This window comes from Pristiophorus japonicus, chromosome 5, assembly GCF_044704955.1.
Source record: "Pristiophorus japonicus isolate sPriJap1 chromosome 5, sPriJap1.hap1, whole genome shotgun sequence".
In the NCBI taxonomy this organism is placed as follows: Eukaryota; Metazoa; Chordata; class Chondrichthyes; family Pristiophoridae; genus Pristiophorus; species Pristiophorus japonicus.
The window spans coordinates 125,309,919-125,885,500 of record NC_091981.1 but is presented as its reverse complement, the minus strand read 5'-3'; the positions used below and the strand labels follow the sequence as shown (position 1 = coordinate 125,885,500).

At 47.2% G+C, this 575,582-nt stretch overlaps 1 protein-coding gene across 1 annotated transcript; it reads right to left on the bottom strand.

The window, feature by feature from the left end:
- Positions 1-174,773: 174,773 nt before the first annotated feature.
- cdk6 (cyclin dependent kinase 6) lies at positions 174,774-562,988 on the bottom strand. The gene is made up of 8 exons (XM_070880916.1): positions 562,807-562,988; positions 562,325-562,634; positions 480,166-480,301; positions 407,509-407,676; positions 265,859-265,968; positions 195,656-195,706; positions 176,751-176,886; positions 174,774-176,381 (listed from the first exon to the last, which is right to left on the bottom strand). Exons 2-8 carry the CDS (start codon positions 562,552-562,554, stop codon positions 176,235-176,237), a joined length of 978 nt encoding a protein of 325 aa, XP_070737017.1. The 5' UTR covers positions 562,555-562,634; positions 562,807-562,988; the 3' UTR covers positions 174,774-176,234.
- Positions 562,989-575,582: the final 12,594 nt, after the last annotated feature.

The window sequence follows — 575,582 nt, the reverse complement described above, 5'->3', positions numbered from 1 at the left end:
TGAGGAGGGAGAGGGGACTGGGCACTGAGTGAGGGGGGGAGAGGGGACTGGCCACTGAGTGAGGAGGTAGAGGGGACAGGACACCGGGAGGGGAGAGGGGACTGGGCATCGAGTGAGGAGGAGGGAGAGGGGACTGGGCACCGAGTGAGGGGGAGAGGGGATTGGGCACTGAGTGAGGAGGGGGGGAAGAGGGGACTGAGCACCGAGTGAGGAGGGTGTGGAAAGGGGACCGGGCACCGAGTGAGGGGGGGGAGAGGGGACTGGGCACCGAGTGAGGAGGAGGTGGAGAGGGGACCGGGCACCGAGTGGGGGGGAGGGGAGAGGGGACTGGGCACCGAGTGGGGGAAGAGGGGACTGGGCACTGAGTGAGGAGGGAGAGGGGACTGAGCACCGAGTGAGGGGGGAGAGGAGACTGGGCACCGAGTGAGGGGGGAGAGGAGACTGGGCACCGAGTGAGGGGGGGGGAGAGGAGACTGGGCACTGAGTGAGGAGGGAGTGGAGAGGGAACTGGGCACCGAGTGAGAGAGAGGGGACTGGGCACTGAGTGAGGGGGGGGAGGGGGAGAGGGGACTGGCCACTGAGTGAGGAGGTAGACGGGACAGGACACCGGGAGGGGAGAGGGGACTGGGCATCGAGTGAGGAGGGGGGAAGAGGGGACTGGGCACCGAGTGAGGGAGGGGGAGAGAGGGTCTGGGCACCGAGGGAGGGGGAGAGAGGGGACTGGGCACTGAGTGAGTGGGGAGAAGGGACTGGGCACCCAGTGAGGGGGGAGAGGGGACTGGGCACCGAGTGCGTGGGGAGAGGGGACTGGGCACCGAGTGAGGGGCGGGGGGGTGTGTGGAGAGGGGACTGGGCAACGAGTGAGGGGGGAGAGGGGACTGGGCACCGAGTGAGGAAGGAGAGGGGACTGGGCACCGAGTGAGGAGGGGGGTAGGAGAGAGGACTGGGCACCGAGTGAGGGGGGAGAAGGGACTGGGCACCGAGTGAGTGGGGAGAGGGGGCCGGGCACCGAGTGAGGGGGGGGGAGAGGGGACTGGGCACCGAGTGAGGAGGAGGTGGAGAGGGGACCGGGCACCGAGTGGGGGGGGGAGGGGAGAGGGGACTGGGCACCGAGTGGGGGAAGAGGGGACTGGGCACTGAGTGAGGAGGGAGAGGGGACTGAGCACCGAGTGAGGGGGGAGAGGAGACTGGGCATCGAGTGAGGGGGGGGAGAGGGGACTGGGCACTGAGTGAGGAGGGAGTGGAGAGGGAACTGGGCACCGAGAGAGGGAGAGGGGACTGGGCACCGAGTGAGGAGGGAGAGGGGACTGGGCAGTGAGTGAGGGGGGGGAGGGGGAGAGGGGACTGGACACTGAGTGAGGAGGTAGAGGGGACAGGACACCGGGAGGGGAGAGGGGACTGGGCATCGAGTGAGGAGGGGGGAAGAGGGGACTGGGCACCAAGTGAGGGTGGGAGAGGGGACTGGGCACCAAGTGAGGAGGGAGAGGGAACTGGGCACCGAGTGGGGAGAGAGGGGACTGGGCACTGAGTGAGTGGGGAGAGAGGGGACTGGGCACCGAGTGGGGAGAGAGGGGACTGGGCACTGAGTGAGGGGGGAGAGGGGACTGGGCACCGAGTGAGTGGGGAGAGGGGCCTGGGCACCGAGTGAGGGAGGGGGAGAGAGGGGACTGAGCACCGAGTGAGTGAGGGGGAGAGAGGGTCTGGGCACCGAGTGAGGGAGGGGGAGAGAGGGGACTGGGCACTGAGTGAGTGGGGAGAAGGGACTGGGCACCGAGTGAGGGGGGAGAGGGGACTGGGCACCGAGTGAGGGGGGAGAGGGGACTGGGCAGTGAGTGAGGGGTGGATGCCGAGGGTGGTGAGGGGACTGGGCACTGAGTGAGAGGGAGAGGGGACTGGGCACCGAGTGAGTGGGGAGAGGGGACTGGGCACCGAGTGAGGGGCGGGGGGTGTGTGGAGAGGGGACCGGGCAACGAGTGAGGGGGGAGAGGGGACTGGGCACCGAATGAGGAAGGAGAGGTGACTGGGCACCGAGTGGGGGGGTGGGAGGGGGAGGGGGAGGGGGCGAAGGGGCGACTGGGCACCGAGTGAGGGAGGAGAGGGGACTGGGCACCGAGTGAGGAGGGGGGTGGGGAGAGAGAACTGGGACCGAGTGAGGGAGGGGGAGAGAGGGAACTGGGCACCGAGTGAGTGGGGAGAGGGGACTGGGCACCGAGTGAGGGAGGGGGAGAGAGGGGACTGGGCACTGAGTGAGTGGGGAGAAGGGACTAGGCACCGAGTGAGGGGTGAGAGGGTACTGGTCACCGAGTGAGAGGGGAGAGGGGACTGGGCACTGAGTGAGGGGGGGGAGGGGAGAGGGGACTGGGCACCGAGTGGGGGAAGAGGGGACTGGGCACTGAGTGAGGAGGGAGAGGGGACTGAGCACCGAGTGAGGGGGGAGAGGAGACTGGGCACCGAGTGAGGGGGGGAGAGGGGACTGGGCACTGAGTGAGGAGGGAGTGGAGAGGGAACTGGGCACCGAGTGAGAGAGAGGGAGAGGGGACTGGGCACCGAGTGAGCAGGGAGAGGGGACTGGGCACCGAGTGAGGAGGGAGAGGGGACTGGGCACTGAGTGAGGGGAGGGAGGGGGAGAGGGGACTGGCCACTGAGTGAGGAGGTAGAGGGGACAGGACACCGGGAGGGGAGAGGGGACTGGGCATCGAGTGAGGAGGGGGGAAGAGGGGACTGGGCACCAAGTGAGGGTGGGAGAGGGGACTGGGCACCAAGTGAGGAGGGAGAGGGAACTGGGCACCGAGTGGGGAGAGAGGGGACTGGGCACTGAGTGAGTGGGGAGAGGGGACTGGGCACCGAGTGGGGAGAGAGGGGACTGGGCACCGAGTGAGGGGGGAGAGGGGCCTGGGCACCGAGTGAGGGAGGGGGAGAGAGGGGACTGAGCACCGAGTGAGTGAGGGGGAGAGAGGGTCTGGGCACCGAGGGAGGGGGAGAGAGGGGACTGGGCACTGAGTGAGTGGGGAGAAGGGACTGGGCACCGAGTGAGGGGGGAGACGGGACTGGGCACTGAGTGAGGGGGGAGAGGGGACTGGGCAGTGAGTGAGGGGTGGATGCCGAGGGTGGTGAGGGGACTGGGCACTGAGTGAGAGGGAGAGGGGACTGGGCACCGAGTGAGTGGGGAGAGGGGACTGGGCACCGAGTGAGGGGCGGGGGGTGTGTGGAGAGGGGACTGGGCAACGAGTGAGGGGGGAGAGGGGACTGGGCACCGAGTGAGGAAGGAGAGGGGACTGGGCACCGAGTGGGGGGGTGGGAGGGACTGGGCACCGTGAAGGGGGAGGGGGCGAAGGGGCGACTGGGCACCGAGTGAGGGAGGAGAGGGGACTGGGCACCGTGAGGAGGGGGGTGGGGAGAGAGGACTGGGCACCGAGTGAGGGAGGGGGAGAGAGGGGACTGGGCACTGAGTGAGTGGGGAGAAGGGACTAGGCACCGAGTGAGGGGTGAGAGGGTACTGGTCACCGAGTGAGAGGGGAGAGGGGACTGGGCACTGAGTGAGGGGTGGACGCCGAGAGTGGTGAGGGGACTGGGCACCAAGTGAGAGGGAGAGGGGACTGGGCACTGAGTGAGGGGGGAGAGGCGACTGGGCACCGAGTGAGGAGGGAGCGAGAACTGGGAACCGAGTGAGGAAGGAGAGGGGACTGGGCACTGAGTGAGGGGCGGGGGATGTGTGGAGAGGGGACTGGGCACCGAGTGAGGGGGGAGAAAGGACTGGGCACCGAGTGAGTGGTGGACGCCGAGGGTGGTGAGGGGACTGGGCACCGAGTGAGAGGGAGAGGGGACTGGGCACCGAGTGAGGGGCGGGGGGGTGGTGTGGAGAGGGGACTGGGCACCGAGTGAGGAAGGAGAGGGGACTGGGCACCGAGTGAGGGGGGAGAGGGGACTGGGCACCGAGTGAGGGGGGGGGAAGAGGGGACTGAGCACCGAGTGAGGAGGGGGTGGAAAGCGGACCGGGCACCGAGTGAGGATGGGGGGAGAGGGGGAGAGGGGACTGGGCAATGAGTGAGGAGGGAGTGGAGAGGGAACTGGGCACCGAGTGAGAGAGGGGGAGAGGGGACTGGGCACCGAGTGAGGGAGGAGAGGGGACTGGGCACCGAGTGAGGAGAGGGGGGAGAGAGGACTGGGCACCGAGTGATTGGGGAGTGGGGGGAGAGGGGACTGGGCACCGAGTGATTGGGGAGTGGGGGGAGAGCGGACTGGGCACCCAGTGAGGGGGGGAGAGGGGACAGGGCAACGAGTGAGGGGGGGTAGAGCAGGCTGGGCACCGAGTGAGGGGGGGAAGAGGGGACTGGGCACCGAGAGGGGACTGGGCACCGAGGGGGGCGGGGGAGAGGGGACTGGGCACCGTGTGAGCGAGGGGGTGAGAGGGGGCTGGGCACGGAGTGAGGGGGGGGGGGAGAGGGGACTGGGCACCGAGTGAAGGCCCGGGAATGGGGGGTGGAGAGGGGACTGGGCACCGAGTGAGGGGGGGTGGAGAGAGGGGACTGGGCACCGAGTGAAGGGGGGGAGAGGGGACTGGGTACCGAGTGAGGGGCGGGGGGAGAGGGGACTGGGCACCGAGTGAGGGGGGGAGAGGGGACTGGGCACTGAGTGAGGAGTGGGTGGAGATGGAACTGGGCAAGGAGTGAGAGGGGGGGGGAGAGGGGACTGGGCACCGAGTGAGGAGGGAGAGGGGACTGGGCACCGAGTGAGGAGGAGGTGGAGAGGGGACCGGGCACCGAGTGGGTGGGGGGGAGAGGGGACTGGGCACCGAGTGCGGAGGGACGAGAGGGGACTGGGCACTGAGTGAGGGAGAGTGAGAGGGGACTGTGCACCTAGTGAGGAGGGGGGATAGGGGACTGGGCACCGAGTGAAGGGGGAGAGGGGACTGGGCACCGAGTGAGTGGGGAGAGGGGACTTGGCACCGAGGGGGTGCGGGGGGAGAGGGAACTGGGCACCGAGGGAGGAAGAGGAAACTGGGCACTGAGTGTGGAGGGGGGAGAGGGGACCGGGCACCGAGTGCGGAGGGACGAGAGGGGATTGGGCACTGAGTGAGGGAGGGTGAGAGGGGACTGGGCACCGAGTGACAAGACAGAGGGGACTGGGCACCGAGTGAGGGAGAGGGGACTGGGCACCGAGTGGGGAGAGGGGACTGGGCACCGAGTGAGGGGGGAGAGGCGACTGCGCACCGAGTGAGGGGGGAAGAGGGGACTAGGCACCGAGTGAAGGGGGAGAGGACTGGGCACCGAGTGAGGGGGGGAGGGGATTGGGCACCGAGTGAGGGGGGAGAGGAGAGGGGACTGGGCACCGAGTGAGGAGACAGAGTGGACTGGGCACCGAGTGAGGGGGGTGGGGAGAGGGGACTGGGCACCGAGTGAGCAGACAGAGCGGACTAGGCACCGAGTGAGGGGGTGGGGAGAGGGGACTGGGCATTGAGTGAGGAGGGGGGGGAGCGGGGACTGGGCACCGAGTGAGGAGACAGAGGGGACTGGGCACCGAGTGAGGGGGGTGGGGAGAGGGGACTGGGCACTGATTGACGGGGGGGGAGAGGGGACTGGGCACCGAGTGAGGGGGAGGGAGAGGTGACTGGGCACCGTGTGGGGGGGTAGAGGGGACTGGGCACCGAGTGAGTGGTGGAGTGGACTGGGCACCGAGTGAGCGGGGGGAGACGCGAGAGGGGACTGGGCACCGAGTGAGTGAGGGGGTACACAAGAACATAAGAACATAAGAATTAGGAACAGGAGGAGGCCATATAGCCCCTCGAGCCTGCTCCGCCATTCAAAAAGATCATGGCTGATCTGGCCGTGGACTCAGCTCCACTTACCCGCCCGCTCCCCGTAACCCTTAATTCCCTTATTGGTTAAAAATCTATCTATCTGTGACTTGAATACATTCAATGAGCTAGCCTCAACTGCTTCCTTGGGCAGAGAATTCCACAGATTCACAACCCTCTGGGAGAAGAAATTCCTTCTCAATTCGGTTTTAAATTGGCTTCCCCGTATTTTGAGGCTGTGCCCCCTAGTTCTAGTCTCCCCGACCAATGGAAACAACCTCTCTGCCTCTATCTTGTCTATTCCTTTCATTATTTTAAATGTTTCTATAAGATCACCCCTCATCCTTCTGAACTCCAACGAGTAAAGACCCAGAGGGGGCTTGGCACTGATTATGTGGAGGTAGAGGGGACTGTAACCGAGGGGTGAGAGGGGACTGGGCATCGAGGGGTGAGAGGGGACTTGGCTCCGAGGTGGGGGGGGGGATAGGGGACTTGGCACCGAGGGGGGTGCGGGGGGAGAGGGAACTGGGCACCGAGTGAGGGGGTGGGGAGAGGGGACTGGGCACCGAGTGAGGGGGTGGGGAGAGGGGACTGGGCACCGAGTGAGGGATGGGGGGGGGGAAAGAGAGGACTGGGCACCGAGGGGGGGGGGGGGGAGAGAGGACTGGGCACCGAGTGAGGGGGTGGGGAGAGGGGACTGGGCACCGACTGAGGGGTGGGGGGGGCGGGGGGGAGAGAGGACTGGGCACCGAGGGGGGGGAGAGGGGACTGGGCACCGAGTTTGGGGGGAAGAGGAGACTGGGCACTGAGTGTGGAGGGGGGAGAGGGGACCGGGCACCGAGTGAGGAGGGGAGAGAGGGGACTGGGCACTGATTGAGGGGGGAGAGGGGACTGGGCGCCGAGTGAGGGGGGAGAGGGGACTGGGCGCCGAGGGAGAGGGGACTGGACACCGAGTGAGGAGGGGGGAGGGGGGAGAGGGGACTGGGCACTGACTGAGATGGGGGGTAGAGGGGACTGGGCACTGAGTGAGATGGGGGGTGAGAGGGGACTGGGCACCAAGTGACGAGGGGGGGGGGGAGAGGGAACTTGGCACCGAGGTGGGGGTGGAGAGGGGACGGGGTGGGTGGGGGAGAGGGGACTGGGCACTGAGTGAGGAGGGAGAGGGAACTGTGCACCGAGGGAGGAGGGAGAGTGAACTGGGCACCGAGTGAGGGTGGAGCCGGGAGAGGGGACTTGGCACCGAGGTGGGGGTGGAGAGGGGACTTGGCACTGAGGGGGGCGGAGAGGGGACGGGGTGGGGGGGGAGAGGGGACTGGGCACCGTAGGGAAGCGGGGAGAGGGGACTGGGCACCGAGTGTGGGGGGGGAGAGGGGGAGAGGGGACTGGGCAACGAGTGAAGGGGGAGAGGGGACTGGGCACCGAGTGAGATGGGGGGTAGAGGGGCTGGGCACCGAGTGAGGAGGGGGGAGAGGCGACTGGGCATCGAGTGAAGTGGGAGAGGGTCTGGGCACCGAGTGAGGGGGGGAGAGGGGACTGGGCAACGAATGAAGGGGGAGAGGGGACTGGGCACCGAGTGAGATGGGGGGTAGAGGGGCTGGGCACCGAGTGAGGAGGGGGGAGAGGGGACTGGGCACCGAGTGAAGTGGGAGAGGGTCTGGGCACCGAGTGAGATGGGGGGTAGAGGGGACTGGGCACCGAGTGAGGAGGGGGGAAAGGGGACTGGCACCGACTGAGATGTGGGGGAGAGGGGACTGGGCACTGAGTGAGATGGGGGGAAGAGGGGACTGGGCACCGAGTGAGGAGGGAGAGGGAACTGTGCACCGAGTGAGGAGGGAGAGGGAACTGGCCACCGAGTGAGGGTGGAGCAGGGAGAGGGACTTGGTACCGTAGGTGGGGGTGGAGAGGGGACAAGTCACCAGGTGAGGGAGAGGGGACTGGGCACCGAGTGGAGAGGGGACTGGGCACCGACTGAGATGGTGGGGAGAGGGGACTGGGCACTGAGTGAGATGGCGGGTAGTGGGGACTGGGCACTGAGTGAGATGGGGGGAAGAGGGGACTGGGCACCGAGTGAGGAGGGAGAGGGGACTGGGCACCGAATGAGATGGAGGGTAGAGGGGCTGGGCACCGAGTGAGGAGGAGGGAGAGGGGACTGGGCACCGAGTGAAGGGGGAGAGGGGACTGGGCACCGAGTGAGATGCGGGGTAGGGGGGGACTGGGCACCGAGTGAGGAGGGAGAGGGAACTGGGCACCGAGTGAGGGTGGAGCGGGGAGAGGGGACTTCGCACCGAGGTGGGGGTGGAGAGGGGACTGGGCACCAGTTGAGGAGGAGGGGAGAGAGGACTGGGCACCGAGTGGGGAGGGGGACAGAGGGGACTGGGCACCGAGTGACGGGGGGGGGTGGGGAAAGAGGGGACAGGGCCCCGAGTGAAGGGGGAGAGGGGACTGGGCACCGAGTGAGGAGGGGGGAGAGGGGACTGCGCACCGAGTGAGGGGGGAAGAGGGGACTAGGCACCGAGTGAAGGGGGAGAGGACTGGGCACTGAGTGAGGGGGGGAGGGGATTGGGCACCGAGTGAGGGGGGGGAGGAGAGGGGACTGGGCACCGAGTGAGGAGACAGAGTGGACTGGGCACCGAGTGAGGGGGGTGGGGAGAGGGGACTGGGCACCGAGTGAGCAGACAGAGCGGACTAGGCACCGAGTGAGGGGGTGGGGAGAGGGGACTGGGCATTGAGTGAGGAGGGGGGGGAGCGGGGACTGGGCACCGAGTGAGGAGACAGAGGGGACTGGGCACCGAGTGAGGGGGGTGGGGAGAGGGGACTGGGCACTGAGTGACGGGGGGGAGAGGGGACTGGGCACCGAGTGAGGGGGAGGGAGAGGTGACTGGGCACCGTGTGGGGGGGTAGAGGGGACTGGGCACCGAGTGAGCGGGGGGAGACGCGAGAGGGGACTGGGCACCGAGTGAGTGAGGGGGTACACAAGAACATAAGAACATAAGAACATAAGAATTAGGAACAGGAGGAGGCCATATAGCCCCTCGAGCCTGCTCCGCCATTCAAAAAGATCATGGCTGATCTGGCCGTGGACTCAGCTCCACTTACCCGCCCGCTCCCCGTAACCCTTAATTCCCTTATTGGTTAAAAATCTATCTATCTGTGATTTGAATACATTCAATGAGCTAGCCTCAACTGCTTCCTTGGGCAGAGAATTCCACAGATTCACAACCCTCTGGGAGAAGAAATTCCTTCTCAATTCGGTTTTAAATTGGCTTCCCCGTATTTTGAGGCTGTGCCCCCTAGTTCTAGTCTCCCCGACCAATGGAAACAACCTCTCTGCCTCTATCTTGTCTATTCCTTTCATTATTTTAAATGTTTCTATAAGATCACCCCTCATCCTTCTGAACTCCAACGAGTAAAGACCCAGAGGGGGCTGGGCACTGATTATGTGGAGGTAGAGGGGACTGTAACCGAGGGGTGAGAGGGGACTGGGCATCGAGGGGTGAGAGGGGACTTGGCTCCGAGGTGGGGGGGGGATAGGGGACTTGGCACCGAGGGGGTGCGGGGGGAGAGGGAACTGGGCACCGAGTGAGGGGGTGGGGAGAGGGGACTGGGCACCGAGTGAGGGATGGGGGGGGGGGGAAAGAGAGGACTGGGCACCGAGGGGGGGGGGGGGAGAGAGGACTGGGCACCGAGTGAGGGGGTGGGGAGAGGGGACTGGGCACCGAGTGAGGGGTGGGGGGGAAGAGAGGACTGGGCACCGAGGGGGGGGAGAGGGGACTGGGCACCGAGTTTGGGGGGAAGAGGAGACTGGGCACTGAGTGTGGAGGGGGGAGAGGGGACTGGGCACTGATTGAGGGGGGAGAGGGGACTGGGCGCCGAGTGAGGGGGGAGAGGGGACTGGGCACCGAGGGAGAGGGGACTGGACACCGAGTGAGGAGGGGGGAGAGGGGACTGGGCACTGACTGAGATGGGGGGTAGAGGGGACTGGGCACTGAGTGAGATGGGGGGTGAGAGGGGACTGGGCACCAAGTGACGAGGGGGGGGGGAGAGGGAACTTGGCACCGAGGTGGGGGTGGAGAGGGGACGGGGTGGGTGGGGGAGAGGGGACTGGGCACTGAGTGAGGAGGGAGAGGGAACTGTGCACCGAGGGAGGAGGGAGAGTGAACTGGGCACCGAGTGAGGGTGGAGCGGGGAGAGGGGACTTGGCACCGAGGTGAGGGTGGAGAGGGGACTTGGCACTGAGGGGGGCGAAGAAGGGGCGGGGGGGGAGAGAGGACTGGGCACTGAGTGAGGAGGGAGAGGGAACTGGGCACCGAGTGAGGGTGGAGCCGGGAGAGGGGACTTGGCACCGAGGTGGGGGTGGAGAGGGGACTTGGCACTGAGGGGGGCGGAGAGGGGACGGGGTGGGGGGGGAGAGGGGACTGGGCACCGAGTGTGGGGGGGGAGAGGGGACTGGGCACCGAGTTGGGAGGGGGGGAGAGGGGACTGGGCAACGAGTGAAGGGGGAGAGGGGACTGGGCACCGAGTGAGATGGGGGGTAGAGGGGCTGGGCACCGAGTGAGGAGGGGGGAGAGGCGACTGGGCATCGAGTGAAGTGGGAGAGGGTCTGGGCACCGAGTGAGGGGGGGGAGAGGGGACTGGGCAACGAATGAAGGGGGAGAGGGGACTGGGCACCGAGTGAGATGGGGGGTAGAGGGGCTGGGCACCGAGTGAGGAGGGGGGAGAGGGGACTGGGCACCGAGTGAAGTGGGAGAGGGTCTGGGCACCGAGTGAGATGGGGGGTAGAGGGGACTGGGCACCGAGTGAGGAGGGGGGAAAGGGGACTGGCACCGACTGAGATGTGGGGGAGAGGGGACTGGGCACTGAGTGAGATGGGGGGAAGAGGGGACTGGGCACCGAGTGAGGAGGGAGAGGGAACTGTGCACCGAGTGAGGAGGGAGAGGGAACTGGCCACCGAGTGAGGGTGGAGCAGGGAGAGGGACTTGGTACCGTAGGTGGGGGTGGAGAGGGGACTGGTCACCAGGTGAGGGAGAGGGGACTGGGCACCGAGTGGAGAGGGGACTGGGCACCGACTGAGATGGTGGGGAGAGGGGACTGGGCACTGAGTGAGATGGCGGGTAGTGGGGACTGGGCACTGAGTGAGGAGGGAGAGGGGACTGGGCACCGAATGAGATGGAGGGTAGAGGGGCTGGGCACCGAGTGAGGAGGAGGGAGAGGGGACTGGGCACCGAGTGAAGGGGGAGAGGGGACTGGGCACCGAGTGAGATGCGGGGTAGGGGGGGGACTGGGCACCGAGTGAGGAGGGAGAGGGAACTGGGCACCGAGTGAGGGTGGAGCGGGGAGAGGGGACTTCGCACCGAGGTGGGGGTGGAGAGGGGACTGGGCACCAGTTGAGGAGGAGGGGAGAGAGGACTGGGCACCGAGTGGGGAGGGGGACAGAGGGGACTGGGCACCGAGTGAGGGGGGAGAGGCGACTGCGCACCGAGTAAGGGGGGAAGAGGGGAAGAGGGGACTAGGCACCGAGTGAAGGGGGAGAGGACTGGGCACCGAGTGAGGGGGGGGAGGGGACTGGGCACCGAGTGAGGGGGAGGGAGAGGTGACTGGGCACCGAGTGGGGGGTGGGGAGAGGGGACTGGGCACCGAGTGAGGGGTGGAGTGGACTGGGCACCGAGTGAGTGAGGGGGTACACAAGAACATAAGAACATAAGAATTAGGAACAGGAGGAGGCCATTTAGCCCCTCGAGCCTGCTCCGCCATTCGAAAAGATCATGGCTGATCTGGCCGTGGACTCAGCTCCACTTACCCGCCCGCTCCCCGTAACCCTTAATTCCCTTATTGGTTAAAAATCTATCTATCTGTGATTTGAATACATTCAATGACCTAGCCTCAACTGCTTCCTTGGGCAGAGAATTCCACAGATTCACAACCCTCTGGGAGAAGAAATTCCTTCTCAACTCGGTTTTAAATTGGCTTCCCCGTATTTTGAGGCTGTGCCCCCTAGTTCTAGTCTTCCAGACCAATGGAAACAACCTCTCTGCCTCTATCTTGTCTATTCCTTTCATTACTTTAAATGTTTCTATAAGATCACCCCTCATCCTTCTGAACTCCAACGAGTAAAGACCCAGAGGGGGCTGGGCACGGAGTGAGGGGAGGTAGAGGGGACTGGGCACCGAGGGGTGAGGGGGGACTGGGCACCGAGGGGTGAGAGGGGACTAGGCACCCAGTGAGGGGGTGGGTGCGGGGAGAGGGGACTTGGCACCGAGGTGGGGGGGGGAGAGGGGACTTGGCACCGAGGGGGGGCGGGGGGAGAGGGGACTGGGCACCGAGTGAGGAGGGGGGGGTGGGGACCGGGCACTGAGTGAGGGGGGGAGAGCAGACTGGGCACCGAGTGAGGGGGTGGGGAGAGGAGACTGGGCACCGTGTGAGGGGTGCCGGGGGGGAAGAGAGGACTGGGCACCGAGGGGGGAGAGGTGTCTGGGCACCGAGTTGCGGGGGGGTGAGGAGACTGGGCACTGAGTGAGGAGGGGGGGGAGGGTGCGGGCACCGAGTGCGGAGGGGCGAGAGGGGACTGGGCACTGAGAGAGGTGGGGGCGAGAGGGGACTGGGCACTGAGTGAGGAGGGGGGGGAGAGGGGACTGGGCACCGATTGAGGGGGGGAGAGGGGACTGGGCACTGAGTGAGGAGGGAGAGGGAACTGTGCACCGAGTGAGGAGGGTGAGGGAACTGGGCACCGAGTGAGGGTGGAGCGGGGAGAGGGGACTTGGCACCGAGGTGGGGGTGGAGAGGGGTCTTGGCACTGAGGGGGGCGGAGAGGGAACGGGGTGGGGGAGTTGAGAGGGGACTGGGCACCGAGTGAGAGGGGTGAGAGGGGACTGGGCACCGAGTGAGGGGGGGAGTGGGGACTGGGTACTGAGTGAGATGGGGGGGAGTGAGGACTGGGCACCGAGTGGGGAGAGGGGACTGGGCACCGAGTGAGGGTGGGGAGAGGGGACTGGGCAATGAGTGAAGGGGGAGAGGGGACTGGGCACCGAGTGAGATGGGGGGTAGAGGGGCTGGGCACCGAGTGAGGAGGGGGGAGAGGGGACTGGGCACCGAGTGAAGGAGGAGAGGGGACTGGGCACCGAGTGAGATGGGGGGTAGAGGTGACTGGGCACTGAGTGAGATGGGGGGGGGGCGAGGGGACTGGGCACTGAGTGAGATGGGGGGAAGACGGGACTGGGCACCGAGTGAGGGTGGAGCGGGGAGAGGGGACTTGGCACCGAGGTGGGGGTGGAGAGGGGACTGGACACCAGGTGAGGGAGAGGAGACTGGGCACCGAGTGAGGAGGAGGGGAGAGGGGACTGGGCACCGAGTGAGGGGGGGGAGAGGGGACTGGGCACCGAGTGAGAGGGAGAGGGGACTGGGCACCGAGTGAGGTGGGGGGAGGAGATGGGACTGGGTACCGTGAAGGGGGTGAGAGGGGACTGGGCACCGACTGAGAGGGGGGGGGGAGAGAGGGAACTGGGCACCGGGTGAGGGTGGGGGGGAGAGGGGACTGGGCACCGAGTGAGGGGGGAAAGGGAACTGGGCACTGAGTGAGGGGGGAAAGGGGACTGGGCACCGAGTGAGGGGGGAGAGGGGACTGGGCACCAAGTGAGGGAGAGGAGATGGGACTGGGCACCGAGCGAGGGGTGAGAGTGGACTGGGCACTGAGTGAGTGGTGGTAGAGGCGAGAGGGGGCTGGGCACCGAGTGAGTGAGGGGGTGAGAGGGGACTGGGCACGGAGTGAGGGGGGGATAGAGGGTACTGGGCACCGAGGGGGGGGAGAGGCGACTGGGTACTGGGGGGGGGAGGTGGGGAGGGGACTGGGCACTGTGAAGAGGGGAGGGGGGGGGAAGAGGCGACTGGGCACCGAGTCGGGGGGGGGGAGGGGACTGGGCACCGAGTGAGGGGGGGGGAGAGGGGACTGGGCACCGAGTGAGGGGGGGGGAGAGGGGACTGGGCACCGAGTGAGGGGGGGAGGGAGGAAAGGGGACTGGGCACCGTGAAGGGGGGCGAGAGGGGACTGGGCACCGAGTGGGGGGAGGGAGAGGGGACTGGGCACCGAGTGGAGGCGGGGGGGGGGAAGAGGGGACTGGGCACCGAGTGAGGGGGGAGAGGGGACTGGGCACCGTGAGGAGGGGGGGAGAGGGGACTGGGCACCGAGTGAGGGGGGAGAGGGGACTGGGCACCGAGTGAGGGTGGGGGGGAGAGTGGAGAGGGGACTGGGCACCGAGAGAGGGTGGAGGGGAGAGGGGACTGGGCACCGAGTGAAAGGGAAAGGGGACTGGGCACCGAGTGGGGAGGGACGAGGGGACTGGGCACCGAGTGAGGGGGGGACGAAGGGACTGGGCACCAAGTGAGGAGGGGAGAGTGGGGACTGGGCACCGATTGAGGGGGGAGAGGGGACTGGGCACCGAGTGAGGGGGGGGAACGAGAGGACTGGGCACCGAGTGAGGGGGGAGAGGGAACTTGGCACCGAGTGAGGGGGGGAGAGGGGACTGGGCACCGAGTGAGGGGGGGAACGAGGGGACTGGGCACCGAGTGAGGGGGGAGAGGGAACTTGGCACCGAGTGAGGAGGGGAGAGTGGGGACTGGGCACCGATTGAGGGGGAGAGGGGACTGGGCACCGAGGAGGGGGGGAGAGGGGACTGGGCACCGAGTGAAGGGGGGGGAGAGTGGACTGGGCACCGAGTGAGGGGGGCGAGCGGGGACTGGGCACCGAGTGAGGAGGGGGGCGAGAGGGGACTGGGCACCGATTGAGGGGGGGAGAGGAGACTGGGCACCGTGTGAGGGGTGCCGGGGGGGAAGAGAGGACTGGGCACCGAGGGGGGAGAGGTGTCTGAGCACCGAGTTGCGGGGGGGTGAGGAGACTGGGCACTGAATGAGGAGGGGGGGGGGGAGGGGACCGGGCACCAAGTGAGGAGGAGGGGAGAGGGGACTGGGCACCGAGTGAGGAGGGGGGGGGGAGAGGGGACTGGGCACCGACTGAAGAGGGGGGAAAGGGGACTGGGCACTGAGTGAGGAGGGAGAGGGAACTGTGCACCGAGGGAGGAGGGAGAGTGAACTGGGCACCGAGTGAGGGTGGAGCGGGGAGAGGGGACTTGGCACCGAGGTGAGGGTGGAGAGGGGACTTGGCACTGAGGGGGGCGAAGAAGGGGCGGGGGGGGAGAGGGGACTGGGCACTGAGTGAGGAGGGAGAGGGAACTGGGCACCGAGTGAGGGTGGAGCCGGGAGAGGGGACTTGGCACCGAGGTGGGGGTGGAGAGGGGACTTGGCACTGAGGGGGGCGGAGAGGGGACGGGGTGGGGGGGGAGAGGGGACTGGGCACCGTAGGGAAGCGGGGAGAGGGGACTGGGCACCGAGTGTGGGGGGGGAGAGGGGGAGAGGGGACTGGGCAACGAGTGAAGGGGGAGAGGGGACTGGGCACCGAGTGAGATGGGGGGTAGAGGGGCTGGGCACCGAGTGTGGGGGGGGAGAGGGGACTGGGCACCGAGTTGGGAGGGGGGGAGAGGGGACTGGGCAACGAGTGAAGGGGGAGAGGGGACTGGGCACCGAGTGAGATGGGGGGTAGAGGGGCTGGGCACCGAGTGAGGAGGGGGGAGAGGCGACTGGGCATCGAGTGAAGTGGGAGAGGGTCTGGGCACCGAGTGAGGGGGGGGAGAGGGGACTGGGCAACGAATGAAGGGGGAGAGGGGACTGGGCACCGAGTGAGATGGGGGGTAGAGGGGCTGGGCACCGAGTGAGGAGGGGGGAGAGGGGACTGGGCACCGAGTGAAGTGGGAGAGGGTCTGGGCACCGAGTGAGATGGGGGGTAGAGGGAACTGGGCACCGAGTGAGGAGGGGGGAAAGGGGACTGGCACCGACTGAGATGTGGGGGAGAGGGGACTGGGCACTGAGTGAGATGGGGGGAAGAGGGGACTGGGCACCGAGTGAGGAGGGAGAGGGAACTGTGCACCGAGTGAGGAGGGAGAGGGAACTGGCCACCGAGTGAGGGTGGAGCAGGGAGAGGGACTTGGTACCGTAGGTGGGGGTGGAGAGGGGACTGGTCACCAGGTGAGGGAGAGGGGACTGGGCACCGAGTGGAGAGGGGACTGGGCACCGACTGAGATGGTGGGGAGAGGGGACTGGGCACTGAGTGAGATGGCGGGTAGTGGGGACTGGGCACTGAGTGAGGAGGGAGAGGGGACTGGGCACCGAATGAGATGGAGGGTAGAGGGGCTGGGCACCGAGTGAGGAGGAGGGAGAGGGGACTGGGCACCGAGTGAAGGGGGAGAGGGGACTGGGCACCGAGTGAGATGCGGGGTAGGGGGGGGACTGGGCACCGAGTGAGGAGGGAGAGGGAACTGGGCACCGAGTGAGGGTGGAGCGGGGAGAGGGGACTTCGCACCGAGGTGGGGGTGGAGAGGGGACTGGGCACCAGTTGAGGAGGAGGGGAGAGAGGACTGGGCACCGAGTGGGGAGGGGGACAGAGGGGACTGGGCACCGAGTGAGGGGGGAGAGGCGACTGCGCACCGAGTAAGGGGGGAAGAGGGGAAGAGGGGACTAGGCACCGAGTGAAGGGGGAGAGGACTGGGCACCGAGTGAGGGGGGGGAGGGGACTGGGCACCGAGTGAGGGGGAGGGAGAGGTGACTGGGCACCGAGTGGGGGGTGGGGAGAGGGGACTGGGCACCGAGTGAGGGGTGGAGTGGACTGGGCACCGAGTGAGTGAGGGGGTACACAAGAACATAAGAACATAAGAATTAGGAACAGGAGGAGGCCATTTAGCCCCTCGAGCCTGCTCCGCCATTCGAAAAGATCATGGCTGATCTGGCCGTGGACTCAGCTCCACTTACCCGCCCGCTCCCCGTAACCCTTAATTCCCTTATTGGTTAAAAATCTATCTATCTGTGATTTGAATACATTCAATGACCTAGCCTCAACTGCTTCCTTGGGCAGAGAATTCCACAGATTCACAACCCTCTGGGAGAAGAAATTCCTTCTCAACTCGGTTTTAAATTGGCTTCCCCGTATTTTGAGGCTGTGCCCCCTAGTTCTAGTCTTCCAGACCAATGGAAACAACCTCTCTGCCTCTATCTTGTCTATTCCTTTCATTACTTTAAATGTTTCTATAAGATCACCCCTCATCCTTCTGAACTCCAACGAGTAAAGACCCAGAGGGGGCTGGGCACGGAGTGAGGGGAGGTAGAGGGGACTGGGCACCGAGGGGTGAGGGGGGACTGGGCACCGAGGGGTGAGAGGGGACTAGGCACCCAGTGAGGGGGTGGGTGCGGGGAGAGGGGACTTGGCACCGAGGTGGGGGGGGGAGAGGGGACTTGGCACCGAGGGGGGGCGGGGGGAGAGGGGACTGGGCACCGAGTGAGGAGGGGGGGGTGGGGACCGGGCACTGAGTGAGGGGGGGAGAGCAGACTGGGCACCGAGTGAGGGGGTGGGGAGAGGAGACTGGGCACCGTGTGAGGGGTGCCGGGGGGGAAGAGAGGACTGGGCACCGAGGGGGGAGAGGTGTCTGGGCACCGAGTTGCGGGGGGGTGAGGAGACTGGGCACTGAGTGAGGAGGGGGGGGAGGGTGCGGGCACCGAGTGCGGAGGGGCGAGAGGGGACTGGGCACTGAGAGAGGTGGGGGCGAGAGGGGACTGGGCACCGAGTGAGGAGGGGGGGGAGAGGGGACTGGGCACCGATTGAGGGGGGGAGAGGGGACTGGGCACTGAGTGAGGAGGGAGAGGGAACTGTGCACCGAGTGAGGAGGGTGAGGGAACTGGGCACCGAGTGAGGGTGGAGCGGGGAGAGGGGACTTGGCACCGAGGTGGGGGTGGAGAGGGGTCTTTGCACTGAGGGGGGCGGAGAGGGAACGGGGTGGGGGAGTTGAGAGGGGACTGGGCACCGAGTGAGAGGGGTGAGAGGGGACTGGGCACCGAGTGAGGGGGGAGTGGGGACTGGGTACTGAGTGAGATGGGGGGGAGTGAGGACTGGGCACCGAGTGGGGAGAGGGGACTGGGCACCGAGTGAGGGTGGGGAGAGGGGACTGGGCAATGAGTGAAGGGGGAGAGGGGACTGGGCACCGAGTGAGATGGGGGGTAGAGGGGCTGGGCACCGAGTGAGGAGGGGGGAGAGGGGACTGGGCACCGAGTGAAGGAGGAGAGGGGACTGGGCACCGAGTGAGATGGGGGGTAGAGGTGACTGGGCACTGAGTGAGATGGGGGGGGGGCGAGGGGACTGGGCACTGAGTGAGATGGGGGGAAGACGGGACTGGGCACCGAGTGAGGGTGGAGCGGGGAGAGGGGACTTGGCACCGAGGTGGGGGTGGAGAGGGGACTGGACACCAGGTGAGGGAGAGGAGACTGGGCACCGAGTGAGGAGGAGGGGAGAGGGGACTGGGCACCGAGTGAGGGGGGGGAGAGGGGACTGGGCACCGAGTGAGAGGGAGAGGGGACTGGGCACCGAGTGAGGTGGGGGGAGGAGATGGGACTGGGTACCGTGAAGGGGGTGAGAGGGGACTGGGCACCGACTGAGAGGGGGGGGGGGAGAGGGAACTGGGCACCGGGTGAGGGTGGGGGGGAGAGGGGACTGGGCACCGAGTGAGGGGGGAAAGGGAACTGGGCACCGAGTGAGGGGGGAAAGGGGACTGGGCACCGAGTGAGGGGGGAGAGGGGACTGGGCACCAAGTGAGGGAGAGGAGATGGGACTGGGCACCGAGCGAGGGGTGAGAGTGGACTGGGCACTGAGTGAGTGGTGGTAGAGGCGAGAGGGGGCTGGGCACCGAGTGAGTGAGGGGGTGAGAGGGGACTGGGCACGGAGTGAGGGGGGGATAGAGGGTACTGGGCACCGAGGGGGGGGAGAGGCGACTGGGTACTGGGGGGGGGGAGGTGGGGAGGGGACTGGGCACTGTGAAGAGGGGAGGGGGGGGAAGAGGCGACTGGGCACCGAGTCGGGGGGGGGGAGGGGACTGGGCACCGAGTGAGGGGGGGGGAGAGGGGACTGGGCACCGAGTGAGGGGGGGGGGAGAGGGGACTGGGCACCGAGTGAGGGGGGGAGGGAGGAAAGGGGACTGGGCACCGTGAAGGGGGGCGAGAGGGGACTGGGCACCGAGTGGGGGGAGGGAGAGGGGACTGGGCACCGAGTGGAGGCGGGGGGGGGGGAAGAGGGGACTGGGCACCGAGTGAGGGGGGAGAGGGGACTGGGCACCGTGAGGAGGGGGGGAGAGGGGACTGGGCACCGAGTGAGGGGGGAGAGGGGACTGGGCACCGAGTGAGGGTGGGGGGGAGAGTGGAGAGGGGACTGGGCACCGAGAGAGGGTGGAGGGGAGAGGGGACTGGGCACCGAGTGAAAGGGAAAGGGGACTGGGCACCGAGTGAGGGGGGGACGAAGGGACTGGGCACCAAGTGAGGAGGGGAGAGTGGGGACTGGGCACCGATTGAGGGGGGAGAGGGGACTGGGCACCGAGTGAGGGGGGGGAACGAGAGGACTGGGCACCGAGTGAGGGGGGAGAGGGAACTTGGCACCGAGTGAGGGGGGGAGAGGGGACTGGGCACCGAGTGAGGGGGGGGAACGAGGGGACTGGGCACCGAGTGAGGGGGGAGAGGGAACTTGGCACCGAGTGAGGAGGGGAGAGTGGGGACTGGGCACCGATTGAGGGGGAGAGGGGACTGGGCACCGAGGAGGGGGGGGAGAGGGGACTGGGCACCGAGTGAAGGGGGGGGAGAGTGGACTGGGCACCGAGTGAGGGGGGGCGAGCGGGGACTGGGCACCGAGTGAGGAGGGGGGCGAGAGGGGACTGGGCACCGATTGAGGGGGGGAGAGGAGACTGGGCACCGTGTGAGGGGTGCCGGGGGGGAAGAGAGGACTGGGCACCGAGGGGGGAGAGGTGTCTGAGCACCGAGTTGCGGGGGGGTGAGGAGACTGGGCACTGAATGAGGAGGGGGGGGGGAGGGGACCGGGCACCGAATGCGGAGGGGCGAGAGGGGACTGGGCACTGAGTGAGGGGGGGCGAGAGGGGACTGGGCACCAAGTGAGGAGGAGGGGAGAGGGGACTGGGCACCGAGTGAGGAGGGGGGGGGGAGAGGGGACTGGGCACCGACTGAAGAGGGGGGAAAGGGGACTGGGCACTGAGTGAGGAGGGAGAGGGAACTGTGCACTGAGTGAGGAGGGAGAGGGAACTGGGCACCGAGTGAGGGTGGAGCGGGGAGAGGGGACTTGGCACCAAGGTGTGGGTGGAGAGGGGTCTTGGCACTGAGGGGGGCGGAGAGGGAACGGGGTGGGGGGTTGGAGAGGGGACTGGGCACCGAGTGAGAGGGGGCAGAGGGGACTGGGCACCGAGTGAGGGGGGGAGTAGGGACTGGGCACTGAGTGAGGAGGGGGGGAGTGAGGACTGGGCACCGAGTGAGGGGGGGAGTAGGGACTGGGCACTGAGTGAGGAGGGGGGGAGTGAGAACTGGGCACCGAGTGGGGAGTGGGGGAGAGGGGACTGGGCACCGAGCGAGGGTGGGGGACAGGGGACTGGGCACCGAGTGAGGGTGGAGAGAGGGGACTGGGCAACGAGTGAAGGGGGAGAGGGGACTGGGCACCGAGTGAGATGGGGGGTAGAGGGACTGGGCACCGAGTGAGGAGGGGGGAGAGGGGACTGGGCACCGAGTGAAGGAGGAGAGGGGACTGGGCACCGAGTGAGATGGGGGGTAGAGGTGACTGGGCACTGAGTGAGATGGGGGGGGGGGGCGAGGGGACTGGGCACTGAGTGAGATGGGGGAAGAGGGGACTGGGCACCGAGTGAGGTTGGAGCGGGGAGAGGGGACTTGGCACCGAGGTGGGGGTGGAGAGGGTACTGGGCACTAGGTGAGGGAGAAGAGGGGACTGGGCACCAGGTGAGGGAGAGGAGACTGGGCACTGAGTGAGGAGGGGGGGAGTGAGGACTGGGCACCGAGTGAGGAGGGGGGGAGAGGGGACTGGGCACCGAGTGAGGGGGGGGAGAGGGGACTGGGCACCGAGTGAGAGGGAGAGGGGACTGGGCACCGAGTGATTGGGGAGCGAGGACTGGGCACCGAGTGAGTGGGGAGCGAGGACTGGGCACTGAGTGAGGAGGGGGGAGAACAGACTGGGCACTGAGTGAGGAGGGGGGGGGAGAGGGGACTGGGCACCGAGTGAGGGTGGTGGGGGGAGAGGGAACCGGGCACCTAGTGAGGGGGGGGGAGAAGATGGGACTGGGTACCGTGAAGGGGGTGAGAGGGGACTGGGCACCGAGTGAGGGGGTAGAGGGGACTGGGCACCGAGTGAGGGGGGAGAGGGGACTGGGCACCGAGTGAGGGTGGGGGGGAGAGGGGACTGGGCACTGAGTGGAGGAGGGTGAGAGGGGACTGGGCACCGAGTGAGGGGGGAGAGGGGACTGGGCACCGAGTGAGGAGGGCGACGAGGGGACTGGGCACCGAGTGAGGAGGGAGAGGGGACTGGGCACCAATTGAGGGGGGAGAGGGGACTGGGCACCGAGTGAGGGGGGGAGAGGGCACTGGGCACCGAGTGAGGGGGGAGAGGGAACTTGGCACCGAGTGAGGGGGGGAGAGGTGACTGGGCACCGAGTGAGGGGGGGGGAACGAGGGGTCTGGGCACCGAGTGAGGAGGGGAGAGTGGGGACTGGGTACCGATTGAGGGGGGGAGGGGACTGGGCACCGAGTGAGGGGGGGGAGAGGGGACTGGGCACCGAGTGAGGGGGGGGAGAGGGGACTGGGCACCGAGTGAGGGGGGGGAGAGGGGACTGGGCACCGAGTGAGGGTGGGGGGGAGAGGGGACTGGGCACTGAGTGGAGGAGGGGGAGAGGGGACTGGGCACCGAGTGAGGGGGGAGAGGGGACTGGGCACCGAGTGAGGGGGGGACGAGGGGACTGGGCACCGAGTGAGGAGGGGAGAGTGGGGACTGGGCACCGATTGAGGGGGGAGAGGGGACTGGGCACCGAGTGAGGGGGCGTGAGGGGACTGGGCACCGAGTGGGGGGGGGAACGAGAGGACTGGGCACCGAGTGATGGGGGGACACGAGGGGACTGGGCACCGAGTGAGGAGGGGAGAGTGGGGAGTGGGCACCAATTGAGGGGGGAGAGGGGACTGGGCACCGAGTGGAGGGGGGGGGAGAGGGGACTGGGCACCGAGTGAGGGGGGGGGGAGAGGGGACTGGGCACCGAGTAAGGCGGTGGGGGAGGGGGTACTGGGCACCGAGTGAGAAGGGGGGGGAGGGGACCGGGCACCGAATGCGGAGGGGCGAGCGGGGACTGGGCACCGAGTGAGGAGGGGGGGAGAGGGGACTGGGCACCGAGTGAGGGGGGGGAGAGGGGACTGGACACCGAGTGAGAGGGAGAGGGGACTGGGCACCGAGTGATTGGGGAGCGATGACTGGGCACCGAGTGAGTGGGGAGCGAGGACTGGGCACTGAGTGAGGAGGGGGGAGAGCAGACTGGGCACTGAGTGAGGGGGGGGTTGGGAGAGGGGTCTGGGCATTGAGTGAGGAGGGAGGGGGAGAGGGAACTGGGCACCGAGTGAGGGTGGTGGGGGGAGAGGGAACCGGGCACCTAGTGAGTGGGGGGGGGAGGAGATGGGACTGGATACCGTGAAGGGGGTGAGAGGGGACTGGGCATCGACTGAGGGGGGGGGGGGGGGAAGAGGGAACTGGGCACCGGGTGAGGGTGGGGGGGGAGAGGGGACTGGGCACAGAGTGAGGGGGGAAAGGGAACTGGGCACCGAGTGAGGGGGGAAAGGGGACTGGGCACCGAGTGAGCGGGGAGAGGGGACTGGGCACCAAGTGAGGAGGGGGAGAGAGGGGACTGGGCACCGAGTGAGGGGGGAGAGGGGACTGGGCACCGAGTGAGGGTGGGGGGGAAAGGGGACTGGGCACTGAGTGGAGGAGGGTGAGAGGGGACTGGGCACCGAGTGAGGGGAGAGAGGGGACTGGGCACCGAGTGAGGGGGGCGACGAGGGGACTGGGCACCGAGTGAGGGGGGGGGAACGAGGGGACTGGGCACCGAGTGAGGAGGGGAGAGTGGGGACTGGGCACCGATTGAGGGGGGAGAGGGGACTGGGCACCGAGTGAGGGGGGGAGAGGGGACTGGGCACCGAGTGAGGGGGGAGAGGGGACTGGGCACCGAGTGAGGGGGGGGACGAGGGGTCTGGGCACCGAGTGAGGAGGGGAGAGTGGGGACTGGGTACCGATTGAGGGGGGGAGGGGACTGGGCACCGTGAGGGGGGGGAGAGGGGACTGGGCACCGAGTGAGGGGGGGAGAGGGGACTGGGCACCGAGTGAGGGGGGGGGGAGAGGGGACTGGGCACCGAGTGAGGGGGGGGGAGAGGGGACTGGGCACCGAGTGAGGGGGGGAGAGGGGACTGGGCACCGAGTGAGGGGGGGGACGAGGGGACTGGGCACCGAGTGAGGGGGGGAGAGGGGACTGGGCACAGAGTGAGGGGGGAAAGGGAACTGGGCACCGAGTGAGGGGGGAAAGGGGACTGGGCATCGACTGAGCGGGGAGAGGGGACTGGGCACCAAGTGAGGGGGAGGAGATGGGACTGGGCACCGAACGAGGGGGGAGAGTGGACTGGGCACCGAGTGAAGGGGGAGAGGGGACTGGGCACCGAGTGAGGGGGGAGAGGGGACTGGGCACCGAGTGAGGAGGGGGAGAGAGGGGACTGGGCACCGAGTGAGGGGGGAGAGGGGACTGGGCACCGAGTGAGGGGGGAGAGGGGACTGGGCACCGAGTGAGGGTGGGGGGGAAAGGGGACTGGGCACTGAGTGGAGGAGGGTGAGAGGGGACTGGGCACCGAGTGAGGGGAGAGAGGGGACTGGGCACCGAGTGAGGGGGGCGACGAGGGGACTGGGCACCGAGTGAGGGGGGGGGGAACGAGGGGACTGGGCACCGAGTGAGGAGGGGAGAGTGGGGACTGGGCACCGATTGAGGGGGGAGAGGGGACTGGGCACCGAGTGAGGGGGGGAGAGGGGACTGGGCACCGAGTGAGGGGGGAGAGGGGACTGGGCACCGAGTGAGGGGGGGGACGAGGGGTCTGGGCACCGAGTGAGGAGGGGAGAGTGGGGACTGGGTACCGATTGAGGGGGGGAGGGGACTGGGCACCGAGTGAGGGGGGGGAGAGGGGACTGGGCACCGAGTGAGGGGGGGAGAGGGGACTGGGCACCGAGTGAGGGGGGGGGAGAGGGGACTGGGCACCGAGTGAGGGGGGGGGGAGAGGGGACTGGGCACCGAGTGAGGGGGGGAGAGGGGACTGGGCACCGAGTGAGGGGGGGGACGAGGGGACTGGGCACCGAGTGAGGGGGGGGACGAGGGGACTGGGCACCGAGTGAGGGGGGGACGAGGGGTCTGGGCACCGAGTGAGGAGGGGAGAGTGGGGACTGGGTACCGATTGAGGGGGGGAGGGGACTGGGCACCGAGTGAGGGGGGGAGAGGGGACTGGGCACCGAGTGAGGGGGGGGAGAGGGGACTGGGCACCGAGTGAGGGGGGGGGAGAGGGGACTGGGCACCGAGTGAGGGGGGGAGAGGGGACTGGGCACCGAGTGAGGGGGGGAGAGGGGACTGGGCACTGAGTGGAGGAGGGGGAGAGGGGACTGGGCACCGAGTGAGGGGGGAGAGGGGACTGGGCACCGAGTGAGGGGGGGGACGAGGGGACTGGGCACCGAGTGAGGAGGGGAGAGTGGGGAATGGGCACCGATTGAGGGGGGAGAGGGGACTGGGCACCGAGTGAGGGGGCGTGAGGGGACTGGGCACCGAGTGGGGGGGGGAGAGGGGACTGGGCACCGAGTGAGGGGGGAGAGGGGACTGGGCACCGAGTGAGGGGGGGACGAGGGGACTGGGCACCGAGTGAGGAGGGGAGAGTGGGGACTGGGCACCGATTGAGGGGGGAGAGGGGACTGAGCACCGAGTGAGGGGGGAGAGGGAACTTGGCACCGAGTGAGGGGGGGAGAGGGGACTGGGCACCGAGTGAGGGGGGGGACACGAGGGGACTGGGCACCGAGTGAGGAGGGGAGAGTGGGGACTGGGCACCAATTGAGGGGGGAGAGGGAACTGGGCACCGAGTGGAGGGGGGGGGGAAGAGGGGACTGGGCACCGAGTGAAGGGGGGGGAGAGGGGACTGGGCACCGAGTGAGGTGGGGGGGGGAGGGGACTGGGCACCGAGTGAGGGGGGAGAGGGGACTGGGCACCGAGTGAGGGTGGGGGGGAGAGGGGACTGGGCACTGAGTGGAGGAGGGTGAGAGGGGACTGGGCACCGAGTGAGGGGGGAGAGGGGACTGGGCACCGAGTGAGGGGGGCGACGAGGGGACTGGGCACCGAGTGAGGGGGGGGGGGGAACGAGGGGACTGGGCACCGAGTGAGGAGGGGAGAGTGGGGACTGGGCACCGATTGAGGGGGGAGAGGGGACTGGGCACCGAGTGAGGGGGGAGAGGGAACTTGGCACCGAGTGAGGGGGGGAGAGGGGACTGGGCACCGAGTGAGGGGGGGGGACGAGGGGTCTGGGCACCGAGTGAGGAGGGGAGAGTGGGGACTGGGTACCGATTGAGGGGGGGAGGGGACTGGGCACCGAGTGAGGGGGGGAGAGGGGACTGGGCACCGAGTGAGGGGGGGGGAGAGGGGACTGGGCACCGAGTGAGGGTGGGGGGGAGAGGGGACTGGGCACTGAGTGGAGGAGGGGGAGAGGGGACTGGGCACCGAGTGAGGGGGGGGACGAGGGGACTGGGCACCGAGTGAGGAGGGGAGAGTGGGGACTGGGCACCGATTGAGGGGGGAGAGGGGACTGGGCACCGAGTGAGGGGGCGTGAGGGGACTGGGCACCGAGTGGGGGGGGGAACGAGAGGACTGGGCACCGAGTGAGGGGGGAGAGGGAACTTGGCACCGAGTGAGGGGGGGAGAGGGGACTGGGCACCGAGTGAGGGGGGGACACGAGGGGACTGGGCACCGAGTGAGGAGGGGAGAGTGGGGACTGGGCACCAATTGAGGGGGGAGAGGGGACTGGGCACCGAGTGGAGGGGGGGGAGAGGGGACTGGGCACCGAGTGAGGCGGGGGGGAGAGGGGACTGGGCACCGAGTGAGGGGGGGAGAGGGGACTGGGCACCGAGTATGGGGGGGGGAGAGGGGACTGGGCACCGAGTGAGGGTGGGGGGGAGAGGGGACTGGGCACTGAGTGGAGGAGGGGGAGAGGGGACTGGGCACCGAGTGAGGGGGGAGAGGGGACTGGGCACCGAGTGAGGGGGGGGACGAGGGGACTGGGCACCGAGTGAGGAGGGGGGGGAGGGGACCGGGCACCGAATGCGGAGGGGCGAGCGGGGACTGGGCACCGAGTGAGGAGGGGGGGGAGAGGGGACTGGGCACTGATTGAGGGGGTAGAGGAGACTGTGCACCGTGTGAGGGGTGCCGGGGGGGAAGAGAGGACTGGGCACCGAGGGGGGAGAGGTGTCTGGGCACCGAGTGAGGAGGGGGGGGAGAGGGGACTGGGCACCGACTGAAGAAGGGGGGGAAAGGGGACTGGGCACTGAGTGAGGAGGGAGAGGGAACTGTGCACTGAGTGAGGAGGGTGAGGGAACTGGGCACCGAGTAAGGGTGGAGCGGGGAGAGGGGACTTGGCACCGAGGTGGGGGTGGAGAGGGGTCTTGGCACTGAGGGGGGCGGAGAGGGAACGGGTGGGGGGGGTGCAGAGGGGACTGGGCACCGAGTGAGAGGGGGGAAAGGGGACTGGGCACCGAGTGAGGGGGGGAGTAGGGACTGGGCACTGAGTGAGGAGGGGGGGGAGTGAGGACTGGGCACCGAGTGGGGAGTGGGGGAGAGGGGACTGGGCACCGAGTGAGGGGGGGGACAGGGGACTGGGCACCGAGTGAGGGTGGAGAGAGGGGACTGGGCAACGAGTGAAGGGGGAGAGGGGACTGGGCACCGAGTGAGATGGGGGGTAGAGGGGCTGGGCACCGAGTGAGGAGGGGGGAGAGGGGACTGGGCACCGAGTGAAGGAGGAGAGGGGACTGGGCACCGAGTGAGATGGGGGGTAGAGGTGACTGGGCACTGAGTGAGATGGGGGGGGGCGAGGGGACTGGGCACTGAGTGAGATGGGGGAAGAGGGGACTGGGCACCGAGTGAGGTTGGAGCAGGGAGAGGGGACTCGGCACCGAGGTGGGGGTGGAGAGGGTACTGGGCACCAGGTGAGGGAGAGGAGACTGGGCACTGAGTGAGGAGGGGGGGAGTGAGGACTGGGCACCGAGTGAGGAGGGGGGGAGAGGGGACTGGGCACCGAGTGAGAGGGGGGAGAGGGGACTGGGCACCGAGTGAAGAGGGGGTGAGGGGAGTGGGCACCGAGTGAGGGGGGGAGATGGGACTGGGCACTGAGTGAGAGGGAGAGGGGACTGGGCACCGAGTGAGTGGGGAGCGAGGACTGAGCACTGAGTGAGGAGGGGGCAGAGCGGACTGGGCACTGAGTGTGGGGGGGTGGTGGGAGAGGGGTCTGGGCACTGAGTGAGGAGGGGGGGGAGAGGGGACTGGGCACCGAGTGAGGGTGGTGGGGGGAGAGGGGACTGGGCACCGGGTGAGGGTGGGGGGGAGAGGGAACTGGGCACAGAGTGAGGGGGGGGGAGGAGATGGGACTGGGTACCGAGCGAGGGGGGGAGAGTGGACTGGGCACTGAGTGAGTGGTGGTGGAGGCGAGAGGGGGCTGGGCACCGAGTGAGTGAGGGGGTGAGAGGGGATTGGGCTCGGAGTGATGGGGGGATAGAGGGTACTGGGCACCGAGGGGGGGAGAGGCGACTGGGCACTGAGTGAGGAGGGGGGGAGTGAGGACTGGGCACCGAGTGAGGGGGGGGAGAGGGGACTGGGCACCGAGTCGGGGGGGGGGAGGGGACTGGGCACCAAGTGAGGGGGGGGAGAGGGGACTGGGCACCGAGTGAGGGGGGGGAGGGAGGAGAGGGGACTGGGCACCGTGAAGGATGGCGAGAGGGGACTGGGCACCGAGTGAGTGAAGGGAGAGGGGACTGGGCACCGAGTGGAGGCGGGGGGGAGAGGGGACTGGGCACCGAGTGAGGGGGGAGAGGGGACTGGGCACCGAGTGGAGGATGGGGAGAGGGGACTGGGCACCGAGTGAGGGGGGAGAGGGGACTGGGCACCGAGTGAAAGGGAGAGGGGACTGGGCACCGAGTGAGGGGGGGACGAGGGGACTGGGCACCGAGTGAGGAGGGGAGAGTGGGGACTGGGCACCAATTGAGGGGGGAGAGGGAACTGGGCACCGAGTGGAGGGGGGGGGGAGAGGGGACTGGGCACTGAGTGAAGGGGGGGGAGAGGGGACTGGGCACCGAGTGAGGAGGGGGGGGAGAGGGGACTGGGCACCGAGTGAGGGGGGGGGGAGAGGGGTCTGGGCACCGAGTGAGGGGGGAGAGGGGACTGGGCACCGAGTAAGGCGGTGGGGGAGGGGGGACTGGGCACCGAGTGAGGAGGGGGGAGAGGGGACCGGGCACCGAATGCGGAGGGGCGAGCGGGGACTGTGCACCGAGTGAGGAGGGGGGGAGAGGGGACTGGGCACCGAGTGAGGGGGGGGAGAGGGGACTGGGCACCGAGTGAGAGGGAGAGGGAACTGGGCACCGAGTGATTGGGGAGCGAGGACTGGGCACCGAGTGAGTGGGGAGCGAGGACTGGGCACTAAGTGAGGAGGGGGGAGAGCAGACTGGGTACTGGGGGGGCGGGGAGGTGGGGAGGGGACTGGGCACCGTGAAGAGGGGAGGGGGGGGAAGAGGCGACTGGGCACCGAGTCGGGGGGGGGGAGGGAGGAGAGGGGACTGGGCACCGTGAAGGGGGGCGAGAGGGAACTGGGCACCGAGTGAGGGGAGGGAGAGGGGACTGGGCACCGAGTGGAGGCGGGGGGGGTAGAGGGGACTGGGCACCGAGTGAGGGGGGAGAGGGGACTGGGCACCGAGTGAGGAGGGGGAGAGAGGGGACTGGGCACCGAGTGAGGGGAGAGAGGGGACTGGGCACCGAGTGAGGGTGGGGGGGAGAGGGGACTGGGCACTGAGTGGAGGAGGGTGAGAGGGGACTGGGCACCGAGTGAGGGGGGAGAGGGGACTGGGCACCGAGTGAGGGGGGCGACGAGGGGACTGGGCACCGAGTGAGGGGGGGGGAACGAGGGGACTGGGCACCGAGTGAGGAGGGGAGAGTGGGGACTGGGCACCGATTGAGGGGGGAGAGGGGACTGGGCACCGAGTGAGGGGGGGAGAGGGGACTGGGCACCGAGTGAGGGGGGAGAGGGAACTTGGCACCGAGTGAGGGGGGGAGAGGGGACTGGGCACCGAGTGAGGGGGGGACGAGGGGTCTGGGCACCGAGTGAGGAGGGGAGAGTGGGGACTGGGTACCGATTGAGGGGGGGGAGGGGACTGGGCACCGAGTGAGGGGGGGAGAGGGGACTGGGCACCGAGTGAGGGGGGGGGAGAGGGGACTGGGCACCGAGTGAGGGTGGGGGGGAGAGGGGACTGGGCACTGAGTGGAGGAGGGGAAGAGGGGACTGGGCACCGAGTGAGGGGGGGGACGAGGGGACTGGGCACCGAGTGAGGAGGGGAGAGTGGGGACTGGGCACCGATTGAGGGGGGAGAGGGGACTGGGCACCGAGTGAGGGGGCGTGAGGGGACTGGGCACCGAGTGGGGGGGGGAATGAGAGGACTGGGCACCGAGTGAGGGGGGAGAGGGAACTTGGCACCGAGTGAGGGAGGGAGAGGGGACTGGACACCGAGTGAGGGGGGAGAGGGGACTGGGCACCGAGTGGAGGGGGGGGGGAGAGGGGACTGGGCACCGAGTGAAGGGGGGGAGAGGGGACTGGGCACCGAGTGAGGGGGGGGGAGAGGGGACTGGGCACCGAGTGAGGGTGGGGGGGAGAGGGGACTGGGCACTGAGTGGAGGAGGGGGAGAGGGGACTGGGCACCGAGTGAGGGGGGAGAGGGGACTGGGCACCGAGTTAAGGGTGGGGACGAGGGGACTGGGCACCGAGTGAGGAGGGGGGAGCGGGGACTGGGCACCGAGTGAGGAGGGGGGGGAGAGGGGACTGGGCACCGATTGAGGGGGTAGAGGAGACTGTGCACCGTGTGAGGGATGCCGGGGGGGAAGAGAGGACTGGGCACCGAGGGGGGAGAGGTGTCTGGGCACCGAGTTGCGGGGGGGTGAGGAGACTGGGCACTGAGTGAGGAGGGGGGGGAGGGGACCGGGCACCGAATGCGGAGGGGCGAGAGGTTGACTGGGCACTGAGTGAGGGGGGGCGAGAGGGGACTGGGCACCAAGTGAGGAGGGGGGGAGAGGGGACTGGGCACCGAGTGAGGAGGGGGGGAGAGGGGACTGGGCACCGACTGAAGAAGGGGGGGAAAGTGGACTGGGCACTGAGTGAGGAGGGAGAGGGAACTGTGCACTGAGTGAGGAGGGTGAGGGAACTGGGCACCGAGTAAGGGTGGAGCGGGGAGAGGGGACTTGGCACCGAGGTGGGGGTGGAGAGGGGTCTTGGCACTGAGGGGGGCGGAGAGGGAACGGGTGGGGGGGGTGGAGAGGGGACTGGGCACCGAGTGAGAGGGGGGAGAGGGGACTGGGCACCGAGTGAGGGGGGGAGTGAGGACTGGGCACCGAGTGGGGGAGAGGGGACTGGGCACCGAGTGAGGGGGGGGACAGGGGACTGGGCACCGAGTGAGATGGGGGGTAGAGGTGACTGGGCACTGAGTGAGATGGGGGGGGGCGAGGGGACTGGGCACTGAGTGAGATGGGGGAAGAGGGGACTGGGCACCGAGTGAGGTTGGAGCAGGGAGAGGGGACTCGGCACCGAGGTGGGGGTGGAGAGGGTACTGGGCACCAGGTGAGGGAGAGGAGACTGGGCACTGAGTGAGGAGGGGGGGAGTGAGGACTGGGCACCGAGTGAGGAGGGGGGGAGAGGGGACTGGGCACCGAGTGAGGGGGGGAGAGGGGACTGGGCACCGAGTGAAGAGGGGGGGAGAGGGGACTGGGCACCGAGTGAGGGGGGGAGATGGGACTGGGCACTGAGTGAGAGGGAGAGGGGACTGGGCACCGAGTGAGTGGGGAGCGAGGACTGAGCACTGAGTGAGGAGGGGGGAGAGCGGACTGGGCACTGAGTGAGGGGGGGTGGTGGGAGAGGGGTCTGGGCACTGAGTGAGGAGGGGGGGAGAGGGGACTGGGCACCGAGTGAGGGTGGTGGGCGGAGAGGGTACTGGGCACCAGGTGAGGGAGAGGAGACTGGGCACTGAGTGAGAGGGGGGGGAGTGAGGACTGGGCACCGAGTGAGGAGGGGGGGAGAGGGATCTGGGCACCGAGTGAGAGGGGGGAGAGGGGACTGGGCACCGAGTGAAGAGGGGGGGAGAGGGTACTGGGCACCGAGTGAGGGGGGGAGATGGGACTGGGCACTGAGTGAGAGGGAGAGGGGACTGGGCACCGAGTGAGTGGGGAGCGAGGACTGAGCACTGAGTGAGGAGGGGGGAGAGCGGACTGGGCACTGAGTGAGGGGGGGTGGTGGGAGAGGGGTCTGGGCACTGAGTGAGGGGGGGGGGAGAGGGGTCTGGGCACCGAGTGAGGGGGGAGAGGGGACTGGGCACCGAGTAAGGCGGTGGGGGAGGGGGGACTGGGCACCGAGTGAGGAGGGGGGAGAGGGGACCGGGCACCGAATGCGGAGGGGCGAGCGGGGACTGTGCACCGAGTGAGGAGGGGGGGAGAGGGGACTGGGCACCGAGTGAGGGGGGGGAGAGGGGACTGGGCACCGAGTGAGAGGGAGAGGGAACTGGGCACCGAGTGATTGGGGAGCGAGGACTGGGCACCGAGTGAGTGGGGAGCGAGGACTGGGCACTAAGTGAGGAGGGGGGAGAGCAGACTGGGTACTGGGGGGGCGGGGAGGTGGGGAGGGGACTGGGCACCGTGAAGAGGGGAGGGGGGGAAGAGGCGACTGGGCACCGAGTCGGGGGGGGGGAGGGAGGAGAGGGGACTGGGCACCGTGAAGGGTGGCGAGAGGGAACTGGGCACCGAGTGAGGGGAGGGAGAGGGGACTGGGCACCGAGTGGAGGCGGGGGGGGTAGAGGGGACTGGGCACCGAGTGAGGGGGGAGAGGGGACTGGGCACCGAGTGAGGAGGGGGAGAGAGGGGACTGGGCACCGAGAGAGGGGACTGGGCACCGAGTGAGGGTGGGGGGGAGAGGGGACTGGGCACTGAGTGGAGGAGGGTGAGAGGGGACTGGGCACCGAGTGAGGGGGGAGAGGGGACTGGGCACCGAGTGAGGGGGGCGACGAGGGGACTGGGCACCGAGTGAGGGGGGGGGGAACGAGGGGACTGGGCACCGAGTGAGGAGGGGAGAGTGGGGACTGGGCACCGATTGAGGGGGGAGAGGGGACTGGGCACCGAGTGAGGGGGGGAGAGGGGACTGGGCACCGAGTGAGGGGGGAGAGGGAACTTGGCACCGAGTGAGGGGGGGAGAGGGGACTGGGCACCGAGTGAGGGGGGGGGACGAGGGGTCTGGGCACCGAGTGAGGAGGGGAGAGTGGGGACTGGGTACCGATTGAGGGGGGGGAGGGGACTGGGCACCGAGTGAGGGGGGGAGAGGGGACTGGGCACCGAGTGAGGGGGGGGGAGAGGGGACTGGGCACCGAGTGAGGGTGGGGGGGAGAGGGGACTGGGCACTGAGTGGAGGAGGGGGAGAGGGGACTGGGCACCGAGTGAGGGGGGGGACGAGGGGACTGGGCACCGAGTGAGGAGGGGAGAGTGGGGACTGGGCACCGATTGAGGGGGGAGAGGGGACTGGGCACCGAGTGAGGGGGCGTGAGGGGACTGGGCACCGAGTGGGGGGGGGAATGAGAGGACTGGGCACCGAGTGAGGGGGGAGAGGGAACTTGGCACCGAGTGAGGGAGGGAGAGGGGACTGGACACCGAGTGAGGGGGGGACACGAGGGGACTGGGCACCGAGTGAGGAGGGGAGAGTGGGGACTGGGCACCAATTGAGGGGGGAGAGGGGACTGGGCACCGAGTGGAGGGGGGGAGAGGGGACTGGGCACCGAGTGAAGGGGGGGGAGAGGGGACTGGGCACCGAGTGAGGGGGGTGGAGAGGGGACTGGGCACCGAGTGAGGGTGGGGGGGAGAGGGGACTGGGCACTGAGTGGAGGAGGGGGAGAGGGGACTGGGCACCGAGTGAGGGGGGAGAGGGGACTGGGCACCGAGTTAAGGGTGGGGACGAGGGGACTGGGCACCGAGTGAGGAGGGGGGAGCGGGGACTGGGCACCGAGTGAGGAGGGGGGGGAGAGGGGACTGGGCACCGATTGAGGGGGTAGAGGAGACTGTGCACCGTGTGAGGGATGCCGGGGGGGAAGAGAGGACTGGGCACCGAGGGGGGAGAGGTGTCTGGGCACCGAGTTGCGGGGGGGTGAGGAGACTGGGCACTGAGTGAGGAGGGGGGGGAGGGGACCGGGCACCGAATGCGGAGGGGCGAGAGGTTGACTGGGCACTGAGTGAGGGGGGGCGAGAGGGGACTGGGCACCAAGTGAGGAGGGGGGGAGAGGGGACTGGGCACCGAGTGAGGAGGGGGGGGAGAGGGGACTGGGCACCGACTGAAGAAGGGGGGGAAAGGGGACTGGGCACTGAGTGAGGAGGGAGAGGGAACTGTGCACTGAGTGAGGAGGGTGAGGGAACTGGGCACCGAGTAAGGGTGGAGCGGGGAGAGGGGACTTGGCACCGAGGTGGGGGTGGAGAGGGGTCTTGGCACTGAGGGGGGCGGAGAGGGAACGGGTGGGGGGGGGTGGAGAGGGGACTGGGCACCGAGTGAGAGGGGGGAGAGGGGACTGGGCACCGAGTGAGGGGGGGTGGTGGGAGAGGGGTCTGGGCACTGAGTGAGGAGGGGGGGGGAGAGGGGACTGGGCACCGAGTGAGGGTGGTGGGGGGAGAGGGGACTGGGCACCGGGTGAGGGTGGGGGGGAGAGGGAACTGGGCACAGAGTGAGGGGGGGGGAGGAGATGGGACTGGGTACCGAGCGAGGGGGGAGAGTGGACTGGGCACTGAGTGAGTGGTGGTGGAGGCGAGAGGGGGCTGGGCACCGAGTGAGTGAGGGGGTGAGAGGGGATTGGGCTCGGAGTGATGGGGGGATAGAGGGTACTGGGCACCGAGGGGGGGAGAGGCGACTGGGTACTGGGGGGTCGGGGAGGTGGGGAGGGGACTGGACACCGTGAAGAGGGGAGGGGGGGGAAGAGGCGACTGGGCACCGAGTCGGGGGGGGGGGGAGGGGACTGGGCACCAAGTGACGGGGGGGAGAGGGGACTGGGCACCGAGTGAGGGGGGGGAGGGAGGAGAGGGGACTGGGCACCGTGAAGGGGGGCGAGAGGGGACTGGGCACCGAGTGAGTGAAGGGAGAGGGGACTGGGCACCGAGTGGAGGCGGGGGGGGAGAGGGGACTGGGCACCGAGTGAGGGGGGAGAGGGGACTGGGCACCGAGTGAGGAGGGGGGAGAGGGGACTGAGCACCGAGTGAGGGGGGGAGAGGGGACTGGGCACCGAGTGAGGGTGGGGGGGAGAGGGGACTGGGCACTGAGTGGAGGATGGGGAGAGGGGACTGGGCACCGAGTGAGGGGGGAGAGGGGACTGGGCACCGAGTGAAAGGGAGAGGGGACTGGGCACCGAGTGAGGGGGGGACGAGGGGACTGGGCACCGAGTGAGGGGGGGACACGAGGGGACTGGGCACCGAGTGAGGAGGGGAGAGTGGGGACTGGGCACCAATTGAGGGGGGAGAGGGAACTGGGCACCGAGTGGAGGTGGGGGGGAGAGGGGACTGGGCACCGAGTGAAGGGGGGGAGAGGGGACTGGGCACCGAGTGAGGGGGGGGGGGAGAGGGGTCTGGGCACCGAGTGAGGGGGGGAGAGGGGACTGGGCACCGAGTAAGGCGGTGGGGGAGGGGGGACTGGGCACCGAGTGAGGAGGGGGGAGAGGGGACCGGGCACCGAATGCGGAGGGGCGAGCGGGGACTGGGCACCGAGTGAGGAGGGGGGGAGAGGGGACTGGGCACCGAGTGAGGGGGGGGGAGAGGGGACTGGGCACCGAGTGAGGGGGGGGGGAGAGGGGACTGGGCACCGAGTGATTGGGGAGCGAGGACTGGGCACCGAGTGAGTGGGGAGCGAGGACTGGGCACTAAGTGAGGAGTGGGGAGAGCAGACTGGGTACTGAGGGGGCGGGGAGGTGGGGAGGGGACTGGGCACTGTGAAGAGGGGAGGGGGGGGAAGAGGCGACTGGGCACCGAGTCGGGGGGGGGGAGGGAGGAGAGGGGACTGGGCACCGTGAAGGGGGGCGAGAGGGAACTGGGCACCGAGTGAGGAGGGGGAGAGAGGGGACTGGGCACCGAGTGAGGGGAGAGAGGGGACTGGGCACCGAGTGAGGGGGGGTGACGAGGGGACTGGGCACCGAGTGAGGGGGGAGAGGGGACTGGGCACCGAGTGAGGGGGGGTGACGAGGGGACTGGGCACCGAGTGAGGGGGGGGGAACGAGGGGACTGGGCACCGAGTGAGGAGGGGAGAGTGGGGACTGGGCACCGATTGAGGGGGGAGAGGGGACTGGGCACCGAGTGAGGGGGGAGAGGGAACTTGGCACCGAGTGAGGGGGGGAGAGGGGACTGGGCACCGAGTGAGGGGGGGGGACGAGGGGTCTGGGCACCGAGTGAGGAGGGGAGAGTGGGGACTGGGTACCGATTGAGGGGGGGAGGGGACTGGGCACCGAGTGAGGGGGAGAGGGGACTGGGCACCGAGTGAGGGGGGGGGGAGAGGGGACTGGGCACCGAGTGAGGGTGGGGGGGAGAGGGGACTGGGCACTGAGTGGAGGAGGGGGAGAGGGGACTGGGCACCGAGTGAGGGGGGAGAGGGGACTGGGCACCGAGTGAGGGGGGGGACGAGGGGACTGGGCACCGAGTGAGGAGGGGAGAGTGGGGACTGGGCACCGATTGAGGGGGGAGAGGGGACTGGGCACCGAGTGAGGGGGCGTGAGGGGACTGGGCACCGAGTGGGGGGGGAACGAGAGGACTGGGCACCGAGTGAGGGGGGAGAGGGAACTTGGCACCGAGTGAGGGAGGGAGAGGGGGCTGGACACCGAGTGAGGGGGGGACACGAGGGGACTGGGCACCGAGTGAGGAGGGGAGAGTGGGGACTGGGCACCAATTGAGGGGGGAGAGGGGACTGGGCACCGAGTGGAGGGGGGGGGAGAGGGGACTGGGCACCGAGTGAAGGGGGGGGGAGAGGGGACTGGGCACCGAGTGAGGGGGGGGGAGAGGGGACTGGGCACCGAGTGAGGGGGGGAGAGGGGACTGGGCACCGAGTGAGGGGGGGGGAGAGGGGACTGGGCACCGAGTGAGGGTGGGGGGGAGAGGGGACTGGGCACTGAGTGGAGGAGGGGGAGAGGGGACTGGGCACCGAGTGAGGGGGGAGAGGGGACTGGGCACCGAGTTAAGGGGGGGGACGAGGGGACTGGGCACCGAGTGAGGAGGGGGGGGAGGGGACCGGGCACCGAATGCGGAGGGGCGAGCGGGGACTGGGCACCGAGTGAGGGGGGGCGAGCGGGGACTGGGCACCGAGTGAGGAGGGGGGGGAGAGGGGACTGGGCACCGATTGAGGGGGTAGAGGAGACTGTGCACCGTGTGAGGGGTGCCGGGGGGGAAGAGAGGACTGGGCACCGAGGGGGGAGAGGTGTCTGGGCACCGAGTTGCGGGGGGGGTGAGGAGACTGGGCACTGAGTGAGGAGGGGGGGGAGGGGACCGGGCACCGAATGCGGAGGGGCGAGAGGTTGACTGGGCACTGAGTGAGGGGGGGCGAGAGGGGACTGGGCACCAAGTGAGGAGGGGGGGGAGAGGGGACTGGGCACCGAGTGAGGAGGGGGGGGAAGAGGGGACTGGGCACCGACTGAAGAAGGGGGGGAAAGGGGACTGGGCACTGAGTGAGGAGGGAGAGGGAACTGTGCACTGAGTGAGGAGGGTGAGGGAACTGGGCACCGAGTAAGGGTGGAGCGGGGAGAGGGGACTTGGCACCGAGGTGGGGGTGGAGAGGGGTCTTGGCACTGAGGGGGGCGGAGAGGGAACGGGTGGGGGGGGTGGAGAGGGGACTGGGCACGGAGTGAGAGGGGGGAGAGGGGACTGGGCACCGAGTGAGGGGGGGGAGTAGGGACTGGGCACTGTGTGAGGAGGGGGGGGAGTGAGGACTGGGCACCGAGTGGGGAGTGGGGGAGAGGGGACTGGGCACCGAGTGAGGGGGGGGACAGGGGACTGGGCACCGAGTGAGGGTGGAGAGAGGGGACTGGGCAACGAGTGAAGGGGGAGAGGGGACTGGGCACCGAGTGAGGAGGGGGGGAGAGGGGACTGGGCACCGAGTGAAGGAGGAGAGGGGACTGGGCACCGAGTGAGATGGGGGGTAGAGGTGACTGGGCACTGAGTGAGATGGGGGGGGGCGAGGGGACTGGGCACTGAGTGAGATGGGGGAAGAGGGGACTGGGCACCGAGTGAGGTTGGAGCAGGGAGAGGGGACTCGGCACCGAGGTGGGGGTGGAGAGGGTACTGGGCACCAGGTGAGGGAGAGGAGACTGGGCACTGAGTGAGGAGGGGGGGAGTGAGGACTGGGCACCGAGTGAGGAGGGGGGGAGAGGGGACTGGGCACCGAGTGAGGGGGGGAGAGGGGACTGGGCACCGGGTGAGGGTGGGGGGGAGAGGGGACTGGGCACCGAGTGAGGGGGGGGGAGGAGATGGGACTGGGTACCGAGCGAGGGGGGAGAGTGGACTGGGCACTGAGTGAGTGGTGGTGGAGGCGAGAGGGGGCTGGGCACCGAGTGAGTGAGGGGGTGAGAGGGGATTGGGCTCGGAGTGATGGGGGGATAGAGGGTACTGGGCACCGAGGGGGGGGGAGGCGACTGGGTACTGGGGGGTCGGGGAGGTGGGGAGGGGACTGGACACCGTGAAGAGGGGAGGGGGGGGAAGAGGTGACTGGGCACCGAGTCGGGGGGGGGGAGGGGACTGGGCACCAAGTGAGGGGGGGGAGAGGGGACTGGGCACCGAGTGAGGGGGGGGAGGGAGGAGAGGGGACTGGGCACCGTGAAGGGGGGCGAGAGGGGACTGGGCACCGAGTGAGTGAAGGGAGAGGGGACTGGGCACCGAGTGGAGGCGGGGGAGGAGAGGGGACTGGGCACCGAGTGAGGGGGGAGAGGGGACTGGGCACCGAGTGAGGAGGGGGGAGAGGGGACTGAGCACCGAGTGAGGGGGGGAGAGGGGACTGGGCACCGAGTGAGGGGGGAGAGGGAACTTGGCACCGAGTGAGGGGGGGAGAGGGGACTGGGCACCGAGTGAGGGGGGAGAGGGGACTGGGCACCGAGTGAAAGGGAGAGGGGACTGGGCACCGAGTGAGGGGGGGACGAGGGGACTGGGCACCGAGTGAGGGGGGGACGAGGGGACTGGGCACCGAGTGAGGAGGGGAGAGTGGGGACTGGGCACCGATTGAGGGGGGAGAGGGGACTGGGCACCGAGTGAGGGGGGAGAGGGAACTTGGCACCGAGTGAGGGGGGGAGAGGGGACTGGGCACCGAGTGAGGGGGGGGGACGAGGGGTCTGGGCACCGAGTGAGGAGAGGAGAGTGCGGACTTGGCACCGATTGAGGGGGGAGAGGGGACTGGGCACCGAATGGAGGAGGGGGAGAGGGGACTGGGCACCGAGTGAAGGGGGGGGAGAGGGGACTGGGCACCGAGTGAGGGGGGGGAGAGGGGACTGGGCACCGAGTGAGGGGGGGAGAGGGGACTGGGCACCGAGTGAGGGGGGAGAGGGGATTGGACACCGAGTGAGGAGGGGGGGAGAGGGGACTGGGCACCGAGTGAGGGGGGGAGAGGGGACTGGGCACCGAGTGAAGAGGGGGGGAGAGGGGACTGGGCACCGAGTGAGGGGGGGAGATGGGACTGGGCACTGAGTGAGAGGGAGAGGGGACTGGGCACCGAGTGAGTGGGGAGTGAGGACTGAGCACTGAGTGAGGAGGGGGGAGAGCGGACTGGGCACTGAGTGAGGGGGGGTGGTGGGAGAGGGGTCTGGGCACTGAGTGAGGAGGGGGGGGAGAGGGGACTGGGCACCGAGTGAGGGTGGTGGGGGGAGAGGGGACTGGGCACCGGGTGAGGGTGGGGGGAGGAGATGGGACTGGGTACCGAGCGAGGGGGGAGAGTGGACTGGGCACTGAGTGAGTGGTGGTGGAGGCGAGAGGGGGCTGGGCACCGAGTGAGTGAGGGGGTGAGAGGGGATTGGGCTCGGAGTGATGGGGGTTACAGGGTACTGGGCACCGAGGGGGGGAGAGGCGACTGGGTACTGGGGGGTCGGGGAGGTGGGGAGGGGACTGGACACCGTGAAGAGGGGAGGGGGGGAAGAGGCGACTGGGCACCGAGTCGGGGGGGGGGAGGGGACTGGGCACCAAGTGAGGGGGGGGAGAGGGGACTGGGCACCGAGTGAGGGGGGGGAGGGAGGAGAGGGGACTGGGCACCGTGAAGGGGGGCGAGAGGGGACTGGGCACCGAGTGAGTGAAGGGAGAGGGGACTGGGCACCGAGTGGAGGCGGGGGGGAGAGGGGACTGGGCACCGAGTGAGGAGGGGGGAGAGGGGACTGAGCACCGAGTGAGGGGGGGAGAGGGGACTGGGCACCGAGTGAGGGGGGAGAGGGAACTTGGCACCGAGTGAGGGGGGGAGAGGGGACTGGGCACCGAGTGAGGGGGGAGAGGGGACTGGGCACCGAGTGAAAGGGAGAGGGGACTGGGCACCGAGTGAGGGGGGGACGAGGGGACTGGGCACCGAGTGAGGGGGGGACGAGGGGACTGGGCACCGAGTGAGGAGGGGAGAGTGGGGACTGGGCACCGATTGAGGGGGGAGAGGGGACTGGGTACCGAGTGAGGGGGGAGAGGGAACTTGGCACCGAGTGAGGGGGGGAGAGGGGACTGGGCACCGAGTGAGGGGGGGGTCGAGGGGTCTGGGCACCGAGTGAGGAGGGGAGAGTGCGGACTGGGCACCGATTGAGGGGGGAGAGGGGACTGGGCACCGAATGGAGGAGGGGGAGAGGGGACTGGGCACCGAGTGAAGGGGGGGAGAGGGGACTGGGCACCGAGTGAGGGGGGGGAGAGGGGACTGGGCACCGAGTGAGGGGGGGAGAGGGGACTGGGCACCGAGTGAGGGGGGAGAGGGGATTGGACACCGAGTGAGGAGGGGGGGAGAGGGGACTGTGCACCGAGTGAGGGGTGGGAGAGGTGAGAGTGTCGTACGAGGGAGCGGTTCATGATCTACCGTTATGGATTATCCTGGGCAACGGCCTGTCGTTATTCGGCAGGAGTTGGCATGAGAAAATAAAATGGAAATGGTACGATCTCAAAGCTTTGTCATCACCGAATGATGATTTGTGTGCTCAAGTGCTGAGCAAATTTCTCTCACTGAACCAGGAATTGGCAGCTTCAAGAAAGTCAAGGTGCAGATTCACCTTGGCCCAGATGCAAGGCCCATCTATTTCAAAGCCAGGGCGGTCCCGCACATGATGAGAAACAAGGTCGCTCTCGAATTGGACAGGCTTCAACACGAGGGGGTCATCTCACCGGTCGAATTTAATGAATAGGCCAGCCCCATTGTTCCGGTGTTAAAGAGCGACGGCATGGTCAGGATTTGTGGAGACTACAAGGTCACGATCAACCGAGTTTCGAAACAAGATCAATACCCGCTACCGAAAGATGATGACCTGTTTGCATTCACCAGATTGGATCTGAGGTTGGTCTACATGACGCAGGAACTGGTTGAATCATCAAAGAAACTTATGTGCATCAATACGCACAAAGGACTGTTTATTTACAACAGATGCCCTTTTGGCATTCGTTCGGTGGTACCCAGGGAGGCGCTGCTAAGTTTATGGTCTTGGCCCTCCAAACCAAAACTAGGGTATACGTCGATTATGCAGGCCTGTTCTTGGGTAAAATGTTCCTGTGGTTGTAGACGCGTACTCCAAGTGGATTGAATGTGAAATAATGTCGGCTAGCATGTCCGCTGCCACTACTGAAAGCCTGCAGGCCATGTTTGCCACACACGGCTTACCCGATGTCCTGGTGAGCGACAACGGGCCATGTTTTACCAGTGCTGAGTTCAAAGAATTCATGACCTGTAACAGGATCAAACATGTCACATCTGCCCCGTTTAAACCAGTGTCCAATGGTCAGGCAGAGAGAGCAGTGCAAACCATCAAGCAAGGCTTGAAGAGGGCAACTGAAGGCTCACTGCAGACTCGCCTATCCCGAGTCTTGCTTAGCTACTGCACGAGACCCCACTCACTCACTGGGATCCCACCTGCTGAACTGCTCATGAAGAGGGCACTTAAGACAAGGCTCTCGTTAGTTCACCCTGATCTACATGAACAGGTAGAGAGCAGGCGGCTTCAACAAAGTGCATACCATGATAGCACAAATGTGTCACACGAGATTGAAATCAATGATCCTGTATTTGTTTTAAATTATGGACAAGTGGCTTCCCGGCACTGTCATGACCAAAGAGGGAAACGGGGTGTTTCGGGTCATACTTTCAAATGGACTCATTCACCGGAAACACTTGGACCAAATCAAACTCAGATTCACGGACTATCCTGAGCACCCCACTTTGGAACCTACCTTTTTTGATCCCCCAACATACACACCTGTGACAACCGACACAACGGTTGACCACGAAGCAGAACCCATCAGCCACAGCGGCCCTGCAGGGTCCAACACACCAGGCAGCCCAGCAAGGCTAGCTGCACAGCAGCCCAGCGAAGGCCCAACAAATGATTCAACATCACCAACTTTCACACTGAGACAATCAACCAGGGCAAGAAAGGCCCCAGATCAACTCAGTTACACTATTGACTTTGGGTCGGGGGGCGGGGGGGGGGGGGGGAATGTTATCTATGTGGACTTGTATTTACTCTGTACAACCACCAGAGGGCTCATCCTCTGGAGTCCCATAATCCCTTGGGAGCACAGGTATTTACGGAGGCTTCACAGGTTGGAGAGGTACTCTGGAGACCTGCAATAAAAGACTACGGTCACACTTTACTTTGAGCTCACAGTGTTCAGTCTGACTCTTTCTCCATACACAATAGAGAGCCTATTGAACTCCGTCCCCAGGCCCATGGTATATCAAGACGACATCCTAGTCACAGGTCGTGACACCGCCGAGCACCTGCACAATCTGTAAGGTTCAGCGTCATCTGGACAAAGTGGGACTCATGCTGAAACATTCGAAGTGCATTTTCATGGTACCAGAGGTCGAATTCCTTGGACGAGAGATTGCTACAGACAGAATCAGGCCTACAGACGCGAAAACAAAGGTCATCAAAAATGCACCCAGGCCCCAGAATGTGACAGAGCTGCGTTCGTTCCTGGGTCTTCTCAACTACTTTGGTAACTTCTTACCCAGATTGAGCACAGTATTAGAGCCTTTGCACAAGCTGCTCAGGAAAGGAGACGACTGGGTGTGGGATGAACTTCAAGACAGAGCCTTTGAGAAGGCTAGAAATCTGTTGTGTTCCCACAAGCTAGTGGTACTGTATGACCCATGCAAGCGTCTAGTTTTGACCTGTGATGCGTTGTCCTATGGGGTCGGCAAGCCAATGAGTCAGGCAAACTACAACCAGTTGCATACGCGTCTCGAAGCCTGTCCAAGGCGGAAAGAGCCTACGGCATGGTAGAGAAAGAGGCTTTAGCATGAGTTTATGGTGTAAAAAAAAATGCACCAGTACCTGTTCGTACTTTGATTCGAGCTGGAAACCGATCATGCAACATAAAGGTATCAATACCAACACGTCGTCCCGCATCCAGAGGTAGGTGCTGACATTATCTGCCTATGATTATGTCATTCGTCATAGACCAGGCAATGACAACTGCGCTGATGCATTGAGCTGGTTACATTGGAGGTGCAAACGCCAATGCCCGCAGAGCTACTCGTGGTCATAGATGCCTTTGAGAGTGAAGGGCCGCTTGTCACTGCTCAACAAGTTAAGAACTGGACCAGCCAGGATCCGACCTTCATCATGACAATACCGGGATGCGTACTATGTAACTCCAGTATAAATCTCACCCTGCCTTGCTTGGGCATTACAACACGATTACCCCACGGTAAACTGTCGGACTGGATGGAAAGTATTGTGTTCCTAACACAGATGAGACTGCACACAGGGAGGTTAAAGTAACAGTGATCTCAGTCTTTAATAAGACACTCCAGAGTGAGGAACAGGCTTTAGGAGCCGGCTTATATACAGTGCTCCCAAGGGATGCTGGGATCCCTTGGGACTTCAGAGGTTGCACTCCCTGGTGGCGGAACATGGGAGTGCATGCTTTACAGATACACAACATCACTCCCCCGCCAAAGTCAAAGTGAAAACTATTTACAAGGTGAGGCGGTCGGGAGCCTTTCTTTCCCTGGTGGACTGCCTCGGCACAAATGTCTGTTCTGGTGTGTTGGCTGTGCCCTCGCTGGGCTGGCGTGTTGTTGGCCTTGCAGGGCTGCTGGGTGAGCCTGGCCTTGCTGGCTGTTGGGCATGATGGGTTCGATTTCCTGGTCCGCGGTGGTGGTGTTGATCCTTTGGGTGTGTGTTGTGGGCTCGAAAAAGGTGGTGTCTGCTGTGGGTTGTTCAGGGCAGTCTGTGAACCGCAGCCTCGTTTGGTCCAGGTGTTTCTGCAAATTTGTCCATTGTCTAGCTTGACTACAAACACCCTACTCCCTTTAGCTATCACCGTGCCCGCGATCCACTTGGGACCATGTCCATAGCTTAGCACATAAACAGGGTCATTCAGATCAATTTCCCGTGACACAGTAGCGCGACCATCGTTTACATTTTGTTGCTGCCGCCTGCTCTCTACCTGATCATGCAGGTTGGGGTGAACCAGCGAGAGTCTGGTTTTAAGTGTCCTTTTCATGAGTAGCTCAGCCAGGGGCACCCCTGTGAGCGAGTGGGGTCTCGTGCGGTAGCTGAGCAGTACTCGGGACAGGCGGGTTTGGAGTGAGCCTTCTGTGACTCATTTAAGGCTCTGTTTGATTGTTTGTACTGCCCGCTCTGCCTGCCCATTGGAGGCTGGTTTAAATGGGGTTGAGGTGACATGTTTGATCCCATTGCGGGTCATGAATTCTTTAAATTTGGCACTGGTGGAACATGGCCCGTTGTCACTGACCAATATGTCAGGCAGGCCGTGGGTTGCAAACATGGCCCTCAGGCTTTCAATGGTGGCGGTGGTGGTGCTTCCCGACATTATTTCACATTCAATTAATTTTGAAAAAGCATCCACCACCACCAGGAACATTTTACCGAGAAACGGGTCCGCATTGTCGACATGGATCCTCGACCATGGTCTGAGGGTCAGGACCACAAACTTAGTGGTGCTTCTCTGGGCGTGTTGCTCAACTGAGCACACATGCTGCATTGACGTACACAGGACTCTAAGTCAGAGTCGATACCGGGCCAGTACACGGATCTGGCTATCGCTTTCATCATTACTCTACCAGGATGTGTGCTGTGTCGATCCGAGATGAACGTCTCCCTGCCCTTTTTGGGTAGCACTACGCCCTTTTGCCGCTGGAATGGCTTGATTAGCTCTTGCATTTCAACGGGGATGCCGGCCCAGCTCCCATGCAGTACACAGTTTTTTACTAGGGACAGCAGAGGATCTTGGCTGGTCCAAGTCCTAATCTGGCAGGCCGTGACAAGTGATTTATCATTTTCAATCGCTTCCATGACCATCAACAAGTCTGCAGGCTGCGCTACCATCAACAAGTTTGCAGGCTGCGCCATTTCCACCCCCATGGTGGGCAATGGTAGCTGACTGAGAGCATCCGCACAGTTCTCGGTGCCTGGCCTGTAGCGGATGGTATAGTTATATGCTGATAGCGCGAGTGCCCACCTTTGTATGCGGGCTGAGGCATTCGTATTTATCCCCTTGTTTTCAGCGAACAGGGATATGAGGGGCTTGTGATCGGTTTCCAGCTCAAATTTGAGCCCAAACAGGTACTGAAGCATTTTCTTTACCCCGAACACACACCCTAATGCCTCTTTCTCAATCATGCTGTCGGCCCTCTCGGTCTTAGACAAGCTCCTGTGGGCACAGGTGACAGATTGAAACTTCCCCGAAACATTAGCTTGTTGTAATACACACCCGACTCCGCTTACGACGACGCATCACATACTAGCACAAGTCTTTTACACGGGTTATATAATACAAGCAGCTTATTGGAGCATAAAATGTTTCTGGCTTTCTCAAAAGCAATTACTTGATTTTCTCCCCATACCCAGTTCTCACCTTTACGCAATAACACATGTAGGGGCTCTAAGAGGGTGCTTAACCCCGGTAGGAAGTTACCAAAATAGTTGAGGAGTCCCAGGAACGACCGCAGCACAGTGACGTTCTGTGGCTTGGGCACGTTCCTGATAGCCTCTGTCTTGGCGTCTGTGGGCCGAATACCGTCCGCCGCGATCTTTCTCCCCAAAAAGTCCACTTCTGTTGCCATGAAGATGCATTGCAACCTCTTCAGCCACAGCCTTACACGATCCAGTCGCTGGAGGACCTCCTCCAGGTTTTGTAGGTGCTCGACGGTGTCCTGACCCGTGACTAATCTAGCGTCCTGAAAAGCCACCGTGCGTGGTACCAACTTGAGTAGGCTCTCCATGTTTCTCTGGAAGATCGCTGCAGCCGACCGAATTCCAATCGGTCATCTGTTGTAGATGAACAGTTCCTTATGCGTGTTAATGCAGATGAGGCCCTTCGAAGACTCCTCCAGCTCCTGCGTCATGTAGGCCGAAGTCAAGTCGAGCTTGGTGAATGTTTTGCCTCCTGCCAGCTTTGCAAATAGGTCGTCTGCCTTAGGTAGCGGGTATTGGTCCTGTAGCGAGAAACGATTAATAGTTACTTTATAATCGCCGCAAATCCTGACCGCGCCATCATTTTTGAGTACTGGAACAATCGGGCTGGCCCACTCGCCGAATTCCATTGAGGAGATGATGCCCTCACATTGCAGCCTGTCCAGCTCGATTTGCATTCTCTCCCTCATCATGTGAGGTACTGCTCGCGCCTTGTGGTGAATGAGTCATGCCTCTGGGACCAAGTGGATTCGCACCTTCGCCCCAGAAAAGTTTCCAATGCCTGGCTCAAAAAGGGAAGAAAATTTGTTAAGAACCTGGGTACATGAGGCCTCATCGACATGTGATAGCGCTCGGATGTCATCCACATTCCAGCGGATTTTGCCCAGCCAGCTCCTTCCAAGCAGTGTGGGGCCATCGCCCGAGACAATCCAGTTCATGCACTGTGCCCTCGTAGGTGACCTTGACCATGGCGCTGCCGAGGTCAGTGATGAGCTCTTTGGTGTATGTTCTCAGTTTCGTGTGGATGGGGCTCAGGGCTGGTCTGAGTGCCTTGTTACACCACAGTCTCTCAAACATCTTTTTACTCATGATGGATTGGCTAGCGCCAGTGTCCAGTTCCATGGCTACGGGTAAGCCATTCAATTTTACATTTAGCATTATAGGTGGACATTTCGTCAAAAATGTGTGCACCCCGTGCACTTCAGCATCTGCCTTCTCTCTCTGAGGCTCGAAATTGCTTTGATCCACCATGGACCGATCTTCCTCTGCCACGTCGTAGTTAGCAGGTTTTACAAGCTTGTTGGAGGTGCCCCATTGTTCCACAGCTCTTGCAAACATACCCTTTGAAGCGGCATGAATAGGCTGAATGGAAGCCTCCACAACACCAACAAGGTGTGAGTTGCCTTGCATTCATTCTTTGTTGCGGTCTCTGAGTCATCTGGGTCACCTGAGGCCTGCTGGCATTTGCAGACTCGTGGTTTCTGCCCTGTACATTTCTGCTTGTAAACACAGTTCCAGTTAATTTATGAACATTGCTAGCACTTGTGTGCTGAGAGATTTGTTTGGTGTTATCACTGGTGGACATAAACGCCTGTGGTATCGCAATGGCCTTACTGAGGGTCGGTGTCTCTACAGTCAAAAGTTTTCATAGGATGGTCTCGTGGCCAATGCCCAGTACAAAAAAGTCTCTGAGCATCTGCTCCAGGTAGCCATCAAACTCACATTGTCTTGCAAGTCGCCTTAGCTCGGCGACGTAGCTCGCCACTTCCTGACCTTCAGATCGCTGGCACGTGTAGAATCGTTATCTCGCCATCACCATGCTCTCCCTCGGTTAAGATGCTCCTGAACCAGTGTACACAGCTCCTCATGCGACTTATCTGTGTGTTTCACCGGAGCCAGAAGACCGTGAGGAAGACCGCTCTCCCTCTTGCAGCGCTTCCTTCTCCGTCCAGCTCGTTGGCTACAAAGTACTGGTCTAGCCGTTCGACTTAGGCTTCCCAGTCCTCACCCTCCGAGAACTTTTCTAGGATGCCCACAGTTTGCTGCATCTTTGCGTTGGATTCGTATACTCGTCGCCAGTTATTGTGTTCCTAACACAGATGAGGCTGCACACAGGGAGGTTAAAGTAACAGTGACCTCAGTCTTTATCAAGACACTCCAGAGTGAGGAACAGGCCTTAGGGGCCAGCTTATATACAGTGTTCCCAAGGGATGCTGGGATCTCTTGGGACTTCAGGGGTTGTGCTGCCTGGTGGTGGAACATGGGAGTGCATGCTTTACAGATACACAACAATTATCACTACTATCACTGCTGTAATAAATGCCCTTTGTACTAAAATAAATGTAAATATAAATATAAATGTGAATGGATCTATCAGTAACAGGCCCTTAAATAATTCACAAATTATAAGCCTCATGTTGAAGCAGCCTCCTCACTTCCTCCAGTGTTCAAAATGGCGTCCGTAGTGCCAAGTTCTGTGAGGAAGGCCAGGTAAAAGCAGCTTTTCTCTAGCGATGTCCAGCGATCTTCTCGGTGAGCGATCACCCCGGCGATGTGTGGGCGAAGTGCCGAAAGTTGTGCTGGGCGATGTGTGAGCGATCATCTTAGCGATGTGAGACGAAAGTTGGGCCGGCAATTTTCCAGCGATGTTCCACTTTTGAAGCAAAGTGGGTGATAGCCTGCCTTTTTGGGCGATATATGGGCACTAGCCCAGCGATCTGAAGTGGAACGTCGAGCATGGACTTTAGCACTGAGTTTAGTACTGGGTCTTAAGCTTGGTCTGAAAAGCAAGCATGCAGCAGACAGAAGGAGATGCTATCAGCACTTCTTAAAGGGACACACACATCTTTCAGATAAGTTTGCATTTAAGTCTTCAGGACTTTTTTAATATATTTAATTGAAGTACTGGTTTAGTGCGATACATGTTAGAAGTTTTTTTAAGAGTGCAGAGAGTGCTGCTGAATGCTTGCAAGGCCTCAGATGTAACGGAAGGCCTCTGAGAAGACAGAAAAAGCTGAAAATACTCAACAGGTCAGGCAGCATCCGTGGAGAGAGAAACAGAGTTCACATCTCAGGTCGAGATGCTGCCTGACCTGCTGAGCATTTCCAGCATTTTCTGCTTTTATTTCAGATTTACAGCATCTGCCCGCAGAGGGAAGAGGAAGACACAGAAGAGGAGGATGCAGAAGGAAGGATGCAACTCAGGCAGCCTCTTTCTGGCCAGGATATCCAGGGTGGAATGATCTGCCTGTGGTTCCGTTATGCAACCTCTCTTTGGATCTAGAGCAAAGAAGAGTTTGCCCATAATGACAAATCCCCAAACAAAATCATTATAGTAATTAAATCAGGCTAAAGACCTGATTCTCTTTTCTAATGGGGTCTTGCCATCTCCAGCCATCAAGTTTACTTGAAACAGCTCTGATATCACAGTTAAATTATGAAGGCCAGCCACCACTTCTTCCCGACTTATGACATGTCTTAAAAACACAGACACTTTTTGGGTGCTAGTTTGAAGCTACACTGCTGTAAGTGGCTAACATCTCATTCCTATCTTTGTAAGCATCAATTACAAAGACAAAGAAATCATCCAGAGAGCAGAGAAAGCTGATATGACTTTGATCTCTGAAATTGGTCAGTCATGCATATCATGCAAGAGCCAGAGGAGTTACTGAGATCCTGAGGCAACCGATTATACTCAAACAAACCCTATAATATGGTACAGGCTGTAAAGCTCTTGGTGCATGGGGGCTGCAACTTTGGCAGGACATGGGTGGAACCCACAAGGAAACGGGGAGGCCAAATTAATTGGGCTTCTGCCAGTTTCCAATATAACTTTTAAGGACAGAAAATGTTGGGTCCAGGGGTGGGAACTCCCTAAGTAGGGAGTTCTGATTCCTGGCCCTAGATGAGTAACTGGCGTATCAGTGGCAGCCAGTACGCTGAGAGAGATGAGGTATACTAGCCACTACAGTAGCCTGTGTAGGTCCCACTGGTGGATTCCAGGCTCAGCAAGTGGGCTCGGCCCCTGAAGAGGCTAATTTACAAAACTGCCTTGCTTGTGGGCCAATTGGAGTGATAGTCGAGGTCAGGGGACGAGTTTGGACAAACCCATTGCCCAGCCACTTGCCATCCCAGCTGCCATGCATGTAATGTATGAACCTGTGAGTATGCTCACAGATTTGTAGAGGTGTTGAGTTGCGAGTGGCTTATCCAGTCACATGATGTTCACAAGACTCAATAAAATCCCAGCCAGTTGGGTTCAGGGGATCCACGATAAGGCAAGTAGTTGTGAGCCTCGTGGATGAACTGATAATGCGTTCACTGACCTGGGCCCTAAAGTTACCTGGACGAGCATCAGAGCAATTTTGACCATCTAATCTTTTGGAAAAACCGCTTGTGTGGCACCTTATCGAATGCCTTCTGAAAATCCAAATTTACTACATTCACCGGTTTTCCCTTATCTACCCTGCTAGTTACACCCTCAAAAAACTCTAACAGATTTGTCAAAACCGCTTTCCCTTTCATAATACCGTGTTGACGCTGCCTCGAGCCTGCTCCGCCATTCAATAAGATCATGGCTGATCTGATCATGGACTCAGCTCCACTTCCCCATCATAATGTGATTTTCAAAGTGCCCTGTTAACATGATTTTAATAAAACGATTTTTGCATTTTCCTTACGACTGATGTCAGGCTAACTGATCTATAGTACTGTTTCCTCTCTCCATCCTTTCTTGAACAGTGGGGTTACATTTGCTACTTTCCAATCCACAGGGACCATTCTAGAATCCAGGGAATTCTGAAAGATCACAACCAATGCATCCATTATCTCTGCAGCCACCTCTTTTAAAAGACTAGGATCTCGGCCATCAGGTCCAGGGGATTTGTTGACTTTTCGTTGCATTAATTTCTCCAGTACTTTTACTTTTACCAATATTAATTACTTTCAGTTCCTCAATCTCATTAGATCCTTGGTTCACCACACTTGTTCTTTATATCTGCCACTGTGAAGACAGACACGAAATATTTGTTTAACGGCTCTGCCATTTCCTTTTTCCCCATTATAATTTCTACTGTCTTTGTCTCTAAGGGTCCCACATTTTCTTTTGCTAATCTCTTCCTTTTTACATACTTGTAAAAGCTCACAATCTGTTTTTATATGTTTTGCTAGTTTACTCTCATATTCTATTTTCTGCTTTATCACTTTCTAGGCCATCCTTTGCTGATTTTGCCCCCTCCCCCATCTTTATTTAAGTGAATGCTACCCTTAACTTCTCTAGTTAGCTACAGTTGTACCACTTTTTCAGTGGAGTTTTTCATTCCGCAAGGGAACGTATATTCATTGAGAATTATGAATTATTTCTTTAAATGTTTTCCATTGCTTATCTACCATCATATCTTTTAGAAAGAAGAAAGACTTGCATTTATATAGTGTCTTTCATGATGTCTCAAAGTGCTTTACAATCAATAAAGTACTTTTTGAAGTGTAGGCACTGTTGTAATGTGGGAAACGCGGCAGCCAATTTGCGCACAGCAAGCTCCAACAACAGCAATATCATAATGACCAGATAATCTGCTTAATGATGTTGTTTGAGGGATAAATATTGGCGAGGACACCGGGAATAACTCCCCTGTTCTTCTTAAAAATGGTGCCCTCTGAGAGGGCAGACAGGGCCTCAGGTTAAAGTCTTATCTGAAAAACAGCACCTCCACAGTGCAGCACTCCCTCAGCACTGCACTGGAGTGTCAGCCTAGATTTATGTGCTTTTTCCTAATCTATCTTAGCCAACTCACCTCTCATACCTTCGTAATTGGTTTTGTTCAAAAGGGGCAAAGTGTGTTAAAAAGACAAGCCTGAAGGCTCTGTGCCTCAATGAGAGGAGTATTTGGAATAAGGTGGATGAATTAACTGTGCAGATAGCAGTTAATGTATACAGTGTGATTGGCATCATGGAGACATGGCTCCAGGGTGACCAAGGCTGGGAACTCAACATCCAAGGGTATTCAGCATTTAGGAAGGATAGACAGAAAGGAAAAGGAGGCGGGGTGGCGTTGCTGGTTAAAGAGGAAATCAATGCAATTGTAAGGAAGGACATTAGCCTGGATGATGTGGAATCGGTATGGGTGGAGCTGCGGAATTCCAAAGGGCTAGTGGGAGTTGTGTATAGACCACCAAATAGTAGTAGTGAGGTTGGGGACAGTATCAAACAAGAAATAAGGGATGTGTGCAATAAAGATACAGCAGTAATCATGGGCGACTTTAATCTACATATAGATTGGGCTAACCTAACTGGTAGCAATGCGGTGGAGGAGGATTTCCTGGAGTGTATTCGGGATGGTTTTCTAGACCAATATGTCAAGGAACCAACCAGGGAGCTGGCCATCCTAAACTGGGTGATGTGTAATAAGAAGGGGCTAATTACCAATCTTGTTGTGCGAAGCCCTTTGGGGAAAAGTGACCATAATATGGTAGAATTCCTTATTAAGATGGAGATTGACAAAGTTAATTCAGAAACTAGGGTCCTGAACTTAAGGAAAGGTAACTTCGACGGCATGAGGTGTGAATTGGCTAGGATAGACTGGCAGCGGATACTTAAAGGGTTGACGGTGGATAAGCAATGGCAAACATTTAAAGATTACATGGATGAACTTCAGCAATTGTACATCCCTATCTGGAGTAAAAATAAAACGGGGAAGGTGGCTCAACCATGGCTAACAAGGGAAATTAAGGATAGTGTTAAAAGAAAGGAAGAGGCATATAAATTGGCTAGAAAAAGCAACAAACCTGAGGTCTGGGAGAAATTTAGAATTCAATAGAGGAGGACTAAGGGCTTAATTAAGAAGGGGAAAATAAAGTACGAGATGAAGCTTGCAGGGAACATAAAAACTGACTGCAAAAGCTTCTATAAATATATGAAGAGAAAAAGATTAGTAAAGACAAACGTAGGTCCCTTGCAGTCGGATTCAGGTGAATTCATAATGGGGAACAAAGAAATGGCAGACCAATTGAACCAATACTTCGGTTCTGTCATCACAAAGGAAGATACAAATAACCTTCCGAATGTACTAGGGGACAGTGGGTCTAGTGAGAATGAGGAACTGAAAGATATCCTTAATAGGCGGGAAAATGTGATCTTTATGACAAAAAAAGTGCGCGGGCGGTATTATTGAATCTCGGCGTTAATTCCTTACAGAAAGTAATGCTGGGCGATATTATGGGCGTTGATTTCGCCCATTCTGATGATTCTGCCCAAAAAAAGTGGGCAGGCGGTATTTTTTTTCTCAGCGTTACGCACATGGGGAAAGTAATGCTTGCCGATAAGTTTCCGAAAAATGCCTGTCAGTTTCCATTTTGTGGCTAAATGGGCGATATATGGGGGTTATACGTCATTTCAGCAGTAAAATGGATGTTAAGTGGGCGTTAAGCATGCAAAAAACAAGGAAACTCTAGCCAATGGAGTTAAAATATTCTCCAGATCTCTTTTACTCGTACCCATCCATTGTGAATAATTCTTATTAAATTTATTTCTCCATAGCCTTCAATTGTTTTTTTTAAACTTACATTTTAATCATTTTTTTCTTAAACATACTTTCAATCCCTTTAATAGGTACCAGTGTGTTTAACTCTCTTCTGATTGTTCCATTAATTAAATAGTTCCTTGATGGAGTATGTGCCATGCATTAAAAATAAATCTCACTTCCTAAGCCACATTAACCATTTCATTTCATTTCATCAAGTAACTCAGCATATCTGCGACCCGTTCTTCAGTGCAAACTCACTATGCATTTCTGCATGCCATAAACTACAAATCACGTAGGCACTCTTACACCGGTATCTCAATGCCATCCAATCCAAGCCAACTTGGGCTTTCAGGTGATCTTATCTAAAGATTGTTTAGAGATCTTTGCTCATCTTTCACTGCATGTCCCTCGATGTCTTGGGTAGTGGCTAGGCTATCAATGCAGTTTCCTTAAAAATGTCTGCAAGAGAAAGCTATCAGTTTACTATTCTGTACTACGCTTTCCTGACTTTCACTAAAATGTTAGAAAAATTCACATTTGGTGGTGTGATTTCCCTGTTTCTATCTTGCTTCTTAAGTGAGGCATCCCATTACATTGAAACATAGAAACATAGAAAATAGGTGCAGGAGTGGGCCATTCAGGGTTTCGAGCCTGCACCACTATTCAACATGATCATGGCTGATCATTTTTGCAACTTTAGTATCCCATTCCTGCTTTCTCTCCATACCTCTTGATCCTTTTAGCCGTAAGGGCCACATTTAACTCCGTTTTGAATATATCTAACTAATTGGCCTCAACAATTTTCTGTGGTAGAGAATTCCACAGATTCACAATTCTCTGAGTGAAGAAGTTTCTCCTCATCTCGGTCCTAAATGGCTTACCCCTTATCCTTGCATTGTGATCCCTGGTTCTGGACTTCCCCAACATCGGGAACATTCTTCCTGCCTCTAACCTGTCCAATCCCGTCAGAATTTTATATGTTTCTATGAGATCCCCTCTCATTCTTCTAAACTCCAGTGAATATAAGCCTAGTCGATCCATTCTTTCTTCATATGTCAGTCCTGCCATCCCGGGAATCAGTCTGGTGAACTTTCGCTGTACTCCCAAAATAGCAAGAACGTCCTTCCTCAGATTAAGAGACCAAAACTGTACACAATATTCAAGATGTGGCCTCACCAGGGCCCTGTCCAACTGTAGTAACAACTCCCTGCTCCTATACCCAAATCCTTTCGCTATGAAGGCCAACATGTAATTTGCCTTCTTCACCGCCTGCTGTACCTGCATAGCAAATTTTAATGACTTTGCCACCAAAGTGGATAACCTCACATTTATCTACATTATACTGCATCTGCCATGCATTTGCCCACTCACCTAACCTGTCCAAGTCACTCTGCAGCCTCTTAGCAGCCTCTTCACAGCTCACAGTGCCACCCAGCTTAGTGTCATCTGCAAACTTGGAGTTATTACATTCAATTCCTTTGCCTAAATCATTAATGTATATTGTAAATAGCTGGGGTCCCAGCACTGAACCTTGCGGTACCCCACTAGTCACTGCCTGCCATTCTGAAAAGGACCCGTTTATTCCTACTCTTTGCTTCCTGTCTGCCAACCAGTTCTCTATCCACGTCAATACATTACCCTCAATACTATGTGCCTTAATTTTGCACACTAATCTCTTGTGTGGGACCTTGTCAAAAGCCTTTTGAAAGTCCAAATACACCACATCCACTGGTTCTCCTTTGTCCACTAGTTACATCCTCAAAAAATTCCAGAAGATTTGTCAAGCATGATTTCCCTTTCATAAATCCATGCTGACTTGGACCGATCCTGTCTCTACTTTCCTATTACATCTTTAATAATTGATTCCAACATTTTCCCCAGTACTGATGTCAGGCTAACCGGTCTATAATTCCCAGTTTTCTCTCTCCCTCCTTTTTTTAAAATGTGGAGTTACATTAGCTACTCTCTAATCCATAGGGACTGATCCAGAATCTATAGAATGTTGGAAAATGACCACCAATGCATTCACTATTTCTCGGGCCACTTCCTTCAGTACTCTGGGATGCAGACTATCAGGCCCTGGGGATTTATCGGCCTTCAGTCCCATCAATTTCCCTAACACCATTTCCTGACTAATAAGGATTTCTTTCAGTTCCTCCTTCTCGCTAGACCCTCGGTCTCCTAGTATTTCCGGAAGGTTATTTGTGTCTTCCTTAGTGAGGACAGAACCAAAGTATTATTCAATTGGTTTGTCATTTCTTTGTTCCCCATTATAAATTCAACTGATTCTGACTGCAAGGGACCTACATTTGTCTTCCCTAATCTTTTTCTCTTCACATATCTATAGAAGCTTTTGCAGTCAGTTTTTATGTTCCCTGCAAGCTTACTCTCATTATCTATTTTCCCCCTCCTAATTAAACCCTTAGTCCTCCTCTGCTGAATTCTAAATTTCTCCCAGTCCTCAGGTTTGCTGCTTTTTCTGGCCAATTTATATGCCTCTTCCTTGGATTTAACTTTATTCCTAATTTCCCTTGTTAGCCACGGTTGAGCCACCTTCCCCGTATTATTTTTATGCCAGACAGGAATGTACAATTGTTGAAGTTCATCCATGTGATCTTTAAATATCTGCCATTGCCTATCCACCATCAACCCTTTAAGTATCATTCGCCAGTCTATCCTAGCCAATTCACGTTTCAGACAATCGAAGTTACCTTTCTTTAAGTTCAGGACTCTAGTCTCTGAATTAACTGTGTCACTCTCCATCCTAATAAAGAATTCTACCATATTATGGTCACTCTTCCCCAAGGGGCCTCGCACAACAAGATTGCTAATTAGTCCTTTCTCATTACACATCACCCAGTCTAGAATGGCCAGCCCTCTAGTTGGTTCCTCGACATATTGGTTAGAAAACCATCCCGAATACACTCCAGGAAATCCTCCTCCACCATATTGCTACAAGTTTGGTAGCCCAATCTATATGTAGATTAAAGTTGCCCAAATAACTGCTGTACCTTTATTGCATGCATCCCTAGTTTCCTGTTTGATGCCATCCCCAACCTCACTACTACTGTTTGGTAGTCTGTACACAACTCCCAATAGCATTTTCTGCCCATTGGTGTTCCGCAGCTCTATCCATACAGATTCCACATCATCCAAGCTAATGTCCTTCCTTACTCATGCGTTAATCTCCTCTTTAACCAGCAATGCTACCCCACCTCCTTTTCCTTTCTGTCTATCCTTCCTGAATATTGAATACCCCTGGATGTTGAGTTCCCAGCCTTGGTCGCCCTGGAGCCATGTCTCCGTATTCCCAATTACAGCATATCCGTTAGCAGCTATCTGCGTAGTTAATTCATCCACCTTATTACGAATGTTCCTCGCATTGAGACACAGAGCCTTCAGGCTTGTTTTTTTTAACACTCTTTGTCTTTTTAGAATTATTGTTGTAATGTGGCCCTTTTTGATTTTTGTCTTTGATTTCTCTGCCCTCCACTTTTCCTTATCTCCTTTCTATCTTTTGCTTCTGCCCCCATTTTACTTCCCTCTGTCTTCCTGCATAGATTCCCATCCCCCTGCCATATTAGTTTAAACCCTCCCCAACAGAACTAGCAAACACTCCCCCTTGGTACCGGTCCTGCCCAGGTGCAAACCGTCCGGTTTGTACTGGTCCCACCTCCCCCAGAACCGGTTCCAATGTCCCCCTCTTGCACCATTCCTCAAGTGACGTATTCATCTTAACTATCCTGCTATTTCTACTCTGACTAGCACGTGGCATGGTTAGAAATCCTGAGATTACTACCTTTTGAGGTCCTATTTTTTAAGTTAACTCCTAGCTCCCTAAATTCAGCGTATAGGGCCTCATCCCATTTTTTTTTACCTATGTTGTTGATACCTATATGCACCACGGCAACTGGCTGTTCACCCTCCTCCTCCAGAATGCCCTGCAGCCGTTCCGAGACATCCTTGATCCTTGCACCAGGGAGGCAACATACCATCCTGGAGTCTTGATTGCGGCCGCAGAAGCGTAGAGGTATTAATTGCTATTCATATCTCATGAGCTCTGGAGTAGCCTTATTGTCCAACACAATATTAAAGCTAGAAAACATAGATCAAACATTCTAACTTGGTTCAAGTTATTAACACTTTAAAAAATAATAATTCTTTATAGCCATCTATATTATGCCAAATCCATTTAATAATTTCAAGCTTATCACAAATCACAGCAGCAGTATTTCTGCACTGACACGTTTTGTCAATGTTCAATTTTATTTCCCCACAAACATTTCTCTTTATACACAGCAATTATCCCCTTAAACTTCAGTTAGATTTCCCTTTCTTGAGTGTTTGAATTGTAGCTCTACTTAAGAGCCCAAGGAGTTAATTTGTCAAATCATATTAATGTCCAATATCTGTAAAACTTAATTCAGCAATTCAAAAGTGGATCCTTGCTGAATTTAAAAAACAAATATCAGTGGAAAGCGTTAACTTCTGTCTAGGTTTATAAGAAGGCAGAGCAAAACATTGTCTGACGTCATTACGTCACTTCACGTAATTTCTTTTTTTTTAAACTTTCTCAATAGAAACCTTTTTACCCAGTCTTTTTACCTTCAAAACTTCATTTCTCGATTTTACAGATCAATTTCAAAAACAAGTGATAGTTTACAAAGTGTCTTAACATTAGAGACACAAGTATTCACAATTCAATTGCTCGCAATTCATTTACAAGGTTACTTTCATATCTAATGTCGACTCCCACAAACGGCAATTCTGTCTCTCATCAGAGAAACTGCATTTTAGATTGTTTCCAAACTTTTTAGTATTGTTTCTAAACTGTTTAGTATTATTTCTTTTAAAAAGGTTTTCAACCCCAAGATTTTCCAATACAACCAAAATGTTTAACAAAGAGAATCGCCTCAAATGTCTCAAAATTCTAATTCAAATACTGCCAATCTTTTTATTTAAATCTCTTTTACTGAACTAGAAACTTTCACATAATTTAAAATAACATTTTCCAAACAACCAAATGACAACTTTTATTTTTCCGAGCAACTATCATTATCAACATAGGGTGTCTTCATGTTTTTTTTCAATGTGGAAGTCTCGTGTCTGGATCTAGGGACATTCACACTTTGAAATAACCAGAATTTCACCATGGCCACAATGAAAGTCAGGTTTACAAAGGTTAATTAACCTCAATAATTCCAATCAAATTCAGACCAATAGCTTTTTTTTAATAGCCAATATATTATTAACTAAACATAATACAAAGCAGATAAAATAAAACATAGTAAGTTACATCACTTTCCATAGTCTTCTTTCTAATAGCCAATATATTATTAACTAAACATAATACAAAGCAGATAAAATAAAACATATTTAGTTACATCACTTTCCATAGTCTTCTTTCTTCAGATGCCTTTCCAATTGACTGTAAAAATACTGAATATAACTGGAGAAACATTAGTTTTGTATTTAACAAACATCATACACATTCTACACTAAAGGAAAGAGAGGGTGGAGCTTCCCTTAGCTTGTAGCTTCGAGAAATTCATGCAGGCTTTAAAAAAAAAAGAGATATTACACTGAAAGGGACAGGATCTGTCCCTTCTCCTTTCTTTATCTCATTTATAGACTAAATTTAGTATCTTACAACCCAATGTAATCAATGATTTTTTGACAAGTAAGTGGGCATTTCCGGCTTGCAATAACCAAATTGAAAAGACAGCGCTCTGTTACAATTCGAATTGATTTAAAATGAGAACATTTTTAATTTAAACTATATAAGACAATTGCAATTCTTTTTCTGTAATCCAATTAAAACATTCAAATACATTTTTTTTTTAGCAGAGACCATCTCAACTGTAACTTCAAGGCTGAAGTTTATTTTTGTAAAACATACTAGGTCTGAACTTGGTCCAAGCCAAGGCCCGCACAAGTGCCGCCCAAAGGACTGCTGAGAGACCTGGTGGTACTTTTCCAGGAAGATTCCTCTAAAAGATATGCCAGTACCGCACGGCAGCAAAAAAACAACTTACGTGTGAATCTGGGCGGCAGCGGGCAGGAGCTCCCAATCTCTGCGGCAAATGCGATCCTCGCCAAAGTGCCACCGAGGATTGAGTTTGGCCCAGGGAGGGTGGGGGGGTGGGGTGCAACAGTTACAAATAAAAGTTTACACACTAAAAAAGCCCCACTGGAACACCTTCAGGGGACCCCATCCACATAAATCGCTGAAAAAAAAGATATTCACTAACCTTTTTTTGCAGGTCTTATTACTTACCATTGGGGTTAGACCTGCCTTCATGCAATGATCCTTCCCCCTGCTGCCGCCGACTCCCGCCCGGACCAAAATGGCAGTTCAGCGGGCGGAAGGTCACTTACGCAACTTGCACGCTAGTGGCCGTCAGTGGGCGGTTCCCAGCGGTCCTCCCCTCCTGCCGGCGGGAGGCTCAGTGGAAAATGGCACTGAGGGGAGACCACCTAAAAAACTCGGTGGCAGCCAGTGGTAGTGGGTGGTAACGCCACCAAGTTCGGGCCCACTGTCTTTTGTGCATTTCATAGCTCCATAAATCATAATCAAAATAAATCCACACATGCGTTTCTAACTTAAAATGTAATTCAATTCTAGGTACACAATGTACATTTTAACACTCAATTTATCCACACTTTCATAAAACTTCCCACATCCATGACAGAAGGGTTAAAAAAACTTTCAGCTCTCTGTCCGGAAAAGGTGGGCGGAGCTAAAACAAACATACAGACACACCGTTTTTCTTTTAAAAGACAGGTTGTCAGACAAATGAAAATTCTTTAACTCCCCAAACATTTACAGTCAGGAAAACTTCCACACAAACACACACAATTTAATACAAACTGAAAATTTTTAAACAACATAATTTAAGGTTCCTTTCACTCAATAAAGTTTATCTTTTTCTTTCTCGGCACAAAAGCTGAAGCTTCTGTGTCAGTTTTATTTTCTCTTTATCTTAATTAGTTTTCTGAGCAACTTATTTTCTGGTTCCTTAGTTTTTCTTCCTTTGTTGAGTTCTTAGATCTTCCCAATCTATCTCCTACGCTCTCTCCTGCACTTTATGCTTATCCTGTTTCTCAAGTCTCCACACTTCACGCAGAAGTTGGTTATGTTCGTCAGTTTCTAATCTGCTTCTTTAAGTTTAGGTTTTTTTCATTCACTTGAGATACTATCTCAACCAAGCACTTGCAATTTCCACCAGATCCATCAAATTCCGGGCTGTAATAGAAGGGTCACCCATTCAGGCTCCCAATGAATCATCTAATTGTCTAGTGAGACGGTTATTATGTTTTGTTAGGGTGCCTATCTGACATCTAACTTCATCAAGATTCTATTGTTCATGCATTCTATCATCCTGGTCGAGGATGACAGCACCATCTCTCTCCACGCAGTACATCGCTGCATATGCAATCAAACTTATTAGACACTCCACTATTCGTATCGCTACCAGTGTCTCATCACACTGCTTACCTAACCGCTTTATATTCCTTCCAAAGATCCCCTTTCGACATCTTGCTGTACTTAAGAGACACTATCGGATAATTTAAACTAACACTCTCTCTCATGACATTAACCTCACAAGGATTGATTTGTTTGGCCCGACAAACCCCTTGCCCCTGTTGCCTCATTCACAATAAACCTGGTTTGAGTTGTGGTCAAAATCCCTTCCGTTGTAAGATTTATAAGATGTGGCAGAAGAGACCTGTCCGTGACCACAACAAACCACGCTGAATACAGTTGTATTGTAGTTCAGCACAACAGATTTTATTAAGTAGTATACTTCCAGCACAAAGAAATAATACTTAACAAGGCGATAGAGTGTCTGTTCCTTGAAACCTCAACGGAAGCCCACTGAGTGACTGTGGCACTGTCTCTTGCTGTGTTCATGGCACTTTGGAGCAGGAAGCTGTCCGAAGAGGGGAGGAGGAGAAGGAGAAGAAGCGTAATTTGGTAATTGTAGGGGATTCTATAATTAATACTATAAGATATCCTGGGGGGTCCGTGGTTCCAAATGATTCGAGGTTGACCCATATTGGGGAGAGTGATTTAACTTTATTCAGCACAAGCAGACTTAATACATTACAGTATCAGAGCAGCGGTTTACAGAGAATAATTGAGACTTATATTATCCCGTTATCCTCTGGGTAGAAGCTGCAACTGTGACTAGACTGCACCCTGTGGGGCCGAAATTCAGGGTCTGGATAAGGCCTGTTGCTGCCGTTTTGTGGCGGCCATGCGGCAGAATCAAGTGGCCAACGTGTTGCAGTCCATTGGCCGCCACGACCCAAATTCAGCACGGGAGTTTTTGTGGTGGTGTCCACTTCCGGCCCAAACCCCAGACTTCCACTGCGGTATGGGGTTTGCGGCCGTAATTACGTCATTAAATGTGCACCCCTGCTGCTCCGCCACGCCACCTATTTTCACTATAAAAAACTCTGCTTTTTTTCTGACAGTGCCCCAGCCAGCTTTTTGGGTCGATGCACTTTGCCGGGTTGCTCGAGAGCGCCAGCGGAGAAGAACGGAGGTTTGGTGTGATCAGGTTTTGTTTGTGGAAACTTTCTCTGTAGGGATTTGAGGAAAGATTGGAGATGCTGGGGCTGAAAATCAGGGTCTGTATAAGACCTGATTCCGCCATTTAGCACAGGCCATGCAGCGGAATCGAGTGGTCGCCACGTTGCAGTCCAATGGCCGCCCCGACCCAAATTCAGGTCGCTGATTTTTCGGCCTGTCCCCAATTGCGCCCCGCTGATGATCGCCACAAACGCATCATCAAAACACGCACCGCTCCTCTCCTGCACCTGCAGAATACACCTCCCCAAGTTCACTTGAAAAAATTGTTCCCCCAGCTTTCTGTGCACCTTCTCTTCACTGTGTGCAGCCCAACAGAGCAGCGGCCCTTCAAGGGCTCTATTTTTGCCGGACAACTTCCCGATCGTCCAGAAAAATAGTGTCCAACAGGCAGCCTGGCACCCACTCTTGAGTGGCCCAGTCGAAACCCTCCCTGGTGGCCCAGTGGCGGAAGGTAAAAAATGCCTGATTCTCTCCCCTTTAACAGAGGGGAGAAAGCATGGTGACATCACCACAGCACCGCCTGTAAGTGACAGCGGCGGAGTCCCGGTCCCGCCCCAACTTCAGTCCTCAGCTTGCTTTACTGCAGCACTTTCGCCCCTAAAATGACTGACTTCCGGTCCAACATAAAAAAATACTAAGTGCTGAAAATCAACGGCAAGGCCGCCTCAGCGATCCCGGTGGAAAAAACAAAAAGAAAAAGGTAGGTGCGCCAACTTTCTGGCGGCCCTGAATTTCGGGACCGCTGGGTCTGTTTCTTTGGAACAGAGGAAGCTACAGGGCGACCTGATTGAAGTGTATAAAATTATGAGGGACCTGAAAGAGTTGGATAGGAAGGACCTGTTTCCCTTGGCAGAGGGATCAACAACCAGGGAGCATAGATTTAAAGTAATTGAGGGGAGGTATAGGGAAGATATGTGGGGAAATTTCTTCACCTAGAGGGTGGTGGGGATCTGGAACTTACTGCCTGGAAAGGTGGTAGAGGCAGAAACCCTCACCACATTTAAAAGATACTTGGATTTGCACTTAAAGTACCGTAACCTACAGGGCTACGGACCAAGAGCTGGAAAGTGGGATTAGGCTGGATAGCTCTTGGTCGGCTGGCATGGACACGATGGACCGAAATGGCCTCCTTCCGTGCTGTAAATTTCTATGATTCTATGATTTGCTAAACCTGCAACGGATTGTGGATAACCTTTTGAGAGTTTAGAACAATTTTTCACTCTCACTAATTAGTCGCGGCCTGTGGGCCTCATTCTCTGCTCCACAGAGGCCTGCTTGTGAGGGTCGAGCCTGCAGACAGAATGGGATCAGTATTGGCAGGGCAATGCCTTGTGCACATTGCAAGAGGCAGAGCAGCATGCAGGAAAAGGTGGCGGCATCAGCAACCGGTACAGAAACAGCGGGCAAGGGAGGCAGCAGCCATGGTTGCCAAACATGGAGAAGGGATTGCAGAAGACCGCAGACCTCCACGTAGAGAGGGTGGCCAGGAGGGAGATGGCGTGAGGGGGAGGGTCAGGTACGCTGACCCCCCGCGCCCCCCCGCCCCCCCCCGTCCCCGGACCATATACTAGGCCAGGAGCCTTGCTAGCAGCTGCCTGCAGAGACTGAGGAACATCAGCAGGAACAGGGAGAAGGCAATCAGCCAGCTGGCATCGGAGGAGCCCAGCACAGTCCCGAGGGAAGGAGCCCCTACCATCAAAGGGTGTACCAATGTCAGTTTTCATTGCTGGAGCTTAGTGATGAGCAATGTTCGCGAAGGTTGCAATTTAGAAAGGACATCCTGAGGGAGCTGTGCAATCTCCTGCAAGCAGATCTGCAGCATCAGACAAGGCTGAGGACAGCTCTCACCGTTGAGACCAAGGTCACCATAGCTCCCAACTTTTACGCAACAGGCTCGTTCTAGTCTGCCACTCAGACATATCCAACATTTCCCAATTCTCTGCCCATTGCTCCATCCGGCAGGTGACCGATGCTCTCTATAAGAGAAGAGTCCAATATACCTCCTTCCCGATGACCAGGGAGAAGCAGGTTGAGTGACAGGCCGGATTTGTCCGGATTGCAGGAATCCCCAGGGTGCAGGGTGCCATCAACTGCATACACATTGGCCTGAGGGTGCCACTGAACCATCCCGAACTCTATGAACAGAAAGGGATTGCACTCCCTGAATGTGCAGCAGGTGTGCGACCACCAGTGTAGGATCCTGGCAGTTGATGCCAGGTATCTAGGCAGCAGCCACGATTCGTTCATCCTGCGCCAGACCAGTGTGCCCCGCCGTCTTCACCGGGCCAAACCATGATTGTAGATGGTTGCTTGGGGACAAGGGATATCCCCTGTCCACTTTGCTGCTGACTCCACTGCAGAACCCCAAGACAGCGGCCAAGCATGCCTACAGCGACGCTCATTCTGACATCAAGCACTGCATCGGGATCCTCAAACAGAGGTTCCGTTGCCTGGACTGCTCTGGTGGTGCTTTGCAGTACTCTCCTGAATGGGTCTGCTGCATATTGCATAACCTGGTTCTCATGAGGGTCCAGCCACTGGAGGTAGAGCCAGCAGTACCACCTGAGGAGGAGGAGGAGAACCAGGATCCCTGTGACAGGTCTGGGGCCAGGAATGCTGCGATCCTGAGGGAGAGCATCATCAGTATCTTGGCCCGAGGAGCCTGAGTAACTCACCAGGGGCAGCACAATACCACCACCACCAATCTGAGGGAGCTCAGGTCGGGGCTGTGTGGCCACACCGGAAGGTTCCCCATGGCCCGTGATGGACTCAGCCGTGAAGGCAACACTGGTGTCGGGTGGCGTTGTGCTAAGACTTCATGAGAGCAGCCAGAGTCTCAAAGGCAGCAGTCATGGCAGCAGTTTGACGCTCCGTGGCCTGTTGCCCAGAGTGCATGAGCATTCTGCGCTTCCAGGGCCACGGCCATCCTCTTGAAACCAGCACCGATGCGCTCGTTCCCTCGCGCCTGTGCTGCAATGGCAGCTGCCACATCACCTACATCAGCACAGTTGTATCCGCATGGTCACTCTGGGAGTCCACCATCACCTGCACACTGGAAATAATGATGTTGTGTATGCAATAACTGTTAGACTGAGTACTGTTTAACTCCAAGAGGTATGATCTTAGCTCTGCTTTATTAAGGCCCAAAGTGACTAATATACAAAATGGCTGGCCTTTTATACTTGGGCTGCACACATGTGCGTGCAGCCCAATGGCCTACAACAGTGACGCCATCTAGTGGCTAGTAAATTCAAAAGTACATACATGACAATACCCCATTTGAGATATTAACAGTCTTTTACAAATTGAGACGGTCCAGTGTTTTACACTCCCGGGTTGACCGTCTCAGTTCAACTCCAGCCTTGGGTGAGTGTTCAGAGTCTGTTGTGATTGGTGGCTGGGTGGCTGATCTGGTGGGAGTGGCAATGGCCATGTCTGGGATTGAAAGTCCATTTTCATTGAACATGTCAGTGATTGAAAGTCCCGATTCACTGATGACCACTGAGTCCTCTGATGATTGGGGGTAGGTTGGTTGGTCGTCGATTGTCTCTTCCTCCAACTGTTTCGGTTCGTCTGTGTGCCGCAACTTTGTCTGATCCATATGTTTCCTGCATGTTTGCCCATTTTTGAGCTTGACAATAAATACTCTGTTGCCCTCCTTGGCCATGACAGTACCAGTGATTCACTTGGGACCCTGGCCATAATTCAGAGCATATACAGGATCATCTACAGAAATATTGTGTGACACAGTTGCGCGATCGTGATACCCTTGCTGACTTTGTCTTCTATATTCAACATGATTATTTAAGCCACGGTGCACAAGAGATAGCTTGGTTTTAAGACCTCTCTTCATCATTAGATCAGCAGGCGAGACCCCGGTAAGCGTTTGTGGTCTTGTCCTGTAACTAAGCAGTATGCATGACAGGCGGGTCTGCAGTGACCCTTGGGTTACTTGCTTCATACACTGCTTTATGATTTGGACAGCACGTTCTGCTTGCCCATTGGATGCAGGTTTAGATGGTGCTGAACTTACATGTTTGATACCATTGAGTTTCATGAAATCTTGTAACTCCTGACTGGTGAAGCACGATCCATTGTCGCTAACAACAATGTCAGGCAGACCATGTGTCGCGAACATGACACCGAGATTCTCAATGGTAGCTGTGGATGACATGATTATACACCCTATCTGTTATATATGCAGACTATAGATATACTCTCTATGTAGTCACTATATAGTTGCACAAGATGGAGACTTGTTTACCTGATGTAGTATCAACAAGATTTACACTGTGTATATACATGCTGGCACCACTAGAGGGTGCAACTGGTGGAGACTGGGGTTTCCTGTCCTGCCCTGGTGGCAGGGGCTGTATAAAAGGGGAGCCACCATGCGGCTTCCTCACTCTGAAGTTAGGAATAAAGGATCAAGATCACTACAGTTTGAGTACAACACATTGCCTCGTGGAGTCATTCATAAGTACAGTACAAACATAATAACTGGTGACGAGAATAAGGACTTTCCACGCTATTATGGCTACCTTTGGCACACTAAAAGACTTCGCAGAGGATGATGATTGGGATGCCTTCATGGAAAGGCTCGAGCAATATTTCGTGGCAAGCGATCTGGCAGGGGAGATGGACACATTGGCGGAGAAGCGCAAGGCTATACTGTTGACCAGTTATGGACCAGAGGTCTACCACCTCGTCAGGGACTTGCTGGCATCCACAAAGGCCAAGGATAAGACATACGATGAGCTGACTGAAACAATTTGCGACCAACTTAAACCAAAAGAGAGCATCCTCACGACCAGGCACAGATTCTACACTCACCGCAGACCTGAGGGCCAGGAGATTGCAAAATATGCTGCCAACCTCAGGAGACTTGCAGCACCGTGTGATTTTGGCACGCACCTTAACGAAGCATTGCAAAACATCTTCGTTATAGGAATTAGCCACGAGGGCCTCCTTCACAAACTATTATCTGCCGACACCACAGTCAACCTGCAGAAAGCCATCAGCATCAGTCAGCCGTTCATGACCTCAACTGCAGCACCAAGCAAATTATTCATCCTGTGGACTCAAACCTGACAAGTACTGTACACAGAATGGTGCCTTTCACAGGCAAGACTGTAGAATGTGGCTCTGCCCAGGGCAGAGAGCACAGACCGGGGGGTTCCAGAACTCAGAGTCTGCTGAGGGGTGCTAATCGAGTAGCACCATGCTGGCGTTGCGGAGGAAACCATAGGGCTCACCAGTGTCGGTTTGCTGATTACGTATGCAAAGCCTGTATAATGTCTGTAAGCTTGTAATGTTTGTAGCTCCACACTGTGGATGTGGACGTATTGTGCATTGCAGCTACAGAGTTAATAACAAACAGAACCAGGAATGTTCCGGAAGCTTCTGACAGAGCTGCCTGCCATGTTAGAAGCTGTGTGTGTGCTGTGCTCTGTGAATATATCACATTTGGCAGCGAGATGGGATTTTTCGGATGATTTAAAGCTGAAATTTTGTGGGTGACGGATTCAGCCAGCCGACAGAGAGACTTTGGAAGCTTCTGTCTTTCGAAAAAGCTCCAAAATCCAAGCTAAAATACAGCACACTGTGTGAACAGCTAGAAATTAAAATGGCAGCACCCGCAGGTGTAATGGGACATTTGGGTGAATATAGACTTAACCGGGAACATTTTAAAACGTATGTGGATCGGCTAGAAATGTACTTCAGTGCAAATAACATAATCGAAGTTCCGGACAATGCAGTCCAGAATCAGGTGATATTGGAACGGAAGCGAGCTATCTTCTTATCGGAGGCGGGTCCGGCATTGTATAAAACATTGATAAATCTGCTTGTGCCTGACGAGCCAAAGGTCACAACGCTTAAAGAGATTTTAACAAAGCTGGAGCAGCACTGTAAACCTAAACCATTAGAAATTGCTGAAAGCTATCGTTTCGGAATATGAAATCAAAAGACTGATGATAGTATCAGTGATTATATTGTAGCATTAAAAAAGCTATCTATTCACTGTAATTTTGGAAACTTTCAAAACCGAGCATTGCAGGATCATTTTATTTGTGGGGTGAAAAATGATGCAATCAGAAGAAAGTTATTGATGACCTTTGAGATTGCTTGTCAGATAGCGAGGTCGATGGGCATGGCCGATCAATATTCCCGAGAATTAAATAATAATTATGGTCATCAGTCAACCGAGGTGAATCGCCTGCAGATTCAAAGTAAAAGGCGGTGGGGGCCCAAAGTTTCAGAAACTGGAAATTCTACCAGAGCGTCGAAGTCGTGCTATAGGTGCCTGGGACAACACATTGCTCAAAGTTGTCCATATGTGAAGGCAGAGTGTTTCTTCTGCAGAAAGACTGGGCATCTTGCGAAGGCATGCCAACTGAAGGGTAAACCAGTTTTCAAAGCCACGAGTCCAGCGTTCAAAGCTATGAGTAGAAATCCCAGAGACTACATAGCATGGTAGAACAACAGGACGAGGAGATGTTAGAGTTACACGTCATCAGGAGCACGAGGTTAACGGACAGCGATTCAAAAAGTATCAAAATCCACATAGAGGTTGCGGGATTCAAGATACCAATGGAAATCGACACGGGTGCATCCGTGAGTGTAATACCAGAGTCGCTGAACCTCGACAAATTGCGTGATTTCCCATTGGAGAAATCCAAGATAGAGCTGTGAGGCTACCCGGGAGAGAAAATTCTTGTGGTAGTTTGTATCACTGTACCGGTGAAATACAAGGCTCAATTCCAGAACTTGCCTCGAATAGTAGTGAAAGGAGACAAGCCTGCCTTACTAGGAAGAAATTGGTTGAGATCACTGAAGCTGGATTGGAGTGAGATTTTCCAAGTGGAAGTGAGATTTTCATCAACGGATGAGGTTATCAAGAAGTATCCGAAGGTGTTCTACGAAACGGACATAGAAACATAGAAAATAGGTGCAGAAGTAGGCCATTCGGCCCTTCGAGCGTGCACCACCATTCAATAAGATCATGGCTGATCCTTCACCTCAGTACCCCTTTCCCGCTTTCTCTCCATACCCCTTGACCCCTTTAGCTGTAAGGGCCATATCTAACTCCCTCTTGAATACATCCAATGAACTGGCATCAACAACTCTCTGCGGCAGAGAATTCCACAGGTTAACAACTCTCTGAGTGAAGAAGTTTCTCCTCATCTCAGTCCTAAATGGCCCACCCCTTATCCTAAGACTGTGTCCCCTGGTTCTGGACTTCACCAACATCGGGAACATTCTACCTGCATCTAACCTGTCCAGTCCCGTCAGAATCTTATACGTTTCGATGAGATCTGCTCTCATCCTTCTAAACTCCAGTGAATAAAGGCCCAGTTGATCCAGTCTCTCCTCATAGTCCAGCCATCCCTGGAATCAGTCTGGTGAACCTTCGCTGCACTCCCTCAATGGCAAGAACGTCCTTCCTCAGATTAGGAGACCAAAACTGAACACAGTATTCCAGGTGAGGCCTCACCAAGACCCTGTACAATTGCAGTAAGACCTCCTTGCTCCTATACTCAAATCCCCTAGCTATGAAGGCCAACATGCCATTTGCTTTCTTCACCACCTGCTGTACCTGTATGCCAACTTTCAATGACTGATGAACCATGACACCCAGGTCTCGTTGCACCTCCCCTTTTTCTAATCTGCCGCCATTCAGATAATATTCTGCGTTCGTGTTTTTGCCACCAAAGTGGATAACCTCACATTTATCCACATTATACTGCATCTGCCATGCATTTGCCCACTCACCTAACCTGTCCAAGTCAATCTGCAGCCTCTTAGCATCCTTCTCACAGCTCACACCGCCACCTAGTTTAGTGTCATCTGCAAACTTGGAGATATTACACTCAATTCCTTCATCCAAATCATTGATGTATATTGTAAAGAGCTGGGGTCCCAGCACTGAGCCCTGCGGCACTCCACTAGTCACTGCCTCCCATTCCGAAAAGTATCTGTTTATCCCGACTCTCTGCTTCCTGTCTGCCAACCAATTCTCTATCCACGCCAGTACATTACCCCCAATACCATGTGCTTTGATTTTGCACACCAATCTCTTAGGTGGGACCTTGTCAAAGGCCTTTTGAAAGTCCAAATACACCACATCCACTGGTTCTCCCTTGTCCACTCTACTCGTTACATCCTCAAAAAATACCAGAAGATTTGTCAAGCATGATTTCCCTTTCAGAAATCCATGCTGACTTGGACCGATACTTTCACTGCTTTTCAAATGCGCTGCTATTTCATCCTTAATGATTGATTCCAACATTTTCCCCACTACTGATGTCAGGCTAACCGGTCTATAATTACCAGTTTTCTCTCTCCCTCCTTTTTTAAAAAGTGGTGTTACATTAGTTACCCTCCAGTCCATAGGAACTGATCCAGAGTCGATAGACTGTTGGAAAATGATCACCAATGCATCCACTATTTCAAGGGCCACTTCCTTAAGTACTCTGGGATGAAGACAATCAGGCCCTGGGGATTTATCAGCCTTCAATCCCATCAATTTCCCTAACACAATTTCCTGCCTAATTAGGATATCCTTCAATTCTTCCTTCTCACTAGACCCTCGGTCCCCTAGTGCATCCGGAAGGTTATTTGTTTCTTCCTTCGTGAAGACAGAACCAAAGTATTTGTTCAATTGGTCTGCCATTTCTTTGATCCCCATTATAAATTCACCCGAGTCCGACTGCACCGTACCTACGTTTGTCTTCATTACTCTTTTTCTCTTCACATATCTATCGAAGCTTTTGCTGTCAGTTTTTATGTTCCCGGCAAGCGTCCTCTCGTACTCTATTTTCCCCCTCCTAGTTAAACCCTTTGTCCTCCTCTGCTGAATTCTAAATTTCTCCCAGTCCTCTGGTTTGCTGCTTTTTCTGGCCAATTTATATGCCTCTTCCTTGGATCTAACACTATCCTTAATTTCCCTTGTTAGCCATGGTTGAGCCACCTTCCATGTTTTATTTTTACTCCAGACAGGGATGTACAATATTGAAGTTCATCCATGTGATCTATAAATGTTTGCCATTGCCTATCCACCGTCAACCCTTTAAGTATCACTCGCCAGTCTATTCTAGCCAATTCATGCCTCATGCTGCCGAAGTTAGCTTTCCTTAAGTTCAGGACCCTGGTTTCTGATTTAACTGTGTCACTCTCCATCTTAATAAAAAATTCTACCATATTATGGTCACTCTTCCCCAAGGGGCCTCGCACAACAAGATTGCTAATTAGACCTTTCTCATTACACATCACCAAGTCTCAGATGGCCAGCTCTCTGGTTGGTTCCGCGACATATTGGTCAAGAAAACCATCCCTAATACACTCCAGGAAATCCTCCTCCATCTCATTGCTACCAGTTTGGTTAGCCCAATCTATATGTAAATTAAAGTCGCCCATGATAACTGCTGTACCTTTATTACACACATTCCTTATTTCTTGTTTGATGCTGTCCCCAACCTTACGACTACTGTTTGGTGGCCTGTACACAACTCCCACTAGCATTTTCTGCCCTTTGGTATTCCGTAGCTCCACCCATACCAATTCCACATCATCCAAACGAATGTCCTTCCTTATTATTGCATTAATTTCCTCTTTAACCAGCAACGCCACCCCGCCTCCTTTTCCTTTCTGTCTATCCTTCCTAAATGTTGAATACCCCTGGATGTTGTGTTCCCAGTCTTGGTCACCGTGGAGCCATGTTTCTGTGATGCCAACTACATCATATCCATTGACTGCTATCTGCGCAGTTAATTCGTCCACTTTATTCCGAATACTCCTCGCATTGAGGCATAGAACCTTCAGACTTATCTTTTTAACACACTTTGTCCCTTTAGAATTTTGCTGTAATGTGGCCCTTTTTGTTTTTTGTCTTGGGTTTCTCTGTTCTCCACTTTTACTATTCCCTATCAGTCTGATCCAAGGCTTCAAGGCGAGTGTCAGGGTACAGAAGGACGCTAGATCGGTTTACTACAAGCCATGTTCCTTACCATATGCACTCAAGGAGAAAGTTGAGCAAGAACTCAAAAGACTAGAGACTGAGAACATTATTTCTAAGATAGATCTATGTAATTGGGCTATACCCACTGTTGTTGTACCTAAGTCCGATGGTAAGGTAAGATTGTGTGGTGATTATAAAGTAACCGTAAACCAGGTTCTAGAGGGTAATGTCCCCAATACATCACCGAAGATAGAAGATTTGTTCACAACACTGACAGGTGGTCAGATCTTCTCAAAACTGGATCTTACGAATGCCTACTTACAGCTTGAACTAGATGAGGAGTCCAAGTCATGTTTGACTATAAATACTCCAGGATGATCAGGGCTGGGAACTCAACATCCAGGGGTATTCAACATTCAGAAAGGATAGAATAAAAGGAAAAGGAGGTGGGGTAGCATTGCTGGTTAAGGAGGAGATTAAGGCAATAGTTAGGAAGGACATTAGCTTGGATGATGTGGAATCTATATGGGGAGAGCTGCAGAACACCAAAGGGCAAAAAACGTTAGTGGGAGTTGTGTACAGACCTCCAAACAGTAGTAGTGATGTTGGGGAGGGCATCAAACATGAAATTAGGGGTGCGTGCAATAAAGGTGCAGCAGTTATAATGGGTGACTTTAATATGCACATAGATTGGGCTAACCAAACTGGAAGCAATACGGTGGAGGAGGATTTTCTGGAGTGCATAAGGGATGGTTTTTTAGACCAATATGTCGAGGAACCAACTCGGGGGGAGGCCATCTTAGACTGGGTGTTATGTAATGAGAGAGGATTAATTAACAATCTCGTTGTGCGAGGCCCCTTGGGGAAGAGTGACCATAATATGGTGGAATTCTGCATTGGGATGGAGAATGAAACAGTTAATTCAGAGACCATGGTCCAGAACTTAAAGAAGGCTAACTTTGAAGGTATGAGGCGTGAATTGGCTGGGATGGATTGGCAAATGATACTTAAGGGGTTGACTGTGGATGGGCAATGGCAGACATTTAGAGACCGCATGGATGAACTACAACAATTGTACATTCCTGTCTGGCATAAAAATAAAAAAGGGAAGGTGGCTCAACCGTGGCTATCAAGGGAAATCAGGGATAGTATTAAAGCCAAGGAAGTGGCATACAAATTGGCCAGAAATAGCAGCGAACCTGGGGACTGGGAGAAATTTAGAACTCAGCAGAGGAGGACAAAGGGTTTGATTAGGGCAGGGAAAATGGAGTATGAGAAGAAGCTTGCAGGGAACATTAAGACGGATTGCAAAAGTTTCTATAGATATGTAAAGAGAAAAAGGTTAGTAAAGACAAACGTAGGTCCCCTGCAGTCAGAATCAGGGGAAGTCATAACGGGGAACAAAGAAATGGCGGACCAATTGAACAAGTACTTTGGGTCGGTATTCACGAAGGAGGACACGAACAACCTTCCGGTTATAAAAGGGGTCGGGGGGTCTAGTAAGGAGGAGGAACTGAGGGAAATCCTTATTAGCCGGGAAATTGTGTTGGGGAAATTGATGGGATTGAAGGCCGATAAATCCCCAGGGCCTGATGGACTGCATCCCAGAGTACTTAAGGAAGTGGCCTTGGAAATAGTGGATGCGTTGACAGTCATTTTCCAACATTCCATTGACTCTGGATCAGTTCCTATGGAGTGGAGGGTAGCCAATGTAACCCCACTTTTTAAAAAAGGAGGGAGAGAGAAAACAGGGAATTATAGACCAGTCAGCCTGACATCGGTAGTGGGTAAAATGATGGAATCAATTATTAAGGATGTCATAGCAGTGCATTTGGAAAGAGGTGACATGATAGGTCCAAGTCAGCATGGATTTGTGAAAGGGAAATCATGCTTGACAAATCTTCTGGAATTTTTTGAGGATGTTTCCAGTAGAGTGGATAAGGGAGAACCAGTTGATGTGGTATATTTGAACTTTCAGAAGGCGTTCGACAAGGTCCCACACAAGAGATTGATGTGCAAAGTTAGAGCACATGGGATTGGGGGTAGTGTACTGACATGGATTGAGAACTGGTTGTCAGACAGGAAGCAAAGAGTAGGAGTAAATGGGTACTTTTCAGAATGGCAGGCAGTGACTAGTGGGGTACCGCAAGGTTCTGTGCTGGGGCCCCAGCTGTTTACACTGTACATTAATGATTTAGATGAGGGGATTAAATGTAGTATCTCCAAATTTGCGGATGACACAAAGTTGGGTGGCAGTGTGAGCTGCGAGGAGGATGCTGTGAGGCTGCAGAGCGACTTGGATAGGTTAGGTGAGTGGGCAAATGCATGGCAGATGAAGTATAATGTGGATAAATGTGAGGTTATCCACTTTGGTGGTAAAAACAGAGAGACAGACTATTATCTGAATGGTGACAGATTAGGAAAAGGGGAGGTGCAAAGAGACCTGGGTGTCATGGTACATCAGTCATTGAAGGTTGGCATGCAGGTGCAGCAGGCGGTTAAGAAAGCAAGTGGCATGTTGGCCTTCATAGCAAGGGGATTTGAGTACAGGGGCAGGGAGGTGTTGCTACAGTTGTACAGGGCATTGGTGAGGCCACACCTGGAGTATTGTGTACAGTTTTGGTCTCCTAACCTGAGGAAGGACATTCTTGCTATTGAGGGAGTGCAGCGAAGGTTCACCAGACTGATTCCCGGGATGGCGGGACTGACCTATCAAGAAAGACTGGATCAACTGGGCTTGTATTCACTGGAGTTCAGAAGAATGAGAGGGGACCTCATAGAAACGTTTAAAATTCTGACGGGTTTAGACAGGTTAGATGCAGGAAGAATGTTCCCAATGTTGGGGAAGTCCAGAACCAGAGGTCACAGTCTAAGGATAAGGGGTAAGCCATTTAGGACCGAGATGCGGAGGAACTTCTTCACCCAGAGAGTGGTGAACCTGTGGAATTCTCTACCACAGAAAGTTGTTGAGGCCAATTCACTAAATATATTCAAAAAGGAGTTAGATGAGGTCCTTACTACTAGGGGGATCAAGGGGTATGGCGAGAAAGCAGGAATGGGGTACTGAAGTTGAATGTTCAGCCATGAACTCATTGAATGGCGGTGCAGGCTAGAAGGGCCGAATGGCCTACTCCTGCACCTATTTTCTATGTTTCTATGTTTCTATGTTTCTCATCTAGGCCTGTACCAATTTAATAGGCTACCGTTTGGAGTGTCTTCCGCCCCTGCCATATTCCAAGGGGTTATGATCCAGATTTTGCAAGGGGTCGTATATTACTTGGATGACATACTAATTTCAGCACCAAATAGGCAAATTGATAATAAAGTATTGAATGAAGTCCTCAAATGGCTAGAGAAGCACAGAGTACGAGTGTCTGCTCGCAAGTGTAAGTTATTTAAAAACTCAGTGGAATACTTCGGGTACAGAGTAGACAAAGATGGTTTACATCCAACCATGGGAAAGCAGGATGCAATCAGAAATGCACCCATTCCCAAGAATGTCACTGAACTTCGTTCATTCTTGGGTCTTTTGAACTATTATGGGAAGTTCCTACGAAATTTGGCTACAGTATCACATCCACTAAATGAACTATTGAAAAAACATGTCCATTGGAAGTGGTCAAAAGAAAGCGATACAGCTTTCAAGGAGTGTAAAAGCAACTTGGTAGAGAGCACCATGTTAGTTCACTGTGACATATCTAAGGAGATTAAGCTAGCATGTGATGCCTCTCCATATGGAGTTGGGGCAATTATCTCTCATGTATTAAGTCGTGGGGAGGAGAGACCAATTGCTTTTGCTTCATGCACTCTCAGTGCCAGTGAGAGTAATTATGTGCAAATTGAAAGGAAAGCTTTGGCATTAATTTTTGGGGTCAGGAAGTTTCACAAATACTTGTATGGTCGTAAGGTTACCATCGTTACGAACCATAAGCCCCTAACAGCAATCCTCCATCCAAAATCCCCAGTTCCAACATTAGCTGCAGCCCGAATGCAGAGGTGAGCTTTGATTTTGTCAGCATATACATATGATATTGAGTACAGACAATCAGCTGATCACAGTAATGCTGATGCAATGTCTAGCTTGCCTTCCCAATCACAAGTTACACCCGATAGGGAAGAAGTGTTTTATTTTTCATACATTGATGAACTGCCAGTCACAGCTGAAGAGATTGGTAGAGCAACCAAACGTGACCCAGTGATGTCAAAGGTGTATGAGTATATTGCAAATGGATGGCCAAACCAGGTATTAGACAAGGATATTCATCCATTCTTCATTCGTCTGAATGAATTATCAGTCAATAAAGATTGTATCATGTGGGGTGCAAGAGTGGTTATACCAAATAAATTCAGGTCCAAATTATTAGAACACCTCCATGACCAGCACCTGGGAATGTGCTTGACCAAGAGTTTTGCACGCAGTTACTTATGGTGGCCAGGTCTTGATAAAGATATAGAGTACATCGTGAGTCAGTGTACGACATGTCGATCGGTAAGCAAGCAACCACCATCAGTACCATTACAGCCATGGAAATGGCCTCCCAGGGTGTGGCAAAGGCTACATATTGATTTTGCTGAGTTAGAAGGACAACAATTGTTCATTATGATTGATAGCCATTCGAAGTGGGTTGAGGTGTTTCCAATGTGGAAAATAACAAGAAGTAAAACATTGGACACTTTGCGAAGTTTATTTTCTTCATTTGGACTCCCAGAAGAAATTGTTTCAGATAATGGACCACAATTTCATTCAGAAGAATTTGCGAGCAACCATACCATCCTGCTTCAAATGGTGCAGCAGAGCGCACTGTACAAAATTTAAAACATACCCTCATAAAACAAATGTTAGATCCAAATCCAAAGAAACGACAGTTGTCATTGGATCACAAATTGGCGAATTTTTTGATTATGTATCGTAATACTCCTCATACAACTACTGGTAGAACACCAGCAGGGTTGTTTCTCAAATGACAGTCATGAACCAGATTCTCGTTGTTAAAGCTAAATTTGGCACAGTCCATAGAAGAGACACAATTAAGACAGAAAGAGAATCATGATAGAGGTGGAGTAAAAGAGAGAAGTGTGAAATTAAACCAGAAGGTGAGAGTGCAGAACCATCACCATAAATGGGTAAAGTGGTTACTCGGAAGAGTGGTGAGGATATGTGGTCCTCATACATATTTGGTCAAGATGTTTGATAATGGACAGGTTAGGTTTGTTCATATTGATCATATTTTACCTACAGACATGGAAGGAGTTGAAGGGTGGAATGAATTAATTATTTCTGACTCATCAGATAGTTTTGATACACCAGTAGCATATCCTACATCTAATGTACTGGAAACAAATCCAAGAGAGAATCAGTATGTAAGTCTGAGTCCGAGTCAGGAAACCCAACAGCCTGAAGTTAGAGTGAGTTCAAATGAAAATCAAGGAAATTCCATAGAGGAAAACGTTCCTCAGGATGAGCCTCGAATGAGTGTGAAATCGACACCATGTTTGGAAGGTTCTGTTTGAGAGTGAAGGTATCTTCTTCGAAACAGAAAACAAGTGTTTAAGTTAAATTTGTAAATATAGAAAAAAATAAGTCTATATCCTGTGTTATGTATAAACATGGCTGAGCTGCAAAACACAAATGAGGTTATTAGAGAAGGGGGTGCTAGGATCACAAGGTGAGTCCAGCGTTACATACAGCATATGCACGACAAAAGCACCACCGCTATCAAAATCATCACAGACATCACATTTCATCACTATCAACACATTACAATGCATTGCAATGATTTTCATTAGGCCAACATTATTTCTAGGATAATTTAGAAACCATCTATCATATATTATTGTTCGGATATGAGTGGGTGTGGCATCAATTGACTTTAGATCACGCAAATGTATATTTTACTCACGTGGCATCACTTCAGGGTCTGCAGCTTCTTGCGTAGCCATCCGGGTGTGTCTCCCCACATGTGTGAGTACCCACTCCTCGATGTCAGTGATGTCGCTGAGGACTGGTGGCCCCCCACCCGTTCGCCTCTGCGCGGACCTAATCTTCGATAGCTTCTTCAATAAAAGGTAACAGGACGACACGGCATGAGATCATTGCATGATATCATTGCTAGGTACTGTCACAGAGACTGATACAACACATAACCAACAGATGTAATCATGATTATTATGAAAATTATCATTCTTTACCTAAAGACGTAAACCATGAACGCAGGCTATGAGTACAACCTTCCCGGTAAAAGACCTCATATCTGATTATAGTCACTCATGACTCTTACAAATCAAATTATATAAATATATACCGTATATACTCACGTATCCTACGATCTCACGTATCATGCGACCCCTAAATTTTCGTCCCCAAAACATGATTTTATCATATATCTCATGTATCATGCGAGTCACTTTTTTGAGATACCAGATGCCACTAGGCTAGGCTTTCAAACAAGTTTAACAAGTACCCAACACGTAACAAGTACCCTAACACATAACAATGATCGAATACAGACCTTAACAACCGAATCATGAAACATCGACTGGATTCTGTTGTGAAAGCTGTTCACGAATCGAACACCGATATAGCAATCATTCCAGCTGGCTTGACTAGCTTCGTTCAGCCACTTGACGTATCCATTAATAAGCCATTTAAAGACAATATAAGAAAGAAATGGAATGACTGGATGATGGAAGGAGAGAAATCATTTACGAAGGGAGGGAATATGAAGGCTCCGGATTTGCCTCTACTGTGTTTGTGGGTAAAAGAAGCATGGGCTGAGATAGATGGAGATTTGATTGGTAAAGCCTCTAATAATGCAGCAAACTTCAGAGGGAGTTGTGGGTGGCGATCTCTAGACCACAGCAAAGATACAGTACAAGTGACAATAGAGGCTGCAATCCAGCCCAAGAGATACCTGCCGAGATTCAGCGTGGATACGGTCTGCTTAACAGCCTAACAGCCTAATCTTGGCCAGCACTTCACACCCGCAAATTTTGTATCTCGCGTATCATGCGACCCTCCAAATTTAGGTTACAATTTAGGTCTTCAAAAGTCGCATGATACGCGAGTATATACGGTAAGTACATGGAAATAAATGTAATACTTACTCTTACGGATCCGACAAGGTCGTTCCATCGCTTGCAGCATTGGTTGCCCTCATTGGTCACCGACGAGACCACCTCTGCTATCTCGGCCCATATCTTCTGGTAGGCCTTTGGGGTGGGCTTCCCACACCCTTTGCTTCGGTCTTCACAGTGGAAGACACAAAAACCATGCCAAAAATTGCTGGTCACGGAAATGTGGGAAGGGAGGACATTGAGACAATCTCTATCACTCGGGAGGTAGTGCTGGACAGGCTAATGGGACTCAAGGTAGACAAGTCCCCTGATCCTGATGAAATGCATCCCAGAGTATTAAAAGCGATGGCGGAAGTTATAGCAGATGCATTCGTTATAATCTACCAAAATTCTCTGGGGAGGTACCAGCGGATTGGAAAGCAGCTAATGTAGCGCCTCTGTTTAAAAAAGGGGGCAGACAAAAGGCAGATAACTATAGGCCGGTCAGTTTAATATCTGTAGTGGGGAGAATGCTTGAAGCCATCATTAAGGAAGAAATAGCGGGACATCTAGATAGGAATAGTGCAATCAAGCAGACGCAACATGGATTCATGAAGGGGAAATCATGTTTAATGAGCATGGTGGATAGAGCTGTACCAATGGATGTGGTGTATTTAGATTTCCAAAAGTCATTCGATAAGGTGCCACACAAAAGGTTACTGCAGAAGATAAAGGTATGCGGAGTCAGAGGAAATGTATTAGCATGGATCGAGAATTGGCTGGCTAACAGAAAGCAGAGAGTCGGGATAAATGGGTCCTTTTTGGGTTAGAAATCGGTGGTTAGTGGTGTGCCACAGGGATCGGTGCTGGGACCACAACTGTTTACAATATACATAGATGACCTGGAAGAGGAGACAGAGTGTAGTGTAACAAAATTTGCAGATGACACAAAGATTAGTGGGCAAGCGGGTTGTGTAGAGGACACAGAGAGGCTGCAAAGAGATTTAGATAGGTTAAGCGAATGGGCTAAGGTTTGGCAGATGGAATACAATGTCAGAAAGTGTGAGGTCATCCACCTTGGAAAAAAAAACAGTAAAAGGTAATATTATTTGAATGGGGAGAAATTACAACATGCTGCGGTGCAGAGGGACCTGGGGGTCCTTGTGCATGAATCCCAAAAAGTTAGTTTGCAGGTGCAGCAGGTAATCAGGAAGGCGAATGGAATGTTGGCCTTCATTGCGAGAGGGATGGAGTACAAAAGCAGAGAGGTCCTGCTGCAACTGTACAGGGTATTGGTGAGGCCGCACCTGGAGTACTGCATGCAGTTTTGGTCACCTTACTTAAGGAAGGATATACTAGCCTTAGAGGGGGTACAGAGACGATTCACTAGGCTGATTACGGAGATGAAGGGGTTACCTTATGGTGATAGATTGAGTAGACTGGGTCTTTACTCGTTGGAATTCAGAAGGATGAGGAGTGATCTTATAGAAACATTCAAAATAATGAAAGAGATAGACAAGATAGAGGCAGAGAGGTTGTTTCCACTGGTCGGGGAGACTAGAACTAGGGGGCACAGCCTCAAAATACAGGGGAGCCAATTTAAAATCGAGTTGCGAAGGAATTTCTTCTCCCAGAGGGTTATGAATCTGTGGAATTCTCTGACCAAGGAACCAGTTGAGGTTAGCTCATTGAATGTATTCAAATCACAGATAGATAGATTTTTAACTAATAAGGGAATTAAGAGTTATGGGGAGCGGGCGGGTAAGTGGAGCTGAGTCCACGGCCAGATCAGCCATGATCTTTTTGAATGGCGGAGCAGGCTCGAGGGACTAGATGGCCTACTCCTGTTCCTAATTCTTATGTTCTTATGTTCTCCCTGGGACAAATCACCCCAGCGTAACTCGACCTCCTGCAGGAGGGAGACATTTGCCTCGTCTGAGAACCTCCTCGCTCTTTTGCGCCCTCCAATGTGCACCTCTCCCAGCTCACTGCTCTCGCCAGTGTCAGTCTCCACAATGTGCTGTGTCACCTCCTCCTCTCCCTCCATTATAGGTACCAAATTCAGGTAAATATCTGGATGGTAAAAGCTAAATTTTTTTTCCCAATTTGCTATAAAGCTCCAAACTCTCCCTCCTTCCTCCCAAAGCAGCCATACCATATCCACATACACCTTCATTCCCTCTCAGCTCCCTCTCTCTCTGTCCCCTCTTATACGCATGCCATGATGACCGTTGACCTCTTGACTTGTGGCAATCGAGCGTTGCCATGCCATTGCTAAAGACGACGACACTTTACGGCAGATGGTCGGTGAAATTTAATGCTAACGCCCATTTCAGATTGCTCGCGGTAATGCCCAATTTCAAAAATAGAGACTAGGGTTGTTATGTATTTAACCCTTTGTAACTTGCATTACACCTGACCACCAGAGGGCCCACCTGTTTGAGTCTCAAGGGATCCCAGCATCCCTTGGGAGCACAGTATATAAGCAGGCCACCCATGAGGTACCTGCACTCTGGAACCTTAATAAAGGAGCTAAAGTCACACTTGCTCATTACACACAGTACTCAGTCTCACCATTTATTATAAGTATAACAATTGGCGACGAGGTAATGAACAACCGCGCGAAAATGCAAAGAAAAGTCGGCATCCTGGAGAAGTTTTCAGAAGGGGACGATTGGGAGGCCTTCATTGAGAGACTCGACCAATACTTTGTGGCCAACGGGCTGGAAGGGGACAAGAACACCACCAAATGAAGGGTGATCCTCCTAACTGTCTGTGGGGCCACAACCTATGGCCACATGAAGAATCTCCTGGCTTCGGCAAAACCAACAGTGAAATCCTACGAAGAATTATGTACGCTGGTCCGGGAGCACCTAAATCCTAAGGAAAGCGTTTTGATGGCGAGATATTGGTTTTACACGTGTCAACGATTGGAGGGCCAGGAAGTGGCGAGCTACGTCGCGGAACTAAGGCGCTTTGCAGTACATTGTGAGTTTGAGGGATTCCTAGAACAAATGCTCAGAGACTTTTTTGCACTGGGCATCGGACATGAGACAATCCTTCGCAAACTGTTGACTGTAGAAACTCCGAATCTGAGTAAAGCCATAACTATAGCCCAGGCATTTATGTCCACCAGCGAAAACACCAAGCAGATTTCGCAGAATAAAGAAGTTTCGGCGAGTACCGTGCATAAAGTAATGTCGGTTTTGAGCAGAAATGTACATGGCAGAATGTACATGCCGGCTTCTGTGGCCCGACCACAATTGACCCAGAGTTCGCCATCATCTGTTAATGCGTGGCAATTAACACCCTGTTGACGCTGCGGAGGTGATCATTGGCCCCATCAATGCCGCTTTAAGCACTATGCGTGCAATGGCTGCAGAACAATGGGACATCACCAACGAATGTGCAGGCAAGCTGCAAACCTTGCAAACCCTGTAAGCCACCAGGGTGCAGAGGAAGATCGATCCACAGTGGATCAGACTGAGTTGGAAACTTGTATGGAGGTGGCAGAAATGTACGGGGTGCACACGTTCACGATGAAATGCCCACCAATAATGTTGAAAGTCGAACTGAACGGCATTGCTGTATCTATTGAGCTGGACATGGCGACAAGTCAGTCCATAATGAGCAAAAAGACCTTCGACAGGCTGTGGGGAAAGAAGGCATACAGGCCCAAGCTCAGCTCCATTCACACTAAACTAAGGATTTACACCAAGGAACTAATCCCTGTAATTGGCAGTGCTGAAGTCAAAGTCTCCTATGATGGAGCAGTACACGAACTCCCACTGTGGATTGTGCCAGGGGATGGCCCCACGTTGTTTGGCAGAAGCTGGCTGGGGAAAATCCACTTGAACTGGGACGACATCCAAACGCTTTCGTCCGTTGACGACACTTCATGTATCAGGTTCTAAGCAAGTTCCCATCGTTATTCGAGCCAGGCACTGGAAGCTTCTTGGGGGCGAAAGTGCAGATCCATTTGGTTTCCGGTACGCGACCCATACACCACAAGGTTCGGGCGATACCGTACATGATGCGTGAAAAAGTGGAAATTGAGCTGGACAGGCTGCAACGTGAAGGCATCATCGTGCCGGTGGAATTCAATGACTGGGCCAGTCCGATTGTCCCAGTACTCAAGGAGGACCGTACAGTTAGAATTTGCAGGGACCATAAAGTAACGATTAATCGTTTTTCGCTGCAGGACCAGTACCTGCTACCCAAGGCAGACGACCTATTAGCGACCCTGGCTGGAGGGAAGACATTCAGCAAGCTGGACCTGACCTCGGCCTACATGACGCAGGAGCTCGAGGAGTCTTCGAAAGGCCTCACCTGCATCAACATGCACAAAGGTCTGTTTATTTACAACCGGTGCCCGTTCGGGATTCGGTCGGCCGCGGCGATCTTCCAGCGGAACATGGAGAGCCTGCTAAAGTCGGTTCCTTGCACAGTGGTCTTCCAGGATGACATATTGGTTACAGGTTGGGACTTGAAGAATCTGGAGGAGGTTCTTAGTCGGTTGGATCGCCTGGGGCTCAGGTTGAAACGCTCAAAGTGTGTTTTCCTGGCACAGGACGTCGAATTCTTAGGAAGGAGAATCGCAGCAGACAGCATCAGACCCACCGATGCCAAGATGGAGGCTATCAAGAACGTGCCGTGACCACAGAACGTGACGGAGCTGTGGTCGTTCCTGGGACTCCTTAACTACTTCGGTAATTTCCTACCTGGGTTAAACACCCTGCTAGAACCCCTACATGCGCTATTGTGCAAGGGAGACGACTGGTTATGGGGGAATTCACAAGAAGCTGCCTTTAAGAGAGTCAGAAATGTATTGTGTTCTAACAAACTGCTTGTCCTGTATAATCCATGTAAACGATTAGTGTTAGCTTGCAATGCGTCGTCATACGGGGTCGGGTGTGTGTTACAATAGGCTAATGATTCGGGGATTTTGCAACCGGTTGCGTATGCGTGCAGAAGTTTGTCCAAGGCCGAAAGGGTCTACAGCATGGTTGAAAAAGTGGCTCTGGCATGTGTTTACAGGGTAAAAAAAATGCACCAGTACTTATTTGGCCTCAAGTTCGAGCTTGAAACTGACCACAAGCCGCTCATATCACTGTTCTCTGAAAGCAAAGGTATTAATACCAATGCCTCTGCCTGTATCCAAGATGGGCGCTCACGCTGTCGGCATACAACTATGTAATCCGCCACAGACTGAGCACAGAGAACTGCGCAGATGCACTCAGTCGGCTGCCATTGCCTACCACCGGGGTGGAAATGGCATAGCCAGCGGACTTGCTCATGGTCATGGAGGCATTTGAGAACGAGAAGTCCCCTGATACGACCTGCCAGATCAGGACCCGGACCAGCCAGGATCCTTTACTGTCCTTGGTAAAAAGCTGTGTCCTCATGTGAGCTAGTCCAATGTCCCAGTGGAGATGCAGGAAGCGATTAAGCCGTTCCACAGATGCAAAGATGAGTTGTCCCTGCAGGCGGACTGTCTTTTGTGGGGCAATTGCGTGGACTTGCCCAAGAAAGGCAGAGACACATTTATTTGCGAACTGCACAACACCCACCCAGGCATCATAATGATGAAAGCCATAGCCAGATCCCACATGTGGTGGCCCGGCATCGACTCAGATTTAGAGTCATGCGTGCACCAGTGCAACACTTGCTCTCAGTTGAGCAGTGCACCAAGAGAGGCACCACTAAGTTTGTGGTCGTGGCCCTCCAAAACGTGGTCGAGGATCCATGTAGACTATGGCGAAATGTTTTTGGTTATCGCGGACGCTTACTCAAAATGGATTGAATGTGCAATAATGTCTCTAAGCACATCCACGGCCACCATTGAAAGCCTACGAGCCATATTTGCCACACACGGCTTGCCTGATGTCCACGTCAGCGACAATGGACCATGCTTCACCAGTGCTGAATTCAAGGAATTCATGACCCGCAACAGGATCAAACATGTCATATCTGCCCCGTTCAAGCTCGCATCCAACAGCCAGGCAGAACGGGCAGTTCAGACCATCAAGCAAAGCTTGAACTGTGTTTTGATTGGTCCCTGCAGACCTGGTTGTCCTGAGTGCTGCTCAGCCACCGCACCAGAGCCCACTCACTCACCAGGGATTCCCCCAGCTGAGCTGCTCATGAAAAGGGCACTTAAAAGGAGGCTTTCGCTTGTCCACTCTGATCTCCATGATCACCTGGAGGGCAAGCGGCATCAACAAAGTGTGTACCATGATCGCGCAAATTTGTCACGCGATATTGAGATCAATGATCCTTTGTTTGTGCTCAATTATGGACATGGTCCAAAATGGCTCGCTGGCACAGTCACAGCCAAAGAGGGGAGTAGGGTGTTTACGTCAAACTGACTAATGGACAAACGCATAGAAAACATTTGGACCAAATCAAATTGCGGTTCACCAATAGCTACGAACAACCCGAAGAGGACACCACCAACTTTGACCCTCCAACACACACACAAGTGGCAACTGACATCATAGTTGACCATGAAACCGAACTCACAATCCCCAGCAGCCCAGCAAGGCCAGCTGCCCAACAGCCCAGTGAAGAACTGACCAACCCACCCATACCCAGCATTTGTACCGAGACGATCGACAAGGGAGCGCAAAGCCCCAGATCGTCTCACCTTGTAAATATGTGTACCGTTGACTTCACGGGAGAATGATGTTATATATTTAACCCTTTGTAACTTGCATTACACCTGACCACCAGAGGGCCCACCTGTTTGAGTCCCAAGGGATCCCAGCATCCCTTGGGAGCACAGTATATAAGCAGGCCACCCACGGGGTACCTGCATTCTGTATCCTTAATAAAGGAGCTAAGGTCACACTTGCTCATTACACACAGTACTCAGTCTCACCATTTATTATGAGTCTAACAAGGGGCTTTGAGAATGGGCGACATGCCAGCGATCGGAAAACCCATATTTACCGGAAATACGCCCATTTTTGGGCGATCTGCACAAAAGTGTAAAATCTCGCCCATAGAGTCCTCCTGAACCAATCACTGGCTGACAGCCAAATCCAAAATCCAATCATAAAGATGCCACGTTTGTCGTATCTTGACTTACGCAGGTTTTTGGTCTTATGACACTCTTACATCATCTGTTTTTGAACATCAAGACTTATATCTGGGGTAGTTATAGCAATACAAAAGGAATATGTCTCCATACGGCTCCTGCTGTTGGCTTTTGTTTTTACAATTCACTGCAGATGTTATAACATTCCAGCGTAATGGTAAACTACAGCTAACCTTGGTTCCCAGACTAACTGCAGTCGATTCGACCATGGCAATCTCTTTCTAACCCCAGGTTGAATGGTTACAGCTTATTCATAGACTTTTAAGCATAAAAAAGAGGGTAACATGATATACATAATTCAGGTTATACTTGCATGCTGTTGATGGTTACAAACTTCTACATTTAATCCTTACACACAATTATAGATCTATTACTGATGATTATAAGATATTAATGGTTATAAGATAGTAAAGTAAGTATTCAAAAAAAACCATTAACATGTAATTCATAACAATCTTACAGTCCCTGTCTCTTATCTCAGTCTCTGGAATTCCAATAATTCTCTCAATTTTTCTCACAGACTGACTGTCGCTTTGCTAACAGCAACAACAACAACAACAACTTGTATTTATACAGCTACTTTAATGTAGTGAAATATCCCAAGGCGTTTCGCAGGAGTATTATGAGATAAAACAATCTGACACCGAGCCACATAAGTAGAAATCAGGGCAAGTGACCCAAAGCTTGGTCAAAGAGATATGTTTTAAGGAGTGTATTGAAGGAGGAAAGAGAGGTACAGAGGCGGAGAGGTTTGGGCAGGGCGTTCCAGAGCTTGGGGCCTAGGCAACAGAAGGCACGGCCACCAATGGTTGATCGATTATAATCAGGGATACACAAGAGGGCAGAATTAGAGGAGCGCAGACATCTCAGGGGATTGTGGGGCTGGAGGAGATTACAGAGATAAGGAGGGGTGAGGCCATGGAGGGATTTGAAAATAAGGATGAGGATTTTGAAATCGAGGCGTTGCTTAACCGGAAGCCAATGTAGGTCAGCGAGCACAAGGGTGATGGATGAGCAGGACTTGGTGCGAGGTAAGACACAGGCCGCCGAGTTTTGGATTACCTCTAGTTTACATACGGTAGAATGTGGGAGACCAGCCAAGAGTGCATTGGAATAGTCAAATCTATAGGTAACAAAGGCATGGATGACAGCATCAGCAGTGGATGAACTGAGGCGAAGGCAGAGACAGGCGATGTTACGGAGGTGGAAATAAGTAGAAATAGGAAATATAAGGAATAAATTGAATGAACTGCAGGTGCAAATTCAAATTGGAGAGGATGACTTGGAGCCATTACTGAGACATGGCTGCAAGACGGTCAGGACTGGGAACTAAATATACCAGGTCATAACGTCAAAAGGAAAGATAGGGAAAATGGCAGAGGGGGAGGAGTAGCCTGAGGATGAAATCACTTCAATGATAAGAGAGGATATAACAAGAGGTAAGCAGGCAGTAGAGACCTTATGGGTAGGATTAAGAAAGAGGAAAGGATTTACGACTATAGAGGTAGTTGTGTATAGGCCCTCTGGTAGCAGCTGTGAAGTGCGAAATTGTATTATTACAGAGATTAGACAAGCGTGTAGCAAAGTCAGAGTGGTTTTAATGGGGGGTTTTAACTTTCATATAGATTGGAAATAAGCAGCTAACACCTGTCAGAAAGGTAATGAATTTCTTGAGTGTGTCCAGGATAGTTTTCTACAACAGAGCAACAAAAGAGGAAATAGCAGAGGCTCTGGCCATCATTTTCATTGAAATAGAAACAAAGAAACATAGAAAATAGGTGCAGGAGTAGGCCATTTGGCCCTTTGAGCCTGCACCGCCATTCAATGAGTTCATGGCTGACCATGCAACTTCAGTACCCCATTCCTGCTTTCTCGCCATACCCCTTGATTCCCCCTAGTAGTAAGGACTACATCAAACTCCTTTTTGAATATATTTAGTGAATTGGCCTCAGCAACTTTCTGTGGTAGAGAATTCCACAGGTTCACCACTCTCTGGGTGAAGAAGTTTCTCCTCATCTCGGTCCTAAATGGCTTACCCCTTATCCTTAGACTGTGACCCCTGGTTCTGGACTTCTCCAACATTGGGAACATTCTTCCTGCATCTAACCTGTCTAAACCCATCAGAATTTTAAACGTTTCTATGAGATCCCCTCTCATTCTTCTGAACTCCAGTGAATACAAGCCCAGTTGATCCAGTCTTTCTTGATATGTCAGTCCCGCCATCCCAGGAATCAGTCTGGTGAACCTTCGCTGCACTCCCTCAATAGCAAGAATGTCCTTCCTCAAGTTAGGAGACCAAAACTGTACACAATACTCCAGGTGTGGCCTCACCAAGGCCCTGTACAACTGTAGTAACACCTCCCTGCTCCTGTACTCAAACCTCTCGCTATGAAGGCCAACATGTCATTTGCTTTCTTAACTGCCTGCTGTACCTGCATTTCCAATCCTCTCTGGCTACAGGTGTGGTACCGGAGGACTGGAGGACTGCTGATGTGGTACCTTTTAAAAAGAGAGAAAAGGATAGACTGAGTAAATACAGGCCAGTCAGCCTAAGCTCAGTGGTGGGAAAATTATTGGAACAAATTCTCTGAGGGACAGGATAAATCTTCATTTAGAAAGTCATAGATTAATCAAGGACAGTCAGCATGGATTTGTTATGGAAAGGTCGTGTCTGACTAACTTGATTGAATTTTTTGAGGAGGTAACATGGAGGGTCAATGAGGGTAGTGTGTTTGATGTAGTGTATATGGATTTTAGCAAGACTTTTTGATACGTCCTTACTACACAGTATAAATGCACACGAGGCCCATGCTTGAGAGAAGGTCAGTCTGTGACCTGTCCTTTATTCCTTAGCACTCAAGTCATGAAGGTGGGTGGAGCTTCCCCTTTTATACCTGAAGGTCCAAGTTAGGAGTGTCTCCCACCTAGTGGTCAGTGTTCTCACGGTGTACAACTTAGGTCAGTTTATACATGGGTTACAATGCTGGTTGAATACATGACATCACCTCCCCCCCTCAAAGTCTTATTGGGATCACAGGTTGAGTCTCTCTGGTGGTTTACGCTTCCTTGTAGAGCGCCTGAGTTGGGGCTCCGGTTGTTGGGCGCTGGCCTGAGTGTCTGCTGTTTGCAGTGCCTCAGGCCTGTCCGGACTGCCCACAGTGACTGGGCTCTCCTCCCTTTGGTTCTGGTGTTCGGTCACCTGTGGTGGAGTGAACTCTATATCGTGTTCTTCCTCTGCTTCTTCTATGGGGTTGCTGAACCTCCTTTTTGTTTGATCCACATGTTTGCGGCAGATTTGTCCATTGGTAAGTTTAACTACCAGAATCCTATTTCCCTCTTTGGCAACCACAGTGCCTGCGAGCCATTTGGGCCCTGCAGCGTAGTTGAGGACAAAAACAGGATAATTTACATCAATACATCGCACCCTCGCATTCCTGTCATGGTAGTGATATTGTGACTGGTGCCTGCTCTCGACAATTTCTTTCATGGTGGGGTGTATAAGGGATAATCGGGTTTTGAGCGTCCTTTTCATTAGTAGCTCTGCAGGTGGAACCCCTGTGAGCGAGTGTGGTCAGGATCTATAGGCCAACAGGAGGCGTGATAAGCGGGTTTGTAGGGAACCCCCTTGGAATCTGAGCATCCCCTGTTTGATTATCTGCACTGCTCATTCTGCCTGGCCGTTTGAGGCCGGCTTGAACGGTGCCGTTCGAACATGGTTAATTCCATTGCCTGCCATGAAGTCCTGGAATTCAGTGCTTGTGAAGCACGGGCCATTGTCGCTGACCAAGATGTCCGGTAGACCGTGGGCGGCGAACATTGCCCGTAGACTTTCTACCGTGGCAGAGGATGTGCTTGAATTTAAAATGTCACACTCGATCCAGTTGGAGTAGGCGTCTACGACAACCAAAAACATTTTCCCCATGAAAGGACCTGCGTAGTCCACATGGATGCGTGACCAAGGCTTGGCGGGCCATGGCCAGGGGCTAAGGGGGGCTTCCCTGGGTGCATGGCCTGGCTGGGCACACGTGTTGCACCTGCGAACACAAAGTTCCAGATCTGCGTCTATCCACCTGGCAATTGCCTTCATCGTGACAATGCCCGGGTGCCCATTGTGGAGTTCTCTGATGAACACCTCTCTGCCCATCTGGGGCATGACTACGCGGTTTCCCCACAGTAGGCAATCGGCCTAAATTGAGAGTTCATCCTTGCGCCTGTGAAATGGTTTAAATTTCTCAGGGCATGCCCTGTACGTGGCTGCCCAGTCCCCATTCAGGACACATTTCTTGACGAGAGACAATAGCGGGTCTCTATTTGTCCAGACTTTAATCTGACAGGCTGTCACGGGTGAGCCTTCGCTTCCGAAAGCTTCAACAGCCATGACCATCTCAGCACCATGCTCGGTAGCCCCCTCAGTGGTGGCTAGTGGGAGCCTGCTGAGTGCATCGGCGCAGTTTTCGGTGCCCGGTTTGTGCCGAATTGTGTAGTCATAGGCAGCTAACGTGAGTGCCCACCTCTGTATGCGGGCCGATGCGTTTGCATTTATGGCCTTGTTGTCGGCCAAAAGGGACGTTAGGGGTTTGTGATCTGTCTCCAGCTCAAATTTCCTGCCAAACAGGCACTGGTGCATTTTCTTTACCGCATATACACATGCGAGCACCTCCTTTTCTACCATCCCGTAGCCCCTTTCTGCCTGGGACAGACTCCTGGAGGCATAAGCTACCGGCTGTAACTGACCCTTGGCATTGACATGCTGCAACACACACCCGACACCATAGGACGACGCAGCGCATGTTAACACAAGTTTCTTACATGGATCATATAGCGTTAACAGATTGTTGGAACATAACAAATTGCGTGCTCTATTAAAAGCCCTTTCCTGGTTGTCCCCCCAGACCCATTCGCGACCTTTGCGTAGGAGCACGTGTAGCAGCTCTAGCAGCGTGCTCAATTTGGGAAGAAAGTTACCAAAATAGTTCAGGAGCCCCAGGAACGAACGCAGCTCCGTCGTGTTACGGGGTCTGGGTGCTCTCTGGATCGCTTCCGTCTTGGATGCAGTAGGGCTGATCCCGTCTGCTGCCACCCTCATCCCCAGGAATTCTACCTCTGGAGCTAGGAAGACGCACTTCGCCTTTTTCAGTCGCAGACCTACCCGGTCCAGTCTGCGTAGCACCTCCTCCAGGTTGTGGAGGTGTTCTTCAGTATCGTAACCCATAATGAGGATGTCGTCCTGAAAAACCACCGTCTCTGGAATCGACTTGAGGAGGCTTTCCATATTTCGTTGGAAGATCGCGGTGGCCGAGCGAATCCCGAACGGACATCTGTTGTACTCAAACAACCCCTTGTGTGTCGTGATGGTGGTCAGCTTCTTCGACTCACTCGCCAGCTCCTGGGTCATGTAAGCTGAGGTCAGGTCCAATTTTGTAAAAAGTTTGCCACCGGATAGCGTTGCAAAGAGGTCCTCCGCTCTCGGTAGCGGGTACTGGTCTTGGAGTGACACCCGATTGATGGTGGCCTTGTAATCGCCACATATCCTGACCGACCCATCCGCCTTGAGCACCGGCACAATCGGGCTCGCCCAGTCACTGAATTCGACTGGCGAGATGATGCCTTCCCTCAACAGGCGGTCCAATTCGCCTTCTATCTTTTCCCGCATCACGTACGGCACCGCTCTGGCCTTGTGGTGTACTGGTCTGGCGTCCGGGTTTATGTGAATCACTACCTTGGCCCCCATGAAAGTGCCAATGCCGGGTTGAAATAATGAGTCAAATTTATCCAGGACCTGTGAGCATGATACTCGCTCCACAGAGGAAATTGCATTGACATCGCCACATTTCCAGTTCATGACAGCAAGCCAACTCCTCCCCAGTAGTGCGGGACCGTCCCCTGGGACAATCCGGAGTGGCAACCTGTTCTCCGAATCTTTGTGGGTCACGACTACCGTGGCGCTGTCTAGCACCGGAATGATCTGCTTTGTGTAAGTCCGTAGCTGTGTGTCAATCGGCGATAATTTTGGCCTCCTGGTCTTGGATACCCACAACTTTTCGAACTGTTTGATCCCCATCAGGGACTGGCTGGCACCCGTGTCTAACTCCATTGATACTGGGATGCCATTGAGGAGCACTTTCATCATTATCGGTGGCGTCCTGGTGTATGAACTGTATACGTGCTCCACATGAACTCGCTGAACTTCAGCTTCCAGCGATTTCCCCCAGTGTCCATTTCTGCAATTTCTGCAGGTATTTTGCTCATCTCTGCAAACTCCGGCTGAATGTATGCCTCCACACCTCCAGCATGAGTTGCGGTTTGAAACAAAAGGTCCCTTGCCAGTCGATCGTCCCTGACTGCCCCTGTTATTGTCCTTGAGTGCACCATTAACAGGTGTTGATGGCCCCATTACTGGCCGCATTGTCCCTTGCAATGGCGTGAATCACTGTTCAGCTTGCCATTGTCTCTGTCGAACTCCCCCTCTGGGTTCGACTACATGTTGGGGCATGCCTGACTGCCCTTGTCTGCCTGGAGAACTGTGTGCTGCTTTAACAATGTTGAATCTCTGTCCCAACCATTCCTTAACACAGTACCTCTCGTCTGTTCTGCTAGTGGCCATGCTCACGTGGTTTAAATCCCAGTTTCTTGTCGCCATTGATACGTCCTTACTACACAGTATAAATGCACACGAGGCCCATGCTTGAGAGAAGGTCAGTCTTTGACCTGTCCTTTATTCCTTAGCACTCAAGTCATGAAGGTGGGTGGAGCTTCCCCTTTTATACCTGAAGGTCCAGGTTAGGAGTGTCACCCACCTAGTGGTCAGTGTTCTCACGGTGTACAACATTGGTCGGTTTATACATGGGTCACAATGCTGGTTGAATACATGACACTTTTATTAAGGTCCCACATGGCAGACTGGTCACGAAAGTAAAAGCCCATGGGATCCAGGGCAAAGTGGCAAGTTGGATCCAAAATTAGCTCAGAGGCAGGAAGCAAAGGGTAATAATTGATGGGTGTTTTTGTGACTTGAAGGCTGTTTCCAGTGGGGTTCCACAGGGCTCAGTACTAGGTCCCTTGCTTTTTGTGATTACTAAGTTTGCAGATGATATTAAAATTGGCTTAATAATGAAGAAGAAAGCTGTAGACTGCAGGAAGATATCAATGAACTGGTCAGGTCGGCAGAACAGTGGCAAATGAAATTCAATCCAGTGCAGTGTGAGGTAAAGCATTTGGGGAGGGCTATCAAGGCAATGGAATACACATTAAATGGTAGGACACTGAGAGGTGTAGAGGAACAAAGGGACCTTGGAGTGCATGTTCACAGATCCCTGAAGGTAGCAGGTTAGGTAGATAAGGTGATTAAGAAGGCGTACGGAATACTTGCCTTTATTAGCCGAGGCATAGAATATGAACAGGTAGGTTATGCTTGAACTGCATAAAACACTAGTTAGGCCACAGCTAGAGTGCAGTTCTGATCACCACATTACAGGAAAGATGTGATTGCACTAGAGAGGGTACAAAGGAGATTTACTAGGATGTTGCCTGGACTAGAGAATTTTAGCTATGAGGAAACATTGAATAGGCTGGGATTTGTTTTCTTTGGAACCGAGGAGGCTGAGGGGAGATCTTATTGAGGTGTCAAACATTATAAGGGGTCCAGATAGAGCAGATAGAAAGCACCTAGTCCCTTAGCATAGGGGTCAACAACCAGGTGACATTGATTTAAAGTAATTGGGGGGAGGTTTAGAGAGGATTTGAGGGAAACTTCCTTCACCTAGATGGTGGTTGGGGTCTGGAACTCACTGCCTAAAAAGATGTTAGAGGCAGAAACGCTCACCACATTTAGGGCCCAAGCTTCCACATGATTTGCGCCTGATTTTTAGGAGCAACTGGTGGAGAACGGACTATCTTAGAAATCGCAATTCTCCACATTTTTTTTTCTGCAGTTCTAGTGAGGTAGAACAGTTCTACTTTAGAACAGAATTTTTTCTTCAAAAGGGGGCGTGTCCGGCCACTGACGCCTGATTTCAAAGTTTCCACAGTGAAAACGTACTCCAAACTAAAGTAGAATGGAGCAAGTGAAGATTTTTGTAGAACTGAAAAAACCTGTTCTACACATTAAAAAATCAGGCGCAGGTTACAAATTAGGCGTCCAGAACGAGGTGGGGGGGGAGGGGGGGGGAAGGGAACTCATTAAATTCTACAATCAATCCTTATTTATACTTCTACAAATATTATACAAATAAATCCAACCTGAATAAACATTTATAAGCAAAGAAAAGATTAAATAAACCATCTTCCTACCTGTGTGAAAGTGCTTCAGCCATCGTTCGAAGGAAACCGGCGTTTGTTGCCGCGCAGGGAAGGGAGGGGAAGGAGACAGCGGCTTGTTGCCGCGCAGGGAAGGGAGGGGAAGGAGACAGCGGCTTGTTGCCGCGCAGGGGAGGGAGGGGAAGGAGACAGCGGCTTGTTGCCGCGCAGGGGAGGGAGGGGAAGGAGACAGCGGCTTGTTGCCGTGGAGGGAGGGGAAGGAGACAGCGGCTTGTTGCCGCGCAAGGGAGGGAGGGGAAGGAGACAGCGGCTTGTTGCCACGCAGGGGAGGGAGGGGAAGGAGACAGCGGCTTGTTGCCGCGCAGGGGAGGGAGGGGAAGGAGACAGCGGCTTGTTGCCGCGCAGGGGAGGGAGGGGAAGGAGACAGCGGCTTGTTGCCGCGCAGGGGAGGGAGGGGAAGGAGACAGCGGCTTGTTGCCGCGCAGGGGAGGGAGGGGAAGGAGACAGCGGCTTGTTGCCGCGCAGGGGAGGGAGGGGAAGGAGACAGCGGCTTGTTGCCACGCAGGGGAGGGAGGGGAAGGAGACAGCGGCTTGTTGCCACGCAGGGGAGGGAGGGGAAGGAGACAGCGGCTTGTTGCCATGGAGGGGAGGGAGGGGAAGGAGACAGCGGCTTGTTGCCATGGAGGGAGGGGAGGGAGGAGAAGGAGACAGCGGCTTGTTGCCGCGCAGGGGAGGGAGGGGAAGGAGACAGCGGCTTGTTGCTGCGCAGGGGAGGGAGGGGAAGGAGACAGCGGCTTGTTGCCGCGGAGGGGAGGGAGGGAAAGGAGACAGTGAGAAGGGAAGCCTCAGTGCTGATGTGCTGATGGCAATGTGGTTTTATTAAAAAATGTTCAAAAATTAAACAGCTACAAAGAACTACAAAAATGGCCGAGTGCCAATGTTTTTTTTCACACTGAGCATGCGCGGACGCTCCAACGCGCACGCGCAGCATTGCCGGCAGGAAAAAAAATAATTTAAATAGTACCCGCCCCCTCCCACTTACAAAATCGGCGCGAGTGTAGGCTCCGCCCCCCTGGGCGCCGCGCTAAACAGACAAGGAGCTGCAGAGCGCTCGAGAATAGCGCGTTTTTTTTCTGGCGCCGTTTTAGGCGCGAAAAACGGGCGCCCAGCTCGGAGGGGCGCCCGTTTTTTATCCTGTGGAAACCTGGGCCCATAAAGGGTACTTTGATGTGTACTTGAAATGCTGTAACCTACAGGGCTACGAACCAAGAGCTGGAAAATGAATTAAGCTAGATAGTTCTTTGTTGGCCGGCGTGACATGATGGGCTGAAATGGTCTCCTTCTGTGCTGTAAATTTCTATGATTCTACGATTCTAACAATATGTCCTAGAGATAACAAGGGGGCAAGCCATATTAGATTTAGTAATGTGTAATGTGTTAGATTTAGTTAACAGCCTAACTGTGCGTGAACATTTATCCAATAGCGATCATAACATGATCGAGTTCAATATAACATTTAGAAGGGAGAAACGCGAAACAGCCACTGAGATTCTAGATTTAGGTAAGACCGATTTCAATGGGATGAGTTAGAAACTGCTGTAAGAAATCATGAGTTCGAAGAAATTGTGAATTGTAAAAGAAATATTGGCTTTATAAAAAGGAATATTTTTGCCTAGCTCAGGTAAGGATATATCATAAAAGGAGTTGAACAAAGAGCTAAAGTCGTTACAAGGACATAACGCAGAAACAGGCCTTCATGTATGCATGACTAGGCCTGATGAGAGGTCAAGCGAGGAGCCATATGATAAACAAACTGTCCAAGTGAAGATAACCAGAGGTCCAAACAAGAGATAAGCAGAGGGATGATCTCATGGGGACAGTGGGGTTTGCCATAGGTATCTATTCCCCTGTATCATCATCATAGGCAGTCCCTCAAGACGAGGATGACTTGCTTCCATGCCAAAAAAGGATGAGTTCACAGGTGTTTCAATGAAGGACCTAATATTCCAGGTCCTGAACCACATCCTGAAGGGTGGAAGATGCCTGTGCGTGGATTTTTTTAATCCTGTAATTGGACAATTGAATGGGTAACAAATGATTGACGCGAGGTATCCACAGGCCCCCCCGAAATAAAGTATATAAATGGGCAGCCAAAAGGGAAAAACCAGCAGACAGGGGAGGGCTTCTTTGAGGTGGATTCATGCTAGCTTCAGGCTAACACCTTGGTCAAGCTTAACCCTGGGCGTAGATCCATGCCAGCTCCGGTTTAACACCCCGCCAGCTCGGGAGATGACAAAAGGGGAAGAGAACACTGCCGCAGGCTGCAGGGATCCGAGACCAGCATTCTGCCTCAACCTCTGCCTGTCCGTCTGTCCATCCGTCAGGTCTGGGGCCGGTAAATCGTTCTAATCTGTTACGGGTTGTATGTCCACTATGTCTATCCTGGTTGCATGTTGTATTTGATTAAATTTGAACTGCCGCTCCTTTATAAAATGACTTATGACTCTAAGACCCTTTGGATAATCTGCTGGCGCCATGCTGCTGCTGAAAATGACTTTCCCCTAATAGAGCCAATGAAGTGGGCCCTGGGCATTACCAGGCCCAATTAAATGGCTCAAATCTGGTGACATCATCGATGACGCGTTTTCAATCGGGATCTTTAAAGGGGCCATGGCCACATTGGATTTGAATGTCAATCTAACATCGTGCTGTCAGTGCACTACAGCGTTGAAGTGCTGTAAACACTGACAAGCACTGCACAGAGGTGCAGGGCTGCACCCAGGTTGTCCCATGCATACCGGGAGATCCTTTTCCCTTCGAATGTGCAGAAAAGACCTGCCCAGGACACAAAAACAGCCTGGTTGGAGATAGCAGAGGAGGTCACCAACAGAGATATGGTCAGGAGGACATGGGTGTAGTGCCGCAAACATTTCAATGATCTCATTAGATCAGGAAATATGAGTACAAAGCCACACTCACCTTCATCCTGCTGTGCCTCTCATCACATCCCTACCCCTGCACATCCTTAACTCACACCAACATACCTTGCAAATACAACCATCCCTCTCTATCTACATTATCACATCCCCATCTCACTAGCCATCCTTCACTCTCACCCTCACCCTAGTATAATTATACCAACTAATAACACACAAGGAAGTCACTTGGCTTTAGCACCCCACTCCATCATAACCACCCTCTGAAGATCTAACCCATCCATTCCTTGCTCTCATTCCATCACTCTGTCAAACTTCTCTTCTTTCCCTCCTTGCAGGAAAAGAGAGTGCAAAATAAGAGGGAGAGGGAGAGAACTGGCGGTGGCCCTCCATCATTTCCAAACCTTGCAACAGCAGAGGAGGCTGCTTTAGAAATATCTGGAGTCGCCGAGCAGCGGGTGGGAGATGGAATGAGGGGGACATCTCAGCAACCCAGTGACAGAATTACATCTCATACAGCTACAGGGCATACATCACTCATATGGGCACTGATGTCAGCAGCCACTGAATGGTCATCATGTGCATAATGGTATCTGTACCCATTCTTCCATTCTTCATATGATATATCCAACTCATCTCTTTACTCTCCCACAGGTTTATCAGGGCTCCCCCCTCCCCCCCTCCCCCCCACTGTCCAGGAGGACAAGGAAGACAACTCCTCAGAGGAGCCTCCAGCCTCTGAGGACACACCATCACCAGACATAAACACACCCAGCACCAGTACAGATACGCACACCTCGGTGGGTGCCACACGAGATAGAGTAGTGTTGTCACCTGGTGCCTCACAACTCACAAGTGAACAAGAGCATATGGTAAAGACAGGGACAGCAGTGGAGAGTCCTTGCCGGAGGGTGTAGGACGCGTCTAGCTCTGCTCAGCTGCATGCAGAAGCGGGGGTCACCCAGAAAGAGGACGACCCTGGAGGTACAGGAAGAAGTGCAGGGGGCTCTGACAGGTTTTGTGAGCGCGATGTCTGCAAATGTTCAGAGAATGGAGGAGTCCATCTCCAACATGAGCATCACCATGTTGCAGGCGATAGCATTGTAGGCCCCTCCATGGATTGCATGGCCACCTGCATGGAGCAGCTAATGCGCCACTCACAGGAGCACATGGTCTCTATGGGAGAATAGATGGCTGTCTATAGAAAATAGATGGCTATGCATGGAGAATAGATGGCAGAGGCTCATAGATCTCCTCTCTAGGAGGAATATCAGCGTAGACATGGGTCCTTATGGCCCCACTGCTGTGCAGCAAGGTGTTCTCCAGCTCCTTGGCAGTAGGGAAGTGAGCAGGCTGTCTCTACCACTGCTGACGCCACAAGGCTAGCAGCTCATAGAAGCATGTGGAAGAGAAAGATGACACACAAGTAGATTCACAAGGGTAGCCACTTGGGTGTTTTATCCAAAGTTTATGTAAAATTTCCATTAATGTGCTGTCAAACATAAAAATCTTTGTTTTGGCCTTGGACAGATTTGTGTGCACCTTTGTAAGTGGCTTAGTGAGTTGCAGTGAATAGTGAGACATAACGGTACCTCCAGCAATGTTGGTGAGTGTTAAAGGAATGGTTTGGTCTTTGAAGGGATGCTTTATGGTGTTGTTGTGGCGTGGTGCCAACCTGGCGCATCATGTGGCAGCCATATGGGTGTCCTCTTCAAATGAAGTAAATCTAGCCATGGTGAGGGCATCCCTGGCAACAGCTTTTATACTACATTTGATGCTGTCAAGTAATCAGCTGGAGTAATGGTCACTGTACTCCCACCTCAGGTTTACAGATGTGGTTCTCGAGCTGCGTGTTTTCCATGGCCATCCAGTTAAATTTAAAAGTTAAGGTTAAAAGTACTCTTAAGGGTCTGACAACTAGCGACTAATAATGTAAAGTTGGTTGCACGCCTCTGCCGGTCGGGTTGGGTCCATGCTCACAGACGCGCCTCAGGGGAAGGTGCGTGGTAGCGAAATGACAGTGGGTTCCCAACCCACTCCCAAAAATAACAACTTTCCCACCCGACACACCTCTGATCGCTCCTGCTACCACCCCAAAAAATTCCGGCCTATGCCTCTATTTATGAAGCCTAGGATCCCATATGCTTTTCTAACCGGTTTTTTCAACCTGCCCTGCCACTTTCAAACAATTTGTACACATATACCCCCCCCGTCTCTCTGTTCATGCACCCCCTTTAGAATTGTACCCTTTAGTTTATATTGCCTCGCCTCGTTCTTCCGACCAAAAAGTATCACTTTGCACTTTTCGGCGTTAAATTTCATCTGTCACATGTCCGCCCATTCCATTAGCCTGTCTATGTCCTCTTAAAGTCTATCGCTATCCTCCTCAATCTTCACTATACTTCCAAGTTTTGTGTCATCTACAAATTTTGAAATTGTACCCTGTGTACCGAAGTCCAAGTGATTAATAAAAATCAAGAAAAGCAGTGGTCCTAGTACCGACCCCTGGGGAACACCACTATATACTTTCCTCCAGTCCGAAAAACAACTGTTCACCACTACCCTCTGCTTCCTGTCACTTATCCAATTTCGTATCCATGCTGTCACTGTCCATGTTATTCCATGAGCTTCAACTTTGCTGGCATCCTATTATGTTGCAATTTATTAAACTCCTTTTGGAAGTCCATGCACACCACATCAACCACATTGCCCTCATCAATCCTCTCTGTTACTTCTTCATAAAACTCAATCAAGTTAGTTTATCACGACTTGCCTTTGACAAATTCATGCTGGCTTTCCTTAATTAATCCACATTTGCCCAAGTGTCTGTTAATTTTGTCCTGGATTATCGTTTCTAAAAGCTTTCCTACTACCGAGGTTAAACTGACTGTTCTGTAGTTGCTGGGTTTATCCTTACGCCCTTTTTTGAACAATGGTGTAACATTGTTCACTGACATCACCCCCGTTATAAGGAGGATTAGAAGATTACGGTCAGTACCTCTGCAATTTCCACCCTTACCTCCCTCAGCATCCTAGGATGCAACCCATCCGGTCCTGGTGACTTATCTACTTTAAATATAGCCAGCTTTTTTAGTACCTCCTCTTTATCAATTTTTATCCCATCCAGTATCTCCACTACCTCCTCTTCCACTGTGACTTTGGAAGCATCTTCTTCCTTGTAAAGACAGATGCAAAGTACTCATTTAGTACCTCAGCCATGCCCTCTGCCTCCATGCGTAGGTCTCCTTTTTGGTCCCTAATCGGCCCCACCTTACTACCTATTTATTATTTATATGCCTATTGAAGACTTTTAGGTTTCCTTTTATGTTAGCTGCCAGTCTATTCTCATACTTTCTCCTTGCCCCTCTTATTTCCTTTTTCCCTTCCCCTCTGAACTTTCTATATTCAGCCTGGTTCTTACTTGTATTCTCAACCTGACAGCGGTCATACGCCCACTTTTTCTGCTTCATCTTACTCTCTATCTCTTTCGTCATCCAGGGAGCTCTGGCTTTGGTTGCTCTGCCTTTCCCCTCGTGGGAATGTACCTTGACTGTACCCGAACCATCTTCTCTTTAAAGGCAGCTCACTGCCAGCTCGGCCCGACAATTATGCCCCTGGGTTCGGCCGGGCCACCAAACAAATCCAGCTTTTGCTTGAAGGAATTCATCAAGTCTGCATACACCACACAAAATAGCAGCTTGTTCGAGAGGTCTACTCTACTCTGGGAAAAGAACCACCTCCTGACTCCTAACCTAGATCTAGCCCTATACAACTTAAAGTTAACCCCTGGTCCTGCCTAACCTATTTAATTGAAATAAACTGTCAGCTGGAACACCGTCTATTCCCTTCATTATCATAAACCTCAATCATATCCCCCCTAAGTCTACGCTGCTCTAAGGTAAAGAGTCCCAACTCTTTTAGCCTATCTTGATAACTAAGATGCTATAGACTTGGAATTAGTCTAGTGGCCCTCTTCTGCACCCTTTCCATAGCCTCAATATCACCCACCATGTGAGGAGACCAAAACTGGACACAATATTCCAAGTGCAGCCTGACTAAGGTCTTGTACAAGGACAAAACAGTACGTCTCGTCTTATTCTCAATTGTCCGATGGATACACCCCAACACCCTATTTGCTCTAGCTATTGCTGCACGGCATTGCTTGTGTACCTTTAAGGATGTATGCACTAGAATGCCCAAATCTCTTTCTATCTCCATCATCTTTAACGCCTTTCCCTGAAGGGTATATGCTTGTTGAGCATTTGCCCTGCCCAGATGCATAACACTGCACTTATCTAACTTATACAGAATTTTCCAGTCTTGAACCCAATCTCCCAACACATTAAGATCTGCCTGAAGCAGACAAGCATCTTCTACAGTTCTGACACTCGCACAGATCTTGGTGTTGTGTATGTATACACTCTGTATACTCAATGTACAGTTACATAAGACCACTGAATGTATCTTTACACTATATACGATACACCTGTACCACCAGAGGCTGCAACTGGTAGAGACCTAGAGGTCACTTGCACACCGCAGGTAACCAAGTATAAAAGGGAGTCCACCTTACTGTAACCGCATTCAGGAGCTGCAATAAATGGACTAAGGTCACAACAGTTCAAGTGCAATACCACACCTCGTGGAGTCATTACTAGAGTGCTTACAGACACAACAATTGGCGATGAGAATACGAATTTCCACGCAAAAAATGGCTAACCTTGGCAACTTTCAACAATTTACTGATGGGGAAGATTAGGATGCCTTTGTGGAAAGGCTAGAACACGACTTCATCACGCTCGATCTGGCTGGGAACACACCAACTTCGCTGGCTGATAAACACCGAGCTATCCTGCTCAGCAGTTGTGGGCCCACCATTCATGGCCTTGTCAGAGATTTGCTAGCCCCAGAGAAGACGACAATGAAAACATTTGCGGAGTTCGTAACGTTGATACAGGAACAGCTCAAGCCTAAAGAGAGCATCCTCACAGCCAGATACCGGTTCTATACACACTGGCGGCCCGAAGGCCAAGAAATCACAAAATATGCTGCAGACTTGAGACGATTGGCTGCACCATGTGATTTTGGTGACCACCTCACTGAAGCACTGAGGGACATCTTTGTTATTGGAATCGGCCACGAAGGCCTCCTCCACAGGCTGCTCTCTGCTGACACCATGGTCATCCTGCAGATGGCAATTAATGTGAGCCAAGCGTTCATGGTCTCGGCCTGCGATTCCAGAAGGATGATGAGTGAACCCCAGGACTCTAACACGGCAAGCACAGTGAACCGAATGGCACCTTTCAGAGGCAAGACTGCGACCCCGAGCCTCACAACCCTGAGTCTGCTGCAGGGGCCAACCGGCCAGCCCCATGCTGGCGCTGTGGAGGAAATCACAGAGCCCACCATTGCCGATACAGAGACTATACTTGCAAAGGCTGTAACACAAAAGGCCATCTACAGCAAATGTGTAAAAGAAATTTTACTCACTGAGTCACTGAAGAGTTGGCTGATCACCCAGGCTCCAGCGCTGATGAAGAGGAAGAGAGAGTCCAGGAGGTAGCTCAGTCCCAGGAAGCGGTATATGGAGTGTTTACCTGTTCCACCGAGAGTTCCCCGTTTAAAATAGAAGTCGAAATCAATAGTGTTCCAGTCTCGATGGAGGTCGACACAGGGGCAAGCCAATCGCTGATGAATCAGGCAGCTTTTGAGAAACTCTGGGACAATCCTATCAAACAACCCAAAATGCTACCACTCCAGATGAAGCTGCTCACTTACACAAACAACATCATCCCAGTCATTGGCAGCGTGGACGTCCAGATATCCTACGGCAGGGCGCGATGCACAAGCTATCTTTGTGGATCGTTGCTGGTGATGGTCCAACGCTACCAGGAAGAAGATGAATGAAACAAATCCAAACTGTTGGAGCTGGGAAAGCCTCCAGGTCCCGGCAATCGACGTCCTATGCAGCCCCAAATTTGGATACAGCACAGCACCTGAAAATCCTACTGTCCAACTCGACTGCGCGGTGACGACACAGACCGCACTACCCAACAGCGAGATGATCCAACCCGAACGACCAGACCTCACCTTCTGGGCCGTGGCAGGACTCCGAAGGAAGAAGATCGACGCAGAAGTTAATTCCTGGCTTCAATGGCAGAACCTGGGGAGAAAAGGATCACCGTAGCCTACCTCATGGAGAGAAAGAAGATAGCGCCCGCACCACGAGGTGAAGCGCCTGAAATCAAGATGGCTGCGACCAGACCACAAGGGGCAGCATTGAGGGAGCAACACGTGATGCCGAGCAGCAAACCGGATTGCAATAAAGATTACAAGGCCCTCTTAAAGGGGACCGGCAATCCAGAACAATTAAAGGGACAGTTCCACTTTTTGTAGAGTTATGCCAGTGATACTAATGTGAGAGATGTAATTAACAAATGCAAGTATCTAAATTACCGTTGAACAGCAATGCCGGTAGGATACGTGGAAAAGATGTAATTGATGAATACAAGTATCTAAATGTAATATTGTACAGCAATGCCGGTAATATACAGGGAAAATTTGTAATTGACGGAAAAGATGTAATTGACAAATGTGAATTAGTACCTGAGAGCGATCGGAGCCAATGTATCATGAATGTAAACAATGGAATAATGTGTGATGCCGGGTTCAATATGCACACCGACAAAATCAAGGGCAACCTCCCGTTTGAAGCACCCAGGTCCAGTGGGCTACCCGATCATGTAGTCTGTGCCTCCGGGACCAATGTGATGCCCCGGGGAGTGTGGCCACACACAGAGGGAGCTTACCCACTGCAGGGCCAGCGATCAGCGGACGGCACAGGCACCACTACTGGCACCCTACCCCAGATCGGCCCTACCTCTCTGGCCACCAGGACCAGCACCGGGAGCAAGAGGCCAGCACCCTCCAGCCCTCCCGACGGGACCGGGGATAACCAGGCTCCCACTACCACTGAAGGACAGCAGGGAGACCCTGCAGCCCTCAAAGGAGGACAGGGAGGCCACACATTCCTGTGTCTCTGCCCACTACTAGGCAACGGCAAAGGCCCTGAGACCCAGCCAGGGAAGTGATCCGAGCCCTTCCAGCTGGCAGGGGGCGCAGCGCCGCCATCAGACAACCTGGACACAGTCCGGTTACTCTGGAACTAGCGTCCTCACCCACCTGCACCTGCAGCCCAGGGGCAAGACTGTAATACCATGTATGTACCGAACCTGTCATATGTACTCGTTCCACTTCTGCAAGACCCAAACAGTGATGTAACCAATCCTACTTTTTTTTCCATTCTCTGTACATGTATGTCAAGCCACACACATGGTCTACGTATGGGGGAGGGGGGAAATGGGGGTATGTAGCCAAGGACACACATGGATCACACCCAGAACCCACTCAAACCCCCACTGTAACCTCCAACCATCCACTGCTGACCATTTCCCAATGCCGTGGCAATAAGGACTTGGGGGTCCACAGAGAGAGAGCCATTCCCAAGCACAGACAAAGTGCAAGGGATTTGGGCACTCAAGTCAAGGACCAGAGCACACAGTGCAAAGGCCAGTGGCACAAGACTTAGGGGGGTTGATGTTGTGTATATATATACCCTGTAGACTCAATCTACAGTTACATAAGACCATTGAATGTATCTTTACACTGTATACAATATACCTGTATCACCAGAGGGTGCAACTGGTGGAGACCAAGAGGTCACCTGCACACCGCAGGTAACCAAGTATAAAAGGGAGCTCACCTTACTGTAACCACATTCAGGAGCTGCAATAAATGGACTAAGGTCACAACAGTTCAAGTGCAATACCTTACCTCGTGGAGTCATTACTAGAGTGCTTACAGACACAACACTTGGTATCATCTGCAAATTTGTAAATTATGCCCCGAACCCCTAAATCCAGATCATGAATAAAAACAGTAAAAAGCAACGGTCCCAACACTGATCCCTGCGGGACACCACTGGTGACTGGTCTCCAAACAGATTCAAATCCATCTATAACTGCTTTTTGCCTGCATCCTGCCAGCCAGTTCTGAATCCAACTCAATATATTACCACTAATACCAAGGGCACCGACCTTATAGAGAAGCCTCTCATGCGGTACCTTATCAAAAGCTTTTGGAGATCTAAGTAGGCTTCCCTCATCCATCAACTTTGTAACTTCTTCAAAAATACAATTTGATTGTGAGACATGGGGGCCGAAATTCAGTGTCCCTAGAGAGACCGTTAACGAACGTTTTCGGCGGCTGATCGGAAAAATATGATCGGCCGCCGCATTCCAGTGTATAGGCCTCCCGATGTATATTCAGCTCGGCAGGGGAGGGGGGGTTCCAGCAATGAGCAATTGGTGGGGTGAAGCAGCGGTAAAGGGGTTTTTGGTCGCAGTGACGTTATCAGGGTGTGCACCGCTGCTACTCGGCCATGCCACCCATATTGAGCAGTTAAAAGAAAGTGTTTTTTTTGGCAGTGACCTCGCCAGGTTTTTGTGTTCGTCCATTTTGCCATGGAACGTGACACCGCTGGACGAGGTCAACGGACTATTCCCGTGATCAGGGCGATTTTTAGAGAGAAGTTTTGCTTCTGTTTTTTGCCTGCATCGAACCTATTGAGTGATGGTCAGAGGTTTTGTGAGAGTTCTGAGGACTTTCAGCTCTCAGTCTTTAGTGGAGGCCTGTAGGCCTCATTCTGTGCAGGAGAAGGCGTCAACGTCAGCAACGTCAGGAGAGGCAGCAGGCAAGGGAGGCAGCAACCATGGCTGCCCAACAGAGAGAAGGGCCTGCAGATGTGCGCAGACCTGCAGCTAGAGAGAGTGGCCAGGAGGGAGATGGCATCAGGAGGAGGAGGAGGTATACTGACACCCCCACCAAATAATGGACCAGGAGCCTTGCCAGCAACAGCCTCCAGAGGTGCCCGACAATCAGGAGAACTAGGAAGATGGACATCATCCAGCTTCCAGGGGAGGTGGCCAATGCAGAGGTGGGGGAAGGGGCCCTACCCTCAAAAGATCTAAAGACCTCAGTTCTCCTTCCTCCAGTTCAGTGATGAGCAATGCCTGTGAAGGCTAAGATTTAGGAAAGATGTACTCAAGGAGCTCTGCACTGTCCTGCGTGAAGATCTCTAGCCTCACACAACGCTGAGGACCACCCTCACCGTAGAGACCAAGGTCACCGTTGCGTTGAATTTTTAAGCGACGGGGTCTTTCCAGTCTGCCACTGCAAACATTGGCAACATCTCACAATTCTCCGCACAGCGGCAGGTTACCGACACAATCTACAGGAGAAGGGTGCAGTACATCTCCTTTTCCATGACAAGGGACAGACAGGTGGAGCGGCAAGCCGGATTTGCCCGAATTGCAGGCTTCCCGAAGGTGCAGGGTGTGATCGACTGCACACACGTTGGGTTGAGGGAGCCACAACATCTTTGTGAACCGCAAGGAGTTCCACTCGCTGAATGTGCAGCTCGTGTGTGACCACCAGCGTCATATCCTGGCAGTTGATGCGAGGTATCCAGGAAGCAGCCATGATTCCTTCATTCTGTGCCAGACCGGTGTGCCCGCCTTCTTCACTGGCCCATATCAGGATTATGGTTGGCTGCTTGGGGACAAGGGATAGCCCCTGTCCACTTGACTGCTCACTCCACTGCGGAACCCCAGGACAGCGCCAGAGCATGCATACAATGACGCTCATTCTGGCACCAGGTGCATCATCGAACAGTGCATTTGCATCCTTAAGCAGAGGTTCCGGTGCTTGGCCCGCTCTGGTGGCATCTTACAGTATTCTCCTCAATGGGTCTCCATATTCGTGGTGGTCTGCTGCATGCCATCATGAGGGGACAGCCGCTGGAGGACGAGCCAGCAGTACCACCTGAGGAGGAGGAGGTGCAGGAGGAGGAGGAGGATCCCCATCACCACCGAGCTAGGAGGCATCGACCCATCGCAACCCTGGAAGGGAGGTGCAACTGCATCTCATAGCTGCTCGATTCGCATAATCTCATCCACACGTGACCCTTCAGCTCCCACTTTCAATGGCCCACTCCCAAATGAAATACCTGGCCAGATATAAGTGCCAAAATTAAAGATTTATCAAAATATTCAATTCAGTGCAAAAACATAACATAAACAAAAAGACTATCATCAACTAACACCAATAATCATGTCTTACCCCTGTGCATGTCCTTATTACATCTCTTACGCGTGCCTATCTTAACATTATGCCTAAGTGTCTCCCCTGTGGCTGCATCATGGGTCTAGGAAGGCTGCTGTGGTTGTTGTGTGGGAGCTGCAGATGTCCTTGTCAGCCGCCCTCGAACACCTTTTGGCCTGGAAGGACCAGGTGCAGACTGGCTAGCACCTTCCTGCAAGTGTTCAGCCCGGCTTGGCTTGGGTGGAAGCATGCGTGGAGGCACTGGCAGAGTGCCAGGTCTGGGGCCAGGAATGTCGTGATCCTGAGAGAGCACATCATCAGGATCCTGTCCGAGGATCCTGCGTCACTCACCGGAGACGGCACCTTAACACCACCACCAAGCTGAGGGAGGTCAGGTCAGTGCGATGGCCCAAGACCGGAAGGTACCCCGTGGTCTGTGTTGGACCCAATTGTGAATGCAACATTGAGGTGTCTGATGGCATTGAGCTGAGACAGTATGAGAGCAGCCAGAGTCTCAAATCCACCAGAGATGGCAGCAGTTTGACACTCCATGGCAGCAATAAGATGCTCCGTGGCCTGTTGCCCAGAAAGCATAAGAGCACTCTGAGCTTCGAGGGCCATGGCCATCCTCTCCATTCCAACACCGATGCGATCGTTCACTCGTGCCTGTGCCAAAATGGCAGCTGCCACATCACCTGCAGGTTGCGGCATCACAGCTGGATCCTCACGGTCACTCTGGGAGTCTACCATCGCCCGCACACTGGCAATGATGGGCTCCATGGTGTGCGCAGAGCTGTCGACTATGCGGGAGGCAGATTCCTCCACACTCCTGACCACTTCCAACAGCTTCTCTGGCATCCTTGTCAGTGCCCCCAACATCTGGGAATGCATGGCTTCTACCCTTCTCTCGTAAACCGTTATATCGATGGCATCATTGGAGTCCTCGTTGGCAAAATTCCGGTGTGGACTTGCCCCCTTGGAGAGGTGGCACCTGAGGTTACCTAGCCCCATCACCATGCTGCAGCCCGCTAGTCCCCGGTGCAACACCCAGTGCCGCCCCACCTACCACGTCAACTACTTCAGACCGCGCACTGCCACCAGTATCTGAGCTGGTGCGTGTGAGTGGAAGCAGAGAAGCGCTTGTGCCATCTGTGACCTCCTCCTCCTCTTCCTCATCAGTTGTATCGATGAGCTGGGGAGTGCTGTCAATGGTCTCTTCAGTGCTTGAGGCCTCAATTTCAGAAAACAGGGAACTACAGACCAGTTAGCCTGACATCAGTAGTAGGGAAAACGCTAGAGTCTATTATAAAGGATGTGATAACGGCACAGTTAGATAATATCAATGGGATTAAACAGAGTCAACATGGATTTATGAAAGGAAAATCATGTTTGACAAACCTACTGAAGTATTTTGAGAATGTAACTGATAGAATAGATAAGGGAGAACCAGCGGATGTAGTGTATTTGGATTTTCAGAAAGCCTTTGATAAAGTCCCACATAAGAGGTTAGTGTGCAAAATTAAAGCACATAGGATTGGGGTAATGTATTGGCATGGATTGAAAATTGGTTAACTGACAGGAAACAGAGAGTAGGAATAAACAGGTCTTTTTCGGGGTGGCAGGCAGTGACTAGTGGGGTACCACAGGGATCAGTGCTTGGGCCCCAGTTATTCACAGTATATATAAATGATTTGGATGAGGGAACCAAATGTAATATTTCCATGTTTGCTGACGACACAAAACTAGGTGGAATTGTGAGTTGTGAGGAGGATGCAAACATGCTGCAAGGCAATTTAGATAGGTTGAGTGAGTGGGCAAACAAGCGGCAGATGCAGTGTAATGTGGATAAATGTGAAGTTATCCACTTTGGTAGGAAAAACAAAAGGACAAAGTATTATTTAAATGGTGATGGCTTGGGAAGTGTCAATGTATAGAGGAACTTGGGTGTCCTTGTACATCTGTCATTGAAGGCAAACATGCAGGTGCAGCAAGCAGTTAGGAAGGCAAATAGTATGTTGGCCTTCATTGCAAAAGGATTTGAGTACAGGAGCAAGGATGTCTTACTACAGTTATACAGGGTCTTGGTGAGACCACACCTGGAGTATTGTGTGTAGTTTTGGTCTCCTTACCTAAGAAAGGATATACTTGTCATAGAGGGAGTGCAGTGAAGGTTCACCAGACTGATTCCTGGGATGGCAGGACTGTTGTATGAGGAGAGATTGGGTCGACTAGGTCTGTATTCACTAGAGTTTAGAAAATTGAGAAGGGATCTCATTGAAAAGTATAAAATTCTGACTGGGTTGGATAGACTGGATGCGGGGAGGATGTTTCCCCTGGCTGGGAAGTCTAGAACAAGGGGTCACAGTCTCAGGATACGGGGTAGGAAATTTAGGATCGAGATGAGGAGAAATGTTTTCACGCAGAGAGTGGTGAACCTGTGGAATTCTCTACCACAGAAGGCTGTGGAGGCCAAGTCACTGAATATATTTAAGAGGGAGATAGATAGATTTCTAGAAATAAAAGGCATCAAGGGTTACAGGGAAAAAGCGGGAATATGGTGTTGAGATAGAGGATCAGCCATGATCATATTGAATGGCAGGTGCAGACTCGAAGGGCCGAACGGCCTACTACTGCTCCTATTTTCGATGTTTCTATTGTGAGCCAGTTTAGCCTCAAAAGAAAACATGATTGGGAGTATGACTGTGATGACGCATCAGAAATGAGTGCACAAGTGTTTGTCCCTGACATGCAGCTGAAAGTGTGAGACAAAAGGGAGCCGCCATTGCGAGAACTCACACATAGATGATAGAGGCATGAACAATGAAATGCTGCTTGAGTGACTCAAGAGTGAGTATGGGAAATAAGAGCATGTTGAAGGAGAGTCTTGCAGATGCAAGGTCAGCAGTCGGTGGAAGAGGTACTCACTTTCATAAGTCGGATTATATCATGGAATCTCTTCATGCACTGCACTGGAGTCCTCTGATAGATAGAGGTGCCTGACACCTCCTGTGCAATCCCAGTCCACTCATTATTAATCACCTGCCTGCTTGCTCTCCCCATGGGGCCGAATTTGGTTAACGCCTCCGCCCACCCATGTGTCGCCCAAAGTGCCACCGATGGCCATCGAGATACCGGATGGTACTTTGGGTGGGATATTCATGGCCGAGGTCCCTCGAAGGTCAGCAGGTGGCAAATGAACGAAATACGCCACCAATCTGGGTGGCAGCAGGCGGGAAGCCTCATTCTTGGCAGCAGAGGCGCTTGCTGCTCAAGTGCCGCCGAGGATGGAGTCGGGCCCACGGAGGGTCGAACAGCTGAAAAAAAAAATTAATCAGGAAAAAATTTTTTAAACTATCAGAAGACCTTCAGGGGACTCTTTCAGGTAAGTCACAGTGTAAAACAAATATATAAACTGTTCACTAACCTTTTTTTCAGGATCTTCATACTCACCATGGGGACAGACCAACCTCCAGCCAGCGGTCCACCCCCGTTCTGGCGCCGACTCCAACCCGCATGAATATGGGAACTCAGCGGGCGGGAGGTCCGTTGTATCACCCGGTGGCTCTCCCCTTCCGCCCGCTCCATGTCACATTGAAAGTGGCACTGGGCGGATCTTGCAGAGGAATGTCGGTGGCAGTACGCAATAAGTTGATCAATTTCAGCCCCCATGTCTGGAATCATCAGTCTATGTCTATCCTCCACACTTTGCATCAGGGTGGCGAACTCCAAATCTGTAAAGCGGTTCGCCCTCCTTCCAGCTCTCACACCAGCCATCCTTCAACCCAACTCTTTTCCCCCCTCAGGGCCTAGCTGCAAACCCTGGCCATTAGAAACACTTACCTACATGCCGAATTTCTCCATGGGAATTCCACTCCAATTAAGACAGTTTTGCCCTTGGTGGTTTCGAATCACCTTCCTTACAACAGTTCTAGACCCGGGAATTATAGTAGTGAACAAATTACTCAGTTATAGACAGATCTTTCGGTCTCAACCGTCACAATGCTTTTATTCAAGTTAAAGCACACACCTGCACCTAGTAAAACACATGCATTTGGCTTAAAACAAACACAGTACAACACACAACACTGGCACATCTGAACAGGCTCCTATCGCGAAATACCCACAACTAAAACACTTCTGCTTGGATCAATACTGCATCACTGAATCTGTCCAACAGACTGTGTGTATGCCTATGATCTGTGCAGAACCTCGCCACTAAAGCCCTAAGGCTTGGTTGGGACACACGGCACCCCTTCACACTATGCGGTGGTCTAAAGGAGGTGTGGGCTGAGATAATGCTCACCAGTTACTCCTTTGGCTTACTCGCTGCTTCTCCCGTAGTTCCGTACCAATCTGTGGTTTCGAAGACCCAGTCTCAAGGTCAGCTTCCCAGTCGAAATAGCGAGGCTCTCTTTGCTCATAGATGATGATTTCTTCTCTCCGTCCCAGATGGAGTGCTCGGTCCTTAAGTGCATTGAACGAAGCAAGAAAGTGTAGAAGAGGAGAGAGAGAAAGGGCAGCAAACTGCCTTCTCTTATACCTGAAACAATGCTTGCTGAATCCTCGTGCCAAAAAACAGTCCTTTACCTGAGGCAGTCCAACTAAAAAGCATGAATCACATCTCCGGCCTGTGCCTTTGTTACCGGGCTCTTCCTGGGGTTAAAGACTCCAACGAGTCTGGGCGGCCAATAGCTTCCTTTGTCCTGAGGTTCCCGCGCTCCAGGGTTATCTCATTCCAGGATGATGACTTGAGCACTGACCAGTTTATCTGATCTCTCACTGATGGGTTCACATTATATGACTAAAGGGTCCTCCATCAGCCATCTACCTGCGATGAGATTCCTGCTTTCAGCCATTGACCCATCGCAGACTATCCCCGCCCACCTGATGTGTATTCCTGTGGAACATGCCTGGGCCTGTCCCAGTCATGCTGTCAGCTCTTCTGCAGGAAATGAAATATGAAAAAGCAATGTCCAAAACTTAAAGTCCAAAATCCTGAAGTCTGTGTAGATGTTTATGCCGATGTTGACAACAGTCACACTGCTGAAAACTACACTTTGGATGGGCTTCTTAGCGCTGGAACCCATTTTTCAACTTTTTGAGCTGAATATGGATCAGGCCACCACCGAAAAAATTTTGGCAGTGGTAAAGGTCCCAAAAAATCGGGAGGAGCACTAGCTTTCCAGCGGTGCTGAATTTCGTCCCCATGACCTCTTTTTTATGAAGCCATGTTGGGTGTCCCTAATATGTCCCTCCCTATCCAAGCATTCATATATTGCATCCCTATGATTCCTTCAAGCATCTTACCCATTACCAATGTTAAACTGATGGGCCTATAGTTACCCAGGTCTCTCTTGTCTTGACACCTTTTTAAAAAATGGGGACTACATTAGCCTCTTTCCAATCTGTAGACACCATTCCAGAGTGCAGTGAGCTATTAAAAATATAGGCCAGGGGCTCGTACAGCACATGTCCCATCTCCCTGAGGACTCTCACTCAGGTGGATATTATTGTGTTCCTAACACAGATGAGGCTGCACACAGGGAGGTTAAAGTAACAGTGACCTCAGTCTTATGTTCTTATAGATGGATTTTTAACCAATAAGGGAATTAAGGGTTACGGGGAGCGGGCGGGTAAGTGGAGCTGAGTCCACGGCCAGATCAGTCATAATCTTATTGAATGGCAGAGCAGGCTCGAGGGGCTAGATGGCCTACTCCTGTTCCGAGTTCTTATGTTCTTATGTTCTTTAATAAGACATTCCAGAGTGAGGAACAGGCCTTAGAGGCCGGCTTATATACAATGCTCCCAAGGGATGTTGGAATCCCTTGCGACTTCAGGGGATGAGCTCCCTGGTGGCAGAACATGGGAGTGCATGCTTTACAGATACACAACATCACTCCCCCGCAAAGTCAAAGTGAAAACTATTTACAAGGTGAGGCGGTCGGGAGCCTTTCTTTCCCTGGTGGACCGCCTCGGTATAAATGTCTGTCACGGTGTGTTGGCTGTGCTCTCGCTGGGCTGGCGTGTTTTTGGCCCTGCAGTGCTGCTAGGTGAACCTGGCCTTGCTGCGTTGTTGGGCGTGATGGGTTCGATTTCCTGGTCCGGCATGGTGTCGTTGATCCTTTGGGTGTGTGTTATGGGCTCGAAAAAGGTGGTGTCTGCTGTGGGTTGTTCAGGGCAGTCTGTGAACCGCAGCCTCGTTTGGTCCAGGTGCTTTCTGCAAATTTGTCCATTGTCTAGTTTGACTACAAACACCCGACTCCCTTCTTTAGCTAGCACCATGCCCGCGATCCACTTGGGGCCATGTCAATAGTTTAGCACATACACAGCGTCATTCAGATCAATTTCCCGTGACACAGTGGCGCAAACATCGTTTACATTTTGTTGCTGCCGCCTACTCTCTACCTGATCATGCAGGTTGGGCTGAACCAGCGAGAGTCTGGTTTTAAGTGTCCTTTTCATGAGTAGCTCAGCCGGGGGCACCCCTGTGAGCGAGTGGGGTCTCGTGCAGTAGCTGAGCAGTAGTTGGGACAGGCGGGTTTGGAGTGAGCCTTCTGTGACTCGTTTAAGGCTCTGTTTGATGGTTTGTACTGCCCGCTCTGCCTGCCCATTGGAGGCTGGTTTAAATGGGGTTGAGGTGATATGTTTGATCCCATTGCGGGTCATGAATTCTTTAAATTCGGCACTGGTGAAATGTGGCCCATTGTCACTGACCAGTATGTCAGGCAGGCCGTGGGTGGCAAACATGACCCTCAGGCTTTCAATGGTAGTAGTGGCGGTGCTTCCCGACATTATTTCACATTCAATCCATTTTGAAAAAGCATCCACCACCACCAGGAATATTTTACCGAGAAGCGGGCCCGCATAGTCGACATGGACCCTCGACCATGGTCTGGAGGGCCAGGACCACAAACTTAGTGGTGCCTCTCTGGGCGCGTTGCTCAACTGAGCACACACGCTGCATTGCCATACACAGGACTCGAAGTCAGAGTCGATACCGGGCCACCACACATGGCATCTGACTATCGCTTTCATCATTACTATACCCGGGTGTGTGCTGTGGCGATCCGAGATGAACGTCTCCCTGCCCTTTTTTGGTAGCACTACACAGTTACCCCACAACAGGCAGTCTTCCTGAATGGACAGCTCGTCCTTTCGCTGCTGGAACGGCTTGATTGGTTCTTGCATTTCAACGCGGATGCTGGCCCAGCTCCCATGCAGTACACAGTTTTTTACTCGGGACAGCAGAGGATCTTGGCTGGTCCAAGTCCTAATCTGGCGGGCTGTGTCAGGTGATTTATCATTTTCAAACGCTTCCATGACCATCAACAAGTCTGCGGGCTGCGCCACCATCGGCAAGTTTGCAGGCTGCGCCATTTCCACTCCCGTGGTGGGCAATGGTAGCCGACTGAGAACATCCGCACAGTTCTTTGGTGCCTGGCCTGTGGCGGATGGTATAGTTATACGCTGATAGCGTGAGTACCCACCTTTGTATGCAGGCTGCGACATTAGTATTTATTCCCTTGTTTTCAGTGAACAGGGATGTGAGGGGCTTGTGATCGGTTTCCAGCTCAAATTTGAGACCAAACAGGTACTGATGCATTTTCTTTACCCCGAACACACGCGCTAATGCCTCTTTCTCAATCATGCTGTAGCCCTCTCGGTCTTAGACAAGCTCCTGGAAGCATAGGCGACAGGTTGCAACTTCCCCGAAACGTTAACTTGTTGAAATACACACCCGACTCCGTACGACGACGCGTCACATGCTAGTACAAGTCTTTTACACGGGTTATACAATACAAGCAGCTTGTTGGAGCATAAAATGTTTCTGGCTTTCTCAAAAGCAATTACTTCATTATTTCACCATACCCAGTTCTCACCTTTGCGCAATAACACATGTAGGGGCTCTGAAAGGATGCTTAACCCCGGTACGAAGTTACCAAAATAGTTGACGAGTCCCAGGAACGACCGCAGCTCCGTGATGTTGTGTGGCCTGGGCACGTTCCTGATAGCCTCCGTCTTGGCGTCTGTGGGCCGAATGCCGTCCGCCGCAATCTTTCTCCCCAAAAACTCCACTTCTGTTGCCATGAAGACGCATTTCGACCTCTTCAGCCGAAGCCCTACGTGATTCAATTGCTGAAGGACCTCCTCCAGGTTTTGTAGGTGCTCGGCGGTGTCCTGACCCGTGACCAATATGTCATCCTGAAAGACCACCGCGTGTGGTACCGACTTGAATAGGCTCTCCATGTTTCTCTGGAAGATCGCTGCAGCCGACCGAATTCCAAACGGGCATCTGTTGTAGATGAACAGTCCCTTGTGCGTGTTGATGCAGGTGAGGCCCTTCGAAGACTCCTCCAGCTCCTGCGTCATGTAGGCCGAAGTCAGGTCGAGCTTCGTGAATGTCTTGCCTCCTGCCAGCGTCGCAAATAGGTCGTCTGCCTTAGGTAGCGGGTATTGGTCCTGCAGCGAGAAACGATTAATAGTTACTTTATAATCACCGCAAATCCTGACTGTGCCATCACTTTTGAGTACTGGAACAATCGGGCTGGCCCACTCGCTGAATTCCACTGGGGAAATGATGCCCTCGCATTGCAGCCTATCCAGCTCGATTTCCACTCTTTCCCTCATCATGTGAGGTACCGCTCGCGCCTTGTGGTGAATGGATCGTGCCTCTGGGACCAAGTGGATCCGCACCTTCGCCCCGGAAAAGTTTCCAATGCCTGGCTCAAAAAGGGAAGGAAATTTGTTAAGAACCTGGGTACATGAGGCCTCATCAACATGTGATAATGCTCGGATGTCATCCCAGTTCCAACGGATTTTGCCCAGCCAGCTCCTTCCAAGCAGTGTGGGGCCATCGCCCGGGACAATCCAGAATGGCAGTTCGTGCACCGTGCCCTCGTAGGTGACCTTGACCATGGCGCTGTCCAGGACAGTGACAAGCTCTTTGGTGTACATTCTCAGTTTCATGTGGATGGGGCTCAGGGCTGGTCTGAATGCCTTGTTGCACCACAGTCTTTCAAACATCTTTTTACTTATAATGGATTGGCTAGAGCCAGTGTCCAGTTCCATGGCTACGGGTAAGCCATTCAATTTCATGTTTAGCATTATAGGTGGACATTTCGTCGAAAATGTGTGCACCTTGTGTACTTCAGCATCTGCCTCCTCTCTCTGAGGCTTGAAATTGCTTTGATCCACCATGGACCGATCTTCCTCTGCCACGTGGTGGTTAGCAGGTTTTGCAAGCTTGCAGCTCATTTGCAAGCTCGTTGGAGGTGCCCCATTGTTCCACAGCTCTTGCAAACATACTCTTTGAAGCGGCATGAATAGGCTGAATGGAAGCCTCCATAACGCCAACAAGGTGTGAATTGCCTTTCATTCATCTTTTGTTGGGGACTCTGAGTCATCTGTGGCCTGATTGCAGTTGCAGACTCGTGGTTTCTGCCCTGTACATTTTTGCTCGCAAACACAGTTCCAGTTAGTTTATGAACATTGCTAGCACTTGTGTGCTGAGAGATTTGTTTGGTGTTATCACTGGTGGACATAAACGCCTGTGCTCTCGCAATGGCCTTACTGAGGGTCGGTGTCTCTACAGTCAAAAGTTTTCATAGGATGGTCTCGTGGCCAATGCCCAGTACAAAAAAGTCTCTGAGCATTTGCTCCAGGTAGCCATCAAACTCACATTGTCCTGCAAGTCGGCCTTATCTCGGCGACGTAGCTCACCACTTCCTGACCTTCAGATCGCTGGCACGTGTAGAACCGATACCTCGCCATCAGCACGCTCTCCCTCGGGTTAAGATGCTCCCAAACCAGTGTACACAGCTGCTCGTACGACTTATATGTGGGTTTCACTAGAGCCAGAAGATTCTTCATGAGGCTGTAGGTCGGTGCCCCGCAGACTGTGAGGAGGACCGCTCTCCTTTTTGCAGCGCATCCTTCTCCGTCCAGCTCATTGGCTACAAAGTACTGGTCTAGCCATTCGTCATAGGCTTCCCAGTCCTCACCCTCCGAGAACTTCTCCAGGATGCCCACAGTTTGCTACATCTTTGTGTTGGATTCGTATTGTCGTCGCCAGTTGTTGTGTTCCTAACACAGATGGGGCTGCACACAGGGAGGTTAAAGAAACAGTGACCTCAGTTTTTAATAAGACACTCCAGAGTGAGGAGCAGGCCTTCGGGGCCGGCTTATATACAGTGCTCCCAAGGGATGCTGGGATCCCTTGGGACTTCAGGGGATGAGCTCCCTTGTGGCGGAACATGGGAGTGCATGCTTTACAGATACACAGCCGATATCATCCGGCCTGGCTGCTCTATCTATTTTCAAGTTCTATATCTTTCTAAAACAATATATTTATCTACGTTAATGTTACTAACAAATCTAGTATTATTAAATTCTAATATTCGAGCATCATTTTCAAGGGTGAAGACTGAGGCAAAGTACTTATTTAATATTTCCGCCTAGTGAGTCCTTTGTAACCTGTCCTTAAACACCCTTCAGTGGCCCAATACAGTCTTTGATAGTTCTCTGACTTGTCACATAACTAAAAAAGCTCTTCCCATTACAGCCACAGTTGTCTACAATCCTTTTATCCATTAGCCTTTTTGCTGATCTAATAGCAGCCTTCGTTTTCTTTAGTTGTGCCTTGTGTTCAACCCTGCTAATTTAAGTATTAAATATTTTTAATTCATAGAAACGTTTCTGTTTACACCTTATTTGTCTTTGTACATAGCCAGTCAGCTACCTTGGCTTTTTCTTACCACATTTCCTTCTTTTGATTTTGGGTATATGTTTGTTTTCCACATTTTTAATCTTGTTCTTAAAAACTTTCCATTTATATTCAACATCGGTCACATCACCACGAAGGAGGGTTAGCTAATTTACCCGTTCCAACTCATCTGCCATTTTGGAGAAGTTTGCTCTTCTGAAGTCCGGTACGATTTGCAGGTTCTCCGTACCTTTAGTTCTACTAGCCAATTGGAACTGTATAATGTTGTGATCACTGTTGCCCAGATGTTCCCCCACAAGGTCAGGCTCACTACTAAATACCAGATCCTACATGATTTTCCCTAGTTACTTCATTAACATGTTGAGTCAGGAAACAGTCTTGTATATTTTCAATAAATCTTTCAGCTGCACTTCCCACCACAACAGCAGGTAAACCATTGAGCCACTGAATGGCAGGAAAATTAAAATCACCCACCAAGACAAAGGTGGCATTTTATATTAAACACATTAGTGATCTGTTTGCATAATAACTCATCACATTCAAGTGTCTGACCCAGGGGCCTGTAACAATTACTGATAATTAATCTCTGCCGTGAGCTTGGTCTACTTGAACACACATGGCTTCAGCTGTATCTGGTGAGGCAATATCAAGTTTCTCTCTAGCTGTTAGATTCTCAATGATAAAAATAGCAAACCCATCTCCCCTTTGACCTAACCTATCCTTTCTGAAACCCTTGTAGCCCTTTAGGTGAATTTCTGACCCATCACTTTCATCTAGCCATGTCTCAGAAATACACAATGGGGGAGAAATTGCCTTGCGCCCTGATTTGTGGCGGTAACCTGCTCGGGGCGGTAATTCCTGCACCCGCCACAGCTGCTGAATTGACCTTACTGCCCCTCAGAGGAAGTGAAGTGCAATCTTGCACGTGCCACTTCCTCTTGGGGTGAGTCCTGCGGCGCTAACAGGCCATGATCGGCAGCACTACACAGATGCTCCATGAAGCATTTCAATGCCCCCTCACCTTCGCTTAAAGGAGAGGGCCACTGCGCACGGTCTCCACTGGGCCACCAGGGCAACATGGTACCGGGGCTGCAGCCCAGCACCCATAACGGAGTGCCGGGCTGCATGTTGGTGGCCTGGACCACGCAAGGAGAAACGATTTGGTGCTGACCAGTGAGTCGGCAAAACCGCCAAGATGACGGTGCGATGCGCTCGCGATCTCCCCTTTAACTTCCGCCCCGCAAACAGATGTAAGCCTGGTTTGTGACCCACGAGGCTGGCGCTGACACCTACTCACGGGCCATGGGGCAATATCTGTCGCGGGGTGGAAAAGAGTTTCCGCGCTTGGCGACTAACCGCAGGGAGCGCTGCTGTTGTGGCAGCACCTCCGGTAACTCCCAAGCAATTTCTTGGGAGCCGGTAGCACCCCCCACCCCCCCCCCGGGCGAAAAGTGTTCCATGCCCTTTTAGCACAGCCGGAGGCGCTAATGGGCAGTGCAAAAGGGGGCAATTCTGACCCTAATATGTCTAAATTCTTCCTCCTCTTTGCCCTTTACACTATTATCCCAGTCTATATTAGGATAAATGAAGTCCCCCATTATCACTACTCTATAGTTCTTGCACTTCTCTGTAATTTTCCTACAACTTTGCTCCTCTATATCTTTCTCACTAGTTGGTGGCTGTTGAAGCGGATTTTTGGACATATACTTGATTGTATACGGGACCAAACATTTGTTTTATTTTCCCCTTTAATGAATTTTGTAATGGACAATACTGATGCATTATGCTTTAAACAGTTAGACTTCAAGGTATGCTGGCCTTGAGTTATGGAGATAGGAAAGTGAGATAATGAACACTGGAGAGTTAAGTGCTGGGTATGTTTGTTTATACCGGTGTCAAAAGCCTGCACTTGCTTATACTGCCCTGTCACAATGCAGGATGGGTTATATCAAAAGCTTAGCCTTCGATAGTAAAAGCTTTGTAGTGCTAAAGCATGTGTTGTAAAGTGACGTAATTTGTAAGATAAAAGAACTTCACTGCAGATACCAATTTGAGAAATGGTTCAGAGACAGGGGTCTCTAACACTTCTCCTAAAGCTTTGTCTCCGATTTAATAAACCTCTCTTTATATATTATACAGTCTCGGAAATATTTTTCCACAACAAAATGGCGTCATGGGAACAGGATACTGTCCGATCAGACGTGATCACTTAAGACAGTATCTGGAATCTGGTGTTAGAGACTGAAAAGAGAGGTGTACAGGCATGACGGGATAGTGTATAAGATACGAGTAAACAGATAGTGGGAAGAGGCTGACTAACCAGTTTGAGTTGTCCCTTTAGTAAATAAGGTCGGTGCTGAAGGGAACTGATCGATCCAACCTAGAGCCGAAAACTCCGGTGGTAAGGAAACACGCTAGCTTTGTTGCGAAGACAAAGGGTCTCCACAGAGTAGTCGTGGCCGTGAGTATTACAGAAACAAAGGGAAACGTCCGAGACTGGCGAACATGGAAGGTAAGGAAGGGAATGTAAAACGCGGGCTGCCCGGGTCATTAATTAATTCCTATCATTAATTGTAACTTGCGTAATTACGTAATACCATAAAAAAGCTGATAGTGACTATCTTAAGTGACATATGGATCCAGACATAAGCTTTGTTGAATGAAGAGAGACTTTTGTGAGTGTCTATTTTGAATGAAGAGAATACTCGAGTGATTTTGACTGTGGAATGAATGAAAGCCTGCTTAGGAAGGTGTGGAGTTGCCTGCCTGTTTTAGCTCCACCCACTCTTTCCAAACAGAGTGAAATTTTTTTAACCCTTCGTAGTGTTGTCCTGTATGTAGGAAGTTTAAGAAACTGTGAACCTTATGGTATTACATTTTAAGTTAGAAACGAAGGTGTGGGTATATTTTGATGATAAGTTATGGAGCTAGGGAATGCACAAAGGATAGGTTTGTTGAGTAAAAGATAAAAAAATACATGGTCCCGGTAGTAAAAAAGAAAAGAAGAATTTATTTGACACGCTCACTTACTTGTCGAAAGAAAACATGCAATTGGGTTGAAAGACATAAATTTAGTCCAGGAATGAGATAAAGAATGCCTTTTAAAACGCTCCCATTTTCCTTTGTTTAAAACCTTGACACGAAAGCTTCTAGCTCAGTAAAAAAAAGAGTTTTAAATTTAGAAATACCTTCAGGGATCAGGTCAAACTCCTGGGCGAGTGGTGAGCTATCTGTGAAGGTGTAAAAGGGACTTTTGAAAAAGGCTAAAACAGTAAGTTTTAGCAGTTTAAAAAAGAAAAAGATAAAGCAGGAAAAGATCTCTGCCACGGGAACAGGAGGAGGGCAGAAAAGGGGGACTTGCCATAATTGTGGAAAACCGGGCCATTTTGCAAGGGAATGCAAAGGGAAAGGCAGTGAAAAGTAATGTACGTATTGTGGTAAGAAAGGGCACCTGGAAGTGACATGCTATGGTAAAAATGGCTATCCTAATAAGGCAAGGACCCTGTCAGAACAGGAATACCAGCAGTGGCAGGTGTACAAAGCCACCCGGTGATGTCCGGCGGCCCCTGTACAAAGTAAAAAGGAGGGAAGGATATATGTGTCTGCACTAGTAGGGGGCCGACAGTGTGAAATGCTAGTGGACACGGGAGCCTCAATATCCATTACCAATATGCCCCTTCCCGTCACCGACAAGAAGGCCCTGATTGATTGCGGCAAGGGGAAACTGCACCACTAACTCCCCAACATGGCCGGTAGGGAAACCAGATGGGAGTTATAGACTCACTATCGACTACACTGCCCTTAACAAGGTCACCCCCAAATTACACCCGATAGTGGCCAGCCCCTCCACAATCCTTACCTTGTAGAGTGGGGCCCTGAACAAGAACAGGCGTATAGTAAACTCAAGTCAGAACTAGTCTCCGCACCTGGATTGGGACTGCCTGACATGAGTAAGGATTTCCACATCCACTGTAACAATGAAGGTGGGTTCTATATGGCCGTGGTCACCCAAGATCACGGGGATAAAAGGAGACCTATAGCCTATTACTCTACCACCGAAAGCTCGGTGGTGACTGGGTTATCCAGATGTATAGCCGCACTAGATTGCGCAGCTTAGACGGTAAAAATAAGCGAGCCTGTGGTGATGACTGGAAACATCATTCTCCACACTAAACACATATTGGTAGAAATGTTAAACACAGGAAAACTGAGAACCGTATCTAATATGAGACGGGCAAAGTGGGAAGCAGTCCTCTTACCACCCAACAAAGCGGTAACCATAATTAGGGATGTAGGAAACAACCCCGCAGAAGGTATGATAGGTGAGGGGGAACCCCACTTTTGCGAAGAGGTATGTGAGGATATGGAAGAGGATAGAATAAAAGACGCCCCCCTTCAAACCGCAGAACAAACCTTGTTTGTGGACGGCTCACGAAAATACGTAGAGGGACTACCTCGTACCGGATGGGCTGTAGTTAACCAGGATCTAGAGACAGTTGAATCAGGGCGAATTAATGGGGGGTCGTCAGCTCAAGTGGCAGAACTGGTAGCCCTCACCCGGGCACTGGAATTATCGGAAAATAAGATTGTTAATATCTATACGGACAGTAGATATGCATTTGGGGTAGTACACGATTATATGACAACATGGGGGAGAAGGGGTGTTTGCGATGGATAAAGACATAACTTACTAAATACCAGTTGATATCAGCTGTGAAAAAGATATTGGTTTAATTGGAAAAAAAAAAGAATTTGAAGAGGTAAAAAACACTCTCCATTGATAATGATTTTAAATTATTAAAATTAAGTCAGTGCCGCTGGGGCCCGAGATGAACAGATAAGTATTGAGAAACTACACCAGGACACTTCTGAGGAAGAAATAGGTATGTGGACAAGGATATTCTGACCAAGGCAACCACTTCACCGGAAAAATTGTAAAAACAATATGCCAGCTGATGGGCATAAAACAAAAATTCCACATCCCCTACCACCCGCAGAGTTCTTGAATGGTAGAGCGCATGAACCGTACCCTTAAGAACGCCCTGGCAAAGGCCATGCAAACGTCAGGAAAAACGTGGACAGAAGTATTACTCATTATATTGATGAAGTTAAGAGCCACGACAAACCGGACAACCGGATTAACCCCTTATGAACTAATGACAGGAAGGGCGATGCAATTACCAGAGAACATCATAACAGGGGGGGCTGATGTAGGCCCATTAAAAGACAAAATAAAACGGTATGTTTTGGAACTAAGTACTCAAATAAAAGGAATGCGTAAATTAGTTAGGGACAATCAGAAAGAAAGAGACGCAGAAGCAGAGCTTACAAAACTCCCTGAAGTTCTGTTGGCGGGAAGTCGAGTTATGGTAAGGGTCCTCCCGGAAAAACCGGGGTTTGCCCAAACAATGGATAGGACCGTATGAGGTTATAATCAGCAGGGACACTTGTGCCTGCATCGATGTTAAAGGGAACGGTCAATGGAAGCTTTGAACCCAGCTTAAGGTTTTTGAACCAGCCGTTTAGCACATATATTAGTTGTTGTTGTTTGTCTATTTACAGATTGACAGCGAGAGATTCATCAAGCAAGCCATACGGCCATTTTGCCTTTGACTATTTGTTAATTATAGAGTAATAAGATGAAACTATATATTGCGATCGGTGCGATTATCATAGTTCGTGTTAGGTCCGGCCTGCTAGCTAGACCGAAACGAGAGTTACATGTGAATACCTTTTTGTACATGTCTTATGTTTATGCGCAAAATGAGAACTTTTCCAGTTGCTGGGTATGTTCGCACATCCCCATACATAGCAAAGGAGGCATCCCTTTGAGGTCAATCTCCCTTAACATTTCGGAAGTAGCGGAGTGGGTAATGCGACAAAACGGTACAGGGGAAGTAAATGATACCTGGAACCAGAGTGGGGATAAAGAAACGTGGAGATCGGGGGGTTACCTTTTGGATGCATTTGACGGATGGTACCAGCCGGAATACAATAGGTCGGTACGACCCCCGTTCCTGGTTTTGACCAACACCTCAGGAGTTGAAAGGCCCACCGCTGACATTTGTTTCACTAGAGACCTGACTGGTGAGGAAACAGGTTTTGTAGCAGAATATAGCAATTGTACGCAATACTTTAACCTCACCAGGTGGAACATAATAGCCAGCGAAACAACAAACCAGGGGTTCTTTGAAATAGAGGGTTTGAAGAATCAGACAAGTAGCCAGGACTGGGACCCCAAGATTAGGTGGCGACGGGGGCTGAGAGAGTGAGATTGGGATCGAATCTAACAGCATACAATGGCACTTATTTTGTGTGCGGGCATAAGGCCTACCCCTGGTTGCCTCAGAACTGGAGTGGGTCCTGTTATTTGGGATATGTGGTCCCTTTTGTCAGACGGGTATGTACTTTAGCAGAAGTATAGACACCAGGTCGACTAAGACAAGATCTTACCCCGGTAGAGAGGCTATTTGGGGTCATGATGCTCCCATTCTGGATAGGATGCACCATGGATGAATTATGTAACCTAGAGAGGGTACTGGAACAGATAGTTAACGACACTGCTGAAGCAATAGAGGGCATAACGGCTGAAATGGTAGCCATACGCACAATGGTACTCCAGAACCGAATGGCCCTAGATTATATACTAGCACAAAGTGGGGGCACATGTGCCTTAATTGGAGCTGAATGTTGCACTTACATTCCCGATAATTCATAAAACATAACCAACCTCGCTGATCACATAAGAAGGGAGGTAAAGAAGTTATCCACAGCAGCAGGAGGATCTGGCTGGTTTGACTGGCTGTTAGGGGGATCCTGGGGGTCCTATCTTATGCATGGAGTAATTATTCTGGTTGTAATAATAATTACTTGCTGTCTGATTATCGGGTGTTTTAATATCTGCTGTAAAGTTATGATGGCTCGACTGAGACAAGTAGCCAGTGTAATCGCCGAAGAAGAAGAAGCACACCTGATGGAAATACCTGAAGACACCAAGGATGAAGAAACAGACGGCGATGACACCGACCACTATCTTTGAAGGGTAGCCTAGAGCTACAGGCAAGGTGGACATACGGAACATCAGGGAAGTAACATACCCCAAAGGACGAATATATGCTACTATCATTGTGGTCATCTGGATTTTGTGAACATCTTCCAGGACCAAAAGGGGGAATATTGTTGGAGCGGATTTTTGGACATATACTTGATTGTATATACTTGATTGTATGCGGGACCAAACATTTGTTTTATTTTCCCCTTTAATGAATTTTGTAAGGGACAATACTGATGCATTATGCTTTAAACAATTAGACTTCAAGGTATGCTGGCCTTGAGTTATGGAGATAGGAAAGTGAGATAATGAACACTGGAGAGTTAAGTGCTGGGTATGTTTGTGTGTGTTTGTGTCAAAAGCCTGCACTTGTTTATACTGCCCTGTCACAATGCAGGATGGGTTATATCAAAAGCTTAGCCTTCGATAGCAAAAGCTTTGTAGTGTTAAAGCATGTGTTGTAAAGTGACGTAATTTGTAAGATAAAAGAACTTCACTGCAGATACCAATTTGAGAAATGGTTCAGAGACAGGGGTCTCTAACACTTCTCCTAAAGCTTTGTCTCCGATTTAATAAACCTCTCTTTATATATTATACAGTCTTGGAAATATTTTTCCACAACAGTGGCCTATAGAATACACCTAGTAGTGCAATGGCACCTCTATTGTTTTTTAAATTTAACCAAATAGATTCTGTCGTTGACCCCTCCAGGACATCCTCTCTCTATAGCACGCTAATATTCTCCTTATTCAATACTGCCACCTCATCTCCTTTCTTTCCTTCCATATCTTTCCTGAACATCTTATATCCAGGAATACCAATCCTGCCCTTTTTTGAGGCAGGTCTCCATTATCACCACGACATCATAGTCCCACGTAGCTATTTGCACCTGCAACTCACCAACCTTATTTACCATGCTCTGTGCGTTTACACACATGTAAACCTACCTTCTTGTATTCTCTTTTAATCTGACCCTACTCAATACCATACTATTTCTTACTCTCATGCTATCTTTCTCTCCCAATCCTTTGTACACCTTGTTTCTCCTTTCTAATGCTACATCCTGATGCCCATCCACCTGCCTAAGTAGCTTAAATCCTCCCCAATAGCACTAGCAATGCTGTGAGGACATTGGTCATGGCTCTGTTGAGGTGCACCCCATCTGACCTGTACAGGTCCCACCTCCCCCAGAACCTCCCCTAATGTCCCAGGAATCTAATGCCCTCCCTCCTAGACCATCTCTCCAGCCATGCATTCATCTGCTCTATCCTCCTATTTCTATACTCACTTGCTTGTGACACTGGGAGTAATCCGGAGATGACAACCTTTGAGGTCCTGATTTTTAATCTCTTTCCTAGCTCCCTAAAATTTGTCTGCAGGAACTCATCCCTCTATCTACCTATGTCGTTGATACCGATATGGACCACGACCTCTGGCTGTTCACCCTCCCCCCTCAGAATGTCCTGCAGCTGCTCAGTGACACCAGGGAGGCAACATACCATCCTGGAATCACATCTGCAACCACAGAAATGGCTGTCTGTTCCACTAACTATTGTATCTCCTATCACTATTGCTTTCCTGATCTTTCTCCTTCCCCTTATACAGCTGAATTCATGGTTCCATGAATTTGGCTCTGGCTATACTCCCCAGAGTAACCATTGCGCTCACCTGTACTCCTGCATTGTCTGTCTGGCAGTCACACATTCTCTCTGTCGGCAAACTCTTACATTGAGGAGCGACCATCTCCTGAAATGTGCTATCCATATATCTCTAAGCCTCATGGATGCACCCGAGGCTCGAGCTTCCCCAGCTGATGACACTTCCTGCACATATGGTTGTCCAGGATACGGGAAGCATTCTGGAGTTCCCACATGGCGCAAGGCATGCATTCCACGGGACTGAGGTGGCCCTGCCATGCCTCTGCTGAATAGACTATTAACTAATTTAACAGAAATAACCAATTTATTTTCTTTTGAGCTCCTTCCCTTATGCTGACATCACTTACCTCGCTCCCTGACTCTCCCGCTCCCTCCAAGCTCTGGTCCCATCGTTATCTTCGCTACTCCTCTTGCTCCCTCCTCCTTCTCCCAGTGCTCCGAATTCTCACTCTCTCCAAATTCCCAACTTTAGCACTCTGTTTCGGAGCACTCCATTTAGGATCACTCTGTGCAGGGTGTATGTGGGCCCCAACCAGTGAAACCCTGAAAAATAAAAAGCTTTTAAAAAAAAAAGAGTGTACTTGTATTGGCTCCCATTGCTCACTGGGGTAATAGGTACATTGGCCGGGTCGGAGGGAGGAAGAATGTGGGAGTTTTTATGGGCAGAGGACAAGTGGGCACTAGGGATGCACCCAAAGTGGTGCTGGCTCCCACCTGCTCATTGAAAACGAGGTGTCCTCCCATTGATCCTGAAAACTCCTGGGGTGTCAGTGCTGGAGGGTAGCATCAGGTTTGATCCCATCATAACCACTTGGATTGCATCCTGAGGAATGTCAGGGATTCAATCCATAAAATATGTTGATTTGGTTCACAGAAGTTATTAAATGTGGCAGCCTGTTTATAAAGTAGCTGTGAAACAAAATTGAAACAGTTATTTCAGCCATGATTTGTTTTGCATTAAAAGAAAGAAATATTTGCATTTATGTTGCACCTTTCAAGGCCACTGGACGCCTCAAAACATTTTACAGCCAATGAATTACTTTTGAATGTAGTCACTGTTATAATGTAGGAAACGCTACAGGCAATTTGCGCACAAGCAAGCTCCCACAAGCATCAATGTGACAATGACCAGATAATCTGTTTTTTGTTATGTTGATTGATGGATAAATAAAGTGACTAACTATTTGTACTGCACTTTTTTGACCGACAGGTGACAAGCCCTGCTCCCCGTCTCCTCTCGGGCCCCGAATCATTCTGTCCACTTGATGCCGAGAAGCAGGACCTGATTCCCTCGCCGACTCACTCCAGGACTCGCCGACTTGCTACCCCCCGGACTCACTGGGCCCGACTCTCCGATTCCCCCCCACCCACCGTCCCTGGACTCGCTAGGCCAACCAGTCTTCCCGCTGAGCTGCGAGCCCCAAGCCTCCGACTGAGCCCTGAGCCTCCCGTGAGCCACGGGAGGGGCGGGGGGAAGAGGGAGAGAGGCTGGGTGGAGAGAGAGAGGCTGGGGGGAATGGAGAGAGAGAGGCTGGGGGGATGGATGGAGAGAGAGAGAGAGAGGCTGGGGGGCGGGGTGGGAGAGAGGCTGGGGGGAGGTGGGGGCAGAGAGAGAGGCTGGGGGGATGGAGAGAGAGAGACTGGGGGGAGAGAGAGAGAGAGAGAGAGAGGCTGGGGGCAGAGAGAGGCTGGGGGGGAGAGAGAGTGAGAGAGGCGGGGGAGAGTGAGAGAGGTGGGGAGGGAGAGAGGCTGGGGGAGAGAGGTGGGGGGGAGAGAGGCTGGGGGAGAGAGGGAGGCTAGGGGAGAGAAAGAGGCTGGGGGGAGAGAAAAAGGCTGGGGAGGGGGAGAGAGGTGGGGGGGAGAGAGGCTGGGGGAGAGAGGGAGGCTAGGGGAGAGAAAGAGGCTGGGGGGAGAGAAAAAGGCTGGGGAGTGGAGAGAGAGGCTGGGGGGGGTAGGGGGAGAGAGAGGCTGGGGGGGTAGGGGGTGAGAGAGGCTGGGGGGTGAGAGAGGGGCTGTGGGGGTGGGGGGGATTGGAGGGGAGGGAGGGAACTCAGGCAAGACAGATCACGTTCTTCCAACCCACTACAAGGGACATCGTTGGAGTGGATGATATCCAGACGTCACGACACTGTCACGATTCACTTCATACCCAATAAATCTATTAACAATCCATACACAATGCCCCATCCATGGAGGAGGGGGGAGGATGCACTTGTGCTTGGGTAAGGCATTTTGGCTGGGGGAGGCATGCAATTGGACTGGGGTAAGGCACTTTGGTTGGGGGAGGCATGCAATTGGACTGGGGTAAGGCACTTTGACTGGGGGAGGGATGTACTTGGACTGGGGTTCGGGACTTTGGCTGGCCCTTGCTGTCTTCTAGGGAGCTCTGTCCTCTGTCGCTTCAGGAAGTCAAAGTGGATCGAGTTAAAATTTGCAAAGTCAGTGAGATCTTGGGATGGGCGGATCCAGTAGCATATTCCTGTGAAACTTCAGGGTGTGGCTTATCCTCCAAGGGAACCAATCAGAAATAAGGGGTGGAGCCTGTTGGCCATTTTTGCAGTAAAAATAAGCGTGTCCATAAATATATTGGCCATGACATGAGAACAATTCCCCTGCTCTTCTTCAAAATAGTGCCATGGGATCTTTTAGGTCTACTTGCGAGCACGGTCAGGGCCTTGGTTTAACGTCTCATCCGAAAGACGGCACCTTCAACAGTGCAACATTCCCTCAGTACTGCACTGGAGTGTCGGCCTAGATTTTTGTGCTCAAGTCCCTGGAGTGGGATTTGAACCTACACTCTTCTGACTCAGAGGCGAGAGTGCTGCCCACTTCATTTAAAGTAAATTTAATGAAATTGATTATTAGGTGCACATAGACTAGTTTTTTGTCTGTATTAGTTCTGAAAAGAACTGGAATTCTGATTTAATTCAATGATATGGTTTTTCTGCAACAGGTCACAAAGTTCTAGGACCACATGCCTGAGAAATTGAAGCCTTCAGAAGCTAGCAGGTTGAGAAAATTCCTGTGGAGCCAATAAACTTATTTTTGTGGGTAAGGTAGGGTAAGTGCCCTCCTCTTATGATGCCTCACCTCTCTGGTATCCAAAATAATCTCCTGTTCGTTCTGATCTCTTCCAACAATTAGGCCAAGTATAAGGGAATGTTGTAGGAGAAATAGGGTTGCCAACTCAGGTTGGACATATTCCTGAAGGTGTCATCACATGACCTCCTGACTCGAACCACCCCACCCCCACATTGGTAGCTGAACATGTGCATCCTCATGGTGTATAGACTCTTCATTACCCAATTGGACAATTCTTGACTGTCAGTCAGCCTTTTCTCCCCTTGTCCAATATTTGTTATAATTAGTAAACAGAAGTGTTCAAAGAAATGAATTTAAAAACACAATTTTTTATTGCCAGAATGATTTTTCTCCTGGGTTGTTCGCAGTAGTGTCCTGGAGATTAAGCTTTAATTCCTGGAGACTCCAGAGCAATCCTGGAGGGCTGCAAGTCTAAGTGCAAAAGAGGATGGGGGCCAGTAATAAATACCCAGGTCTTCCTGTAGACTTTAGTTCATTGTCTGCCACTTGAACAATAGCAAAGTTTACAAAACATAGCTAAATAAAGGACCAAGATTAGTAGAGCAAATACTTTCAACTTTCAGCTTGTTCTGTTAATATTTTACAACAAAATACAGGGCTGCGAAAAGCCAAGGGAGCTTTTTTCCGCTTACCAGCAACCAACTGAATTGAAGGTTGCAAGCCTGAGTGACAGGATTTTAAAGAACATTTAAATAGCAGCGCCCCCTTTAGGAGCACTGAAATGCATTCAGCCTAAAACCTGACAGCAATTTGACAGCCTGCAATTTGGGGCCGAGACCTTGTGTAATAGATCTCCGCCCATTTTATTCTATGCTCTGCACCCCAAAAATACGTGCATTTGGGATGCAAAACAGAGGAAACTCGGTTCCTTTATATATGTTTAAATATAACTTTTAGCAATTCGGTAGAGAGGAGGAAGACAGTTTCTCACGTCCAACTCAAAAGCAGGAGTGGAGCCACAGAAACCGAGGATTCTAAGTTAAGTGTCTAATATTTAGGTTCCTTGTATTTAGTATTTCAGCGGTTTTTGTTAACCTTGAGTAAATCATTTCGGGGTCGAAATTCGGTACCGCCGTTTTTGAGGCGGTGTCACCGCTGAGTGCTGATTTTACCGCCAGGCGTTAGGTGCAGGCTCCAACTGCCAAATTCGTTTTTTACGCCCAAAGATGTGAGAGCAGTGCTAAAAAGTGGCATTGCACACTCCTCCTCGGGCGTGAGCTCAGGAGGCCGACTGAATTTAACATCGGGAGGCTGCCGCCATCCTAGCTGGAAAACGGGAAGAAAAGTGAAAAAAAACTCAAACTTTTCCGACCCACACACAAACTTCCTCACTGTTAAAACTAATGAAAAAATGAATAAATAAATAAAGAAAAAACTTACTTTGCTCTCTGGCTGATTCCGCCCGAGTTCCGCTGTTTAACCACCACTTTTTTCAGACTGTATGGCCGCCTGCCGGTACTGCAGCCGTGCAAATCAAAGAATGCTATAGACGCGTCAAAGAGGCGTTGTACACTGGATGACGTCACCACATGGGTGGCATTAACCAGCGCAAAGTTGCCTCTTGGCGCCTCTGCCAAAGAGTCGACTCAATTTCAGCCGGGGTATGGACTCCGCTTACCGTCGAAGGCAGGCCTTTGCCGCCCATTAGCCACCTCCCACACGTGGTAACGGGTGGCGGTATAAACTGAATTTTGACCCCTTGGTCTTTGGCTAGTTGGCTTTGAGAAGCGAATACAAAAATTGCAGTGTAGTTTAGACCTAGTTAACAACAATTATATAAATCACCTTGTATCTAAGTAGTTTATTTTAAGCTTCTTCTTCAAATGGAGGGACAGCTACAACCTGAAGCCTGCAGCTTCTGTGCCATGTGGAATCTTCAGGACGCTTCATGTGTCCCAGAGGCCCATGTTTGCAGGAAGTGCCTTCAGCTGCTGGAACCCCCGCTGAGGCTTTCTGAGCTTGAGGAGCAGCTCGATCCACTGCAGGGCAAACAGGTCACTGAGTGTGTCCTAGATCACAGATTACAGGAAAATAGAGTTCAGAATAGCAAGTGGGAGGCCACCCGCAAGGGTAGGAAGAGGAGGCAGTCCATGAATCCTCCGGGAGTGCGTCATTCTCAAACTGATATTCAGCATTGAATACCAAAAGTTGATGACACCTGAGAGGAGTGCAGTCCCGAGCCTGGCACTGTGAGGCAAAGTGTAGCAATGCAATCTTAAATGGGGATTGGATAGTCAGGGGGACAGACGGGAAGTTCTGCTACCGTCGATATGAGAACTGTATGGTATGTTGCCTCCCTGGTGCCAGGGTAAGGGACATCACGGAGAAGGTGCAGAACATTCTGCAGGGGGGGGGAAGAGGCAGAAGTCATGGGCCCATGTCAGAATCAATGACATAGAGAGAAAGAGGGTTGAGGTCCTGCAGTCAGAGTTTAAGGAGCTAGGGAGGAAGTTAAATAGCAGGCACTCACCTTTCCATTCTTATCTGTCTAATCGTAGCCTGAGAATTACCTCTAGTGTCCCCCAAGGATCTATCCTTAGCCCCCTCTTTTTCTCATCTACATGCTGCCCCTTGGCGACATCATCCGAAAAAACGGCGTCAGTTTCCAAATGTACGCTGGCGACACCCAGCTCTACTTCACCACCAGTTCGCTCGACCCCTCCACTGTCTCTAAATTGTCAGACTCCTTGTCCAACCAACCTTCAGTGCTGGATGACCAGAAATTTTCCCCAATTAAATATTGGGAAGTCCAAACCATTGTTTTCAGTACCCGCCACAAATTCCGTTCCCTAGCCACCGACTCCATCCCTTTCCCCAACACCTGTCTGAGGATGAAGCAGACTGTTCCTAACCTTGGCGTCATCTTTGACCCTGAAATGACCGCCTATTTCCACCTCCGTAACATCGCCCATCTCCACCCCTGCCTCAACTCATCTGCTGCTGAAACCCTTGTCCACGCCTTTGTTATCTCTAGATTTGACTATTCCAACGTACTCCTGGTTGGCCTCATACCATGTACCCTATGTAAGCTTGAGGTCTTCCAAAACTTAGTTGCCCATGTCCTAACTCGCACCAAGTCCCGCTCACCCATCACCCCTGTGCTGGCTGACCTACATTTGCTCCCGGATAAGCAACGCCTCGATTTTAAAATTCTCGTCCTTGTTTTCAAATCCTTCCATGGCTTCGCCCCTCCCTACCTCTGTAATCTCCTCCAGCCCTACATCCACCTCCCCCCCCCACCCCCACCCCCCGAGATATCTATGCTCCTCTAATTCTGCCCTCTTTAGCATCCCTGATTATAATCATTCAACCATTGGTGGCCGTGCCTTCTGTTGCCTAAGCCTCAAGCTCTGGAATTTCCTCCCTAAACCTCTCCACCTCGCTTTCCTCCTTCAAGATGCTCCTTAAAACCTACCTCTGTGACCAAGTTTTGGGTTATCTGCCCTAATTTCTCCTTCTGTGACTCAGTGTCAACTTTTTGCCTGATAACACTCCTGTGAAGTGCTTTGGGATGTTTCACTACATTAAAGGCGCTAAAAAATAAAAGTAGTTTTTGTTGTCAGGAAAATATTACAATGCAAGAAGGGGAGAATGTCCATGAGGGATCAAAGATGGAATTTATATGCTTGGAATTGAGAAACAATAAAGGAGCTATTAGGCTACTTGGTGTGTTTTATAGGCCACCGAATAGTGGGAAGGAGATAGAGGAGCAGATTCCCAAAGAAGATATTGAGAGGTGCAATAACTATGGGGTAGTGTTAATAGGAGACTTTAACTACCCCAATATTGCATGGGGCAGTGATTGTGCTCAGAGCGGAGAAGGGGAGGAATTTCTGAAGTGTGTTCAGGAGAATTTTCTTCATCTGTATGTTTCCTGCCCAATGAGGAAGGAGGCTTTGCTGGATCTATTCCTGGGGAATGAAGTGGGTCAAGTGGAGAATGCTGCAATCAGGGAGCATCTCGGGAATAGTGATCATAATATTGTAAGGTTTAGATTAGTTATGGAGAAGGAAAAGGAGCAATCTAAAATAAAAATACTTAACTGGAGGAGGGATAATTTCAACAAATTGTTCAGGGATTGGGCCTGGATAAATTGGAGTCAAAGACTAGCAGGCGATGGAACAATCAGCCGCCTTTAAACAGGAGATGGTTTGGGTTAGTAGGTACATTCCTGCAAGAGGAAAAGGGAGGGCTACCAAAGCCAGAGCTCCCTGGATGACGAAGGAGTTGGAGAGTAGGATGAAGCAGAAAAAGGGAGATTATGACAGATGTCAGCTTGATAATACAAGGAAGAATCTGGCTAATTATAAAAAGTACAGAGGAGAAGTGAAAAAGGAAATAAGAAGGGCAAAGGCACAGTACGAGAATAGATTGGCAGCTAACATAAAAGGGAATCCAAAGGTCTTTCAGCATATTAACAGTAAAAGGGTTGTCAGAGAAGTAGTGGGGTTAATTCGGGACCAAAATGGAGAACTATTGGTGGAGGTAGAAGGCATGGCTGAGATACTAAATGAGTTTTTTGTATCGGTGTTTACCAAGAAAGAGGGCTTTGCCAAAGCTATAGTAATCGCGGAGGTTGCTGGGATGATTGGACGAGATAAAAATAAATAGGAGATACTACACAGTCTGGCAGTAATGAAAGTGGATCAGTCATCCAGTCGGGATGGGATGCATCCTAGGTTGCTGAGGGAAGTAAGGGTAGAAATTGCGAAGGTGCAGACCACAATCCTGCAATCCTCCTTAGATACAGGGGTGGTGCCAAAGGACTGGCAAATTGCAAATGTTACATCCTTGTTCAAAAAAAGGGGAAAAGGATAAACCTGGCAATTACAGGCCAGTCAGTTTAACGTCAGTGCTGGGGAAGCTTTTAGTTTCAATAGTCCAGGAGAAAATTAACAGCCACTTGGACTAACTTGGGCTAATAAAGGAGAGCCAGTATGGATTTGTTAAGAATAAATCATGTTTAACTAACTGATCGAGTTTTTTGATGAGGTATCAGACAGGGTGGATGATGGCAGTGATGTTGATGTTGTGTATGTGGATGTTCACTAGGCGTTTAATAAAGTACCACATACCTGTACTAGGCTTGTTAGCAAATTTGAAGCCCGTGGGATAAAAGGGGCAGTAGCAGCATGGATACAAAATTGGTTAAGGAAGAGAAAATAGAGAGTTGTGGTGAATGGCTGTTTTTCAGACTGAAGGGAGGTATACAGTGACATTCCCCAACGTTCAGTACTGGGATACTGCTGTTTTTGATCGACATTAATTACTTGGACTTAGGGGTACAGAGAACAATTTTGAAATCTGTTGATGACACGAAACTTGGAAGTGTAGTAAACAGTGAGGAGGATAGTAATACACATCAAGAGGTCATAGACAGGCTGGTGGAATGGGTGGACACATGGCAGATGAAATCCAATACAGAGAAGTGTGAATTGATACATTTTGTTAGGAAGAATGAGGAGAGACCATACACACTAAATGGTGCAATTTTAAAGGGAGTGCAAGAACAGAGGCACCTTGGGGTGCTTGTGCACAAATCTTTGAAGGTGGCAGGACAGGTTAACAAAGCACATGGGATCCTGGGCTTTATAAATAGAGGCATAGAGTACAAAAGCCAGGAAGGTATGCTAAACCTATATAAAGCATTAGTTCAGCCCCACCTGGAGTATTGTGTCCAATTCTGGGCACCACACTTTAGGAAAGTCTTGAAGAGGGTACAGAAGAGATTTACTAGAATGGTTCCAGGGATGAGGGAATACAGTTACGTGGATAGACAAAATAAGCTGGTGTTGTTCTCCTTGAATCAAGAAGATTAGAAAGAGATTTGATAGAGATGTCTAAAATATTGAAGGATTTAGATAGAGTTAACCAAAGAGAAACTGTTTCCAGTGGTTGAAGGCTCGATAACGCGAGGGCACAGATTTAAGGTAATTGGCAAAACAACATGAGGAAAAACATTGTTATGCAACAAGTGGTTGGGATTTGGAATGTACTACATGATAGAGTGGTTGGTACAGATTCAATAATAGCCTTCAAAAGGGAATTGGATAAATACTTGAAGGAGAAAAAAGTGTTGGGATATGGGGAAAGAGCAGGGGAGAGGGACTAACTGGATTGCTCTTTGAAAAAGCCGGCGCAAACTCGATGCGCCAAATGGCCCCCTTCTGTGCTGTACTACTCTATGATGTACATAAGAACATAAGAAATAGGAGCAGGAGTAGGCCATTTTGGCCCCTCGAGCCTGCTCTGCCATTCAATAAGATCGTGGCTGATCTGATCCTAGCCTTAACTCCATTTCCCCGCCCACTCACCATAACCCTTGACTCCCTTATCATTCAAAAATCTGCCTATCTCCACCTTAAATGTATTTAAAGACCCAACCTCCATAGCTCCCTGGGGTAGAAAATTCCAAAGATGCACGATCCTCTGAGAGAAGAAATTTCTCCTAATTTCTGTCTTAAATGGGCGACCCTTTATTCTGAAACAATGCCCCCTAGTTCTAGACTTTCCCACAAGGGGAAACATACTCTCTGCATCCACCCTGTCAAGCCCTCTCAGAATCTTATATGTTTCAATAAGATCACCTCTCATTCTTTTAAACTCCGATGAGTACAGGCCCAACCTGCTCAAGCTTTCTTCATATGGCAAACCCTTTATCTCAGGAATCAACCTCATGAACCTTCTTGGAACTGCCTCCAATGCAAGTATATCCTTTTAAATAAGGAGACCAAAACTGTATGCAGTACTCCAGGTATGGTCTTATCAACGCCCTGTACAGTTGGAGCAGGACTTCCCTGCTTTTATATTCCATCCTCCTTGCAATAAAGGCCAACATTCCTTTTGCCTTCCTGATTACTTGTTGTACCTGCATGCTAACTTTTTGGCCCCGAAATTCAGTACTGCTGGAAAGCTGGTACTGCTCCCTGGCCTTTTTAAAGGCCAGGATTTGCAGGAAGGCCCTGAGGGGGGAAAGAGATTGGAAGGATGGCTGGTGTAAGAGGTGCAAGGAGAGCCAACAGGTTCACTGATATGGAGCTGGAGACACGGATGGACGGTGTGTGTTGTATAAGCAGACTATGGATGTACTCTCTGTGTAGTCACTGTGTGGTTGTATAAGATGGAGATTTGCTCACCTGATGTACCATCAATAAGGTTTACACTGTGTATATATACATGCTGGCACCACTAAAGGGTGCAACTGGTGGAGACCAGGGGTTTCCTGCCCTGGTGGCAGGGCCCAGTATAAAAGGCTGCACACCATGCTGTGCCTCACTCTGGAGTTTGGAATAAAGGACCAAGGTCACTACAGTTTGAGTACAACACATTGCCTTGTGGAGTCATTCATAAGTACATTACAGACATAATAACTGGCAACGAGAATATGGACTTTCACGCGATATTATGGATACCTTTGGCACACTAAAAAACTTTGCAGAGGGTGATGATTGGGATGCTTTCACGGAAAGGCTCGAGCTATATTTCATGGCAAATGACGTGGCAAGGGAGACGGGTGCATTGGCGGAGAAGCGCAAGGCTATACTGCTGACCAGTTGTGGCCCGAGGCCTACCGTCTCTTCAGGGACTTTCTGGCACCCATGAAGGCCAAGGATAAGACATACGATGAGCTGACTGAACTAATTTATGACCAACTTAAACCAAAAGAGAGCACCCTCATGGCCAGGCACAGATTCTACACTCACTGCAGACCTGAGGGCCAGGAGATTGCAAAATATGTTGCCAACCTCAGGAGACTTGCGGCACGATGTGATTTTGGCACGCATCTCAACGAAGCATTGCGAGACATCTTCATTATAGAAATTGGCCACGAGGGCCTCCTTCACAAGCTATTATCTGCCGACACCACAGTCAACCTGCAGAAGGCCATCAGCATCAGTCAGGCGTTCATGACCTCGACCTGCAGCACCAAGCAAATTATTCATCCTGTGGACTCAAACCCGGCCAGTACTGTACACAGAATGGTGCCTTTCACAGGCAAGACTGTCGAATGTGGCTCTGCCCAGGACAGAGAGCACAGACCTTAGGGTTCCAGAACTCAGAGTTCGCCGAGGGGTGTTAATCGAGTAGCACCATGCTGGCGTTGCGGAGGAAACCATACGGCTCACCAGTGTCGGTTTACTGAGTATATATGCAAAGCCTGTAGCACGAAGGGCCACCTTCAGCGTATGTGTAAAAGAAATATGACTCACAGTCTAGCAGAGGAGTCGGTAGATGATTTTGAATCCAGCGGGGAGTATGATGATTGGCCAGAGAGGCAGCTTAGCCCCAAGAAGAAGTGTATGGAGTGTATAACTGCACCACATATTGTCCTCCAGTGAAGATGGAAGTTGAGATAAACCGCGTTCCAGTCTTCATGGAAGTGGACACAGGAGCAAGCCAGTCAGTGATGAGTCAGGATGCCTTCGAGAAGCTGTGGAACGAAAAATGACCCGAGCTGGTTCCAGGACAGGAAAAGTTGTGCACCTACACCAAGGAACTGATCCCAGGCCTTGGTAGTGCGGATGTAAGTGTAATCCATAATGGCGTGGTGCACAAGTTACCTCTGTGGATTGTTGCCCAACGCTACTCGGAAGAAGGTGGATGGGGAAGATCCAGTGGAAATGGGAAGACCTCTTCACTCCAGCAAACGGTGTCCCCCGTGCTCAGAGGCAGAGCAAAACCTCACCTTCGCTTGGGCCAGGTACCAGAGAACAGACCAGCGCAGCACCTGAGGCACAGACCATCCATCACGATTGCGTGGCAATGATCCAACCAGAACGACTTAAAAGTACCATCCCGACTCCAGTGGCAGGACTCCTAGGGAGGAAGATTGAATTCACGGGCACTCTTCCAACTTTCGTGGCAGAATCGTGGGAGAGAAGGATCAAGGCAGTCGACCTCGAGGACAGAGGCAAGATGGCGTCCCTGCTGCAGCGAGGGGCAGCGTGGCTGAAAAAAAAGATGGCTGCGGCAATACCACGAGGTGCAACGCTGAGGGACCAACACATGGTGTCTATCAAAGGATTTGACTGCAGTAAAGCCAGCAGGGCTCTCTTAAAGGAGACCGGCAACCAACTGAACTTAAAGAGACATTGTATGCATGGCAATCAATGTAACAAACCAATTAAGATTGTGAACAAAATGTTGTTGCGAGATGTCGGGAATAGAGTATCCCCAAAAGTAGCAAGCGAGCGATCTCAGAAGGGTGAAGGCACTGATGCTGATACCCTGCCCCAGGTCTATCCCATGCTGCAGGCACCCGATGGCAATATTCGCCACGAACCTGGAAACGAAAACGGTGCCAATACACGCAGTCGGCCGCCGTTGCCCACCACCCGGGTGGAGACGGTGCAGCCCCCAGACCCAGTCACTACCTCGGCCATGTCCGGGAGCGAAAGGTCAGAACCAATGAGTTCCCAAATGGGACCTGAAACAGCCAGGTTCCCAACACCGATAGAGAGCAGGCAGAAGACTCTGCAGCCCTCAAAGGAGGACAGGGAGGCCACATACATCTGTGGTTCTGCCCACCACTAGGCAATGGCAAAGGCCCTGAGTCCTGGCAAGGTGAGTGAACCTAGCCTACCCCACTAGCAGGGGGAACAGCGCCGCCATCAGACGACTTGGACCCCGTCTGGTTGCTCTGGAACTAGCGTCCTTGCATACCTGTACTGCTACCTCAGTACTTACCATGACTGAACCATGAATGCAATCCACCCAATCCTGCCGCACGACCGTAAAAAGTAATGAATGTAAGTCACTGAACCAAGGTGTCATGATACAAACTGTAAGAAAATTTCTTCTTCCTTTCTTTGTAATTGCATTGTGTCTGAACCTGTATGTTAATGTAATGGGCCAGCTGCATGAACTCGCTGTTGGGGAGGCGGGGGAATGAATGTATGTAACCATGGACACACACATGGATCACACCCAGAACCCTCTGGAACCTCCACTGCATCATCAAACTATCCAAACTGGTAACCACTACCCAACGTTGTGACAAAAGAATTGGGGGTTACCAGGGAGAGAGCCAAGCCAAAGCACAGACAAGGTGCAAGGGCTATTGGCACTTAAGTCTGGGGAGAGCTAAGCCAGAGCACATAGTGCAAAGGTAATTGGCACAAAGGACTTGGGGGAGAGTGATGTTGTATATGCTGACTATCGATGTACTCTCTGTGTAGTCAATGTATAGTTGCATAAGATGGAGACTTGTTTACCTGATGTACTATCAATAAGGTTTACACTATGCATATACATGCTGGCACCTCTAAAGGGTGCAACTGGTGGAGACTGGGGGTTCCCTGCCCTGGTGGCAGGGCCCTGTATAAAATGCTGCCCACCATGCTTGTGCCTCACTCTGGAGTTTAGAATAAAGGACCAAGGTTACAACAGTTTGAGTACAACACATTGCCTCGTGGAGTCATTCATAAGTACATTACAGACATAATAGCGTGGAGGACAGAAGAAGAATACTGTTTTCTGACTTGGGGAGACCTGGCAGACCGCCAGTACATAATGCATGGAGGGAGATTGCAGGGGAGATGTCAGGCACCTCCATATATGTGAGGACACACCCTCCCAGGAGGGTGCTGGCCAGTGTGCACCTGACCCGCCCAGGGTGGCGATGGGTCGATGCCTCCAAGCTATGGGGTGACGGGGATCCTCCTCTTCCTCCTGCACCTCCTCCTCCTCAGGTGGTACTGCTGGCTAGACCTTCAGCGGCTGTCCCCTCATGATGGCCAGGTTGTGCAGCATGCAGCAGACCACGACGAAGATGGAAACCCATTGAGGAGAGCACTGCAAGGTGCCACCAGAGCGGGCCAGGCACTGCAACCTTTGCTTAAGGATGCCTATGCACTGCTTGATGACGCACCTGGTGGCACAATGAGCATCATTGCATGCATGCTCTGGCGCTGTCCTGGGGTTCTGCAGCGGAGTGAGCAGCCAAGTATACCGGAGAAATCACTTGTCCCCAAGCAGCCAACCGCAATCCTGATTTGGGTCGGTGAAAACGGCGGGTGCACTGGTCTGGCGCAGAATGAACGAGTCATGGCTGCTGCTTCCTTTGCCCACTGCCTCTTTGCACGGTGCTGATAGATACCTTCTCCTGCATGCCGCCCTGCTTCTGACCAGGTGTACCAGGTGTCGCCCTCCCAACAATCCTCCCATCCTCAGGGTGAACACTGCCAAGCAGATCTCTGCAGCCCACAGGCCTCCACTAAAGAGTCAGACCTGAAAGTTGTAAAAAGTAAGTGCAAACCTCTGAGCAGCACTCAGCAGGTTGAATGGAGCCAAAACAATTAATAAAACTATTAAAATATAAATACAGTGGATACTGTAATCTTAAATAAAATCACTAATAATTAATAAAACTATTAAAATATAAATACAGTGGATACTGTAATCTTAAATAAAATCACTAATAATGAATACAACTATTAAAAGATAAATACAGTGGATACTGTAATCTTAAATAAAATCACTAATAATGAATAAAATTATTAAATATAAATACAGTAGATGCTGTAATCTTAAATAAAAACACTAATAGTTAATAAAACTATTAAATATAAATACAGTGGATGCTGTCATCTTAAATAAAAACATTAATAATTCATAAAACTATTGAAAGGTAAATACAGTAGATGCTGTAATCTACAATAAAAATACTAAAATTAATAAAACTATTTCCCTACCAAAGGGCCCTGATCACAACACTCCAGCGGTGCCCTGTTCGAGCACCGACTCGAATACCTCGCGGGGGCACTGCTGGGAAAAGACTTACCTTTTTGTCGCTGAAGATCCCGGTCCTTGCCGCTTTCCAGCGGCCCGCACGCTGCAGTGTTCTCTGCTGGAAAGTCTCCTTTACAGCGACTTCACCGCGCCGTTTCCGGCGGAAATGCACACCGCTCAAATCCCCCCTGAGCTGAAGATGGCTCAGGGAGGGGAAATCATCCGACCGCAGCGGCCCATCGATTTTATTGATCACCCGCCCAAACTCCGCGGTTGTCTTCCCTTCAGAAACGGTGAATTTCAGCTCCTTTGTGTTTCAGGTACAAGAACCCCAGATCATATTGTACTGCAACATTTTGTAATCTATCCCCATTTAAATAGTAATTTACTTTTTATTTTCCCTACCAAAGTAGACAAACTCACATTTTCCCACATTATACTCCATCTGCCAAATTTTTGCCCACTCACTGAGCTTATCTATATCCCTTTGTAGATTCTTTGCGCCCTCCTCACAACTTGCTTTCCCACATATCCTTCTATTATCAGCAAATTTGGTTATGATACACTTGGTGCCTTCATTCAAGTCATTAATATAAATTGTAAATAGTTGATGCCCCAGCATCGATCCCTGTGGCACCCCACTAGTCACTGTTTGCCAACCTGAAAATGACCCATTTATCCCGACTCTCTGTTTTCTGTTAGTTAGCCAATCCTCTATCCATGCTAATATAGTACCCCCAACCCCCTGAGCTCTTATTTTGTGCAGTAACCTTTTATGTGGCACCTTATCGAATGCTTTCTGGAAATCCAAATATATGACATCCACTGGTTCCGTTTCATCCACCCTGCTCATTACATCTTCAACAAACTCCAACAAATTTGTGACACATGATCTCCCTTTCATAAAACCATGCTGACTTTGCTTGACTGCATTATGATTTTCTAAATGTCCTGTTACTACTTCCTTAATGATGGACTCCAGCATTTTACCAATGACAGATGTTAGGCTAACTAATCTCTGGATTACTCCCAGTGCCACGAGCTAGTTATTATGTTTAGAATAACTTCACAAGACTGCACATCTCAAGCTCAAACTGTTGTGATCTTGGTCTCTTTATTGTGACTCCAGAGAGGGGAGGCAGCATGGTAGTCTGCCTTTTATACCTGCTTGCCCAGGGTGTGCAGGTGACCCTTGCGCCCCCTGGTGGCAAGCCTTACACATTGGTAGTGTTTACATATAAAACATCATTTCGCCCCCCCAAAGTCTTATAGAAACATAGAAAATAGGTGCAGGAGTAGGCCATTCGGCCCTTCAAGCCTGCACCCCCATTCAATAAGATCATGGCTGATCATTGACCTCAGCACCCCTTTCCTGCTTTCTCTCCATACCCCTTGATCCCTTTAGCCATAAGGGCCATATCTAACTCCCTCTTGAATATGTCTATCGAACTGGCATCAACAACTCTCTGCGGTCGAGAAATCCACAGGTTCATAACTCTCTGAGTGAAGAAGTTCCTCCTCATCTCGGTCCTAAATGACTTACCCATTATCCTTAGACTGTGACCCCTGTTCTGGACTTCCTCAACTTTCACCCTGCATCTAAACTGTCCAGTCCCGACAGAATTTTATATGTTTCTATGAGATACCCTCTCATTCTTCTAAGCTCCAGTGAATACAGGCCCAGTCAATCCAGTCTCTCCTCATATGTCAGTCCTGCCATCCCAGGAATCAGTCTGGTGAACCTTCGCTGCATTCCCTCAATAGCAAGAATGTCCTTCCTCAGATTAGGAGACCAAAACTGAACACAATATTCCAAGGCCCTGTACAACTGCAGTAAGACCTCTCTGCTCCTATACGCAAATCCCCTAGCTATGAAGGCCAAAATGCCATTTTCCTTCTTCACCGCCTGCTGTACCTGCATGTCAACTTTCAATGATTGATGTACCATGACACCCAAGTCTCATTGCACCTCCCCTTTTCCTAATCTGCCACCATTCAGATAATATTCTACCTTCACAGTTATCTACATTATACTGCATCTGCCATGCATTTGCCCACTCACCTAACCTGTCCAAGTCACCCTGCAGCCTCTTAGCGTCCTCCTGACAGCTCACACCACCACCCAGCTTAGTGTCATCTGCAAACTTGGAGATATTACACTCAATTCCTTCATCTAAATCATTGATGTATATTGTAAATAGCTGGGGTCCCAGCACTGAGCCCTGCGGCACCCCACTAGTCACTGCCTGCCATTCTGAAAATGATCCGTTTATCCCGACTCTCTGCTTCCTGTCTGCCAACCAATTCTCTATCCACGTCAATACATTACCCCCAATACCATGTGTTTTAATTTTGCATAACAATCTCTTGTGTGGGACCTTGTCAAAAGCCTTTTGAAAGTCTAAATACACCACATCCACTGGTTCTCCCTTGTCCACTCTACTAGTTACATCCTCAAAAAATTCTAGAAGATTTGTCAAGCATGATTTCCCTTTCTCAAATCCATGCTGACTTGGACCGATCCTGTCACTGCTTTCCAAATGCGTTGCTATTTCATCTTTAATAATTGATTCCAACATTTTCCCCACTACCGATGTCAGGCTAATCGATCTATAATTACCCGTTTTCTCTCTCCCTCCTTTTTAAAAAAGTGGTGTTACATTAGCTACCCTCCAGTCCATAGGAACTGATCCAGAGTCGATAGACTGTTGGAAAATTATCACCAATGCATCCCCTACTTCTAGGGCCACTTCCTTAAGTACTCTGGGATGCAGACAATCAGGCCCTGGGGATTTATCAGCCTTCAATCCCATCAATTTTCCTAACACAATTTCCTGACTCATAAGGATTTCCTTCAATTCTTCATTCACGCTAGATCCTCTGTCCCCTAGTATTTCCAGAAGGTTATTCGTGTCTTCCTTCGTGAAGACAGAACCAAAGTATTTGTTTAATTGGTCTGCCATTTCTCTGTTCCCCATTATAGCTTCACCTGATTCTGACTGCAAGGGACCTACGATTGTCTTCACTAATCTCTTTCTCTTCACATATCTATAGAAGCTTTTGCAGTCAGTTTTTATGATCCCAGCAAGCTTCCTCTCATACTCTATTTTCCCTTTCCTAATTAAACCCTTTGTCCTCCTCTGCTGAATTCTAAATTTCTCCCAGTCCTCAGGTTTTGCTGCTATTTCTGGCCAATTTATATGCCTCTTCCTTGGATTTAACACTATCCCTAATTTCCCTTGTTAGCCACGGTTGAGCCACCTTCCCCGTTTTATTTTTACTCCAGACAGGGATGTACAATTGTTGAAGTTCATCCATGTGATATTTAAATGTCTGCCATTGCGTATCCAACATCAACCTTTTAAGTATCATTCACCAGTCTATTTTAGCCAATTCACGTCTCATACTATCGAAGTTACCTTTCCTTAAGTTCAGGACCCTAGTCTCTGAATTAACTGTGTCACTCTCCATCTTAATAAAGAATTCTACCACATTATGGTCACTCTTCCCTAAGGGGCCTCGCACAACAAGATTGCTAATTACTCCCTTCTCATTACACATCACCCAGTCTAGGATGGCCAGCCCTCTAGTTGGTTCCTCGACATATTGGTCTAGAAAACCATCCCTAATACACTCCAGGAAATCCTCCTCCATCATATTGCTACCAATAATACCATGATAACTGCTGTATCTTTATTGCACGCATCCCTAATTTATTGTTTGATGCTATCCCCAACCTCACTACTACTGTTTGGTGGTCTGTACACAACTCCCACTAGTGTTTTCTGCCCTTTGGTATTCTGCAGTTCCACCCATACAGATTCCACATCATCCAAGCTAATGTCCCTCCTTATTATTGCGTTAATTTCCTCTTTAACCAGCAACACTACCCCACCTCCTTTTCCTTTCTGTCTATCCGTTTGAATGTTGAATACCCCTGGATGTTGAGTTCCCAGCCTTGGTCACCCTGGAGCCATGTCTCCGTAATCCCAATTATATCATATTCGTTAATAGCTGCCTGTGCAATGAATTCATCCACCTTATGAATACTCCTCGCATTGAGGCATAGAGCCTTCAGGCTTGTCTTTTTAACACACTTTGTCTCTTTAGAATTGTGCTGTAATGTGGCCCTTTTTGATTTTTGCCTTGGGTTTCTCTGCCCTCCACTTTTACTTTTCTTCTTTCTATCTTTTGCTTCTGCCCCCATTTTACTTCCCTCTGTCTCCCTGCATAGATTCCCATCCCCCTGCCATATTAGTTTAACCCCTCCCCAACAGCACTAGCAAACATTCCCCCTAGCACACTCGCTCCGGTCCTGCCCAGGTGCAGACCTTACAAGTTATTTACAAGTTGAGGCGATCCGGGGCTCTGCGTTCCCGGGTTGATTGCCTGAATTGAAGTCCTTGCATGTGTGAGTCGTTTGGATCATTGCTGCACGGCCCCGCGGCTGGTCTGATCGAACTGTTGAGTATGGTGGGTTCATCCTCGTGGTTGACAACGAGGTTGATTGTGTTAGTGGGTGGTTGGGGGCCAAGTCCTTTCCAGTAGTTCCTGGTTATCTGTAGTTCGCAGTTTGGTCTGATCCAAATGCTTTTTGCGTTTGCCCATTACATGGTTTCAGAACAAACACTCCATTTTCATCACAAACACTCCATTCCCCTCTTTGGCTAATACAGTGCTAGCAGCCCATCCGGAGCCATGATCATGGTCTACATCATTTATTCTGATGTCATGTGGAGGAGCCGTACGATCATGGTGCATTCTCTGCTGATAGCATACGGAAGGCCCAGTTCTGAGTGATTCAGCCCGGTGACTGCCTAGCACCCAGGATAGCCGGGTCTGTGGGGGGTCTACCGTGACACGTGTGGTGCTCGGCTTTATGATTTGGGCTGCCCGCTCCGGACTATTGTCGCTGACCCTAAGGATGGCAGATATGGCCTTGAGACTTTCAGTAGTGGCGGGAGGCCGTGTGGTCCCCGTGGATCCTGGGCCATGGTATGGAGGCTCAGGACCACCAACTGTGAGTAGCCTCCCTGCCTTTCTTTGCAACATTGCAGGGTTGCCCCATAGGGGCCAATCTGATGGGATGAGCATTACGTCTTTGCGACGGATAAGCTGCAACATCCCGTCTAGCGATTCGCCGTCAGCTCTCGATAACGTGGGATCCTGGCTGGTCCAGGTCTTAGTCTGGGGAGATGTTACGGGTGATCCCTCGCTTTCTAGCACTTCCATAACAACGAACAGGCCTGCGGGCTGCGCCGTTTCCACCCCAGTGGCGGGCATCAGTAGCCAACTGAGGGCATCAGCGCCGTCCTCCCTGCCTGGCTCGTGGCAGATCATGTTACAGTGCACAGACGGTGTTAGACCTATTCGAGACAAAGCATTGATAATGGTGCCTTTGCTCTCTAAAAACTGTGGGATTGGCAGCTTGTCTGACTCGAGCAAATATTGGGACACACTTTGGTACATCTCTTTTGTCCCGTGAACGTAGGCTACTGCCTTGGGTAACTTATTGAACACATGTGCAACCGGTTGGGGTTCGCCCGCTACTTTGGCTTGTTGTAAGGTACCCCCGACCCCATGTGATAATACATCATTTGCCCCGAATGGGCGCTCACATGGATTGCACATTGCAAACAACTTATTGGAACGTAGTGGGTTGCTGGCCTTCTCAGCGGACGCCCCTTTACCTTTGCCCCAAGCCCAGTCATCTTCCTTGCTGGGCAACACATGCCTCTGTTTCGTTGTGGTGCCATCCCGTGGTCTGGAACCACTCTCATCCCGTGGTCTGGATGCACTCTCGTCCCGTGGTCTGCATGCATTCTCGTCCGTGTCCGTGATGCCGACTGCCGCGATCTTCCTCCCCAGGGATTTTGCCTCTGGCATCGGGAAGACGCATTTGGATCATTTCGGCCGGAGTCCCGCTCTGCTTGGTCGACCTGGAGCCTCTTCCATTGTTGCGAAGAGGTCGTCGGCTTTGGGTGGTGGGTACCGCGCCTGTACCGCTGCTCGGTTGATCTTTACCTCCTCGTGGTCGTGATGAGTGGCCTGTGCCTCGAGGATCTGCAAATGGATCGGCACTTCGATGCCTGGTTGGCTGAAGGTGGGGGCTTGCTCAGCCTTTGAGCAAGGGAGACGTCGTTCGCCGGAGAAGGTACACAGAGGTCTTCCCAGTTCCATCGAATCTTCCCCATCCACCTTCTACCAAGCAGCGTTGGCCCATCACCTGATCACCACAGTGTAAATCGTGTACCGCTCCCTCATGGGATATTCTAATGTCTGCACTACCAATAACTGGTATCAGTTCCTTGGTGTAGGTGCGCAGCTTTGCCTGAATCAGGATCAGCTTGGGTCATTGTGCTCTGTCGCCCCACAGCCTCTCGAATATCTTCTGGCTCATAATTGATTGACTCGCCCCCGTGTCCCATTCCATGGAGAATGGAGTGCTGTTAAGTTTAACTTTTAACATTATCGGAAGGCTTTTGATGGTGAAGGTGTGTATCCCATACACTTCCTCTTCATCCTCAGATTGAGTTGCCATTATGTTATGCACAGTACTTGCCAGTGAGTTCCGATGCTGCAATGATATCTGTTTAGTGTTATCGTTCGTGGACATAAAAGCCTGGGCTAGCGTGATGGCTCTGCTCAGATCTAGGGATTCGGCAGACAGCAGTTTGCGAAGAATGACCTCGTGGCCAATTCCAAGCACGAAAAAGTCCCACAACACTTCCCCCAAAAATCCAGCAAATACGCTCGGTCCCGCAAGACGTCTTTGGTCAGCGACAGAACTCGCCACGTCCTGGCCCTCGGAGCGGTGGTGCATATAAAAGTGATACCTGGCCATCAAGGTGCTATCCTTCGGCTGGAGGTGTTCCCGAACCAGCGTGCACAGCTCTTCATATGTCTTCTCCGTTGGTTTCGTCGGTGCTAGCAGATTTTTGATGAGACCACATATCATGGACCTGCAAACGATGAGGAAAATCTTGACCGTGGTTTCTTCCTTTTCCAGCTCGTTGGCCACAAAGTACTGGTCAAGATGCTCAACGAATCATCACCCTCAACAAATCTCTCAAGAATACCAACGGCAGTCATAACTGCGTGAAAGTTCGTGATCTGTTACTCGTCGCTAATTGTTACGTTTAGAATAACCCCACAAGACTGCACATCTCAAGCTCAAACTGTTGTGACCTTGGTCACTTTATTGTGACTCCAGAGAGGAAAAGTAGCATGGTAGTCTGCCTTTTATACCTGCTTGCCCAGGGTGTGCAGGTGACCCTTGGGTCTCCCACAGTTGTGCCCCCTGGTGGCAAGTCTTACACATTGGTAGTGTTTACATACATAACATTAGTGAGTACAGAACAGGAGGATAGAGCAGATAAATGCGTGGATGGAGATATGGTGCAGGCGGGAGGGCTTTAGTTTCCTGAGGCATTAGAACCGCTTCTGGGGAGGTGGGACCTGTACAAGCCGGACGGGTTGCACCTCAACAGAGCCAATATCAATATCCTGTTGGGGGGGGGCGGGGTTTGCTAGTGCTGTTGGGGAGGGTTTAAACTAGCTTGGCATGGGGATGGGAACCTGAAAATAGATTCAGTAGGGAGGGGAGTAGAGCTGGAATTAGAAAACAAAAATAAAGAATGTGAGTTTGAAGGAGAGAAAAAAAAAGCAGGAAAAAAGGGTAAAAAAACTAATTTAAAACTCTTTGTCTAAATGAACGTAGCATTCGTAACAAAATAGATGAGCTGACGGCACAAATAGATACAAATGGGTATGATCTGATAGACATTACAGAAATGTGGTTGCAAGGTGACCAGGACTGGGAACTAAATATTCAGGGGTACTTGACAATCCGGAAGGATAGACTGAAAGGAAAAGGAGGTGGGTTAGCTCTGTTGATAAAGGATGGAATCACTGCAACAGTGAGAAATGATATTGGCTCAAATGATCAGGATGTTGAAAGAGTTTGGGTGGAGATAAGGAATAATAAGGGGAAAAAGTCACTGGTGGGCATTGTCGAAACCAAGAAATAGTGGGGACTTGTAAAAAGTGAACAGCAATAATCATGGGTGATTTTAACCTTCACATTGATTGGACAAATCAAATTGGTCAGGGTAGCCTTGAGGGAGAGGACATAGAGTGCGTAAGGAACGGGTTCCTTGAGCAGTATGTAGTGGAACCAACCAAGGGGCAGGCAATCTTAGATCTGGTCCGGTGTAATGAGATAGGATTAATAATCAATCTCCTAGTAAAGGATCCACTTGGAATGAGTGATCATAGTATGGTTGAAATTCAAATTCAGATGGAGGGTGAGAAAGTTGGATCTCTAACCAGCGTACTAAGCTTAAATAAAGGAGACTAAATAAATAAAGTAGGAGGGCAGAGTTGGCTAAAGTGAACTGGGAAAATAGATTAAAGTGTAGGACGGTTGATGAACAGTGGCATACATTTAAGGAGATATTTCACAACTCTCCAGAAAAATATATTCCAGTGAGGAGGAAAGGCTGTAAAAGAAAAGTTAGCCATCCGTGGCTAACTAAAGAAATAAAGGACAGTATCCAATTAAAAACAAAATGGCCAAAACTAGTGGGAGGACAGAAGATTGGGAAGCTTTTAAAAGCCAGCAAAGAACAACTAAAAAAATGATTAAGAAAGGGAAGATAGACTATGAAAGTAAACTAGCACGAAATATAAAACAGATAGCAAGAGTTTCTATAGGTATATAAAAAGGAAAAGTGTGGCTAAAGTAAATGTTGGTCCCTTAGAGGACGAAACTGGGGAATTAGTAATGAGGAACATGGAGATGGCAGAAACTCTGAACAAATATTTTGTATCAGTCTTTACGGTAGAGGACACTAACAATATCCCAACAGTGGATAGTCAAGGGGCTATAGCGCGGGTCGCGGCCTGCAAGTCCATCAGCAGGCCGGGGCCATTGGAGGGAGCAGCGTGCGGTGGTGTGCCAAAGCAGGGAGCAGCGCTTGCTGCTGCAGGAGGGCGGCGGCTACGAAACCAGGTCGCTGATTGCAGTGCAGGTAGGCACAGCAGGAGGGGCGAAGGAGCGGCAAGAGTCCATAGAGGAAAATGACCAGAAGAGGCGAGGGCCCAGAGGCAGCATGAGCCAGCCCACACTGCGATATGTGTGCGCGCTCCGTCTGTGCAGCAGAGATGGTCTCCAGTTAGTCTTGGGTAATCCTTGGACCAAGACCTAGGTCTGTCAAGCCCGTGTGGTGGCTGGTTTGACACGGTTACCACACATTAAAAAAAATCCAAGCACAGGCATCTTCCACCCTTCATGATATAGTTCGGGATTTGGAATAGTAGGTCCTTCATTGAAACACCTGTGAACTCATCACTTTTTGGTGAGGAAGCAAGTCATCCTCGCTTCGAGGGACTGCCTATGATGATGATGATAGTGGGGGAGGAACTTAACACAATCACAATCACTAAGGAGGTGATACTCGGTAAGATAATAGGACTAAAGGTGGATAAATCCCCTGGACCTGATGGCTTGCATCCGAGGGTCTTAAGAGAAGTAGCAGTAGGGATAGTGGATGTATTGGTTGTAATTTACTAAAATTCCCTGGATTCTGGGGAGGTCGCAGCAGATGGAAAAGTGCAAATGTAATGCCCCTATTTAAAAAGGAGGCAGACAAAAAGCAGGAAATTATAGACCAGTTAGCCTAACATCTGTGGTTGGGAAAATGTTAAAGAAGCAGCAGCAGTTCATTTGGAAAAGCATAATTTGATCAGGCAGAGTCAGCAGGGATTTATGAAGGGGAAGTCATGTTTGACATATTTGCTGGAATTCTTTGAGGATGTAATGAACAGGGTGAATAAAGGGGAACCAGTGGATGTGGTGTATTTGGACTTCCAGAAGACATTTGACAAGGTGCCACATAAAAGGTTACTGCACAAGATAAAAGTTCACGGGGTTGGGGTAATATATTAGCATGGATAGATGATTGGCTAACTAACAGAAAACAGAGAGTAGGGATAAATGGTTCATTCTCGGGTTGGCAATCAGTAACCAATGGGGTGCCGCAGAGATCAGCACTCGGTCCCTTCTTCCAAGTCATCTATATTAATGACTTGGAAGAAGGGACCGAGTGCAACATAACCAAGTTTGCTGACGATACAAAGATGGGAGGAAAAACAATGTGTGAGGAGGACACAAAAAATCTGCAAAAGGACATAGATAGGCTAAGTGGGTGGGCAAAAATTTGGCAGATGGCGTATAATGTTGGTAAGTATGAGGTTATGCACTTTGGCAGAAAAAAATCAAAGAGCAAGTGATTATTTAAATGGAGATAAATTGCAAAGTGCTGCAGTACAGCGGGACCTGGGGGTACTTGTACATGAAACACAAAAGGATAGTATGCAGGGACAGCAAGTGATCAGGAAGGCCAATGGAATCTTGGCCTTTATTGCAAAGGGGATGGAGTACAAAAGCAAGAAAGTTTTGCTACAGTTATACAGGGTATTGGTGAGGCCACACCTGGAATACTGCGTGCAGTTTTGATTTCCATATTTAAGAAAGGATATACTTGCTTTGGAGGCAGTTCAGAGAAGGTTCACTAGGTTGATTCCGGAGATGAGGGGGTTGACTTTTGAGGAAAGGTTAAGTAGGTTGGGCCTATACATATTGGAGTTCAGAAGAATGAGAGGTGATCTTATTGAAACATAAGATAATGAGGGGGCTCGACAAGGTGGATGCAGAGAGGATATTTCCACTCATAGGGGTAACTAAAACTACGGGACATAGTCTTAGAATAAGGGGCCGCCCATTTAAAACTGAGATGAAGAGAAATTTATTTTCTCAGAGGGTTGTAAATCTATGGAATTCTCTGCCCCGGAGAGCTGTGGAGGCTGGGTCATTGAATATATTTAAGGTGGAGATGGACAGATTTTTGAGCGATAAGGGAGTAAAGGTTTATGGGGAGCGGATAAGGAAGTGGAGCTGAGTCCATGATCAGATCAACCATGATATTAAATGGCGGAGCAGGCTCGAGGGGCAAATGGCCTACTCCTGCTCCTATTTCTTATGTTCTTATGTTCTCATGATGATGATGCTAACCTCACATTATATAGCAGCCCAGATGTAGGTGCGAAAACTAAAGATTTAATACATAATCAATATAGCTACAAACAACTATCAGAACAATAAACAGAAGTGAAAAATAACATATAATCATCATTTACCACGCTTGTGCATTTCCTTATAACCCCTCTTACGCGTGCCTAACCTCCGACTTCACCTCAGTGTCTCCCTGTGGCTGGGAAGGCTGCTGTGTTCCCTGTGTGGAAACTGCAGATGTCCTCCTTCGACCAGCTTTGGGCCTGGAAGGACTGGCTGGAGATTGGTCAACACCCTCCTGGGAGGGTTCAGTCTGGCTTGGCTTGGGCGAGGCCATGCGTGGAGGCACTGATGGAGTGATAAGTCTGGGGCCAGGAATGCTACGAGCCGGAGTGAGCGCATCATCTGTATCCTGGCCCGAGGAGCCTGAGTAACTCACCGGGGCGGCACACTACCACCACCATCAATCTGAGGGAGCTCAGGTCGGTGATGTGGTGCCACACCAGAAGGTCCCCGTGATGGACCCAGCCGTGAAAGCAACACTGAGGTCTCGAGGGGCATCCAGCTGAGACTGCATGCGAGCAGCCACAGTATGAAAGCTACCAGATATGACAGCACTTAGATGCTCCATCGACTCTTTCCCGCGCGCCTGTGCTGCTGGCAGCTGTCACATCACCTAAGGGTGAATTTCTCGTGGGAATAACGCCCCAATTAAGACTGCAAATTTCAGTTGCTGCCGCAAACTTTACGGTGCTAATCGGGGGTAAAAGGCCTTAACACCACCAGCTTTCTGGTTGCACTGAATTTCGGTCCCTTTGTTTCTCACTGGAATATGTCTTTGCTGAGAGTTATGAAATATCTCCTTAAATATTTGCCACTGCTTTTCTACAGTTTTACCCTTTAATATATTTTCCCAGTCCACTTTACCAATTCTGTCCTCATACCTTTGTAATTACCTTTATTTAAGTTCAGGACACTAGATTGAGACCTAGCTTGCTCACCCTCAAACTGAATTTGAAATTCTATTATGTTATGATCACTCTCCCCAAGAGGATGCTTTACTATGAGATCATTAATTAATCCAGGCCCGTTACACATTACCAGATAATAGTCTACTCTATGGTTGGTTCCACAACGTATTGTTCCAAGAGACCATCCCGCGTACACTCTATGAACTCTTCCTCAAGGCTAACTTTGCTAATTTGATTTGTCCAATCCATATGAAGATTAAAATCGCCCATGATTATTGCCGTAACTTTCTTACAAGCCTCCATTATTTCTTAATTTATACTCTGTTCTACAGTGTGGCTACTGTTTGGGTGCCTATAGACCACTCCCACCAGTGACTTCTTTCCCTTATTATTTCTTATCTCCACCCAAACTGATTCTGCATCTTGATCTTCTGAACCAATATCATTTCACACTACTGCACTGATCTCATCCTTTATTAACAGAGCTACCCCACCTCCTTTTCCTTTCGGCCTATCTTTATGAAATGGCAGATACCCCCGAATATTCAGGTCCCAGCCTTGGTCATCTTGCAACCAATTCTCTGTAATGGCAATCAAATCGTACCAATTTATTTCTATTTGTGACATCAATTCATCTATCTTGTTATGAATGCTTCGTGCATTCAGATATAGAGCTTTTAATTTTGTCTTGTGTGTATACGCTCTGTCCCTTCCTGTCACATTCTGGTTATTATTACCCCTGTCGCTACCCTGCACTTTTGCCTTCTCCTTTCACTTTGACTTTTTAAATTTCCGCTCGCCGGATCCCTCGCCCCCACTATTTAGTTTAAAACCCTATCTACATACAGCTCTAGTTATTCAATTCGCCAGGACACTGGCCCCAGCCTGGTTCAAATGAAGTCCGTCCTGATGGAACAGCTCCTTCTTATCCCAGTACTGGTGCCAGTGCCCCATGATTTGAAACCCATTCCTCCTACACCAATCTTTGAGCCACGCGTTCATTTCTCTGATCCTGTTAACCCTAAGCAAATTTGCTCGTAGTGATCCAGAGTTGAATACTTTTGTGGTTCTCCTTTTAAATTTAGTCCCTAGCTGCTCATAGTCCCTCAGCAGAATCACTTTGTTTGTCCTACCGATGCAAATTGAATTTTTAGTTTGATTACACAAAGTGGAATGCTTATCATATGTCAAGTTCAAATAGTGGTACAGGTGCAGCTTTCAAAATCCGGAGTTCCGGAATCCAGAATGTTCCGGAATATGGACTCCGGACCGATCAGTGGCAGGGTCGTCTGGAATCTGTAAAATGTTCCCGAATCCAGACCCGCCGACTCTGCCGACCTTGGGGCCCCGCCGCTGCCCGACATCGGGCCTCACATTGCCGCCGCTGACCTTACCCTGTCGCCGCTCGCCTCACCCCGTCTGCCGCTGCTGTCCTTACCTCGGGGCTTCCTCACCAGCCCGCCTGAACAACTCCTTGGCAGCTGGGCCTGCCGGCCCAAACACTTCCTTGGTGGTGGGGCCCCGCCTGAACAGCTCCACCTTGGCGGGGCCCACCCGAACACCTCCTTGGCGCAGGGGCCCCGTCTGAACATCTCCTCGACGGCGCGGCCAGCCTGAACACATTCTCCTCAGTGGTGCCCGCCCGACCAGCTCCTCCATGGCAGGGCCCCGCCCGACCAGCTCCTCCATGGCAGGGCCCCGCCCGACCAGCTCCTCCAAGGCAGGGCCCCACCCGACCAGCTCCTCCATGGCAGGGCCCCGCCCGACCAGCTCCTCCAAGGCAGGGCCCCGCCCGACCAGCTCCTCCAAGGCAGGGCCCCACCCGACCAGCTCCTCCATGGCAGGGCCCCGCCCGACCAGCTCCTCCATGGCAGGGCCCCGCCCGACCAGCTCCTCCAAGGCAGGGCCCCACCCGACCAGCTCCTCCATGGCAGGGCCCCGCCCGACCAGCTCCTCCATGGCAGGGCCCCGCCCGACCAGCTCCTCCAAGGCAGGGCCCCACCCGACCAGCTCCTCCATGGCAGGGCCCCGCCCGACCAGCTCCTCCAAGGCAGGGCCCCACCCGACCAGCTCCTCCAAGGCAGGGCCCCACCCGACCAGCTCCTCCATGGCAGGGCCCCACCCGACCAGCTCCTCCATGGCAGGGCCCCGCCCGACCAGCTCCTCCATGGCAGGGCCCCGCCCGACCAGCTCCTCCATGGCAGGGCCCCGCCCGACCAGCTCCTCCAAGGCAGGGCCCCACCCGACCAGCTCCTCCAAGGCAGGGCCCCACCCGACCAGCTCCTCCTCGGCAGGGCCCCACCCGACCAGCTCCTCCTCGGCAGGGCCCCACCCGACCAGCTCCTCCATGGCGGGGCCGGCGGCCCGACCAGCTCCTCGGTGGCGACCCCACTTTCTGACATTCCGAAATCCGGAAATACTTGAACCTGGGCTCGGGTGTTTCTGGATTCGTGACGTCAGAAAGACGATCCAAAGTCCGGAAAAACGCAGAATCCGAATGGCCTCGGTCTCGAATTCTGGATGCTGCACCTGTATACTGTTTGAAATGCTGATGACTGACAGCGGCGGACCCCACCCCACACCAACTTCCACCCCTCTAGTGTGCTTACTGCTGCATATCCACCTCCATTATGAGCGACTTCTGGTCCGCCGAAAAAAAAATGCCAAAGAGCAGAATTTCGCTCAAGAGGCCACCTCACCCACCGCGGTGGTAAAAACACTAGAAACAGGGTGCATGCGCCCTGCTTCCAGCGGTGGACAATGTCGGCCCCACTGTATTTAAAAATTTTGTTCCAATTTATCGTAAAATGCAGATGCTGCATGTTTTTGCTCATTTGTGTTTAGTTCTCAATATCATGTGCAAGAAGGATTCTGATCAATTATATACTGTCAGGTTAGGTTATTCAGTGTCTGGTCTCATAAATTAGAGTACATGGCCATAGTCTACTTGTTTTCAGTTTTTGAAGTTTGCCTTTAGTTTTTAAATGCGGTTAGACAAGGTCAGTTCTATAGCAAGTATTCCTGTTTTGAAACTTACTGCCCTTGATGGAAAATGATTGACATTGCTGTTGTGTAATGGTGGCTGACTATGTTCAGCTGTAGTTCAAGAACATAAGAACATAAGAATTAGGAACAGGAGTAGGCCATCTAGCCCCTCGAGCCTGCTCCGCCATTCAACAAGATCATGGCTGATCTGGCCGTGGACTCAGCTCCACTCACCCGCCCGCTCCCCATAACCCTTAATTCCCTTATTGGTTAAAAATCTATCTATCTGTGACTTGAATACATTCAATGAGCTAGCCTCAACTGCTTCCTTGGGCAGATAATTCCACAGATTCACAACCCTCTGGGAGAAGAAATTCCTTCTCAACTCGGTTTTAAATTGGCTCCTCCATATTTTGAGGCTGTGCCCCCTAGTTCTAGTCTCCCCGACCAGTGGAAACAACCTCTCTGCCTCTATCTTGTCTATCCCTTTCATTATTTTAAATGTTTCTATAAGATCACCCCTCATCCTTCTGAACTCCAACGAGTAAAGACCCAGTCTACTCAATCTATCATCATATTGTTATTTTGTTCACCTCTTGATTAAGTTATGAGGTAAACAAACTAAGAAATGAAATCCCACTTATTGATAAATAAAGTCAGTGTGAATACAAAACAGAATGCCTGTTTTCCACTCATGTTGACTGTTTTAGTAAAATTACCAGCAGGAAGCATTTTACTGATTTCTTAGAATCTTAAACTTTTATAGCACAGAAGGTGGCCATTCGGTATATCGTTCCTGTCCCAGAGCGTTCCAATTAGTCCCACTCCCCTGCTCATTCTACATAGCCCTGCAAATGTTTTCTTTTCAAGAATATGTACAATTTCCTTTTGAATGTTACTATTGAATCTGCTTCCAGGCAGTGCATTGCAGATCACAACAACTTGCTGGGTAAATTTTTTCCCCTCAAGTCCCCTCTGGTTCTTTTGCCAATTACCTTAAATCTGTGTCCTCTGGCTACCAACCCTCCTGCCAGTAAAAATAGTTTTTTCTTATTTACTCTGTCAAAACTCATCATAATTTTAAATACCTCTAACCTCGATCAAATCTCCCCTTAACCTGCTCTGTTCTAAGGGGAATGAGCACTCCCAGCTTTCTTGCATGAATACAGAGGAGGAAGCTCATTACAGTTACCCAATTCAATTTCTGACATTTGTGGCACAGTGACACAGCCTGATAAAGCACAGGTCCATGGCATCACAGCATAAATAGAGCAGGGCATTGCTTCTGATCCCCACACCACTGTGTTCCCTTCCGATCTCAGCAATGCTGCCGTGGGCAAGTGATGAGCGAAAGCCAGGGACTTCACCTCAGGAAGGAATGCAACATCAGAGGGCATGTCATTCCCATCCACTCCCATGCATCTGAGCTACGGCTGACACGTTGGCTGGGATTTTCCTGACCTCGGCGGGTCTGGTGCAGTTGATGTCAGTAGCAGGTCGCAGCCTTGCTGCTGTCTCCATCCCGCTGTGTAAATGACTTTCTGTTGATACCCACCCAACGCGTTTCACGGTTAATTAGAGGAAGCAGGTCTGGTGACGTCATTCATGATGCGTCATCAGCCGGTTTCCTTAAAGGGACCAGGACCAACTTTCTTTTGACATTTGTGCTGTCAGTGCCCTTCAGCATTGAAATGCTGCAAACACTGACTGCAGAGATGCAGAGGGTTGAACCCAGGTTCTCCCATGACTCCCTCCATATGCTTATGGAGAGAGTCACAGCACATAGAGAGTTCTTCTTCCCTTCCGATGGACAGAAGGCACCTCCCCAGCAGACCAAAACAGCCTGGTTGCACATTGCAGAGGAGGGCACAAGCGGGGATGTAGTCAGGTGCACCTGGCTGCAGTGGCGCAAACGTTTCAATGATCCTATTAGATCACAAAACCTTTGTACAAAGCCACACTCAACGTCATTCTGTTGTGCCTCTCATCACATCCCATCAATCTGCCTTCCCTACCCTAGTCATCCTTACTCACACCAACTTACCTTGCACCTCCACCCATCCCTCTCTCTATCTACATTATCACAATCCCATCTCACTAGCCACCCCTCGCACAATCATACCAACTAACAACACACAAGGGTAGCCACTTGGGTGTTTTATCCAATGTGTATGTAAAGTTTCTATTAATGTGCTGTCAATCATTGACATTTTATTTTCAACACTTTCCATCTTGGATAGATTTGTGTGCACCTTTGGAAGTAGCTTAGTGAGTTGCAGTGAATGGTGAGACATAACGGTACCCTCCGCAATGGTGCTGAATGTGAAAAGAATGACTTGGTCATTGTAGGGATGCTTTATGGTGTTGGTGTGGGGTGGTGCCAACCTGGTACCTCATGTGGCAGCCAGGATGTACAGCGTAAAGTGAAGTAAATGTGGCCATGGTGAGGCCATCCATGGCCTCCCGGGCAGCAATGTGCTCGGGTGCTCATGCCTTGTGGCCTGTGCACCATCAGGTGATTGCGGAGAAGGTTGGTGGTGTTGTTGGTGCTGCTGGTGTTCGGGCTGATCGTGGTCAGATTCTGAGGATCAAGGTGAGACAGTATAAATGGCTTCCATGATGGAATAGATGGCAGGTGAAGTACAGATGACAGACGTGATCTGTCAATGGTGAGAGAGGTAATGAGGTGAGACTGGATGGAGACTTGTGGAAAGACTTGCAGCATGTTGCATCTGTCGTGGAAATGCAGTGAGGAACAGCTTGTAGCTGGGGAAAGTGATCTCTGTCAGGTGGGAACTTTTACTCTACATTTGAAGCTGTCAGAGAATCAGCTGGAGCAATGGCTTTTGAACTCCCGCCTCAGGACAAACGTGGTCACTGAATAGCATGGTTCCCGTGGCCATGGAGTTAAAGTTAAAAAGTAAGGTAAAAAAGGCTGTTAAGAGTCTGGTATGTACATTATAATGAGTTTAATTGGGTCGCCCGCTGTTGCTGTGGGTCTACTCAACACTGACAGACCCGACTTTGGGAAAGGCGTGTTGCGGTGGGTTCCTGACTCGTTGTCAAAAAAAAATGTTCCCACCCGACCCACCACCAATCCCAGCCGCTGACACCCCGGGAAATTCTGGTTACTATGCCTGCTACCAAAAAGGTACGTTTTTGAAACTTATTTAGCTGATCCTACATTTAAAGAACACGGACCACTGCTCTCCCTGATTAGAAACATAGAAAATAGGTGCAGGAGTAGGCCATTCAGCCCTTCGAGCTTGCACCACCATTCAATAAGATCATGGCTGATAATTCACCTCAGTACCCCTTTCCTGCTTTCTCTCCATACCCCTTGATCCCTTTAGCCAAAGGGCCACATCTAACTCCCTTTTGAATATATCTAATGAACTGGCATCAACAACTTTCTGTGATAGAGAATTCCACAGGTTCACAATTGTCTGAGTGAAGAAGTTTCTCCTCATCTTGGTCCTAAATGGCTTACCCCTTATCCTTAGAATGTGACCCCTGGTTCTGGACTTCCCCAACATCGGGAACATTCTTCCTGCATCTAACCTGTCCAATCCCATCAGAATTTTATATGTTTCTATGAAATCCCCACTCCAGGATTACTCCGGGATCTTGCTGCTGCTCCCCCCTCCCCGGCCTCTGAGACCCCAACCTGGCCTCTGAGCCCCCCCTCCTGGCCTCTGAGACACAAGAACATAAGAACATAAGAATTAGGAACAGGAGTAGGCCATCTAGCCCCTCGAGCCTGCTCCGCCATTCAACAAGATCATGGCTGATCTGGCTGTGGACTCAGCTCCACTTACCCGCCCGCTCCCCATAACCCTTAATTCCCTTATTGGTTAAAAATCTATCTATCTGTGATTTGAATACATTCAATGAGTTAGCCTCAACTGCTTCCTTGGGCAGAGAATTCCACAGATTCACAACCCTCTGGGAGAAGAAATTCCTTCTCAACTCGGTTTTAAATTGGCTCCCCCATATTTTGAGGCTGTGCCCCCTAGTTCTAGTCTCCCCGACCAGTGGAAACAACCTCTCTGCCTCTATCTTGTCTATCCCTTTCATTATTTTAAATGTTTCTATAAGATCACCCCTCATCCTTCTGAACTCCAACAAGTAAAGACCCAGTCTACTCAATCTATCATCATAAGGTAATCCTCTCATCTCCGGAATCAGCCTAGTGAATCGTCTCTGTACCCCCTCCAAAGCTAGTATATCCTTCCTTAAGTAAGGTGACCAAAACTGCATGCAGTACTCCAGGTGCGTCCTCACCAATACCCTATACAGTTGCAGCAGGACCTCCCTGCTTTTGTACTCCATCCCTCTCGCAATGAAGGCCAACATTCCATTCGCCTTCCTGATTACCTGCTGCACCTGCAAACTAACCTTTTGGGATTCATGCACAAGGACCCCCAGGTCCCTCTGCACCGCAGCATGTTGTAATTTCTCCCCATTCAAATAATATTCCCTTTTACTGTTTTTTTTCCCCAAGGTGGATGACCTCACACTTTCTGACATTGTATTCCATCTGCCAAACCTTAGCCCATTCGCTTAACCTATCTAAATCTCTTTGCAGCCTCTCTGTGTCCTCTACATAACCCACTTTCCCACTAATCTTTGTGTCATCTGCAAATTTTGCTACACTACACTCTGTCCCCTCTTCCAGGTCATCTATGTATATTGTAAACAGTTGTGGTCCCAGCACCGATCCCTGTGGCACACCACTAACCACCGATTTCCAACCCGAAAAGGATCCATTTATCCCGACTCTCTGCTTTCTGTTAGCCAGCCAATTCTCGATCCATACTAATACATTTCCTCTGACTCCGCATACCTTTATCTTCTGCAGTAACCTTTTGTGTGGCACCTTATCGAATGCCTTTTGGAAATCTAAATACACCACATCCATCGGTACACCTCTATCCACCATGCTCGTTATATCCTCAAAGAATTCCAGTAAATTAGTTAAACATGATTTCCCCTTCATGAATCCATGTTGCATCTGCTTGATTGCACTATTCCTATCTAGATGTCCCACTATTTCTTCCTTAATGATAGCTTCAAGCATTTTCACCACTACAGATGTTAAACTAACCGGCCTATAGTTACCTGCCTTTTGTCTGCCCCCTTTTTTAAACTTTCCCGGCCTCTGAGTTCCCCCTCCCAGCCTCTGAGCTCCCCCCCTGGCCTCTGAGCCCCCCCCACCTGGCCTCTGAACATCCCCCACCTGGCCTTCTATCTCTCGACCCTCACTTACCTGAGGGCTGCTGCCATGTAACATTTGTTCACTCTTTGACATTGAAATGAGACCTGAGGCCCAATTTCTACCCCTTGTGTTTCTCATTATTGCAATGGAAAATGACCAGAGGCTTGATTATTTGAGGTTTGTTGTTCTGATTTCTGTCCTTTTTGAATGCATTCACTTGCTCACTATGTAGAGCAACTACAGTAATTCTTCCCTGAGTAGATTAAATGGTAATTGGACTGTTGGTTTGTACAATGTCACTAAGGTTAGCACTGCACAGCAATGGAAACATGCTCAAAATGATGGTATCTGATCAACACAAGGTGGGCTGTATATAAATTCCACAGCCTCTTGCATCTTAGAATAAGTTGCATGCTAGAGTTATTTTCCACTGACACCATATTTAATGGAACAAAAAAATTGTAAACCAAGATCTTAAAATCATCATCATCATAGGCAGTCCCTCGGAATCGAGGAAGACTTGCTTCCACTCTAAAAATGAGTCCCTAGGTGGCTGAACAGTCCAGTACGAGAACCACAGTCCCTGTCACAGGTGGGACAGATAGTCGTTGAGGAAAAGGGTGGGTGGGACAGGTTTGTCGCACGCTCTTTCCGCTGCCTGCACTTAATTTCTGCATGCTCTCGGCAATGAGACTCAAAGTGCTCAGCGCCCTCCCGGATGCACTTCCTCCACTTAGGGCGGTCTTTGGCCAGGGACTCCCAGGTGTCAGTGGGGATGTTGCACTTTATCAGGGAGGCTTTGAGGGTGTCCTTATAATGTTTCCACTGCCCACCTTTGGCTCGTTTGCCGTGAAGGAGTTCAGAGTAGAGCGCTTGCTTTGGGAGTCTCGTGTCTGGCATGTGAACTATGTGGCCCACCCAGTAGAGCTGATCAAGTGTGGTCAGTGCTTCAATGCTGGGGATGTTGGCCTGGTCGAGGACGCTGATGTTGGTGCGTCTATCCTCCCAGGGGATTTGCAGGATGTTGCGGAGACATCGTTGGTGGTATTTCTCCAGCGACTTGAGCTGTCTACTGTACATGGTCCATGTCTCTGAGCCATACAGGAGGGTGGGTTTTACTACAGCCCTGTAGACCATGAGCTTGGTGGCAAATTTGAGGGCCTGGTCTTCAAACACTCTTTTCCTCAGGCGGCCGAAGGCTGCATTGGCACACTGGAGGCAGTGTTAAATCACATTGTCAATGTCTGCTCTTGTTGATAAGAGGCTCCTGAGGTATGGGAAATGGTCCACATTGTCCAGGGCCACGCTGTGGATCTTGATGACTGGGGGTGAGGGGGGCAGTGCTGTGTGGCGGGGTCAGGTTGGTGGAGGACCTTTGTCTTACGGATGTTTAGCATGCTTTCGTACGCCTCAGTAAATATGTTGACTATGACTTGAAGTTCGGCCTCTGTATGTGCGCAGATGTAGGCGTCGTCCGCGTACTGTAGCTCAGCGACAGAGGTTGGGGTGGTCTTGGACCTGGCCTGGAGATGACGAAGGTTGAACAGCTTCCCACTGGTTCTGTAGTTTAGTTCCACTCCAGCGGAGAGCTTGTCAACTGTGAGGTGGAGCATGGCAGCAAGGAAGATTGAGAAGAGGGATGGGGCGATGACGCAGCCCAGTTTGACCCCAGTCCGGATGTGGATTGGGTCTGTAATGGATCCGTTGTAAGGATCTCGGCCTGCATGTCATCGTGGAGCAGGCGGAGTATGGTGACGAACTTTTGGGGGCATCCGAAACGGAGGAGGATGCTCCATAGACTCTCGCGGTTGACAGTGTCAAAGGCCTTTGTAAGGTTGAAGAAGGCCATGTATAAGGGCTGGTGCTGTTCCCTGCAATAGTGTTATACTTGAGACCAATAGTTTTATAATTGGGTGAAGAAGAATCATAAGTAACTACATTTTCCCTCATTTTAAATTGAAATGTGGACTGCTGTAGATCCCCATGACCTCTCAACACTGTACCATAACTGAAATCAACTAATTTTATGCCAACCTCCCTCTCCTACACGATTGGTTGTCTTGCCACTGTACAGTGTGACTCAGGCAAGATGTGATGGAACTCACTAAATAAAAGCATGATGACAAGCATGGTCTTACTCCTTGGCATTCTGGGGTTGGAATATTGCATACTAACACCCCATTAATACAGAGTTATTAAAAATCTTTTGGAAGTTAAGTAACACACTTTCACACAGTATTGTACACACTACAATATTTATTTATTTCCAAAATAAAAAGACATAGCAGCTAAGAACAGTTCAAGCTAAAGTAAAACACAAGGTACAGACAGCAAAAGTTCACCCAATACAAGCAGCATTAGCATTGGTGTATCTTGTCAATGCATTCTTGTTCCCTACTTTAACACATTATAGATAGTAGACCCTGGCAAGGCATAAAATTAGCAGCAGACATGAATCAGGAATGCTCTAAGTACAAAGCTATCACAACAAAAAAGTACTATAAATATGAAAACGTATTTGCTCCATGAAACTTTTTTGGCATCCAAACTAATGCAACCACCTGCTTTGCAAGCTTAACCAGTCATACAGGTACTTGAACCTATAAATATAATTTGATGCAACATAATAAGATTGTTTAACCAAAAAATAATCTAAAAGTTTAACAACCTAATGCAATTTAACTTGTATGTTGAGCGTTCATTTGTCATACAAGCCTATACAGAAAAGATCTTGATTAAAGGTCACAGAAAGTGACAAAATACAATGCATATCATAAATATCTGTAGGTCAATAAAATACTTATGTGGACCCAGAGAGAAAATGCTTTAGAAAATAGGGTTGAAATTTCACAGGAGTTCTGCCAGTCTCCTGCCATAACTCCAGGGAAGTCCCCAGGGAAATGGTGGAGACCCAGTCACCAGGTCTTGGCTGTTTCCAAGAGTTTCCTCATTATCTTGTAAGGGGTGGAATTTATAAGGGGTGGAACTTCTATCTACCCCTTACGAGACAAATAACAAGAAGGGAGGGCGGGGCTGGGGAGGAATTCTCTAAGCCAGGAGTGCCTGCTCCTTAGGGAGGTCCCGCTCCTGTTCCAATCGGGACTCAGTCTTTGTGTGGTGGCCGGTATGATGAATGGAGGCACATAGGCCTCCACAAGGGTGTATGTGGGCTCCACCAGTGAAACCCTGAAAAATAAAAAAGCATTTTTTTTAAACAAGTGTACTCATATCGGCTCCAATTGTTCACTGGGCAGATAGGAACATTGGCCGGGTCGGATGGAGGAAGAATGTGGGATTTTTTTATGGACTCGTGACAAGTGGGCACCAGGGATACACCCAAAGTAGTGCTGGCTCCCGCCTGCTTCATGGAAAATGAGGTGTCCTCCCATTGACTCTGCAAAGTCCTGGGGTGTCAGTGCTGGAGGGCAGGATCAGAGTTGATCCCACCATAACCATTGGGATTGCATCCTGAGGAATGTCAGGGACTCAGGTCATAAAATATGTTGGTGAGATTCATAGAAGTTATTAAATATGGCAGCCTGTTTATGAAGCAGTTGTGAACCAAAATTGAAACAGTTATCTTAAATATGATTTGATTTGCATTAAAGTTAATTTAATGAAATTGATTATTAGGTGCACTCAGGCTAGTTTTTTGTCTGTATTAGTTCTGAAAAGTACTGGAGGCTGATTGAATTAATTGTAAAATAAAAATTCTTATACAGTGCAAGCAATAAAAATTATAGCTAATGGGATGTCTTAAAATATACCTATCCTAAAATGCACAAATGTGCATCAAATAACAACAGGAAAGTGTTTATTACTCATTGCAGGTTAAATATGCAAATAAAATTTGCAGTATGACGTGTGCATTTAGAAAGGTTGAGGTCCACAATAACTTACGGTGCTTTCAACCGAGTCTGAACTGGTTTATGTTAGGTAACTGTTTGTTCTGTGCTACCTTTAGGTATAAAGCCCATGTCATACTTCTATGATGAGTGTTAATTTGCAGAAGTGATAAGGTTTGGAAAGCTTCATTATTGCTGTCAGTGACCACTGCATTACATCATTACTGAGCCCATGGTAAAATGTATAGTATAATACAACACATCATCTAATGACTGAAACAGGCACAGACAAAAATTATAAAGTGCCATGTTGTGTTGAACTAGGAAAGTATTTGTTACAACTGCAGGTTAAATTTGCAAATAAAGATTGCAGTATTTTGCAACACTTCAGGTTGTAGCAGTTCTACAATAACACACGGTGGATTTCACCCATCTAAACTGGTCAGATATTATTCAAATGTCAAATATTCTAAACACGATTTAGCTTCAAGTATTGAAACCATTGTACATTGTATTGCTATCTGATATATTTAAACAATACCCCTGTTTTGGATAACACATATACACTTTCGAATAAATATAAGAAACAATATAATTTAAAGGTAAGGTGTTTAGAGTGTGCTTTCTTGAGATTGGTTTTTCACTTTGACGTGATGTGTGATCAGCAGAACTCACACCGATCAACACGAAATATTGAATATATTCAGTGGTAGAGTTTCCGCTTTGGGCGCAATTAGGAAGTTGGGTGCATATTGCGCTGGTTATGTTACAATTCAAGTTTTAACTAAAACGCATTTGCATTATCACAAATATATAATCTTCCATGTGCAATTGGTCAGCATAATACAATGTTCATTTTTTTTTCTTTGGATTAAAAATATTAATTGATGTATTTAACAGCTGTAAATGGGTGCAATCGGCAGAAATTCACCATCCTCATTATTCCGACCTGGGGTCTTGGCCAGTTTTGAAGTTGGGGGTGGTTTCGGGCGAAATAATTTTTAAACCAGCATTAAAGATCGCAGAACTCGATTTACGTTTGGCGTAACTTACGCTTAAGTTTCCACGATCTTTAGCACTGATAAAACTAGCGGAAACTCTACCCCTTATTCTATAGTTTAAAAAGGGCCATGATCCCTCTTTAGGGAGGATTTTGTATCTCAAACATACTGTTTGGAAAACGTCAGTCCTGTGTCACCAGCATATGTTTCCATCGAGGAATCGTTTATACTATAACAGATACTAATGTGAGATTTTCAACTTTTTAATCATAGCTCAAAAGTTATGTTTTTAGCACCAGATATAGGGCAACATCACCACATTTAAAGGTCAAATTCTCCCTTTAACATGATATGGCAGAATGCCTGCCCCTTCTCCATATTTAATGATCTCTCAATGAAATTGCAGGAATGCCCAGCTTTGGGAATTTTCTGAATCTCAATTTCTGAACATAAAGAGTTCTGTAAAATAATTTATTGTGATGGCACTGCCTCTTTAAATGTTTGCATGCTTCAGTTACCAAATTTAAAAATAATAATGTGGTTAAAATGCATTTTTCAGTGTGTTAGGTACAACTCTGTAGGCACTGACCACTCTTTGATACCTCAAGTGACTATTATTGATGTGAGAACCTTCACAATGAGAGTTGCAGGCTATCATCATTAAGCACAATCCTGTTCTCAGCTGATAGCCACACACTCACATTTCCTTCTGGAGTTGCTGGATAGTGATCAGAAATAGGAATCCTGACAAATTTTCCTCTTTCTAACACATGGATACTAAACCTAACTGTCGTATCCCATATTGCCACCGCTGCTAAGATTGAACACACATTGATTTTGGAACCTTCCTGCTTCTTTTGGTTTAGCTACTCATTATATAAACTTTTTGAACGATTGGGCATATCTGGCATAATTGTTTTAATGCTTCTTTTATATTATAAACACAATTAACCCCATAACACTGAAATAGTCCGCCACCAGCCATTATCTAAATCAGAGCATCACTTCACACCAACCTCTTTAAATAATCTTGTCATCTATTCCCATGATTTCACATTGCACCCCACTTAACATTGTAGCCCTCTTAAACTCCTGGTAGATACACACTGAGCCATAGGGAGCAAAATTGCCCCTTTTTATAGCCCCGCTTGCGCCCCGGGCTGACACGCAAGCAGCAAATATGATATCGCCGTGCACACCGACCCCTCACTGACCCCTTTCCGCTTGGCGGGGGAAATTGCCCTGCCGGCTGCGAGGCTGGTGCAGGCGGATGACAATGCCAGCTTGGCGGGGGACATCCGCTGCCGGGGTGCCCCTTAAAGGGGAGGCCTTTAGCGCCCCGGGCCATCATCTTTGTCGGTCGTGTAGCGCTGGTCTGCTCCGCGCAGCACTGGACTCTGCACCATGTTACCGCCCCGGGAGCGCCCCTCAAAGAGGAGTGCTGGAGACAGTGCTCCACTTCCTTTGAGGGGCGTACGGCCCAATTCCGCATCAGGGGCGGGACGTCCGGGAGGCGAGGGACAATTTCGCCTCCATAGTGCTTTACTGAAAAACAAGCTGCTTTTGGATCAGACCAGATTTCTGATCCATTCCTGCACGGTCACAATCTACGGTGTGAGATATTTCTCAATAAATCAAGAGTTTTGTTCTATATTTTCAATCTCTTTTCAATTCACATGAGAGCACAAAAATGAGCCTGCTTGATATTATCAAACAAATGCTTCATACATTCATACCAAATTCCTCCCTTTTCTATTTTAACAGAGGAATTATGCATTCTGGCAAAGAGTCTCGATCTGAACTATGAACCAAAACATTAACCTTTTTTCCCCATTTCAGTTGCTAAAGGAATATGTATTTTCCTGCACTTGCTGATTTTTTAAAGAATTCTTCTATTTGCAGCTACCAACTCTTAGACCATCGGGTATTGTATGTGCCATTTATTTTTCCCAAATGCCTTGAACTCTTTGGTTCCTGTACTGTTTCCTTATTTTAACCTTAATTCTTATTTATTTTCAGCTGCCATCCATTCCCACAAATCTTACGTCTTCCAAATGCTCACAAAATACTTCTTTCTCTGTTTTAACATTCATTCTCAATTCTCTTTTATCACGTTCTCTCTCTATCTCTCAATACTAAATAATGTCTGTGTGGTGGAGCAGCAAAATTCCTAAACAATTGTGATTACTTTTAAAATCGGATCATTTGTCTCTTTTTGTAACTCTGCAGCATTGCAGCTTGAAAGTCATAATTTTGTTGATGGTTAAAAATTAAAATTACAAGGAAACAAACCAATTCTTACTGCTTTCTGTAACTATCAAATGCTTCAACTAGTTCATTCCTCAGCTGTAGGAATCTGAAAGGTCGGAATTTGGTACCGCTGTTTTTGAGGCGGTGTCACTGCCTGAGTGCTGATTTTACCGCCAGGCGTTAGGTGCAGGCTCAAACTGCCAAATTGAGTTTTTACGCCCAAAGATGACAGAGCAGCACTAAAATGTGACGTTGCACACTCATCCCGGCGCCAACGGGGCGGGAGCTCAGGCCTACTCAATTTCGCAACGGGAGGCTGCCGGCAGGCTAGGTGAAAAAACGGGAAGAAAAACAACTTCTCTGACCCACACACACACTTCACTACTGTTACAACTAATGAAAAAATCTAGAAATAAATAAAGAAAAAAAAACTTACCTTGCTCTCTGGGCGATTCCGCCCGAGTTCCGCTGTTTACTCACCACTTTTTTCAGGCTGTAAGAACGCCTGGCTGGCAGGCCGCCGTGGAGACCAAATATCGCGAGTGGTGCCAAGGGGGCATTGCACGCTGGCTGATGTCACCACGGGAGTGGCATAAGAGTGTGCAGCGTTACCTCTTTCCGCCGCTACCAAAGACCCAACTGAATTTCTCCGGAGTTGTGGACCGCTTACTGCCGACGGTAGGCCTTTACCGCCCATCTCCGGCAGTAATGGGTGGCGTTAGAAACGGAATTTCGACCTGAATGTCTGATTTGTATTAAATTTGAGCCGTTTATGCATTGTAATACCTTCTTTTCAGATCTTCTTGAGGCGAGAGTGGAGCTAAACTTACCCAGAACCTTATTAAAACTACAAAGTTTCAGTACAAGAAGCATTTTTAAAGAACAATTTAAACAGTTGAAATGTCCATTCATACATTTAAGTGTAGATTTCATCAACAAATTATCATAGTATTTGGTTATATATTAGTCTTGAGATACAAAGTGAGAAGGTTTAACAAACCAAGAACGGATAGAGTACTTTCTGTCTGCAATATTTTCAGAAAAATACGGATTATATTAGCTATCATATATGTGCTAATCCTTGCCATGAAAATATTAGGAATATCATCCATAGACAAAAAGGGCAAAACCACAGCATTTATCACTTCAACAGAATCTATTCACATGAAGGCCCCCCAGACACAAGCTCAGAAGGCAGTGGGAGCAGATAGCCATGGAGGTTAATGCCAGGAGTCAAGCCCCGAGGACCCGGATGCAGTGCTGCAAAAGTTCTGTGACCTCCCACGAGTCATCAAGGTCAGTTCAAGTGCCATATCCCACCAATTGCACCATTAGCCTCACACACTGCTCAATGTACCACACCCCATCACTCACCTACCATAATCATGATCTTGTTGAATGGTGGTGCAGGCTCGAAGGGCCGAATGGCCTACTCCTGCACCTATTTTCTATGTTTCTATCAATCAGGACTCATACTTACATTCATAGCTTCACCTCACCCTCAACACTTAGCACTGCTGCAAGCCTCACACCCACATCTCACAGCATGCACACACTGCCAGCTATTTAATCATGAGAGCCACATCACCCAAACAGATTGCACAACACTCACTGACACACTTCCCTCTCTCTTGCAGGACAACTGGATGCAGCAGGAGGTAACCGGTGGGGGACAGGTGCATCTGCATGTTCTAAATCCCATGGAGGAGATAGTGCTGGCCACTATTGGAATGGCCATTGCTGAATGTAAGTATGAGTCCTGATGACCAATGTTTCAACTTCAATTGCAGCACAAGCAGCAGCCATCTGAGTGCTGCAGTGGAATCTCAGACTGCTGCCTTGCAAAGTCAGTTTGCTGCCATGCATGCTCAGACTGCTGCCATATTGACTTTGAATTACAGTGTTCAAAGAGGCTTGCAAGGTGTCACAGCAATCTGTCCTCCAAATATTACTAGGATTGATGATGCGCTACCTTGGGGAGTGGCAGCGGCTCCATGGAGCATGAACCTGCTGTCCTCTCTTAGGATGACAGCATTTGTCCTCCCACCACTGCTGCTCCACCATTGCTCTTACTTTTGCCTGTTAGCCAGCCAGCCCAGACTGCTGCCACCCATGTCGAGATGGTGCAGTGCGCATAGCTAGGCCTTATAGGCCCAGAGCTGCTCGAGGTTGTCCTCCAAGGCCATCTGCAGGCTCCCCCACTGAATGTCAGCAGCCTTCCACCAGTCATGCTGCAGCCACTGGGGTAGTAGCACTGTGTAGGAGCACTAGGACAAGCAAAGGCACATAGAAAACAGGCACTAAGGGAATGCAAACGGGTGAATAGTTTACGTTTGTGTGCAATATGACTTGATTTGATTTATAAATTTGGTTTTGAATGTTTATTTTGTGGATGCTTTTATTTTTGCATTGTGGCCAAGCCCACACTGTGATGGTCAGTGACAGAGGGAAGATAAGATGTGGGGCAGTTGGTGAATGGGGAATTAGGATTGCAGTTACTGGTATTGCACTTGGATGAGTTCTTCACAGACAGCCTGGGCAGAAAGGGGCTGTCTAGGTTGCCTCCTCCCTTCCTCTTCCTCAGCTGCTTGCCCTATAGTTGGTGGGAGCTGTATGTCAAGTCTACCATATACAGGCTGTGCCCTTACAATGGTGAATTTGTGCAGCATGCAGCAGGCCACCATGAATCTTGACATCCGCTCTGCTGAGTGCTGCAGGGCTCCTCCAAAGGGGTTTAGACAGCAGAAGCATGTCAGCATGTCATATGGCAGCATGGCTTTCATTGTATGCATGCTGCACACGTGAGCATGGGTTGCGCACCGGAGTCATTAGCCATGTCGTCAGCGGAATGCCCTTGTTGCCCAGTAGCTACACTTTTGTTTGCCATGGTGGCTGAAATGCAGCTGGCATAGAAGACTGCCGCAGAATGAAGAACTGGATATTGACCTGCATGATTGGCTGTCTATGGTCCCATACCAGCTGAACATTGAGGGAATAGAATCCCTTTCAGTTCCTGTATATGGTAGAGTTGACATACAGCTCCCACAAAGCATTGTGCATGCAGTCAATGGCACCCTGCAACATGGGGAAGTCTCCAATGCTAGCAAAGCTGCATGCTTGCTCCGCCTAATGCTCTCTGGCAAGAGAGAATGAAATGTAGTCAGCTCTCTTTGAATAGAGTGCCTCAATGACCTCCCTTACATAAAAGTGGACTGCAAAATGCGAGATGTTACAAATATGTCCAGCTCCAGCCTGGAAGAATCCTGACGCATAAAGGTTCAACTCCATGGTCACCTTCACAGCCACTGGCAAAGCTGTCCTTGCCCTTCTCTGAGATTGCAGTTGTGGCTGCAGCATGTAGCAGATTTCAGTAAGGACGTCTTTACTGAAATGCAAACGTCTCACACACTGTTCCTCGCTGAGGTTCAGGTTGGAGAATTGCTCCCTGAACACGCTAGGTGGATCTTGCCTCCTGCTGAGAGCCCTTCTCCCCCTCCCTCTTCTAGCAGCTTGTCCTGCACTGCGTGGCCTCCGCTCATTCTCCCAGTCATGCTATATTCCAAGGGGAATTCCTACTAGTGCACCCGTGTCTGGTTTGTGCAGAAACCTTGAAGTTAGCAAAAAGTCCTTCGGCACCTGCCACATCACTCCCTGTAGACTTTTGCAACTTGAAACAACTATAGAAAGTATCAAACACTTGTAGGATCGTAGCAACAGCCAGAAGAAATCAACCAGCAACTAACCTGTAAGTAGTTGATGATCCCTTTAAATATTGCTTGTGTGGGGTCCTTCCTGCTGCTGAACGCATGTCCAGCTGTGCGAAGTCAAGAGCGGCCATTAGCAGGAGTGTTGAGCTCCAAAATGACACCGCTGGTGCCAAATCAGCATCATGCTCTGCCTGCTCTGCATACTTCTAATGAGTGTTTACTGAGTGTGCGCCAACACCCTCACCAATATGGTGGCTGATGCAATTCACCCCACAAGTGTGCATCGCCATAGACGCCGTTTTGGAGTTCTAAGGGCTCTCATGGCACCCTAAAAATGGGTGGCAACGATCCCAAATTTGTTAAACATTTTTTCATTTAAAATGTGCTTCTTTAAATTTTAACAAATTTGCTAACAAGGAAATGTGTCTTGATATTAGAACATTATTTTTTACTGTAGCTGTGATAATGTAACCTGTATTACAGTATCTCCGGATTTGCAATATTATTTGTGTATACAGCACAGTGTTTATTAAATTATTTGGAGAGGCATTAACTGAGACGCCATTCTAATCCACTGATTAACCTAGATTTGAAGGCAGTGCAGAAAACTTTCCATATTAATGGCTGTTAAAGGCCACAAGTCGATATGTGTGATACTCTCAGTCATATGTATAATTAATGAGTAAGACTCATAAAATACTCTCAGGGACGGACAATCAAGATCCAAATTACTATTATACAATAACAGCTCTGACTGGCTACAGCTTGAGCTGCACAACTATGACTGGCTCGTGATATAATTATGGATGACCATATTGTAAAGCATACAGAATTACAGTTCAGTGGTGATATTCACTGGTTACTCAAATATCCACTGGATGTTTTGGCATATAAGCACTCAATGGACAGCAACTCATGAAATCCCTAACTGGACATTTTGCAGAGATACTTGTATATTTGAAATATAAATGAATTTACAATAAGGAGGACGCTACCTTTCACATATACTGCAAAAAACAAGAGCTTTGAGACATGTGGAACCTCCACAACTACAATTAGTTTCCAGGAAATTTATTTAGAAATATAGCTGACTGCATTCCAATTATTAAGCATATGGTGAAAGCAGAAATATATAATACGGCTTTTGTTTAGGAAAATTTTTAATCTGAGATTTTTTTTTAAAGTTGGCAATATAAAGTAGAATTTGAGGCAACAAGGATAAAACTCCTTTAAATTGCTTATAGGAAACCAAACACAGTACTGTAACTGCTATGAGCACTGGACTGTTTCATTATTGTGCACCTCTTAAAAATAAAATAAAATAAACAGACAGCCAAAACTACAGAAATGTCATTAGGGTAATAGTTTTTTTTCAACAGTGGGATTTACATTGGTAATATGTGGGGTGAGGGGTGGGAAGGGGTTGGGAGAACATAGTTTAGAAGAGGGGACTGTAGCACTGCAATATCTGACAGGAATATATAGCAACCTAAGAAGCACAAGAAATACCAGTCTACACTTGCATTTTGCAATATTGCAGGTCACTTTATTCCCTTGAATGAAAATGAATCTGTAAAGTAGCAGAACTTTAAAAGCAGGAAACCCTGAATTAATATTTTTTTTTAAATGAAAGCCACAACCATTGTTCCTGTGCTAAACGATGTCCCTCGCACCTTTTGCCTTTTCTTTTAATTTTTATTATTTTCTTTTTTCTCTTTGCTGATCCATCCATCTATCTCCCTACTTTTCATGCTCATATTTCTGCTGGAGACAGTGGTTTAATTATAGTACAATGGTACTGTAACAATTTTAGTTAAAAACTATTACGATCCAAATGAAAATGAAAAGCCACATGAACATAATAGGGAGGAAGTCGCTTGCTAGAAATCCACTTCACCCATTTCAGAAAATATAGCCTTAGGGCTCTCTTGAAGGATAATAATATTATCTAAAAGCACGGTAGTCAGATTAGTTGCTGAGCTATGGTATCACATAGATACATTTCTTTAAACTCCATTAATTCACCTAAAATTGACGTGTTAGAAAGTTTTTTAACTTCAGTTTAAGAAAAATGTTTTGTTAAAACAGTTAAAATTGATCCCTTTTATTACGTGTAGATTTATTTAGCAATATTTACATATTGAGTTGGTGAGTAATACTCATTTGTACTGACATGAGCCTGAACATATATTCATATCTTAGTCATAGAGGTTAGATGTGTACCTCATCAACACCAAACTCCATCCTAACACATATTCCAATCTGTTTGCTTTTCATCAGTCACTAAAATACCATAACTAGTTATACAACTTGTTTTATATAAAAGTCCCTTGCAATATTATGTTACTTTACCATGTTAAACCCTCTTTATTTGTAATAGATCATCATAGTCAATATATCTTTCTCTCCATCTTTTAGTTTTTGTAAACTGCAGAGTTTCAATATGTAATGAATGCTACTTATTCCCTTACACCTTACACTTATACAGTTTATTCATTAAGAAGGTCATCCATTACTAATACCTTTGAAGTCTGCCTGTCTTCAAGGCAAATACAAATATTAGCTACTTATATGAAACCAGTAATTTCTTAAATCTGCTTCAACACTCTTCCAGATTTATATCCAAAAGACAAGCACTTCATGATTACAAATCTATATTATTGGAGTCATCTGAAGTAGATGGTTTTCCACTTTAGCACAATCGCTACAGTACTGTTTGTAAGGAAGCTACTAATAAGCATTGGCTACATCAATTCATCAATGCTGTATCACAATGATTCAACTATGATGGGGTATTTATCCACTCAACTGTTTCATTACAGTTTGGCTAGGGATGCCACCCATCCAGATTGCCCCGGACAGTCCACTTCATTAGTGGAGTTTCTGGCAATTTTCAAAATGTAAACCCGTGCCAAAAAGTCAGATTTTTACAAGAGAAATTCAGTTTTTCCAACTTACTCCTGTGAGTTTTTATCTGAAGGAGTCAGAAATCAAGCCTATTCAAGTTTGCAACGAATTTCATCAACAAAAGAGCAAATAGATCATATTACCCTAACCCTGCCCCTAAGCATGACTGTCCGGTTTTAGATTTGGTAAATGGTGGCAACCCTAAATTGAACAGACACGACTTCATAATAATATATAGATTCAGCATCGGCAGTATTTTGCTTTTGTATTGATTCAATGTTCTGCAAGTGCTAGATATGAGGAGTGTTCCTGTAATATCTGTAAAACATCATGGATTGAAAAATTAACGTGATCCATTCACTAGCTTCCTCATTTTGCACTTAAACATATTGATATGTGTTAAAGTTTTTGATAATTCTAAAGATATATTTTCCAAATTCTCTGAAGCATTGCTTTCTCTTTTGTTGCAGCATATATAAAAATACCATCTGGAACAAGCAACAACTTTCATAAAAGCAAAAGTAGTCCTGATTTTTTAAAATTATTCTTGTGTTTGCAAAATATGTAGCAGTTCTTTAAATCCTGATTTTTCTTGAAAAATCTTTTGTTCCCACTAATGCCACAGGAACCGAGCTGTGTAAAAAACACATAAACAACTTTTTCAATGGGTTCTGCAACTTCTTTCCAAATCTATTGAAGATTGTTCATACCCAAAATGTTCACAGCACCATGGACGATGGCTGAAGAATACATTTCACTTGTTCAAGCGTATTATTCAAAGAACATTTGATAACTACATTCGTCAGTTAGGAGATTTAGTATGTATTTTGTTTTAACGTTTGAATTCTGGCCTTAGCAGCTGGACAAAAACTCTGGTGGGTTTGGCAGTGACTGTATTCCATGTTCCAAATACTTCACATTTGCAGCATTCCACATTCAGGTAACAAGATTCGCAGCATTTGGGAATAGACAGCAGCTAATCGAGTCCAGAATTTTCCTGGGGGATGGGGCGGGGAGGCGAGGGAAGTTGCAACAGTTTTTGCATTGTTTCAATAACAGTAAACCTCCACTGGGACATTAAATCAAGAAAGCACAAGTAGGACACATGTTTCAAAAGCAGCATATGGATGAGATTGTGTCGCATTGTAAAATACTTGATTTGTCAAGTAATCTTTTCAAGAATATGAAGTCTGACCAAGAATTCAACGCTTGACAAATAAAACACGCGAAAAAAATATCAGCACATCACGCAGGCTTGTCCACTCCTGGCAGATGCTAAGCTGTGTTCTCCTCAGAAGAAGACTGGTTTGGAGATAGACACAAGTTCTGATTCTCAGTGTATTTCTCATGGTCCATAAAATATTGGTGGGACAGTGCACTGAAAGCAGATATTCTCTTTTCTGGGTTGAAGGTTAGAAATTTCTGTTAAAAAAATAATAACCGACAGATTAGCAATAAAATTCCAAGTTAAAATTAGCTGAAGATTCGCTAAAGACAGGCTTCCACCAAACTTCCAGTAATGTTACAGCAGCAGAGCGACAGCAGCTCCGAGGAAATTCCCAGCCATAATATTTCATCGCAGGCATAGGAATGCAGAACTTCTAATAATATGAAATATACACAGATACTGAAATTCATAGATACATGAAGTTTGAAAGAAGTAATTCTTACATTTTGGTAAATTTTCAAAAAATAAGTCACATTGATTCTTCATTTTTCAGTTATAAAGATTGAATTGTCCCATAAAAAGAGATTAGTCTCTTAATGAAGAATATATTAATACAGGCATACCAGCAGCAGGTCTTTCCCTGGTTCATTTATCTCTGGTACTATGTCCTGTATGGGTTGTGGAGATCTTGTAGAAAATGCATCTCTTGGCAGAGCCACGTCACGAGGCCAGTCATCCTCACTTGGAAGACCAAGTACACTGTGTAAATGAACAGAAGTTTAACTCAGGAAAAAAAATCAATTTGAGAACAAAGCCATATTCATAATAATGTGCTTGTATGAAGTTATATTTTATAATGGGACATATTTAATACTATATTCCCTTCCGTCATTTTATATTTTGTGTTTTTCCATGTAACATGTGTCATTCCACAGCCAAAAGAATGCACAAGCTGCTTTTTGTCAGATATCCATCAATACCACTATAGTTATCTTTTCAGGGGTGCATAGTGGTTATGTTACTGGACTACTAACCCAGAGGCCTGGACTAATAAACCAGAGACGCGAGTTCAAATCCCACCATGGCAGATGGGCGAATTTACATTCAGTTAATTAAATAAACCTGGAATTAAAAAGCTAGTATCAGTAATGGCGACCATGAAATCATGAAAAGATTGTCATAAAAACCCATCTGGTTCACTAATGTCCTTTAGGGAAGGAAATCTGCCGTTCTTATCCAGTCTGACCTATATCTGACTTCAGACTCACAGCAATGTGGTTGACTCTTAACTGCCCTCTGAAATAGCCAAGCAAGCCACTCAGTTGTACCAAACCACTACAACAAAGTCAGCAATGTGCCAGTACTTCACCACAAGGACTGCAGTGCTTCAAGAAGATGGCTCACCACCAGCGTCTCAAGAGCAATTCGGGATGGGCAATAAATGCCGGCCTTGCCAGTGACAGCCACATCCCGTGAACAAATAAATAAAATAAAACATTTAAGTAGCTTCATAGAATCAGAGAAATTTATAGCATAGAATGAGGCCATTTCGGCCCATCATGTCCGTGCCAGCCAACAAGCAGCTATCCAGCCTAATCCCACTTTACAGCTCTAGGTCGGTAACCCTGCAGGTTACGGCACTTCAAGTGCCCATCCAAGTACTTTTTACATGTGGTGAGGTTTCTGCCACTACCAATCTTTCAGGCAGTGAGTTCCAGACCTCCACAACCCTCTGGGTAAAGAAATTTCCCCTCAAATCCCCTCTAAACCTCTACCAATTACTTTAAATTTATGCCCCCTGGTTGTTGACCCCTCTGCTAAGGGAAATAGGCCCTTTCTATCACTATATCTAAGCCCCTCATAATTTTATACAGCTCAATGAGGTCTCCCCTCAGCCTCCTTTGTTCCAAGGAAAACAAACCCAGCCTATCCAATCTGTCCTCATAGCTAAGATTCTCCACTCTCGGCAACATCCTTGTAAATTTCCTCTGTACCCTCTCCAGTGCAATCGCATCCTTCCTGTAATGTGGTGACCAGAACTGTATGCAGTACTCCAGCTGTGGCCGAACCAGTGTTTTGTACAGTTCGAACCTCCCTGCTCTTGTATTCTATGCCTCGGCTAATAAAGGCAATCATTCTGTATGCCGTCTTAACCACCTTATCTACCTGGCCTGCCACCCAGCTTGGTTGACTTCCTTTTGTAATTTCCCTCCCTTGCTGTGAGAAGTGCCCAGTCATCCTCTTGGTGGCAGACCTGAAGTTGGTCACACACCATAGGGGTGAAATTCCTCTTTTGATGGAAAGCTGTGTTTTTCTCTGTGTCTATTACCTGCTAAGAAATAACAGTCTCAGAAATCACAGGTTTCAAAGCTGCGGGTTCCTGTGACTTTGGAAGCAGTTTGCTTATCATTGAGAAAAAATGTCCGTTCCAATTTTTTAATATAGGAATTTTACCTCCAATGTGGGGAATTGTGGGTGTTAACGATATCATGCTATCACCTACAGCAGTCTTAAGGAGCAATGAACATATAGTGGGATATAAATGAATAGAGGAAGTCTGATTGATGGATATAATTATTAATGTTCAAATAATTATATTGTTGCTACTTTTACTTTTCTTGATAGTTTCCTCAAAGTCAGTAGGATCTGAGACAGCTCAGTCGTTTCAGAGGCCCAACTGTAAAAGGTCAGCTTTAGTAACATTGTTTGTGCAGCAATTATTTTCGTAGCTTGTTAGAGTGAAATAAAACAATTTAACTGACAGCAAGGTTATTGGCAACATGAATAAACTTAACATTTTCATTGTTACCTCTAAATACTCAGAGCTGTCTCAGACAAGACTCCCTAGGTAGACAAGTCAATTGTTTCGCAGTCAAAACTATGAATGCATGTATTACTAATGAGAAGACAGGAAAGGAACGGTCAAGTCCAACTGAATTACATTTAGTTGTATCTACAACATTTAGATGTGCCACTGGAGGGCAGTGTGTTTCCCTTTTATTGAACTATTGGAAAATGAATGTAAATTGTCTAATGCCATTGAAAAAGTGACATTTCTGTCATTAACTATACTAGAATAATAAAATATTTAAATAATCCTATATGAGGATAAACACGTCCTTTATGAAAGCATAAGCAACGCTTGGTGAAAAGTTCACCTGGAAATTCTTCTGATCTGGAGGCGTAGTTCCAGAGCTTTCTGGATGGACAGTGGAGGAATTGAGGGCAAGTCTCGGATATGTTTTGTATCTATCTGAAATTCTGACAGTGGTGGGCACTTCCTGTGCCAACACGCCGCTGTGTGTGGACGTAATGGAGGAGATGGAACTGGCAGGATTACATCACTGTCCCTGGTCCCCACCCGCACATCCCCACCTCGTGCCTGCCTCCATTGCCTACAACACTAAATATGTCTATCTGACACAGGCATACATAACATGCTAGGATCAGATCCTGGTGGAAGTGGGGTTTGTGAAATGCTAGTTACCAAATAGCAATTTTAAAATGTGCTTTTCTTCAAAGATTTATAGCTAGCACAGTAGCCCCACTTATGCTGCAATTGGGTGTTGAAATGATATCCTACCCTCCTATTGAGGCAGGCTCCTTGGTTCCGGTGTAAATTAACACGACCCCGTGATTTTGGATGAGTTCAGGAATGAGTTCATTGGCTGGGCAGAAGTTCGACTCCAACCCTGTCCTGCCCTCAGGAAGTTGCCCCCCAAATTTATAGGCTGCTCTTTCTATGATTCCAATTTTCGTGGTGCCAAATATTGGGAGAGGTTTTTGCTGCCCAAAATCCTGCAGTCTCTGGCACATTACTGGCATCGTGTGTATGGCAGTACAGATGGGCAGAGTATGGGTATACTAGCTGCATGTACTTCCACAGGATGGGGTGGGGTGGCTGACAGAGCTTTTCACGTAGTACTCCAAAGCACACATATCATTTGCTGGCCTCTTGCATTGCTAGTGTATTATCTACTGATTGAGAAGTGTGGACCGGACAACCAGTCATTTTCAATCAAGAGGAAATAGAATCGTGTTACAGGAGGCTGTCTTGAATTTCAAATGAGACAGTAAATTACAGATCGGTATTATGCTGCTGCATTTATATTGCATATCTGGCACTGAGTAGAAACACAGTATGACAATGGTATTAGAATATTACAGGATATATTTTCTGAATTTGCGTTTCCCGCAAAATGTAATGGATAGAAAATCCAGCATGGATCCCTGACCTCCGCACTCAAATTCACAACTTGTGCAGCTCTGCAATGGCAGCACGTAGGTGCAAGATTAACTCTTGTATTTTCAAATGGAATCTCCTACTGCTCAAAAACTTCCATTACAAACCCTTCACCTAATGCAATGCTCCACCTCACACTCAACAAGCTCCCACCTGGAGTGGAACTAAACTACAGAACCAGTGGGAACATGTTCAACCTTCGTCGCCTCCAGACCAGATCCAAGACCGTCCCAACCTCTGTTGTTGAACTACAGTATGCGGACGATGTTTGCGTCTGCACACATTCAGAGGCTGAACTCCAAGTCATCGTCAACATCTTCACTGAGGTGTACGAAAGCATGGGCCTTACACTAAACATCCGCAAGACAAAGGTCCTCCACCAACCTGACCCAGCCACACAGCACTGCCCCCCAGTCATCAAGATCCACGACGAGGCCCTGGACAACGTGGACCAATTTCCATACCCCGGGAGCCTATTATCAGCAAGGGCAGACATCGTTCAACACCGCCTCCAGTGCGCCAGCGCAGCCTTCGGCTGCCTGAGGAAGAGAGTGTTCGAAGATCAGGCCCTCAAATCTGGCACCAAGCTTATGGTCCACAGGGCTGTAGTGATACCCACCCTCTTGTATGGCTCAGAGACGTGGACCATATATGGTAGACACCTAAAATCGCTGGAAAAATACCACCAACGAGTTCTCCGCAAATTCTGCAAATCCCCTGGGAGGACAGAGGCACTAACGTCAGTGTTCTCGATCAGGCCAACATCCCCAGCATCGCAGAACTGACCACACTCGACCAGCTCCGTTGGGCGGGCCACAATGTCCGCATGCCGGACACAAGACTCCCAAAGCAAGCGCTCTACTTGGAAATCCTACACAGCAAGCAAGCCCCAGGTGGGCAGAGGAAACGTTTCAAGGACACCTTCAAAGCCTCCTTGATAAAGTGCAACATCCCCACCGACACCTGGGAGTCCCTGGCCAAAGACCGCCTTTAAGTAGAGGAAGAGCATCCGGGAGGGTGTTGAGCACCTCGAGTCTCATCGCCGAGAGCATGCAGAAAACAAGAGCAGGCAGCAGAAGGAGAGTGCAGCAAACCAGACTCCCCACCCACCCTTTCCTCCAAAGACTGTCTGTCCCACCTACGACAGAGACTGTAATTCCCGAATTAGACTGCTCAGTCATCTGAGAACTCACTTTTGGAATGGAAGCAAGCCTTCCTCGATTTCGAGGGACTGCCTATGATGATGACCTAATGTGACCTGTCCTCCTACTAAGTATCATAAGAACATAAGAAATAGGAACAGGAGTAGGCCATACGGTCCCTCGAGCCTGCTCCGCCATTTAATACAATCATGGCTGATCTGATCATGGACTTAGCTCCACTTCCTTGCCCGTTCCCCATAACCCCTTATCAATTAAGAAACCGTCTATTTCTGTCTTAAATTTATTCAATGACCCAGCTTCCACAGCTCTCTGAGGCTGCGAATTCCACAGATTCACAACCCGCTGAGAGAAGAAAGTTCTCCTCATCTCTGTTTTAAATGGGCGGCCCCTTATTCTAAGATCGTGCCCTCTAGTTCAAGTATCCCCCATCAGTGGAAACATCCTCTCTGCATCCACCTTGTCAAGCCCCCTTATAATCTTATACATTTCGATAAGATCACCTCTCATTCTTCTGAATTCCAATGAGTAGAGGCCCAACCTACTCAACCTTTCCTCATAAGTCAACCCCTCATCTCTGGAATCAACCTAGTGAACCTTCTCTGAACTGCCTCCAAAGCAAGGATATCTTTTCATAAAAATGGAAACCAAAACTACACGCAGTATTCCAGGTGTGGCCTCACCAATACCTATATAGCTGTAGTAAGACTTCCCTGCTTTTATTCTCCATCCCCTTTGCAATACTCCATCCCCTTTGCAATAAAGGCAATAATTCCATTGGCCTTCCTGATCACTTGCTGTACCTGCATACTATCCTTTTGTGTTTCATGTACATGTGCCCCCAGGATCCCACTGTACTGCAGCACTTTGCAATCTTTCTCCATTTAAATAATAACTTGCTCTTTGATTTTTCTGCCAAAGTGCATGACCTCACACTTTCCAACATTATACTCCATCTGCCAAATTTTTGCCCACTCACTTAGTCTGTCTAATGTCCTTTTACAGTTTTTGTGTGTCCTCCTCACACATTGCTTTTCCTCCCATCTTTGTATCGTCAGCAAACCTGGCTATGTTACACTCAGTCCCTTCTTCCAAGTCGTTAATATAGATTGTAAATAGTTGGGGTCCCAGCACTGATCCCTACGGCACCCCATTAGTTACTGGTTGCCAACTAGAGAATGAACCATTTATCCCAAATCTCTGTTTTCTGTTAGTTAGCCAATCCTCTATCCATGCTAATATATTACCCCCAACCCCGTGAACTTTTATCTGTGCAGTAACCTTTTATGTGGCACCTTGTCAAATGCCTTCTGGAAGTCCAAATACACCACATCCACTGGTTCCCTTTATCCACCCTGTTCGTTACATCCTCAAAAGAATTCCAGCAAATTTGTCAAACATGACTTCCCCTTCATAAATCCATGCTGACTCTGCCTGACCGAATTTTGCTTTTCCAAATGTCCTGCTACTGCTTCTTTAAAAATGGACTCCAACATTTTCCCAACCACAGATGTTAGGCTAACTGGTCTATAGTTTCCTGCTTTTTGTCTGCCTCCTTTTTTAAATAGGGGCGTTACATTTGCAGTTTTCCATCTGCTGGGACCTCCCCAGAATCCAGGGAATGTTGGTAAATTACAACCAATGCATCCACTATCCCTGCTGCTACTTTTCTTAAGATCTTAGGATGCAAGCCATCAGGTCCAGGGGATTTATCTGCCTTTAGTCCCATTATCTAACTGAGTACCACCTCCTTAGTGATTGTGATTGTGTTAAGTTCCTCCCCCCCTATAGCCCCTAGACTATCCACTGCCAGAATATTGTTAGTGTCCTCTACCGTAAAGACCGATACAAAATATTTGTTCAGAGTTTCTGCCAACTCCATGTTCCTCATTACTAATTCCCCGGTCTCGTCCTCTAAGGGACCAATATTTACTTTAGTCACTCTTTTCCTTTTTATATACCTATAGAAACTCTTGCTATCTGTTTTTACACTTTGTGCTCTTTTACTTTCATAGTCTATCTTCCCTTAATCATTTTTTTAGTTATTCTTTGCTGGCTTTTAAAAGCTTCCCAGTCTTCTGTCCTCCCACTAGTAAATTGGATACTGTCCTTTATTTCTTTAGTTAGCCACGGATGGCTATCTTTTCTCTTACACTCTTTCCTCCTCATTGGAATATATTTTTCCTGAGAGTTGTGAAATATCTCTTTAAATGTACACCACTGTTCATCAACATCCTACCCTTTAATCTATTTTCATAGTTCACTTTATCCAACACTGACCTCATACCTTCATAGTCTCCTTTATTTAAGCTTAGTACGCTGGATAGAGATCCAACTTTCTCACCCTCCATCTGAATTTGAAATTCAATCATGCTATCATCACTCATTCCAAGGGGATCCTTTACTAGGAGATTGTTTATTAATCCTGTCTCATTACACAGGACCAGATCTAAGATAGCCTGCCCCCTGGTTGGTTCTGTTACATACTGCTCATCTGTTTATGAATTCATGTCACCAGGCAGAGGGCTTTCATCACAATGTTGCAACATATTCCACATTTAATTTTGCTGCTGCACTGCTTGTTTATATGAATTTTATATGAATTTTAGTATTCATCACAATGATTTAGTGCTGACTCCTGGTGGTGCACAAAATTTTTCTCTGCTATCCAAAATTTTATGAAAATATATAAAGGTAGAGGCTCGAGATAGAGCCAAGACACTGTAGCGCTGATTCTCCAAACCACAATCCGTTTAAGCTTAGCCCTGTTGGGATAGTGGGATCAGTGAATTCATCCTTTGATCATTTAAAAATAAATAGTCTTCCAATTTGGAAAATGTTGAAGGGGCACAGTCTTTGTGATAAAATGTTTGGTGAAAACTTTCTCTGTTTATAAATAAATCTGGTGAGAAAGAGAGAGGAGTTCCTGTGGGAATGGAGAACGAAATGCTGATCATTTCACTTCCACTTGACCACAGACGTTCTGTGGGCTTTTGAACTGCGACTTGCAGTAATGAGAGTCAAAACAGTGTGATGCTCTCTACGAGTGATCTGGGACCTGTGTGAACAGCAAAAGCAACTGTGTATCTCCTTAACCAATCAGATTAAAGAATCCTTACTGAGGCACCAGAAGTGTAAGTTAGAATATTTAATTCAAATTCCAAATCATGTGCAGAAAGCAAAATAAATAAATTGAAAGAAAGATGGGATTAACAGAGAGCTACAAGAAATAGTAAAACAAATTTTGGTCCTGAAATTGCGTAGTGCCCCGTTTGGGGGCGGTAACAGCCGTGAGGTGGGAGTTCCTGCGACCTATATTCGGGCTAGCGTCCCCGAGAGCAAGTGGAGCGCAAAATATCACGCTTCACTTACTCAGTGGGGTGCGAGCAGGGTGTAAAGACTCCGTGAAGGGCACAGTGCTATGCGGTGAGATACGTAGCGATGTCACGTATACAGGGTCCTCCCCTTCATTAAAGGGGAGGGTCGAGCTGCCGACTCTGCGGGCGGGAAATGGGGCCATCCCTGGACCACCAGGGAGCGGGATGCGTGGCAGCAGCTTGGCACACAAGCGGAGTGCTGGCTGCAAGATCGCAGCATGGACCCCGCGATGCAAAGTGAAGAAGGCCATTGTTTTTTTACTTTCCCCACCTCCCCATTAATTATCGCCCTCGGGGGCGCTACCAAATTTTCACTCCGGAGCGAAAACGGACCGCTGCGGAGTGGGACGTTACCGGTTACCGCCACCGAAATTTTGCGGGAGTTGGTAGCGGCGGTGTGCTCGGGCGAAAAGTCGTTTGCACCCCATTAACGCCCCCAATTTTTCCCCTTTATTTTCAATTTTTAAAATTTCCAACAATAATTCAAATCTGAAGGAATGAGACTCCACGGTGTTATAAATACATTTTCAGTGCCAGAGAGGTTGTTTTTAATTAATTAGGATTTCACACCGATAAAAATTCACTTACACTTGAATGGACAAGCCCTAACTTTTTCTGGCATGTTTAGTGAGTATCTCGTAAGTAAGCACCCAACTTCACACCATTCATGCATTTGAATGCTGAGTCTCTCGGTGGGGTACTGCTACAGTGAAGCTTGTGGAGGAGCGGGGCAACTCAGACAGCAACTTCCTGATTTCCCCGTTTAAATTCGTATGTGCGGTCGCCAGAAGTTGTTGCCCAATTTGCTCCTTAATAGTGGTGAGCGCTGATAGCCTCACTGTTATTCTTACTGCAAATGTGGGCCATAGTGCAATGGCTTAAATTGTGTTAAGATGTCACTTTGATCTGATGACACTGCAATTAAAATGATGTACAACCCATCTACTTCTTCACCTACATCAGTGATAAGATTTAGGAGCATAATAACAGTGCAGGAGCGGCAGAGGGGACACCGAAACAACCACAGGGAGGAGAAGTGACGTCAGGGTGGAATCTGAAGAATTACAGGTTAAGCATGGTGGTTAGTGTTGTTAGTTTAACTATTTAGTTTATTAGTTTGTGTTTTTAGTGGTTAGATTTTTAGTTTTGCTAAACCTTAAAGCTAATTAAACAATTTTGTCAAGGATCGTAAACTTCAACAACTCTTGGACACCAACACCCCTCACTTTCTTCCTCTTCTCATCCCTTCTTCCAATCTCACCCCCTGCTGTGTTTTCACTATCCCCTCTGACTTTCCCCTCTCTGACCCCAAACGATCATCCTCAGCAAAGCTTGAGTTTCATCCCCTTATGCCCCCAACTCAATGAATTTCGAGCTCTGCACGATGCTGAGCTCTTTTTCCGTCGCCTTCATTCCCACTTCTTTGGCCAGGAGTCCTCCCCTCCCCCCCTCCCCCCCGCCTCCCCCCCCCCCACACAGCTGACCGTTTCTTCCGTTTTCAGAATTCTCGCTCTACCTGGCTCCCTCCCTCTGACCTGTTACCCTCTCTCGATCTTTTCATTGCGAACTGCCGACGGGACATCGGCCATCTCAATTTCTCTGCTCCCCTCACTCACTCCAACCTACCTCCCTCTGAACTTGCAGCAAACTGCTCTCTCACACCCAACCCCAACATTTTCATTAAACCTGTTGACAATGGTGGCGCTGTTGTTGTTTGGCGAACCGACCTCTACCTTGAGGCTGAACGCCAACTCTCTGACATCTCCTCCAACCTCCCCCTGGCCCATAACCCCGCTACCGAACATCAAGCCATAATTTCCCAGACTGTCTCTGACCTCACTCCTCTGGAGATCTTCCCTCCACAGCCGCCAATCTCATAGTTCCCCAAACCCGCACAACCCGCTTCTGCCTCCTTCCCAAGATCCAACCATCAGGACTGCCCCGGTAAACCCATCATTTCAGCCTGTTCTTGCCCCATGGAACTGATTTCTTCCTATCTGAACTCTTTTTTTTCTCCCCATGTCCAGTCTCTTCCCACCTATATCCGCGACTCTTCCGATGGCCTCCGCCACTTTAACAGTTTCCAGTTTCCTGGCCCCAACTGTCTCCTTTTGACCATGGACGTCCAATCCCTCTACACTTCCATCCCCCACCAGGACGGCCTGAAGGCGCACCGCTCCTTCATTGAACAGAGGCACAACCAATCCCCATCCACCACCAATCCTCCTCTACCTGGCTGAACTTGTTCTCACACTGTACAACATCTCTTGACTCTAGTCACTTACTCCAAATTAAGGATGCTGCTATGGGAACCTGCATGGGTCCTAGCTATGCCTGCCTTTTCGTGGAATATGTGGAACATTCTTTGTCCTACTCAGGTCCCCTCCCTCTTTTTCTGGTACATTACAACAACAACTTTTATTTATATAGTGTCTTTAACATAATAAAACATCCTAAGGCGCTTCACAGCAGTGTTATAAGACAAACGAGATAAATATGACACCGAGCCACATAAGAAGAAATGATGGCAGATGACAAAAAGCTTGGGTAAAGAGTAGGTTTTAAGGAGCGTCTTAAAGGATGAAAGAGAGGTTGAGAGGCGGAGAGGTTTAGGGAGGAAGTTCCAGAGCTTAGGGCCCAAGCAGCTGAAGGCACGGCCACTGATAGTTGAGCAGTTATAATCAGAGATGCTAAAGAGGGCAGAATTTGAGGAGCACAGACATCTCATGGGGTTGTGAGGCTGAAATAGATTGCAGAGATAGGGAGGGGCTAGGCCATGGAGGAGTTTTGAAATTGAGGCATTGTTTAACCGGGAGCCAATGTAGGTCAGCAAGCACAGGGGTGATGGGTGATCATGACTTGGTGAGAGTTAGGACACGGGCTGCTGAGTTTTGGATGACTTCAAGTTTACATAGAGTGTGAGAGATCAGCCAGGAGTGAGTTGGAGTAGTCAAGTCTGGAGGTAACAAAGACATGGATGAGCAGCAAAAGAGCTGAGGCAGGGGCGGATGCGGGCAATGTTACGGAGATGGAAAAAGGCGGTTTTAGTTATGCAGGCAGATATGTGGCCGGAAACTCATTTCAGGGTCAAATATGACGCCCAGGTTGCGAACAGTTTGGTTTAGCCTCAGATAGATGCTAGGGAGAGAGATGGAGTCAGTGGTTAGGGAACGCAGTTTGTGGCGGGGACCAAAGACAATGGCTTCTCAATATTTAACTGCAGAAAATTTCTGCTCATCCAGTACTGGATGGCGGACAAGCAATCTGACAATTTAGAGACCATGGAGAGATCGCGAGAAATGGTGGAGAGGTAGAGCTGGGTGTCATCAGCGTACATGTGGAAACTGACTCCGTGTTTTCGGATGATATCGCCAAGGGGCAGCATATAGATGAGAAATAGGAGGGAGCCAAGGATAGATCCTTGGGGGACACCAGAGGTAATGATGTGGGAGTGGGAAGAGAAACCTTTGCAGGTGATTTTCTGGCTACGATTAGATAGATAAGAATGGAACCAGGCGAGTGCAGTCTCACCTAGCAGGACGATGGTGGAGAGATGTTGGAGGAAGATGGAGTGGTCAACTGTGTCAAAGGCTGCAGACAGGTCCAGGAGGATGAGGAGGGATAGTTTACCTTTGTCACAGTCACAAAGGATGTAATTTGTGACTTTGATGAAAGCCGTTTCAGTACTGTGGCAGGGGCAGAAACCAGATTGAAGGGATTCAAACATTGAATTCAGGGAAAGATGGTCACGGATTTGGGAGGCGACAACACGATCAAGCACTTTGGACAGGGAAAGGGACGTGGAGTTGGGATGGTAGCTAGCAAGCACAGTGGGGTCAAGGGTTGGGGTTTTGAGGAGAGGGGTGATGACAGCAGATTTAAAGGAGAGGGGGACAGTAGCTGAGGAGAGAGAACTGTTAACAATGTCACCTAACATGGGAGCCAACAAAGGAGGTTGGGTGGTCAGCAGTTGATGACTGTATCAGTGCCGTTTCCTGCTCTCGCCCTGAATTAGAAAATTTAATTCACTTTGCTTCCAATTTCCATCCTTCAAATTGCCCATCTCCGACTCTTCCCTTCCCTTCCCTTCCTCGATTTCTCTGTCTCCATTTCTGGGGATAGGCTATTGACAAACATTCACTGTAAGCCCACTGACCCCCACAGCTACCTTGATTACACGTCTTTCCCACCCCGCTTTCTGTAAGGACTCCATTCCATTTTCCCAGTTTCTCTGTCTCATCTGTTCTGACAATGCCACCTCCCATACGAGTGCTTCCGATATGCCTTCCTTTTTCCTCGACTGAGGATTCCCCTCTACCATGGTTGACATGGCCCTCAACCATTCTATTTCCCGCATGTCTGCTCTCACCCATCCCAGAACAATGATAGGGTTCCCCTTGTCCACACCTTTCACACCACCAATCTCCATGTTCAACGGATCATCCTCCGCCATTTCAGCCACCTCCAGCATGATCCCACCACCAGCATGAGTCCTGAATGGTGCATTGCCTCACTGTTACCAAGATAAACGATATCACTGAATTGATACAGGGCTTTCTGCGAGGAGAACGGGAACAGCCATAAGTCATGGGACATATTGGAACCAATGACATAGGTAGGAATAGGGTTGTGATTCTACGGGCAGAGTTTCAGGAGCTAGGAAAAAGATTAATGAACAGAACTCAAAGGTGGTAATCTCTGGATTACTTCCAGTGACATGTGTTAGTGAGTATAGAAACAGGAAGACAGGACTGGTGAATGCATGACTGGAGAAGTGGTGCAAGAGGGAGGGCTTCAGATTCCTGGGGCAGGAGGGCCCCGTACAAACCGGATGGGTGGCACCTGAATAGTGCTGGGACCAATGTCTTTGCCGGAGGTTAACTTGTGCTGTGGGGAAAGGTTTAAATTAATTTGGCAGGGGGAGGGGCATCAGCACGCAGCAGCAGAGAGGAGAGACAAGATGCATAGAAAACCAAGAGGGACAAACAGCAACAGATCAAAAAATAGTGTAGAAAGAGCAGGCATTAGATGGAGGAAAAAAGCAAATCAGACTAGCATGTTGTTGAAATGTATATGTGTTAATGCGAGGAGTGTTACAAATAAGGCTGATGAGCTACAGGCACAAGTTGCCACATGGTGTTATGATATAGTGGCTATAACGGAGACCTGGCTTAAACTTGAGCAGGAATGGGGACTAAACATTCCTGGATACAATGTATTCAGGAGGGATAATGAAAGGGAAAAGAAAATGGGGGCAGAGGGCGGTGGCAGGATTGATCAAGGAGAATATTACAGTACTACAGAGGGATGATATACTACAGGGCTCAAAGACTGGATCTCTTTGGTTAGAGTTAAGGAACTGAAAAGGAGCTGGGTGTTTACTATAGACCCCAAAATAGTGAGAAGGAGATTAAGGAGCAAATGTATAGTCAAATTGCTGAGAAATGCAAAAATAATAGAGCAGTAATACTAGGGGACTTCAATTAACTTAATATAGACTGGTGGGGGAACAGAGTAAAGGGCAAGGAGGGTGAAGCATTCCTAAAATGTATACAGGAGAACATTGTTAATCAGAATGTTTCTAGCCCAAAGAGGAATGAAGCAGTGCTGGATCTAGTACTAGGAAATGAAGTAGGGCAAGTGGAGTGTGTTTCAGTGGGAGAGCATCTGGGTAATAGTGATCATAATATTAGGTTTAAAGTAGTTATGGAAAGGGACGAAGAAAAATCAACGGTAAAATTACCCAACTGGAAGAGAGCTAATTTTAGTGATTTGAGGTCGGGGTCGGTGGGGGAGAGGTCGGCGGGGGAGAGGTCGGGGTTGGTGGGGGTGAGGTCGGGGTCGGCGGGGGAGAGGTCGGGGGGGAGAGGTCGGCGGGGGAGAGGTCAGCGGGGGAGAGGTCGGCGGGAGAGAGGTCGGCGGAGGAGAGGTCGGGGTCGGCGGGGGAGAGGTCGGCGGAGGAGAGGTCGGGGTCGGCGGGGGAGAGGTCGGCGGGGGAGAGGTCGGCGGAGGAGAGGTCGGGGTCGGCGGAGGAGAGGTCGGGGTCGGCGGGGGAGAGGTCGGCGGAGGAGAGGTCGGGGTCGGCGGGGGAGAGGTCGGCGGAGGAGAGGTCGGGGTCGGCGGAGGAGAGGTCGGCAGCAGCCTGAGGCGGGGGAGAAATTGAATACTTGGCTTTGTAAATATAAGCATTGAATAGAAAAACAAGGAAGTCCTGCTACATGTTTACAAATCTCTGATTAGTACCTCAGCTGGAATATTGTGTACAATTCGGGGCACCACACTTTAGGAAAGATGTCAAAGCGCTGGAGATGGTACAGAAGAGGTTTGCCAGGATGATACCAGGGATGAGGGAGCTCAGAAATGTGAAGAGATTGAAGAAGCTGGGATTGTTCTCCTTAGAGCAGAGAAGGTTAAGAAAGAAAGACTTGCATTTATATAGCACCTTTCACGACCACCAGGCATCTCAAGGCGCTTTACAGCCAATTGGAGTGTGGTCACTGTTGTAATGTGGGAGACCTAATAGAGGTGTTCAAAATTATGAGGGTTTTGATAGAGAAAGTAGGGAGAAACTATTTCCTCTGGCAAAAGAACTAGAGGGAAGTGGAATCAGATTCCATAGGAACTTTTAAAAGGCATTGGACATGTACTTGAAGGTTATGGGGAAAGAAACTAGGATGTGGGACTAAAATGGACAGCTCTATCAAAGAGCAAGACATAGGTGTGATGGGTCGAATGCCCTCCTTCTGTGCTGTAAGATTCTATGGATTCTAAGGGGCCGAAATTGGTGGACATACCGCTGCATACAGCCCACGGACCGCCTACATACCGCCCGGCGGGAAATTCAGCGACATACCGTCCGCCCACACGGAGCATCTTATAGACTGCCCAAAAGTCTGACACTGGTAGCATACTACCGACATACCACTGGAGCTGCACACAATCTGAAAAAAGATGGTTATATGCCGATGATATGTCGGCGGTATGTAAACTACAATGTTCCTCTCCCCCCGCACCCCCCCCCCACAGCGTGATATAATCCTATCCCCAGTGATCTAATATCCCCCCAGAGATCTAATCCCTCCCAGAGATTTAATCCCACCCAGAGAGATCTAATCCCCCCAGAGATCTAATCCTCACCAGAGAGATCTAATCCCCCCAGAGATCTAATCCCCCCAGAGATCTAATCCCTCCCAGAGATCTAATCCCACCCAGAGAGATCTAATCCCCCCAGAGATCTAATCCTCACCAGAGGGATCTAATCCCCCCAGGGATCTAATCCCCCCAGAGATCTAATCCCACCCAGAGAGATCTAATCCCCCCCAGAGATCTAATCCCACCCAGAGAGATCTAATCCCCCCAGAGATCTAATCCTCACCAGAGAGATCTAATCCCCCCAGAGATCTAATCCCCCCAGAGATCTAATCCTCACCAGAGAGATCTAATCCCTCAGAGATCTAATCCCGCCCAGAGATCTAATCCCACCCAGAGAGATCTAATCCCCCCAGAGATCTAATCCTCACCAGAGAGATCTAATCCCCCCAGAGATCTAATCCCCCCAGAGAGATCTAATCCCCTGAGATCTAATCCCACCCTGAGATCTAGTCCCCGTCCAAGATCTAGTCCCCGTCCAAGATCTAGTACCACTCCGACATCTAGTCCTCCCCTCCAGAGATCTATTCCGCCACCCCATCCCTCGAAAAACGTGAAAATAAATAAATAAACAAACAACAATATAAGTATTATAAATAAATCAAAAACACTGCAAAAAACAATTAAAAATCTGCGTGTACCTCGAGGCACTTACCTGCGATCCGGTGTCGGCAGTCTCTGGTCTCCAGACTGCTCTTTTCGGCAGGGGAGGAGGGGACGATGGAAGAGCGCGTGTGCGCAAAACTCAGGACCCAAAGAGTCCCGTGTCCCAGACAACTTGCCCTGCACCGCCGGAGCAGAGCGCCTGTCGCACTCCGCTGACGCACCGCCCAGACCAATGTTGCCAGCACTCCGCCCCAGCGGTACCGGGCGGTGAAGATTGACCGACCACCTCGAGACCGCCAAGAATTAGGCGGTCCACCAAGTTCGGCCTCTAAGATTTACTATGGAAACAGCACTTTGTTGTAAGATTTCAAAAGTAAGATAGTTTGGTCATCATCACCTTTGACATGGACGGAAGGATTTTAAGCATCGTTATATCCTTCCTTCTCATTGAGAAAGGGGGATAAAACATGCTTCTTTCATCATGTTTAATTGTGATAACTATTCTTCTCAGATTATGGGCAGCCTGAAATTAGAATTCTGGCTCGTAAACTCTGTAAAAATAACAATAGATACGTAGGCCCCAATATTTACTGGGACGAGATTCTGAACCCGTGGATCCACAGAGTGGGTGTTTATTAAAAACTGAATCCTCAGCTGGAAGCCAGCCTGATTGACAGACTTGGCTTCCCGGCCGACGTGGGATGCTGCTGCAAGGGCTGCAGCCCAGGAGCAGGTAAGTTTGTGCTGCTGGGGTAGCGATCGTGGGGGTGGGGGAGGGGAGCGGGTGGTGGTGTGGGTACAGCGTGTCTTGTATGGTCAGCGGGTGATCGTGGGGGGGTTGGAAACAGATTGGGCAGATTGGTGATCGCGCGGTGTGGGGGGCGGTATCTGATTGTGGGAAGGAGGGCGGTGGTATTGTGGGCAGGTGTGTTGTGGAAAGGGAAGTAGGCTTGTTTGTGGGGCTGGGATGAAGCACTCCTGGCCCACAAACAATCAGTCCTCACCTCAAACCCGGTCGGCTAGCGTTAAACTTAAAATGGAGATAAAATCTTCTTAAATGACCAACCCGCCTCCTGGGAGCAGGTTGGAAGTCCGTTCCTCGCCTCCGTTAAAAGCAGAAGGCGGCGGGTTCGAGGGGGTTTGGGATTGGGTTTAAGATTTAAATTGTTTTACATCCCACCTGACCCAAACCCACCTGTTTTTGTGGGTTAAAATTCCTCTCGTAGTTTAAGCAGGCCTCAGAAATAATTATTAGTCTGTGGTATGGATGTAAAGTTGATAATCATAGACACCAACAGGTACCATGGTGGTTATGTTATTGGACTAGTAATCCAGAGGTCTGGACTAATAATCCGGAGACGTGAGTTCAAATTCCACCCAGGCAGCTGGGGGAATTTAAATTAAGTTAATTAAATAAATCTGGAATTACAAAGTTAGTAATGATGACCATGAAACTACCAGATTGTCGTAAAAACCTATCGGATTCATTAAAGTCCTTTAGGGAAGGACATCTGCTGCCCTTACCCGATCCTGATCCACTGCAATGTTGTTGACTCTTAACTGCCTTCTGAAATGGGCAAGCCACTCAGTTTTACCAAAACGCTACAAAAGTCAGCACTGGGAGTAACTTCACCACATGGACTGCAGCGGTTCAAGAAGGCAACTCACCACCATCTTCTTAAGGGAAATTCGGGAAGGACAATAAATACCAGCCTTGCCAGCGATGCCCACATCCCATGAAGGAATAATTTAAATTTTTTAAAATAATATTTCAATGAAAAATTCAACAAAAATAATGAAAGTCTGCATTTATTTAGGATTGACCACATTGATTCAGGATTTATTTCCAGCTTATTATAAATTCAACTCTGATGTATTAAAGTCCACAACAGTCCTGCATTTCTAACATTCAGCTTTGCTGAAGCACATGAGCATTCGTTTATTTTTAACGCAAAATTGGATTTACAGCTTAAATGCTTTTCAAAGTTTAGCCATACCTGGGTGGGGATAACAATGAATGATAATTGCAACAATGCCAATACTTTACCATTCATTTATGAGTCTTATGATTCTTGGAACTTATTTTTTAATTCTTACAATTCATGCAGTAAAAATTAAAATATGTAGAAAGTTATATTTAAACTTTTCACCCGAATCACAGATATTAAAATTTTTTTGCATATTGTAGGACTTGTGAAAAAGTTGATAATGGAAAAGGTTTAATGATGGAAAATCAGTGGGACAGGAAAACAGAGGTGTAGGAATCTGGATTCATGACACTTAAGGGCCGATTTTATGAAATTGAGCTCCACGTAATAGCACAATTTGGAAATTCAGATGCATGTTCCCCACGACTCCATCCTTTACAGAAAATCATGGGGAGTACACATACACACATTTCCAATATGTGCTACCAGCAGTGCCCTGGGAGCACAATTTTGTAAGATTCATCTTTTAATCCCAGCAGACTCAATTGCTAAGTCTCGGTTCTCATGAATAGACACCATGGAGAAATTAGGCATTGCGCCACAAAGAAGGACAGAGCAAATGAATGTCATTCCATGACTGCTCTCCCTGTGGCCAGTTCCAGGGCAGAGTTTGTGGAAGCCTGAGAGCAGTTCTTGCTCCATGACTTGATCTGTTGATAGCAAGTTGGCTATGGATGGTGTAAGGAGGCTAAGAAAGAGTTAGTGGAAGAATACCTCAAAAAAAGGAAAGATACTTGGTAGCCTGGCTGTAGCTGTGAAATTTGACAGCTCTTTAAGTAAGCTAATTGGCACAATCTGTGAGTCCTAAACTATTATTGGAGTATTATTTTGTTTACATTATTACATATTAAAAAAAATCATGCTACCAAATCTAAGCAAAGCACATTGAAAAAAAACTTTGAAAACAGTCAGAAAGTTTATATTTTGCAGAATTGCAGAATATGTTTAGCATCATTTAAATCCATAATCACCACATAAATTTAATGTAAAATACTGATAACTTACTCAAAAATTTTTCCTAATTGATCAACATCTGAATTACCACGGAAAAGGGCACTGAAAAAATAGAAACAAATTATTAGTCAAAATGGCATTCACTCTTAATTCACAGTTGTTGTGATTTTTTTTAGACATAAGACTTAGTACAGATACTGCTGCATGTACTGAAATAGTTGAATGAATTTTTCCAGTTATGTTAATAATTTAGTTCTGAATGACGAAGGATATTGCTAAACACAGTTAGCGAGGACGCTTTGTTTGATACTTGTGTATTACCTCTTGTGCACTTACACAAGTTAGAGATACATGTCTTACTTAGCATCCAAAAATACAGGTTTCAGATACCATTTCAAACTGAAAGCATTCCTTGTTAGCACTGTATATAAGCCAGCCCCTAAGGCCTGTTCCTCACTCTGGAATGTCTTAATAAAGACTGAGGTCACTGTTACTTTAACCTCCCTGTGCACAGTCTCATCTGTGTTCGGAACACAATAACTGGCAACGAGTATACGAATCCAACGCAAAGGTGCAGCAAACTGTGGGCATCCTGGAGATGTTCTCGGAGGGTGAGGACTGGGAAGCCTATGTCAAACAGCTATACCAGTACTTTGTAGCCAACGAGCTAGATGGAGAAGGAAGCGCTGCAAAAAGGAAAGCGGTCCTCCTCACAGTCTGCGGGGCACCGACCTACAGCATTGAAGAATCTTCTGGCTCCGGTGAAACCCACAGATAAGTCGTATTAGGAGCTGTGTACACTGGTTCGGGAGCATCTTAACCCGAGGGAGAGCGTGCTGATGGCGAGGTATCGGTTCTACACGTGCCAGCGATCTGAAGGTCAGGAAGTGATGAGCTACGTCGCCGAGCCAAGATGACTTGCAGGACAATGTGAGTTTGATGGCTACCTGGAGCAAATGCTCAGAGACTGTTTTGTCCTGGGCATTGGCCACGAGACCGGCCCTCAGTACCATTGCGATAGCACAGTTTATGTCCACCAGTGATAACACCAAACAAGCCTCTCAGCACACAAGTGCTAGCAATGTTCATAAATTAACTGGAACTGTGTTTGCAAGCAGAAATGTACAGGGCAGAAACCATGAGTCTGCAACTGCCAGCAGGCCTCAGGTGACCCAGATGACTCAGAGTCCGCAGCAAAGGATGAATGCAAGGCAATTCACACCTTGTTGGCATTGTGGAAGCTTCCATTTAGCCTATTCATGCCGCTTCAAAGGGTATGTTTGCAAGAGCTGTGGAACAATGGGGCACCTCCAACGAGCTTGCAGACGAGCTGCAATCTTTGCAAAACCTGCTAACCACCACATGGCAGAGGAAGATCGATCCAGGGTGGATCAAAGCAATTTAGAGCCTCAGAGAGAGGAGGCAGATGCTGAAGTACACGGGGTGCACACATTTGAGACATAATGTCCACCTATAATGCTAAAAGAAAAATTGAATGGCTTACCCGTAGCCATGGAACTGGACACTGGCGCTAGCCAATCCATCATGAGTAAAAAGATGTTTGAGAAACTGTGGTGCAACAAGGCACCCAGACCAGCCCTGAGCCCCATCCACACGAAACTGAGAACGTACACCAAAGAGCTCATCACTGTCCTGGGCAGTGCCATGGTCAAGGTCACCTACGAGGGCACGGTGCATCAACTGCCCCTCTGGATTGTCCCGGGCGATGGCCCCACATTGCTTGGAAGGAGCTGGCTGGCAAAATCCGCTGGAACGTGGATGACATCCAAGCGCAATCACATGTCGATGAGGCCTCATGTACCCAAATTCTTAACAAATTTCCTTCCCTTTTTGAGCCAGGCATTGGAAACTTTTCTGGGGTGAAAGTGCGGATCCACTTGGTCCCAGAGGCACAACCCATTCACCACAGGGCGCGAGCGGTAACTCATATGATGAGGGAGAGAGTGGAAATCGAGCTGGACAGGCTGCAACGCGAGGGCATCATCTCCCCAGTCGAATTCAGCGAGTGGGCCAGTCCGATTGTTCCAGTACACGGTCAGGATTTGCGGCGATTATAAATTAACTATTAATCGTTTCTTGCTACAGGACCAATACCCGCTACCTAAGGCAGACGACCTATTTGCGACACTGGCAGGAGGCAAGACGTTCACCAAGCTCGACCTGACTTCGGCCTACATGACGCAGGAGCTGGAGGAGTCTTTGAAGGGCCTCACCTGCATCAACACGCACAAGGGACTGTTCATCTACAACAGATGCCCGTTTGGAATTCGGTCGGCTGCAGCAATCTTCCAGAGAAACATGGAGAGCCTACTCAAGTTGGTACCACGCATGATGGTTTTTCAGGACGACATATTGGTCACGGGTCGGGACACCGTCGAGCACCTACAAAAACTGGAGGAGGTTCTCCAGCGACTGGATCGCGTAGGGCAGCGGCTGAAGAGGTCGAAATGCGTCTTCATGGCAACAGAAGTGGAGTTTTTGGTGAGAAAGATCGCGGCGGACGGCATTCAGCCCACAGACACCAAGACAGAGGCTATCAGTAATGCGCCCAGGCCACAGAATGTCACAAAGCTGCGGTCGTTCCTGGGACTCCTCAACTATTTTGGTAACTTCCTACCAGGGTTAAGCACCCTCTTAGAGCCCCATGTGTTATTGCGTAAAAGTGAGAACGGGGTATGGGGGAAAAAAAAACAAGTAATTGCTTTTGAGAAAGCCAGAAACATTTTATGCTCCAACAAGTTGCTTGTATTGTATAATCCATGTCAAAGACTTGTGCTAGCATGTGATGCGTCGTCGTACGGAGTCGGGTGTGTATTACTAGCTAACGTCGCGGGTAAGTTGCAACCTGTCGCCTATGTCTCCAGGAGCTTGTCTAAGGCCGAGAGGGCCGACAGCATGATTGAGAAAGAGGCATTAGCGTGTGTGTTCACAGTAAAGAAAATGCATCAGTACCTGTTTGGCCTCAAATTTGAGCTGGAAACCGATCACAGGCCCCTCATATCCCTGTTCGCTGAAAACAAGGGGATAAATACTAATGCCTCAGCCTGCAAACAAAGGTGGGCACTCGCGCTATCAGCGTATAACTATACCATCCGCCACAGGCCAGGCACCGAGAACTGTGCGGATGCTCTCAGTCGGCTACTATTGCCCACTGAGAGCAGCCTGCAAACTTGCTGATGGTGGCGCAGCCCACAGACTTGTTGATGGTCGTGGAAGCGTTTGAAAATGATAAATCACTTGTCACGGCCCGCCAGATTAGGACTTGGACCAGCCAAGATCCTCTGCTGTCCCGAGTAAAAAACTGTGTACTGCATGGGAGCTGGGCCGGCATCCCCGTTGAAATGCAAGAGCCAATCAAGCCGTTCCAGCAGCGAAAGGACGAGCTGTCCATTCAGGCAGACTGCCTGTTGTGGGGTAACTGCGTTGTGCTACCCAAAAAGGACAGGGAGACGTTCATCTCAGATCTCCACAGCACGCACCCAGGTATAGTAATGATGAAAGCGATAGCCAGGTCCCACTTGTGGTGGCCCGGTATCGACTCTGACTTCGAGTCCTGTGTACGGCAATGCAGCGCGTGTGCTCAGTTGAGCAACGCGCCCAGAGAGGCACCACTAAGTTTGTGGTCCTGGCCCTCCATACCATGGTCGAGGATCCATGTCGACAATGCGGGCCCGTTTCTCGGTAAAATGTTCCTGGTGGTGGTGATGGATGCTTTTTCAAAATGTATTGAATGTGAAATAATGTCGGGAAGCACCGCCACCACCACCATTGAAAGCCTGAGGGCCATGTTTGCCACCCACGGCCTGCCTGACATACTGGTCAGTGACAACGGGTCATGTTTCACCAGTGCCGAATTTAAAGAATTCATGATCCGCAATGGGATCAAACATGTCACCTCGGCCCCGTTTAAACCAACCTCCAATGGGCAGGCAGAGCGGGCAGTACAAACCATCAAACAGAGCCTTAAACGAGTCACAGAAGGCTCACTCCAAACCCGCTTGTCCCGAGTACTGCTCAGCTACCGCACGAGACCCCACTCGCTCACAGGGGTGCCCCCGACTGAGCTACTCATGAAAAGGACACTTTAAACCAGACTCTCGCTGGTTCAGCCCAACCTGCATGATCAGGTAGAGAGTAGGCGGCAGCAACAAAATGTAAATGATGGTCGCGCCACTGTGTCACGGGAAATTGATGAAATTGATTTGAATGACCCTGTGTATGTGCTAAACTATGGACATGGTCCCAAGTGGATCGCGGGCACGGTGATAGCTAAAGAAGGGAGTAGGGTGTTTGTTGTCAAACTGGACAAATTTGCAGAAAGCACCTGGACCAAACGAGGCTGCAGTTCACAGACTACCCTGAACAACCCACAGCAGACACCACCTTTTTCGAGCCCACAACACACACCCAAAGGATCAACGACACCACCCTGGACCAGGAAATTGAACCCATCACGCCCAACAGCCCAGCAAGGCCAGGCTAACCCAGCAGCCCTGCAGGGCCAACAACACGCCAGCCCAGCGAGGGCACAGCCAACACACCAGAACAGACATTTGTACCGAGGCGGTCCACCAGGGAAAGAAAGGCTCCCGACCGCCTCACCTTGTAAACAGTTTTCACTTTGACTTTGGACGGGGGAGTGATATTGTGTATCTGTAAAGCATGCACTTCCATGTTCCGCCACCAGGGAGCGCATCCCCTGAAGTCGCAATGGATCACAGCATCCCTTGGGAGCACTGTATATAAGCCGGCCCCTAAGGCCTGTTCCTCACTTTGGAGTGTCTTAATAAAGACTGAGGTCACTGTTACTTTAACCTCCCTGTGTGCAGTCTCATCTGTGTTAGGAACACAATACCCCTATCCAGTAAAGAAGCTTTGTAAAATATATATAAAAGTATCAAGAGTGGTGGCAAATGTGGAGGTCAGAATGCATGATTCAGGATGTGGATGAATAATTGTGCTGGCTGTGAATCGGGTGCCTGGACTTCTGTGCCCGGATTCTCAAAGTGTGCTCCGTTGCACTAACCATAAAATCATAAAATTTGCCTGCATCTTCTACCAGGAGAGAAAAGGAAAATTATTACTAACACGTGCATGGGGTGTCTCCAGCACAGGGTATCTCCATAAATAGGATGCAGAAAACTTGACATGTAAGAATAATAATGTTTGGAAATCAATGTGGTATGAGGACAAGCTAATTGTTTGAATTACCTGTGGTAAATTATTCAACTGCGGTGCAAACTTTGTGTAAGCTGTTATTTCGAGCGATTGTATTACTATTTTGAACAACCAACCTTAAATGAATAAAAATTGATTCTCTTTGTGTTAATATATTTTATGCTTAGGGACCAGGCTACCTGAATAAACTGAACTAATAATCCAGAGACGTGAGTTAAAATCCCACCACGGCAGCTGGGGGATTTTAAATTCAGTTAATTAAATAAATCTGGAATATAAAAGCTTGTGTCAGTAATGGTGACCATGAAACTATCGGATTGTCTTAAAAACCCATCTGGTTCACAAATGGCCTTGAGGGAAGGAACTCTGCTATCATTATGTGGTCCCGGCCTACATGTGACTCCAGACCCACAGCAATGTAGCTGACTCTTAACTGCCCTCTGAAATAGCAGCAAACCACTCAGTTGTACCAAACTGCTATGACAAAATCACTGTGGGAGTACTTTCACCAAACAGACTGCAGTAGTTCAAGAAGGCAGCTTACCACCACCTCCTCAAGGACAATTAGGGATGGGCAATAAATGCTAGCCTTGCCAGCAACGCCCACACCCCAGGAATTAATTTTTTAAAAAAAATCCATAGCAGGTCACAGGCTCACAGCAGTACATAATACTACCAACTTCCAAATACCTAGCTCTTAGCATAGTTTAGTTTGGCATATAACTTTTCAGCCATTCATATCAGGAAATCTGTCATGGGTGTACAGAATGATTATTGTGTTTGTTAGAAACTGTACAGTAGAATTTAAATTCAGTAGGCAAAAGAGCCATAAAAGCTAACGTAGTGCAAAATGACTTACACAATGTTTCACTACATCTCCAGGTTCTAAGTTCAACCTTCCATGAAAATTGGGCAAATTTGAAATAGATTATTTGAAGTTGTATGCCAGCCTTGATTTTCATTTTTCTTTTCCCTATGATTTCTCCCCTTATTAAGCACCATTTCCATCATTTGCCATTTCTTGGCTGAAAGGATAGGCACTTTGACCAACTTTTAGAACTTCTTGATGGGGGATTCATGAACGCAGCTCAGGTTAATTTCCCTCTAGTCTCCTGGTTTATGACCTAGATGGGATCAGGAGTTCAGCATGAGGTAAATTCTGGTCATGATGCTGTACGCTCGTATTCCATGATACGTAAATATGTAAAGGCACTATACCACCACTTTGATTATTCCCTTTTAAAGAAGTATTGGGCAAATTCTGTAAAGTTTTGCACTGCTGGCGAGTCTCGCAAAATTTAGCCCCAGAGCTGTCGATGTCTTCATATCTGCATATTTTATTCTGGTAACTTTCTGCGTCCACCAAGCTAAGGAATGAAATATTTTCTTTTTCCATTTTGGGCAACCCATGTCAGCTTTGAGCACTCCTAGGTTGGATAAAGATGCAGAGCAATGCTTTCTTTACACTGCTCCAATAATATGATTTCGCTCAAGTTTACTTGAGCACCCGTTATTGTACAACTTTTTCCATTTTACACAGCAGCCATCTTTCTGAGATGCCTTTCTGAGTAAGATTATACAATGTAATACTAGTTTTTAGCAAAGTAGAGAAAGTTTAAATAGATGGACTATGCCTCTAGCGTTTTCGTTAGGACGGCCCAATGGGGCAATTTTACAAAATCATACACCTGGTGGGGAATCTCACCTGCTGGCAGTGTGCATTTGTTAAATTGGCCGTAAATTGTTTTCATGCAGGACCTTATTGCTAACCAATAGAGGAGACTTTTATCTTATTTTCTGTGCTGTATTAAAATAGTGATCATGACTGCAATTTTGTGGAAAAGTTTAGTGCAATCGTGGAATCACAGTACAGAAGGAGGCCATTTGGCCTCTTATGCCTCGGCAGGCTCTCCGAAAGAGCGATCCAAAATTAGTCCCACTTCCCTGTCTTTTCCCCATAGCACTACAAATGTTTCATTTTTAAGTATTTATCAAATTCACTTCTGAAAGTTACTATTGAATCTGCTTCCATCACCCTTTCAGGCAGTGCATTCCAGATCATAACAACTCGCTGCGTAAACATTTTGCTCCTCATCGCCAACTTGGTTCTATTGCCAATGATCTTAAATCTGTATCCTCTGGTTACTGCCTCACAAATTATTATGCAAATAGGGCAAAAAATCTGAACTTCTGGCCTCTCAGCAAACCGGTATAGCCTTCAAGCGGAATTTTCTGGCAGCCATTGCCACTTTATTCAAGAACTTAGCAGAGAGGAAATCACCCTGGAGTTAACAGTCTGTTATAAAGTGTAAACACTTTTGGAGATATCTAGCAAAATCCTGCCATATCTTGAATCCTGTTTGAGCTCCTGCCTGTCCATTTTAGAGTAAAGGTTTTTCACTTATTAAAAACAAAATGGCACTAGAGCAGATAGTGATTAACTACTAGTTAATCTTTTCTACCCACCCAGGTTTCTGGTCAACAATGATACAGGTTGTTTTGCCCAATAATAAGCCCTTAATATATTAATATCCCTATTTATCCCAAGTCCCCGTAACTGCCATTTGGTGAGTAGGGATATAGGGCCCAAGTTTCCACATGATTTGCGCCTGATTTTTAGGAGCAACTGGTGGAGAACAGACTATCTTAGAAATCGCAATTCTCCACATTTTTTTTTCTGCAATTCTAGTCAGTTAGAACAGTTTCACTTTGGAACAGAATTTTTTCTTCAAAAGGGGGTGTGTCCGGCCACTGATGCCTGATTTCAAAGTTTCCACAGTGAAAACGTACTCCAAACTAACTTAGAATGGAGCAAGTGAAGATTTTTGTAGAACTGAAAAAACCTTGTCTACACATTAAAAAATCAGGCGTAGGTTACAAATTAGGCGTCCAGAATGAGGTGGGGGGGGGGAGGGGGGGGGGAAGGGAAGTCATTAAATTCTACAATAAATCCTTATTTATACTTATACAAATATTATACAAATAAATCCAACCTGAATAAAAATTTATAAGCAAACAAAAAATTAAATAAACCATCTTCCTACCTGTGTGAAAGTGCTTCAGGCAGGGAGAATGCTGCAGGAAGCCTCACAAGTTGAGGAAGCCGTTCATTCCCGCGGTGGGGGGGGGGGGGAGGAAGCCATTCGTTCCCGCGGGGGGGGGGGGGGGTGGTGGGGGAGGAAGCCTTTTTTCCCGCGGGGGGGGGGGGGGGAGGGGGAAGGAGGAAACCATTCGCGACGGTGGGCGGGGTTAGGGAAACGGCTGCCTCAACTTTCTGAGGCTTCCTGCAGCCTTCTCACTGCTGCAAGAAGCCTCAGTGCTGACGTGCTGATGGCAATGTGCTTTTATTAAAAAATGTTCAAAAATTAAACAACTACAAAGAACTACAAAAATGGCCGAGTGCCAATGTTTCCTTCACACTGCGCGTGTGCGAACGCTCCAACGCGCACGCGCAGGGTTGCCGGCAGGAAAAAAACTCATTTAAATGGTACCCGCCCCCTCCCACTTACAAAATTGGCGCGATGGTAGGCTCCACCCCCCTGGGCGCCACGCCAAACAGACATGGAGCTGCAGGGCGCTCCAGAATTGCGCGTTTTAGGCGTGAAAAACGGCCGCCCAGCTCGGAGGGGCGCCCGTTTTTTATCGTGTGGAAACTTGGGCCCATAGAGCTGAATCTTGGCCACCATTCTGCGCCTTTTTTTGGCGTACGCAGCTTCTTTTTTTAGAGCAGACAATAATCTGAAAGTTTGGCCAAAGTTTCCACGCCGTTCTAAAGTAGGTATGTCCAATTTTTTTAGTTCACAATTTTTTGACGTCACTAGGGGTGGAACCTGCCATGCGCGTCACTTCTGGCCATTTAAGCGAGTTTGGCCTAGTATGGTTTTTTTCTAAAATGGCGCACTGCACCTCATGAAAAACCTTCCCTACATTTAAGGAAATTGGCACAGTGAAGAGAAAATCGGCAGAGAGAAGACGCCATTGTTTTAGCAGAGCTGAAGACAGGGCAGGTAGGTAGGGGGTTTCGGCCTGGGATGGTAGCGGGCTGGTGCAGGGTACTTTTGGCCCGGGGTAGGTGCGGGCTGGTGTAGAGTTCTTTCGGCCTGGGATAAGCGCGGGCCGGCCCGCTGACATTCTGGGCTGAAAGGACTCCACACTGGCCTGCATTAACTCTTTGGCTGAGATTAACTACCTCACCTGGTCAAGGCACTGGAGAATGGATGCTGTCCATGTATTCATACTAAGTGAGTCAGAGCCTCCAAAAGAGGAGAGAAAATAAGGAGGTGGGGAGGGGCGGGGAGGTGGGGGATGGAGAAAGAAGTTTATGTGTTACAAATCCTGTGGGTTACTCATGATAAGTCAGATAATACACGGGTGAGCTGGTGCGGGGTTCTTTCGGCCCGGGATAGGTGCGGGCCGGTGCAGGGTCCTTTTGGCCCGGGCTGGCAATGGCATCAGTTTCCAGCCCAGCCCTTCATCAGTTTCAGTTTCCAGTCTCAGCCGTTCAGAGCATCCCTCATTACCCTAGCAACATCAGTTTTTGGCGCAGGCCTTAAGCTCCGCCCACAGAGCTTAAGGCCAATGTGCGCTGCTCCAAATTCAAAGTTAATTCCGGCGAAACTTGGAATGTTTTTTCTTGCAGTTGGGCCACTAAAGAAAAATCAGACGTACCTCTGCAACAGCGCCAAAATTCGCTCATGTGGAAAATTGAGCCCATAATCACATGTGTGAGGATAACAGTCTTGGCAGAAGAAAATACAGCACTGCTGGTTGAAACATAATTCAAATAGTATTGTGGGGCTGAAATTCCACACCGGGAGTACACTAGAAGGGCAAGACCATCAACCAGGACCCAGATACACCCATTTCGGCCTTGCAAGGGAATTCCTGCACTGCCTAGTAAGGGGTGGAGCTTATTTCTACATTTGGGGGTTCAAGCACAGTCCTCTACCTGTACTTCAAAGGTATGCCCACAACTGCCATTCAGCAGATTGGTACACTCCTTCTCACTTGGGCATACAGCCTGCTGATCCTCTTCTGACCTTCTCCTATGCCTGGAACTCCCAATGTAGAGCGATCCTGCCCATGGCCTTGTCCAATCTGTGTCAATGGCCTTGTCTGGGATGGGTGGAGGGTCGCTCTCAAAGGCCATTGGAAACTCTGGGGAAAAGCCAGGTACTGGCCTTGTTTGTGGCCCATCCATTGCACTATTGCTGGAGTTACAGAGGGAATACATCACAAGGGCTGAGGTTGGTCCAGATATGAATAGAATAAGACAGACAGTCCACATAATGGGCCCAAGTTCGGCCCATGTTTAGAACAGCGCACCTCCATGAGGTGCGGCGACTTTTTAGAACAAAAACTGCGCCTAAAAGTTACCGTGGTATTCTCCCCGCAGCTGGAACAATGCAGGCCCTTGGCGTAGCGCCGCAGAAGGAATGGGAGGGCGGAGCCAGGTCCCGCCGCTGAAAACAGTGCCGAGACCTCTGCACATGCGCGCTGGAGTGTGCGCGCATGTGCAGTAGCTCCTCGCCCCCTAATCTCTGCAGGCTGTGTGGGAGGGGCCCGAAGCACGCCGCCCCTAGCCCTGGCCAAATGGGCTCCCCGCCATTTGATCAAGACTGCTGTAGCTGTCCCCAAGCATTTGGAGAGGAACAGGAAGCATAAAGATGCCATGTTCCGTTTGATTCTTATTGAGAACAGAATCCACAGGCTGGCTCGTTATTACAAATCCAAGAGGGTACTTCCACCTAACTGGAAGTATGAATCCTCCACAGCTTCAGCAATTGTAGCCTAAGAAGTTTCTTCATTGGTTTATTGGATCTAAAAAAAATAAAATGCTCCCCGTCTCCCCCCCCTCTCCCCTTCACCGATGCCGCGTTGAGCCTAGCCTCCTGGTGTGCGTCTACCTCCCCTAGCCCTGGCCGAATGGGCTCCCTCATCGGCGGCCCGCTGCCTTCCCTTCACATAAAGGTAGGACTTCTATTTTTTATTTGTTATTGATTGATTGATTGCTTATTACTTTGGTCTTGATGCTTTAGGTGCAGGGTTCCTTCTATTTTTTATTAATTAATTGCTTATTACTTTTTGTGCTTTGTTTAGTGCTTTGTAAGTCTTGGTGCTAGGTGCAGGTCCTCTCAGCTTCCTTGTATTTTTTATTTGTTATTGAATGCTTATTTTTGTGCTTTGTTTAGTGCTTAGTGCTTTAAATGTATTTATGCTTCTTTAATGTTGTTGTGAAGGTGTTTAATGCTTTGCAAAATCCTCTCACTTCCCCCCCCCTCCCCCCATCTCTGGCTACCTGCGCTGATTTCTTAAGTCTCTGCAAGGTTTTTCTGAGCATACAAAAGTGGCCACTTGTGCGAGTTAGGAGTAACTTTTCGCTGGCTAAACTTGTTTAAATGGCCAAAACAGGCGTAAGTGGCTAGTAACGCCCCCTTTTGAAAAAAAAACTGAACTAAAAAAAAAACTGGACTAACTCACTTGAACTGGAGCAAATTAAATGAGGAGAATTGTGATTTTTAAGCTACTCCAAAAAAATCTCGTTGCTCAAAAAAAATAGGAGCAACTCCTGGGGAAACTTGGGCCCATTAATACTAATAAAGGGCTGACAAATTGCTCGTCATATTGTATAAGTGGAATGCTGCAGCTTTTCATTTACAAATGACAGTTTACTCACAGGCTATACTGATTTCAAAAACTATATCAAATGTGATAGGCACGAAATAATCACAAATGATACCTTGAAAATTTTTTTCCCATTCAGGCATTTTTTTCATGTCACTCAATGGTCAATTAACTGGAAGTAACAAGAAAGTAAGAATAGAGTATACATATGTAAAACAGTGACAAAAGGGCAGGAACTGAAAATCAAAGAATAATATTTAGATGAATGGTTTATCAGATAAAAAAGGGTAAGGGTCCAACGAAAAGAACTGGAGCTTTACAAAACAGTGGCCATAGATAGAAACTGACAACAAAAGAGGACATAGGCTCCATGGTATTGCAAAAAAAAATGCTAATTTCAGAAGGGCAAACCAGTTCTATTGTTAAATCACCTTAAGCAGTGTTATGCCTAAACCAGTACAGTACAATGTTTGAGATTCCAAAGGAATTTTCCCACCACTGCTATGTAGATCTTAATTAGTAACTTGCTGGAGTTTATATTATTTCAGTCCAAAACCAAACTATGATTATCCACTGTACTCAATATCTGACAAATTAGAATAAATGTGACTGAATAACTTAATCCCCACAGAATCAGGCCCCAGTCTGTGCTGTTTATGAAGTACAGCATGATGTGTGCATGACCTACAATTTTAGTTTGTGTAGGTGATGAAGGTAGGGCGTAGTAATCCAAAATATTTTGGCTGGGACAAATTGGAAATGTGTAAGGATGTATTGTTCATCATTTCTCACTATGTGACAACGCAAACTATGTTGCCCTCTTGCCTTTAGGCAAGATTGACATTTTTAATTAATTTGTTGCTGTTTCGTGGAAAGAACCAGCAATTTTACAAAATGCCACAAGAAAGGTAGAACATTACCATTCGCAGAGAACTGGCAATGTTTATAATAAGTATGCTCACATTTCCTCAAGCATATTATTCTGACTTCACTTGCACAATGGAGGGAGCTTGCAGCCAAATCTTTTCAAAAGGTTGCATTTAGTTCCATTCATCTGGTGTAAAATATTGTATTCAGTCTTTTTATATACACAATAGAGAGAACCTAGGACACAAAATATTAACACCATTCATTCCCCTTTGAACACTTCAAATGCACTTATTGATCATGAACTACTAGACTTGTTTTTATTTGCCTGGCCTCAGTGTACTGAGGCTGAAAAAAGTCAGTGAAGTTTATGCCAGAGAACTGAATGGGAAAATCCAAAACAACAGTGGATTGAAAATGCTCACAGCTAGAACTTGTTTTTAATTCAAACGCCTGCAATTTCCTGTATAATATCAAACTGTAACAGCATACCGTGCAGAAGGGCACCTGACTAGATAGTTCAGATTTAAAGGGATAGTTTTGCCATGGTAAAACTTGTTGACTGCATTTGCTGCTTGTAGTTTACCTTTTCCCTCTAATAATGAAAATAGCACTGAAAATATTTGAACCTGGTGGAGCAGATATAATACCCTAAATTGCATTCCTGGTGTAAGTCGGAGGTGCGGATAATCAGCTGGGTGCTGGAAACATCACACTGGGAAATTCCTTGACCTTAGGCTCCATTCAGCTGGATGCTGAGATTAATCTGGCCAACAGGTCAGCTAAGAGATGGTAGTGGGGCCCACCAAGATCCGAGGTCCTCGTTTACAAGACCCCATAAATTGTTCCATGCAGGTTTCCTGATCGGCCCTCCTTTTAAAAAGTGGTGATTATTTTCGCTGCAGTGCCTCCTGGCAGTGGTCTGCCAGCAATGCCCATCTGGTATGAACATACATCTGGTGTCACATTTCTTCTTACCCTCCTCCTTTGGCGGGTGCACAAGTTGTGTCCATAATAGCGCAGGCGCCCAGCTGAGCCATGTAAATGAGGTGATCTTTTCTAGATCTCGGGTACTTTGGCAGGGTCAGGAGCAATATTCCCGTTAAGCTGCACGGCCACGCAGTGGTCTGGAGATCCCATGCAGGCCGTTCACCGGCTTTTCAATTGGAATAACCGTACATGCAGTTACACATTCAGTGGTGTTCCCAGGGGTTGGTTCAAGGACCAGTGCTTTTCTTGATATATTGGATGTGGGTATACAGGGCACAATTTCAAAATTTGCAGATGCCACAAAACTTTGAAGTATAGTGAACAATGAGGAAGATAGTGATTGACTTCAAGACGACATAGGCTGGTGGAATGGGCAGACACTTGGCAGATGAAATTTAATGCAGAAAAGTGAGAAGTGATACATTTTGGTAGAAAAAATGAGGAAAGAAATATAAGCTAAAGGGTAGAATTCTAAAAGGGGTGCATGAACGGAGAGACCTAGCGGTATATGTGCACAAATCGCTGAAGGTGGCAGGGCAGGTTGAGAAAGCAGTTAAAAAAAGCTTATGGGATCCTGGGCTTCATGAATAGAGGTGTGGGCCGGATTTTCGGCTTTCGTTGTTTTCGGCGAAAACGGTAGCAATATGTGAAACTTACCGTTTGCACTGTCCTACCGTTTTCAGCCCGAACTTTTGACCTTTTCGTCTGCGCCAGGGATGCATCGGTAAGGGAGGCGTTGCACAAGCATTCGCGGTGCAAACCGCGAGTTTCGGCAACTTTAGTCCGGGGCCGGGGGTACTGCGAGACAGGCCTTGGGAGGGGGAAAAACAAAACAAAAAATTCCAAAAAACATTTAACAAGACCGTTATCTATCGAATCGTTGAAAAAAAACTTGAACTTACCTTTTTTGCAGGTTTTCATACTTATCATTGCTGGCAGGGCTTCACCGACAGGTTTGACCTGTCACTATTCTGGACGCGGTGTATGGGTTGGGAGAGAGCTGAAAGTCCGACGCAAGCACAATCCACACCGTTACACGTCGGCGCACCTCTCCCCGGTGGCACTTGGAAGTGCCGCAGCAGACAGGTACCCGAGGATCCCGCCCAGGCTTTGCGACCGGGTTTTCGCCGTGGAGGGTCAAATCGCGGCGAAAATCTGGTCGCAAACCTGCTGAAAAAAGGCCCTATATAGGGTATAAAAGTGTAGAAATCATGATGAATCTGTATAAATCACTGGCTCGGCCTCAACTGGCTCAATTCTGGGCATCACATTTTAAAGAAGGATGTGAAGGCCTTAGAGAGGGTGCAGAAAAGATTTACGAGAATGATTCCAGGGATGAGGGACTTCAGTTACTTGGATAGACTGGAGAAGCTGGGATTGTTCTCCTTACAGCAGAGAAGTTTGAGACGAGATTTGATAGAGGTGTTCAAAATTATGAGCAAACTGGACAGAGTAGATAGAGAAAAACTGCTCCCATTGGCAGAAGGGTCGAGAACCAGAGGAAACAGATTTAAGGTGATTGGCAAAAGAAGCAAAGACAACACAAGAAAAAACTTTTTAAAGCAGCGAGTGGTTAAGATCAGGAATGCACTGCCTGAAAGGGTGGTGGAGGCAGACTCAATCATGGCTTTCAAAAGGGAGTTGGATAAGTATCTGAAATATTTTTTTTTGCAGGGCTACAGGAAAAGGGCAGGAGAGTGTGACTAGCTGAGGTGCTCTTGCTGTAACGATTCTATGATTCTATGCGCGAAGATTTGAATGGGCCTGGCAGCCAGTTAAAAGGCCCGCGCACCCAAATATAACTGTTGCTCGTTCCACTGTGCTTCTGCTGCCAAAGAGGGCCCGCATATTTTTGCAGCCATTAGAGAAGCAACATTGCTAAGCATTCCCTGGCCTGTTGACACATTTCACATACTGCTTCCAGGCTCTATAATGACGTGGAAGCTGCATGGGTCGCAGTCTATCAACTTTTTTCTGTGGTTAGTGCAAACGTGTCCAAGGCTGAAGAAGACAGCCTTGCTCTCTGAAGGGCACATCTTTCCAATTTGCCTTTCCGTTCAAATAAACGTGCACAGCCGTTTGCCATAAAATAAAAGCATTGTGACTCCTGTCTGGAAAGTGTCCCTGCCCTGCATGAAGTAGTGTTTTTGATCACGGACCAACTGCAGGCAGATGGAGTGGAAGCCTTTCTAATCACGTAGGCCACAGTATTGGTTCCAAATAGCCTGAGCGGACACTTGGGGGCCATCAATGAGCCCATGAACTTTGGGAAATCCTAGGCTGATGGAGAATCTAATCTCGGTGACTGAAAACACTGCAAGTCCCTAAGCACAATAATATAATTGCATTCATCTGTCCTATGAAATTCAGGTAATATAGTATATTCAAAAGTAAACAATTTTGGGGAACAGAATTTGTTTAAAGTTCTTCGGGACGGCAAAGGGAAGCAAAATCAAATATTATTCAAAACTGTATTGTAATTTGGTATGTATTCTGTGACAATTAGTTCAAAAAAATAATTTGCAATTACTCCTATCTTTTAACCTTGCCAGCAGCTGCCTCATATATGATCACATATCCTGTAATCATCCAGGAATCAGTGACCAATGTTCAGTCATTTGCAGAGCCCAGCTCAATTAAGACCAGACACAACAATGTTTTATTAATTCCAGGGATTAACACTGGGAAATTAAAGAGTAAATACATGCTGCATTACTAGCAACATTCTCTCCAATTAATAAAATAATCAGCTTTAGTAACACCTGTTAGTTGCAGGTAGCATAATGTACTATGGCAGCTGGTCGAACACAAGCTATAGCACAAACATGGGAGTGAAAACAGCAGGGCATTAGCAAAAATAGTGTTTGCAATAGTGGGGAAATGTTTACAGCACTGTTCAAATGCCTCATAGCTGCAGCACTTACCCTTTAATCTCTCCCTCCATGTAAACTTTCAACCCATATTCACGGCCACCCCCTTGACTTTGCCATCTCATGTGGCCTCGCTACTCCCATCATGGCAATCACAGATAAGACCATCTCTGATCACTTTCTTGAATCGCTCTCCATCCACACCCCCTTCCCCTCCCAACCCTACTTCCTTCTGTGTCCGCCCCTGGAAAAAATTCTCTCCCAATTCACTTGCAACTGAACTTTCAAAATCCCAACTCTCTGGTCTTTGGCCCTCCATTCACCATGGTATTTCTGTAGCTACCGATCTGCTCAACCACACCCTCACCTCCATCTTTTATGCCCTAATCCCCATTAAAACCATTACCCTCTCTCACCCTGGATGTTACCCCGGTACGGCCCTCATCTCCACTCCCTTAAGTCCAAAGGACACAGACTTGAATGGACATGGCAGACAACTGGTTTAGCCATTCACCGCCTGATCTAGCTGGACTACATAAAGCTCTCTTGGGTCACGCTGTCGTCTGCCAAAACTGCTCACTATCCTGGAATACTAAGATAACCCCTGGCTTCTTTTCTCTACTGTAAATCATCTTCTTAAACTCTTCTCTCCTGTCTCCTCCACCCTCACCTCCAACAAGTGCGAGGAGCTCATGGACTTCTTTGTCACAAAGATTGAGACCATTCGATCAGCTGCTTCTGTCACTTCTTTCCTTTCCCCTAGCCCACCGGGCCAAACTTCCTCTTAGGTTCCACCCTGCCCTAGCCCTGAACTCGCATCTTTCTCCAGTTTCTCTCCTATTTCCCCATATGCCCTCTCCGAGCTCAACTTGACCATGAGACCCACCTCCTGCTCCCTCGACTCTATTCCCACTAAACTGCTAACCACCCAAATTCCCTTCCTGGCTCCCATGTTAGGTTCTCTCTCCTCAGGTACTGCTCCCCTCTCCTTCAAATCTGCCGTCAGCATCCCTCTCCTCAAAAAACCTTTGGCCTCCTCCGTCCTTGCAAACTACCGCCCCATCTACAACCTCCTTTTTCTCTCCAAAGTCCTTGAATGTGTTGTCACCTCCCAAATCCGTGCCCACCTTTCTCGGAACTCCATGTTTGAATCCCTCCAATCAGGTTTCCGCCGCTGCCACTGTACCGAAACGGCCCTTACCAAAATCATAAATGGCATCCTATGTAACTGTGACAAAGGTAAACTATCCCTCCTCATCCTTCTCAGCCTGTCTGCAGCCTTTGACACGGGTGACCACACCATCCTCCTCCAACATCTCTCTACCGTCGTCCAGCTGGGTGGGTCGGCACTCGCCTGGTTCCATTCTTATCTATCTAATCGTAGCAAGAGAATCACCTGCACTGGCTTCTTTCCCTGCTTCCGCATCATTATTTCTGGTGTCCCCCAAGAATCTATCATTGGTTCCTCCTATTCCTCATCTCCATACTGCCCCTTGGCAACATCATTCAAAAACACAGCATTAGTTTCCATATGTACAGTGAAGCCATCTAGCTCTACCTCACCATCATCTCTCTCGACTCTTCCAATGTCTCTAAATTGTCAGACTGCTTGTCCGACATCCAATATTTTATGAGTGGAAATTTTCTCCAAATAAATATTGGGAAAACTGAAGCCATTGGTTGGAATTTTCTGGGGTCTGTGCGGGTGTGTCTAAAGGTGGGTGAGTAGGAAATTTGAAAAAAGTTGCAGGGGGTTCGGAACCTGCCTTCGACCCAGTGCCACGTACAGTTCCCTCAGGCGCGTTTGCCGGTGCAACAACGACCCGACCGGCAGAGGCGATCGACCTAATTCAAATCATTATCAGCCTGTTGTCAGACCCTTAAGTGCCTTTTTCAGTCTACCGTTTGAATGACCCTGGCTGCCCATGGGATTCACGTAGCTCGGGAACTATGTCTGTCAGCTTGAGGCGGGAGTTGAGTGGTCATTGCTCCAGCTGAATAAATGACAGCATGAAATGCACTATAAAACCTGCCACCTCACAGCTGATCATTTTCGTCAGGCAGAAGCTGTTGCTGACTATATTTCCAGCACACATTTAGTTTTCTGCAGGCTGCAAGTGCTTCCAGCAAGGTCGCCATCCAATCTCACCTCATTGTTACAACCTATCACTCCATCGACAGCTTGCTCCTCTAATCTCTAATTGATCTGCCATCGATTCCATCAGCGTGGGTGCTGTTTATACTGTGCCACCATGCAGGACAAAACAGCCCACTTGATCAGAACCCATTGCCCATCTTAAACATTCACTCCCTCCACCACCAGCGCACCGTGGCTGCAGTGTGTACCATCTACAAAAGGCAGTTCAGCAACTTGCCAAGGCTTCTTCGACAGCACCTACCAAACTCGCGATTTCTACCACCTGGAAGACCAAGCGCAGCAAGTGCATGGGAACACCATCACTTTCAAGTTTCCAAGTTCCTTTCCAAGTTACACACCATCCTGACTTGAAAATATATCGCCATTCCTTCATTGTCGCTGGGTCAAAATTCTGGAAATCCCTTCCTAACACCTTCTTAACACACTAGCTGCAGCGGTTCAAGAAGACGGCTCACCACCACCTTCTCAAGGGCAATTAGGGATGGGCAATAAATGCTGGCCTTGCCAGCGACGCCCACATCCCGGAACGAATATAAAATTCCTTTGCCCTCAGAATTGGCCCTGGGCTCCTCTCGCGGCCTGTACGACCATGTGTGCAGGAAGTAGCGCCAGCTGTGGCAGCTGGAGATCCGTGTTTCGGAGCTTGAGCGGCAGTTGGAATCACTGCATTGCATCCACGAGGCTGAGAACTTCGTGGATAGCACACTTGTAGAGGTGGCCACCCCGCAGCTTAAGAGTGTGCAGGCAGAGAGGGAATGGTTACCGCCAGACAGGAGGACCAGGCAGGTAGTGCAGGAGTCCTCTGAGTGCATCTCGCTCTCCAACCAGTATTCTGTTCTGAATACTGGTGGGGGCGATGGTTCTTCAGGGCAGTGCAGCCAGAGCCAAGTCCAAGGCACCATAGGTAGCTCAGCTGCACAGGGTGGGGGGGTAAAGGAAGAAGAGTGGAAGAGCAATAGTGGTAGGGGATTCGATAGTTAGGGGAACAGACAGGCGTTTCTGTGGGTGCAGATGTGAAAGAAAGAAAAACTTGGATTTATATAGCGCCTTTCACCACCACCGGACGTCTCAAAGCACTTTACAGCCAATTAAATACTTTTGAGTGACTGCTGCATGCCATGTAACTGTATGATATGTAATTCTGTCACCAGGTTGCTGAGATGTCCCCCTCTCTCCATCTCCCACCTCCAGCTGCTCAGCCATGCCCGATACTTCCAAAGCAGCCTCCTCTGCTGTTGTGGGGGTGGCAAATGATGGATGCCCACCTCCAGTTCTCTCCCTCTTATTGTGGGCTCTCTTCTCCTGCAAGGAGGGAAAGAAGAGAAGATTGAGTGAGAGCGATGGAATGAGTGTAAGGAATGGATGGGTTACATCTTTAGAGGGAGACTATGATGGATTGGGGTGTCAATGTCAAGTGGCCTCCTTGTGTTGTTAGTTTGTTGCATTTGGATGAGGCGGTGTGTGAGGGGGGGCTAGTAAGGTGGGAATGTGATAATGTAGATAGAGAGGGATAGGTGAATGTATAAGGTATGTTGGTGTCAATAAGGATATGCAGGAGTAGAGTTTGGAAGGCAGTGTGATGGGGATATGTTAAAGGAGAAATTCGTATGGTTTGTGCCTCCAGTTAGTGTCCCCAGGGAGCGCTAACAGGGTACAAATGATTTCTCGCCCGGGAGGGGGGGGCGGGGGGCGCTAACGCCTCCTGCAAAATTGCGCGGGAGTTAGCGGAGGCGCAAACGGGCAGCGTCCCGAGCCGCTGCGTGGCGATGATGTCATCACCGTGTGCAGCAGCCCATTTTCGATCAGGAGCAGAAATTGGGTAGCGCCCCATGAGGCCGCCGTGGGAAATCTTCACGTCTGCCTCGTGAATCACAAAATGGGCCGCACTCCTCTCACGGGGTGAAAAGTAAAGGGGAGGTGTGTGCCGCCATTTTTTTTTGCCGACTTAACAGTCCAACCTTTCGTTTACGATTTCATGGGGTCCATGTCGCAATGGTGCAGCCTGGCACTCCACTCCCTGGTGGAAATGTGGTGGCCCCTCTGCCTACTGGAGAGCTCGCAGCGTGCCCTCCCCTTTAATGGAAAAGGAGGGACCTGGGCTCGCCCCAGTGCTCCGCATAGTGCTGGAAAATTTGCACGCTTACTGCCCTGGTCCTATGCCCGAGAGGAAGTGGAGCACCTGACATTGTGCTCCACTTCCTCTCGAGGGCTGTAACCTCAATTTCGTGGCTGGGGCAGGACTTCCGTGCTGGGCGCAGGAAGTCCTGCCTTGCCTCGGTTACCGCCCCTAAACTGGCGATACTGAATTTCAGCCCCGTTACTTTTTGTCCTTGTTGGCAGCTTTCTCACATGTGCACATATCTTTGAGCTTTGCATGAATCAGTTGTGAGTGCTTCACTTATCTGCTTCCAGGTGAAGATTTTGGTTTTAGCCTGTTTATTCTTCCCAGCAATCGGTGTTTTGTGAGACAGTAATTGGACAGAAGTGTCTTGTCTCTGTATGATGGGATGGGATCTGAACTGCAGTGTCCAACAATTGGGCTTTTGGCAGGAACCGCATGTGTTAGATCACAAAGTCGCACCCTTGTCTCAGGATAGTGATCTCACCCTTTCCTGTGCCAGTCACTTCCAGCATTTCTCTTTTTTTCATTAAAGTGAGAAAGTGCTATGGGGGCAAAGCTATTCCAGCATACACTGCAGTAATGAAAGCCCTCTAGAAAGACTATAGTACTGAGGGTGTTCTCCATTTAGAGTAAGTAAAATAATACAGCTGCAGGGCTATGAGAGAGAAAGAGAAATAAGAAAAACAAAAATGGAAATAAAGCAAAGAGGAAAAGAAGAGAAAGTCAGGGAAAGTCAGATATGAGTGAAGACAGAAAAAATATATTAATGCGGCTTGTAGTCCCCTGCAGTTCAAGTGATTGACGTGCCACTTTGATGTTTTTAGTGCAAGCGACACCTCAGATATCGACCCTGTGAATGAAAGTTTCACAGCTGGGCTTTGTTCAATGTTGATAGCGTAGGGATAATTTTCCCATCTCATGTTTCCAGTGGGAAAGCTTGGAGATGAATGTTTAGTGAATAAAAGTTTTACAGGTAATACAAAGAAATAGCACACCATGTTTCAGAACATAAGAAATAGGAGCAGAAGGCCATACGGCCCCTCGAGCCTGCTCCGCCATTCAATACGATCATGGCTGATCCGATCATGGACTCAGGTCCACTTCCTTGCCCGTTCCCCATAACCCCTTATTCCCCCATTGTTCAAGAAACTGTCTATTGCTATCTTAAATTTATTCAATGTCCCAGCTTCCACAGCTCTCTGAGGCAGCGAATTCCACAGATCCACAACCCTCTGAGAGAAGAGATTTCTCCTCATCTCAGTTTTAAATGGGCGGCGCCTTATTCTAAGATCATGCCCTCTAGTTCTAGTCTCCCCTATCAGTGGAAACATCCTCTCTGCATCCACCTTGTCAAGCCCCTTCATAATCTTATACATTTCGATAAGATCACCTCTCATTCTTCTTAATTCCAATGAGTAAAGGCCCAACCTACTCAACCTTTCCTCATAAGTCAATCCCCTCATCTCTGGAATCAACCTTGTGAACCTTCTCTGAACTGCCTCCAAAGCAAGAATATCTTTTCATAAATATGGAAACCAAAACTGCACGCAATATTCCAGGTGTGGTCTCACCAATACCCTGTACAACTGTAGCGAGACTTCCCTGCTTTGATACTCCATCCCCTTTGCAATAAAGGCCAAGATTCCATTGGCCTTCTTGATCACTTGCTGTACCTACATACTAACCTGTTGTGTTTCATGCACCAGGACCCCCAGGTCCCGCTGTACTGCAGCAGTTTGCAATCTTTCTCCATTTAAATAATAACTTGCTCTTTGATTTTTTTTCTGCCAAAGTGCATGACCTCACACTTTCCAACATTATATTCCATCGTTCAAATTTTTGCCCACTCACTTAGCCTGTCTATATCCTTTTGCAGATTTTGTGTGTCCTCCTCACACATTGCTTTTCCTCCCATCTTTGTATCGTCAGCAAACTTGGCTACATTACACTCAGTCCCTTCCTCCAAGTCGGTTAAGTAGATCGTAAATAGTTGGGGGTCCCAGCACTGATCCCTGGGGCACCCCACTGGTTACTTTGGTGGTAAAAACAGAGAGACAGACTATTATCTGAATGGTGACAGATTAGGAAAAGGGGAGGTGCAACGAGACCTGGGTGTCATGGTACATCAGTCATTGAAGGTTGGCATGCAGGTACAGCAGGTGGTTAAGAAAGCAAATGGCATGTTGGCCTTCATAGCGAGGGGATTTGAGTACAGGGGCAGGGAGGTGTTACTACAGTTGTACAGGGCCTTGGTGAGGCCATACCTGGGGTATTGTGTACAGTTTTGGTCTCCTAACTTGAGGAAGGACATTCTTGCTATTGAGAGAGTGCAGCGAAGGTTCACCAGACTGATTCCCGGGATGGCGGGACTGACATATCAAGAAAGACTGGATCAACTGGGCTTGTATTCACTGGAGTTCAGAAGAATGAGAGGGGATCTCATAGAAACGTTTAAAATTCTGACGGGTTTAGACAGGTTAGATGCAGGAAGAATGTTCCCAATGTTGGGGAAGTCCAGAACCAGGGGACACAGTCTAAGGATAAGGGGTAAGCCATTTAGGACTGAGATGAGGAGAAACTTCTTCACCCAGAGAGTGGTGAACCTGTGGAATTCTCTACCACAGAAAGTTGTTGAGGCCAAATCACTAAATATATTCAAAAAAGAGTTAGATGTAGTCCTTACTAATAGGGGGATCAAGGAGTATGGCGAGAAAGCAGGAATGGGGTACTGAAGTTACATGTTCAGCCATGAACTCATTGAATGGTGGTGCAGGCTCGAAGGGCCGAAAGGCCTGCTCCTGCACCTATTTTCTGTGTTTCTATGTTACTGATTGCTATGTGTTACACAGTGCCATTTCTATAATGGGGTGCCCAAAACGGTGCACCGCAATCTAACCTTAGCCTAACCAATGCTTAGTACAGATTTATGATTACTTCTTTATCCTTGTACTCATTGCCACTAATTATAAAACTTCAAAGGCCTTTGTTATGTTTCATTTGCTTACACTTACACTTGCTGGGAATTATGAATTAGTTGAATTCCAGCTGCCCTATAAGTGTCTAGGAGGGCAGTTATCTCTAGCATGTGGTTTGAGCAGGTGGGATGTTGGTTCAAAAAGTAGAATTTGGCTAGGTAACTGTCAGACTCTGGGGCTTTTCTGGATTGGAGGCTTTTTACTGCCAGCTGGATTTCACTAAGATTGCAGATTGCAGTGAGTGCATGTTTTCCTGGGAGAGTTGAGGAGATGGGAAGGTTGGGTGGTCTGGAATTCTCTGGTGTCAGGTGAGTTGTAGCTTGAAAATTCTCTGTTGATTTCAGTGGGGTCAGAAGATAGTTTACCATCTGTTTTCTTAATTGATGTAACGGTTCTGTTTTGCACTTGTTGTGAAACATATAGAGAAGCTTCTCCAGTTTATAGCGTTTGGCCTTGGTGTATTGCCAGAGCTTTTCTTCTACACTAGTGCTGCTGGGATATGCCATGACCCTCATTCTCTGCTGTTCAGTGGGCAAACTGTATCTGCTACAAAAATAATAACTCTGTATCATGAAGGAGAACGGGGTTGAGGTGCCAGTACCAAGGTCTGGGCAGTGGATTAGTGAGAGTGCACTCAAAGGCAACTGGCACATGATCTGAGATGACTACAGAGCTTGTGTCACAAGATTTGACCAGAGTACTTCATTCCCTCAATGGCTTACTGGGTAAAGACACTATCTGGTGTGACATGCAGCTATACAGATTAGAAAAGTTTCATTTTTAATCCTGTACTTTCACACATAAAAGGGCCAATACCCCAATATCATGCTCAGGGAATAACTGCAGTCCAAGTGGTGAATGCACTCCCTGTTAGGTAGGCCGTTCCAGGATTTTGACCCAGCGGCAATGAAAGAATGGCGGTATGTATCCAAGTCGGGATGGTATGTGACTTGGAGGGGAACTTGGAGGTGATAATGCTACCGTGCTCTTGCTGCCCTTGTCTATCAAGGCAGTGGAGGTCACGGTTTCGGGAGGTGCCGTCAAAGATGCCTTGGCGAGTTGCTGCAGAACATCTGTGGATAACACACACTGCAGCTATGGTGCGCCGGTGGTGGAGGGAGTGAATGCTTAAGTTGGTGACTGGATTGCTTACCAAGCGGATACTCCAGTAGCCATGCATTTATGTGACTGGTTTAGTCGGGATTCTGGTCCATGATGACCCCAGAATGTTGATGGTGGGGGAATTCAGCTATGGTAATGCCTTTGAATGTCATGGGAAAGTGGTTAGACTCTGTGGGGCCGAAAATGCCCACTATCCAAAACGAGGCGCACCTACCATTTTCGATGTGTTCTGGACGCCCCAATGCATGAGACGGCCAAACCACTGAAATTCAGCACTTCGGGGGGGGGGGTGGGAGTGGTTATGCAGCAGAGCGGAAGTGGCCTCATCATGGGGGTGGGGCGGAATGTCCGTCATTAGTGGGGCGGAAGTGGGGGTGGGACGTAGTGAACGACGCTGCAAGGCATCAGCATCACACTGATGACATCATCGCGCTGGCGCGTCACACGTCTCTCCCCTTCAGTTAAAGGGGAGGGCCGCTGCGAACTCTGCAGCCACTTTAGTGGCAAACACTGGGCCACCAGGGAGGATTTTGGTTGGGCCTGTGGCCTGACACCCAAGAGGGGGTGCCAGGCTGCCTGTTGGTGGCCCGGCCGAACCTGTGGCCATAATTGTCGGCTTACCAAAAAAAAACATGGTGTCGCTGGCAACACCACCTCCCCTTTAAGGGCGCCTGTGCCACCAAGCCACAGAGAATGTACCGACAGCAAAAGCTGTCAGTGGCACCAACCGGCAGTGGGGCAGCTTCCGCGGGGCAATTCTAAGGGGCAATTTCGGGAAGGGTTCCCCGCCGGTCGGTAAGGGGTCAGCCCGTGCATGCCGCGGAGTGGACCCGGACATCGCTCCAAAAGTGAGGAAGGGCAATTTTCAAAATGGCAGCCCCTCCGCTGAGACTCGGCGGCCATTCCACACCGACCCGTGGCTGCCACTTTAAGGCGGTCAGAGGCCTTATAGAAAGGGGAAATTTTGGCCCCTCTGTTGTTGGAGATGGGAATTGTGTGGCACGTGTTACTTGCTAATTATCAGCCCAAAGCCCAATGTACTTTGGGCTGATAATTAGCAAGTAACTGAGGAATTACGAATGGCGTTGAACACTGCAATCATCAGTGAACAGCCAGATCTCTGACCTTATGTTGGAGGGTAGGTCATTAATGATGCAGCCAAAGATAGTTGGACCTCAGACGCTGCTCTGAGGAACTTGTGCAACAAAATCCTGGGGCTGAAGCGATTGGCTTCCAACAAGCACAATCATCTTTCTTTATTCTAGGTATGACTCCAACCACTGAAGAATTTTCCCCCAGATCCCAAATGACTTTAGTTTTACAAGGGCTCCTTGGTGCCACACTTGGTCGAATGCTGCCATTCTGGGGAGGTCCCAGCAGATTGGAAAACTGCAAATGTGACACCCCTATTTCAAAAAGGAGGCAGACAAAAAGCAGAAAACTATCGATCAGTTAGTCTAACATCTGTGGTTGGGAAAATGTTGGAGTCCATTATTAAAGAAGCAGAAGCAGGACATTTGGAAAAGCAAAATTCGGTCAGGCAGAGTCAGCATGGATTTATGAAGGGGAAGTCATGTTTGACAAATTTGCTGGAATTATTTGAGGATGTAACGAACAGGGTGGATAAAGGGGAACCAGTGGATGTGGTGTATTTGGACTTCCAGAAGACGTTTGACAAGGTGCCACATAAAAGGTTACTGCACAAGATAAAAGTTCACGTGGTTGGGGGTTAATATATTAGCATGGATAGAGGATTGGCTAACTAACAGAAAACAGAGAGTCAGGATAAGTGGTTCATTCTCTGGTTGGCAACCAGTAACTAGTGGGGTGCCGCAGGGATCAGTGCTGGGACCCCAACTATTTACAATCTATATTAACGACTTGGAAGAAGGGACTGAGTGTAACGTAGCTAAGTTTGCTGATGATACAAAGATGGGAGGAAAAGCAACGTGTGAGGAGGACACAAAAAATCTGCAAAAGGTCATAGACAGGCCAAGTGAGTGGGCAAAAATTTGGCAGATGGAGTATAATGTTGGAAAGTGCAAGGTCATGCACTTCGGCAGAAAAAAATCAAAGAGCAAGTTATTATTTAAATGGAGAAAGATTGCAAAGTGCTGCAGTACAGCGGGACCTGGGGGTACTTGTGCATGAAACACAAAAGGATAGTGTGCAGGTACAGCAAGTGATCAGGAAGGCCAATGGAATCTTGGCCTTTATTGCAAAGGGGATGGCATATAAAAGCAGGGAAGTCTTGCTACAGCTATTGGAATTCAGAAGAATGAGAGGTGATCTTATCGAAACGTATAAGATTATGAGGGGGCTTGACAAGATGGATGCAGAGAGGATGTTTCCACTGATGGGGGAGACTAGAACTAGAGGGCATGATCTTAGAATAAGGGGCCGCCCATTTAAAACTGAGATGAGGAGAAATTTCTTTTCTTAGAGGGTTGTAAATCTGTGGAATTAACTGCCTCAGAGAGCTGTGGAAGCTGGGACATTGAATAAATTTAAGACAGAAATAGACAGTTTCTTAAACGATAAGGGGATAAGGGGTTATGGGGATATGGGGAGTGGGCAGGGAGGTGGAGCTGAGTCCATGATCAGACCAGCCATGATCTTATTGAATGGCGGAGCAGGCTCGAGGGGCCGTATGGCCTACTCCTGTTCCTCTTTCTTATGTTCTTATGATGTCCAGGGTGGTCACTCTCACCTCCCCACTGGAATTCAGCTCTTTTGTCCATGTTAAGACGTTAAGACATGTTAAGATGAGATTGTGAGCTGAGTGGTCCTGGCGGAAACCAAATTAAGCATCGGTGAGCAAGTTATTGGTGCGTAAGTGCTGCTTGATAGCATTATTGACAACTCCTTCCATCACTTTGCTGATGTTTGAGAGTTGGCTGATGGGGCGGTAATTGGCTGGGTTGGATTGGTCCTGATTTTTGTGGAAAGGACAAACCTGGACAATTTTCCACTTTGTTGGGTAGATGCCAGTGTTGTAACTGTACTGGACCAGCTTGGCTACAAGCGTGGCTAATTCTGGAGCACAGATCTTCAGCACTACAGCTGGGATGTTGTTGGGACCCGTAGTCTTTGCTGTGTCCAGTGCACTCAGCCATGTTTCTCGTATCACATGGAGTGAATTGAATTAAAGTGCACTTTAATGACTGACTGGAACATGCAATGCAATTATACATTTAGTTGGCATTATTCGGGAACCTGCAGAAAGTGACTGCTCATGTTTGTGCAGTGTTGATAAATCATGGAAACTAATTGTTATGTATGCAACACCTTGTAACCAGCATTCTACCACCACCAGAGGGCGTATCTGTTGGAGTCCCAAGGGAGCATTGCATATAAGCAGGCCTCCCATGCTGTGCCAGCACTCTGGAGTCAGAATAGAGAGACTAAGGTCACATTTACTCAAGTCTACAATACTCAGTCACATTGCTTTATTTGAGACATAACAATTGGTGACGAGTAATAGATAATGAACCATCACGTGAAAATGCAGAGAACTGTTGGCATCCTGGAGAAATTCTCAGAAGGTGATGATTGGGAAGCCTTCGTGGAGTGACTCGACCAATACTTCATGGCCAACGAGCTGGAAGGGAATGAGAACGCTGCCAAATGAAGGGCGATCCTCCTCACCGTCTGCGGAGCACAACCTATGGCCTCATGAAGAATCTTCTTGCTCCGGTGAAACCAACAACCAAATCATATGAAGAACTGTGTACGCTGGTCCGGGAGCAACTAAATCCGAAGGAGAGCATTCTGATGGCAAGTATCGATTTTATACATGTCAACGGTCTGAAGGCCAGGAAGTGGCGAGCTACGTCGCCGAACTAAGGCGCCTTGCAGGACATTGCGAATTCAGTAGATTCTTGGAGCAAATGCTAAGAGACTTTTTTAAGCTTGGCATTGGCCATGAGGTTATCCTTCGCAAACTAATGACTGTTGAAACACCGAACCTGAGCAAAGCCATAACGATAGCCCAGGCATTTATGTCCACCAGCGATAACACCAAACAAATTTTGCTGCATAAAGATGCATCGGCAAGTACTGTACACAAAGTAACGTCGTTTTCAGGCAGGAATGCATATGGCAGAATGTACATACCTTCAGCTGCACGACCTCAGATGATTCAGAGTCCGCCATCAAGTGTGAATGCACTGCGGAGGTGATCATCGAGCCCATCAATGCCGCTTCAAACACTATGCGTGCAAAGGCTGTGGAACAATGGGACACCTCCAGCGAACGTGCAGGCGAGCTGCAAACCCTGCAAACCACCATGTTGCAGAGGAAGACCGATCCATGGAGGATCAAACTGAACTAGAGACCCGAACCGAAGAGGCAGAAGTGTACGGGGTACACACCTTCACCACGAAAGATCCACCGATCATGTTAAAAGTTGAACTGCACAGAATTCCAGTATCCATTGAATTGGACACGGGTGCGAGTCAGTCTATCATGAGCAAAAAGGCCTTCGAGAGGCTGTGGTGCAACAAGGCATAAAGGCCCAAGCTGAGCCCTATTCATACCAAGCTGAGAACTTACGCTAAAGAGCTGATCCCTGTAATTGGCAGTGCCACTATGGATTTACCAGGAGATGGCCCCACACTGTTTGGCAGAAGCTGGCTGGGAAAAATCCACTGGAACTGGGACGATATCCGAGCGCTTTCATCCATCGACGATGCCTCATGTGCCCAGGTTTTGAGCAAGTTCCCGTCATTGTTTGAGCCAGGCATCGGAAATTTCTCTGGGACGAAGGTGCAGATCCACTTGGTTCCCTAGACACGACCCATCCACCACAAGGCACGTGCGGTGCCATACATGATGTGAGAGAAAGTGGAGATCGAGCTGGACAGGCTGCAACGAGAGGGCATCATCACGCCGGTTGAGTTCAACGAGTGGGCCAGTCCGATTGTTCCGGTTCTCAAGGGCGATGGCACGGTCAGACTTTGTTGGACTATAAAGTAACGATTAACCGTTTTTCGCTGCAGGACCAGTAACCACTACCCAAGGCAGATGACTCATTTGCGACGCTGGCAGGAGGGAAGACGTTCACCAACTTGGACCTGACCTCGGCCTACATGACGCAGGAGCTGGCAGAATCTTCGAAAGGCCTCACCTGCATCAACACGCAAAAAGGTCTGTTCATCTACAATAGATGCCCGTTTGGGATTCGATCAGCCGCAGCTATTTTTCAAAGGAACATGGAAAGTCTGCTAAAGTCAGTTCCGCGCACAGTGGTTTTCCAGCACGACATATTGATCACAGGTCGGGACACCATCAAACACTTGTAGAACCTGGAAGAGATTGTAAGTCGGCTAGATCGTGTGGGACTCAGGTTGAAACACTCAAAGTGTGTTTTCCTGGTGCCAGAGGTCGAGTTCTTAGGGAGAAGAATCGGGGCAGACGGCATCAACCCACTGACGCCAAGACAGGGGCCATCAGGAACGCGCAGAGACCACAGAACGTGACGGAGCTGCTGTCGTTCCTGGGATTCCTCAATTATTTTGGTAATTTCCTACCCGGGTTAAGCACCTTGCTAGAACCTCTACGTGTTGCTACGCAAGGGAGATGACTGGGTAGGGGGGAAATCACAAGAGATTGCTTTTGAGAAAGCCAGAAATCTGTTATGTTCCAACAAACTGCTTGTTCTGTATGACCCATGTAAACGTTTAGTGCTAGCTTGCGATGCCTCTTCGTATGGGGTCGAGTGTGTGTTACAACAAGCAAACGAATCGGGAACATTGCAACCGGTCGCTTATGCGTCCAGGAGTTTGTCCAAGGTCGAAAGGGCCTACAGCATGATTGAAAAAGAAGCTCTGGCATGCGTTTATGGGGTGAAAAAAATGCACCAGTATCTGTTTGGGCTTAAGTTCAAGTTAGAAACTGACCATAAGCCGCTTATATCACTATTCCAATGCCTCTGCTCACATCCAAAGATGGGCGCTCACGCTGTCTGCATATATCTATGTAATTCGCCACGGGCCAGGCACAGAGAACTGCGCTGATGCTTTCAGTCGGCTACCATTGCCCACCACCAGGGTGGAAATGGCACAGCCTGCAGACTTGCTCTTGGTGATGGATGCATTTGAAAATGAAAATTCACCCGTTATGGCCCACCAGATAAGGACCTGGACCAGCCAGGGTCCTTTACTGTCCCTTGTAAAAAAAACTCTGTCCTCCATGGGATCTGGTCCAGCGTCCCAGCGGAGATGCATAAAGAGATCAAGCCGTTCCAGCAGCGCAAAGACGAAATGTCCATACAGGTGGACTGTCTTTTGTGGGGTAGTTGCGTGGTTTTGCCTAAGAAAGGCAGGGAAACGTTCATACGCCACCTACACAGTACCCACTCAGGCACAGTAATGATGAAAACTATAGCCAGATCCCATGTGTGGTCGCCCGGCATCGACTCAGATTTGGAGTCTTGCGTGCGCCAATGCAACACTTGCTCTCAACTGAGCAATGCACCCAGGGAGGCACCACTAAGTTTGTGGTCATGGCCCTCCAAACTGTGGTCTAGGATCCATGTTGACTTCGCTGGCCCGTTTCTTGGCAAAATGTTTTTGGTTGTAATGGATGCTTATTCAAAATGGATTGTGTGTGTAATAATGTCTGTAAGCACGTCTGCTGCCACCATCGAAAGCCTACGAGCCATGTTTGCCACGCACGGCCTGCCTGATGTCCTTGTCAGCAACAATGGGCTGTGCTTCACCAGCGCTGAATTCAAGGAATTCATGACCCGCAATGGGATCAAGCACGTCACATCCGCCCCGTTCAAGCCTGCATTTAACGGCCAGGCAGAATGGGCAGTCCAAACCATCAAGCAAAGCTTGAAACGTGTGTCGGAAGGCTCCCTGCAGACCCGCCTGTCCCGAGACTTGCTCAGCTACTGCACAAGACCCCACTCGCTCACCGGGGTTCCCCCTTCCGAACTGCTTATGGAAAAGGCACTTAAAACAAGGCTCTCTCTCGTCCACCCTGATCTCCATGATCATGTCGAGGGCAGGCAGCATCAACAAAACATGTACCATGATCGTGCAAATTTGTCACGTGATATTGAAGTCAATGACCTTGTATTTGTACTCAACTATGGACATGGTCCCAAATGGCTTGCTGTAACTGTCGTAGCCAAAGAAGAGAGTAGGGTATTTGAGATCAAACTTGCAAATGGACTAACTTGCAGAAAGCATTTGGACCAAACCAAACTGCGATTCACAGACAGCCAGGAGCAACCTGAAGAGGACACCACCAACTTCGACCCTCCAATACACACACAAGTGGTTGACCACAAAGCTGAACTCATCATCCCCAGCCGCACAGCAAGGCCAGCTGCGCAGCAGCCCAGCGAAGGCCCAATCAACTCACCTGCACTTGTGTTTGTACCCAGACGATCGACTAGGGAGAGGAAAGCCCCAGTTTGTCTCACCCTGTAAATAAGTGTATTATTGACTTTGGGAGGGAAGTGATGTTATGTATGCAACACCATGTAACCAGCATTCTACCGCCATCAGAGGGCACATCTGTTGGAGTCCCAAGGGATCCCAGCATCCCTTGGGAGCACTGCATATAAGTAGGCCTCCCATGCTGTGCCAGCACTCTGGAGTCAGAATAAAGAGACTAAGGTCACACTTACTCAAGTCTACAGTACTCAGTCACATTACTTTATTTGAGACATAACACTAATCACTAAACTAAAATATCAGATTTTGTTTGTGATAGACATTCGCTGTTAGATCTCTGGTTGCATTCACACACCAGATGTCAGGAAATTCCAGATATGCCGTTATTTCTACATTTGTCAACACAAAAGGAGTCAACAAGACATCAGAATGCAGCTGAATTAATAATTCATCTTATTTTACTAACTAGATTGAAGTAGCTGACAGAGAACCAACATGTTGAACTTCAAATAAGTAGGCTAATGTGGATTAAAGTTTGACTGACACATTGGCATCTATGTCAAAATACCGTGTAAATTAAAAGCTTAAAAAGCTTCATAGATTAGGCTCATTCAACTCCTCCCTCATGTACCGAGAGAAAGGCGCAGGTTCAAGCCCTGGTCTGTACAAAGTTAGCTGATTTCAGCTCGGGTCCTGATGGAAAGTACAATGAGGACTCAGTGTCCCTGGGCTAGAGATGGGAAAAGTATCTGCTTTGGTTCCTGTTTCTGATGGCTATTCCGTGTCCCTGCTAACAAGAACATACATGTGAATATTAGGTGAGGACAAGATCAAATCCAGCCGTAACGTGTTCCATCTGCCAAAACTCATTGGGCCTTGGATTTCCTTCGGACTTTCTGTCGCTGCACTGCCATAACTGTGCCAGAAGTGATGTGGAAACTCTGTTTACAAATGTAAAAGCCAATTAGCTCCTCGCACTTGTTGTTGGGAGATGAAAATGGGGAGAGGGATTTAAGAATATTGGAGAAAAGAAGCTAGAGGTTATTGTTCTCCATGATGATCCTGGAGCAGTGTTTGGTTCTGACAGAAAAGAGAGATGCTTGATCACGCCTGATGTAGTGCAGCCAGAACTGGTGATGAATGGCTGTGTGCCAGATACATCCAAGTCTGGACCCCTCTTTCACAGTTCTGAAAGTATTCAGGCAATTTTATAAGCAACAAGAGAGAAAATCCTTCCAGATGATGGTTATGATCTTGAAGTGAATGGGCTTGTTTGGCTGCCATGATAAGAATTGCACATGGAGCTTGTGTTTCCTTCAAGAGCAGAAAATGTGGTTGCGAGGCAGAGTATATTTACTTAAATGCCGGTAAGTCAAAAGGAGCTGACTGTTTTGCCTGGATAGAGGACAAGTGATCTTAGGTTGCAGATGGGAACAGTGTTAAGGTTTATTAGATGTCTAACGTGTTGTGCAAAGACTAACAGTAAAACGTTTTAGGATCTATCAGGTACAGCACTCTTTAAAAAATGTAAGGCTTCTTCAAAGCAAATTTGTATCTTAAATGATCAAATTAAAAGTTACGTGTTTTTCAAAAGCCACTTAATTCTTCAAATTAATATAGTGCCAAACAGAGTGTAAGCCATGTATAACAGCTTTAATCACTGTTGCTTATAGTGCATGAATATTCCCATTCTAAGCCATGGTGGAACCCAGCTCACAAGTGTGAGAGACAAGGCTGAGAGTAGGCCAGGTTTGTCCAATTTCCCTGTTAACTAAAAATCTTGCACATGTCCGTACAATTATCCCCAAAGTCCATTAAATCCTCTCAAGCCTACATAGGGCATATGAAAGGACAGAATGTACTGGAGATCTAAGGAACAATTAATAGAAATTGCACCTGACCTACAGCTCAAAAATGGTAGAGGATGTTCTGTCAAGCAAAACACTGGCAATGCTAAGAACACCAAGACATATCCCACCTTCCTAAACCAAAGGATAGTCAGTGCATTGGTCAACACAGTGATGTTTTTAATATATCACTGGAAAGCAGAAACCCGACATCCATGATGGATGATTTAGCCAAGACACAGAAGAGACCAAATGCGAAAAGATCATGACAGAATTCCTGTTTGGGTAAGCAGTAGTAACCAGATGTGGATTATAATCAAAGTTAGTATCATCCTGAAAATCAGAATATAGACAAATAGTACCCCACCACTAGATTTTCCTGAGATAACATATGTGGTAAACTCTTGCTCATGTTCTCCATGCCAGGATCTTGTGTGTCAATAAATTAATCAAATGTTTAGTTGACCTCAATCATCACAAAGTATCTGCCTGAAGCAATATTTTTCTTAGACGGCTGGGCAAGAGTGAACGAATGATTCTATAAACTGATGGAAGAGAAAAGTTTGGGCTGGATTTTTGGCTTTGCCCATTTCGGGGCGGTAATGGCGGCGGGGCAGCAAAATTTGCGCCCGGGAACAGTTTGTGCCTCAGTCAGAAAAATTCGGCAGCTGAGCCCTGAGTGTGGAGCGGAGTGCTAAGGGAGGCATTGCACACCTTGCTTAGGGCACTAGGCCAGCTGAGTATGGGAAAATCCCGAGCTAAACAGCTGGCCTTGGAGTGCTCTAAGCGAGGCCTGGGGAGAAACAAAACTGAAAAAAATACACCAAAAACATTCTCAATAAATAACTCACGCCACCATAATATAAATCGCAAAAAATATAAAATAAAAACCAATCACACTTACCTGAGGTCGCCATTACTTACCTCACTGCAGCTGCTACAGCTCAGTCCGCCCGCTTTCACTGGCGGTCCCAGCACGGCGCTCTATGGAGCGCTACAGATCGGGCGGGAGCCAAAAATCAAGCCGGTGTCGCAACCAGGGGCGTTGCACACCGGCTCGCCTCTTCCGGGCGATAATGCTCTGCGCCCGGCCCTGAAAACCCTGGCGGGGCGCTGGAAGCTTGCTGCCCACTCGGAAGAGCTTACCGCTGCCATTAACGCCCCTCCGGGGCAAAAACAGAGGCAGCAACGAGCCAAAAATCCAGCCCAACACTTAGGGATTTTTAAACAATATTAAAATCAGCTCTATTACCTTTTGCCAGGAGGGTAGTTACATGTCATACAAGTGCAGTTAGCATCACTTCTGGCCCAAACAAGAGGTGACATTAAGACTAACAGTTACAAGTCACTGAAGCTAGAAAATAAAAACATTTTATTTAGATGACAGAAACTCAAAAGACCTTCTTAGATTCTTGTATTCAAATATAACTGGCATTCATCTTTTTAAAATAATGTGAATGAACTCTGGCAACTTATCATTTCAACAAATTCTGAGAAGAATAAGTGAGTTAAGAGTTGCATGCTTGGTTAAGTCTCCTCATAGCTTTATCAGGATGACTTGATGGTTTGCTGGTGCATCAGAAGTTTCTCTAGAGATAATATAAAGGGAAACCACAGAACCATAAATCATTCAAAACGTAACACTTACACTAATATTAGAGTTTAACCACAGGTAATAAAGCTAACGGTTTAACTATCTTCTCTTCAGTAACACGCAGCTGAGGAGTCATTTAACCCAAAAGAATCATATCTGTTAGCATCTGGGGAAGCAGATGTGGAGAGAACTTTTCCTGGTTTCTTCACCTTACAGCCTCATTTCTTACCATGTCATTAAACTGTGTTGGAGAGCTCAGAAAATAATACAGTTACTCCGCTTAGTAATTTCAAGCTCCTGTTTGATTTAGTGATTGTACTTAATCATTAATACATTACAGTTTCAATACTATTCTTCCTCCTCTTTAAAAAAAATGAATCCTCTGCATAAGTCCAGAAAAGCAATTCCTAAAAAAAAAATGTTATTATTACCAATACTTCTACTGCTATCACTGGTTCATTTGCTGCAGAAGAAAGAAGGAAATAAGAGTAGAAATTGGATATATTTCAGGATTCCCATCAGATGTGTCAATGAAACATTTAGGAATAGTGAAAAAAATATGGGAACTGTAAAAATGAGAGATCTGTAAGTGTAAAATACAATTGAAAGGAAATCATGTTCAAACTGTATAGTGCTCTAGTCAGAACATATAGTAACAGTTTCAGCAGGGCAATGAGCGATCGTGGCTCACGGTGGTGACAATAGCGCACCCCTCTGGGCGAAAACTCTTTGCCTCCAGGTAACATCAGCACCAGCTGGTTCATCTGGATGGATTTCTAGGAACTGAATTGTAGGCAAAAAACCTGGAATCATGGATGCGGTGACAGGATAACTAATTTATTTCTAGATGCATGAGCTAAAATGGTTTGAATGGTCTGCTTCATCTACTTCTATCTTGTGATCCTGTGGTTCTAGTTTTTTTATAGTTATACATGCCACATTCTCTGTTGTGTAACTCTGACTTAGTTCCTATTTATTTAACATTAATGAAGTTGACTATAGTTCATATAATGGGCTCGATCCTGCCGATGCTGATGTCAAACATATAATGACAACATTGAGTGGCTAAAACTGCTTAAACAAGTTACAAGTCTCAGTTCAGTGGCAGTGTTTTCCTTTTCACCTGCCTTGGTTAGACCTGTTTCATCAGTTGTTTGATGAACTTGAGCTCATCCAAAACTCTGCTGCCCGTATCCTAACTCACACCAAGTCCTGTTCATCCATCAACCCTGTGCTCACCGACGTACCATCCCGACTGGCAATGCCTCAATTTAAAAATTCTTATTCTTGTTTCCGAATCACTCCATGGCCTCGCCCATCCCTATCTCTGTAACATCCTCCAGCACTACTGCCCTGCAAGATATCTGCGCTCCTCCAATTCTGGGTTATTGCGCATCCTTGATTTTAATCACTCCACCATTGGCGGCTGTGCCTTCAGCTGCCTAGGCCCTAAGCTCTGGAATTCCCTTCTTAAACCTCTCCACCTCTCCTCCTGCAAGATGCCTCGTTAAACCTACCTCTGAACAAGCTTTTGGTCACCTGTCCTAATATCTCATGTGGCTTGGTGTCAAATTATGTTTGATAACGCTCCTGTGAAGAACTTTGGGATGCTGTACTACGTTAATTGTTGCGGAGTATTTGTTGTGGACAACTGATAGAGCTGAAATATTCCATTGGGGTGTTGGTGAGTGTGAGGCAGTGGTGATGAGGAGGAATAAAGAAGAGAAAACAGATACAGATTGTGTTACACTCATAATAACTGGTGAGACAGAGTACTGTGTGTAATGAACAAGTGTGACCTTAGCTCCTTTATTAAGGTTCCAGACTGCAGGTACCTCACGGGTGGCCTGCTTATATACTGTGCTCCCAAGGGATGCTGGGATCCCTTGAGACTCCAACAGGTGGGCCCTCTGGTGGTCAGGTGTAATGCAAGTTACAAAGGGTTAAATACATAACAGATTGCTCCACGATTGTAGTTCATTGAGGATGCTTGGTGGAAAGCAACATCATCAAAAATGAACAAGAGGAAGAGAGAGGAATTCAAAATACAACAAAATATATTAGAAACACTAAGCCACAGCATATGCAACACAGATCACTATTATAATGGATAATGGGCAGCTTTTCTAAACAGAGATCAAGAAAAAAAACTTCAATGACTGATGGACTGCTGTATCGGAGATAAATGCAGTTTCCAAATGAAGTTCATGGTTGCGATTTGTCACCGTGGTTCTTAAGAAATGTTACGGCACATTGCAATCACTTCCAGACATGACAATTGGCATTTCACACCTAGAACGTTGCACAGCTACAGCAGGCATGGTTCAAAATATATTGAATGATTGATAGAGGAGACTAGAATTAGGGGGCATAATAGAATAAGGGGCCTCCCATTTAAAACTGAGTCGAGGAGGAATTTCTTCTGAGGGTTGTAAATCTGTGGAATTCGCTGCCTCAGAGAGCTATGGAAGTTGGATCATTGAATAAATTTAAGACCAAGATAGACAGTTTCTTAACTGATAAGGAAATAAGGGGTTATGGGGAGTGGGCAGGGAAATGGACCTGGGTCCATGATCGGATCAGCCATGATCGTATTAAATAGTGGAGCAGGCTCGAGGGGCCATATGGCCTACTCCTGCTCCTATTTCTTATGTTTTGACAGGATTTTGACCCAGTAGTGGTGAAGGAATGGCGATATATGTCAAAGTTAGGATGCTGTACTGTATGATGTGGCGGTGTTCCCATGTGCCTGGTCCCCTTGTCCTTCTAGGTGAAGAGGTCCCTAAATCACAGTTAATGGGGTTAATTTGAATTTGGGAAATTGGGGTTATAGATGCCAAAGTGGGCGACGATCCATCAGGTCGCCTGGTGTATGAGGCATGGAGGATTTCAACAATGGGGTCTCATTCGAAAAACCCGGAACTGACTCCCACCTGAAGCCATCAGGAATGACAGCATTGCCATTGAGCAAGAATTAAAAATAGCAGTCAGGCCGCTGCCAGGGGCCAATGGAAACAGTCCCCGCCTAGGTAACTGAGGAAGGAGGGTAATTAGGAACGATCACAGGGGGGGGGGTGCAGGGGGAGGGGTGGGGGGCAGAAGGCAGGGGAGGCCTATGGTCTTTTTGCAGGTGCTGGGAGAGCACTCCTAGACTCCGAGTGCACAAGGATTCTAAAGAAAAATGATTTTTTCAAACTTACCTTTCCCTCTTTTGGCTACTTGGTGGACATCCACCATGGTTCTTTTCTCCCATTCATAGAATCATAGAAGTTTACAGCATGGAAGGAGGCCATTTCGGACCATTGTGTCCGTGCCGACCAAGAAGAGGCTATCCAGCCTAATCCCACTTCCCAACTCTGGGTCCGTACCCCTGCAGGTTATGGCACTTCAGGTGCACATCCAAGTACTTTTTAAATGTGGTGAGGGTTTCTGCCTCTATCAACCTTTCAGGCAGTGAGTTCTAGACCCCCCACAACCCTCTGCATGAAGAAATTGCCCCTCAAATCCCCTCTAAACCTTCTACCAATTACTTTAAATTTATGCCACCTGGTTGTTGACCCCCCTGCTAAGGGAAATAGACCTTTTCTATCCACTATATCTAGGTCCCTCATAATTTTATGCACCTCAATAAGGTCTCCCCTCAGCTTCCTCTGTTCCAAGGAAAACAAACTCAGCCTGTCCAATCTATTCTCCACTCTCGGCTACATCCTCTTAAATCTCCTCTGTACCCTCTCCAGTGCAATCATGTCCTTCCTATAATGCGGTGACCAGAACTGCACGCAGTAATCCAGCTATGGCCTAACCAGTGTTTTGTACAGTTCAAGCATAACATCCTGCTCTTGTATTCTATGCCTCAGCTAAGAAAGGCAAGCATTCTGTATGCCTTCTTAACCACCATCTATCTGGCCTGCTACCTTCAGAGATCTGTGGACATGTACTCCAAGGTCGCTTTGTTCCTCTACACTTCTCAGTGTCATACCATTTAATGTGTATTTCCTTTCCTTGTTAGCCCTCCCCAAATGCATTATGTGATGTATGTAGCACTCAAATCACTGACTCCACACAGTCTGGTATTGTAGTAACTGCTGTGACCTTGGTCCTTTATTGTGTAACTCCAGAGTGCCCTTCAGGTGTGGTGGGCAGTCTTTTATACTATGTCTCGCAGGTACTTTTGGGTCTCCCACCACAGTGCCCCTTGTGGCGCACCATTTTAACTATACATTTAATGTACATGGACCATACAGAACATCTCACTCCCCCCCACCCCAGTTCCAAAAGCAAATTGCCGGTAACCTCGGCCTTGTTCGTCTTGGTTGATTTGTGTGAGTCCATGACCATCCACTTCCCTCTTCCCCCCCACCATGTAGAGATTATGCTTGCGATCCAGTGCAAGCATGTGGTATTTGCAGTCCTTACATGGGTGATACAAGTACACAAACATAATCTCCAGTAGAAAGCAGGTACACATGGACAGTACATTTGTATACGTTGAAGAGTTATATCAAAAGGTTGCAGGTACACTGAACAGTTATTAAATCCCAGCTCCACTGGGTGAGGTGTGGTGGCGGCATACTGCCCCTTTTTGCCCGAGATAATGGGCTGCGCAGAGACAGGGTATCGCAACTGGTGCGTTGCCTCTGTTCTCAGAAAATAGTTGCCTTTGTGGCTTGTCTGCAGCCGCTGAACAATTGCATAAATCACATAAAATCAGAAATCGCATTAATCCATTAGTCATGTTAGTCACAGATCCATTAACCCGATGAACTGTGTATTGTGATATCAACTCTTCTCACCAACCATATCAATCATTTTAATCACAGTAATCATTTTAGCATCAAAATATTAATTCGTCATAAATCACGTCATCATACAAATCACAGTAATTATTTTGACTCACTCTTGCCCTTACAAAAGTCTTTTTGTGGGGACCGCCAACGGTGTAAGGCCCCTTTAAGACTCCCGGGTACATGTCCCTTTTAAGACACCATTTTGTTTTTCCCACGTGGTTTCTACTGGGCGTCGCCATTTTAGGTGCTCTGCTGGTGCCTGCCTGCCTCTCTCTACAGAACTCTGCTGCCACGAGGCTCGCCGCCATCTTGAACTCGCTGTGCTGCTGCTTGTTCTCCCTCTCTCTCTCTCGGGAGAGAGAGCCGCCACACTCTGAACACACCCGGGAGCCGCAACGCACCAGCCCCCGCTCCGCCGCATCCTCTGGAACCCCCCACGCAGCTGACCTTTTTGCCCGGGAGCCGCCACACAAACACACGTCCTCCGGAGCCGACCTCCTCACTGCCGCAGCCGATCCTGGACAAGCCCCACTCCTCCGAGCACCGGCCCTCACGATGTCGGCGAGCGAGTTCCGCTCCCGAAACTGCCGATTCACCGCTCCTCCCGCTGCAAGCCCCGCAAACGTCCGCCTCTGCCTGCAGGCCGACGGTGCCTGCTGGAGCAGCCCATCGAAGCCCTTCTCTCTCCTCCAGCTCGGTCGGCGCTGCTGCTGGTTCCAGCGCCTCTTTCTCGCTCTCAGACTTTGCAGGGGAGAGTCGACGGCCGCCGCTGCTCTGCCCAACCCCACACACGCTTCCTTCGCTGCCATCCGATCCGAAGGTGGAGGCCTGCTCTGCCTGTGAACACGGGGGACAGCGGTCTGTGGAGGAATGAAGTCTTCCCAGCTCCCACGGACCTTCCCCATTCATCTCCTGCCGAGTAGCGTCGGCCCATCACCTGCAATGATCCACAAAGGTAAACCGTGCGTCTCGCCACCGTGGGATACCTGCACATCCGCTCTGCCAAGAACAGGTATCTGTTCCTTAGTGTAGGTACGCAGCTTTGCCGTGACCGGGACCAGCTTGGGTCGTGCAGCTGGGTTGATCCACAGTTTATCAAAAGTTTCCTGACTCATCAGTGACTGACCCGACCCCGTGTCCACTTCCATACTCACTAGGACTCCGTTAATCTTGACTTCCATAGTCACTGGGGCCGAATCGTCGGTACACGTATACAATCCAAACGCATCATCATCTTCTTAGTTAGATGAGGTCCTTACTACTAGGGGGATCAAGGGGTATGGCGAGAAAGCAGGAATGGGGTACTGAAGTTGCATGTTCAGCCATTAACTCATTGAAAGGCGGTGCAGGCTAGAAGGGCCGAATGGCCTACTCCTGTACCTATTTTCTATGTTTCTATGTTTCTACCTGGGGCTGGGATGCCCGTCGAGCCAAACCGCAATGCTCCTCGCTGGATAGCAGATCATCTACCATCTCCTCAGCCACACGGTGAATCGTGTTTCTTTTGCACATACGCTGAAGGTGGCCTTTCGTGTGGCAGGTATTGCAAGTATACTCCGCAAACCTGCACCGGTGAGCCCCATGGCTTCCTCCGCAGCGCCAGCATGGTGCTACTCGATTAGCCCCCCTCGGCAGACTCTGAGTTCCAGGACCCCGAGGTCCGTGCTCTCTGCCCTGGGCAGAGCCACGTTCTGCAGTTTTGTCCATGACGGGCGCTATCCTGTGAATAGTACCTACCGGGTTCGAGACCGTGTGGATCATCTGCTTGGTGCTGCAAGTCGAGGTCATAAATGCTCAGCTGATGTTGATGGCTTGCTGCAGGCTGACTGTAGGTTCAGTGGATAGCAGCTTGTGAAGGAGACCCTCATGGCCAATCCCCATAACAAAGACGTCTCGCAACGCCTCGTTAAGATTTGTGCCAAAATCGCACGGCGCCGCAAGTCTCCTGAAGTCCGCAGCATATTTTGTGACATCCTGGCCCTCAGGTCTGCAATGGTGGTAGAATTTGTACCGGGCCGTGAGGATGCTCTCCTTCGGTTTCAGTTGGTTACGAATGAGTTCAATCAGCTGCTCATAGACTTGTCCTTGCCGCTCGCGGTTGCCAGAAAATCCCTGACGAGACAGTAAACCTCATCGCCACAACTGGACAGCAATATCGCCTTACGCTTCTCTATCAGTGCGTTCGTGTTCCCTGTCAGGTCGTTTGCTATTAAAAATGGACTCGAGACTTTCCGTAAAGGCATCCCAGTCATTACCCTCTGTGAAATCCTTTAGCGTGCCCAAAGTAGCCATGGTTGCGTGAAGAGCTCGTCCGTGTGTCCTCGTTGCCAATTTATGATGTATGTAGCGCTCAAATCACTGACTCCACACAGTCTGGTGTTGTAGTAACTGCTGTGACCGTGGCCCTTTATTATGTAACTCCAGAGTGCCCCTCAGGTGTGGTGGGCAGCCTTTTATACTCTGTCTTGCAGGTACTTTCAGGTCTCCCACCACAGTGCCCCTTGTGGCGCACCATTGTAACTATACATTTAATGTACATGGACAATACATAACACATTACCTCCCATTTCTCCGGATTAAATTGCATTTGCCACTGTGTAAGTGGTTTGCTCGGGCGTACCGAAACACACCTCCTACTACAAGTTCTGGCGATAAGGATTACTATGGACAGATCTGGCACGGACAACGTTTTTCGGGCTCAACCGTATAGTGTTTAATAAAGTTCAACTGCACCACGAGTAAAACAGTACACAGTGGTGTAATACAGTACAAAAGTACATCGTGGTCCCCCGACCTGCGAGAGAACACCTCCGCAGGTCGGGCTATAAAAGAGCTAGAGCATACCACTACAACTTCCAGCGCGAGCTGCTCCAAGTGTGTGACAATTTTGAGGCGGACGACTGGGTGACGTCATCAAAACCCAGGTCGTCGTTTGGAGCGTGGGCAAGAACATCGGCGGGGCCCAGGTACAGCGAAGGAATGGGAAGGTCGGGGCGGATGAGCGACGAGAGATCGTGGTGGAGGAGTGGTGAGAGATCATGGCGGATGAGTGGTGAGAGATCGTAGGGAAGGAGTGGCGAGAGATTGTGCCGTAGGAGTGGTGCGAGATCTCGGCGGAGGTGCGGCAAATGTTTGTGGCGGAGGAGTGGCGAGCGATTGTGGCGGAGGTGTAATACAGTACAAAAGTACATCGTGGCCCCCCGACCACGTTTTACTAGTGGCAAATGAGGGTACGGGGCCCAGAAGAGCCGAGGGCCCAGGGGCAGCACGGGCCAGTCCACAGTGTGATATGTGTGCACACTAGGTCCGTGCAGCAGAGCAGGTCACCAGTCGTTCTGGTTTACCCTTGCCACTGGATAAGGGCCTAGCTCTGTCAAGCCCGTGGGATGGCTGGTGTGCAATGGTCACCACACGTTAAAAAAATCCACGCACAGGCACCTTCCACCCCCTCAATTGGAGTTCAAGACTGGAATATTGGGTCCTTCATTGAAACATCTGTGAACTCATGTGGAAGCAAGTCATCCTCATTCGAGGGACTGCTTATGATGATGACATCTGTGCCCCTACCTTCTCACTGTGGTAATAATCATTACTGCTCGTGCTGTCAGTGGGAGGGAAGGTGTGGGGCGGGGGGAACAGAGCCTTGTACCAGAATTTCAGCCAGGCTTTTTACACCCTTGTGCAAACCCCGGGGAAGGGTGGGCGGGGGAGGGGAGGGGGGAGGCGGGGAGGTGCACGGGGAAGAGGGTGGAATAAACCAAAATTCTTGATATGGGTCCCTGGCTGGTGAAGCTCTGCAACCAGGATTGCACATTCATAACATTTATCTTATTTATATTGCTTCGAATAAAGCTTACATTATCAGGCTTGATAAAAAATTGAGGCTACTCATCCCTGTACATTGGACAGATAAGTGTTGCCATCAGTGCGTCATTATATGTACAAGGGCAGAGTGATGATGCTTTTCAGGCATGTTGCCATCGGTAACTAACAACCAGCTTTAAAGCCACACCAGAAGAAATTTATTTTCATAGTAGGTAGAAAAAAAACAAGAGTTAGAAAAGAGAACATGCATTTATGTAGTGTTTTTCATCATCTCTGGACATCCCAAAGCATTTTACAGCCAATGAAATACTGTTTGAAGTGCAGTCACTGTTGTAATATAGGAAATACAGCAGGTCCCTCAATCAGCAATGCTATAATGACTAGATCACTAGATCACCCGTTTTTTAGTGATGTTGGTTGAGGGATAAATATTGGCCAGGACAGTAGGGAGAATTTCCTATTTTTCTTCAAATTAGTGCCATAGAATCGATTATGTCCACCCAAGATGGCAGACGGGGCCTCGGTTTAAACGCCGAAAGACAGCACCTCTGACAGTGCAGCACTTCCTCAGTGCTGTACTGGGAGTGTCAGCCTTGGCCACATCATATTTCAAGGTTCATCGAGGAGTGTGGAGGGAGTATATTGGAGGATTTTGTTATTTCTGACATTTCAAAACATGACTTTCCAAAGACAGAGGGCTGCACCCTGGTTTTCAGATGACTTCCTACATATTCATGTGGAGGGAGTCAGAGCATGCAGGGAGGTCCTCTTTCCTGTGGATGGGTGGAAGAGACCTCCCTAGTAGACAAAAATAGTCTGGCTCCAAATAGTTGAGGAGGTGAACAGCAGGGATGTGGTGAGGAGGACCTGGGTGCAGTACCAGAAGTGCTTCAATGATCTCATGAGATCAGGAAAGGTGAGTGCAGAGATACAGTCACCTTCATCCTGCTGTGCCTGTCACCACATCTATCGTGTTCCTAACACAGATGAGACTGTACACAGGGAGGTTAAAGTAACAGTGACCTCAGTCTTTATTAAAACACTCCAGAGTGAGGAACAGGCCTTAGGGGCCGGCTTATATACAGTGCTCCCAAGATATGCTGGGATCCCTTGGGACTTCAGGAGATGAGCTCCCTGGTTGTGGAACATGGGAGTGCATGCTTTACAGATACACAACATCACTCCCCCGCAAAGTCAAAGTGAAAACTATTTACAAGGTGATGCGGTCGATAGCCTTTCTTTCCCTGGTGGACCGCCTCGGTACAAATGTCGGTTCTGGTGTGTTGGTTGTGCCCTCGCTGGGCTGCTGAGTGAGCCTGGCCTCGCTGGGCTGTTTGGTGTGATGGGTTCAATTTCCTGCTTCGGGGTGGTGTTGTTGATCCTTTGGGTGTGTGTTGTGGGCTCGAAAAAGGTGGTGTCTGTTGTGGGTTGTTCAGGGCAGTCTGTGAACAACAGCCTCGTTTGGTCCAGGTGCTTTCTGCAAATTTGTCCATTGTCTAGTTTCACTATAAACACCCTACTTCCTTCTTTAGTGATCACCGTGCCCGCGATCCACTTGGGACCATGTCCATAGTTTAGCACATACACAGGGTCATTCAGATCAATTTCCCGTGAGACAGTGGCGCAACCATCGTTTACATTTTGTTGCTGCCGCCTGCTCTCTACCTGATCATGCAGGTTGGGGTGAACCAGCGAGAGTCTGGTTTTAAGTGTCCTTTTCATGAGTAGCTCAGCCGGGGCACCCCTGTGAACGAGTGGGGTCTCGTGCAGTAGCTGAGCAGTACTCGGGACAGGCGAGTTTAGAGTGAGCCTTCTGTGACTTGTTTAAGGCTCTGTTTGATTGTCTGTACTGCCCGCTCTGCCTGCCCATTGGAGGCTGGTTTAAACGGGGCCGAGGTGACATGTTTGATCCCATTGCGGGTCATGAATTCTTTAAATTCGGTACTGGTGTCACTGACCAGTATGTCAGTGGGTGGCAAACATGGCCCTCAGGCTTTCAATGGTGGCAGTGGCGGTGCTTCCTGACATTATTTCACATTCAATCCATTTTGAAAAAGCATCCACCAACACCAGGAACATTTTACCGAGAAACGGGCCCGCATAGTCGACATGAATCCTCGACCAAGGTCTGGAAGGCCAGGACCACAAACTTAGTGGTGCCTCTCTGGGCGCGTTGCTCAACTGAGCACACATGCTGCATTGCCGTACACGGGACTCGAAGTCAGAGTCGATACCGGGCCACCACACGTGGGATCTGGCTATTGCTTTCAACATTACTATATCCGGGTGTGTGCTGTGGAGATCCGAGATGAACGTCTCGCTGCCCTTTTTGGGGAGCACTATGCGGTTACCCCACAACAGGCAGTCTGCCTGAATGGACAGCTCGTTCTTTCGCCGCTGGAATGGCTTGATTAGCTCTTGCATTTCAACGGGGATGCTGGCCCAGCTCCCATGCAGTATAGAGTTTTTTTTACTAGGGACAGCAGAGGATCTTGGCTGGTCCAAGTCCTAATCTGGCGGGCCATGACAGGTGATTTATCATTTTCAAACACTTCCATGACCATCAACAAGTCTGCGGGCTGCGCCACCATCAACAAGTTTGCAGGCTGTGCCATTTCCACCCCTGTGGTGGGCAATGGTAGCCGACTGAGAGCATCCGCACAATTCTCGGTGCCTGGCCTGTGGCGGATGGTATAGTTATACGCTGATAGCGCGAGTGCCCACCTTTGTATGCTGGCTGAGGCATTAGTATTTATCCCCTTGTTTTTAGTGAACAGGGGTATGAGGGGCTTGTGATTGGCCTCAAATTTGAGCTGGAAACCAAACAGGTACTGATGCATTTTCTTTACCCCGAACACACATGCTAATGCCTCTTTCTCAATCATGCTGTAGGCCCTCTCAGCCTTAGACAAGCTCCTGGAGGCATAGGTGACAGGTTGCAACTCCCCCACAACATTAGCTTGCTTTAATACACACCCGACTCCATACGACGACGCATCACATGCTAACACAAGTCTTTTACATGGGTTATACAATATAAGCAGCTTGTTGGAGCATAAAATATTTCTAGCTTTCTCAAAAGCAATTACTTGGTTTTTTCCCCAGACCCAGTTCTCACCTTTACGCAATAACACATGTAGGGGCTCTAAGAGGGTGCTTAATCCCGGTAGGAAGTTACCAAAATAGTTGAGTCGTCCCAGGAACGATAACAGCTCCATGATGTTCTGTGGACAGGGCGTGTTCCTGATAGCCTCTGTCTTGGCGTCTGTGGGCTGAATGCCGTCCGTCACAATCTTTCTCCCCAAAAGCTCCACTTCTGTTGCCACGAAGACGCATTTCGACCTCATCAGCCGTAGCCCTACGCAATCCAGTCGCTGGAGGACCTCCACCAGGTATTGTAGGTGCTCGACGGTGTCCCGAACCGTGACCAATATGTCGTCCTGAAAAACCACCGTGCGTGGTATCGACTTGTGTAGGCTCTCCATGTTTCTCTGGAAGATCGCTGCAGCCGACCGAATTCCAAACGGGCATCTGTTGTAGATGAACAGTCCCTTGTGTGTGTTGATGCAGGTGAGGCCCTTCGAAGACTCCTCCAGCTCCTGTGTCATGTAGGCCAAAGTCAGGTCGAGCTTGGTGAATGTCTTGCCCCCTGCCAGTGTCGCAAATAGGTCGTCTGTCTTTGGTAGCGGGTATTGGTCCTGTAGCGAGAAACGATTAATAGTTACTTTATAATCGCCGCAAATCCTGACCGTGCCATCACTTTTGAGTACTGGAACAATCGGACTGGCCCACTCCAGTGGGGAGATGATGCCCTCGCGTTGCAGCCTGTCCAGCTCGATTTCCACTCTCTCCCTCATCATGTGAGGTACCGCTCGCGCCTCGTGGTGAAAGGGTCGTGCCTCTGGGACCAAGTGGATCTGCACCTTCGCCCCGGAAAAGTTTCCAATGCCTGGCTCAAAAAGGGAAGGAAATTTGTTAAGAACCTGGGTACATGAGGCCTCATCGACATGTGATAGCGCTCGGATGTCATCCACGTTCCAGCGGATTTTGCCCAGCCAGCTCCTTCCAAGCAGTGTGCGGCCATCGCCCGGAAAATCCAGAGTGGAAGTTCAAGCACCGTGCCCTCGTAGGTGAACTTGACCATGGTGCTGCCCAGGACAGTGATGAGCTCTTTGGTGTACATTCTCAGTTTCGTGTGGATGGGGCTCAGGGCTGGTCTGAGTGCCTTGTTGCACCACAGTCTCTCAAACATCTTTTTACTCATGATGGATTGGCTAGCGCCAGTGTCCAGTTCCATGGCTACGGGTAAGCCATTCAATTTGACACTTAGTATTATCGGTGGACATTTCGTCGAAAATGTGTGCACCCCGTGTACTTCAGCATCTGCCTCCTCTCTCTGAGGCTCGAAATTGCTTTGATCCACCATGGACCGATCTTCCTCTGCCACGTGAGCTTGCAGCTCCTCGTTGGAGGTGCCCTATTGTTCCACAGCTCTTGCAAACATATCCTTTGAAGCGGCATGAATAGGCTGAATGGAAGCCTCCACAACGCCTACAAGGTGTGAATTGCCTTGCATTCATTCTTTGTTGCGGACTCTGAGTCATCTGGGTCTCCTGAGGCCTGCTGGCAGTTGCAGACTCGTGGTTTATGCCCTGTACATTTCTGCTCGCAAACACAGTTCCAGTTATTTTATGAACATTGCGAGCACTTGTGTGCTGAGAGATTTTTTGGTGTTATCACTGGTGGACATAAACACCTGTGCTACCTCAATGGCCTTACTGAGGGTCGGTGTCTCTACAGTCAAAAGTTTTCGTAGGATGGTCTCGTGGCCAATGCCCAGTAAAAAAAAGTCTCTGAGCATCTGCTCCAGGTAGCCATCAAACTCACATTGTCCTGCAAGTCGCCTTAGCTCAGCGACGTAGCTCGTTACTTCCTGACCTTCAGATCGCTGGCACGTGTAGAACCGATACCTCGCCATCAGCACGCTCTCCCTTGGGTTAAGATGCTCTCGAACCAGTGTACACAGCTCCTCATACGACTTATCTGTGGGTTTTATCAGAGCCAGAAGATTCTTCATGAGGCTGTAGGTCGGTGCCCCGCAGACCGTGAGGAGGACCTCTCTCCTTTTTGCAGCGCTTCCTTCTCCGTCCAGCTCGTTGGCTACAAAGCACTGGTCTAGCTGTTCGACATAGGCTTCCCAGTCCTCACCCTCCGAGAACTTCTGCAGGATGCCCACAGTTTGCTGCATCTTTGCGTTAGATTCGTATACTCGCCGCCAGTTATTGTGTTCCTAACACAGATGAGACTGCACACAGGGAGGTTAAAGTAACAGTGCCCTCAGTCTTTATTAAGACACTCCAGAGTGAGGAACAGACCTTAGGGGCTGGCTTATATACAGTGCTAACAAGGGATGCTGGGATCCCTTGGGACTTCAGGGGATGCGCTCCCTGGTGGCGGAATACGTGAGTGCATGCTTTACAGCTACACAACAACATCCCCATCATTCTGCCTTACCAAGCCTACTCCTGCACATCATTCCTCACAACAACTTACCTTGCATGTACATACTCACATCCCCATCTGACTAACCATGCCTCATACTCACCCTCATCTTATTGCAATCATTCCGAGTAACACCATAGAAGGATACTATCCCACATCCTCATAGTCATAGTCTACAGATGTAACGCACACATTCTTTACACTCATGCCATCACTCTCACTCAAACTTCTCTTCTTTCCGTCCTTGCAGAAGAGAGCGCTGAACAAAAGGGAGAGGGAGAGAACCAGAGGTGGTCTTCCATCCTTCAGCACTTTAACTCCAGCAGAACATAAGAACATAAGAAATAGGAGGAATAGGCCATTTGGTCCCTTGAGCCTTCTCCGCCATTCAATAAGATCATGGTGATCTGATCATGGACTCAGCTCCACTTCCCTGCACGCTCCCCATAATCCTTTACTCCCTTATCGCTCAAAAATCTGTCTATCTCCGCCTTAAATATATTCAATGACCCAGCCTCCACAGCTCTCTGGATCAGAGAATTCCACAAACTCACAACCCTCTGAGAGAAGAAATTCCTCCTCATCTCAGTTTTAAATGGGTAGCCCCTTATTCTGAGAATATGCCCCCTAGTTTTAGTTTCCCCTATGAGTGGATATCTCCTCTCTGCATCCACCTTGTCGAGCCCCCTCATTATCTTCAATAAGACCACCTCTCATTCTTCTGAACTCGAATGTGTATAGGCCCAACCCACTCAACCTATCTTCATAAGTCAACCCCCTCATCTCCAGAATCAACCTAGTGAATCTTCTCTGAACAGCCTCCAATGCAAGTATATCCTTCCTTAAATACGGAGACCAAAACTGTACGCAGTAGTCTAGGTGTGGCCTCACCAATACCCTGTACAGTTGTAGCAGGACTTCTCTGCTTTTATACTCCATCCCCCCTGCAATAAAGGACAACATTCCATTTGCTTTCCTGATTACTTGCTGTACCTGCATACTCACTTTTTGTGTTTCATGCACAAGGACCCCCAGATCACTTGTACTGCAGCATTTTGTAATCTTTCCCCATTTAAATTACAATTTGCTTTTCTATTATTTCTACCAAAGTGGATAACCTCACATTTTCCCACATTATACTCCATCTGCAAAATTTTTGCTCATTCTTTTAGCCTCTCTATATCCTATTGCAGATGTCTTGTGTTCTCCTCACAATTTGCTTTTCCACCCATCTTTCTATCATCAGCAAACTTGGCTACGTTACACTCAGTCCCTTCATCCAAGTCATTAATATAGATTGTAAATAGTTGAGGACCCAGCACAGAAGAGGTGACTCTGGAAGTTTCAAGAGTTGCAGAGCTGCTGGTGGTGGGAGATGGAGAGAGGGGGACCTCGCAACAACCTGGTGACAGAATTACATCTCATACAGCCACACGGCATACAGCAGTCACTTATATAATGTCTGATGTCAGGAGACAATGAATGTTCATCATGTGCATAACGGTATTGTTAACCATTCTTATTATAACATTTCTAAATCATTTCTTACCCCTCCCACAGGTCCATCAAGAGCTCACCCCCCCACTGTCCAGCCGGAGGAGGAAGACGACTCAGCAGAGGAGCCTCCAGCCTCTGAGGGTGAACCGTCACCAGACCCAAACGCACCCAGCAATAGCGCAGATATGTACACCTCAATGGGTCCTGTGCGAGATAGAGTAGTGTCACCTGGTGTCTCACAAGTCACAAGTGAGCAAGAGCAGATGGTGTTGACAGGAACAGCAGTGGAGATTCCCTGCCGGAGGGTGCATAGAAACATAGAAAATTGGTGCAGGAGTAGGCCATTCAATATGATCATGGCTGATCATGCACTTCAGCCTGGTGAACCTTCGTTGCACCCCCATAATAGCAAGAACGTCCTTCCTCAGATTAGGAGACCAAAACTGTACACAATATTCAAAGTGTGGCCTTACCAAGGCCCTGTACAATTGTAGTAAGACGTCTCTGCTCCTATACTCAAATCCTCTCGCTATGAAGGCCAACATGCCATTTGCCTTTTTCACCGCCTGCTGTACCTGCATGCCAACCTTCAATGACTGATGTACCATGACACCCAGGTCTCGTTGCACCTCACCTTTTACTAATCTGTCACCATTCAGATAATAATCTGCCTTGCTGTTTTTACCACCAAAGTGAATAACCTCACATTTATCTACACTATACCGCATCTGCCATGTATTTGCCCACTCACCTAACCTGTCCAAGTCACCCTGCAGCCTCTTAGCATCCTCCTCACAGCTCACACTGTCACCCAGCTTAGTGCCATCTGCAAACCTGGAAATATTACATTCAATTCCTTTGTCTAAATCATTAATGTATATTGTAAATAGCTGGTGTCCCAGCACTGAACCTTGCGGTACCCCACTAGTCACTGCCTGCCTTTCTGAAAAGGACCCGTTTATTCCTACGCTTTGCTTCCTGTCTGCTAACTAGTTATCTATCCACGTCAGTACATTACCCCCAAGACCGTGTGCTTTAATTTTGCACACTAATCTCTTGTGTGGGACCTTGTCAAAAGTCTTTTGAAAGTTTAAATACACCACATCCACTGGCTCCTCCTTGTCCACTCTACTAGTTACATCCTCAAAAAATTCTGGAAGATTTGTCAAGCATGATTTCCCTTTCATAAATCCATGCTGACTTGGACCGATCCTGTCACTGCTTTCCAAATGCGCTGCTATTACATATTTAATAATTGATTCCAACATTTTCCCCACCACCGATGTCAGGCTGACCGCTCCATAATTCCGTTTTCTCTCTCCCTCCTTTTTTAAAAAGTGGTGTTACATTAGCTACCCTCCAGTCCATAGGAACTGATCCAGAGTCTATAGAATGTTGGAAAATGACCACCACTATTTCTAGGGCCACTTCCTTAAGTACTCTGGAGTGCAGACTATTAGGCCCTGGGGATTTATCGGCCTTCAATCCCATCAATTTTCCTAACACAATTTGCTGACTAATAAGGATTTCCTTTAGTTCCTCCTTCTCGCTAGACCCTTGGTCCCCTAGTATTTCTGGAACGTTATTTGTGTCTTCCTTAATGAAGACAGAACCAAAGTATTTGTTCAATTGGTCTGCCATTTCTTTGTTCCCCATTATAAATTCACTTGATTCTGACTATAAGGGATCCACATTTGTCTTCATTAATCTTTTTCTCTTCACGTATCTGTAGAAGCTTTTGCAGTCAGTTTTTATGTTCTCTGCAAGCTTACTCTCATATTCTATTTCCCCCCTCCTAATTAAACCCTTTGTCCTCCTCTGCTGAATTCTAAATTTCTCCCAGTCCTCAGGTTTGCTGCTTTTTTTGGCCAATTTATATGCTTCTTCCTTGGATTTAGCACGATCCCTAATTTCCCTTGTAAGCCACGGTTGAGCCACCTTCCCCGTTTTATTTTTACGCCAGACAGGGATGTATAATTGTTGAAGTTCATCCATGTGATCTTTAAATGTCTGCTATTGCCTATCTACCATCAACCCTTTAAATATCATTCGCCAGTCTATCATAGCCAATTCACGTCTCAAACCATCGAAGTTACCTTTCTTTAAGTTCAGGATTCTAGTCTCTGAATTAACTGTGTCACTCTCCATCTTAATGAAGAATTCTACCATATTATGGTCACTCTTTCCCAAGGGGCCTCGAACAATAAGATTGCTAATTAATCCTCTCTCATTACGCAACACCCAATCTAGGATGGCCAACTCTTTAGTTGGTTCCTCGACATATTGGTCTAGAAAACCATCCCTTATACACTCCAGGAAATCCTACTCCACTGTATTGCTACCAGTTTGGTTAGTCCAATCTATATGTAGATTAAAGTCACCCATGATAACTGCTGTACCTTTATTGCATGCATCCTTTATTTTCTGTTTTATGCCATCCCCAACCTCACTATGACAGTTTGGTGGTCTGTACACAACTCCCACGAGCGTTTTCTGCCCTTTGGTGTTCCGCAGCTCTACCCATGCAGATTCCACCTCATCCACACTAATGTCCTTCCTTAGTATTGTGTTAATCTCCTCTTGAACCGGCAACGTTACCCCACCTTCTTTTCCTGAATATTGAATACCCTTGGATGTTGAGTTCTCAGCCTTGGTCACCCTGGAGCCATGTCTCCGTAATCCTAATTACATCATATCCGTTAACAGCGATCTACACAGGAGGCTCCCAGCTCGGCTCAGCTGCTTGCAGACTCTGAGCCTCGGGGGCCATCCAGAAAGAGGATGGTCCTGGAGGGGCAGCAAGAAATGCAGGAGGCTCTGTCAGGTTTTGCAGCCGCGATATGTGCAAATGTCCAGAGAATGGAGGAGTCCATTTCGAACATGAGCACCACCATGTTGTGGGCGATGATAATGATATGATCTTCCATGGAAAGGATGGCCACTGCATGGAGCAGCAAATGAGTCACTCACATGAGCACAGGGAAGTGAGGATGGCCCATGAGAGGGATGATGGTGAGAGAGGACATGAAAGTAGGGACTCGCCTTAAAGCGCGCACAATTCTTCCCCATTGCTCCCCCCTCCCTCAGTCAGAGACCCAGATGGCTCCTCGGATCGCAATGGGCGAGTCTGCCCCATCACAGTTGCAGAACCAGCAGACTTTGGTGGGGCCCTCACATGCTCCAAAACAAAGAGGACGTCTGCCAAAAGTGTCTACGCAGTTGCAGCAGGGAAGTGAGCTGCCTGCCTCTACCTCTGCTGAAGCCATAGGTGGTGAACCTCGTAAAAGAACACATAAAAGAAAAATGACACAGAAGTACGGAGGGCACTGGTGACTTTGACAGCCACTGACAAGGTGTGTCCACCAGGTCTTCTGGGCTGCAGGTCTTGCTCCAGCAATGTGCAAATATCTGCGAAGAGCTGGTGCAATAGCCTGAGCCTCCTTTGGCACTGCTGCTCAATCATGTTGATGAAGCTCATTCTCTGCCTGCATACTCTATGTTGGGGATATCGCCTCTGGCGTGATGCAACCCTGCGCTGATGCTCTCTGTCCTGTGGAGCATCAGGTCGTTGAGGAGAAGACTGCTGGTGTTGTTGTTGCTGCTGCTGCTGTCCCTGCTATTGCCTGTGTTGGGGCTCATTCTGATCCGATTCTGAAGACCAAGGTGAGACAGTATAAGTGGCACCCATGCTGATGTAATAGATGGTAGGCCGGGTAAAGATTAGAGGAGCAATCTGTCAATGCTGTGATAACTGTTACTAACAATGTGGTGAGAGTGGCTTCTGAGGTTGCAGAAAATACTTGCAAACTCTCAACACCTAAATCTGTGCTCAACATGGAGTCAGCAAGAGTCTTTCCCTTAGGTAAATAATGAGGTGTCATGTGGAAGTATTTATTGGGATTTCCATGCTCTGCATTAATCACCTCGCTCAATGGTCACTAAGCTTCTGCCTCAGGTTGACAGAGGTTCCTGAGCTGCGGGATTTCCATGTTCATGCAGTGAAATTCAAATGGTCTGGTTAAAATCCCTGTTAAGGGTCTCGCAACAAGATTTAATGAGATTACTTAGGCCGTTCGGGTCTGTGGCGTGATGGCAAACGTACCCGAGTTAAAGGCACGAGGAGCAGGGATGACAGTGCGTTTGCGACGCACTCCATTTTTCTGCAAACTTTACTGCTGACCCGCCTCCAAACCTGCACACATGGCAGCGGGAAAATTCTGCATAATGTGTCTCAGCAGTTTTGTTGCTGTTTGCCACTGTGAATTAAGTATTTAACTTGTTGCAATTTCAAAATAGTGCAGTGTTACTTTGCAATTTATTTCAGGAACTGTGTGCTATCCAATTTTAGAAGAATTATTATTCTTGAGAAGGAGTGCAATTTTAAATACATTTTTCTGAATATTTATGTGGAAAAGCATAAATGGAGGTTACTAGCTTCCCCATGCTTTAGAATTATTATCATCCTGAACAGATGACAGAAACTCCAAATGTGCCGCAAATATTTCTTGTTTCAGGTTTTGAGTTACGCAGACATGCATGACAATGCTTTACTGTGAAACACCAGATAACAATACATTTGTTATGTCCAGGGAACTGGCCTGTGATAAAGAGCCAGTCACAGCCTCCTGTCGCCTCACAAAGACTAGGTGTGGCATCAAAGAGAAGATATCCTCAACAGCTGCAGCAGTATTCTTAGAAAACACAAGGAGGTCACACGCAAAGAGCTGATGACTATCTTTATTGCTGGTAATTTGGGGAAGCGTTTGGCTCAGAAATTCAGGCGTGTATATTTTTGGGTGCATGGGGAGAAGGGTGCAGGGTATATTCCCTGCACCCGAATGGTGATGCCTGAGGCTCCCCAGTGCAAGATCGGGCAATGCAACCACCCTCAGGTACGCGCCTCAGAGCAAACCAATTACTTGCATACGCAAAGGTTCTAACGCCTGCTTCATGCATGGGTAAAGGATGCACATATTTTGTCCTTGTCTAAATTGGTGGACGGTGCATGTATGGCCAGAGATGTGCACGCATTTCCTGCCTGCCATATTAGGACTTTAGTAGTCTGAGTAGTGCCTGAAAAACAATAGACCAATTTCCAGGCCTTTGTACTTTTTTCCCTACTAACTTCACGCTAAAGTGCCTCTCTTTATCACCTCTGGGGGTAAGTGCAGGCCAAGGTGGCTCACAACTGGCATGAGCAGCAACAGACAGGTGGGGGGCAAGCACAGCTGCCCAATCTTACTGCGCTCGAGGAAACTGCAACAGATAATTGATGGGACTGTCACTGAGGCTGTGGCAAGCGGTGAGGTTGAAAGCATTGATGATGACGGTATGCTCATATCTAATCCTTCTTCTCACATCCCACTTTCCCTCATCGCACAGTCTCTTCTCACTTAAAAGCTGCTGAGGTGTAAGCATGTAAATCTTGCATTCCCCCCCTCCCCACAGCACGGCCCTTTTGCCTTTCTCCTTTCAGATACCCAAGATGCCAGTGCACGAAGAACTAGAGAAGGAGTGCAATGAAGAAGAGGCACCGTCACTTGATCTGACACTCCCAGGCATCAGTTCAGAAAATGGCACTGCATGAAATTTAGAGCGTAGTTTAGAGGTAGGATCTGCAGGTGGTGAGTCAGCACGCATGAGTGGGCTACAGCCAGGCCAGGGGAAAGGGTTGCGCAAGTGCCAGCTCCCCGGAGGGCAAATTCACACACGAGTTCTGCTGCACAGGACTCAGATGAGGACTTCGATGGGGCGGCCTTCAGAAGAAGGGTGATGGGCATTCACATAGAACTGCTTGGAGCAATGGCAGGTCTGCCAGGAGCGCCTCTTGTCACTGTCAAGGAGCATGGAGGAGACTGGCTCCAACATTGCATGGGGCTTTGCATGGAGCTTGGAGCCCATGATTTCCAGGATGGAAGTGGAACTACTCCAGTAGAGTATGATATGTCCTTATCAGACAGTATAAATGCACACGAGGCCCATACTTGAGAGAAGGTCACTCTGTGACCAGTTACCTTTATTACCAAGACCTCAAGTGATGAAGGTGGGTGAAGCTTCCCCTTTTATACCTGAAAGTCCAGGTTAGGAGTGTCTCCCACAAGTTCACCCCTTGTGGTCAATGTTCTCAAGGTGTACAACTTAGGTCAGCGTATACATGGTTACAATGATAGTTGAATACATGACATCACCTCCCCCCTAAAGTCTTATTGGGATCACAGGTTGAGTCTCTCTGGTGGTTTACGCTCCCTTGTAGAGCGCCTGAGTTGGGGCTCCGGTTGTTGGGCGTTGGCCTGAGTGTCTGCTGTTTGCGGTGCCTCAGGCCTGTCCGGACTGCCCACAGTGACTGGGCTCTCCTCCACTTGGTTCCGGTGTTCAGTCACCTATGATGGAGTAAACTCTACGTCGTGTTCTTCCTCTGCTTCTTCTATGGGGTTGCTGAACCTCCTTTTAGTTTGATCCACGTGTTTGCGGCAGATTTGTTCATTAGTAAGTTTAACTACCAAAACCCTATTCCCCTCTTTGGCAATCACAGTGCCTGCAAGCCATTTGGGCCCTGCAGCGTAATTAAGGACAAAAACAGGGTCATTGACATCAATACATCGCGCCCTCGCATTCCTGTCATGGTAGTCACATTGTGACTGACGCCTGCTCTCAACAATTTCTTTCATAGTAGGGTGTATAGGGATAATCTGGTTTTGAGTGTCCTTTTCATTAGCAGCTCTGCGGGTGGAACCCCTGTGAGCGAGTGTGGTCGAGATCTATTGGCCAACAGGAGGCATGATAAGTGGCTTTGTAGGGAACCCCCTTGGATTCTGAGCATCCCGTTTGATTATTTGCACTGCTCGTTCTGCCTGGCCATTTGAGGCCGGCTTGAACGGTGTCATTCTGACATGGTTGATTCCATTGCCTGCCATGAAGTCCTGGAATTCAATGCTTGTGAAGCACGGGCCATTGTTGCTGACCAAGACATCCGGTAGACCATGGGCGCCGAACATTGCCCGTAGGCTTTCTACCGTGGCAGAGGATGTGCTTGAATTTAAAATGGCACACTCAATCCATTTGGAGTAGACGTCTACTACAACCAAAAACATTTTTCCCATGAAAGGACCTGTGTAGTCCACATGGATGCATGACCATGGCTTGGCGGGCCAGGACCAGGGACTAAGGGGGGCTTCCCTGGGTGCGTGGCCCAGCTGAGCACACGTGTTGCACCTGCGAACACAAAGTTCCAGGTCTGCATCTATCCCTGGCCACCAAACGGGTGACCTGGCAATTGCCTTCATCATGACAATGCTCATTGTGAAGTTCTCTGATAAACACCTCTCTGCCCATCTGGGGCATGACTACTCGGTTTCCCCACAGTAAGCAATCAGCCTGAATCGAGAGTTCATCCTTGCGCCTATGAAACGGTTTAAATTCCTCAGGGCATGTCCTGTACGTGGCTGCCCAGTCCCCATTCAGGACACATATCTTAACTAAAGACAGTAGCGGGTCTTTATTTGCCCAGACTTTAATCTGACAGCTGTTACAGGTGAGCCTTCGCTTTCGAAAGCTTCAACAGCCATGACCATCTCAGCATCATGCTCAGTTGCCCCCTTAGTGGCGGCTAGTGGGAGCCTGCTGAGTACATCGGCGCAGTTGTCACTGCCCGGTCTGTGCCGAAATGGAGTCATAGGCGGCTAACGTGAGTGCCCACCTCTGTTCGCATTTATGGCCTTGTTGTCGGCCAAAAGGGACATTAGGGGTTTGTGATCTGTCCCCAGCTCAAATTTCCTGCCAAACAGGTACTGGTGCATTTTTTTGACACATGCTAGCGCTTCCTTTTCTACCATCCCGTAGCCCCTTTCTGCCTGGGACAGACTTCTGGAGGCATAAGCTACCGGCTGTAACTGACCATTGGCATTCACATGCTGCAACACACACCCGACCCCATAGGACGACGCATCGCACGTTAAAACTAGTTTCTTACATGGGTCATATAACATTAACAGTTTATTGGAGCATAACAATTTACGTGCTCTATCAAAAGCCCTTTCCTGGCTATCCCCCCAGACCCAATCGTGACCTTTGCGTAGGAGTACGTGTAGCGGCTCTAATAGCGTTCTCAAATTTGGGAAGAAAGTTACCAAAATAGTTCAGGAGCCCCAGGAACGACCACAGCTCCGTCGTGTTACGGGGTCTGGGTGCTCTCTGGATCGCTTCCGTTTTGGATGCAGTAGGTCTGATCCCGTCTGCTGCTACCCTCCTCCCCAGGAATTCTACCTCTGGAGCTAAGAAGACATACTTCGCCTTTTTCAGTCGCAGTCCTACCCGGTCCAGTCTGCATAGCACCTCCTCCAGATTGTGGAAGTGTTATTCAGTATCGCGACCCGTGAGGAGGATGTCGTCTTGAAAAGCCACTGTCCTTGGAATCGACTTTGAGGGGGCTTTCCATATTTCGCTGAAAGATCGCGGCGGCCAAACGAATCCCGAATGGACATCTGTTATACTCAAAAAAACCCTTGTGTGTCGTGATGTGGTCAGCTTCTTCGACTCACTCTCCAGCTCCTGGGTCATGTAAGCTGAGGTCAGGTCCAATTTTGAAAAAAGTTTGCCACTGGATAGCGTCGCAAAGAGGTCCTCCGCTCTCGGTAGCGGGTACTGCTCTTAGAGTGACACCCGATTGATGGTGGCCTTGTAATCGCCACAAATCCTGACCGACCCATCCACCTTGAACACCGGCACGATCGGGCTCGCCCAGTCACTGAATTCAACTGGTGAGATGATGCCTTCCCTCAGCAGGCAGTCCAATTCGCATTCTACCTTTTCCCGCATCACGTACAGCACCGCTCTGGCCTTGTGGTGTACTGGCCTGGCGTCCGGGTTTATGTGAATCACTACCTTGGTCCCCATGAAAGTGCCGATGCCGGGTTGAAATAATGAGTCAAATTTGTCCAGGATCTGTGAGCATGATACTCGCTCCACAGAAGAAATTCCATTTCATGACAGCAAGCCAAATCCTCCCCAGTAGTGTGGGACTGTCCCCCGGGACAATCCAGAGTGGCAACCTGTTCTCCGAATCTTTGTGGGTCATGACTACCGTGGCGCTACCTAGCACCGGAATGATCTCCTTTGTGTATGTCCATAGCTGTGCGTCAATCGGCAATAATTTTGGCCTCCTGGCCTTGGACACCAACAACCTTTCGAACTGTTTGATACTCATCAGGGACTGGCTGGCCCACATGTCTAGCTCCATTAATACTGGGATGGCATTGAGGAGCACTTTCATCAGTATCGGTGGCGTTTTGGTATATGAACTGTATATGTGCTCCACATGAACTCGCTGAACTTCAGCTTCCATCGATTTCCCCCAGTATTCATTTGGCCTCGTAGGGCTTACATCGGGCCTGTCCTCCTCGTACATCAACCTGGCTGCAGGCTTCCTGCACATACCCGCCAAGTGACCGCTGAAGTTTCTGCAGGTATATTGCTGATACCTGCAAACTCTGGCTGGATGTTTGCCTCCACACCTCCAGCATGAGCTGGAGGCCCCGTTGTTGGAAACAAAAGGTCCATTACCAGTCGATCATCTCTGACTGTCTCTGTAACTGTCCTTAAGCGCACCATTAACAGGTGTTGATGGCCCCATTACTGGCCGCATTGTCCATTGTGATGGCATGAATCGCCGTTCAGCTAGCCATTGTCTCTGTTGAATTCCCCCTTTGGGTTCGACTACATGCTGGGGCATGTCCGATTGCCCTTGTCTGCCTAGAGAACTGTGTGCCACGTTAACAATGTTGACTCCCTGGTCGTTTGCCGCATTTGAGCCAAGTCATACATCATTCTGGTCTCTTCCTCCCCTGAGATAAATGTCTGGGCTATCAGAGCCGCCACTTTGGTCTCAATCAGTTTCCTGAAAACCCCAGCGTGCCCGATCCCCTCAATAAAAAGTCTCGCAGCATCTCCGCTCTGCATGCAACTGGGAACTTACATAGGCTCGTCAGTCGCTGGAGATCTGCCACGAAGTCTGGAACGCTTTGCCCTTCTCGCCGCCGATGCATGTAAAACCGGTGTCTCGCCATGTGCATGCTGCTCGCCAGTTTAAGGTGTTCCCCGATCAACTTACTGAACTCTTCGAACGTCTTGACCGCCGGCTTCTCTGGCGCTAGAAGGTCCTTCATCAGGGAGTACATTCTGGATCCACAAACTGTCAGGAGATGAGCCCTGCGTTTTTCAGCCGAATCCTGTCCCAACCATTCCTTAGTGACAAAACTTTGTTGTAGTCTCTCAATAAAGTCGTCTCAATCATCACCAACACAGTACCTCTCTTCTGTGCTGCTAGTGGCCATGCTCGCGTGGTTTAAATCCCAGTTTCTCGTCGCCAATGTTATGTCCTTACTATGCAGTATAAATGCACATGAGGCCCATACTTGAGAGAAGGTCACTCTGTGACCAGTTACCTTCATTACCAAGACCTCAAATGATGAGGGTGGGTGGAGCTTCCCCTTTTATACCTGAAAGTCCAGGTTCGGAGTGTCTCCCACAAGTTCACCCCCTTGTGGTCAATGTTCTCAAGGTGTACAACTTAGGTCAGCTTATACATGGGTTACAATGATAGTTGAATACATGACAGAGTACTTGTGGACCCAGCCGTGATGTTGGGTGTGATGGGAGTTGTCACAGCTTCCATTGCAGCATAGATGGAGGCAACCCAACGTCTGAGTGCTGCAATGGAAGCTGAGACTGGGTCTATGAGTCAGGGGCTTGCAGGGTCTCATGGCAGTCCAGCAATCTGTACTCCAACAGATGATTAGAAATGCTGAGGTGTCACCCCAGGAGAATGGCAGTAGCTCTGGGGAGCATGAACCTGCTGTCCTCTTTCAGGATGACAGCATTCGGTACTCCCAACCCTGTCACTCTGCCAGTGCCATTACAGTTGCCTGTCATCCAGCCAGCCTAGTCTGCTGCCGCCCATGCCGAGGTGGTGCAATCTACAGCTGGGCCTTCCAGTTCCAGAGCTGCTCGATAACACCCTGGAAGGCCATCTGCACCCATAGAAAGTCAGCAGCCTTCCACCAGTAATGCTGCAACCATGGGGTAGCACTGCATAGCAGCACTAGGATAGGCAAATGGACATGAAAGACAGACACTAAGGGGGAGAAATTGCCCTGCGCTCCAACTGGGGGCGGTAACCAGCTGGGACCCAGCGCAGAAGTCCCGCCCCCGCCAATGAATTGGGTTTATCACCCCTCAAAGGAAGTGGAGCGCAATCTCGCACGCTCCACTTCCTTTAGGGGCTGGTCCTAGGGCGCTACTGGTGCAAGTATTGCAGCAATTTGTGGACGTTCCACATAGCACTAACACGATTCAATGCCCCTCCCCTTCGCTTGAAGGGGATGGCCGCTGTGCACTCTACAAGACCTCTGGTGGCCTCTGGTGGTCTGCATGCGACCGGGCCTGCAGCCCAGCACCCAAAACGTAGTGCTGGGCAGCACGATGGCAGCCTGGACTACACAGTTCTTCGAGCCGATCCAACAGTTGTTAAACCAGTAAAGATGGCGGCGCGGGCATTGGCGCAACCCACTTTAACTTCCGCCCAGCGAGTGGTTGTCAGGCAGCTTCGCGAGTCGTGAAGCTAGCGTTGACATCCGCTCGCACCAGCCTCGTGGGCCGCGGGGCAATTTCCCTTGAGCGGTGGAAAGGGGTCAGCACGTGGCACTGCACACAGCGATGATGTCATCACCGGTTGCATGGTGGCCCGGGATGCTACCCGCGAGGCACGGCCATGGCTGCTTCTCTGCAAGCTCCCGGGCGAAAACTGTCTTCCAGAGGCGCTAAGAGAATGCACAAAGGCAATTAGTTGACTTTATATAAGATTCTAAATAATCATTTATAAAATATGTTTGGAATGTTTGTTTTGTGGTGGCTTTAATTTCAGCTTTGTGCTCAAGAGAATGCTGTGATGTTCCATGCCAGAGGGATGGTAAGGTGAGGAACTGTTGAGCAATGGAGATCTGGGGTTTCAGTTATTGGAATGATGATGTGCTCACCGACAGCCCGTCCGGAATGGAGATTTGTTACCTGCCTCCTCCCTTCCTCCCCCTCCTGAGGTGGTCACAGAACCCGTGGTGGGAAGGGCGGTGCCCTCATGATGGCCAAGTTTTGGGGGACGCAGCAGACCACCACAAAATGGGTCACCCACTCCAGCATGTACCGGAGGGCTCCTCCTGAGCGGTCAATGCAGCGGAACTGCTGCTTTAGTACCCTGATGGTCTGCTCGATGATGTTCCTCATGGCAGCACGGCTCTCATTGTATGTTTGCTGTCCACGTGTAACGGGGTTGCGGATGGAAGTCATCAGCCAGGTGTCGAGCAGAGAGCTCTTGTCTCTGAGCAGCCACCCTTGGGTTCGATGTGGTGGCTGGTAGTTTGTTGGCATAGCAGACTAGCGCAGGATGAAGGCATCAGGACTGCTGCCAGGATAGTGAGCATTCACCATCATGATGTGCTGGCATGGTTGTACACCACCTGCACATTAAGAGAGAGCTAGCCTTTGTGGCTGTGGTACATCTCAGGATTGGCAAAGCCAAGTGTGTGCAGTCCTGCATCGTGGGGAAGCCCGATATTCTGGCAAAGCCACAGGCACATTCCTCCTGCTTCTCTCTGTTCAGAGAGAAGACTATGAAGTCCCTTCTCCTGGAGTATTGAGCCTCTGTGACCTCCCAGATGCAGCGATAGATGGCGAACTAGGAAATGTTAGCCTGTTCCAGCTTATAAGGATCTGGTGGCAAAAAAAAATTCAGGTCCACAGTCAGCTCTGAGGCTGCAGGTCTGGTTCCAAGAGGTGACAGAGTGCTGTGACCACCTCCTTGGTGAAGTGGAGCCGCTGAATACATTGCTCATGACTTAGGTGCAGGGAGGAGAAGTGCTCACTGATGACCCTAGGTGGGTAAGGCCTCCTGCCCCTCCCTCTGCGAGCAGCTTGTCTTTGCTGCCTCTGCTCCATCTCCCTGTCAGTGCAAAGGGGGACTGCATGTAGAGCCTGCATGATTGGGAGCAAATGGTTTAGTCAGAGACCTTCCAGTTGCAGCCAACACCTTCCCAATGTCCAGCAGCACTTCCTGCACACTTTAACAATGTTATAAATGTCTTCTAGCAAGCCAGTATCGAGATAAACTTTGCAAGAGCCAGTAACTTACCTCCAAGTTGGATGTGTACCTTTAAATAGCGCTGGTGAGGGCATTTCGTTCAGCTGAACGCACATTTAGCTGTGCATTTTAGGAGAGAGCGTTGATTGGAACGGTGATATCCAAAATGGCAGGTTGTGCATCAAATCAATGCTGCACGCTGATCGACGTCATAATCTGCCTCATTTGAATTCTTCCGCCGCTTGCAGGCAATGGCCGCGCTACCGACCTGCCCAAAATGGCGTCCGCCGTGGCCTGCACTGGAAGTGGATGGAAGCAAGGTGGCTGCCATTTTTCTTTCCCAAAACTGGACTTAACTGCCGGCGTGAAACAGGGGAATTTCCCCCCAAGTTTCTCCATATCTACCCTATCAAATCCTTTAAACATTTTAAACACTTCGATCAGATCATCCCTAAATCTTCCATACTCAGTTATTCCATATTATATATAGAAAGACACACAACCACTTATGTCAAACATCTAGGTTCATGTCGAGAAACAACGGGGTAAGAATTTCACTGTTTGCTATTAACAGCAGAATTGTTACTACGTTCCATACTGTTTATGATTTCTCCAGAAATACTAAAGAGAGCATATAGGGATTTTAATTCCTTCTGCTCTGCAGAACTGGGGAGGTAGGAGAGTTAACATAGAAACATAGAAAATAGGTGCAGGAGTAGGCCATTCGGCCCTACTAGCCTGCACCGCCATTCAATGAGTTCATGGCTGAACATTCAACTTCAGTACCCCATTCCTGCTTTCTCACCATACCCCTTGATTCCCCTAGTAGTAAGGACCTCATCTAACTCCTTTTTGAATATATTTAGTGAATTGGCCTCAACAACTTTCTGTGGTAGAGAATTCCACAGGTTCACCACTCTCTGGGTGAAGAAATTCCTCCTCATCTCGGTCCTAAATGGCTTCCCCCTTATCCTTAGACTGTGTCCCCTGGTTCTGGACTTCCCCAACATTGGGAACATTCTTCCTGCATCTAACCTGTCTAACCCCGTCAGAATTTTAAACGTTTCTATGAGGTCCCCTCTCATTCTTCTGAACTCCAGTGAATACAAGCCCAGTTGATCCAGTCTTTCTTGATATGTCAGTCCCGCCATCCCGGGAATCAGTCTGGTGAACCTTCGCTGCACTCCCTCAATAGCAAGAATGTCCTTCCTCAGGTTAGGAGACCAAAACTGTACACAATACTCCAGGTGTGGCCTCACCAAGGCCCTGTACAATTGTAGCAACACCTCCCTGCCCCTGTACTCAAATCCCCTCGCTATGAAGGCCAACATGCCATTTGCTTTCTTAACCGCCTGCTGTACCTGCATGCCAACCTTCAATGACTGATGTACCATGACACCCAGGTCTCTTTGCACCTCCCCTTTTCCTAATCTGTCACCATTCAGATAGTAGTCTGTCTCTCTGTTTTTACCACCAAAGTGGATAACCTCACATTTATCCACATTATACTTCATCTGCCATGCATTTGCCCACTCACCAAGTCGCTCTGCAGCCTCATAGCATCCTCCTCGCAGCTCACACTGCCACCCAACTTAGTGTCATCTGCAAATTTGGAGATACTACATTTAATCCCCTCGTCTAAATCATTAATGTACAGTGTAAACAGCTGGGGCCCCAGCACAGAACCTTGCGATACCCCACTAGTCACTGCCTGCCATTCTGAAAAGTACCCATTTACTCCTACTCTTTGCTTCCTGTCTGACAACCAGTTCTCAATCCATGTCAGCACACTACCCCCAATCCCATGTGCTTTAACTTTGCACATTAATCTCTTGTGTGGGACCTTGTCGAAAGCCTTCTGAAAGTCCAAATATACCACATCAACTGGTTCTCCCTTGTCCACTATACTGGAAACATCCTCAAAAAATTCCAGAAGATTTGTCAAGCATGATTTCCCTTTCACAAATCCATGCTGACTTGGACCTATCATATTACCTCTTTCCAAATGCACTGCTATGACATCCTTAATAATTGATTCCATCATTTTACCCACTACCGATGTCAGGCTGACCGGTCTATAATTCCCTGTTTTCTCTCTCCCTCCTTTTTTAAAAAGTGGGGTTACATTGGCTACCCTCCACTCCATAGGAACTGATCCAGAGTCAATGGAATGTTGGAAAATGACTGTCAATGCATCCACTATTTCCAAGGCCACCTCCTTAAGTACTCTGGGATGCAGTCCATCAGGCCCTGGGGATTTATCGGCCTTCAATCCCATCAATTTCTCCAACACAATTTCCCGACTAATAAGGATTTCCCTCAGTTCCTCCTCCTTACTAGACCCTCCGACCCCTTTTATATCCGGAAGGTTGTTTGTGTCCTCCTCAGTGAATACCGAACCAAAGTACTTGTTCAATTGGTCCGCCATTTCTTTGTTCCCCGTTATGACTTCCCCTGATTCTGACTGCAGGGGACCTACGTTTGTCTTTACTAACCTTTTTCTCTTTACATATCTATAGAAACTTTTGCAATCCGTCTTAATGTTCCCTGCAAGCTTCTTCTCGTACTCCATTTTCCCTGCCCTAATCAAACCCTTTGTCCTCCTCTGCTGAGTTCTAAATTTCTCCCAGTCCCCGGGTTCGCTGCTATTTCTGGCCAATTTGTATGCCACTTCCTTGGCTTTAATGCTATCCCTGATTTCCCTTGATAGCCACGGTTGAGCCACCTTCCCTTTTTTATTTTTACGCCAGACAGGAATGTACAATTGTTGTAGTTCATCCATGCGGTCTCTAAATGTCTGCCATTGCCCATCCACAGTCAACCCCTTCAGTATCATTCGCCAATCTATCCTAGCCAATTCACGCCTCATACCTTCAAAGTTACCCTTCTTTAAGTTCTGGACCATGGTCTCTGAATTAACTGTTTCATTCTCCATCCTAATGCAGAATTCCACCATATTATGGTCACTCTTCCCCAAGGGGCCTCGCACAACGAGATTGCTAATTAATCCTCTCTCATTACACAACACCCAGTCTAAGATGGCCTCCCCGCTAGTTGGTTCCTCGACATATTGGTCTAAAAAACCATCCCTTATGCACTCCAGGAAATCCTCCTCCACCGTATTGCTTCCAGTTTGGTTAACCCAATCTATGTGCATATTAAAGTCACCCATGATAACTGCTGCACCTTTATTGCACGCACCCCTAATTTCATGTTTGATGCCCTCCCCAACATCACTAATACTGTTTGGAGGTCTGTACACAACTCCCACTAACGTTTTTTGCCCTTTGGTATTCTGCAGCTCTACCCATATAGATTCCACATCATCCAAGCTAATGTCCTTCCGAACTATTGCCTTAATTTGCTCCTGAACCAGCAATGCTACCCCACCTCCTTTTCCTTTTATTCTATCTTTCCTGAATGTTGAATACCCCTGGATGTTGAGTTCCCAGCCCTGATCATCCTGGAGCCATGTCTCCGTAATCCCAATCACATCATATTTGTTAACATCTATTTGCACAGTTAATTCATCCACCTTATTGCGGATACTCCTTGCATTAAGACACAAAGCCTTCAGGCTTGTTTTTTTAACACCCTTTGTCCTTTTAGAATTTTGCTGTACAGTGGCCCTTTTGGTTCTTTGCCTTGGGTTTCTCTGCCCTCCACTTTTCCTCATCTCCTTTCTGTCTTTTGCTTTTGCCTCCTTTTTGTTTCTCTGTCTCCCTGCATTGGTTCCCATCCCCCTGCCATATTAGTTTATATCCTCCCCAACAGCACTAGCAAACACTCACCCTAGGACATTGGTTCCGGTCCTGCCTAGGTGCAGACCGTCCGGTTTGTACTGGTCCCACCTCCCCCAGAACCGGTTCCAATGCCCCAGGAATTTGAATCCCTCCCTGCTGCACCACTGCTCAAGCCACGTATTCATCTGCGCTATCCTGCGATTCCTACTCTGACAATCACGTGGCACTGGTAGCAATCCCGAGATTACTACTTTTGAGGTCCTACTTTTTAATTTAGTTCCTAGCTCCTTAAATTCGTTTCGTAGGACCTCATCCCTTTTTTTTACCTATGTCGTTGGTACCAATGTGCACCACGACAACTGGCTGTTCTCCCTCCCTTTTTAGAATGTCCTGCACCCGCTCCGAGACATCCTTGACCCTTGCACCAGGGAGGCAACATACCATCCTGGAGTCTCGGTTGCGGCCGCAGAAACGCCTATCTATTCCCCTCACCATTGAATCCCTAATCACTATTGCTCTCCCACTCTTTTTCCTGCCCTCCTGTGCAGCAGAGCCAGCCATGGTGCCATGAACTTGGCTGCTGCTGCCCTCCCCTGATGAGTCATCCCCCTCAACAGTACCCAAAACGGTGTATCTGTTTTGCAGGGGGATGACCACATGGGACTCCTGCACTACCTTCCTTGAACTGCGTCAGATAAATCGAGATAGGTGATTTACAGCCCCATTCCTGCTTTGCTGCCATTTTAACTTGGGCCTTCTGCTAGGCGGCCTAAAACAGGCAGAAATCTCATGAATATATACAAATCAGTGTTGTATGACGTATATAGGACCCTGATATAGTTTTGAGGGCCTACTGAGCAAACTGTGTGCTCAGAAAAAGCGGAAGAGGTTAAAAAAAAGCTAAGTATAAATTTATTTTTGTGAGCCCAAGAGGAGCAGGAATTCTCCTCTGGGCCTTATAAGAATAATGTGGTCTGCTGCTACCCCAGGCACCCCTACCCCCACTCCATGATTGCTCCCCACCTGGATATACCATTCTGCGGCTGGATCAGCCTCTGGGCCACCAAATATGGCACTGACCCAGAGGTGGTGAGATACTGCGGACCACCTGTTCGGGCATGCAGCTCACAAGCAACATGTTAATGAGGTCCCATCCTCAAATTAGACTGGCCCTCCAGCCCATGAGTTAAAAGACCCTGCGGCCGAAATTGCCCCTTTCTATAAGGTCCATGGCTGCCTGAAAGCGGCGGCCATGAGTCAGTGCGGACTGACCGACGAGTCGCCGCGGAGGGACTGCCATTTTTAATATTGCCCTTCTTTACTTTTGGAGCGGTGTAGGGGACTGCTCCGCCCGTTTTCCCGCCGCTTCATGCACGCGCTGACCCCTTACCGACTGGCGGTGACCCCTTTCCGAAATTGCCCCACAGGAAATTGCCCCATGGGAGTGCCGCCAGTCAGTGCCCCTGACAGCTTTTTCTGTCAGTACCCTTTCTGTGGCTTGGCGGCGCGGCTGCCCTTAAAGGGGAGGTGACGCTGCTGGCGACTCCACGTTATTTTTTTTGTCGGCCAAATTGAAGGGGAGGGATGTTGTGACGAGCCAGCGCGATGACATCATTAGCACGGCGCTGATGACTTTGAGCGTCAGCCACTCTGACCCGCTCCCACTTCCGCCCTCTAGTGGCGGCTACTCCGATCCGGCCGCACTTCCGCCCCCTCTCCCCACACCAACACCCCTCCGACTGGAAATATCAACCAAAAAGCTGAATTTCTCCAGATTGTCTGCCCCATGCATTGGGGCGGATGGAACACTACAGGAGTGGAAGGTGCGACCTGCTTCGGGCAGATGGCAATTTCAGCCCCCCTCTCTTTTGTTCACACAATGCCACTGAGCATAGAGAATAGAGGAATACAGATCTCCATCTAGGAGCTAACAAGAGATTATATCCTGCTGATTTCCTTAAAGAAACGTAATATGCTTGCATCAATATGAGCCTTACCTTCGACGGAACATTTCTGCAAATATGCAGCCAACACTCCATAGGTCAACTGGTGTTGCGTAACTAGACTGCAGCAGAACCTCTGGTGCCCGGTACCACAAAGTGACAACCTGCAAATTCAAGATATCTGGTTTAGTGCACATCAGAAGAGCTTAACATTTTAAACTGTACATTTCAATCTGCAGTTTTTGTGACACTTCAGCACAGAATAGTTTCATTTGCAAGAGGCAATACTGCATGCTTTCTCTGACTGTTTAAATGATATATAAACACAACAAATGTATTCCACAAACTCTAAAGGAAACTACCCTCCAGTCCATAAATGGACCCCAATTCCCTAAAAAATAGCATTAAAGAAGTACATTCAGCCCTCAAGCACAAATATTACAAAGATTCTGGCCCCACTCACATAACCATCTCTTCTTGAAAGAAAGAATACTTGTATTTATATAACACCTTTCACGACCACCAGACTTCTCAAAGTGCTTTACAGGTAATGAAGTATATCTGGCGTGTAGTCACTGTTATAATGTGGGAAAAGGGTCCTTCATGCTACAAGAGCAACAATAGGCCTGACAGTTCCCTACTGTAATGTCTGTAAGCTTGTAATGTTTGTAGCTCCACACTGTGGATGTGGACGTATTGTGTACTGCAATTGCAGAGTTAATCATTAAACAGAACCAGGTAATTCCGGAGACTCCCGAGATCTACCTGCCATTTTAGGAAGCTGTGTGTGCTGTGCTCTGTGAATATATTTGGCGATGGAAGATGGGATTTTTTCGCATGATTTAAAGCTTAATTTTTGTTGGTGAAGGATTCAGCCAGCCGACAGAGAGACTTTGGAAGTTTCTGACTTTGGAAAAAAGCTACAAAATCCGAGGTAAAATGGCAGCACCCGTAGGTGTTTTGGGACATTTGGGGGAAATATAGACACAACTGGGAACGTTTTAAAGCGTATGTGGATCGGCTAGAAATGTATGCTAGAAAGCGATCTTCTTATCGGAGGCAGGTCCGGCATTATATGACACTCTTGTAAATCTGCTTTTGCCTGACGAGCCAAAGGACACAACGCTTAAAGAGATTTTAACGAAGCTGGAGCAACACTATAACCCCAAACCGTTAGAAATTGCTGAAAGCTAACATTTCGGGATTCGGAATCAAAAGACTGACAAACATATCAGTGATTACATCGCTGCATTAAAGAAGCTATCGATGCACTGTAATTTTGGAAACTTTCAAAACTGAGCATTACGGGATTGTTTTGTTTGTGGGGTGAAAAATGATGCGATCAGAAGGAAGTTATTGACGATGGATGACTTGACTTTTGAGATTGCTTGTCAGACAGCGAGGTCGATGAGCATGGCCGAACAATATTGCCGAGAATTAAATAATGATTACGGTCGTCAGTCAACCGAGGTAAATCACCTGCAGGTTCAAAGTAAAAGACGGGCATGGCCCAAAGTCTCAGAAACTGGAAATTCTAACAGAGCGTCGAAGTCGTGCTATAGGTGCCTGGGACAACACATTGCTGAAAGTTGTCCATATGTGAAGGCAGAGTGTTTCTTCTGCAGGAAGGCTGGGCATCTTGCGAAGGCCAGTTTTTAAAGCTATGAGTCCAGCGTTCAAAGCTATGAATAGAAATCCCAAGAGGCTACATAGCATGGAAGAACAACAACAGGATGAGGAGATGTTAAGAGTTACACATCATCAGGAGCACAAGGTTAACGGACAGCCATTCGGAAAGCATCAAATTCCTCATAGATGTTGCGGGATTCAAGATACCAATGGAAATTGACACGGGTGCATCCGTGAGTGCAGTACCGGAGTCACTGTACCTCAACAAATTGCGTGATTCTCAACTGGAGAAATCCAACAAAGATTTGCGAGGCTACTCGGGAGAGAAAATTCCTGTGGTAGGCCGTATCACCGTACTGGTGAAATATAAAGATCAATTTCAGAACTTGCCTCTAATAGTACTGAAAGGAGACAAGTCTGCCTTACTAGGAAAAAATTGGTTGAGCTCACTGAAGCTGGATTGGAGTAAGATTTTCTGTGTGGAAGCGAGATTTTCATCAACGGATGAGGTTATCAAGAAGTATCCGAAGGTGTTCTGCGAAACGGGCAGTCTGATCCAAGGCTTCAAGGCGAGTGTCAGGGTACAGAAGGACACCAGATCGGTTTACTACAAACCACGTTCCGTACCATAAGAACATAAGAACATAAGAATTAGGAACAGGAGTAGGCCATCTAGCCCCTCGAGCCTGCTCCGCCACTCAACAAGATCATGGCTGATCTGGCCGTGGACTCAGCTCCACTTACCCGCCCGCTCCCCATAACCCTTAATTCCCTTATTGGTTAAAAATCTATCTATCTGTGATTTGAATACATTCAATGAGCTAGCCTCAACTGCTTCCTTGGGCAGAGAATTCCACAGATTCACAACCGTCTGGGAGAAGAAATTCCTTCTCAACTCGGTTTTAAATTGGCTCCCCCCGTATTTTGAGGCTGTGCCCCCTAGTTCTAGTCTCCCCGATCAGTGGAAACAACCTCTCTGCCTCTATCTTGTCTATCCCTTTCATTATTTTAAATGTTTCTATAAGATCACCCCTCATCCTTCTGAACTCCAACGAGTAAGGACCCAGTCTACTCAATCTATCATCCTAAGGTAACCCCCTCATCTCCGGAATCAGCCAAGTGAATCGTCTTTGTACCCCCTCCAAAGCTAGTATATCCTTCCTTAAGTAAGGTGACCAAAACTGCACGCAGTACTCCAGGTGCGGCCTCACCAATACCCTGTACAGTTGCAGCAGGACCTCCCTGCTTTTGTACTCCATCCCTCTCGTAATGAAGGCCAACATTCCATTCACCTTCCTGATTACCTGCTGCACCTGCAAACTAACTTTTTGGGATTCATGCACAAGGAGGAGTCCGTGTTCCATGTTTTTATTGAGTGTACGAGGTTGCAGCCCCTGTTCCATTATTTGAAGGGGCTGCTCCTGAAATTCTGGCTGCACTTCAGTCCCACACTCCTGATCTTTGGGCACCCTGAGCGGAGGGGAGCGGGTAGGTCCGAGGGCCTCCTCGTAGGACTGCTCCTGGGCACGGCCAAGGGTGCCATCAGCCGGTCCAGGCAGCGGGCGGTCGAGGGGGTCGTTCAACCTGACTGCCTGCCTCTCTTCCGCTCTTACATCCGGTCCAGGGTGTCCTTGGAGATGGAGCACGCGGTGTCCACCGGTACGCTCGCGGCCTTCCGCGAGAGGTGGGCACCGGAGGGACTGGAGTGCATCATCACGCCCGGCAACCAAATTTTAATTTGATTTTACGTTTTAAAGTTTAATTTGTTTTAATTGCCGGTGCTTTTAGTGTCCCCCTCTCCTTTTATAGGGGGCACTGGAAAAAGGAAAAATTTGATTTTAGTGCCCAAAAAAAAAAAAACCACAAAAAAAAATAAATAAAAAAGGGGCCTTGTAAATGTCTTGTGTGTGTCATCCAGGTCGGGTGGCACGGATACATGTTTTATGTTTTTGCAGTTTAACTCAAAAGAGTTTCATGCACAAGGACCCCCAGGTCCCTCTGCACTGCAGCATGTTGTAATTTCTCCCCATTCAAATAATATTCCCTTTTACTGTTTTTTTCCCCCCAAGTTGGATGACCTCACATTTTCCGATATTGTATTCCATCTGCCAAACCCTAGCCCATTCGCTTAACCTATCTAAATCTCTTTGCAGCCTCTCTGTGTCCTCTACACAACCCGCTTTCCCACTAATCTTTGTGTCATCTGCAAATTTAGTTACACTACACTCTGTCCCCTCTTCCAGGTCATCTATGTATATTGTAAACAGTTGTGGTCCCAGCACCGATCCCTGTGGCACACCACTAACCACCGATTTCCAACCCTAAAAGGACCCATTTATCCTGACTCTCTGCTTTCTGTTCGCCAGCCAATTCTCGATCCATGCGAATACATTTCCTCTGACTCCGTGTACCTTTATCTTCTGCAGTAACCTTTTGTGTGGCACCTTATCGAATGCCTTTTGGAAATCTAAATACACCACATCCATCGGTACACCTCTATCCACCATGCTCATTATATCCATATGCACTCAAGGAGAAAGTTGAGCAAGAACTCAAAAGACTAGAGACTGACAACATTATTTGTAAGATAGATCGATGTAATTGGGCTACACCCATTGTTGTTGTACCTAAGTCTGATGGTAAGGTAAGATTGTGTGGTGAGAATAAAGTAACCGTAAACCAGGTTCTAGAGGGTAATGTCCCCAATAACATTGCCGAATATAGAAGATTTGTTCACAACACTGACAGGTGATCTGATCTTCTCAAAACTGGATCTTACGAATGCCTACTTACAGCTTGAACTAGATGAGGAGTCCAAGTCATGTTTGACTATAAATATTCATCTAGGCCTGTATCAATTTAATAGGCTACCGATTGGAATGTCTTCCACCCCTGTCATATTCCAAGGGGTGATGAACCAGATTTTGCAAGGTATTGAAGGGGTAGTATGTTATTTGGATGACATACTAATTTCAGCACCAAATAGGCAAATTCATAACATATTGAATGAAGTCCTCAAATGGCCAGAGAAGCACAGAGTACCAGTGTCTGCTCGTAAGTGTGAGTTATTTCAAAACTCAGTGGAGTAGTTAGGGTACAGAGTAGACAAAGATGGTTTTCATCCAACCATGGAAAAATTGGATGTGATCAGAAATGCACCCACTCCCAGGAATATCACTGAACTTCGTTCATTCTTGGGTCTTTTGAACAATTATGGGAAGTTCCTACCAAATTTGGCTACAGTATTACATCCACTGAATGAACTTTTGAAAAAACAGGTCCATTGGAAGTGGTCAAAAGAATGCAATACAGCATTCAAGCAGTGTAAAAGCAAATTGGTAGAGAGTTAGTTCACTGTGACATATCTAAGGAGATTAAGCTAGCATGTGATGCCTCTCCATATGGAGTTGGGGCAGTAATCTCTCATGTATTAAGTAGTGGGGAGGAGAGACCAATTGCTTTTGCTTCACACACTCTCAGTGCCAGTGAGAGTAACTATGCGCAAATTGAAAGGGAAGCTTTGGCATTAATTTTTGGGGTCAAGAAGTTTCACAAATACTTGTATAGTCATAAGTTTACCATTGTTACGGACTATAAGCTCTTAACAGCAATCCTCCATCCAAAGTCCCCAGTTCCAACATTAGCTGCAGCGCTGGGCTTTGATTTTGTCAGCATATACATATGATATTGAATACAGACGATCAGCTGATCACAGTAATGATGATGCAATGTCTAGATTGCCTTCCCCAGCACAAGTTACACCCGAAAGGGAAGAAGTGTTTTATTTTTCATACATTGATGAACTGCCAGTCACAACTGAATAGATTGGTAGAGCAACCAAACGTGACCCAGTGATGGCAAAGGTGTATGAGTATATTGCAAATGGATGGCCAAACCAAATAACAGACAAAGATACACATCCATTCTTCATTCGTAGGAATTAATTTTCAGTCGATAAGGATTGTATCATGTGGGGTGCAAGAGTGGTTATATCAAATAAATTCAGGTCCAAATTATTAGGAGACCTCCATGACCAGCACCTGGGAATGTGCTTGACCAAGAATTTTGCACGCAGTTACTTATGGTGGCCAGGTCTTGATAAAGATATAGAGTACATCGTGAGTCAGTGTACGACATGTCAATCGGTAAGCAAGCAACCACCACCAGTACCATTACAGCCATGGAAATGGCCTCCCAGGGTGTGGCAAAGGCTACGTATTGATTTTGTTGAGTTAGAAGGACAACAATTGTTCATTGTGATTGAAAGCCATTCGAAGTGGGTTGAGGTGTTTCCAATGTGGAAAATAACAAGAAGTAAAACATTGGACACTTTGCGAAGTTTATTTTCTTCATTTGGACTCCCAGAAGAAATTGTTTCAGATAATGGACCACAATTTTGTTCAGAAGAATTTGCACAATTCACGAGCAAAAATGGTGTGAAACATACCAAGTTCTACCATACCATCCTGCTTCGAATGGTGCAGCAGAGCGCACTGAACAAATTGTAAAACGTGCCCTCAAAAAACAAATGTTAGATCCAAATCCAAGGAAACGACAGTTGTCATTGGATCACAAATTGGCTAATTTTTTGATTACATATCGAAATACTCTTCATACAACTACTGGTAGAACACCAGCAGAGTTGTTTCTCAAATGACAGCCACGACCCAGATTCTCGTTGTTAAAGCCAAATTTGGCACAGTCCGTAGAAGAGACACAATTAAAACAGAGAATCACGATGAAGGTAGAGTAAAAGAGAGAAGTGTGAAATTAAACCAGAAGGTGAGAGTGAAGAACCATCACCATAAATGGTTAAAGTGGTTACCAGGAAGAGTGGTGAAGATATGTGGTCCTTGCACATATTTGGTAAAGATGTTTGATAATGGACAGGTTAGGTTTGTTCATATTGATCATATTTTACCCACAGACATGGAAGGAGTTGAAGGTGGGAATGATTCAATTATTTCTGACTCATCAGATAGTTTTGATACACCAGTAGCAAATCCTAAATCCAATGTACTGGAAACAAATCCAGGAGAGAATCAGAATGAAAGTTTGAGTCCAAGTCAGGGAAACAAAGAGCCTGAAGTTCGAGTGAGTTCAAATGAAAATCAAGGAAATTCCATGGAGGAAAACGTTCCTCAGGATGAGCCTCGAATGAGTGTGAAATTGACACCAGGTTTGGAAGGTTTTGTTCAAGAGTGAAGTTATCCTCTTCGAAACAGAAAACAATTGGTAAAGTTAAATTTGTAAAGGAAAAAAATAAGTCTATATCCTGTGTTATGTATAAACATGAAAGTTATGTATGATGTTTGTTATGATGGCTTCTTCATTAAGGAGGGAGAAGTGTAATGTCTGTAAGCTTGTAATGTTTGTAGCTCCACACTGTGGATATGGACGTATTGTGTACTGCAATTGCCGAGTTAATCATTAAACAGAACCAGGCAATTCCGGAGGCTTCCGAGAGAGCTGCCTGCCATGTTAGGAAGCTGTGTGTGCTGTGCTCTGTGAATATATCACACCTACACCCACATTCATGTCTATGTGTCATCTTATCCAAGTACGCAAGACCTCAGGCTTATTAACATCCTAACTTCAAGGGCATCCCCGCCTCCCGTCTCAAGGAAATTGCGTCAATGTTTCTTGTGGTTATCAGCCTCCATACCATGCTAAGATAGACATAAGGTAAAAGCTACAAAATATTATGCTACTTTGTAATTATTGAATCTCAACAATGCTGTTTTTCACCCATTTGCAGAGTTTTTATACAGAATGTATTGATTTTCTTATGCAGAAGTCATCAGTAACAAAACCAAAATTAACTTTGAAATATTGAAAAGAGTTTAAGAAGCACTGCCTGCATAGAAAATGTTTGCAACATAGGACAGGAGTGGGCTATTCCGCGACTTGAGCTTGTTGGTAAACCTACTTTTGTACAGGGAGAACGACTTTTCAAACAAAGAACAAGTTTGGCAAACATGATGATGCCACATTAACCATTACATTTTATAGAAAAAAATTCTAAATTATATAAAAGTCAATTTTTAACACATCTTAGTATAAATGAGATGAACTCCCATGGCTCATATCAATGGTAAATATGATACTATCCAACTTTTTAAATAGGATTTCATTCATGTCAAGTTCACATGCAAAAATATTAATTTTAGACCCTGTGGTAACTAATTAGCTTGATGAATGAAGTGAGATTGGAAGTATTCTATTCCAGGATTTGTCTGCAATACATGGCCGCAAAATTCGGCTCGTTAGTGCCTGCTGTTTCGGCGCTACGAATGCTGTTTTGGATTCAAAGTGGGTCTGTGGCACATGTGCACATTTCTGGTGCGAGTCGCGCCGGATCCATATAGGTGAGCGTGTGCAGTGAGTGTCCGCCGGAAGTCTGCAGAGTAGGCAGATCATGACATCAATCAACGTGCAACTCTGATCTGATGCCAGCGGTGCGATTTTGGAGTTCCAGTCTCCAGCTAATACTCTCTCTTAAACATGCACAGCTGAACACGTGTTTAGCAGCAGGAAGGACCCCTGACGAGCGCAATTTAAAGGGATCATCAACTACTTACAGGTTAGTAGCTGATTGATTTCTACTGGCTATTGCTGTGATTGTACAAGCGTTTGGTGCTTTCTAGCATTCTTTAAAGTTGCTGAGGTCTACAGGGAGTGTTGTGACATGTGCTGAAGGACTTTGTCCTGACTCCAAGGATTTTGCATAAAACACCTGAAATACAGCATGATAGACAGAGCCGACAGTGCAGAACAAGCTGCAGGCAAAGGGAGTAGGAGGATGGGGAGAAGACTCTCAGCAGCAGACCATATCTGCTCAGGGTGTTCAGGGAGCAATTTACCTACCTGAACCTCAAAGAGGAACAGTGTGTGAGACGTCTATGCTTCAGTAAAGATGCCCTCACTGAAGTCAGCCACCTGCTGCAGCCACAACTCCAACCTCAGAGCAGGGCAATGACTGCACTGCCAGTGGCTGTGAAGATGACCGTGGCCATGAACTTTTGTGTGTCAGGCTTCTTCCAGGCTGGAGGAAGAGATATTTGCAATATCTCCCAGTTTTCCGACCACTGTCGCATAAGGTCACTTTGGCTCTGTATTCAAAGAGAGGTGAATATATTTCATTCTCTCTTTCAAGAAAGCAGCAGGCGGAGTGAGCATGTGGCTTCACGAGGACTGCAGACTTCCCCATGGTGCAGGGTGCCATTGACTGCACGCACATTGCTTTGCGGATGCCGCATGCCAACTCTGAGGTACACTTCAAAGTTCAGCTGATGTGTGACCATACGCAGTGAATCATGCAGGTCAATGCCCAGTATCCTGACGGCAATCATGATGTCTTCATTCTGCAGCAGTCCGCTGTGACGAACCAAAGGATGGCTACTGGGTGACAAGGACTATCCATTGACGACTTGGCTCATGGCTCCGGCGCGGAACCCACAACACGTGCGCAGCATGCATACAACGAAAGCCATGCTGCCACGTGAAATATCATAGAGCCTGAAACAATGCTTCTGCTTCCTGAACTGCTCTGGAGGAGCCCTGCAGTACTCGGCAGAGCAGGTGCCAATATTCGTGGTGGTTTGCTGCATCCTGCACAACCTCGCTGTTGTGAATGGAGAAAGAGTCAAAGTGAACACTGTGAGCTCAAAGTAAAGTGTGACCGTAGTCTTTTATTGCAGGTCTCCAGAGTGCCTCTCCAACCTGTGAAGCCTCCTTAAATACCTGTGCTCCCAAGGGATTATGGGATCCCTTGGAACTCCAGGGGATGAGCCCTCTGGTGGCTGTACAGAGTAAATACAAGTCCACATATATAACAACACTCCCCCACCAAAGGCTATAGTGTAACTATTTACAATGTGAGTCGATCTGGGGCCCTTCTTGCCCTGGTTGATTGTCTCGGTGTGAAAGCTGGTGTTGTTGAATCATTTGTTGGGCCCTCACTGGGCTGCTGTGCAGCTGGCCTTGCTGGGCTGCCTGGTGTGTTGGGCCCTGCAAGGCTGCTGTGGATGATGGGTTCTGCTTTGTGGTCAACCGTGGTGCCGGTTGCCACTGGTGTGTATGTTGGGGGATCAAAAAAGGTAGGGTCCAAGGTGGGTTGCTCAGGATAGTCCGTGAATCTGAGTTTGATTTGGTCCAAATGTTTCTGGTGAATGAGTCCATTTGAAAGTTTGACCAGAAACACCCTGCTCCCCTCTTTGGCCATGATAGTGCCAGAAAGCTACTTGGGACCTTGTCCATAACTTAATACAAATACAGGATCATTGATTTCAATCTCGCGTGCCACATTTGCTATCATGGTATGCACTTTGTTGAAGCCTCCTACTCTCTACCTGTTCATGTAGATCAGGGTGAACTAACGAGAGCCTTGTCTTAAGTGCTCTTTTCATGAGCAGTTCAGCAGATGGGATCCCAGTGAGTGAGTGGGGTCTCATGCGGTAGCTAAGCAGGACTCGGGATAGGCGAGTCTGCAGTGAGCCTTCAGTTACCCTCTTCAAGCCTTGCTTGATGGTTTGCACTGCTCTCTCTGCCTGACCATTGGACGCTGGTTTAAACGGGGCAGATGTGACATGTTTGATCCCATTACGGGTCATGAATTCTTTGAACTCAGCACTGGTAAAACATGGCCCATTGTCGCTCACCAGGGCATCGGGTAAGCCATGAGTGGCAAACATGGCCCGCAGGCTTTCAGTAGTGGCAGTGGACGTGCTAGCCGACATTATCTCACATTCAATCCACTTGGAGTACGCATCTACAACCACAAGGAACATTTTACCCAAGAACAGGCCTGCATAGTCGACGTGTACTCTAGACCACGGTTTGGAGGGCCAAGATCATAAACTTAGCGGCGCCTCCCTGGGTACATTGCTTGACTGCGAGCATGTATTACATCTGTGAACGCAGCACTCTATAAGTCCGCATTGATACCGGGTCACCACACATGGGATCTGGCTATCGCTTTCATCATTATGATGCCTGGGTGGGTACTGTGGAGGTCATTGAAGGTTTAGGTGTCTCTGCCCTTCTTGGGGACGACGACTCGATTGCCCCACAGAAGGCAGTCTGCCTGTATAGACAATTCATCTTTGCGCCGCTGGAACAGCTTAATCTCTTCCTGCATTTCCACTGGGACACTGGACCAGCTCCCGTGAAGCACACAGCTTTTGACTAGAGATAATAAGGGGTCCTGGCTTGTCCAGGTTTTGATTTGTTGGGCAGTGACGGGTGATTGCTCATTCGCAAATGCTTCCATAACCATGGCTAGATCTGCGGGCGGCGCCGTTTCCACCCCCATGGTGGGCAATGGCAGCCTACTGAGAGCATTGGCGCAGTTTTCTGTGCTTGGCCTGTGGCGGATGGTGTAGTTGTATGCGGACAACGTGAGCGCCCATCTCTGGAAGTAGGCCGATGCGTTGGTATTGATCCCTTTACTCTCGGAAAACAGGGATATAAGTTGCCTATGGTCAGTTTCCAATTAGAATTTTAGCCCAAACAGGTATTGATGCATTTTCTTTACCCCATAGACCCATGCTAACGCTTCTTTTTCAATCATGCTGTAGGCTCTCTGTCATGCCTTAGACAGACTCCTGGATGCATAAGCAACTGCTTCCTGTTTCCCAAAATCATTAGCTTGTTGCAATACGATGCCATATGATGACGCATCACATGCTAGTACCAAACGCTTACATGGATCATACAACACAAGCAATTTGTTTAAGTATAACAATTTTCTCGCTTTTACAAAGGCATTTTCTTGGCTTTTGCCCCAAACACATTCGTCCCTTTTAGTAGTAAGACATGTACTGGTTCTAACAGTGTGCTGAGACCCAGTAAGAAGTTACCTAAGTAGTTCAAGAGTCCCAGAAACAACCGCAGCTCCATCACGTTCTGTGGCCTCGGTGCGTTCTCGATTGCCTCCGTCTTCACGTTGGTGGGCCTGATGCCGTCCACCGCAATCCTCCTTCCCAAGAATTCCACTTCAGGCGCCAGGAAAATGCACTTCGGACATTTTAACCTGCGCCCCATGCGGTTGAGTCGACTAAGAACCTCCTCCAGGTTCTGCAGGTGCTCGACTTTGTTTCGACCTGTGACCAAGATGTCGTCCTGGAAGACCACGGTGTGCGGGATCGATTTCAGTAAACTTTCCATGTTTCTCTAGAATATCGCCACCGCTGATCGGATTCCAAACGGACATCAGTTATAAAAAAAAGACCTTTGTGCGTGTTGATGCAGGTGAGGGCCTTCAATGATTCCTCCAGTTCCTGCGTCATTTAGGCTGAAGTCAGATCCAGCTTCGGGAACGTCTTTCCTCCCGCCAGCGTTGCAAAGAGGTCATCAGGCTTTGGTAGTGGGTATTGGTCCTGCAGGGAGAAACGATTGATAGTTACTTTGTAATCGTCACAGATTCTGATGGTGCTGTCTCCCTTGAGGACTGTGACAATAGGGCTGGCCCACTCGCTGAACTCGATCGGTGAAATGATGCCCTCTTTTTGCAGCCGGTCTAGCTCGATCTCTACCCTTTCTCTCATCATGTACAGTACTGCTCTCGCCTTGTTATGGATGGGTGGTGCCCCCGGAATTAGGTGGATCTGCAGTTTTGCTCCTTGTAATTTCCCGATGCCTGGTTCGAACAGCGAAGGAAATTTGTTTAAGGCCTGGGCACACGAAGTGTTGTCAGTGGGCAATAGCGCTCAGACATCGTCCCAGTTCCAGCGTATCTTTCCCAACCAGCTCCTGCCGAGCAGGGTGGGACCATCGCCCGGTACCACCCAGAGTGGTGGCTTGTGCACCGCTCCATCATAAGAGACTTTTACGGTAGCACTGCCGATTACAGGAATCAGTTCTTTTGTATAAGTTCTTAGTTTCGTGCGAACTGGAGTTAAGACCGACCTTGAGGCCTTGTTGCACCACAACCTTTTGAAAGTCTTTTTGCCCGTGATGGACTGGCTCGCACCCGTGTCCAGCTCCATTGACACCGGGAGTGCATTTAGTTCAACATTCAGCATTATCGGGGGACAATTCGTGGTGAATGTGTGCACCCCATGTACCTTTGCCTCCTCGATCCAAGGCTCTGGTTCGGCGTGATCCTCCGTGGATCTGTCCTTCTCTGCAACATGGTGGTTTGCAGGTTTAACAGGCTTTGCAGCTCGCCTGAACACTCGTTGGAGGTGTCCCATTGTTCCACAGCCCTTGCAAACGTACTCTTTGAATCGGCATGAGTGGAAACAATGATCACCCCCGCAGCGCCAACAAGGTATTAATGGCCTTGCATTCATCACCCTCGATGGTGGACTCTGAGTCATCTGTGGACATGTAGCTGCAGGTATGTGTGACCTGCCCTGTACGTTATGATTCGAAAACAACATCACTTTGGAACTCTATTGAGGCGTGCAGCCACTCAACAGTGTGGGTAGTACTAGCTGCACGCAGCTATCATGTAAATTAGCAGGCAGCGCAAAGTTGGCGTGATGCCTGCATGAGAAGCAATGGGCGCGGGTTAATCGTGCATTGTGATTCCTGCGCTCGTTTTTGGGGGGTATCGAATTTAGCCCCCCATGTCTCTTTACAACATACTCCAGGGATCTCTTTGTTAAAAAATTTGAATACCCATTAATCAAGGAAAAACTACTGATGCAAAATTTAGATTTGTCAGTTTCAAATTGTGCTAAAACCACTTATTTCTAATATTTTAATGTATAGGCATAGGAGAGATCTTAAACTTACACCATATTGATCAAAAATAAGTAACAGGGAAAAAAGAACAAAAAAACAAAAGAGCATTTAGGGGCAAAATTGCCCCCTTTTGTAGCCCTGTTAGCGCCTCCGGGGGCGCTGTGGCATTTTCGCTCAGAGGAGAGGGGCGCTCGCGTGAAGCATCTGTGTAGTTCTCGCCAGCACCTTGCTGCCACCCCAGGAGCATCCCTCAAAAGAAGAGGAGTGCCAGAGACAGAGCTCCTCTTCCTTTGAAGGGCGCACGGCCCAATTCTGTGTCGGGGGCGGGACCTCCGGGCTGAGCACAGGAAGTCCTAGCCCCAGAAGGTTACTGCCCCCAATTGGGATTAAGGGCAATTTTGGGGCCGTACACTTTTAACTTCCTGGATAACTAGAAAAGAAGAGGAAGCTATCTTAAATAAAGAAACGGGGTTATTTTGGTTTACCAGCTCTTGTAGTTAATGCACGAAAGGATTTCCATGAATTGAGAAAGATGCCGTTGATTGGAACCTGCCCACAGTCACACGCACATAGATAAATATCTAAAAATTGACTTACGTCACAACTGTTTTTATTCATTATATTAACCCTTTGTCCCTTTTAAGATGCATTTGTGTTTTTAGCAGTGCAAAAGATTAAAGGAGGGCTACCTGCTCTTAGCTCCAAAATGATAGCTCTCATAAACATTTGTTTTTGGATCACTAAATTTCACCATCACTGAAAATTAGCTATTAGAAATAATTGTGATGATAATTTGTCACCTACTAAAATGTACATGACTAAATCATCTTAGAAAGTCTGTAGATAGCTGTGACAAACAGAACTCCTTGGCTATCCCTGAACAGGTGCAGAACATTTTGCATGAGGAAGGAGAACAGCCAGAAGTTGTGGAACCAATGACATAGGTAGGGAAAGAGTTGAGGTCTACAGGCAAAGTTTCAGGAGCTAGGAAAAAGATTAAACAGGATCTCAAAGGTGGTAATCTCTGGATTACTCCCAGTGCCACGAGCGAGTGAGTACAGAGACAGGAAGATAGTGCTGGTGAATGTGTGGCTGGAGAAGTGGTGCAGGAGGGAGGGTTTTCAGATTCCTGGGGTATTGGGACCAGTTCCGGGGCAGGAGGGCCCGGTAGAAGCTGGATGGGTTGCATCCGAATAGCGCTGGGACCAATATCCTTGTGGGAGGTTAACTAGTGCTGTGGGAAAGGGATTCAACTAATTTGGCAGGGGGAGGGGAACCAGGACATAGCAGCAGAGAGGAGAGACAAAGTGCATAGAAAACTAGGAGGTCAAACCAGCAACAGAATAAATATAGTATAGAAAGAGCAGAAGAGCAGACGGAGGAAAAAAGAAAAGCAGACTAGCCTGGTATTGGAATGCATGTGTGTTAATGTGTGGAGTATTACAAGTAAGGTTGATGAGCTACAGGTGCAAGTAGCCACATGGGCTTATATATAGTGGCTATAATGGAGACCTGGCTTAAACATGGGTAGGAATGGGAACTAAATATTCCTGGTTGCAATGTATTCAGGAGGATAGGGAAGTAAAAAATAAAAGGGTGGGGGAAATGGTGTCACAGTATTGACCAAAGATAATATTACAGTTCTATCGAGGGACGATATGCTGGAGGATTCAAAGACTGAATCTATGTTTGATTGGAGATAAGGAACAGAAAATGGACTGTTACAGTGCTAGGTACTTACTACAGATCTCCACATAGCAAGATGGAGATAGAGGAGCAATTCTATAGGCAAATTACAGAGAAATGTAAAAATAATGGAACAGTCCTTGTACACGAATCACAGAAAGTTAACATGCAGGTGCACTAGGAAGGCAAATGGTATGTTTGCTTTTATTGCAAGGGAGCTGCAGTGTAAGAGTAAGAAAGTCTTGTTGCAAATATATAGGACCCTAGTGAGACCACACCTGGAGTACTGTGTACAGTTTTGATCTCCTTACCTAAGGAAGGATATACTTGCCTTAGAGGGGTGCAACAAAGGTTCACTAGATTGATTCCTGGGATGAGAGGGCTGTCCTATGAGAAGAAATCGAGTAGAATAGGCCTATAGTCTCTGGAGTTTAATAGAATGAGAGCTGATCTCCTTGAAACATATCAAATTCTTACAGGGCTTGACAGGGTAGTTGCTGAGAGGCTGTTTCCCTTGGCTGGAGAGTCTAGAACTAGGGGTCATAGTCTAAGGATAAGGGGATGGCCATTAAGGACTGAGATAAGAAGACATTTCTTCACTCAGAGGGTGGTGAATCTTTGGAATTCTCTACCTGAGGGCTGTGGATGCTCAGTCATTGAATATACTCAAGACTGAGTCGATAGATTTTTGGGCACTAAGGGAATCAAAGAATATAGGGATAGGGCGGGGAAGTGGAGTTGATAAGAATAGGACCAGGAGTGGGCCATTTGGCCCCTCGAGTCTGCTCTGATCATGGACTCAGCTCCATTTCCCTGCCCGCTCCCCATAACCCTTTATTTCCTTATCACTCAAAAATCTGTCCATCTCCGTCTTAAATATATTCAATGACCCAGCCTCCGCAGCTCTCTGGAGCAGAGAATTCCACAGATTTACAACCCCGAGAAGAAATTCCTCCTCATCTCAGTTTTAAATGGGTAGCCCCTTATTCTGAGACTATGGGGCCAAAATTGATAGCCTTACCACCCAATGCCGCTGACATTCCTCTGGTTGAACCATCCAGTGACACTTTCGTCATGGCCTGGAGTGGGCAGGAGGGGAGAGCTGCCAGGAAGGGCCCGCCAACAACAGCGGATGGCCGATGCACGCAAGTAGACTCCCGCCTGCTGAAATGTCATATTCATGCGGATGGGAGTCGACTAGAGTCGGTAGCAGACCACTGAGTACAGGCAGCTCTGTCCTCAATGGTAAGTGTGAAAATGCTATAAAAAAGGTTAGTGAAGTTTATTTAAAATATTTCTTTACAGGTACTTACCTGGATGAGGTCCCCTGATGTTTTCTGTTTTTGCTTTTGATGCATTTTATTTTTAGTTCTTCGACCCTCCATGAGCCCGACTCCATCCTTGGTGGCAAGCGCCTTTGCCGTCGAGAATGAGAGCTCACACCAGCTGCCGCCCAGATTGGTGGCGTACGTCGCAGATTTGCCGCCCGCAAACCTTCAAGGGACCTGGGTGATGTAAACCCCGCTCAAAGAACCATCAAGGACCTCGGCAGCCATCGGCGCTCCTTTGGGCGGCACTTGTGCAGGTGGAGGCTTTCATCAAATTCAGACCCTATGTCCCCTAGTTTTAGTTTCCCCCATGAGTGGAAATATCCTCTCTGCATCCACCTTGTTGAGCCCCCTCATTATCTTATATGTTTCGAAAAGATCACCTCTCATTCTCTGAACTCCAATGAGTATAGGCCCAACCTACTCAACCTAGCTTCATAAGTCAACCCCCTCATCTCCAGAATCAACCGTGTGAACCTTCTGCTGAGGTTCTGCTGAGAGAGTATGAGCAACTAGGGGCCAAATTTAAAAGCAGAACCACAAAGGTAATAATCTCTGGATTACTACCCAAGCCACGAGCAAATTTGCATAGGGTAAATAAGATCAGAGAGTTAAACACGTGGCTCAAAGACTGGTGTGGGAGAAATGGGTTTTGGTTCGTGGGACACTGGCACCAGTACTGGGGTAAGAGGGAGCTGTTCCATTCGGATGGGCTCCACTTAGACAGTGCTGGGACTCGGGTCCTGGCAAATCAAATAACTAGGACTGTAGAGAGCGGGGGATGATTCAGGTGAGCAAAAATGTAAAAAGTCAAAGAATAAGGAGAAGGCACTGCATGCCGTACTCTAGGTGTGGCCTCACCAATACCCTGTACAGTTGTAGCAGGACATATCTGCTTTTATACTCTATCCCCCTTGCAATAAAGGCCAACATTCCATTTGCCTTCCTGATTACTTGCTGTACCTGCATACTCACTTTTTGTGTTTCATGCACAAGAACCCCCAGGTCTCTCTGCACTCAAACACTTTACAATTTTTCTCCATTTAAATTATAATTTGCTTTTCTATTTTTTCTGCCAAAGTGGATAACCTCACATTTTCCCACATTATACTCCATCTGCCAATTTTTTGCTCACTCACTTAGCCTGTCTATATCCCTTTGCAGATTTTTTGTGTCCTCCTCACAATTTGCTTTCCCACCCAAGTTTGTATCATGAGAAATCTTAGCTATATACACTTGGTCCCTTCATCCAAGTCATTAATATAGATTGTAAATAGTTGAGGATCCAACACCGATCCCTGCGGCACTACAATAGTCACTGTTTGCCAACCGGAAAATGATCCATTTATCCCGACTCTCTGTTTTGTTAGTTAGTCCATCCTCTATCCATGCTAACCCCCAACCCCGTGAACTTATATCTTGTGCAGTAACCTCTTATGTGGCACCTTATCAAATGCCTTCTGGAAATCCAAATACACCACATCCACTAGTTCCTCCTTATCCACCCTGCTTGTTACATCCAGCAAATTTGTCAAACATGATTTCCCTTTCATAAAACCATGCTGACTCTGCTTGATTGAATTATGCTTTTTCAAATGTCCCGCTACTGCTTCTTTAATAATGGACTCCAGCATTTTCCCAACGACAGATGTTAGGCTAACTGCTCTATAGTTTCCTGCTTTTTGCCTGCCTCCTTTTTTAAATAGGGCATTACATTTGCGGTTTTCCAATCTGCTGGGACTGCCCCAGAATACAGGGAATTTTGGTAGATTACAACCAATGCATCCACTATCTCTGCAGCCACTTCTTTTAAGACCCTCGGATGTAAGCCATCAGGTCCAGGAGACTTGTCCGCCTTTAGTCCCATTATTTTACCGAGTACTACTTCTTCAGTGATAGTGATTGTTCCTCCCTCCCTATAGCCCCTTGATTATCCACTATTGGGATGTTTTTAGTGTCTTCTACCATGAAGACCGATACAAAATATTTGTTCAACTTCTCTGCCATTTCCCTGTTTCCCATTATTAATTCCCCAGTCTCATCCTCTAGGGGACCAACATTGACTTTAGCCACTCTTTTCCTTTTTATGTACCTGTAGAAACTTTTACTGTTTGTTTTTGTAGATGAGTTGATGTAGAAGTTCAGCCATGATTTTATTGAGAGGCGGAGCAGACTCGAGAGGCCATATGGCTTACTCCTGTTCCTATTTCTTATGTTCTTAAGAGGCATTACCTTCACCAAGAAAAAAAGAAATAAGCCACAACAGCAGAGCGTCATGTTCTGTTTAACATAAAATACAGACGCCAAAGTTCTGTGAAGCAATGATGTGCATTGATGCAATAGTTTTGATTATTTTCTAAGTCAATAAAAAACGTCTGCGAAGCAGTTTTTGATGAAGACTACAGCTCTTTAGTACTTCTCTGGACATCAATGTTTAGCATCTCTGTTGAATTCTCTTGTGTGTATATAAAACAAATGTAACTTAATACAAAAGGGAAAACGAAGCCATCAAAATAAGCTGGATTTAATACTAAATATAGCTCTGTGCTTTTCAAATGAATTGAAGGGAAAATAGCAAACTGCTTCTTCTAAGCTTTTTATTTTGAACCCTGGCATTAGCCTGTATATGATAGAACATGACTTTCGAGTTTAATATTGATTGGTGATGTGATCATAAACAAGGCTACCAAAGAAATCAAAAAAAAGTTAACTTGAAAATTTCAATGAAATATGGTAATGCAACCCTCAGCTCTTCCTTTTCTGCAAGTATGAAAATAAGTCACCAACAAATGTACACTAGCTTGTTAAAATTACGTAATTTTTTATCAGCCAGCCAAGGCCCTTCATTGAAGCATCCACTGTCATCTTAATTTCTAGGTAGAAACAGATTCTAAGTAAGCCAACAGTGCTGTTTGTAGGTACATCCGTTGCCTAGATATAAAAACCACTGGAAGCCACCACAGATATAAAAGCAGAGTTATATCTGTTTAATGCTACCTGTGATTCAAAATTTCCTCATAAAATTACATCACTTCACCACTTAAAAGGAAAGGAAGTGTATGTTATTGTCAAATATATTTGATGTTTCTTAATAAATTCTGCTTGCTTGCTATATCATGGTGCTACAACTGTGAGTTGAATGCACAGCAGTAAAACCTTTTTTTTTGTCATTAATATGATTGGAGATGGAGTTTTCTGGAGAGGCACTTAAGGTTGGAAGAGTCACTGAGTAGAAAAGTTACTTTCAGAGCGATAGTAACCTTTTGCCCAGTTTGTGCTAATTAGAAAATAGTAGACCTGGTGTGAATATTCTTATAGCTAACGTTAATGTCATTTTGTATTTTCTACTTTGTAGCAAAAGACCCCAAGACAGAGTATTAAATTGCAAGTATATTAAATTTTGAAACAACTGAAATGATTAGGGCAGTGTTTTCCAATACGTTAGCTACTAGCCACAACTCTTTTGAGGTAAACAAAATTAACCAGTTAAAACAAGTGCTTCCCGATCTGGGGGATACTCCAACCATTTTTCCAGGCCCTTTTTTGTTTTTTGGGGTTTTTTTTGTATTTTTTTCGTAATTTTTTGGGGCGCTATAACACATATATATATATATATATATATACACACACACAAGTGCCCCCTATAAAAGGGGAGGAGGACACTAAAACCCGGCAATTAAAACAAATTAAACTTTAAAACATAAAATCAAATTAAAATTTGGTTGCCGGGGGTGATAATGCACTCCAGTCCCTCCGGCGGCCACCTCTCGCGGAAGGCCGCGAGCGTACCGGTGGACACCGCATGCTCCATCTCTAGGGACACCCTGGGCCCGGATGTAAGCACGGAAGAGAGGCAGGCAGTCAGGCTGAACGACCCCCTTGACCGCCCGCTGCCTGGACCGGCTGATGGCAACCTTGGCCGTGCCCAGGAGCAGTCCTGCGAGGAGGCCCTCGGACCTACCCGCTCCCCTCCACACAGGGTGCCCAAAGATCAGGAGTGTGGGACTGAAGTGCAGCCTGAAATTGAGGAGCAGCCCTTTTAAATAATGGAACAGGGGCTGCAACCTCGCACACTCCATAAAGACATGGAACACGGACTCCTCCAGACCGCAGAAATTGCAGGCGGCCTGGGAGCCCGTGAACCGGCTTAAAAATTTGTTGCACGGGACTGCTCCGTGCACCACCCTCCAGGCCAAGTCCCTGATAAATAGTGGGAGGACTCCCGCGTAGAGTGCACTCCCGCGTAGAGTGTACTCCATCGGGGACCCCCGCCTCCTCCGGACGGCAAGATGGTGTGCCATGGCGTGTCCGGACGGCAGACGAGGATGGCAAGGTTGAGAGTGTGCAGGAGCAGCCCGTACAGGAAACCTAACGGAGTCAGGGCCCAGAGCTGTTTTTAGCGACTCGAAGGCATCGGCCGAACGGCAGACATCGGCTGAATTTAGGGGCCATGCCAGCATGTCTGGCGCCATCCAGCCCGCTCCTCCGCCATCGAGCAGGTCCCTGACCCTGGTCACCTCACCAGCCACAGCCCTCTTGTCCGACTGCCACCTAAAACCTCGGTCGTGGAGGTACGGATTCCCGAGCAGCGGCTCCTGCAGGACAGCCGCCACTCCAGCCGGTGGAGAGCTGCGCTTGGTGGAGACTTTGTTCCAGACCCTGATGAGTTCCTGGTAAAAGACAGGCAGCCCCTGGACGGCGGTCCTGACGCCCCCCAAGCTCACAAACAGGAGCTGCGTGTCGGAGTTGAGGCTGTGCTGCTGGCGGAAGAAATACGTCGTCAGCGCACGCCACCTAGAAGGGGACTCAACGTAAAGGTATCTCTGCAGGGTCTGAAGACAGAAAGTTGCTAGCTGGGTGCTGATGCACACCAACGCCTGACCGCCCTCCCTAAGCGGGAGACTCAAGACCGCGGCAGAGACCCAGTGCTTCCTGTTGTTCCAGAAGAAGTCCACCAGCTTCTTCTGTATTAGCTACTAGCCACAACTCTTTTGGGGGAACAAAATAAACATTAGATCAAGTGCCCCCCGATCTGGGGGACACTCCAGACACTTAACTGCCCCTTTGTTTAATAAATGTTTTTTTAGCTACTCGCCACAACTCTTTTGGGGGGGGAACAAAATAGACATTAGATCAAGTGCCCCCCAATCTGGGGGACACTCCAGCCACTTTTCAAATGCCCATTTTTTTTTTAATTACTTTTTTTGTTTCTTTTTGTGATTTTTTTTGAGCAATAAAATCATAAAGTTTACAAGTGCCCCCTATAAAAGGGGAGGGGGACACTAAAAACCCTGGCAATTAACACAAATTAAACTTTAAAACAAATAAAATCAAATTAAAATTTGGTTGCCGGGCGTGATGATGCACTCCAGTCCCTCCGGCGCCCACCTCTCGCGGAAGGCCGCGAGTGTACCGGTGGACACCGCGTGCTCCATCTCCAAGGACACCCTGGCGCGGATGTACGCGCGGAAGAGAGGCAGGCAGTCGGGCTGAACGACCCCTTCGACTGCCCGCTGCCTGGACCGGCTGATGGACCCCTTGGCCGTGCCCAGGAGCAGTCCTACGAGGAGGCCCTCGGACCTACCCGCTCCCCTCCGCACAGGGTGCTCAAAGATCAGGAGTGTGGGACTGAAGTGCAGCCAGAATTTCAGGAGCTTTAAATATTGGAACAGGGGCTGCAACCTCGCACATTCAGTAAAAACATGGAACACGGACTCCTCCAGACCGCAGAAATTGCAAGCGGCCTGGGAGCCCGTGAACCGGCTTAAAAATTTATTGCACGGGACTGCTCCGTGCACCACCCTCCAGGCCAAGTCCCCGATAAATAATGGGAGGACTCCCGCGTAGAGTGCCCTCCATCGGGGACCCCCGCCTCCTCCGGACGGCAAGATGGTACGCCATGGCGTGTCCGGACGGCAGACGAGGATGGCAAAGTTGGAGTAGCCCGTACAGGAAACCCCTCCGCGCGGAACTGAAAGGCACGGAGGAGATTTCCTCGAGGCGGCTCAAGTTGTGAGGCGCCGGCTCCTGAGGGAGGTTCTGGGCTTTGGCGCCGATGAGGAATTCCGTCCGGACGGGGGTCAGTTCGGACGGGATCTCCCCACGTGCTTGAGCCTCCTCGACACACCTAACGGAGTCAGGGCCCAGAGCTGTTTTTAGCGACTCGAAGGCATCGGCCGAACGGCGGACGTCGGCCGAATTTAGGCGCCGTGCCAGCATGTCTGCCGCCATCCAGCCCGCTCCTCCGCCATCGCGCAGGTCCCTGACCCTGGTCACCTCACCAGCCACAGCCCTCTCGTCCGACTGCCACCTAAAACCTCGGTCGTGGAGGTACGGATTCCTGAGCAGCGGCTCCTGCAGGACAGCCACCACTCCAGCCGGTGGAGAGCTGCGCTTGGTGGAGACTTTGTTCCAGACCCTGATGAGTTCCTGGTAAAAGACAGGCAGCTCCTGGAAGGCGGTCCTGACGCCCCCCCAGGCTCACAAACAGGAGCTGCGTGTCGTAGTTGAGGCTGTGCTGCTGGCGGAAGAAATACGTCGCCAGCGCACGTCACCTAGAAGGGGGCTCGATGTAAAGGTATCTCTGCAGGGTCTGAAGACGGAAAGTTGCTAGCTGGGTGCTGAGGCACACCAACGCCTGACCGTCCTCCCTAAGCGGGAGACTCAAGACCGCGGCAGAGACCCTGTGCTTCCTGTTGTTCCAGAAGAAGTCTACCAGCTTCTTCTGTATTAGCTACTAGCCACAACTCTTTTGGGGGAACAAAATAAACATTAGATCAAGTGCCCACCGATCTGGGGGACACTCCAGACACTTAACTGCCCCTTTTTTTAATAAATGTTTTTTTAGCTACTCGCCACAACTCTTTTGGGTGGGAACAAAATAGACATTAGATCAAGTGCCCCCCAATCGGGGGGACACTCCAGCCACTTTTCAAATGCCCATTTTTTTATTTAAAACATTTTTTTTTAATTACTTTTTTTGTTTTATTTTGTGATTTTTTTTGGAGCAATAAAATCATAAAGTTTACAAATGCCCCCTATAAAAGGGAAGGGGGACACTAAAAACCCCGGCAATTAACATAAATTAAACTTTAAAACAAATAAAATCAAATTAAAATTTGGTTGCCGGGCGTATCGATGCACTCCAGTCCCTCTGGCGCCCACCTCTCGCGGAAGGCCGCGAGCGTACCGGTGGACACCATGTGCTCCATCTCCAAGGACACCCTGGCGCGGATGTACGCGCGGAAGAGAGGCAGGCAGTCGGGCTGAACGACCCCTCGACCGCCCGCTGCCTGGACCGGCTGATGGTCCCCTTGGCCATGCCCAGGAACAGTCCTTCGAGGAGGCCCTCGGACCTACCCGCTCCCCTCCGCACAGGGTGCCCAAAGATCAGGAGTGTGGGACTGAAGTGCAACCAGAATTTCAGGAGCTTTAAATATTGGAACAGGGGCTGCAACCTCGCAAATTTAGTAAAAACATGGAACACGGACTCCTCCAGACCGCAGAAATTGCAAGCGGCCTGGGAGCCCGTGAACCGGCTTAAAAGTTGATTGCACGGGACTGCTCCGTGCACCACCCTCCAGGCCAATCCCCAATAAATAATGGGCGGACTCCCGCGTAGAGCGCCCTCCATCGGGGACCCCCACCTCCTCCGGACGGCAAGATGGTACGCCATGGCGTGTCCGGACGGCAGACGAGGATGGCAAAGTTGGGAGTGTGTAGGAGCAGCCCATACAGGAAACCCCTCCGCGCAGAACTGAAAGGCACGGAGGGGATTTCCTCGAGGCGGCTCAAGTTGTGAGGCGCCGGCTCCTGAGGGAGGTTCCGGGGTTTGGCGCCGATGAGGAATTCCGTCCGGATGGGGGTCAGTTCGGATGGGATCTTCCCACGTGCTTGAGCCTCCTCGATACACCTAACGGAGTCAGGGCCCAGAGCTGTTTTTAGCGACTCGATGGCATCGGCCGCGCGCCGGACGTCGGCCGAATTTAGGCACCGCGCCAGCATGTCTGGTGCCATCCAGCCCGCTCCTCCACCATCGAGCAGGTCCCTGACCCTGGTCACCTCACCAGCCACAGCCCTCTCGTCCGACTGCCACCTAAAACCTCGGTCGTGGAGGTACGGATTCCCGAGCAGCGGCTCCTGTAGGACAGCCGCCACTCCAGCCGGTGGAGAGCTGCGCTTGGTGGAGACTTTGTTCCAGATCCTGGTGAGTTCCTGGTAAAAGACAGACAGCTCCTGGACGGCAGTCCTGACGCCCCCCCAAACTCACAAACAGGAGCTGCGTGTTGTAGTTGAGACTGTGCTGCTGGCGGAAGAAATACGTCGCCAGAGCACGCCACCTAGGAGGGGACTCAACGTAAAGGTATCTCTGCAGGGTCTGAAGACGGAAAGTCGCTAGCTGGGTGCTGACGCACACCAACGCCTGACCGCCCTCCCTAAGCGGGAGACTCAAGACCGCGGCAGAGACCCTGTGCTTCCTGTTGTTCCAGAAGAAGTCTACCAGCTTCTTCTGTATTAGCTACTAGCCACAACTCTTTTGGGGGAACAAAATAAACATTAGATCAAGTGCCTCCCGATCTGGGGGACACTCCAGACACTTAACTGCCCCTTTTTTTAATAAATGTTTTTTTAGCTACTCGCCACATGTGGCTGATTGGGAGTCCAGATGTGGGTAACTGCATTTCTCATTAGTAAATTACAAATACTAATTGACACCATCTTTACTCATGTGATCTCAATACTCTTATTTGAACGGCGTGTGCATGTGTACCTTAACCTTTTTAAGCGCTTGTTGGTAAAATGATAAGACAAAAAGCAAAGTGTGCAAGTGTTTTTGATAGTTGTGAGTGCTTTACTTCCTTGCTTACTGAATAGTAGTAGATGATTGTTAAAACAGTGATGCCATAGTCACCCATCTGTGAATAGTCAATGATTTCTATTCGATAACACTGAACCAGGGCAGTAAAGGGCAGGGGAAATCCTTAAACATGTCCTGGCCTTCATAATCGAGGTGGGAGGCCAAACAAACACAGGATAAACTTTCACTTTGAATATATTTACGAGGGCTATTTGCATACATGTACTGGCCATCCACAGGCTACCTTTGACACAGAACAATGGAAAATTCATACAGTATCCAGGTAAAAAGTTGGATAATGACATTTGTAATATGTACTAATCCTGGACTGATTCCCGGGATGGCGGGACTGACATATCAAGAAAGACTGAATCAACTGGTCTTGTATTCACTGGAGTTCAGAAGAATGAGATGGGATCTCATAGAAACGTTTAAAATTCTGATGGGTTTAGACAGGTTAGATGGAGAAAGAATGTTCCCAATGTTGGGGAAGTCCAGAACCAGGGGTCACAGTCTAAGGATAAGGGGTAAGTCATTTAGAACCGAGATGAGGAGAAACTTCTTCACCCAGAGAGTGGTGAACCTGTGGAATTCTCTACCACAGAAAGTTGTTGAGGCCAATTCACTAAATATATTCAAAAAGGAGTTAGATGCAGTCCTTACTACTAGGGGGATCAAGGGGTATGGCGATAAAGCAGGAATGGGGACATGAAGTTGCATGTTCAGCCATGAGCTCATTGAATGGCGATGCAGGCTCGAAGGGCCGAATGGCCTACTCCTGCACCTATTTTCTATGTTTTTCTATATATTTAAAATCATATAAAACCAAAGCCAGCAATTCTTATTTTTCCGTTCCATGCTATTTGCAGCCATTAAATTTTAAACATATCAAGAATGGAGGCAGGAATATTTGCATTCTCATTATATTTACATAGGTACATAGCCTGTTCCACTGCTCAATGAGATAATGGCTGATCTGTACCGTAACTCCCATTTAACCACCTTTGCTCCTTATCCCCAGATACCCATATCTAATAAAAATCTATTGATCGCCGACTTGAAAACATTTGGGGATGTGAGTTGCAGGTTTCCACTACCCTTTAGGTCAAAAAGTGCTTCCTGATTTGACTCCTAAATTACCTAGCTGGAATCTTAAGATTGTACTCTCTTGTTCTGGATTCTCTCGCCAGAGGAGGCAGTTTGTCTGTATCTACCCTAGCAAATCTATTTATCATTTTAAACACGACAATTAGATCATACCTCAAACATCTAAACTCAAGGAAAGGTTTAAATTCACTCTGATTTCTCCAACACCTTGATATCTGGCATCACTGCACCATGCATCCATCAGCATTAAAGCATTCAAAATTCTGCAGCCTGTGTTCATTCTCAAATTATCCCACACTCCCATCTTCTCCAAGTTCCACCAGCTCACTGTGTTCCAGTTGGTTGAGTTCAAAATTCTCATTCTTTTTTTCAGATCACTCATCCTACCCAGCCTTTATCTACTCATCTTACCCAGCCTTTATCTACTCATCTTACCCAGCCTTTATCTACTCATCCTACCCAGCCTTTATCTACTCATCTTACCCAGCCTTTATCTACTCATCTTACCCAGCCTTTATCTACTCATCTTACCCAGCCTTTATCTACTCATCTTACCCAGCCTTTATCTACTCATCCTACCCAGCCTTTATCTACTCATCCTACCCAGCCTTTATCTACTCATCTTACCCAGCCTTTATCTACTCATCTTACCCAGCCTTTATCTACTCATCTTACCCAGCCTTAATCTCCTCATCTTACCCAGCCTTTATCTACTCATCTTACCCAGCCTTTATCTACTCATCCTACCCAGCCTTTATCTACTCATCCTACCCAGCCTTTATCTACTCATCTTACCCAGCCTTTATCTACTCATCTTACCCAGCCTTTATCTACTCATCTTACCCAGCCTTTATCTACTCATCCTACCCAGCCTTTATCTACTCATCTTACCCAGCCTTTATCTACTCATCCTACCCAGCCTTTATCTACTCATCTTACCCAGCCTTTATCTACTCATCTTACCCAGCCTTTATCTACTCATCCTACCCAGCCTTCTACTCATCTTACCCAGCCTTTATCTACTCATCTTACCCAGCCTTTATCTACTCATCTAACACTGGACTTCACAACTTTTACTCCTTCCAATCCAAATTTGATTTGACCACTCCCGTTCTTTGGAATTCACTATCTAGTCATCTCCACTTTGCCATCTCTCAAAACCCTCCTCTTCGGCCATGCCTTTGGCTTCCTTTCATAACCTCTCCATTTCCTTCCCCGTACATGGTGTCCTTTCCTCGATCTTGTAAAGTAATTGGAGACATCTTCCTGTGGGTGAGAAATTGCATATGGCTGCAAATTGTTTTTGTTTCTTTTCCTCTACCTCCCTGTGGAAAAGTGTCTCATTTCCACTCTGCACATCCACATAATTTCCCATGTAGCCCAGTCAAGACCAGAAACTCAGAAATTAGGCCTGTAGTCTCATTAAAATCTTTAATTGTGATTTTATAACAAACAGTTAGAATTGCAGGAATCTGATATCATCGTCATTCAAACTGTTCACAATGGCAATAATTCTACAAAAAAGTTAATTGAAGACTTATCAGTCTGCTACAATTATTATCATTCAATTTTTTTATGCAGAAGCATCTTCTGTTTATTTTATTTTTTCAAGAGAAATTCCTTATTTGCTGATAAAAATACACTGAAGAAACTGGTTCTTTAGCAGGTGCACGTATATGATAAACAGTCTCACATTCTACCTACTAGACTGGTTTCAAATCCATGTAGCAGAAAGTACAGCATTATATTACCAACATTGTACAAACTACTCATATGTCTTATGGTTTATTACTATAATTTAATTATCAGTTTATTCAATATGTATTTATAATTTACAAGCTGCATCTTTTGGGTTTTTTTTAAACAAAGGTGTAATCTACTCCTACAAGGTGGGCTGATAACATTTCAAGAAATCAAGAATGGCAAAGCACAAAACACACTAATTTTTTCTGCCAAAATTAGTATCTTTTTGCATTACTTTACCTAAAGGTCTTAAACATTGATATTTGAAACCCTGAGAAAATGCTTCCTGTATCCAAGACTATTGTGCAACTATTGAAAGTAATTGATCCCATGAGAACATGCCAGAGCTTATAGAGTAGCCTGGGAAAATCCCAGAGGGGATGGAAAGCTGCAAATTCAGTCAGAAGTATATTTATATCTCTTAACAATATGTCCTAAAAGTAGTCCTTTCTTATGTGACCTTTTTTATGCAAGCTATATTTGCTCAACCTATTCATCAGCTTGGAGTGATTTTTTTGCTTGGCCAGGATTAAGCATCTTTATGTAGTTATCTATAGGTATGTTTTTAAAAAAATCATTCTCGGGATGTGGGTGTCGCTGGCAAGGCCAGCATTTATTGCTGATCCCTAGTTGTCCTTGACAAGGTGGTGGTGAGCCTTCTTGGCACAGATTGAGCACAGACTGTCTCACTGTTAAATTGGTATGCTTAGCACCCGTTTTACACTCGAAAAATGGGCGCAACGCATCTAAATTTATATGCCCATATTTTTTCAGAACAGGAGTTAGTGCGGAGGAGTTTCCCACTTGAGCATGTTGAGGAGAAATTCTATGCCGGTGTATCTCCAATTCTTCTCAGTTCCATCATTTGCTTTTAGTCAATATCTGTGCAGTCCAGATGAGGTTGAATGTGATTCTTTGGATATACTGGGGCTCATGACACTCCACCATTTCAATGAAAACATTTAGGACACAAATTATCTCAGTAACCAACAGCGGCTGTTTCTTTTCCCCCGACTCAGTGGGCAGAGATTTTCAAGGTTCTGTGCCACTGACAAGTCCTGGTATGCAGTGGATGGCTTACTGGTAAAATCATGGGTGCATTGCCCATGCTTTTTCTCCCATTAATATCAATGGGTGAATAATTGCTGCGAAAACCCCCTGTGATTTTCTGCTATATTTCCCACTGTGTGTAACATCCTGCTGGTGGCACAGGACCTCGGAAGGTTCCGCCTATTTTCTGCTGTACAGACTGGTGGCGGGCTTAAAGCCTGTGCTTGTGCTGATAGCAGCAGTGTTGCTTCCTGTTAGTTTCTCTGTCGGGTTCCATACAGGATTAAGTGTCCGGACTGGTACAAATAAATAAAGAGTCACACTTCAGCTGCAGAAGAAATATGTACAACTCACAAGACATGGGTTGGCTACTCCCGATCTAAACGAGGGAGTATTGAGAGCTAAACAACTGCATCTCAGAAATACATTGCATATTACAATGAATAGCTGCACTCTAGTCTATCAAGCAGAAAAAGGCAATGAACCTGGAGACTGCAATAGAATTTCTGTGATCTAAGGACTATATAACATAAGTATGGAAGTTACAGTCGGTGAGGTTACTGTACAAATGCTTAATGTGCTCATATCAAATTCAGGTTTAGATTAATATGTGACGCTCTGCTTGTCTGTGCTGTACACACGCAGAAGATAGTTTAATGTATGGAGACAATTTGACGCAATATTGGCATGCGTGCTGTGAAATGGGGAAAAGAAGCCAGTGTTTTAGTTAAAATCTTAACCTACTGGATAGATACAGATGTACTGCTGCAGGAGGGTGAGTTGAAAGACAAAGATAAGTAACTTGGCACAAGTTGCCATTACTGAAATCCTTTAATAAAGGGCATTCTGGCGACTTAATCCAAATGGCTTGTGGTGACGCACCGAATACCAGGTTAGTCCAACAATAAGTAAAACATTCTACAAAGCTCACTCGTTCAGATTTCTCTCCTGCAGCTAATTGTACGTGAGATCAGGTTAAATAATACAATACCAATATGCAAATGTTGCTTAGTAATAACAGGGTTCTTTCACTTTATAAGTTCCCATGTCTGAGGGCAGTGAAGCAGGCTGAAGGACGAACAGATAAGAACAATAATGCTGGCTAGTAATAAATGGCAGATAAAAGAGCTCGAGTCAGTTATGATTAAATGACAACATTCTACACATTCTTTTCTGGTGAGAAAGTTGTCCCACTTAGCTAGAGACAGGCAGCCACAGTATAGCAGGCATTCAGCACCACAGAGGAAGCATACCCTTGCATGTTAAACTACTGACAGGAGCCCCTGAATGCACTTTATATATATATATATATATATATATGAGGTTCCCCTGCCCCCTCCAAATGCTGTAAAAATAAATATATGTTTTACACTCTTCAGTTTTTCTTAATTAAAAGCAGGAAAGTGGTGCTCAATGCACATAAAGCTTCTCCAGGACTCTCGGCAATGTGCCAATGTTTACATTCCCCCTGGGTGGGAAATACAGGGTGAAAGGCCTTTGATGGCAGGCCTTTGAATTCTCAACTGTAGCCGCCTGTGACCCCTCTGCTCTCATACTTTCAGAGGAATTCTCTATTTAACCGTTCAAATACTGCTGCTGTAAAACGACAAAAAAAACAAACGAGAATCTTGTTGAAATGCTTGTTCCAGTTCGTGAAGCATTTTCTTTCCTCGGAGGAGTAAATCCTAAATCCAATTATTTTAATGAAAATATCGGTTCGTGCTGTAACTAAAGTTTAAAGAGAACTGGAAAATAAAGGGGAAGTACTAACTAAAACCTTAAATACTGCTAGGCTAGCGCGGCATGGCGAAAGAAGCACCAATAAGAAAAAACGCCATAGGAAATATGCTCTGTTCAAAAATCTGCAAAATTTCTGCAGAATACAGTAAGTACAGCTCAAAAGGAATGTTATTGGGGGCCCCAGTTTACGAACAAAGAGAGCTCAGTTTGGCTCTTCCCCCCCCTGCTCCCCCCGCCCCCCTAGCCTCAGTGCTACCACATCCGCACATCGTTAGTGGAAAATTCCTGAGATATGCTGTAATTTTTTGCTTTTTTTCCAGTACAGTCAAAGCTTTAATGTCCAGATGACATTTTCCCAATTTATCCCTATTGAATTGGCTTGTTGCCCAGCTTGGTGAATAATTAATGCACCAGAAAAAAAAAGTACACTCCCTGGCAACTGGCACAGTCGGGCAGGAAATACCAAATAAAAACTTTTTAATGCATTGTTTAATCATTTTGCTTGCCTGTAGGCCACCCTGCTGTAAGTGTAATTTATATATTGGCACACTCCATTTATATGACACTAAGCACAGATTTGTCATTCCCAGAATATGTCACGCAAAGGCACTTGTCTGAGTTTCTGTCTGTGAAAGTGGTAGTGGCAGTGCTCCAAATGTTTGGTACATTATACAGAAGATCAGTGATGACAAGTACAGTATGTTATTTTAGATAAGGCCATTCAAAGATTTAAAGAGCGGAAATTTACAGAACAACCAATATAATTAGCTCAAAAAGCCCTTTCATTTTATATCACACATAGCTGTTCCCTTTGCAGCAAACCAGATGGCAGGTTCATTCAGGATGACTATTCTGAACAATCATATTTCAAAACAGTGATCCCTTTAAATGTATGTGCTGATTTGCATTGCTACATATAAGATCTTGTCAATATACTGTTGAGGCAGATCAAGACCATTCCGAAAAGGGAAGCTAAACTTGACTTATATCAGTCTGTGTGTGGGTCAAAGTTACTTACTTTTAGCTTCATATTTTTCAACAGATCTACGGTGGCCAGGGACGGAAAGTTACTTAGGGATGTGATCCATTTTCCAGGAGAGCATACTAACCACCAGAATGTGTCCACTCAGGTACCAATAAAGGAAACATAGGCTGCGATATTAACCCCTCCCCACCACCTACGATGGGTGGGAGAGGGTCGGGATTTAAAAATGAAAAAAATGAAGAATGTCTTCCCAACCCACTGTGTACGTGCCCGTTGCTGTTTTAATTAACAAACTTAAATTGGGCTTCCACAGTGCAATTAGGAGCCCAATTTAAAATGTACTGACATCCGGAATTGAAAGGGAGGCTGAAGCAACCGGTTCCACAAGAATAGTTCCTTATACAGCACTACTTGTGGGCAAGGTGGAGCAGAAATGCTCCCCCCAGCCCCTCAAGGAAGACTTGGGCTTCCCCTTGGTTGATTGCGGCCTCACTCTCCCCACCCACCCTCCTGCCCCCCACTGCGATCGTGCCCCCACCGCACCCCCCCCGCCATCAAGTCCCGATCGCGGCTGACCTCAGCAATTACGAATATGATATAATTGGCATCACGGAGACATGGTTCCAGGGTGACCAAGGCTGGGAACTCAACATCCAGGGGTATTCAACATTCAGGAAGGATAGAGAGAAAGTAAAAGGAGGTGGGGTAGCGTTACTGGTTAAAGAGGAAATTAACGCAATAGTAAGGAAGGGCATTAGCTTGGATGATGTGGAATCTGTATGGGTGGAGCTGTGGAAAACCAAAGGGCAGAAAATGCTAGTGGGAGTTGTGTACAGACCACCAAACAGTAGTAGTGAGGTTGGGGACAACATCAAACAAGAAATTAGGGATGTGTACAGCAGTTATCATGGGCGACTTTAATCTACATATAGGCTGGGTTAACCAAACTGGTAGCTATACGGTGGAGGAGGATTTCCTGGAGTGTATTAGGGATGGTTTTCTCGACCAATGTGTTGAGGAACCAACTAGAGGGCTGGCCATCCTAGACTGGGTGATGTGTAATGAGAAAGGATTAATTAGCAATCTTGTTGTGTGAGGCCCCTTGGGGAAGAGTGACCATAATATGGTAGAATTCTTTATTAAGATGGAGAGTGACACAGTTAATTCGGAGACTAGGGTCTTGAACTTAAGGAAAGATAACTTCGATAGTATGAGACGTGAATTGGCTAGAATAGACTGGCGAATGATACTTAAAGGGTTGACGGTGGATCGGCAATGGCAAACATTTAAAGATCACATGGATGAACTTCAACAATTGTACATCCCTGTCAGGAGTAAATAAAACGGGGAAGGTGGCTCAACCGTGGCTAACAAGGGAAATTAGGGATAGTGTTAAATCGAAGGAAGAGGCATATAAATTGGCCAGAAAAAGCAGCAAACCTGAGGACTGGGAGAAATTTAGAATTCAGCAGAGGAGGACAAAGTGTTTAATTAGGAGGGGGAAAATAGAGTATGAGAGTAAGCTTGCTGGGAGCATAAAAACAGACTGCAAAAGCTTCTATAGATATGTGAAGAGAAAAATATTACTGAAGACAAACGCAGGTCCTTTGCAGTCAGAATCAGATGAATTTATAATGGGAAACAAAGAAATGGCAGACCAGTTGAACAAATATTTTGATTCTGTCTTCATGAAGGAAGACACAAATAACCTTCCGGAAATACTAGGGAACTGGGGGTCTAGTGAGAAGGAGGAACTGAAGGAAATCATTATTAGTCGGGAAATTGATGGGATTGAAGGCCGATAAATCCCCGGGGCGTGATAGTCTGCATCCCAGAGTACTTAAGGAAGTGGCCCTAGAAAGAGTGGATGCATTAGTGATCATTTTTTAAACAGTCTATCGACTCTGGATCAGTTCCTATGGACTGGAGGGTAGCTAATGGAACACCACTTTTTAAAAGAGGGAGAGAGAAAACTGGTAATTATAGACCTGTTAGCCTGACATCAGTAGTGGGGAAAATGTTGGAATCAATTATTAAAGATGAAATAGCAGCACATTTGGAAAGCAGTGACAGGATCGGTCCAAGTCAGCATGGATTTATGAAAGGGAAATCATGCTTGACAAATCTTCTAGAATTTTTTGAGGATATAACTAGCAGAGTAGACAAGGGAGAACCAGTGGATGTGGTGTATTTGGACTTTCAAAAGGCTTTTGACAAGGTCCCACACAAGAGATTGGTGTGCAAAATTAAAGCACACGGTATTGGGGGTAATGTACTGATGTGGATAGATAACTAGTTAGCAGACAGGAAGCAAAGAGTAGGAATAAACGGGTCCTTTTCAGAATGGCAGGCAGTGGGGTGCCACAGGGCTCAGTGCTGGACCCCAGCTATTTGCAATATACATCAATGATTTAGATGAAGGAATTGTGTAATATCTCCAAGTTTGCAGATGACACTAAGCTGGGTGGCGGTGTGAGCTGTGAGGAGGATGCTAAGAGGCAGGGTGACTTGGACAGGTTAGGTGAGTGGGCAAATGCATGGCAGATGCAGTATAATGTGGATAAATGTGAGACTATCTACTTTGGTGGCAATAACATGATGGCAGAATATTATCTGAATGCGGCAGATTAGGCAAAGGGGAGGTGCAACGAGACCTGGGTGTCATGGTACATCAGTCATTGAAAGTTGGCATGCAGGTACAGCAGGTGGTGAAGAAGATAAATGGTATGTTGGTCTTCATAGCTAGGGGATTTGAGTATAGGAGCAGGGAGGTCTTATTGCAGTTGTACAGGGCCTTTGTGAGGCCTCACCTGGAATATTGTGTTCAGTTTTGGTCCCCTAATCTGAGGAAGGACATTCTTGCTATTGAGGAAGTGCAGCGAAGGTTCACCAGACTGATTCCCGGGATGGCAGGACTGACATATGAGGAGAGACTGGATCGACTGGTCCTGTATTCACTGGAGTTTAGAAGGATGAGAGGAGGTCTCATAGAAACATATAAAATTCTGACAGGACTGGACAGGTTCGATGCAGGAAGAATCTTCCTGATGTTGGGGAAGTCCAGAACCAGGGTACACAGTCTAAGGATAAGAGGTAAGCCATTTAGGACTGAGATGAGGAGAAACTTCTTCACTCAGAGAGTTGTTAATCTGTGGAATTCTCTACCGCAGAGAGTTGTTGATGCCAGTTCATTGGATATATTCAAGAGGGAGTTAGATATGGCCCTTATGGCTAAAGGGATCAAGGGGTATGGAGAGAAAGCAGGAAAGGGGTACTGAGGTGAATGATCAGCCATGATCTTATTGAATGGTGGTGCAGGCTCGAAGGGCTGAATGGCCTACTCCTGCACCTATTTTCTATGTTCCACCAAGCCCCAAACGTCCATCTTCCCCCGCTCCCAGTTTTTAGTTCCCAAACATCCCTGTCTGTGGCCTCCTGCCACTGGTTTTGTAGTCTGGCATCTGGCCAGGCTGTCAATTTAGCCAACAGCCAGGTAGGAAACAGAAGAAAAAAATGGCCTTGCATGGTTCTTCGGCCATTTTTGGCCTCCCCTGCACTTTCCCTGCATCTCCACTGCATTTGGGAGCCCAATATCAAGGCCATGGTCTCTGCTATGTTTTCTGCATTTGTCCAATTAGAATGTTGGCTCTATCGGCCACCTGTTAACCCCCAACATACGATGTTCAAAGATGGGTGGAGAGGTCCTTGAGGCATTGTGAAAAGAGCGATCTGTTCAAACACTTTCACAGCGTAACTATGAAATTGCTCTTGTGGTGGCACAGGCACCACTAGCAAATCTACATTTAAAAAACATTTTTTTAATAAAGAGTACGAGAGTTTCCGGTGTCACCGCAGCCTCAGTTTAACGGCCGCAGAAAACGGACAAAGTGGTACAAGAGAAAAATTCTGGGGGCTAAAGATTTTCAGCCCAGTGTTAACTTACCATGTAACACCCTCCTGGTGGTGTTAGTGCAGGCATTGGAGGCGAAGTTGCCGTTCAGAAGCAGCATTCAACCTTCCAACAGCCTCTGAGAAGCGAGGCAATGGCTTTCGCTAGGCATTGTGGGAAATTAAAAGGGCATGGCATTAAAAGATCAATGCCTTCTGAACTAATAAAAATAAAAATGATGTTTTCAGCCCTTGCTGCCTTTTTAAGAAAATTAACATTAAAAAAAAATCCCAAATGGGAGACTTCAGCTCTAAAAGCTGAATTTCCTTTGCACCTCAAAAAATGGGAAAAGTGCTTCAGCACTAACACAAATGACTCAGCAAGCCAGGGAAGGGGCACCCAGGGTTTCGCTGCAACACTCCAGCTTTGTGCAGGGAATCAACAGCGGGGGCTCTACCCACAGGGGCAGGAGGCCCTCAAGAAAGAACAATGTGGGACCACATCACCGAGGCCGTCACTGCCAGCAGTGTCGCCCCCCTCCCCACACCCACCCCACCAACACCTGGCTCCAGTGCACAAAGGTGCTTCATGACCTCAGACCAAGGTCAAGGTCAGTGAATGCATCTTCAAAAGCTGTCTCCTACCAACATCATCCCTAGCCTCACACGTTTCTCAATGCACGACATTCGCCCCCCCCCACCCCCGTCCCATCACTCACCAACAATCTGTACCAATCACACCTCCCATTCCTAGCCTCACCTCACCTCCTTGAAGGAGACGGTGCAGGACATTCTTGGCAGGAGCATAGTTCAGCCCTTGACCAGCAGCGGGTCAGAAAGATAGAAGATGCTGATATCCTCATACGCTATCCTCCTTCTGGAATGACCCTCTTGCTTTACCACCCTCCCCTTACCACAACTCCAAACTTGTGCCTTCCTCATTTCACACACCTAAGCAATGCAGCCTGCCTAGCCAGTGGTTGACCGAGAAGAGGGAGAGGAGAGTGAAGAAAAAGAAACACCATCATTCGATTTGACACTCCCAGCCATCAGCTCCTCAAGGTTGACCAGTAAGACTATTTGCTGTGTCCTCCACTGAAAGTCAGCAACCTTCCACCAGCCATGCTGCAACCACTGGGGTAGCACTGCATGACATCAGTAGGATAGGCAAAGGTACACACAAGACAGTCACTATGAGTGATGAGTTGATTTCTTGATGTCATATTAGATGGATAGATGTATAAAGTTGGATTGGAAAGTTTGCTTTGTGGTGGCTTTTATTTCAGCATTGTGTCCAAGAGGACGCTGTGATGGTCAGTAACAGAGGGAAGGGAAGGTGTGGGACAAATGTTGAAAGGGGAATTGGGTTTGTAGTCACTGGCACCACAGGTGGATGATTCCATCCCGGATATCCTGGCCAGAAAGGGGCTGTCTGGGTTGTATCTTCCTTCTGCTTCCTCCTCTTCTGCATCTTCCTCTTCCCTCTACCTGCGGATGCTGCTGTAAATCTGAAATAAAAGCAGAAAATGCTGGAAATACTCAGCAGGTCTGGCAGCATCTCGGCCTGAGACGTGAACTTTGTTTCTCTCTCCACGGATGTTGCCTGTCCCGCTAAGTATGTCCAGCATATTCTGTCTTCTCAGAGGCCTTCCTTTATCACCCATGGTCTTTCAAGCATCCAGCAGCACTCCCTACACACTTAAAAAAATATTTAACATGTATTGTAGCAAGCCCCTACTTCAATAAAATCAAAAATCCCAGTCCAAAAGCTTAAATGCAAACTTATCTGATGTGTGTGTGCCTTTAAGAGGTGCTGACAGCGCTGAACTCATTTCAAAGGTCCAAGTTAGCCGAGGTGATGTCACCTCTCCCTCATTTCAATCTGCAGGGCTATCGATGTTATCGGTACACTGCCAAGTCTTGGGACACCTTGGAACCCGCCACCAGCTGGCGAAAGAGCGGCAGCCACCCTCCTTACGCTACTTTTGTGGGCAACAGGTGATGTTAAGCAACCAAATTTTTTAGCCCTTTGTGCTTCGAGCACCATTGTGCATAATGTTACAATTCTCCACCCAGAATCCATTTCTCATTTTTTCACCAAATTTCTTGATTGATTCTAATCCTTTTGAATGTTATTAATCCCCTAGCAAAATAGTTTGGTGTTATCAGCAATGTTTAAAGTTTAGTCCTCCAAAAAATACTGTCCTCCATATTGTTTACAGTTGGGGTAAACAGTGTGGAACCCAGAACAGATCCCTGGAAACTCTCTTTGCCACTGTACAACAGTCGTGAAATTGATGGAATTCTGTATAAGGCACACCCTCTCCACCAAATCTTAGGCTAATTTGATCTATAATTTCTAAGTTCATGTCTCATTCCTTTTTTGATTACTGGGATATCATTTGCTACATTTCAGTCCTCAAATACAACTCCAGTCCTCAATCACAGCCCTGAAAAATATTTGTCTAAGAATTGTATCGTGCAATTGATTAAACACAGTCTTTTCACCTCTGAGACTTGGATTTGCATCTAGCCCAGACTAATGGGATGAAAGTTTCCTCTCTCTGCTGGCTGTAAGGATCCTCTGTGAAATGAATTTGAGCAGTTATAATCCAGTGACTAACGGGTGTTGGCCCTCATTACAAAGCTACCCGTATTGGCAATCTCACTCAGAGGGGCCTCAGGGATGGCAGATGTGCGAAGTGGAAAAATTCATACCAATATAGCAGGAAGCGTTCTTCTCAGGCTACGGATCTGTTCCACAGATCCTCTCTGTATAGTCTCATCCTTGTTTTTAAATCCCTCCATGGTCTCGCCCTATCCCATCTCTGTAACCTCCTCCAGCCCTTCAACCTCTGAGATCCCTGCACTCCACCAATTCCGGGCCGTGCCTTCAGCTTCCTAGACCCAATGCTCTGGAATTCCCTTCCAAAACCTCTCCATTTTTCTATCCTCCTTTAAGAGACTCCTTAAAACATACCTCTTTGACCAAGCTTTTGGTCATCTGTCATAATAAGTCGTGGCTCAGTGTCCAAATTTGTTTTTTTAGCACTTCTGTAAAGCACCTTAGGATGTTTTACTACATTAAAGGTGCTATATAAATGCAAGTTGTTGTTATATAATATGGACATAGAAAGTTGGTGATCTGCATGCCATCAGTGAAGCCATCAACTGTTGGACCCATTGCAAATGATAGTGGACAACCTCGCTCCTGGCTGAGAGCACCAACAGATCAGGTTTTCTACAAACTGCCAGTGACTTGGAAAAGTTTTGTTCTTTGTAAGTATGGCAGGAGTGCTTTACATTTAAAATACATCCCTTTGCATTACTGCTCCCCTCAAGCTTTATGTGTTACTTTAGAATGTTTTTTGAAACAGAAGTGATTTCAAATAATACCTGAAAATATAAATGCTCTTTCACTGTTCATATGCTTTTAGTTACTGAATAATTAGTATACTTGTATTGCATATAAATGCTAAAGAAATTAAAGAATTTGTATGGAATTTCATTGAACTGTATTAAGGGAACAATTGTCCCAACAATCTAAAATATTAAAAGTTTTGAGACATTCTGTTTGTGTCATGCTTACTTCCTGTGTTTCAATTTGTTGGTCATGTTATTGTATAAACTTGATGTCATGTCTGTGTGTTGGTTTTGTAAGAGTACTTGCCATTATACATAGCTTTCAGAGCTCTCAAAACTAGGTTGTGACCCAAACACCGGCATGCAGCCCTGGCTCGATCCTTCCCCCCATCAACAACCCACATGTCCCATTTGCCTGGCATCCTGTCCGGATCCTTCCCTCCACTGATGGCCCACCACACAAAAATGTACCAGCTGAAATGAAAGAAGAAAAAAGATAGATAGAAGTTGAGGAATATGGAGAGAGAGAAAGATAGAAACAGGAGATTGGAGAGAGACCAGCAGACGAGAAATAGAGAGAAAGCAGCAGCAGAAGACCAGAAACTGAATAGAAGAATAGAAGAGAAAGAATTAGAGAGAGAACCAGAAGATGAGACCAAGAAAACTAAGAGGAGCTAAAAAGGGAACCCGCAATGTGATGATGACAGAAAGAGGTAACAGAAAGATTCTGCTGACCCACCGTGAGCAGTTCCATTAGAGATCTACTAGTATTTAAATAAACTCAGCACTGTAATGAATATTTAACAATGATTAAAAAACACATATTGATGGAAGAGAACAGGAATACGTCAATCAAGGTTAGATTATTACAACATATCTCAAGGCACATGAATAAAACTTAATCGAAAATTATATATGTCTGATTTAATGTCACGTAGCTTAAATTCCATTGCGTGAGTAAGGCAATGATATTCTGGTGATGACTTACAATTGAGTTTTCAGGTTCTGTCAAACACTAAAAAAGAGCGGGGAAATTTGAACTTGTCCTAATTGGTGCAAATGGGGCAACAATATAGTAAAAATGGCAGAGCACTACTTACTACCCTGTTCACGCATCTGTTGCAGCTGCTGCCATTTTGAAAGAGGCCTACAGCTGAGCTAATATGCAAATCGGGGTCGATGATGTACATAGCAGGAGTGCTCCTCTGGACCCCACAAAAATAATCTAGGCCGCCTCTCCCTGGCAACCCACCCCGCGATCACAACCCCCTCTCCCATCCCAGCACTTACATTGCTGCCAGGCAGCCTGATATTGGCCAGCCTTAATCCAACAAGTTGCATTGGGATGTTTTTCAAGCCAAGATAGTGATAAAGTTAAAAAAAATCACAAATACTAGTTCGTCTTCCATGGCCTGCACACGTGGGGGTAATTTTGACGATGGGTACACCTGTCCCAATTTTCATTCTCACAATGGCAATGAAAATAAGTAGAGATGTATAATGGGCAGCTGATCTGATATCTCCCGTTAAAACTATTGCCCAAAGTCAAAATCTACCTCGATGAGTCCACACCAAGTGTAGTTTTCAGTTGGAAACAGGTTAGAGGAAGGGGATAATCTGATTAGTGCAAGCAGACATAACTCAGTCCCCATACATTCTGTCCTTAGTTTTATATAATGTTTTTACTTAAAATTATTATTTATAGTTAAATAACAAAACCTATGGAAATTTGTGAAGCAGAGAAGAGTTGGTTTGAACACAGGAGTTTTTTTTGTAATATAGGCTGAAGAACAGGGAATCACAAAACTGAGGTGCTATAGTGACACCACTGGCAGGAGGTTGTAATTATAGCATGACAAGTTTACATATGGAGGGGCCGAAATTCAGGTGGGTCAGAAAGCTGGCGCACCTATGAGTTTTTAACTGGTACTCGCCGCTGGATCTCTTGGTGTGATGAGCAGATCCATTTTCAGGACCTTGAATTTGTTTCAGTCCGACATGAAATGGATCATAATGGGGCGTGCCTTAGACTCAAAGCCAGGCTGACTGACTGAAATTGGGTCGGTTGGGCTGTCTGCCGCTGTCAATCAATGTGGTGACGTCACAGCGTGTGTGTGTCACCACACTCTCTCCCCTCCGTTAAAGGGGAGAGATTCGATCGTTTTTTTAAACTTTGGCCACCGGGCCACCAGGGAGGGTTTCGGCCGGGCCAGCGGTCTGACACCCAAGAGAGGGTGCCAGGCTGCCTGTTGGCGGCCCGGCCGAACCTGGGCAGTATTTTGCCGGCCGATCGGCAAGTCGGCTGGCAAAAATTCTTCCTTTGCAGCCGTAGCAGTGGGCCCTTACCTTTAAGGGCGGCCGTGCTGCAGGGCCGCACTCAGTGCGGAGATGGTGCACCGGCAGAAAAACCTGTCGGGGGCACCGCTCAGCGTGCGATCGACGGATTGATGAAAACGGATAGGTAAATATTTATTTGATTTTAATTTGGTGGTGCATCTACTTGGATGGGATGGGGTCCAGACCGAAAGATCCCCAACCATAATTTTGATCGGGTCGGCCCGTTGACCGCAAAGTGGCAGCCATTCGATTTTTAGGAATTAGCCGCTGCAAACGGGTATTAACGGGTCTCTTTGAGACCCTGAATTTCGGCCCCGAAATATCTGTTATAAATGTGGACATACAAATTTATCACTGGAAAAGTTGACACAAAGGTGTGACAAAAATATGACAACAGGAAGTAAGGCGTTGTGGACAGGCTGTGAATGCAGATGTAAAATGTTTAATATATTGACATAGCTATCTTCCAGTTTTGCTGTAGTGGTAATCAGGTATGTTGCTAGGTGTGAATCTATATAAAAATGCTTCAACACAAAGCAGAATTTGAACTGACCAGGTTTGCAGTGGAAAATCTGAGGGCTGGATTTTCCGTTGTTGTCTGCCTCTGTTTTCGCCCCGGAGGGGCGTCAATGAGCTCTTCTGGGCAGGCAGCCAGCTTCCATCTCCCCGCCGGGGTTTTTGGGGCCGGTTTTGGTGGGGCACGGAGCATTACCGCTTTAGCAGAAACGAGCCGGTGTACAACGCCTCTGGTTGCGACACCGGCTCAATTTTTGACTCCCGTCCGATCCGTAGTGCCGCGTAGCACGCCCCGTGGGACCGCCTGTGAAAGTGGGCGGTCCGAGCTGTAGCAGCTGCAGTGTGGTAAGTAATGTCGACCTCAGGTAAGTGTGATAGTTTTTTTTTGCGATTTATGTTGTGGTGGTGTGTGCTATGTATTGGGAATGATTGTGGTGTTTTTTTTCCCCCCAGGCCTTTCTTAGAGCACTCCAAGGCCAGCTCCTTAGCTCAGAATTTTCGCATGCTCAGCCAGCCTAGCGCCCTAAGAGAGGTGTGCAACGCCTCCCTTAGCACTCCGTCCCACACTCAGGGCTCAGCTGCACAATTTTGCTGACTGAGGCGCAAACTATTCTCGGGCGCAAACTTTACCGCCCCGCCAACATTATTACCCCGAAATGAGCAAAGCCGAAAATCCAGGCCAAAGTGCCTAATCCCTCCTGTGGCAACTGCACTTCAAAATAATTAATTGTGCGTGAAATACCTTGAGACATTTGTGGGAGATATGATTAGGTGCTATAAATGTAAGTTTTTCTTTCTTTTCATTGCCTTCAATAGTCAAACAGTGGGGTCCTGTTCAGAAGACCTAAGTGAATATCAACTATGACTGTTTGAATATAGTTAGTTGCTATGGGTTCCTGCCTCATGCTAATATAGTACACCACTGTTAGATGGGAACTAGACATTCAGAAGGGAAAATAAAAAAAACACCTTCTGCTGATTGATGTTGTTTATTCTGCCATCCTGATGCTGGTTGAAGGAGATAGCAAGGAGAAAGAAAGACAGACCAGAAAAAGGCCTGCATTTAAATTACACCGTAACCGATCTTGTGGAAAAGCTTTAAAGCACTTGCAGATAGATAGGTGAATACAGCAGCTATTTTGCGCCCAGCATGATTCCACAAACAAAAACATGATAAATGGCTCGCTACTCTATTTTTGGAGGCAGTAGTTGAGGGAGAAATATTGGCCAGCTTCTACAATTAATGCTACGAGTTCCTGAAGAGAGATAAATAAAATAAAAATAATTAAGAACAGCTCTGTATGATTTTTTAAAAAGTAAAGTGGCACTTCTGGCTCAGTAGCGAAGTGCCTTCCTTTAGTAACATTTAATGAATCACTGGATAACTGAACATGCCATTTTTAAAGGTACTTTTCATTCGGATCTACCAAGTCAGATAGACACAACTGTGATGTCTAAAAACCCTCTGAAGCAACATTTATACCTATTTATATTTTAGTCAACATTCTGTCTAATCTCTATTTACCCACATTTTATAATAAATATTAAAGTTCCCATGAAACTTTCTGGCAAAAACTTATATGTCAGAAGTCGAACTCATACTGCGAAGTGCACTTTGTACTGTTTACCAGGCTTAGATTATTTATCCTTGTCCAGATTCTTTCTCACTGTACAAAGGTGGTATCAAATGGCACATTCCAACACTGCTTGAAAGCAGTGAGCCAATGAAGCACATTTTCTCAATAGAATCCACAGACTACTTGTTACCACACCCTGTTACTGTACTATTTTATTGGTGATAAATTAACATTTTTGAGATACAGTTTAAGAGTAATCTTTTAAATTTCCAAGTGTTATAATAGTAGCTGTTGGTAAAGTTATAGGATTACTTAATGAAATTGTTTATGTGTGAGAGTATACTTGACTCTATACATAATGGGGCTGAAATTGGCCCTTTCTATAAGGCCCGTGGCTGCCTGAAAGTGGCGGCCATGGGTCGGTGCGGACTGGCCGCCGGCTCTCCGTGGAAGGGCCGCCATTTAAAAAATTGCCCTTCCTCAGGTGTGGAGCGGTGCAGGGGACCACTCCGACCGGTAGCAACCCCTTCCCGAAATTGCCCCGCGGGAAATTGTCCCTTTCTGGAATTGCCCCACAGGAGTGGCGCTGCCGCTGGTCGGTGCCACTGACAGCTTTTGCTATCGGTACCCTTTCCATGGTTGGCGGCGTGACCACCCTTAAAGGGGAGGTGGCGCTGCCAGCGGCGCCATGTTTTTTTTCTTGGCCGACTGCCATGTTGGGCCGACAACTATGGCCGTGGTCAATTATGGGCTGGCCGAAACCCTCCCTGGTGGCCCAGTGTTTGCCACTAAAGTGGCTGGCGTGTTCGCAGCGGCCCTCGCCTTTAACTGAGGGGGTGGGACGTTGTGATGTGCAAGCACGGTGACATCATCAGCGCGGCGCTGATAACTTACAATGTCAGCCACTCCGCCTCGCCCCCACTTCTGTCTGATGATGAGGCAACTTCCGCCCCGCTTCAAAAAAAAGCACGGAGTGATGAATTTCTCCCGATTGGCTGCCCCATGCATTGGGGCAGACGGAACACATCAGAAACCGTAGGTGCAACTCATTTTAGCCGGTGGGCAATTTCGGCCCCGATTATTTTTATATACAAATTTCAGCCCTAATTTTAACTCGGCTTGAGTATCAGGTGGGCGTGGACGGAAGATGGTGGCAAACCGTCCTTACCTCAGCAGTGTGATGCCTGTGCGATTTCTGGACATCATCTGCATGTCCCTGGTCAGTTTCCTGTCTGAAACTGGCAAGATGTGTCAGCTAGCCGGGGGTGCGGGATCACAATGTCGGGCAGAAGGGGACCACCGCCAGGGACCAAAGGAACGTTCTCGGCTCTCGTGCTCCTCCTGGCTGCACAATGAAAGTAAAACAAAGCTGAAAAGATTTACCTCTTTGGGCCGCTTCTGGCCCAGGCTCCTCTTGCTGCTAGGCTGACCTGGCAGGAAAGCCACAATGCCTTCCTTGCTCAGGCCACTGATTAAAATAGCAGTCATCATTGGAGCCAGTTCTAAATAATTAAAGAAGGAAGCTAGATATTGAGCAGTAAAAGGTACACACTACATCACTGGCTGGTGATACTGAACACAAGAAAATATCTAGCATTGAAACTCAAAAACCGAACAGAAGGTTAGTGATGCATTGGCACCATTCAGATAAATAGGAATGGAACCATGGGGCTCAATTTTCCCCAAAGCATTTTTTTGCCATACTTGAAGAGTTATGCCCGATTTTTTGTGGCCCAAGTGCGCCAAAAAAAAAAAGTGTTGTAAGTTTCTCCTTAGGATCTCTTAATTTTGGTGTGGCCTCATCAGAGGGGGGTGGAGCCTTGATCTGCGCCAAAAAGATCGGGCTGCCATGGTAACCTGTGAGTTCTCCTGCCTGACGGTGAATTCTGTGAGTTGTCCTGCGTGCGTTCTGTGACTTCTCCTGCTGGTGCGATCGCTCAGTTCTCCTGCCTGCCGTTGAGTTCTCCCGCCCCTAGCCTGGGCCGAATGCAGAAAGGTGAACTGGAGTTTTATGCTGAAGGTAGGACTTTAATTTTTTATTTCTTCTTATTTTAATTGTGCGAAGGAAAGATGGTTTTGCAAGTCTGTTCCCTAAGGCTGGGCTGGTTCAGGTCCAGGTCCTCTCCGCTTCCCGCCCCTATTCCAGGCTGAATGGCCTCCGATGTGCTTACCTGTGCCGATTTCTTTAACTCTCCGCAAGGGTTTTCTCAAGTGGCCCCGTACGCTGGCCTAAGTAGAAATGGAGTAACTATTAGCTGGCCAAAGTTGCCTAAATGGCCAGAACTGGTGTAGGTGGCCGGTAACACCCCCTTTTGAGAAAAAAAAACTAACCTAAAAAAATGTAACTAAGTGAGTTATGCTGGTGCAAATTGATTGGGGAAACTAGGGATTTTTAAGTTAGGCCAGAAAACAGAGCCTACTCCAAAATAAACTGAGCAACTCCTGGGGAAAATTGAGCCCATGGAAGGGAGTCCATAAACCTGGATCACGGAGATGTGTTGGAGGAGGATGGCATGGCCAACTGTATTGATCACTGCAAAAGGATTGAGGAAGATGAGAAGAGATAAAGCACCACAGTCATAATCACACAAGATGTCATTCGTGAATTTAGATAGAGCCATTTCAGTGCTGTGAGAAGGGCAGAAGCTGGACTTCAGATATTCAAACAAGTTATTATAAATAAAATTACTGAGTTAGAAACACAAATTGCTATGGAGTTTAATAATATAATAGCAATAGCAGAGACATAAGCCTGGAACTTCCTCAGAGCTACCCCCACTCCACAGTCAGCATGGATTTATGAAACAAATTTGCTAGAATTCTTTGAGGATGTAACGAACAGGGTGGATAAAGGGGAACCAGTGGATGTGGTGTATTTAGACTTCCAGAAGGTATTTGACAAGGTGCCACATAAAAGGTTACTGCACAAGATAAATGTTCATGGGGTTGGGGGTAATATATTAGCATGCATAGAGGATTGGCTAATGAACAGGAAACAGAGAGTAGGGATAAACGGCTCATTCTCGGGTTGGCAATCAGTAACCAGTGGGGTGCCGCAGGGATCAGTGCTGGGACCCCAACTATTTACAATCTATATTGGAGGAAGGGACTGAGTGTAACATAGCCAAGTTAAACGACGATACAAAGTTGGGAGGAAAAGCAATGTGTGAGGAGGACACAAAAAAATCTGTAAAAGGACATAGACAGGCTAAGTGAGTGTGCAAAAAATTGGCAGATGGAGTATAATGTTGGAAAGTGTGAGGTCATGCACTTTGGCAGAAAAAAAATCAAAGAGCAAGTTATTATTTAAATGGAGAAAGATTGCCAAGAGCTGCAGTACAGCAGGACCTGGGGGTACTTGTGCATGAAACACAAAAGGTTAGTATGCAGGTACAGCAAGTGATCAGGAAGGCCAATGGAATCTTGGCCTTTATTGCAAAGGGGATGGCTTATAAAAGCAGGGAAGTCTTGCTACAGTTGTATAGGGTATTGGTGAGGTCACACCTGGAATACTGCGTGCAGTTTTGGTTTCCATATTTACGAAAGGCAGTTCAGAGAAGGTTCACTCGGTTGATTCTAGATATATGAGGGGGTTGACTTATGAGGAAAGGTTGAGTAGGCTGGGCCTCTACTCATTGGAATTCAGAAGAATGAGAGGTGATCTCATCGAAACGTATAAGATTATGAAGGGGCTTGACAAGGTGGATGCAGAGAGGATATTTTCACTGATAGGGGAGACTAGAACTAGAGGGCATAATCTATAAGGGGCCGCCCATTTAAAACTGAGATGAGGAGAAATTTCTTCTCTCAGAGGGTTGTGGATCTGTGGAATTCGCTGCCTCAGAGAGCTGTGGAAGCTGGGAATTGAATAAATTTAAGACAGAGATAGACAGTTTCTTAAATGATAAGGGAATAAGGGGTTATGGAGAGCGGGCAGGGAAGTGGACCTGAGTCCATGATCAGATCAGCCATGATCGTATTAAATGGCGGAGCAGGCTCGAGGGGCCGTATGGCCTACTCCTGCTCCTATTTCTTATGTTCTTATAACTTTGTCATAAGTGCAACGGAACCTCATTTACATGCGGAAATGGGTTTTCCAGCAAAGCAACAGTGTCCTAGCGAGAGCAGCTTCAAAGAAATTCTGGATTGTAGCTTAGGCTAAGGCAGGACTGGGGTTGAACATTCCCGGCTACAAAGTAATTAGGAGCATTAAAGCAAGGAAAAAGTGAGGAGCGGCGTTAAGCAAAGGTCCCTTACAAGACGAGAACATAGGGATGATGTGGGGATGGTGCAAAAGCTGAATCTATTTTGTTGGAATTAAGGAATAAAGAGGGAGCAATTACTCTTTTTGGAGTAGGACCACTGACAGTGGAAAGGACTTCGAGGAAGCGATATGGAGATAAATTAGACAAAACTGTAGGAAAAAAGCACTATAATAATTGGTGACATTAATTATCCTAATTTAAGCCAGGGGTAAAAGTATGGCAAATGGCATAGAAGGGGATATGTTTCTACAATGTGTCCAGGACTGCTTTCTAGATGAGTATGTTTATAGTCCAACAGAGAAAGTGGCACTGCTGGATCTAATTCTATAAAAGGAAATGGGGCAAGTAGTTAATATAGAGGCACGGGAACAAATAGCAATAATGACTATAATACAATTACATTCAATAAAAAAAATTGAAAAGGAGTGGGAAATATTAAAGATAAAGGTCTTTAAAATTATGAAAGGTTTTGATAGAGTTGACATGGAGAGAGTGTTTCCACTTGTGGGGAAGAGCAAAACTGGAGGCCAGCAATATAAGATAGTCATCAAGAAATCAAATAGGGAATTCAGAAGAAACATCTTTGCCCAGAGAGTGGTGAGAATGTGGAACTTGCTACCACAGGGAGTAGTTGAGGCAAATAGTATAGATGCATTTAAGGGGAGGCGAGATAAACATAAGAGGGAGAAGTGAATAGAGGGCTATGCTGATAGATTTAGATGAAGAAAGACGGGAGAAGGCTTGAATAGAGCATAAACGCCGGCATGGACTGTTTGGGCCGAATTACCTATTTCTGTGCTGTAAATCCTATGTAATCATATGTAATGAAGGTACTTGACTACTGAAATGCCAATTTCAATAAGATCAAAAGGGAACTAGCCCAGATAAACTGGAAAGAAAATCTGGCAAATGAGATGATGGGAAAAAACTGGGAAACGTTCAAACAAGAGATGTCTAGGAAGCAGATGGGATATATTCCCACAAGAAGTAAAAGATGGTGCAGTAAATGCTGGAGTTCCTTGGATGAGTAAAAAAATTATTAAAATAAGGCTTATGATGAATCTAGGATTAATAATACAAAAAAAATCACAGGAAATATAGAACAGCAGCAAAAGAAATTGGGTAATGGGTAGAAAACAGCGGATACTTGTTGGAGGAGTTACATCAGGGTTGGTGAAAGTACTGAATGGATGCCTCAGGACTTGGACTTGGGACGACTACTGTTTCTAATTTGCATTTAATGACTTAGACTTTAAAAAAATGCAAGTTGGTTAAATTTGGAGGATATGCCAAACTAGGATACAGCTCACAAATTATAAAGTCTACATGTTGGGCAGAACAGAGACAGATGAAATTTAATGCAGACAAATGCAAAGAACTACACATATGGGTGACAACGCTCTCCATATAAAGGGCCCAAATTTGGCCCTCCGGTTTTTTCGCCGCACCTCCGAGCCCCCCACCGACATTTTACATCAGAAGCAGTGCCAACAAAAATCCTTGCGATCATGGCTGATTCTCGGGCCGTCTGTGGAGCTGGCATGGTGCAGAACAAAGAGGGGGGGCGGAGCTAGGTCCCGGCGCTGAAAACAGTGCTGGGACCTCTGCACATGCGCGCTAGAGTCTGCGCACATGTGCAGTAGCTCCTGGCAGGCTGTTTCTGCAAACGCACGCTGAAGGCTGTGTGAGAGGGGCCCGAAGCACGCCATCCCTAGCCCTGGCCGAATAGCTCCCTCATCGGCGGCCCGCTGCGTTCCCTAAGATAGGAGTTCTATTTTTTATTTGTTATTTACTGATTGATTTTGGTGCTTTAGGTGCAGGGTTCCTTCTATTTTTTTAGTTTTTATTTATTGATTGCTTATTACTTTGGTCTTGGTGCTTTAGGTGCAGAGTTCCTTCTATTTTATTTGTTAATTAATTGCTTATTACTTTTTGTGCTTTGTTTGGTGCTTGGTGGTGCTTTAAATGTAGTTACTTGCGCCAATTCCTTAACTGTAAGTAAGGTCTTTCTGTACGGACAAAAATGGACACATACGCTGCCCTAAGTTAGTTTAGTACAACTTATTTCTGGCCAAATTGGCATAAATGGTGTAAGTGGCTGGGAACGCCCCTTTTGAAAAAAAAACTGACCTAACAAAAAACCTAACTAACTCACTTACACTGGCGCAAATTAAATGGCCATATTCGCAACTAAAAAGATATACCAGAAAAATCAAGTTACACCAAAAGAAATGGCGCAACTCATGGGGAAATTTGGGCCCACAGTGTTGAAATAGCTTAAGATGAAGTTAGAGACCTATGACTCTCAGTATGACTTGATGCTCAACTTGTCTAACAAATGCAAAGCAGCAATCAACAAATTCAATGTGATACTGAACTATATAACCGAAGCAGTGAAATATAAGTCAGTGAACGTAGTGATTAAACTGTACAGCACTCTGGTCAGATTGCATTTAGAATGCTATGACAAATTCTGGTTGCCAAGATATAAAGGAAACATTTGAGTGATAGAGCAATGGTGAAGAAGAGTCACACGATTAATCTCCAGTGTCAAAGGTCTGAGTTATGAGGAAAGACCAGATGAACACTTTAAAAGGATCCTGGGCAGTGAGCAGCTAATTAAATAACAGGAACCCCAAGCATTAACAATTTCAAAGGAGCAGAAGCTCATACCAAACTCAAAAAGTGACGTCATGGCCAGCGCACAGTGAGGAGCATCAGAACCGAGGAATTGGAGCTAAGTGTTTAAATGATCATTTATCTTATGTATTAAGAACATAAAGAGCGTCAAATTGCAAACCGTCCCAGTTGGGGGCGGTAACAGCTGTGAGGCTGGACTTCCTGTGCCAGGCACAGAAATCCGCCTCTCCAGCTAAATTGGGCATACCATCCCCGAGAGGAAGTGGAGTAAAAATCTCGTGCTCCACTTCCTCTCGGGGGCGGGACTGGGGTGCAAAGGGACCCAAATTTTTCAGCGTTACAGAGAGGTGCGTAGCGCTAGAGGGAACATAGTGCCCTCCCCTTTCATTAAAGGGGAGGGCATGCTGCGGACTCTGCATTAGTGAGAAGGGACCACCAGTCGACTACCAGGGAGCGTGGTGCCATGGCAGTAGCCTGGCACAGAAGCAGAGCGCCATCGCAGCACGGACCCCGTGATATGAAGATGAGAAGGCCGCGACTGGTAAGTCGCTCATTGAAAAACTTTTCAGCGCCGCACCTCCTCATTAATTTTTGCCCTGTGAGCAGCCTAATGCCCCACGAAGCTGGCACGGGCATTGACCACGGCAGCCCCACGGCATGCTACCAAATTTTCACTGCGGGGTGAAAACAGGTCGCTACGCACAGTGATGATGTTGTCGTTGCCGACGCAGCCGCCCCGGGCACTACTGGTTCGTGGTACTGCTCAACTCCCACGAAATCTCGCGGGAGTCTGTAGCAGTGCTGCACCCGGGTGAAAAGTCGATTGTGCCCTGTTAGAGCCCCCGAGGGCACTAACATGAGGTGCAAACAACTCAAACTTTCCTCCCAAAGTCTTTTAGGTAAACAAATAGACCCAAGAAGCTAAATAGCCTAAATTGATCTAAGGGGTCAAAATAAACTAAGTGGAGGAAACCAACATTAAATGAATCCAATTTGCATTAACTGGGTATCTACTATACATAATAAATAATCAAGAGTAATGAATTACTAATTAATTTCAAATCAAACTAATCAATTAGCTAATTCATACTAGACCTCGAGTGACTCTATTAATTCTAGATATAAATTACTCCTAATGAATAAATAAAGATTAGAGATAACAGCACAGGCAATGTGTTGGGACTGTGATCTGTAGGAGTTTGTGGACAGTGAAGCTGTCCCGGATTTCCACATCTGCAGGAAAGGATTCTGACTTGAGCCACTCCGGCGCAGAATCCCTGAGCTGGAGTGCCAATTAGAGACACTCGACACATGTTCCAAAGATGAGGGATTAGTTATGTGGATAGACTGGAGAAGCTGGGGTTATGTTCCTTAAAGCAGAGAAGGCTAAGAGGAGATAGAGGGTGTTTAAAAATCATGAATGGTTTAGATAGAGTAAATAAAGAGAAACAGTTTCCAATGGCTGAAGTGTTGATAAGCAGAGGTCATAGATTTAATGGCAAAAGAACCAGAAGCGACATGAGGAAAATCATTTCTGCGCAATGAGTAGTTGGCATTTGGATAGGGTGGTGAAAACAGATTCAATGTAGCTGTGAAAAGGGAATTGGATAAATATTTGAAGGAGAAAAAATTGCAGGGACATGGGGAAAGAGCGGGGGAGTGGGACTAACTAGATTATTTTTCGAAAGAGCCGACACTGACTTGATGGTTTGAATGGTCTCCTTCTGTGCTGTATTATTCTATGATTCTATATTCTATGATTAGAAAGGCTAAGAGGTGCGAAAAAGAATGACTGGGACATAAAGGCAATTAGTAAAAGAATTTTCTAAACACATAAAAAGTAAAATTACAATTAAGAAATGTCAGGCTGATTAGACATGAAAAAAGAAATCTTCTTATGAATGATGGCCAATGTATTAAATGAGTGCCTCAGTTTTCACACAAAGGTGAGATGGTAGGATATAAGGGTCAAAGAGCTGAAGGTGCAGCAATTACCTAGGATAACTATAGATAAGGAAGTGGTACTGAATAAATTGGTGGAACTCAAATTGGAAAAGGCACTCGGCCCTGATGGCAGGCAGCCTGGAATGTTGAGAGGAGTTATGAGTCAGAATTTTTCAAACATGTTCTGATATGGAATTTGTGCCAGTGTAACACGTCGTTTCCAAAAGAGAGAAGTGGTAAATCTTGTAACTTGAGCACAGTATTCCTAATGTTGGTAGTGCGTAGGTTTTTAAGAGGGCATAATACAGGATTCAATTAATACTGTGCTAATTAAGGACAACCAACAAGAATTTTAAAAGGCACAATGATATCAGTGAGAGGCCTGCACCATTTTCATGGTCGATCCTCAGTACCATAAAATTGGGGGGCTGCGTTGATGAATGAGCATTGACAGGCAGCTTGCCAATTGGGGGCAGGGTGCAGATGGGAAATCTGAGATTCCTCCACAGAGTCAAGCTGAAAGTGAACCATGGGAGATAGGAGAGGCAATCCCAGGTGAGGGGGGCATGGAGAGACCAGCTGTGAGCATTCATGCTCCTCCTGGACCCACAAAATTCAGAAACTGGAACTTCTTTCGTTATAACAAGTGGGTTAAGAGATCTTGAGGGATTTTGATGAGGTAAATTGGGAAAACCTATTTTCACCGGTTGCTGAGTTGGCAACTAGAGGGCATGAATTTAAGATCACCAAAGGAACGAAGGGAAAGATTGGGAGAAACACAGAGGGTTGTTAGAAATAGAAACAATGGTGGAAGCAGAATCTAAAACAGCATTTAAAAGGTTAATGGATAAATTAAAAAGGGAACATTTTTAACGGATTTGGGGAAAGAGTAGAGGTCGAAATTGCCTTTCTTTATAGCCCTGTTAATGCCTGCGGGGGGGGGGGGGGGGCGTTAATGGGGCGCAATGGTTTTATCGCCCGGGTGAGGGGGGGTGATAGCGCCTCCCGGGAAATTGCCCGGGAAATTTAGGGGGGGGCGCTGTTCCGGTAGCGCCGCACCCCACGATTAGCGTCCTTGGCTTGCGCACGCCCGGCGATGTCACCTTTGTGCCCGTGGGGCAGGAAGCTGGCGGACATCCATTGCCGGAGTTAGCCATTTTATTTTGTCAGCTGACTCTTGCATTGGCCCGAAAATGATGGCCGTCACATCGATCGGGCTGCCATCATGCAGCCTGGCATGCCATTTTGGGTGCTGGGCCCCTGGCATGGTCAGTTATGTTCTGGTGGCCCAGTGGCTTCCCACTAAAGGGCCTGCAGAGTGCGCAGCAGTCCTCCCCTGAACGGGTGGGGCGGTGTAGCGGGATGTTCCGTGTAGTGCTGGGCCCCTGCCCTGGGAGTGCACCTCCAAGGAAATGGAGCGCCGGAGACATCGCTCCGCTTGCTTTTAGGGGCACGCGTGCCCAATTCCGCGTCGGGTGCGGGACTTCCGGGACAGCCGATAAGAGTCCCGGAACGTTACCGCCCCCAATAGATAGCTTTTACACATAAACAACACAGACCTGATGGTATGTATTAAGTATCGAATAACCCAATGAGGCTAAGTACGGTGAGCTAGTTCAGGCATGACCTTACTCCAGTTTACTTATTCTCAAACATAGAAACATAGAAATTAGTGCAGGAGCAGGCCGTTCGGTCCCTCGAGCCTGCACCACCATTCAATAAGATCATGGCTGATCATTCAACCTCAGTACCCCTTTCCTGCTTTCTCTCCATACCCCTTGATCCCTTTGGCCGAAAGGGCCATATCTAACTCCCTTTTGAATATATCTACCGAACTGGTCTCAACAACTTTCTGCGGTAGAGAATTCCACAGTTAACCACTCTCTGAGTGAAGAAGTTTCTCCTCATCTCAGTCCTAAATGGGCTTATCCCTTATTCTTAGACTGTGACCCCTGGATCTGGAACTCCCCAGCAACGGGAACATTCTTCCTGCCTCTAACCTGTCCAATCCCGTCAGAATTTTATATGTTTTTATGAGATCCCCTCTCATTCTTCTAAACTCCAGTGGATACAAGCCCAGTTGATCCAGTCTCTCCTCATATGTCAGTCCTGCCATTCCCGGGAATCAATCTGGTGAACTTTCGCTGTACTCCCTCAATAGCAAGAACGTCCTTCCTCAGATTAGGAGACCAAAACTGAACACAATATTCCAGGTGTGCCCTCACCAAGGCTCTGTACAACTGCAGTAAGACCTCCCTGCTTCTATACTCAAATCCTCTAGCTATGAAGGCCAACATGCCATTTGCCTTCTTCACCGCCTGCTGTACCTGCATGCCAAACTTCAATGACTGATGAACCATGACATCCAGATCCCATTGCACCTCCCCTTTTCCTAATCTGTCACCATTCAGATAATATTCTGTCTTCCTGCTTTTGCCACCAAAGTGGATAACCTCGCATTTATCCACATTATACTGCATCTGCCATGTATTTGCACACTCACCTAACCTGTCCAAGTCACCCTGCAGCCTCTTAGCATCCTCCTGACAGCTCACACCCACCCAGCTTAGTGTCGTCTGCAAACTTGGAGATATTACATTCAATTCCTTCATCTAAATCATTGATGTATATTGTAAATAGCTGGGGTCCCAGCACTGAACCCTGTGGCACCCCACTGGTCACTGCCTGCCATTCTGAAAAGGACCTGTTTATTCCGACTCTCTGCTTCCTGTCTGCCAACCAGTTCTCTATCCACGTCAATACATTACCCCCAATACTATGTGCTTTAATTTTGCAAACTAATCTCTTATGTGGGACCTTGTCAAAAGCCTTTTGAAAGTCCAAATACATCACATCCACTGGTTCTCCCTTGTCCACTCTACTAGTTACATCCTCAAAAAATTCTAGAAGATTTGTCAAGCATGATTTCCCTTTCATAAATCCATGCCGACTTGGCCCGATCCTGTCACTGCTTTCCAAATGCGTTGCTATTTCATCTTTAATAATTGATTCCAACATTTTCCCCACCACCGATGTCAGGCTAACCGGTCTATAATTCCCTGCTTTCTCTCTCCCTCCTTTTTAAAAAAAAGTGTTACATTAGCTACCCTCCGGTCCATAGGAACTGATCCAGAGTCAATAGAATGTTGGAAAATGATCACCAATGCATCCACTATTTCTAGGGCCACTTCCTTAAGTACTCTGGGATGCAGCCTATCAGGCCCTGGGGATTTATCAGCCTTCAATCCCATCAATTTCCCTAACACAATTTCCTGACTAATAAGAATTTCCTTCAGTTTTTCCTTTTCGTTAGACCCTCGAACCCCAAGTATTTACGGAAGGTTATTTGTGTCTTCCTTAGTGAAGACAGATCCAAAGTATTTGTTCAATTGGTCTGCCATTTCTTTGTTCCCCATTATAAATTCACCTGATTCTGACTGCAAAGGACCTACATTGGTCTTCACTAATCTTTTTCTCTTCACATATCTATAGAAGCTTTTGCAGTCAGTTTTTATGTTCCCTGCAAGCTTCCTCTCATACTCTTTTTCCCCATCCGAATTAAACCCTTTGTCCTCCTCTGCTGAATTCTAAATTTCTCCCAGTCCTCAGGTTTGCTGCTTTTTCTGGCCAATTTATATGCCTCTTCCTTGGATTGAACACTATCCCTAATTTCCCTTGTTAGCCACGGTTAAGCTACCTTCCCAGTTTTATTTTTACTCCAGACAGGGATGTACAATTGTTGAAGTTCATCCATGTAACCTATAAATGTCTGCCATTGCCTATCCACTGTCAACCCTTTAAGCATCATTTGCCATTCTATCCTCAAAGTGAGGATTCAACATGGCTGCCAACATTACATACACGGCTTGCACGTGTCTGCCAGTGACCATTAGGACTCCCGACAGTTGCGCCCTCTGGTGGCAGGTAAAACCCAGTTAACGTACATAACATCATTCCCCCCAAAGTCCTTGGTACAGGTTGTATTTACAAGTTGAAATGGTCCGGGGCCTTCCGCTCCCTGGTTTATCTTCTCAGTTCGAACCCAAGCTTGGGTGAGTTCATAGGACCATTGCTGCATTGCGGAGCAGTCGGACTGACAGAACTGTCGGGGATGGTAGGTTCATCTTTGTGAATGACACAAGGGTCAACTGATGGTTGGATGTGTGTTGGTTGGTCGACGATGATGTCATCTTCAATTTGTTCTGGGTTGTCTGTGAATCACAGCTTGGTTTGGTCGATGTGCCTCTTGCACGTTTGGCCATTTAACAGTTTGACTACAAACACCCTGTTCCCTTCCTTGGCCTAAACTGTGCCAGCAACCCACTTTGGACCATGACCATAATTCAGGACAAACACAGGGTCATGAACAGCAATGTCACGTGATACGGCCATGCGATCATGGTACCATTGCTGTCATTGCCTTCTGAGTTCAACATGATCATTGAGATCCGGGTGTACAAGGGAGAGCCTAGTTTTGAGGCCTCTCTTCATTAACAGCTCGACAGGAGGGACCCCGGTGAGCGAGTGGGGTCTCGTCCGGTAACTGAGCAGAATGTGGGACAAGTGGGTCTATAGGGAGCCGTGAGTCATGCGTTTTAGGCTCTGCTTAATGGTTTAGACAGCCCACTCCGTTTGACCGTTAGACACGGGTTTGAAAGGGGCAGACAACATGCTTGATGTCATTACGGGTCATAAACTTGTGGAACTCCGAACTGGTGAAACACGGTCCGTTGTTGCTGACAAGGATGTCGGGCAGGCCATGGGTGGTGAACATGGCCCGGAGGCTTTCAGTAGTGGCTGTGGACATGCTGGATGACATGATTACGCATTCAATCTATTTGGAGTAAGCATCCACTTCCACTAAAAACATTTTGCTGAGAAAGGGGCCGGCAAAGTCTATGTGGATCTTTGACCACGGTTTGGATGGCCGTGACCACAGACTCAGCGGAGCCTTCACAGGTGCGTTACTCAGTTGCATGCAAGTGTTGCACTGATGCACGCATGACTCCAAGTCCGAGTCAATGCCGGGCCACCAAATGAGAGACCTGACAATGGCCTTCATCATGACAATGCCTGGGTGGGTACTGTGTAAATCTCGCACAAAAGTTTCCCTGCCTTTTTTTTGGCATAGCAACACGATTACTCCATAACAATCAGACTGAATAGACAATTCATCTTTGCGGCTGTAAGGCTTAATTTCATCCTGCATTTCCCTGGGAATGGCAGACCAATTTCCATTTAGGACACACCTTTTTATGCTTGACAGTACAGGATCCTGGCTGGTCCAGGTCCTAATTTGGTGAGCCGTGACAGGTGACCCCTTGCTCTCGAAGGCATCCATGACCAGCAGCAAGTGTGTGGTCTGCAGCATTTCCACCCCGGTTGTGGGCAATGGTAGCCGGCTAAACACATCAGCACAATTTTCAGTGCCTGGTCTGTGACGGGCGACATAATCATAAGCGTATAATGTCAGTGCCCATCTTTGGATGCGGGACGAGGCATTGGTGTTTATACCTTTGCTCTCAGAAAACAATGAAGTGAGCAGCTTGTGGTCTGTTTCAAGCTTAAACCGAAGCCCAAACAGGTATTGGTACATTTTCCTAACCCCATATACACATGCTAAAGCCTCTTTCTCTACCATACTATAGGCTCTTTCAGCCTTAGGCAGACTTCTGGATGCGTATGCAACTGGTTGGAGTTTGCCTGATACATTGGCCTGCTGGAGCACACAACCGATCCCATATGATGAGGCATCGCAGGCCAGCACTAACCGCTTACATGGGTCATAGTGTACCAGTCATTTATTGGAACATAGCAGGTTCCTGGCCTTCTCAAAGGCTCTATTTTGAGATTTGCCCCAAACCCAGTCATCACACTTTCTCAGCAACATGTGCAAGGGCTCTAGCAATGTGCTCAAACTAGGTAGCAAGTTACCGAAATAGTTGAGAAGACCCAGGAACGAACGCAGCTCCATCACACTCTGGGGTCTGGGTGCATTCTTGCTAGCCTCTGTCTTAGAGTCCATAGGTCTGATGCCGTCTGCTGCAATCTTTCTCCCCAGGAATTCGACTTCTGGTGCCATGAAAATGCATTTCAAGCGTTTTAGCCTGAGTCCCACTCTGTCCAGACGACGTAGAACCTCTTCCAGATTATGCAGGTGTTCGGTGGCGTCACGACCCGTGATCAGGATGTCACCTTGGAACACAACGGTTCTCGGGACGGACTTCAGCAAACTCTCCATGTTTCTCTGAAATATGGCTGCTGCTGAGCGAATTCCGAAAGGGTATCTGTGGTTTATAAACAGTCCTTTGTGCGTGTTGATGCGCGTCAGTTTTTTTGATGATTCGACCAGCTCCTGTGTCATGTAAGCGGAGGTCAGGTCCAATTTGGTGAACGACTTCCCCCCCCCGCACCCCCCCCCCACTAGCGTTATAAACAGGTCGTCAGCCTTGGGTAATGGGTACTAATCTTGTATCGAAAGACGGTTGATCGCTGCCTTGTAGTCGGCGCAGATCCTGACCATGCCATCACTTTTCAATACCGAACAATTGGACTGGCCCATTCGCTGAACTCGACTGGTGATATGATTCCTTCCCATTGAAATCTGTCCAGTCGATCTCGACCTTCTCCTTCATCATGTATGGAATCGCCCGAGCCTTGTGATGGACGGGTCTTGCATCCAGTCCCAGGTGGATCTGCACCTTGGCTCCCGTGAAGTTGCCGACGCCTGGTTCGAACAATGAGGGAAACTTGCTCAGCACTTGAGCACACGAAGCGTCATCCACTGATGGTAAGGCTTTAATATCATTCCAGTTCCATTTAATTCCCTCCAGTCAACTCCTGCCGAACAGCATTGGGCCATTGCCTGGAACAATCCACAACGATAAATCATGCACAGCTCCATCGTACGATACCTTTACTGTCACTCTGCCAATGACTGGTATGAGCTCTTTGGTGTAGGTATGCAGCTTCGCATTGATTGGGTTCAGTTTGCGTCTTTTCGCCTTAGTGTCCCACAGCTTTTCGAAAGCCCTCTTGCCCATTATTGACTGATTCGCACCTGTGTCCAATTCCATGGATACTGGAACCCCATTTAATTTAACTCCCAGCATTATCGGAGGACTTTTGGTAAAAGAATGTACCCCATACACTTCTTCGACCTGTACTTCAGGTTGAGTTGCCTGTGCCGCTTGATCCACGCTGGATCGATCATCCTCAGCCACGTGGTGTGTCGCAGCACACTTGCTCGGTTGTGGACACATTCGCTGAAGGTGCCCCATTGTTGCACAACCTTTGCACACTTATTGCTTGAATCAGCATTGATGGGACCGATGATAGCTCCCACAATGCCAACAAGGCGAGATTTGATTCACCCCCGATGGTGGACTTTGAGCAGTTACAGGTCGTACGAACGCGGACGAGTAGGCCCTGCCATGTGCAGCTCTGCCTGCCGACGATATTATTTTATGCACAGTACTTGCCGGTGAGTTTCGCTGTTGGGAAGATATCTGTTTCCAGTTGTCGTCCGTGGACATGCATGTCTGGGCGATCGTGATGGCCCTGCTCAGGTCTAGAGATTCAGCAGCCAGCAGCTTTCTAAGGATGATCTCGTTGCCAATGCCAAGCATGAAAAAGTCCCGCAACATTTTCTCCAACGCAGCTCCGAAGTTGCACGGCCCAGCGAGATGTCTCAGATCAGCAACAAATTCCGCCACGTCCTGGCCCTCGGAGCGATTGTGAGTACAGAAACGATACCTCGCCATGATGATGCTTTCCTTCGGTTTAAAGTGGTTCCAAATCAGTGTACACAATTCATCGTAAGTCTTATCCATTGGTTGAGTCGGTGAGAGTAGATTCTTGATAAGGCCATAAATTTTTGACCCACAAACGGTGAGGAGAATCGCCCTGCGCTTAATTGCGTTATCGGTTCCTTCCAATCCGTTGGCTACGAACTACTGGTGGAGGCGATCAGTGAAATCCTCCCAGTCTTCCCCTTCCACAGTTCTCTCCAAAATTCCAACAGACATGGTTGTGTGAACATTCGTATTTTTAACTCGTCGCCAATTATTAAGTATTGAATAACTCCACGAGGTTAAGTACGGTGAGCTAGTTCAGACATGACCTTACTCCAGTTTATTTATTCTCAAAGTGAGGATTCAACATGGCTGCCAACATTATATACACGGCTTGCACGTGTCTGCCAGTGACCATTAGAACTCCAACAGTCGCGCCCTCCGGTGGCAGGTAAAACCCAGTTAACATACATAACAGTATGAATAGCCTCCTTCTGTGCTGTAAGATTTTATAGGAGGTTATGGGAGAGAGGAGCACAGAGCTGGGAGGAGACAATTCATTTAAAGACCTTAGAGATGAAAGGGACATTGGATATCATGCGGCAACTGATGAGGACGCAAGAGTTGAGAGTATGCATTTTTTAAAGGAGGTGATAGTAATAACAGTTTTGGAAGGGGAGGGGGATAATCTAGCATAATAAAAGTTTGAACTGTGAGAACCCTTCAAAAGGTGCTCTTACAATAGTTTGAGTTTGTATATAATGCACTATAGTAAGTCTAAATGATGAAAGTGATCATAAATTATTCCTTTATTTAGTTATGTGACACACTTCTTCTCTTCTGTGGATTCTCTGAATTTTTTCAGGTTTTCAAAATTAGTTTAACTCATTTTTCCAAGTGATTTTATAATTGAGATTTGTGATCTGTTACTCTGAGAGTAGAAAGATTTGCATTTATATAGTGCCTTTTACATTCTCAAAATGTTCCGAAACACTACAAAGCCAATGGATCACTTTTGAAGTGTAGTTACTGTTGTGTAAGTGCCACTGGATCTTTTACATACATCTTAAAATTCAGACAAGACTTCGATTGAATGTCACACCTTCAGCAGCACTGCATTTTTGACATATAGAGTAAGGGTGCTACCACGGAGCTAAGCTGACACTTAACACTTCAATACTGAGCTCCTCAACATGTAATAAAAGAAAGACTTGCATTTATATTATAGTCCCTTTCACGACCACCGGATGTTCCAAAGCACTTTACAGCCAATTAAGTACTTTTTGAAGTCACTGTTGTACTGTAGGAAACGCGGCAGCCAATTTGCGCACAGAAAGCTCCCACAAACAGCAATGTGATAATGACAAGATAATCTGTTTTTTTAGTGATGTTGATTGAGGAATAAATATTAGCTAGGGTACTGGGGATAACTCTCCTGTTCTTCTAAATAGCGCCATAGGTTATTTTACGTCCACCTGAGACAGCAGATGGTTTAACGCCTTATCTGAAACACAGCACCTCCGACTGCACTGGAGTATCAGCCTAGATTATGTGCTCAAGTCTCTGGAGTGGGAATTAAACCCACAACCTTCTGATTCAGAGGCAAGGGTGCTACCAAATAGCCATGGCTGACAATATTAATACATGAACAACTGTACAACCTTAACTGAACCTTAACAGACAGATTATAACCCTTTTTAGACATGCACTAAAAACTGTTGAAGCTAGCAAATAGTATTTGGTTAGACAAAGTGTTTTGAAAAGTTAAAACATTAAAACTTCGGATTTTGTGGAATATTCATGGATGCAGTCTACTTGTGGCTTCTGGAGAGACGCATTATGATTCTGAATATATTGTGATCTGTGGGGTCAATGTCCTTAACTGGTTAGGAAAATGAAGGTGAAGAGTCAGCAACATGATGAGAGTGCAGCATGAGTAAGCTGACAAAGCAGTTCAAAACACTACAGTTTTCAAATGCTTTGTCAGCAGGACTACTGAAGAACAACCATGATTCAGTGTGTCTATTTATTATTACACAACAGAGAGCAAAGACGACAACAAGCTTCCAAATTCTAATCTTTGTTTTGGCAAAAGGAAAAAATATGCAAATCAAAGCTATTCCAAAAAACCTATGTAAGCTTTCTTAAGAAACTGTCCATGGAATGTCTCTCAACTAAAACTATTTGGTAAAAAACTGGAGCACGGTGAGATTAGTGCTTACTAATATCATGCTGCACTGACCTTTCAGGATTTCTTGAGGTTGGCCCTAATTAGCCATGCATGACAAGCTGCTGGACAAATAGGATCTGGTACTGAGAGCTCACAAAAGATGGGGGCGGGGATGGTATCTGTGTGCATCATCATACCTTAATGAGCCATGGTTAATATTTAAAGGGATGAGGCCGCTTAATAAATGGCCACATAGGAGTACAAAAATAATTTCAGCCTTTCCAAACATTGTAATGGGGAAAAGTAGTGGCTGACAGGGAAGGCAAAACAAATGCGGAGGCAGGAAATAAGTCAGTGGGCACGTGATGAATTGATGCCCGAACTCCTTGTTTAATAGTGTAATGTATTTGCTTCATGGGTTCTTTGCTTAAGAATTCATAGCAGCACATTGCTATTAAAAACTAGTTGGTTTATTAACAAAGGTTTAGCAATCACACTATACATTACCATCCTTTTTTTTTGCATGGAAGCAAATCATCCTCCTTTCAAGGGACTGCCTATGATGATGACATTACCAGTTCATCCACGAGGCACACAACTGCTTACCTTATCGTGGATGACCGAGACCCAACTGACTGGGGTTTTATTGAGTCTTGTGAACATCACTGGCTAAGCCACTCACAATGTAACAGCTCTACAAACCTGTGAGCATACTCATAGGTTCATCCATTACAGATAGTGAAGTGTTGCTGCATGAAGTGGGTGTAAGGAGACACTCCAAGACCACCTCCCAAGAGGATCACAGTGCAGCATGCCTGGCAGGAGATGGTGGTCAGGTCAACAGTATGTATACTACCTGCACAACTAAACAACAGATGCACAAGAAGATAACATACGCTAAGGAAGCTACCGAGGTAAAACTAATCCCAGCACCATTTACCAGGTCAATGACCCAAGTATGCATGCCACAAAATGTTGTCTGTCAACCTGCTCCACATTTATATCTGAGCCATGCCAAATCCTCTTTCATTTCTCATCATACATGCCTGTAGTACAGCAAGGCAAACATTCAAGCTGTAACTTGCAATTGACAAACTCACATCCTCAAAAGTATTCACACATAAAATCAATGTAACACAAGCTAGATAGCACACAGGATGGTACTGACACATAGCACGGCTGCAAATTGGCCAGACATCTGTCACTGTGTATATAGTCCTTCAACTTACAACATCTCAAGAATACTTGGAAAACTGGTGTGCAGCACAAGTGAACAGACATGAAGTGAACAGAAAGAGGGCTCAGGAATTACAAACCCCATCATTAAATTTAATTTGACATGCTGACTGCCAAGAGACCCTGTAGTTTGTACTTGTGGATTCCTGAGCTTCTGTAAAAGCTGAGACTGTAGGAGCTCCTTTTACTGTTGCTTCTTTCTTCAGCTCTTCCTGTTCCTGTGAAGTCTTGGAAATGTTTCAAGTATAGTTGGCTTTCCAATGAATTAGCAGAGGTTATTCAGCTATTTTAGGTTCTGAGTATGGATTGCCAATTATTCTCTGCCTTCTAACCCCACTTTACCTGAAGACAACACAACAACTTGTATTTATATAGCATCATTAACATAGTTAAACATCCAAGGCATTTCACAAGAGCGTTGCAAACAGGACACATGGTTGTGACTCAACTGTGCACAAGGCCACCAGCGATTAGACAGAAAATCATACATCTGTTAACTTTTTCCATTGTAAACTCCTATATCCACATTTATAATGGAAGCTGCCTATGTAAATTTGTCATTCTGTAATTATACCTTCCCTACGGTGTTGATGCCGTATCACCTCAAATTTGTGTCCCTTAGATCCTCAGCCTGTACGGGAGGGAAACTCCGGGCCTAGAATTTTGATATCGGCAAAAGCCTGCTGGTGCCATCGCGAGACAGTGTTAATGGTCACCGAAAATGATGGCACTGGCAGGACCGGTAAATTGGCGCTGGTGGCTAATTAACATTAGCGCATCACTAAACTTACTGTGCAACGCTGTTCTGGTAGTGTTAGCCCTGGCAAAGGACCCAATGTAGTGTGGCCAAAGCATCATTGCAGCAAAAACAAAATTGCTCTTAAAGCAAGGCTGCCATTTCAGAAAGCAGTTCGGTCCCTTGAAGGGGAACTGCCTTCTGAAATTGAAAAAAAGAATTATGTAAAAATAGGCAGTTTTTAAGTCCTTACAGCTCAATCGTCTTCTGAAAAGAAAATTAATATTGAAACGAATTCCCAATGAAGTATGCAGCTCTTAAAGCTGAAATGCTTTCCACACCTAAAAAAAATGGGAAAATTCCTTCAGCACAAACACAGATGGCTCAGCAAGCCAGGAAGCAGCACTCAGGATCTCACATGCAGCACTCCAGCTTTGTGCAGGGGCAACACTGCAAGAGAGGTCCTCTACCCACAGGGGCCAGGAGGTCCTCCAGAAAGAAGGATGTGGGACCAGATCACCAAGGCCATCACAGCCAGCAGTGTTGCCCCCATGATTTGGCTGCAGTGCCCAAAGAAGCTTCATGACGTCAGACCACTGGTCACGGTCGGTGAATCCATCTTCAAAAGCTATCTCTTACCAACTGCACTACGAACTTCACACACTACTCAATGCACGGCCACCCCCCCCCCCCCCCCCCCCCCCCGACCCCAAATCACTCACCTACCAACAATCTGTACCAATCACAAGGCACACCTCCCATTCCTAGCTTCACCTCACCCCCTTGGTGGAAACGGTGCTGGGCGTTCTTAGCAGGGCCGTGGCTGAACCCTTGGCCAGCGGTGGGGCTGAATGGATACAAGATGCTGGTATCCTCATACGTTACCCTCCTTCTCGCATGCACCTCTTGCTTTCCAGTACCCCCCTCACCACAACTCCACTCTTGTGCCTTCCTCATTTCACACACCCAAGAAATGCACCCAGCCAGTGGTTGACCAAGAAGAGAGAGGAGGAAGAGAGAGGGAAGAAGAAAGAGAGGAGGAAAAAGAGAGAGAGGAGGAATAAAAGAGAGACAGGAGGAAGAAGAGAGTGAGAGGAAGAAGAAGAAGAAATACCATCACTTGATTTCTAAGCCATCAGCTCCTCAAGGTAGACCAGTAAGGTCATTTGCAGTGTCCCCCACTGAAAGTCAGCAGCCTTCCACCAGCCATGCTGCAACCACTGGGGTAGCACTGCGTGACATCAGTATGATAGGCAAAGGCACACACAAGACGGTCATTAAGGGAATGCATAAGGGTGATGAGTGGATTTCTTGATGTTATATTGGAAGGACAGATGTATAAAGATAGATTGGAAAGTTTGCTTTGTAGTGGCTTTTATTTCAGCATAGTGACTAAGAGGATGCTGTGATGGTCAGTAACAGAGGGAAGGTAAGGTGTGGGAAAAATGTTGAAAAGGGAATTGGGACTGGAAATGCATGCGGATCATTCCATCCTGGATATCCCAGCTAGAAAGGGGCTGTTTGGGTTTCATCCTTTCTTCTGCTTCCTCCTCTTTGCTTCTTCCTCTTTCGTCTGCAGGCAGATGCTGTAAATCTGAAATAAAAGCAGAAAATGCTGGAAAGACTCAGCAGGTCAGGTAGCACGACCTGAGACATGAACTCTGCTTCTCTCTCCATGGATGCTGCCTGAGCTGCTGAGTATTTCCAGCATTTTATGTCTTCTCAGTGGCCTTCCTTTACCATCCAAGGCCTTGCAAGCGTCCAGCAGCATTCCCTGCACGCTTAAAAATGTTGAACATGTATTGTACCAAGCTGCTACTTCAATAAAATTTTTAAAATCCAGTCCAAAAGCATAAATGCAAACTTACCTGAAAGATGTATGTGTCCTTTTAAGAAGTGCTGATAGCGTCTCTGTCAGTCTGCAGCACGCTCGGCTTTTAAAGCAAGCTTAGGACCCAGCACTAAGATCAAAGTTCGCAGAACGTGACGTTAAGTCAGCATGCACACTCTCTCCATTTGCATCCCCAGGGCCACACTGCTATTGGCGGTGCTGAGGCCCTCACCAAAATGGTGGCCTCCATGTCCTGCGCCAGAGAAGAGTATTAGAGTGGTGGCCACCATATTTTTCCAAAATTCCAACGATACCGGGTAGCAGTAAGTCGCCCAATTTCTAAACCCTAGTCTCTAGCCAACTCTACTTCTCTGCCATTCATTTTGTTATTCAACTGTAAATAATAATATAAAATCAAAGATTTATGTAAAAGTAAGGACAGAATATATGGCTTTAAAGTGGCAACTGAATTATATCTGTGTACCCTGGTCCAATTATCCACTGCTTCTAATCCCACTTCGCCTTCAGTCACAACGCGCAATGCCGCAGGAGATGGACAAATATCAATAGCAGTTTCTTTATGGCTTCAAAACCAGACAAAATTTCAGGAAATTAAAGCTACTATACAATTTGTTCATTACAATTTTTCACCATCGGTATTCTGTGAATTCCTAGATCACATCATGATATCCCATGAGGTCTTAGACCATTTGATACTAATTTGTAATATCAAAGGAAATGAGCACCGTCAATATTTTTTAAATAACTTTCCTGATGACCCAGTAAATGCAGCACTTGCACTGAGCTATATAGTCCAGGATAGTCTTAGATTTGTTCCTTGCTCAGATCTCAGTCAGCTAGACTCAGCCAGAGAGGCAGGAGGGATGGGAGAATTGACTGCAGAGTCCCTGGGCTAGGACAAGGGAAAATCAGTCAGGGCTACTCCAGATCTCAATTCAATGATTACTTCCAGAAACTGCTTGTGTGTGAATATTGGGTGAGGACTGTATCCATCTGTGACGTCCTCCATGTTTGGATAGCCCAGTGACAGTCATTGTCTCGGCTCAAACATAGGAACTACTCAGGAAGGGTGCTGGAGAGCTAACAGTACCCCTTAAAACTGAACCAAAATATATGCCAGCCCCTTTAGGAAAGAATGTGGAAGGTATTGGAGAGGATTGTTTTTAAACGAGTTCCATTTATGTATCTATATATATGTAGATGCCTGTCAAGGGACTGAAGGCAGTAGTCCAGTCTTAGGGTTCATCCATTGAGCAAAGTGAGCTTTGCTCCAGTGCTTTATAATGGCATTTGACTTTCTCAACTATATTACTGCATTGTAATCTATTACCAGCCATTCAGCATCCCAATTTCTGGAGTAGTGCAGCAATTCAATGTAAAAATAAAACCAGGAATAGATTTGCTTTACTAATTTTAGTCTTTTATTCAACGTATTTTTAGTTTAGAGGTCAGCAACAGAGTGATTAGGATTGGGAGGGAACAAAATTTATGGCGACAGTAGGAAGGAAGTAAAGTAGTTTCAAGGAGTGATGAGGCCTTACAGAAAAAAAACAGCCTGTCACAGAGGGCGAAAGGGAAACAGACGAAGAGGATAGAGCAGAGGACTGCTATGAATTTGGCTGCACTGGGAGTTCAAGCAGGATCAGGAACTGGGAGGAGGATAAATGAAGTTGAAAAGCTGCATTATTTTGATCAGAAAATAAGTGAATACCAGGGTAGAAAGGAAGTGTGACCAGGAATGTCATTTGACAGGAACAAGGCCAACAAGGAAACATAATGAAGAGAGAACTAACTGACTGAGCTAGAAAGGAAGTTTGACTAAAACCACGATTTACAAGGAATGTGAGCTGGGAGGGGAATAAAAATTAATTAAAAAATGAATATTACAGAACTAGAGAACAGAAGTTATTTTCAATCCCTCATTTGATCATTGATCTTTCTGCAGCAGAGTACTGGCAAATCTACAGAACAACAGACTGTGACTAGATTAAGTTTTGTTTCCAAAGGTGCATTTCCTTCTAAGTATTATACTTGGTAACCTATTATTTATTCACTAGTTGTCCACATTAAGTTGAACATTGGGACTTTTTTTTCACTTATCAATAATTATGTTTAAAATTAACAAAGTCAGCACAAAGCTCAATATAATCTGAGTCTCTATTTATATTATTCTAATAATTACACTATCTTAAAGTCATGCATAATGAGTTAATTAATAAATATGCGAGTAATTGCAAGAAATACATGGTATACTGGAGATGAGCATTTAGGTCTTTCAGTGTTTCTGTGACCTAAAATAAATGGATACTTGCAAAGCCAACTGCCCATGAAACCCACACATTCATTTTCTGCCATTCCCTCAATGCACTCAGAGATCACCATTCGTAGCAAGCTATTTGCTGTCTGCTATTTTAGCAAAGACAGTAATCCATTTATTTTACGGATTTCATACAAATGTGTTTACATGTTCATTACTAATATCTCACCATGCAATCTCACCCCAGGCTGTTCCTAATAGCTCATGTCCGTGTGTGAGTGTAAATGAACATTTAGGACCGGAGCTAAAGAATTCATTTATTTTAATGATGCTCCATGGGAACCCTTGCAAACTGGTTACAAAAATGTTATAGACCGAAAAATTACAATTTTCTATCTAACTGAAAGCTATGGATGTTCAACTATATTACATGATACAACTTCAAAAAACTTTATAGAAGTAATAATACTATGGATGGTGGCATTCTGAAATAAAAACAGAAAATGCTGGAAATTCTCAGCAGGTCAGGCAGCAACTGTGGAGAGAGAAAAACAGAGTTAACGGTTCAGGTTGATGACCTTTCGTCAAAACTGGAAAAAGTTACAGATATAACAGGTTTTAGGCAAGTGCAGAGGCAGGGAAAGGCGGGAGGGGAGGAAAGAACAAAAGGGAAGGTCTGTGATAGGTTGTAAGGCAGGAGAGATTAAATAACAAAAGGTATGACTGTGCAAGGCAAAAGGAGATGGTAATGGGCCAAATAAAGAAATAAAACATGTGTCTAGAAGAGGTGTAATTGGGAATAGCGGAATCATCAACAGCTGCCATCCAAAAAAATGGGGCAATGCTCCCGTTAATTTTTTTTTTTTAGGTGCGTGGCTCCGTTAAGGGGCTGCATGGCCCATTCAAAATACCGTGCATGCACATTTTTGCTCATTAATAATCCAGTGAGTCGGCTGCGCGCGAGGTCCAGAGAGCTGCGCGGCCACGCAGCTTAAAGGGAACAGTGGCATCCACTATAAGCCCACTCACTCCCACAGCTGACTATATTTTCTCCCACCCCGCTTCCTGTAAAGACTCTATTCCAATCCCCCAGTTTCCCCTTCTCCATCGCATTGGTTCTTACGATCCCACCTTCCATACTAGTGCTTCTGATATGTCTTCCTTTTCCCTCAACCGAGGATTTCCCTCTACCATGGTTGACAGGGCCCTCGACTGTGTCTGTTCCATTTTGCACACATCTGCTCTTCACCTTTCTCTCCCTCCCAGAACCACAATAGGGTTCCCCTTGTCCCCCCCTACCACACCAACAGCCTCCACATTCAACGGATCATCCTCTGACTTTCTCGCCACCTCCATCGTGATCCCACCACCAAACACATCTTTCCCTCTCCTCCCATTTCAGCATTCTGAAGGGACCCTTCCCTCTGTGACAATCTGGTCCACTCCTCAATCACCCCCCCTCCCCACGGCACCTTCCTGTGCAAGCGCAAGAGATGCAACACCTGCCCTTTTACCTCCACCCTTCCCACCGTCCAAGGCCACAAACACTCTTTCCAAGTCCAACAGCAATTTACTTGTACTTCTTTCAATTTAGTATACTGGATTCGCTCCTTGACACAGGGGAGACCAAACACAGATTGGGTGACCGCTTTTGTTATGTATTTAACTTTTGGTAACCTGTATCACACCACCACCAGAGGGCCTACCTGTTGGAGTCCCACGGGATCCCAGCATCCCTTGGGAGCATTGCATATAAGCAGACCACCCACGAGGTACCTGCACTCTGGAGTCTTATTAAAGGAGCTAAGGTCACACTTATTCATTGCGCACAGTACTCAGTTTCATCTTTTATTATGAGCGTATCAATTGGCAACGAGATAACGAACAACCGCCCGAAAATGCAAAGAACACTTGGTATCCTGGAGAAGTTCTCGGAAGGGGACAACTGGGAGGCCTTCATGGAGAGACTCGACCAATACTTTGTGGCCAACGAGCTGGAAGGGGACGAGAACACTGCCAAACGAGGGGCGATCTTCCTTACTGTCTGTGGGGCAACAACCTATGGCCTCGAAGAATCTTCTAGCTCTGGTAAAACCAACAACTAAATCCTATGAAGAATTGTGTACGCTTGTCCGGGAGCACTTAAATCTTAAAGAAAGTGTTTTGGTGGCAAGGTATCGGTTCTACACATGTCAACGGTCGGCGGGCCAGGAAGTGGCGAGCTACGTCGCCGAACTAAGGCGCCTCGCAGGACATTGCGAATTTGATGGATTCCGAGAACAAATGCTGAGAGACTTTATTGTGCTTGGCATTGGCCATGAGGTAATCCTTTGCAAACTATTGACTGTTGAAATTCCGAATCTGAGCAAAGCCATAACGATAGCCCAGGCATTTATGTCCAGCAGCGACAACACGACACAAATTTTGCAGCATAAAGAGGTTTCAGCCAGTACTGTGCACAAAGTAACATAGTTTTCGAGCAGGAATACACATGGCAGAATATATACCCTGGCTGCTGCTTGACCTCAGATGACCCAGAGCCCACTATCAATCGTTAATGTCGTCGTGGAGGCGATCATCGGGCCCATCAATGCTGCGTCAAACACTATGCGTGCAACGGCTGCAGTACAATGGGACACCTCCAGTGAATGTGCAGGCAAGCTGCAAACGCTGCAAACCTTGCAAACCACCACGTTGCAGAGGAAGATCGATCCACGGTGGATCAGGCTGAATTGGAGACTTGTACCGAGGAGTCTGAAGTATACAGGGTACATACATTCACCACGAAATGTAACGGAATTCCAGTATCTATGGAACTGAACACGGGTGCGAGTCAGTCCATAATGAGTAAAAAGGCCTTCAACAGACTGTGGGGCAAAAAAGCACGCAGACGCAAGCTCAGCCCCATTCACAACAAACTAAGGACTTACACCAAGGAACTAATCCCTGTAATTGGCAGTGCAGAAGTCAAAGACTCCTATGAAGGAGCAGTACACGAACTCCCGCTGTGGATTGTGCCAGGGGATGGCCCCAAGTTGGCTGGGAAAAATCCGCTGGAACTGGGACGACATCCGAGCGCTTTTGTCTGTCGATGATGCCTCATGTGCCCAGGTTCTGAACAGGTTTCCATCGTTGTTCGAACCAGGCATTGGAAGCTGCTCGGGGGCGAAAGTGCAGATCCATTTGGTTCCTGGTACACGACCCATCCGCCACAAGGCACGGGCGGTGCCGTATATGATGCGTGAGAAAGTGGAAAGTGAGCTGGACAGGCTGCAGCGAGAAGGCATCATCACGCCGGTGGAATTCAATGAGTGGGCTAGTCTGATTGTCCCATTATTCAAAGAGGGCGGCACAGTCAAAATTTGTGGGAACTATAAAGTAACGATTAACTGTTTTCCGCTGCAGGACCAGTACTCGCTACCCAAGGCAGACGACCTATTTGCAACCATGGCTGGAGGGAAGACGTTCATCAAGCTGGACCTGACCTCGGCCTACATGACGCAGGAGCTGGAGCAGTCTTCGAAAGGCTTCACCTGCATCAACATGCACAAAGGGCTGTTCATCGATATCAGATGCCCGTTCGGGATTCGGTCGGCCGCGGCAATCTTCCAACGGAGAGCCTGCTAAGGTTGGTTCCTCACACTGTGGTTTTCCAGGACGACATACTGGTTACAGGCTGGGACACCATTGAGCATTTGGAGAATCTGGAAGAGGTTCTTAGTCGGTTGGATCGCATGGGGCTCAGGTTGAAACGCTCGAAGTGTGTTTTCCTGGCGTAGGAGGTCGAGTTTTTGGGAAGAAGAATCGCAGCAGATGGCATCAGACCCACCGACGCCAAGACGGAGGCCATCAAGAACGTGCTGAGACCACAGAACATGACGGAGCTGCGGTCGCTCCTGGCACTCCTCAACTATTTGGGTAATTTCCTACCTGGGTTAAGCACCCTGCTAGAACCCCTACATGCACTATTGCGCAGGGAAGACGACTGGGTTTGAGGGAATTCACAAGAGGCTGCCTTTAAGAAAGCCAGAAATCTGTTGTGTTCAAACAAACTGCTTGTCCTGTATGACCCTTGTAAAAGATTAGTGTTAGCTTGCGATGCATCGTCATACGGGGTCAGGTGTGTGTTACAACAGGCTAACGAATCGGGGATTTTGCAACCGGTCGCTTATGCATCCAGGAGTTTTTCCAAGGCCGAAATGGCCTACAGCATTGATTGAAAAAGAGGCTCTGGCATGTGTTGACGGGTTAAGAAAATGCACCAGTACTTATTTGGCCTCAAGTTTGAGCTTGAAACTGACCACAAGCCGCTCATATCGCTATTCTCTGAGAGCAAAGGGATTAACGCCAATGTCTCTGCCCATCTCCAAAGATGGGCGCTCACACTGTCGGCATACAACTATGTAATCTGCCACAGACCGGGCACAGAGAACTGCGCTGATGCTCTCAGTCGGCTACTATTACCCACCACCGGGGTGGAAATGGCAGCCTGTGGACTTGCTCATGGTAATGGACGCATTTGAAAACGAAAAGTCACCCGTTACGGTTCGGCAGATCAGGACCTGGACCAGCCAGGATCCTTTGCTGTCCTTGGTAAAAAAACTGTGTCCTCCATGGGAGCTGGTTCAGCATCCCAGAGGAGATGCAAGTGATGATTAAGCCGTTCCACAGGCGCAAAGACGAAATGTCCCTGCAGGCGGACTATCTGTTGTGGAGTAATCGCGTGGTCTTGCCCAAGAAGGGCAGAAAAACATTCATTTGCGTCCTACACAGCACCCACCCCAGGCATTGTAATGATGAAAGCCATAGCCAGATCCCATGTGTGGTGGCCCGGCATCGACTCAGATTTAGAGTCATACATGCGCCAATGCAACTCTTTGCTCTCAGCTGAGCAATGCACCCAGAGAGGCACCGCTAAGCTTGTGGTCGTGGTCATCCAAACCGTGGTCGAGGATCCACGTGGACTATGCGGGCCCATTTCTAGGCAAAATATTCTTGGTTGTCGTGGAAGCTTATTCAAAATAGAGTATGAGAGGAAGCTTGCCGGGAACATAAAAACTGACCGCAAAAGCTTCCATAGATATGTGAAGAGAAAAAGATTAGTGAAGACAAACGTAGGTCTCTTGCAGTCAGATTCAGGTGAATTTATAATGGGGAACAAAGAAATGGCAGACCAGTTGAACAAATACTTTGGTTCTGTCTTCACGAAGGAAGACACAAATAACCTTCCGGACGTACTAGGGGACCGAGGGGCTTATGAGAAGGAGGAACTGAAGGATATCCTTATTGGGCGGGAAATTGTGTTAGGGAAATTGATGGGATTGAAAGCCGATAAATCCCCGGGGCCTGATAGTCTGCATCCCAGAGTACTTAAGTAAGTGGCCATAGAAATAGTGGATGCATTGGTGATCATTTTCCAACAGTCTATCGACTCTGGATCAGTTCCTATGGACTGGAGGGTAGCTAATGTAACCCCACTTTTTAAAAAAGGAGGAAGAGAGAAAACGGGTAATTATAGACCAGTTAGCCTGATATCAGTAGTGGGTAAAATGTTGGAATCAATTATTAAAGATGAAATAACAGCACATTTGGAAAGCAGTGACAGGATCGGTCCAAGTCAACATGGATTTGTGAAAGAGAAATCATGCTTGACAAATCTTCTGGAATTTTTTGAGGATGTAACTAGTAGAGTGGACAAGGGAGAACCAGTGGATGTGGTGTATTTGGACTTTCAAAAGGCTTTTGACAAGGTCCCACACAAGAGATTGATGTGCAAAATCAAAGCACATGGTATTGGGGGTAATGTACTGACGTGGATAGAGAACTGGTTGGCAGGCAGGAAGCAGAGAGTCGGGATAAATGGGTCCTTTTCAGAATGGCAGGCAGTGACTAGTGGGATGCCGCAGGGCTCAGTGCTGGGACCCCAGCTCTTTAAAATATACATTAATGATTTGGATGAAGGAATTGAGTGTAATATCTCCAAGTTTGCAGATGACACTAAACTAGGTGGCAGTGTGAGCTGTGAGGAGGATGCTAAGAGGCTGCAGGGTGACTTGGACAGGTTAGGTGAGTGGGCAAATGCATGGCAGATGCAGTATAATGTGGATAAATGTGAGGTTATCCACCTTGGGGGCAAAAACATGGCAGAATATTATCTGAATGGTGGCAGATTAGGAAAAGGGGAGGTGCAATGAGACCTGGGTGTCATGGTTCATCAGTCACTGAAAGTTGGCATGCAGGTACAGCAGGCAGTGAAGAAGGCAAATGAGGTATGTTGGCCTTCAGAGATAGGGGATTTGAGTATAGGAGCAGAGAGGTCTTACTACAGTTGTACAGGGCCTTGGTGAGGCCTCACCTGGAATATTGTGTTCAGTTTTGGTCTCCTAATCTGAGGAAGGTCATTCTTGCTATTGAGGGAGTGCAGCGAAGGTTCACCAGACTGATTCCCGGGATGGCTGGACTGACATATGAGGAGAGACTGGATTGACTCGGCCATTTATACACTGGAGTTTAAAAGGATGAGAGGAGATCTCATAGAAACATATAAGATTCTGACAGGACTGGACAGGTTAGATGCGGGAAGAATGTTCCCGATGTTAGGGGAGTCCAGAACCAGGGGACACTGTCTTAGGATAAGGGGTAAGCCATTTAGGACTGAGATGAGGAGAAACTTCTTCACTCAGAGAGTTGTTAACCTGAGGAATTCCCTACTGCAGAGAGTTGTTGAGGCCAATTCATTGGATATATTCAAGAGGGAGTTAGATATGGCCCTTACGGCTAAAGGGATCAAGGGGTATGGAGAGAAAGCAGGAAAGGGGTACTGAGGGAATGATCAGCCATGATCTTATCGAATGGTGGTGCAGGCTCGAAGGGCCGAATGGCCTACTCCTGCACCTATTTTCTATGTTTCTATTTTAAATGGATTGAATATGTAATAATATTTGTAAGCATGTCCACGGCCACCATCGAAAGCCCACGAACCATGTTTGCCACATATGGCCTGCCTGATGTCCTAGTCAGTGACAACGGCCCGTGTTCCACCAGTGCTGAATTCAAGGAATTCATGACCCGCAATGGGATCAAGCACGTTATATTTGCCCCGTTCAAGCCCGCATCCAAGGGCTAGGCAGAACGGGCAGTTCAGACCATCAAGCAAAGCTTGAAACGTGTGTCGGATGGCTCCCTGCAGACCCGGCTGTCCCGAGTGCTGCTCAGCTACCGCACCAGACCCCACTCACTCACCGGGGTTCCCCCAGCCGAGCTGCTCATGAAAAGGGCGCTCAAAACAAGGCTCTCTCTGTTGTCCACCCTGATCTCCATGATCATGTGGAGGGCAGACATCATCAACAATGTGTTTACCATGACCGCGCAAATTTGTCACGCGATATTGAGTTCAATGATCCTGCGTTTGTACTCAATTATGGACATGGTCCCAAATGGCTCACTGGCACGGTCACAGCCAAAGAGGGGAGTAGGATGTTGGCCAATGGACTAATGTGCAGAAAATATTTGGACCAAAACAAATTGCGGTTCACCAACAGCTACGAGCAACCCAAAGACACCACCAACTTTGACCCTCCAACACACACACAAGTGGCAACTGACATCATGGTTGACCATGAAGCCGAACTCACAATCCCCAGCAGCCCGGCAAGGCCAGCTGCCCAGCAGCCCAGTGAAGAACTGACCAACTCACCCACACCCGCATTTGTACCGAGACGATCGAGAAGGGAGCGAAAAGCCCCAGATTGTCTCACCCTGTAAATAAGTGTACTATTAACTTTACAAGGGAGTGATGTTATGTATTTAACACTTGACAACCTGTCTCACACCACCACCAGAGGGCCTACCTGTTGGAGTCCCAAGGGATCCCAGCATCCCTTGGGAGCACTGTCTATAAGCAGACCACCCACAAGGTACCTGCACTCTTGAGTCTTATTAAAAGGAGCTAAGATCACACTTACTCATTGCTCACAGTACTCAGTTTCATCCTTTATTATGAGCGTATCAGTTTTGTCCAACACCTCTGTGCAGGCCGCAAGCGGGACCCTGAGATTCCGGTTGCCTGTCACTTTAATTCTCCGCTCCACTCCCACTCTGACCTCTCTGTCCTCGGCCTCCTACACTGTTCCAATTAAACTCAACGTAAGCTCGAGGAACAGCACCTTGACTAAAAATTCTTGTGTTGAGTGCAAATCCGTAGCGCCATGAAATGGTGATAAAATGGCAACCACTGTTCTTTCGCCATCAGGTGGCTGACATATTTCTCTCCCCATTTGGGCTGCCGGTAACTGGCAGCGCCCTGGGAAAAAAAATGGCAATGTGGTGACATCAATCGGCGTACAAGGATAACTTATCACCAACGCGAACTTCGACCCTAGCGCTGAATTCAACGCTAGGTCCTAAGCACGCCAGGTTAACCTGCTGTGCAAGCAGGCTGAAGCGGCGATGTCTGTAGGTCTTAAAGGGACACACACATCATTCAGGTGAGTTTGAATTTAAGGGTTTGGACGTTTTTTTTTATTTTATTGAAGTGATGGTGTGCTGCAATAGATGTGAATTTTTTTTAAGTGTGTAGGGAGTGCTACTGGATATTTGCAAGAGCTCGGATGGTAACCGAAGGCCTTTGAGAAGACAAAATATGCTGTGAATACTCAGCCGGTCACGAAACACCCGCGAAGAGAAAAACAGAGTTCACATCTCAGGTCGAGATGCTGCCTGACCAACTGAGTATTTTCAGCATTTTATGCTGTCATTTCACATTTACAGCATCCACTTGCACGGAAGAGGAAAACGCAGAAGAGGAGAAAACCGAAGAGGAGGAATGTGACGGAAGGATGCATCCCAGACTGCCCCTTTGTGGCCGGTATGTCCAGGATGGAATCATGTGCCTGTGGTTCGACTGGCTGAGCAGGCTGCATTTCTTGTGTGTGTGAAATGAGTAAAGCACAAGGATGGAGTTGTGCTGACAGGAGGGCAAGAAAGCCAGAGGTGCATGCCAGAAGGAGGATAATGTACAAGGATACCCGTGACTAGTGGGGTACCGCAAGGTTCAGTGCTGGGATCCCAGCTATTTACAATATACATTAATGATTTAGATGAAGGAATTGAATGTGATATCTCCAAGTTTGCTGATGACACTAAACTGGGTGGCTGTGTGAGCTGTGAGGAGGATGCTAAGAGGCTGCAGGGTGACTTGGACAGGTTAGGTGAGTGGGCAAATGCATGGCAGATGCAGTATAATGTAGATAAATGTGAGGTTATCCACTTTGGTGGCAAAAACAGTAAGGCAGAATATTATCTGAATGGTGACAGATTAGGAAAAGGGGAGGTGCAACGAGACCTGGGTGTCATGGTACATCAGTCATTGAAAGTTGGCATACAGGTACAGCAGGCGGTAAAGGTGGCAAATGGCATGTTGGCCTTCATAGCGAGAGGATTTGAGTACAGGAGCAGGGAGGTCCTACTGCAGTTGTACAGAGCCTTGGTGAGGCCACACCTTGAATATTATGTTCAGTTTTGGTCTCCTAATCTGAGGATGGACATTCTGGCTATTGAGGGAGTGCAGCGAAGGTTCACCAGACTGATTCCTGGGATAGCAAGACTGACATATGAAGAAAGTCTGGATTGACTAGGCTTATATTCACTGGAATTTCGAAGAATGAGAGGGGATCTCATAGAAACATAAAATTCTGACGGGATTGGACAGGTTAGATGCAGGAAGAATGTTCCCGATGTTGGGGAAGTCCAGAACCAGGGGTCACAGTGTAAGTATAAGGGGTAAGCCATTTAGGACCGAGATGAGGAGAAACTTCTTCACTCAGAGAATTGTGTACCTGTGGAATTCTCTACCACAGACAGTTGTTGAGGCCAGTTCATTAGATATATTCAAAAGGGAGTTAGATGTGGCCCTTACGGCTAAAGTGATCAAGGGGTATGGAGAGAAAGCAGAAATGGGGTACTGAAGTTGCATGATCAGGCATGATCATATTGAATGGTGGTGCAGGCTCGCAGGGCTGAATGGCCTACTCCTGCACCTATTTTCTATGTTTCTATGTATCTTGTATCCTTTTAGTCACGCAGCTGGTCAAGGGCTCAACCATGACCCTGCCAAAAACGGTCTGTACTGTGTCCTCCAAAGGGGTGAAGTGAGGCAAGGAATGCGAGGTGTGCCTCGTGATTGGCGCAGATTGTTGGTAGGTGACTGATTGGGGGTTGTGCATTGAGCAGTGTTGCAGTTGGTAGTTAGATGGCTTTTGAAGATGCATTCACTGACCTTGACCAGTGGTTTGAGATCATGACGTTGCTTGGGCATTGAAGGGAGATGGTGGGGTGACACTGCTGGCAGTGACGGCCTTAGTGATGTATACTTCCGCATCATTCTTTCTGGAGGGCCTCCTGGCCCCTGTGGGTAGAGGGCCATTCTTGCATGCGAGACCCTCAGTGCCCCTTCCCTGGCTTGCTGAGACATTTGTGTTAGTGCTGGGGCAGTTTTCCCACATGTTGAGGTTAGGAAGGTAATTCAGCTTTAACAGCTGAATAGTCACATTTGGAACTTCCTTCAAATATTGAATATTTCTTAAAATGCAGAAAGGGCTGAAAAATGCATTGATTCACTGCATTTTATTCCGTATTGCTTCAGTGTGCATGGCCCCTTTAAATCTCGGACCTTGTCAGTGCCCACAATTCCTTGCAAGCTCCACAGCTTCACTCACAGAGAGTGTGGGAAGCTGCAACGCTACACCTGGACAGGGACTTTTTCCAGGATTCCTCTAGCAACGACACCAGGACAGTGTTGCATGCAAGGTGAGCGCTCCGCCACCTAGTTCCATGTCTCCCAGACCAATTGCAGTCGGTTAGCATTGTGGCCATTTCCAGCGGCTATTAAGTGCCGTTGTCGGTGGCAACTTTGCTGGTAAACACAAATTTTTCCCCCCGTATCTTTTGATTAGGCACTTTAAACCCTTCTGGACTCAACACTGAGTTTCACAGTTTAGATCATAACTTCTGCCCCATTTTTTCGGAAGACAGCTGTTGATGATTCTGCTATTCCCATTTACACCACCTGTATTTTCTACTTATTCTTATAGAGAAAAAACACAGCACAACAATGAGCTCAGCAAAAATAATAAGCATCATTGCAAATTGCCGTTCCTTCATTGTCGCTGAGTGAAAATCCTGGGACTCTCTACCTAACAACACTGTGGGAGCACCTTCACCACACGGACTGCAGCTTTCGATCACCACATTTTCAAGGGCAACTAGTGATGGGCTATAAAGGTCAACCTGGTCAGCGATGCCCACAACTTGAGATTGAACTTAAAATGCACATATATTTATGGTTATGTCATTGTTATCCCTGACAAGTATTTTACCAAAGTGCTTCTGAGCTACTTGTCTCTAACTCTTAACTAAGATCTAGCAGTGTCAGTTTCTTGGTATTAATGACAATATTTTGATTTAAAGGAAAACCTGCAGCAATGGGAGAAATGGGAGAAATACAGTTGTTGACAGCGTCCCAGTATCGGGAGGAAGTGAATTGGCCACGGTTCTAGCTTCAGATTGCCATCCAGTTTCCTCTGTTGGAATTATCTGCATGGATCATGCTAGGCTGTGACATCCTTGTGGTTGAATAATCAGCTTACACTGACTGACTAAATTCATACATGAAAAATAGCCATTGTGAAAGGACTGCAAGCCTCTGGTACCTGTGGAACTATAGTCCAGTAGGAGTCTGTGTTCAGGAGGGAAGAGAAAAGGGGAGAAAATCAAAAGGAAATTGGTTAAAGTTAAAGAAAAATATCAAAGTTCAGCTTAATGGAACCATGCAGTGTAACATTCACCAGGGCCCCATTGAACATAAGAATTAGAATTAGGAACAGGAGTAGGCCATCTAGCCCCTCGAGCCTGCTCCGCAAATTTGTCAATATTAAAGTCCCTGACCTAGGTAGGGTAAGGAGCAGAGGTCTCCGGCCCATTCCAGCACATATACCAGGATGTCAATCCTGTAAAATATAACAAAGTTAATTCGTCATTTCTCTTTTCAGGTCCTGATGGAAGTGCAGTGTGTTTCCAGCATTTTCTGTTTTATTATTGATAATATTATCTAGTATTTTCCACAATATTGTTGTTGACATTACCAATCAATGATTTCCAGTCATGTCTCCAAGTTTATTTTAAATATTGGAATTACTTAAAGAGTTCAGCTGGTTTTTTCGTACAATGCTTGGGTCCATTGAGTGTGCAAGTTATTTGCTAGAATTCCTCCAGTTGCACTCTTCATACACTCAGTTGCACTAAGAATGTAAGAAAACATCAAGTGTAAAACAAGGAAAAGTCATTTGGCCAAACAAGCCAGTTTCTTCCACAGTCTGCGTACTGTCTACACTGTCATGGACTGTACCATACCCATTTAATCCACTGAGGGAAAGTTTGAAATAATACTTCTCAATCCCAAAGGCAGTGGATAGAGTAGGTGTTATGTATAATATGTATATTATTTAAAAAATAATTAAAAAATCAATAAATAAAAAATTATTTCTACTCACCTACTGCAGCACCGGGAGCCCCCCATCTCCCCAGTGTCTCTCTCTGTCTCTGTCTCTGTCTCTGTCAGTATCTCTCTCTGTCTCTATCAGTGTCTCTGACAACAAGGGGTGGGGGGAGAGAAGGGGGAGAGGGGGAGGGAGAAGAGGGGGGAGGAGAGAGGAGGGGGGAGGGAGGGAGAGAGAGGGAGGGAGGGAGAGAGAGGAAGGAGGGAGGGAGAGAGAGGAGGGAGAGGAGAGGAGGGAGAGGAGAGGAGGGAGAGGAGAGGAGGGAGAGGAGAGGGAGAGGAGAGGAGGGAGAGGAGAGAGCGGATGGAGGGAGAGAGAGGATGGAGGGAAGGAGAGAGAGGAGGGAGAGAGAGGAGGGAGGGGGAGAGAGGAGGGTTGGAGGGAGGGCGAGAGAGGAGGGGGGGGAAGAGGCTGAATCGTCCGGGCCGCCGCTGACACTTCGTGCGGCCCCCCCCCACCAACAGAGAGATGCTGGGCGGGCGGGCCCCGCCAACGACGGGGAAGGAGGGGAGTTGGGGGGGTGGGAGGGGAGGTGAAGAAGAGGGGAGGAAGAAGGGGGGGTGGGGGAAGAGAAGGGGGGGGAGAAGAGGGGAGGGGGAAGAGGGAGGAGGGAGGTGGGTGGGAGGCTGAACGGGAGGGAGGTCTGAGTCCCGATCGAGATGCGCCGTTTTTCCAGAGGGCCGAAACTTGGGCCCGTTAAGTGGACTTCCAGACCAATTAATTGGCCACCCCTGATCTAATGTGTCTGTTATATATTACCTTACGAGGAGGCATAGTTAAGCCTATATCTACTATAAATTTACAATATGCCACTGCTTATGCTCACTTACGGTTGGTGGGCGAGAGCAGGAAGTGGCAGTAGCAAGACAGGTAGAGACAAAAATGGCATTGAAGTCATAACTACATCATTTAACTCAGATTTGCATATATGTACGAGCCCCTACCACCTATTTCCAACAGAAGCTCTGGTTGCAAACATGCACGAAAATTGGGACAGGCGTCAATGCAGCGTTAAGCCAGCACAACTAACCACAGTTACGGCCCCATTTTTAAGTGCAAACAGGGTAGCGACATGGAAATCAGCTCCTATATTTCTGCTTAATCTTTTTATACTTTTTAATATTGTGGAATTTGTTTCTGCTTCATCTTAACATTTATTTGTAAACAAATATTTTTGTCTCTTATCTGTCATTTTGTCTGATCAGAGTTTACTAGCATGATTATTCAGAAGATAGTTCGTCCAGCCAACAGTTTACTATAAACAATGGCAATTGTTAATCCACAGGGTAATGCACCTCGATGCAGGACAGATTATCAATAGAAATATAGCTTTCAGCTCATGGGGAATATAGAATAGATCTGCTGATTGGTTACGTCCAATCAATGGGTGTAAAGTGGGCATAACTGATTGAAAAAAATCAGTGGAAATTTGTTACACCAGATCTTTGCTCATTTAGCACTCTATCCAATTTTGCTGTTCCGTGTTTGTACTGGCATCAGAATTGCCTGACATTTAGACATCCACACAGGTTCCTGAGGGAAAAACTTCAACTCGCTGCAGTTTCTGGCGTGAAATGGGCACCTGTAGCTAAAGATGTTGGTGAAAGGCCCGAGCCAAATTCAGCATTGGGCTTCATTTGAATGAAGTGGTGAGCTGCGGGTGCCAATCAAGATTCCCAATGCAGCTCACGGGTTGGGGCCTTGGGAATTCTGGTTGTCTACAATGTTGAGCCAGCCCCCAGGTAGGTCCTGGGTGGGTGGAGGCCACATATCTCATTTACATGCTGCCCCTTGGCGACATCAACCGAAAACACAACATCAGTTTCCACATGTACCCTGACGGCACCCAGCTCTACCTCACCACCATCTCTCTTGACCCCTCCACTGTCTCTAAATTGTCACGCTGCTTGTTTGGTCTGGATGAGCAGAAAATTCCTCCAACGACATATTGGGCAGACCTAAGCCATTGTCTTTGGTCCCCGCCACAAATTTGGTTCCCTGGTCACCAACTCCATCACTCTACCTGGCAACTGTCTGAGGCTGAACCCCAAGGTGACCTTCCAACCACATATCCGCGCCATCACCAAGACCGCCTATTTCCACCTCCGTAACATCGCCCGACTCCGTCCCTGCCTCAGCTCAACTGCTGCTGAAACTCTAATCCATGGCTTTGTTTCCGCTAGACTTGATTCCTGGCCAGCCTTCCATCTTCCACAATCCATAAACTTGACCTCATCAAAAGCTCTGCTGCCCATGTCCTAACTTGCACCAAGTCCCGTTCACCCATCACCCCTGTGCTCGCTGACCTACATTGGTTCTCGTTCAATGCCTTGATTTTAAAATTCTCATCCTTGTTTTCAAATCCCTCAATAGCCATTGCCCCTCCCTATCTCTGTAACATCCTGCAACCAATGTTCCTTTTAAGCAGTGCAGTGCTCCAGGGAACCCCCCCCCAGCCGACTTGCTGGCTTTTCAATGTAAAAACTACGCATGTGCAGTATTTCGGATGGCCTCTAAAAGGGACTGTGCAGGATCAAAAAAAATTACAGGGAACATTGATTACAAACAACTCTCCGAGATATATGCGATCCTCCTATTCTGGCCTCTTGTGCATCCCCGATTTTAACTGCTCCACCATTAGCGGCTGTGCTTTCAGCTGCCAAAGTCTAAGCTCTGGAATTCCCTCCCTAAACCTCTCCACCTCTCTAGTTCTCTTTCCTCCTTTAAGACACTCCTTAAAACCTGTCATCTGCCCATATATCTCCTTATGTAGCTCGGTGTCAAATTTTGTTTGATAACACTACTGTGAAGGGCCTTGGGATGTTTACCCTCCACCCCTTCATTCCGTTTCAACAACAAGTTGTTGTTGTTGAGACGGAATGAAGGGGTGGAGGGTGGGGTGTGGGTGACTGGATGGCGGGAGACTAGACTTGCAGAATTCCACAGTATTTTCCACAGAAATGAAGCTATTATAAAGTTTCCTTGCTGTTTTTTTGACCAATTTCATTCAAGGATCGCTAATTAAGCTGCTGAAGACCCAAAACAAGTTAGGGGAGCATGCACGGTGCAATCCCAATTTTGATCGGGGTCCTACAATCAGCGACAGGATCTTGATTTATATACGCAAAGCACCAAATGCCTGTTACTACAGTAATTGTAGAAGATTTCTTTTGCCATAGTAATAACAAAACAAAATATATCAACCATAAAATGACGATCATGTATTTTCTCATGGATTGTGCAAAGAATTCTGTGATGCAATTTTGTAAGAAATTTAGGCAAAATACAAATTTTCCCATTTTTGAAAAGGACTCGAATGCAATACCGAGCGACAGGGTCAGAGGAAGACTATTGTGGGGTACAATTGTCTTTACAGTACGAAGGAGATCAATCAGAAAGCATCTATTTCTCTCATGTTGGTGATGCAATTTTTGCAATGCTGATCCCAAGAACAGCTTGCGGGCAATCAAATTGTTAGTTGCATCCCTGCCAAGCAATGATATGTAACGCTGGGTGACACCCATCATTATGTTTTATTGAAATCCTGCTAATAACACTAAATTATAATAAGAATATTTCAGAAACATGGCATTATTTACTAAAAAAAGTCAAGTTATCTTTGGAAATTTTTTATGAGTAACTGAAAATTCATCAGTTAAAATGTCAGGACATTTGATGTTCTAGTTTCTATTGCCTGCTTGCCCCCTAAATGTAAAAAATGACTAGATTTAACCAGAACTGTAACTGGTTGACTCATTATGAAGCTTCAATCAGTTACTATAGATATTATTGCTTCTACATAGTTATTGCTCATTTACAGTTAGGCCTATGTAATTTGTCCCTTTTATGCTTTTTTGCATCACTTTGATGTTTTTTCTTTTAGGTTTTAGTTTTTTGCAAGAAAATGTTTTTTTTCCAGTGGAAATATAAAAGCCGTTAGAAGAATGACACACAAGTCACCAATTCTTGTGGAAGGGATATGTGGGTCAGTCAACCTTTCCCCCCCCCTCCAGTTTTCTTAAAGACTTTCACTCGTTTAGCTTTTTGTTCCAAGGACACTGCCAACTCCCTGATGATTCTTTGGGCTCGACTTTCCACTTAAATCGCTAGGGCCTAAAAAAATGGGTGATGTTCCAGCCTCAGCAATGTTTCAGCTCTCATGATCGCTGGATAATCGCCCATTTTTCGGATCGCAACTTTTGGCATTTTTTTCCCGGCGATAGCCCAGCGATGTGGATTGGGCCTTAGCGATGCGAAATGGGCCCCAGCGATGTGAAAGGCAAGGCATCCCTCGCAACGCCCTTTCTGCGCATGCGATTTTTCGGGGGTTTTTTGGCAACGGTTTCCCGTGATTTGGGAGGTCAGGGATTATCCAGGCATGCGCAGAAGCTAAGGGGGGGGGGGGGGGGGAGGGAGAGAGAGAGAGAGAGAGAGAAGAGAGATTGGAGGGATAAAGAGGAGAGAGTAGAGATTTAGAGGTTTATTGAGATTAAAATAAAAAATTATGTCCAACATCAAGGAGTCGGAGAGTGGCCAGGATGTGGAGGGGGAAGGGGGGCTGGTGGGGTGGGGGTGAGCAGGAGGAGGGCCAAACCATTCTCCAACGAGGCCAACGAGGCCCTCGTCGGGGAGGTGCCCAATTAACCCAGGGTGGGCGTGGGAAACCGCCACCCCGGGCTTATAGGAAAATTTGGGGCAAGATCGCCTATGTGGTGTCCTCGGTGTCCCACAAACCCAGGGGATTGGACCAGTGCCACAAGAGGTAGAACAGCTTGGTTGCTTCGGCAAGAGTAAGTATGAAATAGATTTTAAATTGTAATGATCCACTGAATATGTAAATCTGCTGGATTGAAATTAAGCTGGGTATTCTTGCATCGATTCTCTGCTAAGATTTGGACAGGGTTCTGAACCTGCGCCCTTTAAGTCTAATTTTGGCACCGTCTCCTTTTGGTGGATGGGGCACGGCTGAGCACTGAGGGGTCTGGTCACCTTTACCCAGACTGTGTGAGTCTCTCCGGCTGCTGTCACTCACACAGTAACCCAGCCTGGACTGGGGAGAGAGCTGCCCTGGCTCACTGTTTGCCCTGTGACACTTTGGGACATTAGCTCCTGTCATTGCCGAGCTCGCCAGCGGTCCTGATTCCACCCCCCACCCCCTCTCGCCGGGGTCCCTTCATGGAGATTGTAGTCGAGATGCTCGTGTCAAGCATTAGATCCTAAACATGATCTTTGTTATAACCATGCATCAATTGTGGATACAAACCCTATTAGCATATAATGTTGGAAACTGTTGTCTTTCCATGATAGTACCTAATCAATTAGCTTATGCCATGCTCTTGCCACGTTTGCAGAGGAAGATATCTAAGAATTGTGCGGAGCGCAGGCGCACCGGAGGAGGGCCCGCACAGCTGGTAACGCTCACGGACCTCGAGGAGCGTGCGGCGGCACTTGTGGGGAGCCACAGTCGCTCGGCCACCGCCTGTGTTGCTACAGAACCCTCCCTTGCGTCACGTGAGTAATATGTAAAGCAGTGTTAATTCAACGTAATGTAACGTCAGTTCATTATAATATACGAATGATGTCATGTTATGCATGCAGCTTCTGTTCTACTCTCAGGTTAACAACATAAGAACATAAGAAATAGGAGCAGGAGAAGGCCATCTGACCCTTCGAGCCTGCTCTGCCATTTGATAAGATCATGGCTGATCTGATGTAGGGCTCAGCTCCACTTCCCTGTCTGCTCCCCATAAACTTTCACTTCCTTATCATTCTGTCTATCTCCGCCTCAAATATAGTCACTGATCCAGCCTCCACAGCTCTCTAGGGCAGTGAATTCCACATAGGTGTACTACCATATGATGCATTAATATGTAACGTCTCTCGGTCACATTTATTGCAGTAGTGCTGCTCCTCTGACGTATGCCAGCGCAGAGCAAGAGTCACGTGTACCCTTCTGTTCTAATAAGCTCAATTGTGTTTTGCAGCTCCAGAGGTGCAAAGGGAGGCCGCACCTGCACCTGCCCCATTGCAGGTGGTCATCACCACAGGTGGTGAGGAGGAGGAGTGTGAGACCACTGAGCCACAGAGGAAGTTATGGAAACGGAGGAGGATGCCCCTTGCAGCTCCGAAAATGTTGTACCCGTGGACACTTCGTTGTCGTCGTCTTCGACAGAAGAAGTAGCGGGCCCAAGCGGTTTGCAGCAGGCGACCCCAAAGCATACAGTGCACACGCCGATTCCACGGAGGTTGAGTCAGCGAAGTCGGCATGCACCGCGATGGGCAGATTGATATGAGGGCATCTACAGACTATGCATGGAGAGTGTTGCAATAAGTCACGAGCTCCTCCAGGCGTTTGGTGGGTTTACGGGGAACATTGCCAGGATGTCCACTCGCATATCAGAGGATATGCAGCTGATGATCAGGGAAATGCGTGAACAGACCACCGCCATCCATGCCTTGCGGCATATGAGACTGGTGGGAGACGGCACGGCACCCCAAGGTGCCGTCTCACCAACCGCCAGCACAGATGCGAGTCGGGAGGAAGAACTTCCTTCTGGCTCGGAAGTCGTTCTGTTAGAAACATCTTCTCCTCCACAACCACGAGAGGATCCTGCCACCTTCACCACCCCCCCCACCACCGCCCCCCCCCCCCCACAACAGGAAGTCTTGACCTTGCCTTCTGCAAGTCGTCATTGTCCCGTTTCCCGGGGATTCAAACGGGGGGCTAAGACACAGGGGGTGGGGGGGACAGGATGTGGAGGGCAGCGTGGCCACAGGTAGGGAGGAGGGTGTCTTATTGTTGTTATTATTGTTATGTTCTTATTGTTGTTGTTGTTTTTTAAATTTATTGTTGGGTGACTGATGGGGGTGGGTGTTACAGTTGAAAAAAATAGTCACATTGTTAAATTATTTTAAAAAATGTACTGAATTTTACAATTGTTGTGCAGTGTTTTCTAATAACGCAAGGTAAGGTAAAACATGAATACAATTGTAGGAAAACAATGGCCAGGCCAGGCCAGGCAAGGATATAACGTAACGCAACTGCAAGTGTTGTCTTTCCGTAACTGTAAGTGTAACTGTCACCAATGTAAGTTCATGCAAAGCGTTCATTTAAGAGCTGCTGACACAAGAGTTTTGCAGCTGTGTAACTCCCACGGGGCTTTTCCAGTCTTGTGGGGGGCAGGGGGGCGTGGGGGCATGGGTTCATCGCCAGGCTGATTGTCCTCCCGGAGGTCCTCGTCATCCTCCTCCTCCTCATCATCTTGCTCTTGTCCTCTCTCCTGAGGTGGACCGGCAGCCCCATCTGGCAATTGTTGTCCTCTCCTTATAGTTAGGTTATGCAACATGCAGCACACCACAATAAACTCAGCGTCCTGGTCAGGGTGGTATTGCAGGCTGCCTCCAGAGTGGTCCAGGCATCTGAAGCGCTGCTTCAGCACTCCAATTGTCTTTTCGACAATACTGCATGTAGCTATATGGCTTTCGTTGTAGCGCTTCTCGGCTTCCTTCTGGGTGTTATGCAGGGAGGTCATGAGCCAGCTGGCAAGGCTATATCCTTTATCCCCCAGCATCCAACCATGATCTTGTGGCTGACTGTTAAATGGGTCAGAGACAGTGCTCTCACACAAGATGTGCGCATCATGGATGCTGCCTGGAAAATTAGCATTTATTGCCAGGATTATTTGGTTGTGGTCGACAACGAGCTGCACATTCAGGGAGCGGAATCCCTTTCAGTTACGAAACACCTCCGCATACTGTAACGATTCTCTCAGGGCGATGTGCATACAGTCTATTGCTCCCTGCACCTTGGGGAAGTTTGCTATTCTCGAAGCCCTCCCGGTCTGTGTCTCCCTAGTCATAGGGAAGCTTATAAAGTCCATCCTGCCTGCGTAAAGGGCTTTAGTCACCTGTCAAATGGAGCAATGTGTGGCATGCTAAGAGATACCACAGATGTCACCAGCTGAGGCCTGAAAGGAGCCCGATGCATAGAAGGAAAGTGCTGCAGTAACCTTTACCTGATGGTGCTGGTAGGCTGCAGATCTCCCTTGATGAGCTGGCATATCTCAGCGATGACCTCCTTTCGGAAGCGCAGCCTCCTAAGGCACGTGTTATTGGACAAGTTCAGGTATGATTGCCTTTCCCTGTAAGTTCGTTGGTCTGCCATCTCTTTGATTGGGCACATAATGCTCTTCAATAAACCCATCTTTTTTCTCGAGCATGTGATTATTCACCAATAATGGTAGAGAAGTTACAGACCCCATCACTATTGCTATAAATGCCCTTAATTTTGTCCTCAATAAATAGAAATGTGAACAGATTGCCAAAGATTCAGTAAGGCCCATAAAATAACTCACAAATTATTTCTCCTCATAAGCCCCTTCTTCACATAGCCTCTCACTTCCTCCGGCGTTCAAAATGGCATCTGTAGTACCGAGTCCTGTGAACAGTGCCCACTGGGAACAGCTTTTCTCCAGCGATCTTCTTGGCGAACGATGTGCTGAAAGTTGCGGTGGGTGATCATCTCAGCAATGTGAAATTCTTGCGTGCCGAAAGTTAGGCCGGCAATTTTTGGGCGATGTTCTGGCCCAACTTTCCACTTTTTCGGTAAAATGGGCGATAGCCCAGCAATCATCAGGGGAAAGTCCAGCCCTTTCTTTATTCATGTGTGAACCTTGGCCATACATTTTTTTTAAACTTTGTTCCCTAATGTGGGCAATACTGGCAAGGCCACATTTATTGCCTATTCTAAGAGTCAGCCACGTTGTGTGAATTAGTGTCACGAGTAGGCCAAACCATGTATGGGTGGCAGGTTCCTTACCCTCAAGAAAATAGGGGTTTTTATAACAATCGGCAGCTTTTGTGGTAATTTTCTCTGATGCCAGCCTACAAATGACCAAAATTATTGAATTCATATCACTTTCCAACCATTTACATTTTGCATGGACACTCGCATTTCAAACCCAGTGTCTGTGTCATTAGAATAAAATCAGCATAGTTTAAAAGTGCCTGTATTATTTGAAAATTACACTCACCCAGAAATTCTGGCCTCCCCGGGTCCGTACGGAGTGTCCAAGAACCGGGAAGACATCGCAAAATCCGGTTTTCAGTGCACAATGCGCATGCACATCTCAGGAGCGAGGACATTTGCAAGGGCAAGATTGCAGTATTTACCCATATCTTGCCCAGCAAATGTCCTCAAAACTCTTGTGCCTGATAAAAGCATTTTAATTGTAAAAACCCTGCCACTACATTAAATTTATTTTAAACCATAATTAAAAGAACTTTTTAAAATCTCGGGAAAAAACATTTCTGTAAGATATTTTATCAATTTTAATTTCAATTAATTTTAATTATGTGAGGTGTATTTTTTATTTTTTATTTGGTGTTATTGTGTTTGTTTTTTTTTCTCAATTAATAGCAATGAGAACTTGTAGATATGGAGTTCCCATTGCTATTAGTTGAGAATACTGTACGTGATTGGCTGAACAGTCACACGTGACTGCATCTTCTGCATGGGAACCTCGAGGACGGGAGTGCGCTTTGCAGCGTGGGAAGAGATTTTTCCCCATCAGAATCGCAGGCTCCTCCCGAACCACCAGATAAATTCGTAGAAATGTTTCAGGTCCGAGGCAATTGCCCGCGGGAAGCCTCCGACCGGAATTTCAGACCCACTATGAGTCTTTGAGGCTCAGCTGTGAAAAGCACCGGTGTCCATGAATGCAGGGTTGAAATCATCAGGTAGAGTCAATTTGGTTACGGTGAACTCAGACTACCTTACTGATAAATAAGAGTACATCAGTAGAAACTCTCCTGAGTTTAACAGTTTAGGGTAATTTTTACAGAACAGTGGAAGATAACTTGGAATGTTCACCATAGCAAAGACATATTTTGATGCAGGGCTCATAGTTTTTCCAAGTAATGTGCAGTCTAATTCATGCTGGGGTTTAAAATAAAAAGTAGGGGCTGAAATTACATTGTGGGATAACACCTAAAGATTTCATCTAAAATATCTCTGCCATTTTAGTGAAAGCAGTAAATGATTTATTTTAAATAGAAGGGGATAAAGCTTAACAAATTAATTCCTTTAAGATGAATAACATTTTGACAAGCCCTCCCTAAAATCTGATACAAACTAATGTCCATGTTTATGTAATATTACTGATCTGTTCAAACCTATAAGTTATTTTAACTTCAAAAACCGGAAAAGGATGAAATGGGCAGACACCTGACAGATGAAATACAATGCAGAGAAGACTAAGGTAATACATTTTGGTTGGAAGAATGAGGAGAGACCGACCATGCACACTAAATGGTACAATTTTAAAGGGGCTGCAAGAACAGAGAAGGTGGCATGACAGGTTGACAAAGCATATGGCATCCTGTGCTTAATAAATAGAGGTACAGGCAGTTTTACTAAATCTATATAAAACACTAGTTCGGCCCCAGCTGGAGTATTGTATCTAATTCTGGCCACCATATTTTAGGAAGGATGCAAAGGCACTGGAGAGGGTACAGAAGAGATTGACTAGAATGGCTCTAGGGATGAAAGAATACTGTTACATGGATAAATGAGAGAAGCTGGGGTTGTTCTCCTTCGAGCAGAGGAGGCTAAGAGAAGATTTGATAGAGGTATTTAAGATCATGAAGGATTTAGGTAGAGTAACTAAAGATAAACAGTTTCCAATGGCTGAAGGGTCAATAACGAGAAGGCACAGATTTAAGGTGATTGGCAAAAGAACCAGAGGCGACATGAGGAAAATCTTTTTTACGCAACAAGTAGTTGGGATTTGGAATGCACTGCTTGATAAGGTGGTGGATACAGATTCAATAGTAGCCTTCAAAAGGGAATTGGATAAATACTTGAAAGAGAAAAGGATATGGGGAAAGAGCAGGGGAGTGGGACTAATTGGATTGCTGTTTAAAAGATTTGATGGGCTGAATGGTCACCTTCTGCGCTGTATTATTCTATGATTCCATGATGAGTATGGAATATAATTCTTCGTATCACACAATGCAGTTCCAGTGGTTAAGATAGGATTCATGGTGAATGACAGTTGATTACACAAATATTTCAGGATGAACAGAGTGCACAATCATAATTGTGTTATCTCCTGGTCAAAACAATATAGAATCTTTTTTCTGCCTCCCACAGTCACACATTATATGGCGAGAGCACTAAAGTGTTGTGAAACGGGACAGTTTCAGAACATATTTTAGGTTTGATTATATCATTCCATTGGGTGCTCGGTCCTGTGAAGGTTAAATTGTATCATCAACAAATGGAGCCAGACAGCTGCTGTTCCACTACTATCCCCAAGCCAAACAAGAAATGATCCTTGGCTAGGCCATGCCACCACACATGCCAACTTGGAAAACAATTAATTTAGAAGGAACTGACAATTCAAATGCCACATCCCACCAACTGCTCCACTAGCCTTACACACTGTTCAATGCACCACACCCACATCACTCACCTATGATCAATTTCTATCAATCAGGACTCCTGCCTAACATTCATAGCTTCACCACCCTCACCAACGTAGCACTGCAGGAAGCTTCACACCCACATTTCAGAGCTTGCACACACTGCCATCTATTCAACCATGACAGTCACATCACCCAAATAGATTGTGCCACACTCACTGACACAATTCCCAGTCTCTTGCAGGACAAAGTGGCACACAACCGGAGGCAGCAGGACCTAATTGGCAGGGGACAGGCATGGTTGCATGCCCTTACCCCATGGAGGAGTTGGTCCTCACCATCCTTGGAGTGGCCATTACTGAGGCTAGGCCAGCGGCAGGGCTAAAACCATTGGAGATGACGGTACCCTTATACCTAATCCTCCTTCTCACATCTCACTTCCCCTCATCACACAAGCTCTTCTGATTTACGATAGTGTAAGCTTCCATCTCTTACTTCACCATATCCTTACCCTTGAGCCTTTCTCCTTTCAGATACCCAAGAACTGCAAACTGGCCAGGCAGTGGTGGAAAAGCAACAGGTGGAAGATCAAAAAGACAGTGATGATGAAGAAGCACCATCATGGGATTTCACATTTGCAGCCACCAGCTTAGATACTAAAATTCTACATAATTTAGAGGATAGCTTAGAGGTGGGATCTGCAAGTGGTGAGATACCGCGCACGAGTGGCTTGCAGCCAGCACAGGGGGCAAGGATAGCGCAGGTGCCAGCTCACCGGAGAGCGAGGTTGCACACAAATTCTGCAGCAGAGGATACAGATGAACACTTTGATGGGCCGGGCTACAGAAAAAGGCTGATAGTTATGCACAATGAGATGCTTGGTGCATTGGCAAGCCTGCCAGAAAGCCTGTGTGTGATGTCGGAGCACAGTGGAATCTGGCAGCAACTTGGCACAGATCTTTGTGCAGAGCTTGGGGCCCATCCTTTCCAGCAAGGAAGTGGTTGCCAATTCCATTAGCGCACTTGTGGACCCAAACATAATGCAGCGTCTGACGGCTGATGTCTCAGCTTCCACTGCAGCACAAGCAGAAGCCACCAATTATCTAGGTGCTGCAGGGGAAGCTTAGACTTCTGTCGTGCAAGCTCAGACTGCGGCAATCATGGCTGAGGATACCAGTGTTCAAAGGGTCTTGCAGGGTGTCACAGCAGTCCAGCAATCTGTCCTCTAACAGATTACAAGAATTGCTGAGATGCCGCCCCAGGGGAGTGGCAATGGGTCTGAGGAGTAGGAATCTTTTTTTCCTCTCTCAGGGTGACAGGATTCCTATTCCCACCAATGTCAATCTGCCAAAGCCTTTGCAGATGCCTGTCATGCAATTGGACTGCTGCCGCCCATGCCGAGATGTTGCAGGCTGAAGCTAGGCCTTCTACACCCAGAGCTGCTTGAGGTCGTCCTCCAAGGCCATCTGCAGTTTCCTCCACTGAAAGTCAGCAGCCTTCCACCACCCATGCTGCAGCCACTGGGGTAGCACTGCGTAGGAGCACTGGGACAGGTAAAGGCACACAGAAGACAGGCACTAAGGGAATGTACAGAGGGATTAGTTGATGTTTGTATTTATAAAGTTGGTTTGGAATATGGGGGTGGTGCCAGAGGGCTGGAGAATTGCAAATGTTACCCCCTTGTTCAAAAAAGAGTGCAAAAAAAACCCAGCAACTGCATAGCATGGATTTGTTAAAGGCAAATCACATATAACTAACTTGATTTAGTTTTTTGATGAGGTAACAGAGAGGGTTGATGAGGGCAATGCAGTTGATGTGCTGTACATGACTTCCAAAACGAATTTGATAATGTGCCACATAATAGCCTTGCCAGCAAAGTTGAAGCCCATGCAATAAAGGGGACATTGGCAGCATCGTTACAAAATTGGCTAAGTGACAGGAAACAGAGAGTAGTAGTGAATGGTTGTTTTTCAGACTGGAGGAAGGTATACAATGGTGTTCCCCAATGGTCGGTACTAGGACCACTGCTTTTCTTGATATATATAAATGACTTGGACTTGGGTGTATAGGATACTATTTCAAAATTTGCAGATGACACAAAACTTGGAAGTATAGTGAACATTGAGGAGGATAGTGATAGACTTCAAGAGGACATAGACAGGCTGGCGGAATGGGCAGACATGTGGCAGATGAAATTTAACACAGAAAAGTGCGAAGTGATACATTTTGGTAGGAAGAACGAGGAGAGGCAATATAAACTAAAGGGTACAATTCTAAAGGGGGTGCAGGAACAGAGAGACCTGGGGGTATATGTGCACAAATCATTGAAGGTAGCAGGGCAGGTTGAGAAAGCGGTTAAAAGATACGGGATCCTGGATTTTAATAAATATAGGCATAAAGTACAAAAGCAAGGAAGTTATGATGAACCTTTTATAAAACACAGGTTCAGCCGCAACTGTATTGTGTCCAATTCTGGGCACTGCACTTTAGGAAAGATGTGAAGGCCTTAGACAGGGTGGAAAGAAGATTTACAAGAATGGTTCCCAGGATGAGGGACTTCAGTTACGTGGATAGACTGGAGAAGCTGGGGCTGTTCTCCTTATAGCAGAGAAGATGGAGAGGAGATTTGATAGAGATGTTCAAAATCATGAGGGGTTTAGATGGATTAGATAAAGAGAAAAACTGTTTTCATTGGTGGAAGTGTCGAGAATCAGAGGACACAGATTTAAGCTGAGGAAAAACTTTTTTACACAGTTAGGATTTGGAATGTACTGCCTGAAAGGGTGGTGGAGTCAGATTCAATCGTGGCTTTCAAAATGGAATTGAATAAGTATCTGAAGGAAAAATATTTTCAGGGCTACGGAGCAGGGGAGTGGGACTAGCTGAAGTGCCCTTTAGAGGGCTGGCATGGGCTCGATGGGCTGAATGGCCTCCTTCTGTGTTGTAACCATTCTAGGATTTATTTTGTGGTGGTTTTTATTTTTGCATTGTGGCCAAGCGGACGCTATGATGGCCAGTAACACAGGGAAGGTAAGGTGTAGGACTGTTGTTGTATGGAGAATTGGGGTTACATTTACTCGTACTGCAGTTGGATCAGTTGTTCACGGTTAGATCAGCCAGAAAGGAGCTGTCTAGGTTGCCTCTTCGGTTCCTCCTTCTCCTGCTTCTCAACACAACCTGTAGACTTCAGCAACTCTAAGGAACTCTAGAAAGCACCAAATGCTTGTACAGTCGCAGCAACAGCCAGTAGAAATCAATCAGCTACTAACCTGAAAGTCACTGATGATCCCTTTAAATAGCACTGGTGGGGAGTCCTTCCTGTTGCTGAATGCTGTTCAGCTGTGTGAGCTTAAGAGATGGCGTTAGCTGGGGCGCTGAACTCCATAATGGCAGCGCTGGCATCAAATCAGCGTTACACGCTGATTGACGTCATGATCTGCCTTCTCTGCAGACTTCCTTCGACGCTCATGGCGGCATTCGGCGCAACTCGCATCAGAAGAGTGCGCGTGCGTTAGGGATGCAGTTTTCGACTTCTAAGGGCACTCAGTGCCCAAAAAACAGGCAGTACTGATCCAAATTGTGCACCCTTATTGTTCAATCATTTGGATGTGTAACAAGGGGCAGGAGCCAGGAGCTGGGTACTGAGGTGGCAGGAACCAGGTGGAGTGCTGATTTTCATCTGGGAACACAGGTAAGTAGGCACTTCCCCAGAAACGCTGACTCTCAGTCAAACACAGATGATTAACATACATGTGGCAAAGCAGCATTCAGTGGAGGCTATTTAGCAGTTTGCATTTATAAAGATACAAACATCATGTCACATCAATTTTTCGTGAGTTTATTTTTAGCAGTAAGAAATTCTGACAGCCTATTATTGCGGCTTTGCTCAGTAAGACTGCCAATTCGGTGCTAAGTAGGATCAGTTTAACATTTTGTATCAGTGCCTACAACAAACTAGTTACAAACTGTCTATACTTAGGTCCCTCATGCATAGCAGAGAGACGAGACCTTTGTCCCATCAGCCTAGACTGGATTCAAACTCAAGATCCAGACATACAAGAAGAAAGTGATAATTCCATTGTCATCTACCCTTCCCTGCATCCCTGTGTTTTGAATAATTCCAAATTGATTCAAACAGAATCTGGAATACTTTTATCTGCTTGATACAATTTGGTCAATTTAGCAACTCCAATCTAGGTTTGGGATGTGAAGACTTGAGCTACAGTAGATCTTCTGTGTTAAGCTCACCCAGCTCCAACCACTGCCTGAGCTCAGCTTCTGCTGAAATCCTCATCCTGTTACCTCTAGACTTGACTATTCCAATACACTCCCACCTTCCACCCTCCATAAACTTGAGCTCTTCCAAAACTCTCTTGCCCTAACTCGCACCAAGTCCCGTTCACCCATTAACCCTGTGCTCGCAGTTGAGCAACGTCTCAATTTTAAATTTCTCATCCTCGTTTTCAAATCCATCCATGGCCTCGCCCCTTCCCTATCTCTGTAATCTCCTTCAGCCTCAAAACCCTCCGAGATCTTTGCGCTCCTCCAATTCTAGCCTCTTGCACATTTTCAGAGCAGAGTGCTCTGCACGGAGTGAACTTAAAGAGTGGCTTATTTGGGAATTTGGAAAGTGGGACTTTCTGGTAAGTATTGGGTATGTAGAAGCTGTAAAAAGTGAAATTTAGTTTAACATTTTGATTTAAACCTAGAACATTAAAACTAGTTAACAGAAGTTGTCTGCAGTGGCAGTTGACTGTCAGTCAGCTGTAAGTGTTAGTCTTGAATAGGTGTTAATCACAGGGGATAGGGGAGCTGAGTCAACACTTGTAAATTGGGAGTGGTCTGCACAGAGTGGACTTCAAGGTCGCGATTTCGCTACACGCGGCAGGATTAATGCAGCCGTGGTTGGTGGCGTATGGTAAGCTCACTCCCGACTTGAGCCCGCTGTCTGTCACAAATCTTCAGATGATGGGGATTGTTAAGCCCATCCTGTGGGCTTCCCGGCCAATTAACAGGAAGCCGGTCTGATGATGTCATTTGATGACGTGTCATCAGCCGGTTTCCTTAAAGGGACCATGCCCACATTGCTTTTGACAGTTCTTCTGTCAGTGTTCTGTCGCATTGAGATGCTGCAAACACTGACAAGCACTGCACAGAGGTGCACGGCTGCACCCAGGCTCTCCCATGACTCCCTCCAGATGCTTTCAATGATCTCCGTAGATCCTGAAACGTAACTGCAAAGCCACACTCAACCTTATCCTACTGTGCCACTCATCACATCACCATCATTCTACTTTCCCTACCCTACTCCTGCACATCCTTACTCACACCAACTTACCTTGCACCTCTCCACATCCATCTCTCTCTCTCTAGCTACAATATCAGTTCTCCATTTCATTAGCCATGCCTCACACTCACCCTCACCCTTGTCCAATCATACCACCTAACAACACACAAGGGTAGGCACTTGGGTCCTTTAGCCAATGTTCATGTATAGTTAATGTTGATGTGTTGTCAAACATTGACATTTTTATTTTCAGCACTTTGTGTTCTTGGACAGATTTGTGGGCACCTTTGGAAGTGGCTTAGTGAGTTGTAGTGAATGGTGAGACATAAGGTTACCCCCCACAATGGTGATGAGTGTGAAAGGAATGGGTTGGGCATCGTAAGGATGCTTTATGGAGCTGCTGTGGGGTGGTGCCAACCTGGCACAGCATGTTGCGGTCAGGGTGTACAGCACAAAGTAAAGTAAATGTGGCCATAGTGAGGCCATCCCTGGCCTCCCGGGCAGCAATGTGATTGGGTGCTGATGGCCTGTGTCCTGTGCAACATCAGGTGATTGTGGAGATGGTTGGTATTGTTGGTGGTGGTGCTGGTGTGTTTAGTGATGTTGGTGTTGGGGCTGATCGTGGTGGGTTTCTAAGGACCAAGGTGAGATTATTTCAAGAGCACCGATGCTGCTGGAATAGATGGCAGGTGAGGTTGAGATGACAGAAGCGATGTCAATGTTGAGACAGGTTGTTCCAAGGAGGTGACAGTGAGTGGAGAGTTCACTGCAAACACTTTCAAAGTGTACATAGCTCAAAAGTGTCTTCTAAATCCTGAAGGCTTCAGCTTCTGACATTGGAAAGTGAACAGCTGTGAAATGGTAGCTTTTATACCACTTCTGCAGCTGTGAACAAGCCAAAGCAAAAGTCACTGAGAACCCGACTCCACTTACCTGGCGTGTTCTCTGAGGCACAGTAAACCCATCAAAAGGTTGGTAAAATTGTAAGTGCCTGCTTTTAAGCCTCTTAACTTGCATTTAAGTACTTTTTAATGATGTTAATTACCTATCCTGTCACTTGCTGTTGGATTTGTTATCCGTACACAGATCTGACAGGTCAGAAACTCACACGGAGGCGGGTTTGGAGCGGGATCCCAAACCGCTGTCAATCAGGGCCATTTTGACAGCAGGCCCATCTCCAAATGCACATTCGCAGGGCTGGGAAGATTCCGGCCAAAGAGTGGTATATTTGGGAATGTGGAAAGATTGGGAATTTGGAGAAGAGGGGGAAGGAGTTGCAGCTTTTAGCCCACACTATTTGTGCTTTGTGTTACAAGTAGATATTTACTTTTATGACCCATTACTTAATCCAGATCAATTAAGAAGTCAAGGAACTAAACTGTAAACTAAGGGGGCGGATTTGGTCGCTGCCAATTTCTCGGCAGCCCCTGGGCAGCACCTACCTTTTTGCAGCCCGTTGTTGCTGGGTCCTATTTGGAGCCGCTTTTGACTGCGTTGTGTGGGCGGTAGCGGCAGTTGCCAGGCGGGAGCGGGAGTGAGCGGCCGGCGTCATCAGTGCGCGGCAGGTGGAGGCCTCTCCACTCGGGGATCTTCGGAGGGCCTCGAATGCGCATGTGTGAAGACTTCATAAATTTTTTTGTAGTTTTTCTCTTCGGACGTGCTGTCATTTCGGGGCTGTTGAGGCTGATTGCTGTACTGCGCAAGCGCATAAAGGCACACCACTTTATTCCACCTGTGAATGTGAGAGGGGAGAGGAGAGAGTTGGAGGTTGTAGAGGAAAGATTTGGAGGTTGTAGAGGAGAGAGTTGGAGGTTGCAGAGCGGGCAGTCGGAAAAATTGAGGCACACAAGCTGTTGAGCACCCATTCGTTTCATCATTGACGATGAGTGGCCAGAAATCAGCAATGAAGACTGGCAAAACCAGGCCCAGAGCTCCATGGTTTAATGAGGAGGAATTGGAGGAGCTAGTAACGGAAGTGGAGCGCAGGTACAAAGACCTCACCCGCGATGGTCGTGGCAAGCCTCTACCACCCCAATACTGACGCATTTGGAGGGAGATCTCTGAGATCGTGTCCGCAATGGACAATGTTGAGTGGGATGGGGACCAATGCCGGAAACATTGGAACGATTTGGTAGCGGCAGCAAGGGTGAGTAAAAATTTATTCGGTCCCTCCTGTCTAATGTCAAAAGGGTTGTGCACCAGATATGTGTGTGTGTGTGTGGGAGTGTGTGTGGGGGGCATCAGCAAAGGGGCAAAAGGCTGCCACATTTGTTTGTGCAGAAGAAAAACGCATCCAAGGCAGCAAGCCTGCATGCGACGGGATAGGGACCAGCAGAGGTGGTCGAATTGAGCAGGCTAGAGGAGCGTGCGTGGACGTTGGTTGGTGACCACCACCGTGCAACCACAATGATTGATCCAGATCCGGTGCTACAGCATGGTAAGGTTATACTAATATGTGGTCTGAGCCACGCTCATGGCATGAAAGGTCATGCAATGTTAAGGCACTCGCGGTTTACCACACACCTTGTTGCCGAGTATTGGTGTGCCCATGTAGAGATGAAACTCCTTGCTGGCAGAATGTGAGATGGCATGGCTCATATCTCAGCTTGACCAGCACCACCACCCCCACCGCCCCATTACAGACTGAAATGTCGTCCTCTACTTCCAGATGCTGACTCGGACAGCACGGATCAACGCATATCATCTACCTGTGATCTTCAGAGAAGCTGTCAGACCCCAACGTCTCCCACGCCGACGTCGCCCCCAACCCAAGTCAGCAGATCCCCCCTCCATCAGATCACCCATTTCCACGGCTCCCACCTCCGCCACCCTGAGCCACGAAGAAGAGGAGAGAGGAGGGGGAAGGGCCCGTCTTTGAGACCCTTGAGCTTCAGGAGCAGGAACAGGATGATAGCAGCCTCCTGCCATGTGAGTCAGGTATCAGCAGAACCTCGGCATTGGCCTCCGAGTTCCTGGGGTTTGGAATGGACTCCACACTGGCAAGCTCAGCCAAGCGCAGAGACCGTGGCGCAAACGCAAACAAGGCGCCAGAACCCACCAGGAGCGAGTATCCACCTAAGGATTCACCACGCTCTCTGCAATTCTGGAGATGGTCCACCTATCATGGACAAGCGTGCAGATAGGTCGCGATATGCTCCAGACCATGACTGGGATAGCTGGCAGCATGGCCACCTTCACACAGCAGCACGATGACAAGATGGACCAGCTCATCACTGTGTTGGGAGCGCACAACCGAGAGCGTTGAGGCGATGAGGCAAGAGATGACTGCTGGATGCACAGTTCAAGGTCCTGACCCCACACCCTCAAGGCAGACAAATCTGGAAGAGCAGGAGATCCCAACGCCTTCGGTCATGCCCCCTGCCTTCTCACCAAGATGCACACGTCTGCAGACATCCCGCTGCCCTCCTGTACAACCTCATCAACCAGAGGCAGTGAGGGACAGGGGAGCGGGACGCCATGGTGTAGGCGGGGCGAGGAAGAGGAGTTTGGCATGGATTCGGGGGTGGGGCGGGGGGGGGGGGGGAGGGGGGGAGAGAGGTAGTGGTGCTGGGTAGAGGGGTGAGTGTTGGTGGTGTAAATGTAATAATGTCATGTAACCTTTGTTATTGTGCACTTTAAATACACTCACATTGTTGACCCTCTCTTGGTGAGTGTCTGATTGTAACGTCATGTGTGGTGCCTTGTGAGAAACACACATCTGTCCCTCAGGTCATCTGCTTTATCAGGAATATCTTCCCATCCACATATGACTGCACTGTATAATGGGTCCTGTCATCAGGCCATCGCAACACGCTTTGTGCTGTGAGGGTTATTCGATGTGTCAAATTAATTACATCTCTCAGAATAGACTTATGTCCATCACCACAACAAGGTACGCTGGGTACAGGTATTTTGTGATGAATCAGAACAGATTTTATGAAGTAGTTTCCTTGCAGTACAAACAAAGACACATTAACAAGGCGATAGTGACAGTCTAGTCGTTAAGACCTCAACGGTAGGCCACTGAATCACCGCGCCGCTTGTCTCTTGCTGTGTTCTATTGACCGCAGTCCTTCCTCAGTTTGGTCTATAATCATGCTGCCCCTAAAGTTGAATAGCTGTAACTTTATACCCTCTTCCTCCCAAACAAATGTTGTCAGAGTTTGCAGCTGTCTCAGGCTTACAATAGATCATTCTAACCCTAACCCTCTCAGCCTCTGTGTGATATGTAGTGCTTCCCTGAGAACTTCTTGAAGGACTGTGTCACAGAATTAATTCAGCAGCTTGGATGGACAAAATTATTAATTATTATTTTGCCTTCACCATTGGGCTTCTCAATTAAGGTCTTTCAGCAAGGTCAAAGAAGAAAGTTTCCATCAGCCTAGACACATTTCAGTCGCTTTTATCACATCCAAATTAAACATGATCATCAGCAATAAAATAAAGCAACATCCACCTAACTTTTATCCAGCAGTCCCACACATGATGGTCCGGCATCTGCCACATAGCCGCGATGTGCAGCGCTGCAGCACTCGGAGCCCTTCTCCCTGCTGCCCGACTATGGCCAGGTCACACCTGCTTTTTACGAGCGATCCTTCTGGCGGGCGGCAGATCGATCTGAGGCCAGCATCCCTGACCAAAATGGCCGATTTGGAGTATCCGGCATGGGCGGGCGGCATGACATCACGCCGGTGGATCCCTCCGCGATAAATCTCGCGCTGGGCGGACTGTGGACAGCAGATGGGCGTTTCCAGAGGAATCGGCCAAAAAATGTACATTTCCAGCAGATCCTCGGTGGCTGCGGGCGCAACCTGCATCAAATTCAGCCCCCAAGTTACTTAAATACAAATGTAATTACATTTAATTAAATAGAACAGGGTCGTATAGGGATGGCAGCGTAGGTGGTGTGCTGCAACTGCAGCATGTGGGAGTTTGTGGAGAGCATTGTGATCCCGACAACTGCGTTTGCAGTATGTGCCTGCATCTTGAGGGACTTCAGCTCAGAAATGTTGAGCTAGGGCATCAGGGAGGGGGACAGTTACCTGGATATTTGATCCAGGAGGCAGTCATACCCCTTAGGTTAGGTAGTGGTGCAGGTCTGGTTAGTGGTCAGGGACAGGAGGGTGTGGCTGCAACACAGGCAGATAAGGGATCCCCAGATGCAGTGCTGGAGGAGACTCGGCCTTTGCCTTTATCCAACAGGTATGAGGATTTTGCTGCCTGTGTGGATGAGGGAAAAGTCCGCAGGATGGATGAGCAAGCTGACCATGACACCATGGTGCAGGAGGCCATTCAAGTGGGAGGAGTGAAAGAGAATGTAGTTGTGGTAGGGGACAGTATAGTCAGAGGAATAGAAACTGTTCTCTGCAGCCGCGACCAGGAGTTTCGAAGGTTGTGCTGCCTGCCCGGTGTCAGGGTTAAAGACATCTCCTTGTGGCTGGAGAAGAACTTGGAGTGGGAAAGGGAGGATCCAGTTGTCGTGGTCCACGTAGGAACCAACGACATAGGTAGAACTAGGAATGAGGTTATGCTGAAAGAGTTTGAGGAATTGAGGTCCAAATTAAAAAGCAGAACCTCAAAGGTAATAATCTCTGGATTGTTACCTGAGCTACATGCCAATTGGTATAGGGATAAGCAGATTAGAAACTTAAATACGTGGCTCAAGGAGTGGTGTGGGAGGCAGAGGTTTTGCTTCATGGGACACGGGCACCAGTACTGGGGAAAGAACCAGGCTGGAACCAGTGTCCTGGCAAATCAAATAACTAGGGCAGTAGACAGGCTTTCAAACAATGAAGTGGGTGGGGGGGCGGGCGGGAGGATTCAGGAAAGAGTAAATTTAAAAGCAGCAAAGAAATGTCAAGGCTCTAGAGTTTGGGGTAAAAATAAGCAGAGTGGGTCAGGAAGAGAGAGAGAGAGTAGCAAAGGTAATAGGTTTTCAGTGACTAAGGTGACACCAGGGAAAAATAGAAAAAAGTCAAAGCTAACGGCACTATATCTGAATGCGCGAAGCATGCACAACAAAATAGATGAATTAATAGCGCAGATATAAATGAATAGGTTTGATCTAATAGCCATTACAGAGATGTGGTTGCAAAGTGCTACGGTTGGGAACAAAATATTCCAGGATATTTTACTTTTAGAAGAGATAGGCAAAATGGAAAAGGAGGAGGGGTAGCCCTGATAATAAAGGACGGGATAAAGACAGTAGAGAGAAAGGATCTTAGCTCCGAAAATCAAGAAGTAGAATCAGTTTGGGTGGAGCTAAGAAACAACAAGGGGCTAAAAACATTGGTGGGAGTTGCTTATAGGCCCCCAAACAGTAGTGGTAATGTAGGGCACAGTATAAGTCAGGAAATTAGAGGTTGCAAGTAACAAAAGTAATATAATAATCATGGGGGACTTTAATCTACATATAGGGCAGGATTTTTGGATTTTGGCAAAAACGGTAGTTTTTCGCTAAAATTGCTATTTTCGCTGCGCGACCACTTTTAGACCAAACTTTTGGCCTTTACGTTTACCGGGGCGCATAGGTAAAGTCGGCATGGCATGAGGATTTGTGGCGCAAACTGCAAGTTTCGGCAACTTTAGTCCGGGGCTGATAGAGCTGCGAGAGGCGGCTTGGGAGGGGGGAAAAAAAATTGCATGAAACATTCACAAAACCCTTACCTACTAAATCACTGAAAATGAATTAAAAAATAAAAACTTTAACTTACCTTTTTTTCAGGTCTTCATACGTACCGCTGCTGGCTTGGGCTGCACCGACAGGATCAGAAGTAGGCTACTCGGCCCCTCAAGTCTGCTCCACCTGATCTAGAAAACCATCTTGTATACATTCCATGAATTTGTCCTCCTCCCTATTACTGCAAATTTGGTTTGCCCAGTCGATGGGCTGGATTTTCGACGACTTTGTCAGTATTCTGGGTGCAGAGTAGAGGTCCAGAGAGATCCGAAAGTATGACGGTAAGGCAATCCACAGTGTTGCACGTCATTTCACGTCGGCACTCCTCTCCTCGGCGGTACGTGGAAGCGCCATTGCAAAAAGGTGCCCGAGGTTCCCGCTGACCAGGTTTTTGCCATGGGTCAAATTGCGGCGAAAACCTGGTCGCAAAGTCGTCGAAAATCCAGCCCATCGACTGGGCAAACCAAATTTGCAGAATAGGGAGGAGGACAAATTCATGGAATGTATACAAGATGGTTTTCTAGATCAGGTGGAGCAGACTTGAGGGGCTGAATAGCCTACTTCTGCTCCTAATTCTTACGCTTGTATCCTGGATTTTAATCGCTCAATCATTGGTAGTCGTGCCCTCAGCTGCCAAGAATGTAAGCTCTGGAGTTCCCTCCCTAAACCTCTCTACGTCTCCACCTCTCTTTCTTCCTTAAAACCTACCTCTTTGACCATGCTTTTGGATATCTGCCCTAATAATCTGCTCTGTGTCAAATTCTATTTGTTAATCCTTCTGTGAAGCGCCGTGGGACACTTTACTACATTAAAGGCTCTAAATGAATGTAAGTTGTTGTTGTTGCTAATTTAGGGAAATAACTGTTGTCTATTAATTAGTGTTCTTCTGAAATGATTCTTGTGGGAAATAAATCAGTCTGAATTGTACAGTTAAATTATAAGATTTTGAGGAGTAAATCTGAAAGGATTAATAAACCAGAAATTTGAGTAATTCCTGTAGAATTCCCTGCTCAAATTGTATGAACAGAAAATGTAGCAGAAATCATTTAGAACATCACCAACATGTGTGAGTGTATTTTCTTATCAGTAGGAAACCTTTGGCTTTGTTGCCAAATTAAGTTAATCTAAGGGTTAAGTCATGGCAGGAAAGCCCAGATCCGTGTCATGTTCCTCCTGTGCTATGTGGGAAATCAGGGACGCTTCCAGTGTCCCTGACTACGATGCGTGCCGGAAGTGTGTCCGGTTACAGCTCCTGACAGACCGCATTGCGGCCCTGTAGCTGCACATGGATTCACTCTGGAGCATCCGCGATGCTGAGGATGTCATGAATAGCATGTTTAGTTAGTTAGTCACACCGCAGGGAAAGGTTACACAGCCAGATAGGGAATAGGTGACCATCAGGAAGAGCAAGGGAAGTGCAGGAGTCCTCTGTGGCCACCTCCCTCCAAAACAGATACACCGTTTTGGATACTGTTGGGGGAGGTGGCTCATCGGGGAAGGCAGCAACAGCCAAGTCCTTGGCACCAGGGGTGGCTCTGCTGCACAGGAGGGCAGGAAAAAGAGTGGGAGAGCTATAGTGGTAGGGGATTCCATTGTAAGAGGAACAGACAGGCGTTTCTGCAGCCGCAAACGAGACTCCAGGATGGTATGTTGCCTCCCTGATGCAAGGGTCAAGGATGTCTCGGAGCGGCTGCAGCGCATTCTGGAGGGGGAGGGGGAACAGCCAGTTGTCGTGTGCATATATGTAAAAAATGGGATGAGGTCCTACAAGCTGAATTTAGGGAGCTAGGAGTTAAATTAAAAAGTAGGACCTCAAAAGGTAGTAATTTCAGGATTGCTACCAGTGGCATGTGCTATTCAGAGTAGGAATTGCAGGATGGTTCAGATGAATACGTGACTTGAGGAATGGTGCAGGGAGGAGGGATTCAAATTCCTGGGGCATTGGAACCAGTTCTGGGGTAGGTGGGACCAGTACAAACCGGACGGTCTGCACCTGGGCAGGACTGGAACCGATGTCCTAGGCGGAGTGTTTGCTAGTGCTGTTGGGGAGGGGTTAAACTAATATGGCAGGGTGATGGGAATCTATGCAGGGAACCAGAGGGAAGTAAAAAGGGGGCAGAAGCAAAAGGTAGGAAGGAGAAAAGCAAGATTGGAGGGCAGAGAGATCAAGGGCAAAAATCAAAAAGGGCTACATTACAACATAATTCTAAAAGGACAAAGTGTGTTAAAAAAACAAGCCTGAAGGCTCTGAGTCTCAATGCGAGGAGCATTTGTAATAAGGTGGACGAATTAACTGCGCAGATAGCTGTTAACGGATATGATATAATTGGGATTACGGAGACATGGCTCCAGGGTAACCAAGGCTGGGAACTCAACATCCAGGGGTATTCAATATTCAGGAAGGATAGACAGGAAGGAAAAGGATGTGGGGTAGTGTTACTGGTTAAAGAGGAGGTTAACGCAATAGTAAGAAAGGATATTAGCTTGGATGATGTGAAACCTGTATGGGTAGAGCTGCGAAACACCAAAGGGCAGAAAACGTTAGTAGGAGTTGTGTACAGACCTCCAAACAGTAGTAGGGAGGTTGGGAATGGCATCAAACAGGACATTAGGAACTCGTGCAATAAGGGTACAGCAGTTATCATAGGTGATTTTAACCTATATATTGATTGGGCTAACCAAAGTGGTAGCAATACTGTGGAGGAGGATTTCCTGGATTGTATAAGGGATGGTTTTCTAGACTAATATATCAAGGAACCAACTAGAGAGCAGGCCATCCTAAACTGGGTCTTGTGTAACAAGAGAGGATTAATTAGCAACCTGGCCGTGCATGGCCCCTTGGGGAAGATTGACCACAATATGGTAGAATTTTTCACTAAGATGGAGAGCGACACAGTTAATTCAGAGACTAGAGTCCTGAACTTAAAGAAAGGAAACTTCGATGGTATGAGACGTGATTTGGCTAGGATAGACTGGCGAATGATACTTAAAGGGTTGATGGTGGATAGGCAATGGTAGACATTTAAAGATCACATGGATGAATTACAACAATTGTACATCCCTGTCTGGCATAAAAATAAAACAGGAAAGGTGGCTCAACTGTGGCTAACAAGGGAAATTAGGGATAGAGTTAAATCCAAGGAAGGGGCATATAAATTGGCCAGAAAAAGCAGCAAACCTGAGGATTGGAAGAAAATTAGAATTCAGCAAAGGAGGACTAAGGGTTTAATTAGGAGGGGGAAAATAGAGTATGAGAGTACGCTTGCAGGGAACATCAAAACTGACTGCAAAAGCTTCTATAGATATGTGAAGAGAAAAAGATTCGTGAAGACTAATGTAGGTCACTTACAGTCAGAATCAGGCGAATTCATAATGGGGAACAAGGAAATGGCAGACCAATTGAATAAATACTTTGGTTCTGTATTCACTAAGGAAGATACAAATAACCTCCCGAAAATACTAGGAGACCGAGGGTCTAGCGAGAAGGAGGAACTGAGGGAAATCCTTAGTAGTCAGGAAATGGTGTTAGGGAAACTGATGGGACTGAAGGCCGATAAATCCACAGGGCCTGATAGTCTGCATCCTAGAGTACTTAAAGAAGTGGCCCTAGAAATAGTGGATGCATTGGTGGTCATTTTCCAAAATTCCATGGACTCAGGATCAGATTGGAGGGTAGCTAATGTAACCCCACTTTTTATAAAAGGGAGAGAGAAAGCAGGGAATTATAGACCGGTTAGCCTGACATTGGTGATGGGGAAAATGCTGGAATCAATTATTAAAGAAGTAATAGCAGTGCATTTGGAAAGCAGTGGCAGGATCGGTCCAAGTCAGCATGGATTTATGAAAGGGAAATCATGCTTAACAAATCTTCTAAACTTTTTTGAGGATGTAACTCGTAGAGTGGATAAGGGAGAACCAGTGGCTGTGGTGTATTTGGACTTTCAAAAGGCTTTTGATAAGGTCCTACACAAGAGATTAGTGTGCAAAATTAAGGCACATGGTATTGGGGATAATGTATTGACGTGGATAAAGAACTGGTTGGCAGACAGGAAGCAAAGAGTGGGAATAAAAGGGTCTTTTTCAGAATGGCAGGCAGTGACTAGTGGGGTGCCGCAGGGTTCAGTGTGGGACCCCAGCTATTTACAATATACATTAATGATTTAGATGAAGGAATTGAATGTAATATCTCCAAGTTTGCAGATGACACTAAGCTGGGTGGCAGTGTGAGCTGTGAGGTGGATGCTAAGAGGCTGCAGGGTGACTTGGACAGGTTAGGTGAATGGGCAACTGCATAGCAGATGCAGTATAACGTGGATACATGTGAGGATATCCACTTTGGTGGCAAAAACAGGAAGGCAGATTATTATCTGAATGGTGACAGATTAGTAAAACTGGAGGTGCAACGAGACCTGGGTGTCATGGTACATCAGTCACTGAAGATAGGCATACAGGTACAGCAGGCAGTGGAGAAAGCAAATGGCACGCTGGCCTTCATAGTGAGAGGATTTGAGTACAGGAACAGGAAGGTCTTACTGTACAGGGCCTTGATGAGACAACACCTTGAGTATTGTGTGCAGTTTTGGTCTAATCTGAGGAAACATAGAAACATAGAAAATAGGTGCAGGAGTAGGCCATTCGGCCCTTCTAGCCTGCACCGCCATTCAATGAGTTCATGGCTGAACATGCAACTTCATGTCCCCATTCCTGCTTTATCGCCATACCCCTTGATCCCCCTAGTAGTAAGGACCTCATCTAACTCCTTTTTGAATATATTTAGTGAATTGGCCTCAACAACTTTCTGTGGTAGAGAATTCCACAGGTTCACTACTCTCTGGGTGAAGAAGTTCCTCCGCATCTCGGTCCTAAATGGCTTACCCCTTATCCTTAGACTGTGACCTCTGGTTCTGGACTTCCCCAACATTGGGAACATTCTTCCTGAATCTAACCTGTCTAACCCCATCAGAATTTTAAATGTTTCTATGAGGTCCCCTCTCATTCTTCTGAACTCCAGTGAATACAAGCCCAGTTGATCCAGTCTTTCTTGATAGGTCAGTCCCGCAATCCCGGGAATCTGGTGAACCTTCGCTGCACTCCCTCAATAGCAAGAATGTCCTTCCTCAGGTTAGGAGACCAAAACTGTACACAATACTCCAGGTGTGGCCTCACCAATGCCCTGTACAACTGTAGCAACACCTCCCTGCCCCTGTACTCAAATCCCCTTGCTATGAAGGCCAACATGCCATTTGCTTTCTTAACTGCCTGCTGCACCTGCATGCCAACCTTCAATGACTGATGTACCACGACACCCAGGTCTCTTTGCACCTCCCCTTTTCCTAATCTGTCACCATTCAGATAATAGTCTGTCTCTCTGTTTTTACCACCAAAGTGGATAACCTCACATTTATCCACATTATACTTCATCTGCCATGCATTTGCCCACTCACCTAACCTATCCAAGTCGCTCTGCAGCCTCACAGCATCCTCCTCGCAGCTCACACTGCCACCCAACTTAGTGTCATCCGCAAATTTGGAGATACTACATTTAATCCCCTCATCTAAATCATTAATGTACAATGTAAACAGCTGGGGCCCCAGCACAGAACCTTGCGGTACCCCACTAGTCACTGCCTGCCATTCTGAAAAGTACCCATTTACTCATACTCTTTGCTTCCTGTCTGACAACCAGTTCTCAATCCATGTCAGCACACTACCCCCAATCCCATGTGCTCTAACTTTGCACATCAATCTCTTGTGTGGGACCTTGTCGAACGCCTTCTGAAAGTCCAAAAATACCACATCAACTGGTTCTCCTTGTCCAGTCTACTGGAAACATCCTCAAAAAATTCCAGAAGATTTGTCAAGCATGATTTCCCTTTCACAAATCCATGCTGACTTGGACCTATCATGTCACCTCTTTCCAAATGCACTGCTATGACATCCTTAATAATTGATTCCATCATTTTACCCACTACCGATGTCAGGCTGACCGGTCTATCATTCCCTGTTTTCTCTCTCCCTCCTTTTTTAAAAAGTGGAGTTACATTGGCTACCCTCCACTCTATAGGAACTGATCCAGAGTCAATGGAATGTTGGAAAATGACTGTCAATGCATCCACTATTTCCAAGGCCACCTCCTTAAGTACTCTGGGATGCAGTCCATCAGGCCCTGGGGAATTATCGGCCTTCAATCCCATCAATTTCCCCAACACAATTTCCCGGCTAATAAGGATTTCCCTCAGTTCCTCCTCCTTACTAGACCCCCCGACCCCTTTTATAACCGGAAGGTTGTTTGTGTCCTCCTTCGTGAATACCGAACCAAAGTACTTGTTCAATTGGTCCGCCATTTCTTTGTTCCCCGTTATGACTTCCCCTGATTCTGACTGCAGGGGACCTACGTTTGTCTTTACTAACCTTTTTCTCTTTACATATCTATAGAAAGTTTTGCAATCCGTCTTAATGTTCCCTGCAAGCTTCTTCTCATACTCCATTTTCCCTGCCCTAATCAAACCCTTTGTCCTCCTCTGCTGAGTTCTAAATTTCTCCCAGTCCCCAGGTTCGCTGCTATTTCTGGCCAATTTGTATGCCACTTCCTTGGCTTTAATACTATCCCTGATTTCCCTTGATAGCCACGGTTGAGCCACCTTCCCTTTTTTATTTTTATGCCAGACAGGAATGTACAATTGTTGTACTTCATCCATGCGGTCTCTAAATGTCTGCCATTGCCCATCCACAGTCAACCCCTTAAGTATCATTCGCCAATCCATCCCAGCCAATTCACGCCTCATACCTTCAAAGTTAGCCTTCTTTAAGTTCTGGACCATGGTCTCGGAATTAACTGTTTCATTCTCCATTCTAATGCAGAATTCCACCATATTATGGTCACTCTTCCCCAAGGGGCCTCGCACAACGAGATTGCTAATTAATCCTCTCTCATTACATAACACTCAGTCTAAGATGGCCTCCCCCTAGTTGGTTCCTCGACATATTGGTCTAAAAAACCATCCCTTATGCACTCCAGGAAATCCTCCTCCACCGTATTGCTTCCAGTTTGGTTAGCCCAATCTATGTGCATATTAAAGTCACCCATTATAACTGCTGCACCTTTATTGCATGCACCCCTAATTTCCTGTTTGATGCCCTCCCGAACATCACTACTACTGTTTGGAGGTCTGTACACAACTCCCACTAACGTTTTTTGCCCTTTGGTGTTCTGTAGCTCTACCCATATAGATTCCACATCATCCAAGCTAATGTCCTTCCTAACTATTGCCTTAATCTCCTCCTTAACCAGCAATGCTACCCCACCTCCTTTTCCTTTTATTCTATCCTTCCTGAATGGTGAATACCCCTGGATGTTGAGTTCCCAGCCCTGATCATCCTGGAGCCACGTCTCTGTAATCCCAATCACATCATATTTGTTAACATCTATTTGCACAGTTAATTCATCCACCTTATTGCGGATACTCCTTGCATTAAGACACAAAGCCTTTAGGCTTGTTTTTTTAACACCCTCTGTCCTTTTAGAATTTTGCTGTACAATGGTCCTTTTTGTTCTTTGCCTTGGGTTTCTCTGCCCTCCACTTTTCCTCATCTCCTTTCTGTCTTTTGCTTTTGCCTCCTTTTTGTTTCCCTCTATCTCCCTGCATTGGTTCCCATGCTTGCTATTGAGAGAATGCAGCGAAGGTTCACCAGACTAATTCCCGGGATGGCAGGACTGACATATGAAGAAAGACTGGATCGGCAAGGCTTATGCTCACTGGAATTTAGAGGAATGAGAGGGTATCTCATAGAAACATATAAAATTATGACGGGATTGGGACAGGTTAGATGCAGGAAGAATGTTCCCGATGTTGGGGAAGTCCAGAACCAGAGGTCAGAGTCGAAGGATAAGGGGGAAGCCATATAGGACCGAGATGAGGAGAAACTTTTTTACCCAGAGAGTGGTGAACCTGTGGAATTCTCTGCCACAGAAAGTTGTTGAGTCCAGTTTGTTGGATATATTCAAGAGGGAGTTAGATGTGGCCCTTATGGCTAAGGGGATCAGGGGGTATGGAGAGAAGGCAGGAGTGGGGTACTGAAGTTGCATGATCAGCCATGATTATATTGAATGGCGGTGCAAGCTCATAGGGCCGAATGCCTGCTCCTGCACCTATTTTCTATGTTTCTATGTGATACTGCAGTTAAAAGCCCAATTTTTTTTAACCACATTTGTGTTACTTGAAGCTTGTAAACCACTCTTAAATGATTATTTTGCACTACCATTAAGTTTTGGGCCACCTTGGCATGGTAGCATTTCATTACATTCGAAACTAAATGAAATTGTTAATTTCAAATGGAATTTTTGAAATTGTGAAGTTTCTGACAGTGTTTAGGTCAGAATAGAATGAGAAGAGTTTCAGCTTAAGTGGGAGCCTCTCCATCCAGACCCTTTTATTAACTCGGCTGCAAAGGATTACAATTAATTTTAGCATCATTCCATTTTATTTCTCCTACTTATATTTTAAAATATTTTTGTTAAGTGGCACATGTTGTCAACATGAAGTAGTTATATCTGAATATCAGTGCGGATACAATGCTTAAGCTAAGGTGCCATTTTCAATTATGTGTCCATACTTTCAGCTAGCTCACATCAGCAACTCACCCAAGCTCATTCACTACTCCCACAATGTCACCAGCATTGAAACAGTAAAAAAAAACGAATAGAAACAGAATTAAACAGTACGTGATGATATTATTTCCACCAGTTTGATTTTTAAAAGTGGTACCAATGTTGAAGCTCATCTTTTAATTAAAATACAATGTGGGAATAGGGTTAGGGGAAGGAAAGGTCTCGTTTAAATGGAAGAGGTTTTCTTTAGAAGTCCCTACATTTTAAGTTGTTGGCATTAAACTATGTTTTTGGAACTAGATAGCAGCGCGCAAATCCTTTGAAGTCTTTCCACTTTTGCCATTAGTTATGCAATTAAAAAGTGAACACTTTTGTGTACTATCCTTGGACGACCTTTATCTGATATGTGCTTAGAAATTCCAGACAGATAAGCAGATGCAGGATTCATTGTACAATATAAAAATGTCTGTGGTAATTCAAACATCATTTGGTCTTGGAACGTCTTAAATTAATATGTGATGGTCAGTGCAAAAACAGGAAAGTCAGCATTGCAACTCTTTATTTAATAATACAATGAGGATCATCTTCCAATAAAAGATTCTCTGTTATAAAAGAAAGAATTTTGAAGTGAGCTCTCATTATGTTCAAGCTAAATATAAAGAGGCCACTTTGACTTTTACGTTGTACTTTGGCAATTGACCTGCACTGTACTCAAACCATGTGACAGTAATCAATCACAGCCACCACTTACAATCTGAGCCTTGGCCTGAAAAGGTCTCACATACAATAATGGGCCATTGCTATGAACCCCTTGATGCTGCCCCCCCCCAAAATACAGTATAAGTCCATGCGTGATACAATCTATGATGTCAGGAGCAAGAACAGCAATGCTTACTCCGTTGAAGATATTAAATACACTCCTCTGTGGCATAATGGTGATATAATGGTGAAGCTTGTACAGCACTGTAGAAGATCTGTAGCTCCCTTATTCTAAAATGCATTTTTTTCCCTCTTTCAGATCCCTTCCCTTCTTTCCTCAACCTTTCCCCTCACTGATATTACTCTCCGGCTGAAAAAAAAAATTGGCAGGCAACCTGCTTCCAAGCCTCTGTCTGTGACTGGCCCAGAACGGAACAGTCAGATATGACTCTTAGCGAGACATTTTGTCCTGGGTGGTCCGGCCGAGATTTGGAACTTTCCATGTGGGGGATCACAAAGACAAACTTTCAAGCTACCACATGGTGGCACAATACAATTGTAAATTTACATGATGTGTCACTTGGATGCCTGCTGCACACACATCAGAGTTACCTGGTTGATCTGAGTGTCTGCAAAGATACGTAAAAATATTGCACAGTTTGGCTGCAATAGCTAATAAGGTTCAATGTAGCTACTGATGAAGATGAGTTGTTACAGTCATGCACTTATTATACAGGACAACATTTTACCTTATGTCAATTGTAGTTTAATTATATTGGCTTAGGTAGAGTTGTAAACAAAATAATACAGTATTATCATCATAGAGAAGAATAAGCTTGGTTTCAATGATCAAGTCCAGTACAACAGGTGAAGAGGAAATGACTGGGAATCCTTTAGGCAATTTGTGTTGGTTGTTCTCCACTTCAGTGCCAGGGTGAGACCACACTCTGAGGTGAACTCATTCATGTTAGTACTCATATAGTTTGGTTGTAGTTTGATAAATGTGAATTTTCTGTGTTACTAGAACTATGCTAATAATTAAAATCCAAGGCAAATCTGGAACTCGGAATTAATTTGCTGCAAAGAATCCACAAACTGCCACTGTGGGGGCGATTTTAATCCTACTCGCTCAACAGAAACCTGGCATACGAGCAATTCAAATTGCCCTGGCTCTAACTTGTCTAAAAGCCGCCATGATGGCAACATTTGCAATTTTAACCAGGCAGGCGGTAAGGACACGTGCCTGGAACCAACAGGGTCCTTCTTTACATATGCATGTGGCAGTGCAATAACTACATAAGAACATATGAATTAGGAACAGGAGAAGGCCATCTAGCCCCTCGAGCCTGCTCCGCCATTCAATAAGATCATGGCTGATCTGGCCGTGGACTCAGCTCCACTTACCCGCCCTCTCCCCGTAACCCTTAATTCCCTTATTGGTTAAAAATCTATCTACTGATTAAGAGCTGACTATAATTTTAACTCGGGCCTGAGCAGGAAATCCACCTGGAGTTAAAATCATAGAAACATAGAAAATAGGTGCAGGAGTAGTCCATTTGGCCCTTCGAGCCTGCACCAACATTCAATAAGATCATGGCTGATCATTCACCTCAGTACCCCTTTCCTGCTTTCTCTCCATACCCCTTGATCCCTTTAGCCATAAGGGCCATATCTAACTCCCTCTTGAATATATCTAATGAACTGGCATCAACAACTCTCTGCGGTAGAGAATTCCACAGGTTAACAACTCACTGAGTGAAGAAGTTTCTCCTCATCTCGGTCCTAAATGCTTACCCCTTTCCTTAGACTGTGACCCCTGGTTCTGGACTTCCCCAACATCGAGAACATACTTCCTGCATCTAACCTGTCCAGTCCTGTCAGAATTTTATATGTTTCGATGAGATCCCCTCTCATTCTTCTAAACTCCAGTGAATACAGGCCCAGACGATCCAGTCTCTCCTCATATGTTAGTCCTGCCATCCCAGGGATCAGTCTGGTGAACCTTCGCTGCACTCCCTCAATAGCAAGCATATCCTTCCTCAGATTAGGAGACCAAAACGGAACACAATATTCCAGGTGAGACCTCACCAAGGCCCTGTACAACTGCAGTAAGACCTCCCTGCTCCTATACTCAAATCCCCTAGCTATGAAGGCCAACATGACATTTGCCTTCTTCACCGCCTGCTGTACCTGCATGCCAATTTTCAATGACTGATGTACCATGACACCCAGGTCTCGTTGCACCTTCTCTTTTCCTAATCTGCTGTCATTCAGATAATATTCTGCCTTCACGTTTTTGACGCCAAAGTGGATAACCTCACATTTATCCACATTATACTGCACCTGCCATGCATTTGCCCACTCATATAACCTGTGCAAGTCAACCTGCAGCCTCTTAGCATCCTTCTCACAGCTCACACCGCCACCCAGCTTAATGTCATCTGCAAACTTGGAGACATTACACTCGATTCCTTTATCTAAATCATTGATGTATATTGTAAATAGGTGGGGTCCCAGCACTGAGCCCTGCGGCACCCCACTAGTCACTGCCTGCCATTTTGAAAAGGACCCGTTTATCCTGATTCTCTGTTGCCTGTCTGCCAACCAGTTCTCTATCCACGTCAGTACATTACCCCCAATACCATGTGCTTCAATTTTGCACAACAATCTCTTGTGTGTGACCTTGTCGAAAGCTTTTTGAAAGTCCAAATACACTACATCCACTGGTTCTCCCTTGTCTACTCTACTCGTTACATCCTCAAAAAATTCTAGAAGATTTGTCAAGCATGATTTCCCTTTCATAAATCCATGCTGACTTGGACCGATCCTGTCACTGCTTTCCAAATGTGCTGCTATTTCATCTTTAATAATTGATTCCAACATTTTCCCCACTATCGATGTCACTAACTGGTCTATAATTCCACGTTTTCTCTCTCCCTCCTTTTTTACAAAGTGGTGTTACATTAGCTACCGGGACCTTTGAGTCGCACATTATTGTAAACTAGCAAGGAAACAACTCCAAAACCACAGATAAATATAAAGCACTCCTCAAGTATGGATTAAAAACAATTCAGGAAATGTAAGAACCCAAGAATGCAGTTATATTACTGGTCCTTGCTTAGAGTGATAGAAGACCAGTAGGCACATGTTATGCTGTTAGTTCTGTATTGCTGTTTGTCTGGAGAAAACAGAGCTCTGTGCAAGTATGCTTGGAAGCAAGTGCAGCGCACTGTTCAACAGTTTCCAAATGGCAGTTAAATTTTAACTTTATTGAAACACAAAGGGTCAGCTTTTCACTAATATTAAAAAGATTAATGATCATATTTTAAAAGTTTACAGGTGACCCAAGGAATTTTTTGAATTCTACAAAGTGTGCTTGTACCATTTTGAATTATACAGCAGTTCAAGCTATCTTCTTGGGTCGCCCTCACATTTGGGCCATACTTTGCTGTGGCAGGGCATCTAACGGCATCTGCTATTAGTCAAGATTTATCCTTGCATATTTAGGTTTTTAAATTTTTTGTGTGGCAAGTTGCTAAAAGTGCGAGCTGATAATGTTATAGCGAGACATCTGGAACCTAATTGATCATGAAAAGCCACTGTACATCTCCTTAACTAATCAGAGTGAAGGGTTGTGAAATTAACAGTGCAAGGACTGAGCAAGAATTGTAAGTTAGAATGGGTGAATTCAATGTCAAATCAGGTACAGAAAGAAATAAAGAGAAAGAAATATTGGATTAAGAGAGAAAAAGACAGAAAGGAAAAGTAAAACATTAAAATAAAATCAAGTTTTACATTTTTTTAAATCTCCAATGCAATTAAAACTTGAAAATGAGACTCCACACTTTTAATAATTAATTTTCAGGTTGTTTGGCAGTAATTAACATGTATCATGTCATTAAATGGATACTTGACTGAAATGGACAAGATGTAAGTTTCTGTGTGAGTTTAGTCCATATCTACTTCGCAAATACAGGAACTTCACGCCATTCGCTGCATTTGAATGGTGAGGCAGACAATGCAATGCCATTTTTGAGAAGCTCATGTCGGAGCGGAGCATCTAGGACAGCAACTTTTGGATTTCCACGTTTAACCGTGCAACTGCCCTCGTCTGAAGTTGCTGTAGCATTTCCACATAAATAATGGCAAAATGGTTTTAACCTCACTGTTATTTTGATAGCAATTTATGGGCCAATGTTATTATGCCACACATTTTGTGCCGATGTAAAGCTTCAACTGCTTTTCATCAGCACAAAATATGCAGCATAACAAATACTGTAGCACCTTTGAAGAAACAAATCTGAGAGACTTTAAAATCAAGTCATGGGATTTGTCTGCAGATTATAAACTCATATTATAATCTCGAAAAACATCATCAGAACAAATGTAATTTGTGACCAAAATATTATGCTCCATCTATAGGTTTCTGTCATATTCGATTAACTGCAGTATACTAATAAAGTCAGAATTAATTTTAGAACTTTTCTTTGTTAAGATAGAATTGGCTCTCCACATCAGAGTAATCAAATAAAGGTTGAAATCCGGTAAAGGAGCACCTGAGTAAAAACAGTAAAAACATTATTTAGCATTTAATTTATTGTAACTATAGTAAAAGCAAAAAGAAAAACTATTACGACTTTACTCATTTAACTATGTTACTTAACCATAGTTTTTAAAAATCTGTACAAAGCCTATTCACATCTAGGTGGACGAAAGCATCTGTAGAACAATCTAACTTTTGAAGTAAACTGAAAAGCACCATCATCCTCCCATCAGTGAAAAGTGACTCAGATCATGTATTTCAGTTGCAAAAGGATGGTTCTCTGGTTCTCACTGCAGCTGCTGTATCCCTCTCACTTTACAGATGCACCATTAGCTTGCATCCCTGGCTGAATATCATGGAAGAGTTCCGGGCTGTCCCAAGAGACTAGCTCTTTCACAGCAGAAACCTGCTGCAGTTGTGACCTGCCAGCAGGAATTCTTCGGCATTCAGGACGTTTCAGAAATCGTTTTCCGCCAGAAAGCTTTTGCTTTGATAATCCAGATTTGCAACATCTAGTGGGTGAGATCGGATTTTTCAGTGGAAGGCCCTCTGGCAAAGCTCATTGTCCCAAATGAACAGTCTCTTTGTCAGTAGAGAATGTGGGTGCAGTAGCTTGTGAATGAATGAGGAGAGCAAGAGGATTCTTTCAACAGATCTAGTGACAGCCACAATTTTTTGGGGGACTGGGTGATTAGCATCTGTCCTCAGCATCAATTATGTAATGAAGTGTTTCTTCAACTTCTGTAGAGGTTTTTGAATAGCCAGCTGGATTTACTATTGATTGCCAACAATCAGTTAAAAAATATTCCTGTTCAGAATTGTGCAAATGTTTGCAATTTTCAAGTAGTTAATACTTCAAATAACTTGTGAAAAATATATGTTAATCTTTGTTCCTTTATAAACATGCACTGCCAGCAGGGATGTAGTGAATTTAATGGTGTTTTCTATCACTAAATATTTAAAGTCAAAATGAAACAATGCTGTTATTAAGTATGCCACAAAAATATCCTGACATGACCAACTTGGAGGAAAAAACCTGAAACTTCCAACAGTTAAAAGTATTGTTGCTGCACTGATGTGAAGATTAGTCTGTACCTTCAAATTATAATTAATTAAGTAGTCACAACTGGGAACTTTCCAGTTTTGTATTGAGGCATTTCAAGGGGAGAACAAACTAAGGGGAATACTTTCCGTTCAATGTACTCCCTTTTCTTTATCTCTAAGTAATACATAAGAATAAATAGATCTTTTACATTTAATATTAAAATAAAAGTGATTTCCTGGCTTCATGGTGATCAGCCATTTTGGGCTTTCTTCCTTTCCCAGTTACAAGATAGAGTGTGTATACATCCCAGAATAGACCCTTTACTTTAAATGAGAATCTTAACTTTGAAAGCCCTATGAGTTGATTCGGAGCTTCCCGAGCACAGAAAAAAATACAGTATGCTGGTCCACAGTTCTAGCCATCATCAGAACAAATGGATCTACTGCATATGGCTCTTCATAACTGCAGCTAAGGAGAGAAGTAATCTTGAAGTAAGGTGTCTCCATCAAGCCAGAAAATCAACTTGATTTTATTAACAGTTTAAAAACGTGCTTTTTCAAGATACAGATTGAGCATCCGAAATCCGGAGTTCCAAAATTTGGAATATTCCGAAATCCAGACATCGTGATGATCCGTGTAGGGGTCGTCCAGAATCCGGAAAATGTTCCGAAATCCAGACATTTTTAAAAACGGATTACTGCTGCGAGTTAGGCCTAGGGAGGGGGGAAAACACCCCCCAAAAATTCCAAAAAACAAAAAATAAAAAATGCACAAAACCCTTACCTACTAAATCGCAGAAAAATAATTAACAAATAAAAACTTTAACACCTTTTTTGCAGGTCTTCAACGCAGGTTTTTCCTGGTTGCCGCGCTGATGCCCCCAGAACCAGCCGACCCTCCACCGACCCGGCCCCACCGCCGACCCAGACCTTCCGCCAACCGGCCCCTCCACCACCACCACCGGACCCTCTGCCGCCGCAGCACCCTTACTTCAGCCCAGGGGTTTCCGGAGTCGGGACGTTGGAAAGACGTTCCGAAATCCGGAAATACCCCAAATCCAGAACGGCCTCGGTCCTGAGGTTTCTGGATTTCGGACGCTCTATCTGTAGTGATTCCTTTTTGGGGAACAAGAAGAAACCCATTAACCATACTCAAGTCTCCAAATCAAACTACTGAGAAAGTCTTAGCAGATATTCCACCAGTCTAGTATGGAGTGCCTACTATCTCCCCATAGGGAAACATCCCACTTTCCTAATTCCAGAGAATTTAGATAAGATCTAAGGCTTAGGGACCTAAAATTGTGTGTAGAGGCACTGATAGAGTTTAAGCAGGAAAAACCATCCAGCTTATTAATACAATGCACCGGTAACATTCCTGCTGCTTATCCAGCAAGCATCATCCTACCCATTACAGCATTGACTTAAAGAGTTATCTGGAGCTAAGTGGGCAAATTCCAGCCCCAGTAATAGTCTACCCGCTCATAAATAAACAGTGACAGTGCCCCCGAGTATTGTGGACCTGCTTGGGCTCAGATATCAGGGGCCCGAACTTGGTCAAAGCTAAGGCCCGCCCAAGTGCCGCCCAAAGGACCGCCGAGAGACCTAGCGGTACTTTGGTAGGGAGATTCCGCAAAAAGATCTGCAAAGGCCGCCCAACGGCAAAAAATCGACTTACACCCTGAATATGGGTGGCAGCGGGCACGAGCTCCCAATCTCAGTGGCAAATGTAATCCTTGATCAGCCATGAACTCATTGAATGGCAGTGCAGGCTCGAAAGGCCGAATGGCCTACACCTGCACCTATTTTCTATGTTTCTATGTTTCTATGTTTTGCCAAAGTGCCACCGAGGATTGAGTCAGGCACAGGGAGGGGGGAACACATAAAAATAAAAATTTATACAAAAAAAAAAACGACTGGAAAATCTTCAGGGGACCCCCATCCAATTGATTCGCTGTAAAAAAAAGTTTATGAACCTTTTTTTGCAGGTCATCCTACTTACTGTTGGGATTAGACCTGCCTCCATGCAGCGGTCCTTCCCCTTGCTGCAGCCGACTCCCGCCAAGAAGAATCTGGCAGCTCGGCCTTGCGCACTAACGGACGTCAGCGGGCGGTTCCCAGCGGTACTCCCCTCCCGTCAGCGGGAGGCCGAGAGGAAACTGGCACCGAGGGGAGACCGCCCGAAAAACTCAGCGGCAGTTGGCGGCAGCAGGCGGAGAGTGCACCAAGTTCAGGGCCCAGATTACTGAAAGTACCACAGAGAACGAATCTCCCATTGTCAAGACATGCCACTTTAGAACCAATTTGAGTACAATGAGAGCATACTTACTGGGGAGGGGAAATACTTTGGACAGAAAGGGGGCAAAATTGCCCTGCGCTGCGATTGCGGGCGGTAACCATCTGGGGCTGGGCACTTCTGGGCCTGGTGCAGAAGTCCCGCTCCCAACAGTGAATTCCACTAGCCGCCCCTCAAAAAGAAGCAGAGCGCAGTCTTGCATGCTCTGCTTCCTTTGGGGGTACTAGTGGGATGGTGAGTCAAGCGCTACGTGGCTGCTCCACGTGGCGCTAACGCACGTCACCCCTCCCTTTTGGCTGCTGCATATTCTGCAAGGCCTCTGAAAACCTCCACTAGGCCACCAGGGCAGCGTTGGACTAGGCCTGCAGCCCGGCACCTAAAACGGTGTGCCATAAAGCATCCCTACAATGACCAAGCCATTCCTTTCACACTAACCACCATTGCTGGAGGTAACGTTATGTCTGACCATTCACTCCAACTCACTAAGTCACTTCCAAAGCTGCGCACAAATTTGTCCATGACCGGAAAGTGGTGAAAATAAATAGTTTAATGCATGACATCATAGTAACGGAAACCCAACAGAACCATTTATTAAAACACCAAGTGGCTATCCTTGTACATCTACTTGTGTTTCATCTTTCTCTTACGCGTGTTTCTACGAGGTGCTACCCTTGTGGCTTCAGCAGAGGTAGAGGCAACCTGCTCACTTCCCTGCTAAGACTGCATAGACACTTTTGGCACACGGGCTTGGGTTTTGGAGCCGTGATAACCTCACCAAAGTCTGCTCTTCCTGTGACTGTGCAGGGGCAGACTTGGCTATCGTGATCCGAGGAGCCATCTGGGGCTCTGACTGAGAGCTGGGGGGGCACAACGGGGAAGAAGTGTGGGCTCTTTGAGAGGAGCCCTCACTTCCATGTCCCCTCTCACCATCATCCCTCTCATGGGCCACCTGCACTTCCTTGCTGGCAAGGAGCTGGAGAGCACCTCCTTGCTGCACATGAGTGAGGGCCCATGTCTACGTTGACATCCCTCCTGGAGGGGAGGCCTGTGAGTGCCTGTACATAAGAACATAAGAATTAGGAACAGGAGTAGGCCATCTAGCCCCTCGAGCCTGCTCCGCCATTCAACAAGATCATGGCTGATCTGGCCGTGGACTCAGCTCCACTTACCCGCCCTCTCCCCGTAACCCTTAATTCTCTTATTGGTTAAAAATCTATCTATCTGTGACTTGAATACATTCAATGAGCTAGCCTCAACTGCTTCCTTGGGCAGAGAATTCCACAGATTCACAACCCTCTGGGAGAAGAAATTCCTTCTCAACTCGGTTTTAAATTGGCTCCTCCGTATTTTGAGGTTGAGCCCCCTAGTTCTAGTCTCCCCGACCAGTGGAAACAACCTCTCTGCCTCTATCTTGTCTATCCCTTTCATTATTTTAAATGTTTCTATAAGATCACCCCTCATCCTTCTGAACTCCAACGAGTAAAGATCCAGTCTACTCAATCTATCATCATAAGGTAACCCCCTCATCTTCGGAATCAGCCTCGTGAATCATCTCTGTACCCCCTCCAAAGCTAGTATATCCTTCCTTAAGTAAGGTGAGCAAAACTGCACGCAGTATTCCAGGTGCGGCCTCACCAATACCCTATACAGTTGCAGAAGGACCTCCCTGCTTTTGTACTCCATCCCTCTCGCAATGAAGGCCAACATTCCATTCGACTTCCTGATTACCTGCTGCACCTGCAAACTAACTTTTTGGGATTCATGTACAAGGACCCCCAGGTCCCTCTGCACCGCAGCATGTTGTAATTTCTCCCCATTCAAATAATATTCCCTTTTGCTGTTTTTTTCCCCAAGGTGGATGACCTCACACTTTCCGACATTGTATTCCATCTGCCAAACCTTAGCCCATTCGCTTAACCTATCTAAATCTCTTTGCAGCCTTTCTGTGTCCTCTACACAACCCGCTTTCCCACTAATCTTTGTGTCATCTGCAAATTTTGTTACACTACACTCTGTCCTCTCTTCCAGGTCATCTATGTATATTGTAAACAGTTGTGGTCCCAGCACCGATCCCTGTGGCACACCACTAACCACCAATTTCCAACCCGAAAAGGACCCATTTATCCCGACTCTCTGCTTTCTGTTCGCCAGCCAATTCTTGATCCATGCTAATACATTTCCTCTGACTCCGCGTACCCTTATATTCTGCAGTAACCTTTTGTGTGGCACCTTATCGAATGCCTTTTGAAAATCTAAATACACCACATCCATCGGTACACCTCGATCCACCATGCTCGTTATATCCTCAAAAAATTCCAGTAAATTAGTTCAACATGATTTCCCCTTCATGAATCCATGCTGCGTCTGCTTGATTGCACTATTCCTATCTAGATGTCCCGCTATTTCTTCCTTAATGATAGTTTCAAGCATTTTCCCCACTACAGATGTTAAACTAACCGGCTTATAGTTACCTGCCTTTTGTCTGCTCCCTTTTTTAAACAGAGACGTTACATTAGCTGTTTTCCAATCCGCTGGTACCTTCCCAGAGTCCACAGACTTTTGGTAGATTATAACGAATGCATCTGCTATAACTTCTGCCATCGCTTTTAATACCCTGGGATGCATTTCATCAGGACCAGGGGACTTGTCTACCTTGAGTCCCATTAGCCTGTCCAGCACTACCCCCCTAGTGATAGTGATTGTCTCAAGGTCCTCCCTTCCCACATTCCTGTGACCTGCAATTTTTGGCATGGTTTTTGTGTCTTCTACTGTGAAGACCGAAGCAAAATAATTGTTTAAGGTCTCAGCCATTTCCACATTTCCCATTATTAAATCCCCCTTCTCATCTTCTAAGGGACCAACATTTACTTTAGTCACTCTTCCGTTTTATATATCTGTAAAAGCTTTTACTATCCGTTTTTATGTTTTTGCGCAAGTTTACCTTTGTAATCTATCTTTCCTTTCTTTATTGCTTTCTTAGTCATTCTTTGCTGTCGTTTAAAATTTTCCCAATCTTCTAGTTTCCCACTAACCTTGGCCACCTTATACGCATTGGTTTTTAATTTGATACTCTCCTTTATTTCCTTGGTTATCCACGGCTGATTATCCCTTATCTTACCGCCCTTCTTTTTCACTGGAATATATTTTTGTTGAGCACTATGAAAGAGCTCCTTAAAAGTCCTCCACTGTTCCTCAATTGTGCCACCGTTTAGTCCGTGTTTCCAGTCTACTTTAGCCAACTCTGCCCTCATCCCACTGTAGTCCCCTTTGTTTAAGCATAGTACGCTCGTTTGAGACACTACTTCCTCATCCTCAATCTGTATTACAAATTCAACCATACTGTGATCACTCATTCCGAGAGGATCTTTTACTAGGAGATCATTTATTATTTCTGCCTCATTACACAGGACCAGATCTAAGATAGCTTGCTCCCTTGTAGGTTCTGTAACATACTGTTCTAAGAAACAATCCCGTATGCATTCTATGAATTCCTCCTCCAGGCTACCCCGTGCGATTTGATTTGACCAGTCGATATGTCGGTTAAAGTCCCCCATGATTACTGCCGTTCCTTTTTCACATGCCTCCATTATTCCCTTGATTATTGCCCTCCCCACCGTGAAGTTATTATTTGGGGGCCTATAAACTACACCCACCAGTGACTTTTTCCCCTTACTATCTCTAATCTCCACCCACAATGATTCAACATTTTGTTCATTAGAGCCAATATCATCTCTCACAACTGCCCTGATACCATCCTTTATTAACAGAGCTACCCCACCTCCTTTCCCTTCTTGTCTATTTTTCCTGTATGTTTAATTCCCAGTCTTGGCCACCCTGCAACCACGTTTCTGTAATGGCCACCAAATCATACCCATTTGTAATGATTTGTGCCGTCAACTCATTTACTTTATTTCGAATGCTGCGTGCGTTGAGGTAGAGTGTTTTAATACTAGTTTTTAAACCATGATTTTTAGTTTTGACCCCTCCTGCAGCTCCTTTATATTCAGTGGCCCTTTTTGTTTTTTGCCTTGGGTTTCTCTGTCCTCCACTTTTACTCATCTCCTTTCTGTCTTTTGCTTTTGTCTCCTTTATGTTTCCCTCTGTCTCCCTGCATTGGTTCCCATCCCCCTGCCATATTAGTTTAACTCCTCCCCAACAGCACTAGCAAACACTCCCCCTAAGACATTGGTTCCAGTCCTGCTCAGGTGCAGACCGTCCGGTTTGTACTGGTCCCACCTCCCCCAGAACCGATTCAAATGCCCCAGGAATTTGAATCCCTCCCTGCTGCACCACTGCTCAAGCCACGTATTCATCTGAGCTATCCTGCGATTCCTACTCTGACCAGCACGTGGCACTGGTAGCAATCCTGAGATTACTACTTTTGACGTCCTACATTTTAATTTAGCTCCTAGCTCCTTAAATTCGTCTTGTAGGACCTCATCCCTTTTTTTACCTATATCGTTGGTACCAATGTGCACCGCGACAACTGGCTGTTCACCCTCCCTTTTCAGAATGTCCTGCACCCACTCCGAGACATCCTTGACCCTTGCACCAGGGAGGCAACATACCATCTTGGAGTCTCGGTTGCGGCCGCAGAAACGCCTATCTATTCCCCTTACAATCGAATCCCCTATCACTATCGCTCTCCCACTTTTTTTCCTGCCCTCTTGTGCAGCAGAGCCAGCCACGGTGCCATGAACTTGGCTGCTGCTGCTCTCCCCTGATGAGTCAACCCCCTCAACAGTACCCAAAGCGGTGTATCTGTTTTGCAGGGGGATGACCGCAGGGGACCCCTGCACTACCTTCCTTGCACTACTCTTCCTGCTGGTCTTCCATTCCCTAGCTGGCTGTGGACCCTTCACCTGTGGCAAGACCAGCTCGCTACATGTGCTACTCACCTCCTCTGCTGCAGTTAAGGTGGCCAAGGAGGGAAAGAAGAGAAGGTTGAGTGAGAATGATGGAATGAGTGTAAGGAATAGATGGGTTACATCTTTAGAGGGTGACTATGATGGAGTGGGGTGGCAATGCCAAGTGGCCTCCCTGTGTGTTGTTAGTTAATATGATTGCATTAGGATGAAGGTGAGTGTGAGGGGTGGTTAGTCAGATGGGGATGTGATGATGTAGATAGAGAGGGATGGTTGGATTTGCAAGGTAAGTTGGTGTAAGGATGTGCAGGGGTAGGGTTGGGAAGGCAGATTGATGGGGATGTGATGAGAGACACAGCAGGATGAAGTTGAGTGTGGCTTTGTACTCCCCTTTTTTGATCTAATGGGATATTTGAAACATTTGCAGCACTGCACCCAGGTCCTTCTGAACACATCCCTGTTGGTGAACTCCTCTGCTATTTGAAGCCAGGCTCCTTTGGTTTCCTTTGGGGATGTCTCTTCCGCCCTTCGGAAGGGAAGAGGCCCTTCCTGCGTGCCTCCACAAGCATATGGTGTGCATCCCTCTGTCTCTGTGCAGTCACGTTTAAAACTCATTGTAACACTCCAGTGCAGTGCCTCGATGAACCTTCAAATGCAATGTGGCCATGGTGCTTTTAAATATCCCGGCTGAAGACGCATCATCAATGACATCATCAGAAACGCACCATTTAATAGGACCGGATAACGCGCAGGGCGGGCTTAATAGGCACCATTAACGGAAAGTCGATCTCAGGAGTGGGATGGAATCAGGAATGGGGTCACGAGATGCCACAGCGACTGCCCGCACCCAACCTGCCAAGGTACAGAAAATACCAGCCCGGATGTTGTTTTGATTTCACCTCTTTGATGAACTATAGGTTGTACTACACATGTACAGCACATATTTTTTTTTAAATTGCCATTTTGTTTCCAAACCAAAATAGCGTTCAGTAAGTACACAGGGAATAAAAGCTGACAATTCATGCACATCTATAGCTGGTTGAATCATGATTTCGCTGTATGTCAACTCTTGTATAAGAATCCTATAAAATGCACAAGTTGTGTAAGTAATCTAGTGGTAAAGCTCATATTTGAGATCAGGGTAAAATATATTGGTGGGAATATTTGTTCATTTGATCTATCATTGCAGACATAATAATGGGCTCAAATTCTGGAGGAGGCCTTTTAGAGGCAGATCTAAGCTAGGTGGAATTTCCATCTATCCCACAGATGTGCCCAAATCCTTTCTTTCTATCTTGAGGCCAGCGGTATTTGCATATTGAGTTTGGATGCCATCAGCATTTATGGTGCTGATGCTCCAGGTTTTTGGAGGGATGGGTGGGGGTGAGGGCTGTATTTCCTTGCCACAGCATAAAGTGGGCTAGCTCTACCAGTTACCGAAAGAAAGATTTGCAATTATATAGTGCCTAACACGAACTCAGGCTCTCCCATAGGTCTTTACAGCCAATTAAATCCTTTTGAAGTGTAGTCACTGTTGCAATACAGGAAACATGGCAGTCAATTGCACACAGCAAGGTACCAAACAGTAATGAGATAATGACCAGATAATCTGTTTTAGTGATATTGGTTGAGGTATATATATTGGTCAGGACACTCATTTGAAACTTTGCGTACCACTGGAGGCTGGTTAAGACCAGTAAGATGAGGCGTACAAGCCTCCCGATAATAACTAGGCCTCAAATGGTCCAGACCCCCAAAGAATCAAATTTGTTTAAAAATGTCTTGATTTTATCCTTGTATAAGAGGGCCAGAGGGCCAATGGTGCATTGGGACCCTCTGAGGCGAGGGATGCAAGAACCCCAAACTTTGGAGTTCCCACTCCTGGCTCTGCATCCTCCTAGACCACTTGTCCGTTAACGAATGGGTGGAGGCTCTGCATTTTACAAGGCATCGTGGAGTTCACAATGTCAGTCTGGAATCGGTCATAACCAGACCTTGGCCTAATTTACGGATCTCCTGCCGGAATTATATAATCAGTCTAGGATAATTTTTTTCTGCTTTTCACTGATCAAATTGTTGTTTTTTTTCTTTTGATCTTTCTATCTGCGCACATGGCATAACTAACAGCCTCCTGGACGATTCCATATATCACGCTTTCCCCACCATCAGGTCTGTTACTGCTTCTTGATTTAATCACATCTGCTGCACCTCACCAAAATTCTGCCGATTACACCTGGGGGGTTCAATTTGATAACCCCTGAAAACGGGCGCATGGATTAACCCACGTCCGTTCAATGTGATACATGCAGCACGCCAACTATATGCTGCCTGCTGATGAACATGATTGCAGTGTGCAGCCAGCGCTAACCGCAGCAGGGGACCCAAAATCATGAGAGGCTAGCACCACTTAAAGGTGAGGTGCTCTGTGGCTGGAGCAAGTGCTGGAAGTCGTTTTACAACTGATTCTGATCTGGGAAACATTCAACAATGGCACAATATGGAAGAGAGTGTGCTACAAGGTTTTCCAATAATGCACTGGAGGCCTTGGTGGAGGAGGTGGAAAGGAGGAGAGATGTACTGTATCCCCAGGAGCCAGGAGGCCCTCCAGGCACACACTCAGAAGGCAGTGGGAGCAGATAGCCGTGGCCGTAAAGTCAAGCCCTGAGGACCTGGCCACAAGAAGTTCAATGGCCTCACGAGTGGTCAAAGTCAGTGAATGCATCTTCAAATGCCATATCCCACCAACTGCACCACTAGTCTCAGCAACAGCTCAATGCACCCCCCCCCCAATCACTCACCTACCAAAAATCTCTATCAATCAGGACTCATACCTAACATTCATAGCTTCACCTCACCCTCACACATACATCTCACAGCATGCACACACTGCCAGCTATTCAACCACGACAGTCACATTACCCAAACTGCACCACACTCACTGACACATTTCCTTCTCTCTTGCAGGAGTGGTGCACAAGCGGAGGCAGGAGCAACTCAACCGTGGCTCAGTTGGTAGTATCTTCACCTCTGAGTCAGAACGTTGTGGGTTCACTCCAGAGACTTGATCACAAAAATCTAATCTGACATTCCAGTGCATTACTGGGGGAGTGCTGCCCTGTCAGAGGTGCTGTCTTTCAGATGAGTAGTTCAACTGAGGCCCTGTCTGCTCTCTCAGGTGGACGTAAAAGGCACTATTTCAAAGAAGAGCGGGGGAGTTATCCTCGGTGTCCTGGTCAATATTTATCCCTCAATCAACATCATTAAAAAAAGATTATCCGGTCATTATCACATTGCTGTTTGTGGGAAAAATTGGCTACTGCATTTCCTACATTACAACAGTGACTACACTTCAAATAAAGTACTTCATTAGCTGTAATGCTCCTTGGGACGTCCGGCGGTCGAGAAAGGCGCAAGTCCTTCTTTCTTCCTTTTAACTGGTGGCGGACAGGCTGCCTGCATCTCCTAACCCCCATGGAGGAAATCGTACTGGCCATTATTCAGATGGCCATTGCTGAGGCCGTGGCCAATAGCGGGGCTGAAACAACAGAAGATGATGGTATCCTCATACCTAACCCTCCTTCTCACATCCACCTTCCCCCATATCCCAATCTCTTCCTGGAAGCTGCAAGATGGTGTACGCATTCACCTTTAGCTTTTCCCCATCCTCCCCTCACCACAACCTTACCCTTGTGCCTTTCTCCTTTCAGATAGCCAAGAACTGCAACCGGTCCAGGCAGTGGTAGAAGAGCAGGAAGATAGTGAAGATGAAGAAGATACACTATCTCTCGATTTTATACTCACAGCCACCAGCTCAGATACTCACACAAGTTAGAGGATAGCATAGAGGCAGGATCTGCACGTTTTGAGACATCAGGCATGAGTGGCTTGCAGCCAGAGCAGGGGGTAAGGGTAGCTCAGGTGTCAATTCACTGGAGGGTGAGGTTGCACACAAATTCCGCTGCAGAGGCCACAGATGAGCAGATTGATGGGGCGGGCTACAGAAGGAGGCTGATGGGTATGCATAATGAAAAGCTTGGTGCATTGCAAGCCTGCCAGAAAGCCTCTGTGCAATGTCAAGGAGCATGGAGGAGTCCGGCACCAACTTGGCACAGGGTATTGCGCAGAGCTTGGAGCCCATCCTTTCCAGTATGGCCGACTCCATTAGCACTCTTGTGACCCAACCGATGAAGCATCTGATGACCGATGCCTCAGCTTCCATTGCAGCAGCGACCCAACATCGGAGTGCTGTAATGGAAGCTCAGACTGCCATCATGGCTCTGGATTCCAGTGTTCAAAGGGGCTTGCTTGCACGCTGTCACAGCAGTTCAACAGATTACTAGGATTGCTGAGGCACTGTCCCGGGAGAGTGGCAGTGGCTCCATTGAGCACGAACCTGCTGTCCTCCCGAGTGATGACAGCATTTGTCCTCCCACCACTGCCACTCCGCAAGTGTCCTTGCCCATTAGCCAGCCAGCCCAGACCGCTCTTCCTCCTCCTCCTCAGCTGCTCAATGTATAGCTGGTGTCAAGGGCTGTGCCCTTGTGATGGCATGATTGAGCAGCATGCAGCAGACCACCACGAATCGTCACACCCGCACTGCCAAGTACTATAGGGCCACTCCAGAGCAGTCCAGGCAGCGGGAGAGTTGTTTCAGCACGCCAATGTTTTGCTTTAGCACATTTCATGTGGCAGCATGGCTTTCATTATATGCATGCTGCCCATGTGTGCGTGTGCTGTGCACCGGAGTCATGTTTTCAGCGGAAAGCCCTTGTTGTCCAGAGGCTACATTTTGGTTTGCTGTGATGGCTGAAATACAGCTGACACAGCGGACTACCACAGAATGAAGGAATCATTCACTGCTGCCAAGATAGCAGGCATTAACCTACATGATTCTCTGCCTATTGTCACACATTGGCTCGATGTTCAGGGAATAGAATCCCTTTCAATGGCAGAGTTGACATGCTTTGTCCGCAAAGCGATGTGCGACAGTTAATGGCACCTTGCGCCATAGGGAAGCCTGCAATCCTAGCGAAGCCATGTGAAACATTAGAAATAGGAGCAGGAGTAGGCCATTTGGTCCTTCGAGTCTGCTCTACCATTTAATAAGATCATGGCTGATCTGATCATGGACTCAGCTCCACTTCCCTGCTCGCTCCCGATAACCCTTTATTCCCTTATTGCTCAAAAATCTGTCTAACTCTGCCTTAAATATATTCAATGACCCAGCCTCCACAGCTTTCTGGGACAGAGAATTCCACAGATTTACAACCCTCTAAGAGAAGAAATTACTCCTCATCTCAGTTTTAAAGGGCGACCCTTTATTCTGAGACTATGCCCCATAGTTCTAGTTTCCCCAATGAGTGGAAATATCCTCACTGCATCTACCTTGTCGAGACCCCTCATTATCTCATATATTTCGATAAGATCACCTCTCATCCTTCTGAACTCCAATGAGTATAGGCCCAACCTACTCAACCTATCTTCATAAGTCAATCCCCTCATCTCCAGAATCAACCTAGTGAACCTTCTCTGAACTGCCTCCAATGCAAGTATATCCTTCCTTAAATAAGGAGACCAAAACTGAACACAGTACTCCAGGTGTGGTCTCAGCAATACCCTGTACAGTTGTAGCAAGACCTCTCTGCTTTTATATTCTATCTCCCTTGCAATAAAGGCCAACATTCCATTTGCCTCCCTGATTACTTGCTGTACCTACATACTTATTTTTGTGTTTCACGCACAAGGACCCCCAGGTTGCTCTGTACTGCATAACTTTGCAATTTTTCTCAATTTAAATAATAATTTGCTTTTCTATTTTTTCTGACAAAGTGGATAACGTCACATTTTCCCACATTATACTCCATCTGCCAAATTTTTGCCCACTCACTTAGCCTGTCCATATCCCTTTGCAGATTTTCTGTGTCCTCCTCACAATTTGCTTTCCTACCCTCTCTCCCCTGCTGCTCTCTGGCAAGAGAGAATGAAAAGTAGTCAGCTCTTTCTGAATAGAGAGCCTCAGTGACCTCGCTCATGTAACAGTGGACTGCAAACTGTAAGATGTTGCAAATATCTCCAGCTCCAGCCTGGAAGGAGCCAACACATGAAGGTTTATCACCATGGTCACACCTTCATTGTCACTGGCCATGCAGTCCTCACCCTGCTCTGAGGTTTCAGTTGTGGCTGCAGCAGGTGGCAGATTTCAGTGAGGACGTCCTTACTGAAGTGCAGATGTCTCACGCACTGTTCCTCGCTGAGAATTGCTCCCTGAACACCCTGGGTGGATATGGCCTCCTGCTGAGAGCCCTTCTTCCCCCTCCTCCTCCCTCTTCCCTCTTCCAGCAGCTTGTTCTGCTCTGCTTGCCCTCTACTCATTCTGCAAGTCATGTTGTATTCCAAGGGGAATTCCTATTAGTGCACCCATGACTGGCAGCAAGTGGTTTGTGTGGAAGCCTTGAAGTCAGGACAAAGTCCTTCAGCACCTGTCACACCACTTCATGCAGACTTTGGCAACTTCAAACAACTATAGAAAGCACCGAACACTTGCAGACATGCACCAACAGCCAGAAGAAATCAAACCAGCAACTAACCTGTAAGTATTCGGTGATTGCTTTAAATGGCAGGGGATGAGCGGGAAGTCCTTCCTGCTGCTAAACACGTGTTCATCTGTGCAAGCTTCAGAGAGGGCGTTAGCTGGAGTGTTGAACTCCAAAATGGCAGCTGGCATCAAATCAGCGTTACTTCCGGCGGGTGGTCGGACATCCTCATCAATATGGCATCCGGTGCACTTCGCCCTACAGCTTTGTGTGCATGTCGCAGACACTATTTTGAACCTCTAAGGGCACTCATAGCGCATCAGAACTTTGTGCCGCTGTTGTCTTCATTACTATGAACTATACCAAGCCAATTTGATTGCTGTCTGTAATCTTCGTAAATCCACTGGTAAAGCTGCTAAGCACATCTTTATAGAAAAGCATCAGCTGCTGCCCTTTTGCTCCTCCAGCAGCTGTTCCTCCTTGTCCCTATGAACAAAGCCTCTTATAATCATCCTTTGCACCCCTTTCATCCTGATGGTACAATCGAATGCTATGATTTAATTTCATCTGCCTTAAAACCTCCTTACGTGACAACTATTTATCAAGAGTTAGTCATGTTTTGATTCAGCATTAACTGAATGTGCATGTTCCTAAACTTGCTCCTGGGAGTAAATATTTCTAAAAACATTAGAATGCAGACCCAGCACTAACTTGATTTTGTTTGTTAACTGTCTGATAATCAGCAATTAGCATGTAATGTGCAACTTTACTCAAGATTCAGTTGATTCCCACATTGCGTTTTCTGGTGTTAAGGCACAGGAAAGATCTGGTACAGTTCACGTTGGAGGCACAGCAGGACATATCGCCTAAAGGAGTCGTCTTTGTGTCAATTGTGGCTCAATGGTAGCACCCTCACTTCTGAGTCAGAAGGTTGTGGGTTCATGTTGCATTCCAGAGACTTGAGTACATAATCTAGGCTGACATTCTAGTGCAGTGCTGAGGTAGTGCTGCATTGTCGGAGATGCCACCTTTCTGATGAGACGTTAAACCGAGGCCCCACTTGCTCTCAAGTGGATGTGAAAGATCCCATGGCACTTTTTCAAAGAAGAGCAGATGAGTTCTCCCCGGCATCCTAGCCAATATTTATCCCTCAAACAACCACACTATAACAAGTAATCTTGTCATTATCTCATTGCTGTTTATGGGACCTTGCTATGTGTAAATTATCTGCTGCATGTCCTACATTACAACAGTGACTACACTTAAAAAGCACTTAATTGTGTGTAAAGTGGTAATGGGACATCCTGAGGTTGGAAAGGTGCTATATAATTGCAAATTCTTTCTTTCTTTGAGGAATTTTGCAGTGGTAGGGGTGAGTATAAGGCAGAGACCTCCCCACCCTAATTCCTTTCAGATTCTGATTTTGAATGGTCCAGCGGAGGAAAATTGAGTCTTTGAAGAATAACCTTTACTATATTTCTCAATAGAAAACAGTATTTGGCACAAAATATACAGGAAACAGGAAATGTAGCACTGACTAAGGATACAATCTTGCATGCAGTACATGCTCCATGGCATGATAGGTGTTGCTTGTGGGAAATAGTGAACATATAAAAAAAGCCCTTGACAGTCATGGCAAGTAGCCATGCTTCACATAATACATTGATACTGTCTAGAAAATATGTGTATACAGTACGGACTGTGGAGGGGATGAGCCCGGACCGGCAGTGACCTTCAGTATTGTGGGAATGAATGAAGCACTCCTGCTCCTCCTGGCTCCACAAAAATATAACCATTTTTAAAATGCCCCTTTTAAGGACCACTGGTAGGCCGCTCAACACCAGGAGACATGGGCGGAACATGCACGGCGCACACTCTGCTCATGTGTCCCTGATTATTGCACTCAGAGTCCTAACTATGTCACACGATCTCGATTGGCACAATCAAGAGGCATACTGCCTGAAATAGGTGACCGCTCAGGCTGTCCAGAGGAAGACCCCATCAAAATGATGGTGCCGGTCTGATGTAAATGAGGCCCACGTCCCCAATCTGTTGCAGGAATCATTCCCTGTGCCCAGTTCAAAAACAATTTCTCGGCCCTTGTTGCCTCCCAGATCTATGCCCATCATTCCTGCAACACTCTATTTGCATCTCTCCAATGAGGTTTCACAAATGACATCCTTTGTGACTGTGATCACGATACATTATCCCTCCCTGTCCTCCTCGACCTCTCAGCAGCCTTTGATATAGGCGCCTGCACCATCCTTATCCATTGTTTCTCCTCCATTGTCTAGCTTAGTGGGACTTCGCTCACTTGGTTGCACTCTTTCTTATTCGACTGTAGTCAGAGCATCTTCAGAAGAATGTACCCTTGGTCCCCTCTGTCTCATCTACATGCTTCCTCTTGGCGACATTATCCACAGACATGAGGTCAGCTTCCATATGCATGCTGACAACACCCAGCTCATCCAAAACTCTGATGCCTGTATTTTATCCCGCACCAAGTCCTGGTCACCCATCACCTCACTGACCTACAGTGGCTAACCTGGCCTCCCACCACCTCAAATTTAAAATTCTCATCCTTATGTTTAAATCCGTTTATGGCCATGCCCCTCTCTATCTCTGTAACTTCATCCAACTCTCTGTTCCCCTGACTCTGACCTCTTGTATATACCACCCCACCCCCTCCGCCAATCTCCTTCATTCCACCAATTATAGCTATGTCTTCAGCCACTTAGGCCCATACTCTGGAATTCCCTTTCTAATTCCCTCTGCCTCTCCACTTCCCTCTCCTCCTTTAAAATCCTCCTTAATATGCACTTCTTTGATCAAGCTTTTGTTCAACCCTCCTAATATCTCCTATGGCCAGCAACCATTTTTTTTTGATTACACCTCTGGGAAGTGCCTTGGCACATTTTTCTGTATTAAAAGTGCTATGTAAATGCAGATTGTTTTGTTTGTTGACCCAACTGTTCTAGAAATAAATGAATATTTAATTAAAACAATGCATATAATGTAAATGTAAAATTGCTATTGGATTTACAGATAAGCTCCTTAATTCTACTGGTATCAAATTCTTCTCTCCACTATTTTAATAGAGCAATAAGCCATTTAAAATAAATAGATTAACACCTCCAATCAAATAGTAAACAAACAAATTCAATATTAATACATTAAACATACGGGAGCCGAAAATGCCCCCCTCCATAAGCTCCGTTACCGCCTCCAAGAGGCTGGAATGGAGCAGAGAGGCCTTACCAACCGGGGGCGCAAACAGATGGGCCAACCCTTCTGAAATTGCCCCGGGGCCGGCAGCAATGGTAATGGGTTTTCGCTCTGCCCGTGTGTCCGCCATGCCGGGCACGCGCCGACCCCTTACCGATCGGCGGTGACCCCCTTTTTGAACCCTGCGCATAATTGCCTCGCGGGAATGTCGGTGCCACTGGTTGGTGCCACTGAGCTTTACCCGGCGGGTAGTTGTCTGTGGCTAGGCGGGTGCATCCGCCCTTAAAGAGGAGGTCGTGCTGCCGGCAACTCCATCTTATTTTTTATTGTCGGCCGACTGCCAGGTTTGGTTCGACCGGGTTGCCAACAGACAGCTTGACCTCCCCCTTGGGTGCCAAACCACTGACCCAGCCGAAACCCTCTGTGGTGGGCCAGTGTTTGTCACAAACGTGGCTACAGAGCTTGCAGCGGCCCCACCTTTAACTGAAGGGGAAGGACGTTGTGATATTTTCAGGGAGCTCACAGCACACACAGCCTAAAAATGGCAGAATCTTCCAGAAGTCACCAGTCAGGTGACCTGGTCCCTTTATTATAAACAGCACTGGATGCAGTGCCACAGGAGTCCACAGTGTGGAGCTACAGACATTACACTTCTCCCTCCTTAATGAAGAATTATAACAAACAATCATCATACATAACTTGCATGGTTATACATAACAAAGGATATGAACTTATTTTGCCATATTTACAAATCAAGCTTAACCACTTGTTTTCTGTTTCGAAGAGGATACCTTCTCTCTTGAACAGAACCTTCCAAACATGGTGTCGAATTTAAACTCATTTGAGGCTGATCCTGAGGAAAGATTTCCTCCAAGAGATGCCCTTGATTTCCAATTGAACTCTCTCTAACTACAGACTGTTTGTTTGCTGACTCGGACTCAGACTTAAATTCTGACTTTCTCTTGGATTTGTTTCCAGTACATTGGATGTAGGATATGCTACTGGTGTATCAAAACTATCTGATGAGTCAGAAATAATTGAACATTCAATTACTTTCACGTCTGTAGGTAAAATATGATCAATGTGAATAAACCTAACCTGTCCATTATCAAACATCTTGACCAAATATGTGCAAGGACCACATATCTTCACCACTCTTCCTAGTAACCACTTTAACCATTTATGGTGATGGTTCTTCACTCTCACTTTCTTATTTAATTTCACACTTCTTTTACTCTACCTCTATCATGATACTCTTTCTGTCTTTATTGTGTCTCTTCTACAGACTCTGCCAAGTTTGGTTTTAATAACGAGAATCTGGTTCGTGGCTGTCGTTTGAGAAACAAATCAATATGTAGCCTTTGCCATACCTTGGGAGGCCATTTCCATGGCTGTAATGGTACTGATGGTGGTTGCTTGCTTACTGATTGACATGTCGTACACTGACTGACCATGTACTCTATATCGTTATCAAGACATGGCCATCATAAGTAACTGCATGCAAAACTCTTGGTCAAGCACATTCACAGGTGCTGGCCATGGAGGTCTCCTAATAATTTGGACCTGAATTTATTTGGTATAACCACTCTTGCACCCCACATGATAAAATCTTTACAACTGATAATTTATTCCTACGAATGAAGAATGGATGAATATCTTTGTCTATTACCTGGTTTGGCCATCCATTTGCAATATAATCATACACCTTTGACTTAACTGGGTCACATTTGGTTGCTCCACCAATCTCTTGACTGGCAGTTCATCAATGTATGAAAACTAGAACACTTCTTCCCTATCGGGTGTAACTTGTGATAGGGAAGGCAATCTAGACACTGCATCAGCATTACTATGATCACCTGATCATCCGTATTCAATATCATATGTAAATGCTGACAAAATCAAAGTCCATCTCTGCATTCGGGCTGCAGCTAATGTTGGAACTGGGGACTTTGGATGGAGGATTGTTGTCAGGGGCTTATGGTCTATAACGATGGTAAACTTCTTGACGCCAAACATTAATGTCAAAGTTTCCCTTTCGATTTGCACATAATTACGCCCACTGGCACTGAGTGCGCGAAGCAAAAGTAATTGGGTCTCTCCTCCCCACTACGTAATACATGAGAGATCACTGCCCCAACTCCATACGGAGAGGCATCACATGCTAGCTTGATCTCCTTGTTTAGGTCATAGTGAACTAACATGGTGCTCTCTACCAATTTGCTTTTACACTCCTTGAATGCTGTATCGCATTCTTCTGACTACTTCTAATGGACCTATTTTTTCAATAGTTCATTCAGGAGATGTAATACTGTAGCCAAATTTGGTAGCAACTTCCAATAATAGTTCAAAAGACCCAAAAATGATCGTAGTTCAGTGACATTCTTGGGAGTGGGTGCATTTCTGATTGCATCCAGCTTTCCCTTGGTTGGATATAAACCATCTTTGTCTACTCTGTAGCCTAAGTACTCCACGGAGTTTTGAAATAACTCACACTTGCGAGCAGTCACTCATACTCTGTGCTTCTCTAGCCGTTTGAGGATTTCATTCAATATGTTATTATGAATTTGCGTATTTGGTACTGAAATTAGTATGTCATCTAAATAACATTCAAGTCCTTCACTACCTTGCAATATCTGGTTCATCAACCCTTGGAATATGGCAGGAGCGGAAGACACATCAAATGGTAGCCTATTAAACTGATATAGGCCTAAATGAGTATTTATAGTCAAGCATGACTTGGACTCCTCATCTAGTTCAAGCTGTAAGTAGGCATTCGTAAGATCCAACTTTGAGAAGATCTGACCACCTGTCAGTGTTGTGAACAAATCTTCTACATTTGACAACGTATTGGGGACATTACCCTCTAGAACCTGGTTTATGGTTACTTTATAATCACCACACAATCTTACCTTACCATCGGACTTGGGTATAACAACAATGGGTGTCGCCCAATTACATCGATCTATCTTAGAAATAATGTTCTCAGTCTCTAGTCTTTTGAGTTCTTGCTCAACTTTCTCCTTGAGTGTAGATGATACGGAACGTGGCTTGTAGTAAACCGATCTAGCATCCTTCTGTACCCTGGCACTCGCCTTGAAGCCTTGGATCGGACTGCCCGTTTTGCAGAACACCTTCGGATAATTCTTGATGACATCATCCTTTGATGCAAATCTCATTTCAACACAAAAAATCTCACTCCAATCCAGCTTCAGTGATCCCAACCAATTTCTTCCTAGTAAGGCAGGCTTGTCTCCTGCCACTACTAATAGAGGCAAGCTCTGAAATTGATCCTTGTATTTCACTAGTAATGTTCTCTCCCGAGTAGCCTCGCAGCTCTATCTTGGATTTCTCCAATGGGAAATCATGCAATTTATCGAAGTATAGCGACTCCGGTACTACACTCATGGATGCACCAGTGTCGATTTCCATGGGTATCTTGATTCCTGCAACATCTATGTGGATTATGATACTTTTCGAATCGTTGTTAGTTAACCTCGTGCTCCTGATGATGTTTAGCTCTAACATCTCCTCTTCCTGATGTTTTTCTTTCATGCTATATAGTCTCTGGGGATTTCTACTCATAGCTTTGAAAGCCGGTTTACCCTTCAGTCGGCATGCCTTCGCAAGATGCCCAGTTTTCCTGCAGAAGAAACACTCTGCCTTCACATATGGACAACTTTGAGCAATGTGTTGTCCCAGGCACCAATAGCAGGACTTCAATGCTCTGTTACCATTGCCAGTTTTTGAGACTTTGGGGTCCAACGGCCTTTTACTGCAGGTGATTCACCTGGGTTGTCTGACGACTGAAAATAGTATGAAATTCTCGGGAATATTGGTCGGCCATGCTCATTGACATAGCTGCCTGACAAGCTAAATCAAAAGTCAAGTTAGGCGTTGTCAATAACTTTCTTCTGATCACATCATTTTTCATCCCACAAACAAAGCGGTCACGCAATGCTTGGTCCTGAAAGTTTCTGAAATTACAGTGAATAGATAGCTTTTTTAATGCTACAATGTACTCACTGATATTTTCTTCGGTTAACTGATCTCGTATTCTGAAACAATAACTTTCAGCAATTTCCAAGGGCATGGAGCTGTAGTGCTGTTCTGCTTAAGAGTTGTGTCCTTTGGCTTGTTAGGCACAAGCACATTTTTCAAGGTTTTATATACCTCGGGCCCTGCCTCAGTTAAGAAAACAGCACCCGGTTATGGTTTTCATCATTGGAGACTTCGATGATATGGTTTGCAGTGAAAAACATTTCTAGCCGCTCCACATACGCTCTGAAACTTTCACGGCATTGAAATTCCCCCAAACGCCCTCATAGGCACGGCCATTTGGATGCTGGCAGTTCAAACAAGTGTACTTATAATATACCTCGGATTTGTAGCTGTTAATCAAAACAGAGAAGCTCTCAAAGTCACTCAGTTGGCTGGCTCAATCCTCCACCAACAAAAATTGCAGCTTTGTTTTATCCGCTTAATCCTATCTTCGCTGCCATTGTGATATTTCCAGGGAGCTCACAGCACACACAGCCTTACGATGGCATAATCTTCCAGAAGTCACCAGTCAGGTGACCTGGTCCCTTTATTATAAACAGCACTGACTGCAGTGCCACAGGAGTACACAGTGTGGAGCTACAGACATTACAGTTGTGACGCGTCAGCGCGTCATCAGCCGATCCGACCCGCCTTCACTTCCGCCCCACTGACAACGGCCGCTCCGACCCACCCGCACTTCCGCCCTCCCCTGACACCACCACCACTCCGACTGGAAACAAGAACCAAAATGCTGAAAATTGCCGGAATGCATTGGGGCGGACAGAACACTTAAAAATCGGTAGGTGCGTGGAGGGCAATTTCGACCCCATGATATCATCCAGTCTTTCCCAGGCTATAGTGAGTAATATTTACCAGTGAAACAATACAACTAACAACATCCCAAATACAGAGAACAAGTGCTGGGCAAAACTGGTACTGAAGTGAAGAAACGTCACTGCTCAAAATTTCACACATTTATACGAGAACATTTTACCCATGGTCGTAACAATTTGCATTCACCAGTTCATATAATCTGTTCTTCTGCGATGAATTATGGGTACTTTCTCTTACATGACCCTTTATCCATCATTCTCCACAAGAAAATAAGTTTGGCCAGGTAACCAGGAATACTTTTTTCAGTTCTGGCAAAAGGTCATCGACCTGAAACGTTAACTCTGTTTCTCTTTCCACAGATGCTCCCTGACCTGCTGAGTATGTCCACCATTTTCTGTTTTTAAACCAAGAATACTTGATAAGTGAACGGCAAGTTGTCTGATGCGAAAACACAGAAATAGCGAAGAAAACAATTACAGTACATAAAGGGACAAAAATTATTGAATTAATTTAAAAGCAATTTCTGGCGTTTAGTCCCTTTTAATAACTGTTACAATGTAGGCCGTTTAGTCCATCAAAAGGAACACAACCTCTTTTCCAATTGAAACCTTTCTGTAAGATAAAACATTAATGCCCTTCCATTAGTTGCAAGGTAATGTATTCTCATAGAAATCATTCGGGAACTTACCACTGAGGTAAGTGCCATCTGAAAACTATAGATGCGTGCCAAGCCAAAATCAGCCAGCTTGATTTGGCCACTGCTGGTTACAAGTATATTTTGGGGCTTCAAATCTCGATGAACCACACGGTGTGAATGAAGGAAGTCTAGTCCACGAAGCAGCTGGAACATCATATCCTATATAAAAGGAAAGGAAAATGGGCCATTAGAAAATATATTTTTTAATCCCATTCATGCTATATTTTTGCATTTAAAAATTTCAAAAACTGTAGAGTTTAATGTTTTTATTTTTGCTCCTTCTCCCTGTAAAAAATAAATCTCATCTTTGGTACTTACATCCCATTCAGTAATTTCTAAGTCCACCACTGCTACAAAGTACACTTTACTGCACTGCAACAAAAGTGATCAAAGTCATTAAGATATACCTGCATCTTAAATTATGACATTTGTGTCATAAAGAATACGTACTCAAATTGGCGGGAGATGACTAGTAGTGTCCCCCAGGGACTTGTGAGTCCTTAGCTTTTCACTATATTTATAAATGACTTGGATGAATGAATAGAGGACCTATATCTAAGTTTGCTGGCAACACTAAGTTATGTAGCACAATAAATAGTGTAGATGGGAGCAGAAAGTTGCAACGGGTCATTGACAGATTAAGTGAATGGAAAAACTGTGGCAGATGTGGGGAAATGTGAGGCCATCCACTTTGGGCTGAAGAAAGATAGATCAGAGTAGTTTCTAAATGGTGAGAAGCTATGAACTGTGGAGGAGCAGAGAGATTTAGGGATCCAAATACAGAAATCACTAAAAGCTAGTGGACAGGTACAAAAAATAATGAAAATGGCGATTGGAATGTTGGCCTTTATCTTAAGAGGGCTGGAATACAAAGGGGTGGAAATGATATTACAGCTGTTGAGAGCTCTGGCTAGAACTATGTTCAGTTCAGGGCACCACACCTCAGGAAGGATATATTGGCCTGGGAATAGGTGCAGCGCAGATTCACCAGAATGATACTGGGGCTAAAAGGATTACATTATGAGAACAAGTTGCATAAACCAGGCTTGTATTCCCTTAAATATAGAAGATTAAGGGGTGATCTCATTGATGTGCTAAGATGATTAAAGGAGTTGCTAGGGTAGATAGAGAAACACTATTTCCTCTGGTGGGGGAAGTCAAGAACAAGGGGCATAACCTTAAAATGAGAACTTGGCCATTCAGGGGTGATATCAGAAAGCATCTCTTCACACAAAAGATAGTGGAAATCTGGAACGCTCTCCCCCAAAAATCAATTGAGGCTCAAGTCAATTCATAATTTCAAAATTGAGATTGACAGATTTGTGTTAGGTATTAAGGGTTAAGGAACCAAGGCGGGTAGATGGGGTTAAGTTGCAGATCAGCCATGATCTAATTGAATGGTGGAACAGAGTCAAGAGGTTGAATAGCTTACTCCTGTTTCCATGTTCCTTTACACTTTCAGCCTAACTCTTTTGTTTTCAAATGTCATAACAAGATCTAAACACAAGCCATGTTTCAGCTAACAGCTTTTGGGGTTTTGTCAGAATAATTTGATTTTGTAGGTTGGTGTGCATACTATTGTTTTAATTAGCTCACTCTTCAAACGGTCAGTATTACATTGGTATGACAATTGCAAAAGTCAGCAGGCAGTTTGCAATTAAGAACACTGTACATGTGATATTAACAGCACAAAACAGGAGAACTTTGGGTGACATTAGCTCATCAGAATATGTTGCTGCTTTTTTGTAGCAAACATAATGCAACATAATGATATTAAATTCAGAATACCTGTACTACAAAAAATGAAAATCTCTTAACTGACTGAATAAACAGGAAACCAAGTTGTTTCACATATTAACTGCAGTGACCATTTAGAGTTAATATAAAATAAGTGTTTTTAACTGAAGTTCTGGTCTATAGTTGTCATTTTTAAAAGCAATGATCTTTCAGATGCACACCATTTTATTTTTTTTAAACTATAATGAAATGTTTTTAACACATTAAAGTGTGCAGTAAAACTTCAAAATAAAATGGTTATGGATAAAATAGAAAATATGTGAAAGGTTAACACACTAGTGAAATAATAATTGAGAAACAGGCAAATGCAGGCAGCATTATTCGCACTATTGGGGAGAATTTTAACATGGGTGAGCACGTGGGATTGGGTGCGGGTGGGGGGGTTACATCAGGAAAAGTTCCGAGCACATCGGCAAGCTGACTCCAACCCACTGACTCCCTGGTTTTACCCTCGCGGGACAAAGTGCAGACAGCCAACCCATTCCCAGGAGGCGAGTTGGCATTTTCAATATGTTAATGAGGCTAGCAGCCTCTGATTTAACCTGCTTTGCAGGTATAACCCTAGCCGGCTGAGTTTCCCAGGCCTCGGGAAGCCCGCAGCTGAAGCAAGGCAAGGACAGCTTCAGGGAGGGAAAAGTTAAGTGCCTTTACAATACTGCTTGTGGGCCAGGAGGAGCAGAATTACTTCCTCCCGGCTCAAGCTCCATTGCAGCAGACCCCCCCCTGTAATGTATTTGCTTCATGGGTTCTTTACTTAAGAATTCATAGCAACACATTGCAATTAAGAACGAGTTGGTTGATTAATAAAGGTTTAACAATCACACTACACATTACCAGTTCATCCACAAGGCTCACAACTGCATACCTCATCGTGGATGACCTAGACACAACTGACTGGAGTTTTATTGAGTCTTGTGAACATCATGTGACTGGCTAAGCCACACAATATGCAACAGCTCTATAACTATTTTAAGTTGCACCTGTAAATCAACTTTAAATTTAAATCACGCCCCTTATTAAAGGGGCACTAAAACCGACAAATTAAACAAATGTACTTTTAACAATATGGGTCAAATTAAAATTTGGTTGCCAGGGGTGATGATGCACTCCAGTCCAGCTCTACAAACGCATACATTACACCCCCCCATACAAGGGCCCCCGAGATCTGGGATCGGACTTCCCCCCCACCCTCCGGGTCAGGGATTGGACACACCCCTGGATCGGCCACTTCCCGGGGTCTGAGATTGGACCTACCTAGTCCTGCAGCCTGCTCCGGGTGCTCTCTGTCTAACAGAAGGCAAGCCTGTCAATCAGGCTGACTACTGAGCGGGGAACCACTCAGGGCCAAAAGATGCACACTGTGGAGTGTTTAACTCCACAGTGTGAGAGAAAACCCAAACTTCCATGTTTCCCATCTGAAACTCCACCCCCACCCCCCCACCTATGTAACCTGCCCCATAGTTTCAGTATCAAAGAAATGTTGGCTGAGATGTGGTATTGGTACTGAGGGTTAATCGTAGTTTCGGTCTTGTCCCCAAATTCTTAATATGTGCTCCAGCGAGAGAACCACCAATCCAGGAATGCAAATTTGTAAAATTATCCCTATTATTCCCATTTTATACATCAAAAGTCCAAGATCAGGAATAACACAAACCAGGTGTAGTGTAAAGCATCTGATTCAAATCCGGCCTCGTCTCATTAAAGTGTTTCAGTCTGCCTTCGGAAAGATTGGAAAAGTGCATGTACGGCACATGTTGAACACACAATATCCAATTCAGGTCACAAGGGAATCCTATTGTTACAGCTCGAGGTTATGCCATCGTATAATTAGATATTGGGAAGTATAGGCACCCTCCTGAATATAAGATGCTTGGACCACTTATGGGAGTAACCAGCTGTACCCAAGAGAATATCTAAGGCATTCCTGAAACTTGTAAAAGGTCTAAATTTGTAAAACCCACCGTTACACTTTGTGCAAAACTAACAGACAGTGAAAAAAGTGTGGCAGTTGGCTTGAGTCTCTAGGCACTGAGGCGAATAGAGAAGAAACATTTCCACTCCTAAATACTATCTAATCTCTGTGCCCAGGCTCACAAATGAAGACTGGGAGAAGTACTGGACCCCAGTATGAGTCACCCCAGTATGAGTCAGTTGGTTAGATTTCTCTGGCTCCCCTCTGCCCAGATGCTGGACAGGAGCAGCATACCCGAAGTGCACTGCGTCTGGTCAGGCCTAGGAGTGCAAGTATTTTTCTTTCCTGGACCATTCCACCTTCCTCAAAGACATCCAAAAGACATCCAAGAAAGTTTGGCTCATGTTCTCACCCACACCATCATCCCAGTCCTGGTTAAGCTACATTTCTCCCTGTGCCCACACAACTTTCCTCCTTGATCATACTTTCTCCCCTTCCAAATACCTCTCTCCTTTTCCACTCATTATCCACTGCCCTGCAAGGCACAGTGTATGTTTTTATGAACACGATGAGTGCTATTCAAATGTCAATTGTTGTTGTTTTAACTGCTGTCACATTTTAACATATTGGGTAAATTGTCGAAGGACCTGGCTTGCCTTGCTTAATTCAGGGCTACACAATCTGTCAATCTAACACTATAAATCACTCATCTCGTTCAGTGAAAGAACCACAGCTGCCAGAAAGCCTTTTATTCCACCTAACCTTTGTGTAGGGAATTAAAATCAAACCTTGTTGGAACACAGATAATGGATTTAAGCTAACACGGAAACGTCTCAAAGAATGGGAGCCTTCTTCTCAGCACTGATCAAACTTATTTTGACCCGATCGCCAGCTGCTAATGCTGCCATGTCAGTTTGATTTATGGTGACTAGGGCAGGGAAGCAGGGGGAAGCTTCTGTTTATTTAAAATATACTTACTTTAAAAGTGAAAGATCTATTCATTTTTAATTTTATAAATTGAATTTTTTGATTAGCTAATAATATTTTAGCATTTAACTATATATTATATTTAAATCATCAGACAAAGCTATGAAATACTGTTCTAACTATATAAACCACAGGTAAAAATTTGGGAAGCAAAAGTTAAAGTATTTATACTTTATACAATTTTTGTAATCAACAATTTTTAAATACTTTCCATAGAAAAGAAAACAAACCTATCATTCATATTTTTTTCTCTTCTTTCAAATGTAATTAATCCAAATATAATGACTGTGAACTCCATGACCCACAACCTTACTAAATCCAACAAACTATCATCCATGTAAGACATGAGCACAGAATATGTTTTTTCCCCCTGAATGCTTGCTGGTCTTGTTCATTTAGGATCTTAATGGTACATTTCACTGCATTGATGAGCAGTTTTGTGAAGAGTATACACCGAACAATTAAAATGATGGTGTCTGATGGCTCTATCAGTCTGAGATTTATTGACAGAAGTTACTACAAGTGGAATTGGTATAGTTGACTAAACTGTTTTATGTCATTAGAATTGGCCAAGCTATAATTTTACTTAAAAACTATTGATTATTAAAACAAATGGCAATCCAATTATGCAAAAATTAGTACAATATAAACCAAATTAATACAAAAATATTTTAAGATTGTACAAATCAAAGACTGAGTTGTAAAATTAATAAATTACTGAACATTTATGGCTTCCCCTTTTTAATTTTCAGGGAGGGAAGTTTCTTTGATCTTGAAATTACATTGTGGGATATTAAGCTATAAATGTTAATAGGCGCCTCTGAAATTCCTTTCACTCCTACTTTTGTGTTGTTGTTAACCCCTTTGACATAACATTATTGCAAATCTCTTATTTTACTTTCATTTATTCCACTTCATTTGTGTCAGATGACCAGTTTAGTCTTGTTTCTATTTTGTTTTTCCCTCTCGATTTCTTTCATTTCAGTTATTTTCTCTGTTTATTCGATCAACGGAGGGGCAGGACAGGGAAGGGGACGAGGGGACGGTGAGGGGAGGGGGGTGATCGAAGACAAATTTCCCAGATTTTTTTCCCAAATTGGCCTGGGATTTTAGCTGTTTTTTTGCTTCTCCCAGGAGTTCACATGGTTTCAGGGTGGGGTAGAGTGTATATGTTGGATACACAAGGTATCGCAATTGTCTGGGACAGGCTGGATGGACCAGAGGGTCATTGCCTGTCCGTCATTGTTCGTATGTTCTTATTGCTTATGGTTTTTGCTGTTTAGTTCAAAGAGAATATCTGAAGTCAGAGGGGAGACAAGATATGTTCCACCAACCAGAAACAACCATACTGTGTGGTAAAAATAAAATACACAACAGCATAAACCACTGAGGGGGAGAAATTTGCATCATTTGCACCTCCCGTTAGCACCCCAATCGCAAACGATTTCTCGCCCCGGGGGGGCTATTGTCTCCTGTGAAATTGTGCGGGAGTTAGTGGAAGCACAATCCGCCGTTAGCGCACCGGCCCGCTGCACAGAGTGATGATGACATCATCACTGTGCGCAGCGACCCATTTCCGTCCCGGAGCGGAAATTGGGCGCCAGCTTCATGAGTCGGTCACCAAGTCACACTCTGCTCATGGGACAAAAGGTAAAGGGGAGGTGCATGCTGCCATTTTTTTTTTGCCGACTTACCGGTCCGGCCTTTCCTTTATGATTTCATGGGGTCCGTGCTGCGGTGGTGCAGCCTGGTACTCCACTTCTGTGCCAAGCTGCGGCCATGGCCCCTTGCCCCACTGCAGAGCTCACAGTGTGCCCTCCCATTTAACGAAAGGGGAGGGTCTTGTGCTGGTACCAGCGCTATGCGGCGCTACATGTAGCGCTGGAAAATTTGCACATTTATTGCCAAGGTCCCGCCCCTAAGAGGAAATGGAGTGCCCGACATTGCACTCCACTTCCTCTCGGGGGCGGTAACCCCAATTTCGCATCCGGAGCGGGACTTCTGCGGCGGGCGCATTAATGTCCCGCCTCGCCTCAGTTACCGCCCCCAAATGGGGCATAACCGAATTTCGGCCCCTCAGGAATTGAGATTATGCCACACACAGATTAGCATAAGATTACATGCTAATGAATCAGTTAACATTTCTGTTGAAATACTGGGTTAATGAACCTTTCGGGCACTACATGGAAACCAAATCCTCAAAATGGCAGGTAGGAAGTGTGTGCACAATTCTAGCTGGAATCGTGCCGCCTGCCATAATAGGTAAGGGCAAACAAGAGGCATCATTTAGGCATTTGCATATGCAAATAAGGGGCCTAACCTCTACTTCAGACCCCCTCTCCAAGATTTGTTTTCTCCGAGGAGACTGACGCTACTGCAGACTGCACTCAGGGACACCAGCCGTAGGGATCGCCTGCAGCCAAGAAGGTAAGCAACTTATCTTAATGTGGAGCCTGGGGGAGCAGGAGTGCTACTCCTGACCTCACATTTAGCCACCCTCCCCATCGCCATCACTCCCGATCCCAGAGCCTCCCCGCAACCCACCTCCCTGCCTTCCTCTCCTGACCCTCAATCATGAATTCGTGACCTCCTCTCCTGACCACCGATTGTAGACCTCTCCAGCTTCCTCCCCTGATCGACTGTGCTCCTTTTAAGCATTGATTCCTTTCCCTTTTCTTACATCCAAGTTTTATTATTTCATACTGTTCTACATTAAGCGGTATCTGCCATCCATCTCCCCATCCTCTTGAGATCTTTCAAAATCCACATCAAAATTTGCCACATCCCTCAATTTGATGTCACCAGCAAATTCTAATATTATTCCTTCAATTCCTCAGTTGAGATCACAACTCAACGACGATGGAGGTTATGTGATACACAACCCTACAGGGGGTAAAGAAAACAATTTGTTGGGCATGGCTGCTTCAATTATAAGACAGGTGAATTAGATGGAACAGCCTGTGACAAAACCTATGAGCAGCACCCAATTACAATCTTGGAACAAAGCTGGTGGTACGTGATGGTTTGGCTGCAGTGGCTCTGCAGAAAATTTTGTGCTATACTAAGGATGTTGACAGATCCACCACAGAGTATATGGAACTATGGTTGGTGTAAGTTTTCAAAGGCTCAAGACACAGGAGAGAAACATCTGTTGGACAGCCTATGGAACAGCCAGGTAAAATTGGCAGCCTTTGCGCAATGTAAATTGTAGAGCTTACACACGAGAAATCTTTCCAAGAATTATGTTGATCAGTGAGGCGGAAAGTGTTGATGATAACTGTATGCTCATAACTAATCCTCCTTCTCACATCCCCCTGCCCCCTTCATCCCCCAATCTCTTCTCGCTTACAAATTACTGATGGTGTAAGCATGCACATCTTGCTTTCCCCAATCCCCTCACCAGAACCCTACCCTTTGTCTTTCTCCTTTCAGATACCCAAGAACTCCAACAAAAGAATATATGAACATAAGAATTAGGAGCAGGAGTAGGCCATACAGCCCCTCGAGCTTGCTCCGCCATTCAATAAGATCATGGCTGATCATCGACCTCAACTGCACTTTCCCGCCCAATCCCCATATCCCTTCATTCCTCTTTCTTAGCCTTGAATATAATCAATGACTCAGCATCCACAGCCCTTTGGGGTAGAGAATGCCAAAGATTCACAACACTGAGTGAAGAAATTCTTCCTCATCTCAGTCTTAAATGGCCGACTTCACTCTGCAAAAAAACAGCCAAGGATGACTAAATATGTAATGGACAGCAGAAAAATCGAAGAAAATGCACACAAAAATGCAAAAAATAGCACAGATCCTGGTGAATGGGAAAGATATAAAGAACATCAAAGAATCACAAAACAGTCAGAGCTATAAAAAGGATGTATGAAAAGAAACTTGCAAAGATATCAAATTCAACACAAAGCATTTTTACAATTATATTTGGAGAAAGAGGGTGGTCAGGAGCAACGTTGGTCCCTTAAAAACTGAAAGTGGTGATACTGTCAGTGATACGGAAATGGGGGACATGTTGAATAATTACTTTGCGTCAGTATTTACAGTAGAGGAAGAGGCTAGTGTGCCGGAAATCCCATGGAAACTAATATTGAATCAGGGACAAGGACTCAATAAAATTAACATAAGTAAAATAACAGGAATGAAGAAAATAATGGCATTAAAGAGTGAGAAATCCTCAGGACCAGATGGTTTCCATCCCAGGGTTTTAAAGGAAGCAGTGAGCACATTGCAGATACCCTAATGATAATCTTCTAAAGTGCTCTCGATTCAGGAACCGTTCCTTCAGATTGGAAAACTGTGTATGTCACTCCGCTACTTAAGAATGGCAAGAGAGGGAAACTAGGGAATTATAGACCAGTTAGTCCAACATCTATTGTCAGGAAATTGCTAGTGTCTATAATTAAGGATAGGGTGACGGAACACCTTGAAAATTTTCAGTTGATCAGAGAGAGCTAGCAGGGATTTGTGAAAGATAGGTTATGCCTGACAAACCTGATTGAATTTTTTGAGGAGGTGTCTAAAGTAGTGGGCAGGGAAATGTATAAGGATGTTATTTATATGGACTTCCAGAAGGCATTTGATAAAGTTCCATATAAGAGACTATTAACTTAGGGCTCTGAAAACCAACATGTAATAGTTTCTCAACATTTTCTATTCTTCCTACCAAAGTGAATAACCTCACATTTCCACATATTATACTCCAACTGCCACCTTATTGCCCACTCACTTAACCTGTCTATATCCCTTTGCAGGCTAATATTCCCACATAGCTTTGTATTGTCAGAAAACTTGGATATATTGCACATGATCCCTTCATCAAAGTCATTAATATAGATTGTAAATAGCTGAGGGTGGAAATTCAGTCACACCTCATTTGGGACGTTAATCCAGGTGGAGCGGTATTTGTAGCGCCTTGAAAATGTTTGTGCCTCCCGCCCAGAAATTGATCAGAATCGGTCGAAGAGCTCACAGAGGCGATAAATCAGCCATTGCATACTACAGCTGAGGGGGGGGGCATAACGAAAGTTTGGTCAGTACATTTTGTGGATCCATTGCCCATGCGCGGAACTCTGAATCAGATCCCGGGAAAAGCCAAGTCTTAAAGGCGTGGCATAGTAATGCACCCATTAAAGTTTGCAAAATTACTTGTTTTCACCCTGTACTGTTATGTCTGTTTGCTGCTGCAAACTCAGAGGGTCACTGTGTGTAAACGTTGCACTGACTGTGACCTCCGAGGGGAAGTGCTTCTTTTTCCCTTTAAGTTAACGACTCTGCAAGCCTGTACCGACCGTTTTTCCAGACGCTAAATGAGGCTGAGCGCCGAATTTACCGACCGGAGTGCAAGCGTGGGCGTTGCATTAAGACTGACATCAAGAGCGCACTGATCTTCATCAGCCAGGCGCTACTGGTTTGAGCCTCTAATGAATTTTTGGTCGGCCCGCTAAAAGCTGCGCTCCCGGTCGGTTACCTCTTACGCCCCCTCTGGTCGCTAACTGAGGCATCAGGCAACTGAAAATCCAGCCCATAGACTGTAAATAACTGAGGCCCAAGCACTGATCTTTGCTGCATCCCACTAATTACAACCTGCCAACTGGAAAATGACCCATTTATCCCGACTCTCTGTTTTCTGTCCATTAACAAATCCTCTATCCATGCTAATATATTACCTCCAACCACGAGCCCTTATCTTGCATAGCACCTTATCAGATGTCTTTTGGAAATCCAAATATACTACATCCACTGGTTCCTCTTTATCTACCTGGTAGTTACACCATCAAAACACACTAATAGATCTGTTAAACACGATTTCCTATTCATAAAGCCATGTTGACTCTGCCTAATCATATTATGATTTTCAAAGTGCCCTGTTACCATTTCCTTGATAATGGATTCCAGCATTTTCCCTATGATTGATGTGAGGCTAACTGGCCTGTAGTTCCCCAGCCTTGTGCAGGAAGAACAAGAGGAAGCGAACGATAGGGAAGAACAGACACTGTCACTCATTCTGACACTCACAGGCACCACAGATCCTTGTGATATCCCCACTTGTTACAGCCTGCCAAGCCGAAAATGAACTGTTTATTCCTACTCTGTTTTCTGTCCATTAACCAATCCTCAATCCATGCTAGTATATTGCTCCAATTCCATGAGCCCTAATTTTATTTAATAACCTCTTGTGTGGCACCTTATCAAATGCCTTCAGAAAATCCAAATATACCACATTCACTGGTTCCCCCTTATCTATTCTGCCAGTTACAACCTCACAAAACTCAAAAAACAGATTTGTCAACCATGACTTCCCTTTCATAAATCCATGTTGACTCTGCCCAATCCTATTATTATTTTCTAAGTGCCCTGTTATCATGTCCTTAATAATAGATTCTAGCATTTTCCCCATTACTGATGTAGGCTAACTGGTCTGTAATTCCCTGTTTTTTCTCTCCCTCCTTTCTTAAATAGTGGGGTTACATTTGCTACCTTCCAATCCGTGGGAACCGTTTTAGAATCTATGGAATTTTGGAAGATGACAACTAATGCATCCACGATCTCTATAGCCACCTCTTTCAAAACCCTAGGATGTTGGCCATCAGGTCCGGGGGATTTATTGGCTTTCAGTCCCACGAATTTCTCCAGTACTATTTTTTTTACCAATACTAATTTCTGTCCGTTACTCATTCTCGCTGAACCGTTGGTTCTTCACTATTTCCAGGAAGTTTTTTGTATCTTCTTCCGTGAAGGCAGATACAATATATTTATTTAATTTCTGTGCCATTTCGTTAGTGCCCATTATAATTTCTCCTATCTCAGCCTGTAAGGGACCCACATTTACTTTTGTTAATCTTTTCCTTTTTACATACCTAAAGAAACTTTTATAGTCTGTTTTTATGTCTCGCGCTAGTTTAGTCTCATATTCTATTTTCCCTTTCTTTATCAAATTCGTGGTCCTCTGCTGAATTCTAAAATCCTCCCAATCCTCAAGCTTACTACTCTTTTTGGCAACATTTTCCCATATTACAACAGTCACTACATACTTCAAAAAGTACTTCATTGGTGGTCGTGAAAGGTACTATATAAATATGTCTTTTTTTCTTTAACATTATAAACCACTTCCTTGATCTAATATTATCTTTAACTTCTCTTGTTAGCCACGGTTGGACCACTTTTTCTATGGGGGGGTTTTGTGCCTTAAAGGAATATATATTTGTTGTAAATTATGTATTAATTCTTTAAATGCTAGCCATTGCTTGTCTACCGGCATACCTTTTAATGAGACAGCGGCTTGTTGCCGCGCAGGGGAGGGAGGGGAAGGAGACAGCGGCTTGTTGCCGTGGAGGGAGGGGAGGGAGGGGAAGGAGACAGCGGCTTGTTGCCGCGCAGGGGAGGGAGGGGAAGGAGACAGTGGCTTGTTGCCGCGCAGGGGAGGGAGGGCAAGGAGACAGCGGCTTGTTGCCGCGGAGGGGAGGGAGGGGAAGGAGACAGTGAGAAGGGAAGCCTCAGTGCTGATGGCAATGTGGTTTTATTAAAAAATGTTCAAAAATTAAACAGCTACAAAGAACTACAAAAATGGCCGAGTGCCAATGTTTTTTTTCACACTGAGCATGCGCGAACGCTCCAACGCGCACGCGCAGCGTTGCCGGCAGGAAAAAAACTAATTTAAATAGTACCCGCCCCCTCCCACTTACAAAATCGGCGCGAGTGTAGGCTCCGCCCCCCCTGGGCGCCGCGCCAAATAGACAAGGAGCTGCAGAGCGCTCGAGAATAGCGCGTTTTTTTTCTGGCGCCGTTTTAGGCGCAAAAAACAGGCGCCCAGCTCGGAGGGGCACCCGTTTTTTATCCTTTGGAAACTTGGGCCCAATATGTTCACTCTTCCCTAAAGGCGCCTTTACTAAAGGAAGACTTGGATTTATATAGCGCCTTTTACGACCACCGGACGTCTCAAAGCGCTTTACTGTCAATGAAGTTCTTTTGGAGTGTAATCACTGTCGTAATGTAGGAAATGTTACTACAAGGTTACTAATTAACGCTTTCTCATTGCACAGTGCTAGATCTAAAATAACCTGTTCCCTAGTTGGTTCCTGAACATATTGATCGAGGCAACTACCTTGTATACATTCCATGAATTCGTCCTACACATTATTACTGCAAATTTGGTTTGCCTAGTCTATATGTAGATTAAAGTCCCCATGATTAATGTATTACCCGTATTACATGCACCTCTAATTTCCTGATTTTCACTCTGCCCTACATTACAACTACTGTTTGGGGGCCTACAAACAACTTCTCCCATATGTTTTCTGTCCCTTACTGTTTCTTAGCTCCACCCAAACAGAATCTACTTCTTGATTTTCAGAGCTAAGATCCTTTCTCTCTACTGTCGTTATTCCATCCTTTATCAGGGCTTCCCCTCCTCCTTTTCCATTTTGCCTATTTCTTCCAAAAAGTTAAGTATCCTCGACTATTTAGTTGCCAACCATGGCCTCTTTGCACCACATCTCCGTAATGGCTATTACATCAAGCCTATTCATTTCAATCTGCGCTATTAATTCATCTATTTTGTTGCGAATGCTTTGCACATTCAGATATCGTGCCTTTAGCTTTAAGTTATTTCTATTTTTCCCTGATGTCACCTTAGTCACTGATGCCCTATTACCTTTGTTCCTCTCTCTGTCCCTTCCTGACCCACTCTGTTTATTTTTACCCCAAACTCTGCTCTGCTCTAGAGTCTTGACATTTCTCTTGCTGCTTTTAAATTTACTCTTTCCTGAATCCTCCCACCCTCCTTCATTAATTTAAAGTCCTGTCCACTGACCTAATTATTTGGTTCGCCAGGACACTGCTCCCAGCCAGGTTTAAATGGAGCCCGTCTCAACTGTTGCCAGTGCCCACATGAACTGAAACCCCTTTCTCACACATCACTCTTTGAGCCACACATTTAAACCTCTGTTTGTCCTTATGTCATTTTGCTCATGGCTCAGGTAACAATCCAGAGATTATTACCTTTGAGGTTCTGCTTTTTCATTTAGATCCTAGCTCCTCAACCTGCCTCAGCAGAACCTCATTCCTAGTTCTACTCATGTTGTTGGTTCCTATGTAGACTATGACAACTGGATCCTCCCCCTCCCACTCCAAGTTCTTTTCCAGCCGTGAGGAGACAGCCTTAACCCTGGCACCGGGCAGACAACACAACCTCCGGAACTCCATGTGGCAGCTGCAGAGAACAGTATCTATCCCCCTGACTATACTGTTGCCTACCACTACCACATTCCTTTTTACTCCCCCCACTTGAATGGCCTCCTGTACCACGGTGCCATGGTCAGTTCGCTCATCTTCCCTAAAGTCATTGTTCTCATCCATACAGGCAGGAAGCACCTTGTACCTGTTGGACAAGGTCAAGGGCTGAGGCCCCTCCATCACTATATCCTGGGTCCCCATGCCTCCCTCACTCACAGTCACACCCTCCTGTCCCTGACCATTGACAAACTCTAAAGTACTGCTTAATCTAAGGAGTGTGAATGCCTCCTGGAACAAAGTTTCCAGGTAACTCTCCTGAGGCATTGCAATTTCTGCAGCTCGGACTCCAGCTCAACAACTCTGAGCCGAAGTTCCTTGAGCTGCAAGCACTTAGCGCAGATGTAGGTGCTCGGAATCTAATTGGTCTCCACCAACTTCCACATGCTGCAGCACATGCCCTGCCATTTTTAACAAACTTATTTCATTTATATAATTAGTTACAGATTTTATTTAAATGATTATTTTTACTTTTAATTTGTAGCTTTAATTAGTTAATTTAGTTAAAGTTATTAATTCAATAAAGATATAATAGTTAATACTCTCCCAGTTCTGAATTTAATCCTCTTACCTAACCTAGAGAGCAAAAGAGCTGTAATACTCATCAACCAATCACCTACCTGCTGTCCTGTGACATCACTCCTTGTTTTTGTTTTAAGTTGCCATTCAGCTCTCTTTTAGCCACCGCTCCGGCTCAAGTCCGCCTGTGTTCTGGCACTTCTCCTCTCAGCACTCTGTTAGCCGTCACTCCCGCTGCTCCCGCTCAGGTCCGTCTGTGCGTCAAATCAGCGGTACACGTTGACTGACGTTACAAATTGCGTACTCTGCATACTGCCGGCCACATGCACGTACGTTCCGCCCATGCTATCGCTCTCACCAAGATGGCGAATAGCGTGGGCCTCATCAAAAGTGGGCGGAAGCGAGACAGATGCCATTTTTAATCCCTCAACCAGCCTTAACTAAGGTGCCGAATTTAGCCATTGAATCAGCTGTTGGGTTGACAGCTTCAAATGTACAGTAAAAGCTGCCACCTTATAGAAATATCTTCCCTCAGCCACAAGCTCTTCCTCACAGCATTTCCACAACATATTCACTATGCTGCCAGTCTTTACACAAGTCTCCATCCAGTCTGACCTCATTACCTCTCCCACCATTGACAGATCGCTTCTGTCATCTCTACTTCACCGCTATCTATTCCATCAGCATGAGTGCCCTTTATACTCTCTCACCTTGGTCCTCGGAATCCCACCACAATCAGTCACAACACTATCAGCACCAGGCACACCAGCAGTACCAACAATAAAACCAAACTTCTCCGCAATCAGCTGATGCGGCACAGGGGGCTCTCATTTCAGCTTTGTGCTCAGGAGGACACTGCGATTTTCCGTGACAGGGGGATGGTATGATGGGGAAGTGGTAAGCAGCAGGGATCTGAGGTGTCAGTCACTGAAACCGGAGTCTGATGAGGCAAACATGGACAGCCCGCCCTGAACGGGGATGTGCTGCCTGCCTCCTCTCTTCTTCCTCCTCCTCCTCCTGAGGTGGTTCCGGAAGCCGTGGTGGCAAGGGCAGAACATTCATGATGGCTAGGTTGTGGAGCATGAGACACCCACTGAGTACTGGAAAGCTCCTCCCGGGCAGTCAAGGCAGCGGCACTGTTGCTTGAGCACCCCGATGGGCTACTCAATGATGTTCCTCGTGACAGCATGCCTGTCATTATATGATTGCTGGCCACGAGTGGTGGGGTTGCAGAGGGGAGAGATCAACCAGGAGCAGAGCGGATAGCCCTCGTCTCTGAGCTTGGGTTTGACATGGTGGCTGGTAGATTGCTGGCACAGCGGACTGGTGCAGGATGAAGGTATCATGACCGCTGCCAGGATAGCAGGCATTCACCATCATGATGCAGGTCGGGGTCTTCAAAGGAGCATACCAGTTCAAGGTACAGCACAGGCTTGAGAGCGATGGCTGTGAAGAGGGCGCCAAGGTCCAGGTCGCTGATTGGATCGTGGGCAGGTACAGCAGGAGCGGCGAGGTCAGGGCACAGGAGCGGCAAATGATCATGGAGCGACGTGATCAGGGCCAGCCTACACTGCGATATGTGTGCGCACTAGATCCGTGCAGCAGAGCTGGTCTCCAGTCATCTTGGTTAACCCTTGCCACTGGCCCAAGACCTAGTTGTGTCAAGCCCATGTGGTGGCTGGTGTACAACAGTCACCACACGTTAAAAAAAAAACACAGGCATCTTACACCCTTCAACATGTAGTTCGGGGCCCAGTGTATTAGGTCCTTCATTGAAACACCTGTGAACTCATCCCTTTTTGGCGTGGAAGCAAGTCATCCTCGATACGAGGAACCGCCTATGATGATGGCACTGGGCGTGGTCGCACAAAACCTGCACATTAAGAAAGTGGGAACCTTTGCGGTTAAGGAACATCTCAGGAATAGTAACTGGTGCCTGTAAAATCACGTGCATGCAGTCGATGCCCTAAGTCATGGTGAAGCCTGCTATCCTAGCAAAGCCACATGCGTGCTTGTTCTGCCTCTCTCTGTTCAGAGAGAGGCAGTGAAGTCCCTTCTCCTGGAGCAGAGAGCCTCTGTAACTTCCAGAATGCAGTGATGGATTGTAAACTGGGAGATCTTAGCTATGTCACCTGCTCCAGATTGGAAGGGTCTGGTGGTAAAAGAATTGTGGGCCATGGTGACCTTGAGGGCCACTGACAGCGCCATCATCGCCCTGCTCTGAGGTTGTAGGTCTGGTTCCAAGAGGTGGCAGAGTTCTGTGACCACCCCATTGACTCCTGGCTTAAGTGCAAGTAGGAGAAATGCTCTTGAAGATCTTAGGTAGGTAATGCCTCCTGCGGAGGCCCTTCCTGCCCTTCCTTCTCTCTCTGTAAGCATCTTATCCTCTTCTTCGCTGCCTCCATTCAATCTCCGTGCCATACTCGAGTGTGAGGGGGCTGAAAGTAGAGCCCCCATTACTGTGAGTAAGTGGTATGAACTTTCAATGAGAATCAATACATTCTCCACTTCTAACAACACTCCCTGTCACCCCAGCAACTTTAAACAACTCTAGAATGCTTCAAACAGTTCCAAACTTAGGCAGAGCCAGTAGAAATGAAAAATCAAGTCAGCTGCAAGTTGTTGATGATCTCTTTAAATAGCACTGCTGGGGGTGGGTCCTTCCTGCTGCTGAATGCTTGGTCAGGCGGTCGTGATTAGGAGAGGGCATTGAATGGAGCGGCAACATCCAAAATAGAAGATCATGTGTCAAATCAGCATTGCACACTCATTGACGTCAGATTCTACCTCAACTAAGTATGTGGAGGAAGCGCTGGCAATGGCAGCGCTACCGACCTCCCCAAAATGGCGGCCGCCGCAGGACCTGCCGGAAGCGGGTGGAAGCAAGTCAGCTGCCTTTTTTCAGTGAAACTGGTCTTAACGTCCAGCGCTAAACCCCCAAATTTCACAGCCATTATCTATATGTAAAAAATCTCGTATGTGTGCGCTTTCTGTTGTCAACCGTTTCCATTATAAACTCCTACATCCACATTTATAATGGAAGCTGCCTATGTAAAGTTGTCACTCTGCAATTACACTCTCCTGTCAGTGATGGCACCTCAGTTTGCTTCTCTCAGTTCCTCATATGGGACTGTAGAGAAACTATCCTCCAACCAACTCTGCTTCCCAAAATGCCTTATGTTTTGCTATTTAACTACAAATTATCATATAAAATCAAAGTATCATACAAAATAAGAGCAGAATGTATGATTTTAAATGGGGACTAAATTACATATGTGCACCTTTGTTGAATTATTCCCACTGTCTAACTTCACTTCACCTAAAGAATACACTTGGTCTTGACTCACCATGTACATTGTCACAGGAGATCAGCTAGTGTTATTTTAAAAAATGGATACACAGTAATGATTTAATGGCATAATCACTCCCGGTCCAGCAAAGCCTCAAATTTTAAATCCTCACATGTGTTCAAATCTCTCCACGCCTCGTCATTCCCTATTTCTGTAACCTCCTGCAGCCCTACAACCCTCCAAGAACTCTGTGTTCCTCCTGATTTACTCGTGCATCCCTGATTTCCTTCTCCCCCACCATTGGCAGCCATGGCTTCAGCTGTCTACGCCTCAAGCTCTGGGATTCTCTCCCTAAATCTCTCTGCCTTGTTCTCCTTCTTCAAGATGCTCCTTAAAACCTACCTCACCTCCTTATGTGGCTCGATGCCAAATTTTGTCTGAAAGCGCCCCTGTGAAGCACCTTGGGACGTTTTGTTATATTAAAAGGAGTTATATAAATGCAAGTTATAGTACTAGCAGTAGATATGTATATTATTCTGTTTATAGCTGTTTTAATATTCTGGGCTGTTGTAAATGAAAAAATAATTATTAATCCATGTAATCATGGGAAGTGGCCTTCATCCCTTGGAGAATAATTTTAGCGACTGTAAGGAATGATTAAATTTGGGTGAGATAAAAAGAGGTAGAACCAAAACCGTATATTGGGGATTAAACCTTCTTAGTTGTCCTTTTGTTACTATTAACAATGAAGAGAAGGCAGAAATAATTTTATATGCCAACAAGCTGACTGCAACATGTCATTTAAAAAATTGCTGACTGAAATTTTTCAAGAGTTTCTAGACATGGATACATGGCCACAAATGATAAGATTATAAACACTTACCATAAACTAAACTGCCCTTCTTATATATTATAAATAATGACTGAAAGAATTTCAAGGCTGTAATAAATTCTGGAGTTTCAGGTGAGTATGAAGCACGCTAGCTTTGCTCTTGCAATTTTTATGAGAAGATCCAAATGGTTTGATTGTTCTGTTTATAATACGAGTTATACTTTTTAATCACTTTTCCAAAATTGACTGCTTTATTCCCAACACATGTACAAGTGAGTACAATTTGAGTTTGCAAAGCATTTGCTACATTTTTTTAATAGATTTGGGATCAATGTACTATTAGGCGGAAAAATGTCACCTCACAAAGAGAGAAGGATTGCTTTTTTTGCCACGTATAGCAAATCATAAACACGTTCTTATTGAATACATTTATAATGCCGCAATTCTTTCTCCAAGGTTAATTTGTGCTACAATCTTATCAGCAGCTATGATCCGATTTTTATTTCAGAATTGTGACAGCGATATCTGAAAATTGAATGTTTTTGCTGTCTGCAGATCAAATTTGGGCCGCACCATCTGTGTCAGATAAAACTGCAAACCAGTGTGACTGGGATCAGCTGCTCTTTTCCACTTGTACTGCCCAGTTGTACATTTTTGAACATCTCAGCCCTGTTTACTGCTTAGAAATTTAGGATTCCAGAATCCCCAAACACATGAATGTAATTGGAAAGGACTTTGTCAAAGATCTTATGTGGAGACATAACTCACAGTGTCCTGCCCGTGGGAAAGCAGATAAAGCAGTATCAAAATGTTGTGAAATAAATTAGTGTTATAACACCCCACCATTCTATCACCACCATTATAGTAGCAACCTCACTGTGCAAAACCACCAAAAGTATCTGAGAGAACAAATGGCATTGTTTCAGTGATTTGGCCCTTGTTATAAAGCCATTACCTGATGTAGAAGTTTGTCCTTTGTAAGTATTAGCTTGGCTTAAATAGTGGTGTACTCACTACTGAGTCAAGCTGTCAATTCAAGCCCCATTTGAGCTAGGCTAACCTTGTTGGAGATATTGGCTTTGGATGTGACAATAAAACCAGGCTCTGCCTGCTCAAGCAGATGCAAAAGATTCCATAGTACTCATAGAATCATACAGCGCCGCAGGAGGCCATTTGGCCCATCATGCCAGCTCTTTAAAAGATCTTTCAAATTAGTCCCATTCCCCTGCTCTTTCTGTTGAGTATCTGTAAAGCATGCACTCCCATGTTCCGCCACCAGGGAGTGCATCCCCTGAAGTCCCAAGGGATCCCATTATCCCTTGGGAGCACTGTATATAAACCGGCCCCTAAGGCCTGTTCCTCACTCTGGAGTGTCTTATTAAAGACTGAGGTCACTGTTACTTTAACCATCCTGTGTGCAGTCTCATCCGTGTTAGGAACACAATAACTGGCGACGAGTATACGAATCCAATGCAAAGATGCAGCAAACTGTGGGCATCCTGGAGAAGTTCTCGGAGGGTGAGGACTGGGAAGCCTATGTCGAACGGCTAGACCAGTACTTTGTAGCCAACGAGAAGGAAGCGCTGCAAAAAGGAGAGCGGTCCTCCTCACGGTCTGCGGGACACTGACCTGCAGCCTTATGAAGAATCTTCTGGCTCCGGTGAAACCCACAGATAAGTTGTATGAGGAGCTGTGTACACTGGTTTGGGAGCATCTTAACCCGAGGGAGAGCGTGCTGATGGCGAGGTATCGGTTCTACATGTGCCAGTGATCTGAACGTCAGGAAGTGGCGAGCTACGTCGTCGAGCTAAGGCGACTTGCAGGACAATGTGAGTTTGATGGCTACCTGGAGCTCAGAGACTTTTTGTACTGGGCATTGCCCATGAGACCATCCTATGAAAACATATGACTGTAGAGACACCGACCCTCAGTAAGGCCATTGCGATAGCACAGGCATTTATGTCCACCAGCGATAACACCAAACAAATCTCTCAGCACACAAGTGCTAGCAATGTTCATAAATTAATTGGAACTGTGTTTGTGAGCAGAAATGTACAGGGCAGAACCCACGAGTCTGCAACTGCTAGCAGGCCTCAGGTGACCCAGATGACTCAGAGTCCCCAACAAAGAATGAATGCAAGGCAATTCACACCTTGTTGGCATTGTGGAGGCTTCCATTCAGCCTAATCATGCCACTTCAAAGGGTATGTTTGCAAGAGCTGTGGAACAATGGGGCACCTCCAATGAGCTTGCAGACGAGCTGCAAGCTCTGCAAAACCTGCTAACCACCATGTGGCAGAGAAAGATCGGTCCATGGTGGATCAAAGCAATTTCGAGCTTCAGAGAGAGGAGGCAGATGCTGAAGTACACGGGGTGCACACATTTTCGATGAAATGTCCACCTATAATGCTAAATGTAAAATTGAATGGCTTACCTGTAGCCATGGAACTGGACACTGGCGCTAGCCAATCCATCATGAGTAAAAAGATGTTTGAGAGACTGTGGTGCAACAAGGCACTCAGACCAGCCCTGAGCCCCATCCACACGAAACTGAGAACGTACACCAAAGAGCTCATCACTGTTCTGGGCAGCGCCATGGTCAAGGTCACCTACGAGGGCTTGGTGCATGAACTGCCACTCTGGATTGTCCCGGGCGACGGCCCCACACTGTTTGGAAGGAGCTGGCTGGGCAAAATCCACTGGAACTGGGATTGACATCCGAGCGCTATCACATGTCAATGAGGCCTCATGTACCCAGGTTCTGAACAAATTTCCTTCTCTTTTTGAGCCAGGCATTGGAAACTTTTCCGGGGCGAAGGTGTGGATCCACTTGGTCCCAGAGGCACGGCCCATTCACCACAAGGCACGAGTGGTACCTCACATGATGAGGGAGAGTGGAAATCGAGCTGGACAGGCTGCAACGCGAGGGCATCATCTCCCCAATGGAATTCAGCAAGTGGGCCAGCCCGATCGTGCCATCACTTTTGAGTACCGGAACAGTCAGGCTTTGCGGCGATTATAAAGTAACTATTAATCGTTTCTCGCTACAGGACTAATACCCGCTACCTAAGGCAGACGACCTATTTGCGACGCTGGCAGAAGGCAAGATGTTCACCAAGCTCGACCTGACTTCGGCCTACATGATGCAGGACCTGGAGGAGTCTTTGAAGGGCTTCACCTGCATCAACACAACAAGGGACTGTTCATCTACAACAGATGCCCATTTGGAATTCGGTCGGTTGCAGCGATCTTCCAGAGAAACATAGAGAGCCTACTCAAGTCGGTACCACGCACGGTGATTTTTCACGACAACATATTAGTCACGGGTCGGGACACCGTCGAGCACCTACAAAACCTGGAGGGGGTCCTCCAGCGACTGGATCGCATAGAGCTGCGGCTGAAGAGGTCGAAATGCATCTTCATGGCAACAGAAGTGGAGTTTTTGGGGAGAAAGATCACGGCGGAAGGCATTCGGCCCACAGACGCCAAGACAGAGGCAATTAGGAACACACCCGGGCCACAGGACATCACGGAGCTGCGGTCGTTCCTGGGACTCCTCAACTATTTTGGTAACTTCTTACCGGGGTTAAGCACCCTTTTAGAGCCCTTACATGTGTTATTGTGTAAAGGTGAGATCTGGGTAAGGGGAAAAAAACCAAGTAATTGCTTTTGAGAAAGCCAGAAACATTTTATGCTCTAACAAGCTGCTTGTATTGTATAACCCGTGTAAAAGACTTGTACTAGCAGGTGATGCATCGTCGTACGGAGTCTGGTATGTATTACAACAAGCTAACGTTGCGGGGAAGTTGCAACCTGTTGCCTATGCCTCCAGGAGCTTATCTAAGGCCAAGAGGGCATACAGCATGATTGAGAAAGAGGCATTAGCATGTGTGTTTGGGGTAAAGAAAATGCATCAGTACCTGGTTGGCCTCAAATTTGAGTTGGAAACCGATCACAAGCCCCTCATATCCCTGTTCGTTGAAAACAAGGGTTAAATACTGATGCCTCAGCCCGCATACAAAGGTGGGCACTCGCGCTATCATCGTATAACGATACCATCCGCCACAGGCCAGGCACCGGGAACTGTGCGGTTGCTCTCAGTCGGCTACCATTGCCCACCATGGGGGTGAAAATGGCGCAGCCTGCAAACTTGTTGATGGTGGCGCAGCCCGCAGACTTGGTGATGGTCATGGAAGCGTTTGAAAATGATAAATCACCTGTCACGGACCGCCAGATTAGGACTTGGACCAGCCAAGATCCTCTGCTGTCCCTAGTAAAAAACTGTGTGCTGCATGGGAGCTAGGCCAGCATCCCCGTTGAAATGCAAGAGCCAATCAAGCCATTCCAGCGACGAAAGGACGAACTGTCCATTCAGGCAGACTGCCTGTTGTGGGGTAACCGCGTAGTGCTGCCCAAAAAGGGCAGGGAGACGTTCATCTCGGATCTCCACAGCACACACCCAGGTGTAGTAATGATGAAAGCGATAGCCAGATCCCATATGTGGTGGCCCGGTATCGACTCTGACTTAGAGTCCTGTGTACGGCAATGCAGCGTGTGTGCTCAGTTGAGCAACGCGCCCAGAGAGGCACCATTTGTGGTCCTGGCCCTCCAGACCATGGTCGAGGATCCATGTCAACTATGTGGGCCCGTTTCTCGGTAAAATGTTCCTGGTGATGGTGGATGCTTTTTCAAAATGGATTGAATGTGAAATAATGTCGGGAAGCACCGCCACTGCCACCATTGAAAGCCTGAGGGCCATGTTTGCCACCCACGGCCTGCCTGATATACTGGTCAGTGACAACGGGCCATGTTTCACCAGTGCTGAATTTAAAGAATTCATGATCCGCAATGGGATCAAACATGTCACCTCAGCCCCGTTTAAACCAGCCTCCAATGGGCAGACAGAGCGGGCAGTACAAACAATCAAACAGAGTGTTAAAACGAGTCACAGAAGGCTCACTCCAAACCCACCTGTCCCGAGTACTGCTCAGCTACCGCACGAGACCCCACTCGATCACAGGGGTGCCCCGGCTGAGCTACTCATGAAAAGGACACTTAAAACCAGACTTTCGCTGGTTCACCCCAACCTGCATGATCAGATAGAGAGCAGGCGGCAGCAACAAAATGTAAACGATGGTCGCACCACTGTGTCACGGGAAATTGATCTGAATGACCCTGTTTATATGTTAAACTATGGACATGGTCCCAAGTGGATTGCGGGCACGGGGATAGCTAAAGAAGGGAGTAGGGTGTTTGTAGTCAAACTAGACAATGGACAAATTTGCAGAAAGCACCTGGACCAAACGAGGCTGCAGTTCACAGACTGCCCTGAACAACCCACAGCAGACACCACCTTTTCCGAGCCCACAACACACACCCAAAGGATCAATGACATCACCCCAGACCAGGAAATCGAAACCATCATGCCCAACAGCCCAGCAAGGCCAGGCTCACCCAGCAGCCCTGCAGGGCCAACAACACGCCAGCCCAGCGAGGGCACAGCCAACACACCAGAACAGACATTTGTACCGAGGCGGTCCACCAGGGAAAGAAAGGCTCCCGATCGCCTCACCTTGTAAACAGTTTTCACTTTGACTTTGTGGGGGGGGTGATGTTGTGTATCTGTAAAGCATGCACTCCCATGTTCCGCCAACAGGGAGTGCATCCCCTGAAGTCCCAAGGGATCCCAGCATCCCTTGGGAGCACTGTATATAAGCCGGCCCCTAAGGTCTGTTCCTCACTCTGGAGTGTCTTAATAAAGACTGAGGTCACTGTTACTTTAACCTCCCTGTGTACAGTCTCATCTGTGTTAGGAACACAATACTTTCCCCATAGCCCTACAATTTTTTTGTCTTCAACTATTTATCCAATTCCCTTTTGAAAGTCAATCTGCTTCCACTACCCTTTCAAGCAATGTATTCCAGATCATAACTTGCCGCGAAAAAAAAATTCTCCACATCTCCCACCTGATTGTTTTTGAAGAAAAGGACTTCTTCCAGTATCCCTCCTCAACCAACAATATCAAAACAAATGATTTGGTCTTTCATTCTTTTGCTTTTTATCGGACCTTATTATGTGCAAATTGCCTGCCATGTTTGCCTACACCATAATAGTCACTGCCCTTCAGAAATAATACATCAAAAGTGCTTTGGAACATCCTGAGAAAGAAAGACTTGGATTTATATAGCGCCTTTCACAACCACCGGAGGTCTCAAAATGCTTTACAGCCAATGAAGTACTTTTGGAGTGTAGTCACTGTTGTACTGTAGGAAACGCGGCAGTGAATTTGCGCACAGCAAGCTCCCACAAACAGCAATGTGATAATGACCAGATAATCTGTTTTAGTGATGTTGGTTGAGGGATAAATATTGGCCAGGACACCGATGATAACTCCCCTGCTCTTCTTCGAAATATTGCCATGGGATCTTTTATGCCCACTTGAGAGAGCAGATGGGACCTCAGTTTTAATGTCCCATCCAAAAGACGGCACCTCCAACAGTGCAGCACTCCCTCAACATTGCACTGGAGTGTCAACCTAGATTTTTGTGCTCAAGTCCCTAAAGTGGGTCTTGAACCCACAACCTTCTGACTCAGATGTGAGAGTGTTATGCACAGCTGACAAGGCACTTTGGAAAATGCAAGTTTGTTTTTCTATGAACTCTTTTGACTCTGTGTAAGTCTTTCCCGTGACTAAGATTAATTTCCATTATAAGTTTTAATACATATCTCAGTTTATATGCAGTGGAACCAAAGTCAGCAGTTTAATGACAGAGAGCTGCAGTTATTACCAGGAATATACTAAGCCAGATTAAAATAAAAGTACTCAGTTATATCACTGGAAAAGTTCATCAGTGCTGTATTTCAGAAAATGTTAACAGAATCTTCAGACTACTGAAATTTGAGACAAAATGAACGAAAAGGTGGATCAAATCCTGAAACATGGCATTAATTGTTGGATGCGTTTATTTGTAGTAACTGAAAGGCAGCCATTTCTCTGATTGGCTCGCCATTATCACATGATCTATTGCTAACTGGTCCCCTTGCAGGATAAGCCACAACCTGAAGTTCCTCTGGAATGTAACTGGAACCGCCCAACCCAAGTTCTGATTGACTTTCCAATCTGTTATTCGATCCATTTTGACTTCAGAAGCCACAGAGGATAGATCTCCCCAAAAGCCATCAAATTCCAGCCGAAGTTTCTTACACCAGCGCAAGTGCTGCCTCCACCAGCTGAAGACCCTTACCCCAGCGCAAGTGCATCCCTCCCCCAGCGGAAGTCCCTTACCCCAGCGCAAGTGCATCCCTCCCCCAGCGGAAGTCCCTTACACCAGCGCAAGTGCTGCCTCCCCCAGCGGAAGTCCCTTACCCCAGCGCAAGTGCATCCCTCCCCCAGCGGAAGTCCCTTACACCAGCGCAAGTGCTGCCTCCCCCAGCGGAAGTCCCTTACACCAACGCAAGTGCATCCTCCACCAGCAGAAAACCCTTACCCAAGCACAAGTGCATGACCTTACACCGTCCCCCGCCATAGATGGGGCATTATGTGCGGATTGTTAACAGGTTTATTGGGTATGAAGTGAGTAGTGACGGTCGTGATTTCTGGATTTCATCCACCTCAACGATGTCCCTTGTAACACATGCACCGAGCTTGCATGCACCAGGGGGTTGGAAGAACGTGATTCGTCTTCCCAGAGTTCCCTCTCTCACCTCCGATTCCCCCCGCCATTTGTGTCTTTCTCTCCGCAACACCCCCATGCTCTCTCCCTCCCCGTCACCTCCCAGGCTCTCTTTCCCAGTGTTTCTCTCTCTCCCCCCGCCCCCCAACCCACAGGCTCTCTTTCCACCCCCCCCCCCACCCCAGGCACTCTCTCCCCGTGTTTCTCTCTCCCCTCCCCACCCCCCAGGCACTCTCTCCCCGTGTTTCTCTCTCTCCCCTCCCCACCCCCCAGGCTCTCTCTCCCCGTGTTTCTCTCTTTCCCGCCCCCCCGCACCCCCACCCCAAGATTCTCTCTCTCTCTCTCTACCCAGTGTCTTTCTCCTCATGGCGCACTTTACAGTGCCACTTGATTCTTCACCTGCAGTAAACAGCTGCTGAGATAACTGGTAACTATGGAGAGCTCAGATTATATAATTGGAGTGAAAACTGCTTCCAATGGGATGCATCAAATCTCCCCCCGAAGAAACAAACTTCTCTTGGCCGGCGTGCTTCTCTCCCTCCCCGCCGACCCACTTCGGGGCTCGGGCGCTGCGGGTGTCTCGGTTCCAGTGTTGGATCGGGGGTGGTGCGGGCGAGGTGGGGGGAATGGGAGAGGAGGATGCATGTGCAGAAAAGGGTTAGTGGGAATTTCGCTGGGGGGTGGGGGGGGGATGCGGAGTCATTACTCCGTTAATTGTTTTATCAAAATCTTGTTAGTACAAGTTAGTGCCATTTTATTATTGACTTATTCAACCACAGCTTTTTGTTATTGAACTAAACAGTTATACCCGTTCACCAATGAATAACACAACTGCACCCTTTTACTATTGAACTAACCTGCTGTACCTTTACATTATTGCATTATACAACCCACTCTTTGTCCTTTTATATGCTGCACTGTCAAAACATCTGGATTGTTTTTCATAACACCTCATGAGATTCGAATGATTAGGCTCATATAAGTTATCACAAGTGGCACGTGCCATTGTTAAAGTCACAACGCAATTGTAAATTGACTATGTGTATGGTCAGCACAAACTTCTGGCCATATAATATGGATACGAGTACTAATATTGGCTGGTTCTAAAGGTATGCAAGCAGTGCAGTGATGCATTGAGTTAATTGCTGTGGCAATTTTTTTTTAAATTTGATGGACGGCAGATGAAAAGCTAAGCACAGGTTAAATATTAACTTTTATTTATATAGCGTCTGTAACGTAGTAAAACGTCCAAGACGCTTCACAGCAGTGTTACAAGACAAAACAGATAAATTTGACACCGAGCCATAAAAGAAGTTAAGGCAGATGACCAAAAGCTTGGTTAAAGAGGTAGGTTTTAAGGAGCATTTTAAAGAAGGAAAGAGAGGTTGAGAGCGGAGAGTTTAGGGAAGGAGTTCCAGAGCTTAGGGCCCAAACAGCTGAAGTTACAGCCACTGATGGTTGAGCAGTTATAATGAGGGATATTCAAGAGGGCAGAATTAGAGGAGCGCAGACATCTTATGCGGTTGCAAAGCTGAAAAAGATTACAGAGATAGGAAGGGGCAAGGCCACGGAGAGATTTGTTAACAAATTCAGAAGCTGAACTTCAAGTCATCGTCAACATCTTCACCGAAGCGTACAAAAGCATGGGCCTTACTCTAAACATCCAAAGACAAAGGTCCTCCACCAACCTAACCCCGCCACACAGCACTGCACCCCAGTCATCAAGGTCCATGATGCGGCCCTGGACAACGTGGACCACTTTCCATACCTCGGGAGCCTATTATCAGCAAAGACAGACATCGACGACGACCTTCAACACCGCCTCCAGTGCGCCAGCTCAGCCTTCGGCCGCCTGAGAAAAAGAGTGTTGGAAGATCAGGCCCTCAAATCTGCCACCAAGCTTATGGTCTACAGGGCTGTAGTGATACCCGCCCTCCTTTATGGCTCAGAGACGTGGACCATATACAGTAGACACCTCAAATCGCTGGAGAAATACCACCAATGATGTCTCCGCAAGATCCTGCAAATCCCCTGGAAGGACAGACGCGCCAATGTCAGTGTTTTCAATCAGGCCAACATCCCCAGCATCGAAGCACTGACTGCACTCGACCAGCTCCATTGGGCGGGCCACATTGTTCGCATGCCCGACACGAGACTCCCAAAGCAAGCGCTCTACTCGGAACTCCTACATGGCAAGCAAGCCCCAGGTGGGTAGAGGACACCCTCAAAGCCTCCTTGATAAAGTGCAACATCCCCGCTGGCAAGTGATTCCTTCAGCTCTTGACGTGATGTTTGGATTGAGTTTCTCATCTGCATATCTTGCCTTCTAATATGCTCTTTGACCCAGCTTTTGGTCATCTGCCGTAATTTCTTCTTCTGTGGCTCGGTGTCAAATTTATCTGTTTTGTCTTATAACACTGCTGTGTAGCATCTTAGGATGTTTTACTACGTTAAAGGCACTAAATAAATAAAAGTTGCTGTTGTTGTAGTGTACCAGAAAAAGAGGGAGGGGATCTGAGTAGGACAAAGAATGTTCCACATATTCCATGAAAAGGCAGGCATAGCAGGTTCCCATAGCAACACCCTTAATTTGGAGGAAGTGACTGGAGTCAAGAGATGTTGTACAATGTGAGAACAAGTTCAGCCAGGTAGAGGAGGATTGGTGGTGGATGGGGATTGGTTGTGCCTCTGTTCAATGAAGGAGCGGTGCGCCTTCAGGCCGTCCTGGTGGGGGATGGAAGTGTAGAGGGATTGGACGTCCATGGTCAAAAGGAGACAGTTGGGGCCAGGAAACTGGAAACTGTTAAAGTGGCGGAGGCCATCGGAAGAGTCGCGGATATAGGTGGGAAGAGACTGGACACGGGGAGAATAAAAAGTCGAGATAGGAAGAAATCAGTTCCATGGGGCAAGAACAGGCTGAAATGATGGGTTTACCGGGGCAGTCCTGATGGTTGGATCTTGGGAAGGAGGCAGAAGCGGGTTGTGCAGGTTTGGGGAACTATGAAATTGGCGGCTGTGGAGGGAAGATCTCCAGAGGAGTGAGGTCAGAGACAGTCTGGGAAATTATGGCTTGATGTTTGGTAGCGGGGTTATGGGCCAGGGGGAGGTTGGAGGAGATGTCAGAGAGTTGGCGTTCAGCCTCCGCAAGGTAGAGGTCGGTTAGCCAAACAACAACAGCGCCACCCTTGTCAACAGGTTTAATGAAAATGTTGGGGTTGGGTGTGAGAGAGCAGTTTGCTGCAAGTTCAGAGGGAGGTAGGTTGGAGTGAGTGAGGGGAGCAGAGAAATTGAGACAGCCAATATCCCGTCGGCAGTTCGCAATGAAAAGATCTAGAGAGGGTAAAAGGTCAGAGGGAGGGAGCCAGGTAGAGCGAGAATTCTGAAAACGAGAGAAACGGTCAGCTGTGTGGGGGGGCGGGGGGGAGGGGAGGACTCCTGGCCAAAGAAGTGGGAACGAAGGCGACAGAAAAAGAGCTCAGCATCATGCAGAGCTCGAAATTCATTGAGGTGGGGACATAAGGGGATGAAACGCAAGCCTTTGCTGAGGATGATCGTTTGGGGTCAGAGAGGGGAAAGTCAGAGGGGATAGTGAAAACACAGCAGGGGGTGAGACTGGAAGAAGGGATGGGATCAGAGGAAAGTGAAGAGGAAGAAAGTGAGGGGTATTGGTGTCCAAGAGTTGTTGAAGCTTACGATCCTTGACAAAATTGTTTATTTAGCTTTAAGGTTTAGCAAAACTAACAACACTAACCACCATACTTAACCTGTAATTCTTCAGATTCCACCCTGACGTCACTTCTCCTCCCTGTGGTTGTTTCGGTGTCCCCTCTGCCGCTCCTGCACTGTTATTATGCTCCTAAATCTTATCACTGATGTAGGTGAAGAAGTAGATGGGCTGTACATCATTTTAATTGCAGTGTCATCAGATCAAAGTGACATCTTAACACAATTTAAGCCATTGCACAATGGCCCACATTTGCAGTAAGAATAACAGTGAGGCTATCAGCGCTCACCATTATTGAGGAGCAAATTGGGCAACAACTTCTGGCGACCGCACATACGAATTTAAACGGGGAAATCAGGAAGTTGCTGTCCGAGTTGCCCCGCTCCTCCACAAGCTTCACTGTAGCAGTACCCCACCGAGAGACTCAGCATTCAAATGCATGAATGGTGTGAAGTTGAATGCTTACTTACGAGATGCCCACTAAACATGCCAGAAAAAGTTACAGTTTGTCCATTCAAGTGTAAGTGAATTTTTATCGGTGTGATAAATCCTAATTAATTAAAAACAACTTTTCTGGCACTGAAAATGTATTTAAAGCACCGTGGAGTCTCATTCCTTCAGATTTGAATTATTGTTGGAAATTTTAACAATTGAAAATAAAGGGGGAAAATTGGGGCGTTAATGGGGCGCAAACGACTTTTCGCCCGAGCGCACCGCCGCTACCAACTCCCGCAAAATTCCGGTGGTGGTAACCGGTAACGTCCCACTCCGCAGCGGTCCGTTTTCGCTCCGGAGTGAAAATTTGGTCGCGCCCCCGAGGGCGATAATTAATGGGGAGGTGGGGAAAGTAAAAAAACAATGCCTTCTTCACTTTGCATCGCGGGGTCCATGCTGCGATCTTGCAGCCAGCACTCCGCTTGTATGCCAAGCTGCTGCCACGCACCCCGCTCCCTGGTGGTCCAGGGATGGCCCCATTTCCCGCCCGCAGAGTCGGCAGCTCGACCTTCCTCTTTAATGAAGGGGAGGACCCTGTATACGTGGCATCGCTACGTATCTCACCGCATAGCACTGTGCCCTTCACGGAGTCTTTACACCCTGCTCGCACCCCACTGAGCAAGTGAGGCGTGATATTTTGCACTCCACTTGCTCTCGGGGACGGTAGCCAGAATATAGGTTGCAGGAACTCCCACCTCACTGCTGTTACCGCCCCCAAACGGTTGTTATAGCCTCCCTGATAAAGTGCAACATCCCCACTGACACCTGGGAGTCCCTGGCCAAAGACCGCCCTAAGTGAAGGAAGAGCATCCGGGAGGGCGCTGATCACTTCGAGTCTCATCGCCGAGAGCATGCAGAAAACAAGCGCAGGCGGCGGCAGGAGCATGCGGCAAACCAGACTCCCTACCCAACCTTTCCTCCAACGACTGTCTGTCCCACCTATGAAAGAGACTGTAATTTCTGTATTGAACTGTTCAGTCACCTGAGAACTCACTTTTCGAGTGGAAGCAAGTCTTCCTCGATTTCGAGGTACTGCCTATGATGATGAATGAGGGATGTTCAAGAGGGCAGAATTTGAGGAGTGCAGACATCTTGTGGGGTTGTAAGGCTGAAAAAGATTACAGAGATAGGAAGGGGCAAGGCCATGGAGTGACTTGTAAACAAGGATGAGAATTTTGAAATCGAGGCGTTGTTTAACTGGGAGCCAATGTGGATCAGAAAGTAAAGGGGTGACAGGTGATCGTGACTTGGTGCGAGTTAGGAGACGGGCTACTGAGTTTTGGTTGACCAAAAGGAGGAAGGAGAGGTAGAAAGGCGGAGAGCTTTAGGGAGGGTGTTCCAGAGCTTAAGGCCCAGGCAACTGAAGGCACAGCCACCAAAGGTTGAGCAGTTATAATCAGGGATGCTCAAGAGTTAAGAATTTGAGGAACGCAGGCATCTCATGCGGTTGTGAGGCAGGAAAAGATTACAGAGATAGGAAGAGATGAAGCCATGGAAAGAATTATAAACAAGGATGAGAAATTCTAAATCAAGGTGTTGCTTAACTGGGCCCCATTGTAGGTCAGCGAGCACAGGGGAGCTGGATGATCGTGACTGGGTGCGAGTTAGGACACGGGCTGCCGAGTTTTGGATGACCTCAAGTTTACGTAGTGTAGAATGTGGGAGGCCAGCCAGGAGTGTGTTGGGAATAGTCAAATCTAGAGGTAACAAAGGCATGGATAAAAGTTTCAGCAGCAGATGAGCTGAGGCAGGTGCAGAGGCGGGCAATGTTAAGGAGGTGGGAATAGGCGGTTTTAGTTATGCCACGGATATATGTGGTCAGAAGCTCATTTCAAGGTCAAATATGCCTAGGTTGCGAACAGTCTGGTTTAGCCTCAGATAGATGCTAGGGAGATGGATGGAGTCAGTGGCTAGGGAACACAGTTTGTGGCGGGGTCTTCCCAATATTTAATTGGAGAAAATTTCAGCTCATCCAGTACTGGATGTCGGACAAGCAGTCTGACAATTTAGAGACCATGGTGGGATCGAGAGAAGTGGTAGAGAGGTAGAGCTGGGTGTCGTCAACATACATGTGGAAACAGTGTTTTCAGATGATAACGCCAAGGGGCAGCATATAGATGAGAAATAAGAGGGGACCAAGGATAAATCCTTGGAGGACACCAGAGGTAATGATGCGGGAGTGGGAAGAGAAGCCATTGCAGTAGATTTTCTGGCTACGATTAGATAGATAAGAATGGAACCAGGCGAGTGCAGTCCCACCCAGTTGGACGATGGTGGAAAGGCATTGGAGGAGGATGGAATGGTCAACTGTGTCAAAGGCTGTAGACAGGTCAAGGAGGGATAGCTTACCTTTGTCACAATCACAAAGGATGTCATTTGTGACTTTGATGGGAGCTGTTTTGGTACTGTGGCAGGGAACCAGATTGAAGGGATTGAGACATGGAGTTCCATGAAAGATGGGCATGAATTTGGGAGGCGATAACACGTTCAAGGACTTTGGAGAGGAAAGGGAGATTGTAGATGGGAAGGTAGCTAGCAAGCACAGTGGGGTCAAGGGTTGCTTTTTTGAGAGGGGTGATGACCACAGATTTGAAGGAGAGGGGGACAGTACCTGAGGAGAGAACCAAAAACAATGTTGGCTAACATGAAAACCAGAAAAGGAAGTTGGTTGGTCACCGGATTAGTGGGAATTGGGTTAAGGGAGCAGGAAGTGGGTCTCATGGACAAGATGAGCATCAAGTATGGAGATCAGAGAGAAACTAGAGAAAAATGCAAGTTTAGAACTAGGGCAAGGGGGAACCTCAGAGGAACTTTTCCCCGTGGGCTAGGGAAAGGAGGCAGATGATCAGATGGCCTCAATCTTTGAGACAAAGTAGTCCATGAGCTCCTCACACTTGTTGTTGGAGGTGAGTGTGGTGGAGACAGGGGAGAGGGGTTTAAGAAGACGGTTAACAGTAGAGAATAGTAGCCGGGGGTTATCTTTGCATTCCAGAATGATCCTGGAATAGTGAGCAGTTTTTACAGACAAGAGTAGGACCCGATAATGCTTTGTGTCATCCAGTCAGATCTGGCGGTGAAAGGCTAAACCAGTTATCCGCCTCATCCGTTCAAGTCTGCGCCCATTGGACTCGAGGGAGCGAAGATGAGGGCTGTACCGGGGGAATGGCCAGGATGAGAGAGAGTAATGGTTTTAATCAAGGCATCAAAGGTGGTGGTGAGGGTGCGGTTGAGCAGATCGGTGGCTGCAGAAATGTCATGGTGGAAGGAGGGCCAAAGGCTGGACAGTTTGGAGTTGATAAGTGCAGTTGTCAGAGACTTTGGAGAGTTTTTTTCCAGGGGCAAATGCAGAAGGAAGTATAGTTGGGTGGGGGAAGGGGGATGTTGGTGGAGAGCGATACAAGGAAATGATCAGAGATGGCCTTATCTGTAATCAATCGCCACGAGAGATGGCAAGGTCAAGGAGGTGGACGTGAATATGGGTTGAGGAATTCACATGGAGTGTAGTGAACTCAGAGGAGAGAGAACGTGATGAATTGAGATGGAGGTTGAAATCACTGAGGATGAAAAGTCGCTTGGTGCAGAGGCTGAGGGAGGAAAGCAGTGAAGATATCTTCATGATAACATTTTTATCATACTTGGGTGGGCCGTAAAGAACGAGAATTTTAAATGGAAGGTGAGGGGGTGGAATAAGGCGAGATGTTCAAAGGAGGAGTAGGGGGACAAACTAAGGTATTATTTGGTGATGAGAGCCACACCGCTACCACAGTGGTCTGGCCGGGGCAAGTTGTGGAAAGTATAGCCAGGCGAAAAAGGAAAAAAAGGCTGAGAAAGGTAAAGACTTCCATGTTTTACATGGCCTGGAAAGTATGCAATGTCTCTTGGTTTCAACATAGTAGAGATATGATGGGGCGGGGGGGGGGAGGGATTCTCCTTCACAATCCCACCTGAAATTGGATGGGATTGAGGCAAAGAATGTTGGACAATTCGGGTGGTGAGGCCTATCACTGTCTTGCAGATTTGCTTGCTATCTGCCACCTTCAACTTTCAAGATCTGCATTGTGAAGGGTGGTGATAGGCCACAGGAAATAGACAAATTGAAGGAAAGGGCCTTGTAACAGCCCTTTCTCCTCCCAGACAGTCCTAGAGACTAACTATTAAAGGCCTCAGTCTCGGCTAAAGCTATTAGTGGGAGAACTTGTTCTAATATTTGGGACGCTTCTGCCCTTTTAAGTTCCTTTTCGGCCCTGCAGATTCTGCAGTACCGCTGGAGCTTCCTGACTTTCGCTGGTGGGACCCCTTTTGACAGAGGGAATCCTGGGTGCAGCTGCTAATGAGCGTGACCCTGGAAAATGGGTCATTGCTGGGGCGGGCAGAAGTACTGCCTGAAGTGGAAAATCCGAAGTGAGCGTTTTTTAAAGATGCCATATGAAGAGGTTAGAAGTAATGAATGAGACGAATGAGCACGAGTAGCATAGATATGCTAGAGAAAGATAAGAAAGGTTCAGAGAGAGATTGGAGGATAGAGGTGAAAGATGGATTGTTTATCAGATGCTCATAAACTTGCTTTTATATTCTGCCCTCAGTGGGAGAGAAATGTTGAAGAACTTGCCCAGATATGGAGGCAGAACTCAATTCCTGGATGGACTTAAAGGTTTTATAAGAGAATGAATTGTTGTTGAGGGAAAATAAATATTTGGCACACGAGAGGAAACTAGAAATTGGATATGGTCTCAAAATGGGCGGTGTCATGGCCCAGCGCTAGTTAGCTGCACCGGGTCCAAGTGGTCCAGGTAGCACGCAAAATTCATGGTCAATGCTCATGTACATGTTCATAGTGCTGATCTTAGCGCTAAAACCGCTGCTCATTGGCTTACCGCACAAAAGGTGGGCCAATATCTGGTGCAGTCTAATTGCAAGTCATGTTTGCTCTAAGCTTTCTCCTCTACTTGAAGGGAAGGTGCTTTGATGCAACAGCACCTCATTGTCATTCCATTTGGAGTGCCACTTGGAAGCAGAACGGATTTAGCAAGAAATGGCTGAGCGGCAGCAGAGGGAGAGAGCAACATGCTTCCCAGACACGGCTCTGGAGGCATTGGTGGTGGCCGTGGGGAGGAGGCGGGCTGTCCTCTTCCTGCAAACTGGTTGGAAGCCATCGGCAAATACGTGTAGAAGGCTCTGGCAGGAGATATCTGCTTACATGACGGCCACCAGTATGGTCCCTAGGTCCTGAATCCAATGCCACAAGTAGTTTAAGGACCTCACACAGCAGACCAAAGTGAGTGAAGGCTTCAGCAAATGCCATATCTCACCATCTGCGGCACAAATTTCAAACACTGCTCATTGCAGCACACCCCCTTCACTCAGCCACCAACAATCTCTACCTATCACCACTCATACCTCACAATCAGAGTTTCATTTCACTCTCACAACCTTACCACTGCTGCAGCACTCAAACCCACATCTCACACCTTGCACACACTGACAGCTATTCAGATATGGCAGGCACATCACCCAAACACAATGCACCACACTAACTGACACACTTGCCTTTCTCTTGTAGGCTAAAGTCACATACAATCGCCGGAAGCATCAACAGACAGTTGGGGAGCAAGCCATGATGCAGGCCTTTAGCCAACTGGAGGAGAGAGTGCTCGATATCATTGGAGGGGAAGTCACCGAGGCCATGGAAACCGGCAAAGTTGAAACCCTCGGGACAACAACAACATGCTCATTCCTAATCCTTCTTCTCACATCCCACTTCCCCCTCATCCCAAAATCTCTTCTCACTTATAAGCTGCTGCTGCTGTATGCATACATACCTTGCTCTCCCCCGCCTTCCCTCACCTCAACCCAACCTTTGTGCCTTTCTGCCTTCAGCTAACCAAGATGTTGCAGAGCCTAACCTTGAAGCGATGGAGGAGAGTGAGGGACAAGAACGCAAACCGTCACTGCATCTGCCAATCGCAGACACCAGCTCAGAAACTGGGACTGCGTATAATTTGGAGGGTAGTGCAGATGCGGGATCTGCACAGGGTGAGGCACCGGGCATGAGTGGGCTGCAGGAAGGCCGGGGGAAAAGGGCAGCTCGGGGGCCAGCTCCCCGGAGGGCCACTTCGTTCACAAGTTCTGCTGCACACGACTCAAATGAGGATTTCGACGGGGTGGCCTTCATAAAAAGGGTGATGGGCATGCACACCGAATTGCTAGGTGCAATGGCAAGCCTGCCAGAGAGCCTCTTGGCAATTTCAAGGAGCATGGAGGAGTCTGCCTCAGACATTGGTTGGAGCTTTGCACAGTGTTTGGAGCCCAAGATTTCCAGGCTGGAAGTGAACAAAAACTCCACGAGAGACCGTGTCGACCAAGTCATGATGCTGTGTGTGATGGGCGATGTCGCGGCTGACATTGCAGCACAGGCAGAAGCGATGCAATGCCTCAGTGCTGCAGCAGATGCGCAGACCGCTGGTCCTGCAGTCTCAGCTTGCTGCCACACAAGATCACACTGCTGCCACCATTGCTGGGTGTACCAGTGTCAACTGGGGCTTGCAGAGTGTCGCAGCAGACCAGCAATCTGTCCTCCAACAGATGGCTGAGAATGCTGAGGTGCCACCCCAGGGAGTAGCAGTGGGTCAGTGGAGCAGGACTGTGCTGTCCTCTCTCAGGATGGCAGCATTCCTGCTCCCACCACTGCCACTCTGCCATTACCGCTACCTGTCAGCCAGCCAGCTCAGACTGCTGCTGCCCATGCCGTGGTGATGCAGTCTACAGCCGGGGCTTCTAGGTCTACAGCTGGTCAAGGTTATCATGCAAAGCCATCTACAGTCTCCCACACTGAAAGTCAACCACCAGCCATGATGCAGCCACTGGGGAAGCACTGCATAGCAGCACTAGAGTGGGTAAAGGCACACGAATGACAGGCACTAAGTGAATGCACAGGGGTAATTAGTTGATATTGTAATGTTGATTGGATTCAGATAAATGTATTACTTTTGTTTGGAACGTGTGCTTTGTGGTGGCATTAGAACTCTAGTCTCATTATCTACAGGTGAGAGTAATATCTGTTTTGAGAGACGGGCAAGTGTCCTGCTCATTCTGCTCTCTGCAATGGTGATGCAGATTTATGTGCCTGTGTGCTTAAATACTTGTGAAGCTTTTAATATTATTAATGGTCAGACTACCCTTTCAGCTTTTTATTAACCTTAACTTTAGAAACTTTAGGAGTGGGCCAACAAACCACCTGGTTTTAATTTTAGAGCTTAAAAAGTTGGCTCTGTGCCGATTACAGTTATATTGCAGCTGGTGTGAAGCTGAAGCAGTGAGAGACCAACCCCATGAGGTGGACTCCCACTGCTTCTGATAAATCAATTTGCACTCAGATTGGTTACTTTTAAAATAAAATTCTTCTACAGACTCTGCATAATGTGATGAGAAAACAATGTCATATCAACACACAGTCTGTAGACGGTAATCTATAAAGCATCTTCCTATCTACAATGTAAAAAAAACACAATCCTTGGGAATATGTTCAAGGCTGCAACACCCTCTCAGGGTTCACGTCATATCTTTAAGCCGTTCCAGCTTCACTCTTTACATTTATCATATCATCCAAATTTCCTGGATTTGTTACGGCTGCATTACATACTCCCAGCCATTGTTTATTCTTTATAGAATTGCTTACAGAGCCATGTCTCTTCTCAGAAAATGGAAGCATTTGTTAGAAAAGAGTGCTAGCTAGCCACTCAGGAAATAATTGTCCTGTCAGCAAACACGGAAAAAAATTAATTCCCAGGAGAGCAATGTTAAATAAAGTCCAACTTCAGGTCATCTGCTCCTCTGTGTGTTTATTACTATTTGAAACACAAGGCTTTAAACAGGAAGGAATTATTAATACTATTATTCTTATAAACCTAAAGTCTCTGGCACTATTGTGTTTCGACCATCTGACTGATTATGCCAGAGATAAGAGAAATAAAGACTAAGTGACCTTTAGTTAAATACTAAAACATGGAATTAACTATCCTAATGCTCAGGGTGCTTCATATGGACAACAGCCAGCTTCTCATCAACAGGTCTCAGGTCAGGACATCTATGTTCTGGTAGTAAAAAGCTGTCTGATCTAATAAAGTTGATCATCATTATTCTGAAATCAAAAGAAAGAATTATCTATAGAAGCATCATTTTTGGTTAAATACCAGGAAATTCATTTCCTTCCTCAGTTAGGTTCAAATTTATTGATAGGACTTTGGTTTATTATTGCCAAAGTTATCAAGTTATCGATTATAAATTCAATATACAGCTTAGCAACTGGTCTAGAATTTCACAAAGCATGGAGTATAACACCAACTTGTACTTATATAGCATCTTTAACATAGTCAAAGATCGCAAGGAATTTCACTGAAGTGAAAACGAGAAGTGATGGGGAGAAAAGTTAGGGGAGATGGCCAAAAGCATGGTCAAGAGGAATGTTTTGTGGAAGATATTGAAGGAGGGGAGCGAGGTATCGAGCGGTTCAGGGAATATTCCATACAATAAGGCCTAGACAGCTGAAAACTGCCATCAAGAATGAACCAGAGAAGAAAAGCACGCAAATAAAGACAGTCAGAAGATCAGAAGGTACACGTTGGCAGGTAAGGCTGAAGGAGGGTGCAGAAACAGGAAGGAGAGAGGCAATTTTTAAATGTCAAAAAGGAATTTGAAATTAATTTGTTGGGGGTTGGGGAGCCAATGAGGTTGTCAAGGACAGGGATAAAAGAGGACCAGTACTTAGTGTGCTAAGATGTGCACAGTACTGGACAAGTTGTAACTTATATACAGAATGTAATTCAATCGGCCAAGTGGAGAGCTTACTCTTTATGTAACACTATTACTATCTGAATTTTAATAAAAATTTTAATGACAAAAAATACAGGCAATGTACCACACCAACACTGTCCTATAAATTTAACGAGGCAATGTACTATGATATGTATGCTTAATATGTTTATTAATAATAGACATGTATGAAATTTTTTTGGACATTACTTTAATAAAGGCATTAGCCCCCTCGAAAATAAATATTTTGATAAAATAACAAAGATATTTCATATAAAATATTTGTTACTAATATTGCACTGCATGATTTTAATCCATTTGGCTGCTGCATTCAGTAAGTATTTCCAGTGCATTGTACTACAAATAATACAAGTAGTCAAAGCACACCGATAAGCTGCATCCTTTTTCACATACTGTACCAGAACAGTAATATATTTAATCTATAGACCGCATTCGTCACGACATATTCATTTCTATTTTCTGTATTGGATTTTTAAAATGAGATTAGTAGATGGTCCTCTGGGAAGCGTATTTGAATCCAATTTAGTCAAATTGAGATGAAAGTCTTTTTTAATGACAGCTGTTAAGCAGTCCTAAATAACAAGTTTTAGGTTGACTCATTCCAGCTCTTGTGGATCTAAGCCCACAGGACAAAACAGCCATAATTCAGCACTAATTGGGAAATGTCACTCAGACACTGTAAGGATGCTGGTGTGGGAAATGTAAATGTCACTCTGGTGCAATACATGAGTACTGAAAGGCAGCACGTTTCTCAGACTGGAGAAAAGGCACATTAAGCGTGAGTGGCCGCTTTATATTATTAATACTGGTGCCGAGCACTTGAAGCATCAATTTGTTTTAATTGGTGTCTTATCCAATACCAATGGTTCAACTCTTTCTCCTCCCTCTAAAGTAAAATCTTTGTTGCCCAAGCATCAATCTGAATGCTACCCTTTCAACACTTAGAGAGATATGATTGTGGACCATGGGTATAGTAGCAGGATCTTCAATCTGCATGTGCTGTATATATGGCTTTGGAGAGCTTGGTGTTGGCAGTGAGTGACGAAAGTGGGATAGTGTTCAATCCCCAGCAGTGAAATCCCTCACCTTCAGCAGCAGAATATTCATTCATATTTCTCTTCCATTGCAGCTCAAGAAGATTGTAGGTGTCGGAGAGGGGAGGAAGGAAGTAGAACTGGGGCTATTGCTGGGCCGTGTAATGTATATTTAACATGCGCTTTACCTGACAAGGGAGTCTTTCAAAATGTTGCTAAGTTCAAAGAGTGAATTTTTAAAAATTCACCAGCATTATCAGTCAAACAGAATTTTGTTCTTACTGTTCTGTAAAATTACCAATTCCACCACAACCTCTAATAGAAAGTCTCAAAAATCATACTTACTGCAGAATTACACCATTTAGTTTGGGTGGTTCAGATTCCCTAGAATACTGCTATGCTGTGGTTACTCTTTAAGAGATGTGTCTGCTCATAGAATGGTATGCGTGGGCGGCATTGAGTTACACTACTGGCTCTGTATTTTCTTTGGTCAGCTGAGTGTCTGTCGCACAGAATCCGATCACTGTATTTAAGAGTGTCCAAACCAAACTTGAGAAATCCACAAAGGTAGAGTTTCTGTTTACCCAATATGGAGTGTACGTTTTTCCTCCCTACTTCCCTAAATCGAGTTTGGTTAGGCAAAGATTGGAGGAGCTACGATTGGAACCACCAAGTGCGTGCAGAAATACTTATGGAGTTTATCTAGCGAAAACTGCTCAGCCTACCAGTGCGGACACTTGGTAAGATTTCTCCTGCTAATCCAGCCAGGACTATTCTACCCTTCAGGACACTGGATTACAGGGCTATCTAGAGTTGAGTGGGAAGAATCCCACAACCTAGTGACAGAGCTATCTCTCTACTTCCTCATAATGAGCCAGGCTCGCTGACCAACCATCAACAGTGCCCTTGAGTACTGCGGGCATGTCTGGCTCAGGATTTGGATCACCAAGTCTGTCAAAGTGTTCACTCATTTCCGATCTATCATCACCGGCCTGTCATCCTGGAACAATTCTCAACCGTCAGAAGAGCCTGTTTATCTCCAAATTCCCTGAGGGAGGCACTGTTCTCAAATTGGGGCAAAGCAGAGCACTGTAGACGCATAGATCTGCAAGCCAGCATCAAAACGTTTAACATAAAGAACCTATTTTTCTGCATTGTCCTGTTGGCTCTTTTCCAACAATAGGAACTTTTAAGAGAGCTTCAGTAGACTGCTCAGGAACTTTTGGAATTTTAGTTTTAAACTTTAAAATAATTAGTTTCAAATCAGTTGTAGTTATACTACATTTAGTGCGAAGCCCAAGCAGTGGAAAATTACACTTAAAGCAGAGCACTAATTCATGCTGGTTTGGCTGCTCTTAATATTGCACATACAGCAAAACTACGAAGCAAAATATACAACATAACTGTCCTATAAGCAAATATCTCAAAAAATATGATGTAATAAATTGTTATTTAATGCAATGCAAAGGTTTATCTCTGAGGGGCTGTATATAAAGTAAAAACTACGCTGTATCCAACTAAGAAGTGAACCTGTCATTACCATTTGCAACTTGTGTTATCTAATTTTACAGCACAAAGTATTTCACTGGTCAGTAGTAGCTGTCCACATCACCATCTGTGATTCTTTCACTGTACATGGGCAGAATCCAAAGGAATCTTCCAAGATGTATCTATTTTCTATCTTAGGTTACCTTAATCTATGCAAATAGATTCATTTTTAATGAAAATGTTATTGTGAGGCATTCTGCAAATACAAATTAATATTTCTTACTGAAACGCAATTTTTTCACGTAAAATCTTCTGAGAAAATAATGTCAAGAGAGATCAAAAGCCATTTTAAAATCTATGGGCTAGAAATTACATAGCATCCAGTTTGGGGCGATAACTTTTGAAGGAGTGCAAAAGATTTTTTCATCCTGGGAACTTCCGCTTTAGCGCTCCAAGAGGGAAGTAGAGCGTTAAATTAAGCAATATCACTTCACTTAGAGCACTAAAGTGAGCAAAAGGGGCACCCCAGTGCTGCCATCTTTAGGGGCTCCTTCCCTCACTTAAAGGGAAGGGGCAATGATGGGTTCAATCGTTATTCATGCTCTGTCTGTTGGGCCACGGAACCTGCACTACACGCAGGGTTGAGGAATCGTGACAATAAAAGAAATCAGGAGGCACCAGACTGGGGAGAGAAATAAATTTTGCCATATCTGACCACCACTGCCTTTAAATATCATTCTCCAAGCGGCCAACCGACGTTACAGACCTCCTGAAGCTGCTGCTGTTGACGCCCGGCGATGCTGCAGGGGTCAGGAGCGAAGATCACATCCGGGGTGTCACGATCTATGGGGCGCAAGGGAGCGAGGCGGTAAGTGTTAGTACCAGCACAAAACCGCCAGGGAAGTTCGCGGGCGTCGGTGAATTCGCAGCGCCTGGTCGGTAACCCCTTAGTGCCACGTTACCGACCCCTGCAGGCACTAACGGGAGGCGCAAACCAGGTGAATTTCTCCCCTATACATTTAGGGGCCAAAATGCCCCTCCCGATAAGGCCTCTGGCCACCTGAAAGCAGAATGGTCACCGACTCTCCGTGGAGGGGCCGCCATTTTGTAAATTGTCCTTCGTGAGTTTTGGAGCGGTGCCCGGGACCACTCCGCCTGTTTTTCTGCCGTGGTGTGCATGCGCTGACCCCTTACTGACTGGCGGGGACCCTCTCGCAAAATTGCCCCTCGGTAAATGGCCCATTTCCCGGTATTGACCCGCGGGAGCGGCCCCACTGCTGGTCGGTGCCCCTAACAGCTTTTTGTGTCGGTGCAGTCTCTGGAACATGGCGGCCCAGCTGCCATTAAAGGGGAGAGCACACTGCTGTGGCTGCCACGTTATTTTTTTTTTGTCGGCCGACTGCCAGGTCAGCCCGACAATTATGCCCCCGGGTTTGGCCAGGCCGCCAACAGACAGCCTGGCATCCCCTCTTGGGTGCCAGGCTGCTGGCCCGTCCGAAACCCTCCCTGGTGGCCCAGTTGACCCAAGTTAAAAGTATGCAGAGCTCACAGCGGCCCTCCCTTCTAACTGAAGGGGAGAGATGCACTGATGTCATCAGAAATGTGCTGAAGTCACCAGCGCACCGCTGATGACTGGTCGGGGCGGCAGGCCCGCTACAAGGGCACTTCCACCCCTCAGTCACCACGACATCCGTCCCGACCACAAAAAAGCTTCCAAGTGCCGAATATCGACGGAATCTCCGCCGCATGGGTTGCGGCAGAGAAAAACCATGAAAAAACGCAGGATCCGCCATTTCGCGGTGGGCAATTTCGGCCCCTTAAGAGTCATTTAGTGGATTTATGAGATGCTGTTTCCTGATTTGTCTCTTATCGCTTTGAACTTAAATGCCCACTCTCAGATATTCCATTCAAAGTTCACAATTTTTCTGTCGAGAAAACATGATTGCAACTATTCACATTAGCACACCAGTGAGCAAAATATTGCTTTTTTTGACTTGCCAGCAAATAAAACTGCAGTTTTATCGAGTTTACTTTATCAGGTCATGTTCCTCCAAGACGTTACAATTGCAACAAGAAAACGTGTTGATTATTAGGGTGGGAAGAGCCTGAGTAACAAAATATTTTTACCCCTTGGCCTTAAAAGTTAAACAATGGAAAAGTTCATATCCTAAACTGTTGCTAGCAGGCCAGATGCATTTATACATCAGCTCTTTAGCCTTGTATGAGGCCCCAGCAACAGGCCCTTTTATCCTGCAGCTGTTTGTGGATAGCAGCTAATTGTATCCACTTGTTTAACCTAAGGGCAAACGACTGGAGGGGGGTCCAAGTGCTGTAACCATACATTTTAACGGTCATTTCCTCTGGTGTAACTTGCATGACAGCATGTGACATGCAGAAATTAATGGGGACGCTGTACTGCCAATTCTTTTTAAATAGATTTGACACTGGTTGCAACAGGCCTGTTACGATGCCCTGCCAAGACCCTACATCGAAGGTTGTGAGAGGCCCATTACTTCATTCTGTAAATGGTTGGGAAGTGACTGGAAAGTTGAAATAAGGTTACGAATATTTATCCAGATGAACTCAGTGAAAGCAATGGTAGTGCATTGTACAGGCAAGTACTCTGCTTACAGTGCGAGGAGAGTAATGAAGCCAGTAACAAAAACTATCACAAGGGAAAATGAAGGATCATTTGCTGTCTTGTTTAAACTCAGCTCAAAGAAGCAACATTGTTTTCTTTAGCCAGGCACAAATCAGAGAATATGTCGACCCATTTTATGTCATTTTGTTATCACTCCTTATGCTTCATTAAACCATTATTATCGAGACTAAAAGAAAATAAAATCTGTCTGATCAGACAGAAGCGTGTTGTCACATACCCCTGAAGTAAGAAAAATGGCAGTTGATGATTTAATAGATGACTTCACCCATTAGCTTCTACAGTCATCCCTCTTGATATAGGTTCATTTTCATTTGAAACATTTGAAAGGCCACACATGTCGTTTATATTTCCCAAATAATAACAAAAAAATTGGTGACCACAAGCCTGATTCTTTAAGCATGAAGCATGTGTGACATGAGACTTTCATAGTTAAATCATACCCTGTACTAGGAAATTATTTGAAAGCAACTGCGGAGCGAGTAATGGTAATTACTTATATGATCACCGTTATAAGAACATAAGAACATAAGAATTAGGAACAAGAGTAGGCCATCTAGCCCCTCGAGCCTGCTCCGCCATTCAATAAGATCATGGCTGATCTGGTCGTGGACTCAGCTCCACTTACCCGTCCTCTCCCCATAACCCTTAATTCCCTTATTGGTTAAAAATCTATCTATCTTTGACTTGAAAACATTCAATGAGCCAGCCTCAACTGCTTCCTTTGGCAGAGAATTCCACAGATTCACAACCCTCTGGGAGAAGAAATTCTTTCTCAACTCGGTTTTAAATTGGCTCTCCCGTATTTTGAGGCTGTGCCCCCTAGTTCTAGACTCCCCCACCAGTGGAAACAACCTCTCTGCCTCTATCTTGTCTATCCCTTTCATGATTTTAAATGTTTCTATAGGATCACCCCTCATCCTTCTGAACTCCAACGAGTAAAGACCCAGTCTACTCAATCTATCATCATAAGGTAACCCCCTCATTTCTGGAATCAGCCTAGTGAATCGTCTCTGTACCCCTTCCAATGCTAGTATATCCTTCCTTAAGTAAGGTGACCAAAACTGCACGCAGTACTCCAGGTGCGGCCTTACCAATACCTTATACAGTTGCAGCAACACCTCCCTGCTTTTGTACTCCATCCCTCGCAATGAAGGCCAACATTCCATTCGCCTTCCTGATTACCTGCTGCACCTGCAAACTAACCTTTTGGGATTTTTATGTTTTAAAGTTTAATTTGTTTTTAATTGCCGGTGTTTTTTAGTGTCCCCCTCCCCTTTTATAGGGGGCACTTAGAGAAAAAAATAATATGATTTTAGTGCCCAAAAAAAAACTTTAAAAAAAAAACACAAAAAAAATACAAAAAAAAATGGGCGTTGTAAATGTTTGGTGCGTCCCCCAGATCGGGGGGCCACGATTTAATGTTTTTGTTTTCCCCAAAAAGAGTTTCATGCACAAGGACCCCCAGGTCCCTCTGCACCACAGCATGTTGTAATTTCTCCCCATTCAAATAATATTCCCTTTAACTGTTTTTTTTCCCCAAGGTGGATGACCTCACACTTTCCGACATTGTATTCCATCTGCCAAACCTTAGCCCATTCGCTTAACCTATCCAAATCTCCTTGCAGTCTCTCTGTGTCCTCTACACAACCCGCTTTCCCACTAATCTTAGTGTCATCTGCAAATTTTGTTGCACGACACTCTGTCCCCACTTCTAGGTCATCTATGTATATTGTAAACAGTTGTGGTCCCAGCACTGATCCCTGTGGCACACCACTAACCACTGATTTCCAACCGGAAAAGGACCCATTTATCCCGACTCTCTGCTTTCTGTTCGCCAGCCAATTCTCTATCCATGCTAATACATTTCCACTGACTCCGCGTACCTTTATCTTCTGCAGTAACCTTTTGTGTGGCACCTTATCGAATGCCTTTTGGAAATCTAAATACACCACATCCATCGGTACACCTCTATCCACCATGCTCGTTATATCCTCAAAGAATTCCAGTAAATTAGTTAAACATGATTTCTCTTTCATGAATCCATGCTGCATCTGCTTGATTGCACTATTCCTATCTAGATATCCCGCTATTTCTTCCTTAATGATAGCTTCAAGCATTTTCCCCACTACAGATGTTAAACTAACCAGCTTATAGTTACCTGCCTTTTGCCTGCCCCCTTTTTTAAACAGAGGCGTTACATTAGCTGCTTTCCAATCCGCTGGTACCTCCCCAGAGTCCAGAGAACTTTGGTAGATTATAACGAATGCATCTGCTATAACTTCTGCCATCTCTTTTAATACCCTGGGATGCATTTCATCAGGACCAGGGGACTTGTCTACCTTCAGTCCCATTAGCCTGTCCAGTGATAGTGATTGTCTCAAGGTCCTCCCTTCCCACATTCCTGTGGCCTGCAAATTTTGGCATTGTTTTTGTGTCTTCCACTGTGAAGATGGAAGCAAAATAATTGTTTAAGGTCTCAGCCATTTCCACATTTCCCATTATTAAATCCCCCTTTTCATCTTCTAAGGGACCAACATTTACTTTAGTCACTCTTTTCCGTTTTATATATCTGTAAAAGCTTTTACTATCTGTTTTTATGTTTTGCGCAAGTTTACCTTCGTAATCTATCTTCCCTTTCTTTATTGCTTTTTTAGTCATTCTTTGCTGTTGCTTAAAATGTTCCCAATCCTCTAGTTTCCCACTAACCTTGGCCACCTTATACGCATTGGTCTTTGATTTGATACTTTCCTTTATTTCCTTGGTTATCCACAGCTGGTTATCCCTTCTCTTGCCGCCCTTCTTTTTCACTGGAATATATTTTTGTTGCGCACTATGAAAGAGCTCCTTAAAAATCCTCCACTGTTCCTCAATTGTGCCACCGTTTAGTCCTTGTTTCCAGTCTACTTTAGCCAACTCTGCCCTCATCCCACTGTAGTCCCCTTTGTTTAAGCATAGTACGCTCGTTTCTGACATAACTTCCTCATCCTCAATCTGTATTACAAATTCAACCATATTGTGATCACTCATTCCGAGGGGATCTTTTACTAGATCGTTTATTTTTCCTGTCTCATTACACAGGACCAGATCTAAGATAGCTTGCTCCCTTGTAGGTTCTGTTACATACTGTTCTAAGAAATAATTCTGTATGCATTCTATGAATTCCTCCTAAAGGCTACCCCGTGCGATTTGATTTGACCAATCAATATGTAGGTTAAAATCCCCTTTATTGCTTTGGGTTATGATTTATGTTGGAAGTATTATTACAAATAATATTACAAATTAGGTTAAAATATCCTTCCAGTAATGTATAATTGCATAGCATGCCTCTTGACCAATGGAAACCCCCATGTAAACATATTTCAATGCACTTTGCATTGCTTGTCATCATCATCATCATCATAGGCAGTCCCTCGGGGTCGAGGATGACTTGATTCCACACTAAAAATGAGTACTCAGATGACTGATGAACTCATTTTAAACGGTGGAAGATGTCTGTGCGTGAATTATTTTAACGTGGGTGCCAGTTGCACACCAGCCATCACATGTGCTTGACGGAGCAAGGTCTTGGTCTAGTGGCAAGGGGATCCAAGATGACTGTGTGATATATTCTTTATGACCTCACAAACACACAGACTGCAAGATGGCTTCAATAACACAGGAACTTGTCAGGTGACCTGTCACCTAATGTCTTTATTGTATTTACAGCAATGGCTGCGTTACCACAAGGTGGTAGTCCACAAGGTGGAACCTATATTACACTTCTCCCTTCTTAATGAAGAGTTATTATAACAAACAATCATCATACATAACTTGCATGGTTATATATAACAAAAGATACAAATTTATTTTGCCACATTTACAAATCAAAATGAACCACTAGTTTTCTTTTTCGAAGAGGATATCTTCACTCTCAAACAGATCCATCCATGGTGTTGAACTTAACTCATTCTAGGCTGAGCCTGAGGAGAGTTTTCCTCCAAGAGATGCTCTTGATCGACATTTGAACTCCCTACAACTTCAGACTGTTTGTCTGCCTGACTTGGACTCAGACTTAAATTTTGACTTTCTTGTGGACTTGTTTCGCGAACATCTAATGTAGGATTTGCTACTGGTACTCTACTTGTAATAAGACTATCTGATGAGTCAGAAATAATCAAATCATTCCAACTTTCAACTCTTTCCACATCTGTAGGTAAAATATGATCAAACCTAATCTTTCCATGATCAAATATCTTGACCAAATATGTACAAGGACCACATATCTTTACCACTCTTCCTGGTAACCACTTTAACCATTTAAGGTGATGGTTCCTCACTCTAACCTTCTGATTTAATTTCACACTTCTCTCTCTTACTCTACCTCTATCATGATTCCCTTTAGATACGTCATAGTGAACTAACATGGTGCTCTCTATCAATTGGCTTTTACACTCCTTGAATGCTGTGTCATACTCTTCTGCCCACTTCCAATGGACCTATTTTTTCAACAGCTCATTCAATGGATGTAACACAGTAGCCAAATTTGGTAGGAATTTCCCATAATAGTTCAAAAGACACAAAAATGATCGAAGTTCAATGACTTTCTTGGGAGTGGGTGCATTTCTAATTGCATCCAACTTTCCCTTGTTTTGAAATAACTCACACATGTGAGCAGACACTCGAACTCTAGGCTTCTCTAGCCGTTTGAGCACTTCATTCAATATGTTATTATGAATTTGCCTATTTGGTGCTGAAATTAGTATGTCATCTAAATAACATACTACCCCTTCAATGCTTTGCAGAATCTGATTCATCACCCCTTGAAATATGGCGGGGCGGAAGACACTCCAAATGGTAGCCTATTAAATTGATACAGGCCTCGATAAGTATTTATAGTCAACCATGACTTGGACTCCTCATCTCGTTCAAGTTGTAAGTAGGCATTTGTGAGACCTAACTTTGAGAAGATCTGGCCACCTGTCAGCATTGTGAACAAATCTTCTACATTTAGCAATGTATTAGGGAGATTATGCTCTAGAACCTGGTTTACGGTTACTTTATAATCACCACACATTAACTTACCATCGGACTTAGGTATAATATCATCATCATCATAGGCAGTCCCTCGAAATCGAGGAAGACTTGCTTCCACTCTAAAAGTGAGTTCTCAGGTGACTGTACAGTCCAATGCGGGAATTACAGTCTCTGTAACAGGTGGGGCAGACAGTGGTTGAAGGAAAGGGTGGGTGGGGAGTTTGGTTTGCCGCACGCTCCTTCCGCTTACTGGGCTTGATTTCTGCATGCTCTCAGCAACGAGACTCGAGGTGTTCAGTGCCTTCCTGGATGCTCTTCCTCCACTTTGGGCAGTCTTGGGTCAGAGGTGCAACAACAATGGGTGTAGCCCACTTACATAGATCTACCTTAGAGATAATGGGCTCAATTTTCCCCAATACCGTTTTTTGGCGTACTGCAAGAGCTACTCCCTTTTTTTTGGCCCCGACTACTCAAAAAAATAACTAGCAAGTTTCCCTGTTCTATTTTTTGAAATTGGCACCGCACAGCCCGTCCTTTAGCTTCGGGCGGTGGAGCCTAATGTCTGCGGCGAAAAAACGATGGCCCCCTCCCGCCACCTTCTGCGCATACGCGGAAAAAAAGAGGACGTTTTTTACATGACTGCTATGGGCACGCATGTCCTGTATAGCTCCCGGTCTGCATTCAGCCATTTTTAAAGAGCCAGTTGTGTGTGAGAAATTTAATTCTCATTGGAAAAATCAGAGCTGCAACGCAATATGCAATGCAGCTCAAGGATCAAGAATTTCTTACAGGATGAACTGGAGGCACTAGTTACTGTGATTGAGAACAGATGGCACGAGCTGGATACCAGCAGAGGTCACATAAAAGTTTCTCCAAAATAAATGAAGAATCGCTGGAACCAACTTGCAGAAGATTACTGTGCAATGGTGACCAACCCGAGGTCTGCAGGCCAGTGCAAAAAGAAATGGCAGGACCTTGGTCAAGTAGTTAGTGTAAGTAATATTTTCACTTATTCAATGGAATTGCAATTGTAAATGTGACCAGCTGTATATGTCCCACCTAACAGAAAGACACCCTCTCTAAAAAGTTCTACTTTCATTTTTGCAGAGGAAAGTGGCACACAACAAAAGGGAAAGAACTCGAACAGGAGGAGGCCCGGCAAATCTGCACCCACTGACATCCTTGGAAGAGAGGGTCGCTGCTTTGATGGGTCCTGCCTGGAGAAAAGGAACCACCACTGCACAAGCTGGGCCCACACTCGAGGGAGAGGGTAAGTCCTGCAAATTCCACAGTCTGGCTTTGCTAAATGTCAATTACTGCGCGAGCTAGCCATGCTTCAGTTCATGGGGATGTCTCCGTCAGCTACGCTTCGGTTGATGCAATGTGCTATCATTCATCGTGGTCCTTCAAATGAGACTGCTGTTGCACCATGTGAGCCTACTCATGCCACTCTGCCTCCTCCTCTGCTGCTAACCATTCATCTGTTCTGTTATATTTTGCAGAACTTGAGGCCAACACAGATGAGGCTGAAGCCAATGCAGAAGAAGATTCAGATGCGGACAAGCCTGAAGCGGAGAACATCTTCCAATCCCACCTTCCAGACCAAAAGCATGAGGGGGAGGTGATGGATGAAGCCCACACTGCTGTACTCACTCTGGAGGAGGTGCAGGTGCCGCCCATTGAGCTGCCCTGCCCTTTCCTTAGTGGTACGAGTGTTGGGACATTGCATGGTTTCTCACAGTCCAAGGCTGCAGGTCCCAGTGGGGTGCAGCGAGGCACACCCAGAGAAGAGGGGAAGCAGAGCTCGACAGCGCTCTCCTGAGGAGCAGGATGTAACAGATATGGTTCAGATGATGGCAATGAGTGTGGAGAGCATTGACCTTACAAGATCACTCCTGGACACCATCAGTGGGGTGGGTGATGAGGTATCGGGACTGTCGGGAGAAGTAAAAACACTCTCATGAGAAATGGGAACATTGTCCGGGCACGAGGGAGGGAATATCGCAGGCAGCTGATATACTGTCGGTGCACATGAGTGAGGGAATGTTGGAGGTTGTTGAGGCACTGTCAGAGCACATGAAGGAGGGAATGTCGGAGTTAGTTGCTCCAATAAGGGAACACGCCCAGACCCCGTGCCCACTGACAGAATCCCCAAACCAGCCTCTGAAGAGGCCCACACCATGCCTTCCACATTATCGCATGCCCACGCCCTATCAAGAAGTGCGCATTACCCGAGAGTTCGAAAGAATAAACTTGGTACCAACCCGAGAAACGCAGCGCCACTGCCTGCGGGCAGGGGTGGAGTCAACAAGACCAAGCGCAGCGGGCGGTCTTAGAATAAGGTGGAGGACAGAAGGGTGCAGCCTTTCTTTGCTGCTGCTGCTGTTACTATTATTGTTGTTACTGTTGTAACTGTTCTCAAATTAAAAGTTTTTTTGCAAGTTATGTAAATTTACAAGTTTAAAAGTTTGTAAGTGATCTTAAAAGTTTTTAAATGATCTTAAAGTTTGTAAGTGATTTTAACTGAAAACTTTAAAGTTTGATACAAGAATAATTTTATTAAATTTAAGTTAAATACAAACAAGTGTTTGCTAAACTTTTGAATAAAATGTATTTTAAATTATAACTGAATAATTTCCATTATTTATTCCATTATTAACACAACCTTTTGAAGTAAGGAAGAATCATTTCCATTATTTGTTCCATTAACTCAACACAATATTACAGAACAGGTCCAAACAGTAAAGATGGTCCATTTGGAATAGTTACCGCTGAGCCTTCAGGCAGCAAAGCGTTCAGCGATGAGCTGCTGGCGCAAGGCTCGAGCAATCGTTAAAGGGGCACGACAGTCCACCGTCCTCGGCTGTCGTGCTCCGGGTTCAGGTAGTTGCATGGCTTCCTCATCCTCCTTGTCCTTCTCCTCATCCTCCTCGTCATCTGCATCTTCCTCCTCATCATCAGCCACTCTCACCTCAGATGGGTTTTCTACTACCAGCTGCTGCTGTCTCATGATAGCTAAGTTATGCAGCATGCAGCACATAACAGTGAACTGACCGACAATCTCAGGGGAATATTGCAAGTAGCCTCCGGAATGGACCAGGCATTGGAAACGTTGTTTCAAGATGCCAATGGTCCTCTCTATTATGCTGCACGTCACAATGTGCGACCTGTTGTATTCCCGGTCAGCTTCCATCCAGGTTATGCATAGGGGCGTCATGAGCCAGGTGATGAGGCCGTATTCTTTGTCTCCCAGCAGTCAGCTCTGCCCTTCTGGCTGTTGCTGAAACATGGCAGATATAGCGCGCTCGCATAGGATGAACACATCATGGGTGCTCCCAGGGTATCTCGCATCAACTGACATGATGTGATGCATGTCGTCACACACAAGCTGCACATAAACGGAGTGGAAGCCTTTTCTGTTCCTGTACATCTCAGAATCCTCCAAAGGTGCTCGCAAGGCGATGTGGGTACAATTAATGCAGCCTTGTACCATTGGGAAGCCAGCAATGCTGGAGAAGCCCACAGCCCTTTCACGCATTGCCCGGATGGTCATGGGGAACTTTATGTAGTCATTCCTCCGGGCATGTAGTGCAGCAGTCATCTGCTGAATGAAGATATGTGTTGCATGTTGAGAAATGGTGCACACATCCCCAGTTATGGCCTGGAATGATCCAGATGCATAGAATGAAAGTGCAGCTGTAACCTTCACTTCAACTGACAAAGCAGTCCTCCTGACATTTCTAGGTTGCAGGTCTGCTTTTACTAACTCACAGATCTTGGTTATAACTTCTTTGCGAAAACGCTGCCTTCTGACACAGTCTGCATCACTCAGGTGCAGGTATGAATGTCTGTCTCAATATACCAGACATGGGTAAGGCCTCCAGCCCAACATCCTACGTGTTCTGAGGTTCCTCAAATCAATCGTTTTCTCCGCATCACCATCATGCAAAAGGTTTGCATGAGGTATGGCATTGTCAGTATTGCCCCCATAATTAAATTGTACCTTTGCAAGAAGCTCAAAACAGCAAGACAAGGAGTTAAAGCTTCTTTGTTCTCTCTCTCCCCCAGTGCAAAGAGCTTCTTAAAACTATGTACAGCAGCTTGAAAATTGTTATTTCGGTCCAGTTTCTAATCCATATGCTGTGGGTCAGTGGGTAGCACACTCGCCTCTGAGTCAGAAGGTTGTGGGTTCAAGTCCCATTCCAGGGACTTGAGCAAATAAGTCTAGGCTCACATTCCAGTGGAGTGCTGCACTGTCAGAGGTTCCGTCTTTCAGATGAGATGTTAAACTGAGGCCCTGTCTGCTCTCTCAGGTGGAAATAAAGAAGAGCAGGGGAGTTATTCCCCAGTATCCTGGACAATATTTATCCCTCAATCAACATAACAAAAACAATTTATCTGATCGTTATCACATTGCTGTTTGTGGGAGTTTGCTGTGCGCAAATTAGCTGCGGCGTTTCCCACATTACAAAAGTGACTACACTTGAAAAGTACTTAATTGGCTGTAAAATGCTTTGAGATGTCCGGTGGTCATAAAAGGCGCTATATAAATGCAAGTCTTTCTTTCTATAAATCCACACGAATGGTTAATCATGGAAATAGTAGCCTGTCAAACCTTTTCCATGGTAACTATTTTGAACTATCTGCTTCAACTATTTTGAATACAATTCAGCACCCTCTTCCTGGGAAAAATGTGATCTTAAGTTGATTATATTTCATGTGCAATATAACAATATCAAACATGCTGCAGAATTTTATTTGCGACCGTTATGTTGTTGGTACCAGAAATATTAATCACTTCAAAATTCTAATATTGCTTTGAGGAGTTTTTGAGCCTAAAAATTACTGTTTCAATATTATTGGACGAATACTTAATGTGTTGGTATGGCATTTCTCTATCCCCGACTTTCATGGAGATGTTAACCTGTTTAAAATAAATGGGTTAACGCTTCCATTAAATAGTTGAAAGCACAATATCATATGAACATATTAAGCATCTACTGTAATATCAATCTAATGTTTATTAAGTAAAGATATTCTTAATTTGGGACACTTGCTGCATGTATTGTTTGCAGTTAATTACAGAAATGTGTCGTATTCTGATACTTGTGTCTTATCAAGCCAAGATTTACTTGAGGGCAAGTTAAGGACTTTAGTAAATATAGTTATTACAAAAGCCAGTTTTACAAAATAGTAGGTGAGGCTGTGTGCCAAGAGCACATATCCAAAATTCAGATGCGTGCTCCCTGTGAATTTTTTTGTCATCAGTAATGTGATTTTGTAAAATTATCCCTATACTATTTGCCCTGAGCAAAACAAGAAAGTAGAAAACTCCATCAGCAATCTTAAGAGGTTCAAAAGCAGCTTAACTTCAGAGAACAGGTGACATCAAGGAAGCTTTGATGGAGTCCAACATCAAGCACCCCTCACAAAACTGAGATCAATTGGGGTCAAAGGGAAAACCCCTCTACTGGCTGCAGTCATACCTTACACAACGGAAGATGGTTATAGCTGTCAAATCCAGACATCACAGCCTCAGGATATCGCACAGGAGATCCTCAGGGAAGTGTCCTTAGCCCAACCATCTTGAGCTGCCTCATCAATAACCTTCTCTCTGACATAAGGACAGAAGTGGGTTGTTAGCTGACAATTTCATAGTGTTCCGTTACATTCATGACTCCTCGGTTAATGAAGTCACCCACGGCAACCTATAATAGGGCCTGTAAAACATCCAGGCTTGGGCTGGCAAACACCATTTCCATCCCATAAGTGCCAGTTAATGACCATCTTCAACAAGAAAAAGCCCTTGACCTTCAATAGCACCACCATTGCTGATTCCCCGACCATCATCGTCAACTTGGGGTCACCACTGACCAGAAGGTTAACTGGACCAGCTATATTAGCACCATGGCTTCAAGAACAGAACAGAGGCTAGATACTTATGATGAGTGGCTTATCTCCTGATCTCTCAAAACCTCTCCGCCATCTATGAAGGTCAGGTCAAGAATGCGATGGAAAACTCACCACTCATCTGGATTGGTGCAGCCACAGCAGCATTCAAGAAGCTCGACACCATTCAGTTCAGAACAGTTCACTTGATCACTGCCCCTGCCTCCATAGTCACTGGGGCAATATCCTTGTAGAAGACCATCAACACTAGGACTGCAGCGGTTCAAGGAGAAGGGCTATCACCACCTTCTCCTGACAACTAGGGATGGGCAATGAATGCGATCTCACCAGCATCACCCACATCAGGAGAACAAAAAAATTAGTATTTTTTTAATAAAAAGCTTCAATGAGTGATGTCAAATAGGCTGCTGTCTCGCTATCACCCATTTTATACTATCGCACAAAGTCAAACTTACCCCCTTTGATCAGAGCTTGCTAAAAAAAAATTGATTGGATTTACTGCTTCATCTGTGTGGCAATCCATATTCCCAGCACAGAGCAGCACTCGCAGCATGCACACCATTACATTCTCTATAGATGCTGTCCTGTACATTATAGGTCTATATATTAAATATCTGCAAAATGAAAAAAAAACATGCACACACAGCCCATGACTTTTGCACTTTAATATTGACAGTCTCAAAATTGTGGGTTATGCATCCGAGATGCACTCACTCTGAGCGTTGCTTCCCGCTGCGAGCTGGGAGTGCAGAATCAGCCCTGTACAATCGTTGATCAAAAGGCACTCTCATTTTTGGGTTTTAGATTTTGCTGAATTTAGGTTAAAAATATGTGAAATCAGGTGAGAGAAAATCTGTGCCCAGTAAGTCAAAAATAAAACAGACTGATTGTAATCAGAAAACTTTGGATTCAGTTGTATCATTAGTGGCTGCTTCAGAACTTTTTCCTTCCATAGAACTTTATTCAGCCATCTGTACATGACACAGGCAACAGAGGTGTTCCATGTCAATGCTCTGCACCTTCAAGCTTTTATAACCAATTAATTATTTTTGATTAGATCATAGCTGATTTGTACCTTAACTCTATTGATCCACCTTGTTTCTGTAACCCTTGCCGATCACAAATCTATCAATCTCCGTTTTGAAATTTTCAATTGACCCCCAGCCTCAACAGCTTTTTGGGGGAGCGAGTTCCAGATTCCCTCTACCCTTTGTGTGAAGAAGTACTTTCTGGCATCACTCCTGAACAAACTAGCTCTAATTTTAAGGTTCTGTCCCTTTAGACTCTACCACTAGAGGAAATAGTTTCTTTCTATCTACCCTATCAAATCCTTTAATCACCTTAAACACCTCAATTAAATCACCCCTTAATCTTCTATATTCAAGGGACTACAAGCCTGGTTTATGCAACCTATCCTTATGATTATCCCTTAATTATCCGGTATCATTCTAGAATCTAGCTGTACCCTCTCCTCCCTGAGGTGCGGTGCACAGAACTGAATGCAGTTCTCTCGATGGGGTCGAACCAGAGCTTTTTACAGCTGTAGCATAACTTCCACCTTTTTGTATTCCAGGCATCTTGAGGGTAATTATGTTTGTTATGTAGGCAAATTTGGCAGCCAGCAAGATTTCACAAACAGCAAATGAATCAATAACCTATTAATCCGTTTTTGATAGTGTTGATTGTAGGAAAATTGTTGGTCAGGATACTGGAAGAACTTCCTGCTCTTCTTCGAATTATGTCCTGGGAATTTTTTTGTCCTCCTGAGGCAGATGAGTCTCTCTTTAACCTTTTATCTGAAAGATGGAACCTCTGATATAGTAACACCCTGCAATATGCACTGAAGTGTCAGTCTCGGTTGATGAGCTCAAGTCCTAGAGAGGGGCTTGAACCCATAACATGAGTTATTGTTCAGAGGCAAGGGCACTACGAACTGAGACAAGATGACACTAAAATCTGTAGATTTGTTTGTAACTGAAATAGTAGGTAGGTTAACATTTGTGTTGTGTATGTTTAAATGTAAATTTAAAACGTTTTTCATTTAATAAACAGGGGGCTAAAAATTGGAGAATGCTAAAAATCTTCTGGTGCCACCATGGGCCGGACTGAACAGCCACCAACATTAATGACACTGGCAAGACTGGTAATTTGGTGCTGGTTGCAAATTAACGTTAGCCCAGTGCTAAACTTACCGTGGCGGTAATCCCAGCAGGAGGCCCAATGTAGTGTGGCCATAGCATCACTGCAGCAAGAACAGCCTTCTCTTAAAGCAGGGCTGGCATTTTAGAAAGCAGTGGGGCCCGAAATTCAGTAACGCAAGAAAACTGGCACACCAAATGATTTTTTTCTCTGTACTTACCGCATGATGCGGTCGGAAGAATGATTTTCAGGACTTTGAAATTTTTTCAAAGTCCCAGAGGAAATGTGTCATAATGGGGGTGGGCCATAGACTCAAAGGCAGGCTGAGTGGCTGAATATGGGTCTGCCGCTGCAGTGGTGGAATAGTGGTGAAGTCACCGCACGTGTGCGTCGCCACGCTGCCTCCCCTCCGTTAAAGGGGAGAGAATCTGTCATTCGAGATCTTCGGCCACTGCGCCACCAGGGAGGGGTTCAGCCAGGCCAGCGACCTGGCACCCAAGAGGGGGTGCTAGGCTGCCCATTGGCGGCCCGGCCGAACCAGCTGGCAAAAATAAATACATGGCGGCCGCACCAGTGGGCCCTCCTCTTGAAGGGCCGCCGCGCTGCCAGGCCGCACTCAGTGCGGAGAAGGTACACCGACAGAGAAAGCTGTTGGGGGCACCGTGCGGTGGGGCATTGAGTTTGAGCTGAATTTAGGTCAGTTCATTTTTAAGCTGAGGGAAAGCAGTGGTACACATTCTGATGATGCGTTTGCAGCATCATCAGGATCGGACAGAATCGGGACCAGACCGTAAAATCCCCGACCTGAATTTGGGTCGGGTCGGCCGTTTGACGACAAAGCAGCAGCCACGTGATTCTGCCGCATGGCTGTCGCAGACAGACAACAACGGCCTGAATTTCAGCCCCAGTGTCTCTTAAAGGGGAACTGCCTTCTAAAATGAAAGAAATAAAAATCATTTGAAAATATGCAGTTTTTAACCCTTACAGCTCAACTGGCTTAAAAAGAAAATTAACATTTGAAATAATTTCTAAATGGGAGTCTTCCTCAAAGCTGAATTGCCTTCCACACCTAAAAAAAGGGAAAAGTGCTTCAGCTGGCACAGCAAGCCAGGTAAGGGGCACCCAATGTCTCGCCTGCACCAGCTTTGTGCAGGGGGTCAACACTACAAGAGAAGTCCTATACCCAGAAGGGCGAGGAGCACTGTTCCCGCTAAAGAGTGCAGCTGTGCAGCGCGCACTAATCCTCGAGCTGAATTGAATTGGGGTGGCGACCTGGACAGCAGCTGGAGCAGGAAACACCGACGACTTTGCGACCCTCGGTACATGAGCAGTATCGCGGAGCCCCGCATGCGCACCTGATCCCCTTCTGTGCATGCACGGTTTTGCCGAAGCCCCCCCATGCGCCGTACGCCCACCGTTACAGCTTGTAGTACAGGCCACACTTCGCAACAAGATGACTGGATCCGTTGGGCTGAGGAGACTGAGGATCGAAATGGGAGAGAGATAGACTGAGGGAAGCGAGAGGCTGGTGTCTGAAATGAGCACCTTCATTATCACAAGAGCACAAATAGGAAAGCATTGTCAAGAAGTGTTTCCCCTAAGAAGGAAATAATTCTACTCATTTTTCAACATTGATTGGATTTCAAATGTCAAAAAAAAAAAGGGAGGACAGCTCTCTCCTGAACTGATATTTATTTTTTGCTTCTCCTTTTACTCCAATATTCTTTGCAGAGAGAGACAGCAAGACAGAGAGACATAGAAAGTGAGAGACAGGGACAAAGGAAGAGAGTGAGAGACAGGGACAGAGGGAGAAAGAGCGAGAGACAGGGACAGAGGGAGAGAGGGGGACAGGGACAGAGGGAGAGAGTGAGAAACAGAGGGAGCGAGAACGAGAGACATGGACAGAGAGAGAGAGCGAGAGACAGGGACAGAGGGAGAGAGCGAGAGACAGGGACAGAGGGAAAGACACAGGGAGAGAGGGAGAGAGCAAGAGACCGGGACAGAGGGAGAGAACGAGAGACAGAGGGAGAGAGACGGACAGGAACAGAGGGAGAGAGATGGAGAGGGACAGATGGAGAGAGACAGGGACAGAGGGAGAGAGTGAGAGACAGAGGGAGAGAGCGTGAGACAGAGGAAGAGAGCGCGAGAGACAGAGGAAGAGAGCGCGAGAGACAGGAACAGAGGGAGAGAGCGAGAGAGACAGGGACAGAGGGAGAGAGAGCGAGAGAGACAGGGACAGGGAGAGAGCGAGAGACAGGGACAGAGGGAGAGAGGAAGAAACAGGGACAGAGGGCGAGAGCGAGAGACAGGGACAGAGGGAGAGCGCGAGAGACAGGGACAGAGGGAGTGAGAGACAGGGACAGAGGGAGAGCGCGAGAGACAGGGACAGAGGGAGTGAGAGACAGGGACAGAGGGAGAGCGCGAGAGACAGGGACAGAGGGCGAGAGCGAGAGACAGGGACAGAGGGAGAGCGCGAGAGACAGGGACAGAGGGAGAGCGCGAGAGACAGGGACAGAGGGAGCGAGAGACAGGGACAGAGGGAGAGCGCGAGAGACAGAGGGAGAGAGCGAGGGTCAGGGACAGAGACAGCGAGGGTCAGGGACAGAGGGAGTGAGAGACAGGGACAGAGGGAGCGAGAGACAGGGACAGAGGGAGCGAGAGACAGGGACAGAGGGAGCGAGAACGAGAGACATGGACAGAGGGAGAGAGCGAGAGACAGGGAGAAAGGGAGAGAGAGGGAGAGAGGGAGAGAGCAAGAGACAGGGACAGAGGGAGAGCGCGAGGGACAGGGACAAAGGGAGAGACAGGGACAGAGGGAGAGAGCGAGGGAGCGAGAGACAGGGAGAGAGGGAGAGAGAGCGAGAGGCAGGGAGAGAGGGAGAGAGAGCGAAAGTCAGGGAGAGAGGGAGAGAGAGCGAGAGACAGAGAGAGAGAGAGAGACAGGGACAGAGAGAGACAGGGACAGAGGGAGAGCGCGAGGGACAGGGACAAAGGGAGAGACAGGGACAGAGGGAAAGAGCGAGGAACAGGGACAGAGGGAGAGAGCGAGGAACAGGGACAGAGGGAGAGAGCGAGGAACAGGGACAGACGGAGAGCGAGAGACAGGGACAGAGCGAGAGCGCGAGAGACAGGGAGAGAGGGAGGGAGAGAGACAGGGAGAGAGGAAGAGAGACAGGGAGAGAGGGAGAGAGAGACAAGGAGAGAGGGAGAGGGAGAGAGAGTGAGAGACAGGTGGAGAGAGAGCGCGAGAGTCAGGGAGAGAGGGAGAGAGAGAGAGAGTCAGGGAGAGAGAGCGAGAGATAGGGAAAGAGGGAGAGCGAGAGAGACAGGGACAGAGAGATAGTGAAAAAAAGAGGGAAAGAGGGAAATAGAGAGGGATAGACCGTGAAAGAGGTAGAGAGAGATGGGTGAGAGTCCACACCAGGCATGTGTTGTCCGTTCCTGGGGACTGAGCAGCGGCTGCACATTAGAGCGGTGCAGATGGAGGCGCAGTACATGTACAATGGCCACTGGAAAGGAGGCTAAAGCAAACAAGTTTTTAGGCCCATGGTGAAATTCTTTTTGAAAAATTCAGATAATTGTTTAGAGCCAGAAAATAATACGGGAAAGTGTCGTTCAATGTCCCGCGGTAAGTTTGAGTTAAATTTTGCCAGGTGTTGTCCCCTTTTTGAAAGGGTTTATCAGGGTTATTTAATTCCTGTTATGAGAGAGGGGGAAAAGTTTGTGCCCACATTTGTATCGGAGTCTGTGAGAGACAAAGGGAACAACAGCAGAAAAAAAGGGAAACAATTTATCCAAATTCATCACCAAGACTGGGGATAGATAACCTCAGCGCCTTCTTAGGAAGTTTAACCATTTTATTCTATTTTTTATTTGAGCTCAGTTTGGAATTAGAGTTTATTTTATTCATTTTTGTCGTATGTTTAACGACAGCGATGAGGTGTTCAAGAAAAACTGAGCAACTTCTTCTGTCAAAGTTGCAATAAGACATGAAAAAATTTAAAGATTTTTAATGAACTTTTCACAAAAACTGAGTGATAAAAACACTTTTTCCCCCTAAGTTTCAAATATAATTTTGGAAGAAACAAGCAAAAATACATGTTCCTTTCATCTAAACAAGTTTCAACCAGGTCTTGAAGTCCAAACGCTTTTAAAGAGACTCTGAATTGCTTAAAATGTTTTTAAATTAAAATTTCTCAATGTTTGATTTTGAATGATAGACCAAAGTGAGTAACTTTGCACAAACATGCAACCATGCTGTTGAGGAGGGGGAGAGCAGGGGAGGATTTATAGAGTTACATATTACTTTAAAAAAATATATCATTAAGGTGTTTAGGAAGAGAAACAAAAAAGGGGACAAACACAAACCATTTTACTTTGTCGTTCTATAGTCCGAACAAGTCCCAGGAATAATGTAAATATAGAATTCCTCTTAAACGCGTAGTGGAGCATCATTACATAACCCTTGTTTCTATTAACACTTAGTGGAGTGTTAATAGAAACAAGGGTTATGTAATGATGCATAAAAATTGTAGGAAGCTACTTTAGAAGAAACCACTATTTGTTTATTGAGAAAGACAGAAAAATACTTTGATTAAACTGATAATGTACAATTTCGATTTGGTATAAATGTTTGAAATAGGAGATTAAAAATTGAGAGTACAATAAAGTTTTTATCCCGCTATTTAATTGCGAAGTACCTAAAATAATTCAACACTTTTCATGATAAGAACAGGGATTAATATTGCGGAGAATGTTTTAGAGAAAAATATTAGAAGCGAAATGCGTAAATTAACATCTTTATGTCACCATATTAGTTCCCAAGTCAATCTGTCCAGGAAGAAAGATAAATATTTATATTTGTTAAATAATAGCTTTTCCTGCTTTTTGTTTTTAATTCCTGTGACGCAAATTGTTTGTGTGTTTTTTTGCACTTGTGAATAAGTGCTGCATTTCTGACATGTTACGGTGGGGGGCGGAGTGGTGGTGGGGAGGTGTTGGTTCAAGAAGACCACGTTTATTAATGGAAGTGATTGAAGTTGGATACCAGTTTTCGTTCAATTTATATTTGTTGGTTGTCTGGTTGCATTGTGATTAATATTCTAATTACTTACGTGGACGTACAGCACATCAGCGCTATCGGAAAGCCGCTGCTCCTGTTGCTTGTGTAGCCATTGCTATAGTGACATGTTGATATGTTGAAAACTTTAAAATTAATACTAATTGCATGAATAGAAATGCCTCTTTCAGCTCACCTTGGACTTTTGGATTGTTTGTCGATGCATAACCGTGTAATTAAGTGACATTTCTGAAGTTCTTTTATATCCCAGTCATTTCTGACAGATAATTTTTTTTAATAGAGTTTTTACATGACGAACTAAAAGCTTTTAATTCATTCTACCGTAAACAAATTTGCAGAATGGACATGTAAATGACAAAGGAATTTCAATAATAGATAAGTGTGAGGTGGTGAATTTTGGTAGGAGAAATAATGAGACTCCTTAATTCTTGGAAAATAAGAATCTAAATGGGGTAAAGGTGCAAAGGGATCTAGGGATATAGCTTCACAAATCATTAATAGTAGCAACACAGCTTAAAAAAGTCATAAAAGTGCAAATAACGCCGTGGGGCTCATTTCTAAAGGAATAGAATTCAAAAGCTGCAAAATTATGTTAAGCTTGTATAGAACCTTCTCTGATTGACTCATAATATGAGATAGTGGGGTGGCAATATGGCATTACTGCTTTTAAGTGGTTATTGCAAAAGTTGCTGTTGTAACAGTAGTTGTTGTTGTACAATTTGCTCACGGCTGAAAAGGTTGCGCTCAAAGGAGTTTGTGGCCCGCTCAGTACAAAAGATAATTAGAGGGAACATTGGCCAGGAGTCCCTCCAGAAAGAAGGAGGTGGGACCAGATCACTGAGGCGGTCACTGCCAGCAGTGTCGCCCCCACCACCTGGCTCCAGTGCACAAATAAGCCTCATGACCTCAGACCACTGGTCAAGGTCAATGAATGCATCTTCAAAAGCCACCTGCTACCAACTGCACCACTAGCCTCACACACTTCTCAATGCATGACACCACCCCCTCCCCTCCCCCCACCCCAATCAACTACCAACAATCTGTACCAAACACAAGACACACCTCCCATTCCTATCTTCACCTCACCCCCTTGGAGGAGACGGTGCTGGCCAATCTTGTTAGGGTCATGGCTGAGCCCATTGCCAGCAGTGGGGCTGAAAGGATACAAGATGCTGGTATCCTTATATGTTATCCTCTTTCTTGCATGCACTGTTATTTTCCCACCCTTCCCTCACCACAACTCCACCCTTGTGCCTTCCTCATTTCACACACTCTTGAAATGCACCCTGCCCAGTCAGTGGTTAACCGAGAAGAGAGAGAGGAGAGTGAAGAAGAAGAAACATCGTCACTCAATTTGGCACTCCCAGCCACCAGCTCCTCAAGGTTGACCAGTAAGGACATTTACAGTGTCCCCCACTGAAAGTCAGCAGCCTTCCACCAGCCATGCTGCAACCACTGGGGTAGCACTGCGTGACATCAGTAGGATAGGCAAAGGCACACACAAGACAGTAACTAAGGTAATGCATAAGGGTGAGTAATTGATTTCTTGATGTCATATTGGATGGATAGATATATAGGGCCCAAGTTTCCACATGATTTGCGCCTGATTTTTAGGAGCAACTGGTGGAGAACGGACTATCTTAGAAATCGCAATTCTCCACATTTTTTTTTCTGCAGTTCTAGTCAGGTAGAACAGTTCCACTTTGGAACAGAATTTTTTCTTCAAAAGGGGGCGTGTCTGGCCACTGATGCCTGATTTCAAAGTTTCCACAATGAAAACGTACTCCAAACTAACTTAGAATGGAGCAAGTGAAGATTTTTGTAGAACTGAAAAAACCTTGTCTACACATTAAAAAATCAGGCGCAGGTTACAAATTAGGCGTCCAGAACGAGGTGGGGGGGAGGGGGGGAAGGGAAGTCATTAAATTCTACAATAAATCCTTATTTATACTTATACAAATATTATACAAATAAATCCAACCTGAATAAACATTTATAAGCAAATAAAAGATTAAACCATCTTCCTACCTGTGTGAAAGTGCTTCAGCCAGGGAGAATGCTGCGGGGGGGGGGGGGGGAGGCAGCCATTCGTTCCCGACGGTGGGCGGGGGGGGGGGGAGGGAAACGACTGCCTCAACTTTGAGGCTCCCTGCAGCCTTCTCACTGCTGCAAGAAGCCTCAGTGCTGACGTGCTGATGGCAATGTGCTTTTATTAAAAAATGTTCAAAAATTAAACAGCTACAAAGAACTACAAAAATGGCCGAGTGCCAATGTTTCCTTCACACTGCGCGTGTGCGAACGCTCCAACGCGCATGAGCAGCATTGCCGGCAGGAAAAAAACTCATTTAAATGGTACCCGCCACCTCCCACTTACAAAATCGGCGCGAGTGTAGGCTCCGCACCCCGGGGCGCCGCGCCAAACAGACAAGGAGCTGCAGAGCGCTCGAGAATAGCGCGTTTTTTTCTGGCGCCCAGCTCGGAGGGACGCCCGTTTTTTATCGTGTGGAAACTTGCGCCCATAATGTTGGATTAGAAAGTTTGCTTTGTGGTGGATTTTATTTCAGCATTGTGGCCAAAAGGACGCTGTGATGGTCAGTAACAGAAGGAAGGAAAGGTGTGGGGCTAATGTTGAAAGGGGATTTGAGGTTGTGATCACTGGTACTGCAGGCAGATGATTCGACCCCGGATACCGGCCAGAAAGGGGCTATCTGGGTTGCCTCCTTCCTTCCACTTCCTCCTCCTCCCTCTGTGAGCAGCTCTGCTGCCTCTGCTCCATGTTATGCTCCAGCCCAAGGGGGACTGCAACTAGAGCCCCCGGGACTGGGAGCAAGTGGTGTTCTCAGAGGCCTTCCTTTAAGAGCCAATGCATTGCAAACATCCAACAGCACTCCCTGCAGTCCCTTTACACTTTTAACAATTTTTAAAATGTATTACACCAAGCCACTACTCCAATGAAATGTAAAGAAACCAGTACAGAAGCAAAAATCTAAACTTAAGTGTAAGTGGCGTGTGCCCCTTGAGAAGCGCTGGCAGAGGCTCTGTCGACTGCTGCACACACGTTTTGCCGTGCGTGCTTTGGAGAGGGCGTTAAAAGGAACTGCGATGTACAAAATACCAGATCATGTGGCATTCAGCGTTGTACGTTAACTGACATCGCGATCTGGCTCATCTAACTATCTGCAGGCAACGGCAGCGCTGACAACCTGCCCAAATTGGGCAGAAGCGAAGCAGCCGCCATTTTCTCTTGCACCCCAGCCTTAAATGCCAGCACAAATGGGTCCAATTTCCCGGCACCTTGTTGCATACAGCTACACTTTAACAGTATAATAATACACTGCTAGAATGCTACAGGCGCATTATCCATTACAGATCCAATCCACGACCGGACCGGGGTCAAGCAGGACTGCGTCATTGCGCCAACCCTCTTCTCAATCTTCCTCGCTGCCATGCTCCATCTCACACTCAACAAGCTCCGCACTGGAATGGAACTAAACTACAGAACCAGTGGGGACCTGTTCAACCTTCGTCATCTCCAGGCCACATCCAAGACTGTCCCAACCTCTGTCGTCGAACTACAGTACGCGGACGATGCCTGCGTCTGAGCACATTCAGAGACTGAACTCCAAGTCATAGTCAACATCTTCACTGAGGCATACGAAAGCATGGGCCTTACACTAAACATCTGTAACACCAGTCTGACCCCGCCACAGAGCACTACCCCCCAGTCATAAAGATCCACGGCGTGGCCCTGGATAATGTGGATCACTTTCCATACCTCGGGAGCCTATTATCAACAAGGGCAGACATCAACAACGGAGTTTTACATCGCCTCCAATGCGCCAGCGCAGCCGTCGGCCGCCTGAGGAAAAGAGTGTTCGAAGATCAGACCCTCAAATCTGCCACCAAGCTCATGGTCTACAGGGCTGTAGTGATCCCCACCCTCCTGTGTGGCTCAGAGACGTGGACCATATACAGTAGACACCTCAAATTGCTGGAGAAATACCACTAACGATGTCTCCGCAAGATCCTGCAAATCTCCTGGGAGGACAGACGGACCAACGTTAGCGTGCTCAACCAAGCCAACATCCCCAGCATCGAAGCACTGACCACACTTGACCAGCTCCGCTGGGCGGGCCACATTGTTCATATGCCTGATACAAGACTCCCAAACCAAGCGCTCTACTCGGAACTCCTAGACGGCAAGCGAGCCAAGGTGGGCAGAGGAAACTTTTCAAGGACACCCTCAAAGCCTCCTTGATAAAATGGAACATGCCCACGGACACCTGGGAGACCCTGGCCTAAGTGGAGGAAGTGCATCTGGGATGGTGCTGAGCACCTTGAGTCTTATCGCCGAGAGCATGCAGAAACCAGTCCCACCCACCCTTTCTGTCATGTTTGTAACTACAATGTAACACCACTGTATTACTGTATACACTCAACTCAGATGCACACCTTGACCACAGGGAGCGAACTTGTGGGAGACACTCCTTACCTGATCACTCAGGTATATAAAGGGAGGTCCCACGCAAGGTCATCACTTCTGGAGTGCTGCAATAAAGAGTTAAGGTCACTGAGTGGCCTTGTTTCTGGAATGTGCCTCGTGTGGTTTCATGCTGAAGAGTAAGGACTTTACATTGGCGACGAGAAACAAGAATTCACGACCCACGAGAATGACCACCGGTAGCACAGATGAATGGTACTGTGTTGGGGAAGACTGGGATGATTTTGTTGAGAGGCTTCAGCAGAGCTTTGTCACGAAAGACTGGCTGGGGGATGCAGCGGCCGACAAGCGTCGGGCTCATCTTTTGACCAGCTGCGGGCCATAGACTTATGCGCTCATGAAGGATTTACTGGCACCCGAAAAGCCGTCGGACAAAACCTTTGAAGAGCATAGCAAGTTGATTGGGGAGCACCTCAAGCCGGCGAGCAGCATACACATGGCTCGACGCAGATTCTACACCCACCGATGTCATGAAGGACAGAGTATACCGGACTTTGTAGCGGACCTCAGGCACTTGGCCAGCCTCTGTAAGTTCACAGATGCCTGCAGGGGGGAGATGCTAAGGGACTTCTTTATCGAGGGTATCAGTCATGCGAGAATTTTTCGCAAGTTAATTGAGACCAAGGACTTGACCTTGGAAGCGGTGGCGTTGTTGGCTCAGACTTTCATGGCAGGGGAGGAAGAGACGAAAATGATTTCCGTGCGTAATTCTGCCTCCAATGCAGCGATGGATCAGAGAGTCAACATCCTCAATGCTACTCAGAGCCCCGCGGGCAGGCAGGGGCAGTCCGACATACATCAGGCAGTAACAGACCCCAGAGTAGGACCTCAACAGAGACAATGGCAGGCTGAACGGACGTTCACGCCATCACAGTGGACAATGCGGCCCGTGATGGGGCCACTGACACCTACTAGTAGGGTACTTACGAGCAGTCAGAGGGACAGTCAGCACAGAATTCCTGGCCACAGCCCTTTTGTCCCCAATAATAGAAACTTTAACATGCTGGAGATATGGGGGAAAACACTCAGCCAGATCTTGCAGATTCCAACAGTTTGTCTGCAGAAACTGCAACCTCAGTGGCTATTTAGCTTGTATGTGCACAAAGCCTGCAACCAGACTGATATGAGGCAGATGGACCAGAAGAGGGTTCTGTGAGGCAGGATGACTTTTGGGGCAAATCGATGGACGCCGAGGTTCAGCGGGTCCACGCGGCGAATATTCACAGTTCATACACCAAAACGCCACCAATGATGATGAGGGTTTTATTCAACGGTATCCCAGTACACATGGAGCTGGACACGGGGGCCAGCCAGTCATTCATGGGTGTTCAACAATTCGAGAAGCGGTGGCCACTCAAAGCCAGTAGACCCAAATTAGAACGTATCGAGACACAATTAAGGACTTACACCAAAGAAATCATTCCAGTGCTAGGCAGTACAATGTTGGCTGTCACGCACAATGGGTTAGTGAACCGGCTGCCACTCTGGATTGTCGCGGGCAATGGTCCCGCACTGTTGGGGAGGAGCTGGTTAGCCGAGTTGAACTGGAAATGGGGGGATGTTCACGCAATGTCCTCGGTGGAGCGAAGTTCGTGCTCACAAGTCCTACAACAATTCGAGTCACTTTTCCAACCGGGCGTCGGGACTTTCAAAGACACTAAAGTAGTGATACATATCACCCCGGACACCAGGCCAGTGCACCACAAAGCCAGAGCGGTACCGTATGTGATGTGGGAGAAAATCGAGAGCGAATTGGACCGGCTGTTGCAAGAGGGCATCATCTCGCCTGTTGAATTCAGTGACTGGGCGAGCCCCATCGTCCCCGTTCTTAAAGCGGATGGCTCTGTCAAGATCCGTGGCGACTACAAGGCCACCATCAATCGGGTGTCCTTAAAAGACCAATACCCGCTCCCAAGAGCGGAGGACCGCTTTGCCATGCTGGCAGGCGGCAAGCTGCTCACCAAGTTGGACCTCACTTCAGCCTATATGACCCAAGAACTGGCCAACAAATTTAAACTGCTGACCACCATCACCACGCACAAGGGACTGTTCGTTTATAACAGGTGCCTGTTTGGCATTCGATCAGCGGCCACGATTTTTCAACGCAACATGGAAAGCCTGCTTAAATCCATCCCTGGAACGATCGTATTCCAGGACGACATCCTCATCACGGGTCGAGACACCGAGGAACATCTCCACAAATGGGAGGAGGTGCTACGCCGACTGGACCGGGTAGGCTTGTGACTCAAGAAGTCCAATTGCATGTTCTTAGCTCCTGAGGTTGAGTTTCTGGGCAGGAGATTTGCTGCAGATGGGATTCGGCCCACTGAATCCAAAACAGAGGCGATTCGACGAGCACCCAGGCCCTGCAACACATCGGAGCTGCGTTCATTCCTGGGACTGTTGAACTATTTCAGAAACTTTCTGCCGAACTTGAGCACATTGTTGGAGCCGCTACACGTGCTCCTGTGTAAGGGTTGCGATTGGTTTTAGGGGGACTGTCAGGAACGGGCTTTTGATCGGGCGCGAAACCTACCGTGTTCAAACAAGCTGTGGACCCTGTACGACCCTTGCAAAAGCCTAGTTCTGATATTTGATGCATCGTCCTATGGGGTTGGGTGCGTGTTGCAGCAGGGCAATGCTGAGGGTCAGCTACAACCTGTGGCTTATGCCTCCAGGTCACTCTCTTAAGCAGAATGGGGCTATGGGATGGTCGAGAAGGAAGCGCTTGCATGTGTCTATGGTGTAAAGAAAATGCACCAGTGCCTCTTTGGTAGGAAGTTTGAATTAGAGACGGACCATAAGCCACTCACATCCTTGTTGTCAGACAGCAAGGCTGTCAATGCCAACGCATCAGCTCGCATACAGCGATGGGCTCTCATGCTGGCTGCTTATGACGACTCCATCCGGCACTGGCCCGGCACTGAAAATTACGCTGACATGCTCAGCAGGCTCCCACTGGCCAACACTGAGGGGGCAGCTGAGCAAAGCGCTGAGATGGTCATGGCTGTCGATGCCTTCGACAGTTCAGGCTCCCCTATCACAGCCCGCCAGATCAAAATCTGGACAAACAGGGATCCCCTCCTATCCCTGATTAAGAAATGTGTCCTGACTAGGGATTGGGCGCCAGCACACAGGGCGTGCCCCGAGGAAGTCAGGCCGTTTCAGAGATGGATGGATGAACTCTCCGTCCAAGCTGGCTGCCTGTTACGGGGCAGCCGGGTAGACATGCCCCAGAAGGGCAGGGAGGCATTCAGCAGGGAACTCCACAGCGAGCACCCAGGCATTGTGATGATGAAGGCCATTGCCCGGTCACATGTTTGGTGGCGTGGAATTAACTCAGACCTGGAACACTGTGTACGCAGGTGCACAACATGTGCCCAGCTGGGCAATGCCCCCAGGGAGGCCCCGCTCAGCCTGTGGCCTTGGCCCACCAAGCCTGGTCACGCATTCACGTTGACTACGTGGGCCCATTCATGGGAAAGATGTTCCTTATCGTTGTAGATGCGTACTCGAAATGGATCGAGTGCATCATTCTGAATTCATGCACGCCATCCATCACCGTGGAAAGTCTACGTGCAATCTTCGCAACCCATGACTTGCCGGACATCCTGGTTAGTGATAATGGCCCGTGTTTCACGAGCTATGAATTCCGGGAGTTTATGTCAGGCAATGGCATCAACCACGTTAGGACTGCACCATTTAAGCTGGCCTCCAATGGCCAGGCGGAACGTGCAGTCCAAATCGTTAAGCAAGGGATGCTCAGGATTCAAGGACCCTCCCTACAATGCCACCTATCGCGTCTCCTTCTGGCCTATAGGTCCCGCCCGCACTCGCTCACGGGGGTTCCGCCCGCAGAGCTACTCATGAAACGGACACTCAAAACTCGGTTGTTCCTCATCCACCCAATCCTGACCGACATAGTTGAGGGCAAGCGCAAGTCACAAAACGAGTACCATGACCGTAATTCAAGGGGGAGATGTATAGAAATAAATGATCCTGTATTTGTCCTCAATCACGCCATGGGACCCAAATGGCTCGAGGGTACTGTAATTGACAAAGAGGGGAATAGGGTCATTGTGGTAAAACTCAACAATGGCCAGCTATGCCGTAAGCATCTGGATCAAGTAAAAAAAAAGGTTCAGCAATGACACGGAGGAACCTGAAGAAGACCCTGAGATGGAGCTCACACTACCGTCAGTGAACGTGCAACAAAAGCAATCAGAGGAATGCACAGTTCCTGAGGTCAGCCCAGACAGGCCGGAATCACCACAGGTGGCAGACACTCAGATCAGTGTCCAACAACCAGAGCCCCAACTGCGGCGCTCCACAAGGGAGCGCAGACCACCTGAAAGACTAAACCTATGATCCCAATAAGACTTTGGGGGGGGGAAGGTGATGTCATGTTTGTAACTACAATGTAACACCACTGTATTACTGTATACACTCAACTCAGATGCACACCTTGACCACAGGGGGCGAACTTGTGGGAGACACTCCTTACCTGATCACTCAGGTATATAAAGGGAGGTCCCATGCAAGGTCATCACTTCTGGAGTGCTGCAATAAAGAGTTAAGGTCACAGAGTGACCTTGTCCCTGGAATGTGCCTTGTGTGGTTTCATGCTGTAGAGTAAGGACTTTACACTTTACTTCAACGACTGTCTGTCCCACCTGTGACAGAGACTGTAATTCACATATTGGACTGTTCAGTCACCTAAGAATTCATTTTTAGAGTGGAAGCAAGTCTTCCTCGATTTGACTGGTGCTCTGACCTATTGACCCCATGGGAGAGTCATACATGTATTTTATGTATATATCAGTCAATCTCCTGTGTCATTGCACATGGGGAGTCAATACCAACTATAGTGCTTTGGCCAAGTGGGTTTCAAGGGGATAATTGGAAGATGGGGGGTGGCGAAGCGGAATAGAGGACTGAGGATAGAGAGGGAGAGGAGAGAGAAATAAGGAATATAGGGGAGATGGGGTGGGAAGATCGAGAAGGGGAAGGATTATAAGGTCTATATGGCCTGAATACTCTTTTATTACAAAACAGCACATCGTTGAACTCACTATATGCAATGCCATAAGACATCTTTACATGCACACTTAGTATTTAAAAATTATACTCCCTTCAGTTTGTGGGGGTAATTCTGAATTTGGGCAATAGGATAAAATGGCCGTTACCAGATCAAGTGCCCATTACACCTCTCTTCTGATTTTAATTTCCATTGAAGAGAGATGTAGAACAGGCGGTTTATGCATTATTGCCTGTTTTACACTATCGCCCAAAGTCAAAATGTCCCCCTTAATGTGGAAGAACTTCACATGATAAAATCATCAAGTAAAATCTTAGGAATATGAGGACAGTAAATGTTTCATATCTTGCTGCCAACATTTCAGATAGAGTTTGTTTTGAATGATCTAAAATAGAAACGATTGTATTAAAAATCGCTCTTTGTACCTTAATTGTCTCTGGGGGCACTCCTGGCTCTGGGGCTTTCTCCAAATAGGTAGTCAAATCTTGATCGACATGTTCAAAAACAAGAGTCAATTTTGTCTCTCGGTCTGTTCGAGACACTGTGCATACATCAAACAACCTAAGAACAGAAGAAAATAAAGAAAAAGGTGGGGAAGATCAAAGTCAGTGCAAAGGTAACTACTCAGATCAAAATCATTCATCACTGTCTATTTCTGGTAAATTAAACATTTCACAGAAAATTCAACACAATTGCAGACCTGATTATTCCCAGCTTCACTCACAATAACATTAAAATATTAAGGGCATAAAATGAATTTTACAACACAGAAAAAGGCCATTTGGCCTATCATATCTATGGTGGTTTTCTGAAAGAACTATCCATTTAATCCCATTGCCCCACCCTTTCCCCATAATCTTATACAGTTTTCTTTATCAAATATTTATCTACTTCCCTTTCAAAAGCTATTATGAATTCTGCTTTCAACACTGTTTTCAGTCGGCCATTCCAAGGCCTAACAACCCATTGTGATGATCTTATATTTATGCCTTCTAGATACCGGGGTAGAAATGTGTGTGTGTTGCGCCTGTTTTTTGGGAGTAAAACAGGCACAACAGGGCTCGAGGAGGGTGCAGAGATAAGATCAGCAAGGCAATAATGGGATATAAAAAGGATATTAAATTTCAGGTATGTAGGTCAGTGAGAACAAAGGTGATGGGTGAGTAGGATTTAGGTTGGGACAGGATGCATGTGGCAGAGGTTTAGGCAAGCTGGAATTTAGGGAGGGTGTAAAGGTGGAAGCCAGGTGCAAGGTGCAATCTAGCCAAATGCATGTAAAAAGATTTCAGCAGCAGGGGAGAGAGGATGATGAGGTGGATGGTGGTATGACTTTTGCAGAGGTGGAACTTTGAAGTCTTTATGATAGAGAAGATATAGGTCCTGATATTTGCTGGGGCGGGATTACCAAGCCGGTTTGTGGGGTGGGGGGGAGGAGGTGTTCTTGTCCGGGTTTTAACTCCATGGCATGCATGTTTTTTTTTTAAAAACAGGTTCCCCACCCGGAGTCCGGCCTGATTGACAGGCTTGGTTTCCTGTCGGGCAGGGAACGGTCCAGAAGAAGCCACAGCCCAGGAGCAGGTAGGCTGGAGAGAGATTGGAGGCAAAGATGGGGGGAGGGGGTTGGTGATCACGAGGAGGGCTCCGATCATGGGGAGTGAGAAACAGGCTTGCTTGGTGGGCCGGAGGAAGCACTCCTGCTCCTGCTGGATAGGCACTTACTGCTTCTATGCAACAGTTCTCGCCTCCCTTTATCTGCCGGGTTTCCCGAGGTCCGGGAAACCTAAACCTGGGAGAGAGATACAATTTGAGACACGCAGCCTCATTAAAATATTTAAATGCGCAATTCACCTCCTGGCAGTGGTTGGTTGCCTGCAGCCCCCCCACCCCCCCCAGTTCTTCTGTTAAAACCGGAAGTGGGTGGGTTTGAAGCACGTTGTATTCGAGATGTTTTACATTTTAACATCTCACCTATCCCAAACCCACAATGAGGCTTCCAGGTTTCAGGCTGGAGCACTTGGGGCCTTGTTTTTCAGTGGAAACGAGGCGCTAGCGAATAATAATTGTCTCCCCATTCTAGTCCAATGCTGGAGGTGTCCAATTCCTGGCATACTAATGAATTCTGCCTTCTGGTGTGGCGAAGCTTAAGACATTAACCTGAATTATCAGGTTCAACCTTGACTTTGCAAATACTCACATTTTAGGCCCTCCAAAGTCCAAATTCAAAATGATCCTAAAACACTTGTTCCAAGCTACCATATGACGTACTCTCATACAACTATTTTGGTATTGAATCAATAGACATTGATTTTCTTTCCATCATCATGGTAAAAAAAGCACAGAACGAGAAAAGCTATTGCCTGTCCCATACATTTGGGCCACTAAGTTCACTCCTGTAAAGACATACACAATCCATTCTACGATAGATTCTATTCAACCTAGTTATTTGCTTGAAGGAAAGTTCTATGTAAATATATTCTAATCTGCAAAGAAAATCAAAGAGATTGTTGCAATATTTATGAATCTTCACATCTCCACTGTTGTTCCCCTACCCCAGCGCTGCAGGAGTGACTAGCTCCTGTGGAGTATTTGATCATCAGTGTTTAAAATAATGAAAAGATAAGTCAGGGTAGTTAGAAGTAGACTTGTAGACTTTTTCTAGTAGTTGTGGGGTCTAGAATGAGAAACCATAGATACAAGGTTAAATATAAGCAATTTAGAACAAAACGCAGGAAGGAGGAGCTTCTTACAAAGAGTTGCGAGACTATGGCACTCACTTCTAGGGCTCATGGTTGAGGCAAAAGCTACGTCAACATTCAAGACTAGATTGAATAGGCGGATGAAGGAAAAGGAGATGAATGAATATGGGTGGCAAATGTTCTTCGGACTATTTCCTTATACAGAGGATAAATTGGCAAAAGAACCAGAGGCGAGATGAGGAGAATCTTTTTTACGCAGCCAGTTGTAAATTTTATGTTGCTACATATCTCAATCTATACTAATTTCTGTACTGTTCAATGGCATTTCCTATCAGGTAGTTATCAAACTCATTTCTACACAGTTGCATTGGCTTTTGATGATACCTGTAGTTTGTTTCATGTATCCATTCCTCCTCTGTTTAGATGAGCATGGATTGCTTCCTGTGTACTGCCCTTAAGTATTTTCATGCCTTTATCTGAAACAGATCTTTCCTATGTGTTGATTTCTCCCTATATGTTTCTGTTCTCGATTCTGTTTTGTCTTTTGTGGAGAAGGTTGAGGTGAACTGAAAGCAGAAAATGTTGTACAATGCATCATTTCAAAGAAGTCACACTATTCAGAGTGGCTATTCAGGCATTGGACAGGAAGGCAAAATTAAGATACGGAATAAGATGGAAACTGAAACATTCAGATGGAGGAAAGGAAGCAAAACAAATCCTGATAGAATCACAGGATGAATTTTCTGAAATTGCGCTCCTGGTGGACAAGGCTTCAAGTGTATTTGGAAAATTGCTTCTCATACCCAGCATAATCTCCGTGTTCAGGAGAACAACCACTTAACTTTAAAAAATGCTTAAAGTGACAAGTGGTATCAAGTTGGTGGGAGAACTGGACAGATATTTAAGAAACGCCTTGCAGCAAGTGGATGATATGATTGAGATGTTGTGTATAAAGGCACATCATCATTACTGAGGGTTAGGTAAATCATTTTTAATTTGTTTGTCAAAGAAGTGATAATGTAAGTCACAGTGAAACATAGCACTTGCATGTGACGTTAGCATGGTAAAAAATAAACTGTAGCTCTGCTGGCTCTTCTCCCTCTCTGAAAAATAAAGTATTTGCCAGACACTGTTTGGTAGCTCTCTGAACAGCAGTGCCAATTGCTCCTCTTTCAACAGCATAGATAGCAACACCAGTCCGTCACTACAGTTTGTTGATGTACACAACAGTAATGATAGTAGGCAAGATCTGTAGCTGGTCAATAAATTGATGTAAGTTAAATAAAAATGAGCAGATCTTCCATAGAATTCCTGATAATAAGTTGGATGATGCACTGTTTAATGCACAAGTATTACTCCACTGATTTGTTTGTGGGAAAGTCAATTGAGAGACTGCAACCATTGTGGCCCTGGTATTTTCTGTTCTTGGAGAGGTTTTTGGTTTTCTGTAGATTCCAAATGTTGCAGAAAGCCAACAGAGTGAGAAGACAGTTGAATGAATACTGCCTAGCCTGAACTACAGTGAGTGGGTAAGTACCAAATTACAAATAACAAATCTTTAACTGCAGTTGTCTTTTGCAAGTGCTGAATGGGCTGGTTTGATTCACAAGCTAACTATTAATTAAATGTGAAAGTATTGACCCGAATTTGACGGGGCCGATGACAGTGTTCTCACAGCATACGTTGTCGTAAGACCTCAGAATGGCCCCACAAGTTCTGGGTTTCTGCATGCGCTGAGCATGCGCGAATATCTGGAACTTGCGATCTGTCAAGTTTCTCTGACAGATTGTCCACATGCGCCCCCAAAATACTTTCACTGGCACAGAGTTCTATTTGCCCAACTACCGTCCAGCGAATGCCCATGAAACCCCTGCCCGACTACCCCCTTCCCCACTCCATAGTCGACAATCAGTGAAATCAGTGGAGTTGACAGGAATTTAAGCTTTTCTGCCTTATATCACTGTTAAACACCCCATTAAATGTTTAGCCTTGTTGGAATAGGTGTAGCTGGGCTTTTAACAGCATACTGACTGCTAAACAACCGTTCTGGCCCTGAAAAATTGATTTTATATTTGTACAATGTCAAATTTCTCCATTATGATAAAAATGACGACAATTTTTTTTAAAGTATATATTTTTTGAAGTTTTTTTCATGATATTTAAGCTTCTACCTTAACCCCATGTATGTGTCCCAATTTTAATTTGACATGGCTCATCAACCAAGGGAGCGGGCATGTAGGTTCTCGGTTGCTGCACTAGAGGCGTTGATCATGGCCATGCAACGAAGTGGGGCTGTCCTGTTCCTGCAGAGTGGCAGGAGGCTATTCAAGCCCACTTACAGAAGGCTTTGGGAGGAGATAGCTGACTCAGTCATGGCCACCAGTGGGTGAAGGCTTCAGAAAATGCCATATCCCACCATCTGCACCATAAGCCTACACACACTGCTCAATACACCACAACCCCATCACTCACCCACTGGCAATCTCTAGCCATCATCACTCAAGACCTCGCAATCATGGCTTCACTTCAACCTCACCTTACCACTATTGAAACACTCACACCTACATCTCATACCTTGCACAAACTGACAGCTAATCAACTATGGCAGGCACATCATCCAAACACATTGAACTACACTCACTGACACACTCCCCTTTCTCCTGTAGGCAAAGGTAGCACATAACAGGAGGGAGCAGAAGCAGACGGATGGCGACAGAACTGTGATACAAAATCTCACCAACATGGAGGAGTCCATCCTTGACATAATTGGAGGGGCAGTGATGGAGGCCGTGGACAAGGGAGACATTGAAGTCATTGCTGATAATGATGGTATGGTCATACCTAATCCTTCTTCTCACATCCCACTTCCCCCTCATCCCACAATTTCTTCTCATTTACATACCGCTGATGGTGTATGCATGGATATCTTGCTTTGCCCCCTCTCTACAACCCAACCGAAGAACTGCCAGCAGGCCAGCCTGTCCTTGAACTTGTGAATGAGAATGATGGAGGAGAAGAAGACACCGTCACTGCATCTGACACCAGCTCAGAAAATGGCGCTGCACAGAATTTAGAGGGTAGTACTGAGGCGGTTTCTGCAAATGGTGAGGCTCCAGGCATGAACAGGCTGCACAGCAAGACCAGGGGGAAAGGGGTAGCTCGGCAGCCAGCTCTCTAGAGGGCAATTTCGCACATAATTTCTGCTGCGTACGACTCAGATGATGACCTCAATGGGTCGGCCTTCAGAAGAAGGGTGATGGGCATGCACACGGAAATTCTAGGTGAAATGGCAAGCCTGCCAGAGACTCCGTTATCAGTGACAAGGAGCAAGGAGAAGTTCGGCACGACCATTGGATGGTGCTTTGCGCAAAGCTTGGAGCCCATGATTTCCAGAATGGAAATGATGGCCAACTCCAGGAGAGACCTTGCGGACACAGCCACGATGTTGCGTGCAATGGGAGATGTTGCGGCTTCCACTGCAGCACAGGCGGAAGTGACGCAACGTCTCACTGCTGCAGTGGTAGCTCCGACTGCTGCCATCGCGGCTGGGTTTACCAGTGTCGAACAAGGCTTGCAGGGTGTCACAGCAGGCCAGCATCCTGTCCTCCAACAGATGGCTAGGAATGCTGAGGCGCCGCCCTGAGTGGCGGGGATCAGTGGAGCATGAACCTGCTGTCCTCTCTCAGGATGACAACATCCATACTCCCACCACTGCCACTACAACAGTGCCCTTGCCACTGACTATCAGCCAGCCTGCCGAGACTGCTGCTGCCCATGACGCGGTGGTGCAGTCTACAGCCGGGGCTTCTAGGTCTACAGCTGGCCAAGGTTATCATGCAAAGTCATCGACAGTCTCCCACACTGAACGTCATCCACCAGCCATGATGCAGCCACTGGGGAAGCACTGCGAAGCAGCACTAGAGTGGGTAAAGGCACACGAATGACAGGCACTAAGTGAATGCACAGGGGTAATTAGTTGACATTGTAATGTTGATTGGATTCGGATAAATTTATGATTTTTGTTTGGAAGTACGCTTTCAGGTGGCTCTCATTTCAGCTTTGTGCTGATGGGAAAGTGGTGAGCAACGGTGATCTGGGGTTTCATTCACTGGAATCGCAATCTGATGAGATGTTCACGGACAGCCCGTCTGGAATACGGATTTTCTGCCTGCCTCCCTTCTCTTCATAAGAACAGAAGAAATAAGAGGAGTGGGCCATTTGGCCTCTCGAGCCTGCTCCGCTATTTAATAAGATCATGGCTGATCTGATCATGGACTCAGCTCCACTTCCCTGCCCACTCCTCATAACCCTTTATTCCCTTATCTCTCAAAAATCTGTCTATCTCCACCTTAAATATATTCAAAAACTCAGCCTCCACAGCTTTCTGGGGCAGAGAATTCCTTAGATTTACAACCCTCCCAGAGAAGAAATTCCTCCTCATCTCAGTTTTAAATGGGCGGCCCCTTATTCTGAGATCTATGTCCCTTAGTTTTAGTTTCCCCTATAAATGGAAATATCCTCTCTGCATCCACCTTGGCGCGACCCCTCACCATTTTATATATTTCGATAAGATCACCTCTCATTCTTCTGAACTCCAATGAGTATAGGCCAAACCTATTTTCATAAGTCAACCCCTTCATCTCCGGAATCAACCTAGTGAACCTTCTCTGAACAGCCTCCAATGCAAGTATAACCTTCCTTAAATATGGAGACCAAAAGTGTACACAGTACTCCAGGTGTGGCCTCACCAATACCCTGTACAGTTGTAGCAGGACTTTTCTGCCATTATACTCTATCCCCCTTGCAATAAAGGCCAAGATTCCATTAGCCTTCCTGATCACTTGCTGTACCTGCATACTAACTTTTTGTGTTTCATGCACAAGGACCCCCCAGGTCCCTCTGTACTGCAGCACTTAGCAATTTTTCTCCATTTAAATTATAATTTGCTTTTCTATTTTTTCTGCCAAAGTGGATAACCTCACATTTTCTCACATTATACGTCATCTGCGAAATTTTTGCCCACTCACTTAGCCTGTCTATGTCCCTTTGCAGATTTTGTGTGTCCTCACAATTTACTTTCCCCCCTATCTTTGTATCATCAGCAAACTTGGCTACATTACACGGTCCCTTCATCCAAGTCATTAATATAGATTGTAAATAGTTGAGGCCCCAGCACTGATCCCTGCAGCACCCCACTAGTTACAGTTTGCTAACCTGAAAATGCCCCATTTATCCCGACTCTCTGTTTTCTGTTTGTTAGCCAATCCTCGCTCCATGCTAATATATTACCCCCAACCCCATGAACTTTTATCTTGTGCAGTAACCTTTTATATGGCATCTTATCGAATGCCTTCTGGAAATCCAAATACACCACATCCACTGGTTTCCCCTTATCTACCCTGCTCATTACATCCTCAAAGAACTCTAGCAAATTTGTCAAACATGATTTCCTTTTCATAAAACCATGCTAACTCTGCTTGATTGAATTATGTTTTTCCAAATGTCCCGCTACTGCTTCCTTAATAATGGACTCCAGCATTTTCCCAACATCAGATGTTAGGCTAACTGGTCTATAGTTTTCTGCTTTCTGTCTGCTTCCTTTTTTAAATAGGGGTGCTGCATTCACGGTTTTTCAATCTGCTGGGACCTCCCTAGAATCCAGGGAATTTTGATAGATTACAACCAATGCATCCACCATTTCTGCAGCCACTTCTTTTAAGACCCTAGGATGCAAGCCATCAGGTCCAGGGGACTTGTCCACCTTTAGGCCAATTATTTTACCAGGTACTACTTGTTTCGTAATAATGATTGTATTAAGTTCCTCCCTCCCTACAGCCCCTTAATTATCCAGTATTGGGATGTTTTTAGTGTCTTCTACTGTGAAGACCGACACAAAATATTTGTTCAAAGTTTCTGCCATTTATTTCCCTGTTCCCTATTATTAATTCCCCAGTCTCATCTTCTAGAGGACCAACATTTACTTTAGCCACTCTTTTCCTTTTTATGTACCTGTAGAAACTCTTACTATCTGTTTTTATATTTCATGCTAGTTTACTTTCATAATCTATCTTCCCTCTCATTAATATTTTTTTTAGTCGTTCTTTGCTGGCTTGTAAGTTTCCCAATCCTGTGGCCTCCCACTAATATTGGCCACATTATATGCCCTTGTTTTCAATTTGATACCATCCCTTATTTCCTGAGTTAGCCACGGATGGTTATCCCTTTTCTTACAGTCTTTACTTCTTACTGGGATATATTTTTTTTGCGAGTTATGAAATATCTGCTTAAATGTCTGCCACTGCTCATCAACTGTTCCATACTTTAATCTATTTTCCCAGTCCACTTTAGCTAACTCTATTTTCATACATTTATAATCTCCTATATTTAAGCTTAGGACACTGGTTTGAGATCCAACTTTCTCACCCTCCAACTGAATTTGAAATTCAATCATGTTATGGTCACTCATTCCTAGAGGATCCTTTACTAGGAGATCATTTATTAATCCTGCCTCATTACACAGGGCCTGCTACTCGTCCTTCTCGAGGTAGTCCCGCAATTGGTGGCGGCAAGGGTTGTCCCCTTATGATGGCCAGGTTGTAGAACATGCGGCAGATCACAACAAAATGGTACACCCGTACCGGCGAGTATTCGAGGGCTCCTCCCGAGCAGTCCCGAGGCACCCCGCTGGTCTGCTCAATGATGTTCCTGGTGGAAGCATGGTTCTCATTATATGAGTGCTGGGCATGAGTGGTGGTGTTGTGGAGGGGTGTCATGATTCAGGCGCAGAGCGGATAACTCCCGTCTCCGAACAGCTACCCTCAGGTTTGACATGGTGGCTGGAAGATTGCTGACACAAGACTGGCGCAGGATGAAGGTATCATGACTGCTGCCAGAATAGCAGGCATTCACCATCATGATATGCTGGGTGTGATTGCACAAAAACTGCACATTGAGTGAGTGGTAGTCTTTGCAGTTACAGAACATCTCGAGACTGGTATACAGTGCTCACAAAGCCACGAGCGTGCAGGCAATGGCTGCCTGCACCACTGGGAAGCCTGCTATCCTGGCAAAACCACATTTATGCTCGTGCTGCTTCTCTCTGTTTACTGAGAAAACAATGTGGTCTCTTCTCCTGGAGTAGGGAGCCTCTGTGACCTCTCGGATGCAGCAATGGACGGCAAACTGTACGACTTTAGCTATGTCTCCTGCTGCAGACTGGCAGGTTCCGCTGGTGAAGAAATTGAGGACCACGGCGACTTTGAGTCGCCCTACTCCGAGGCTGCAAGTCCGATTCCAAGAGATGGCAGAGTTCTGTGAGCAGAACCTCTTCGGTGAAGCGCAGCCCCCTAATACCTCCATTTAGGCGAGGAGTAGTGTAAGAAAAGTGTTCTTGGAAGATCTTAGGTGGGTAAGGGCTCCTGTTGAGAGCCCTCCTGCTCCTCTCTCTGCGAGTATCTTCTCTTCTTTGCTGCCTCCACTCCCTTTCACGAAGATATTCGAGCACTAGGGAGACTGCAAGTATAGCTCCCATGACAGTGAGTAAGTGGTGTGAGCAGATGCCTTTAAATGAGAATGAAGGTGTTCTTCACTTGCACAACACTCCCTTTCACTTTAGGAACTTTAAGCAAGTTTAGAAAGCTGCAAGAGTTGCAGAAAGTTACACAGAGCCAGTAAAACTAAAAACCATGTCAGCAGCAAGTTGTTGATGATGACCCCTTTAAATGTTGCTGCTGGCGGTTCTTTGCTGCTGCTGAACGCTTGGTTTGCTGGTCGTGAGTAAGAGAGGCCGTAAGTGGTGCGGTGATAGAGAAAATGGCAGACTGTACATCAAGTGAACAATGCACACTCATTGGCATCAAGATCTACCTCATTTCCATTTCTGCAGCGAGCGCAGACAACGACAAAGCTGCCAACCTGCCCAAAATGCGTGACCCGCTGAAAGTAGGCAGAATCGAGTTGGCCACCATTTTTTCTTCAAAACGGCCCTTAACAGCCAGCACTAGTCCCCCGAATTTCTCGACCCTAACATGCCCATACCGAATTTAGAAAGTTCCCTTCCTTTATACCTCAGCCCATCATGTCTTTAATACAATCATCCTCCATTACAGTCAAATCCTTCACTGCACCCCTTTTTTAGATATCACCTTGCTTACACTTGTACTGCCTTCTACTGTTCCTTCAGCACCCCACCGCCTTCCTCAGAAGTCTACCTATAGTCTGAGAAATCTGAACCTCTCCCTTCTATACCGTCCCTCAAGATGTGTTTACAATCTGTCTCCACCTGACTGGTGTAGGCCGTGATACTGGTAGTAAACTGGAAATTACTGACCTAGATTACTGCCATCTTAATCTAATCCCTAGAAACTGACTTTATAAGACCTGAGTCACTCTTTCCACAATGTTGTTGATTCCCACATAAACCACAACCTTTAGCTGTTAAACCTTGCTTTCCAAGAGTTTCTCCAACTTTTCCAGTAAGTCCAATGGGAGATGGTGTCATGGCTGTAGAACCTATCTCCCTTATTAGAGTTATTTACAAATACTACTTTTCTGTTTTCCTGTTCAGTCTCCTCCTTCTCTAAGGTGGCTCTTTCTCCATGCCTTAGCATTGTGCCTTGCTACACTCCCCTGATTCGCATCATTGTTCACATTTTAGAAACCGAAGATTATAAACTCAATGCATTGGGGGACAGGAGTGGTGGGCAAGCAGGGTTTTGTGCAAGGCAGAACATTGGAGTGGGGGTGCAGAGGAAAGAGAAAAGAGGAAAGGGAGACATTAGTAGTATTACCCCTACTAATGTGTTGTGTATGCAATAACTGTTAGACTGAGTACTGTTTAACTCCAAGAGGGATGATTTTGGCTCTGCTTTATTAAGGCCCAAAGTGACTGATATACACAATGGCTGGCCCTTTTGTACTTCGGCTGCACACACGTCCGGTGTTTTACGCTCCAGGGTTGACAGTCTCAGTTCAACTCCAGCCTTGGGTGAGTGTTCAGAGTCTGTTCTGACTTGTGGCTGGGTGGTTGACCTGGTGGGAGTGGCAATGGCCATGTCTGGGTTTGAAAGTCGATTTTCAGTGAACATGTCAGTGATTGAAAGTCCCGATTCACTGATGACCACGGAGTCCTCTGATGTCACAGCAGCGCATTTGGAAAGAGGTGACATGATAGGTCCAAGTCAGCATGGATTTGTGAAAGGGAAATCATGCTTGACAAATCTGGAATTTTTTGAGGATGTTTCCAGTAGAGTGGACAAAGGACAACCAGTTGATGTGGTGTATTTGGACTTTCAGAAGGCTTTCGACAAGGTCCCACACAGGAGATTAATGTGCAAAGTTAAAGCACATGGGATTGGGGGAAGTGTGCTGACGTGGATTGAGAACTGGTTGGCAGACAGGAAGCAAAGAGTAGGAGTAAATGGGTACTTTTCAGAATGGCAGGCACTGACTAGTGGGGTACCGCATGGTTCTGTGCTGGGGCCCCAGCTGTTTACATTGTACATTAATGATTTAGACGAGGGGATTAAATGTAGTATCTCCAAATTTGCAGATGACACTAAGTTGGGTGGCAGTGTGAGCTGCGAGGAGGATGCTATGAGGCTGCAGAGCGACTTGGATAGGTTAGGTAAGTGGGCAAATGCATGGCAGATAAAGAATAATGTGGATAAATGTGAGGTTATCCACTTTGGCGGTAAAAGCAGAGAGACAGACTATTATCTGAATGGTGACAGATTAGGAAAAGGGGAGGTGCAACGAGATCTGGGTGTCATGGTACATCAGTCATTGAAGGTTGGCATGCAGGTACAGCAGGCGGTTAAGAAAGCAAATGGCATGTTGGCCTTCATAGCGAGGGGATTTGAGTACAGGGGCAGGGAGGTATTACTACAGTTGTACAGGGCCTTGGTGAGGACCTGGAGTATTGTGTACAGTTTAGGTCTCCTAACTTGAGGAAGGACATTCTAGCTATTGAGAGAGTGCCGCGAAGGTTCACCAGACTGATTCCCAGGATGGCGGGACTGACATATCAAGAAAGACTGGATCAACTGGGCTTGTATTCACTGGAGTTCAGAAGAATGAGAGGGGATCTCATAGAAACGTTTAAAATTCTGATGGGTTTAGACAGATTAGATGCAGGAAGAATGTTAGCAATGTTGGGGAAGTCCAGAACCAGGGGTCACAGTCGAAGGAGAAGGGGTAAGCCATTTAGGACCGAGATGAAGAGAAACTTCTTCACCCAGAGAGTGGTGAACCTGTGGAATTCTCTACCACAGAAAGTTGTTGAGGTCAAGTCACTAAATATATTCAAAAAGGAGTTAATGTAGTCCTTACTACTAGAGGGATCAAGGGGTATGGTGAGAAAGCGGGAATGGGGTACTGAAGATGCATGTTCAGTCATGAACTCATTGAATGGCGGTGCAGGCTCGAAGGGCCGAATGGCCTACTCCTGCACCTATTTTCTATGTTTCTATGTTTCTATGACTGGGGATAGGTTGGTTGGTCGTCGATTGTCTCTTCCTCCGACTGTTCCAGTTCGTCTGTGTGCCGCAGCTTTGTCTGATCCATATGTTTCCTGCATGTTTGCCCATTTTTGAGCTTGACAATAAATTTTCTGTTGCCCTCCTTGGCCATGACCGTACCAGCGATCCACTTGGGACCCTGACCATAATTCAGAACATATACAGGATAATTTACAGAAATATCGCGTGACACAGCTGCGCGATTGTGATACCCTAACTGACTTTGTCTTCTATATTCAACATGATTATTCAAGTCAGGGTGTACAAGAGATAGCTTGGTCTTAAGACTCTCTTCATCATTAGTTCAGCAGGCGAGACCCCGGTAAGCGTGTGTGGTCTTGTCCTGTAAATAAGCAGTATGCATGACAGGCAGGACTGCAGTGACCCTTGGGTTACTCGCTTCATACTCTGCTTTATGATTTGCACAGTGTTATGTAATGATGTGTGTATCGTCCCAGTACCTTAAATGTAATGTAAGTACGATGCCACACCACAGAGGGCGCTGTGGTGGGAAACCTGGAAGTACCTAGAACAGGCACTATATAAGGCTGACCACCACACCTGAGAGGCACTCTGGAGCTGAACAATAAAGGACGAAGGTCACAGCAGTTAGACTTATACCAGACCGTGTGGAGTCAGTGATTTGTGTGCTAGATACACCACATTGGCGACTAGGAAGCGGACGAACTCCATGCAACCATGGCTACTCTGGGCTCGCTAAAGGATTTTACCGTGGGCAATGATTGGGAGGCCTTCACGGAAAGGCTCGAGTACTACTTCACAGCAAACGACCTGACGGAGGACACGGACGCAATGAGAGATAAGCGTAAGGCGGTATTGCTCTCCAGTTGTGGAGATGAGGTTTACTGTCTCGTCAGGGATTTGCTGGCACCCGGGAGCGCCAGAGACAAGTCATACGAGGAGCTGACTGAACTCATTCATGACCAGTTGAAACCGAAGGAGAGCATCCTCACGGCCAGATACAAATTTTACCATCACTGCAGACCTGAGGGCCAGGATATCACCAAATATGCTGCGGACCTCAGGAGACTCGCGGCGCCGTGTGATTTTGGCGCACACCTTGATGAGGCTTTGCGGGACGTTTTCGTTATGGGGATTGGCCACAAGGGTCTCCTTCACAAGCTGTTAGCCACGGAACCCATAGTCATTCTGACAAAGGCCATCGCCATCAGCCGGGCACATATGACCTCGACTTGCAGCACCAAGCAAATAATCCACACAGTCTCGAACCCGGCAGGCACTGTCCACAGGATAGCGCCCACCACGGACAAAACTGCAGAACGTGGCTCTGCCAGGGGCAGAGAGCACGGACCTCAGGGTCCTGGAACTCGGAGTCCGCTGAGGGGGGCCAATCAAGCAGCACCATGCTGGTGTTGTGGAGGAAGCCATGGGGCTCACCGGTGCAGGTTTGCGGAGTACACGTGCAATACCTGCCACGTTAAAGGCCACCTTCAGCGTATGTGTAAAAGAAATCGGACTCACCATGTGGCTGAGGAGATAGGGGATGATCTACTATTCAGCGAGGAGCAGGCAGAAGATGATGAGGTGTTGGGACTGTACACGTGTACTGACGATTCGCCCCCAGTGATAAGGGAAGTAAAAATCAACGGAGTCCCAGTAAGTATGGAAGTGGACACGGGCTCGGGTCCGTCGTTGATGAGTCGGAGAACTTTTGATAAACTATGGATTAACCCAGCTGCACGACCCAAGCTGGTCCCGGTCACAGCGAAGCTGCGTACCTACACCAGGGAACTAATACCTGTTCTTGGCAGAGCGATGGTGCAGGTATCCCACGGGGACGAGACGCACGGTTTACCTTTGTGGGTCGTTGCAGGCGATGGGCCGACACTCCTCGGCCGGAGGTGGATGGGGACGGTCCGTGGGAGCTGGGAAGACTTCATCACTCCACAGGCTGCTGCTCCCCGGGGTGCTGCCGTGCCCCGGGTCCCCAGAGAGCAGCGCCGACCGAGCTGGAGCTGCAGCCTCAATCCACCCACAGGCAAGCCCCAGGCCCGAACCTCAACCCACAGAGATCCTGCAGCCTCAGCCCCCACAGGCAAGCAGCCCTGCAGAGAGGGGCCTAGTGGCAGGGGGCGGGTGAGCCGGTGGGGTGCGAGGGATCCAGGATGGCCGGCGGATTGGAAGAGCCCCGCCGAGGCAGTTGCCGTCGGGCGGGCCCCGCCGAGGAGCTGTTAGCGTTGGGCGGTAGCAGCAGCTGGAGGTCGGCGGCCATGGCTGCCGCATGGGAGGCCGCTACGGAGGCCGCGGGGGGGAGGCGGCAAGTGCGGCCGCAGGAGAGGCCACGACAGCCGCAGGGGAGGCAGCTACGGTGGCCGCCGGAGAAGCGACCACGACGGCCGCAGGAGAGGCGGCAAGTCAGGTGGTAGCGGAGGGGAGCGGAGGCTGCAACGGCGGAGAGCATCCGGAGCGGCGGAGAAGAAGATGGCGGCGGCATCGTGTTCAGAGCAACAGAGTATCAAAGGTGGCGGCGCCCAAGGAGAAGCCTCGTGGAATCCTCCTGCATCAAAGATGGTGCCTTAAAAAGGAAATGCACCCTGGAGTCTTAAAAGGGCCTTACCAAGAGGTGGTCCCCACAAAGGACTTGTGTAAGGCAGAGCGAGTCTAAAATGAGCTTTGTTAATGTGAAATGGCGAATTTATTATAAGAATTAATCTTTTAACGCTGAATAGCCACTGTATTTGTGTAAAATAATGGATGAAGTACAATTAATGATGAAGAATAACAAGGAAATCAGGGATCCGTTACCAGTCAATAACTAGTTAATGTACCAGATAATATGTACCACACTAACGCGCTGTCCATGCCTACCTGCCTTCCGTTGGACAAGTGTGATGTTATGTAATGATGTGTGTATCGTTGTCCTGCGTTTTGGTGGGGGCGGGGGTGGGGAGGTGATTTTATGTAATGATGTGTGTATCGTCCCAGTACCTTAAATGTAATGTAAGCACTATGCCATACCACAGAGGGCGCTGTGGTGGGAAACCTGGAAGTACCTAGAACAGGCACTATATAAGGCTGACCACCACACCTGAGAGGCACTCTGGAGCTGAACAATAAAGGACGAAGGTCACAGCAGTTAGACTTATACCAGACCATGTGGAGTCAGTGATTTGTGTGCTAGATACACCACAGACAGCATGCTCTGCTTGCCCATTGGATGCAGATTTGAATGGTGCTGACCTTACATGTTTGATACCATTGAGTTTCATGAACTCTTGAAACTCCTGACTGGTGAAGCATGATCCGTTGTTGCTAACAACGATGTCAGGCAGACCATGTGTCACGAACATGACACTGAGATTCTCAATGGTAGCTGTAGATGTGCTGGATGACATGATTATACACTCTATCCACTTTGATTGTGCATCCACCACAACTAAAAACATCTTCCCCAGGAAGGGACCTGCAAAGTCTATGTGGATCCTGGACCATGGTTTGGACGGCCACGACCACAGACTCAGCGGCAATTCCGCTGGCGCTTTGCTGAGCTGCATGCAAGTGCACTGATGCACACATTATTCCAGCTCATAGTCAATTCCCAGCCACCATACATGAGTCTTGGCGATGGCTTTCATCATTACAATGCCGGGATATGTGCTATGTAGCTCACGTACAAATTTCTCTCTCCCTTTCTTGGGCATAACAACACGACTGCTCCACAGTATACAATCCAACTGAATAGAGAATTTGTCTTTGCGACGAATGTAAGGTTTGGTCTCCTCGCACATTTGCTTGGGTATGGCAGACCAATCACCTTTGAGGATGCAACTCTTCATCACCGAGAAAATCGGATCCTGGCTGGTCCAGGTCTTAACTTGTTGAGCCATGACAGGGGCTCAAAAGCATCCATAACTAACAATAGGTCCACCGGTTGTGGCGTTTCCACCTCTGGTGTGGGCAACGGCAGGTGCCAGGTCTATGGCGAATGACATAATCATAAGCGGATAATGTCAGCATCCACCTCTGGATGCGGGATGAAGCATTGGTATTGATACGTTTGTTTTCAGAGAACAGTGAAATGAGCGGCTTGTAATCTGTCTCCAGTTCAAACCGAAGACCAAACAGGTCCTGATGCACCTTTTTAACCCCATACACACAGGCTAGTGTTTCTTTCTCTACCGTGCTGTCAGTATATGCGACTGGTTGAAGTTTACCCAACTCATTAGCTTGTTGGAGTATTCAATCAACTCCATATGACGAAGCATCACAGGCCAATACTAAATCTTTACATGTGTACCAGCAGCTTGTTAGAGCAAAGCAGATTAGTGGCTTTCTCAAAAGCTCTGTCTTGAGATGCACCCCATACCCAGTTGTCGCCTTTTCTTAGTAGCATATGCAGTGGTTCTAATAAGGTGCTCAATTTAGGTAGGAAGTTAGCAAAGTAGTTGAGTAGACCCAGGAACGAACATAGCTCTGTCACATTCTGTGGCTTGGGTGCATTCTTGATGGCCTTGGTTTTTACGTCCGTGGGCCTGATGCCGTCAGCAGCAATTTTCCTCCCCAGGAATTCGACCTCTGGTGCCATGAAGATGCACTTTGAGCGTTTCAGTCTGAGTCCCACTTTGTCCAGACGATGTAGAATCTCTTCCAGATTGTTCACATGTTCCTCGGAGTCACAACCTATGATCAGGATGTAATCTTGGAACACAAAAGTTCTGGGAATGGACTTCAGTAGACGCTCCATGTTCCTCTGAAATATTGCTGCAGCCGAGCGAATTCCAAAAGGGCATCTGTGATAAAGAAACAGTCCTTTATGCGTGTTAATGCACGCAAGTCTCTTCGACGTCTCGACCAGCTCCTGTGTCATGTAGGCCGATGTCAAGTCCAGTTTAGTGAATGACTTCCCCCCCGGCTAGCGCTGCAAGCAAGTCATCAACCTTCGGTAATGGGTACTGATCCTGTTTCAAAACCCTGTTGATCGTAGCCTTGTCGTCTCCACAGATTCTGACTGTGCCATCACTTTTCAGCACAGGAACAATGGGGCTGGCCCATTCATTAAATTCAAGCGGTGATATGATCCCTTCACGCTGGAGTCTGTCCAGTTCGTTTTCAACCTTCTCCCTCATCATATACGGAACTGCCCGAGCTTTATGATGGACGGATCTTGCATCCGAGCCCACGTGGATCTGCACCTTGGCTCCCGTGAAGTTGCCGATGCCTGGTTCGAACAGCGAGGGGAACTTGCTCAATAGTTGGGCACATGTATCTTTCTCCAACGACAACGCCTTGATGTCTTTCCAATCGCATCTGATTTTTTTCAAGCCAGTTCCTGCCGAATAGCGTTGGGCCATTGCCTTGGACAATCCATAGCGGTAACTCATGAACTGCACCGTCATACGTCACTTTAATTGTGGCACTGCCAATCACCGTTATGAGTTCTTTGGTGTACGTGCGCAACTTGGCATTGACTGTACTCAGCCTGGACCTCACAGCCCTAGTATCCCACAACTTGTCGAATGCCCTCTGGCTCATTATCGATTGACTCGCCCCGTGTCCAGTTCCATCAAAACCGGCACCCCATTAAATTTCATGTTGATCGGTTTGCTCTTAGTTCGGAACGAGTACAGTCCATACACTTCCTCCTCTGGTATCTCGGATTGCGTATCCGGATCCGTGCTAGTCTGACGATCATCCTCCACGTGGTGTGTTGCAGCACGCTTGCTCAACTGCGGACACTTGCGCTGGAGAAGCCCCACTCTCAGACAGCCTTTGCAACTATATTGCTTAAATCGGCACTGCTGGTGACGGTGATTTCCCCCACATGCCAACACGGAGAAATCGGATGCATTCCCGGTGGCAGACTTTGGGCAGTCACAGGTTTCGCATACGCAGTCGGGTAGGCCCTGCCATGTGCTGCTCTGCCGAACGCCGAATCAATCATATTTACAGTACTTGCCGAGTTTTGATTTTTTCACTGATATCTGCTTTAGACTTCTATCCGTCGTCATGCATGACTGAGTGATCGTGATGGCTCTGTTCAAGTCCAACGTCTCCACCGCCAGTAGTTTACACAGGGTCACCTCGTGGTTGATGCCAATTACAAAGAAGTCCCGCAGCATGTCTGCCAACACAGCCCCGGACTTAGAGTCCCGCTAGATGTCTCAGGTCGGCAACAAATTCCGCCGTATTCTGGCCCTCTGAGCGAAGTGCGTGTAAAATCTGTATCTCGAGATGATAATGCCTTCGTCTGGCTTAAGGTGGTCCTGTACCAGTGTACACAATTCTTCACATGTCTTCTCTGTTGGACTCACAGGCAGGAGTAGATTCTTTATCAGACCCTAAATTTTTGGACCGCAAACCGTGAGGAACACCGCCCGGCGCCAATCTGCATCGCCGACCTCCTCCATTTTGTTGGTCATGAAGAACTGGCTCAAACTGTTCGCAAAGTCTGCCCAATCTTCTCCTTCCACAAATCGCTCCAACAATCCAATTGTGCTCATTTTTGCATGCCTTCTTGTTGCCTCGTCGTCAAATGTTGTGTGTGCAATAACTGTTAGACTGAGTACTGTTTAACTCCAAGAGGTATGTATGACCTTGGCTCTGCTTTATTAAGGCCCAAAGTGACTAATATACAAAATGGCTGGCCTTTTATACTTGGTCTGCACACACGTGCGTGCAACCCAATGGCCTCCAACAGTGACGCCATCTAGTGACTAGTGATCCCAAAAGTACATACACGACACAGTGTTTAAATCAAACTTTGTCACAGGGGAACAGGGAGCAAACATTTGACCTTCCTGCTCTGACTGGCTCAGTTTTGTTTACAAATTTAATGAAAACTTCACCATCAACAAGGTGATCCTGGAAATGGTCACGTGATCAAACCTCCAGGGATATTTTCAACCAGAGTTGGCAACCCTACATATACCAATCAGGCAAATTTAGACTTCCAGGAATTTTCTGTACTGACTATGAGTGAGTCTTTGTTCCTTTCAGTGGATGGTCATCCATTTGCCTTTCTCTGCCTCACTATTTCTGGCCAGCTGTCGGTGACCACCCCATGTAATGTATGCTTAGAAAGCCTTCTTACTCTGCTTTGGTGCGTAGTGTCTCCAACTGTGTCTCAAGCTCAGTAACTTTCAGCTCAAACACCTGTGGTTGTCCTGTACAACCATAGTTTTCTGGAACTCCTGCATCATGCAAGTTCCATACAACCTAAGTTTCAACTTTCCTGCCATAATAAATGGACACAAATGATTCCGAAACTAAAGTAATTGAAAGTAGTTTCATGCAAACTACACTGAAATGCCAAACTCCAGTTCAAGCCAAATTTCTTCAATTAGTTATCTTATTCTGCTGATCTCTTACAATTTGATTATATCTTGCTTGAACAATCACTTAAAACAACACAGTCAGCATAAACAAACACTCAATTCAAAAACAAGTACCACTTTCAAAATAGCCGATGCCAAAGAAAAATCACACCTCACCAACAATGGCCCTGATTTTGCGGCAGGAGGCGTACCAGAAAAATACGGCTCCAACCCGGAAAAAAAATCTGAACGTACCAGGTGTCTGTGGAGCTTCAGAGTCCTCGGGTCCGGGGCCTCCAGGCGTACGCCTGTGTAAATGCCCACAGATCCCAGGATCATGTGAGAAAGGGGGATTCCTCATAAGATTATGAGGATTCCATTTACGAACGGAATGCCCATAAGCTTATGAGAAATCTTCAAATATAACACATTTCTAATAAAAATAAAACATTTCGAAAAATAATAAAAACATTTTATTTCGGCCAAAAATTTACACAAATTAATTTTAAATGTTTTTGTATGTTATAATCCTTTAAAAATTAGAATTTAACATTTATTTTATCCCTTACACAAGTAAAAGGGACTTTCCCAAACCACTGTCCCAAACACATTTATGCAACTGACGTCTGAGCATGTATCTCCTTGATGAAGTTATACTCGGCTCCAGCAATGTATAATCAGACTGCTGACAAACCTTCAGATTACTGTAAAATGAATTTGGTGAACCAAAGAATTGTAAGAAGTGCAACATGGAAATATAGTCAATGCAGACAGTGCCCACGTAACCTTTGCTTGGAAGCAAAGCAGCACAGCATACAAGACGAGGCAAAGTCCAGTACACACATATACATGCCGCAACCGAGACATAGTGAAGTAAGAGAGATAGGTTCCAGTGCTGATTATACCATTCCCTGCATCTTCAGAAGAGGAGGTAAGAGAAGGGGATAGCATAGAGGAAGGTTAGAATCAAGGGTCTGAATTTTAACAGGGAGGCGGGTTGGGAGTGGGGGACTCCGAAGTGGTCGGGAAACCCGGGAGAACAGGTTTCCCGCAGGCCCTGCCAAATTTAACCGCAGGGTTTGATTTGCATGGGAAACCTCTGCTTCTACCTGCAGCCAGCCAGAGTGAAAGGCTGACTGGCTGCGGGTGGGTAAGTCTATTGCACTAGGCAGCAATGATTAGAGGGCCAGAAGAGCAGGGGCAGGGGAGTCGGCCACAGTTTAAAGCCCTTCTGCCACGGAAAACCCGGGGGCAGGAATCAGTACAAAACTCCCCTCAGGCTGTACTTGTAATTTCTTTTTTGTATACATGATCTGTAAACACCTATGTAGTGCCATGTATAATGCAAGGTCTGTTTCGTAATGCATGCTGAAAAGAAAAATGTAAATGTACCGTCACCCATTCCGTGTACCGTATAGTGACACATGTAATGTAATTTGTTGAATGTACTACAATGTATCCCGTATTGTACCAAATTGTACTTGAACTGAAAAGCAAGGAAATGTATCGAACGGAACTGCCGTCAGCACCCAAATGTAGTGTATGGGATTGCTGACCGCAGCTAAACGTACTGAACTTCTTTTGAGTGTACTGTACAAATTTTTATATATTAATAAAGTATATTTTGAAATTTAAAAAAACCAATTGGGGCTGGAGGAGCCGGGGGGAAGAGTCAGGAACGATCGGAGGCTGGAGGAGAGGGTTGGGGGGGGTGAGGCAGTGAGCATCGGAGGGCTGGAGGAGCAGAGGTGGGGTGGGGAGGGGGGAGGAATGGAGCTGGGTGATCTTTGGAGGAGAGGGTGAGGCGGGTGGAGGCAGGTGAGCATCGAAGTGAAGAGAGCAGCAGGGGATTGGTGGGGGTGCTGGGTGTGCATCGGGGGGGGCCAGGAGCAGATCGGTGGAGAGGAGAGGCCTCGTGGGGAGAATAGGAGGTTTTGTGGGGAGGGCTTTCTCCGATCGCGGGGGAGGGGTTAGGCAGGACGCTGGATCCAGGAGGTAAGTGGAAAGGCACTTACCTCCTGGATCCAGCAAGCTTTGCTTTACTTTAGTTGGCGGGTTTCACAAGGCCTGCAAAACCCAACCAGCCAGAATTAAATTTAAAATTGCAGCTAAATCTGAGGTGAGCTAGCCTCATTATAATATTGCAATGGACGATCCACCTCCTGGGAGCGGTTTGGCTGCCTCTGTTCAAACTGGACTTACGTGGGTTCCGCCCGGGATTCAGACTCTTAACACATTGACTTCCCAACCGACCCAAAGCCACCCGCTTTTTGGGGTAAAATTCCACCCAATGTTTCAGTCTGTTTATTTTTGTTGATTGCATTTGTTTTGACAAGATTATTTTGTGATATCATCTAATTCCGGAATTTCCCAACCTCAGAACCAGAAAACATAACCAATCTCTGACACAAATACTGTTAATTATTTCAGTGAGTGAGGGTCATTTTGACTTTGTGCGATAGTGTAAAATGGGTGATAGCTCATTTTACATCTCACAATTTTTATTTCCATTGAAGTCAAAAGGCTGCCAATTCATAATGAACTGGGGGATCGCACAGCAAGTGGTGATGGCAGAAGATGTGCCAAGCACCCTGCACAGTCTGAGGGCAAGTGTGGAGAAGCCAATTATCTGACTTACTCCAGTCACTGGGGAAGCAGTTCGTAAGAAGCCATTACGGGGTTGAAATTTCCCTGCACCCGAAATGGGGCGCACACATCCCGTTTCAATGGTTTTTACCGCAGCTGTGGTTGAGGTCACCTCTTGAGCGAAATTCCGCTCTTTGTTGGGTATTTTTTAAACTTCGATTCGGAAGTCACTCTTAATGAGGGTGGTGATTACATGAGAGGGGCGGAAGTTGGGGCGGTGAGTACATTTGAGGGGTGGAGGTTAGGGCGGAAGTCATCACGGCTTTCCCCTTCACTTAAAGGGGAGAGCCTTCGCGATTCGGCCCACTGGGCCACGAGGGTGAGTTTCGGCCAGACCAGTGGCCTGGCACCCAAAAGGGGGTGCCAGGCTGCCTGTTGGCGGTCCAGCCAAACCCGGGGGGCATAATTGTCGGGCCGACATGGCAGTCAGCCGACAAAAAAAACATGGCGGCAGCGGAAGTGAGACCTCCCCTTTAAGGGAAGACGCACCACCTTTGCAGAAGGCCACATCCTCACTAGACCACTGGAAAAAAAACAGGTTTAGCCACTGCTAGGTGGGCAGAAGATTTTCAGACGGGAATGTCGCTGTCGGGGGGGCAGGTAGATCGGCAGTGCACATGGTGATCACATACTTAACGATTTCAGCATGGATTTATGAAAGGTTGTAATTTACCAAAATTCCCTGGATTCTGGGGAGGTCCCAGCAGATTGGAAAACTGCAAATGTAATGCCCCTATTTAAAAAAGGAGGCAGACAAAAAGCAGGAAACTATAGATTAGTTAGCCAAACATCTGTGGTTGGGAAGATGTTGGAGTCCATTATTATAGAAGCAGTAGCAGGACATTTGGAAAAGCAAAATTCGGTCATGCAGAGTCAGCATGGATTTATGAAGGGGAAGTCATGTTTGACAAATTTGCTGGAATTCTTTGAGGATGTAATGAACAGAGTGGATAAAGGGGAACCAGTAGATGTGGTGTATTTGGACTTCCAGAAGGCATAGAAACATAGAAAATAGGTGCAGGAGTGGGCTATTCGGTCCTTCGAGCCTGCACCACCAATCAATAAGATCATGGCAGATCATCACCTCAGTACCCCTTCCCTGCTTTCTCTCCATACCCCCTGATCCCTTTAGCCATAAGGGCCATATTTAACTCCCTCTTGAATATATCCAACGAACTGGCATCAACAAATCTCTGCGGGGAATACCACAGGTTAACAACTCTGAGTGAAGAAGTTCTCCTCATCTCGGTCCTAAATGGCTTATCCCTTATCCTTAGACTGTGTCCCCTGGTTCTGGACTTCCCCAACATCAGGAACATTCTTCCTGCATCTAACCTGTCCAGTCCTGTCAGTATTTTATATGTTTCTATGAGATCCCCTCTCATTCTTCTAAACTCCAGTGAATACAGGCCCAGTCGATCCAGTCTCTCCTCATATGTCAGTCCTGCCATCCCGGGAATTAGTCTGGTGAACCTTCGCTGCACTCCTTCAATAGCAAGAACGTCCTTTCTCAGATTAGGAGACAAAAACTAAACACAATATTCCAGATGAGGCCTCACCAAGGCCCTGTACAACTGCAGTAAGACCTCCCTGCTCCTATACTCAAATCCCCTAGTTATGAAGGTCAATATGCCATTTGCCTTCTTCACCACCTGCTGTACCTGCATGCCAACTTTCAATGACTGATGTACCATGACACCCAGGTCTCGTGGCACCTCCCCTTTTCCTAATCTGCCGCCATTCAGGTAATATTCTGCCTTTGTGTTTTTGCCACCAAAGTGGATAATCTCACATTAATCCACATTATACTGCATCTGCCATGCATTTGTCCACTCACCTAACCTGTCCAAGTCACCCTGCAGCCTCTTAGCATCCTCCTCACAGCTCACCCACCATCCAGCTTAGTGTCATCTGCAAACTTGGAGATATTACACTCAATTCCTTCATCTAAATCGTTAATGTATATTGTAAAGAGCTGGGGTCCCAGCACTGAGCCATGCGGCACCTCACTAGTCATTGCCTGCCATTCTGAAAAGGACCCGTTTATCTCGACTCTCTGCTTCCTGTCTGCCAACCAGTTCTCTATCCACGTCAATACATTGCTCCCAATACCATGTGCTTTAATTTTGCACACCAATCTCTTGTGTGGGACCTTGTCAAAAGCCTTTTGAAAGTCCAAATACACCACATCCACTGGTTCTCCCTTGTCCACTCTACTAGTTACATCCGCAAAAAATTCTAGAAGATTTGTCAAGCATGATTTCCCTTTCATAAATCCATGCTGACTTGGACCAATCCTGTCACTGATTTCCAAATGCGCTGTTATTTCATCTTTAATAATTGATTCCAACATTTTCCCCACCACTGATGTCAGGCTAACATGTCTATAATTCCCTGTTTTCTCTCTCCCTCCTTTCTTAAAAAGTGGTGTTACATTAGCTACCCTCTAGTCCATAGGAACTGATCCAGAGTCGATAAACTGCTGGAAAATGATCACCAATGCATCCACTATTTCGAGGGCCACTTCCTTAAGTACTCTGAGATGCCCTGGGGATTTATCGACCTTCAGTTCCATCAATTTCCCTAACACAATTTCCTGACCAGTAAGAATTTCCTTCAGTTCCTCCTTCTCCCTAGACCCTCTGTCCCCTAGTATTTCCGGAAGGTTATTTGTGTCTTCCTGCGTGAAGACAGAACCAAAGTATTTGTTCAATTGGTCTGCCATTTCTTTGTTCCCCATTATAAATTCACCTGATTCTGACTGCAAGGGACCTATGTTTGTTTTCACTAATCTTTTTCTCTTCACATATCTATAGAAGCTTTTGCAGTCAGTTTTTATGTTCCCAGCAAGCTTCCTCTCATACTCTATTTTCCCCCTCTTAATTAAACCCTTTGTCCTCCTCTGCTGAATTCTAAATTTCTCCCAGTCCTCAGGTTTGCTGCTTTTTCTGGCTAATTTATATGCCTCTTCCTTGGATTTAACACAATCCTTAATTTCCCTTGATAGCCACCTTCCCAGTTTTATTTTTACTCCAGACCGGTATGTACAATTGTTGAAGTTCATCCATGTGATCCTTAAATGTTTGCCATTGCCTATCCACCGTCAACCCTTTAAGTATCATTCGCCAGTCTATTCTAGCCAATTCACGTCTCATACCATCGAAGTTACCTTTGCCTAAGTTCAGGACCCTAGTCTCTGAATTAACTGTGTCACTCTCCATCTTAATAAAGAATTCTACCATATTATGGTCACTCTTTCCCAAGGGTCCTCGCACAACAAGATTGCTAATTAGTCCTTGATAAGGTGCCACATAAAAGGTTACTGCACAAGATAAAAGTTCACGAGGTTGGGGTAATATATTAGCATGGATAGAGGATTGGCTAACAAACAGAAAAAGAGAGCAGAGATAAATGGTTCATTCTCGGGTTGGCAATCAGTAACTAGTGGGGTGCCGCAGGGATTGGTGCTGGGACCCCCAACTATTTACAATCTACATTAACGACTTGGAGGAAGGAACCGAGTGTAACGTAGCCAAGTTTGCTGATAATACAAAGATGGGAGGAAAAGCAATGTGTGAGGAGGACACAAAAAATCTGCAAAAGGACAGACAGACTAAGTGAGTGGGCAAAAATTTGGCAGATGGATTATAATGTTGGAAAGTGTGAGCAGAAAAAAAATGAAAGATAAAGTTATTATTTAAGTGGAGAAAGATTTCAAAGTGCTGCAGTACAGCGGGACCGGGGGGATACTTGTGCATGCAACACAAAAGGTTAGTATGCAGGTACAGCAAGTGATCAGGAAGGCCAATGGAATCTTGAATTCAGAAGAATGAGAGGTGATCTTATCGAAACGTGTAAGATTATGAGGGGGCTTGACAGGGTGGATGCAGAGAGGATGTTTCCACTGATGGGGGAGACTAGAACTAGAGGGCATAACTTTAGAATAAGGGGCCGCCCATTTGAAACTGAGATGAGGAGAAATTTCTTCTTTCAGAGGGTTGTAAATCTGTGGAATTCACTGCCTCAGAGAGCTGTGGAAGCTGGGACATTGAATAAATTTAAGACAGAAATGGACAGTTTCTTAAACGATAAGGCAATAAGGGGTTATGGAGAGCGGGCAGGGAAGTGGACCTGAGTCCATGATCAGATCAGCCATGATCGTATTAAATGGTGGAGCAGGCTCGAAGGGCCGAATGGCCTACTCCTGCTCCTATTTCGTATGTTCTTATGTTAACAGGGATCGGCAGCAGTGGAGAGGTGGTGGGGGGGTGAAATCAGGGCATCGTCGGGAAACACCGGAAGAGCAATTGGGCTATCAGCGGCCATTCCATGAAAAGTCGCCAACCACTCCACTCTGCACTGTGGCCGCCGACTTGCAGTGGTAACAGGCCTTAAGGAGAGGGGCAATTTCGGCCATTGTTTTCTTGGGATGGTGTCACATAAGATTTCAGAAGATGAAAGGAATGCAATTTATGATAGTTTGGTTAGTGCAGAGAACAATATTGGTGTACTTGGCTACAGCATGATGGAAATGTTAATGTTATATGCACTGGGCGTATGAGGCAATTATGTGAAGATCTAGTCTATCACTTGCTTCTTCATTTTCATGTTTTCTGTTTCATTGCTGTAGGTATGTGGCTTGGTCCTGTATCTACCCATGGCTATGCCACTTTGGAAGGCAAAGTTGTGTAGCATATAGCACGTAATAGTGATCTTGGAGACCTTGCCTGTAATATATTGTAGAATGTCTGCTCAATGTGATTCTGGTGGCTACATTAGCCTCACAGTATCTGCACTCTGCTGTTGTCTCTGCCTGTCTTACAGATGTTTTGAGCCAGGATTTGGGTAACCTTGTTCTCCTCGAGCCAACCTTGCTCTCTTCTTAGTGATAGAAACATTGGGGCCGATTTTCATCAAGGCCTCCACCCGCCCAAGTGCCGCCGAGGTACCAGATGGTACTTTGGGCAGGATATTCATAGCCGAGGCCATTCGAAGGTCGGCAGGCGGCAAATGATCGATGTACGCCGCCAATCTGGGTGGCAGCAGGCGGGAGGTCTCATTCTCGGCGGCAGAGGCGCTTGGCACCCAAGTGCCACCGAAGATGGAGTCAGGCCCACAGAGGGTCGAAGACCTGAAAAAAAAATCACCAATAAAAAATACAAAAACTATCCGAAGACCTTCAGGGGACCCCATGCGGGTAAGTTGCTGTTGAAATGTTTTTTTTTAAATGTTCACTTACCTTTTTTTCAGGTTCTTCAGACTTACCGTCGGGGACAGACCAGCCTGCAGCCAGCAGTCCACCGCCGTTCTGCCGCCGTCTCCCGCCTACAGGAATCTGGGAGCTCAGGGGGCGGGAGGTCGGCTGCACCACTCGGCCATCCGCTGACATCAGCGGGCGCTTCCCGGCGGCTCTCTCCTCCCAACCTCTTCAGGTCACCTCCAAAGAGGCACTGGACGGATCTTCAGGAGGAATGTCGGCGGAAGTGGGCAGCAGTCAGCAGCAGCGGGCGGTGTGCTGATGAATTTCCGGCCCCATAGGAACAGGAATAGGCCATTGAGCCCCTCCAGCCTGTTCCGCCATTCAATGAGATCATGGCTGATTTGCAACCTAATTCCATATACCTGCCTTTGGCTCATATCCCTTAATACCTTTAGTGGCTTGAATAATCCTGTACTGCCTTAAAGTAAATCTGTTGTGATATGTGTAAAGTGCAAATTAACTGATGATCACTGTAACAACCATCTTAATTGTCGTCTCATTTAGCAGGAGTCCCTTCTTTCATGCTTCTCTTTGTCCCCAAAATAATAATCAACATAATGGAATTCCCATTGGAATGCCCATATTGTACATTATAACTGCAGCAACTAAAAATATCTCAGGCAAAAGACTTGACCCAAAACCTAGAAAAATAACCCAGCAAAAAAAAAAACAGCTGCAAAATAATCAGACGCAACAATCTTTACTTAAACTACAGACAGTAATTCAAAATTATGTGTAACTGATAACTTCCCATCAACATAGAACAGCCTTAACTGGAATTATATTTTTAATCGACATGGGTGACTCAACCAAGGCTGCATTTATTGCCCCTTTCTGCTTGCCGTGAGAAGGTTTTTGTGGTCCTTCTTTAACAACCGAGTCGTATACTAGGCCACTTCAGAGGGTATTAAGAGTCAACTTAGTATGGGGCTTGAGTCACTTATAGGCCAGACCAGGTAGAGATGGAAGGACATTAGTGAACCAGTTTGGATTTTAATAATGATAGTTTTAATTGCCCGATTTACCAGATTTATTGAATCAAATCTCACAACTTGCTATGGTGGGATTTGAACTCATGCGTCAGGAATTTCTTTGGGGGGGCTCTCCAGATCAGCCGCCAGAACTTCGGTGGACAATAGGCAGAAATTGGCGGTTTATTGGGGATTTTGCCAATCTTCCGTCAAAGGTGATCGAGAGAACCCCTAAGGAAATTTGTGGTGATGATCTCTGGGTTACTAAGCCAGCATACCGCAAATCCCCAACGGAAATCACAGGCAATGGTTCATTTACTGATCTACATACTATTAAAAATTATTTCAATACTTTAATGAAACTCACACCTATTTTTGGCAAAAAGTTTCATCCCCCTCCCCAGAGGTTCCTGTATAATAAATTATGTAGGGGTCTGGGATCAGAGTTGCTGCCCACTTTTGCAGCCCCCCCCCAACCCCCACCATCACCCATTCTGCACCACCAGTAGCAGTATATTGATTGTTAACTATACTATACAAATACTGACAGCATCCACAGTCATTTATTAGCCATTAAGATTTCACAACTGACCAAGAATCGTTTATATAATTAATATTCAATGGCATGCCTGTAAACTGCTCCAGTTTCACCATTACAGCAAAAAGCTAATAGCCATCAACAATGTCTTGTGCCATGTACTCGGGGAGATATGAAGATTATTTTCTTTTCTGATGTGCCTACTTTCTTGTTGCTACTAATGTTCTTTAACCAGCCTAATGCAGACAGATCTAATAAAATGACTACACATTGAAAAAACCCTGTCAATCAATCTGGCTACCGGGCAGTAAACCGAATTAAAAAATGCTAAATTCAGCAGGACCTCGGCTTTCCCAGGATTTCCGGGTTACCCCTGCAACCGCGTTCCCCTGCCGCTTCCCCGTAAATGTTGGGGCCATAGTCACTGTTGTAATGAATGCATCAGCCAAGGTCCCACAAACGGCAATGAGATGAATTACCTGATAATCTGTTTTTAGATGGGTAAATGTTGGGTTGGACATTGGCAGAACTCCCATGCTCTTCTTCAAATACTGCCATTGATAGTTTACGCTCACCTCAGCAGGAAGACATGGTTTAATAGCTTATGAATTGCTTACCTTCGCGCCGACCATTAATGTTGGTTTTCTGGAAAAAAAATGGCAACTGCCTTGCTACCGGCACAGGATGCGGCAGCCGCCATTTTGATAAAGGGCCATATCATCATCATAGGCAGTCCCTTGGGATCGAGGAATACTTGCTTGCACCTTGCACTCTTAGCATGAGTTCTTAGGTGGCTGTACAGTCCAACACGAGAACCACAGTCACTGTCACAGGTGGGACAGACAGTGGTTGAAGGAAAGGGTGGTTGGGGAGTCTAGTTTGCCGCACGCTCTTTCCGCTGCCTGCGCTTGATTTCTGCATGCTCTCGGCGACAAGACTCAAGGAGCTCAGTGCCCTCCCGGATGCACTTCCTCCATTTAGGGCGGTCTTTGGCCAGGGACTCCCAGGTGTCAGTGGGGATGTCACACTTTATCAAGGCGGCTTTGTGGGTGTCCTTGTAACGTTTCTGCTGCCCACCTTTGGTTCATTTGCTGTGGACGAGTTCCGAGTAGAGTGATTGCTTTGGGAGTCTCGTGTCTGGCATGCGAACTATGTGGCCTGCCCAGCGGAGCTGATCGAGTGTGGTTAGTGCTTCAATGCTGGGGATGTTGGCCTGGGCGAGGACGCTAACGTTGATGCATCTGTCCTCCCAGGGGATCTTGCGGAGACATCGTTGGTGTTATTTCTCCAGCAACTTGAGGTGTCTACTATACATGGTCCATGTCTCTGAGCCATACAGGAAGACGGGTATTACTGTGGCCCTGTAGACCATGAGCTTGGTAACAGTTTTGAGGGCCTGGTCTTCAAACACTCTTTTCCTCAGGTGGCCGAAGGCTGCACTGGCGCACTGGAGGCTGTGTTGGATCTCGTCGTCAATGCCATAGCGCTGCCATTGACAGTGCTGACCTCTAAAATATAAATTAGCAGATCATGACGCCAATCAGCATGTAATGTCTGATGATGCCAACTTGGACTTTTTTGCTCATCAAGCTGGGGCCTAAGCACGCACAGAAAAGCTTGCATGAAACAGTCCTGCAGAGAAGCTGTGAGCGCTTCTTAAAGAGACACACACATCTTTCAGGTAAGTTTGGTTTAAGCTTTTGGACATTTTAAAATATTTTATTGCTGTAGAGGCTTGGTGCAATAGATGTTAAAAGCTTTTAAAGTGCGCAGGGAATGCTGCTGGATGCTTGTAAAGCTTTGGATGGTAAAGGAAGGTCTCTGAGAAACAGAAAATGCTGCAAATATTCAGCAAGTCAGGCAGCATCCGTGGAGAGAGAAACAGAGCTCACATCTCAGATCGAGAGGTGGGGGACACTGCAGATAGCCATGTAGGACAACCTTGAGGAGCTGGTGGCTGGGAGTGTCAAATCGAGTGACAGTGTTTCTTCTTCTGCTTCTTCAGCTTCACTCTCCTCTCTTTATCTTGGTCAACCACTGGCTGGACAGGCTGCATTTCTTGGGTGTGTGAAATTATCAAAGCACAAGGGTGAGGGGAGGACGGGAAAGTAAGACCTGCATGCTTACACCATACACACCTTGTAAATCAGAAGATATTGTGGGATATGGGGAAGTGAGATGTGAGAAGGAGAATAATGTATGAGGATACCAGCATCTTGTATCCTTTCAACCTGGTCGTTAGCCAAGAGCTCAGCCATGCCCCGACCAAGAATGGTCAGCCCCATCACCTCCAAGGGGATGAGGTGAAGCTAGGAATATGATATGTGAGGTGAGGCCTGGTGTTTGGTACAGATTGCTGGTAGGTGAGTGATGCGAAGGGTGGGGGGGGGGGGGGGGCGGTGTCATACATTGAGAAGTGTGTGAGGCTAGTGGTGCAGTTGGTAGGAGATGGCTTTTGAAGATGTATGCACTGACCTTGACTGCTGGCCTGAGGTCATGAGGCTTATTTTATACTGGAGCCAGGTAGTTGGGGTGGGGGGAGGGGGGGGCGACATCTCAAGCAGTGACAGTTTCGGTGATCTGGTCCCACATCCTTCTTTCTGGAGGGCCTCCTGGCCCCTGTGGATAGCAGACCTCTCTTACAATGTTGACGCCCTGCACAAAGCTGGAGTGCTGCATGCGAGACCCTGGATGCCCCTTCCTTGGCTTGTTGAGCCATTTGTTTTCGTGCTGAAGCACATTTCCCATTTTTTTGTGTGTTTGGAAGGCAGTTCAGCTTTAAGAGCTGAAGACTGCCATTTGGGAATTATTTTTAATGTTTATTTTTTTCAGAAGGTAGTTGAGCTCTAAGGGCTAAAGACTGCCTATTTCTAATTTTTTTTTTCATTTTAGAAGGCAGTAAGTACCCCTTTAAGGGATCGACACTGCTTTCTAAAATGGCAGGCGAGCTTTAAGAGAATGCTGCCTTGCTCCTGGAATACTACGGCCACCGCCTGAAACAGCGCATTACTCTGCAGGTTTTGCACTGCGCTAATGTAAATCAGCTGGCAGCTTGTTTTGCAGGCAGCCACTAACTTCGGTCTGTGGTAGCACTGGCAGGTTTCTGGTCTACTCGAATTTCTAGGCCAATGTCTCATCTGAAATGAAGCACGTGCAACAATGCAGCATTCCCTATATGTCAGCTGTGACTCAGTTGGTAGCACCTTCAGCTTCGAGTCTGAAGGCAATCTTCAGCTCTTAAAACTGAACTGCCTTCCGCACATAAAAAAAATGGGAAATGTGCTTCAGCATGAACACAAATGGCTCAACAAGCCAGGAAAGGGGCATCCAAGGTCTCACATGCAGCAGTCCAGCATTGTGCAAGGGGTCAACATTGCAAGGGAGGCCCTCTACCCACAGGAGGCCCTCGAGAAGTTTGAGTCCTACTCCAGGGCTTTGAGCACAAAACTTTAGACTAACATTCCAGTGCAGTACTGAGGGAATGCTGCACTGTCGCAGGTGCTGTCTTTCAGATGGGATGTTAAACTGAGGACTTGTCTGCTATCTCAGGTGGATGTAGGAGATCCTAAGGCACTATTTTGAAGAAGAGCAGGAGAGTTATCCCCAGTGTCCTGGCCAATAGTTACCCCTCAAGCAACATCACTAAAAAGCAGATTACTCGGTCATTATCACATTGTTGTTTGTCAGAGCTTGCTATGCATTTCCTACATTACAACAGTGACTACACTTCAAAAAAGTACTTCAGTGGCTGTAATGCACTGTGGAACGTCCAGTGGCCATGAAAGTTGCTATATAAATGCTGGTTTTTCTTTCTTTCTCAATAATGCACTGACGTGCCAATCTAGATCATGTGCTCAAATTGCTGCAGTGGGGCTTGAGCCTACGACCTCTGACTCACAGGCAAGAGTGCTCTCCTATTCCAATGCTCTCCTGGCTGGCCTCCCACTCTACATAAAAACTTGAGCTCATCCAAAACTCTGCTCCCCATATCCTAACTCGCACCAAGTCATATTCACTCATGCCCCTGTGCTCGCTGACCTACATTGGCTCCTGGCCTGGCAATGCCTCGATTTTAAAATTCTCATCCTGGTTTTCAAATCCCTTCGTGTCTCTGTAACCTCCTCCAGTCCTACAACCCTTTGAGGTATCTGCGCTCTTCCAATTCTGACCTCTTGCACATCACCGATTTTAATCGCTTCAACTTCGGCTGTGCCTTCACCTGCCGAGGCCCTACACTCTGAAATTCCCTCTCTAAACCTGTCCACCTCTCTAACTCTCCTCTTTTAAGACGCTCCTTAAAACCTACCTCTCTGACCAAGCTTTTGGTCACCTGTCCTAATAGCTCGGTGTCAAACTTTGTTTGATATTGTAGACATGTGTTTTACTAGGTTAAAGGCTCACATTTTTGTTGTTGTTGCTTCCACTGAGGCAAGATTGGCATATGGTTGTTGTTGATGCAAAACAATTTTGAGTGCCAAGATGCTCAAGTGCAATTTATGGAAATGGGGTGAAAACACCTTCAGGAAGCACTTGCGTCCACTACATTGTAACCATAGCAGGTGTGAAGTTAAATTTCAAAGGTTCCCATTTGGTCCAATGGCTAGCCTGGGAAAGTACCGTACTTCATTTATTAAGTTAGCAAAGAGTCAATGGGACATTTGGCTTCTTGCTAATGCTAAAAATTAAGTGTATTCAGATGCCAGTGACTGGCATGTTGTGCATGCATGAAAGGCACCCCATGTTCGCATCGACCAGTTCCTGCAATATAGCTAAATGAACAGAAAATGCTAGAAATACACTTTAGCCGGTCAGGATTGATAAAGAGAAAGACCAGGTTGCTGTTTCAAGTATATATCCAAAACATAACCTGCCTTATCTCTTTATAGATGCTGATCGACTTGCTGTGTTTTACTCACATCTTCTGTTTACCTGTCGTAAAACAATACCTTAACCACTGCGAACAGCATAAAAACCTATTTTTATTAAAACGACAGATGTATAAATGTTAATAAATTATGGTTGTTACTTGGGTAAGTATATGATTGAGTATATATATCAATGTAATAATCTAATACTGTAAACAGTAATAAAGTAATATTGTAGAGTTTAGAAAAGTAATATTAAAGAAACCAAACTCTAATGCATTAATAGTATGGCCACTGCTGTTTGGTCCAAGCTAATTATGTGACACCGAAGATCACTCAGTTTCCAACATTGGTCCTTGTTAACTATGTAATAGTATCAACCAGATCAGAGAACAAAATGTTCAATCTGTTTTTGGCCATCATAATACATGCCAGTTCCCCCCTTCATTAATTCTCCACCCCAAGCATTTTACCCATATCATAGAAACATAGAAAATAGGTGCAGGAGTAGGCCATTCCGGCCTTCGAGCCTGCACTGCCATTCAATAAGATCATGGCTGATCATTCACCTCAGTACCCCTTTCCTGCTTTCTCTCCATACCTCTTGATCTCTTTAGCCGTAAGGGCCATATTAACTCCCTCTTGAATATATCCAATGAACTGGCATCAACAACTCTCTGCGGTAGAGAATTCCACAGGTTCACAATTCTCTGAGTGAAGATGTTTCTCCTCATCCCAGTCCTAAGTGGCTTACCCCCTTATCCTTAGACTGTGACCCTGGTTCTGGACTTCCCCAACATCGGGAACATTCTTCCTGCATCTAACCTGTCCAGTCCTGTCAGGATTTTCTATGTTTCACAGGTCTTTGCTGAGACCAGGCCTCTGCTCAATCCACTCCTTCTCAGCTATCCCCATTGCCCCAATGCTTCAGTTCCACACCATCCCTCCCACCAAGGCCTCTGAACACTTCACCTCTGCTTCATTTCTTCATTTCCAGGCACACCCAATTATTTCAGCTCCAGCTCTGCTCTCTTCCCAACCAACAAAGCCTCCCAGCTTCCAGCTCCATTCCCTCTCTTGTAATTCAGGTTCTCTCCCACTTTGTACAACTTCATACACCCCTCCCATCACTTCACCATTCCCCTACTCAGAGGGCACAGTGGGAATGCTGTGCCAAGTGGCTGTATAGGTTTGCTTAATTTCAGGAACAACAGATTAGTTGATTTTTTGAGTGTTGTTCCTGCTGCTTCAAAAAATTAAAATGGAGATGTAGTGGGGTTGGCCCTTGTGGAATCAGCCACCCTTGATGCCGATTGAACCTTTGTGCTCTCTTAAAACTCACATTGCCGGTCTGCAGTAGCAGCTCTTATGTCCCAACTCAGGTGTGACTAATTGCCCAGAATTACTTGAATCTGCACAAACATGGAAATGTAGACATGACAAATAATTTATTCCACTTAAGTCATCCAGTTAATGTGAAACATTATCTGTGTCATAACTGTACTTTAGCAGACTACAGAAAAAATCCATTAAGCGGCCAGTATTTCTAAGGCTTGACTTGACATCAGCAGAGCAGCTAATTTTATGATTCTGTCGCTAAAAAAGGCATTCTTAAATTCACTTTTTTTTTCTCAATGACATTTTGCTGAATTTTTAAAATAACAAAGTCTTAATGAGAGCTGAACTATACGTTTGTTTCAGCTGCAAGTGTCAGTGGGCTGAGGGAACTGGAGTGGTGCATATCCCCTTCCTACAGCTGTAGTCTCAGTCCGTTTCCAAGGCAGCATAATAATCCAGGACAGACAGGATAAGTTCATTATTGCGTCCATGATTTTACCTGATGCAAGGGATCATGGAAGCTGGGAGGATCGATTAGAATTAAGGGTGTGCCACCCTAATTATACAAAGACTGATTTAAACAAAAGTGTCTGTCAATTCTATCAAACCTTCAGAAACTTTAGGAGGGATAAATTTAAATAACACTTTTGAAAATAGAATATAAAATAGAGAACATCCTATAAAACTGATTTTGACCTTAATAGGCACTTAGGTGCCATATATAATGTGCATTTCAGTATGCAACAATATATAATATTGCAGATGTAATGCACACAAGTTGTCAAGAGTACAACAATAATGCAATAATTAAAAAACATTAAAATTATTCAAATGTTATTGAAAAGGTGTGGGAATCAGTTGACATTAACCAGTGCTTTTTAACTTAAGCTGGAAAGTCTACTGGCTGCAGCATAAACAAGTGGTTTAGACATCCCTATTGAGACTTCCTTTCTTCTTGATAATTCAAAATCGTTTTTGCACAAAAATTTCAAATTATCCAATAATTCAAATTACCTGATTTCCAATTAAGAGGAATTGACTGTATTAAAACAGAAATAAAGTCTGTGGTTTATACTAAATGCATAAAAGGTTTACTACACGGCTGTGTGTATGTGCATGTACACATGTGCATGTGAGATAGAGTTCTCGTCATTTTGAGAGCAGCAGCCCATAATTGCCAAAAGCACTGGTTCTACAGGTTTGAGAGAGTTACAAGCAAACATCCTTTAACCAACATTGTTAACAACTATATTAAGCTAGATTTCAGTGTTAGTTAAATGTATTATCTGTTGAGACATCATGGCTGGATGGGGTAGAATGATTATTTTAATTATCACTATACAATCTAAATAACCAAGTATTATTTTAAAAATCAATGGCATTTAAATGTTTGTATTAATACCTCACTGTCCTTGGAAAAAGTGAAACTGTATGTCATTGGTTTATTTGATATGAATATAGAAAAATGTCCTACAGAAGTTACAAAAAATTCTTGTAGATTTTGCCAAATTTTTGTGAAGATTTAAATTGCAAACATTATAGGAGCTATGACTCCCAGTAATAAGTTTTCAATTTGGCTTGCAATCCAAGCATTAAGTAATTTTTTTTCTTCTTTCCACAATAAAGATCCATCGCCTAGAAAATATAGCTGACACCAGCAGTGGTAAAGTTCAACATTCTCATTAAACGGGTTAACAGCTCTGTAAAAATACTGGATAAAGGAATTTAATATGAACATATTATCAGTTGTAAGCTAATATTGTGCAGTAGAATTTCAAGGGGTGGGTGTCTTGATGTTTGGTATAGATTTGATGTACTGTTGGTCCCTCTAGTTCCTGAGGGACAAACTGTATAAATGGCTCAAACACCTTAGGGGTACTTCTATGAGAAGCCTCAACAACCAGAAGTGCATGTTGAATATTCATATACACATCTCCCATAGTTTTCATTCCATTCATTTTAATCAATAGAAAATCATAGAAGCACCTATCTTAATTCCTAATAAATGTTCCTGACAGACAAGGGTCTGCATTGAAAAACGATTAATAAAATTACCTCTCTTATATAATTGTGACATTTTGCGATTTTTACCCATTTGGCCCGGAAGGGAATTTTCGGTATAATTTATAGTATGCTTCTAATATAAAATCAGGTTTGGGTTACAAAGGGTTACTTTCTCGTGTTCCTGCAAAATTTTCTGACTTGACAGCAAGAAATCCTTGAGCAACTAAAACAAAGGCTGTCTAAGGCCGGAATCTTTATCTGAGCATCGAAGCGGGTGCGTGATGGATCGCCATCCCATACTTTTCAACAGCATGTTCTGCACTGCTCGTTTAACTCAACTGCATCATTTGAAACAGTCAGGCGGGTTTCCCGACCCAATTAGGTTGGTCTGATGATGTCACCGATGACTCATTTTCAGCGTAGATATTTAAAGCAGTCTTGCACACATCCCAGTTGAAGGTTATTGTAGGAGAGCTCGAGGTATTTGTGAGACCTTTAAATTGCTGCATCATACTGAGATTTGTGTGGTCATGGAGACACACAGACAGAAGGCTGTGCCAAGATTCCCTGATGCCTCCCTCGATGTGCTGGTCCAGGGAGTCAGAGCATGCAGGGAAGTCTCTGTGGATGGCCACAAAAGACCAGCCAGAGACACTAAGAGGGCATGGCTAGAGATTGCGGAGCAGGTCAGCAGCAGGGATGTTGTGAAGCAGACGTGGATCTAGTGCCGCAAAAGATTCAATGATCTCATCAGGACAGGAAATGTGAGTTCAATGCCACATTCACCTACATCCTGATGTGCCTGTCACCCCAACCCCAACACTCTGCCTTCCTAAGCCTACTCCTGCACATCACTCCTCAAATCAACCTACCTTGCAAGTGTACCCATCCCTCTCTGTCTATGCACCTACTCACATACCCATCTGACTATCCATCACTGACATTCACCCTCATCCTAATGCAATCACAGCAAGTAAATCCACAGAAGGAGGCCATTTGGCAATGTCACACCACTACCTCCTAGTCACCCTCTACAGATGTAGCACATACATCCCTTATTCTCATTCTCACTCAAGGTTATCTTCTTCCCCTCCTTATAGGAGAAGAGAGCCCAGAACAGGAAGAGGCAGAGAACTGGAGGTGACCCTCCAATATTCACCAATTTAACTCCAGCAGAGGAGGCGCTAGAAATCTCTGGAGTTGCAGAGCTGCTGGGGTGGGAGACAGAGAGAGGGGGACCTCCCATCAAACTGGTGACAGAATTAAGTCTCATACAGCCGCAAGGCATACAGCAGTCACTGATGTCAACATCAGCATCATCATCATAGGCAGTCTCTCGGAATCGAGGAAACATAGAAAATAGGTGCAAGAGCAGGCCATTCAGCCCTTCGAGCCTGCACTGCCATTCAATATAATCATGGCTGATCATGCAACCTCACTACCCCACCCCTGCCTTCTCTCCATGCCCCCTGATCCCTTTAGCCGTAAAGGCCACATCTAACTCCCTCTTGAATATGTCCAACGAACTGGACTCCACAACTTTCTGTGGCAGAGAATGCCACAGGTTCACAACTCTCTGAGCAAAAAAGTTTCTCCTTATTTTGGTCCTATATGGCTTACCCCTTATCCTTAGACTGTGTCCCCTCCTTCTGGACTTCCCCAACATCGGGAACATTCTTCCTGCATCTAACCTGTCCAGTCCTGTCAGAATTTTATACGTTTCTATGAGATCCCCTCTTATTCTTCTAAATTCCAGTGAGTATAAACCTAGCCGATCCAGTCTTTCCTCATATGTCAGTCCTGCCATTCCGGGAATCAGTCTGGTGAACCTTTGCTGCAATCCCTCAATAGCAAGCACGTTCTTCCTCAAAGTAGGAGACCATAACTGCACACAATATTCAAGGTGTGGTCTCACCAGGGCCCTGTACAACTGCAGCAAGACCTCCCTGCTCCTACACTCAAATTCCCTTGCTATGAAGGCCAGCATGCCATTTACTTTCCTTACTGCCTGCTGTACCTGCATGCGTACCTTTAATGACTGATGTACCATGAGACCCAGGTCTTGTTGCATCACCGCTTTTACTAATTTGTCACCATTCAGATAATAATCTGCCTTGCTGTTTTTGCCACCAAAGTGGATAACCTCACATTTATCCACATTATACTGCATCTGCCATGCATTTTCCCATTCACCTAACCTGTCCAAGTCCCCCTGCAGCCTCTTAGCATCCTCCTCGCAGCTCGCCCGGCTACCCTGCTTAGTGTCATCTGCAAACTTGGAGATATTAAATTCAATTCCTTCGTCCAAATCATTAATGTATATTGTAAATAGCTGGGGTACAGCACTGAGCCCTGCGGCACCCCACTAGTCACCGCCTGCCATTCTGAAAAGGAAGTCTTGCTTCCATTCTTAAAATGAGTCCTTAGGTGGCTGAACAATCCAATGAGAGCCACAGTCCCTGTCACAGGTGGGACAGATAGTCGTTGAGGGAAAGGAGGATGGGACAGGTTTGCCGCACGCTCTTTCCGCTGCCTGTGCTTGATTTCTGCATGCTCTCGCCGACGAGACTCGAGGTGCTCAGCGGCCTCCCGAATGCACTTCCTCCACTTAGGGCGGTCTTTGGCCAGGGTCAGTGTGGATGTTGAACTTTATCAGGGAGGCTTTGAGGGTGACCTTGTAACGTTTCCTTTGCCCACCTTTGGCTTGCTGCTGTGAAGGAGTTCAGAGTAGAGCGCTTGCTTTTGGAGTCTCGTGTCTGGCACGAGTGAAATGTCTGTCAGCAGCCAGTGAAATGTCATCATGTGCATATTGTAATGTCACACATTCTTATCATAAGACCTCTAAATCATCTCTTTACTCTCCCATAGGTCCAGCAAGTGCCCCCCCCCGCCACTGTCCAGCCGGAGGAAGAGGACAATTCCTCAGAGGAAGCTCCAGTCTCTGAGGTTGCACCATCAGCAGATCCAAGCGCACAAAGCACCAGTGCAGATACACACACCTTGGTGGGTCTTGTGAGCGATAGAGTAGTGTTGTTACCTTGTATTTCACACATCACAAGTGAGAAAGAGCAAATGGTGGAGACAGGGATAGCAGTGGAGAGTCCCCGCCGGAGGGCACAGGACATGCCAAGCTCTGCTGAGCTGCATGCATATGTTGAACCTCAGGGGCCATCGAGAAAGAGGTTGATCTTGGAGGCGCAGCGACTGGGCAGAAAATGGAGGAGTCCATCTCCAACATGAGCACCAGCCTGTTGCAAGCGATGGCAATGATGTGCTCTTCCATTGAAATGTTGACCGTCTTCACAGAGCAGCAAATGTGCCAGTCTCACAAGAGCATGCTTGCTGTGAACAACAAATGGCAGATACTCATTAGTATTCTTCCCTGAGATGAGATTAAAGTAGTCTTGGGCATTCATCGCCTCACTGATGTGCAGCAAGGTGCTCTCCATCAAAATGCTAAGTTTCAGTTATGTTTATGACGCACATAAATTTATTTCTTTGCACAACTTTTCCGTCTTGTCTATTTTTACCTGCTACCTAGGAAGTGGCTTTGTCACTTCGAATGAATGGTGAGACATTACTTAACCTCGAGCAATAGGGATTTGGGTGACAGGAATGGCTTGGTCAATGTAGGGATGCTTTGTGGTGTTGTTGAGGGGTTGGTAGGAGGGGGTTGGGTGGGGGGTGGGGATGAAGTTAGTACAGCATCTGGGCACCAGACTGATGCATTTTAAGTAAATCTGGCCATTATGAAGGCATCCCGGGCCTCCCGGGCAGCAATGGGCGCCACTGCTGGTGCCATCGCCACTTCAGGTTCCTCCTCTTAGTGTACCACCTGTTCCTCCTCCTTCTCAGAGGCTCTGCACTCTGCGCCATGTTCCTCCTGCAGCTCTAATCCTTGCTGCTGTATTATGTTGTGCAGTACACAGCATACGAAAATGATTCTGGAGACCCTGGCTGGTGCCTACTGAAGGGCTCCTCCAGGTTTCTGAAGACTACTGAAGTGCATCTTCATCATGCCGATTGCTTGCTCCATGACACATCTGATCGACATGTGGCTCTCATTATAACGTTCCTTGGCCCCATTGCTTGGCCTCCACAAGGGTATCAGGCACATCTTCAGTGGATAGCCCTCGTCTCTAAGCAGTCAGCCGGTAAGACTATTTAGATGGTTGAAGAGCTGAGGGAGGGTGGACTGGCGCAGCACGAAAGAGTCATGACAGCTGCCAGGGAATCTGGCGCACACATGCATGCTTATCTTTTTATGGTTGTAGACGAGCTACACATGGAGGGAGTGGAAGCCCTTCTGGTTTACAAGCAGTCCTGGGCAATGTGGGGATGGCTTAATGGCCACATGTATGCAGTTGATGACATCCTTCCCCTGTGGGAAGCCAGCCAGAGCTTCAAAGCTGAGCGCCCGCTCAGTAACACTGGCTTCATCAGTGGCAAATTTCACATAATTGGCAGACTTGTGAAACATTGCATCGGTCACCTGGGTGATACATCTGTGGGAGGCCGACTGCAAGGTCCTGCAAATGTCTGCTGCAGATTTCTGGAAGGATCCTGAGACGAAGGTGTTGAGGGCAGTGGTGGCTTTGATACCCATTGGGAAGGCGTGTCCACCAGGTCCTCTGGGCAGCAGGTCTTCTTCCAACAGGCTACAAATGTCTGCGACAACCTGGCATGATAGCCTGAACCTCCTGAAACACTGCTGTTCAGTCATGTTGAGGAAGCTCATCCTCTGCCTCTATACCTTGTGTTGGAGGTAACACCTCAGGGACTGATCCTCTCTCCTGTCGAGCATCGAGTTGTTGAGAAGATTGCTGCTGCTGGTGTGGTGTGGCTGGTGTTGTTGGTGCTGGGGCTCAACTTGGTTCGATTCTGAGGTCCAAGGTGATACAGTATAAGTTGTACCCATGATGATCTGATAGATGGCCGTTAAAGTGGAGATCAGAGGCACAATCCTCCAATGTAGTGAGAGTGACTTGCAATGTGTTGAGAGAGGCTTCTGAGGTTGCAGAAATCATCTGCAAACTCCTGAAAGCTAAATCTCTGCATAATAGTGTCAGCAAGAACCTTTCCCTTCGGCAATGAAGCAGGTGTAAGATGTGAGTATTTGAGTTTTTTCCAGCTGACACTTAAAGAATTTGCACAATGGCCACTGAGCTTTTGCCTTCCCTTCACAGTCAAGGTTTCCGAGGTGCGTGAATCCTGTGTGCTACAAGTTAAAGCCTAAACCCGAGGTTAAAAAGGCAGTTAAGTGTCTGTAAACAAGCGGTTCAGTACATCAATGAGGTCGCCTACCTCTCCTAAGCGGGTCTATGGCGCACCTCGAAACGCGCCCGAGTTAAATGTGGAAGTCAACGGGATGATGGCAGCTACCGATGTGATGTCAATTTCCGCATTTTTAACTGCTCACCCACCCCAAACCCAATGGAAAAGTTCCGGCTGAGGGATCTAGAAAGGCTTTCCCAAAGGAAAATGGGTTTGCCATTAAAACTGTTATCCATATTAGTTTTGAGACATCAGGGATGTCATTAGCATTGTCCAGAGAAGTTTTTACATTACTATATCATCATATTGATTTCCATTCAAAAGCATCAGCAGGGTTCTTAGCTAAACAGACAGTATAGATGCCATGGCTCTGACATGGGGCGGGGGGGGGTGGTAGACTGGGGGACGAGGTTCTTCATTCAAGGAAGCAGCTTTGATTGGCAGCTTGATAAGCTAATCCTTGGACAGAGAGCTGAGGGAGGACTGAGAGATTAATCTTCCTCTCTCAATGGGGAAAAGGCAGTCTGCAGCAGGTTGGAATCTGGACCAGTGAGAAGAGAGCGCTCGTTTTCTAACTAGCAACAGGGAAATGGAGTGTCTCCTGGCTGAAATATGAACACAAATGTCTTGCAAGAAAAAGATTTGTGCTGGCTAGTTCAGGGATTTCTAGCCTGCAAAGTGCATTTAGATCATTAAGAGTTGCAGAGTGGTGTACTTAACTACTTTGCGTTGTACTAGAAACAATATGGAATAGGCATATTTCACTAGACCCATCCCTAATGATTCGCTCAAGTATCTTGTCTATTCCTGATGTTAAATAATGGGTCGATAATTACCCCGGTGTGTCTTGACACATTTTTTAAAGGTGGAGACTACATTAGCCTCCTTCCAGTCTATAGGAACTATTCCAGAGTGCAGTGAGCTATTAAAAATACAGGCCAGGGGCTCGCACAGCACATGTCCCATCTCCCTGAGGACCCTCAGGTGGATATCATCCGGCCCGACTGCTCTATCTATTTTCTGGTTCTTTCTAAAACAATATTTTCATCTATGTTATTACTAGTTTTGTTAGTAACATTATTAAATTCTAATTATCGAGCATCATCTTGAAGTATGAAGATCGATGAAAAGTACTCATTTAATATTTCCTCTGTACCCAGTAAGTCCTTTGCAGCCTGTCCTTGAACACCCTTCAGTGGTCCAATATAGTCTTTGACAGTTCTTTGACTCTTCACATAACTGAAAAAGCTTTTCCCATTATGTCCACAATTTGCAAATTTGTCATATAGTCAGTTGTCCTTTTTTCCCCCATTAGCCATATTCCTGATCTAATAACAACCTGTTCTTTAGGTGTTCCTTGTACTCAACTCTGTTTAGTTGAATATTAAATCTCTTTAATTTATGCAAACATTTCTGTTTACATCTTATTTGTTTCTGTACATAACCAGTCACCTTGGCTTTTTCTCACCACACTTCCTTCTTTTGACTTTGGGTACATACCTGATTTCCCATTTTTTAATCTTGTTCTTAAAAACTTTCCATTTGTATTCTACATCGGTTTCATCTCCACCCAGGACGGTTAGCCAAGTTACACGTTCCAAATCATCTGCCATTTTGGTGAAGTTTGCTCTGCTGAAATCTGATACGAGTTGCAGATTCTCCGTACCTTTCGTTCTACTAGCCAATTGGAACCGTGTAATATTGTGATCACTGTTGCCCAGATGTTCCCCCACATGAATGTCCAATTATGAGGTCAGGCTCACTATTAAACACTAGATCCAATATATGATTATCCCTAGTTACTTCATTTACATGTTGAATCAGGAAACAGTCTTGCATATTTTCGACAAATCTTTCAGCTGCATTTCCCACCATGACAGAGAGTAAACCATTGTGCCACTGAATTCCAGAAAAATTGAAATCACCCATCAAACAAAGGTGGCATTTTATATTAAAAGCATTTGCAATCTGTTTCCATAATAACTCATCATATTCAGGTATCTGACCTGGGGCAACAGAATGCATTGTTCTGTATAATGAAACCATGTTCAGTAAAATAATTTTGAATAGCACAGCATCAAATAACTCACATCTAATCACTCAGAAAATAAATAGTAAATGGTGCACTACTGAGCTATCTAGCTCAGGAAAGTCTCAGGCTCAGGGCTCGGATTCAGAAGACAATATTTTTCTCTTGTCAAAAGTGTGCTGGGACATGAATTCTGTCCTACATAAAAGGTGAGCCGCTGACCCCACAAATTTCCCAAGGCCACCCTTGTATGGTGAGATGAGAAGGGGTGTAGGGGGGTTGGGGGGGGGGGAGGCCTGGAGAGACGGGTCCTGCAGAATGTTCTGTACCCGCCTACCAGAGTTACACTGGAAAACGGAACATCACAAGAAGATAATCTTCCCTTGTGTCCCAAACTATAGGAGAAGCAAATGACCAGGGCTCCTGCTGCTGATTGCTATCACATTGACCTGGATGTAAGTATGGATGTTAGTTGAGCAGATATAAAAACAGAACATGCTCTATTTCTCTCTTCACAGATGCTACCTGATCTGCAGCATTTTCTGTTTTTATTTCAATTTTCCAGCATCTGTAGTATTTTGCTTTTGTAAGTTGATCAGAGCTGATTGGCTGCTGCAGCTGAATATCATGCTGATATTCACCGTCATGGCTCATATATGATGAATGGCCAATTAGATAAGCTACTGCTGGGTTGCTGGTGTTCGCAAAATCATATTCCAATGGAAGTGTATGGGGAGAAATCAGAAAGAAAATGAAGGGCCAAATCAAAATAAAGTCAAACAGCCAAAATTGTAGTATATTCCCAAATTCAACTCCATCTGTTAGTAAATAATCCTACTCTCGTGTTAATAATTTATCAAACATCATTGGCAAGGTACTATGCAGATAAATATTTGTGGCACGGGTCAGAAAAGTTATAACTTCACAAATGAAGCTCAGCTAAAGCACCAAACCAACAATTGCATCATTAAAGTTTTCCTTAAAACTGTTTAAGGTTTTAATGATTTATTACATGTTCAGAAATTGTAGTTTGATATTCAGTTCAACCAATTTGAAACTTTAAGATACAGTAGTATGGAGCAATAACATATTCAAATTACATGTTATATATCACATTGTGTTTAACATGAAACATAGTATTTAACAGTAAGCCTTTTACTTAGAAGTCTAAGTATCACAATATCTAAACACATCCACAGTACTCTATACAGAGAGAATACATGATAAACCAGTGTCCGGAGAGTTTACAAAGGTTTAACCTCAAAGAAAGTAGATAAAGATCTAAGATCTGTGTTAGCATTCATCAGAAAATCGGTAGAACATTATGGCCCAGATTTTCCTGGTACAACAGCATACATACAGCATAATGCCGATTTTTAGTGTAAACAATTGAGGAAATTTGGCGGGAAGTAAATTTCGCCATTCTTTTATGCTGGCATTTCCTCAATATTTTACGATGCATACATGAAGTCACTGCCAAGACCTTCTCTACCTCATTAACGTAGATCTGGAAAAGACCAGAGAATGTGATTTTCCAGTATTTATTCCAATTTTCTGTTGTCCTCATAGTTACATCAATAAATCTAGGAGCAGCAAGGCCTAGGGTCACCTGACACTGCTGTAATCTATAACTCTCAGCCTGGGAGATCTCTGCAAACTTTGTAGCATTGGAGGTTATCAAAAATGTTTTCCACAATTTTTTTTTAAGTTGTTACTAACCCTTTTTCATTCTTGGCTTCTGGGTATTACTGGCAAAGTAGACATTTATTGCCTATCCCTAGTTGCCTTTGAGAAGGGCATACTGGGCTTTCTTCATAAACTGCTGCAGTCCATATGATGTAGGTTAGGGAGTTCCAGGATTTTGACCCAGCGACAATGAAGTAACGGCGATATATGTCCAAGTCAGAATGGTATGTGACTTGGAGGGGAACATGATTTTGTTCCTGTGGACTTGCTGCCCTTGTTCTTACAGGTGGTGTAAGTCACAGATTTGGAAGGTGCTGAAGAAGCTTTGGCGAATTGCTGCAGTGCACCTTATAGATAGTACACATTGCAGCTACAGTACACCAGTGATGATGGAGTGTTAGATGTTTAGGCTAGTGGATTAAGTGCCAAACAAGTGGACTACTTTGTCCTGGATGGTGTTGTGCTTCTTGGGTGTTGCAGCTGCACCCATTCAGGCAATTGGAGAGTATTCCATCACACTCCTGACTTGTGCACTGAAGGTAGTGGAGAGACACTGAGGTATCAGGAGGTGTCACTTCCCATATCTCTGGAGCCTCTTATCAAGAGCAGGCATCGACGACGAGATCCAAAACCGCCTCCAGTGCACCAGTGCAGCCTTTGGCCGCCTGAGGAAAAGAGCGTTTGAAGACCAGGCCTCAAAACTGCCACCAAGCTCATGGTCGACAGGGCTGTAGTAATACCTACCCTCCTGTATGGCTCAGAGATATGGACCATGTACATCAGACATCTCAAGTTGCTGGAGAAATATCACCAACGATGTCTCCGCAAGATCCTACAAATCCCCTGGAGGACAGACACACCAACATCAGCGTCCTCGTCCAGGCTAACATCCCCAACATTGAAGCACTGACCACACTCGATCAGCTCCGCTGGGCAGGCCACATAGTTCGTATACCAGACACGAGACTCCCAAAGCAAGCGCTCTACTCGGAGCTCCTTCATGGCAAACGAGCCAAAGGTGGGCAGCGGAAACGCTACAAGGACACCCTCAAAGTGCGACATCCCCACTGACACCTGGGAGTCCCTAACCCAAGACCGCCCTAAGTGGAGGAAGTGCATCCGAGAGGGCGCTAAGCACCTTGAGTCTCAAAGCCGAGAGCATGCAGAAATCAAGTGCAGGCAGCGGAAAGAGCGTGTGGCAAACCAGTCCCACCCACCCCTTCCCTCAATGACTATTTGTCCCACCTGTGACAGAACCTGTGGCTCTCGTATTGGACTGTTCAGCCACCAAAGAACTCACTTCAGGAGTGGAAGCAAGTCTTCCTCGATTCCAAAGGACTGCCTATGATGGTGATGAGGAGGTGGAGTGCCACTTGCCACAGAATATGCAGCCTCTGACCTACTGTAGTAGATACGGCATTTATGTGGCTGGTCCAGTTTGTTACACTGCAAAATTGCTCCTTGTTTTACACCATTTATATGTTGTGGAGTATTCAAATTAATTGCTGAGGAAACTTCAGCAGAAGTTCACATTTGCAAGATTGGTGTGACACATATCCAGAATTAAGACAAAACTTGCTGGTTGCACCGATCTAGAAAAATCCAGGTCTAGTACCGCTGACTTGTGCCTTGGAGATGGTGGAAAGGCTTTGGGGAGTCAGGAGGTGAGACACTTGCCGCAGCATACCCAGCCTCTGATCTACTCTTGTAGCCACAGTATTTATGTGGCTGGCCCAGTTACGTTTCTGATCAATGATGACCCCAACATGTTGATGGTGGGGGATTTGGTGATGGTAATGCCACTGAATATCAAGGGGCAGTGATTAGTCTCTCTCTTGTTTAAGATAGTCATTGTCTGGCATGAATGTTACTTGCCACTTATCAACCTAAGCCTGAATGTCATCCAGGTCTTGCTGCATGCGGACATCGACTGCTTCATTAACCGAGGAGTTGTGAATGGAACTGAACACTGCAATCATCAGCGAACATCCTCACGTCTGACCTTATGATGAAGGGAAGGTCATTGATGAATTGATGAAGCAGCTGAGGATGGTTGAGCCTAGGACATTCTGCAGCGATGTCCTGGGGCTGTGATGATTAGCCTCCAAAAACCACAACCATCTTCCTCTGTGCTAGATGTGACTCCAGCCAGTGGAGAATTTTCCCCCGATTCCCATCGACTTCCATTTTACTAGGGCTTCTTGATGCCACACTCGGTCAAATGCTGCCTTGATGTTAATGGCAGTTACTCTCACCTCACCTCTGGAATTCAGCTCTGTTGTCCATGTTTGGACTAAGGCTGTATCGGTGAATAGTTTATTGGTGAATAAGTGCCGCTTGATAGCACCGTCAAACGGCATCTTGCATCACTTTGCTGATGACTGAGAGTAGACTGATGGGGCGGTAATTGGCTGGATTAGATTTGTCCTGCTTTTTGTAGACAGGGATATACCTGGACAGTTTACCACATTGTCGGGTAGATGCCAGTGTTGTAACTGTACTGGAACAACTTGGCTAGAGGCGCGGCTAGTTCTGGAACACAAGTCTTCAGCACGACAGCCGGGATGTAGTCGGGGCCAATAGCCTTTGCTGCATACAGTGCACTCAGCCATTTCTTTATGTCATGTGTAGTGAATTGAATTGGCTGAACACTGGCTTCAGTGATGGTAGGGATCTCAGGAGGAAGCCAAGATAGATCATCCACTCAGCACTTCTGGCTGAAGGTGGTTGCAAACACTTTAGCCTTGTCTATTACACTCGCGTGCTGGGCTCCGCCATCACTGAGGATAGGGATGTTCATGGAGTCTCCTCCTCCCGTCCACCACCAATGATGACTGGATGTGACGGGACTGCAGAGTTTTGATCTGATCCGTTGGTTATGGAATCGCTTAGCTCTGTCATGGGAAAGCTGCTTCCGCTGTTTAGCAGCATGTCGTCCTGTATTGCAACATCCCCAGGTTGGCATCTCATTTTTAGGTATGCCTGGTGCTGCTTCTGGCATACTCTTCGGCACTCCTCATTGAACTAGGGTTGGTGCCCTGGCTTGATGATAATGGTAAAGTGAGGGATATGCCGGGCCATGAGGTGACAGATTGTGATGGAACACAATTCTGCTGCTGCTGCTGCTGATAGCCCACAGTGTCTCGTGGATGCCAAGTTTTGAGCTCCAGATCTGTTCTGACTCTATCCCATTTAGCACGGTGGTAGTGCCACACAACACGACGGAGGGTGTGAAGATGGGAATTCATCTCCACAAGGACTTTGCAGTGGTCATTGCTACTGATACGGTCATGGACAGATGGATCTATGATGGGTAGATTGGTGAGGATGAGGTCAAGTCGTTTTTTTCCTCGTGTCAGTTCTCTCACCCCCTGCTGCAGGCAGCTATGTCCTTCAGGACTCGGCCAGCTGTGGTGCTACCGAGCCACTCATGGTGAAGGACATTGAAGTCCCCCACCCAGACTACATTCTGTGCCCTTGCTATCCTCAGTGCTTCTTCCAAGTTATGTTCAACATGAAGGAGCACTGATTCATCAGATGTGGGAGGGCTGTAGGTGGTAATCAGTAGTAGGTTTCCTTACCTATGCTTGACCTGAAGCCACGAAACTGCGCAGGGTCAAGAGTCAATGTTGAAAACTCCCAGGGGCACTCCTTCCCGACTGTGTACCACTGTGCCACCTTCTCTGGTGGCTCTGTCCTGCTGTGGGACATGACAGACCCTGGGATGGTGATGGAGGAGTCTTGGACGTTGACTGCAAGGTCTGATTCTGTGAGTACGACAAGTCATTAATACTTTCTCTCTGCCTTTCTTTCTGTACTTGCTTAACTAGTCTGTGGGACTGAGGAGGACCTTGCAGGGTCGACTGGGCTGGGTGTGCCTTTGTTGTGTCCGAGGCCAATACCGGGTGGTCCATCCGGTTTTATTCTCATCATTGATTTTTTTTGCGGTTTGGTACAACTGAGTGGCTTGCTAGGCTATTTCAGAGGGCAGCTAAGAGACAACCACATTGCTGTGGGTCTGGAGTCACAAATGGGCCAGACCAGGTAAGGATGGCAGATTTCCTTCCCTAAAGGACATTGCGGAATGTAGGTATCTTTATCTGGAATTACATTTAAAATGAAGACTCTGCCGATGATTTTCAACTGCTACCCACGGGCCAATGAGACATCTCAGCTGCCCTTGGTCCACCTGATGCAATTTGCAGGCAGACCTGTAAATGGGCGCAAAGCACACCAGCCGAAAACAGGCCAGAGGCCGCTTACGTACACAGGTTGTAGGATCCGGTTTCCAATTTTTAGGTTGAAATGGGTGAAGCGTGTATTACGTACTCTGTCCATTTTTGTGGGGCCAGGAGGAGCAGGAATGCCCTTTTACTAATCAATGCTGGCTCGGTTCGCCCATGGAGCCACTTGATTCCACACCCCCCTCCCCCTCCTGATGTGACGAACTGCTCGTTAGCATTCATTCAGCACTTGGCAGCTCGCCTGAATTTTGCTGACGAGGTCCGATCCTAGCTTTGGGCGGGCAGACAGTGTGACCATTCTGCCGACTTCACGCATGTTTCGGGTGACAGTTGAAAATGCCCCCTTCTGATTCGTTTTCTGTTCAGTAGGGAATTGACAGCAACACAGAAGGCTAAATCCTATACCAAATGTTTTAAACCTCTAGATTGCTAGCATTTATCAAGTGAAATTTCCTATGCTTCATACCAGAATAAAGGTCGAGTTGAACTTTGTGCATAAATATGCTTTATTATTTTTGCTTTCAAACTGTGCAAGTTAATCACAAGTTAAGGCAGAGTTAAGGCACCTGTATTTTTACCACTTTGAAGTCCCCATATGGCAGTTTTGACATGTTGACCCACAGTCACATAACTCACACAAATAACCATGTTCAAAAACACAGCATTGTTCTCTGCAGAGACCTACCAAACACTGTCAGGGTATACCGAAATATCCCATGTTTTTTATTGTTCAATATATAAACTAATAAAAATACATCCAGCTCCCCAGTGGCTCAGTGGGTACATAAACAGTTTGGTGTGCAACTCAGCCATACAGGCCGAAGAAGATCCCAAATTTAATGCCAACCAAGATGATAATGGGGACATTGCAAATATCCCCACTTGCGAGCCTGGGTTAGGGACAGGACAAAATGTGCCTGTGATCTCACCTCTATACTATAGCCCCAATTCTAAATCGGGGTGAAAGTCGGGCAAGTGGTGACAGTGGCATACTGCATAACCCCCTCCTGCCAGATGTCGCCAGCATAAGGCTCGAGCAATTTTAACTCCCAAGACTCATTTGCAGGCCACTGGTCAGTCGCCGGCCCGAAACCAGCAGCTGGCCTGCAGGCAGGCGTGGAAAGTCGGGCAGCAGACGGACCAAAGGAGTGCTCCACAACCCTCAGCTCAGTCGCGGGGAGGGGTTTTCGGGAGGGTCCCACAATCGAGGAGGATGGGGGGATCCCGGGGCAAGTGACTCCTAAACTTTCCTTGAGTGGGCCGGAGAAAATTGAAATGAAGGATGTCGGGATGAAATGTTCAGAAAATTCAATATATGATTCGGGCCATGGCGTTACTGGTATATTACACTGTGTAGGTGTTGCACAAACACTGATGCACGAATGGATTTCTGTGACTGTCAAATGACCTTTCTGTCTGCATCAGATGCCACTTTGGGAAGAAACACACATGGACATGGATTGAAGTGCATGTTGTAAGCGATTTTATTTAATTTGTAACTTCATTTATAATTGTTGGACATCGTATTAACATAAATGGAATTTTATTTATTGTAGTGGTTGACATTACTGTCTTTTTATGAAAAATATGTGCAGCTTTATTTTGTATGCTACCATATTCTCAAAGTGTCATATGTAAAATTGAAGAGTGTTATTGCCATACCTGCAATGAATTAGATCGTATTTTACCAATAGTCGACTATTCCTGTGTAAAATGTAGCAGTTTATTCAATAATTTTCACGTTTTAATTTCACATAAATAACTAAAACTCAGCAATGAATCAGCCATGATCTTATTGAGGGGCCAAATGGCCTGCTCCTGCTCCTATTTCTTATGTTCTTGTGACATTTAGTTCTTCATAAATATAACTGTAAGAGTCAGTGAAGATTTCAAGCACAAATATAACATTTATGGTTTAATAAAACATTTCTCATAGTACACATTTTGTACAGTATCTAACTTGATTTTCTGATTTTCTCCCTTTCTTGGTCTCTATGGGTGCCAAATGTGCTGTGACATTTTTTTTCTAAGATGAATAGCAAAAGAGAGGATTCAAAGAGGAATGAATCTGAAGGCTCTGAATGAGCAAGGAGAGGATGAACCAAGAGGACCAATATTGGAAACTCTGAAGGATCAAGGGTTAGGTGAACTAAAAGAAGTTGAGCACAGCATTTTGAAATAGCAAGACAGAAGGATCGATTTTTACCCTACCAGGTAGGCAGGCAGTTAAAATCGTTTATATCCACCATTTTAAAAGCACCCGCCTGAAGTTGGTGGGGTCCTTCCTTAAATATGAAGATCAGGGTCCAATATCAGACTCCGACCGCAATTTTAATTCCAACCTGGGCAGGGAAGCTGTTACAGCATTCCTACCAGGTAAAGTGAGAAGAGGATCAGGAAGCAAAAGACACCATTGAAGATAAGTTTGTTTTACTTTCCTTTGTGGGACCACGAGAAGCAAGAGTGCTACTCTGGGCCTCACAAGGAAAATGTAGGTCTCCCCTGGCCCCAAACCCCGGGGTTGTATCGAGTGGGCCAGAGATTTTTTGCTGGCCCTGGAGGAGCACTGGTTAGTTCGCACACTCAGCTCATTTGTGTCTGAAAATTCCCATCAGGGTCCTACAATTGGCATAAATTGCATCAGGTGGAACTTGGGATGGCCGAGACACCAGGCAGCAAAATAGATGATCTTCCATCTGCCCCATTGGCTGAAGTGAGTTCTGGTGACAGCATTTTGATTGGTGATCCAGCCCTGGACAACCACTGCTGAGCAAACCTATACGTTGGGTTCATCCTGGCGCCTACGATGTTCGGTGTCGCAGAGGCAGCGACCAAGGAAATCCTGCAGATACACAGGTTATTAAATGCAGCAGTGCAAGTAGATAAAACCATAAAAATGGTCAAAAGAAATCTTCATTTTGCATGCCCAAAAGTAAAGCGGTCGTGTTGAACTTATACATGACCTTACTTAACCCAAAGTATTGTGTGCAGTTTGGGAATCCTCATTATACGAAAGCTATAAAGCAATAGAAAAGGTGTAGTGTAGGTTCACTTGGATGCTGTCAGGATGAAGGGTTACGGTTAAGAGACTTGAGAAGTCAACACTTTTTTCACAAGAGCTGAAAAGGTTAGGGAGTGATGATAAAGATAGTTCAGATTATGAAAGGTTATAGCAAGGTTAATGGTAATAAGATTGTTTCACCAGTCAGCAAGCTGGTAATGAGAGGACACAGATTTATGATAATTACAAAAAGAATTAAAGAGGTGGTTAGAATATAGAATTCTCTGCCACAAACTGTTGTTGAAGCAGAGTCCAGCAATCTTTTAAAAAGGAATGAGATACTTGATTGAAAAAGAGGAATATTAAAAGGATGCTGGTTGATCTATTGGGATGTTACACATGGGGAGTTTAGACCAAATGTAATCTTCAGGTGAACTAGGGTTAGAGGACAGGCGAAATATTGGACCAGGGCACAGAGTCATAATTCAGATGCCATTTTAAAGTCATATAATATGCCGTTATTTTAATATAATATTTGATTTTATAATATTATTTATAGCTAAATAACAAAATGTATAACAATTTAGAAAGCAGGGAAGGAGTTGGTTAAATAAAAACAAAAAATGCTGGAAATATTCAACAGTTCAGGCAGCATCTGTGGAGAGAGAAACAGAAGTCTGGTCGATGACCTTTCATCAGAGCTCAGGAGGAATTGGTTGGAGGATAGGAGTTTCTCTGCAGTACTAGGAGATGTAAAGTTTAGGTTCTGCAGCACCATTGGGAAGGTGTAATTACATGTGATAAGTTTACTTAGGCAGTTTCTATAATAAATGAGAACATAGGAATTTACAATGAACAGAAGCTAAGATATTATAGATAGGGAGTGATCAAGAGCGTGAGATTAGGCTCAGTGGCTCATGTCAAGTGAAACACCAGCTCAAATTTGATGGACTGAAAGGCTTGTTTCTGGGCTATAACATTCCATGATTCAAATTACAATTAATTAATCAAAATAAACTATTTTCTTGAATGACTGAAGTTCTTTATAATAGGTTGTGACTTACTCTAGTCTGGATTAATATATTAACTGATCTGATTTTCGACTGGTGTGTAGTATTTAATAGGACTGTTAGATAATTAAGTGATAAAGTTTATTGGTTTCCAAAAAGAAATTCACCTGAGAAATGGATGAATGAATCCCTCCTGATCACTTCCTGCAGAGCAATCACTACTTGAATCAGAATTAAAGATCAGCAGTGTAGAAATCAGACTGTTAATTTTATTACGTATATGGCTCATGGAAAGTGGCCACAAGATTTGTATTTGTCATGTGTATAACCTTCATGTAACTAACCTTTATGTAACAACACTGTACACGGTATACACCTGAGAAATGCACACCTTGACCACAGGGGGGTGAACTTGTGGGAGACACTCCTCACCTGGTCATCCAGATATATAAAGGGAGGTCCCACGCAAGGTCATCACTTCTTGGTCCTGTGAATAAAGGTACAAGTCACAGAATGACCTTGTCTCCAGTATGTGCCTCGTGTTGATTTGCTTGTAGCGTGTAAGGACTTAACATTTGGTGACGAGAAACGGGAATCAACGACTCACGAGAATAGCCACCAGTAGCACGGAGGAACGGTACTGTGTTGGTGAGGACTGGGACGATTTCATTGAGAGGCTCCAGCAGAGCTTTGTCACGAAGGACTAGCTGGGAGCAGCAGTGGCTGACAAGCGAAGGGCGCATCGACTGACCAGCTGTGGACCCAAGACGTACGCGCTGATGAAAGACCTGCTCACAACTGAGAATCCGGCGGACAAGACTTTCGAGGAGCTCAGCAAACTGATTGGTGAGCACCTCAAACCGGCAATCAGTATACACATGGCCCGACACCAATTCTATACGCACCGATGTCGGGAAGGGCAGAGCATATCGGACTTTGTTGCGGGCCTTCGGCACTTGGCCAGCCTCTGTAAGTTCACAGACGCCTGCAGGGGGGAGATGTTAAGGGATTTCTTCATTGAGGGTATTGGTCATGTCGGAATTTTTAGGAAGCTAATTGAGACAAAGGACTTGACCTTGGAAGCAGAGGCATTGATGGCTCAAACCTTCATGGCGGGGGAGGAGGAAACCAAGATCATATAGGCATGCAACTCAGCTTCCAACGTGACGATGGAGCAGGGAGTTAACATGGTAAGCGCGACTCAGAACCCCGCAGGCAGGCAAGGACAATTCGACACCAACCAGTCAGTAATAGACTCTAGTGTGGGTCCTCAACAGAGACAATAGCAGGTTGAATGGACATTTACACCATCACAAGGGACAATACGTCACGAGATGGGACCATTCACACCCACTAACAGAGTGCTCAAGAGTAATCAAAGAGACAATGGAGCAGGGGGCAGACATGCTGCGAAGACCTGCCAGTTTCAACAATTTATCTGCAGAAATTGTAACTTAAGTGGACATTTAGCCAGGATGTGCAGGAAGCCTGCAGTGAGGCTGGTTTACGAAGCGGATGAACCACAAGAGGGGTCTGCAAGGCAGGGTTATGCTTGGGACACAGCAATGGACGCTGAAGTTCAGCGGGTTCAGGTGGCAAACATTCACAGCTCATACACAAAAATGCCACCTATGATGATGAGAGTACTGCTAAACGGCATCCCGGTATGCATGGAGCTGGACACAGGAGCCAGCCAGTCACTTATGAGTGTCCAACAATTCGAGAAACTGGCCACTCAGAGCTAGCAGACCCAAACTAGAACGCATTGACACGCAATTACCGACGTACACCAAAGACATCATCCCAGTGCTAGGCAATGCAATGTTGGTGGTCACACATAATGAATCAGAGAACCGGCTGCCACTCTGGATTGTCCCGGGAAATGGTCCTGCGCTTTTGGGGAGGAGCTGGCTAGCCGAGATGAACTGGAATGGGGGGATGTGCACGCCATTTCATCTGTGGAGTGAAGTTCATGCTCACAGGTCCTACAAAAGTTTGAGTCACTATTTCAACCTGGTGTCGGAACTTTCAAAGGCACCAAAGTAAGGATACGCATCACCCCGGACGCCACACCAGTGCACCATAAAGCCAGAGCTGTGCCGTATGTGATGCAGGAGAAAATTGAGAGTGAGTTGGATAGGTTGCTAAGAGAGGGCATAATGTCGCCCATTGAATTCAGCGACTGGGCAAGCCCCATCGTCCTAAAAACGGATGGCTCGGTCAGGATCTGTGGCGACTACAAGGCCACCATCAACCGAGTGTCACTTCAAGACCAATACCCGCTTCCGAGAGCGAAGCATCTTTTTGCCACGTTGGCAGGGGGTAAGCTGTTCACCAAGTTGGACCTCGCTTCGGCCTACATGACCCAGGAACTGGCCGAAGAATCCAAGCTACTGACCACCATCACCACACACAAGGGGCTGTTTGTCTACAACAGGTGTCCGTTTGGCATTCGTTCAACAGCCGCTATCTTTCAAAGGAACATGGAAAGCCTGCTCAAATCCATCCCCGGAACAATCGTATTTCAGGACGACATTCTTATTACGGGTCGAGACACCGAGGAACACCTCCACAACCTGGAGGAGGTGCTACGCCGACTGGACCGGGTAGGCCTGCCACTAAAGAAGTCCAAGTGTGTGTTTTTGGCCCCAAAGGTTGAGTTTTTGAGCCGGAGGGTTGCCGCAGATGGGATCCGGCCTACCGAATACAAAACGGAGGCGATCCGTCGCGCGCCCAGGCCTGGCAACACATCGGAGTTGCGTTCATTTCTAGGACTATTGAATTATTTCGGGAACTTTCTGCCGAACTTAAGTACATTGTTGGAGCCGCTGCACGTGCTCCTGCATAAGGATTGCGATTGGTTTTGGGGGGACTGTCAGGAACGGGCTTTCAATCGGGCACGGAACCTGCTTTGTTCTAATGAGCTGTTGACGCTGAACAGTCCCTGTAAGAAATTGGTTCTGACATGTGATGCATCATTCTATGGGGTTGGGTGCGTGTTGCAGCAGAGTAATGATGAGGGCCAATTCCAAACTGTGGTTTATGCTTCCAGATTGCTCTCCCAAGCAGAAAGGGGGTATGGGATGGTTGAAAAGGAAGCACTCGTATGTCGCTATGGGATGAAAAAGATGCACCAGTACCTTTTTGGCAGAAGGTTCGAGTTAGAAACGGACCACACGCCGTTAACATCCCTCTTGTCCGACAGCAAAGCTGTCAATGCCAATGCGTCAGCTCACATACAGCGATGGGATCCCACGCTGGCTGCGTATGACTACACCATACGGCACCGACCAGGCACCGAAAATTGCGCTGACGCGCTCAACAGGCTTCCACTGGCCACCACTGAGGAGATAGCGGAGCAAAGCGCTGAGATGGTCATGGCTGTCGATGCCTTTGACAGCGCTGGCTCCCCCATCACAGCCACCAGATCAAAACCTGGACAAAGAGAGATCCCCTCCTATCCTTGATTAAGAAATGTGTCCTGACTGGGGATTGGCCGCCTGCACACGGAGCATGCCCTGAAGAGGTCAGAACGTTTAATAGACAGATGGATGAACTCTCCATCCAAGCCGACTGCCTACTATGGGGCAACCGGGTAGTCATGCCCCAGAGTGGTAGGGAAGCATTCATCAGGGAACTCCACAGTGAGCACCCAGGCATTGTGCCAATGAAAGCCTTTGCCCAGTCACATGTATGGTGGCTGGGAATTGATGCAGACCTGGAAAACTGTGTTCGCAGGTGCACGACATGTGCCCAGCTGGGCAATGCCCCCAGGAAGGCCCCACTCAGCCGTTGGCCCCGACCCACCAAGCCATGGTCACATATTCACGTAGACTACGTGGGCCCGTTCATGGGGAAAATTTTCCTCATTGTTGTTGATGCGTACTCGAAATGGATCGAGTGCATCATATTGAATTTGTGCACGACATCTACCACTGTGGAGAGTCTGCGTGCGGTTTTTGCGACCCACGGCTTGCCGGATATTCTGGTTAGCGACAACGGCCCATGCTTCACTAGCTATGAATTCCGGGAGTTCATGTCGGATAATGGCATCAAACATGTCAGGACAGCACCGTTCAAGCCGGCTTCCAATGGCCAGGCAGAACGTGCGGTCCAAATCATAAAACAAGGCATGCTCCGGATTCAAGGACCCTCCCTTCAATACCGCCTATCGCGCTTCCTGCTGGCCTACAGGTCCCGACCGCACTCGCTCACAGGGGTCCCGCTCGTGGAACTACTCATGAAACGTAAACTTAAAACTCGGCTGTCCCTCATTCATCCAGTCCTGTCAGACATTGTTGAGGGCAAGCGCCAGTCCCAAAATGAGTGCCATGACCGTAACGCAAAGGGGAGATGTATAGAAATCGATGACCCTGTATTTGTTCTTAATCATGCTGTGGGGCCCAAGTGGCTCGAGGTTACTATAATTGGTAAAGAGGGGAATAGGGTCATAGTGGTCAGACTCAACAATGGACAGATATGCCGCAAGCATCAGGACCAAGTAAAAAAAAGGTTCAGCATGGACACTGAGGAACCCGAGGAAGATCATGAGATGCTGCCCACACCACTGCCAGTGAACGAGCAACAAGAACCGTCAGCAGCATGCACAGTCCTTGCAGCCAGCCCGGACGAGCCGGAATCACCACAGGTGACAAAGACGCATGCCAAGGCTCAACAACCAGAGCCCCAACTGCGGCGCTCCACGAGAGAGCGTCGACCGCCTGAAAGACTTAATCTTTGACCCAAAGATGTTGGGGGGAGGTGATGTCTTGTTTGTAACCTTCTTGTAACGGTAACCTTCATGTAACAACACTGTACACTGTATACACCTAAGAAATCCACACCTTGACCACAGGGGGTGAACTTGTGGGAGACACTCCTCACCTGGTCATCCAGGTATATAAAGGGAGGTCCCACGTAGGGTCATCATTTCTTGGTCCTGTGAATAAAGGTTCAGGTCACAGAGTGACCTTGTCTCCAGTATGTGCCTCGTGTTGATTTGTTGTAGTGTGTAAGGACTTAACAGTATTAATAATGAGTATATAGCAATAGTTATATGAAAAATTATCCTAATAAGTTGAGTTACGAGAGTTCAACTTAGTTTCTTGTTACAATGCTACCTAAAGGCTGCACTATTGTAACAAAGTGACAGTAGAAAGCGTATCTTTTTAACCCTTGGGATTTCATTAACTGGGTAAATAATAAACATTATTAATCTCCCCACCCTTCCCACTCCCTGTGCTTCTACCTTCTACCCATGCCTCTGAAGCTTCGTGGCTCAGTTGCTCTAATCCCCCTCAAGTACCATGTGTTTGTCTGGTTCCTCAGATGCCTTCTTATTAAATTGTGTCCTTTTACGTCCCCATACCTCAAAGCTCTTTCTCTCACCTATCCAATCACCGCCCTGATGTCCCTTTGTATTACTCTCCCAATATACCTTCCTCATTTATCATTCTCATGTGCTTCTGTGTCCTTTTTCTGTCTGTTCCACCTCCTGTTTCTCCTTCTCAATATGCTTTTTGTCCCTCTCTCTCCATTCTGATCTGGGTCATGGACACAAATCAGTAGAGAGACAGAAAAGTAGATCATCAGAGAGAGGGGTTCAAAGGTTTATCAGGCAGTAGAACAGAAAGGTAATCTGGGATAGAAAAGAACTGAAAGACACATTGGGCATGAGCTGAAGTCATATCAGAAGTTTGAGAGAGGGGCTCAGACTGCAAGCAAACTAGAGGGCAGATCAAGAGACTGATGTACAGAGGAGATTAGATAGGGAAGAGGTTCTGATGTACAATAAATAGAGAGATTGAGTAAGAGGCTCAAGGACAGAGCAGGAATGAAATTGGAAAAGGGTGGCAGGTTAGGGGAAAGAGAGTCTTAGAGGCTACAGTGTAACTGGAAAGCCAGACTGCCTTTTTCAACCAAAGATTTTTTCAGTCACAGTGTTCTTGTGGCATAATCAACAAAGTTAAAATTGGCAGGTGCTCAAAACCAAAAAGTTACAATACACGTAATTTATGGCTGTCACACTGTATGCAATACTTATTTATGTGTGTAAATCTAAAGGTAATCTTACTGATGTGTAAATTGATTGACGAGTTTGTTATAAATCCTTTTGAGCATTAGGTATTTTATCAATTGTCATTGGAGTTGTAATATAGAGCTCCACCTAGTGGACTGCTGCTCCACCTAGTGGACTACTGTGGTAATGCAACTGGTGTGTCGTAATAAAGGGTTATGTGACCAGGCCACCCGACAAGTTATTGGTAGAGCCACCTTGTAGTCGATGTGTTTATGATGTCGTAAAGAAGATATCAGACTGGTGACATAGGATCGGATTTCTGGATACCCTAGTTGAAATTTTTGTTGGTGAATGATCCAGCCTAACCAGCAGAGCGACTTTGAGAGTTTCTTTGTTTTGTAGCACAGCTAAACATCCAAGGTAAATTTCAAGCACATTGTTGACATTGCCAGAGTCCAGATGGCCACGCCCATGGGAATAATAGGGCGCTTGGGTGAGTTCCTTCGCGACCAAGAGACATTCAGGGCCTATGTGGAGCGGCTAGAAATGTTTTTCACCTCAAATAGTATCATCGAAGTCCCCGATGAAAACCATAACCAGGTGGTGTTAGAAAGAAAACGAGCTATTTTCCTGACTGAAGCAGGCCCCGAGGTGTATGAAAGCCTGAAAAAAGTGCTTGTTTCTGTCAAGAGATTAGTCCCGAGCCCCTGGAAATTGCTGAAAGTTATCGGTTTGGAATACGAGATCAGTTAAACGATGAGATTATTAGTGAGTACATTGTAGCTTTAAAAAAGCTATCCATTTTGGAAACTTTCAGGACCAAGCATTGTGTGACCGCTTTGTTTGTGGGATGAAAAATGAAGCAATCAGAAGAAAGTTGTTGACAACCCCTAACTTGACTTTTGATTTAGCTTGTCAGACAGCTATGTCGATGGATATGGCCGACTAATACTCCCGAGAATTTCACACCATTTCCAGTCGTCAGACAACCGAGGTGAATTGCCTGCAGGTTAAAACTAAAAAGTAATTGGTGTATCCATGAGCATAATACTGGAATCGCTATATCGCGACAAGTTGAGTGATTTTCCACTGAAGAAGTCGAACATAGAGCTGCAAGGCTACTCAGGAGAGCAAATCCCTATGGTAGGTCACATCACCGTACCGGTGAAATACAAGGATCAGTTTCAGAGCTTCCCTCTCTTAGCAGCAATAGGAGACAAGCCTGCCTTGATAGGTAGAAATTGGTTGTGATTACTGAAGCTGGATTCGAATTAGATTTTTCATGTTGAAAGAAGATTTGCATCGAAGGAAGATGTCATCAAACAATATTCAAAGGTGTTCCACAAAACAGGCAGTCCGATTCAAGGTTTCAAGGCGAGTGTCAGGGTACAGAAGGACACTAGACCAGCTTGCTGCAAGCCATGTCCCGTACCATATGCATTCAAGGAGAAAGTTGAGCAAGAATTCAAAGGACTAGAAACTGAGAAGATTATCTCTAAAGTAAATCTAAGTAATTGGGCTACACCCACTGTTGTTGTACCCAAGTCAGATGGCAATGCTGATGCTATGTCCAGGTTGCCATCCCCATCACATATTACACCCAATAGGGAAGAAGTGTTCTATTTTTCATACATTGATGAACTGCCAGTCACAGCTGAATAGATTGATAGAGCAACCAAACATGACCCAGTTATGTCAAAGGTGTATGATTACATAGCAAATGGATGGCCAAACCAGGTATCAAGAGAAAGATATTCATCCATACTTCGTTCACAGGAATGAATTGTCTGTGGATAAAGATTGTATCAAGTGGGGTGCAATAATAGTTATTCCAAATAAGTTCAGTTCCAAATTATTAGGGGCTCTTCATGACCAGCACCTGGGAATGTGCTTGACCAAGAGATCTGCATGCAGTTACTTATGGTGGCCAGGTCTAGATAAAGATTTAGAGTACATTGTCAGTCAATATACAACATGTCAATCGGTAAGCAAAAAACCACCATCAGTACCATTGCAGCCATGGAAATGACCTCCCAAGGGCTGGCAAATGTTATATATAGATTTTGCTGAGCTAGAAGGGTAACAATTGTTCATTGTGATTGATAGGCATTCGAAGTGCGTAGAGGTGTTTCCGATGCAGAAAACAACAAGTAAAACACGAGACAATTTGCGAAGATTGTTTTCTTCATATGGCCTTCCAGAAAAAATTGTGTCTGATAATGGACTGCAATTTTGTTCACAAGAATGTGCACAGTTCATGAGCAGAAATGGTGTGAAACATACCAAGGTTCCACTGTACCACCCTGCTTCAAATAGTGCAGCAAAGCTAACAGTACAAATTGTAAAACGTGCCCTCATCAAGCAAATGTTGGCTCCAAATCCAAAGAAACGGCAGTTGTTGTTGAATCACAAATTGGCAAATTTTCTGATTACTTATCGTAATACTCCTCATACAACAACAGGCAGAACACCAGCAGAGTTGTTTCTCAAATGACAGCCACGAACCAGGTTCTTGTTGTTAAAGCCAAACTTGGCACAGTCAGTAGAAGAGAAACAATTAAGATAGAAAGAGAATCATGATAGAGGTAGAGTAAGAGAGAAGTGTGAAATTGAATCAGAAGGTGAGAGTGAAGAACCATCACCATTAATGGTTAAAGTGGTTACCAGGAAGAATAGTGAAGATATGTGGTCCTCGCACATATTTGATCAAGATGTTTTGATCATGGAACGGTTAGGTTTGTTCACATTGATCATATTTTTTTTTACCTAGATGTGGAAGGAGTAGAAAGTTAGAATGATTCGATTATTTCTGATGAGTCAGATAATCTTGTTACAAGTAGAGTACCAGTAGCAAATCCAACATCAGATGTCAGAATTTAAGTCCGAGTCCGAGTCAGGCAGACAAACAGTCTGAAGTTGTAGTGAGTCAAAATGTAAATCAAGGGTTGCCCTTGGAGGAAAACTCTCCTCAGGCTCGGCCTAGAATGAGTCCAAGTTTGGAAGGTTTTGTTAGAGAGCGAAAGTATCCTCTTCAAAACAGAAAACCAATGGTTAGGTTGGATTTGTAAATATGGCAAAATAAGTCCATATCTTTTGTTGTGTATAACCATGCAAGTTATGTATGTTGATTACTTTGTTATGATTACTTCTTCATTAAGGAGGGAGAAGTGTAATATAGAGCTACACCTCGTGGACAACTGTGCTGATGTATAATAATAAAAGGGTCATGTGACCAGGTCACCTGACAAGTTTTTGGTAGAGCCATCTTGTAGTTTGTGTGTTTATGATGTTGTAAAGAAGATATCACAGGAGTGATGATGCGAGGTAGTCAAAACTCAGGTGGTAGAATAGAAGATATTCAAGACCAAATAGTTATCATTTCAAAAGAGGATGGCTTTTAATGTTGGGTGGAGGCAGCAGAGAAATGAAATCAAGCTGAATCTTAAGTATATATGAGAATTAGATACGATTGGGAGAAGAAATACTGCACTGAGCCGATAGCTACAATAAACTTAGACAGTGAATTGTCAGTTGATCCCGAGAGAAACAGCTGTTCAGACATTCCAAATTTTATTTTGCAAAACACTTACTAATGATTATTTGGCTGAACTTGAAATAACATAAGTGAGAAATGCCAGGCTGTGGTACAGCACAAACACCCATCAGAATTCAGCAGCAGGTTGGCACAGAGACAAAAGCAAACATTCCCAAACCATAGATTTAAAAATAAAGCAAGTTATCATCAACTTCAGAAATATGACAGCTACCCAGTTGGTAAATCTAGAAAGAAGATCTGATTTGTCTTAGCCCTGTACTTAACACAGTTCTCCAGACATAGGGCAAGGATTTCTCCATGCACAATGCATAATAAATTGTAAACCCATTCAACAAAGAATGGGGCTATGGATTTATTAAAGAGTGCAGATAGAAGAAAATCCTCCACAGCTTTTTTTTTTTAAATCTATGAAATAATTCAATGTTTTAAAAGATTTAAATATCAAGAATTTATGTAAGCATGAATGATTAACACAAAGGATATATCATCACCTACTATTCAAATACCACAAGATAGATAAGGTAATTCAAAAACAACATTATGCTTTCCATCACATCTCACTTCTGTTTATTTATATAACTTGTGTAAGCATTAATGTGAGGGCTGCATCAAGAACTACAGTCTCAGTAATACTATTGTTTCTCATTATGTGAAATGCATATTTCATTGAAAATACATTATAAATATCTGCAGTACCAATTACACATGTAGGTGGCACTGTGATATGGCTTTTCAATGTTAAAGGTGCCATGGTTGCCTGCCATGCCTTTGCGACACAACAGCTATTATTTTATAGAGTATAGCAATCTGGCCACTGAGCTATGGTGGGAGTATCCCAGAAGGACTGCAGATTTTTGGGACCATGATTTTAAGTGAAATATTGACAGCAAAATTTATCAGAGAAAATTAAGTCAAAAAAATCAAATAGTCCCATCAACCTGAGCAATAACCACCAGCCAAGTATGAAGAATTAGAGCATGAAATCAGTATTTCTGGTTGCAGTTGTATCAATAGTTTAAACAAGATATAGTATTATTGATAATGTCAAATCTTAGACATATTGGCAACTGGGCTAAAATCAAGAACAAAAACGATTCTCAACCATTCTTTCAAGCTGAATATATTTTTCAATAAATTAAATTCACAACAGCCAACTCATGGCAGCTAATCAGATTGCAAGACTCTACAAAATGTAGTATTTATCAGTGATCTATTTCAGTAAACCACACTGGTAAAGATAAGTTGACAAGATTCTTCAGATCAATTTGCTTGTACAGATGCAGCATCGAAAATCCGGAGTTCTGGAATCTGAAATTTTCCAGAATCCGGGACAATCGGTGGTAGGGTCGTCCGGAATCCATCAAATGTTCCGGAATCTAGATCCGGCCCAACTGCCAATCTCGGGGCCCCGCCGCTGCCCGACCTCGGGCCTCGCCTCGCCGCCACTCATCGCCCTTATCTGGGGACCTCCTTGCCAGCTCGTCTGAATACCTCCTTGGTAGGGCTCACCTGAACACTTCCCCGGCAGGGCCGGCCCGCCCGAACACCTCCTTGGCAGAGCCCGCCTGAACACCTCCTCGGTGGGACCGGGCCTCCTGAACACCTCCTCGGTGGGACCGGGCCGCCTGAACACCTCCTCGGCAGAGCCCGCCTGAACACCTCCTCGGTGGGACCGGGCCGCCTGAACACCTCCTCGGCAGAGCCCGCCTGAACACCTCCTCGGTGGGACCGGGCCTCCTGAACACCTCCTCAGCAGAGCCTGCCTGAACACCTCCTCGGTGGGACCGGGCCGCCTGAACACCTCCTCGGCAGAGCCCGCCTGAACACCTCCTCGGTGGGACCGGGCCTCCTGAACACCTCCTCAGCAGAGCCCGCCTGAACACCTCCTCGGTGGGACCGGGCCGCCTGAACACCTCCTCGGCAGAGCCCGCCTGAACACCTCCTCGGTGGGGCCGGGCCGCCTGAACACCTCCTCAGTGGGGCCGGGCCGCCTGAACACCTCCTCAGTGGGGCCGGGCCGCCTGAACACCTCCTCAGCAGCTCGGGTATTTCCAGATTCGTGAAGTCAGCAAGACGTTCCGAAGTCCGTAAATACCCGGAATCCGGAACGGCCTCGGTCCCCAGGGTTCTTGATTCTCGACGCTGTACTGTACAATAACTTGCATTTACATAGTCCCCTTAATGTGAAGCAAGCACTCGCATTTCATAGCCTCAAGACATCCCAAAGTGCATTACACCCAATTAATTACTTTTGAAGTGAAGTCACTGTTGTAAGGTAGGGAAACGTTGCAGTCAATTTCTATACTACAAGCTCCCACAAACAACAATGAGATAATGGCTGGCCCGATAATCTGTTTTGGTAATGTTGGTTGAAGGATAAATGCAATGTAATAAAACATCTCAAAGCACTTCACAGAGGCAAAAACTGAACACCAAGCAGTACTGTGGAGATGAATTAGGAGAAGAACCAAAGGTGTGGACAAAGGGATAGGTTTTGCAGAAGTTTTTGATGGGAGAGTTCACACATCATATGGGTTTAGGGAGAGCATTCTAGATTGTGGGGCCAAGACAGCCGAACGTGGATCAGAAGAGATGGGGGGATGCAAAAGAGGCCAAAGCTAGAAGATGAAATGATATGTGCTGGTAACCAGGCTGGAGAAAGCTTTAGGTGGAGTAAGAGCCAAAGCCTCAAATGACCTGGTAGATGAGGAGAAAGGTTTTGACTTAAATGTGATGAGGTACAGGGAGCCCATGGTAGCAGGACTTAGTGTGGGATAGAGTGTGAGCCATTGCATTTTGAATGAGGTTGTAGTCTATGCAGTGTGGAAGTCAGATGTTGGCAAAAACAACACTGGAATGAGGATAGGAATGAACATGGGAGAAAAACTACGAGTTATACGAGATTGGGTAGGGGTATGGAGAGGCTCAGGAGTGGAGGAGGAAGACCAGAAGGAGGTTTAAGCAGTCAAGTGGCTAGTGTCGATTGTCGAGATGAAAAATAAATGAGGAAATTCCAGTTACCATATATAGGTGACCACAACTCTTGTAGTGCCACAAATGCCAAATGTATGAGGAATTTATGATGGTCTTTCACATAAGAAAAAGAACTATCATAATGTACTTTAATGGTGTGATGTTCTATTTATCATATGGACGTATTCCAAGGCAGGTCCCATGTAATGCAAGCCTTTATATGATAACCAGTTCCAGTTTGATATCATTTTAAATTAACTGCAGTTAGTTATCACATGCATAGGTAGTAAACTTCAATATCATTATACGTGTACAATTTTTTAAAGCTTTTTTTTGCTGTAATATTTTCTTGTTAAACTCTCTCAATTTCCAGCTAATCTCAGCCAGGGTAAAGCAGACATCCTAGTTCTTACAATTATTTTCAATGTGCCAGGCTATGGTGAGGACAAATCAGTTTGGGTTCCCTCCCCTGATCATTAGCCACTGGCCCCTACTGTGAAGTGCATATGTGAATGTCAGATGAGGACTGGATCAGGCTTGGTTGTGATGCACTTCAGACTTTTAATAGGTTTCTGACACATTGTCCAGGGTCACACATATGGAATGGCTGCTTGGGCAAGATATTGGAGGGCAAATGGCACTCATAGAACTGTACCCCAGCAAGAAGCAATGCCTCGAGAAGAGGATAGACAATTAGAAGGAAAAAGAAAATCACACAATTTATCTCTTTCACAACAGCTATAATTGTTCTTGGTAGAAGAAATATTAAAATTAACATTTTAGTACTTTCCTTATTGCAACAGTCAAATACACACAATTTATTTTTTGCAGTGTTTCAAGTTAGAAGTAGCCAACAGAGATTTCAAAAGGGACAACCTCACTTAATTGAGGAACTAACAGGCATAGATGGGAGAAATGCAGTGGATGTCCTCTACATGGATCTTAGAAAAGCCTTTGACAAAGTAGCACATGGAAGATTAGTAGAGAAAATGAAGGGGTATGGAATTAGGGGGAGGATAGCGAACTAGATTAAAAATTGGTACAAAGGGAAAAGGTAAGTGTTAATGGCAGTTTTTCAGAATGATTGGAAGTGAATTGTGGTGTCCCACAATGCCCAGTTCTGAGGCCATTTAGGTTCACTGCATATATCAATAATTCGGATATAGACCTAGAAGGGGTGGAGTTGAAGTTTGCAGATGATATCAAAATAGGAGGTACAATTAATTTCTGTAGATCAAAGAAAGCTGCAAAGAGATATTGATAAGATGGGTCAATGGGCTAAAAAGTGGAAATGGAATTCAATGCAAGTGAGGTGATATTTTGGTTCAAAAAATAACAGCAGTAATTATACTTGAAATGTATGTAGGCTTAGTGCTGTGGAAGAGCAGAGAGATTTGGGAATACTGGTTTATACAACATCAAAGGCAGCATCTCAGGTTGATAGGAGTGTGAAAAAAAAGCTAATAGAATTTTAAGTTTATCACAAGAGGTATAGAATATAAAAGTCAAGGGCATAGAAATTTGGTAGCGCCAATTTTTGGGCTCCTTACCCGCAGAATGTTAACAGCCCGCGCTCAAATGTGGAGGTTGGAGGAGCGTTGGATTTTGGCCCTCGGAGCTCATTGTCATGTCGATGGCGCTGCAGTAGGAGCCTGCGCAGATAAAAGCTCCAATTTCCAGGTAAGCGATCGGGTTGCATAGCATGGGTCTGGAGGAGGTACGGGTGGGCTTCAGAGTCCGTGATCGGAGGGCTGTCGGGGGCATGCAGTACTGTTGGGGGCTTGCCACTGCTGTCGGTGGGGTGGGGGGCTAGGTTGGAACCAGAGCCAGAGTTGGGGAGAGATCAGGCGGGGAGGGGGGATGGGGGGAGCCTAGAGGTCAGAGTCAGAAGTGAGGTCGGAGATATCGGGACCGGGAGCGGCAGTGACAATAGTAAGTACTTACCTTTCTATAATTCCGTGTTCTTTAGCGTTGGTTTTCCCAGAGACAATCAGAGTTGATGCTGGCTGCCTCAGATGCAAACCAAATTTGCAAGAGGGAGCAGAAGCAGGCGTTAGGCCTCTTATTTAAATATGTTAATGGCCTAATGCCTGCTTCAGATGTGGATAAATGACACCTCTTGTTTGGCGCTTACCAAAATGGGATCTGGCATAGCCCACAGCAGAATTATACGCGCAGAGCATGGACGCCATGTTGGACTCAAAACAGTGCCCATAGCACCAAAAAAATCAGGCACTATGGAGTCGAATTACTAGGCCAAGCTGTATTGATGAGCCGAGATAAAACCTTAATAAGACCTCATTTAGAGTACTGTGAGAAGTATTGGGTTCCATAATGTAGAAAAGATATTGGCCCCAAGTTTCCACACGCGGCAAAAAAGGCGCCCCTCCGAGCTGGGCGCCCGTTTCTCGCGCCGAAAACGGCGCCTGAAAAAAAACGCGGTATTCTCGAGCGCCTTGCAGCTCGATGTCTGCTTGGCGCGGCGCACAGGGGGCGGAGCCTACCACTCGCGCCGATTTTGTAAGTAGGAGGGGGCGAGTACAATTTAAATGAGTTTTTTTGGTGCCGGCAACCCTGCGCAGCGCGTTGGAGCATTCGCGCACGCGCAGTCTGAAGTAAACATTGGCACTCGGCCATTTTTAAAAGTGCTGGAGTAAAAGTGAACATTTGTTTATTGAACCTTTGCAAAGGCTTGCATTTTAATTTTCTTGATATTTGTGTGTGTGAGGGAGTGCATTCTGTAATTAAAGATAGACTGTGATAAACGGGACACATGCACTTGTTTGAGACTATTCAAATTCTTTGTAGCTGTTCAATTTTTAACATTTTTTAAATAAACCCACATTGCCCTTCTATGATCAGCACTGAGGCTTCTTGCAGCTTTCTCCCCCTGCCGTCGGTCGGTCCTGACGGCAAACCGCTGCCTGAAAGGCCTGCCTGAAGCACTTTCACACAGGTAGGAACATGGTTTATTTAATCTTTTCTTTGCTTATAAATTTTTATTCAGGTTGGATTTATTTGTAGAATATTTGTATAAGTATAACTAAGGATTTATTGTAGAATTTAATGACTTCCCTTCCCCCGCCTCCCCCCCCACCTCGTTCCCGAAGCCTAATTTGTAACCTGCGCCTGATTTTTTTAATGTGTAGACAAGGTTTTTTCAAGCCTACAAAAATCTTCACTTACTCCATTCTGTTAGTTTGGAGTACGTTTTCACTGTGGAAACTTTCAAATCAGGCGTCAGTGGCCGGACACGCCCCCTTTTGAAAAAAAAATTCTGTTCAAAAGTGAAACTGTTCTACCTGACTAGAACTGCAGAAAACTTAAATGTGGAGAATTCCGATTTCTAAGATACTCCGTTCTCCACCAGTTGCTTCTAAAAATCAGGAGCAAATCATGTGGAAACTTGGGGCCATTGAGTCTTCAGAGATGGTACAACACAGTTCACTAGGATGTATGAGGAAATATAAATACAAAGAAAGACTTATCAATTGGGGCTTTTTTTAATGAACAACTTATATTTTAGGACAATATGATAGAAATGTCTAAAATGTAAAAAAAAAAAAGGATGGATTGTCTCTTAGTACACTTGTAATGAGTACACAAATGCAAGGAAAAGTGGATATCCAGTGGACTGGGAGAGCTATATAAAGCAACAAAGGAATACAAAGAAAGAAATACAAGTGCAAAATGTGAATATGAAAAAAACTTGCATAGGATATCAAAGCTAACAGTAAAAGTTTTTATAAATATAAGAGAAACAGGCATATAGGGGGATATGGGCCCATTAAAGCCCATAAGATAATAATAAATTGTCAGACTTATTAAATTAAGGAAGAAGACACAATACAAGTGGAACAAGGGAAGGAACAAAATGGATTTAATGTAAGTTTTAAAAATGGTAATAGAGAAAAGAATGGGATTTTATGTATGTAGGCAAATCTCCAGGTTCTGATGGTTTCCACCCCAGGGTATTAAAAGAAATAGGTGACGACATTGGAGATACATTAGTCATAATTTTCCAAAGCTTTTGAGATTCAGAAATTATGCCTTTTGATTGGAAAATTGCACGTGTCACTCCATTATTTAAGAAGGAAAGGAAAAAGAAACCAGGTAACTCGAGACCTGTTAGTTTAACATCAATTGTGGGGAAGTTACTGGACTCCATCATCAGAGACAGAAGCCAAGATTTTTCAGGGGTCAGCAGGTGCAATCGGTGGCGGGTAGTATGGGAAACCCGATGTCAACCCATCATCCCAATGTCAGGTCTGTCAATGCTGAGCAGACCTGACAGGCAGCAGCGGGCAACCCAATTAAACTCTAGTTAGATCACAAACAGGCTTTTATAACTTACCTTTTGATTTTAACTTCATGGCCATGGGAACCACACTGTTCGGGGACCACAGCTATCAACCTGAGGCGGGAGTTCAGTGGCCATTGCTCCAGATGATTACTTGACAACTTCAAATATACAGTAAAAGCTCCCACCTGACAGATCATCACTTTCCTCAGCCACAAGCTGTTTCTGTCCATTTCCAGCACAGATTCTGCAGGCTTTCCACTCTTACCTCATTGGAAGAATTCTCTCACCCGTGATAGAATGCTTCTGTCATCTGTATTTCACCTGACATCTATTCCATCAACATGGATGCCATTTATACTCTCTCACCTTGGTCCTCAGAATCCGACTACGATCAGTCCCAATACCTGCAGCACCAGGCACACCAGCAGCACCAACCAACTCCGCTATCAATTGATGCTGCACAGGACACCGGGCATCAGCACCCGAGCACATTGCTGCCCGGGAGGTCACCATAGCCAGATCTACTTCAATTGATGCTGTACACCCTGACTGCCAATGATGTGCCAGGGTAGCACCACCCCACACCAACACCATAAAGCATCCTTACAATTTCCAAATTATTCCTTTCACACTCACCACCATTACAGGAGGTACCGTTATGTCTCACCATTCACTGCAACTCACTAAGCCACTTCCAAAGGTGCCCATAAATCTGTCCAAGAATGCAAAGTGTTGAAAATAACGATTTAAACGTTTGACAGCACATTAACAGAAACTTGACATGAACATTGGATAAAACACCCAAGTGCCTACCCCTTGTGTGTTGTTAGTTGGTATGATTGCACTAGGATGAGAGTGAGTGTGAGGGGTGGCTCGTAAGATAGGGATGTATCAGATGATCAAAGAGAATAAGCATGGATTTGTGAAGGGTAGGTCACGTCTGACTAATCTGGTTTGAGGTCACTAGCATGATGCTGTCTATATGGGCTTCCAGATGCACTTGATAAGGTTCTGCACAAAAGATTATTAGCAAAAATAAGAGCACAGGGAGGTAAACGTGACATGGGTCGGAAACTGGTTGGGAGGTAGGATACAGAAAGTAGAGATAAAGGGTTTGTGCTCTGATTGGCAGGGTGTGACAAGTGGTGTTGCCCAGGGATCTGTACTGGGGTCTCAGCTTTTTAACCATATATTAATGATTTGGATGAAGGAATAGAGAGTTGTATATCCAAGTTTACAGATGACACTAAGCTAGGAGGCACAATATATTGTGTGAATGGGAGCAGGAGGTTACAAAGAAACATAGATATATAGATACACTAAGTTAGTGAACAATACTATGGGAGATGGAGTTCAATGTTGGGGAGTGTGAGGTCATCCACTCTGGATCTGAGAAAGACAAACTGGATTATATCCTTAATAGTGAGACACTAGGGGGTAGATCTTGACTCTGATAGTGTAAAATGGTTGATTTTAATAGAAATAAAAATTGGGAGGTATAAAACGGGCTGCTGACTCACTCTCACCCGTTTTACACTTTTGGACAAAATCAAGATCTATCCCTAGAAACTGTGGAGGTGCAAAGAAATTTAGATGTCCACACACACAAATCACTAAAAGTTACAAAAAGTAATCAAAAAGGGTAATGGATTGTAGGCCTTTATCTAAGGGGGTTAGAATACAAAGTAAGGAAGTGATGCTTCAGTGGTACCCATTAGGGATGGGTAATAAATGTTGGCCTTGTCAGTGACGCCCACATCCCGTGAATGAATAAAAAAGCCTTGGTCAGATCCCATTTGGAGTACTGCATTTGGGCAGTGAATCTCAGGAAATATATATTGGCCTTGGAAGGGGTACTGTGCAGATTCACCAGGATTATACAAGGGCTTAAATGGTTAATTTATGAGACCAGGCTGCGTAAACTGAGCTTTTATTCCCTTGAGTTTAGACAGTTGAGGGGTGAGCTAATCAAGGATTATGGTCGATAGGGTAGACACAGAGAAACTATTTTCTTTTGTAGAGGAACCCAAAACAAAGGGGCATAACCTTTAAATTAAGAGCTTGGCCATTTAGGAGTGAAATCAGGAAGCACTTTTTCACACAAAGAGTAGTAGAAATCTGGAACTCACTCTCCCAAAAGACAGTGGATGCTGGATCAATTAAATTTTCAAGACTAAGATTGATAGATTTTTGTTTAGCAAAGGTCTCAAGGGATATGGAACAAAGGCAGGTGAGTGGAGTTGAGGTACAGATCAGCCATGATCTAAGTGAATGGCGAACAGACTCAAGGAACTGAATGGCCTATTCCTATGACATCACAAGCACTACTCCTCAAGTGAAGATGTCATCATTCAACCATATAGTATCCTGACTGTTGACATCAGTGCCAACACCTATAACAATCAACTTAAATGGACAAAAGATAAAATAAAACTGTACCCAATGAACTATGTATCAATACTATATATACTGCAGAAATTAATGAATACATGGAAGTAGTTTCACTGCTATAACTTCACCTTAAGCTTTAAGTGATAGCGAATATTAAGTGATACAAACTTTCATTCTTTCTGATTATCAGCTGAATCTTTTGGTAAGATTTCTGTTTTGTAATCAATGGCATTATTCTCTATATAATTATTTGTATCTTAAAAAAGATTCAAAATAATATCCTAGTCATCATATAAGGAAAATACAATCCCAAAACAACTCTCAGCTGAGTTTTTTTAAAGTGGTTTAAATACAAAGGGGGGAATTTTTCAGGGGGTCAGCAGGCATGTTTGGTGGCAGGTCGGGTGGAAAAACATTTTTTGACATGTCAGGACCCCGCTGTCAAGCTGCCACCACGCGCCTTTCCTAGAAGCTGGGTCGGTCAGCGCTGAAGAGACCCGGCACGCAGCAGCGGGGGAGGCAATTCAGGTCATTATGATCTTGTTAACTGCCCATTAACAACTATTTTGAGCTCACCTTTAGATTTTACAAGGTCGCTCACGGGGTCCATGCTGCTCGGGGATCACGTCAGGTAAGGAAGTCGGGAGTTGTATGACCATGGAAACATCTCATTACTTGACAGCAGTAAAAGTGCTATAACAGCTCCCATCTCACAGCTGTTCACTTTCCAAGCTCAGAATCTGTTGCTTACTGCATTTAGAAGACAGTTTGAGCTTTATGCAGGTTACAAGTGTTTAGAGTATACTCTCTATCCAGTGTCACCTTATTGGAACAACCTCTCACACCATTGACAGATCGCTTCTGTCATCTCAACTTCACCTGCCATCTATTACATCAGCAGTGGTACCCTTGAAACTATCTCATCTTGGTCCTCAGAATCCCACCACGATCAGCCCCAGCACCTGCAGCACCAGGCACACCAGCAGCACCAACAACAACACCAACCTTCTCTGCAATCAACTAATGCTGCACAGGACAGAGGGCATCAGCACCAAACCACATTGTTGCCAAGAATGCCAGGGATAGCCTCACCATGGCCAAATTTACTTCATTTGCCGCTGTACATCCTGGCTGCCACATGGTGCGCCAGGTTGGCACCACCCCACACCACCATAAAGCATCCCTACAATGCCCAAACCATTCCTTGCATATTCATCAGCATTGCGGGGGGGTACCATTATGTCTCACCATTCATGCAACACACTAAACAACTTACAAAGGTGCACACAGATCTGTCCAAGAATACAAAGTGTTGAAAATAAAGGTTTCAATATTTGACAGCACATTAACAGAAACTTTACATGAACATTGCATGAAACACACAAGAGCTTACCCTTATGTGTTGTTAGTTGGTATGATTACACTAGGATGAGGGTGAGTGTGAGGGGTGGCTAGTGAGATGGGGAAGTGATCATGTAGATAGAGAGGGATGGGTGGAGGTGCAAGGTAAGTTGGTGTGAGTAAGGATATGCAGGAGTAGGGTAGGGAAGGCAGAGTGATGGGAATGTGATAAGTGGCACAGCTGGGTGAGGTTGAGTGTGGTTTTGCAGTAAGGTTTTGTGATCTACTACGATCATTAAAAGGTTTGCACCACAACAGCCTGGTCTTCCTGACAACATCCCTGCTTGTGTCCTCCTGTGCAATGTGCAACCAGGCTGCGTTGATCTCCTGGGGAGGTGTCTTCCGCCCATTGGAAAGAAGAGAACCTCCCTGTGTGCTGTGACTCCCTCCATAAGCCAATGGAGGGAGTCATGGGGGGTTCTGGGTGCAGCCATGTACCTCTGTACAGTGCTTGTCAGTGTTTGCAGCACCTCAATGCTGTAGAGCACTGACAGCAGAAATGTCAAACTCAATTTGTGCATGGTCTCTTTAAGGAAACCGGTTGATGACGCATCATCAAATTATATCATCAGATCCGCTTCCTTCATTGGCCGGCAAATGCACTGGGCGGGCTTAATTAGAAACATAGAAACATAGAAAATAGGTGCAGGAGCAGGCCATTCGGCCCTTCAAGTCTGCACTGCCATTCAATATGATCATGGCTGATCATGCAACCTCAGTACCCCACCCCTGCCTTCTCTCCATACCCCCTGATCCCTTTAGTTGTAAGGGCCACATCTAACTCCCTCTTGAATATGTCCCAACAAATTGGACTCCACAACTTTCTGTGGCAGGGAATTCCACAAGTTCACAACTCTCTAGGTGAAAAAGTTTCTCCTCATCTCAGTCCTATATGGCTTACTCCTTGTCCTTAGACTGTGTCCCCTTGTTCTGGACTTCCCCAACATCGGGAACATTCTTCCTGTATCTAACCTGTCCAGTCCCGTCAGAATTTTATACATTTCTATGAGATCCCCTCTCATTCTTCTAAATTCCAGTGAGTATAAGTCTAGCCGATCCAGTCTTTCCTCATGTCAGTCCTGTCATCCCTGGAATCAGTCTGGTGAATCTTCGCTGCACTCCCTCAATAGCAAGCACGTCCTTTCTCAGATTAGGAGACCAAAAGTGCACATAATACTCAAGGTGTGGTCTCACCAAGGCCCTGTACAACTGCAGCAAGACCTCCCTGCTCGTATACTCAAATCCCCTCACTATGAAGGCCAACATGCCATTTGCTTTCTTTACTGCCTGCTGTACCTGCAAGCCTACCTTCAATGACTAATGTACCATGACACCCAGGTCTCGTTGCACCTCCCCTTTTCCTAATCTGCCGACACTCAGATAATATTCTGCCAAGTTTTGCCACCAAAGTGGATAACCTCACATTTATCCACATTATACTGCATCTGCCAGGCATTTTCCCATTCACTTAAACTGTCCAAGTCCCCCTGCAGCCTCTTAGCATCCTCCTTGCTTCTCGCCCTGCCACCCAGTTTAGTGTCATCTGCAAACATGGAGATATTACATTCAATTCCCTCGTCTAAATCATTAATGTATAATGTAAATAGCTGGGGTCCCAGCACTGAACCCTGCGGCATCCCACCAGTCACTGTCTGCCATTCTGAAAAGGACCCGTTTATTCCCACTCTTTGCTTCCTGTCTGCCAACCATTTCGCTATCCACATCAATACATTACCCCCAATACCATATGCCTTAATTTTGCACACTAACCTCTTGTATGGGACCTTATCAAAAGCCTTTTGAAAGTCCAAATACACCACATCCACTGCTTCCCCCTTTTCCATTCTACTAGTTACATCCTCAAAAAATTCTAGAACATTTGTCAAGCATGATTTCCCTTTCATAAATCCATGTTGACTTGGACCGATCCTGTCACTGCTTTCCAAATGCGCTGCTATTACATCTTTAATATTTGATTCCAACATTTTCCCCACCACCGATGTCAGGCTAACCGGTCTATAATTCCTTGTTTTCTCTCTCCCTTTTTTAAAAAGTATGGTTACATTAGCTACCTTCCAATCCATAGGAACTGATCCTGAATCCATGGAATGTTGGAAAATGACCACCAATGCATCAACTATTTCTAGGGCCACTTTCTTAAGTACTCTGGGATGCAGACTATTAGGAATGTAAACTCATTCTACACAGCAGACTGGAGTCAGCAGCGGGGTCAGGTCTCACCATCAATGCATCCGCCACGGACCTGCCGAGGTCTGGCAAATCGTGGCCAAAAAAGTCCCAAATCAGTTTTTTTTTTCCTAGAGACAGCTAATTCACATTCATTATGTGGTAACATAAAGTACCTGGGTATTTTTACAACAGTACCACCTTTATTGCTCTGACATACTAACATACAAAGTTGAAAACAACTTTATTTGTTTCCCATTGATAGATAACTCCCTTTATTTGTTTTCCCTTGATCCATGCAGCAACTGCATTTCAAAGGGCAATCTGCTCTCAGGCCTCCACAAATGATCCTCCAATCATGATGCTGGAATGTGTGTAAGTGCAGCCTGGACTCCAGCTTGTATCTCCTTGTGGGAACTCAATGGCATTGGGAGCCAAACCTACATCTCAGCACTGTCTTAAACTGTCTAATTCTTTTGCCTAAAAAGACCTAAAAAATAAAATTACATACTTCCATCACTATCAATAGATGCCAATAAATGGAGGCACAGAAAAGGATGCTAGTACAAAAATTATATTTTGTTTGTTTTGACTGATTTTCTAATCATTAAAGATGGTGAATGATACCCATGCTCTAGAATTCCCTTCCTAAACCCCAATGCCTCTCCACCTATCGCACTGGGCGAACTTAACAAGCCCAGTCAACGTAAAATTATTCTGCACAGTGGGCTGGAGCCAGCAGCGAGGTCAAGAACTGCCACCAACCTGCCGAGGTAGGGGAAGTCACGGCCACCGTCTTTTGGATGAGACGTTAAACCGAGACCCCGTCTGCCTTCTCAGGTGGATGTAAAAGATCCTATGGCGCTATCCCCAGTGTCCTAGTAAATATTTATCCCCCAACCAACATCACTAAAACAGATTATTTGGTCATTATCAAATTGTTGTTTGTGGGACTTTGCTGTGCACAAATAGGATGCCGGGTTACGTACATTGCAACCGCGACTACACTTCAAAAGTAATTGATTGGCTGTAAAGTGCTTTGGGATGTCCTGAGGTCATGAAAGGCGCTACATAAATCATAGAATCATAGAATGGTTACAGAACAGAATGAGGCAATTCGGCCCATTGAGCCGTGCTGGCTCTCTGCAAGAGCATTTCAGCTAGTCTCACTCCCCCACCTTTTCCCCGTAGCCCTGCAAATCTTCTTCCTCCAGATACTTATCCAATTCCCTTTTGAAAGCCATGATTGAGTCTGCCTCCACCACTCTCTCAGGCAGTGCATTCCAGATCCTAACAACTTGCTGTGTAAAAATGTTTTCCTCATTTCACCTTTGGTTCTTTTGCCAATCATCTTAAATTTTGTCCTCTAGTTCTCGACCCTTCCGCCAACAGGAACAGTTTTTCTCTATCTACTCTGTCCAGACCCATCATGATTTTGAACACCTCTGTCAAATCTCTTCTCAACCTTCTCTGCTCCAAGGAAAACAACCCCAACTTCTCTAGTCTATTCATGTAATTGAAATCCCTCATCCCTGGAACCATGCTGTAAATCTTTTCTGCACACTCAAAGACCTTCATAATCTTCCTAAAGTGCAGTGCCCAGAATTGGACACAACACTCCAGTTGAGGCCGAACCAGTGTTTTGTAAAAGGTTCATCATAACTTCCTTGCTTTTGTGCTCTGTGCCTTTATTTATGAAGCCCAGTATCCCATATGCTTTTTTAACCACTTTCTCAATCTGCCCTGCCACCTTCAATGATTTGTGCACATATATACCTCAGTTCATGCATCCCATTTAGGAGTAAGTTATTTCTATCTTTTAGAATGAAAGCTGAGAGTGCTCACTGACAGACTCATGCTGTATATCCTCAGAGCAGTTATGACAACCAATATGGTGGATGTCCAGCAGACTCCATCTGCAAATAAAATAAGGGTTGATTTCCTGAGCTCGCTATTTGTAGTGAAATCACAGACATATGTATAAAGAATGCATATATATGATTTTGCTACAACTAAGCAGAGGAAATCATTGTGTATGATTTAACTTAACAAGTGGAAAATATATATTACATCGAGTCCATTTTACACAGAAAGTATTTCTGCACCTTCCAACAGATGTTTTTCCTTTCCTATTAATTACATTATGATTCAGCTCCTTCTTCTAATTTTAAATGGGTGACTGTCTTCATAGAAAGCTACCCAAATCCTTTAAAAATAATTGGGGAAGAACTAAAACAGTAATGGGTCACTTACATCACAAAGAAGTGATGATTCGCTCACCAAACCACATATTTTAAGCAAATAGAAATGGTTCATCATGCACTTTTAATGAAGACTTTGTCCCTTTAAATTTGCAGAAAATAACTTCTGCTGGGTCATGCTAAAGACAAATTTGATAATTGCAGAGCATTTCACATTTAAGAGTTAATTCGTGGTTTTTCAGTAGAAATAATAAAAAAAATATTAACTGAGAAGGGAAGTAGATTTCTGAAACTTAGAATAGATGATGATTCAACACAAGGATATGACACTTGCAATGAAATGAGGCATTACAAAAAAGGCATTTAATAAGGAGAGCCAAAAAGGTTTTACTCGCTGGCCTCCCCCCAAAAAAGTCTCTGCAGCCAAGAGATTTAAAACTCTGACTGGAAAGTGAAAATGAAAACCTCTATTCAAGAAGTGACTTAAGGTGCTTTCTTTAATCAAATTAAAATCCAAATGTGCATTCAAAGGTAACAGACAACTCTGCAGCTGTATGCAAATGACATGAAATGAGAAAAAACGCCAACAAAAGAAGTCTTGCTGCTTCTGCCTTACTGAAGGAATTAAAGGGAGACAGAAACAAAAAAATGTTAACAGTCATCCGAGTACCTGCAAGAAATGTCTCCAAAAAGGCCGTTGTTAAAAAAAAGTGCACTCAAAACACAAGAGTCCACCAAATTTTGGGGAAATTCCCTAAATAGCTATATCAGCTAAAATTAATCTTATCATTGGCAATTTACTCATTTGTGTATTTTTTGCAGAATGATAAAGGTGGCATTTCCTACTACTGGAAATGTTTAACTTGTGAAAAGTGAACAGGCAAACAGATTGACACCAGCAAAACGCGTAGGCAAGAACGCGGACGGGATGGAAGCAACCCACACAAGGCGGACGGGAAAGGGAGAAGCAGTGCCTTCCCGCTTACTTCTCGCGCTAATTACGCGAGATCTTCACCAGCCCCCAAACCAGGAGTTTCCAAATGTCCTTTATAATAGCATGACACGTCCGTCCCTCTTGCAATTATTTTAAAAGTTGTGAACTAAAGTAGTTGCAACAGCAAACTTTAAAGGGCTCGCCGATATCCAGAGAGGTAACAGAGTTTTGTTGTTGTTTGTCAGAGAATCAGAAACTTGCTACATTTTCACCTAATTTGCTCAAAACGTCCTTCGTGTCACAACATCGGATTTATGTTTCTCGGCCGCTCGCTCTTCCTGAAATGGCGCGGGTGGGCGTAGAAATCTGGATTTAAATCAAATTACAAGTTTTTTGGGGAGGAGGTGGGTTGGTTTCATTTGTAAAATAAAGGTTATCGAAACGGTTGGAATTGCACAAAATAATCTATACCACAAATGTGAAATGTATGTGCACGTGATCTGTATAGTGAAGCATTAAACTTATCATTTTAACTCGGAAAGTGATGGGGCAAACCCCCCCCGCCCCCAAATTATATTTTACGTCAAATGTTTACGATAAGACAGTCCGCATTGTGAGCCAAGTTTGCAATCCTGTTAGGGGAGACTCTCCCCACTTGACCTGGAAGACTTTTATCTCCATTTTCAGCATTTATAACTTTTCTTTTTAAAATCTTGGTGTATAACTCAGTTCTGGATGTTATACATTTCTTCACTTTTTGTTGCAGTAGTTGGTTCAAATTGAATGTTAATATTGTATACTTGAAACCTTAATTTCCTATCGCCTTTCTAAATTTTTATTGCACGTTTCATTGGTGCAATTTTACTAAATGTGTGCCGGCTACTCCAGAGGAAGTGCAGTATTTCTGTGGGTGGGACTGGTGAACATTTGATGTTTTCGCACCTGACTGACCACACGACACAGTTTTCCGCCAGTGTGTGTGCACTCAGATCTAAGCGTCTCGTATTTGTTCCTTTCCTTAACTAAGTCCCAGTCTGATTATAAAACCTTTAGGCTGGGATAGCTACCTAAACCCGGCCATACACATGGCACATGAGAAAGATTTGATTTTAGTTTCTCTCCAGTTGTCATGAGCAGGTTGCATGTACGGGGGATGCAATTTTCCAACGCCATGCGTGTGGGTTTATTATAAGTCAGTGGGGTTTCCCCCCCCATTCAACGGCAGCTAGTTTTTGTTCCCCTCACCTGACCACGTTGGGATGCTCGAAGGACTCGAGTTGCCTCAGTACAGCCACCTCCCGGATAGTAGAGAGAGGCATCCCTTCTTCCCCGGTCTGGACTCGCACTTTCTTCAGAGCCACGAAGCGACCTTCGTTGTTCTTATCTCTGGCCTTGTAAACTTTCCCGTACGCCCCTTCCCCGATCTCGGCCACCGGCTCGTAGCGGTCAGAGAAACTGCCGTCTTTCCCATCCATCCTACAAACTGCGGCTCCCCACGATGTATGTCACACATAGACGGAAACAACAAGGGTGGGTATATATTGGCCAATCACATCTGGAAAACAAAATAAAAAGAACATTAACAAACACAATCAAAGTACAGAACTGAAAATGTATGGATGGCTGCTAATGAGGGGTTAAATCAACTTTGTTTTAAAGGAAAGAAGCAACTCATCAGCAGAATTGACAGAAACGGAATGATTCTAGTTATGGGAACGACGCGGTACCATTAACAGTTGTGCGGGGATACCTAGAAAGCTCGGTTTCCCGCATGAGAACATCAAGAGACGGTGTGCCCCGGCCCGGGCTCTCCTTCTCCGGGTAAATGCACAACACACGGCGGCTGTCGGCAGTGGCCGAGCGAGCCCAGCCTCTCAAAGCATGCGCACACCGGCCGTCTTCAACACGTGCTACTGGGGAAATATTGTGTACAAAACAAAAAGTTCAAATTAACAGCGAGCGAGAAAGCCGCCTGTTTAAACAAACACCACCCGATGCAGCTTCGCTCGAACCCCCAATAATAACGTGTTTTTGTCAGTCACGTTTATTTGAATTTAAATCACCACAGTGTGTGTGTGGGAGAGGGAGGGGGGGGGGAAATCCTCGCTAACCGCCTGAATTCCCCCTGTCCCCCGCAGTATTTCCCTCCCACCTCCATGTATCCACATGCGATCTTGAGGAAGGGGAAGGGGCATAGCCGCCACAATTTTCCGGTGTTCCATTAAAAATTAACACGTACAACCTAAGGCATTCGTTTCTTTAAAAGATGTATCTGTCACCGAGAATTACATCCGTCTTGTAAATGACACCAGTTGAGTGTTGTTGGGAATGTTATTTGCGGGATTGTGGAAGAAGGGAAATGTTGGAATCAGAATAATAAATTTATCAGCAAACATGGACTGCTCGATCCCATTTGTCACCAAGTGAGTCTCAAGATCCCACATTCGAAATACCGTGCAGCTTTAAACTGATTAATTTATACTATATATTTAACACCACGTCGAAAATCCAGGACTTATTATACCAAAACATTTTTACCTGATTCTAAACATGTATTTAAAGATCGCCCGCTTGGACGCAGCTTCGATTGCTAAAACTCTGTTCAAGCTCAAGCCCTGAACTTATTTTTTATATATTTGTTTAAAAATCCCACAGCCGAGTGTCTGGAGTGGGACGGCCAGCCCTGATCGCTCCAGACTGGGCCACACAGGTAGATGCTCCACGCTTTGTAGCGTGTGAACGAGGATCTCCATTGCCGGGGGGTGGGGTGGTGGGGGGTTGCAATTCATGCAAAAGAGAAGAAAACGACTGGCGCAAACCCATGTAATGTGCAAAACTCCTCAGGCAAATGTAAGTATTTTTTGCTGATCAACAGTATGTACATATATGTGGCGCCTGGGCGGAGAATTTCTCTCCCCCTGCCTTCTTTCTCTATTTTATTCTGAGGATTTTCTGCGTCCCCCCCCCCCAACCCTTGTCAGAGAAAGAGAGCAGAGAGCAGCGATGCTGCCTTTTCTTTCCCACGACGCCTGAATGTGACCCCCCTTCAGCAGTTGACACAGAGCATCAACATTTCCGCATTCCTCAAACAACAAAGACGAAACGCCGCCTGGCCTTTTTCTCTTCCCAACTCACTCACTCTGTGTGTGTGTGTGTTTGTCTCTCTCTCTCTCTCTCTCTCAGCTCAATGAACCTTTCGTTTCCCACTGTCAAGTTCCAGCAGCTGAAAGGAAAAGAAACTTAAGACTACACAACGCAAGATAAGCTTCCTTCTCCGCGCCCCCCGCCCCCCCAACCACCGACACACTTTCTCCTCATTAAAAAAAGCATGAAAAAAATCCAAATCAACTTCCTGGATACCAACATGTTAACGGTTCAGCTCAGTTAACTTCTGGAAACGTTAAACCAGTTAAAAACTTGGCCACTGTCCCGCTGGATTCCGACCTTTCTTGTTTAATACGTTTGCAAAAGCTTTGGAATTCAACAAGATAATATAATCAGCCTTGATCGTGAACTTGCAAAATATAATGCGAACAACAATCAAAAGTAATAACGTTCACGATATGTACGTACCGCATATCCTGTTACTTCCAACTCATTTTGCCCCTGTCTACGTTGCCAGCAACGTATCCGAGTTCTTGTGTACAATTTTGCTCCTTTGCCCCCGAAAGTGATGCAAAAGTAACCAGTTTAAACCCTATGCAAATAATTTGTAAAAAAGGCAAAACTAAACCTAAACACAACGATTACTTTCTCCAAACCAACACGTCCAAAGGGTCTGTCATACAGTAGCTCTTTTACCCACAATACTTAAAGGGAAATAGATCACGTTTCAGAATATCAGCAGTAAACTAGTAAAATGTATAGATTTAACTTACAGTGGAAGAACGATTAAGCATTTTTCTAAGTTCAAATACTCTGCAGTTCACTACTCATTTTACGTGAGCATTCAGATCTTTAGGGTTATTGAGGCCAAACTGCACTAATTAAGTGGGGCCAGAGGGGGGTAAAACATCAATACCTGCATTGAAAACCTAGAACTTGTTTAAAAATTACTCCGTTCCAGGAAACGTGAATCGGTTTATTTCTCCGGAAAAAAACTTCAAAGATTGCTCATTCGTCTGTCATGGTGATTTATATGTGTATATAAAAAAAATCAGAAACAAAATTCCAGTCTGACCCTTCCACTGCAGTTATTCAAAATAACCGACTCCAGCGATCAACTTAATCCTCACCTTTTTTCTTAAAAGACAATCGTATTTGGCACGTTAAGACACAGCACTGTGGCTGAAGGTTTTTTTTTGGTAAGTCTTTGGAGCAGATTTCTTGTTTATAGTTTACAACAACGATACAATGAAAAGAAAAGCGAGACAAGGAGAATGAATGGTGCAAGTCTGGAAATGTGCAAAAAAAACCTAAAATTGTGAAACAGTAAAAGTTTGTTTTTACATTCCAGAAATCACAAAACACGCTTTTGAAATGTTGTTTTGTAAGTTAGAGCTGTAAGAAATGAATCAATTATTATTTCTTTATAAACACAAGGCAAGTGTATAATAGTTGAATTGTTCACAATAGTTGAACATTGTGCATATATAAACTGCAATGCACAGTTTTTCAAAATAAGCTTTGTGGGCATAAGCATTTCGTGAAAAATGTAGCTTTCTCTTCCATTCATTTAGCAAACATTATGACCTGAAAAATGAGTTCATAAATTTATCTGACACCAAATACAAAATAAAGCATGTATCTGTTTGTTTTTATTAAGAACATTGTTGCATTCAAAACCTGTCTATCACATGATCACCTCAATATCAATAATTCATTTATGTCCACTGCTTTATGCTCCATTAAAGTATTTGATAACCAGAACTATGTTTAAAATTAAAACGTTATTTTCTTTACGTTCTTAAGCTTTTGGTTTTTCTGAAAGCAATAAAGATTTTTGTGTGATTTGCAAAATAAAAAGCATACTCATAATTTTCAGACATCAATGCACTACTTGTTTCAAAGAGGTCAAGGTTAAAACTACAGTAATCTGTTTTTCTGTATATTTACAGTATGAGCTAAAGAGTACATGAAAAATACCTTTTCCAATTTGATTCATTAACATTTTTTGATGAAGAATCCTAAGATATCAATACTGTATAGTTCCTGCTGCAACTAACATTTCCTCCTCCTAAACCTCCCTGCCCCCCCCTCCCCAAAAAAAGATTCTGATTCCATGGTTGGCAGGTCCTAAGGGGTAAAGAGCAGAGGTCAGTGGCATTTGTACACAAACCTCACATTTCTGATATTGATGCTTATAGCAGCAAATATATTTTAAAACAGATCTGATTTGTAAAGTTATTTTACATAAGTAGACATGATAGACTTTATGGGATGCATTTTATTATGGTTCATGTAGCGGTCATTAATTTTACAAGATAGAATAACAAACGTGCATTCAATTGGTTTAATAATTGATTCTTATTCCTTACAGTTTTTATTACTTACAGAGGTCCATTGATTTTGAGAAGCACTTCTTTTCAATTAGTAAACATTAATATGAGCAAGTTAATAATTACCTAATGAAATTAAAATAATTCAAAAATTTTAGAAAAAGTTAATAACAGCTTAGACAACATGCTGAATAATAATGCTTGAAAGCACATATTATATTGAAAAATATACCCTATGTCATGGTTCATAGATTCAGTATATGTGTTCAACAAAAGTTGTGCATATTCAACATGCAACAAAATTATGAAACTACATTTGATTACAGATATTATGTGCTGTGTTTTCCCAATATTTTATTAATTTGACATACTCAAAACACAACCTCTTGCTTGTTTAGAAGATCAAAATAAATATGCTCATTACTGAACATTTAACTGACCTCTCCTTTGAAAACCAACAACAAAGCTATTGATTTTTTGAGAAAGTTCAAGGTACTTGCTTCAATGGTAGAAAAAAGATGTAATTCCCATATTCACAAGAGGAATAGATTTTGAAATTAATGTAATTAACATGATAAATCGAATACTATTTTCATGTACACTACATTACATATCTAAAATGATAGAATTTTTACAATGTGATATGAATATTACCTATTTCTGAGTAAGTAGGAAAGAAAGTGTTGGCATAGATACTATTACAGTTACAGGATTGAATTAACTGGACATTTTATCTTGTGCAGAATAATTACAGAATCAATTACAGAGTTCTTTTAAAATTGAAAATAACAATCAAAAGGAAAGTGACAGACACTGCAACTGTTTTGTAAGTTTTATGACTGTTTGCATTCTGAAATATGCTCATAATTTATTGTGATTTGGAACTGCCAAGCATGCTGTAATCATTTGTTACTATTAGAATGCTTTGTAACTTTCAAAGAAAGTAACACATTCATTTTGAAACTATTTGAATGAAAAATCTATATACTTTTAAATATGCCAAGGGATTAATCAAGACATATAACCATCAGTAGTTTACTGACATGCAGCAATAAATAGTGTTTAATGTGCTTGTCAACACAAATGTTTGTGGTATGCTTTGTAGCTTATATAAAATGAACACATTTCAGCGACACAAAGTGTAGATTACATAGAAAGGAGAGCTGCAAAACACATCAGTATTATTTATGTATATGCCTAAAACTATCTTCACAGTGTATGTAGTAGATGCAAATGAGCGCTATATGATCTTTCTTCCCATTTCACTGTAAAGAAGCAGACATTTACCATATCTACTCTATTTGCCATTTAACATCTGTATAAAATAATTGAATTAAGGTCAATTCCATGAAAAGATGTAACTTTGATTGCCATCAGGAGTTTATTTTTTTGAAACATGGTTTAAATGTTTTAGATGAAGTTGCTAATTTTTCTTTTTAAAGGTCAAAGATCCAGGATCTAAATAAGCACTGATTCAGAGAAGCAGACCATTTTAATCCACTGTGTAGTCAGGATAAGAAAATTAGTTATGAAACAAACTTTAGATGCTTCAAGTACCCATGGCATTTGGAATGTGAATTTATTTTATTCTGATCTTAGCATCTAAGTAACGAAAATCACATTTACTGACACATTACATCCTATGGGATGGGTAAATTGATTTAATGATGTGTTTAGTCTCCAACTTTTTTGTTAAGGATGAATGGCTGGGGTTTGAGTATAAGTCATATATTTCACTGCTGTTTGTTAACTCAGCAGATGTTGGAAAACTCTTTCTTTTCATGTTTTAACCAGATCTCTGTAATGTTTTGTTATGTTACAACTGTTATTATAAACTGAAATATTATTAAAAGGTGTCTTTTGAATTAGTAATTTATGTAAATTTATTGTTTCTAATTAAAGATTAGCAGCACTTGTACATTTGTACATATTTTTAATATATAACACTGCTATGTTTTAGACATTACAGAAGTGTCAAATATTGGAGGTGTCAAATAATTCCATTCTGTACAATATTTCTTCCAACTTATACATAAAATATAAACACACATTACATGCGCAATACAAAAAGCATAGTTATATAAACATGATATTTTATTCATATGTTGAAAGAAATATTGTAAAACATATAATTGTTTAACACTTGCGTTATTTGGCACTTTACAATGCTCAAAATGTAGTGTATTCTAATCTAAACAACTGTATGTATATATTTACAGATACTGCTAATCTTTAATTAAATGAAGCAATAAACTTACATAAATTACTCATTTTAAGGACACATTTTAATGCATAGTATTTTCATTTATAATATCTGGCGCCTTTTAAGTTTGTTATGCCACAATTACTGTACTTCTACATTTATAGTCCTGTGAAACTAAATACCTTGTACTCCAAAAGGAGCAATCTATTTTTTCCTGATTAATCTTTACATGCTTAGTTATAGAAGTAAGTCTTTCTACAAAGTTTACTTCTTAAAGTCTCAGGTTTGGACTTGCATGTTGCAAATTAATATTCTAAGCTTAGCTTTCAGGTCATGCTTCCCCCCAAAAAAAAAAAATAATAATTAGAAAATCAATTTATTTAGAGACGATTAAATCATGATGCATATTTTGTAAATGCAGACTAATGTGTCAAAGATGCAATGTCTTATTCCTCATTTTTGGAAAATCCCCTAGATCTTGAAAAGAAACAGTTTGTGTCTTGTAGTCAAATATTTCCTGTTGAAAAAATTGGATGCCTTTTTATTAATGGATGAAAGACAATTATGGTTATGGATGTTTCTAAACATCCATGACCATAAAGAGCATTTTGGGAAATTCACCATAAACATGAATCACTTCATTTTATAGCATAGGAGAATTTTTTCTTTAGGCTAGATGCAGAGTTAACAGTGTTTGTATACTGTGTAATTAAATTAGGAATTTTCAAATGAATATCTTTCAGTGTTTATGACATTTAGCTTCCTCAGTCATGTTTGTGTTGCTAGAATAAAATCCCTTTAATTGTGCAAGAACTGATTATTTAAGGATTATGTTCTCTGCTCAACATATATTCAAATCTATTTTTGTAAACCTGGAAACAACAAGTGAGCAGATACAATCTTTCCTCATTGTTTAATGCTTAGTTTAAAATACCTTTGGCATGTAATCTTTATAAGGTACTTTAATATCGAATAATCCCAATGTTGAAAATATGTCTGAAACCTAATATACTATATCACTTAAACCCGTTGATATGATGTAATGACATCTTGCTGTTTGTTAGGCTTCTTGGATCTTAGTAGGTTAAAATTACTTTTGAAATACTTTGAAAGCACTGAAATATGCTGATGAGAGTCAAATGATTGTTTTATAGAATTAAGGCTAAGCTCATGTGAGAGGGTAACAACTCCTATTAATGTAAACAAGCTGAAGATTATTTTCTTATTCCTATTGCTTTGTTTAGTTCACCTATATTCAATACCTTATTATTTGGTTTATCTTAAAGGTGTAGTTCTATTTTGGCTGAATTCAACAAAAGTGTCTAATTATATATATAGTTACATCGAATTGATTTTAATTTGTATCTTATTTTGCATTCTGTCTGAAAATAAATATTTTCAAAACTTGACTCCCTTCAAATAGGATGTTGAATGTAACTAAATTATTTAAATTCCTAAGTTTGTAACAACCTGACTTGATGGAGTCGAATACTTCTTTAGGTGAATGGTTTGTATTTGTTTAAATTGCTTAACAAGACTTAATTATTGGACAACAGCAAATGCTGGAAATACTCAACAGGTAAGGCAGCATCTATGGGGAGAAAGGAATTAACGTTTCAACGTGGATCCTTTGCCAAAACTGTTTGGGTGATAGATGCACACAAGAAAGGTTCACTCCTTTTTGTTCTCCGTAGATACTGACTGACCCGCTGACTGATTCCAGTATTTTCTCCTTTTGTTTTAGATATTCAGTATTTGCAGTTTTTTGCATTTTATTTAATTGTTACACAGCTTGCTAAATATATTAAACTTGCTTTCTTAGCTAGTTTTACTTTCTCTGTATTTATTTTTCTTCTGCCATGCTTTTGTAAAACATGTTCAGAGTTTGAAATCTAGAAACTTTATGAATGAATGCCTTCTGTTTACAATCATTCATTTATCAAATATTATTTTATTGATTTGTTTATAATTACACAGCTTCCTAAATCCTCTAAAATTCTACTAATTTTGACTTTTCAACAAATGTTATCCAGATCCATGAAAGGGAACAAAGTTTACCTGAAATATTTCAGCAGTGAATTTGAAAAATACGAATGTCCTATCATTTTAGAGAAAAATTGTGAAATACTATTTTATTCTTAAATCAATGTTGCATATACATACTGTAATGTGGCATGCTTATCCATGTATCCAATTTACCTTAAAAGAGCTCTCTCCCTATAAGATGTTAATTGACAAATGTTGATTTAAGGCAAAACAAAGAAAACTTTAACTTCAGCAAACTCATAACCTTTCATTTAAGAAATTTTGTTCACAACTATTCCATTATGATCTATTAAGCAGATTTCTGCTTTAATTTTGTAGGTACTATATTATTTACAATCTTTGATAAATTCATAGTTATTGCTTTATTATATTATTTTAAACATTCAGGAACATCACAAACATAATTGTTCTGTATGAATCCCAGTATCAAATGTTTAAATAGCTGATATTTTTTCTATCTCTAAAGATACTGTTTCGCAGCAAGATTGCAGATCTGTAAAGTATAAAGTTGATAAATCCCAGTAATCTCTTTTCAAAATGTTTTGGTAAACACCATGAAGTGTAAAGCTAGCAACCATAGGCATTACTGTCAGCTAAAATATTGAAATGTGCTTTAGTTAACATTTTTAAAACTTATTATTCAACCTGAATTTTATTCTATAAGATTAACAAGGTTTAACCTTGTAGTGGGCGCAATTATCCTAATAGCTAATATACATATATTATTGGAAAATTATTAAAATTGATTGTTTAAACACTTTTAAAAGTGTTTCTACATATATTTCTTCTACAATCTAACCTTCTATTATCTTCCCTTGCAATTATCTCATGTTTGAAGTTTTCAAGATATAGGGCTTAATTTTCCCCAAGCCTGTTTTCTTGGATATTGCCTGAGTTACACCCATTTTTCTAGGCCAGAAATGCGGCAGAAATAATTTGCCAAAGTTTCTTTGATGTATAATTCAAATTTGGCGCCGCGTAGCATGTCCAGTCGCCTCAGGGGGTGGCGTCTGCTATCTGCACCGAAAAACAATGCCGCACCATCTGCGCATGAGCGGGAAAAAAAAGTTACGTTTTTCACGTCGTTGCAATGGACGCGCATGCACAGTACAGCTCCAATTTGGCAATCGGCCATTTTTAAAGAGCCAGTTGTGTGTGTGACAACATTGAGTGCTGTGTGAGAGCAAGGGGAAAATCGCTGCTGCAGCAGTACAAGATGCAATGCAGTGGAAGGACTAAGAATTTCTTACAGGAAGAAGTGATTGAGAACAGATGGCAGGAGCTGGACACCAGCAGAGGTCACATAAAAGTTCCACCCAAAGAAATGAAGAAACGCTGGAACCAAGTTGCAGAAGATTACAGTGCAATAGTGACCACCACGAGATCTGGAGGCCAGTGTAAAAAGTGGCAGGACCTTGGTCAAGTAGTTTGTGTAAATAATATTTTCATTTATTCAATGCAATTGCAATTGTAACTGTGACCATCTGTATATGTCCCACTCAGCAGAAAGACACCCTCTTTAAAAAGTTAGGTTTTCATCTTTGCAGAGGAAGGTGGCACATAATGAAAGGGAAAAAAACTCGAATTGGAGGAGGCCCAGCAAATCTGTACCCACTGACACCCTTGGAAGAGAGGGTCGCTGCTTTGATGGGTCCTGCCTGGAAAAAAGCAATCAGTACTACACAAGCTGGGTGCACACTCGATGGAGAGAGTAAGTCCCGCAAATTCATCATGGTCCTTCAAATCAACCTGTTGCCTGGCCTGTGATGTGTGAGCCTCCTCATGCCACCCACCTTGCCGCCTCCTCTGCTGCTAACCATTTGACTGTTCTGTTATATTTTGCAGAACTTGAGGCCAACTCTGACGATGCAGAAGAAGATTCAAACATGGACGAGCCTGAAGAGGAGAACATCTTCCAATCCAACCCTCCAGACCAAGAACATGGGGGGGAGGGGGGAGGGGATGGTGCTGGATGAAGCTCCCACTGTTGTACTGACTTTGGAGGAGGAGCCGCTCATGGAGGTGACAGCCCCTTCCGTGACTCGTGGTTTGAGTGTTGGTGAGACATTCCATGGTTTCACATCTTCTGATGTTGCGGGTCCCAGTGGTGGGGTGCAGCGAGGCGCACCCGTGGAGAGGAGGGGAAGGAGAGCTCGACCGCGCGCTCTTGAGGTGCTGGATCTAACAGATGTAGTTCAAATTATATCATTGAGTGCGGAGAGCATTGACCTTACCCGATCACTCCTGGACGCCATCAGGAGGGTGAGTGATGAGGTAGCGGGATTGTCGGGAGAAGTAACAGCAATGAGACAAGAAATGGGAACAATATCTGGGACCATCAGTGAGGGAATAGTGACCATGAGGGAGGGAATGTAGTTCAGACAGTTTTGCTCAACATGAGGGAGGGAATGTTACAGGTTGTTGAGACATTGTCAGGGTGCATGAGGGACGGAATGTTGGAGTTAGCTGCTGCAATAAGGGAACACGCCCAGACCCCGCGCCCATTGACAGAATCAACTGTCACTCCCATTCCAATCCCCACACCAGCCTCTGAAGAGCCCAAAGCCGGGCCCTCCAACTTGCTGCCTGGGCCCTCCAACTTGCCGCCTGATGCCACCCCCCTCACAAGAGGTGCGCAGTACCCGAGAAGTTAGAATGAATAAGCTAGGTACCAAGCCCAGAAACACTGTGCCACCGCCTGCGGGCAGGGGTGATGGAGTGTCCAAGGCCAAGCGCAGCGGGCGGTCTTAGAATAAGGGGGAGGAAAGATGGATGGGCAGTCTTTCTTTGCTGCTCTTGTTATTATTGTTGTTACTGTTGTAACTGTTCTCAAATTAAACGATTTTTGTAAGTTAAGTAAATTTACGAGTTTATAAGTATTCTTAAAGTTAAGTGATTTTAAAGCGGGTTCTTAAATTAAAGTTTGATACAAGAATAATTTTATTAAAGTTAAGTCAAGTACATTGCTAAACCTGTGAATAAAATATATTTTATATTAAAACTGAATCATGTTCCATTAACACAACACAACATTACGCAACAGGTCCAAACAGTAAACATGGTCCATGTGAAATAGTTGTTGCTGAGCCCTCAAGTATCAGTAAAGCATTCAGGGATGAGCTGCTGGCGCAAGGCTCATGCAATCGTTAAAGGGGCATGATGGCCCGCCCTCCTCCGCCATCGTGCTCCAGCCTCAGGCACTTGCATGGCCTCCTCATCCTTGTCATCCTCCTCCTCCTCCTCCTCCTGCTCGTCATCTGCATCTTCCACATCATTATCATCAGCCACTCTCACCGCAGGTGGGTCTTCCACTACCAGGTGCTGCTGCCTCATGATGGCTAACGTATGCAGTATGCAGCACACAACAGTGAACTGACCGACAATCTCAGGGGAGTACAGCAAGTAGCCTCTGGAATGATCCAGGCATCGGAAACGCTGTTTCAAGATGCCAATGGCCCTCTCTATGAAGAGCGACGTATTCCCGGTCAGCTTCCGTCCAGGTTATGCATAGGGGCATCATGAGCCGGGTGTCGAGGCCATATTCTTTATCTCCCAGTAGCCAGCTCTGCACTTCTGGCTGCTGCTGAAACATGGCAGATATAACGCTGTTGCGTAGGATGAATGCTCCCAGGGTATTTTACATTGATTGACATGATATGATGCATGTCGTCACACACGAGCTGTATATTAATGAAGTGGAAGCCTTTTCTGTTCCTCTACATCTCAGAATCATCCAAAGGTGCTCACAAGGCGATGTGAGTACAATCAATGCAGCCCTATACCTTTGGGAAGCCAGCAATCCTAGAGAAGCCCACAGCTCTGTCATGGATTGCTTGGACGGTCATGGGGAACTTTATGAAGTCATTCCTCCATGCATACAGTGCAGCCGTCGAATGCAGACATGTGTTGCATGTTGAGAGATGGTACACACATCCCCAGTTGGAGCTTGAAACGATCCGGAGACATGGAATGAAAGTGCAGTTGTAACCTTCACTTCAACTGACAAAGCAGTCCTTCTGATGCTTCTAGGTTGCAGGTCTGCTTTGACCAACTCACAGATCTCACTTACAACAACTTTGCGGAAACGCAGCCTTCTGACACAGTCTGTATCACTGAGGTGGAGGTACGAATGCCTGTCTCGATATACCCGAGGTGGGTAAGGCCTCCTGCCCAGCACCCTACGGGCTCTGATGTTCCTGATGCGATGAAGTCGAATCAATTGTCTCCTACGTAGCACCATGATGCAGAAAACTCGCACAAGGTATGGCATTGTCAGTATTGCCCCCATACTTAAATTTAATCTTTGAAAGAAGCTCAAAATGGCAGGAAAGCAGACAGGCAGGACAGGTTCGCAGTTCTCTCTCTCCCCAAGGTCTGTATGGATGGACCAAATCCAAAGGCCTTGTGACTTCTCCTCTCTTCCCCCCCCTTAACTAATTGCAGTCTTGTGACTTCTCCCCTCTTTCCCCCCCTTACCTAATTGGAATTGTGTGACTTTCCCTTCTCTCTCTCCCCCCCCACTCATTGCAATCTTTAGTGCAGAGGGTTTCCAATTGGCACCTCGCTCCCTGGGCTCGAAACCTTCCGATCGGCACCGCTCTCTCTCCTTCTCCTTCTCCTCCCCCCCCCCCCCACAGCTTGTTTTGTAGCCGAGCCCCGAGCCGCTGTGTCCGGGCACGGGGCCAATTCTGCTGGTCAAAGCTATGGCCCTCCAGCCCTGCTTCAAGGCGTTCAGTGGTGGCATGTGAGTGAGTAAAAAAATGAGAAACTTCTGAAATCTAATAAATCTACACTTCTACGTTGATAGGTAAAACAA

Bases quoted from the DNA above. Each gene is read 5' to 3' on its own strand.
- cdk6 (XM_070880916.1), bottom strand. From the start codon at position 562,554: ATGGATGGGAAAGACGGCAGTTTCTCTGACCGCTACGAGCCGGTGGCC. The intron at 480,302-562,324 runs GTGAGGGGAACA...TTCTGTTCTTAG, and splicing joins GAGCATCCCAACGTGGTCAG to GTTGTTTGATGTATGCACAG. The intron at 265,969-407,508 runs GTAAGTTCCCGA...TTGAATTTGCAG, and splicing joins AGATGGCACTTACCTCAGTG to GTTGTCACTTTGTGGTACCG.